General features: G+C 59.0%; 16 protein-coding genes, 3 long non-coding RNA genes and 1 other non-coding gene across 35 annotated transcripts; 7 read left to right on the top strand and 13 right to left on the bottom strand.

Annotated features, from left to right (window-relative positions):
* The first annotated feature begins 33,599 nt into the window (after positions 1-33,599).
* Positions 33,600-63,153, top strand: RTN4R (reticulon 4 receptor). Its single transcript, XM_029049169.1, has 2 exons — positions 33,600-33,787; positions 60,992-63,153. Exons 1-2 carry the CDS (start codon positions 33,766-33,768, stop codon positions 62,353-62,355), a joined length of 1,386 nt encoding a protein of 461 aa, XP_028905002.1. The 5' UTR covers positions 33,600-33,765; the 3' UTR covers positions 62,356-63,153.
* A 24,561-nt stretch (positions 63,154-87,714) lies between these two features.
* Positions 87,715-107,887, bottom strand: LOC120638010. Its single transcript, XR_005659464.1, has 6 exons — positions 107,798-107,887; positions 102,990-103,109; positions 93,754-93,940; positions 90,301-90,438; positions 88,275-88,467; positions 87,715-87,761 (listed from the first exon to the last, which is right to left on the bottom strand). It is a non-coding gene; the product is annotated as an uncharacterized LOC120638010 (long non-coding RNA).
* Positions 107,888-118,377: 10,490 nt separating this feature from the next.
* Positions 118,378-128,795, top strand: CCDC188 (coiled-coil domain containing 188). Of its 10 annotated transcripts, none has more exons than XM_029049174.2 (11): positions 118,378-118,565; positions 119,293-119,339; positions 119,799-119,904; positions 121,177-121,251; positions 121,907-122,114; positions 122,342-122,401; positions 122,997-123,061; positions 124,822-124,912; positions 125,672-125,727; positions 127,400-127,615; positions 128,559-128,795. In XM_029049174.2, the coding sequence occupies exons 2-11, from the start codon at positions 119,305-119,307 to the stop codon at positions 128,763-128,765; spliced, it is 1,119 nt and encodes a 372-aa protein (XP_028905007.1). In that variant the 5' UTR covers positions 118,378-118,565; positions 119,293-119,304; the 3' UTR covers positions 128,766-128,795. The 10 variants fall into 10 exon arrangements, with proteins under 10 accessions (XP_028905007.1, XP_028905009.1, XP_028905005.1 ...); XM_029049176.2 differs by having other exon boundaries at positions 119,290-119,339; positions 128,580-128,795; XM_029049172.2 differs by having other exon boundaries at positions 119,290-119,339.
* Positions 128,796-129,471: 676 nt separating this feature from the next.
* On the bottom strand, positions 129,472-159,977 carry ZDHHC8 (zinc finger DHHC-type palmitoyltransferase 8). Of its 2 annotated transcripts, none has more exons than XM_039915058.1 (10): positions 159,689-159,977; positions 146,582-146,703; positions 145,513-145,670; positions 140,895-141,067; positions 140,321-140,423; positions 139,795-140,028; positions 139,347-139,464; positions 137,529-137,638; positions 136,310-137,355; positions 129,472-131,182 (listed from the first exon to the last, which is right to left on the bottom strand). In XM_039915058.1, exons 1-10 carry the CDS (start codon positions 159,790-159,792, stop codon positions 130,954-130,956), a joined length of 2,397 nt encoding a protein of 798 aa, XP_039770992.1. In that variant the 5' UTR covers positions 159,793-159,977; the 3' UTR covers positions 129,472-130,953. The 2 variants fall into 2 exon arrangements, with proteins under 2 accessions (XP_039770992.1, XP_028905003.1); XM_029049170.1 differs by lacking the exon at positions 129,472-131,182 and adding an exon at positions 133,690-134,821.
* An 11,130-nt stretch (positions 159,978-171,107) lies between these two features.
* On the bottom strand, positions 171,108-180,491 carry RANBP1 (RAN binding protein 1). 2 transcript variants are annotated; one of them, XM_029049098.2, is made up of 6 exons: positions 180,382-180,491; positions 175,104-175,240; positions 173,924-174,081; positions 172,799-172,927; positions 172,068-172,133; positions 171,108-171,530 (listed from the first exon to the last, which is right to left on the bottom strand). In XM_029049098.2, exons 1-6 carry the CDS (start codon positions 180,394-180,396, stop codon positions 171,400-171,402), a joined length of 636 nt encoding a protein of 211 aa, XP_028904931.1. In that variant the 5' UTR covers positions 180,397-180,491; the 3' UTR covers positions 171,108-171,399. The 2 variants fall into 2 exon arrangements, with proteins under 2 accessions (XP_028904931.1, XP_028904930.1); XM_029049097.2 differs by lacking the exon at positions 180,382-180,491 and adding an exon at positions 179,882-179,975.
* LOC114806237 lies at positions 171,925-172,017 on the bottom strand. Its single transcript, XR_003754273.1, has one exon. It is a non-coding gene; the product is annotated as a small nucleolar RNA SNORA77 (small nucleolar RNA).
* Positions 180,492-181,056: 565 nt separating the features above from the next.
* On the top strand, positions 181,057-187,485 carry TRMT2A (tRNA methyltransferase 2 homolog A). Of its 2 annotated transcripts, none has more exons than XM_029049094.2 (12): positions 181,057-181,160; positions 182,755-183,324; positions 183,621-183,723; positions 184,152-184,333; positions 184,460-184,574; positions 184,858-184,973; positions 185,099-185,213; positions 185,548-185,670; positions 186,058-186,133; positions 186,587-186,703; positions 186,833-186,929; positions 187,080-187,485. In XM_029049094.2, exons 2-12 carry the CDS (start codon positions 182,768-182,770, stop codon positions 187,282-187,284), a joined length of 1,806 nt encoding a protein of 601 aa, XP_028904927.1. In that variant the 5' UTR covers positions 181,057-181,160; positions 182,755-182,767; the 3' UTR covers positions 187,285-187,485. The 2 variants fall into 2 exon arrangements, with proteins under 2 accessions (XP_028904927.1, XP_028904928.2); XM_029049095.2 differs by lacking the exon at positions 181,057-181,160 and adding an exon at positions 181,204-181,265.
* A 336-nt stretch (positions 187,486-187,821) lies between these two features.
* Positions 187,822-197,171, bottom strand: DGCR8 (DGCR8 microprocessor complex subunit; the record flags this gene model as incomplete). The annotated part of the gene is made up of 13 exons (XM_029049620.1): positions 187,822-188,906; positions 189,244-189,357; positions 189,513-189,640; positions 189,767-189,873; positions 190,644-190,744; positions 191,178-191,260; positions 191,515-191,613; positions 192,460-192,561; positions 194,192-194,389; positions 195,211-195,514; positions 195,610-195,752; positions 195,952-196,111; positions 196,566-197,171. Coding segments are annotated over 13 exons (2,229 nt in total), but the record flags the coding sequence as incomplete, so codon positions are not given.
* A 103-nt stretch (positions 197,172-197,274) lies between these two features.
* LOC114806030 lies at positions 197,275-227,007 on the bottom strand. 2 transcript variants are annotated; one of them, XR_003754154.2, is made up of 4 exons: positions 226,850-227,007; positions 224,969-225,099; positions 201,511-201,572; positions 197,275-197,581 (listed from the first exon to the last, which is right to left on the bottom strand). It is a non-coding gene; the product is annotated as an uncharacterized LOC114806030 (long non-coding RNA). The 2 variants fall into 2 exon arrangements; XR_003754153.1 differs by lacking the exons at positions 224,969-225,099; positions 226,850-227,007 and adding an exon at positions 203,925-203,963.
* A 4,972-nt stretch (positions 227,008-231,979) lies between these two features.
* On the top strand, positions 231,980-242,364 carry YPEL1 (yippee like 1). Its single transcript, XM_029049518.2, has 5 exons — positions 231,980-232,108; positions 238,927-239,206; positions 239,973-240,016; positions 241,193-241,301; positions 241,789-242,364. Exons 2-5 carry the CDS (start codon positions 239,090-239,092, stop codon positions 241,876-241,878), a joined length of 360 nt encoding a protein of 119 aa, XP_028905351.1. The 5' UTR covers positions 231,980-232,108; positions 238,927-239,089; the 3' UTR covers positions 241,879-242,364.
* A 1,685-nt stretch (positions 242,365-244,049) lies between these two features.
* Positions 244,050-258,447, bottom strand: PPIL2 (peptidylprolyl isomerase like 2). The gene is made up of 20 exons (XM_029049457.2): positions 258,329-258,447; positions 257,423-257,472; positions 254,969-255,014; positions 254,816-254,878; positions 254,552-254,603; positions 252,807-252,858; positions 252,343-252,434; positions 252,099-252,188; positions 251,923-251,998; positions 251,611-251,771; positions 251,258-251,333; positions 250,963-251,069; positions 248,735-248,824; positions 247,401-247,434; positions 246,976-247,093; positions 246,616-246,672; positions 244,882-244,954; positions 244,678-244,740; positions 244,390-244,529; positions 244,050-244,205 (listed from the first exon to the last, which is right to left on the bottom strand). The coding sequence occupies exons 1-20, from the start codon at positions 258,358-258,360 to the stop codon at positions 244,115-244,117; spliced, it is 1,563 nt and encodes a 520-aa protein (XP_028905290.1). The 5' UTR covers positions 258,361-258,447; the 3' UTR covers positions 244,050-244,114.
* A 5,304-nt stretch (positions 258,448-263,751) lies between these two features.
* On the bottom strand, positions 263,752-274,092 carry LOC114806160 (protein HIRA). The gene is made up of 25 exons (XM_029049525.2): positions 274,021-274,092; positions 271,827-271,889; positions 271,423-271,533; positions 271,193-271,283; positions 270,920-271,014; positions 270,685-270,780; positions 270,349-270,509; positions 270,074-270,241; positions 269,531-269,644; positions 269,341-269,411; positions 269,089-269,194; positions 268,722-268,949; positions 268,074-268,159; positions 267,660-267,848; positions 267,226-267,390; positions 266,840-267,044; positions 266,643-266,747; positions 266,394-266,542; positions 266,111-266,272; positions 265,900-265,958; positions 265,602-265,707; positions 265,382-265,504; positions 264,745-264,908; positions 264,089-264,177; positions 263,752-263,945 (listed from the first exon to the last, which is right to left on the bottom strand). Exons 1-25 carry the CDS (start codon positions 274,055-274,057, stop codon positions 263,829-263,831), a joined length of 3,060 nt encoding a protein of 1,019 aa, XP_028905358.1. The 5' UTR covers positions 274,058-274,092; the 3' UTR covers positions 263,752-263,828.
* Positions 274,093-278,734: 4,642 nt separating this feature from the next.
* MRPL40 (mitochondrial ribosomal protein L40) lies at positions 278,735-281,906 on the top strand. Its single transcript, XM_029049216.2, has 4 exons — positions 278,735-278,790; positions 280,526-280,609; positions 281,248-281,406; positions 281,485-281,906. Exons 1-4 carry the CDS (start codon positions 278,750-278,752, stop codon positions 281,807-281,809), a joined length of 609 nt encoding a protein of 202 aa, XP_028905049.1. The 5' UTR covers positions 278,735-278,749; the 3' UTR covers positions 281,810-281,906.
* A 1,014-nt stretch (positions 281,907-282,920) lies between these two features.
* Positions 282,921-284,820, bottom strand: C21H22orf39 (chromosome 21 C22orf39 homolog). The gene is made up of 3 exons (XM_029049238.2): positions 284,791-284,820; positions 283,257-283,424; positions 282,921-283,153 (listed from the first exon to the last, which is right to left on the bottom strand). Exons 1-3 carry the CDS (start codon positions 284,818-284,820, stop codon positions 283,022-283,024), a joined length of 330 nt encoding a protein of 109 aa, XP_028905071.1. The 3' UTR covers positions 282,921-283,021.
* Positions 284,821-286,798: 1,978 nt separating this feature from the next.
* On the bottom strand, positions 286,799-297,198 carry UFD1 (ubiquitin recognition factor in ER associated degradation 1). Of its 2 annotated transcripts, XM_029049523.2 has the most exons (12): positions 297,158-297,198; positions 294,416-294,548; positions 294,092-294,124; positions 293,399-293,520; positions 293,019-293,149; positions 292,648-292,720; positions 292,090-292,158; positions 291,419-291,484; positions 290,861-290,908; positions 290,275-290,363; positions 287,219-287,300; positions 286,799-286,910 (listed from the first exon to the last, which is right to left on the bottom strand). In XM_029049523.2, exons 1-12 carry the CDS (start codon positions 297,158-297,160, stop codon positions 286,836-286,838), a joined length of 924 nt encoding a protein of 307 aa, XP_028905356.1. In that variant the 5' UTR covers positions 297,161-297,198; the 3' UTR covers positions 286,799-286,835. The 2 variants fall into 2 exon arrangements, with proteins under 2 accessions (XP_028905356.1, XP_028905357.1); XM_029049524.2 differs by lacking the exon at positions 294,092-294,124.
* Positions 297,199-301,287: 4,089 nt separating this feature from the next.
* On the top strand, positions 301,288-316,126 carry CDC45 (cell division cycle 45). The gene is made up of 19 exons (XM_029049461.1): positions 301,288-301,358; positions 304,307-304,366; positions 306,196-306,288; positions 307,543-307,680; positions 307,981-308,157; positions 308,422-308,477; positions 308,803-308,851; positions 309,755-309,816; positions 310,360-310,410; positions 310,550-310,669; positions 311,288-311,419; positions 312,888-312,986; positions 313,209-313,379; positions 313,850-313,988; positions 314,277-314,360; positions 314,474-314,592; positions 315,224-315,300; positions 315,677-315,743; positions 315,975-316,126. The coding sequence occupies exons 1-18, from the start codon at positions 301,308-301,310 to the stop codon at positions 315,739-315,741; spliced, it is 1,743 nt and encodes a 580-aa protein (XP_028905294.1). The 5' UTR covers positions 301,288-301,307; the 3' UTR covers positions 315,742-315,743; positions 315,975-316,126.
* A 2,028-nt stretch (positions 316,127-318,154) lies between these two features.
* GP1BB (glycoprotein Ib platelet subunit beta) lies at positions 318,155-320,064 on the bottom strand (the record flags this gene model as incomplete). Its single annotated transcript, XM_001520787.3, has 1 exon — positions 318,155-320,064. A coding segment is annotated over one exon (933 nt), but the record flags the coding sequence as incomplete, so codon positions are not given.
* A 2,302-nt stretch (positions 320,065-322,366) lies between these two features.
* Positions 322,367-337,545, bottom strand: SEPTIN5 (septin 5). Of its 2 annotated transcripts, XM_029049432.2 has the most exons (12): positions 337,448-337,545; positions 337,259-337,269; positions 326,166-326,262; positions 325,694-325,780; positions 325,218-325,341; positions 324,967-325,101; positions 324,513-324,630; positions 324,319-324,420; positions 324,075-324,171; positions 323,712-323,847; positions 322,993-323,095; positions 322,369-322,868 (listed from the first exon to the last, which is right to left on the bottom strand). In XM_029049432.2, exons 1-12 carry the CDS (start codon positions 337,488-337,490, stop codon positions 322,812-322,814), a joined length of 1,110 nt encoding a protein of 369 aa, XP_028905265.1. In that variant the 5' UTR covers positions 337,491-337,545; the 3' UTR covers positions 322,369-322,811. The 2 variants fall into 2 exon arrangements, with proteins under 2 accessions (XP_028905264.1, XP_028905265.1); XM_029049431.2 differs by lacking the exons at positions 337,259-337,269; positions 337,448-337,545 and adding an exon at positions 328,214-328,315 and having other exon boundaries at positions 322,367-322,868.
* A 2,749-nt stretch (positions 337,546-340,294) lies between these two features.
* On the bottom strand, positions 340,295-344,308 carry LOC114806142. Its single transcript, XR_003754229.2, has 3 exons — positions 344,180-344,308; positions 340,827-340,911; positions 340,295-340,337 (listed from the first exon to the last, which is right to left on the bottom strand). It is a non-coding gene; the product is annotated as an uncharacterized LOC114806142 (long non-coding RNA).
* A 48,314-nt stretch (positions 344,309-392,622) lies between these two features.
* Positions 392,623-394,230, top strand: CLDN5 (claudin 5). The gene has a single exon (XM_001511734.5). The coding sequence runs from the start codon at positions 392,661-392,663 to the stop codon at positions 393,309-393,311; it is 651 nt and encodes a 216-aa protein (XP_001511784.1). The 5' UTR covers positions 392,623-392,660; the 3' UTR covers positions 393,312-394,230.
* The last annotated feature ends 79,497 nt before the right edge of the window (positions 394,231-473,727 follow it).

Raw genomic sequence — 473,727 nt, 5'->3', positions numbered from 1 at the left:
CTCACCTCACTCTTCTAACACCAACCAATTCACTGTACTTCGATCTCATCTGTCTTTCTGGCAAACAACAGAGGATCATTCTCCCCACTTTCAAAGCCTTATTGAAGGCACGTCTCCGCCAAGAGGCCTTCCCTAAGTCCGCATTTCCTCTTCTCCCACTCCCTTCTGCACGTATCCCTGACTTCCTTCCCTTCTCATTCCCCCGCCCAACCCCACTGCACTTATATACATATCTGTCATTTATTTATTTATATCGTCTGTCTCTCCCTCTAGACTGTAAGCTTGTTGTGGGCAGGGAATAAGTCTGTTTATTGCTATATTGAACTCTCCCCAGTGTTTAGTACAGTGCTCTGCACATAATAATAATAATTCTGATATTTATTGGGCATGTACTATGTCCCAGGCATTGTACTAAGCACTGGAGTGGATACAAGCAAATCGAGTTGGACACAGTCCCTGTCCCACGTGGGACTCACATTCTCAATCCCCATTTCAAGATGAGGAAACTAATGTAAGCGCTCTAAAAAAATGATAGAATGAATTCCTATTCTCTCACACCCCTCTGCATTCCCTTCCATTTGTATTTTCACTCCTTATTAACCTCTCCCTCGGCCCCACAGCAATTATGAACATAGCCATAATTCATTTATTTATATTAATGTCTGTCTCCCCTTCTCGACTTTAAGTTCCTTGTGGGCAAGGAAGATATCTACCAACTCTCTAACACTGTACCCTCCCAAGTGCTCAGAGAAGCAGCGTGGCTCAGTGGAAAGAGCCCGGGCTTGGGAGTCAGAGGTCATGGGTGCAAATCCCAGCTCTGCCACTTGTCAGCTGTGTGACTGTGAGCAAGTCACTTAATTTCTCTGGGCCTCAGTTCCCTCATCTGCAAAATGGGGATGAAGACTGTGAGCCTCAGGTGGGACAACCTGATTACCCTGTATCTACCCCAGCACTTAGAACAGTGCTCTGCACATAGTAAGCACTTTACAAATACCAACATTATTATGAGTAGTAGTACAGTGCTCTGCAAACAGTAAGTGCACTATAAATATAAGTGATCAATTGACCTACCAATTCTATTGTTTTTTGCTTTCCCAAGTGCTTAATATTAATGTTGGTATTTAAGCGCTTACTATGTGCAGAGCACTGTTCTAAGCGCTGGGGTAGATACAGGGTAATCCGGTCGTCCCACGTGAGGCTCACCGTTCAGCCCCATTTTACAGATGAGGTAACTGAGGCCCAGAGAAGTTAAGTGACTTGCTCACAGTCACACAGCTGACAAGTGGCAGAACTGTGATAAGTATGGGATAATGCTTAGTACAGTGCTTCTTACACAGTAAGTGCTCAGTAAAAAGCATTGATTGATTCTGTTCCCGCTGTTGCTGATGAAGTTCCTGGGGCCTGTTCTCCCTCCCCCTGGCCCAGGCCCGGGGTCAGGTCTGGATGGATGTCCGGGGTGGGGTGGGGGGGGTGGGGCTCTCCTCAGAGCTTTGGCATCAGGTTGTCACTTTGCCAGGGCCCCCAGATCGTATCGATAATGATAGTAAGGGCACTCGATACTCTTCAAGGTTTAGGATGGAGCCTCCAACACACCTGACTTGTAGCCCTCCCCCAGCTCGATTCGTTCGGATAATCGACCGCCGCCAACCCGCAGGCGCGGCCGCTAGATGGCAGTGCGGGACCGCGCTGAACGCGTCGGGCGGGGGGCGGGGGCAGGGGGAGGGGGGCAGGGGCTCCTCCGGGGACCTTTTGGGCCCCCCGGGGCCACGGGCCGAGGGCAGGAGGTGTCATTTACTGCACTCAAAATCACATCTCCAAGAATCAGTGGTATTTATTGAGCAGTTACTGCGTGCGCAGCTCTGTAATAATAAAAACAATTAAAATTTTGGTATTTGTTAAGCGTTTACTAATTGCAGAGCCCTGTTCTAAGCGCTGGGGTAGATACTAGGTAATCAGGTTGTCCCACGTGAGGCTCACAGTTAACCCCCATTTTCCAGATGAGGTAACAGAGCACAGAGAAGTGAAGTGATTTGCCCACAGTCACATAGCTGACAAGTGGCAGAGGCGGAATTCGAACCCATGACCTCTGACTCCCAAGCCCGGGTTCTTTCCACTGAGCCACGTTGCTTCTCCATACTAAGCTCTCGAAGGAATCCAATACAACAGAGTTGGTGGGTAGCCACGTTCCCTGCCCACAGAGTGTTTACGGTCTCAAGGAAACCTCCTCTGACTAGCCTCTCACCTCACCTCCCTATTCAACCTCCCTTCTGCATCCTTTGAGCACTTGGGTCTGAACCCCTCAAAGCTCTTCGATTCCCCCCTCCCCACGCAGCACCTATGTCCAGACCCTACCCACTCCCCCTTGTCCCATCTGCCAGTGATTTTAATGTCCGCCTCCCCGACTTGACCATGAGCTTCTTGGTCGGATCACCTGCTGTCCGCCTCTTTCCGGTGACCTTCCCTACTCGACCCCTTCTCCTTCGTCAGATCCTCCACCAACCACCTGAGCTCTGCTACATATCTAGGGAAGCGGTGTGGCCTAGTAGAAAGAGTTCAGGCCCAGGAGTCATGAGAAGCACCTGAGCTCTGCTACATATCTAGGGAAGCAGCGTGGCTCACTGGAAAAAGCACGGGCTGTGGAGTCAGAGGTCATGGGTTCGAACCCCAGCTCTGCCACTTGCCAGCTGTGTGACTTTGGGCAAATCACTTAACTTCTCGGTGCCTCAGTTCCCTCATCTGTAAAATGGAGATTAAGACTGTGAGCCCCACGTGGGACAACTTGATTCCCCTGTGTCTACCCCAGCGCTTAGAACAGTGCTCGGCACATAGTAAGCGCTTAACAAATACCAACATTATTATTATTATTATTATTATTATTCCCTGCTTCACCACTTGCCTGCTGTGACCTTGGCTAAGTCACTTCACTTCTGTCACTTCACTTCTTTGTGCCTCAGTTCCTTTTTCTGCAAAATGGGGATTCAATACCTGTTCTTCCTCCTACTTAGGCTGCGAGCCCCATGTGGGACCTGATTATCTTGTGTCTACCTTAGCGCTGTTCCCACATTGTAAATATCCAACAAATACCACTATTTATTATTATTTTATGAATTTAGATGTTGGTTTATTACTACATGTGAGCCCCCCCAAAGGGACGTCGACCGTGTCTAATTTCTACTCTGTGTATTCTCTCCCAGTGGTCCGTACAGTGCTCTGCATACAGTAAGTGCTTAATAAATACTACCACCACTATCAGTATTAGACAAGTAACAGGCTTTGTACTCCTCCTTTGGATTGTAGTTTCTCAAGGGCAGGGACCGTGGGGAAGCAGCGTGGCTCAGTGGCAAGCGCCCAGGCTTGAGAGTCAGAGGTCATGGGTTCGAATCCCAGCTCTGCCACTTGTGAGCTGTGTGACTGTGGGCAAGTCATTTAACTTCTCTGGGCCTCAGTTCCCTCATCTGTAAAATGGGGATTAAGACCATGAGCCTCACACGGGACAACCTGATTATGCTGTATCTACCCCAGCACTCAGAACAGTGCTCTGCACATAGTAAGCGCTTAACAAAAACCAACGCTATTTTTCTTCTATTCTCTGTTCTCCAAGTAACCAGTCCAGCACTCTGCACACAGCAGGTGCCCAGCACAGTGCTCTGTACGCCAGAGACTCCTAGAACAGCACTCTGCACACTGCAGGCGCCCAGCACAACTCTCTACACACAAGAGACGCCCTGCACAGCTACCTGAATACAGGCAGGGCCCAGCACATCTATGTGACTATAGTAGATGCCCAGCACAGAGCTCTGCACACTGCAGGTTCCCTTTACAGAGTCTTGCAAACAGCGGGTGCTCAGCACAGTGGTACAAACTTAAAGGCAGTGAGTGCCCCTGCCACTTGTCAGCTGTGTGACTGTGGGCAAGTCACTTCACTTCTCGGTACCTCAGTTACCTCATCTGTAAAATGGGGATTAAGACTGTGAGCCCCACGTGGGACAACGCGATTCCCCTGTGTCTAACCCAGTGCTTAGAACAGTGCCCGGCACATAGTAAGCGCTTAACAAATGCCAACATTATTATACCGGATGAGGGGCTGACCAACTGACAACAGAACAGGTTGCAACCCTACTCTAACATCAGCTCTATTCAGAGCACTACGTAGAGGCTCCCTCACCTCTGACCACCTGGCTAACTCCTCCGTTGGTCAAACTAAAAGCACCAACAGTGACCTTCCAGAGTGCCTGTGTCTCCTTCTCCTTTCTGGGTTTTTTTTCAGGTCTCCAGCCATTTCTCCAGAGAGGCTTACCCTCAGCCTGTGCCTCTGAATCTGCCCCCCTCCTACAGTCATCGCCCCTGTACTGTTTCCCTACCCCGCCGCCTGACTGCCATTTTCAAACTCTCAGCCTCTGATGGCTGTTCTTCCCCTTCGCTTTCCATCCCACCCAAGTCTCCCCCGTCCTACGGAAGTCTCAACCAGCTCCCATCTCCCTGCTCTCGGTCCCACCCCGATCCCAAAGCCGGATACACTCACGGTCGTCTGGACCTCGACTCGAAGCATGCTCTCCTCCAACCTCACCAGCCTGGCCGGCCACCCCTCCACTCTAAGGTCACCAGCGGCCTCCTCAAACCTACGTCCCAAGGGCCCCCTCTCTGCCCTTCCCCCTTGCCCTCCTCGTCCTCTGCTGCCTTGCCCCCCCTTGGCCTCCGTTACCTCACCCATCTCAGCCTCGGCCTCCACTCACTCATTCGTATTTATAATGATGTTGGTATTTCAGCGCTTACTATGTGCAGAGCACTGTTCTAAGCGCTGGGGTAAATACAGGGTAATCAGGCTGTCCCACGTGAGGTTCAGTCTTCATCCCCACTTTACAGATGAGGTAACTGAGGCCCAGAGAAGTGACTTGCCCACAGTCACACAACTGACAAGTGTCAGAGACGGGACTCGAACCCATGACCTCTGACTCCCAAGCCCGGGCTCTTTCCACTGAGCTACGCTGCTTCTCTGTGAAGTGGGGATTAAGATCGTGAGCCCCATGAGGGGCAAGGACTGCGTCCTACCTGATTTTCTTTGTATCCATGTCATTGCTTTTTTTTTTTTTATGGTATTTGTTAAGCACTTAATATGTGCTATCGAGTGCTTACTGTGTACAGAGCACTGCGCTTGGTAGAGTACACTATAACAATAAGCAGACACATTCCACTGCCTCGCTCCCCTCACCCAGCTCAGCCTCCACTGCCTCGCGCCCTGACCCACCTCAGCCTCCACTGCCTTGGCCTCCCCTGGCCACCCTCTCCCCCTCCAAATCCCGTCGTCAGGCCTCGGTTTTGCTGGTACAGCACTGAACCGTTTCTCCTCCGGCCTCTCCGACCGATCCCTCTCGATTTCGTTTCCTGCCTCCTCCTCCTCCTTCTCGGCCTCCCGCCCCTGAGCAGCGGCGGCCTTGTCGGTTGTACCCCCACCCTCCTAAGCTTCATCCACCTCTGTACCTGCAACTTTGAAATCCAGCTTCCCAGCCCCACTCTCGCAATCCCACATCTCCTCCTGCCTCCTGAACATCTCCCATCACCCTCTTGACTGTAACCTCCTCCTCTAGACTGGAAGCTCCTTTGTGGGCAGGAAATATGTCTACCATCTCCGGTATATCGTGCTCTTCCAAGTACTTAGCAGAGTGTTCTGCACCCAGCAAGCTATACCACTTATAATTACCACTGCCTGACTGATAATAATGGTGATGCGTATTAAGGACTGAGTTTGGGCCAAACCATGTCTAACCTGATTATTTTATACCTACCCCAGCGCTCAGTACGATTACATTGTTTCTGACCCAACACTTAATACAACGCCTGGCACGTATTAAGTGCTTAACAAATACCATAAAAAAATAGCAATGACATGGATACAAAGAAAATCAGGTAGGACACAGTCCCTGCCCCTCATGGGGCTCACAATCTTAATTCCCACTTGACAGATGAGGAAATTGAGGCTGGGAAAAGTGAAGTGATTTATCTAAGGTAACACAGCAGGCAAGTGGCAGATCAGGATTAGGACCCAGGTCCTCGGACTCCCAGGCCCAAGCTTTTCCCATCAGGCCACGCTGCTTCTTGACTGTCCTGCCAGCACCTCCAGCTAAATAATAATAATAGTAATGACGGTATTTGTTAAGTGCTTACTATGTGCCAAACACTCTTCTAAGTGCTGGGGGAGATACAAGGTAATCAGGTTGTCCCACGTGGGGCTTAGTCTTAATCCCCATTTTACAGATGAGGTCACTGAGGCACAGAGAAGTTAAGTGACTTGCTCAAAGTCACATAACAAACAAGTGGTGGAGGAGGGATTAGAACCCACGACCTCTGACTCACCAGCCCATGCTCTTTCCACCGAGCCACACTGCTTCTCTAAACTCCAGCTCATGCCTCAAACTGACCTCTTCATCTTCCCTCCTGAACCCTCACCCGTTGCCACCCTTTCCGTTCTTTCGGACAAAACTCACCAAGCGGCTTCATCCCACACATTCAATCCTGGTCTCGCCTTCCTCTCCTTAGGGTCTCCCACCTCTAATGCCCAACCAGTGGTTAAAACCTGGGCTTCTTCCAATGTACTTCTCCCAAGATCGGCCCCTTCCTCTCTGGCCAAACTCCTGCCACCATGATCCACCCTCCATGAATATCGTTCCTCCTCCTCCTCCTCTTCCTGCTGCTGCTGCTACGACCACCGCTACTAGACTGTACACTCCTTGATACCAATTCTGTTGTATTGTACTCTCCCAGGCGTTTAGACCCTTCTCGGGATCGCAGTTAGAGCTTCCAGAACTCTACCCGGCTTAGCTACAGGAGGGAGAGTCAAGAGAGGCCTACCCATTCCATTCCTAGCTTGGGCAGTGGCTAGTGAGCGGAAGGCAATCTGATGCAGGTCAAAACTCACCTGTGCTGGACAGTAGCGGCAAGGAGGAGTTGAGGGCCGAGAGTCACGTTAACTGCGTGGAAGAAGGCAATGGAAAACCATTTCTGTATTTTAACCAAGAAAACTCTACGGGTCCCCTACCAGAACGATTGCAAATGGAGGTGGGGCATTCTGGGAGATGTGTCCAGGGAGCCACTATGGATCGGAGGTGACTTGACAGCCTAAGACAAGAAGCGTTTAGAACGGTTTAGAACACGGTAAGCACTCAATAAATCCCACTGATGGACGAATTGATTGATTTATATCACTACTGAGTACGGTGGGCATTCCTAGGCTCCAGCTGCTCGCAGAACACTCTCCGAGAAATAAGTATAACGCAGGTAGGGCACAGACTTGCCGGCATCCATCAGAGCGAGGGGCCGGAGCTGGGCGGAGTCGGACCAACGGTGGGAAGCAGGATGTCTCCCAGTGTTGGGAGAACTCAAAGTTCCACCCCACAGGGAGTCTCGTGGCTGGGGAACACCAACAGATCCAGAGGGGGTTGGTTAGATCTATGGAGGACCATCCGTGCTGGGTCACCCGAGGGAGAGGCCGAGATGGGCAGGGGAGGGTCCGGGGTCGGGGATGGTCCATGCTGGGTGACTGGAGGAGAGGCAGGGATGGAGAGGGGAGAGTCAAGGTGTAGGCTGGTGTCTTCCAGGAAGGGTGGCCAGGAGGGCGGTGAGCACACATTTCCTCTCGGTGTTCTGGGGCACAGCTGGGGTCAGGGTCCCGGGCTGGTGTCTGTGGGCCGACCATGGTGGGTGCTCGGAGTGCACGGGGGGTGGGGGGCCGCCGGGTGCTCGGAGTCCAAGGGGGTGCACAGGGTGCTCAGAGTGCACGGGGGTTCATTGGGTGCTCGGTGTCCCCCAGTCCTCTCCCCCCACCCTCCATAACGAGCCTCCGTGCAAGGACACGGTCCGGGGTGAGGGGCGAGGCTCAGATGAGGGTCGGACGGGATGGCAGGGCATCGTGTTCCCCCAGGGGCCGGCTGGGGGAGGGGGCTGCAGGGGGAGGTGGCGGCATCATCCCCCAAGATGGATGGAGGGACAGAGGGAGGCGACAGTCCCCCCAGGGCCCACGGGACGGGCCGTAGCCGTTAGCAGTTCATTAATCAGAGCCATCGACCCACAGCGCGATGCGTGTGGCAAGGGATGACGGGGACGGGCCCCAAGGTCACCTCGGCTGCAGGGCGAGGGCTGACCACCCCGAGGGCTCTCCGCGCTGGGGTTGGCGTGTCTGAGGGGCCGGGGGAGCTGAGGATCGGGGTGGAGAGGCCATGGGAACCTTCTGCGTGGAGAGCGGCCCTTCGACTCTCTCCCCGGTCCCCGTCCCATCTGCCAGTTTGGCAAGATGACGTGGGGAGGGGGGTGGGCGCCGGAGTCAGGGAAAGAGAGCACCATGTGGGGGCCTCAACAGTGGTGGGCACATGTCCAGATGTGTGTGTGTAAGGCATCTGTGCGAGCGTGCCCACGAGCGTCTCCGTGGGTGTCATTGTTTCTCGGTGCGCGCGTCTGTGCGTGCGTGCATGTGTGTGTGTGTGAAGAGTCTGCCTGGGTGCGAGGGAGTGTGCGTGCAGGAGGGTGGCCCGGAATATGGAGCTAGGCTGGGGGAAGGGCAGGGCCGGAGAAACGGGCAGAGCCCTTCCCCATCATGGATTTGTTGTCGGTTGGTTTTGTCAGTGGTAGCTCTTGTTTACCCCCCTCTCTGGCTCTTTCCACTGCTGCAGACTGATCCATTCATATCTGTCTGTTGTCCAGAGGAGAGGGCCAAATCCTCACGGCACCACCCGCCTCTTTTACTTCATTCAGAAGTATTTCCTGAGCGCTTACTCTGTGCAGAGCACTGTACTAAGTGCTCTCCTGCTTGTCCGCCAGGGGCCCAGAGTACAGGGCTCTGCCCAAAGTACGGTGCTCGACCTACCCTCCGTTCGGGGCTCTGCTCACAGTAGTTCTCTGTCCTCAGTACATGCTCTACTCACAGTACAGTGCTGGGCACCCAGGACACTATTCTGCTCACCGAACGGGGCTTTGCCCACGGAACAGTACTCTGCTCCCAGGAGTACCTCAGCATAGAGAAGCAGCATGGCTCAGTGGAAAGAGCTCGGGCTTGGAAGTGAGAGGTCATGGGTTCTATTCCCGGCTCTGCCACTCGTGTGCTGTGTGACCTTGGGCAAGCCACTTAACTTCTCTGGGCCTCAGTTCCCTCATCTGTAAAATGGGGGTTAAGACTGTGAGCCCCACGTGGGGCAACCGGTTTACCTTGTAACTACCCCAGTACTTAGCAGATAGTAAGCGCTTAACAAATATCATCAGTATTATTTTACCCTGTTGGTGATGGTGATGACAATAGAGAGAGACAACAGAGGAAGGCAAGCAGAGAGAAACACAGAGAAGCAGAGACAAGGTGGACAAAGTGAGAGATAGATGGACGGGGGAGGCTGAGGCCTAGGACGCTGGGGTCAATACCGCTGATCTTGGTGATCCAGAGGGGAGCCGTCGCCCGGACACTTGCCGGTCGGGCCACTCTGAATGGCTCGCCGGCCCGGTGAGGCGGCTGGCCTGCCGTCTGGGGTTCCCAGGGTTCCCAGTTTGGGGTGGGGGGCACGCATGGCTGGCAGAACCCCTGCCCCCGACCTGGCCCAGGACCTCCCGGATTGACCCACCCTTTCCTCCCTCTGCTCAGGCCCGCCAGGGGTGGAAAGGAGCCTGCAGCCTCCGCCCCCCACCTGCCATGACCAAGGAGGGAAACCCCTGGGGTCGCGACCCCGGCCGGCCCTGAGAACCTCATGGGGTGGGAGTGGGCTCATCTCGGAAGAGGTTGGGGAGGGTCTCCATGGAGGCAACCCCCTTTACACACTGACCCTGCCACCGATGAGGTTCCCGGGCAACAAACTGGCCCGCCACCGCCCTAAATCTCTCTGCAAGCACACGCGTGCACATATACACACACGCACACGCACACACCTGCTCCCGGGTGAGCCGCCCGCGGGTGACGGCGGCACTAAATGTCTCCGGGATTTATACCCTTCATTTGTTGCGGGCGGCGCTCTGCGGAAGCCGGGGAAGGGGCGTCGTAAACATGCGTAATTGCTCCGGGACCCCCGCCTCCTCAGCCCCCCAACCCTCCGCCCCCGCCTGGCATAAGTGCATCTTCCTGGGGAGGGGGCCGAGGGAAGGGGGTGGGGGAGAAGAGTCTGGAGGCTCCCGGCACTGAGACCCTGAATCCTGCAGGGAACTGTCAGCTGCCCTGGAGCCCATTACTGCAGTGTGCAGAGCGCTCTACCGGGCTCCTGCTGTATACAGGGCGCTGTGCCGGGAGCCTGCTGTGTGTAGGGCTTTGTGCCGGGCACCCGCTGTGCGCAGAGCACTGTGCTGGGACCCTGCTGTGCACAGAACACTGTACAGGGGGATTGCTGTGTGCAGAGCGCAGTACCAGGCGCCTGCCGGGTGCAGGGAACTGTGCCGGGTGCCTGTTGTGTACAAGGCGCTATGCCGGGCGCCTGCCGTGTGCAGAGCATTGTGCCGGCCACTTGCCGTGTGCACAGCATCGTGCCTGGCACCTGCTGTGTGCAGAGCATTGTGCCTGGCACCCGCTGCGTACACAGCACTGTACTGGGAGCCTGCTGTGCACAGAACACTGTGCAGGGGGCTTGCTGTGCGCACAGCGCAGTACCAGGTGCCTGCTGGGTGCAGGGAGCTGTGCCGGGTACCTGCCGTGTGCAGAGCGCTGTGCTGGGAGCCTGCTGTGTGCAGAGTACTGGGCAGACCAGGGTTCATAATAATAATAATTATAGTAATAGTTAAGCGCTTACTATATGCCAGCTGCTCAAACAGCTCGCCCCCTCCGACGGTACCTCCCTCATCTCCTACTACAAGCCGGCCCACACACTTGGTTCCTCTAATGCCAATCTCCTCACAGTCCCTCCAGCTCATCTACCTCACTGCAGACCCCAGGCCCACCTCCTGCCTCTGGCCTATAACGCCCTCCCCCCTCCATATCTGACAGAACAATCAACCGTTCAATATTACGGTACTACAGAGTTGGTAGGCACCTTCCCTGTCCAACAACAGTCTTACGGTCTAGAGGGGGAGACAGACATTAATATAAATAAATTACAGATGTGTACATAGGTTTTGTAGTGCTGAGGGAGGGATGAATAAAGGAAGCAAATCAGGGTGATACAGAAGCGAGTGGGAGAAGAGGAAACGAGAGCTTAATCGGGGAAGACCTCTTGGAGATGTGCCTCTAATAAGGGTTTGAAGGTGGGGAGAGTAATTGTCTGCTGGATATGAATCATTCAATCAATCATTCGTATTTATTGAGTGCTGCGTGCAGAGCACCGGACTAGTGACGGCTTGCAGCCGGAGACAAAACCGCTCCCAGGCTCTCCGGGAGCTCCGTCCTAACAGACGTCTGTGCCCGGCCCACCCGGCTCACCCTCTTGAGCTCATTCTCCAGCTGCCGCAAGCCCCTCACCTCCGTCCCCTGCTCTCCCCCGGGGCCACAGATCCTTATACTTCCAAAGCCATCCCAGAAAATTCACTACTTCCGGAAGGCCTTCCTCCATCCATGTGGCCATTCCATCGCCCCACGTGACCCAGACCTCCGTCCCCCACCTCATAACTCACGGCACCGGCCCGTGTGTCCCCCGGCCCTCCAGCAGATAGGCGAGATGACAGAGCTGCTTTCAAAATCCATCTCTAAGTGTGGGCAGGGTTGCGTCCGTTGACTGCTATATTGTACTCTCCCAAGTGCTTCGTACGGTGCTCTGCACACAGTAAGCGCTCAATAAATAGGACTGAATGAATGAATCTGAAATCTCGCCAGTTCCACGAAACCATTACAGCAAAATCGATTTCTAGGAAGCATTCATTGCTCTGAGTCCGACGCAAGTGCCCGACCAGTCCTTGAAAGGTTCCAGCGCTCGCTCGTGCTGGGGCAACCCAGACCTCACCCCCTGGAGATCCTGTCCCTAGAAGGTTCCATCACATGGAAGGGGGTCCCAGACCTCTGCCCCTGGAGAGACCCCCATCCCTGGAAAGTTCCATCGCCCCAACAGGGTTAACCAGTCCTCACCCTCTGAGGATCCCATCCCTGGTAGGTTCCTTCAAACAGCGTGGGGGGGGGTGGGGCAGACCTCACTCTCTGGAGACCCATTACTAGAAGGCTCCATCACTATATATTTTTATTACCCTATTTATTTTGTTAATGAGGTGTACATCCCCTTGATTCTATTTACTGCTATTAACTTGTCTTGTTTTTGTCCATCTGTCTCCCCCAACTAGACTGTAAGCCCGTCAATGGGCAGGGATTGTCTCTATCTGTTGCCCAAGTGTACATTCCAAGGGCTTAGTACAGTGCTCTGTACATAGTAAGCGCTCAATAAATACTATTGAATGAATGAATAGAAGGTTCCACGTACTGGGTAGGTTCCTTTGCACTCAGGGAGATGGCCCTCAACTCGTCCCCACAGACATGGTCCCTGCAAGTTCCAAACACACCCAGGGGTGTTGTTTTGACCTTGGCCCCCAAGGACGAGGTCTCTGGAAGGTTCCACAACACCGAGAGGGGTGGCTCTGACCTTGTCTCCCACGGACCGAGACCCTGGTTTCCACCGCGCCCGGGGAAGCGGCCCTGACATTGCTCCTCAGGGGCCAGGTCCTTGAGGAGTTCCCTTGAGTGGCCCAATCTCACCTCCCCCCTGAGGACAAGGGTGGAGGGCGGGAATGGGGACCAGATCTGTGAAAGGAAGCTCCCATGCTCCACACTTCCACAATGTATGGGAATTTCATCCAAACAGCCACCACGCTGATCCAAGCACTTCCCGCATCTCGCCTCAACTACTGCATCTGCCTCCTCACTGACCTCCCTGCCTCCTCTCTCCCCACTCCAATCCATACTTCACTTTGCTGCCTGGAGCATTTTTCTACAAAACCACTCAGTCGACATCCCTCTCCTCACAATCCTCTAGTGGTTGCCCGTCCACCTCTGCAACAGACAGAACTCCTTACCGTCGGCTTTAAGGCACTCAAGCAGCTCTCCTCCTCCTACCTCACCTGGTTGATTTTCTACTACAAACCAGCATACATGCTTCATTCTTCCAATGTCAAACTATTCACAGTCCCTCAATCTCACCTAACGAGCTGATGACCTCTCGCCCACATCCTCCTTCTGGCCTGGAACTCCCTACTCACTGTACCTCGATCTCATCTATCTCCCCGCCATCTCGCCCACGTCCTGCTTCTGGCCTGGAGCGCCCTCATTCAATCGTATTTATTGAGCGCTTACCGTGCGCAGAATAACACAGTACTCTCTCATATCTAACAGAAAATTACTCTCTCCACTTTCAAAGCCTTATTGAAGGTACATCTTCTCCAGGAGGCCTTCCCTGACTAAGCCCTCACTTCCTCTTTTCCCACTCTCTTCTGCATTGCCCTGCCTTGTTCCCTTTATTCACCACTCCTGCCCCACAGCATTTATGCATATATCTATATTTATATTAATATCAGTCTCCTCCTCTAGACTGCAAGCCCGTTATAGGCAGGGAATGTTTCTGTTTATTTTTATATTGTACTCTCCCAAGCGCTTAATACAGTGTCCTGCACACAGTAAGCACTCAATAAGTACAACTGATTGATATCCGATAGACCATCATACTACCCTTCTTCAAAATACTCCTAAAAATCACATCTCCTCCAGGAAGTCTTCCCCAACTAAGTCTTCCTTTCCTCTCCTCATTCTCCTTCCTGCATCACCTATGCACTTGAATCTGTTGCCATTAAGTACCTGATATTCACCCCAGCTTCACAGCACTCGTGTACATATACTATGCCGTTTCCCCTATCTATAATTTGTTTTAATGTCTTTCTCCCCCACTACATTGTAAGCTCCTTGTAGGAAGGGATCACGTCTGCCTCAATTGTACCGCGCCACATTAAGCGCTAAATAAATGTCACTGATCAGCTTATCGATGGAGGGAGTGTCCGCCGGCCTTGCAAATACGTAATACCACTACGGCTACCCCTGCAGCCGCCTGCCCCCGAGAGGGGCTGCTCACAAAGCCACTGAGATGGTGCCTTCACCTAATCGCAGGCTTCACTCTAATTAACCAAGCCGTTGTAGTCAATGATGATTAATTTTCATAAAATCGTTTAGTCCCGTAGACTCAAAGTCAAAAGAACAGACCTCCGGGGCCAAAACAATCCCTCCTACCCTGCCTGCACAAGCGCAGAGCTCGACCCACCGCAAGAGCGCCAGCTCACAGCCGGGGAGGCACATGGGGCCGCCTGGAGGCGCTGGGTCCCGGCTGTGGGGACGATGGGGCCCGTGTCCCCGGGGTTTGACTGTGAGGGTGACGGGGCCAGAGTACCCGGCTCCCGGCTGCAGGGGCGACGGGGCCGGTGTCCCCAGGGTTTGATGGTGGGGGTGACGGGGCCAGAGTAGCCGGTCCTGGCTGTGAGGGTGATGGGCCCGGTGTCCCCGGGGTTTGATGGTGGAGGTGATGGGGCCAGAATAGCCGGTCCCGGCTGTGGGGGCGATGGGATGGGTGTCCTCCAATCCCGACTGTGGGATCGATGGGGCCGGTGTCCCCAAGGTTTGACTGTGGGGGCGACGGGACCGGTGTCACCCAGGCCTGGCTGTGGGACAGATATGGCCTGTGGCCCCAGGTTCTGGCTGTGAGGGCGATGGGACGGGAGATCCCAAGTTCTGGCTGAGGGGGTGGCGATGGGTCTGGTGTCCCTGGGTGAGGGGTCGGGGCGCGGGACTGAGGGCTAAGGACAGCCAAGGGCAGGAAGCAGCGTGGCTCAGTGGAAAGAGCCTAGGCTTTGGAGTCAGAGGTCGTGGGTTCGACTCCCGGGCTCTGCCACTTGTCAGCTGTGTGACTGTGGGCAAGTCACTTAACTTCTCTGTGCCTCAGTTACCTCATCTGTAAAATGGGGATTAACTGTGAGCCTCACATGGGACCACCTGATTACCCTGTATCTACCCCAGCGCTTAGAACAGTGCTCTGCACATAGTAAGCGCTTAACAAATACCGACATTATTATTATTAAGTCAATAGCCACCAACAGCAGCGTCGGGAGGCCCGGGGGGGGGAGGGAAAATCCTCGACGCCCATTGGCCGTCAGAGCCGTCAGGCAGGGAGGAAACGCCCCTCTCGCCGCCTAAGCCCAGAGCCACCTACCCAGAGCACTCTTCCTGGCCGCCGGCAGGGGGCGCTGGGCTGGCCGGAGCATCCCGCCTGGCTATTGGCCGGCGGAGCTGTCAGTTAGAGCGATCCTCCCTGGTTATTGGGCGGCGGAGCCGGGGGCCGGGCCCTGCGGCCTGTTCCGCAGCCCCCGGGCAGGGGCGGGGGGGGGGGAGAGGAGGAAGGCGGCGCAGGCGCAGTGGGGCCTCCTCGCCACCCAACTTTTCCCTCGGTTCCCACGGCCTGGGCTCTGGAACCCCTCCTGGCCTCCTGCCGGGCCAAGGAGGAGAGAAAAGCCACATCTGCCAACGTTTGGAAAATGAGTTTGTCAAACACTCCCCGGCAGCCCCCATACAGCGTCTCCTCGGCTATTTAGGTCCCTACTCCGGGCCTGCAGGGACTGGCCCCCATTCCCAACCCACCCTGCCCTCCTGAAATAATAATAATGTTGGTATTTGTTAAGCGCTTACTATGTGCAGAGCACTCTTCTAAGCGCTGGGGGAGATACAGGGTAATCAGGTGGTCCCCCGTGAGGCTCACAGTTAATCCCCATTTTACTGATGAGGTAACTTGCCCATAGTCACACAGCTGACAAGTGGTGAAGCCAGGAGTCAAACCCATCACCTCTCACTGCGAAGCCCAGGCTCTTTCCACCGAGCCACGCTGCTTCCCCTAAAAGCTCCTCCCCTGAAAGCAAGCTCCTCAACTGCAGGGACCGGGCCTTTGGCATTATTTTGAAAATGCTATCTGTTAAGTGCTTACCGTGTGCCCGGCACCGTCCTCGGCACCAAGGGAGATACCAGATCATTAGGTTGGCCACAGTCTCCGTCCTGCAGGGGACTCGCGGTCTTCATGCCCATTTTACGGACGAGGTAACTGAGGCACAGAGAAGCCAAGTGACTTGTCCAAGGTCACAGAGCAGATAAGTGGAGGAGCTGGGTTTAGAAGTCAGGTCTTTCTGACTCCCAGGCCCGGGCTCTATCCATTATGCCACGCTGCTTCTCAGCCTCTTCTGGGCTTTGCCCAAGGGCTCGGCCCAGTGTTCCGCACCCAGTAGGTACTCGGCACAGTGCTCCTCATGCTGTAAGCACTCAAGATATCATTGATTGATCGATTGGTTACTGAGCCCGGCAAGCAAAGCTCTGTGCAAAGCACCTGGTAGAGTAATCACAGAGTTAGCAGATAGGATCCCTGCGCTCAAGGAACTTAGTCAATCAACGGTAATTCCTAAGCTCTTCCTCTGTGCACAACACTATACTAGGCACTTGGGAGAGTACAATACAACAGAAGTGGTAGACATGTTCCCTGTCCACAAGGAGCTTACAGTCTAAAGGGGAAGATAGGCATTAAAATAAACTGCAGATCTGTACCTAAGTGCCGTGGGGCCAAGGGTGGGGTGAATCAAGGGGACATATCCAGGTACAAGGGCAACAGAGAAAGGTGTGGGAGAAGAAGAAATGAAGGCTTAGTCGGGGAAGGTCTTTTGGAGGAAATGTGATTTTAATATGGCTTAATAATGAGGGATATGTATATAAGTGCAGTGGGATTGATGGTGGAGTGGATATCAGTTTGCTTAAAGGGTACAGATACAAGCGTACAGTTGACACAGAAGGGAGCGGGAGTAGGGGAAATGGGAGCTTCAATCAGTTGTATCTATTGAGCTCTTTTGTGTGCCGAGCACTGTACTAAGCACTTGGGAAAATACAAAATAACACTATAAGAGACACATTCCCTGCCCATAATGAGTTCACAGGCTAGCGGGGAGACAGGTAATATAAATAAATGAATTATGGAGATGTACACAAGTGTTACGGTGCCGAGAGTGAGGCGAATAGAGGGAGCAAATTAGGGCGACGCAGAAGGGAGTGGGAGAAAAGGAAAGGCTGGCTTAGTAGGGGAAGGCCTCTTGGAGGAGATGTGCCATCAAGGAAGGCTTTGGAGGTGGGGAAGAGTAATTGTCTGTAGGATATGAAGAGGGATGGCGTTCCAGGCCCTAGACAAGACCTGAGCGAGAGGTCGGCGGCGAGAGAGATCAAGGCACAGTGAGCAAGTTGGCATTAGAGGAACAAAGTGCGCAGTCTGGGTTGTAATAGGAGAGTGGCAAGGTGAGGGAGGAGGAGGCAAGATGATTAAGTGTTTAAAGCCGATGGTAATTCTGTTTGATGAGGAGGTGGATGGGCAGTCACTGGAGGTTCTTGAGGAGTGGGAAAACACGGACTGAAAGTTTTTGTAGAAAAATGATCCGGGCAGCAAGGGAAGTATGGACTGGAATGGGGAGAGACATGAGGCAGGGAGGTCGATGAGGAGGCTGATAAGGTAATCAAGGTGGATAATAACAATAATGATGATGGTATTTTCCAAGCACTTACTATGTGTCAAGCACTGTTAGTGCTTGGATGAATAGGGTATGAGTCTGGATGGAGAGGAAAGGGTGGATTTTAGCAATGCTTTGAGGTTGAACTGACAGAATTTAGTGATAGACTGTGGGCTGAATGATATGTGGGTTGGATGAGAGAGGAGTCGACGAGAACGCCAAGGTTATGGGCTTGTGAGACAGGAGGGATGGTGGTGTTGTCTACAGTGTCGAGAAAGGCAGTGGAAGGGTAGGGTTTGGGTGGGCTGATAAGGAGTACAGTTTCGGACATGTTTAGTTTGAAGTGAAGGCAGGACTTCCAAACAGAGATGGCTTGAAGGCAGGAGGAAATGTGAGACTTCAGCGAGGGAGCGATAGATCAGGGCTGGAGATGTAGATTTGGGAATCATCCACAAAGAGGTGGTAGTGGAAGCCATGGGAGTGAATGAGTTCTCCAAGTGGGAGTAGATAGAGAATGGAAGGGGCCCAGAAGTGAATCTTGAGGGACACTCACAGTTAGGGGGTGGGAGGTGGAGGAGAAGCCTGCGAAAGAGTTTGGGTATGAGCGTCCAGAGAGATAGGAGAACAAAGAGATGACGGTGCCAGTGAAGCCGAGGATGGATAACGCCTCCAGGAGAAGGGGGTGGTTGATAGTGTTGAAGGCAGCTGAGAGGTTGGGGAGGATTAGTTGGGGAAGTCTCCTCTATCTTCCCCCTCCACAGTTTATACTCCCCTGTAGACTGTTAGCTCATTAAGGGCAGGAAATGTGTCTGCTTACTGTTATTCTGTATTCTCCCAAGAGATGAATATAGTGTTCTGCACATAGTAAGTACTCAATAAATGATGATGATGATGGCATTTGTTAAGCACTTACTATGTGTCAAGCAGAATATGATTGACTGGCTGACCTGTGATTCAGTGTCTGGCCCTGAGGCCTCTGACTGAAATGCCTCCAGTCCAGTGAGGGTAAACACAGGTGAAGGGGCAGAGTATAAGGAGATATGTGTGACTGCTGTGAGGGTTGGCGAAGATCAAAGAGCTAAGTGGGTGCCGGGACAGAGGTGAAGAGGGAAGGGTGGCCGGGTTTGAAAGGGGGTCCTTGTCCCCCAGGGCATGTGGCCCGGACCCCTAAAGGCCCAACAGGCATGCTGAGGGCAGCTGGGCACCGGGGCCCATCCCCCCAAGGGACCGTCCCCCCAGGCTGGGCCCGTGATTCATTCCAGCAGTCCACCACCTTGCCCCCTCCTACCTCACCTCACTTCTCTTCTTGTACAACTCAGCCCGCACACTTCGCTCCTCTAATGCTAACCTTCTCACTGGGCCTCGATCTCACCTGTCTCATCGACCCCTAGCTCATGACAGAGCTTAGAACAGTGCTTGGCACATAGTAAGCGCTTAACAAATACCATCATTATGTCCTGCAACTCCCCCCACCCAAAACAAATCCAACAATGACTCTCCCCCCGTTCAAAGCCTTATAGAAGGCACATCTCCTCCAAGAGGCCTTCCCAGAAAAAGACTTACTTTTCCTCATCTCCCACTCCCTTCTGTGTCTCGCTAACTTGCTCCCTTTGTTCTTCTCCCCTCCCAGCCCCACAGCATTTATGTATATATGTGTCATTTTATTTACTTGTATTGATGTCTGTCTCCCCCCCCCCACCACCCCGTAGACTGTAAGCCCGCTGTGGGCAGGGAATGTGATTATTACTGTATTGTACTCTCCCAAGCACCTGGTACAGTGCTCTGCACAAAACAAGTGTTCAATAAATATGACTGAATGAATGAATGATTGAATGATTGAATGAATGAATGAATGAATGAATGAAAGAATCTGCCTCACCTGCCCATCAAGAAGTCTGTGGGTCTCCACTCACCAAACAGCCCAGGGCCATTCGCATCTTCTGTCTCATCTGCAGGGAGATCTCGGGGCCTGCAGGGTTCACAGTGATTCCCGAGCTGAGCAGAAAAATCCAATTTCATCTGAGCAAGGTTGCGGGGCAGACGTGAGGGAGAAAGGGACGAGACACTGACCAAGAGACGACACGGATGGACACAGAGAGGGAGACATGAAGGGACAGAAAGACAGAGACAGACAGGGAGAGGTAATGAGACAGGGAAATGGAAAAATGCTGGAGGCTGGATGAGGGACAGGCTGAGGGCAGAGGGATGGGACTGCGGGGGAGAGAAGGTGGGCCCTCAACGGGGGGAGATGTGAGAGATGAAGACAGCAGTTCAGATGGATGGATGGACAGGCAGTAGGTAGGAGAACCGATAAATCACCGCTCCTGGACGCAGCTGGGGATGGGCTTTCCTCAGGGCCAGAGCTGAAAGCTTCACACCGTGTCCTCGTCCAAAGCGCCGGCCTGGCCCGGCCCGGAGAGTCCCGCAGAGCAACCTGCCAGAACGGAATCCGTGCCAGCTGTGCGCACGGAACTGTGCCGGGTGCCTACTGTGCCGGGCATCTGCCATTTGCAGAGTGCCGTACCGGGTGCCGGCCGTGTGCACCGTGCCGGGTCAGCCGCCTGCTGCGGGCATAGCACTGTACTGGGCACCTGCTGTGTGCAGAGCACTGAGCAGAGTCCTGGGGGACAGTCAGGGATCCATCAGTAGTATTTTTCAAGCTCTTAGAGCACTGTACTAAGTGCTTGGGAAAGAGTATGATACCACAGAGTGGATAGATATGCTCCCTGCCCACAACATGCTGACAGTCTGGAGAGATGCTTGCCCTTCTACCTCCACACCAAAGAGAAACTCCTCACCATAAGCTTTATGGCATTCAATCCAATCATCCCCTCCTACCTTCTCACTCATCTATCATGGCCCAACCTGCCAACTCGGCTCCTCTAATTCCAATTTACTCTCTGGACCTCCATCTCGTCTGTCCCACCCACCCCTCGCCCACGTCCTCCCTTTGACCTGGACCCCTTTCCCCCTTCATATTCGCCAGATCACCCCTCTCCTCATCTTCAAAGATCTATTAAAATCATAAATCCTTTGGAAAGCCTTCCCTGATTACTCTCTCATCTCTCCAATCAATGAATCAATCAACCAATTGTATTTACTGAGCATTTACAATGTGCAGAGCAATGTACGAAGGGGTTGGGAGAATACAACAGATTTAGTAGACACATTCCCTGCCCATAACGATCTTATAGTCTGCCACTTTTTTTAAGGGTATTTGCAAAGTGTTTACTATGTGCCAGGCACTGTACTAAGCACTGGGGTGGTTACAAGCCCATCAGGTTGGAAACAGACCCTGTCTCATGTGGCTCACAGTCTTAATTCCATTTTACAAATGAGGTAATTTAGGCAGAGAGAAGTCAAGTTACTTTCCCAAGGCAGACAGATGACAGACCCAGGATTAGAACCCAGATCCTTCAGATTTCCAGGCCCGTGCTCCAACCAGTGGGCCACGCTGCTTCTCAAGGCCACTTGAGCTCTCCCACATCGCCTGACCCCTTGGGTACTTTCTACCTCTGACCTTTCCACCACAGGAGCAATTATGTACACATCTTTAAATTCTGCTTTTTCCCCTTCCTGGGATTTATGTTAGTGTCCATCTCCCAGGCTACATGGCTTTGAGGGCAGGGATCATGTATGGCAACTCTATCGGCCTCCCCCAAGCGCTTAGTCCAGGACCCAGCACACAGTAGACTGAAATCCCCTTGCAGGCAGGAACCACTTCTGCTGTTGCCAGTGGTCGAGAGGGTCACTGGGTACACGGCGTGCCAGCTGCCGAATCATCTCGGCAAGACACCGGCACTGATCATCTCTGGAACTGCTCAAGGAGAAGGCTCTCACATACAAACATCAAAACGAAAAGGTCTCAAGAAAAGGCCTCCCGCCTACTGCCAACAAAAGGGGAGAAACCAGGGCTGCCTACATCAGCAGACGAGGAATTTTCATACAGGGCTCTTCGAGGGGCTGGATACTCAAGGGAGGCATCTGGGAAACATTTGGGAGTGTGGTTTTCTTTGGAACTGAAAGGGACAACCAGTCTTTTCTGCAAAGGTGTGGGTCCACCAGATGATGCTGGGCTGGCACCCCCTGGGCATGGGGGGCCGGTGGGTGGCTTTAAGAGCGAGGATCCGTCACGAGCCATGATCCTGGAGTGGGGTTACCTCTGAAAATGGTGCCGAGCGAGTCAGTAGCAATAGCTACTCTCTCTACTGTCCTCTCCCAAATTTTCAGCACAGTGCTCTGCACACAGTAGACTCTTAAGCTACTAGAGAAGCAGCGTGGCTCAGGGGAAAGAGCCCGGGCTTGGGAGTCAGAGGTCATGGGCTCGAATCCTGGCTCTGCCGCTTGTTAGCTGTGTGACTGTGGGCAAGTCACTTCACTTCTCTGTGCCTCAGTTCCCTCATCTGTAAAATGGGGATTATCTGAGAGTCTCACATGGGACAACCTGATGATCCTGTATCTATCCCAGTGCTTAGAACAGTGCTCCGCACATACTAAGCGCTTAAATACCAACATTGTTATTATTAAGCTTATTAAGGGCAGGGATCGAGTCTACTAGCTCTACTGCACCCTCGGAGCGCTCGGTACAGTGCTTTGCACCTAGAGACCGTTAGCTCCTTGAGGGCAGGGATCCTGTCTCCTGACTCTATTGTTGTCTCCCAAACACTGAGTACAGCGTTCTGCACAGAGTAAGAGCTGAGTCCATAAGACTGATTGATGGCTCTGAGGGCCGAAGGAGTGGCGATTCTTTAGGTGGGTGGGGATTTGGTGATGCTAGGGCAGGAAGTCGGGGTCTCCTGGGTTTCTCCAGCCCTAGCAGAGGGGTCAGGACCCTGATCCCTCAGACTCCTGAGCTCCCCAGTCTCCTCGGCTGGTAGAGGCCCAGGGGGCCGGAGACAGCCGTGGTGTGTGCTATGCCCTCTGCTAAACGCTAGGGTGGATATGGGATAATCACATGGGAAGCTGCCGCGTCCCCCACTGAACTCACAGTCTGAGAGGGAGCCGGGAAGGATCTTAGCTCCATTTAACAGAGGAGGACACTGAGGCCCAGAGAGGACAAGTTATTTGGCCGAGGTCAAACAATGGACCGGTGGCGGAGCCAGGATTTATAATAATAATAATAATATTACAATTACTCGTAATATAGTAGTAGCATGGCTTAGTGGATAGAGCATGGGCCTGGGAGTCAGAAGGACCTGGGTTCTAATTCCGCTCCACCACGTCTGCTCTGTGACCTTGAGCAAGTCACCACTTCACTGTGCCTCAGTTACCTCATCTGTAAAAAGGGGATAAGATTGTGAGCCCCATGTGGGACAGCGACTGGGTCCAACCTGATTAACTCCTATCTACCCCAGTGCTTAGAACAGTGCTTGGCACATAGTAAGCACTTAACAACCACTCTTATTATTATCTATGTAATAATAATACTTGTGGTATTTGTTAAGCCTTTGTTATGTGTCGTGCCCTGTACTAAGTACTAGGGCAGATACAAGATAATCAGGTCAGACATACTCTGGACTAGAACCGCCGTCTCTCCTTACCAGGCCACCCGGCCGCCTGGCCCACCCTCTGCCCTGGGGGAGTGCTCTCCCTGACTCTCCTGCAAAAGGGGGGGGGGGGGCGGGGCAGAGCTGGCTCAAGGTTCAGTCTCTGAAGGAGAAAGGACCATGGCCCCGGAAGGCGCTGCCCAGTGCCCCGGCGGTGGGCACCAGGCGGACGTAACAGCAGGGTTGCGGAGCCGAGCCCTGGCCCCGAGGTGCTGGCCCCGGGCCGGCCGGCTGGCTGACCGACTGACGGGCTGGGGCCACAGCCAATCTGACTCCCCGCCCTGCGGCGGCTTCGCCCGGGCCTGCCAGCTCCCCGGGGCTCCGGGCCAAGGGCCGGAGCCGGCGTCCTGCAGCCCGGACAAAGGGACGGACAGAGGGAGGGAGGGGGGGAAGGGAGAGGTGAGGGTGGGGAATGGCTCAGTGATGTGCGGGAGGATGGTGGAGACCCAGGGCTTTTCTTTCGGGATTGGGGCTTAAGTGTGTCTGTGTCCTGGGGGCAACCCCCACCCTACCCCTCGGGATGTCCCGAGGGTCACGAAGTGTGGTCCAGGCTGACCATGTGGATCGGACAGGTCTCTGCATGCTGGGCAACCACCAAAGGCAGAGTGCTGGGCTGGACGTCTATCATGTGCGGAGCGCTAGGCTATCACATGCAGAATGCAGGGCTGGACGCTTACCGTGAGCAGAATGCTGGGCTGGATGGCTATTGCCTGGAGAACGCTGGGCTGGACATATATCGTATGCAGAGCACTGCACTCGATGTCTATTGTATGCAGAGCACTGGGTTGGGCGTCTCTCAGGTGCAGAGCGCTGGACTGGGTGCCTATGGCGTGCAGAGTGCTGGGTCGGATGCCTATCCCATGCAGAGTGCTGTGCTGGCTGCCTATCGTGTGCAGAGCGCTGGGCTGGACATCTGTCATGTACATCATGCACTGCTAGGCTATGACTGTGTGCAGAGTGCTGTGCCAGGCACCTACCAGGTACAGAGCTTGTGCTGAGTTCCTTCCATGTGTGGTACTGGGGGTGCGGGGAGGCTTGCACAGCTCAGGGCTGAGGGGGTGGGGGCTCCCCGGGGATGAGGTTGTCAGGAGGAGAGGCAGCCCCAAGGGAGCCTCTGGCACTGTCAGGATGATGGAACGGTTCCCACGGCGACCAATGATGGATGAGTCCATCCTCGACCCATAAACCTGCTTTATTGGGATCCGATGGGTCCAGATGCAGAAACCATTGGCAGCCCCATCAACGGGAGCCGGTCTAAGCGGTTCATCGATAGAGAAAGGACCGTGGCCCCACGTCAATCTCGCAGCCGCGCAAAGCCCGGGCTCAGCTACAGCTCGTGGGAGGCTCATCGCCCGCCCTCCCACGCTGTCTTCGGCTGCAAGCTGCCCCTGCCCCCCGACCACCCTGGTTACCCAGCTCCATCCCCCTGACCAGCCCGATTACCCCGTTCCATCCTCTTGATCATCCCAGTTCCCCCTCTCTGACCCTGCTCCATCCTCCTGACAACGCCAGTTACCCTGCTCTGACACTGTACTCACCCCTGGACCATCCCGGTTCTCCCCCCACCCCACTCACCCACTCTGGCCCTGCTCCAGCTATGTGGTCTGAAGCAATCAGAGCTGCCCACATCGACCTGGACGTGAGCAGACTGTGGTATTCTGGGCCCAACTTACCTGCTCTCCTCATCCGCTCGTTCTCAGCTCCGTTCCCTCTTCTTAAACTCACCTTCTAACAACAACTGGGCCTCGCTGTTCTCAGTCACACCTTGCCTGGAGCTTCCTCACTGAGTCCCTCCCTCCCAGCCTCCCTCTAAACCTCCCCCCCTCCCCACCTCCCACTGTCCCTCCCCAGAATGGTGGACCACATATTCATATTACTGTCTCCCCTACTAGACTTTAAGCTGTTTACGGGCAGGGAATGGGTCAAACTCTGTTGTACTGTATTCTCCCAAGCACTTAGTACGGTGCTTTGCACATAGTAAACATTCAACACATACATACATAAATAAAAATAAATAAGCACTCATTTAACCCACATATTCAATCCATTCCTAAATCCCGTCGGTCCCACCTTGACAACATAGCTAAAATCCACCCTTTCCTCCCCAACCAAACTGCTACCGTGTTAGTACAATCACTCTTCCCATCCCTTCTGGATTACCGCACCAGCCTCCTTGCTGACCACCCAGCTTCCCGTCTCTCTCCAGTCCAGTCCCATACTTGGCTGCCCGGATCATTTTTCTACAAAAATGTTCAGGACATGACACCCTGCTCCTCAAAAAACTCCAGTGGATGTCCATCCATCTCTAAGTCAAACAAATACTACTCACGAGTGGCTTTAATAATAATAATAATAATATTTGTTCAGCGCTTACAATGTGTCGAGCACTGTTCTAAGCGCTGGAGTAGATACAGGGTAATCAGGTTGTCCCATGTGAGGCTCATAGTCTTAATCCCCATTTTCCAGATGAGGGAACGAGGCACGGAGAAGTGAAGTGACTGGCCAAAGTCACACAGCTGACAGGTGGCGGAGCTGGGATTAGAACCCATGACCTTTGACTCCTAAGCCCATGATCTTTCCACTGAGCCACGCTGCTTCATCCTACCTCACCTCGCTACTCTCCTTCTACACCTCAGCCTGCACACTTGGCTCCTTTTATGCTAACCTTCTCCCCACTGACGACTAGCCCTCGCCCTGCCTCTGGCCTGGAATGCTCTCCCTCCTCAAATCCAACAGATAATTACTCTCCCCACCTTCAAAGCCTCACAGAAGGCACGACTCCTCCAAGAGGCCTTCCCAGACTACACCCCTCCTTTCCTCTTCTCCCACTCCCTTCTGCCTTGCCCTGACTTGCTTCTTTTTGTTCTTCCCCCTCCCAGCCCCACAGCACTTATGTACATACCTGTCATTTATTTTATATTGATGTCTGTCTCCCCAACTCGAGAATGTAAACTCACGGTGGGCAGGCAATGTGTCTATTTATTATTGTATTGTACTTTCCAAAGGGCTTAGTACAGGGTTCTGCACACAGTAAGCGCTCAATACATACCACTGAATGAATGAATACTATTGATTGATCTCTCCACATCTTCAAAGCCCTCCCCTTCCCTCCTCCTGGGACTGTCATTCCCAACAGCCTGAATCCTAACAGTGGGAGAGCCACCTGTTGTCCTGGGGTTTCCTTCACAACCGTGCTTAGCCCACGGGGACACAATGTGTATTCCACTGCACATTCACTCAGTCACTTCTTTTCACTTCTCTACTTGAGAGTATTTCTGTCTCCCTTTTCTGGCAGAATCTCCTCGTCAACCAAGAAACTGTTTCAGCATCTGCTGCGCTTTCCTCAATGCTCAGTACAGCGCCCGGTCCTGGGAGGACAATGCTCAGAACACTGCCCGGTCCCCAGTGGGCAGCAGTCGGACCAGGGCCTGGACTGGCCCCCCAGCATGTGGTACAGTTGTCAGCCCAGCCCCTGGCGCTTCACGCAGCCCCTGGCAGCCATCGTTCAAAACACTACACAACCTCTGGCAGACAGTACTCAACCCCCAGCCCTCCTCAGGTGTCTTTCAACTCAGCTCATAGACCCGGGTACAGCCCCTGACTCCGCGCACGGTCCTAACACCCAGACCCCGTGGGAGGCACTCAGCACAGCCCTCAGCCCCTGGCAGGTGACACTCAGCACAGCCCTCACCCCAGGCACAGGACCCAGCCGGTCGAGCTTAGGCTCCCAGGGCCCTTGGCGCTCAGTACATACTGTTTCTGCTACTGTCCTCCATCCCCTCTCTTCCTCCGCCTGTAGCTTCCACTTCAAGGCTGGGTGCTGTGCGGCTGGGGGCCGGAGTGGGGGTGGAGTGACGGGGGTGATACGACACGGTGGGGAAGGGGACAGAGTGACTAGGTGGGCAGTTCTGGGGGTTGGGGGACGATGACAAATGGGTGACTCTGGTGCAGGGGGTATGAACCGCTGGTGGTCTGCCCGTCCTCCATCTGCCCTCCCTATTGCATCACTTATGCACTCAGATCTGCGTTCCCCCTTGTAGACTGGAAGGTCCTTGTGGGCAGAAATCATAGCTACCAACTCTATTAGTTATTGTACTCTCCCAAGTGGTTAGTCCAGTGCCCGGCACACAGTAAGCGCTCAATAAGTACCACTGAATGATGGGCTGTTTGGGGGCAGAGGGGTAGGGCTGGCCCAATCGTCTGCCAGCCTAGCCCAGGTAGACACGCACCTCAAATTGGCCATGTCCCAAGAAACCTCAGGCAGAAGTCGGCTGATCACCGGGGCAGGTGCTGCCAGGTTCAGCAAGCATGGAAGACGAGGGCCCGGTGGGGGATGGGGAAGGAGAGAGGAGATGGAGAAGAGGGAGGGAAGGGAAAAAGGAGGAGGGGAAAGGGAAGGAGAAAGGGAAGGAGGAGAGGGGAAGAAAAGAGCTGGGGGGGGAATGCAGGTGGAGGGAGAAGGATGGGGAAGGGAAGAGGGAGGGGGTCGGGAAGGTTGGGTGGGCGGGGGCGCAGGGCTGAGGGGTCCCCCGGGCTTCCATGGTATTTGGAGGCGGCGAGGGTCGGCGGCGGCGGCGGAGCAGCAGCGGGAGAAGGGACCCAATTAGCCCTAATTGGCTTTGCTCAGCTGGAGGACAGAAGGAGGAAATTGGGTCAGAGAGAGGGGGGCCGCGGAAAAGGAGGGGAGGTCGTGGCGGGAGGTGGAAGGGGGCGGGGAAGGGGAGATCGTGGCCGGGGTGGCCAAGGAGGAAGAGGTGGTGGCCGCAGGAGAGAAGGAAGGGAGGTCGAGGCAGAGGGCAGGGGGCGCGGAGGTGGCGGCTGTCGGAGCGGATTGTCTTGCGGCTCTGGCTCTGGTTCTGTTCCTCCTGCCCGGCGGGAGCGGCCCGGGCTCCACTGGCCTCCCAAGAGGGGCGGGGACCGCAAGGGCCGACCTTTGGCCTAGGTCCAGTGTGGTCAAGCCGCTGCAGCCAAGTCTCCCCCGCCGCGGGGGCTGCCGGGAGGAGCCGGAGGGCCGCCCCCCGCCCCCAATCCCACCCCCTAATCCCCGCCTCCCTCACATAGCGGCCGCCCAGCCCAGCCCTCTCTACACGACAATAGTAATAAACGTATTAACACTGAGCGTGCGGCAGAACCAAAACCCACGTCCCCTACCCTCAAGGAGCTTACAACCAACCCACCCAATCCGTGGGATCCTTCGACCGCCGAACCGGTGCCGAGCGCTGTGCTAAGCACTTGGGAGAACACGAGAAGGAAGAATCACGTTTCCTGTCCTCAGGGGGCTTGTGGCCTAATGGAAGTGGCTCAGGGAAATAGAACGGCTTTAGCCTTCCTCTGCCAAGCCCCTTCTCTCCCGTCCGTCCCTCCACCCAGGGTCTCTCACTCCCAGGTCCCCCTCCCCTGACCTGCCTCCTCGAACACTTCTTCTTGAGTCTGTCTGGGGGCGGGGAAGGCGGGGGTGGAGTCGGGGCCGGGGGGTGGGGCCTTTTCACCGGGATGGGGTGGGTGACAGAAGCCCCAGGGTTCTAGCCCCAACCCTGCCCCCATTCTGCCGGGTGACCTTGAACAAGTCGCTTCACCTCTCTGGGCCTCAGATTCCTTACCTGTAAAATGCGGACAGTAATAATAACAATGGTATTTAAGTGCTTACTAAGTTCCAAGCGCTCTTCTAAGCCCTGGGGTAGATACAAGGTAATCAGGTTGTCCTACATGAGGCTCGCAGTCTTAATCCCCATTTTACAGACGAGTTAACTGAAGAGAAGTTAAATAGCTTGCCCAAGGACACATAGCAGATCCGTGCTCTGCTGATCTGCTTAGTATAGTACTCTGCACAAAGTAAGGGCTCAATAAATAGGATTGAATGAATCAATCAGGGGCAGGTTCAAGAATCAAAGCAGGGACTCCTGACTCCCAGCCCCAGGTGTTGTCCCCTAGGCCGTGCTGCCTCTGACTACCCCAGTGCTCAGCACAGCGTACTGTGCTTTAAGCTCCATAACTATGCGCCTGGAGAACTGTCCAGCGGAAGCCCAGATGGCAAGGTCACTGGCCTCAGGGTGGCCAGCCTGAGATGGCCCCCGGCTCACAAGCAGAGGAGCGAGGCTGTGTGCCCAGGAGCAACCAGGAGCCCGCCTGATTGATACAGTCCAGTGGGAAGCCAGGCTGGGGCCACCCGGCCGGGGCTGTCCTCTGGCCAGGCCACGTTCATTCATTTATTCAATAGTATTTATTGAGCGCTTACTCTGTGCAGAGCACTGTACTAAGCGCTTGGAATGAACAAGTCGGCAACAGATGGAGACAGTCCCTGCCGTTTGACGGGCTTACAGAGGTCAGGGGTCACAGGGGAGGGCTCGGGGACAGCTGGGGAGGAAGGGTGGACAGCGAGGGAAAGGTGGGGCAATGGGACCTCACTGCAGCCAGCACCTTCACCCTCTCCATCCCTGTCCCCCTCCTCTTCCTCCTTCTCCTCCTCCTCCTTCTCCTCCTCCTCCTTCTCCTCCTCCTCATCATCACCATCACCACCATCACCAACCACCAGATGGCTGCCTGCTCTAGGACTGAAATGGGCAAGACCCGCGGCGGAACCAGATGAACTGGTTCCGGAGACCCCCCAACCCAAGTCCTAGTCCAGAGAGAAGACCCTGAGCCTGACACCCTGAGAGCTGCTGAGCAGCCAGAAACCACTAAGGGACACCGACACTGGCAGAAAACTTCACAGACAGAATGGCAGACGGACAGATAAGCTAGATAGACTGACAGGCAGACAGATAGGCAGACTAGCAGATCGACAAGCAGGTAGACATGCAGATAGGTAGAAAGGCAGACATACAGGAAGGCAGACAGACACAGATATTCAGTTTGGCATTCGGTCCAAACCCGCTTAAAACTTGTTCTCTGAACAGATGTAGCAAAAGCAGATTTATTTGGGGCTGAATAATTTTAAAAAATTCAAGTTTCCATATTAATATGCCCTCACCCACTCTCAGACTCCCCCAGCTCACACACAGTCCCGCTCATTTTCTCTTCTAGTGACTTGTACACACTCGTGTGCCAGGCCCTCCCCCCCCCACACACGTGTGTGCACGCACACACACACCCCTCTCATGTTTGCTCAATAAAGTCCCCGGCCCTCAGCAGTCATAACTTAGTACAGACCCGAGTCCTCAGCGGACAGTACTCAGTATGCCTCTGGCCGTCCACGAGCAGCACGCAGTATACCCCCAGTTTCAGTGGATAGTGCTCAGGACACCCCTGAACCTCAGTGGGCAGTGCTCAGGACAGTCCGTTATCACTGTGACAAAGCTAACCCAGAGCCTCCTGCCCCTCTAGATGCCTGTGAACCAGTCCCTTGATGGTCTTCCTTGATATTCCCACTGCCCCCAAAGAAGCCCCACATGGACCCCACATGGACTGCACATGCATCCAATGTAACCTGATCGTGGCCTTTCCTGGTTCCTGTTGTCTCTTCTGCTCTTTGGGAGCTTAAGGACAGGGAGGTAGTGTTGCCTCATGGGCAGAGCGCAGGACTGTGAGTCGGGAGACACGGATGCTAGTCACGGCTGTTCTTCTGGCCTGTTGAGTGACCTCACGACTGTCCCTTAGTCTCTCTGGGCCTCAGGTTCCTCTGTAAAATGGGGATAAAATGCCTACCTTTACCTCACCTCGCAGGAATGTGTGAGGACAAAATGACACAGTGGATGTAAAAGAATTTAGCAATAAAAGAGGTATTCAAACTCCAGGGGATATTATTGTTGTTGCTATTATTACTGTCGTTATCATCATCATCATCATTCTTATTAAGAATGGGGAACTTTGCAATGCGGGGGAGTCAGGAGGGGAAATTTCACTTGAAGTAACCCTGATCAATCAATCAATCAATCTATTGTATTTATTGAGTGCTTACTGTATGCAGTGCACTGTACTAAGTGCTAGGGAGAGTACAATATGATAGAGTTGGTAGGCACATTCCCTGCCTGATCCTAGGTAGGGCCTGTAGGGGCAGGATCCAGAGCGGGTTGCCTGCTCTGTGCAGATTGTTGACCTAGGCGCCCACTCTGTGCAGAGTTTTGTACTGGGGGTCTGTTGTGTACAGAACACTTTACTGAGTGCCTGTTGGGTGCAGAGTGCTGTGCTGAGTGCCCGCTGGGTGCAGAATGCTGTATTGCAGCGTGGCTCTGTGGAAAGAGCCCGGGCTTGGGAGTTGGATGTCATGGGTTCGAATCCCAGCTCTGCCACTTAGCTCTGTGACTGTGGGCAAGTCACTTAACTTCTCTGTACCTCAGTGACCTCATCTGTAAAATGGGGATTAACTGTGAGCCTCACGTGGGACCACCTCATTACCCTGTATCTACCCCAGCGCTTAGAACAGTGCTCTGCACATAGTAAGCGCTTAACAAATACCAACATTATAGAGAAGCAGCGTGGCTCAGTGGAAAGAGCACGGGCTTTGGAGTCAGAGGCCATGGGTTCGAATCCCGGCTCGGCCACTTGCCAGCTGTGTGACTGTGGGCAAGTCACTTCACTTCTCGGTGCCTCAGTTACCTCTTCTGTAAAATGGGGATGAAGACTGTGAGCCCCACGTGGGACAACCTGATGACCCCGTATCTCCCCCAGCGCTTAGAACAGTGCTCGGCACATAGTAAGCGCTTAACAAATACCAACATTATTATTATTATTATTATTATTGAGTGCCCGTGGGGTGCGGAGCGCTGTCCTGAGTGCCCGCTTCGTGTACAGCACTGGACTCAGCATCTGCAGAGCACTGAGCGGGACATGCCAGGACCTCTCCCTTCCCCTCTTCCCTCGGCGTGAGCCACGGAGGGTCCTCCGACCTCGGGCCGCGTGGGTCCCTGCGGGTGGGATGCGGGGAGCCGCGGGCCCGGCCCGGCCGCCTCGGGCTTCCTACAGGCTCCGATAGGGGTCGCCCGCCGCCGGCTTCCAGTGGGGACGGGGGACGGGGGACGGGGGGACGGGGGTCGGACAGTGGGGGCCGGACAGAGGGGGTCGGAAGGTGGGGGCACAACAGTGGGGGCCGGGCAGAGAGGGTAGGACAGTGGGAGGACAACAGAGGGGGCGGACAGTGGGAGTCGGACAGTGGGGGCCGGACAGAGGGGGTCGGAAGGTTGGGGCACAACAGTGGGGGCCGGACAGTGGGGGCCGGACAGAGGGGGCCGGACAAAGGGGGCAGGGCAGAGGGAGCTGGACAGTGGGAGGACAACAGAGGGGGAGGACAGAGGGGGCAGGACAGAGGGAGCAGGACAGTGGGAGGACAACAGAGGGGGCGGACAGTGGAGGTCGGACAGTGGGGGCACAACAGTGGGGGCCGGACAGAGGGGGCCGGACAGTGGGGGCCGGACAGAGGGAGTCAGACAGTGGGGGCCGGACAGTGGAGGCCGGAGAGAGAGGGCCGGACAGTAGGGACCGGACAGAGGGGGCAGGACAGAGGGGGCCGGACAGTGGGGGCCGGACAGTGGGAGCACAACAGAGGGGGCCGGACAGTGGGGACCGGACAGAGGGGGCAGGGGTGAGGGGACCGGCCGGGGGGGCCCGACAGAGGGTGCCGGGGCGAAGGGGCAGGGTCAGGACGGGGGTGTGAATTAGCCCGGATCGGCCATCGCCTTCCTATTCATTCATTCATTCATTCATTCATTCATTCATTCATTCATTCATTCATTCATTCATTCATTCAATCTTATTTAGTGAACGCTTCCTATGTGCAGAGCAGTGTACTAAGCGCTTGGAAAGTACAATACAGCAGTAAAGAGACTCCCCTTTCTCTACCCTCGTCCCCCGCCCTCCCCGCTCCCACGGTGAGATGTCTCCTCCCCACTCCTCCTCCCCGAACACAGTTTTGGGGGGATTGGGGAGGGGGCGGGTCGAACCGCAGAAGGGAAGGAAGACCTTCCTCCCGCCCCTCGGCCCTCCCCCTCGCGGCGCCCCTCCTCCCCAGGGCAAGTTGTCTCCGCCCACCGCCCCCCACCCACCTCCAGCCCCCTCCCACGTTTGGGGGGGGCGTCGGCGGGGTGGGGGGTGGGGGGCAGCCCGGGCCGCAGAGTGGGAGAAGCCCCTCCCCACCCCGGGCGTTCCCCTGGAGGATGCCCCCCTCCACACATCCAGCTGCCCACGCCCCTGCCCACGCCCCTGCCCACGGCCCTGCCCAAGCGCCCCCCTCCTGGCGTTCTCCCCCTCGCTCCGTCTCCGTCTCTGTCTCTGTGTCTCTGTGTCTCTCTCGCTCTCGGATCCTGGCGGATTCCTCTCACGTCAAACCACATGATCCCCATAAAACATTCATCCCTTCTCCAGCCCGATTCCCGCAGCCCGCACGATCCATCACCGCGCTCCGCCGCCCCCTCCGTCCGCTGCGCGCGGCCCCCCCCCCCCCCAGGACCGGCCCCCGCCCCTCCGCCCCACCCCCCTCCCGGTCAGCCGGACGGACGGCCGGACTGACCGCCGGGCCCCCTCCCCCTCCCCCTCCCCCAAGGCCGCGGCGGGGTCCCCCAGGAGCGGGAGCGGAGGGGGCGAGGGGCGCGGCGCGTCCCGGCCCAACCCGTGCCCAGCCCGTGCCCAGCCCCGGCCCGGGGGCGGCGGCCAGCGGCGGCCGGGCGGGCGGCGGGCGGCGGGCAGCGGGCAGAGGGCAGCGGGCGGTGGGCAGCGGGTGGGCAGCGAGCGGCAGTGCCTGGATGCGGACTCCGGACCTGGAGCCGGGAAGCCGCGCTCGGGCCAGAGGCTCCCGGCGCCCCGATCCGCCCCGGACTTTCGCCACGAGCCCGGCCTTCGCCCGCGCCCTAAGATGAAGAGAGCGATTGCGGGAGGTGAGTCCGCCTATGCCCCCTTCGGCCCCCCGCGCCCCTCGGGCACCTGGGCACCCCGAGCCGGGGCCGCCCCTCGCCCCGGGACGCCCGTTCCGCAGTACCGGTGGGGTCTGCACGGCGGGGGGCCGAAAGGGGTGGGGGAGAGCTACAGCCGCGGCCAGGTGCAAGGCGGGCAAGGCGGGCAGGGCGGGCAAGGCGGGCAGAGCGGGCAGAGCGGGCAGGGCGGGGCCGGAGGGGAGAGGGGCGTTGGCCAGTCCGCAGAGTAGAGCTGGGGATAAGGGGGAAGAGGGTGGGGGGGTGGGGGGCGACCGAATTACAGGCCAGGGCCCGGGGGAGGGATTGTGCCTTCTGCCCCCTGCCCCGCCCCCCCCGGGGAATGATGATGCTGCTGATGGTATTTGTTAAGCGCTTACTTTGTGCAAAGCACTGTTCTAAGCGCTTGGGGGGGAGATCCAAGGTGATCAGGTTGTCCCGCGTGGGACTCACAGTCTTCATCCCCATTTGACAGATGAGGGAACTGAGGCCCAGAGATGTGAAGTGACTTGCCCAAAGTCACCCAGCTGACAAGTGGCGGAGCCGGGATTAGGACCCGTGACCTCCGAGTCCCCAGCCCGGGCTCTTTCCACTGAGCCACGCGGTTTCTCCGGGGAAGCCGCCGGGAGGGGTGAGGGGAGTGGGCGAAGAGAAACCTAAACCAGGCAAGATCACGCCAAAGCTTGGAAAAGTTTGCTACAGTATCGGTTATACCGCTCCGCCGGGATAAAGGGTAGGGGGCTGCCCCGCGGAAACGACGGGCCCGGGGGGCGCGCGGAGCGTTTATCGTGAGGGTAGAAAGGGGAGTAGGGAGAGGGGGAGTCCAGAGACCGGGGGTCCAGAGCCCGGGGGTCCAGAGACCAGGGGTCCCTGGCTTGGCCGGCTCTGCTCCAGGGATTGGGGCAGGGGGCGGGGAGGGTGGTCGCCACGTGTCCGGCGCCGGCCGGTGGGCCGCGAGGGAAGAAAGGCGGGGGCCAGCCCTGACCCCGCCGCCGTCGAAGGGGTTAACGGGTGGGGGGAGGAGGGGCTGGGGTCGTCCCGCGGCCGCATTCCCAGCGTCCACGCACCGTCCCGGTCCCCATCCCACCCGATGTCCCCATCCAGCCCCATCCCATCCCGTCCCATCCCATCCGGTCCGGCAGGATCCCGGCCATTCGAGCACCGCTCCGTCCTCTCTCCTCCCCCTCTTTCCCCCTCCCCCCCCCTCATTTGGGGAAGCAGAAAGAGGCGGGAGTTTCCACGGCCCGTCCCAACGCGTGTGAGTGTGTGAGGGCGTTTTTGTGAAGGTGTGAGTCTGTGCGAGCAGTGGCCGGCGGGGGGAGGGGTCTGAGTGCAGGAGTCCTGCAGGTGACTCTTTGTGTGTCTCTGTGAGCGCGCATCAGTCTATCTCTGGGCCTCTGTGTATCAGTGGGTTTTGTGTGTGTGTGTGTGCACGTGTGTGTATCCTTGTGCGTATGTATGTGTGTGTTTCTAAACCCATCTGCGTTTGAGCGGACCCGAGTGACCCCATATTTCATAATCCGGGGCGGGTTTTTTGAGTGAGAGGGGGGATATCCCCCCTCAGCGCTGACCTCTCCCGGGACCTTTCGTGCCCCTGGGGGCCAGGCAGAGGGTGGGAGGAGGAGGAGGAAGAAGAGGAAAAGGAGGAGGAGGAAGAAGAGGAAAAGGAGGAGGAGGGCCTGGCTCGGCCGTGGATCCGGTTGGGCCGGGCCCCTGGGGCGGGGCCGAGCCTCCCGCCTAGGCTCCCCGCAGCAAGCAAGGTTCGGTTCGGACCGGGAGGTCCCGGGGTCCAAGTAGGCGGTCCCGTTCGCCCCCGACCCCAGGCAAGCGGACACAGACACACACACACACACAAAGGTACACGTGAGTTTTTACCCTCGCTCCCCTCGCATCTCCTCTCCCTCCCCAGGACCACACTCCCGCCCCCTCGCCGCACCCCGCCCCACCGCAGCCCCTCCCGCTCCAGCTCTCGCCCGCACGCCCAGCTGCCCTCTCCGTACACACACATACACACTCACACCCTACCCCCGCCTCCACGCTGACACGCAGTCTCACTAACGTGAACACACGTCGACCCACGCTCACACGCATGCAGTTGTCCAAGCGTAGACACACGTGCAATCCTCTTATCAATCACTGGGAATTATTGAGCGCTTACTGGGTGCCGAACACTGTGTGTGTACCGGTTGGGAGGGGGCCATACAACAGAGTTGGTAGCGGTGTTCCCTGCCCACCGTAAATAGCCAAACGCACAGGCAGGGATTGTGTGCTCGTGCACCCATCACACAGATACTCGGGCACACACACGCACACAATGCACACGCTCCCAAGCACGCACGGGCACCCGCTTTCTACTGGGGACCTCGAAGCAACGACAGAGCCCGGCAGGGCAGGGCTGGGCAGGGACAGGGACAGGGAGAGGAGCCGCCTTAGCTGAGCGGATGGCGGGGGACCCGTCTTGTGTTGGACACTGGGCAGAGGATGGGGGTTGGGGCCGGGCGGAGAGCAGAGGGTTAATGAGATGCGCCTCCGCGTCCACCACGGATCACCCCCCCCCCCGCCCCCGCAGCCCCTGCCATAACACGCCCTCTGGGAGCCACGGGCAATGAAAGGGCGAGGGAGCAAGGCCGGGCAGGGGGCTTTAAGGGTCTCCCGGGGGTCCCGGGGTCGAGACCTCTGACGTTTCGGGTTGCGACCCCCTACTCAGAAAAGGGTGAGACCCGGGCGGGGGTGGAGGGAGGTTGCCGGCCTCCTTCCCGCCCCCCGCGACTCCCCCCGGACCTAAGACGCACCAAAGCCCGGGAGCCCCGCAGGCCCGCAGACCCGTAGGCCCGAGATATTAGCATAGGGGTTGAAAGGGTTATTTAGCCCGGCTCCGACGGGGTCTCCCCAACGGGGCCGTTCCTCGGTCATACCTTTCTCTCCGCTCTCCTCTCCACCACCGTGTAGCCTCCCCCCCCTCACCCCCGGCCCGGTCATCTAAACACGCGACCGCAGTCCCTGGGCCGAACTTGTGGCCTGGAACTTGTGACTCGGGAGCGTCATCTCAGCGATGGACACTCCCGTCGTCACTGTCCAGTCCTGGGTTGGGCAGGCAGGTAGTGGGACTGACCCCCAAGGGGCGGAGAGCTCAGTGTCTGATGACAAGGGGCTTACGTTGGGTCACGAAAGGAGAGTCGGTGGTTTGGATGGTCCGTGCTGGGTCAATGGGGGACAGTCAGGGATGGAGAGGGGAGAGTCAGAGGTGTGGAATGGCCCGTGCTGGGTCCCTGGGGGAGGGCCAGAGACCGCGAGGGGAGAGTCGGGGCTGTGGGATGGTCCGTGCCGGGTCACCGAGGAAAGTCAGGGAAGGAGAGAAGAGATTGAGGGGTGAGAGAGAGTCTGTCCGTGGACAGGAGGCCGGCCCTCTGAAGATTAGATGTCGCTGTGGAAACCCCTGGCCTCCCCCCGCGGTGGCGGTCAGGGACAGGGAGGCTTGCGCTATCACGGCAGAGATGGATCGGAAGCAGGAGGGCGGAGAGTTTCAGACGGATGCCCGGCCACAGAAAGATCGAAACTGACCCGCCCAGCTTTCCCGCAGAGACGGGGAGTGGGTTTGGGTGTGGGGGAGTGAGGCGGGGGCGGGGGGGTGGGGAGGGGGTGCACGCAGGATGGATGGCGGGGAATTCCGGCCGGACCAGCAGGAGGCCGGGACGAAGGAACGACGACTCCGGGTCCCATCATCCGCTCGGGCCGAGGCAGAGGCTGCAATGACTGGTCCTGAAGCAGAGGAAGTCAATCCGGGGAGGGCCTCCCGGAGAAGGCGGGATTCCCCCATGCTTTGAAGGTGGGGAGGGCTGTGGCCTGGGGGATGTGAAAGGGGAAGGAGCGCTGGGCCGGTGGTTGGTCTGGGGGTGGGGGAACGAGGGGTATTTTGGAGGAGGCCCGGCAGGATCACTTTTCTGTCGGATAGGGCTGTGGGCTGCCCGGATCGCCACGAAGGGCCCGAGCCCGCTTCCCCTGCCCGACAGTGGCAGAGAGTCTCCCCGGGCCTGGGGGTCCCCAGGACCCAACACATTCCCAGACACCCAATCTGAGTGGCCTGGGCTGGGGAGCGGGGTAGGGGGCCGAGCCTTCCTCTCCATCTCTGCCCCCTCCCTCCGATGGTGAGGGGGCGGGGGGGGGGGCAGGGAACCCTGCCTCTGCCTGAGTCCACCAGGGAGGATGCAAATGTAACCTTTGTGCTGATGCCTCTTCTCTGCCGGGATTGTCAGCCGGGGCTGCGGCAGTGGAGGGGGCTGGCCCCGGCGGCCCCGGACCCAAGAGCCCGGGGTGTGTGGAGAGGGTGTGGGGCGGGAACGGTGCAGAGAGCCGCCCCCGGGACCGGAGCATCTCAGAGCTGGGCCCTGGCCAGCGGCTAACCTCATGGGTCCCAAGGTGTGTGGGTGTGGGAGGTAATCTGGGGGATTAGAGCGAGGCTGGGGCTGGGGGCAGAGCAGACCACCAGGAATGGAGTCGTTTGGTCTAAGCAAAGGATGACACCCCCCTCCGCCCTCGACTCTGTCCACATCATCGTGTCTGAATGTCCCCTGCCTCTGCCTAAATCTCTTATCTTTCTCCGTCCCCCATGTCTCTCTGCGTGTGTCTTTGTGTGTCCTGCTTTCTCCTATATTCCCTCCCTCTTTCTCTATTTCTCTCTGGATCTTTCTCTCTCTTTCATCTCTCTCTCTCTCTAACTCTGCTCCCTGTCTCTTTTTCTGCCTAGGTTCTAGCATATTCTCCCAAATGCTCAATACAGTCCTCTGTGCACAGCAGCAGTACTAGTATTGCCATTTTTTGAGCACCTGAGTTCAATGCAGTGCCCTGAGCATTTGTGTAGTCAACAGACAAGATATCCATTACCCGCCAACAAGGGGCTCCCATGCTAATATCACACTCTGCGTATACTGCGTAGCCAAGGCAGGGCTTTAAATACCACAGAGGTCTGCCTCAGTTTCCCCATCCAAGCAATGGAGAGAACATTCCTACCTCCTCACTGGATTTTGCGGAGGTGGGAGTCCAGGCCCATTTGGGGGTGGGGATGCTTGGACAGAGCAGGCTTGGCTGAGACCCTTGGAGCAGAGTTTCCTGAGGCCAAGCCCACCCCTGGACACTTAGCCTTGTCAGACCGCTCACAATGTGTCCATCTGCAGGGCCTGGGGGTGGTCAGAGGGTGGAGGTGAGACATGGTCAATTGTGTCTGGGGTGGACATGATGTGCAGTGTGGGCAGCTGTGGCTGTTGTGGGCAGGTTGTGAGGTTGGAGTGGGGCCACGTGTGGCTGGGGTGGGCTGGGCACGGAGGTGGGTTGTGCGTGGCCGTGGTTGGGGTGAGCAGGGCATGGAGGTGGGCTGTAGGCAGCCGTGACTGGAGTGGGCAGGGTATCGAGGTGGGGCGTGGGCAGGCAGGGTTGGGGTGGGCAGGGTGAGTAGGTGAGCCACGGGTGGTTGGAATCGGGGTGGGCAGGGCATGGAGGTGGTGTGTGGGCGACTGTGGCTGGGGTGGGCAGGGCATGGTGTTTAGGTGTCGGCAGCCGTGGTTGAGGTAGGCAGGGCATGGAGTTCAGGTTGTGGGCAGCCGTGGTAGGAGTGGGCAGGATGTGGAGGTGGGGCAGTGGCTGTGATGGGGATGGGCAGGGCTTGGAGGTGGAGCGTAGGCGGATACAGAATAATCAAATCCCACAAGCAGCTCACAGTCTAAGAAGGAGGGCGAATAAGATATTGAATCCCCATTTTGCGGATGAGGGAACTGAGGCAGAGATGTTTATTTTCCCAAGGTCACACAACGGTTCCATCCAAACTGCTACCAAGTTAATACAATACAATCGCTCATCCTATCCTTCCAGGATTATTGCATCAGCCTCCTTGCTGACCTCCTAGTCTCCTGTCTCTCCCTACTCCAGTCCATACTTCACTTGGCTGCCTGGATCATTTTTCTACAAAAACGTTCAGGACATATCAGCCCGCTCCTCAAAAGACCCCAGTGCTTGCCCATCCATCTCCTCATCAAACACAAACTCCTCACCATTGTCTTCAAAACGGTCCACCACCTTTATCCTTCACAAGGCACCTCACTATCCTTTCGCAGCCCAGCCTGCACACTTCGCTCGTTTAATGCTAATCTTCTCACTGCACCTCGATCTCGCCTATCTCGCCGCCGACCCCTAGCCCACGTCAAGCCTCTGGCCTGAAACGCTCTCCCTCCTCAAATCCGACAGACAGTGATTCTCCCCCGCTTCAAAGCCTTATTGAAGGCACATCTCCTCCAAGAGGCCTTCCCAGACTAAGCGACCCCATTCCTCTTCTCCCACTCCCTTCTGCCTTGCCCTGACTTGCTCCCTTTGTTCCTCCCCTCTCCCAGCCCCTCAGCACTTATGTACATATCTGTCATTTATTTACTTGCATGGATGCCTATCTCCCCACCTCTAGACTGTAAGCTTGTTGTGGGCAGGGAACATGTCTGATCTCCCAAGTGCTTAGTACAGTACTCTACACACAGTAAGTGTTCCATAAATACAACTGAATGAATGAAGGAAGGAATGAAGGTAAGTGGTGGATCTGAATTAGAACCCAGGTCCTCTGAGTCGCAGGCCTGTGCTCTTTCCAGTAGACCATGCTATTTCCTAATCTGGCAATCTCACTGTTCCCCACATCACTGTCTCCACCTATGGATGACATCATCAAGAGCATCACTGGGTCAAGAGCAGGGTCTGCCCAGGTCAGGGGACCATCTCCCAGGCCCAGACTACGAGTTCTAGAATGCTGTGGAACACCTCAGCACCGACTGAGCATGCTCCAGCCAGGACAAGGCCACAAGCAACTGCGGGATGGGGAAGCCCCGTTTGGAGTCTGGCTTCATGCCGAGGGCTCAGCCCATTGCTCCTCATACAATAAGCGCTCAGCAAATAGCACTGGATGACTGGGACTTGGGTCCGAAATCCGAGACCGCTCCGGCAAAGCCGGGTACGCGGTCATCCTGACTCCTCCCGACTGTGTTGACCCACCTCCTGTAGCCCTTTGGGGGCCAGGGGCCAGTCTGGGTTTCTAGGGCTTCCTCTCCCAGGGGCCCGGTCCCCTCCAGCTTCACTCCTCGACCGTGTCATGGGGTTACAGAGAAGGCTCTGCATTCTCCTTCGGTAAAGTGGCAGAAAAAATGACCCGACAGACGTGGGAGTGGCCCCCACAGAGGCCCAGGCTGACCGGTGTCTCCACTGCCTCTCAAAACCCCAAGCCAGTGGCAGGGAGAAGGTCGGGGGGGGGGGGGGGGGGGGGCGTGGCCTTTGGCTTGGTCAAAGGAGCCCAGGTGAGTTCCAGCTGACGAGTTTTTGGACTGAATGAGACAGCACAATTCCCCTCCCACACCTACATGTGTATGCACAAATACACAGGTGCAGAAGAAGGCATGTAAAGCAAGCTTCCCTCCAGATACCGAGGCATTAAGACCCTTGGAAATATGGCTGGATCTTTTATGGCTGCATTGTGGGGTACATTTCCCTCCTAGACTTTCATGTTACAAATTGGGATCTGTTCCAAAGCCTCTGGAAAAAAATCTTATGATGTTCCACTGAGGATCACTAAACTATTGTTTACTCTTCATTCACGTCATGCACAGCACAGCGTCCCAGCACCGAATAATTGAGGAGCTGTGGGCCATTCTGGGGTCTTTGCAGGAAGCTGCAGGGCTGGAAGCTTGTTCTACTGCCTGGGGGTCGGAGTTTGCCTTCAGCTTTAGGGAAGAAGGTGTCCAACTCTGATTGAACAACAGTCTTCTGGCTTTCATAGAGTGGCCTGAGCAGGCCAACCCCTTGGTAAAAATAATAATAATAATGATGGTATTTGTTAAACCCTTACCATGCACCAAGCACTGCTCTAAGCTCTGCGGGGTGGGGGGATACAAGGTAATCAGGTTGCCCCGACTGTGGGGCTCACAGTCAATCTCCATTTTACAGATGAGGTAACTGAGGCACAGAGAAGTTAAGTGACTTGCCCAAAGTCACACAGCTAACAAGTGGCAGAGCTGGGATTAGAACTCACGACCTCTGACTCCCAAGCCCATGCTCTTACCACTCAGCCACACTGCTTCTGGTAACATCTAGACTGTAAGCTAACTGTGGACAGAGAATGTGTCTGGAATAGTTTTCTATTGTACTCGCCCAAGAGTTTGGTACAGTGCTCCGCACACAGTAAACGCTCAATAAATATGATTGACTGACTGACTGTCACACACCTCCAAGACTCCCCTCTCTCCCCTGGGGGCCTCTGATGATTTTCATAAATCCACTGGTCTGCCTTTCTGGGCCAGGGCAGAAGTGGGAGTGAGGAGTCGGAGGTGGGAGAGAGGAGAGCGCGGGGGGCTGTGTCTGATGCGATCAGCTTGTGTTCATCAATCAGTGAGGTCGACTGAGCACTTACTGTGTGCAGAGCACTGTAATAAGCACTTGAGAGTCCAACAGAGCTGGTAGACAGGCGAGTTGGCAGACATGTTCCCTGACCACAATGAGCTTACAGTCTAGAGACTAAATCAATCGAAAGCTGGATTTATTAGGATCTATTAGCGCTAACGCTGAGCAAAACACTAGCACTTGGGAGAGTCCAACAGAGTTGGTAGGCATGCCCCCTTTGACCCAAGGGGCTTGTGGGGGAGACAGCCAATGAAGTAAGTTAGAGGTAGGGGAAGAGCAGAGCAATAAGGAGATGTCCATAGGGGTTTGTAGGTGCTGCCTACATGACCCGGAACCCCCAGGAGGTGGGCGTGGGAAGAACGAGGGGTGGTTTGGGAGGGGGTCAGTATATATAACCCCACTGCGGGGCTTCCTGGGGCCTCCAGACCTGGGGCATGACCAGCCGGGGCAATATTGGAGCGACATATGTGGGGGGGTGCCTGCCCCCTCTGCCCAGTGCTATACCAGCAGGGAAGATGATCCAGCACACAAGGGGTCCGCCATGCAGCCCACCCCGGGCTCAAGTTCCCGGCCCACTTCAAGGGGAAGACGTCCGATGCCGGGGAAATGACGGAATTGCCTGCTGAGCCCCACTGGTCCAAACTGGGTCTGGGAGTCAGAAGGTCTTGGGTTCTAATCCCCGCTCTGCCACTTGTCTGCCGTGTGACCTTGGACAGGTCGCTTCACTTCTCTGTGACTCAAGTCACCTCATCTGTAAAATGAGGATTAAGACTGTAAGACAACCCGATTACCTTGTATCCACCCCAGCACTTAGTAAAGAACCTGGCACACCATAATTATAGAGAAGCAGCGTGCCTTAGTGGAAAGGGCACGGGCTTGGGAGTCAGAGGTCGTGGGTTCTAATCTTGGCTCCTTCACTTATCAGCTGTGTAACTTCGGGCAAGTCACTTAACTTCTCTGAGCCTCAGTTACCTCATCTGCAAAATGGGGATGAAGACTGTCAGCCCCATGTGGGACAATCTGATTACCTTGTATCTGCCCCAGCACTTTGAGCAGTGCTTGGCACATAGTAAGCGCTTAACAAATACCATCATTATCATCATTATTATTCAAAGCCTTCCCCAGTCAAGCCCTCTTTTCCCCTGCTCCCTCTCTCTTCTGCATTGTCTATGCACTTGAATCTGTGACCTTTAGGCATTTGCTATTCACCTCACCCTCAAACCCGCAGAACTCAGGTATATTTGAACAAAATTTTAAATTACATATGATCAATTACTAATATACATTCATGTCTGTCTCTTCGTCTAGACCTTAAGCTCCCTGTGAGCAGGGAATGTGTCTGCAGACTCTGTTATATCGAACTCTCGCGAGTGCTCTGTGCTGTGCACAATAAATGTGATTGATTGATTGCTTTGATGGAGGGGGTGGCGTGTCCACTGAATGCAGAATGTTGTACTGGAGGCTATTCTGTGAAGAGTGCTATTCTGGGCAGAGGCAGGGTGTTGCACTTTGAACGGGGGCCGGGTGGGTGCAGAGTCTTGCACTGGGTGCCTGCTGGGTGCAGTGCACTGTACTGGGTGTCTACTATGTGCGGAGCAATGTACTGGGGGTCTGCTCTACTGGTCACCTGGGGAAAATGCAGACGAAGTAGGAAGCCCAGGCTCTGCTCTCGAGGAACTCCCAGGGCAGTGGGGAGACAAGTGGACAGAAATCGATGGAAAACTCAGAGGTAAAAGATCAACAGAGTAGATTAAAGAACAAACTAGGCAGATAAATCAACCGATAACAAATAAATAGCCAAATCCCCCAGAGCTGAGGGTGGCCGAGGGGAAGCTGGGGGGAATCATTGTCAGTCTACCAGGAGGAGGTTAGGAACACTGCCATTTCAAGAATTTCCTTCCTTCGTTCCCTCTCCGGAATAGGGTGGAACCCCTCCCCGGTCCAGGCCATGGATCCTTCCACAGTGGCGGGGGGGCAAAATACCAGAGAAGGATGGAGAGGGGAGAAGGGAGAGGGGAGAGGCAGGGGTGTTTGGATGGTCTGTGCTGGGACACAGAGGGAGAGTCAAGGATGGAGAGGGGAGAGCCAGGGTTGGGGGATGGTCCATACAGGCTAACTGGGGAGAGTCCAGGATGGAGAGGGGAGAGTCAAGGGTGTGGGGTGGTCTGTGCTGGGTCACTGGGGGACAGTCAGGGATGGAGAGGGGAGAGTCAGGGGTGGGGGATAGACTGTCCCTGACCTTGACAGTGAGGGTCAAGGAGGGAGACCAGCATTTTTTTTCTCTTGTTCTGCTGTCCCTGTCAAGAGTTGGAGTCCCAAGCTGGACGGTGGCGGGGTAGACTAGCAGTGGGGAGGCTCGTGTTCTCTTCCTCTTGGAAGGTGTGGCAGGCTTTAGGGTGGCTCTTAACTCCCTTGTGGGGGGACTCTGCTCCCTGCTGATGGGGCAGAGGAGACAGCGGACCTGAGGACACCTGCTGACTGGTGAACAAGCGAGACCGAGCCCAGGCTGGCAGTGGGCAGATGAGCACCTGGGCACTGACAACGATTTTGCCCCTGCTTTATCCGACTGGACAGAGAAAGAAGCCCCATTGCCCAGTGCAGGACTGGAGGCGGGCAGGGTGGACAACCTCTCCTCCCAGTCCCCCTTCTGCTTACTCCCAAATCCCTCTCCCTCTTGAAAGCCCTCAAGTCAGGGGAAGCTGAGGTCCGGGGGGTGGTGGGGGGGACTGAGCCCCAGGAGAGAGCTGCAGTCCAGAGGGTCAAGAGAAGCTGAGCCCCAGGAGGCAGAGGGAACTGAGCTCCAGAGTGTCGGGGGAGCTGAATCTTGGTGGTCTGGGGCAGCTGAGTTCTGGGGGTCAGGAAGAGCTGAGATGTGTGGGTCAGAGGGAGCTGAGTTCCAGAGGGTCGGGGTGAATTGAGACCCTGTTGAGGTTGTGAGGGTTGAGGGCCTGGAGAGTACAGTCCAGCCGGGAGGTGAGGTGGGCAACTTCCCTGGGGGTTGTGGCTGCTCAGAAGCAGGCCCACGGCCATGGGAGAGCTGCCCGGAGACCCGGGGTGCCCAGAGAGCGGCCGAAGGGAGGCTTTATCCGGCAGCCGCCCCCGTCCCGGGCACAGCGCAGGCCAGCGTGCAGGGAGGCGGGAGCTGCCGGCCTCCGGCAACTTGCCAGGGAAGAGGAGTCCATAAAAGGATTTCTTAGGAGCTCTGGGCCCAGGAGGAGGGAAGAGCATGTGGGCAGAGAGAGCTCTTAGCCGGAGCCCTGAGCCTTCAAATCCCCCCCTTTTTTTTTTTTACTCTTCTTGGTCAAATCAGGCCAGTGGTGTTCTGCAAGAGTGATAATAGGAACGCTCAAATAATCCAAACTGTGAAAGATCACTGGGAGGAACCGGAGGTGTTAAATTAGAAATAGCAGCAAGGACCTGTACTGACTGCTGCCTGTCGAGGGCCAGGGGACTATGCTGAAGGCTGTCCCACTGGAGGCCAGGAGGCTGTACTGAGCGTTGCCTGGACGGGGTTAGGCACTGTACCGAGGGCTGCCCGCTAGAGTCCAGAGGCTGTACCGAGGGCTGTCTGCTGAGATCTGAGGCTGTACCGAGTCCCACCCACTGTAGTCTGGGGATTGTACTGAGCGCTGTCTGCTGTTGGCGGGACACTGTACTTAGTGCTGTCTACTGTGAGCCTGGCACTGTACTGAACACTGGGGAAGATCAACAGAAGCCAAGACACTTTCCCTGCCCACAAGGACTTCTGCTCTAACAGGGAAGCGGACAGAGAAACCACCACAAGCCGAGATGTCAGAAAAATTAAGTTGGAGAAGCAGAGTGGTTTAGGGGATAGAGCAAGGGCCTGGGAGTCAGAAAGCCATGGGTTCTAATTCTGACTCCACCATATATCTCTTGTGTGACTTTGGACAAGTCAGTCCACTTCTTTGGGTCTCAGTTACCTCATCTATGAAATGGAGAGGATGACTGAGAGCCCTATGTGGGACAGGGACTGTGTCCAACCTGCCTACCTTGTATCTACTCCAGTGCTTAGAATAGTGCTGGGCACAAAGTAACCGCTTAACAAGTACCATAATTATTATTATTCTTAATAATTGTTCTTAAGTATTATTGAACACGCGATCGATTAAGACGGTGTGGCGGGGGGGGAGGGGGTCACCAACTGCTCCTTTTGCCTTTAACCTCTAGGGGGCGCCTTCCCCGGCCCGTTTCGCAACCCGAAGCCAATTATTCGGACTCGCTCCCCCGGGGAGCCCGGACGCCCCCCAGCCCGCAACCCGGACCTCCCTGCGAATTACCGGCACGGAGACCATCCCTCCGTCCCTCCCTTCCCCCGCTCCCAGTTCATTCTTTCAATAGTATTTATTGAGCGCTTACTATGGGCAGAGCACCGTACTAAGCTTTGGAATGTCCCCGTGACCCCTCGAGGTGCGAGGGTGGGCTGCCCGGGGAATCATTCCCGCCCCCCCCATTAATTGCACGGCCTAAATGGTGGTGGGAGGGGGATTCACCTCCCTCTCAACGACTCTAACCTGCGCGGCGCCCGGCTGCACCGGCTGCAGGGGGCCGTGACCTTGGTCTCCGGTAACCGCTCTCTCCCCGATCCCTCCCACTGCAGCTCCAGACCCCTTCAATCGCGGAATAAAAAGCCTATCGCCCGCCGCCAGGCCGGGGGGCTGTAGGAGAGGACGGGAGCAGAGGGAGGGAGGCAGGGGCCTCGGGCTGACCCTCCCCCCCCTTCTCCTCCTCCGTGCAGCCTGCCGTCCCCCAAAGGAGCCCCGGCCCCTTCCGTCCTGCTCCCCAAATACCCGCGCCGTCCCCCGCATCGTCCCCCGCACCGTCGCCGCTGGGCCTGATTGTGGCGGCTTGGCTTTGGGCCCGGTTCGCAGCTAACGGGCAGTGGGGATGGGGGCGGCCGGTGGGGGGGGGGGGGGGGAGACAGAAGTAGGGGGATGATGGGGGCAGGCAGTGGGAGGAGGGGTAGGAAGAAGAAGAAGAGGAGCAGAGGGAAGGGAGAAGGGAAGCAGGAAAAGGGGGGGAGGAGAGAAGGAGTGGAATGGGGAAGGGAAGCAGGAAATGGGGAGAGGAGGAGGAGGAGGGGAACGGGGAGGAGGGAGCAGGGGCCGGGGAATAGAGAAGATGTGGTGGTAGCTATTTGAAGGGTTTCCCCTCAGCCACTCTGGTTAAAGCGGCTTGGGCTCCAGCCCCGGAACCTGAGACTGGGTGGAGCCAGTCTCTGGTCTTCATACCTGGTCGTTGGGCCTGGTCATCTTCCCGAGTCTTCATCGCTGGTCATCATCCAGCCCAGTCTCTGCGAGAGGGAAGGGAGCACAGGGTGGGGACCTGAGGGCACCCTCAGGGAGTGACTTCTAGGCCCCAAGCGTCTCTGGCCTGGCCTTTCTGGCTGCTGTACCGGGAGTGCTTGGGGAGGGAGTGGGGATGGAAGGGCACCTCCCCTAAAACAGTTTGTTCCCCACTCTCTCATGGCCCGGCAGGTCATTCACTACCATTTGGGTCCCCTCATCCGAGACCCGGCTGCTCTCCCGGTGCTTCCCCCTCCCGCCTCCCTACCCTCACCGGGCCCCTGGCCCGGAGCAATCCTGGGCCTGGCCCAACCCCACGCAGCAGGCCGAGGGACTAGCCGCTGCCAGGTATGGCCAGCAAAGGCCAGCGTCCCAGCTAGGAGGGAAATCTGGGTCTTTAGATTACTGGATTCTCCTAGAGCACTAGTTCAGTGCTTGGATTACAGTTAGCACTCAATAAATACTATTGATATTTCAATTGATTTACATTACGAGGCCAGTGTAGGACAGGGCCTGTGTCTGACCTGGTTTTCCTGAATCTAATCCCGTGCTAAGCACAGTGTCTGGTACATAGTAAACACTTAGCAAATACCAAATTACGACTTTCACACTCAACGTCTTTCCACTAGGGCCTTCAGGTGCTCCGCCCCCCATCTGTCCGCCCACCAACAACCACCTGGAGAGATTCCTTACATAGCAACAGGGGCAGATGTCTCTGCCCCACCTGGCCCATTTCATAGATGGAGAATCAGAGGCAGACAGAATGGGGAGGGTCTCCAGGTGGCATTTAGTACCTACAGTGGATTGGGTGACCTCATGGCAGAGTCCCAAAACATTCCTGCCCATTGTGGGATTCAATTAATCAATCAATCAATCATATTTATGGAGTGTTTACTGTTTGCAGAGCACTGTACTAAGCACTTGGGAGAGGACCACACAACAGAATTAGCAGTCATGTTCCCTGCCCTTCATGTCAGTCTACAGCTCCCAAGGTGCTCCGGAAAACCCAGGTGGACTGTGGTCCTGGCAGAGGCCTCGGGATGACCCCTGGAAAGCTAAATAAGGGTTCAGGGTGGAATGAAAAGGGCCTACAGGCCTGGTGGGGGGCTGGAACTGCTGGGCCTGCTGGGTGTAGTGGGAAGGGAATGTGTCTATCAATTCTGTTGCATTGTACTTTTCCAAGCATTTAGTACAGTGCTCCACACACAGTAAGCACTCAATCAATACCACTGATTGAATGACCCTGGGAAAATCACTTAACCTCTCTGGGCCTGAGTTTTCCCATCTGTAAAATGGGGATAAAATATGTGCTCTCCCTCTTTCTTAGACTGGGAGCCTGATGTTAGATAGGATCTGTGTCCAACCTGATTATCTTGTATCTACCTCAGTGTTTAGCACATATTAAGTGTGTAATAAATATCATAGCATGTATTAGCTATAATTAGCAATAATAAAATAATGTATTCATAATAATAAGAGCAGTAAGAGTCCTTGAGGGCAGGAAGTGTTCTGCCAAGCACTCAGTTCAGTGTCTAGCACTCGGGAGGTGGTCAGTTCATCAATATACCCATGCACTAAGCACAGTGTCTGGTACACAGTAAACACTTAATACCAAATTATGACTTCCAGACTCAACTTCTTTCCACTAGGGCCTTCAGGTGCCCCACCCCCCATCAACCATCTGGAGAGATTCCACACATACCAACAGGAGCAGATGAAACTGCCCCACCCTGCCCATTTCATAGAAGGAGAAACAAAGGCAGGTGGAATGGGGAGGGTCTCCACGTGTCATTGATTGACTGTGTTTTTCCCCACACAGCCAGAGCGACTCTCTGGTCTCCACAGCTCCATTGCCAAAGACATCCCATCTTCAGTGTTGCCTTCTTCTATGCCACCCTGCTCCCTGCTTTTTCATTGTTTTGGCCATTTTCAGTTGCAGATAGTTATTTGATTGTCTCCCCACTAGAGTAGGAAATCATTTGGAGCACAGAATGAGTCACTTTTGTTACTCTGTACTCCTAAGTGCTTAGTACAGTGTCCTGCCCTGCACCAAATGGGCTTTCAATTATCGCTGCTGCTAGTACTATTCCTGGAAGTCCATGAATTAAAAAGGTCCGTAGATTGGGGGGTGGGAAGGAGGGTTATGTGTGTCCGTGCATGCGTGTGCTCACCTGGCTTGTACTGACTTGAGTTCTGGGCTCTCCCCTGCCAGGCAAAGCCATTCCTGAGGGTGAGGGGGAAGGTTGGACCTGCATGACTGGGCATCCTGGAGTGCTCTGTTCAAAGCAGGTACTCAGTCCATAGCTCTGTATACAGCAGGAACACAGACCAGAGCTCTGTATACAGCAGGAACCCAGTCCAGTGCCATGCACATGGTAACCGCCCTGCCTAGTGCTCTGCACAAGGTAGGTGCCAAGCAACCAGCATAGTGCTTTATATAAATGGGCACCTATTACAACAGCCTGCACAAGGTAGGCAACCTATACAGAGCTCTGCCACACCAAGAACCAAGCATAGAGCTCTGCACACAGTAGGTGCCCAGTAGGCCCGTACATGGCTCAGTGGAAAGGGCCTGGGCTTCGGAGTCAGAGGTCATGCGTTGGACTCCCGGCTCTGCCACTTGTCAGCTGTGTGACTGAGGGCAAGTCACTTAACTTCTCTGGGCCTCAGTTACCTCATCTGTAAAATGGGGATTAATTGTGAGCCTCACGTGGCACAACCTGATTACCCTATATCTACCCCAGCGCTTAGAACAGTGCTCTGCACATAGTAAACGCTTAACAAATGCCAACATTATTTTCTCCCCTCCTCCCATCCCCTGGTTCCGGGTCCCGGCTGAGGGTGAGAAAGCCACCTTGTGCCCCAATACGTGTCTGGGCTGCATGACCAGGCGTGGTCTGCTCAAAATCCCAAGGTGAACGAGGCTGGGGTCCAAAGCGCTGGGACAAAAATGGGCTTGCCCAAACAGCCGGGACCCGGGGGTGCTGCTCCGGGGGGACCTGAGGGGGCCTCCAGCTGCTGTAGGCGCACGGAGCCCCCTCCCCACCTTCTTGGTCACCCAGTAGAGCAGGGGTAGCGGGGGGGAACAAAGGCCCAGAGAGGGTAGGCCCCTTCGTCCCATGTCACTCAGCAGAGCAAGAACAGGGTTGCAGCCAGAACCCAGATCTCTTGTCTCCCAGTCACTAAGCTAAGGCAGCCAGGATAATAATAATAATAATGTTAGTATTTGTTAAGAGCTTACTATGTGCAGAGCACTGTTCTAAGCTCTGGGGTAGATGCAGGGTAATCAGGTCGTCCCAAGTGAGGCTCACAGTTAATCCCCATTTTACAGATGAGGTAACTGAGGCCCAGAGAAGTGACTTGCCCACAGTCACACAGCTGACAAGTGGCAGAGCTGGGTGTCGAACCCATGACCTATGACTCCGGAGCCCAGGCTCTTTCCACTGAGCCATGCTGGTGAGAAGAGCATGGCCTCGTGGTTAGAGACCAGGTCTGGGAGTCAGAAAGACCTGGGTTCTCATCCCAGCTCTGCCCCTTGCCTGCTGCGTTATCTTGGGCAAATCACTTCAGTTCTCTGTGCCTCAGTTACCTCATCTGTAAAATCAGGATTAAGACCGTGAGCTCCATGTGGGACGGGGACTGAGTCTAACCTGATTAGCTTGTTTCTACCCCAACGCCTAGAACAGTGTTTGGATCATAAGTACCTAGTAAATACCATAGAAAAAGGGTTGGAAACCAACAGTGAGGACTGGGGGATGGGGACGGGGTGAGTTCAAAATGGAAGTCTGAGGGGCTTCCCGGGGGAGGGGGAGAGGATTGAAGGTCTTATGGGTAGGAGGGCAGTGTACATCCACGCCTGGCACTGGGCTCTCTTGGAGACCCTCTCCACCTCCTCCTGTTTCTCTTTGTCTCTGTTCCCTCTGAGTCTCTTTCAGTCTCTCCAAACCTCCCTCTCTTCAGGTATCTCTCCATCCCTCTGATTTCTCCCATCTCTCTCATTCTCCCAATCTCCCTACAATGGCTCTGAGCGTGAGTCTTTCTCTCTCTGTTGCAAACATTGTGGGCAGGGAATGTGTCTTTTACTGTTATATTATACTCTCCCAAACGCTTAGTATAGTCTCTGCACACAGCAGAGAAGCAGTGTGGCCTAGTGGATAGAGCACGGGCCTGAGTGTCAGAAGGACCTGGGTTATAATCCTGGCTCCACCACTTGTCTTCTGTGTGATCTTGGGCAAATCACTTCACCTCTACGCCTCAGTTCTCACATCTGTAACATGGAGATTAAGACTGTGAGCCCCATGTGGAACAGGGACTATATCCAACCTGATTTGCTTGTATCCATCCCAGCGCTTAGTACAGTGCCTGGCATATAGTAAGTGTCCAACAAATGCTACAGTTATTATTCCACAGAAAGCACTCAGTAAACACGACTGAACGAATGAAAAGAACCGGCTTGCCCCGCCCCGCCCGGTACCAGCCTTCCACGCCCCCGGGCAAACCCCCGTAGTGGACAGAGACCAGGCGGCCAGCGGCCGGAAAACCAAGAGTGCAAACCCGTCCAACATTGCAGAGCGGCCATCACAGCGCTCCCGGGCGACCATGGCAGAGGCAACGCCAATTTACAGGCTAGGAAGCTCTAGAGGCCCAGAGAGGGTAGTTGCCAACCCGAGATCATACAGCAAGTAGGGGGCGGAGCTAGGGCGGGATCCCTGAGCTCCCGACTCCCTGCCCCCGACTCCTTCCACCAGGCCACAACACCCAGGGTTGAGGTGTCAGCAAAGCTGTAGGGAAAAGTTTCCGTTCTCATTTCCTCCTCGAAAAATCAGAAGAGCACGTGCAGACCTTTGAACTCTGTCCCTTCCCCTACCTCTAATTTATTTCAACGTCCATTTTTCCCATTAAACTGAAACCTCCTTGAGGGTAAGGATTGTGTCTATTCTTCTCTTGCATTCTCCCAAGTGCTCAGTCCAGCATTCTGCACATAACTGACAACCAGTCCAGCGTTCCACACAGAGGAGACGCCCAATATCGCGCTCTGTTCCCAATAAGCATCCAGCACAACTTTCTACACATTGAAGGCCCCCAGTCCAGTGCTCTGCACTTAGTGGGCTCCTGGCCCAGCACTGGGCATACAGCAGGGATTCCCAGCAGGCACCCAGGATTTAGCACTGGGGCCTCAGAAAGCAGAAATATCACTTGGGAGGGGATGAGGTTTTGGCGCTCGGGAGGTTTGAGGGGCACGGCAGTCCACCACGCCTGTCCCTTCGTCCCCTTTCAGAAGGGTACACTGCTGCCTGCCGGACGGCCGCTTCCCTAGGGCCCTACCCAGAATCCTGGGGGACGGCGGGTGGTGGGGACCACCCCCGTCTGCTACCTGAGGGCCCCAGAGCCTGGGGGAGACAGGCAGGGGTGGCCCTGACCCTGGTGACCCTGGTGACCCTGCCCGGAGGACTACTCTAGGAACAAGACGTGTTCGCACATGGGGATTTTCCCAACAGTCCCGAGGAGCACCTGCTTGGAATTCAATTAGGAGAGTCAGAGGCTTCACCAGATCGAATGGGAAAGAAAAAGAATAATCCAGAGCCGGAAGGCTGGAGAGGGAGCGATACAGCGGTCAGTCCTGTCACCATGGAGACGTGGGGCAGGGCTGAGAGGAGAGGGGCAGCACCCCTGCCGGTGGGGCAGAGGAGAAGGGAGGGGGCAGTGGGGAGAGCAAGTTCGGTGTTCTGGGGTTACCGAGTAGCGCTGCACGATGGGTGACATTCCAATGGGGATTGAATACAAAGGGATTTTCTGGGGCTGCAAGGCCTCCATCCCCGCTGGGCCTTCAAACACTGCCCTTCCCTCCTCTTCTCCCCGGAAAATGACTGGGAAAGCTGCCAGCAAGGACCATCGGACTTCAGCGATGACCCTCCCTGGGTCAGGCCCAGGGACCACCCAATCCAGCCACCCTGATCCTGTTGAGTGGCAAGGCGGAGTCAGGGCCGAGGATGGTCCGTGCTGGAGCACTGGGGGAGACTGGGGGTGGGGGGAGAGGGGAGAGTCCAAGCTGAGGGATGGGGAGCGTGCTGCGCCACTGGGGAGAGTCAGGGTGTGGGGTCATCTGTGTTGGCTCACTGGAGGAGAGTCAGGGATGGAGAGGATGGTCCATGCTAGATCACTAGGGAAGAGTTAGGGACAGAAAGGGGACAGTTACGGATGTGGGATGGTTGGTGCTGGGTCACTAGGAGAAGATCAGGGGTGGAGAGGGGAGTCAGAGGTGTTGAATGGTCTGTGCTAGGTCACTGGGGGAGAGTCAAGTGTTGGTTGGTCCGTGCTCAATCACTAGGGAAGAGTCCGGGGTGGGATAGTCCGTGCTGGGTCACTGGGGGAGAGTCAGGGGTGTGAGATAGTCCACGCTGGGTCACGGGGGAGGCTCAGGGCCAGAGTCGGAGAGTCAAAGATATGGGCTGAGTCGGGTTGAATATGGGTCGGGTGGGGGAAGAGTCAGGAACCTTCCAAAATCACCTGTGGAAGCAGAAAATCCTCACGGGCAGGGAACACCTCTCTTCTGCCAGTTGCACTTTCAGCTCGTGGTGGGCAAGGAGCGTGGCAGCCAACTCCGTTGTATCATACTCTCCCAAGTGTTTAGTACAGTGCTCTGCATGTGGTAAGCACTCAATAAATTCCACTGTTTGATTGACCTGGTCCCTCAGTAAACAGCCTCAATCCTACCACTGTGATTGCCCGGCTCCCACCCCGGCCGCTCGGGGATGTAAGAACCTCGATGCCAGAGGTCAGTTCCCTGCTGTGTCCCATCCTCTCTTCCCTTCACCCCCTCCCCAGGCTCCCCTTCCTCCTCTCAAGAATCCTCCCCACCCAGGCCCCAGCAGAGTAGCCGGCCCCCGGCATCCCCCTCCCCGGCGAGGAGAGGCACGGAAAAGAAAACACCCAAATCAACCGTCTCCAAGGCGGCACCTCGAAAATAGACCGCGGCTTTCACAGCTTCCCGGGAAGTGTCAGCGGCTGCTTAGAGGAGACAGAACTAATTAATTGCAAAGAGTCGGCCTCCAAAAGGGGAAAAAAAAATACTTGCAGTGATTCCTCCTCCTCCTCATCGGATATCGTGTATGCCGTGACCCTGTGTGAGGGTGATAAGGGGGAAAAGGAGGAGGAAGAGGAAGGAGGGCAAGGGAGAGAAAAGGAGCAGGGAGAGGAGGAGGGAGAGGGAGGGAGAAAGAAAGAGAAGGTGGAGGAGGGAAGGGAAAAGGGGAGGGAAAGAGGGGGTGGAGGAAGAAAAGGAAGGAATAGAGGAGGAAGAGGAGGTGGAGGGAAGAGAAAGAGGGAAAGGAAAAAGGAGGTAGAAAAGGAAGAGAAAGGGGGAGAAGAAGAGGAGGAGGCAGCAGGGAGGGGAGAAGGCTGAGGAGGTGAGGTTATCAACTGGGGACAGGGGGTTAAGAGTGGGTCTGGTCTGGGGGCGGGTTTGGTCTGATCTGGAATGCAGAGGGACAGGTCTGGTCAGGGGTGCTGGGGCAGGGGACCCTATGGCCTGAATTGCCGGGGCCCACGGCACTGCCCACGCAGGGTTCGATGGTCAGCGGCTTGGACGGGCCCGTGTTGGCACATCCAGACCTGTATCTCCCCTTACCTCGGCCAGAGAGCGGACTTGGAGCGCGGGGCCGGTAAACTGCCCCCCGGGGAACAGTCATTCAATCCATCACTCGACGATATCTATTGAGCTCCTCCTGTGCAGAGTGCTGTACTGAGCATTTGAGAGAGGACAGTAGTTAGCAGACATAATCACGCTCCTCAAAGAGTTTATTGGGTACAGTGTGCAGAGCACTGTACTGAGCACTTGTAGAATACAAGGGTTGGTTGACACAGTCTCTGATTAAGTAAATGAGTGCTGTGTACAGGGCACTGTACTGAGCACTTGGGAGGGGACAAAGAGCAGACAAGATCCCCGCCCTGAAGACACAATCTGGTGAGACGCTCTCAAGCGTTCATCAAGTGATCTGAATGCCGTGGGCCTCCAGGAAATAATGCGGATGGATTATTTGGTCATAGGGCGGAGGCAGAGTGTGACCCTGTCCTCCCCCAGCCCCTCAGGCCCCAGTCCCTTTACCATCATCATTAATGGTATTTATTGAGCGCTTACCATGTGCAGAGCACTGTGCTAAGCGCTGGAGAGGGCCCAGTACGCTACTCTGCGGGAATCCTGACAGACGAAGCCGGCGAGAGGCGGGGCTGGGGCAGCAACATGCTCTGCCCGGCCGGGTATGGAAGCAACTGGGCCCAAGCGATGGAAATAATCCAGTCCTGATCAGATTTGCTCTGACACTACAGCAATTTATGACCTCGCACAGCAAAGATAAGATCCATAGCTAATTTAGCAAAAAATAGCTCTAGCCAACTAAAAATTAATGCTTCATGTGGTCTAAATGGGGCTTGAAAATAGCATTTTTCCCCCTGCTCCATCCCAAGCTTTACATTTCTGTTGGCAAACAATTTGCATGCAACCAATTGAGAGGAAATATAAACCAGCTACTAAGTGCAGCTGCCTCGGTTCAATAAATGATTCATGAAGGGATTCTTCTCTTAAAGGCACCTCCACCGTGCCATGGGGGGAGGGGCGGGAGTCCTGGCCGATCCGTCGCTTGGCAAAGCACGGAGCGATCGGCAGAGCCGGCAGAGAGCCCGCGGGCTGGGAGCCTGAACACCGGGGTTGTAGCCCCAGCTCTGCCCCGGACCTGCTGCGTCTCTGTGGGCAGGTCACCTAACCTCTCTGGGCCTCAATTTCCTCCGCACAACGGGGAAAACATCTTCGCTCTCCATTCCTCTGAGAGTGGGATGGTGCCAAAATCTGACAATTTTCTATCTCCCCTGGGGCCTAGCACCGTGCCTGGCCCTCGGCGAGCCTTTCATTAAAAATCATCATCATCATCGCTACTAAGGGCCTTCTCCTGGTTCTTCCGGCTCTCCAGGAGGCCGGTAGGCCCAGGTCCCCGTGCCCGCCGTCGTCCGGGTGGCTCGGAGCGCAGGGCCTCGAGGGCGAACCGGCCGGGGGCGTGGCCGTGGCCGAGCAGGACTCTGAACCAGCCGCCCCTCCAGCTGGGATGCAGTTGCAGGGTGTCTGTGCATCGGACCTGTCTGGGCCGCCCATGGCGGTGCCCGCCACTGTCTTCGTTTCTCCCTCTCGGGGTCCCGAGCCTCGCTGAGTCTCTGTGTTCCCGGACGGTCGTTCCGCTTCTCATTGCTGCACAGTGGACTCCTCTATCTGCTCCTCCTCTATCTGCTGCGGCCCGTTTGTGGCCCTCCTACAAACTGTACAGGGCCGGCCAGGGCGCAGTGCTGGGCGCCCGCTGTGGGGACAGCACTGTGCTGGGCCCCCATCGAGGGCAGAGTCTCTGCTGTGTGCCTACGGGGTGTAGAGGGCTGTGCTGGGTGCCTCCTGGGGACAGAGCACTGTGTTGGGCACCTCTTAGGGGTAGAGAGCTGTGTTGGGTGTCTACTATGTGCTGAGTGCTGTGCCAGGTACCTGTGTGCAGAACTCTGCCCTGGGCACCTACAGTGTACGGAGCACAATAATGCATTTTTCATTATTGGAGTCGGTGGATCTGAAGGGGTAGGAGTTTTAGGCAGGGGAAAAGGTGAGAAGAGGTGTTTCGAGATGAGAGAGTCAAGAGCGAGGGCAACCGTAACAGGCACCTTTGGTGTGCGGGGCATCGTTCCGGGCACCTTCAGCATACAGGGTGCCATTCCGGGTGCCCTCGGTGCACTGGGCACCGTATTGGGTACCACTGGTGTGCAGGGTACTATACTGGGCACCTTTGGCAGGTGGGGTGCTGTACTGGATACCTTTTGGTTGCAAAGAACCGTGCGGGTGAGTTGGGACACGTGTAGAAGAAGGTAATGGCGTGACCTCTGTCAGTGAACTCGGCTGATAATTCTGCCCCTGCTGGCTAGGGCCCGGAGGAGATATAAAGCACCAAACCGGGTAGACCAGTAGATACGGGCAGGTGGGCAGGCAGGTCGGCAGGTAGACTCGGTCCAGAAGGAAATGACCAGGCTGGGGGTGGTGGGACCAGGCTGTTCGGGAGGATTTTGAAGGAATGGGGTGCTGAGGTCTGGAAGATTTGGGGGTGGGAGTTCCAGTGTGGAAGCTGGCTGGGGAGAAATGGAGGATGGGAGTTGGGGGACGAGGAGGGGAGAGTGGACAGGTGAGAGGGAGCTGGCCAGGGGTGGGGAGAGCGGATGGATGAGAGGGGACAGGCCGGTCGGGCGGAGAACAGACAAGAGAGAGGGAGCCGGCCACGAGAGTGGGCAGGTGAGTGGGAGCCGGCCTGAGGGAGATGGACAAGTGAGAGGGAGCTGGCTGGTAGATGGGAGACTGGATAGGTGAGAGGGAGCTGGCCAGTGGGCAGAGAGCAGACAGGTGAATGGCAGCGTGGCTCAGTGGAAAGAGCCCGGGCTTGGGAGTCAGAGGTCATGGGTTCGAATCCCGGATCTGCCACTTGTCAGCTGTGTGACTGTGGGCAAGTGACTTCAATTTTCTGTGCCTCAGTTACCTCATCTGTAAAATGGGGATTAATTGTGAGCCTCACGTGGGACAACCTGATTACCCTTTATCTACCCCAGCGATTAGAACAGTGCTCTGCACATAGTAAGCGCTTAACAAATACCAACATTATTAATGGGAGCCGGTTGATGGGCGGGAAAGTGGACTAGGGAGAGAGAGCCGAACACCAGGGCAACAAAAGGGAGTCTGAGGCTGGTGATGGAGGATTGGCTCTGGGCAGTGGATGGAGACAGCATTGCTGACTGGGTCCGTGTTCTGATCCTTTGTGAGTTTCCGGCTCCGGGCCAGGGGTCAGGGGCACAGGCGTGAGGCTGGGATTTGGGATTCAGATAGTCCTGGACCGTTCCCACCTTCACCGGGGATCTCTTGCAGCACTCCCTTCCCCTTCCACTTCTCCCAACCCCAGCCCGGACAGTCGGAGGGAGGCCCAGCCTTGACAGTCAGAAAGGAGCCCAGCCCAGACAATCAGAGGGAGGCCCAGTCTGGTCAGGGGGTGCAGACTGGGGGGCTCCCATCCAGATTCACCACCCACTCTTCCCTGGGTGGGGAGTGGGGACACAGGAAAGGGAAAGGCAGGAGGGGAGGGGCAGACCCAATTACTTACTGAGACCTGGCTAACGCGCGGGTGGCAGGGCTCCCTTGGGTGGCACCGGTGGCTGTGGTTGCATTATTTCCAGGCCGCAGTACACGAGGCCTAGAGAGACAAGGAGGGACCCTGCTCTGTCGCAGCACAGGGTCAGCCGACTTGTATGCTGGGTAGATGGTACCCCGCTCCCCAGCCTACCCCCAGGATACGGGGGGGCTCGGCTGCCCACCCCACCCCCCGGCTGGCTCTGCACAGGCACACCTTAGCAAACCAGGGTGTGCCTCAAACCCCACCCATGCCTGCCAGGACTTCACTGCCCCAGCCCAGACCCCGTCTACCCCAGCTCCACTGTCCCGGCTCTCACGCTCCACTGTCCCGGCCCCCTCCCTGCCCACCTGGGGATCCTCACGACCGGGGTAGCACTGGCCCATCCCGGACCCGTCCCCAGGACCCGCAGGTGGAAGGGGAGGGCCGGGGGATGTGAGGGGCGGTGCGGGCGGGTAGCCGCCCCTAGCGAGGCGAGAGGGAGGTCCTCTCTGGGGACCGGCTTCGTTGCGGGAGACAAGAACCCTGTCGGCTCTCCCCTGCGACACTAACCGCCCCCTGCTCCCACCGGCCCCAGCTCACACTCTTCTCCTGATGGAGCAAGACAGACACTCTCGTCTCCCTGCGGGGCCGACTAAGAGTCCAGCTCTATCGACTGGGTCAAGGCCACCCGCCAGCCAAGCACTTGCAGCCTCCGCCTCTTCCGGGAAAGGCTGTGGCCGTGAGCGGGAGCGTGAACATGAACATGAGGAAGGAGGAGTGAGCCCGGGCTGGGGGCGGACTGAGATTTGGTCGGGATCCAGGTTCTGTACACGAAGTGGCTGCCGCTGCGGGGAGAGGGAGTCCAGCGGGGGAGACCCTTGGGCTCATCCCAACTCCACCTCTGACGTGCTGTATGACCGTGGGCAGGCCCAGCCAACTGCTCTGGGGCTGGACCATGCAGACACATATTCGTCCCAACCGTGATGGGGAGGGACAGGCGGGTGGATACTACCCGGGCCCGGACCCAGGCCCGGGCCCCAGGTTCCAAACGGGAACAAGCGCTGGGAGCAAGCAAAGTTACCCAGAAGGGCCAGTGTACCTCCAGGTTCCAGCCGTGAGGGTGACGGGGCCTGTGTCCCCCACAGCTGTCTGGCCAGATTCCAGCCTCCGCCCCTCTGGGCTCCAACCAGACGAGACAGCCAAGACCCCGATCGGGGGCCTGTGACCCACCGGTTCTGTGCTTCTCCCCCGAATCGGGCTCCAAAAGTCAGGGAGGAAGCTTGGGGGCTTCTCTCTTGCTCACCCAAGGCAAGACAGGGTGTCTGGGAAGGGCTCCTCTGCCATGGGGCCGGGCCTCAAGGGAACCGCTCTGACCCTTGACCCCCGACTGCCGCTGGGACCACCTGGGAAGAGCTGTTTGGAACCGGGGGGGCAGCGATGGGACTCTCTCTGCTGTGACCCAGCACGGGCCATCCAAGGCCTCTGACTCTCCCCTATCCATCCCTGACCCTCCCCCCTTCATCCCTGACTCTCCTCCAGGGACCCAGCACAGACCATCCCACACCCCCGACTCTCCCCCAGCATGGACCATCCGACACCCTTGACTCTCCCCTCTCCATTTCTAAGTCCCTCCACACTCGGAAGGCCGGGGAAGCCTGGGCTTTGGGGTGTGGGTGGAGGGCATGGCTGAGCCCGGGCGGGGAGGAGGGGAAGGCAGCCGGCTGGTGTTCTGGCCCCCACGGTGGTCTTCCGCCCAAGAGTGGCTCCCCTCAGCCCCGTCCATCTTCTCCCCGACCCCTCCCCGTGCCCTGCGCCCAGCTTCACCTAGAGAAGCAGCAGGACCTGGTGTTAAGGGCCGGGACTTGGGAAGCGGGGGCCCCGGGTTCTCATCCTGGCTCCGCCACTTGTCTGCTGCGTGACCCTGACCGGCCACTTCACGTCTCTTAGAGGAGCAGCCCGGCCTGGCGGAACGAGGCCGGGGCCGGGAGTCGGGGGGGCCCGGGTCCTCACCCCGGCTCCGCCGCTCGCCAGCCGTACGACCTCGGGGAAGCCACGTGACTTCTCCCGGCCTCGGTCTGCCCCGTCTGTCCGAGGGGAGCGACCACCCGTTCTCCGTCCCTCCCTCCCGGGCCGCGGGGGAGGGAGCCGGCGTCCGACGAGACGGCAACCGGCCGGCACGGGGCTCGGGCCGGGGCGGGGGTGGGACCCAGGCAGCCCCGCCGGCACCCGACGAGCAGGCCCCCCGGCCCCCTCCTCCCCCTCTCCCCGTCCCCCTCCAGGAAGCCGACTGCTGATCCTGGTCCTGGGCCTGGCCCTCCCGCCTCGCGCCTCGTCCTGCCCGCCGGCCTGCGTGTGCTACCGCGAGCCCATGGTGACGGTCAGCTGCCAGCAGCAGGGCCTGACGGCCGTGCCCGCCGACATCCCCGCCCACAGCCAGCGCATCTTCCTGCACCGGAACCGCATCTCGTCCGTGGGCGCCGCCAGCTTCGCCGCCTGCTGCCGCAACGCCACCATCCTGTGGGTGCACTCCAACAACCTCAGCCGCATCGAGCCCGGGGCGCTGGCCGGCCTGGCCCGCCTGGAGGAGCTGGACATCAGCGACAACCGCCAGCTGCGCACGCTGGACCCGGCCGCCTTCCGCGGGCTGGGCCGCCTGCGCACGCTGCGCGCCGACCGGTGCGGGCTGCTGGAGCTGGCGCCGGGCCTGTTGCGCGGCCTGGGCTCGCTGCGCTACCTCTACCTGCAGGACAACGCGCTGCGGCGCCTGCCCGAGGACGCCTTCCTGGACCTGGCCGGCCTGGCCTACCTCTTCCTGCACGGCAACCGGCTGCAGAGCCTGCCCGAGCACGCCTTCCGCGGGCTGCGGGGCCTGGACCGCCTGCTGCTGCACGAGAACCGCATCGCCCAGGTGCACCGCCGGGCCTTCCGCGGCCTGGGCCGCCTGCTGACCCTCTACCTGTTCAACAACAGCCTGAGCGAGCTGGCGGGCGAGGCGCTGGCCCCGCTGCAGTCGCTGCAGTACCTGCGCCTCAATGCCAACCCCTGGGTGTGCGACTGCCGGGCCCGCTCGCTCTGGGCCTGGCTGCGCCGCTTCGGCGGCTCCTCCTCGGAGGTGGAGTGCCGGCGGCCCGCGCACCTGGCCGGCAGGGACCTCAAGAGTCTGGCCGAGGCCGAGCTGGACGGCTGCGCCGACCCCGGCGGAGGGGGAGGCGGGGGCGACGCGGGGCTCGGCGGCGGCCTCGACCCGCTGCTCAAGTGCTGCCGGCCCCAGCCCGAGACCGAAAAGTCCTTCCTCTACGAGGCCTCCGGGCCGGCGGCGCCCCTCGGCCCGAGGCCGGGACCCTCCCCGCGGCCCGCCAAGGAGAAGGAGAACATGGCCAAGCCCCCGCCGCCCCGCAACGCCACGCACAAGCAGATCAACGACTCGCCCTTCGGCACGCCGCCCGGCCGGCCGGAGCCCCCGCGCACGGCCCCCGCCTCGGCCCCCGCGCCGCCCCGGAGGCGCCCGGCCTGCTCCCGGAGGAACCGCACCAAGCCGCACTGCCGCCTCCCGCAGCCCGGCAACGGCTCCGCCGCCCGCCTGGGGCCCGGCCTCCGCCTCCTCATCCTGCCGCTCGGCTGGAGCCTGCTGGCCGGCTGCTGACCCCCCTGCCCCCCGGCCCCGGGGACGGGCCTGCCCCGAGGACAGGCTCCCTCCCCGCCCCCATTCCGGGCGCGACCCCGGGCCCCGCCCTGGGAAAGGCCACCTCCCCGGGGTCACGCCCCCAGAGCGGGCCACGCCCTCGGACGGGCCACGTCCCCCGGTCCAAGCCCTCGGAACGGCCATATCTCTAGGGACAAGCCCCCAGGCCAGGCCACGTCCCCCGAGCCGTGCCCTCCGACGGGTCACCACCTCCGGCCCACGTCCTCAGAACGGGCACGTCCCCGGGACGTGCCCCTTGACCGCGCCCTCCGACGGGCCACGTCTCCAGACCCGGGAGCGCCCCGTCCCGCCGCCGCCAGGGCAGATACCTGGATCGGAGTGATGTCCCAGGGGGCCGATGAAGTAGATCCCTCCGTCCCTGCCCGTCCCCCACACAACCCTCCACCCCCGTTCACCCGCCCCCCAACCAGGACACCGTGGGTGGAGCGTGGAGTGGGATTTGCCAGTCCTACTCCTCCCCCCCGCCAAAAAATAGGTCACCTAACAACCGTCCCCGCCTTCCAGGAAAGGCTCCGGGGAGGGCGCCGGGAGGTCCCCTCCGCCCGGTCCGGGTCACCGGCCCCCACCCTGGCTCGGTGCCCACCGCTCCCCATGCCCGGCTCTCCATGTTTACAGGGGCATTTGTTGAAGAATGCTGCCGTCTCTTCTACGAGGATTGCAGTAGAGATAGATATGCATTTTATTTTCCTTGTGTAAAAGTATGGGAAAAAAATATAAAATAAAGATTTCTTTTTTCTACTCCGTGGGCCTCTGGTGGGAGGCGGGGTAGAGGGGAGGGGGTGGCGGTGGCCTCTCCATCTCAGATGAGCAGGACTTAGGCCCCTCGTCTGATACGCCTCCACGTGACCCCTGGGGGTCTTTGGGAATCCGGGTCGCTCCCACCATACTAACTGAAAACATTAGAACCCCTTGATCACCCCACAGGGCCTCAATAATAATGATAATTATGGTATTTGTCAAGTGCTTAGGATGTGCCGAGCACTGTTCTAAGCACTGGGGTAGATACAAGGGAATCGGGTTGGATACAGTCCCCGTCTCACATGGGGCTCAAATTCTTAACCCCCATTTTACAGATGAGGTAACGAGCACAGAGGAGTAAGGTGGCTTGCCCAAGGTCACATTGCAGACACGTGGCAGAGCCGGGATTAGAACCCACATTCTCCAACACCCAAGCCTGTGCTCGAGCCACTGGGCCATGCTGCTTCTCATCATACGGCTCTGTTGCTCCGATCGCACTGCGTCCCTGAGAGGCGCCTTTATAGAGCGGGAAACCGAGGGCCAGGAAGATCCAGTTGCTGCACGAGGTCACGCTAACCGAAGCGGCCTAGACCCGAGCCTGTTGACTCCCGACCTGTGCTCCGTTCACAGGGCCACACTGCCTCCCGTGGGATCTGCCCGTCGGCTGGGCCGGGCTGGCATTAACCCTTTCCTCCATGCCGACCTTCAGGTCCTGCAGCACCCAGGCGCCCCGTCCGGCCAGGGGGTCGGCGGCGGCCCTGACAACCTTCCGGCCGGCCTCTGTGGGGTCACATCAGCTGCTGGAAAGCCAAGCAAGACCACGTCCTAGTTTTCTTCCTCCTCCTCCTCCCCCTCGTCCTTGCTCTCCTCCTCTTCCTCGCTTCCCATCCCAACGCCAGAGTCCCCGCGGCCTGTACAGGCGTAACCCGGCAGCCGTGTCTGGCACTAGCCCAGCCGAAGCCCACCCTTCGGCTTTGGGGTGAAGCTCTAAAGTGGGGGTCCTCCCAACTCTGTCCCTCATCCCCGAGCCCCACCCCTGGAGCCTCCCGCCGGCTGCAGGGGCCGAGGGCAGAGCCTGTGTGAGTGGGCCCCGTCCCCGCTCGAGGAATCCCACAGGTGAGAGCCCCCTCCTCGCCCTCGGCAGCCGTCGGCAGCCCTCCGCCCCCCGCCCCTTCGGAACGGACCATATGGAGGAGCTGGGCCTGATCCCGCCGCCGCCGCAAAGTTTGGGAAAAAGTCACCGTCTGGAGGCTGGGAACCAGCCCAAACCCACAGTGAGCAGCCGGAGCAAAGGGGAGGGGGGCGGGGGGCGGGGGGCGGGGAAGGAAGGAGAAGGGTGGGGGAGAGGGGAGGCGGAGGAGCTGGGGGAGAGGGGACGGGTACAGCTGCAGGCCTGAGGAAAGAAGTCGGGCCTGCCCCCAGGAGTCCCCGGTAAGATGTCGGGGAGGAATGGGTGGGAGGGAGTGGGGAGGAGGGAATGGGGAGGGGAGGGGGTGGTTTGGGGAGGAGAGAGTGGGAAGGGGCGAGGGTGCCCATCTTGCCAACCACGGCGGGGCAGACGGGGGGGGGGGGTGGCGCACTGACGGGACTAAAAGGAAAGTGACCCAATCCCCCTCCAAAGAGGGGTTGGGGAAGGTTGTCGGGGGTCTAAGGAAAGGTAAGCGGAGAGAGGAGGGAGGGTAGCGGGATCTGGAGGGTAGATAGAGGCCAGGGGAGACGGGGTTGGGGGGGGCGGGAGCGTGGGAAGCCACGGGGGCGTGGGAGGGGCGCTGGGGAAGAGGAGGGCGGGGGCGGGGAGGCACACCGGGGTGGAGGGAGACGAGCCAGGGGCCTGGGGAGCCGAGGGGAGGGGCGCTGGTCGTCTGAGGGACCAGGGGATGGAGGGGCCGGGAAATCGAGGACCGGGGAAAGTGATGGCGGGGGTCCACGCTCTCTCCCCGTGGTGAGGACAGGCGTGCCTGTCCCAGAACTCTGCCACTACTCTAAAAACAATCAGAATGGCAGACAATAATCATAGTGCTGTTTGTTTGGCGCTTACTCTGTACCAAGCGCTGGGGTGGCCACGAGATCATCTCGGGACGCGATTCCTGTCCCACGCGGCGCTCCCAGTCTAAAGGGGAGGGAAAGCAGGTAGGCCAGCCCCGTGGTACCGCCGGGGAAACGGAGGCACGGAGACGTGACGTGACTTGCCCAAGGTCACCCAGCAGGTCGAGGGCAGATTAGAACCTAGGTCCCCCGCCTCGCAGGCCGCGATCCGATTCTCTCCTCCGCTCTTTGCGCTGAACGCTGCGTTCCCGCAGGCCGGCTGCATTGGGAGAAACTGGTGAATCAGCACTCCTAGGTTGTGGGGGAGGGGGGCACGCCCCGGAGAGACCCCCGGGGGGGAAGGAAGGGGGCCGGGGGTGAGAGAGGGAGGCCGGGGAGGCTGTCTAGGGGCCGCCTAATTAAAACCCAAGCGGAGTAGAGTCGGTCCCCAGGGCCCCGAGACATCCTCCAGGAGCCAATTTATCTTCACAAAGGGCAGCGCAAAGGCTGGTGGGAAGAGAACAATCCAGAGCGGAAGCACGGAGGGGGCCGAGACCGTGGCGGGGGGACGAAGGGGTTAAACCGGGGGGGGGCGCGGGGGCGGGGAGCAGGACCCCGACGGGCCGTCACTAGGGAACCTGGCCGGAGCCGACGGAAAATAAACCGCCTAATAAACGAGGACAGGAATCAGATTAATGAAGGCGCAGCAACGCCAAGGACACGGACCGAGCACAAAAGGCCCCGGACAAATAGATTTGAACCATTAGGCAATAATGGACACCTCGCCCAAGGAGCGTGCCACCCCCACTCCCGGGCGGGAAGGGGCACTCAGTGGGGGGTAAACGCTGGGGGGAGGTGGGTACCGCCCGGCCCAATTGCTCCTGAAATGAAGGGCAATGGGTGAAAGAGGGGGTCAGCGGGGAAAGGCAGGAAGGAGTGGGAACCATTCAGTCTATCTTCACTCTCCTCCTTAGAGTCGGTCAGTGGTACTTATTGAGTTTACTATGTGCAGAGCTCTATACTAAGTGCTTGGGGGAGTACAATACAACAATAATCAGACACATTCCCTCCTCACAACGAGCTTATGGATTGTGAGCACTCACACGGTGCTGTGTGGGTCATGTGCTCGAGTGTGGTGGTGTTTCAGAGGGCGGCAGCACTAGTGGGTTGGAGGCAGAAAAATGCCTAAGTGGGGGGAGGTCAGCAGGTGGTGGGAGAGAGGGGTAGAGGCCCAGAAGTCTTGGGCGCTGTGGACGCCCCCCTCTGATGGCTGGGAGCCGGGAAACCGTGATCGGGACGGAGCAGGCTGAGGGACCACGGCGAAGGCAGAACGGGCCGTGGGAGACAGAGGTGGAGAGAGAACGAGCTGGGAGGATGTGGGGCTGACGGAGAAGTTCGGGAGACGGCAGAGTGGATATAGCAGGCTGGGAGACTGGCGAGGACGGACCGGCCCAGGAGACTGACTGTATGGGGACAGAACAGGCTGGGAGGAGGTGGAGCCAAGAGAGCAGGCCAGGGGATCGCGGAGTGGTCAGGGCAGGCTGGGAGACCTCGGTGGGGACAGAGCAAGCGGTGGAACCGATATAGCAGGTCGGGAGACCATGGCAGAGACAGAGCAGGCTGGGAGAATGTGGAGCTGACAGAGATGGCCAGGAGTCTGGAAAGAGGGCAGAGAGGGTCAGGAGACCGTGATGGGGGCAGAGCGGGCCAGGAGACCGTGATGGGGGCAGAGCAAGCCAGGAAAACAGGGAGCTGACAGAGAAGGCCGGGTGACCGCAGAGCGGTCAGAGCAGGCCGGGAAACCATGGTGAGGACAGAGCAGGCTGAGAGAATGTAGAGCTGACAGACAAGGCCGGGAGATCATGGAGTGGTCAGAGTGGGCCAGAAGACCATAGTGAGGACAGAGCAGGCTGGGAGACCATGGTGGGGACAGAGCAGGCTGGAAGAACACGAGCCAACAGAGAAGGCCAAAGACTGCCGGAAAGGCAGACCAGGCCAGGAGACCACGACAGAGATAGAGCAGGCCGAGGGATGGTGGAGCAGACAGACCAGTCTGAGAGGCTGTGGAGCGGATAGGGCAGGCCAGGAGAATGTAGAGCTAACAGAGCAGAGCAGGAGACCACAAAGTGGACAGAATGGGCTGGAAGACTGCGGTGGAGACAGAGCAAACTGGGAGAACATGGAGCCCACAGAGAAGTCCGGGAGACCAAGAAGCAAACAGAGTGGGCCGGGAGTCCGCGGAGTGGACGCAGCAACCTGGGAGACTGTGGCGGGGATAGAACAGGCCGGAAGAATGTGGAGCCAACAGAGGCAGCTGGGAGGCTGCAGAGCAGACAGACTAGATCAGGAGACTGTAAAGTAGACGGGGCAGCTCAGGAGACTGTAGAGTAGACAGGGTAGCTCACGAGACTGGAGTGAACAGAACAGATCAGGAGAGTGTGGTGAGGATGGAGCAGGCTGGGAGAACATGGAGCTGACAGAGAAGGAGGCCAAGAGAATGTGTAGCCAACACAGAAGGCCAGGAGACTGCCGAGTGAGCAGAGCAGGCTGGAAGAGTGTGGAGCTGGCAGAGAAGGCAAGGAGAATATGGGAGCCCATAGAGGAGCCTGGGAGACCATGGAGCAGACAGACTGAGCCGGGAGAACGTGGAGCTGACAGAAGGCTGGTAGAGCATGGAGCCAACAGAGTAGGCCAGGAGAATGTGGAATGGATAGAGAAAACCCAGAGACCAGAACGAGGACTGAGCAGAGTGGGAGACCATGTCCAGGCTGGGGCCAGCAGTCAGACAAAGAGGTGAGAGTGAAACCAGTGGAGGATGCAGGCTGGGTGGGTGTGTAAGCGTATGTTCTGGAGAGGTGTCTTGTCTCCCCCGTCAGGCTGGCAGCCCCTCGGGGGTAGGGACTCTTCCCCTCTCCCTGCCCCGGGATGGATCACAATGTGAGTGTGATGGGGGAGAGCAGGTATACGTAATCAGGAAGCCAAGCGGTGATCCTGGAGGAGGTGGGCTGAGGAGACTATGGAGAAGGCAGATTGGAGGATGGGCAGGGTCCCACCCAGATAGGAGTGAGGCCACCAAAAAGGCTCTGAGACAGCAGAGACAGGTGAGAGGAGCTGCTGAGCAAAGGACAGCTTGGGGGGAATGGGAGAAGGAGGCTTAGAGAGCAGAGTGACTGGCTGGGAACCAGAGGGGGTCCTGGGGTGTGGGTGCAGAGAGGGGAGCATGAAAGGGTTGGGAGGAAATGGGACTCTCTGGATACTTAGAAAATACAATTCAGACAAACAATGGCTGATGCACAAGATAGAGAGAGAGAAGAAAGAAGAGACTGATGAGGAAAGAAGAGGGAGAGACAGAGGGAGAGGGAAAGAGGAGAAAGAGAGCTTGAGAAAGAGTGAGTGAGTGAGTGAGTGGGTGAGTGAGTGAGTGAGTGAGTGAGTGAGTGAGTGAGTGAGTGAGTGAAATGCCTTTCTCCTCTGGCAGCTGCAGCTCCTGTCAGTGAGGCAAAGGAGGGGGTCCTCACTGCCCGTTTAACCAGGGCTCTGGCAGCTGGGCAGAACCTGGATTTGAAACAAACTGCTTTATACCTGTCAGAAAAGATGAGTCCCAGAGTAAGTGTCCGTGCTTCCCAGAACCCCAGGCTGGCCGGGACACTGGCCCAGGCGCCGGAGGGTTAGCTTGGCTCCACAAGCCAGTGGCTGTGGGCCAAGAGAGCAAGGGACCGGGTGAGTGCCCGAGCGAACTGGGGCCAGAGCCGGGGCTGGGCCCATGGCCGGGTTCAGGGCCAAGGCCAGAGTCAGGGCCGGGTCCAGGTTTAGCGCCAGGACCAAGGTCAGAGTCAGCCGGGTTCAGTTTCTGGGCCAGGGCCGAGACCAAGTTCAGAGCCATAAAAGGCTGGGAAAAGAGGTCTTCTTATCCCCGTTTTACAGATGGGGAAGCTGAGGCCCAGAGAGGTTAATTGATACGCCCGAGATCACACAGCAGACAGTATCCTGAAGATAAAATGTAGCGTTTGGTGGTCCCCTGGAATTTCCTGGAGAAGAATAACTGGGAGAATGGTCAAAGCCGAGGCCGGAGCCCGGATCGGAGTCAGGCCTGAGCTTGGTTTTGGGCCCCTCTTCCCGTTCTCCGGTTTCCAGAGCAGGGTCCCCGAAGCGGCCGTCCGCGGTGCTGGCTGACCGAGTCCAGAAACACCAGGGTCCCCGAGGAACCAACGCCAGTCCTCAGCCGAAACCGGGGCCTCTGCATCGGACACGATCCCGGATCTCCTTCCCAAACCTCCTTAGCGAAAAACGGAAACCTGCGTCTGTCTGCCCATCTTCCTGACTCCATAGCTCATAAGCTCCTTGAGGGCATGGGATGTGTGACAAAATTGCCAAATTCAGCTTCTAAATCCGAATTCCAGAGCCGAGTTAGAGCAAATCGCCAGACAGGGATCTCGAACTCCGAACAAGGGGCTCAGACTCCAGAGGGGGTCTGAGTGAATCAGCCTGGGAGGGTGGAGCGCCCCTTGGGGCACTGCTTGCTGTGTGGCCTCGGGCAAGTCTCTTAACCCCCGTGTGCTCAAGTGTGACCTGGGAACGATAAGCTGCCCCCTCTGGGATGGGCCCCGCCCCGCCCTGGCCCGCCGGAGTGACCGTTAGGCAGGCAGCCCGGCCGGCGCATGAGGCCCGGGAGAGGGGTCAATCACGACACACTCCACCCGTCAGAATGGCAGGGCACACTTCCACCTCCTCACTCTTCTTCCTCCTCCCCTACCTCCCCCTTCTCCCGCGCCTCCCCCCACACCTCTCCCTTCTCTTCCCTGCCTCCTCCTCCCCCGCCTACTTCTTCTTCTCCTCCCTCTTCTCCTCCCCTTCCTCCTTTCCTACGGCTCCTCCTTCTCCTCCCTTTCTTGCTCCTCCTCCTCCTCCCTCTGCTTTCTTTCCTACCTCTCCTTTCTCTCCGACTCCCCCATCTCCTCTTCCTCTGCCTCACCCCTCCCTCTCCCCTTCCTCAGAACTAGGCAAAAGTGAAAGAAGGCAGGACAGCGGTTCTCCTCCACCCCTTTGCCCCTGCCTCCGCTCCCTCAGTCCCCTTCATGCCGACGGGGCTGTAAGTCAGGACAACCCCGTTCTGGTCTCACCCGATCCCCGTCTGACGTGCGAACTCCGGCAAGGCACTCAACTCTCTGGGCCTTGGTTTCCCCATCTGTAAATTGGGTCATCCCTTACCGTCCTGTTGGCTTCGGTCTCTCCGGGATAGACAGGTGAGATCTTCGACGGGATAGGCCTTTGCAATGCAGCGCCTCCAACTCGGCCCTGGGATTCGGCCCTGCTCAAATTTGGAACCCAAGGACCTCATTTTCATTGTGCGGGGAGTAGGCGGGGGATGACGCCACCTCACCTCCCCCCCGAGAGGGCCGTGGTTTCCTGCCAGGGCGTCGAGCCCGTGACCTCGCTGTAGTCCAGTCCTCTGCACACAGTGAGAGCTCAATAAGTACCATCGATTGATTGACTTAAAACCCTCCACGTGGGTGGGGCATCTGTCTTGTGGATGGGCCTGAGACCAGCCCCGCCCTGACCGGGGCCCGGGGCTCCTGCCCGTCACAGGCCTCCCCACCGTCTGACCCGATGCCAACCGCGGATGGGGCTGGGCGCCAATGCCGACCAATCGGGCAGAAGGGACCGACCAGCGGCCACGGTTGGCTGTGGAATGGAGCATCCGTTTCCCCAGGGGCGCCCCACCGCCCTCAATGGAATGGGTGATGTGTCGTCTTTGTTTCTAATAAATATTTTCTAGATTAAGCTTTTGTAATGGCATCAATTATTTATCTCCATGTACGGAGAATGCATAATTTGTAATAAATTGTGGAAAGGTTTTTAATTTTCCCCCACAATAGATGAAATCGAGACTTTGACTAGGACGGTGAATAAATGGACTCTAATTCCTTTTGGCCATGGCACGCTGTATTGTTTTGGGTATAAATCTTGGGTTTCCTATGCATCCCCCCAAATTAATCTAAAATATTTAAGGATCCGGAGTAAATCTTCCTAATGAAGCCTTATGCGGATTCACATTTATCAGGATTATCATTTCCATATTTTCTCCCTGAATCAGGGGGTCTGTGTGTCACTTTGTTTCAGAGCCTTCATAAACATTTACAAATGTTAATAATTTACAAAATATATATTTCCTTTTGGTATAATGAGGCGACAGGGAGCTCATTAATATGCAGCTTAAACAGCACGGGATGCTCCTGGTTATTAAGGCCTCCTCACCATTTTTCCTGAAATTTGACGGCAACAAAGAGTCTTCAGTCAGAGGCTGTTGGGACGAGGGGCATTTTGGAGAGGATCCTTCTAGTGGGAAATTTCTCTTGGGGCCGGATTCGTTCTGGGGCAATTACCAAGGACTGTGCCCACCCAGGGTCGTGGAGGGGCTCGGAGCGGGGTCTGTGAATGACGAGGGACACACCCGAAGGCCTGGGATTGGGGACAGGATGAGCCTGTCCTCGCTCTGTCACTAGGTCATATTCCCCCTGCCCAACCCTGCTGCCGTTCACTGTGCAATTTGGGAGCTATAAGATCGCTTCAATTATTCTCTCAGCCGCCTCCACTCAACCACTGTGGAAGAAGAATCGGGGATGGAGAGGAGATTGAGAGACGGGCAGGAGAGAGTCAGGGGTGTGGGATGGTCCGTCCTGGGTTCCCTAAGAGAGAGTCAGGGGTGGGGAGCCAGGGGACCTGGGCTCTAAAGCTGGCTCCACCACCTGCCTGCTGCAGAACACTCAGCAAGTCACTTCACTTCTTGGGCCTCAGTTTCATCTGCAAAATAGGGATTAGGCTGTGAGCACTGTGTAGGTCAGGGACTGTGTCCGACCTGATTATCTTGTAGCACACTGCTCGACACATAGCATGCGTTTAACAGATAGAAGCAGCATGGTGTAGTGGAGAGAGCACGGGTCTGGGAGTCAGAAGGTCATGGGTTTTAATCTCAGCTCTGCCACTTGTCTGCTTTGTGACCTTGGAAAAGCCACTTAACTTCTCTATACTTCAGTTCCCTCATCTGTAAAATAGGGATAAGTCTGTGAGCCCTATGTGGGTCAGGGACTGTGTCCAACCCTATTAGCTTGTATCTACCCCAGCGCTTAGAACAGTGCCTGCCACATAGTAAGTGCTTAACAAATACCATCATCATTATTAAAAACCACAATTATCACCCAACACAATTCTCTGTTCACAGTAGGCGCCCAGCACCACAATCTACACACTGCAAGCGCCAGCCCGGCGCTCTGTTCACGATAGGTGCACAGCACTGACTACCCTGCAGGCGTCCAGCACAGCACTGTGCTGACAAGTGCCTAGCCTAAGGCTCTGCTCATAGCAGAGAAGTAGCATGGCTTACTGGAAAGAGCCCGGGCTTGGGATTCAGAGGTCGTGAGTTCTAATCCCGGCTCTGCCACTTGTGACCGGGGGCAAGTCACAATTTCTCTGGGCCTCAGTTCACTTCTCTGTAAAATGGGGATGAAGACTCTGAACCCCACGTGGGACAACCTTATCACTTTGTATCTCCCCCAGCGCTTAGAACAGTGCTTGCCACACAGTAAGCACTTAACAAGTACTATCATCATCATCATCATTATTAGCAGGCACCTAGCACAGCTCTCTGCACACTGTAGGTGACCAGGACAGCCCTCTGCACACTGCAGGCGACCAGGACAGCCCTCTGCACACTACAGGCTCTCAGCAAGCATTTCCAGTGGTCAGCCCCAGCCGCAGGGAAGGAAAACTGCCCCCTCGGGGCACATTGCCACCCGATGGCCCCAAGACCCTCCTCCAACCTGTTGGTGGAGGGAAGGGTCCCAGCGGTTGGGGGGGCAGTGGGCTGGGGGGGGGGTCGCCGGGGGATGTGTCGAGGGTGGCCAGGGCAGCGGTGACCCCTCCCTGACCCCAGCCCCTCCCAGTTCGCTGCTGCCAAAGCCCAGCTGCCCTATGACAGACGACTTTAATTCTGGGGCGATATTAAACATGTTTGTCAAAGCGGGGGACAGGGGGCAGGAGGTGGGGGCCGGGGCAGCTCCTTTCCCTGCTCCTTGAGCTCTGCCTCTCTACTCTCAAAAAGCAGAAGCGCTGCAACATGAAGCAGCAGAGAAGCAGCGTAGCTTAGTGGGAAAAGCCCCGGCTTGGGAGTCAGAGGACGTGGGTTCTAAACCCGGCTCCCCGACTTGTCTGCTGTGTGACCTGGGACAGGCCACTTGACTTTTCTGTGCCTCAGTTATCTCATCTACAAAATGGGGATTAAGACTGTAAGCCCCATGTGGGACAACCTGATTATCTTGTACCTACCCCAGGTACATTCCTATGTACATGCTCAGACGCAGGCACACACACAAACTTTCATATATACATGCCCCCCCCACCCACAGAGCAAGCACAAGCACAGCAGCACACACATACAGCATGCACAGTAAGGACACACATGTACACAGAGCATGCACTCACAGCAAGCACAGCATACACACACACACACAGAGCACATAACAAGCGCACACAAACAGCAAACACATGCACACAGAGTACACCCCTGGCCCCAGAGCCTCGCTTCGCCTCACCAGCTCCATAAATCTCCATCCAGGTGGCCCTGGCACTGTGACCTTCTGCCCAGCTCCTTCACTCTGCCCCCACCAGGGTCCTGCCACATAACAATGTTGGTATTTGTTAAGCGCTATGTGCCAAGCACTGTTCTAGGTACTGGGGTAGATGCAAGGTCACATCAGACTGCCCTTGCCCTGTCCCGCCGCCTTACCTAGCCCTGGGCTGGGCCTCAAAGCCCCTGCCATCTGCTACCTCCCTGCCTCTGGTCTCCACTCCCCTGTATCCCAGAGCATAGGGTCCTTGACCTCTGCCACCCGGCTGGATCAGAGAACAGGATTCCCTCACTGAACTAAGGCAGTGCCCCCCATGATGCCCTAACAATAATAATAATAATGATATCAATAACAATGGTGGCATTTGTTAAGCATTTACTATATGCCAGGCATTGTACTAAGGGCTAGGGTAGATACAAGGTAATTGGGTTGGACACAGACACTGTCCCAAATAGGGCTCACAGTTTTAACCCCCATTTTCCAGATGAGGGAACTGAGGCCCAGAGAAGGAAATTGACTTGCCCGAGGTCACAGAGCAGACATGTGGCAGAGCCGTGATTAAAACCCAGATCCTTCTGACTCCCAGGCCTATGCTCTATCCCCTAAGCCATGCCACTTCCACGGCCCTCTTCAGTGCCCTCCTTTTTGCAGGCAGGGATCATATCTACCAACTCTGCTATGTGGTACTCTCACAAGCACTTTGAACAATGCTCTGCACACTGTAAATACTCAATAGATGCCCGTGATTGATCGCAGTTCCCTCTGCAGTGCCCTCTGTAGTGCCTTCCATGGGGCCCTCAGAAATGCACTCAATAATGAGCTCAACAGTCTGCTCGGCTGCCTCGGCCCTGGCCCTAGTCACTGGTTATACGCCAAGCCCTAAACAGACGAGCTCTGCAGCCCCCACCCCCCACCTTCCAGGGCTGGGGCTGAATTCCTGAGGGGCTTCAGGGCCCTAGTCCAGGACCTCATCTGTCGGTGGGGGGGGGGGGGGGGGACCAGTCAATAACAACATTCCCGGCCGGCTGGCTCAGAGCAGGGAGGAGGTCAGAGGTTCGTGGAGATTCAGGGCCTTAGGTCAGCCCCACGGCCCATCCACCGTTCACCCCAGGAAGCTGCCTCCAACTGGGGCAATAGGACCTGTGGACGAACCGCGAGTTACCTGTCCTCCTGGACACTTGGCCAGGAGCGGATCAGTCCACTCTCCTCCAGTGACCCAGCATGGACCAGTCCGTGCCTTCTCCGCCAATGACCCAGAACAGATTAGCCCACACTCTGACTCTTCTACAGTGATCCAGCAGACCAGTCCACAACCTGACTCCCTCCCAGTGACCCAGCATGGACCAGTCCATACCGCTTATACTCCGCCTAACATGAACCAGTCCAAACCCCGACTACCCCCAGTGACCCAGTACGGACCAGTCCATACCCGAAATCTTCCCCAGTTTCTCAGCATGAACCAGCGTACACCCCGTCTCACCCTCAGTAACACAGCATGGATTGATCTACGCCCTGGACTCTCCCCCAGTGACCCGCATGGACCAGTCCACACCCCGACTCTCCCCCAGTCACCCAGCAGGGACCATCCTAACCCCTAACTCTCTTCTCTCTCTGCCCCAGTGAACCAACACATAGGCTTGTCCAAGGGTCTGTCCAAGCTCCTCTGTCTCCCCATCTAGAGTGTAAGCTTATTGTGGGCAAGGAACGTGTCTATCAACTCTGTTATAATGTACTCTCCCAGATGCTCAGTTCAGTGCTCTGCACACAGTAAATGTTCAATAAAAACAATTGAATGATTGAATCTATCAGACCAAAAATGGGATATTGAGCGCTTATTGCATCCAGAGCATTTTTCTAAGCATTGTCAGTACAATACAGCAGGGTTGTTAGGTACAATCCCTGCCCACAAGGAGCTCACAGTCAAGAGAGGGAGGCAAACATTAAAATAAATTAGGGATTTGTACATAAGTGCTGTGGGGCTGAGGGTGGGGTGAATATCAAGTGCCTGAAGGGGACAGATCCAAGTGCAAGGGTGACACAGAAGGGAAGGTGAGATGGGGAAATGAGGGCTTAGTCAGGGAAGGCCTCTTGGAAATGTGCTTTTGGAGGGCTCTGAAGGTGGGGAGAGTGGTGATCTTTCAAATTTGAAAGGATTAAGGGGACCGGGGGAGGGGAAAACTATGGCTCTGGAGGGAGGAGGGGTGGGGGACCCCGGGCTCGGGCCGCTCTACGCAACAGCACGCATGACCTCCTCATGTGACAGGGCCATCCACACTGGTCACTTCAGCAAGTGGCAAAGTAACCCGTCAGCTGTAAACCGCGGTAGTCCGTCCCGCAATCGCCTAGGGCACAGTGGAATCCTCAGTCTGGTTCGCTTATCCGTGGCCCTGGGACCAGACCAGCAACCTTTGGCTCAGCTGGGATTTCATAGTAATCGTAATGGTGGTGCAATTTGTTAAACACTTACTGTGTACTAAGCACTATGATAAGTGCTAGATAATCGGGTTGAACAGAATCCTTGCTCCACTTGGGGCTTACAGTCTAAGTAGGAGAAAGAACAGGTAAGCAGTGAGGCCTAGTGATAAGAGTCCAGGCTTGGGAGGCAGGAGGTCGTGGGTTCTAATGCCTCCTCCGTCACTTGTCTGCTGTGTGACCTTGGGCAAGTTGCTTCAGTTCTCTGGGCCTCAGTGACCTCATCTGGAAAATGGGGATTAAGAATTGGGAGCCCCACGTGGGACAACCTGACGACCTTGTATCTACCCTGGGGTTTAGAACGGAGCTTGGCACATAATAAGTGCTTAGCAAATACTATCCCAGACTGAGTCCTCCCTTTCCCTCTGCCCCTCCTCCCCTCCCCACTGCCCCTAATCCCTCCCTCTGCTCTACCCCTTCCCCTCCCCACAGCACTTGTGTACATTTGTATATATCATTACTCTATTAATGATGTGTATATATCTATGATTCTATTTATCTATTTTGATGGTATTGATGCCTGTCTACTTGTTTTATTTTGCTGTCTGAATCACCCCTTTAGACTGTGAGCCCATGGGATTGTTGGGCAGGGATTGTCTCTGTTGACGAATTGTACATTCCAAGTGCTTAGTACAGTGCTTTGTACAAAATAAGCGCTCAATAAGTACAATTGAATGAACAGGTATTGAATCCCCATTTCATAGATGAGGAAACTGGAGCCCAGAGGAGTTAAGTGACTTGCCCAAGGTCACACAGCAGCAAGCTGCAGAGATGAGATAAGAACTCAAGTCCTCTGACTCCCAAGCCAAGCTATGGTCTTTCCACTAGGTCACATTGCTTCCCTTTGAAAACCTGAAAATATCCACAACAGAAGAGCCCAAGGCCCAGAGGGGTGAAGCTACCTGCCCGAGGTCATCCTGCAGGCCTGTGGCAGTCAGGACAAGTACCCAGATGGCCCAATTTCCCATCCCGGCCTTTGCCCACCATGCCATGCAGACTGAAATCCCATATATCCAAAGAGGAGCAGAGGCCCATGGGGTTGCCTGGTCCTCCCCCGGCCCTCGTGGTCTGAGCCTGCTCCCATCCAGTGACCACCACAAATTCTGATCCGAGCGTCACCTGTCCACCCTGGCTGAGTACAGGGGCCCCCGCTGGGGGTTTCCAGCTTTCTCAGGGCTTGTGAGACGCCCCTCCCATCTCAGATGAGGGGCTGGGCCTCTGTCCCCTCGTGGAGCTCTCCGAAGCAGGACAGTGGGGAGGGGCAGCGATCCCCCAGGAAGGACAATAATAATAATGTTGGTATTTGTTAAGCGCTTACTATGTGCAAAGCACTGTTCTGAGCGCTGGGGTAGACACCGGGGAATCAGATTGTCCCACGTGGGGCTCACAGTTTTAATCCCCATTTTACAGATGAGGTAACTGAGGCAGAGAGAAGTTAAGTGACTTGCCCACAGTCACACAGCTGACAAGTGGCAGAGATGGGATTCGAACCCATGACCTCTGACTCCAAAGCCCGTGCTCTTTCCACTGAGCCACGCTGCTTCTCAGTGGAAGAGGAATGACGTTTATTAAGCACTTCCTAGGTATCCAGCACTGTGCTGAACACTGCAGGAGGCATGACATAAGCAGCATGGACACAGTCCCTGCCCAACACAGTGCTCACCATCTAAGACGGAGAGAGTGATAACAGTCATTCATTTGCAAAGGAGGAAATTGAGGCCCAGAGACTCACTTCAGGTGAGCCCGTTGTTGGGCAGGGATTGTCTCTACCTGTTGCCGAATTGTATATTCCAAGCTCTTAGTACAGTACTCTGCATGTAGTAAGCACTCAATAAACACGACTGAATGAACTCGGGAGCAAGCCAGGGCCGAGCCAGAACTCGAACCTGCATCTGCTGGCTCCTGGCCCGGCGCTCTACCACGCAGGCCAGGCTGCCTCCCTCATTCCAAGGGTTATAGCCCAGTGGGCATGGCTATACTATCAAAGACGCCAAAGAGGACCGACTTGCATCCGGCTATGGGTGTACTAGGTACATGGGAACATCAATCTGCCACCTGGGAACCTCACTGGCCTTTTCCTTCATGGACAAGAATCGGGGTTCTGCCCACTCCCTGCCTGCCCACCTTTCCCATCCTCCCCTCTTGCCCATCCAGCCCTCCCATAAGGATCCATGACTCTTCTGGGCCCCCCCTCCTTCCACCCTCACAGACCTGCCAGCTCATTCACTCCCCCACCCCAAGCCTCTGTTACTCGGTTTCCCCTCACACTCTCTAAGAGTTGTGTGTCCTTCCGCAGGCCGCTCGTCCCCATTACTTCCTCTCTTAGACCATCACACGAAGGCAGCACTGTGCCTCCACCCTTTCCTGCTTAAGTCAGGAATCCACATCTGTACCCAGGAGTCCCGGCCCTATGGAGGACCAGGAAGTTCATTCGTTAAATCATATTTGTTAAGCGCTAACTGTGTGCAGGGCACTGTGCTAAGTGCTTGGGAAAATACAATACAATCCCTGCCCACAACCAGCTCACAGTCTAGAAGGTGGTGGCTCTGGGATTGGAGCCCCCTCCTCCGATGGGTCCCCCTCCCGCCCCCGCCGATGGCTCCGCCATGCTTAATTTTTTTTAATGGTATTTGTTAAGTGCTTACTATGTGCCAGGCACTGTAGAAAATTCTGGGGTGGATACAAGAAATTTGGTTGGACACAGTCCCTGTCCCATCTGGGGCTCCCAGTCTTAATCCCCATTTTGTAGATGAGGTCACTGAGGCAGAGAAGTTGAAGCGACTTCCCCAAGTTCACCCAGCGGACAAGTGGCAGAGCCAATATTCAAACCCTGCTGTTTCTGACTTGTGGACCTGTGGTCTATCCACTAGGCCACACCGCTTCTCTGCTGGGAACGTGCCTGCCAACCCTGTTCTGGCTCTGTGGAAAGAGCCCGGGCTGGGGAGACAGGGATCACAGGTTCAAATCCCAGCTCCGCCGCTTGTCAGCTGTGTGACTTTGGGCAATTCACTTCACTTCTCTGTGCCTCAGTTACCTCATCTGGAAAATGGGGATGAAGACTGTGAGCCCCACGTGGGACAACCTGATCACCCTGTATCCTCCCCAGAGCTTAGAACAATGCTTTGCACATAGTAAGCGCTTAACCAATGCCAAGATTATTATTACTGTATTGTACTCTCCCGGGGGCTTAGTACAGTGCTCTCCACATAGTAAGTGCTCACCCAATAGCTTCGACTAGAGGAGGAAAGGAAGGCAGTGTGGCGTGAGAAGGGTGGCGGTGTCCCCGTCGCAGGTCTCTCCCCCGGCTGCTCCCCGCCAGGCTGCACTGCCAAACGGCGAGTGAACGGCTCAGATGTCGCATTGAGCAGCCGCCCCGCCCCCCACTTTGGGGGAAATGGGCCCACGATTTCCCCAGCCTGGCCCTTATTCAACACGGTTATCTGTGAGGACCCCGTGAGACCAGCAAGCAAGACAAGAGAAAACACACACACACACACACACACACACACACACACACACCCGCCCCCCTTGCTAATGAGAAACCCGGCTCTGTGTATGTACATAATAATAATCTTGATATTTGTTAAGCACTATGTGGTGCCAGGCACTCTTCTAAATGCAGGGGTGGGTACAAGCCAGTCGCGTTGGACACGGTCCCTGTCCCACATGGGGCTCCTGGCCTGGTGGCAAGAGCCCGGCTTGGAAGTCTGAGCACATGGCCTCTAATTCCAGCTCCACCACTTGTCTGCTGTGACCTTGGGTGAGTCACTGCACTTCTCTGTGCCTCAGTTACCTCGCCTGTAAAATGGGGATTAAGTCTGTGAGCCCCACATGGGACAACCTGATTGTTATGTCAACCCCAGCGCTTAGAACAGTGCTTGTCATGGACTAAGTGCTTAATAAATACTATTATTATTAGTATTAATCCCTATTTTACAGATGAGATAACTGAGGCATGGAGAAGTGAAGTGACTTGCCCAAGATCACACAGCAGGCAAGTAGTGGCGCAGGTATTAGAACCCAGGTCCTTCTGAGTCTCAGGCCTGTGCTCTACCCACCAGGCCATTCCGCTTCCCATGTGGGTGAGTCAGTGTGCCAACTCAAGTGCCTCCTACAACGCTCTGCACATGATAAGCGCTGAATAAATACCACTGATTGAGTGACTGACTGGAGCAAGGAAAGGAAGACATTGTTTCCCAGTGGCTCCCAGGTATTCTTCTCCTCATCTCAGAACTCTGGACTTGAGTGAGTCACTGAAGACGGTCAGACTTTAGAACAGAGCTTGACATAGAGTAAGAGCTTAACAAATATAAAATAAACAAACCACAGCTCCGACCCCAAGGACCGGGCTTCTCTGAATCGCTCGTTTTTAGCTCCTTACTGTACTGTCCTCTCCCACGCATTAGAACACTGCTCTGCCCAGAGTAAGTGCTTAGTACATACCACTGATTAAGTGCTTGCTCTTTTCATGTCTGTCTCCCCTCAAATCTGGAAGCTCCTTGTGGAAAGAGAACGACTGCAGATGGAGGTGAGGCGCTCTAGGAGAGATGTGTCCATGGCGTCGCTCTGGGTCGGAGATGACTCGACAGCATAAGACAAGCCAAGTACTTAAAGATACCTTAAAACACACCCAGAGAGGGGAGGGAGTAGGAGAAATGAGAGCTAAGACAAGGGTGGTCTCTTGGAGGAAACATGATTTTAGTAGCACGAAGCCAGATTGCAGAGGGTCAAGGAGAGAATTAGAGGAGGACCAGGGGGAGACACTTGTTCGAGGAGTGTGGAGAGAAATGGTAGGTGGGAGAGTCTAAGAGGGGGCAGGAGGAAGAAAGGACTGGAGAGAAGCAGCAAAACAGCATGGCCTAATTGATAGAGCCCGGGCCAGGGAGTCAGAAGGAACCTGGATTCTAATCCCAGCTCTGCCACTTATCTGCTGTGTGACCTTGGGCAAATCACTTAACTTCTCTGTGCCTCAGTAACCTCATCTGTAAAATGAGGATTAAGACCGGGAGCCCCATGTGGGGCAGGGACTGTGACCAAATTGATTTGCTTGAATCTACCCAGTGCTTAGTACAGTGCTTGGCAGCTAGAAAGCACTTAAATATCAACCCCACCTCCCCCCCCGACACCAAAAAAACCAACAACAAAAAAACTAGCAAGGGAGACTTTAGGGAGAGCAGGCCTGATGATTCCAATTTTATCAGTAAAATAGGAGGCCAGGTCACTGGGGCAAGAAATGAGGGAGGCGGGGAGGACAGGGACTTTGAGGAGGGGGTTAAACATCTGAAACAACTGGCCAAGGCAATGGACATGGGAGTCAAAAAGGACGGAGAAGTCTCGCTACTGGGTGGAGGAGAGACCAGAGTTAAAGCAGATGAGGGTAAGTTTGAGAAGGACAAGAACGGCCTGGTGTTTGATGCAATGATTTTCTCCAGTCCCAGGGCTGGTAACCCAACCTAACAGATGACTCAGTCCCCAGAGACCCCGTACCTGCTGCCCCTCTGCCCAAGGACTCCGCCACTGTTGTTTCTGCCTTGGGCCTGGAGGGGCTAGGCCAGGAGCTGGGGTCTGGGCACCGGTCATCCCGGGTAGCCAGGGCTTCCCCGGTTTCCTTTCAGGAGCCAAGGATGAGATTCTCCTCTCCTTGAAGGTCAATGGACTCCTGGTCATTTCACTAAATGAAACCTCTCCACCACCGCCCAGGATGGACGGAAGGGGCGGGGACTGGGCCAAGGCGGCAGAAGGGTCGATAGCCGTAATAGCCCCGGGGGATAAAAATCAATAAAAATGAATAAACAGAAAAATGCAGGATAGAGACTATTAATCCTCAATATTCGACCATTTAGTCTCCTGTCTCCCACAGGGGGGCCTGTTCTTCAAGTACTGCTGGGGAATTAGGGTACGTGTCAGTCTTTCCCCCGAAGTGACTGGCATCAGTCTTTTGGCTCCAAGACCAGTCCCACCCCCCTGCCTTGATACCTTGGCTGGAAAGGAGACAGGAAAGACAGTGGTGTGGGATGGTCTGTGCTGGGTCACTGAGGTGAGTCGGAGATGGGGAGGGGAGAGTCGGGGGGTTGGGATGGTCTGTGGCGGGTCATTGAGAAGAGTCGCAGATGAGGAGGGGAGAGTTGGGTGTGGGATGGTCCATGATGGGTCACTGAAGAAGAGTCGGGGGTGGAGAGGGGAAGGTGAAGGGCATGGGGTGGTCTGTGCTGGGTCACTAGGGAGAGTTCAGGGTGTCGGATGGTCCGTCCCTCTGATGGTCTCCAGCCTGTCTCCAGGTCCAGAGAATCCTGGGTGGGGGTGGGAACTGACAGCTCTCTGAAATCTGCTGCAGAAGGCAGCCCTGGGGAGCCGGTCGGGGATGACTATTTTAAGCTTCAGAAAGTGCTGACTCGGCAGGCGGGAGCGCTGGGACAGATGGGGTGCCGGGACCTCCAGGGAGGCCAGCGGAGCCCCCCAAGTCCCTCGGGTCGCTCCCATCCAGTCCGGCTCCAGCTTTCAGGTCTCAAGAAGGCTCTGCCCCACCCATGGCATTTGCCTCTCACAACTACCTCTCTGGGGTGACACCGAGGACCAGAGAAGGGTAGGGCCTTGGTTGAGGTCACACAGCAGGCCGGAGGCTGAGCTGAGCCTAGACCTGTGAGCCCGTTGTTGGGTAGGGATTGTCTCTATCTGTTGCTGAATTGTACTTTTCAAGTGCTTAGTACAATGCTCTGCACACAGTAAGTGCTCAATAAATATGATTGAATGAATTAATGAATGAATGACTGGACTCCAGGTCTCCTGTCTCCCAGCCCGGCACTATCTCCCAACAGGAAGGATGCACTGGATTGAATCCTGTCCTTTCCCAGTCCAGATCCCGGGGGGGGGGAGGGGGGGGGATGGGGGGGAGAGGGGAGAGAGAGATGGGGGGGGGGAGGCTGGATCGGAGGGTATGGGGTGGGGCAGAGATAGGGTGGCTGCTCGTTGCCATGTGAACTGGACACAGCCACCCCAACTCTATCAGTTACCCAATCATCCTCCCCAAATGTTCCTCCTTCACAGGCTGTACCCCCTGAATCCCCTTGCCCCGCCCCCACCCCTGGCCCCTGGAGGGCATGTGCTGTGAATGTGTATATTTGGCTGAGTGGGACTGTGAGAAAATATGTATATGTGTAAATGTGTTGTGTGTGTGTCCCCGGTCTCCTGTGGGTGGTGAAGGCTTTGCAGGCTTTTCTGGTCTCCAAGTTTTCCCATATGACTGACTGGACAATGAGCAGGAGCTCCAAGCTTCCAGGCCCCCTGGCCTCCCCCTCTGCACCGCCCCCCCGTCTGCCCCTTCCTCCTCGCCCCCCCCCCCCCGCCACAATCCCGCGCCCTTTTCTTTTCACCGGCTCAGCGCTTCTGAGATGGCTGGGTGGCCCCCTCCACGCTCCCAGGGAAAGGTCAGCTTCCCAATCTGTCGGCTTTGATCCCGAGCCCCTCCCTCCACTCTCCGGGGACCGCAGAACCCACCCAGGCCCCAAATCCACCCGGCCTCCTCCACCCCCGGGAAACCCACGGGCCCCAGCTGTCATCACCCTCCCTTCCCCACTCCTAATGCCCCTGCAACTGTGCCTCCATCCCCGGCACAACCCTCCTCTGGGAGAGACCCCAAGCCAGGAGGACTGGGAGGCAGTGGTGGGGTGGGGGCCTGCAGATGGTCCTGATGGAGAGACCAAGGGGCTGCGAGTCAGGAGATTTGGGTTCTCTCCCAGTCTGCTGTGCAACCTTGGGCAAGTTGCTTACCCTCTCTGGGTCTCTGCATCCCCATCTGTAAAACGAGGATCAGTTCCCAGGTCTCCGCCCTTCTTAGACAGGGAGCACCACGGGGGGACTGGGACAGTGTCCCATCTAGTTAGTTCATCTCTACCGTAAAGCTTAGCACATAGCGAGCACTTACTAAACACCATAAACATTATTCAACACAGTGATCCATCTCTTCCAAGGATGAAGTGGTTCCCAGCCCAAGCCCCAGCTGCCTCAGGGTAGTGTACGAAGGAATTGACTTCAGAAGGCTTTTCCTGGCCCGGGGCCACCCCCACCCCCTCCCTGTCCCTCTGGCCCACAGTCAGCCGCGAGGGTCATGTTTTTATCCCCTTGGGTAAATAAAAATCACTAAACCCTGAGACCCCGTTAAAGCCACTTAGCTCTTGATCTAGTGTAAACAGCTTCCCACTTCCCAAACATAATTAATCCAATTCGGATTACAGTTTTCGGGCGTTTTGGATCTACTCTCCAACTCCCCTCTTGCAGTGCTATTGTTAGCAGCACCCCACCGCCGGTCACCCCTGCCCCACCCTATAACCCCTCCACCCTGGCCAAGAGCCCCCAGACTCTTTCCAGCTGACTGCTCACCAAGGCTGGAAACTCCTCCTTTGCAAATGCCCAAGCCCCCTAACGATGTTTATCTTGTATTTACCCCAGTGCTCAGGACACTGCTTGGCACATCTTATTTGCTTAACAAATACCACAATTAAAGAGCTGAAGCTTTTGCCCACCAAAATGGGGAATTCTGCTCTCTCTAGGAGGAGAAGTGGGGGAAGGGGTTAGAGAAGGTCAGGTTATGGGAGTGGGATCAGCTGGGGCAAATAGAGGAGGGTTGCAGCAGGTTGGTCTGCATTAGGAATGGAGGGGCTGTTCTTGGAGGCTAAGAACAGAGAGTAGGACAACCAGGATGGAGTACGGACAGATTGGCATAACCAGAATGATCAGGGAGGCAGAGTGGGGATAGAGCAGGACAACTGGGATGGTTAGCAGAGCAGGGATAGATCAGGACAACCAGGATAACGATAATAATGGCATTTGTTAAGCGCTTACTATGTGCCAAGCACTGTTCCAAGCGCTGGGGGCGGGGGTACAAGGTAATCAGGTTGTCCCACATGGGGCTCACAGTCTTAATCCCCATTTTACAGATGAGGTAACTGAGGCCCAGAGAAGTTAAGTGACTTGCCCCAAGTCACACAGCTGACAAGTGTTGGACCCAAGATTAGAACCCATGACCTCTGACTCCCAAACCCGGGCTCTTTCCACTGAGCCACGCTCCTTCTCTAATGGGGGTCGGGGGGATGGTCAGGATGGTCGGGGGGCAGAGTAGGACAACCAGGATAGTTAGGGGGGCAGAACAGGACAACCAGGATGGTCGGGGGGCAGAACAGGACAACCAGAGTGGTCAAGGACGACAGAGCAGGACAACTGGTCCAGAGTCCCACCTGGCTAGGTGTGTGGCCACGGCCTGGATCGAGGTGGGGGGACACTGGGGTCCAGTCAGACCCCTTTTCCCAACTCCCATCCACTTTCCCATAGGCACACTGGCTGGCAGCCATCCCAGCCCTGGGGCGGCCATGGGGGCGTCACCATAGTTATCTTACCCTCCTGCCATGACCAGCTACCTGACTGGGGCCCTGTTTCCCCTGGCCCCCCTGGATCCCCTGGGCGGGGGCTGAGCCCTCCGGCTCCACCCCTACCTCTGGGCTCCCTCCCCCTGAATGTCCCATCTATCCCAGTTCCTCCCCAGAACGTACCAGCCACCCCGACTCCTCCCCATGAACGTCCCGGTTATCCCTGCTCCCTTCTCTTGAGCAGTCTGGGTATCCCAGCCAGCGGCCCTTCTGGCTCTGCCCGTCCTGACCTCCACTGACCAGAGCTGGCGCCTGTGTCCAGGGGAGGCCGGAATTGGCTGGGTCCAGTGCAGACCTGGGCTTTCTGGTCTGTATTCCCGGCGGCTCTGAGCCCACCCACTTCGGCCCTTTCAATCCACAGCTGTCCTTGGGGAGGGGGCGGGTTCGAGTCAGGACCACTGCCCCCCAACCCATCCCCTTTCCTGGAATAGGTCCGGATCGGACTGGAGGGAGAGACCTGGGAGTTGCAGGTGGCTGCTTCCCGTCTCGGGCCACCTCCTGCCCCGTCCTCCCTCCCAGCCTCCATCCTCCCCCATCCTCCCCCGGTCCTCCCTCCTGGCTTCCATCCTCCTCCCCCAATCCTCCCTCCAAGCCTCATCCTTCCCCCTCTCTCCTCCCCACTCGTTCCTCCCTCCCCCCCTCCATCTTCCCAGCTCCATCTTTCCCCCTCCCCGCCTCCATCCTCCCCCTTAGCATTCCGCGCCGGCCCCGAGCCGGCAGCCAATTCCCAGGCCTCCTCTTTATCCTCGGCTTCTGCCGGGAGTGTGAAGCGGCAGGAGGCGGCGGCGGGGGGGTCCTGGCCAGGCCCCCCACCCCCCGCCAGCCTCCGCCGCCCCTCCCTTAATCCCTGGGAAGCAGGGCGAGGCCGCCCCGGCCCGGCTCCCGACCAAACACCACCGGCTCGGCCCTCGCACGGACCAGGCACCGCGAACCGGCCTCGCTCTTCCCCAAAAGCCAAATTAGGCAGAGGGGGCGGAGCGGGCTGATTCTACCCATTTGGCAGATGAGGAAACTGAGGCGCTGAGAGGTTAGGCCAGCTCCCGGGGGTCGGTGGTGGAGGGGTCACACAGCGGGTGAGGGTCGCGCGGGGGATCAGGACCATCATCCCACCTCTGGGATGACTGGGGAGTGGTCTCCTTTGGCCGGGTCAGACAGGCCCCCGACCATCCCCCCTAGCCCGCCCCCACATCCTTTTCCCACCCCTTTCCCCAAGCCCCAGATTGGACAGTCACTAACTCCCTTCTGGCCCCGGCCAAGAGTCAGGCTCTTCGGATCTGCCGGGGGGAGGGTTGGGGGAGGGGGCGAGGGGAGACCCACTCACACCTGTCCAGGGAGTCCAGGCTCCACAGTGGTCCCTTCTCCGCCCAGCAGTGCAGAGAGGCTGCAGGAGCCCGAGGCCGGGGCTCAGGCCATCGCTCTGCTCTGAATAAACCAGGAACCCGGCACAGCGCTCCGCTGAAAGTGGATGCCCAAGGCAGACCTCGACACACTGCGGAGGCCCGAGGCCGAGCTCCGACAACCGCGTGGGCCCGGGACGGTGCTCTCTACCCGGGGGGCTCACAGTGACCGGCCTTGATTAGTTTAGCAGCCCAAGAGGTTCAGGGGAACCGTTCGCCCCGAAGCGGGGCGGGGCAAATTTGGGCTGAGGGTGGCGTGGGCTGGGCGGGGGTTCGGGCGAGGGCCTGGAGGAGTTGGGAGGAACCGGGCGGGGGTCGGGCAGGGCCGATGCTCTTGGTGCTCTGCACAGTAGGCGCTCAACAAATACGATTGAATAAACGAAGGGTGGCCGGGCCGAGGGGGCAGCGGAGGAGCTCGGGACTGACCGACTGAGGGAGGGGCCCGGGGTCGTTGGGGAAGGCAGAGCGTGGGGAGAGCCGCCCTCGCAGCCCCCCGGCCCCCTCCCCGACCCGCTCCGCCCCCCGCGCCCTGGGCCAGGAACTTCCCTTCGTACGTCCGTTTGGCCGCGACCTCCCAAGGCCCGAGGCCGACCCCCCGGGGGACGCCCCCCGCCCCGCCTCTCACCTCCTCCCCCTGCAGCATCGGCGCTTTCCCAACCCTGCAGCTGCGTCTGAGGAAGCAAACACACCGATAGTCCGGTCCGCCCCTCCCCGCCCCCGCCATCGCCCCCCTCCCCACCCCCGCGTTCCTTTCACGGAATTTCATTAATTGGAGATCTGGGGAGGATGGGCCCGGGTCCAGAGATTCCCACCGACAGAGAGGAGAGGGCAGGGGGGAAGGACGGGGGGAAGGGGGCAGGATCGGGGTCTGAGGGAGGGGGGAGGGGGCTGACGGACACGCGGCAGGGGAGCGGCGGCCGCTTTGACCCTCTGAGGTCGACTGCCTTCAGGCTGCTGCAACGACCTTGGGCGCGGGGGATTGAGAGGATTTTCTCTGTGTTTGAGGAATCTCGATGAGCAAATATTGACGGAGGCAGCGGGGGGCCTGGGGGGACACGGACGGATTGCCTCTCCCTGGGGGAGGGGGCGGCCGCTCGCGTCCCGGCGCAGACTCTGCGGGGGCTGGGGGCGGGGGCCGGGGGCTGGTGGAGGGGGTGGGGGATGGGGGCGGAGACCCCTTGCACCTTTGTACGTTTCTCTCTTTACCGCCTGCGGTCGGTTTCGTCACCGTCTCTCTCGAGGGTCTTTTTGATCCGTCCTCCCGCTCGGACACCGGCGGGCCGAGTCCACCCAGGGTCTGCGGGTCTGCCCCTGAAGGGAAAGCTCCTCGACGGCAAGGACTGCCTCTAGTACTTCTTCTGACTGACCCCGAGGCTCCTGCAAAAGAAAAATACCATGCAAGAAATAGTTACCCAGCACAGCCCCGTGCACACAATAGGTGCCCGCTAGAGCACTCTGTACAAAGCAGGTCCTCGGGGGAAATCTCTTTTTTTCCTCTCTCTCTTCCCCCTCACCCGCCCCCCGTGCCCCTCAGGAGGCTGTCGAGGTTTTCCGTTTCTGGAGAAGGGGCAATTATCTGGTTCAGGCTGAGCAGCGAATGGGCACGGCCCCTCCCCCGGCCCCGGGGCTGGGCTAGCGGGGCTCCGGGCTCAGAGAGCCAACGCTCCACTCGATTGGGCTCGGCGGCTGCTCCGGTAACTCAGAGAGACCCAGGGCTGGCTCGGAGGCTTCAAAGCTCAAACCCAGAAGCAAAGAAGAGCCGGTCAGAGACGGCGAGAGACGGAGAAAGACTCAGAGAGAATCACGGGGCGGGGGGGGAGACAAAGAGAGGGAGGAGAGACAGTCGCACGCACACACAGAGACTGAGATACAAAGGAAGAGGGAGACAGAGACACCCAGGGAGTGGGGGAGACGGAGGCAAGGAGAAAGGCGGGCGGGAGCCGCTCAGCCTCCTCGACGCCCCTTCCTCGACCGGGCCGGGCGGCAGGGGATTGGATTGGGCGAGTTGGGACTGATCAGGACGGACCGAACCGGGCCGGGGATCGGGACCGGACCGAACTCGGGGCAACGGGGAGGGGAGGAAAGTCGGGATCAGGACGGACCGAGAGATGGGCAGGACCGGACGGAGGTCAGACGTTCCCGGGAAGCTTTGAGGGGGGACGGGCGGGTGTTCTTGGGCAGGGATGGTCTCTATCTGTTGCCGAATTGTACATTCCAGGGGCTTAGCACAGTGCTCTGCACATAGTAAGCGCTCCATAAATAGGAATGAATGAATGGAAGGTCTCCGACGCCCGACGTCGTCGAGGAACGAGGCCCGGGACGGCGGCGCCACCTAGCGAGAGGCCGGGGAAGCGGCCTCAAACCAAGCGTTACTCCCCTGGCCCTGCCCCTTGCATTCATGCAATAGTATTTGTTGAGCGCTTACTATGTGCAGAGCACTGGACTAAGCGCTTGGAATGGACAATTCGGCACCAGATAGAGATCATCACTGCCCAATAACGGGCTCGGGGGAGACCAGACAGCAAAGCAAAATAGAACGAAACAAGACAACAACATCAAGATAAATAGAATAAAGGAGATATGCACCTCATTAACAAAATAAATAGGGTAATAATATATACAAATGAGCACAGTGCTGAGGGGATGGGGGAAGAGCTGGGCGGGGGGGGGGGGACGGGAGGCGAAGCCCCTTCTTGTAAGAGAAGCAGCGTGGCTCAGTGGAAAGAGCCTGGGCTTCGGAGTCAGAGGTCATGGGTTGGACTCTCCCCTCTGCCACCTGTCAGCTGTGTGACTGTGGGCAAGTCACTTAACTTCTCTGTGCCTCAGTTACCTCATCTGTAAAATGGGGATTAACTGGGAACCTCACGTGGGATGACCTGATTACCCTGTATCTCCCCCAGCGCTTAGAACAGTGCTCTGCACATAGTAAGTGCTTAACAAATACCCACATTATTATTGTCCCTGCTCCCGCCAGGACGAACCCGGTAGAAAAACTCCATGTTGCGGAATCACCTATTGCGGGCCGGGCGCAGGGAAACCCTCATTCATTCACTCGATAGTATTTCCTGAGCGCTTACTGGGTGAAGAACACTGTACAGTGCGCTTGAGAGAATACAAGAGAATTAGCAGACACACTCCCTGCCCATTGGGAGTTTACCCCCCTGCCCCCTGCTTCCGGAATATTTGGAACTCGCTGGGGGTTAGGTTTACCTTTGGGAGTTTGTGTGCACAGCTGGGCTTGGCTTAGAGGGTGGGGGCTCCCTTCGTCAATAGGGTGTGGCTGAAATGCGTCTTCAGGAGCTGTGATGGGTTGCACTGAACCATCCACATTCTCTCCCCTGGAAACTCCTGCAGAAACAGCAGCTCCAGTGTGATAACCCCCCACCTCGCCGCACCGGAGTGGAGGCCGGGAGCCCTGCCACCCCTCCCGATGAACTTCCCACCACCATCTGCTGTAGCCCGGGATAGGGGGGAAAGGCCCGGGCGGCTGGAATTCTCCCTCCTTGGAGTGTCGGGGTGGCTGCGACTCCCAGGGTCGAGCGCTTCCCTCCCCCCCGCCCCCAGGCCCAGTCCAGGGCTCGGCCAGCCACAGGTCAACTTTGCCGGCCGCCCCTCCATCTGCCCAAGGCCCGCGGCCCCCAAAACCGGCCCCTGGCAGGTGGCACAGGGCACGCAGCACCCGGCAAGCTGAGAAGCGGCATGGTTTAGTGACCAGAGCACAGGCCTGGGAGTCCGAGGATGTGGGTTCTAATTCCGTCTCCGCCACTTGTGTGCCGTGTGACTTTGAGCAAGTCACTGATGAAGACTGTGAGCCCCACGTGGGACAACCGGATTACCATGTATCTACTAAGCATGCTATGTGCTTGGCACATAGTAAGAGCTTAACCAATAATGGAGAAGCAGCGTGGCTCAGGGGAAAGAGCCCGGGTTTAGGAGTCAGAGGTCATGGGTTCTAATCCCAGATCTGCTGCTTGACAGCTGTGTGACCATGGGCAAGTCACTTAACTTCTCTGACTGCAGTTCCCTCATCTGTAAAATGGGGATGAAGACTGTGAGCCCCAGGTGGGACAACCTGATTACCTTGTATCTACCCCAGTGCTTAGAACAGTGCTTGGCACATAGTAAGCACTTAACAAATACCAACATTATCATTATCCTCCATGCCTCAGTTACCTCATCTGTAAAAGAGGGTTTAATACTGTGAGCCCCATACGGGACATAAACCGTGTCCAGGTGATTAGCTTGGATCTCCCCCAGTGCTTAGAACAGTGCTCGACCCATAGTAAGCGCTTAACATATACCATCATCATTATTATTACATACCCACGGACAACTGTGGCCCAGGCCCACTGGATAAAGGCTTCCCGTAGACTTTCCCTCTGCAGGGGTGAGTCGGAGCTGGCCGGGAGGCCGGGCAGGGTGACCCTTTCTCGGCCGCCCCCATCCCCGGCCTCTCTCCCTCCGGGCCGGGGAGGACAAGAAGGCAGGCACGGGATTCACACCCATCGACCCGCAGCCTCATGATCTTTAATGAATGAGCTCCTGCTAACAAAAGGCATCGATCGCTAGGGAAAGGAGCTCGTTTACAATGTCTCCCGTGACGCCTCTCCACCCCCCTGCCGACTTCCGGCCCCCACACTCTAACACCTGCCGCCCGACCCTGTGTGCACAGTGCTGAGCTGGGAGCCTGCTCTATGAGGAGCTCTTTGCTGGGAGCCTTCTGTGCACAGAGCACTGTGCTGGGTACAGAGGGCTGTACAGTGAACATCTACGGCGTGCAGAATACTATGCTGGGTGTTGTATGTAGGCAGAGCACTGTGCTAGGCACCACCTGTGCAGCCAACCCTTTGCTCACATCCTGCTTCTGGCCTGGAACGCTCTCCCTCCTCAGATCTGACAGACGATTACCCTCCCCGCCTTCAAAGCCTTACTGAAGGCCCATCTCCTCCAAGAGGCCTTCCCAGACTAAACCCCACTTTTCCTCCTCTCCCAGTCCCTTCTGCCTCGCCCTGACTTGCTCCCTTTGCTCTCCCGCTCCTCCAGCCTCACAGCACTTATGTATATATCTTTAATTTAATTTATTTGCATTGATGTCTGTCTTCCTGTGAGCTCGCTGTGGTCAGGGAATGTGTCTCTTTATTGTTGTATTGTAATAATAATAATAATGTTGGTATTTGTTAAGCGCTTACTATGTGCCGAGCACTGTTCTAAGCGCTGGGGTAGACATAGGGGAATCAGGTTGTCCCACATGGGGCTCACAGTCTTAATCCCCATTTTACAGATGAGGGAACTGAGGCACAGAGCAGTTAAGTGACTTGCCCACAGTCACACAGCCGACAAGTGGCAGAGCTGGGATTCGAACTCATGAGCCCTGACTCCAAAGCCCATGCTCTTTCCACTGAGCCAACTACTACTACTAATAATAATGTTGGCATTTGTTAAGCGCTTACTATGTGCCGAGCACTGTTCTAAGCGCTGGGGGAGATACAGGGTAATCGGGTTGTCCCACGTGGGGCTCACGGTCTTCCTCCCCATTTTCCAGATGAGGTCACTGAGACAGTTTTCCAAGTGCTTAGTACAATGCTCAGCACACAGTAAGCACTCAATAAATATGATTGAATGAATCAATGAACTGTGTGCCGAGTGCTGTGCTGGGTGCTGTCCCGGTGCAGAGGGCCAAACTGGGGACCGACCACATGCAAAGTCCTGTGCTGGGCACTGGCTGTGTGCAGACTGTCGTACAGGGTGTTGACTGTGTGCGGAGCAGTGTGCAGAACTGCACTCCTGTGTGCCTCTGGGACTTTGCTAATTCTTGAGAAGAAAAGAGCATGGCCCCGCTGGGCTTCTTCCTAAACCCAGCCGGTGAATCGGGGGCTATTGACCAAACTGCATCTGGCTCAGGCACAACTGTCCCTCCACACCAGTGTGTGTGTGTGTGTGTGTATGTGTGTGTGCATGCGTGTGTGTGTTTTCATATGAGTGTCCGAATGCATGTGTGTGAGGTTCCCATTCCTGGACTCTTGAGCAGCGCACTTCAGAAGTTCCCACACCCTTGGACCAGTGAGAAAATGTAAGCTCAGAGAGGTTGTGCACTGTGCCCAGGGTCACACAGTACAGTATCTGGACTTACTCCCTATTGGCCCCCGATCTGGCTTCCTGCCACCCAGGGGCTGGATGTGTCAGCTATCGGCGGGAACGCGGGGCTGGTCTGCCCACTCCCTCCTCTCCCCAGCCCACGGTGGGGGGGGGGCCGGGGGTCACCCCGTACCCCCAGGCAGTTCTAGTCCCCTCAGACCACAGAGGAGGCTTTAAAAGCTGGGATCGATCAATAATCAATACGTCACATTTGTTATCCACGAAGCAGACCGACGCCACTTTCACTTTGTCTCTCATGAGTTATGAAAAATTCAAGACTTCAGAGCAGGCGGGCGGGGCACCAGCCCCACATCCCCTTCCGACAGACACCGTCGCTGCCCCGCCTCATGTCTCCAGAGCCCTCTGAGATGCCCCCTCCTCCGGGCCGCTCCAGCCTTCACCGGGCCGTTGAGGCTGGGGGCCTCGGCTCCCGACCCCTGCCCCTTCCCTCCACACGCTCACTCCTTCCTCCAGGCCCGGCCCGATTCCTCCTCCGGGCCTCGGATCTTTTGTTCCAGTTGTACTCACCCAAGTTCTTAATACAGTGCTCCGCAAGCAGGAGGCACTCAATAAACACCACTGATGACAGGAGTTCCGTTCCGCCTCTCCGTTTCCACAGTTAATACTGAGTTGTTGCCTGCTTCCTGGAGTCACCTGTGTCCAACTCCCGCTGAGACTATTCACCTCCCGAGGGCAGGAATGCCGTCTTCTAAGTCTGCGGATGCATTAAAATAGTATTAATTAATAATGATGATATTTGTTAGGAGCTATGTGTCAAGCGCTATTCTAAGCACTGGATTGATTGATGGATGGATTCGATGGAGAATCATCTAATTCTCCATTAGAATCACAGTCTAATTCTCCATTACAATCTAATCTCATCGATTAGACTGTAAGCCCGTCACTGGGCAGGGATTGTCTCTAACTGTTGCCTAATTGTACATTGCAATCATTTAGTACAGTGCCCTGCACATAGTAAGCGCTCAATCAATACTATTGAATGAATCAGTCGCACCCCACCCCACCTCATCATCCCTCCCTGCCTCTATCTACCCTCTGCCCAGGCCTGCTGCTGCCCAGCCTCCAGCTGCCCACCCTACGGCTGTCCACCTCACAGCTGTCCACCATGTGCCTGCCCACCCTGCGGCTACCCATGCCATGGCTGCCCATCCTGTGGCTGTCCACCCTGCAACTGCCCTCTCTGCAGCTATCCACCCCGAGTCCGCCCACACCGAGGCCGCCCGTCCTGCGGCCGCCCACCCCCCATCTGCCTGTCCCTGAGCCCGCTGCTCACGAAGTGGGCAGGTTGGCACTCAGGTTGGAATCTTTCCCATCAGATTCCAGCACCAGTGGCCCTGGAAGCTGGAGACAGCTGCTCCTCAGCCAGAGCTGGTATTTATAAACGCAGCAAGACAGATTCCTACTACAGAATCAATCTCTGCACAAACACAGCTAAATTATTCATACAAATATTATATATGATCTCCCTTTATTTTATTTTGCTTGGAGATTTTTTTGTTTTAGAAAAGCAGAGGACCTGATAGAGAGTCCCCACCTCAGACCTCTCTCAAGGGGGCAAGGTGCCTCCCTTTCCCTCCCCTTTACCTCTCACAGACCTTCCCACATCCCTGACTCTCCCCTCCCATCTCCATCATCTTCATTATCACCAATGGTATTTATTGAGTGCTTACTCTGTGTAGAGCACTGTTCTAAGAGCTAGGGAAAGTACAGTACTGCAGAGTTGGCAGGCCCATTCCCTATCCTCAACGAGCTTACAGTTTTGAGGGGGAGACAGACATTAATATCAATAATCATTGATGACATATCATTTAAAGTGACATCCAGAAGTGCTGAGATGCTGAGGATGGGGCGCATATCAAATGCCCAGAGGTCACAGAACCAAGCCTGTAGACAGCGCAGAAGGAGAGCAAGCCGGGGGAAAGAGGACTTGACTGGAGAGGGCCTTTTGGAGGAGATCTGACCTTAATAAGACTCTCCATTCCTGATTCTCTCCCAATGACCCAGCACGGACCATCTCACACCCCTGACTCTCCCCCAGTGACCCGGCACAGACATCCCACACCCCCAACTCTTCCCAAATCCATCCCTGACTCTCCATCAGTTAACTGTATTTATTGAGCGCTTACTATGCGCAGATCACTGTACTAAGCGGCTGGGAGAGTACAGTGTGACAATGTAACAGATATAGTCCCAGCCCCAAAAGAGCTGACAGTTCAGAAGGGGAGACAGATATTTACCTAAATGCTGTGGGGCCGGGAGAGGGGATGAATAAAGGGAGCAAGTCAGGGTGACACAGAAGGGAGTGGAAGAAAAGGAAAAGAGGGCTCAGGGTAGGCCTCTTGGTGGAGATGTGCCTTCAGTAAGACTTTGAGAGGGAGAGAGTAAATGTCTGTTGGATAGGAAGAGGGAGGGTGTTCCAGGTCACAAGCAGAGTATGGGTGAGAGGTCAACGGCGAGATAGACAAGATGGAGGCAGAGTGAGAAGGTTGGCGTTAGAGGAGGGAAGTGTGTTGGCTGGCTTGTAGTTGGAGAATAGCAAGGTGAAGTAGGAGGAACAAGGTGATCAGTGCTTTCAAGCCAATGCTAAGGGGTTTCTCTTTGATGCAGAGGTGGATGGGTAATGACTGGAGGGTCTTGAGCGGTGGGGAGACAAGGCCTGAATGTTTTTGTAGAAAAATGATTCGGGCAGCAAAATGAAGTTTGGACTGGAGTGGGGATAGAGAGGAGGCAGGGAGGTCAGCAAGGAGGCTGATAGAGTAATCAAGGCAGGAGAGGATAAGTGCTTAGATTAACGTGGTAGGAGTTTGGATGGGGAGGAAAGGGCAGATTTTAGTGATGTCGCGGAGGTCATAATGACAGGATTTAGTGATGGATTGAATATGTGGGTTGAATGATGAAGAGGAGTCAGGGATAACACCAAGGTAACAGGCTTGTGAGATCAGACGGATGGTGGCACCGACTACGGTGATGGGGAAGTCAAGGAAAGGACAGGGTTTGGGTGGAAAATTAAGGAGTTCTGTTTAAGACATGTTAAGTTTGGGGTGATGGCAGGACATCCAAGGAGAGATTCTTGAAGGCAGGAGGAAACGTGAAACTGCAGAGAGGGAGGAGATCAGGGCTGGAGATGGAGATTTGGGAACCTTCCTCAAAGAGGTTCTTGTCTGTCCGTCTCCCCCGATTAGACTGTAAGCCCGTCAAACGGCAGGGACTGTCTCTATCTGTTGCCGACTTGTTCATCCCAAGCGCTTAGTACAGTGCTCTGCACATAGTAAGCGCTCAATAAATACTATTGAATGAATGAATGAAAGGTGGTAGTTGAAGCCATGTACGTGAATGAGTTCTGCAAGGGAGTGTGTGTAGATGGAGAATAGAAGGGGACCCACGACTGAACCTTGAGGGACCCCCACCGTTAAGGGGTGGGAGGCAGAGGAGGAGCCCGCCAGAGACTGGGAATGAGCAGCCAGAGAGATAGGAGGTAAACCAGGAAAGGACAGTAGGCTGCACTTCTCCCTGTTAGAGCATCAGCTTCTTGAGGGCAGGGATTGGGTCTACCAAATACTGTATTCTCCCAAGCACTTAGTACAGTGCTCTGCATTCAGTAAGCACTCAATAAATACCACTGTGATTAACTGTTCACGGAATGTGGGGTTGGAGCCACTCTGGAATAGTCCTATTCCCTCAGGGCCTCCATGTGTGTTTGTCTGTACTGTAAACTCCCTGTAGGAAGGGAACATGGCTACTGACTCTGCTGTACTATCATTCATTCACTCCTTCATTCATCCGTACTTACTGAGCATGTACTCTGTGCAGAGCACTGTACTAAGCACGTGGGAGAGTACAATATAACAATAAACAGACACATTCCCTGCCCACTCCCAAGCGCTTAGCCGAGTGTTCTGCATACAGTAAGCACTCCATAAATACCACTGATTGACTGTCTGTCTGCTTAATAATAATAATGTTGGTATTTGTTAAGCGCTTACTATGTGCCGAGCACTGTTCTAAGCGCTGGGGTAGACATAGGGGAATCAGGTTGTCCCACGTGGGGCTCACAGTCTTGATCCCCATTTTACAGATGAGGGAACTGAGGCACAGAGAAGTGAAGTGACTTGCCCACAGTCACACAGCCGACAAGTGGCAGAGCTGGGATTCGAACTCATGAGCCCTGACTCCAAAGCCCATGCTCTTTCCACTGAGCCACGCTGCTTCTCTATAAAACCTGGAATCTCCAAGAAGGCAGGGCCTGGGACCAGCTCTGATACCCAAGAAATGTCCAGTGGAGATCTCACGGCGGTGGTGAGAGGGTCGTGACCACGGTGCCGGTGCCAGTGGGAACACTGGCCTCCTGGCCCCCACTTTCCTCTGCCGATTTCCGTCGGCCCGCTGCCAGTCCCAACCCCACCCCGAGCTGAGGGATTTGTTCCCCCGACGCTGAGTGCCCAAACAGCCAACATCTGGTGGAGATTATCCAATTTCCAGGCATCTGTCACGGAGGGGCTCAGGGTGGCCGACGGCAGCGGTCCCGGGCTCAGCAGCCCCGTGGAGCCCACGGCCCCTCTAACGACTGTCCGGGCCATAATCCGGTCGGTCGGCGCGCCTGGTCCTCTCGATCCGATTTCCAGCTTAGGCCAAAGCCCCGGCCCGGAAGATGATCATCCAGCCCCCCAACAATCCCCAGGCCAAATCCACCTCCTCATCTGCCTGCCAGGGGCCAGGCCGGGTTGGGGGGCGGGGAGGGCTGCCAAGGACTTCTCAATCCAGGAAACGCCTTTGCCACCTCATCCCCCAGTGATGGGGATAATAATAATAATTCACAATAGTACTACTGATATTAGCGGTATTAGTTATGGCCTTTCTGTGTGCTTAGCATTGTGCTAAACACTGGGACAGACCCCAAGTCATCAGGTCCCTGTCACACATAGGGCTCAGAGTCTAAAGGGGGTGGGAGTGTGACCTTAGTGGAGACAGCCGTGGCCTGGGAGTCAGAGGACCTTGGTTCTAATTCCAGCTCCATCACTCACCTGCTCTGTGGCCTGGAGCAAGTCACTTAATTTATCTGGGCCTCAGTTACCTCATCTGTAAAACAGAGATGAAGACTGTGAACCCCACGTGGGACATGGACCGTGTCCAACCTGACTGTCCTGTTTCGATCCCAGAGCTTAGTACAGTGCCTGGCACCTAATAAGCGCTTAAATTCCATTAAAAAAAAAGGGAGAACAGGTGTTAAATCCCCATTTGATAGGTGAGGAAACTGAGACCTGGAGAAGTGAAGTGACTTGCCCAAGATCACATAGCAGAAAGGAGCATGACCTAGTAGAAAGAGCACTTTTGCGTCAGAGAACCTGGGTTCTAATTCCAGCTCTGACATGCCTCTGCTGTGGGACCTTGGGCAAGTCAATTAACTTCTCTGTGCCTCAGTTTCCTCAACTCGATTCCCCTTTTCCCTCCTACTTAGATTGAGAGTCTCAGTTGGGACCTGGTTATTTTCTCTCCCCTCCAGTGCTTCTTGCCCATCTTTTATGGCATTTGTTAAGCGCTATCTAAGCGCTAGGCACTGTACTGAGCATTGGGGTAGAAACAAAATAATCACTTCCCACACGGGGCTCAGAGTCTAAGTAGGAGGGAGAACAGCGATTGAATCCCCATTTTGCTGATGGGGGAATTGAGGCCCAGAGAAGTAAAATGACTCGTCCAAGTTCCCACAGCAAGTACATGGCAAAGCTGGGATTAGAACCCAGGTCCCCTGCTGACTCCCAGGTCCGTGCTCTTTCCACTAAGCCACTTCTCACGGGTGGAGGGGGATGTTGTTCAGGGGTTTCATTCCAATGAGAAGAGGGTGCTAGCACTTTCAGAGGAAAAGGACCAAGAATAGACTCTGCAGCCCACAGGGCGATGATGGGGGCAGGCCCGTGGGGATGGGAGTACAGGTATTAAATCCCCACTTCACAGATGAGGAAACTGAGGCACAGAGAAGTTAAGTGACAACATAGGTGGCAAGGCAGAAATAGATTAGAATCCAGATCTTCCGCCTCCCAATCTCAGGTTATTTCCATTAGGCCTGAGGTGGCACTCCCTCCCTTTTCATATCTGACGGACCATTACTCTGCCCACTTTCAAAGTCATATTGAAGGCCCATCTCCTCCAAGAGGCCTTCCCTGACTAAGGCCTCCTTTCCTCTTTTCCCGCTCTTTTCTGCGTCACCCTGACTTGCTCCCTTTACTCACCACCCCCCGGGGCCCCAGTCCCATAGCACTTAGATTCATATCTGCAACTTATTTATTTACATTGTCTGTTTCCCGCCCCCAGACCCTAAGTTCACTGTGGGCAGAGAACCTGTCTATTATATTGTTGTGCTGTACTCTCCCAAGCGCTTAGTACAGGACCCCGAACACAGTAACTGCTCAATAAGTACAACCGATTGGCTGAATTATTGAGGCCTTGCCGGTTTTTTTTTGATCTCTCTCTCCCTCTACCTGTCTGTAATGATCTCTCTCTCCATTTCTGTATCCCCTTCCTCTGATTTACCAGTCAGAGATGCCAGTGACCACCTCCTGAAGTTTAAGACCTACCACCTCTCTCCAAGCTTTGTTCTCTCCCTTTTATCGCTCTTCTCTCTACACAGTGGTATTCACTGGGCGCTTACCACTGGGCACTTACTATGTGCACTGCACTGTACTAAGCACTTGGGAGATCACATTACAACAGGAATGGCAGACATGATCCCTGCCCACAGCAAGCTTCCGGACTAGAGGCTCCCCATTCCCCAGCCTTGATCACCCTTCCTCTGGGGAGCAGTGGCTGGCTGCCGCCCACCCGCAGCCTTTCTACAGCCCCACTGGGAAAACCCTGGCGGGAATCAGGGCTCCATTGCCCACAGTTGTGGGGGCATTTGAGGAGGTCTCCAGGAGCCGGGGAGGGGACCGGAGGCGGTCACGAGAACAGGGTTCTACTCCCGTATCGGTCTCTGGCTCCACCTCCGAGCTGCTGTGTAATACTGGGCAAGTCACTTACCTCTCTGGGCCTCAGTTTCCTCATCTGTTCTCTTCCCCGTTAGACTAGGAGTCCCATGTGGGGTGGGAGCTGTGACCAATGTGATTACCTGGATCTGTCCTTGCCCATGGAGTAGCAACGTGGGCTAGTGCATAGAACATGGGCTTGGGCGTCAGTAAAACCTGCAAGGCTCTGCCAGTTGTCTGCCGGGTGACCCTGGGCAAGTCACTTCGCTTTTGAGACTAAGTTACCTCATCCGTAAAATGGAGATTAAGACTGTGAGCCCATGTAGGGCATGGACTGTGTCCAACCCTCTTAGTATAAAGCCCGGCACAAGGTAATCATTCAACAGATACCCATAAAAAAACAGTAAGCATGTGATCGATACTGCAATTAACTAATGAACTAATCGCTGAAGCCACTGTGCCCCATCCCGACCCTCGCATCTCGTTTCTCCCCTCCTCCACTGGACACCACTTGCTCTGAGGGAGGAGCTCGTGGTGGGTAAGGCAGGGGTGCAAGTAATGGGGTCCTTGTCCATTGAAAGCAGCGTGGCCCAGTTGAAAGAACCTGGGCCTGGGAGTCAAAAGGACCTGGGTTCTAATCCTGGCTCCACCCCTTGTGTGCTGTGTGACCCTGAACAAGTCTCTTAACTTCTCTGTGCCTCACAGTTACCTCAAGAGTGAAGTGGGCATTAAATCCTACACTCTTCTACTTAGACGGTGAGCCCCGTGTGTGAAAGGGACTGTGTTCAACCTGATGGTCAGAGCCCTAGGCCTGGGGGTTCAGGAGCCCTGGGTTCTCATCTCAATTCCATCCACTGCCTGTTGGGTGACACCTAGACCCAGTTATTTACCTGATCGGTGCCTCGCTTTCTTCATCTGTAAAATGGAGATTCAAACACTGTTCTCCCTCTTTCTTAGACAACGAGCCCCGTGTGGGACAGGGACTGCGTCCAATCCCATTATCTTATATCTACCCCATAACTCAGCATTGTGTTTGGCATATAGTAAGTGCTTAACAAGGACCACAATTAGCAATATTAAGAAGAAAGGGAAGATGATGATGATGGCATTTGTAAAGCACTTACTATGTGCCACGCCCTGTTCTAAGCACTAAGGTACATACAAGGTGATCGGGTTATCCCAAGTGAGGCTCACAGTCTTAATCCCCATTTTACGGATGAGGGAACTGAGGCCTGGAGAAGTTAAGTGACTTGCCCAAAGTCACAGAAGGTGGGAGAGAGAAGTGGTGAGGAAAAGGGGAAGAAGGAAGGAGAAAGAAGGGGGAGAAGGTGGTGGGAAAAAGGGGGAGAAGGAAGGAGGTGCTCAGGTGAGCGAGGAGTGGATGACACAGATCCACCATTGACTTTCTCCATAACAATGAGGAGGTTTTCTCTGGATCGGGAAAGCCGACTTCAAATCAATGGCATTTGAGTAATTGAAGATTGATTTTAATTAAGTCTGGGAAGCTGTGCTACCGTGAGCAGGCAGAGGGGCTTCTCTCCCCAGGAAGCAGCAGGGAGAAACCGATCGGGTTTGCTAAGGGAGGCAGGCATGGGGAGTCTGAATGACACTGAAGCGGCTTCGCCATTGACTCGTTAATTGAGTCGCCTATTACGCTGATTACTGATACAGGATTCCGCGGCCCAGGTTTGACATTTCCATGGAGCGCTTTGGGGAGTGCGGGGGTGGGGGCGGGAGGGGAGGGGAAGGGGAGTGGAGGCTAGCTGAAACTACAGCTGGGGAAAGTGGAACAGACAGACAGACACACACACACATCCTTCAACACGGCACCAATAAACGTAGGTGATATTCTCGTGTGTGTGTGGATGGCAGAAAAGTCCACAATCCCATGCCATACTGCCATACACACACACAAACTGCCCTATCCACGCACACCCACACCCACAATGACTGCACTGTGCCCACGCAGACTGTCCACAAACACAGACACACACAGACTGTCCTACGCTGCCTTGAGGTGTTTGGTGCCGTTAACAGACTCTAGTGCCTTCCTGGGGTGGGTGTACCTGTTGCCGGTGGAGGGGGGGAGGCAAACAGGTAGAGGGATGGGGCAGGGAAGGGCCTCCGGGAGTGGACCGGCCTGAAACTGTCCCGGCCGCCGCTCTGGGCCTTTATGACCCTGACGGGAACCACCGGGGTGGGGCCAGCAACCGTTTGCCCTCGCAGACCGGGCGCTGGAGGGAGGGGGCGCGACCGGGGAAGATGCGGTAACATCAGCGCCGGCGGCGGAATTATGATTATATTGACTCGGCGCTCGCTACGTGCCAAACACCGCATCTAACGCCGGGGGAGGTTCAAGATGGTCAGGTCGGACACAGTCCCTGTCCCAAGTGGGGTTCTCAGTTAGAGAGAGTGCAGGGCTCTGATCCCCATTTTACAGAGGAGAAAACTGAGGCTCAAAGAGGCCACACAGCAGGACTAGAGTCGGGGCTGTCCAGGGCTCGACTGACGGGCTGAGACTCTGGACAAAGACTCTCAGTGCAAAACCCAAGTCGGGAAACCCAAAGCGAGGTGGGCAGAGGACACCTTTTAAGGACATGGTGAAGCAGAGCGTCACACAAGGCTGCTTCCCAGCTAAATGCTGGGAGTCGACGGCTCAAGACGGACCAGCACGGTGCACCGTATCAGGAAGGAAGCCGTTCCCCGGGAGCAAAAGTGAAAAGGAGGAAAAAGAGAAAGCAGCACCGGGTCCTGCCAACATGAAACACCATACAACAGGGGACTCACCTCTTTGTGTGCCCAGTGAGGCCAGGGCTGTGGATCGCGCATTACTGAGCTCTTCGGTCACACGCACATTCTTGGACGAACTTCATCGTCAGTGAAGTCTTTTTCAAATCGGGAGGACAACTAAATAATAATAATAATAGTACTTGTTAAGTTCTTACTGTGTGCCAAGCACTGTTCTGAGTGCTGGGGTAGTTAATCAGGTTGGACACGGTCCTGTGAGAGGAGTGAGATTCATTTGAATTTTACAGCCCAAGACCCCGAAGCAAAGAGCAAAGGTTTTAGCAAAAGAGAGGGTCGAAGGGTTCTTAAAAGGGAGAGTGGTGGTGGTGTTATTGGTAATAATGATGATAATAATTTTTATGTTATTTGTTAAGCACTTATTATGTGCCAGGCACTGTTTTAAGCACTGAGGTAGATAAAAGGTCATCAGGTTGGGCACAGTCCATGTCCTATTTTACAGATGAAGTTACTGAGGCACAGAGAAGTGAAGTGACTTGCCCAAAGTCACACAGCAGACAAATGGCAGAACAGGGACTAGAACCCATATCCTTTTGACTCCCAGGCCCGAGCTCTATCCATTAGGCCACGCTGCTTCCCCTAGTATTTGTTAAGTGCTTACTAAGTGCCAAGCACTGTGCTAAGCGCTGGGGCAGATATAAGTTAATCAGGGACCACATGGTGCTCACAGTCTAAGGAGGCTGGAGGACAGTTATTGAATCCCCATTTTGCAGAGGAGGGAACTGAGGCTCAGAGAAGTTAAGTGACTTACCCAGGGAAAGCACAGCAGACACGTGGCAGAGCTGGAATTAGAACCTAGGTGCTCTGACTGCCAGGCCCAGGCTCTTTCACTAGGCCATGCTGCTTCTCAGCATGTTACCAACAGGGAGAGGATGGCGTCAGTGTGACCAACGGGGAGGGCAGCGGTGTTCCCAGGAGGGAGGCTGGTGGCGTCCTTGGCAGAGAGGGTGGCGGTGTTCCCGACAGGGAAGGTGGTGGTGTGAAGAACAGGGAGGGAGGTAGTGTGACCGACAGAGTACGGGAAGGAGAGGGAAGAGACGAATGTAGCGTCAGGATTTCCAAGTGGAGATATCCAGGAGGTGAGGGCAGACTGGAGAATGGAGGGCCCGACGAGAGGGCAGGGCCGGGCTGGCGGATTGAGCCAGCGTCCAGGTACAGGGGGTGGCTCTGACATCAAGACACCCTGGGATTATTCTGCCCAGTTTACAGGGGAGGAAACGGAGGCCCAGAGAGGCTCACAGACGCCTGGGTTGGGGGAAGGGGCCTAAGAGAACTGCCGCCCCCAGCCACCCAGAAACAGTGGGAGAGCTACCCAGAAACCGGGCTCTCTCGCTTTGGGGTCTGTGGGCCGTAAAATTCAAATGAATCTCACTCCTCTTATAGGGCTGTTCCTAGCTCGATTAGCTATAATTAATAATAGTTGCCATTAATGACTTTCTCTTTTCCGAGTAATTAAAATACACCCCTATTATTACCATATAAAGCTATTATCTGTCTTAGAATTCCTGCTGAATTTCTAAAATCTGTCCTCCTGGGTCTGTGAGTGTCGCCTGGAGCCAGAATTGCTGCTCCTCAAAGCCCACCCACTGGGGCAGGGGGCACTGCAGCCGGTCTCCCCGCCCCCCGCCCGAGCTCCAAGGTCTTTCTGAGAGTCCTCTCCTCCAGGAGGCCTTCCCTGGTTCACCTCCCATCTCCCCACCATTCCCTCCAACTTCTACTTCACACTTAGAGAGCTTCCTCCATCGAGTATTTCTTTTAATGTCTGACACACCGACTAGGCTGTAAGCTCCTTGAGGGCAAGCGCTGTGTCTGCCCACTCTATCGTACTCTCCCAAGTACTTAGCACGGCGGACTGCACAAGGAAAGCACTCAATAAATACCCTTGGTTGTTTGAATGATTCAGGCCTTCCGGGCCACCTAAGCACTTGGGTAATCTCCGCTCCCCCTTCCTGCCGTCGCATTTACGTTCGGACCTTTCGACGTAAGGTGCTTCCTCCAATCTCTAATTTATAAGAACATCCCTCTCCTCCTCTAGATTGTAAACTCCCGGAGGTTCAGGACTTTGACTATAATTTCTCCCCGAATCTCCCAGCGCCTTAACCTACGTCAGCGCTGACGTGACTCAGCGGGTGCTCAGCACAGTACTCTGCACGCAGTAGGTACTCAGCGCAGTGCTCTGCACACGGTAAGTACCCCCAAATTACCACGGTTCAATAGCACTTACAGTCATCCATCAGATTTATATACTGCGATTTGGATTTCGGATATCTTTCCGGTGTCTATTTGACCGGATGGGCACGAATTGCTCTCGATACAGTCGCCCGAGTCCAGACAGCATGACTGATGCCAGCACGATTTGAACAGTTTAATGTGTTTTCATTTAAGTTGCTCGCCACTCCACAATTAATTTTAAAAGTACTAAATGTAGTTATTAATCATTGTGTAATTATTACCTAATATCGCATTTATTATGTCATTACTGAAGCTACTCATCCTCCCATCCATAAGATTTAAGCTATTTCATTGTGAATTACATTTCCTAAATATCAGTTAGCTTCTTAATTCATTTCCTCATGTCATCCGGAATTAGTGACCAAGAGACAGAGAAGGAAACCGCGTTAGGCGGGGAAGGAGAGCATTGAGCCGGGGGACGTGGGGCTGGGAGAGCGCCGAGCGGGGGAACATGGGGTCGGAAGAACGATAAGCTGGGGACCGGGACAGCGCTGAATGGGGAGGGGACTATCTGGGGACCACGGGACTGGGAAAATATTGATCTGGGGCTGGGGGCAGGGCGGAGCGGGGAGGTGAGCGGTGGGACGCGGGGCCTCGTGCAGCAGCACCCGCCGCCACCCACCCGATGGCGTCGTCCACATGGGCACCTGATAATCTTGGCGGCCGGAGCTTCTTAGCCTACAAAAACCGGACCCTTCCCGGCTTTACCGTTAAATCGAAACACAATTACATACCAAATCCACCCCATCTGTGCAGACCTCCTTGAAAAAGCACAGGCTTGGGAGTCAGAGGACTTGAATTCTAATCCCAGCTCTGCCCCTTGTCTGTGTGACCTTGGGCAAACCACTTCACTTCTCTGGGCCGCAGTTCCCTCATCTGTAAAATGGGGATTAAGACTATGAGCCCCACGTGGGATAGCTCGATTACCTTGTATCTACTATCTGTTTGGCACATAGTAAGCATTTAACAAATAGCATTATTATTATTATTCTTCAGACGGCCGGGGTGGGGAGCGGGGCTCTTCCCGAGGGGCGGAGCTTGTTCTGTCGAGGTTCCTCCCCCTGGGGGTGGGGGGAGGAAAAAGTGAGGTGATGGGGTGGTCGGGGAGAGAGGAGTGGGGCTGGATGGGTCCGTTCCCCCCCAGTCGGCTCCAGAATCCAGACCCACCTCGCCCCAGGGAGGACATCGACTCGGGGCCAGAGGGGTCACTCCTGCCAGACCCCTGCCTTGGGGCAGGATCCTGGTCTTTGGGTGCCCACGACCGGCCAGAGAGGATGGGCAGCTGTGGCCCTTCAGGAAGGAGGGCCCCAGGGGCCCAGCCAGAGCCCTCGAGTGTCCAGGGGCAATGCAAGGGAAGGGCTGGGGTGGGGCCTCTCTCTCGAAAACCCAAGGCAAGAAGCCAAGCCTCTCAGGCTCATGAAGAACTGGGCACAGATAAAGGGTGGTTTGGGGAAGCAGTATGGCCTAGTGGCAAGAGACAGGACTTGGGAGTCAGAAGATGCGGATTCTAATCCCGGCTCCGCCCCTTGTCTGCTGTGTGACCTTGGGCAAGTCATTTCGCTTCTCTGGGCCTCGATTTCCTCATCTGTAAAATGGGGATTAAAACTGTGAGCCCCATGTGGGGCAGGGACTGTGTCCAAACCTGATTACTTGCATCTACCCCCCCAATGCTTAGAACACCGTCTGGCACGTAGCACTTAACAAACACCATCATTATTTATTATTATTTATTACTATTAGGGTTCCACTGGGGACTTTCCTCAGAGACAGTTTGATATGCAGCCCTATACAGTGTCTGCACACAGGAGAGGGCCAGCACAGGGCTTGGCACAAAGTAGGGGGCCAGGAAAGAGCTTTGCCTGCACTAAATACCTGATAAGAGTGCTCTGAACTCAGTCGGTGTCCAGCACAGTGCCCTGCACACAGAAGGCACCCAGTGCAAATGGTCCCTACCCTGGAGAAGCTGACGATTTACTGGGGAACACAGGAAGATACAGAGTGTGGGTCTATTCCAGGAAAACAGGAGGGAAACCCAGTCACAACTGGGAACTGTCAAAGTAAGCCAACCGAGGAATGATTACTGAATAACTCGAGGCTATAGGCTCCCTGTGGGCCAGAAACATGTCTACCAACTACTTTGTACTTTCTCAAGCACTTAGTACAGGGCTCTGTACATGGTAAGTGCTCAAAAACATACCATGGACTGATTGATTCATTGATTGACTGATAACTGCCATGGCTTGGGAATGGGACCAACTAGGGAAGGTCTCCTGGAGGAGATGGCTCTTTAACCCGAGGCTGAAGGAAACTCGCCAAGCCAAGCCCTGGACAGAGTTCCTGCTGGGAACTGGGCATTTCGTGGCGAGGGCTGGAGGGGGCGAGGGGGCTGGCGGCCGGTGGGGGGGAGAGGGGTCACCTGCAGAGGGTCACGGAAGCCCTCTGCCACTCCGCCAGACTCTGTCCCCACCCCCACTCCCTGCTTCTGCACAGTGTCGAGGAAATCCGACCTCAGGAGGGAAGGACAAGGTACAGGGTTAGAAGAGATGTATGCCCCTTACCTGCTGGGCCCTGCGCCCCCGCTGGGCACACTCCCCTGAGAAGCAGCTGGATAATGGAAAGAGCCCGCGCTTGGGAGTCACAGGTCGTGGGTTCTAATCCCAGTTCCGCCAGTTGTCTGCTGTGTGATCTTGGGCAAGCCACTTCACTTCTCTGGGCCTCAGTTATCTCATCTGTAAAATGGGAATTAAGACTGTGAACCCCACGTGGGACAACCTGATTACCTTGTATCTATTTGAGGACTTAGAACAGTGCTTAACACATAGTAAGCGCTTAAAAAATACCATAATAATAATTATTATTATTACCACCCTCCTCCTTCAGGCCCTCCCCTCTGGGCAAACAGCCGGCCACCAGAACGGCAAGTGGGTGGGGGGTAGGCCAACTGCAGGGGACTCTCATGAGGGTTAGACACGAGCCCTCCATGCATACAGCAGCCCATCAGGACAATAGAAGGGAGGTCAGGTGGACTCCAGGGCTAGAAACCACCCCCGCAACGATATCAGGTCCGCCTCACCAAGACCACAGTTGCCCAAGACAACATGGGGGAGGAAATGTGTCTACCAACACTATTATGTCATATTCCTCCAAGCACTTAGTACTGTGCTCTGCACATAGTAAGAGCTCAATAAATTCAAATGATTGATTGAGGATAGACTGACCGCAGGGGTCTCCCAAAAAGGCCAAGCCTCCCCGCCCCAACATCCAGCCCTCCCTTCTATGTCCACATCAGTCCACCGGGACAATGGGAGGGCAGGTCAGATGCAGGGGCCCCCCAGGAGGGCCAGACCACCCCACAACATCCGGCCTTCGCCTCTGTGCTTTCAGCAGCCCTCCGAGACAAAAGGGAGGGGAGGGGGGAGATCATCCAGACCGCAGGGGTCTCCCCAGAGGGCCAGAACTCCAGTCCGCAAAACTTTCTCAGACCACCGTCTGGGCTGCACTTGGAGCTGGGAACTGGGATAAGTGAACTGCGGTCCATTCAGGCCGCAGATTCCACCCAGGGTGACACCGGCAGAAAAGAACCCACGAACGGAGGCCCAGTGGACCAGAGTGGCCACCATGCGGGGTGTAGGGAGGCGAGGTGAACCCCCGGCCCCAGCCGGTCCTGAAGGCAGAGCACGAGGAGGAGGAGGAGGGAGACCCCTGGTCTTTGGGGCTGATGGGCCGGTGCCCCCGGGTTCCAGCGGTGGGTGGGGAGGGTGATGAGGCCTAAATGGGAAGGAATGGACTGTAATTGCAGCAGGGGAGATTGCAGTGGGACACAAGGAAGAACTTTCTGACTTACCGGAGGCAGGGGTGGGAAATAAATGCCGGGATGGATGACCCAGTGAGAGGAAGGGGGTGTTGGTCGAGGAGATCTTCAAGGGAAGTACAGACATCTTCTGCCATCCACCCTGGAAGGGCTAGTCGGTCATCTGCCTGGAAGCAGGGGGATGAACCCTCTATGGTCCTCTTGGCGATGGGATGCTGGTACCAGGGGCTCGATTGCTGTCAACTAAAGGAATGAAAGGAGTTTTAAGTGTTCCAACTACTCTTCCCACCTTCAAAGACAGCAGAGATTGTCTCTCCCAATTATTGTACTGTCCCTCTTCCAAGCAGTCAGTACAGTGTCCCTCCAAACAGTAAGCGCTCAATCAATACCACTGATTGTTGGGGCTGAGCTGTTGATGAGGTTTGGGAAGCAGGATTAGGCTGGATTATCCACTCTGTGACTGATTCTGCAGCTAATAATGACAATAATGTCTGCGCTATTTATTGGGTGCTTACAGTGTACCAGGTATCGTGCTAAGCACTGGGGTAGGTACAAAATGGTCAGGTTGGACACAGTCCCTGTCTCACATGGGGCTCATGGTCTAAGGGAGAAGGAAAACAGTTATATTAACACCATTTTCCAGGTGACAAAACGGAGGCATAGAGAAGTTCCTTGTTTTACCCAGTATCACATGGAAGGCGAGTGGCAGAGCTGGGATTAGAAACCAGGCCTCCTGCTCCCAGGTGAGCCCTTCTACCCCCTGACTCCACTCCAGGCTTTGGCAGATGTCCCCATCACCAGACAAACCCTGGAACCTCCTTCCTCCGCCAACGAGGACAAACCCAGGCCGCCTCCTCCGTTAATAATAATTAATAATAATGGGATTTGTTAAGCGCTTACTATGTGCCAGAAACTGTCCTAACCACTCGGATGGATACGAGCGAATCAGGTTGGACACAGTCCCTGTCCCCCAAGGGGCTCACAGTTTCAAACCCCATTTTACAGATGAGGTAACTTGGCTACCGGGTAGAGCACAGGCCTAGGAGTCAGAAGGTTGTGGGTTCTAATCCCAGGTCTGCCGCTTGTCTGCTGTGTGACCCTGGGCAAGTCACTTCACTTCTCTGTGCCTCACTTACCTCATCTATAAAATGAGTCCCACGTGGGACCGAGACTAGCACACAGTATTCAGGGGCATTCAGGAAGACTCTTCCGCTCAATATCAGCTAAACCCTCCTTCGCGGCCGGGAGCAGGGGACCCCGCTCCCCAGCTCCCCAGCCAGGGGAGACCCTCTGGATGTCCTGACCTCCCAGTCCCTGGCCCTCCGTGGCGGATTACCCTGCGCTTGATTCTCCCCCAGGGCCGGCGGGAAGTTCAAGGGACCTGGGCCCCTCCTGCCAGCGGCCCGGGGAGAATCAGGCCGTCATGGCAACAGGCTGCCTGGAACCGGGACGAGGAGGTGTTGCCATGGAGACAGGCGCCCGCAGAGGGAGAGGCTGCTTAGCAACGGGGGGAGCTGTGGGCATCCCGCTCCTCGGACCGGCAGGACAGCCGAGGGGAGAGCCTGCCTGCCTGCCTGCCTGCCGGGGGAAGCGGGGGCGGGAAACGGAGGAGGGTCTGACCGGGGAGGGGCTGGAGGGAGGGGGAGGAGGAGGAGCTGAGGGAGGAGGAGGAGGAGGAGGAGCTGGGGGAGGAGGAGGTGGGGAGGAAGAAGAGCTGGGGGAGGAGAAGCTGGGAAGGAGGAACAACTGGGAGAGGAGGAGGAAGAGCTGAAGAAGAGGAGGAAAAGCCGGTAGAGGAGCGAGGGGACAAGGGAAAAAGAAGGGCATGGAGGATGTGAAGAGGGAGAAGGAAGAAGAGAGAAGAGAGATTGTGGGCAGGGAATGTGTTAACCAAATCTGCTGTATCGTACTCTTTCAAGTACAATGTTCTGAACACGAGAAACACTCAATAAATACCACTGACTGATTGGTTGAGGAGGAGCTAGCTACACAAGGGGATTAGACGTGCAGACACGTGGCTTGTCCCAAGGGGTTATGTCCCTCTCCCTCACCCTGCTCCCCAACGACCAAGGAAGTTCGAGGTGCAGGCAATCTGGTACTTTGTTCCTGGTGACTCTGGCCCAGGCCCAAGGCCATCTAAGCTGGAGGAGGGGAGACCCTGACGAGGGAGGCTCTTACATATGGAGGAAGAGACACCCCATTCTGACCTGGCCTCCGGCATCCTGGGGGTGAGAGGTCCAGACAGTGCTCCAGGGACCCATACAGATTGGACAGAACAGTGCTCCAGGGAACTGGACAGAAGAGGGCATGCTGTGGGGGACAGAGGAGACAGGACAGGGCAGTGTTCTTAGACTGGGCAGGGCAGTGCTCAGGGGGCCCGAACAGAAAGGACAGTGCAGTGCTCCGGAGAGCAGAGGAGACGGGCTAGGGCAGTGTTCCGGGAACTGAGCAGGTTGGTGAGCACAGTACTCCAGGGGCCTGAGCACACAGGATGGGACAGTACTCTGAGAGACTGAGGAGACTGGATAAGACAGTGCTCTGGAGGACTGAGCAGGCTGGGCAGAACAGTGTTCCCAGGGGGGCTGAGCAGGAAGACAGCTGGGGAGGATCTTGAGAAGAATGCCCTTCATTCACAGCCCACCCAAATGGACACCTATTTCAGGAAGCCTTCCGTGATCAGCCCCCACCTCCTTATGCCACCCCTTAGCCACCACGTGGATTTCTCAGTCTGTGGTGGGTGGAAAGAGTGTGACGAGAGCTAGGAGCCAGGAGCCCTGAGTTCTATTCTCGGCTCCATCCCTTGGCCTCCTGTGACCTTGAGCAAGTTCCTTCTTAGCCCCATTGTGCAGATGAGGAAACTGAGGTCCAGAAAGGCTAAGATACTCACTCCCCCTCCCTCAGACGGAGAGTGTCGTGTGCCTGCACAGTAAGCACTCAGTAAGTAACATTAAATGAATGATCTGAGTATCTTGTATCTCCCTCAGCACTTCACACGTAGTACCTGCAAAAATAATTCCGTGTCAGAGTGTGCCGAGTGCCATAGTGGGAATTTAAGGGATTGGAGCAGAAGTCAAAGATCCAGCCGGCACTCAGAGAGAGTACAGTGAAATAAACGTGATACCCAAATCCTCCAGCCGGATCGCGGGGGTCCTCCGGGACTTGCAAAATAATAAGAAGAAGAAGAATAATTACCTGTGCCAATGCTTGGGAGGATACAGGGTATGTGTCTTCCAACTCAATTATACCATCCTCTTCCAAGCGCTTAGTACAGTGCTCTGCATTTAGTAAGTGCTCAATAAATATGACTGATTGATTGGCTACAGTGCAATCAGGTCAGACCGGATCTCTGTCCCACCTGAGGTTCACAGTTTAAGAGGGAGGGAAGACTGGGCTCTTACACGTTTGAGGCAGGGAAGGTGTCAGTTTATTGTTATATTGTACTCTCCCAAGACTTTAGTACAGTGCTCTGCACAGAATAAGCGCTCAATAAATATGAGAAGCAGCATGGCTCAGTGGAAAGAGCCCGGGCTTGGGAGTCAGAGGTCTTGGGTTCTGATTCCGGCTCCACTGCTTGTCAGCTGTGTGACTTTGGCTAAGTCACTTCACTGTCACGGGTTCTAATCCCGGCTCCGCCGCTAGTCAGCTGTGTGACCTTGGGCAAGTCACTTAACTTCTCTGTGCCTCAGTTACCTCACCTGTCAGATGGGGATTAAAAAACTGTGAGCCCCACGTGGGACAACCTGATCACCTTGTATCCCCCAGCGCTTAGAACAGTGCTTTGCACATAGTAAGCGCTTAACAAATACCACAATTTATTTTATTTATTTTTCTCTGGGCCTCAGTTCCCTCAACTGTCAAATGGGGATTAAGGCTGTGAGCCCCATGTGGGACAACCTCATCCCTTGTATCCCCCCAGCGCTTAGAACAGTGCTTTGCACATAGTGAGCGCTTAACAAATTCCATTATTATCATTATTTAGGCAGGGAATGTGTCTGTTTATTGTTATACTGTACTCTCCCAAGACTTTAGTACAAGGCTCCACACAGAGTCAGCGCTCAATCAGTCTGACTGAATGAATCCCCCTTTGACAGATGAGGGAACTGGGGCACGAAGAGGGGAAGTGACCTACCCAAGGACACAGAGCAGTCAAGCGGCAGAGGCGGGATTAGAACCCGGATCCTCCCGATTCCGGGCCCCGGGTCTCTGTGCATCAAGCCGGGGCCGCTGCAGGGTCCGTGCGCGGGGCGGCGGCGCCACCTGGTGGGTAACCGGAGTCACGGCAGGCGGGACCCCCCCCCCCCCCGCCCACCCCCCTCCAAGAGGGCATCTCTCCCACACCGACGCTCCCCGTTAACCCCAGGGTCATCGCAAGGTCCCTACTGGTCCGTGAGGCTTTGGGGGTGGGAGCCGGACACCCCCGTCCGGCCGGGCGAGCCCCCCACGATACCCGGGGTCTCCCCGAGTCCCCCCCGTGGGAGTGACCACGGGGAAACCGTTCCCGCAGGGAGCCGGGCAGTCGCACAGGGTGCAGAGCGGGGTGGCACAGATACGGTGGATGGAGCGTCCGTGCTGGGTCACAGGGGGACAGTCGAGGATGGAGAGGGGAGAGTCGGGGCTTTGACTACCATCTCTACGCAGATGACACGCAGATCTACATCTCCGCCCCTGTCCTCTCCCCCTCCCTTCAGGCTCGCATCTCCTCCCGCCTCCGGGACGTCTCCACCTGGATGTCGGCCCGCCACCTAAAACTCAACATGAGCGAGACTGAGCTCCTCATCTTCCCTCCCAAGCCCGGTCCGCTCCCAGACTTCTCCGTCACCGTGGATGGCACGACCATCCTTCCCGTCCCGCAGGCCCGCAATCTCGGTGTCATCCTTGACTCGTCCCTCTCGTTCACCCCACACATCCTATCCGTTACCAAGACCTGCCGGTTTCACCTCTACAATATCGCCACCCAAACGGCTACCTTACTATTACGGGCTCTCGTTATATCCCGGCTAGACTACTGTGTCAGCCTTCTCTCTGACCTCCCTTCCTCCTCTCTCGCCCCGCTCCGGTCTATTCTTCACTCCGCTGCCCGGCTCATCTTCCTGCAGAAACGATCTGGGCATGTCACTCCCCTTCTTAAACAACTCCAGTGGTTGCCTATCGACCTCCGCTCCAAACAGAAACTCCTCACTCTAGGCTTCAAGGCTCTCCATCACCTTGCCCCTTCCTACCTCTTCTCCCTTCTCTCTTTCTACCGCCCACCCCGCACGCTCCGCTCCTCTGCCGCCCACCTCCTCGCCGTCCCTCGGTCTCGCCTGTCCCGCCGTCGACCCCCGGGTCACGTCCTCCCGCGGTCCTGGAACGCCCTCCCTCCTCACCTCCGCCAAACTGATTCTCTTTCCCTCTTCAAAACCTTACTTAAAAATCACCTCCTCCAAGAGGCCTTCCCAGACTGAGCTCCTCTTCCCCCTCTACTCCCTCTGCCATCCCCCCTTTACCTCTCCGCAGCTAAAGCCTCATTTTCCCCTTTTCCCTCTGCTCCTCCACCTCTCCCTTCCCATCCCCACAGCACTGTACCCGTCCGCTCAACTATATATATTTTCGTTACCCTATTTATTTTGTTAATGAATTGTACATCGCCTTGATTCTATTTAGTTGCCATTGTTTTTACGAGATGTTCTTCCCCTTGACGCTGTTTAGTGCCATTGTTCTTGTCTGTCCGTCTCCCCCGATTAGACTGTAAGCCCGTCAAACGGCAGGGACTGTCTCTATCTGTTGCCGACTTGTTCATCCCAAGCGCTTAGTACAGTGCTCTGCACATAGTAAGCGCTCAATAAATACTATTGAATGAATGAATGAATGAATGAATGAATGAATGGTCCGTGCCGGGTCACTGGGAGACGGTCGGGAGGTGTGAAATTACCCATCTCCGACAATGTGCTTGGATGTCCAGTGGTACCAGTAGTCCAGTGGGAGCCCCCGGGCACCCGGCGTCCCGGCCGAACAACGCAGATACCCGGCACTGAGCCCACGTCGGTCCGGGGCGGACCATCTGGTCATCTTGAGGACCGCTCGACGAGAAGGCTCTCTCATAGGAACGTCAAAACAGAGATCTCTTAAGGAAAGTCTTTCCACGTACTATCAACGGACGGTGGAGGAATCGATGCCGTCTGCACTGTCAGGAGGAGAATTTCCTTCAATCGACCCGTGGTATTCACTGTGTACTTACCTTGAGCAGAGCACGTACCAAGTATTGGTGAGAGTACAGTGCAAGACAGTACATATCTACATCTCCAGGCCTGATCTCTCTCCTTCTCTGCAGCCCCTTATTTCCCCCTGCCTTCAGGACACCTCTACTTAGATTTCCCGCTGACAACACAAATTGATCATCACCTCCTAACTGGGGGAGATTGGGTCTCCTCCTAATCTCCATCTCCATCCACTCCCTTGGGGAATTCACTTGCTCCCAAGGCTTCAACTGCCACTTCGGTGCAGATGATTTCCAAATTTACATCTCCAGCCCTCACCTCTCTCCATTTTTTTATGGTATTTTCTAAGTGCTTACTATGTACTAGGCGTTGTACTAAGCACCGGGATAGATACAAGCTAATCAGGATAGACACGGTCCATGTCCTAGGAGTTGATCGGGATAGACAGAGTCCGTGTTGCAGGTGGAAGCTCACAGTCTTAATCCCCATTTTACAGATGAGGTAACTGAGACACAAAGAAGAGAAGTGACTTGCTCAAGGTCACGGAGCAGACAAGTGGCAGAGACAGTCTCTCCCTCCTAGACTGTGAGCCCACTGTCGGGTAGAAATTGTCTCTGTTGCCAAATTGTACTTTTCAAGCGCTTAGTACAAGTGCTCAATAAATACAATTGAATGAATGAATGAAAGGTCCTTCTGACTCCTAGGCCTAAACTCTATCCACTAGAAGAAACACTGCTTCTCTGCAGTCTCGAGTTTCCTCCTGCCTTTAGGTCGTTTCTACGTGGATGTCCCGCCGGCACCTCAAATTTAACCTGTGCGGAACAGAACTCATCTTTTCACGCAAACCTTATCAGCCCCCGACATTCCTATCACTGTAGACAGCACCACCATCCTCTCTCACGAGGTTGTAACCTTGGCTTTATCCTTGACTCATCTCTCTCATTCAACCCACATATTCCATCTGTCACCAAATCCTGTCAGTTCTACCTTCACAACACCACTAAAATCTGCCCATTCCTTTCCATCCAAACTGCGACCATGTTAATCCAACCGTTTATCCCATTCGACTTTGATTACTGCATCAGGCTCCTCGCTGACCGCCCTATCTCCTGTCTCTCCCCACTCCAGTCCATAATTCACTCTGCTGCCCGGATCATTTTTCTACAGAGCTGTTCTGTCCACGTTTCCCCACTCATCGTGAACCTCCGACGGTTGCCCATCCACTCCGCATCCAACAGAAACTCCTTTTCATAGGCTTTTAAAGCACTCAAACACCTAGCCCATTCCTTCCTTACTTTGTGGCTCTCCCACTTCAGCTCAGCCCACACACTTTGGTCCTCTAAGTCCGACTTACTCACTATACCTCGATCTCATCTCTCTTGCCGCCGACCTCTTGCCCACGTCCCGCCTCTAAGATGGAACACCCTCCTCCTTCATATCTGACAGACAATCACTCTCCCCACCTTCAAAACATTATAAAAATCCCATCTTCTCCAAAAGGCCTTCCCCAGTAAAACCCTCATGTTCTCTTCTCTCGCTGCCTTCGGCGTCACCCTCGCACTTGATTCTGTATCCTTTATTTACCTCTCCCTCAGACTCAGAGCACCTACGTACATATGTGTAATTCATTTATTTACAGTCACGTCGGTCCCCCCCTCTAGACCGTAAGCTCCTGTGGGCAGGAAACATGCCTACCAACTCTGTTATATTATACTCTCCCAAGTGCTTAGTACAGTGCTCTGCACAGGGTAAGCACTTAATAAATATGAGTAAGTGATTGGTAGACACCTTCCCTGCACACCAGAGATTCCTGCATCAAGGGGAAGTTAGCTTGCAGGTCTCTGATGAGTAGGAATTAAGAGTTGGGAGAAACTGTGTAGCCTAGTGTAGCCTAGTTCTTATCCCAGCTCCACTACTTGTCTACTAGGTGACCTTGTGCAAGTCACTTGACATCTCTGTGCCTGTTACCTCATCTGTAAAATGGGGATTAAGAGTGTGAGCCCCACGTGGGACATGGACTGTGTCTATCTTGTATCTACCCCGGTGCTTAGTACAGCGCCTGGCATATAACAAGCGCTTAACAAATACCATAAAAAAGAGGAAGCATTTGGGAGTGTGGCTTTCTTTGGCTCTAAAAGGAACCTGCAAAAGTGTGCATCTACCACATGATGCTGGGCTGGTGTTCCCTAGCACGGGGGAGAAGAGGGGGGTCAGTGGGTGGCTTTAATAAGGAAGATCTGACGTAAGCCGTGGTCCTGGCATGGGGTCCTCCAAGCATGGTTACTTGGAGGGACAGTCCTGTGACCCAAGCCGGTCGGCAGCCCCGTCCAGGAGGGCACTCAGTCCCCGACTCTCCCCACCATCCTGGGCTGTTTGGGTGGGGTCCTCGGGGTCGGATGCCCCAGATGAATCCCATTTCCCGCATCCAGGCTGCAGGGAGGCCTGGAGCTGTCCCTCCCCGACTTAGGGGGCAGGAAGGGGTAGGATGAAGACCCTCCAGACCCCCAGGACTGAGCCAGTCCGGGTAGGGGGGTGCCCTCCTGTGGCATGTAAGCCTCCTTCCTGGGGGTTGCCAGAGACACCGAAGGGCTGTCGTCCCCCCCGTGCTGTCCCCAGGTTTTGATCTCCAACCCTGCCGGTCGCCTGATCAGCAGGCCCCTCTTCCCTTAATAATAATTATAGTATTTGTTAAGCGCTTACTATGTGCCCAGCACTGTTCTAAGTATTGAGGTAGATACAAGGTAATCGGGTTGTCCCACGTGGGGCTCACAGTCTTCATCCCCATTTTCCAGATGAGGTAACTGAGGCCCAGAGAAGTTAAGCGGCTTGCCCAAGGTCACACAACAGACTAGTGGTGGAGCGGGATTAGAACCCACATCCTCTGACTCCCAAGCCCAAATTCTTCTCACTAAGCCACGCTGCTTCTCTTGGACCGCTTCACCTTAGACCACCGGCTATTCCAATGTCCATCTCTCTAGCTGTCCACCCCTCGGGGGCCAGGCAGAGCGAGAAGGGAGGAGCCGGGTTCAGAGTCCATCTCAGCCCTGCCTGGCTCCTCCCGTCTATTATGACAAGTGCCCCCGCCCTCCCCGCCTGTGGCCACCCTTGACCCAACCTTTGTGACAAGAGCTGTTGGGGAGACGAGGCAGAAAAGGGGTGAGATTCAAACCCTCCCCAGGGGAGAGGAAGGGCTGTGCTCCCCAGCCCCAGGGGAGAAGAAGGGCCCCGCTCTCCAGACCCAGAGGAGAAGAACACGATTCGGGGGGGCACACCTGAGGATAAGACGGGAAACAAGGCCCTATTCCTTCCTCAGCTGAGGTCAGCGGGCGGCGGCTGCTGCAGGTGGCAGCCAAGGTGATGGGGAATGGGTTGGTGGTGAAGAAAGCGGGAGTTTTAGCCTGGAGGATAAGGGGGCCGACTATCCCGGAGCACCCGGGCGGGCCTGCACAGACGCAGCAGCGCGTCCTACAACTGTTCAGGCTATGATGACCCAAGCCAGGGCTGGAGCCGCTCAGGGTGGACTCGTCGGGCCCTGCAGCCTTCTGGGACTGCGTGGGGCGAGGTCCCGGTAAAGGCGCTGCGGGGGATGGGAGCCCACCCACCCCCGCCCTACCCACCCCGCGTCTCCTCCTCCATCCCCAGCGGTCACTGAGAGTGGGTGGAGAGGCAAGCCTGGTGTCGGGATCACCCCAAAAAACTCCCCTAAGCGCTGGGGTCTGTAGGCGGGCACCCTGGGGACCCTGGTCTCAGGAGGGATGAGGAAGGCAGATCTGAACAGACAACGGCAGGAAAGAAGCGGGGAGGCTGGCGGCACTGGGCGCGCTTGGGGACGGGGAGTGGATCCTCACTGACCACACCCTGAGTCTCCTCCTCTGAGCATGCTCTGTAAGGGTTTGGGTCACATCTAGTGCACATGTGCACGCCTGCCCGCACGCACACAGGTACCCATGTGATTGGCATGTGAGGCCCAGGGGGTCCATCCTCACTCCAACTCCCACCCTCTGTGGTCCTCCTGGGGGTGATCCTTGTCCTCTCTTACCAGCAGGGAGAGGACGTGATGAAGGACTCCAGGAACTCCCCGGCCAGAGACCAGTAAGTCACCCCCTGAAAAGGGTGGAACTCCTTGAACCTGGCGAGGTCATTCTGTCCAGGCCCCTGCCTCTGGACTGCCCCGTGGGGGGAGGAGGAGCCGGTACTGGGGGGAGGGGGAGACGGGGTGGGAGACGGACAACCTCTGTCTAGTCTTACTCCTTGGAGAGATATGAAGGGTCTCCTTCTCTGGGATGGGGTTGGGGGTGTTGGGAGGGTCAGAGATGGATGATAAGACAGAGCACGGCCCTTCAGACACACACCCATCCCTAGGGGCAAATAATGGTGCTGAGTTCTCCCCACAGTGTTACCCCTCTGGAAGGCAGACCCTCTGCTCCCACAGGCAGCCCCCCATCCTCTGAGCCCCCACGCCCCCGGCCATGCCCCTCCAAGCAACTTACCACCTGAACTGGGCAGGGCAGGGGCAGCGGTCAGTGACCAGGGCCGCCTCTCCTCCCACAGCCACCCGGCCGTCGCGAGCGGAGGGCTCCACACAGTTAGCGTCTCGCTGGCCGAACTAAGGCAGACCATAAGGGAGCTGGAGCGGGAGTTGGCGAACCGGACCCTGGTACGGGGGGGCATGGCGGCTTCTGGAAGGAGGTGGTCTTGTTCTGCTGGTGGGAGAGGAACGGGGCAGGTGACCCCCAAGTTAAACAGACGGCAGAAGGACAGTGACTGAGGTCTCGGGGCTCTGCAGGATTGCAGGGGGCCACCTGGAGACCCCCAGGGATCTCCCTCCTTTCCCATTTCCTTGCCTCTCTGCCAGTTTCTATCTCTGTCTCCCTCTGCTTCTGCTTCTCTGACTCCTGTACGTCCAACTGATTGCCTCTTTGCTATTTTCCATCTCTGCCCCTGCAACTCTGTCACCGTCTCTATCTCTCTCTGTCTTTGTGTCACTGACTCTCTCCATGCCTCCATGTCATTATCTCTGTCTCCATCTCCATGTCTTCCGGTCTCTGTCTCCACCTCTCCATCTCCCGATCTCTGTCATCTCCGGTCTCCCAGCCTGACCCCGATCTGTGTCTCCGGGTCTCCAGGCAAAGAAAAGCAAGGATCTGAACCTGCAGATGGAGCAGCTGTCACCGTGGGCCCTGGGTCTGGGTCCGGGCCAGGCTGGACAGAGGAGGGGCTGCCTGAGTCCCGGAGCCCAGAACCTGGGGGCCGGCCCCTCGGTGCGCCCCGTCATCGGGTGTGCGGCCCGGGGGAGGTGGGATCCGCGGGTACTTCCCGGCCAGCCCAGCTCTGAGCCCTGGCACAGCTCCAAATCTCGGGCCCGAGCCTGCCTCGCTCCACGTCCCTCCCCCGGTTCCATGCCTCACGCCTTCACCCGCCCACAAGTGCTCCATCCCCTGCGTGTCACTGTGGAGGGTGGACAGAATAATAATCATAATAATTGCGGCATTTGCCAAGCACCGTTCTAAGCACCGGGGTCGATACAAGGTAACCAGGTCGTCCCACGTGGGGTTCACAGTCTTAATCCCCATTTTACAGATGAGGTAGCTGAGGTTCAGAGAAGCTAAGCGATTTGCCCAAAGTCACAGAGCTGACAAGTGGCGGAGCCGGGATTAGAACCCATGACCTCTGAATCCCAAACCCGTGCTCTTTCAACTAAGCCACGCTGCAGTGCCCGGGAATGAGATCCTGGGCAGGGGTGGGCAGCCTCTCTCTTTTCCTCAGAGTGTAGAGCATCTAGTGGAGGTGGTAGAGGGGCTGGCGGAGGGGCTAGTTGGCTGGCCGGGGGCAGGGAATGAAGGTGCCCCTTTTGGCCAAACCAGAAACCAGCTCCGCCCCACTCCACGCCTCCCCCCACCCGCGCCCCCATTTTGGTTTGGCCCAACAGCAGGAGGAAAAAAGTTGGGCCGCCGGGAGCCGTGGACCTTCCTACTCCTGGGCCGGCTTCGTCCGCCAGGCAGAGGTGAGTCGCGGGGGCCCTGGCCTTGGACGACATTGAGGCTCCAAGAGGGAGCCCACCTCCACCTCCACCTCTATGACCCCTGCCCCTGTTCTTCCTAACCGATCCAGAGTATTTTTTGAAGACCTACTGTGTGCAGAGCACTGGACTAAACGCTTGGGAGAGTGCAGTACAGCAGAATTGGTAGACATGATCCTTGCCTTCCAGGAGTTTCCAGGCTTCCCCCCCTCTATTCTCTGCCCATTCCTTTCCCCATCTCCTGCCTGCCCTTCCCTCTGCCTCCTCCTCCCTCCGGCCCTCCCCACCACCCTCTCTCTGGGCAGCAGATGGGAGCACTGCTAGGGTGGGGGCAGGTACTGCCCGATGGAGGGAGGGAGGCACGGAGGACTCACCCACCCCGCTGCCTACCGGCGAGACTGCTGTGTGACCCTTAGGCAAGTCATTTAACCTTTCTGGGACAGGGTTTCCATTCCCTGTTAAGAGGGGAAAGGGACATCCCAGCATCGGAGGTGGGACGATATAAGGTTCAGGGTCGGGGGTGACGTGATTTGAGGATTCTGGGGTCGAGGGAGGGCCGGTGAAGAGGGGCGGCCCCCCAGGTACGGGGCATCAGCGGGAGGATGGGCCGTCTCATCTTGTCCCGCACCCTCGTCAACAGGGGCCTCTGGAGAGGGCGACCGCCCGGTTCCTACTGCTGTCCCATTCCCAGTGGCTGTCTGCAGCCCTCTGCATGGTCGGTCACCCTGGGACCTGTCCCCAGTGCCCACCTCCACGGTGCGCTGAGTGCCACCTCCCCTGCCCCCCCACAGACGGACCTGCAGCACCTGAGGCAGGAGTTCCAGGGAAAGAAGGAGATCATCTCAGAGGTGACCCAGGAGTCAGTTCCTAGATATCGGCCAGACCGGTCCAGACGCGGGGGCTGCGGGCCGGGCAGAGTCCGGGGAGAGGGCTGGGGCGGGCGAAGACCGGGAAAGGGCCGGGGAGGGGCTGAGTCCGGGGCAAGGGCTGGAGGCTCGGGGAGGGTGGGTGGTCAGCTGGCCCCCTTCCCGGGGCGGCTGGCTGACCCATCCCAACGATCCCGACTGCGTCGCAGGTGCAGGCGGCCGTGAGCACGGTCCAGGCCTCTCTAGCCGAACAGTCTCTCAGCGTCCAGGTAAGATCGGAGTCTGACCCCGGCCAAGCCCGGCCCCGCAGACCCCCGCTCGGAGCAAGGGGCCCGGGCTGGGGGCGATGGGGCGTCGAGGCCTGGGAGTGATGTGGGTTGAGCTCGCTGTGGGCAGAGAATTGTATTGTACTCTCCCAAGCTCTCCGTACAGTGCTCTGCACACAGAAAACGCTCAGTCAACGGAGCCCTGATGGGGAGGCGAGGACTCGGGCACCTGAGCCACTGGCCCCAGACTGGGGAGCTCCTGAGCCCTGGGCCTCCCCCAGGAGGACAGAGCCAGGGCAAAGCCATTGATCCCTGGCATTATCTCTGCCCCTCTGCCGCACCCAACACCCTGGCTCTCTGCCTGCCCTGGGCTGCCTCCTCAATTTACTCTCCTGGGGCTGCGGGGGCGTTGGGCGGGTCCAGTCCTTGGGCGACCCAGCTAGGAAGGCGAGGGCTGCTCGGCATCCCCTGTCTGGATGGGGGGGATCGCCTGAAGAGTGTGTGCGCAGAAGATGGTGGTGGGAAGGCTTCGTCACGTATCACTGGGACGGGGGTAGGGGTGAAGAGTGACCCTTACCCCACCTCATCCCCCTCCCAGAATCTCAGACAAGGCGTCGGGGAGGCGCTGCAGGAGATGGAGGCGCTGCAGCTCACAATGCAAGCGTGAGTGTGCGAGGGACAGACGGGCTGGGGCCAGCCGGGGCGGGGCCCTGAGGGCAGAGGGTGAGGGGATAGGCCGCCACGCGGAGCTCCCCTGCCCCGGGCCCAGAGGATGGGGGAGCGAACCACAGGTCGAAATCAGCAACTGCCACCAGGGGATTGTCCGACAGTCCCGTTGTCCAAAAAAGCAAACGGCAGCACTCCCGCCTCACCCTAGCCCTGACCACGACCCCCTAACCGCCCCTAACCCGAACCCTGAGACACCAGGTCCATGTCGACCTCACCGCTCAGCCTGACCCCTGGCCACCCCCAACCCAGATCCTTCACTCCTGATTTGGTCCGTCGCCCGGCCCTAGCCCTAACCTGGACTCTGTCCCCAGAGCAGCCTGGGGCTGAGCGCCAGAAACGCTGTTGGTGACAATCTGTCAATTCCTTCTCTCCGTCCCAACTGCTATCACGTCGATCCAAGTGCTAACCCCGATCCGCCTCGTTGACCGTAGCGGCCTCCTCTCTGAGCTTCCTGTCTCCCGTCTCTCTCCACTCCAGTCTGTGCTTCATTCTGCTGCCCAGATCATTTTGCTACAGAATGTCTCGTTTCCCCCCTCCTCAAGATCCAAGAGAGGCTGCCCGTCCAACTCCGCATCGAACAGAAACTCCTTTCCGTAGGCTTTAAAGCTCTCGATCCCCTTGCCCCGACTCTCTCACCTCGGTGCTTTCCTGCTACAACTCAGCCCGCACGCTTCACTCCTCAAATGCCAACCTTCTCACGGCACTTCGAGCTCATCCATCTCTCTGCCGAGCCCTCGCCCGTGGCCTGCCTCTGGCCTGGAACGCCGGCCCTCTCCGTATCCAACAGACAACACCCCCTTCACCTTCAAAGACCTACTGAAGGCATCTCCTCCAAGACGCCTTCCCTGACTACGCTCTCATTTCCTCTTTCCCCGCTCTCTTCTGTGTCACCCTTGCACTTCGATTTGTACCCTTTATTCACCCCTCCCTCAACTAATAATAATAATAATAATTATTATGGCATCTGTTAAGCGCTTACTACGTGCCAGGCACTATACTAAGCGCTGGGGTAGATCCAAGCAAATCGGGTTGGACGCAGTCCAACAGCCTCACAGTCCATGTGGGGCTCACAGTTCCAATCCTCATTTTACAGATGAGGGTACTGAGGCCCAGAGAAGTAAAGTGACTTGCCCCAAGTCACACAGTAGACAAGTGGAAGAACTGAGATTAGAACCCATAACCTTCTGGCTCCCAGGCCCGGGCTCGTGGCACTTAGGTACATATCCTTAATTTATTTATATTCACGTCCATCCCTCCCTCTAGTCTGTGAGCTCATTGTGGGCAGGGAATGTGTCTACCAACTCTGTTATACTGTACTCTCCCAAGCGCTTAATATAGTGCTCTGCACACAGTAAGCACTCAGTAAATTCAACTGAATGACGGACTGCACCTTCAGGCCACCGATTTCCCCACCCCCAGCACCAGACAAGACCCCTGCCCCACAGCGGCTAGATTCCAGTAGTCCCAGATCCAACCACACCTTGTGGTCACCTGCCTCAGGAACCAAAATGGGCTCCTGGGGGTGGGGCGCGGCCACGGAGCCCCGGTTTCTGGAGATCACCAGAACTTGTCCATCGGGGAAGGGGAAGCTCCGGTCTGAAAGGGGGGTGGGGGGGGAGGCACAGACCATGTGACCTCCTAGATCCCATCCCGTGACAGCCAGGATAACCCTGATAATGTTCTTTTTCCCCCAGAGAACAAACCCAAGACCAGGCCCTGTGGCCTCAAGATCGACACGTGTCAACTCCCGCGCCCACGCCAGAAACCGTCCTCCTGGAAATGGTGGTAGGAACATACCAAGGGCACGGTCCCCGACCTGGAGATAAACCCCTCTCGCTCCACGCAAATCCCCTCAGAGGCCGCACCTTACCCACCTGGGGGAAATGTCCAGAATCCCCGCTTCCTCACCGTCTCTGAGGACACGGCCGAATTGTCCAGCTGGAGTTGGGTTGGTTCAGAGTGAAGCTGAACCTGAGGGCAACGGGCTGGGGCAAATGGGCTGAGGGAAGGGCTTGCGCTGGGAGAGAGTGCTCCAGGATCTCCTGATTGGCCCCAAATTCCTCCCGATTGACAGCGGGCTCCAGGGGGGTGTCAAGGTCTCCAAGCCCCTTCCTGCCCCACCATGCAAACACCCTTTCCTGCTGTAATAATAATAATAGCTATTATGGTATTTGTTAAGTGCTTACTATGTGCCAAGCACTGTTCTAAGCACTGGAGGTAGATACGAGGTCAGCGGGTTGTCCCACATAGGGCTCACAGCCTCAATCCCCATTTTACAGACGAGGTAACTGAGGCACAGAGAAGCTGACTTGACCCAAGTCACCCAGCTGACAAGTGGCGGAGCCGGGATTAGAACCCACGACCTCAGACTCCCAGGCCCGTTCTCTTTCCGCTAAGCCACGCTGCTTCTCGTAGCAGTGACCATCTGCTGCACCGACTACAGAGCCTGAGTGCATGTGGAGGGTAGAGGAGGAGGGGTGGTCAAAGCTTCGCAGGATCCCTGGGTCACCCCTTCCTTTCTGCCTGTTTCCCCGACCGGTCCAGGGGCAGGGCATCTCGGCGCTCTGGGAGAAGAGAGGTGGAGTCGGCCGCATGGTCAGGTAGGTGATGAGGGGCTGGGGTCGGTCCAGACGGCACCGGGAAGGGCTGGGTCGGAAGGCCCCTCCGACTAGCCCCTCTCCTCCCCGCCCCGTCACTCCCCGCCCGGACGGCCCGGGCCCCCGCAGCGCATGCGTGACCCCGGCCGCCACGGGGCCGGAGCCCTGGGGGGGGGCTCCTTGGACGGCCGCCCGCTCGCCCGGGAGGCCCAGGGAGTGGGTTGGGCGGGGCCCACAGGACGGATCCACCGCCAACTCGGAACGGCCGGTCCCCGAATTCCACCCACCGGGTTGAAGGAGCCCCCGCGGAAGTCGGAGGGTTGCCGGCTTTAGACCATCAGACGAACATTTAAAAGCTCCGTGCCTCAGATATCTCACCTGTAAAATGGGGATGAAGACTGTGAGCCCGGGGTGGGACAGGGACTGTGTCCAACCTGATTAACTTATATCTGCCCCAGCACTTTAACAGAGCCTGGCACACAGTAAGCACTTAAAAAAATACCATAAAAAAGAAGCAGAATGGCCTAGTGGAAAGAGTCCGGGGCTGGGAGTCAGAGGACCTGCGTTCTAACGTGGACTCTGACACCAGTCAGCTGTGTGACCTTGAGTAAGTCACTTGACTTCTTTGTGCCTCAGTTCCTCTGTGGTAAAATAGAGATCAAGACTGTGGGTCCCATGTGAGACATGGACTGTGCCCAGCCTGATTACCTTGTACTTACCCCGGTGCTCAGTACAGCATCTGGCACATAGTAAGCGCTTAACAAATACCACCAACCCCTCCCCCCCGCCCCAAAATCCAGCAGGAAATACTTCTCTTAGCACAGAGTAAGCTCAGGGAAACCATGTCCACAGGGAGCTGTGCAGCTGAGACAGGGGAGAGTCAGAGGTGTGCTAAGATTTGGGCTGGGTCACTGGGGGAAATTCAGGGGTGTGGGATGGTCGGTGCTGGGTCACAGGAGGAGAATCAGGGGTGTGGAATTGTCCATGCTGGGTCACGGGAGGAGAGTCAGGGATGGCGAGGCGAGAGTCAGGGGGTGGCATGGTCTGTGCTGGGTCACTCGGGGAGAGTCAGGTGAAATGATCTGTGGTGGGTCACTGGGGGAAGAGTCAAAGATGGAGAAGAGGGAGTCGATGGTCACTGGGTGGTCTGTGCTGCTTCCCTGGGGAGAGTCGGAGATGCGTGGAGAAGGGAGTGTCAGAAGCGTCAGATGGTCCTTGCCCGTTTACTGGGGGAGAGTCAGAGATGGAGAGGGGAGAGTCAGCGGTGTGGGAAGATCCATACTGGTTCACCTGGGTAGAGTAAGAGAAGAAGAGGCCTCAGAGACTCCGGGGTGTGGGACGGTCCATCCCTGACCGTTCAGGTAGGCGTCCCGGAAGGCAACGACCACCGATTCCTCCAAGCGACGGGTTCCCCACTGGAGACAGAGGTCTGGGTTGGCCGGGCTGTGGGACTTACTCGGGGCTGGGGTGGGGGGGCTTTGCTCAAGTTCTTGAATTTACAACTGTTGGGAAAAAAAGAAGTAGGAAATGACAATCATTTAATCTCTCCCATTTCCCCCCTCCTCCTCACCATCTCTCTTCCCCCAACACACCCCACACGCCCTCCCCATATCTGTTCCCCAACTCCCCGCGTCACTTACCCGTGCCCCCCGGCTCCCCGTTCCCCCGGTTCCAGGAGAGCGCAGTGGCTGGGCTCCAGGCTGCTCCTGCTGTTTGGGGTGTCCTGGACGGCCTTCTACATCCTGATCGTGCACCCTGCGCTGTTGGAGGGGCTGGTCCCCCCGCTGCTCAGCAAGGGCACCGTGTGGCGAGTCCGGGGCTTCTTCACACCCTTCTTGCGCCTGGAGGTCGACGACCTCCTGCCGTTTTAGCCCGGGGCGGGCGGCGTGAGGTGAGCTGTGGGTCCGGGCTATGAGACCGCCCCCTCCACCACCCCTTACCACGGGCCCCAGAGCGGGGCAGGTCACTCGGCCGAGGGTGGGGAGCCAGGGCTGAAGCCCCAGTGACGAGGGAGCTAGTCCCACTAACTTGGTCCCTGTGCTTAAACCTCATATTCAGCCTCTTAAAGAGATGGGAAAGTTTTACCCCCCCCACCACCTCCTTCCCTACCCCCAGGCTGTCTCCATGGCAACCTAGCCCCCTTGTCCCCCTGCTGATCCTGATCCCTCTCCTCTCTCTTGGTGAGACAACTGGGGATGGAAGAAGAGGGGAGAGTCAGAGGTATTGGTGTCCCGGGGGAGAGTCAGGGTTGGACAGGGGAGTCGGGACTATCGGTAGTATACGCTGGGTCACTGGAGAAGAGTCAGAGATGGAGAGGAGGGATGAGAGGTGTTGAGTGGTCCATGCAGAATCACTGGGGAAGAGTCAGGAATGGAGAGGGGAGAGTCAGGGGTATTGAATGGTCTGTGCCGGGCCCCTGGAAGAGAGGCAGGAATGGAGAGGAGTCAGGGGGTTGGGTGGTTCGTGCTAGGTCACCGGTCAGGGAGGAGAGGGGAGAGTCAGGGGTGGGAGACAGCCCGTGCTGGGTCACCGGAGGAGAGTCGAGGACAAAGAGGGGAAGAGTCGGGTGTGGGATGGTCCATCCCTAGCCTGAGGATGAGTGTCCAGGGGGGCAACAAGCACATGGCTCCTCCAGGCATCCTTCGCCGCTGTCGGAGGCAGCGTCCGGGGCTGGCCGGATCGGGGGCTGACGGGAGGAAGGGTTCCGGTCAGGGTATGACTGACTGGGGTACCTCTCCTCCTTTAGACCCCCACACCAATTTAAAGTACAGGGGGCCGGTTGTGTGGGTCCTGGGTTTGGAGGAGTTAGAAAAGGGCTTGACCCCTGGCCCCAGCCCCTCTCTGTCTGTCTGCAGGGCCAACCGGGCGTCCGAGTCCCTGAAGACGACACACTAGAGAGAATGGGATTATTGGGCAGAGGGGGGCAGGAGGGGCACGGGATCCTGGAGGGGAGGCCGGACGGCCCTCGGCGCCTGCCCGCGGCTCTTGACCCCCGCTCACAGCCTCCAAGCAGCCTGCAGAGCAGCTGGACTGGAACATGATGGCAAAAGCCACCCTCCCAGGGAACGTGACATGTATGTGCGTGTGTGTATGTGTGCACGCGCTTGCGCACGCGTAGCTACGGGTGCATGTTCTACTGCAAACGGCCCCTAAGACTTCCGTGCTACGGGTGGGGGCCGGGGGGAAGCGGCCCCACTGTGTCCCATGCGCCGTGAGGAAGGAAAGGGAGCAAAAATCGTGGAAAAGACAAGAACCCAGTGTAGAGGGAAAAGGAAGGTGGCCCAAAGAAGGTTGAGGACGGAGCAAGAAGAAAGCGGCTGAACGTGCGCTCTGAGGGATTTCTGTTAGACCCAAGCAAGGAGGTCAAGGCCAGAAGGCAGGGGACTGGACCACAAGTCATCCCTCTGGAGCCCCTCCAACTCCAGATCCAGAATTCCACGACTCCAGCTCCCACATCTCTCTGACCCCCCCCGCCCCCGCAATCCCCCAAACCCTGCAGGCAGCAGGACCCTCTGCCCAAACCCCCCACCCCCAACCCCACGGGCCCGACCTGCAGCCCCTGCAGCATTCGAGGCCTTTATGGGGCTGGAGGTCTGGCCTGGCCAGACTGAAGGGACTTAAATACTCACTCCCCCCTGCCCGGCCCCCACCACCGGCCCCCCTTCCCACCAGCTTGTGCACTCTGTCCTCCCCCATCCCACCGTGGATGAGCCCCACCTGGAGGGAGGGCAAAGGGAGCCATGGAGGTAAAACACCAGAAATTTATTGGGAGGGGGAGGGGGAAGGCCTTAGAAAAATACGCTTATAGAACAATATAATCGTTTGTTTAAAAAAAAAAGGAGAGGGGGGCGTTCCAACAGCAACCGGGATATATTTTCTCAAAGGACTTGGTCTTTGAAATAGGGGCCGCTCTGCTTCAATACAAGTGAAAATAAATAGATTTGGCTTTTCTTTTTTAAATCTCTTTACAGTTAAATAAACTCATGCAAGTTGCGGGCGCAGCCCCCTCTCCTGCACGCTCAATCGCGACCTGGCCTCTGCCCCCCGCCTAAGGCCCCCGCTGCCTCGGAGACCCCTGCCAGGGAGACAGGGCACCGAGGGGCCATGCGGGGGCGGGGGGGGGGGGGCGGCGACCCATCCTGCAGGGAAGGGGGTGGGAAACACGACAAGGGGAGATGATCAGAAGGGGCGGGCGGCACCCCACGGTGCAGGACCCGGTGGGCCGCTGAGCTCGGCCAGCTCCCTACCCCCCACCCCGACCCCCCGTCAGACCGGGCCGGAGAGGGACTGCTCGGGGCCAAAGGCAGTGCAAGGAGTCTCACGGGCCCCACTGGAGATCCGCAAAGTCCGGTCCCGTTGGCATTTGTCGCCTGTCTCTTCCCCTCGCCTCCACCCCGCTGGGGTGGGCAGCGGTTGGCAGGGGGAGAAGGGGGAATGTGACCTGGGAAGATCCCAAGGGATCTCGGGACTCTTCGATCTGAGAGCACACGAGCGGGAAGGGGCCCTCCGGTGTTCCGTGTACCATCTCTCCTGCTTGGCTAGGCAGCGACGGAGTTCCGGGGAGAGAGACAGGATGGAGATGGGGAGAGAAGCAGGATGGAGCAGGGGAAGGCAGCATGGAGGCGGGGAGAAGAGAGGCGGGATGAGGGGGCGGACAGAGGCAGGATGAAGCGGGGAAGGGACAGGATGGAGTGGGGAGGGGCAGGATGGAGGGTGAAGCAGGGGAGTCGGAGAGTCCATCCTTCACCGTGAGGGTGAACCCCCTGGCTGCGCTTTCGGGGTCGGAGGGGAGAGACAACGCAGGTCGGCTACCCGCCCCAGACAATCCAGCCCCCGGCCGCAGGTCCCCGACCCAAGTCCGGGCCCTGGGCCGGGCCTCTCCATCGGGAAGGGGGACACGCTCCACTGACGGCCCTGGGCGCCGGGACCGAGCGGCCGGCCCCGACCCGTGGGCTCTCACCTGTGACCTACGCCCTGTCCTGGGCGGGTGGGTGGGGTCGCGGCAGCCGTCGCGTGGCCCAACCCACACGCCCTCCCCCGGCCTGCCAGAGGGCGGTCAGGGGAGGGAGCGCCGGGCTGCTCTGAGGGACCTCCTGCCGGGCCCTCCCTAGGGGGTGTCGGGGGCGTCCCGAGACGCCGGGCGGCCGGGGCCGGAGCCGGGCCGGACCGCCAGGCCCGGGCTGGGTCCTCGCCTTCGGAATGGACGTGCCGGCCCCTGGCGAGCCACGGTCACTTGGAGTCCCGGTCTGACCACGAGAGGCTCGGGAAGAGGCTGGAGGCGACCGAGTGCAGGCGGCACACCGCGGCCAGCTGGGGTGCCGCCACCGGCGGGCAGGGGCCGGAGGCCGTCAGGCGGGCGGCGCCGTCGGGGTGGGAGCGGCACAGGGGGACTCCGGGGGGCCGGGCGCCCACCGGACCGCCGACGCCACATCCTCGGCTGCAGGCGCCCGTCCGCCCCCTGGGCAACGGTCGGCAGAAGAGAAACAAACGGAGGAGAAGAAGAAAGTCAACCTGGGACGCCCCCGGGGACCGACCACCCCTCCCCGTCCCGGGATATATCTGGACCTCCACCCGCCCCCCCCGCCTCCCGGCCTCACCTCTCCCCTGGAGGCACCCTCTCCCCCACCCCTGACCTTCAGTTGACAGGCGGGGGGGCCCTCCACCCTCCACTCGGGGCAGGAGCGACTGAGGACCCAGGGGTTGGGGGAGGACCTGAGCCCTCCTCCGGTCACCCCCACCGAATGCACAGCGCCCGGGCCGGGGGAGCCGCAGGCGGGGGAAAGGGAATGAACAGCAACCCTGGGCTCGTAAGCCAGGAGGGGGGCCACCCCCACGCTCCCACCGCTCCTGTCCGACAAGCACCGAGAGCCCCCCAGCTTCCCCATCCTCCCGGCCGAACCCCAGCGCACATGGCTCCAAGAGGCCAGGAAAGGAGAGCAGGGGGTGGGGGAGGGCTTTTTCTGCATGTTTTTTTAATAAAACTTATAAAAATAACCCGAAGCACACGGCGGCGGCGGAGACGGGGGCGGGTGCCGGTTTTCACACCTCTCCCCGTTGCCAAGCGCACAGGGCCACCTGGGAGCCACCTCCAGGCCCGGTGGGCGAGGTCCCCTGCCGGGCAGAGGGAGAAGCCGGCAAGCCCCGGGGGCTGGGGTCACGGCGGCGGCCGGGGCCCGAGATGTTCCCAGAACGAGACAACGCGACTCGCCGACACCGGTTCTCTCTGCCCAGCCCGGGCCCCCGAGCCCTGCCGCGTCCCGCTCCGACAAACGTGGGGGGCAGCGGAAGCCTCGGCGCCAGAGAGGTTCCCTCACAGGGATCCGGTCCCCCGTAAGTCCGAGACGTCCGGGAGCCACGCTCGACGGCGGAAGGGCGCGGTCTGGGGCTCGGCCCGGGGTAGACCGTCCCCACGGCACGAGACAGCGAGAACCGAACCACCACTCGTTCCTCCTGGCCCGCGGAGCCCGAAGCCCGAGATGGGGTCCTGGGCCGGGGAGGGTCTGACCCGGGGGGCGCCGCCGCTCAGGGTGAGTTGTCAGAAGGGTTGAGACCGATCCACGGGTGGGCATCCACGCGGGGTCACTGGGAAGGGGGGAGTCAGAGCGGAGAAGGGACAGTCAGGAGCTCGGGACGGTCCGTGTCAGGTCACCGGGGGAGAGTCTGGGAAGGAGAGCGGAGAGTCCGGGACGGAGAGGGGAGAGGACGTGGCAGGATGGTCTGGGCAGGGTCACTGAGGGGGAGAATCAGAGATGGAGAGGGGAGAGTCAGGGACGGAGTGGGGAGAGTCAGGGAGCGAGGAGGGAGAGCCAGGGGTGTGGAATGGTCCATGCTGGGTCACTGGAGGAGAGTAAGAGATGCAGAGGGGAGAGTCAGGATGTTGGTCTGGTTCGTGCTGGCTTACTGGGGGAGAATCAGGATTGGAGAAGAGAGAATCAGGGGTGTCGGATCGTCTGTGTGCGTCACTGGGGGAGAGCCAGGGGCCCTGGATGGTCCATACGAGTCACTGGGGGACGGTCATGGGGTGTTGGACGATCCATCCCTGACCATGAGAGTGGGTTACCAGGAGGGCATTGAGTGGGGCTGAGCCAGGCTCTCCGGTTCCCAAAGAAAAAAGATCTAAACGTCCCACCAGTTAACTTGAAAAGGAAGGTGTTACGCCTTCCTTCTAAAACTATACAAAGAGAACAGAAAAATAAAATGGAAACCTCGTGCAGTTGGGAGTTCAAGCCGTTCCTGATAACGCAGTTTCGGGCTGGGGATTTCCGGGTAGCTTCCGGCGAGTGGTTTCTACCCCATCTTCCCCTCCACCCCCGGCCCAGAGCGACCTGCTGTATACTTTTCACGGAGCTCGGCCCCCTGTCTCCCCTCACCTGGTCAGGGATGTCAGGCCGACTCAATTTTGACCTCCCAAATGTCCCGGGGTCCTCAGGTTCCTCAGGTTTGGGGCTGGCAGGGGGCGTATAGAGTGGGACAATCTGGGGGAGGGCTTTGGTAGCGGCAAAAACAGGTCCTGCTCGGGAACACCCCCTCCCCCCAGCCCCAAGAAACTGCCCGCCTGCGCGGCCCTCACCGCCTCCCCTCTCAGCGGTTCTGAGGTTCCGGGTTGGGAGCTCATTTCCAGGGGTGGCCTGAGGAACCCGGCGAGTCTCCATCCCCTACTCCTCTCCGGCCGATAACAACTACCCACTCCACAACAGTGGTGGGGGGTTCGCGCGAACGGCAGCCGGGAAACGGACACCGTCAGTCAACGTCCACCTGACCTAGCCATGGGTCTGCGTGGAAGCGGCGCTACAGTGGGGCGGGAGGAGGAGAGACGGGGGAGGGAAAAGGGAAGATGAGAGAGGGTTAAAGAGGAGGAGGAGGGGGAAATGAGGAAAGGAGGGAGGAGATAAGGAAGGGGACAGAGAGAGGAAGAGCAGGCAAGGGGAATGGGAGAGGAGAAAAGTAAAAGTGGAGAAGGGGAGAGGGAAGGAGGGCGGGGTGGGGTGGGGTGGGGTGAATATTGGCAGTTCAGTGCAGAAACCATTCCCGTCCTGTGTCCCTCCACTCCAGCCCTTCCTTTAAACCAACCTTTAAACTGTCCAAGCGATCATCGGATATCCGGGGGGGGGGGGGAACTGGTGGGGTCTAAATTCGCCCCTCCAGCTTAGAAACGGGACCTCCCCTTCCATCTGGGGGGATCAGAGACCCTATCACACCGCTGCCTCAAATGGAGCGCGTGGGGAAATGCCACGACACACGCACAGAGACGGATGGACGGACGGACGGACGGACACACGGATTCCCCGACGTGGGAGGAGGTGCGAGCGGAGACCCCCCCCCCCCCCCTCGACACCGCGGGGGCCACTGTTGGCCCCGAACGCTGGGGGAGGGGGGGCAGCGTAGGGTCCGAGGCCACGATGGCGGTGGCGGACGGGGCGCCCGGTCTGCTCCGCCTCCCTCCGGTGCTCTCTGTGGGTCCGCAGGCCTCTCTGACCCCCGGTCTCCCCTAGCCTGGATCCCCGTGTCTCAGTATGACAGTTAGGAAGTATTTATAGGCACTTACTCTGTGCTAAGCTCTGGGGAGGCTACAAGACAGTCTCCCGATCTCTGTGCAACTCTCGGCCCCTCTGCGTCTCCCGATTACAACAGTTACGGAATTAACGGAAGCCTCACTCTGCGCTACGCGCTGGGAGGCCAGGAGACGATGGGTCTCCCCAACCCTCTGTCTCTCTAGGTCCGTCACCTCCTCGACGGGCAGACCCCGCCCCCGCCCCGCGTGCGTCTGTAGCCCCCGACTCGGCCCTTCGGGCTGGGATGCGGCATGGGTGGGGGTTGGTGGGGTCGGGGGGGAAACGGGTTGGAGACGGGGCGGAGAGACCCCCGCCCCTGGTGCTCTGAGTCTTCGCAGCGCGCGCAGCCTCCACTTGGGGCCCGGGCGGCTCTTCACACGGAGATTTCGTACGTGGTCCCGCCCACTCCGGACACCTTCTTGACGCTGGAGGGCCTGGCCGGGCTGGCCGGCGGCCCGGGGGCGCTGGACGCTGACCCCAGCCGGGCAATGCCCTTCGGCTGGCCGTTTATTTTACCGAGGGCCGTCTTCGGCGGCAGGCCGTCCCTGCATCGGAAACAAACACACACACGGATACACGCACGCATGCACATGCACACACGGACACGCGCAAGTATCGAGTACATACGCACGTGAACACACATGCGCACAGACAGATACGAGGACGCACGCACGCACGCACACGCACACGGATGCACGTGAACGGACAGTTCGGGGCCACGGGCCACGCACGGTGACCCAGGCCTGTCCCCGTTTTAAACGTCAAGGCCGCCCGGCGCTGGCCGGTGCCGCTCGCTTTCTCTCTCTCTCTCTCTGTCTCCCTGCCTCCCCTACCCCGACACCTAGGCGGGGCCTAGTTCCGAGGCCCACCCCCTCCGCCCCGCCATCCCTCTCCCCACCAGGGCCCCCGCCCACAGCCCCCGTCTCCAAACGCAGACACAACACGGGACGGAGAGAAGAACCGGACACGTATCGGGGTCGGAGAGGCGCTGCCGCTCACCTAAAGCATCGGGGGTGAAGGGGACCCAACATCCCCTCTCCCCATCCCCGCTGCCGTGAAGTAGGAGCGATCCGGGGTCTGCCCCCGAAACCCCAGATCCCCTCCGGCCACCCCCGGAGAGCCACCGTTCCCCCGCGGTGGGGTGGAGCCGAGGGAGGGGCTGCCAGCTACCGTATTTCTCAGACCGTTCAAGACCAGCGGAGCCACCCTGCCATGCGAGGCCCGCCGCTCGCTACCGTACTTCTCAGACCATCGGCAACCGGGGGAGCCGCCCCGCCATGCAAGATCCGCCGCTCGCCACCGTAGATCCCGGACCGTCCACGGACACGGGAGCAGCCCTACCGTGCGAGGCCGGCTGCCCGCTACCGCATCTCTCGGACCGCCTGCAACCAAGGGAGCCGCCCTCCCATGCAAGGCCCGCTGCCCGCTACCGTATCTCTCAGACCTTCCGCAGCCAGCGGAGATGCCCTGCCATGCAAGGCCAGCTGCCCGCTACCGTATGTCTCAGACCTTCCGCAACCAGAGGAGCCGCCCTGCCATGCAAGAGCGGCTGCCCGCCACTGCGTTTCTCAGATCCCCCAGGGGAGGGGCTGAGGGTCGAGGTGCGCCCCGAGCCCCTCGAGTCCAATCCCTGTGCTGCAGGAGGAGGGGGCTGGGGGGACACCAGAAGGGAAGGGGAGGTCCCGGGGATGAGGAGGAAGGGGTGGGGAGGATCTAGGGTATGAAGAGTAGGGGCAGGGGAGACCCTGGGGATGGGGGAGGAGGGAGGGAGGCGTGCCGGAGGGACGAGAGGGGAGGGGGGCCCCAGTTCACGGCGGGGAGGAGGGGGCATCCAAGGATGGACAAGAAGAAAGAGGAGGCCCAGAAGGGTGGGGGAGGAGAGCCCAAGGAGGGAGGCGTTGAGGTGGCGGTGGACGGCACTCTGAACCGGGGTCAGTGCCTGGTGGGGGGGGATCCATTCCCCGGGGGTCCCCCGAGAAAGCCCGCTTACCCCTTCCCAGCGCCCCGGCAGAGGCGGCGGCCACCACCCTTACCTCTGGGCCCCGAGGGGCTGGGGCTCGGCGGCGTCCACGGTGCTGACAAAGGAGACGGCCTGGGCGGGCCCGAAGGCCGGGGAGCGGGGCCCGCCGGGCGGGGACGGCGGGATCGGGGGCCCGGGCGCCGGGCAACCGCCGTTCCTCAGGCGGCCCTGAAGGGCCGGGTGAGCGCGGACCAGTCCGGCCGCCAGCTCGGCCTGCAGGGTCGGGGTGGAGGTCCGCAGGGTCCGGGTGCCCGGGCCCGAGAGCGGGGCCAGCGAGGCTGGGGGCAGGGGGCACCGGGCGGCGAAGCCGGCGGCCGCCAGCAAGCTGTCGCGGGACGTGGCGGGGCGCAGGGCACGGCCGCGGGGGGGCTCGGGGGGCGGGGGGACAGCGGAGAGCGGGGGCGAGAGGGGCCGCAGGCCGTACGGAGCCGGCGCGTCGAACGCACCCGGTTCGCTGAACAGGGAGTCGGTGTGCGAGCGCAGCAGCCTCTCCCGCTCCTCGCGGTCCTTGCGCTCCTGGATGGAGGCCATGATGGTCTGGGACAGGTTGTCATAGCGCACGGGCGAGGGCTCACGGGGGGGCGCGGCCGCGGCCGAGGCGGGGCGGGAGGGCACGGGGCTGAAGGTCCGCCGCAGCTCGCCCGCGCCGCCCAGGCGGCAGGCCTTGGCAGTCGGGTAGGGCGAGCGGTGGCCCGGCCCGATCCCGCAACCCACGCGGCCCGCCGGCGAGGCGGGGTTCAGGAGGCTGTCGTAGGAGAGGCTGCCGCCGCGGCTGGTCAGCGGGGCGGGGGCGAAGCCGTGGTGGGCCGGGGTGGCGGGTGCCCCGTCCGACGGGGGCGCCGGGGCGAGCGGCGGACCCAGGTGGTCCCCGCCCCGGCGGCCAGCCGACTTGAGGCTCAGGGAGCGCGAGTTGCCGGCGAAGGAGCCGGCGTGCGGCGGGGAGGGCCCGGGGCCCGGCGGCCCGCGGGGCCGGTAGTCAGGGAGGTCCAGGCTCAGCTCCGACTGAGAGTCAAAGCTTCTCCCGCAGGGTCCGCCCAGCGCCGTCTCCTGCACCGTCACCTGCGGAGGGAGGAGGTGGGAGGCTGGAGGGCGGACTGGCCCAGGCGCGGGCTAACGTGGGGCGGGGAGGGGCGGGGGGTGGGGGGCTCGTGGGGCCGGGGGACGGAACGGGATCCCTAGCTGCAAGGCGGGCAGGTAGGCCAGGCAGATCAACCCCCAGGGCAGAGACCCACCTGGTCCCCTGCGGCGTGGTAATGGACCAGAGAGGGATTCCCGAAACCTGGGCGATGCTTGTACATGGCCGGTGTTGGGGGGCTGGTCAGCTGGGGGTGCAGACAGCTCTCTGTAAACAACAGCAGTAATAATAATAGCATTATGATAACCCTAACAGTGATGATGGTACTTGTTGAGCGCTTACTAAGTTCCAGGCACCGTCCTAAGCGCTGCGGTAGATACACGGTTATCGGGTTGGACACGATTCCTGTCCCACGTGGGGCTCAGAGACTCCATCTCCATTTTCAGATGAGGGAACTGAGGCCCAGAGAAGTAGTGAAGTGACTTGCCCGAGGTCACACCGCACACAAGTGACACTCAAGCCTGGGCTCCATCCACTAGGCCATCCTGCGTCCCCAGACAAACCCACCGGGAATCCCCCTGCTCGAAAACGTACGCTTGGGGCATAAGCCCCGGTCCACCCGGCCCAGGACTTCGGCCCCAGCACTGGTATGGGGAAGCTGGGAGGGCCCGGGTGCTGGTTGCCCTCCTGGACACCAGTCATTCGATCAATCCTGTTTACAGAGCTCTTACTGGGTGAAGAGCACTGTACGGAGCACTTGGGAGAGTGCAATATCACAGAGTCGGTAGGCGTATCCCCTGAACACAGTAAGCTTAACAGTGCAGAGGGGGTTACGGACATTAATAAAAAGCAATTATGGATAGGCACACAAAGTGCTGTGGGGCTGAGGGAGGGGAGAATAAAGGGGGAAAAATCAAAGCGCAGGGGTGACGCGGAGGGACTGGGAGAAGAGGAAATGAGGGCCTAGTCGGGGAAGGCCTGTTGGAGGAGACGTGCTTTCAATAAGGCTTTGAAGGTAGAGAGAGTGAAGGTCTGTTGGAGACGTGGGCAGGTTGTGGGCCAGGGGGTGGTGGTGAGATAGATCAAGGTACACTGAATAATAAGAATAATGACTGTGGTATTTGTTCAGCGCTTAATAATAATAATAATGTTGGTATTTGTTAAGCGCTTACTATGTGCAGAGCACTGTTCTAAGCGCTGGGGTAAACACAGGGGAATCAGGTTGTCCCACGTGGGGCTCACAGTCTTAATCCCCATTTTACAGATGAGGGAACTGAGGCACAGAGAAGTTAAGTGACTTGCCCACAGTCACACAGCTGACAAGTGGCAGAGCTGGGATTCGAACTCATGAGCCCTGACTCCAAAGCCCGTGCTCTTTCCACTGCGCCACGCTGCTTCTCCAAGCTGCTTCTCTTGCTGCTTACTGTGTGCCGGGCTCCGTACTAAGCTCTGGGGTGGATTCAAGCAAATCCCGTTGGACACAGCTCCTGTCTCACCTTCACTGGTTCATTCATTCATTCAAATGTATTTACTGAGCGCTTACTGTGTGCAGAGCACTGTCCTAAGCGCTTTGAAAGTACAATACAGCAATAAAGAGAGACAATCCCTGCCCACAACGGGCTCACAGTCTAGTGGGGTTCAAGGTCTTAATTCCCATTTTACAGATGAGGGAACTGAGGCACAGAGATGTGAAGTGACTTGCCCAAGTTCACAAAGGAGACTAGAGGCTGGGCTGGGATTAGAGCACCAACCCTCGTGGTTAAGGATGGACATCACACGTCCTGCAGCTCCCCTCTCCATCCCTGACTCTCCCTAATGTCCTAGTACGGACCATCCCACATCCCTGGCTCTCCCCCTCCATCCCTGACTCTCCCTCCTGTGACCCAGCAATGACCATCCCACACCCCTGAATCTACCTTCTCCATCCCTGCCTCTCCCCCAGTGGAGCGGGGGCAGCGGGGAGGGCCGAGCTTACCATCACTGCTCCCCAGCTGGGTGATGAGCTCGCTGTACTGGCGGGGGTCTCCCTTGGGGGGCAGTGGGGGCTGCAGGTCCAGGCCCTCATCGTCCAGCCCATCCAAGCTGGTCCTGGACTGAAAGAAGCGCGGCGCGGACAGTCGCTCACCCCTGCGTCTGGCCCCACGGTCCACCCACGCTGGACCGGCGAGGGAACGGCCGCCGGTCTGTGTGTGCACGTGTAAGTGCGGCCTCGTGTGTGTACATGCAGGCCCGCACACGTGCGCACACACGCATAGGCTTGTGTGCGTGTAGCGGGGGTGTGCACGAGCGATCCCTCGGCCGAGCCGGCGGCCAGCGTGATCCGGAGTCCCGTCGCCGCTGGGCAGGTGGCAGGCCCGAGCGGGGCCGAGGTGTAGCCTCCCCTGCCCGCCCGGTCTGGCCCGGGTCCGGCCTGGGTCTCTCACCTTGCTGCGGCTCATCTGGGCCTCGACTCCGTTGTCGGTCCTCTTCCCGACGGTCGTCCGCTCCAGGGGCTCGGGGCGGAAGAAGGGGGGCCCCAGGCTGGCCGCCAGCTGCTGCCTCAGCGGCGACGGCTCGGCCACGTAGCGGGGACCCAGGGGGCTGCACAGCACTCGCTCCACGTTCCCGCAGCAGCCTCGTGTGAAGGGGTTAACGCCCCCACGGAACTTCCCCGTCACCTGAACGCACAAACGATGTGAGGGGAAAGAGTTAACGCCCGCCGGTATTTCCGGTCGCCTGGACACATCAACACCACCGGTGAGCGGCCCCAGAACCAGCCTGACTGCCCCACTCCCACCCGCAGCCCCCTCCCACCGTGGGACCCCCACCCCTCAGGTCTGGATCCCTGCAGCCCTCCGTCCCCACCCCTCCTTTCTCCCCTGGACCACCTCGGGGTTCGGGGTCAGAGGTCCGGGGGTTGGGGGCGGCGGTTCAGAGTCGGAGGTGGGGGTCTGGGTCCGGGAGCTCTACCTGTTCGTTGGTAGTCCGGCCCCGGGCCACGAGCACAATGTGGAAGCCGGTGAGGCCGATGACGGGGATGAAGAAGAGACTGGCCACGCACATGACACCCATCCTATAGGGTGGAGTCAAGGCGATCAGAAGAGGAAGGGTTGGGAATGGCAAGAAGGGTGGGCCTGGCCAGGGTCACCAGCCCAGGATCCCCAGACTCTAGCCTCTCTCTTCACCACAGCAGCCTGGAAGGAGAGGCACGGGCATCGTCCCCGCCCTGCCCAGCCCCAGACGGACGGTGCCTGGCTTCCCGGTCGGTCCGCTGGGGACGGCCGATCCTGTACTGTCTGGCCACGGGCTGCCTCTGGTCAGACCTGTGGGTACCGGTGGACGCGGGACGGCTGGTTCTGGGGTGTCTGGAGGTGGAGATGCCTGGACTATAAATACAGGACTCAAGACAGGGGCTCCTTCAGTCCTTCAGAGCCCCGGCAATCTGCACTAAACACTGTGGTTGGGAAGGCATCAAGTAGGGGGCAGGAGAACAGCGGGGGTGGGGGAGAGGGGCAGGCTGGGGTGCTCCCACCAGGAAGGATACGTGATGGTGGCGTGCACGGCTCCCAGTTTCCCCAGGTGGTGGAGGACGTGGAACAGGCCGAAGGCAAAGACGTCGACCATGTGGAGGCTGAGGGACAGCAGGAACAGGAAGAAGTAGCGGTAATTCCTACGGCCGATGCAGTTGTTCACCCACGGGCAGTGGTGGTCGAAGTCCTTGAGAAAGAAGGTGAGCAGGAGAGTGAGGGGCAGAGCAAGAAGTGGGAGGCGGGGAGAGAAAGAGGAGGAAGAGAAGGGGAAAGAGAAGAAAGAAGGGGCACAAAGAAAGAAGGGAGAGATAGAAAGAAGGGGGAGAGAGAAGGAGGAGGAAGAAAAGAAGGGGAAAGAAGAAATAAGTGGGAGGAGAGAAGAAGGGGGGAGAGAGAAGAAATAAGTGGGAGAGAGAAAGAAGGGGGGAGAAGAAAGAAGCAGGGAGAGAGAAGAAAGTAGGGGGAGAAAGAAGGAAGAAGGGGGAGAAAGAAGGGGGAGAGAGAAGGAGAAGGGAGAGAAGGAGAAAGAGACGAAAGAAGGGGGAGAGAGAAGAAAGAAGGGGGAGAGAGAAGAAAGAAGGGGGAGAAAGAAGGAAGAACGGTGAGAGACAAAGAAGGGGGAGAAAGAAAGAAGATGGAAAGAGAAAGAAGGGGGAGAGAGAAGGAGGAGGGAGAAAAGAAGGGGAAGAGAAGAAAGAAGTGGGGGGAGAGAAGGAGGGAGAGGAAGAAGGGGAGAGGTAAGAAAGAAGCAGGGAGAGAGAAGAAAGAAGGGGGAGAGAGAAGAATGGGGAGAGACAAAGAAGGGGGAGAAAGAAGGTGGAGAGAGAAGAAAGGGGGAGCAATGGTCACTGACTGCTAAGCGATAGGGGCCCGACCTTGGTCCTGAGAGCCGGCTGGGCCCAGAGCTGTGGAGGGGCCAGGAGCTGACCCCTCTTTTCTTGAAGGCAATATGCCATGCTGGTTTCTCCCCAGCACCTGACTCCCAATGTTCAGCTGTGATTACCACCTGGTTTGAGGCTCTGTCAGCAGTGACCTCCTTCTAGTTATATCTGACGGCTTCTATTCCATCCTAATCCTCCTCTACCCCTCAGCTGCCTCCAACACCGTAGACCACCCCCTTCTCCTGGACAAAGGATCCCCCCTCAGTTTCACTGACCCTGTCATCTCCTGGTTCTCCTCCTATCCCTTTGGCTGCTCCTCCTCAGTTTCTCTCACGGGCTTCTCCTCTGCCTCTGTCCCCCTAAATGTGGGGGTCCCTCGAGGCTCAGTTCTGGGTCCCCTTCTATCCTCCATCTATGCCCACTCCCTTGGAGAACTCATTCGCTCCCAAGGCTTCAACTACCATCCCTCTGTGGACAATTCTCAAATCTATATCTCCGGCCCTGATCTCTCTCCTCTGCAGCCTCACATTTCCTTCTGCCTTTAGGACAGCTCTACTTGGCTGTCCCTCTGACACCTCAAACTTCTGTCTAAAACAGAACCCCTCATCTTCCTACCCAAACCTAGTCCTCCCCAGGACCTCCCCATCGCTGTCGACAGCATTACAACCCCATCAAACAAGCCCATAGCCTTGGCATCATCCTTGACTCATCTCTGTGGAAGCGGCGTGGCTAAGTGGAAAGAGCCCGGGCTTCGGAGTCAGAGGTCGTGGGTTCTAAGTCCCGGCTCCGCCCCTTGTCAGCTGGGTGACTTTGGGCAAGTCACTTCGCTTCTCTGGGCCTCAGTGACCTCATCTGTAAAATGGGGATTAAGACCGTGAGCCCCACGTGGGACAACCTGATGACCCTGTATCTACCCCAGGGCTTAGAACAGTGCTTGGCACATAGTAAGCGCTTAACAAACACCATCGTTATTATTATTATCTCTGTCAACCCGCACATTCAGTCTGCCACCAATTCTAACGGCTCTACCTTCATAATATCTCTCGAATCCCCCCTTTCCTCTCCATCCAAATTGCTACCACGCTGATTCAAGCTCTTTTCCTAATCCTGCCTCAACTGTATCTGCCTCTTTGCTGACCTCCCTTGCCTCCCTACCTCTCCCCATTGCATTACTTCACTGTTGCTTGGCTCATTTTTCTAACAGATACGTTCAGTCCACACCTCCCCACTCTTCAAGAACCTCCAGTGGTTACCCATCCACCTCCACATCTGACAGAAACTCCTCACCGTCGGCTTTAAGGCACTTTTAGTCAGCTCTCCCTCTCCTATCTTTCCTCCCGATCTTCCACTAAAGCCCGGCCCTCATACTTGGCTGCTCTAAAGCCAACCTAGAGAAGCAGCGTGGCTTAGTGGAAAGAGCACGGGCTTTGGAGTCAGGGCTCATGAGTTCGAATCCCAGCTCTGCCACTTGTCGGCTGGGTGACTGTGGGCAAGTCACTTAACTTCTCTGTGCCTCAGTTCCCTCATCTGTAAAATGGGGGTTAAGACTGTGAGCCCCACGTGGGACAACCTGATTCCCCTATGTCTACCCCAGCGCTTAGAAGAGTGCTCGGCACATAGTAAGCGCTTAACAAATACCAACATTATTATTATTATTATTAATGTGTTTTGATCTCATCTATCTCGCAGCCAACCCCTTGCCCGTGTCCTGCCTCTGTCCTGCAACTCTCCTCCCCTCCATATCTGACAGATTTCCCCACTCCCGACCTTCAAGGCCTTATTAAAATCACATCCCTTCCAAGAGGTCTTCCCTGGCTAAGCCCTCTTTTTCCTTACTTTCTCTTCTGCATCCCGCTTGCACCCTTTAAGTACTTGAAGTGCATCCCACCCTGAGCCCCAAAGAACTTATGTCCATATCCTTTCACTCTGCAGCTTCCTCCATCTGCAATTTATTTTAATGTCTGTCTCCTCCCCACTCCAAACTGAACTCCTCGAGGGCAGGGATTGCATCTATTAGCTCTACCGAACGGTACTCTCCCAAGTGCTAAGTATAATAATAATTGATTATGGCATTTTGTTAAGCGCTTACTATGTGCCCAGCACCGTTCTAAGCGCTGGGGCACATACATGGTAAGCAGGTTGTCCCATGTGGGACTCACAGTCTCAATCCCCATTTTACAGATGAGGTAACTGAGGCACAGAGAAGTAAACTGACTTGCCCAAGGTCACTCAGCAGACAGGTGGCGGAGCCGGGTTTAGAACCCAAGACCTCCGACTCCCAAGCCCAGGCTCTTGCCACCAGGCCATGCTGCTCCTCATACAGTAAATGCTCAATAAAAACCAAAGATCGGTCCATCGATTGATTCTCACTGTTGTCGTAGGATACCAGGGCCAGCGTAGTCGGGGAGACAGAGGGAGGGTTGAGGTCGGGAGCCCCAGGTTCTTCGTCCAGCTCTGCCAGTGACTTGCCGTGTGACCTTGGACAAGTCACTGAACCCGTCGGGGTCCTCAAGTTCCTTCTGTACAGTGGGGATCCGATTCTCCCTCCTCCCTCCCTCTCAGACCGGAAGCATGGCAGGGGAGAGGAACTGGACCCAACTCAGTCGATCGACCAATCGATGGTATTTATTGAACACTTAGGTGCAGAACACTGTACTAAGCGCTTGGGAGAGTACAATATAATAGAGTTGGTAGACCTGCTCCCTGCCCACAACAAGCTTACAATCTAGAGGGGGAGACAGACATTAATATAAATTATGGCTATGGATAGAAGTGCTGTGGGACTGAGAGATGGGTGAAGAGATAATAATAATAATAATGTTGATATTTGTTAAGCGCTTACTAGCTGCAGAGCACTGTTCTAACCGCTGGGGTAGATATAGGGTAATCAGGTTGTCCCACGTGAGGCTCACAGTCTTAATCCCCATTTTACAGATGAGGTAACTGAGGCACAGAGAAGTGAAGTGACTTGCCCACAGTCACAAAGCTGCCAAGTGGCAGTGCTGGGATTCGAACCCATGACCTCTGACTCCCAAGCCCTTTCTCTTTGCACTGAGGTACGATGCTTCTCCGATAATAATATTGATGGTATTGAGGGGCTTACTATGCGCCAAGCACTGTTCTAAGTGCTGGGGTAGATACAAGGTAATCAGGTTGTCCCACGTGGGGCTCACAATCATGGATCCCCATTTTAAAGATGAGCTAACTGAGGCCCAGAGAAATGAAATGACTTGCCCAAGGCCACACAGCAGACAGGTGGGGGAGCCGGGATTAGAACCATAACCTTCTGACTCCCAGGCCCGGGCTCTTTCCACTGAGCCACGCTGCTTCTCGGGAGCAAATCCAAGGGAGCGAATCCAAGTTCAAGAGTGATGCAGAAGGGAGTGGGAGAAGAGGAAATGACAGCCTAATTGGGGAAGGCCTCTGGGAGGAGATGGGCCTTGGAAAAGGCTTTGAAGGTGGGGAGAATCACTGTCTGTTGGATACGAAGAGGAAGGGTGTTCCAGGTCAGAGGCTATTCTTTTGTACTGATCTCAGCGTTAAGTACAGTGCTTGGCACTCAATTCGCTCTCAATTACTGTCTTTTTTTTAAAAACAAAAAAACACGAGGGTCAGAGCTGGGAGTCCCCCAGGAAGCCACAGTGCTTCAGGAGAGTCAGAGTCCTAGATGCCCCCCAGGAGCTGAGGAAGGGCGATGGGGGGAGGCGGGGGACGGGGAGGTGGGGGAGGGCGAGTAGGGATGGAGCCGTACCTCCACGCAGTTGTCGCAGACGCTGCAGTGGGAGCAGCGCGGGGGCCGATAGAAGTGGCACGTGGAGCACCACTTCATCCGAACTTGAACTCCTTTGATGTCCACGTTCTTGTAGAGCGGAGCCCGGAAGTCATCGTCCTTGTCCTCGTCTTCGTCGGCTGCCCGGGCCGGAAACGCCCCCCCGCCCGGTTAGCGGCCCATCCACCCGAGCGACAGAGGGCCCATCGCGTACGGAGCGCCGGGACGAGCGCTCGGGAAGACCCAAGCGAGGAAGCCAGGGGTTCCCCGCCCGAGAGGAGATAAACACCTCAGGGGCACTGAGTACGAAGCAGGGAGGGCTGGTTGGAGAGGCGTGTGCTCTTTCCTGCCCGTGCTCTCCTCCTCCACCCCATGTGTCGTTCCCCACCCACACCATCCAAGCCCCCCCCGAGGGTCTTCCTGGCACGGGCGGTTAATAGCCCCTAAGAGGGAAGGATTTGGGGAAGCCCCTCTGCCCGGAAGCTCAGAGAGTCCAGTCCCCCGCCCCGTCGGCGACCAGGCTGGATGGGGTGTGAGGAGCCCGGGGGTGCCACGTCCGGGGGTAGAAGAGCGGGACGGGTGAGTAAGGAAGCGCGGCCCCCGGCAACGGGGACCGAGGCCTCAGCGCCCTGTGAGACCAGTGCCTCTGTGTCTGTTTACTGCTGTATTGACCTCTCCCAGGTGCTTAGTACAGTGTTCTGTACACAGTAAGTGCTCAATAAATATGATTGAATGAATGACAGGGGACTTGGGGGCCCGGGGAGCACTGGGGGCGGGGAGCGAGGGTGTGGTCCGGGGATCACTCCCAGGTTGTGTGGGAATGTCCTTCGGGTGGGCAGGGGCCGGGCATCCTGGAGGGCCTCGCCACACCCCGGGCACGGCCACGAGGCGGGCACTCGAGTCAGATTTGCGAGCGGTAGGCGGGTAGCGATTATGGAACTGGGACACTCCCCCACTGGCCCACTGGACCCGAAACCTGGGCTGGGGAAGCCCAGCCCGGTGTGGGCGGGGACCGAGAGGGAGCCTGGGGAGCCCCTGGAGCCTCCGTTACCTCGAGGGAACACGCCCGGATCCATGAAGGTAGCCATGCTGAAGTTGGCGAGCACAAAGAGGAACACGATGCCATTGTAGAGGGGTACCGCCGGGGAGACAGCTCTGGTCAGCCAGGGGCACCTGTGGGGATGGAGGGACACACTTGGCCACTCAGCACACCACAGAACCCAAAATGAGAAAACCACAGTGGGCCGGGATTCCAGCGGACCCCGGGGTCAGAACGCTAGTGCTTCCGCTCCTGGACCCTCCAAGTTAAGGCACTGGGGTCACCGGGGTACTGGGAGAAACTGAGTCCTGGTTGCCCAAGAGGGAACCCACCTTCACAGTCAGCGATAGACTAGCCATCACCCCGATCTTCCCCCAGTGAGCCAGCATGGACCATTCCATACCCCTGATTCTCCCCCAGTGACCCAGCACGGACCATCCCACACACCTAATAATAATAATAATAATGTTGGTATTTGTTAAGCGCTTACTATGTGCAGAGCACTGTTCTAAGCGCTGGGGTAGACACAGGGGAATCAGGTTGTCCCACGTGGGGCTCACAGTCTTCATCCTCATTTTACAGATGAGGTAACTGAGGCATAGAGAAGTTAAGTGACTTGCCCACAGTCACACAGCTGACAGGTGGCAGAGCTGGGATTCGAACTCATGAGCTCTGACTCCAAAGCCCAGGCTCTTTCCACCTAATTGCCCCCTCTCCATCCCTGACTCTGCCCAGTGACCCAGCACGGACCATCCCACACCCCTGACTCTCGCCTCTCCATCACTGACAGGCCATCTCCCACTCCCTTCTACGTCACCCTGATTTGATCCGTTTGCTCGTCCCTCCTCCCAGCCCCAAAGCATTATGTCAATATCTGTAATTTTATATATCCCTTTGCTCTTCCAACCTCCCAGCCCCAAGGCACTTATGTTCATATCTGTAATTTTATTTATTCGTATTGATGTCTGCCCCGCTCTAGAACGTGAGCTCATCGTGGGCAGGGAATGTCACTGTTTATTGTTGTACTGTACTTTCCCAAGCGCTTGATACAGTGCTCTGCACACAATAAGCCCTCAATAAATACGATTGAAAGAATGAATGAATCTGCGGCTCCTCCAGTGACCTGGCTGGAAACCGAGGTGTTCTGAGTCAATCCTGCAGAGAACAGCGAGAGGCAAGGGGGGGAGGTGTCCGGAGGTCCAAGGGAGACAACAGAGAAAGGCCCGAGGCCCACGACGTGAAATGCTCTTTGCCAGCTCCACCTTGCCACGTGAGGGGCCTCCAGGAGACCGGACGGAAGCGGGCCGGGCCTGCCTGCAACCCCCTCCATCCCCGGGAACCGATCCCGTGGGGGCCCCGGGCCCCCACCGGCCCCTGGAGCCAGTGCGAGAGCCATTGGCTTCTAATAATAATTAATAATAATAATTATGGCATTTGTTAAGCACTTACTCTGAACGGGCAGTGAGGTAGATATGAGTTAATCACACTGGATACAGTCCCTATTCCCCATGGGGCTCAGAGGCTTCATCCCCATTTTACAAATGAGGGAACTGAGGCACAGAAAAGTGAAGTGACTTGCCTAAGGTCACTGGCAAGTCAGTGAAGAAGACATTGGAGAAGCAGTGTGGCGCAGTGGAAAGAGCACGGGCTTTGGAGTCAGGGCTCATGAGTTCGAATCCCAGCTCTGCCACTTGTCAGCTGTGTGACTGTGGGCAAGTCACTTAACTTCTCTGTGCCTCAGTTCCCTCATCTGTAAAATGGGGATTAAGACTGTGAGCCCCACGTGGGACAACCTGATTCCCCTGTGTTTACCCCAGCGCTTAGAACAGTGCTCTGCACATAGTACCAACATTATTATTAAGGTCACACAGCAGACAAGTGCTCTTGTAATATCCCAGCTAGACTACTGTGCCAGCCTTCTCTCCGATCTCCCTTCCTCCTCTCTCGCCTCGCTCCAGTCTATTCTTCACTCCGCTGCCCGGCTCATCTTCCTGCAGAAAGGCTCTGGGCCTGTCACTGCCCTTCTTAAAAACCTCCAGTGGTTGCCTATCGACCTCTGCAGAAAACAAAAACTTCTCACTCTAGGCTTCGAGGCTCTCCATCACCATGTCCCTTCCTACCTCTCCTCCCTTCTCTCTTTCCACCGCCCACCCCGCACGCTCCGCTCCTCCGCCGCCCACCTCCTCGCCGTCCCTCGGTCTCGCCCATCCCGCCGTCGACCCCTGGCCGCGTCCTCCCGCGGTCCTGGAACGCCCTCCCTCCTCACCTCTGCCAATCTAATTCTCTTCCCCTCTTCAAATACCTACTTAAAGCCCACCTCCTCCGAGAGGCCTTCCCAGACTGAGCTCCCCCCTTTTTCCCTCTGCTCCCTCTACCCTTCCCCTTCACCTCTCCGCAGCTAAACCCTCTTCTCCCCCCTTTCCCTCTCCTCCTCCCCCTCTCCCATCCCACCCCCTCGGCACTGTACTCGTCCGCTCAACTGTATATATCTTCATCACCCTATTTATTTTGTTTAATGAGATGTACATCACCCTGATTTTATTTATTTGCTATTGTTTTAATGAGATACTCTCCCCCTTGACTCTATTTATTGCCATCGTTCTCGTCTGTCCGTCTCCCCCGATTAGACTGTAAGCCCGTCAGAGGGCAGGGACTGTATCTGTTGCTGATTCGTCCATTCCAAGCGCTTAGTAAAGTTTGCACATAGTAAGCGCTCAATAAATACTATTGAATGAATGAATGAATGAATGAATGAATGGCGGAGCTGGCATTAGAACCCACGACCTTCTGACTCCCAGGCCCACGCTCTCTCCACTATGCCATGCTGCTTCGCTGATGCATTTTTTCATTGGCTTCCTTTTGTGGCTGCTGTTTGTAAGCAATGGACACTACGCTCAGCCATAACAATAATAATAGCAATAATACTAATAATGACTGTGGAGTCGGTGGAGCGCCTTCTATGTGTCAAGAACTGTACTGAGTGCTACTTTAGATCCAAGATAATCAGGTCAGTCGTCAATAGCATTTATCATTCATTCAATAGTATTTATTGAGCGCTTACTGTGTGCAGCGCACTGTACTAAGCACTTGGGAGAGGACAATACACAGACACATTTGAATCCAGGGTCCGTCAATAACAGTAATAATTGTGGGCATTATTAAAATGCTTCCTGTGAACCAAGCCCTGTGCTAAACCCTGGGATAGATCAAATGATAACCGGCATTTGTGAAGAACTTACTATGTGTCAAGCACCGTACTTACTGGGTAGATTCAAAATAATCAGGTTCCTGGGAATACTGAGTGTAGCCTAGTTGATTCGACATGGGCCTGGGAGCCAGAGGACCTGGGTCCTAATCCCCACTCTGCCACTTGACCGCTGTGTGACCTTGGGCAAGTTACTTGACTTCTCTGCGCCTCAGTTTCCTCAACTGGAAAATGAGGATTCAATTCCTGTTCTCCCTCCCGATTAGACTGTATCCACCCTGATTAACTTGTAGTTCCCCCAACGCTTAGAACAGTGCTCGACACATAGTAAGCGCTTAACAAATACCGTAAAAAAGTCCTAACAGTAATAACTGTGGTCTTTTTAAAGAGCTTGTTATGTACCGAGCACCGTGCTAAACCCCGGGATAGATATGGCAGTACTTGTGTTATCTGTCCAGGGCTTAGTCTGTGCCAAGAACTGTACTGAGTACTGGGGTAGAGAAAATCAGGTCAATAATAATAATAATAGTAGTAACTGTGGTCTTTGCTAAGCACTTATTGGGCCCCAAGCACTGTGTTAAACGCTGGGGCACAAAAAATCAGATTAGACCGTCTCCGTACTGCACGGAACTCAGGGAGGGAGGGCGGGTATTTTGTTCCCATTTTAGAGATGAAGAAACTGAGGCCCACAGAAGGTAAGTGACTTGTCCAAATTCACACAACCAAGCAGCAGAGCTGGGATTAGAATCCATGTTGCCCGACTTCCAGTCCCGGGCTCTATTTCTTTTATGGTGCTTAATAAGCACTCCGTACGTGCCAGCCACTGTACTGAGTGCTGGGGAGGATACCGGCTGACCAGGTTTGACGCAGTCCATGTCTCACATGGGGTTCACAGTCTTAATCCCCCCTGTACAGATGAGTTAACTGAGGCACAGAGAAGTTAAGTGACTTGCCCAAGGTCACACGAGACAGGTGGCAGAGGAGGAATTAGAACCCATCTCCTCCGACTCGGTCCTGGGCTCTATCCACTAGACCACCCTGCTTCCAACCCTTCGATGCTTTGGCTCACGGGAATAAGAACAACAATAGTGATCTGTGGCATCTGTTAAGCACTTCCTGTGTGGCAAGCACTGTACTAAGCACTAGGGCAGAAACAAGAGGGACACAGAAGTTAGGGGACTTACCCAGTGACGCAGCAGGCGAATGGCAGAGCCGGGATTAGAACCCGGCTTCTCTGACTCCCGCCTTGACTGCTGCATCAGCCTCTTCGCTGACCTCCCTACCTCTTGCCTCTCCTCACTCCGGTCCGTACTTCACTCTGCTGCCCAGCGTAGCCTTCTAAAAAAAGTTCCGTCCACTTCTCCCCCCTCCTCAAAGACCTTCGGGGGTTGCCCGGAGCAGCAGACACTGCTGACCGTCAGCTTTAAAGGATTTGATCAGCTTTCTCCCCATCAAGCCTGACTTAGATGATAGAGTACAGGCCTGCGGGTCAGAAGGACCTGGATTCTAATCCTGGCTCCGCTGCCTGTCTCCCGTGTGACCTCGGGCAAATCATTTTTCTGTGCCTCAGTTCCCTCATCTGTAAAACAGGGATAAAGACTGTAAGCTCCACGAGGGACGGGGACTGCGTCTAACCCGATTTGCTTGTATCTCCCGCAGCGCTTTCAGTACATTGCTTGGCACATATTAAGTGTTTACCAAATACCACACACTATTATTACTATTTGCTCTTTCCTCCCAGTACACCCCAGCTCACTCACTTTGATCCTCCCAACCAAACCTACCCACTTGCCTCCCCTTCACCTCTCCCGCCACCGGCTTCCCGCTCCTGGAACTCCCTCCCGCTTCACGTGCGACGAATCGCCGCTCTCCCCATCTTCTCGGCCCTTCTGAGATCACGCCTCCTCCCAGAGGCCTTCCCTGACTCGTTTCTCATCTCCTCGCCTTCTGTTCCCCACAACCGCCCCTTGGGCATTTCCGCTTTTCCTTGTGTATTCACAGCTACCGGGGGCACTTCTGCCCAGATTTCCATCGCTCAGTACTTGAGCACGCATTTGTGTTCCTGGCCCCTTCTCTCCTCCTCCCTTCTGCCTGTCATTTATATTAGTGTCGGTCTCCCCTGCTAGACTGAACTTTCCCCGAGCTCGGGGATCAGGTCTACCAATTCTGCTATATTCTCCCAGGCGCTCAGTCCAGCGGTCCGAGTTCCACGGCCTCCCAGTCCAGTGCTCTGAATACAGCAGACGCCCAGTCCAGAGCCCCGGTTCTAGGTGCAGAGGGCGACGGGGCCCGGAGCGAGGCCCGCCTCAGCTCTCCTCTTCCTTCCCCGCCCCCGGACCGGCCTGGCGATCCTCGGCGCTTGCGTTCACACATCCACACACATCCACGCACATTACTGACCTTCACAGAAAGGCCACAGGGCACACAAGGCCCCTCCCCTCACACACCCCCTTCGCCCCACCCGCCTACTTGTTGGACAGTGCTGCCGCTCTCAGAAGCCTCAGTCAGGGGGGCTCCTGCCTCCCCATCTCTTTCCCCATCAAGGGCAACGGGTGCCAGCAGGACCTCAACCCCACCCTCAACACACACGGACTCTTCGCTCCCCCTCACCCATTACCAGGTCTAACAGCCCAGCCAGGAGGGCTTCCTCCAGTCTACCTTAAATCCTTCCCGCTGCACCCTAGGCCCACAGAAGGCTCAGGACAATGACAGCACTGTCTCCCTCTGGTCCCCCTTCTTTTTCCCACAAACAAGTGCAAATCCATGACATCATTCCATCCTTCCCACATCCAAACCCCTGGGAGGCGGGTATGTGTGTGCGCGCGCGCGCATGCTCACGCATGTATCTGTAATAATAATAATTGTGGTATTTGTTAAGCGCTTACTATGTGTCGGGCACACTGTAATGGGGTAGAAACAAGGTAATTGGATTGGACGCAGTCGCAGTTCCTCATGGGGCTCACAGTCTTAATCCCCATTTTACAGGTGAGGGAACTGAGGCACAGAAAAGTGATGGGACTTGCCCAAGGTCACACAGCAAAGTAGCGGAGCCAAGATTAGAACTCAGGTCCTTCTGATTCCCAGGTCTGGGCTCTATCCACCAGGCCATGTGGCACACTAGGCCACATTGCTTTTCCATGTGTATGTGTCTGTCATGGCTATCCTTCAGAAAGGGAAACTGAGACCCAGAGGGGTTCAGGGAGTTGCCCACAGCCACACAGGGGTGGCTGCACTGTGATCGGGACCTGGGTTTCCGCTCCCAGTCCCGGAAGCTGACCGTGGGACCCACCGCTGCAAGTCACACCCCGGACAGGGGGGCAGGACAGTCGGTAGCCCCGGGCATTGGCGGTGTGGGTGCTGGCCCAAAATGGGTGTGGCCAGTCCCAGGCAGGATGGGGGCTTCCCCGCCTCCTCCCTCTTCCAGCTCTCCTCTCCTGGCTCACTCTCTGCCCTCCCTAGAGAGGACACTGGTTTCTGGAGGGGGATAGGAAGCCTGGTCAAGGTGACGGGGGTCTGGTCAGCTCCATCAGGATGGCGGGGGTCTGGACCAGCTCCGTCAGGGTGGCCGGGGGTCCAGTCGCCTACATCAAGTTGGCGGGGGTCCGTCGGTTCCATCGGGGATGCGGGGGTCCGATTGGCTCGGTCGGGGTCACGGGGCTCTGGGCGGTCCAGTCAGGAGCCTGGTCAGCTGGGTCCAGTTCACATGGGTCTTGGCAGTCCGGTCGGGAGCCCCGTCAGCTTGGTCAGGGTCGCAGGGGTCTGGAAGGTCTGGTCAGAAGCCCGGTCAGCTCGGTCAGCTCAGTTAGGGTCCCAGGGGTCTGGGCGGTCCAGTCAGGAACCCGGTCAGCTTAGTTGGGATCGTAGGGGTCTGAGCAGTCCAGTGAGGAGCCTGGTCAATTCAGACAGGATCAAGGGGTCTTGAGAGTCTGGTCAGGAGCCTCATCAGCTTGGACAGGGTCAAGAGGTCTGGGGGGGCGTCTGTTCAGGAGCCCGGTCGGCTTGATCAGGGTAACGGGGGCCTGGAAAGTCTGGTCACGGGCCCAGTCTGTTCAGTGAAGAACACAGGGGTCCAGGTAATCCATCACCCACACTAGCTCCACATGCATAATAATAACAACGGTATTTGTTAAGCGCTTACTACGTTCCAGGCAGCGTGGACCGCTGGGGTGGACACAAGCAAATTGGGTTGGACACAGTCCCTGTCCCGTGTGGGGCTCACAATCTCAATTCCCCATTTACAGATGAGATAACTGAGGTCCAGAGAAGTAAGCACCGCACACTCCACCACACACGCGCACGCACCATGCGTGCTCCAGTACCCCTCACACGCACAGAAAGACACGCACATGGTCCGAAAGGCCTTGCAAAGTTGGTCCGGTGCCAAGGACCGGCCCCGGCTCAAGAAACCTGGAGGGTGGCACCAGCCTGCAGGCGGGCAGCCCCCCCACCACCTGCGATTTCCATCAGCCACAGCGATCGCCGGCCTGCCCCTGGACTCTGCTGCCGTGCTCACCGCAGCCCTGGCCCCGAGTCCACCACAGCCCTGCCCCCGGGCCCACCGCAGCCCCCTGACTCTGCCCTCCGGACGGACGCTCTCCGACCCGACCAGAGAGACGGGAACTCCAAAACCACCAACCGGGCTTTGAGCACACAGTAAGCGCTCGATAAATACGACTGAATGAATGAAACACGCCGACGGCCGAGGGACAGACCTTGGCCACAGTAGGGTGACCGACTCCGCCCCGAGGTGAAGGTCGACCAGGCTGCCGGTGTCCTGCTTGCCCTATGGCCGGAGCCCCGTCCGGCTCGGGAAAGAGGGACGGGGGGGCAGGGTCACCGACGTCCCCGCAGGCCAACCTCGGCCTCAAATGGCCAGACGAGATCACGGACCGCGAGGTCCTGGAACACAAGGGCTCTGCAGGACAGACAGTGCTCAGGACGCCCTCCCAGGGACCGAGATGATGCTCCCAGTGCCTTTCTCGGGATTGACACAGTGCTCACGGTGCCCTCCCCAGAACTGACACGGTGTCTGTGGTGCCCTTCCCAGGACAGACACAGTGTTCACGCCACCCTCCCAGGGTCGGATACGGTACTCACCTCACCCTTCTGGGGACCGAAACGGTGCTCACACCACAAGGCCTCCCTGCAAGCCTAATTTTCGACTCTCCCACCTCTGACCTCTTGCTCCCTTCAGTGACACCAATCCTTCACAACACAGCCCACTCCAACTGCAAATCCCCCCTCAAGCCCCACCTCCTCAAGGAAGCCTTCCCAATCACCTCCCAACACCCCCAAAGTTGCCTCAACGGAACAGCCTCCCTTAGCCCTTAAATATTCTCGGTGCTGATTTATGTACATATAGAGAGATAGTTTATATACTGAATTATTTATTCAGTTAATTCATCCTTGTTGTTCCTTCAGCTCCCTCATTTGGAAAATAATTAGCGTTTGCCCGTCTGCCTCCTCCATTGACTAGAAGCACAGGAACGTGTCTGTGGCCTCCTCCCAAGTGCTCAGTACAACATTCTGCACTAAGTAGATGCTCAGGAAATATCACTGATTGGTTGGTGGACTTATTGGAACCGGCCAGCCCAAGGATCAGACTGCCTCAGAAGAAGGCTCATCTAACCAGAAGTCCTTGTGACGGGCAGGACTTTCCCAAACAGGGTTGGTGAGGAGGGCCAGCCTGTGGTCCCCGCCCCTGTCCGTTTTAGCTCCGCCCAATAGAGAGCTCCACTCTCTGCTCAGCGTGCTGGGAAGGTGTCCGAGCTGGCGCTCGCCCTCTAAATGCTGAACAGAAGCAGAAGCTCTTCCCGGCCCCGGCCCCGGCCTCCCGTGAGAGGTCGAGGCGCGGAGGGGGTATCGGAGCAGAGTCCGGGGCCGGCCCAGCGACGCCCTCGGGAGCGGGATGATCGGACGATCGACTTTCCATATCATCCCCCCGGCAATGATGCGGAGTGGGAGGGCAGTCCTCGCTACAGCCTGGCTGAACGACCCAGCGGCTCCTGGGGGATGATTTCTCCCCGCAGTGACACAGAAGCGGCCGTCCCACATCCCGGACGCTTCCTAGTGACCCAGCACCAGCCATCCCGCACACCCCTGACTCTCCCCTCTCCATCTCTGATGCTCCCCAGTGACCCGGCATGGACCAGTCCACACTCCTGACTCTCCCCTCCATCCCTGACTCAACCCAGTGATCCAGGATGGACAATCCCACACCCTTGACACACACACCTGCACACGTATCTTCCACAACTCCTCTTCCTCAAGCCAACCAGAAGCTCCTGACCCTCAGTTTCCAGACACTCCATCATTTAACCCTCTCCTCCACCTGACTTTCCCCTCACCGTTGACGACATCACAGGACTTCCTGTCCCTCAAACTCCGTCGCCGTTATCCTTGACTCCTGTCTCTCCCTTACCCTACATAAGTCAGTCACCAAATCTTGTAGGCTTTACCTTTTTTTTTTAATGCTATTAAGCACTTTCTATGTACCAGGCACTGTACTAAGCATTAAGGTTGATAAGCGTCTCCAGAATCCACCCTTCCTCTCCATCCCAACTGCCACCACACTGGAGTAGGCACTTATCACTTCCCACCTTGACTATCCATCAGTCGCATTTGTTGAGGGCTTACAACGTGCACGGCACTGTACTAAGCGCTTGGTAGACTACAATACAACAGAATTAGCAGTCACATTCCCTGCTAATAATGCGCTCACAATCTAGAGGGCAGACAGATGTTAATAAGAATAAGTAATTTATAATATATAATTGCAAGATGTGTACATAAGCTCTGTGAGGTTGTAAATTCTGTGGGGCGGATATCGAGCGTCCAAGGGTCACAGATGGAAGCGCACGGACGACCCAGGAGGGAGAGCGAGCCGAGGAAGAGAGGGCTCAATCGGGGAAGGCCGCTTGGAGGAGATGTGACCCTAGCAAAGCTTTGAAGGACTACTGCAGCAGCCTCCTCACCGACCTCCCTCCCTCCAGTCTCTTCCCTCTCCGGTCCGTACTTCCCTTTGCTGCCCGGATCATTTTTCCAAAACATCATTTCTGTGCCCGTCTTTCCACGCAAGCACCAAAAGTCAGTGGTTGTCCAGCCATCTCCGCATTAGGCAGAGACTCCCGATCCCCGGCTTTCAGGCCTTCGGTCAGCTCTCTCCCCGACCTAGCCTCACCCCGCTCACACTGCATTCCGGTTTGCACACTTTGGTCTTTCCAAGTCAACCCGGAGGGTCTCACTCTTTCTCACCGACCCTCTGTTCGCATCCGTCCACCGGCCTGCAACTCCCTCCCCCTTCACATCCGACAGAGCACTGTTCTTTCCATCTCCAGTGCCCTTCTGAAATCACATCTCTTCCAGGAGGCTTTCCCTGCCTAATCTCTCATCTCCACACTTCAGGATCTCTTGTCTCGCCTTAAACACCTGGATGTTTAATCCATTCCCAAACCAGTATGGCTTACGAACCAATTTTTATCGTTTTCTGTTTCCTCCTCTCTGAAACTTATTTCGGTGCCTGTCTCTCCCAATTGACCATAAGCTCTATTAGCGCAGGGATCGTGTCTACAAGCGCTATTTCCCCAGTGCTCAGCCCCACGCGCAGCACACCGAAGACTCTAAGTTCCTTGAGGGCAGAGACCGTGTCTAATAACCAACACTACTGTCCTCAGCTCAGGGCTCAAGATAGCGCTTTAGGGACCCAGAATATCATTATAAAGAACAGTAGGAGTATTGAGCACTTACGGTGTTCAAAGCCCTGTAGAAGTGCAGGAAAAGAGTGTACGAGTGGGAATGAGACAGAGAAGCTTTCGCTTGAAGGATCCACGGAGTAGGAAGGCACGGGGGTGAACCACTGATGGGCTCCCACCCGTTCCGGCCTCGCTCACCCTGGGCTCCGGCCGGATCCGAGGCAGAAACATCCCAGACCGTCTCTCTCTTTGGCCCTTTCCCTTTATGTCCTGGACCCCGAGGCCGGGCTGCCCAATCCCCAGGGGGTGCCGATGCAGCCAGAGGGTTGCTACTAGGCGGGGGAAGGGAAAGAGGTGGAGCAGGACCCCCAGATGGGAAGGGAGAAGGGGGACGAGGGAGAACCCAATTCTGCCGGGGCTCTGTTGTAAGGGTGCAGACATACTCACGCAGTGCTAAGCTGGTCCCCCCGCCCCCCCACACTTATAGGCCCCGCCCCTCAAAGCCCCCAAACCTGGTAAACAGCTTCCAGAGGCAACGGGCAGAGAAACACATAGGCTCCCACCTGGGATCGAACCCACCTGGGACTCTCGCGGAAGCAGGAGGGGAAAAGCAAGGGTGAGTTCAGAGAATCCGTTCCCACAGGGAAGGAGCAGGTGGAGGGTGGAGCTAGGTGGGGAGGGGGCGGGGGTGGAGGAAGGGCCAAGGGCCAAGTTGTCTCTTTGCGCTGAATGATGTCACTATTAAGCGTCTGCTCGGTGCAAGGATTCCGCTAAACGCTGAGGTCTACAGGATAACCAGGCGGGGCTCAGTGTTTTCCGGTGGGGGGAGCGGGGGCGTGAGAATGGAACGGGTCTGGGGAGACCCCGGCCGAGGACGACCTCCAGTCCCGGTGGGGGCCGCACTGGTCCCCTTCCCGGAGGCCTAAAGGGCCGGACACCCCGCCAATGGCAGGCAAGGGTCAGTCCACCTGCGGCCATCGGCGACCACCGGGCCTGGACCACTCCCACGGCCACTCGCATAAGCGTGACCGCAAACAGAGAAGCAGCGTGGCTCAGTGGAAAGAACCCGGGCTTGGGAGTCAGCAGTCACGGGTTCTAAGTGGAAAGAGCTCGGGCTTGGGAGTCTGAGGACATGGGTTCGAATCCCGGCTCTGCCACGTGTCAGCTGTATGACTGTGGGCAAGTCACTACACTTCTCGGTGCCTCAGTTAGCTCATCTGTAAAATGGGGATTAACTGTGAGCCTCACGTGGGACAACCTGATTACCCTATATCTACGCCGGCACTTAGAACAGTGCTCTGCACATAGTAAGCGCTTAACAAATACCACCAATATTATTATTATTACTATTATTAATCCCGGCTCCCCCGCTTGTCAGCTGGGCGACCCTGGGCAAGTCACTTCACTTCTCTCGTCTGTCAAACGGGGATGAAGACTGTGAGCCCCACGTGGGACAACCTGATGACCTTGTATCTCCCCCAGTGCTTAAGAAGAGTGCTTGGCACCTAGTAAGCACTTAAACACCAACATTATTATTATTATTAAATGTACATCCACGTGTGTTCCGTCCTCAACGTGTATGGGCCAGGCGCAGCACTGGGCAGTCATAAATGGACACGGGCAAAGTTGAACATATTCCAAGCCCGCAAAAGGGCAGTCGGAGAGAGGGATGGATGGAGGGACGGATATCACCGGCGGCGAGGTCGGCGGGTGAGAGGACGCGGGGGGAAGGGGTGGCGGGGCATCCCCGCGCCCCAGCCACCGAGCGTCCGTCCGAGGCGCGTGTTTCCCACCCAGTCCCTGGAGATGGGGGGGATGGATGGAGAGGGGGTGCGGGAGCGGCGTGGGGGGCAGAGGGAGGGACGCAGAGGGGGCGAGGCCCGTTCCCTACAATGACCCCTCGCCCCTTCCCGCCCATCCTCCAAGACGAGGCCGGCCGGAGTCCGCTCCCTGCCCTGCCACCCCAGCGAGGGCCATCACCCCTCGGCCCCCATCCCTCCCACCCACATGTCCACCCGCATGTCCACACACATGTCCACACACATGCAGAGACACACGGACACAGACAGACACCCAGATAGGCCATCGCCCCTCCGGCAGGGCCGGGGGCCACCTGCGGCCGGTCCTGCGGCCGGGAGGGAGGCGGGAGGGGCGGCCCCGGCCCCTCCGGCCGGAGGAGGGGGAAGGGGAGAGGATGGAGGGGCGGGGGTCGGCGGCACTCACGTGAACACGAAGAAGAGGGTGCTGGAGCCCACGAGCAAGGCGGCGGCGGTGGCCACGGGCACGTACTTGACTGGCTTAAACCTGGGCCCGGTGCGATGGGGCATCCTGTGACCCGCACATCCCGGGTTGCCGGCGGGCACGGGCCGGACGGAGGAGCAGGACCAGCGGCTGCGGGAGGAGCTGCGGGAGGAGCTGCGGGAGGAGGAGGGGGAGCCACCAGGAGCGGCGGGAAAGGCCGGGAATCAGACGGGGGGTCGCGGCTGGACGGGGGGGCCCGGCCGGACGGACGGACAGGGGTCGGGGGGGAAGGGGGAGGAGGAGGAGAGGAGGGAGAAGGTGGGAGAGGGATGGAAAACAGCTGACCCAAACTCAGGAAATCCCGCCCCGCCAGGCCTGACGTCACCAGCCTTAAGGTAGACCCGATGGGCCGGGGGCTTGCCCACCCCCCACTCAAGCCCCCGCGGACGTTGACACGCAGGGCCCCCCGCGCGTTTGGGCTCCCCCCACCCCAAACGCGCCAGCAGCCTCACACTCACAGGGACAACCGCCCCCCGCCCCCCTCCAGCCCCAAGGATCCATAGCTCCTACATTACGGATGGAACAAAATTTGGAAAGACAAGATGGAAACTTTCCCACGAGGAGGAAGAGGGCCCCCGGCTGCCCCTCCCCGACCCTCCAAGTGCCAGCCCTCGGTGGAGGCGGGCCACACCCCGTCGGCGAGACGCACCCCCCCCACACACCCCCAAGGGCTGAGGGGGCCCCTCTGGCCCACCCCCTCCCACTGAATCCATCGATCGATTCGATTAGTATTGACGGGTGCGGAGCGCTGCGCTATATGCTTGGCAGGGTGCGGTACAACGGGGTGGTCGTGCCCCTCCCCAGCCCAAGAGGAGGAAGGGAAGGAGCAGTGGCCTTCTGCCCAGAATGATGCCCACTGGGGATTGGGTACTATACTCACTTCAGTCCTATTTACTGAGCTCCCACTGCGCGCAAAGCACCGGACTCGAGCCCTGGGGAGAGTACAATAGAACAGTAAACAGACATATTGCCTGCCCGCGACGAGCTCATCGTTCAGAGGGGAAGGCAGACATTAATATAAATAAAGTAAGAAATGGCAGATATTGTACATCAGTGCTGTGGGGCTGGGAGGATGAATAAAGGGAGCAAGTCAGGATGACTCAGAAGGGAGTGGGAGAAGAGGAAAGGGGAGCTTAGGGAGGCCTCTCGGAGGAGATGTGCCTTCGATTTGGCTTTGAAGAGGTGGGGGAAGTCAGTGTCCTCTGATATAAGGAGGGAGGGAGGATGTGGAGTCTGAATCCAAGACACAGCCCATGCCCCCAGAGAGCTTCCATTCTAACGGGGAGACGGCCAGAGACGTGGAAAGAGCACCAATTCAGGAAGGCAGGGGCCCGGGACCTGCCCCGGAGATGAGCCGCCGGCCGGAAGGCTCCCCTTTGTCTCCTCGTGGCCTGCGCAGACCCTGCCCGCGGGCAGGCTCAGAGACAACCCCACTGGTCAAACCCTCACAGCCCGGAGGCCCGTGGCCACTCGGGACCGCTCGGTCTGGACCGAGACTAGAATCCCCGGCCACTCGAGAATCTGCGGCAACTCGGGACCGCTCGGTCTGAACCGAGAGCGGGATCCCCGGCCGCTCCGGACCGGCCACTTGGGAACCTGTGGCCACTCAGGACTGTTCAGTCTAGACCAAGACTGGAACCCTTGGCTATTTGGGAATGGTCATTCCAGAATCTGAAGTTGCTCAGGACTGATTGATTCATCATTCCAGAACCTACAGTCCAGTCACACAAAACCTTTCGGTCTGGATCTAGCCCAGAACCTGCCATCGCCCTGGATCAGTCATTCCCAAAATCACATCCTCTCTGGACCGGGACCAAAACGGGAACCTGAAGCCACTCTGGACTTGTCACCTGGACCAAGGCTGAAACCTGAGGTCACGCTAGACTGGTCATTCCGGAACCTATGTTCCCTTTAATCCTCCCTAGTCCAGGCACTCCAGACCCAGGGTAGAACCTGCAGTCATTTTGGAGCGGTCACTCCAGAGCAAAATCGAAACCGGCAGCCATTCCAGACCGGTCCTTTGGATCAAGGCTAGAATCTGTAGTCACTCCAGAACCAATGTCTTCTCTGGACCAGTCATTCCAGACCAAGGCCAGAATCTGGACGGGTCATTCCAGAACCTATATCCTCCCTTGACCCATCGCTCCGGACCGAGGCCGGAACCTGCAACCACTCTGAACTTCTCATCTGGACCAAAGCTAGAACCTGCAGTCTCTCTGGACTGGTCATCCCAGAACCCAAACGCTTAGTAGAGTGCTCTGCACATAGTAAACGCTCAATAAATACTATTGAATGAATGAGCCCATTTCTTCTCTAGACCAGTCACTCCAGACCAAGGCTGGAACCTCTAAACCAGTGACTCTGAAACCTGTGTCCACTGTGGACCAAGACTAAAACTCGAGGCTGCTCAGGAACAGTCATTCAAGAACTCCGCTGTCCCTCAGGATTAGTCATTCCAGAACCTACGGCCTCTCTGGACCGGTTGCTACACAATCTGCGGTCCCTCCAGACCACAACTGGAACCTGTGGCCCATGAGGTTCCGGGACTTCTCTACATCCTCCCCCACCCCTCTCTCCAGCCCTGCCCTTCTCTCATCATCCCCCCCAATCCCCACCCCTCTCCTCAGATCCGCCTTCCTCTTACCACCCAAGCATCACTACCCCTTCAGCTCACTCCTACCCAATCCACCCCAATACCCACGACCCCTCCCAGTGTGGCCTATGGAACCCCCACTCCACCCCATCTTGGGCAAACTCCCCTTCATCCTTGACCTGTTCCAGACCCAGCCACCGCTCCTTCTAGCCTTCACAGAAACCTGACTCCTCCCCAGAAGAAGCGATCTTCCTCACCACTCTCTCTCGATGGAGCCTCCTCTTCTCCCCGTCCTCAAAACTCACTGGGAAAGGAGGAGGAGCTGGCTTCCTTCTGGCCTCCCAATGCCACTTTCACCCCACCAGTCCTCTCTTTTCCTTCTTTTTAAGCCCACAACATTCTCTTCTATTCTCTACTCCAATTACTTCTCACCTTTATTTCTCTCTCCCCAGGCTCCATCTCTAAATTTCTGCACCACTTTGATCCCTTTCTCTTATTCCTTCTCTCTCTTCCTCTCCCTGTGTATACATGTAAATGCATACATCTCCCATATTCATGCGAACATTGCCGATGACCTCTCTGCCATCTGCTTCGTCTGACTACTTGCCCCACCTCCTGCTCCACCCCACCTCACCCACTCACTAACTGGGCCGCAGGCTCCATCTCCTCATCTCTAATTGCTTTACAGTCTCCAACCTCACCAACCTTGATATCCCTCCATCTGATCACAACCTCCTCACTTGCCTTCTCTCCCCCAATCACCCCCTCCCCGCAAAGCTTTTCACCAAAAGAGATCGCCAATCACTCAACCCTCTCTAGTTTTCGAAGGTCATCATGTCCCTTCTGGTCTCCATACCCAAATTATCTTGTCTCGACTCACAAATCCACACCCTTTACACCACCCTCTTCACAGACCTCAACTCCCTCAGTCCCCCGGCCCTTCACTGACCCACAGCCCTGGATCACCTCCATAGTCACTTTCTCCGTTCCTGTGCTAGAGCCACAGAGCGATGCTTGTGGAAATACAGTCCTCAGACCAACCTTGTCCATCTCATTCATCCTCACCCTCTGCCCTCTCCTCTTCCCGGCAATGTGGCTTCTCTTCCCTCGTGAGCTTTCATGCCTGCTCCCCCCATCTACGGTTCCAGACCCTGACCTCTTTCCTGAAACCCCGGGGCTCCCAGTCTCCTCCCTGACTCTGCCCTGATGTGACCTTCCTCATTTATTAACGAAATCAAATCCCTCAGGCATGAACTCCCTAAAATTCTCCCCTTCACTTCCACCCCAAATCTATTTCCTCATCTTTTTCAACCCTCTCCCAAGAGGAGCTCTCATGCTGGCTTTTAAAACCATCCCCTCTGATCCCTTCCTTCCTCACCCCGGAAGATGTTTGCTCTCCCTCTCCTTCCCTCTCTAACCATCATCTTCCTCCCCTCTCTCTCTGTTGGCTCCAGTCCCTCTGCAACGCTCGCATTCACCTTATACGAAAAGACCTCCGGAGTCCACTGCCCCTCTCGAGAAAAAATAAAATAGTATTTGTTAAATGTGTACCATTCATTCAGTCATTCGTATTTATTGAGCGATTCCTGTGTGCAGAGCACTGTACTAAGTGCTTGGAACGTCAATTCAGCAACGAAGAGAGACAATCCCTGCTCACAGTGGGCTCACAGTCTAAAAGCAGGGAAGCAGACATCAAAACAAATAAAGAGGCAAGCCCAGGGGGGCAGCTGCAGGATTAGCAGCAGCAAGAGGAGGCGACATTGGAAAGCAGCATGGAGCCTGGGCCTGGCAGTCAGAAGGTCAAAGGTTCTAATCCTGGTTCCACAATAATATTATTAATAAAAATCATATTTATTGCAAAGCACCATACTAAGCACTTGGGAGAACACAATAATAATAATAATAATAATTAAAGTATTTGTTAAGCGCCATGTGCCAAGCACGGGAGTAGATACAAGGTAATTGGGTTGTTGCACTGTACTACTAATAATAATGATGGCATTTGTTAAGCGCTTACAATGTGCCAAGCACTGTTCTAAGCACTGAGCACTGCAGCTATAAACTAATAAGCCTGGCCCCACTCCATGTCTCACAGGGGACTGACAGTCTTAATCCCCATTTTACAGATGGGGTAACTTAGGCACAGGGATGTTAAGTGGCTTTTCCAAGGTCACAAGGCAGACATGTGGAGTAGTCCAGGATTAGAACCCAGGTCCTCTGACTTTCAGGCCTGTGCTCTTTCCACTAGGCCACACTGCTTATCCTAAAAAGAATGAGAACCCTGGTGGTCTTTGTTAAGTGCTTACTATGAGCCAAGCACCGCAAATCAGCCCTGGGGCTGATAAACCTGAGCCGATAGGACCCAATCCCTGTTCCAGGCGGGATCCTTGGCCCTATCCCATTCCTCTCAATCCTGCCCCAACTCCCAAAACAAGGGATCTGCCCTTGCAGCCTCTCCTCCAATTCCCTCCTGGACCCTTGGCAACCGGGCTTCGCTCCGAATAGACGGCTTCCTCCTAGGTCACCAGTGACCTCCTTCTCGCCAAATCTCACAGACCTCACGAATAATAACTGTGGTATTTGTTAAGCACTTACTGTGTGCCATGCGCCGTTCTAAGCGCTGGGGTGAATACAAGTAAATCGGGTTGGACCTGGCCCCTGTCCCACCTGGGCTCCCCAGGCTGAATCTCCGTTTTCCAGATGAGGGAACTGAGGCACAGCAAAGTGAGGTGACGTCCCCAAGGCCACCCAAGCGGGGGAGCCGGGATTAGAACCCATGACCTTCTGACTCCCAGTCCTGTGCTCCTTCCTAATCCTCCTCGACCTCTCCACGGCCTCTCTCTCTCTAATCAATCAACAGTATTTATTGAAGCTTACTGTGTGAAGAGCGCTGTATCAACCCCTTGGGAGAGGACAATAGAATAGAGCCGATAGAGAGGAGTTTCTGTTGGATGCTGAGCTGGTTGGGCAACCAGGAGAGGTGATTCCCTCCTGAGTCTCCTTTTACTTCTCTGGCCGCTCTTTCTGTGCCCCCGCTCACCCTGTAACCAGTAGGGAGGTCCTCGAGTTCTTGGCTGGGGCCTCTGGCCTCCTCGCTTCACTGACACTGTCCTGGCCTGGTTCTCCTCCTATTTCTCTGGCCGCTTCTTCTCAATCTCTTTCACAGACTCCTCCTCTGCCTCCCAACCCCTAACTGTGGGGCGTCCCTCAAAGTTCGGTGCTGGATCCCCTTCTATTCTCCATCTACACACACTCCATCCCTTGGAGAACTCATTCTCTCACCTGACTTCAACTTCCATCTCTCTGCGGATGATGCCCGGATCTCCATCTCCAGCCCTGTTCCCTCTCCCTCTGCAGCCTCACATTTCCTCTCGCTTTGACGATATCTCTACTTGGACGTCCTCCCGTCGCCTCAAACTTAACGTGTCTAAAACAGAACTTCTCATCTTCCCTCCCAAACCCCTGACTTTCCCATCACTGCCCCTTCTGTCTCACGAGCCTGCAACCTTGGCATTATCCTTGACTCCTCTGTCTCGTTCAACCCGCGTATTCAATCCAGCTCGAAATCTTGTCTGTCCGACCTTCACGGCATGCTCAAATCCGTCTTCTCCTCTCCATCCAAATCGCTATCACGTTAATCCAATCACTTATCCTATCCCGCCTTGATGACTTTATCAGCCTCCTCGCTGACCTCCCTGCCTCCTGTCTCTCCTCACTCCTGTCCATACTTCACTCTACGGCCCGAATTAATTTTTCTACAAAAACACTCGGGCCACGTTTCCCTACTCCTCAAGAACCTCCAGGGGTTGCCCAGCCACCTCTGCGTCAAACAGAGACTCCTCACCATCGGCTTTAAAACACTCTATCCCCTCGCCCCTTCCTACCTCACCTCGCTGCTCTCCTACTACAAGTCAGCCTGTACATTTCGCTCCACTAACGCTAACCTTCTCACTGTACCTCAATCTCGTCTATCTCGCTGTCAACCTAATAATAATCCTAATTATGGTACTTAAGTCCTTACTAAGTGCCAAGCACCTGTTCTAAGCGCTAAGGTAGATACAAATTAATCAGATTGGACACAGTCCCTGTCCCACCCAGGGCTCACGCTCCTAATCCCCGTTTTACAGACGAGGTTACTGAGGCAGAAAAAAGTTGTGACTTGCCCAAGGTCACACAGCAGACAAATGACGGGGCCAGAATTAGAACCCATGTCCTTCTGACTCCCAGGCACGTGTTATATCCACCAAGCCACACTGCTTCGACCTCTCGCCCGGTATGCCCTCCCTTCTCCTTTCTGACAATGACTCTCCCACACTTCAAAGCCTAACTGAAGGCACATCTCCTCCGAGAGGCCTTCCCTGATTAAGCCCCCCTTCCCTCTTCTCCCACTCCCTTCTGTTCACGGTGACTTTCTCTCTGTATTCATCCCCCCTTCCAGTCCCACAGGATTTATTTATATTCATGTCTGTCTCCTCCCCTAGACTCTAAACTTGTGTGGGCAGGGAATGTGTTTGCTATACGCTTGTAGTGTACTGTCCCAAGCACTTAGTACAGCGCCCTGCACACAGTAAGTGCTCGGTAAAAATGACCGGCTGACTGACCTACAGACTCACTCTTATCCTCGCTTATCCGCTCTTCCAGCTGGGCCCCTGGTTCCCAGGTCCACACTCCAGCCCAACCTCCTTCCCCCTCACCCTCCATCTCCTGCCTCCGGGAGACCTTTACCTGCCCAAACCACCGGCACTTCCACCTCTTTTAATCAATAACTCATCTTCCCCTTTCCCATCTTGGGTTGCTTTGCTTTTTCTTTTCTTTTTTTAAATAACGGATTTTGTTAAGCACTTTCTATGGGCCAGGTACCGTACTAAGAAGCACTGGGGTAGATACGAGGTTGTCGGGTTGGACAGAGTCCCTGTCACTCATTCAATTGTATTTGTTGAGCACTCACTGTGTGCAGAGCACTGTACTAAGCACTTGGGAGAGTACATTACAATAATGAACAGACACCTTCCCTGCCCACAACAAACTTACAGTCTAGAGGGGAGCAGACAGATGTGAATGCAAATACATAAGATTCCAGATATGTATATGAAGTGCTATGGGGCTGAAAAGGGGGAAGAGCAAAGGAAACAAGACAGTGTGACGCAGAAGGGAGTGGGAGATGAGGAAAAGTGGGGCTTCTTTTTTGGGAAGGCCTCTTGGAGGAGATGGGCCTTCAATAAGGCTTTGACGTGGGGGAGAGTCACCGACCGTCGGATTTGAAGAGGGAGGGTGCTCCAGGCCCGAGGCGGGACGGGCTGGGGGTCGGTGGCAAGACAGGTGAGATCGAGGTGCGGCGAGAAGTTAGAGTGAATTGTGCGGTCTGGGTTGTAGGAGGAGAGTAGCGAGGAGAGATAAGAGGGGGCGAGGTGGTGGACTGCTTTAAAGCCAATAGTTAGGAGTCTGTGCCTGACGCGGCGCTGGATGGGCAACAACCGGAGTTTTTTGAAGAGTGACATGTCCCACATGGGGCTCGCTGTCTTAATCCTCATTTAACGGATGAGAGAACTGAGGTACTGAGAAGTAAAAGTGACTTGTCCAAGGTCACTAAGCAAACAATGGGCAGAGTCGGGATTAGAACCCAGGTGCACTTGACTCCCAGGCCGGCACTCTATCCACTAGGCCATGTTGCTCTCTACCTGATTACCTTGCACTACCCCTATACTTAGCACGTCGAAAGTCCCTAGTAGATATCAATCTTACCGTCATTCTCCCTCCACCACATTTCCCCAATCCTCCCCTCCCAAACCGTCACCACACTGGCTCCGGGTGCTCATCGTATCCCGAATCGACTAACTGCCGCAGCCCCTCTGCTAACCTCCCGGCCTCCGACCTCTCCAGTCCGGACTTACCTCGACTTCTGGACCATTTTTCTGAAACAATTGTCCCACGCACGTCTCCCTGCTGCATCCGGCGCCCCGAAGGAAGGAATGGGGAGCCCGGGGATGGGCAACAGGGATCGCGGGATTCAGAGGGTCTGTCGGGGGACCCGGGAACCTCAGGGAGGGGAGAAGGGCGGACCCAGAGTACGGCAGAGACTCCGCTTTCCACACACTAGAGTACGGGCAACGCATCGCTTCTTCTACCGAGTGCCCCCCTGCCGCACGGGCTCGGTTACCCAAGCCCTCCCGCCTCCACCACGCCCCTGGCCACCCTATCATACGTTCGCCCTCGGGACGGAAGGCTCTCCCACCAGCCAGAACCCACGGGCTTTACCTCCGCTTAAGCACTTGCTTTTCCTCTCCAGGTGGGGCTTGGGCCAACTTCCCGTGAGGAGTAGCCATTTCGATTTAGCGTAACAGTGGCTACTTAGCATGGATAACAGTGGTTCTCCACTGTTTCAGAGCCCCAGATACCTTCCTGCTGACGTGGAAAAGAAAAACAAGATTCGTGGTAGGCACAGAACACTCGGTCCAAAGCCCTTCGCCGGTTTACATTTCCACGACTATGAAATGCAGTAACCAGATGGCATTTATTCCATGTCGGTCAATAATAATGGCACTGGTAAGCGTGGTCTTTGAGAAATGCTTACCACACGCCAAGCACTGCGTTAAACACCGGGATGGACACAGTCGGATCAAACCACCCGTCTCGCCCCTGCCCCCGGCTCGGGGTCCGGTGCGGGGACAGACCCGGCGCAGGTCCCGGCCCTCAAGTCTCTACCGGAGGCCGCTGGGCCGCCCACGCCGGGGGACTCGGCCCTCGCCCGCCCGCCTCCCCTCCTCCCCGCCTGGTTGGACCGGCCCCTAGTGAGGCATCCACCCTTTTCCCCAAGACCCCGGTGGGGAAGCAATCGACCACGTGAAGATCCCGAAACTTTCGGTGACTCCCCACCGCGGCACCAAAAAATACCATATAGTGGCTAGAGCCCGGGTCTGGGAGTCAGGTCACGGGTTCTTTCCACAGCTCCGTTTGTCAGCCGGGTGAACTTGGGCAAGTCACCGCCCTTTCCTGGGCCTCAGGGACCTCATCTGTAAAATGAGGACTGAGACCGTGAGCCCCATGCGAGAGAGGGATTGCGTCCAACCCGACTACCCCAGCGCTTATTCTAATGCCCGGCCCAGAGCAAGCACTTGACAAATACCACCGAACGGGAGGCGCCGCAACCGCCCCCATCCCGAAGCTCCCTGGCCCGTGGAAGCTCGGAAGCCCGGGGCGGGGGAGCCGGGGGGCTGGGGACCGTGAAGCTAGTTTCTCAGACAAGCTGGAGACGGAGGACCGAGTTTCCACATGGTAGCATTTATTCTCTCTCAGAACACAAAGTTACAGGAAGCGACAACAGAAGTTCACTCTTCAGGAAGGGGGGGAAGCCTTTTCGCACACTTCACTGGAAACAATGCATGGAAACAGGAGCCCCCTCCAGCCCTCCCCCCACCCCCCACCCGGCGGGTCCGTGGCCGCAGGGGAACGCGTGGGAGCGCGAGGCGTCGGACGGCAAGATACGAGGATCCCGCTCCCGCGTCTCGTCCCGCCGGTTTACGTGTGACGGCGCCTTCCGGCCGACCCGCATCTGTGTGAGCGCCGCGCCCGGCCCAGGACCCACGACCCCACCCCCCCGCCACCCCCCGCCCCTCCCCCTATCACCCACCATTCTCCGACCCTGGGACCCCGGCCCGGTCACTCACAGAGCATCACAAGACCCAACGCGCGCGCGCACGCACACATGCACACTCGCCCACACACACGCACACACAACACAAGTCAAAACGGTCGAACGGTTGAAGAAAGAAGTCTTCGGTTTGGTTCTGAGCAAGTTCCCTCTCCCTTTGGAAACGGGGGGCATCCAGCGGAGAGAGACCCTGGACGGAGGCCCCGGCCCGAGGGGTGGCCGGAGGGGGGAGGTGGCCGCGCTTGCCTAGGATCCCGTCGTCGGGGGTCGGGGCCAGCCGGGGCGGCAGCTGCCGAAACCGAGGCACGGGTTTCCACCGGAGAGCACGGGCACCGGGGACGGTGGGCCGCCGGGCTTTCCTCATCACTCTTTAACGGCCCCTGCTCCCCCGGGAGCCGAGCCGCCGTAGCCTCGAGGGTCTCCTCGGCACCTCCGCCAGGTCTGGCGGGGGCGGGGGGGTCACAGGGTGGAAACGAGGCCGTCCGCCGGTCCAAGCACCCGACCAGGGCCGGGGTTTTTCCGCCGCTCTGCCCGCCTGGGTGTGGGCGTCCCGCTCGGGGCCTGTAGGGTGCTCCGCTGGGGGTGCTCCACGTCTCAGGGGGCAGTTGGGGCAGGCGCCGCCGAAGCCGGCTGCTCTTCAAATGGCATCGGACGGGCTCGGTGCCGTATACGGGGACATCCTCCCGAGGGGGCGGCGCGGGCCGCTCGCCACCGAGTGACCCTGACCCCACCCCTCCCGGGCCCTCTTTCTGGTGGCGACAATGCGGGGAGGGGTGGGGCGCTGGCCTCAAGCGGGATCCCAGCGCCGGCTCCCCCGGCAACTCCCGGACACCCCCCGGCTCCTGGGCCGCGGATGGGAGGGGCTGGACCTGGGAAACGGCGGCGGGGCCAACCGGCATTCCCGGAGCGGTGGGGCAGGCCGGTCACCGCGTGTCCACCCGTGCCCCTCGTCGCTCCCAGATCTCGAGGGATCCCTGAAAGGAACCGTCCCCGTCCTCCCATCCGCCCCCGTTGGAGGACCTAGCCCGGTGCGGGCGGCCGGGGTCCCGTGGGCCGGGGTCCCGAGGGCCACGGCTCACACAACTCAGGCCCGCCACGGCCACGCTGCTCAAATTGGTTTTATTGGCTCTTTTGGATGCTATAAATAACTGTTTCCACTGTGGAAAAGAAAGTGAGCGCAGTACATTTTCATGACTGGGAATATGGATTTTCTGAAGACATCTTCCAAAGGGCAAAAGCTTAGAAAAAACATGGTAGGAATTCATTCTTTGTATAAAGTCCCTTGTGTATTTAAAAAAAAAAAAATCCAAGATCCCGAGGGAGGAAAATAAAAAGAACAAAAACATAAGGTGAGGAAAGACTGCGCAGCCCAAGATGACTTATCCCACCTCTTCAGTTTTTCTCCTGGCTTTTCTCCTCCTCCTTCCCTTCCTCCTCCTCAGCCTCTGCTTTGCTCTCTTCCTTGACAGAGAGCTCCTCCAGTTTCTCGGCCACGTCGTCGGGGCTGTCGCTCTTGCCCGAGCCTGCCGGGAAACACCGAGGTTAGTTGACGGGATCCGGAGCGGGCCCAGGACGGGCTTGCTGGGGACGCACCCGAGGACCCGGGCCGAACAGTGGCGGTGGGAGCAGGAGGTGTGCGGCGGGATACGGTCGCGCTTCCCTCTCGGTCCACTGCAGCCAAGCCCGGACCTGGCCAATCGCCCCAGGCACGTCCCCTCCCCCCGGCCCCTCGCCACCCCTCCCGGCCCCGAGGCACGGTCCAGTCCTTCTCTCTGGGCCGCCCGGACCCCGTCAGCATCCCACGCCCGTCCCCAGAAGGGAGGACGTCAAGGCGGCCGACCCCCGGGAGCCGCCGCCCCGCAGACCGGCCGAGGCGGCGGATGTGACCCCACCGGCCGCCACGGCCACCCCCCCGCCACCAGAGGTGCCGGCAGTGGCCCGGGGAGTTTCTCTGGCAGGCGGAAAAAGCACCAAGGCCGAGGAGCGCGGCCAGGCGCAGAGTGAGCCTGCGTGAAGGCCGAGCGGGAACGGAAGCAGGGGCGTGGCCTCCGAGGCCCTACCTTTCTTTTCTTTTTCCTCGATCTCGCTCCGGCATTCTTCGAACTTGACCTTGAATTTCTGCGCGTCTGTCGGCAGAGGAGAAAGAAGAGTAGGCTCGGTGGCGACCGTGGCTGCGAGCGAGGGTCACGGGCCAAGCCGAGGGAGGATCCCACCCACGCCCGCAGCCGGAAGGCTCGTCGTCTCTGCGGCGGGACGCCGAGCCGAGCCACCGGGACTGACCCCGACGTACACAGCCCCCGGGTCCCGAAGGGGCGGTGGCCGGGGGTACGGACGTCCGGGCCGTCGACGCATGAGGATCATCGGGGCTGTCGGCACTCTGGAGGGACCGGCGGCCGCCTCGGGACTCCGGGCTCCGTGGACCCAGCCGACGAGAGCCACACCACCCGACGAGAGCACAGGTCTGCACCCCGGGGCCCGCCGATGCCGGCTGGGCTGCAGACCCAAGGTCCCTGCCCGGAGGCCGCCTCCAAACCCTCTAGACCATCATCTGGTCGCGACAGGGAACGTGTCTACCGACTCCGTTATACTGCACTCTCCCAAGCTCTCGGCACGGTGCTCCACGCAGAGCGAGCACCCAATAAATACCATCGATCGATCGACCCCAAGACCCACGCCACCGAGGGCACGTCCCTGGCCGCGCCGGCCGCGCCCCTCGGCTCCTCCGGCCCTGGCAGAGGCCCTGGAACGAATCGGCTGGCGCCCGCCCGCCCGCCCGAGCGCCCTCACTTACTTTCTGCATTTAAAAACCGGATGGCCAAGAGTTCGGGCTTGGGGCTCTCGTCGGCGAAGTCCGCGTGTGTGTTCCAGACCCAGGCCCGGTCGCTGCCGGCATTGGGCTTCAGGTCCATCAGAGGGGTGACTGCAAGAGAGACCGCGGTTCCCGGTCGGGCCCAGCGGAACCACCGGCTCAACCCCCAAGGGTGGCGGGGGCGGGGAACCCAGTCGGGCCACATCCCACGTCTCAGGGACGGGCGGCTCCCTCCGGTCCCCTTGGGGGAACGGAGAAGCCACACCAGGACGCGGGACTTGATGCCCCTCTCCCTCCCAACAGACACGACACTCGGGGTCACGTTCTCATGGCCAGGTCAACCCCACAAACCACAAGGGATGTCCACTCCCCCCCACCCCCCAATACCACCTACCCACTCGGGGTGGCTTGCGCCCGACCCTAAGGAGAGGTGGAGGGTGGGCACAGAGCCCCAGGGACAAATGTCCCCAGCAGGGCAGAGACAGGGAGGACGCCGCACCTGGGGACACGTTTGGAACCCGTGGAATGGGCTTCCACCCGAGCAGGCTGGCTCAGGTGCCAACTTTCCAAGACGCCACCGAACAAGCCGCCTGCTGGCTCCCGAGGCTCTCCAACTAGGAAGCAGCCCGGCCTAGTGGCAAGAGCCCGGGCCTGGGAGTCAGAGGATGTGGGTTCTCACCCCGGTTCTGCCACCTTTCTGATGTGTGACCTCGGGTGAGTCACTTGACTTCTCTCTGACTCAGTCACCTCATCTGTCAAACGGGGATTAAGACTGTGAACCCCAAGGACAGGGATTGTGTTCAACCTGACTTCCTTATATCTACCTCAAATGCTTAGAACGGTGCTTGGCACTTGAGTGCTGCAGAAATGCCACCGTAATAATAAATTAACTGCTTTCTCAGCTGCCGGTGCCCGGGGGCCGCGAGGCTGCCCGGCCTCCCCGGGGCACAGAAACGGGAAAGGGTGCGTGCCACATCCTCGCCTAAGCCAGGCGGCCTCGGTCCCGCTGGCAGGAGGGCCCGCAGCCACCCTGACTCTAACACTTGTTTTCAGATGCTGTGGCAGCTGGCTGCGGGAGGGCGGGCAGGGAGGCGGGGGGCCACATACTGTAGTGATTGGCGCAGATCTTGAGAGTCTTGTCCCGCCGCATCAGGAGGCGGATGGTTCCCTTCTCCTTGTGCCGCAGCAGCTTCACGTCCCCGGTTCCTCGCTCCTTCCACTCCGGGAGCTCGCTCTCCGACGCGAACCGGAAGAGCTTGGCTCGCCTTGAGGAGAGACGGGGGCCCGCTTTGGCACACCGGACTCGGGGGCCCCTCCGCCCACCCGATCTTCCCACCCCTCCCGGCCCGAATTATTCCCGCGGCCAATCGGGGCCCCGGAGGGTCGCCAGGGGCCCACGCCAGCAGCGAGGGATCCAAAGCACTGGCCACGCATCCCCGCCACCGGCACTTTTATACACTGCAAGCCTGACCGGACGGCAGGGCCAGAGAGGGAGAGGGGAGAGGCCCATGCGAATCGCTGCCGTCAAGAGGGCAGAGAGGAGAGTTGACAGGGTCCCCGGCAAAGAAGCCGGAGGGGACCGGCTAAGGAGAGAAGAGCCCTGGGACCCCCATCCCACCAGGGCAAAGGGCCGGAATGGGGGTAGCGCCGCTGGGGGGAACCGAGGGAGCCGTGTGTGGAGCCTAGCCCCGTGCCTTCTAGGTAGGGTAGAGCAGGGGCTGGCACGGGGCTCCTCCTAGGTGCCCACCGTGGGCAGAGGACCGTCCGGACACCAGAGGAAGGTGTGCGCTACTTCTGAGGAGCCTCGGAACGGGATCCGAAGCAAGGGGGCTGGCTGGGAGATTCACCGACTGACACTGACATGGTGCCCAACGGTCTGCCCTCCCCCAGGGGAGCCCTGAGCATCAAATCCACCCAGGCGGCTCTCCTCCTCCCCCACTGGCAAGGCAGACATCTCCGCTCCCTCGGGACCCGTGGCCGGTGGAGTAGAGGAAGAAACAAGGAGCGTGGCTGACGCCCTTCGACCTCAATGCCCCCAAAGAGGCACCGACTCCGGTGGGCTCTCCTCAAAGGCTCCCTCGGGAGGTAACCAGGGGAGACGGCCCGTTGGGGCTCGGGTCTCCCGCTTCTCCAACCCTGTGAAGCACCAGGCCTGACTGCCGCCCCCTCAGCTCTGATTTCAGCCCCTGCCTCGGGACGTGCGGAAACCGTGGACCCAGAGCACCCAGAGCCCCTGGCTCCGAGGCCCACCCAGGGAGCCCCCATTCGCCAGGGACCAGCCGCTTACATCTTAAAGAGTTCCTCCTCATCCTCTTCGAGCGTCTTGATCTCCTGCTCCGGAAGAGAAACTATGGGCTCAAACTGGGGGTCGTGGTTGGAATCGTCTGCATTTTCGGTGGAGGTGTCGTGCTCCTCCGTTGCTTCCTGTGGGGAGAGGGAAGAGGATCCGGAGGAATTGAGCCTTTTCTCAGAGCTGCTCCGAGAGCCCAAAAGGAGTACGAGGTAACTGCCCACAACCAGTTCTCCCCCTCCTACCTGATCTCACTCACCTCCCACTGCAGCCCAAGCCTACACCCCGTCCTCTGACCCCTTCCCTACTGCGCCTGCCTCACCCCGTCGCCTGGCCTGGACCTCCTACCCCCTTCACATCGGACAGACCACCGCTCTCCCCAAGTCAAATCTCCTCCAGGAATCCTTCCCTAAAGCCTAACTTTCCCCACTCCATGCTCCCTCCGTTCTGCCCCAATGGCGCGGTTGGACCTGCGATCCCTAAGCACTTGCATCCTCACCCCACTCTCAGGCCCAGAGCACTCCCGTACGCCGGCCCCTATCAGGAAGGGATTTTGCACTGGAGACTGTAAGGTCCTCAAGGACAGGGACTGTACCTACCATTCGGTCATATTTACTGAATGCCCGTGTATGGACGACTACCCTAAGCATGTGGATAGTACCATGTAATTGCTAGAGACATTCCCTGCCCACCACGAGCTTGGAATCCAGAGGGGAAAATAAAACCTTAATAGAAGTAAATTACTCACGTCAACCTAAGTGCCGTGGGGCTAAGGAAGCAGTGAATAAAGGCTGGAAGTGCAAGGGAGACGGTGGGGGGTGGTGGGAGAAGAGAATCTATCAATTCCACTGTAAAGGAATTGTCCGGGTGCTTAGCACAGCACTCCCTGCACGGCAACCACTCAATAAACATCACTGTTTGATTGAGTGACGGTTGCCCAGCCGGTCCAGGAGGGAAGCCTGCTCACACGGTGTTCTGGTAGAGTAATCAAACGGCTGACTTAATTCCAGTCCACCCTGGTCGGACCGAGTGGGTTATTAACCAGGGATTTAAAAATAGCCTTTATGGAGGCACCGAGAGACAGGGGGGCCAAGGGGCAAGAGCCCGGGGCCGGAAGCCGGAGGACCTGGTTTCTCATCCTGGCTCCACCGTTTACCTGTTGTGGGACTCTGGGCAAATCCCATCGCTTCCCCCATCTGCAAAGTGGGGTTTCAATACCTATGCAAGGACCATGAGCTCTGCGAAAACTCTATCTTCTACCTGTCTCAGTCCCATCTGTAAAGCGGGGTTTCAATACCTATGCAAGGACCATGAGCTCTGCGAAAACTCTGATTATCTTCTACCTGTCTCAGTCCCATCTGTAAAGCGGGGTTTCAATACCTACAGAGGGAGCATGAGCTCTGCAAAGATCTGATTATCTCCTACCTGTTTCAGTCCCCTCATCTGCAAAGCGGGGTTTCAATAACTATAGAAGGACCATGAGCTCTGTGAAAAATCTGATTATCTTCTACTTTTCTGAGCCCTCCCATCTGCAAAGTGGGGTTTCAATACCTATAGAGGAACTATGAGCTCTGCAAAAAAATCTGATCATCTTCTACCTGTCTCAGTCCCCCCCAATTGCAAAAAGGGGTTTCAATGTCTAGAGAAAGACCACGAGCTCTGTGAAAAATCTGATCATCTTCTACCTGCCTCAGTCTCCCCATCTGCAAAGCGGGGTTTCAATACCTATAGAGGGATTATGAGTTCTGTGAAAAAATCTGATTATCTTCTACCTGCCTCAGTCTCCCCAATTGCAAAAAGGGGTTTCAATGCCTATAGGACCACGAGATCTGCAAAAAAAGCTGATTATCTTCTACCTGTCTGTTTCCACATCTGCAAAGCGGGGTTTCAATACCTATAGAGGAACCATGAGCTCCGTGAAAAGTCTGATTATCTTCTACCCGTCTCAGTCCCATGTGCAAAGTGGGGTTTCAATAGCTACAGAAGGACCACAAGCTCTGCAAAAAATCTGATTATCTTCTACCTGCCTCAGTCCCCCACATCTGCAAAATGGGGTTTCAATACCTTTAGAAGGACCATGGGATCAGTGGTCCTTCTAAAGATCAGATCACGGGAAGCAGCGTGGCTCAGTGGAAAAGAGCCTGGGCTTCGGAGTCAGAGGTCATGAGTTTGACTCCCGGCTCTGCCACTTGTCAGCTGTGTGACTGTGGGCAAGTCACTTAACTTCTCTGGGCCTCAGTTACCTCATCTGGAAAATGGGGATTAAGACTGTGAGCCTCACGTGGGACAACCTGATTACCCTGTATCTCCCCCAGCGCTTAGAACAGTGCTCGGCACATAGAAAGCGCTTAACAAATACCAACATTGTTATTATTATTATCAGTGAAAAATCTCATTATCTCTACCTGTCTCAGTCCCATCTGCAAAGCAGGGTTTCAATACCTATAGAGGGACTATGAGCTCTGCAAAAAATTTCATTATCTCCTACCTGTCTCAGTCTCCCCATCTGCAAAGTGGGGTTTCAAAACCTACAGAGGGACTATAAGTTCTGTGAAAAATGTGATTATCCTCTACCTGCCTCAGTCTCCCCAATTGCACAAAGGGGTTTCAATACCTGTAGGACCATGAGATCTGCGAAAAATCTGATTATCTTCTACCTGTCTGAGTCTCCCCATGTGCAAAAAGTGGTTTCAATACCTATAGAAGGACCACGAGCTCCGCGAAAAATCTGATTCTCTTCTACCTGTCTCAGTCCCATCTGCAAAGTGGGGTTTCAATACCTACAGAAGGTCCATGAGCTCTGCGAAAAATCTGATTATCTTCTGTCTCAGTTCCATGTGCAAAGTGGGGTTTCCATACCTACAGAAGGACCCTGATCTCTGTGAAAAGGCTGATTATCTTCTGTCTGTCTCCGTCCCATCTGCAAAGCGGGGTTTCCATACCTACAGAAAGACCACGAGCTCTGCGAAAAATCTGATTATCTTCTACTTGCCTCAGTCGCCCCCATCTGCAAAAAGGGGTTTCGATACCTCTAGAAGGACCATGAGCTCTGCAAAAAATCTAATAATCTTCTACCTCAGTCCCATCTGCAAAGCGGGGTTTCAATACCTATAGAGGGACCATGAGCTCTGCAAAAAATCTGATTATCTCCTACCTGTCTCAGTCCCCCCCATCTGCAAAAAGGGGTGTCAACGTCTACAGAAGGACCACGAGCTCTGCAAAAAATCTGATTATCTTCTACCTGCCTCAGTCCCCCCAACTGCAAAGCGGGGTTTCAATACCTATAGAGGGACTATGAGCGCTGCAGAAAATCTGATCATCTTCTACCTGTCTCAGTCCCCCCATCTGCAAAAAGGGGTTTCAGTGTCTAGAGAAGGACGACGAGCTCTGCAAAAAATCTGATTATCTTCTACCTGCCTCAGTCCCCCCATCTGCAAAAAGGGGTTTCAACGTCTAGACAAGGATGAGCTCTGCAAAAAATCTGATTATCTTCTACCTGTCTCAGTCCCCCCATCTGCAAAAAGGGGTTTCAACGTCTAGAGAAGGACGACGAGCTCTGCAAAAAATCTGATCATCTTCTACCTGCCTCAGTCCCCCCATCTGCAAAAAGGGGTTTCAACGTCTAGAGAAGGACCACGAGCTCTGCAAAAAATCTGATCACCTTCTACCTGCCTCAGTCCCCCCATCTGCAAAAAGGGGTTTCAACGTCTAGAGAAGGACGAGCTCTGCAAAAAATCTGATTATCCTCTACCTGTCTCAGTCCCCCCATCTGCAAAAAAGGGCTTCAACATCTAGAAGGACCACGAACTCTGCAAAAAATCTGATCATCTTCTACCTGCCTCAGTCCCCCCATCTGCAAAAAGGGGTTTCAGTGTCTAGAGAAGGACGACGAGCTCTGCAAAAAATCTGATTATCTTCTACCTGCCTCAGTCCCCCCATCTGCAAAAAGGGGTTTCAGTGTCTAGAGAAGGACGACGAGCTCTGCAAAAAATCTGATTATCTTCTACCTGCCTCAGTCCCCCCATCTGCAAAAAGGGGTTTAACGTCTAGAGAAGGACGAGCTCTGCAAAAAATCTGATTATCTTCTACCTGTCTCAGTCCCCCCATCTGCAAAAAGGGGCTTCAACATCTAGAAGGACCACGAACTCTGCAAAAAATCTGATTATCTTCTACCTGCCTCAGTCCCCCCATCTGCCAAAAGGGGTTTCATCGTCTAGAGAAGGACCACGAGCTCTGCAAAAAATCTGATTATCTTCTACCTGTCTCAGTCCCCCCAACTGCAAAGCGGGGTTTCAATACCTGTAGAGGGACTATGAGCTCTGCAAAAAATCTGATTATCTTCTACCTGTCTCAGTCCCCCCATCTGCAAAAAGGGGTTTCAACGTCTAGAGAAGGACGACGAGCTCTGCACAAAATCTGATCATCTTCTACCTGCCTCAGTCCCCCCATCTGCAAAAAGGGGTTTCAACGTCTAGAGAAGGACGACGAGCTCTGCAAAAAATCTGATTATCTTCTACCTGTCTCACTCCCCCCATCTGCAAAAAGGGGTTTCAATGTCTAGAGAAGGATGACGAACTCTGCAAAAAATCTGATCATCTTCTACCTGCCTCAGTCCCCCCATCTGCCAAAAGGGGTTTCAACGTCTAGAGAAGGACGACGAGCTCTGCAAAAAATCTGATTATCTTCTAACTGTCTCAGTCCCCCCAACTGCAAAGCGGGGTTTCAATACCTATAGAGGGACTATGAGCGCTGCAGAAAATCTGATCATCTTCTACCTGTCTCAGTCCCCCCATGTGCAAAAAGGGGTTTCAGCGTCTAGAGAAGGACCACGAGATCTGCGAAAAACCCGATGATCTTGCACCTAGCCCGGCGGGTGGGGGGCAGGAGGGGCCAAAAGGTGGGGGGCGACCCCGGGGGAGCCCCCCGAAGCGAGAGCGCCTCGCTTTTGCGGGCTGCAAAATGGGCCTCCCCGGGCCCTCCCACGTGGGGCCCGAGGGCCGGCGGGAGGCGCTCAGCAAATAGCTCGAGCCCCGCGCGGGGTCACGTGTCCGGGGCTCCCGCAGCGCGACCGTTGGCGGCCTCCCGCAACGGCGGCGCCCGCCGGGCCCCCACGTGGGACGGGACGGGACGAGACGGGAAGGTCGGGGGCAGGACCGGCCCGGCCCGAGGAGGAGGAGGAGGAGGAGGAGGAGGAGGAGGAGGAGGCCGGGGCTGCGGCCCACGTGCGCGGGAGGAAAAGGCGCTGTGGCGTCGGGTCCCTCCCCTCCCCCCGCACCTTGGGGTCGGCCATGGCGGCGGCGGCGGGTCCGGGGCGCGTGCGGGGCGTCGTCGGTGCGGCGGGCGATGCGGGGCTCCGCCCGGACGTGTGTTCTCCGCGAGCCCTCGGCGGCGGCGGCGGCGGCGGCGCTGTGGGCGGCGACCCCGGGCCCCCTCACCCCCCGGCGGCGGCGGCGGCGGCGGGAAACACGCCCCGTTCGCAACAAGCACAACTTTATTGTCCCGCCCCCGCCGCCAGACACGAACAGTCCCCATTGTCCCACCCCCTTCCGCCGCCTCGCGCCCGCCCGTTTCCCGCCCAAACCGCCCCCTCAGCCGGCGCGCCCCACCACGCGCGCGCGCGCGCGCCCTCCCCCTTTAACCCCTCGGAGGCCGCTCCTTCCCCCTCCCCCCTCCTTTCCCGTCGGCCCCTGCGGCCGCCGGCCCCACTTCCGCTCTCCCCCCCCCCCCGTCAGTCGGGGTTTGTCTTTTGACGAGAGCCCATGTCATTCATTTCAAAAAAAATTTGAGTCGGAGGAGCTCTCCGGCCCCGCTTCCGACGCCGAAGGCGGTGGGGGGAAGCGGGGGAAACGACCTTAAGGAAGAGAAAAGGGCGGAGGGAGGGGAGGAGGAGGGAGGGGCCGCGAGCGTGGTGACGTCAGCGACGCGGGCTTCCCCCTCCCACGCAGGCGGGCAGGGCGCAGGCGCGGCCTCTGGTGGTAGCGCGCAGGCGCGTCGCTGGGGGCCAAGGCGCCTGCGCGGCCCCTGGGGCCAGCGCGGGAGCGTGTTACCATAGAGGTGAGCGGCGAGAGCGGCGCCGGGTTGCGCGCGAGGGCGCGCGCGCAGGAGGGGGATGGGGGGCGCGCGCGCGCCCACGTGGCGGCAGTTTGGCCTCGACGGAGGGTGAGGGGCAAAGTGTCAGCGCCCTCCTCGGAGCCCTCCCCCCCTCCCCCCCCCCCCCCCCGCCCGGGCCACCTCTGGAGAAAGCAGGGCGGCCTCGCGGACAGACCCCGGGCCTGGCAGGCTGGAGGTCGTGGGTTCTAATCCCGCCTCCCCCCCGTTGCTGGGTGACTCTGGGCAAGTGGCTTCCCTGCGCTGGGCCGCAGTTTCCTCCTCCGTCATGGAGTCGGGGCCCCCACGTGGGACGGGGGCCAAGCCCACGTGCTTCTATGCGGCCCAGCGCTTAGCACAGGGTCGGGCACGGGGCGAGCGCTTAATACATTCCACCAGGGCCCAGGGCCTCTGCCCCCCCCCCGCACACGCATGGCCCAACCGGCCTTTTGGGGAGCCCATCGCTCTCCACCTCCTCTCCCCCGGTGACCCACCGAGCCAGCAAATGGTCCCCAAACTCTAACACAAGAATCTAGCAGGGATCCAGAGAAGCAGCGTGGCGCGGCGGCGAGAGTCCGGGCTTGGGAGTCGGAGGTCATGAGTTCGAATCCCCCCTCTGCCACTTGTCAGCTGTGGGACTGACTTAACGTCTCTGTACCTCAGTAACCTCATCTGTAAACTGGGGATTAACCGTGAGCCTCACGTGGGACAACCTGATGACCCTGTATCGACCCCAACGCTTAGAACAGTGCTGTGCACATAGTAAGCGCTTAACCAATACCAACATCATAATTATTATTATTATTATTATCCAGGACCCCCCGGTCACATCATAACGCCCCAGCACTTAGAATGGGGTTTGGCAGTCACTAAGCCCATCACAAATACCATCAAAAAGAAGAGCCCCGATCTGGGAGCCGGACCACGGCTCTGATCCCGGCTGCGCCCTGGGCCGCCGTGAGAAAGTCACTGAACTGCACCGGGCCTCGGTTTCCCCATTTGTCAAATGGGGGTCCAGTAGTTTTTCTCCCCCTGTGGGACAAGGACTATATCTGACCTGAATATCTTCCACCGACACTGCCAGTGCTAAATACAGAGCTAGGCACCTAATGCTTCAAAAAGCCCCACGCTTGTCACGATTAACAGCCTGGCATGCAGCACAAGGCTTCACGCAGTAGGTGCCCACCCCGGATTATGGAAGGCGAGGAGGAGGATGGACAGGGTGGGGAACGGGCTGGCTGGGCCTCTTCATAATAATAATAATGATAATGTTGGTATTTGTTAAGCACTTACTATGTGCAGAACACTGTTCTAAGCGCTGGGGTAGACACAGGGGAATCACGTGCGGCTCAAAGTCTTAATCCCCATGTGGCTCAAAGTCTTAATCCCCATTTTACAGATGAAGTAACAGGCACAGAGAAGTTAAGTGACTTGCCCAGTCACACAGCTGCCTAGTGGCAGAGCTGGGATTCGAACCCATGACCTCTGACTCCAAAGCCCAAGCTCTTTCCACTGAGCCACGCTGCTGGTCTCTTGACCGTTGACACTTCTCACCCGGCAGGTCCCTGGAGAGGATGGAGGAGGGGGATGGTGAGGACAGTGGCTTCTCTCCCCCCGAGGCGGGGGCGGCCCTTCCCCCGCAGAGTGAGGACCCCCAGCCAGATGGAGGAGGAGAAGGCAGGGAGCGGGCCCTGGCCGGCTCCGAGTACGCGTACATCAAGGAGGACCTGTTCACGTCCGAGATCTTCAAGGTGTCGATCCAGAACCTGCCCCAGTACGTGGGCTTCAGCGACATGAAGAGGTTCCTGGCCAGGCACGGCCTCAGCCCGCACAAGACCAAACTGTTCCGCAGGCAGACCTTCGCCTTCGTCACCTTCAAGAGCGAGGAGGAGAGGGACCGGGCCATGAAGGTGCTGCACGGGGCCCGCTGGAAGGGCCGCTGCCTCAGCGTCCAGCTGGCCAAGCCCAAAGCCGACCCCCTCGTCAAGAAGCGTCAGGGCAAACAGAAGGAGGGGGGGACCCCGGGCCGGGAGATGGCGGGCGCCGTGACCCCGCTGTGGGAGATGCCCTACGAGGACCAGCTGGCGACCAAGAGGCAGGAGTGCGAGCAGATCCTGCAGAAGCTGAGCAGGTAGGCTGGGAAGCAGACCGGAGGGAGGCGGCCACCGGGGGCCGAGCCCTCTGCGCTCTGTGGGGACCGCTCCCTGCGCCCCTGCCCTCCTGCTGACTCGTGGCACCTCCGGGGCCGGGCGTGAATAGGGTCGGCAGGGAGGGGAGGAGGGAGGAGAAGTGGGGAGGCGGAGGGGGTCCGTCCCTTCCAGGGCTCTTCCCGGCCTGCCCCCGCGCGGGTCGCCGGGCGCCTGGGGCGCTTTCTTCTCCTCGGGGTGTCGGGCCAACTTCTGGGGCCACGTCTCCCCTGGCCTTCAGGGAGATCTGGAAAACCAACGTCGCGCTCCTGACTTGGCCGTTGGTGCGGAAGTTTAACAAGGTGTGCTGCCCGCTGGAGGAGGTGAAGGCGTCCCCGCTGCAGGTACCGACGGCTGGGCTGGGGCCGGGGGCCGCTGACTGGGCGAGGTACACGGGCCAAGGTCTCGGGCACTGGGAGGGCTCTGCCTGCTGCGGTCAGGGAAAGGCTCCGGGAGGCTGGTGAGAAATGACAGCTGCCTAAATATCAACGGGCCTATTATGTGCTTCTGCTGGGCCCCGGGGGGCGGTTCCTAGCCTGCCTTAGAGGGAGCGAGAGACGGAGGAGGGAGAGCAGGGGTCCGATTGCCACCGTCCGCATGAGGACCCTGAGGGCCAGAGAGGTTAAGTGACTGGCCTGAGATCCCCCAGCAGACCGGGACCCGGGCGTCTCACCGAACCGGAGGGCGTCCGACCAACCGAGCGGCCACGATGGGGCGGGAACGGGGCCCGAGGGCCCGGCTGACGCGGGCCGGGGTGGCTTGGCGCCCGCAGACGGGATACCGCAACAAATGCGAGTTCCTGGTGGGCCCCGGGCCCGACGGAGAGGACAAGACCGTGGGCTGCCGTCTCAGCAAGTACAAGGGGGGCCGGTGCACGGTAGTGGAGCCCTCCGAGGCCGTCCACATCTCCGCCGACACCAAGAGGGTCGTCCGGGCCTTCCAGGACTTCATCCGGTGAGCTGCCGGCCCCGCCGACGCGCTTCCGGGTAGGGCGGGATCGCGGGGTGGCGAGGGACGGGTCCGGGACGGGTCCGGGGCGGTCGGGGGGCCCGCCCTCAGCCAGCCGCCCGGGGTCCACAGGGCCAGTCCGTACTCGGCGTACAGCCCGGAGACGTACGAGGGCCACTGGAGGCAGCTGACCGTACGCACCAGCACCAACGGGGACATCATGGCCATCGCCTACTTCAACCCCCAGGTGCCGCCCCAGGAGCGGGAGGGACCCCGCGCGCTCAGGGCGAGGGAGGCCTCGAGCCCGCGGGGAAGCCCGCGGCCGTGTCCGCCCGGGAAGCGGGATGGGTGCCGGGCTGGGCCTCAAACCTCCGTCTTCTGAGTCCCGGTCCATTGCTGCCCCCCAGGCCCGGCTGCCCGGAGGGGAGAGGGTGGGCGAGGGATGGCATCCGCGGCGGGGACCGTGGTTTCCCTCCAAGGCCGGAGCGGGTCGGGACTGACCTCTCCGTCTCCCACCGGGGCCTCGGCAGAAATTGACTAATGAAGACATGGCGGAGCTGAAGGCCTCGCTGAGCCACTACTTCATGGAGGGGGCCGGTCGGGCCAGCGCCGTCACCTCGCTCTACTTCGTGGAGGAAAGACACAGGTCGGGCCGGCGAGGGCTGGGGCGGGGGGACGGGGGCTCCCCGCCCCATCCCGCAGACCATCCCCACCAGCGGGTGGGACAGGGCACGGTTCTGACATGAACAGGCCCCTCCCCGCCTCCTCCAGGAAGTCCCCGAACGCCGAGGAGCAGCAGTCGCTGGAGCACCTGGCCGGCCAGAGGCACATCCACGAACAGCTGCTGGGCCTCAAGTTCCGCATCTCCCCCAATGCCTTCTTTCAGGTGAGGAGGGGCCGCCCCCCCCCCCCCCCCCCCACGAGGCCACAGCTGGGGAGATTTGCACCTCACAGAAGGTCCAGGCCCCAGCCCCAAGTGATTAAAAGGGCCATAGACTCAGCCAGCCTCACCAGGTCTATCCAGACATCTGCTGTGTGCAGAGCACCGGGCCGGGCACCTTCTCCCTCCTCCTGGTCAACCTCACCCCCGCCGCCTCCCCTCCCACTCCCCCTTCTCTCGGAGGAGGGGAGTGGGGACTGGCGGGGATGGGTGGGTTCCCAGACCCCGGGGGGAGAGGCAGCAAGAGCAGGCCCTCAGGGGGCGGGTGCTGCACCCGCAGGTCAACACGGCGGCCACAGAGGTGCTGTACACGGCCATCCGGGACTGGGCCCAGCTCGACGGCGACGGGACCGCGCTGGACGTCTGCTGCGGGACCGGCACCATCAGCCTCGCCCTGGCTCAGGTCAGCGCCTGGACCCGAGAACCGCGGGCTCCCCGTCCGCGGGCCTGCTGCGCCCGGGTGCCCTGGCTCGCCCCGGGGAGTCCCCGGGAGCGTCGGCGGACGCCCGCCGGCTCGCCGACCTCCGTCGGTGGCCATCCGTCCCGACCTCCGTGCTCGCACGCCAGCTTTAGCCCCAGAGGATCCCGCCTGCCTGGCGCCCACCGCCCCCGTCGTAAAGGCGAAAAGACCCGGGCCGGAGCCAGCGAGCGACTGGCTCGAGCTCCCACAGCAGAAGGCCAGAGGCAAAGCCTGGACTCCAACCGGGACCTCCGGCTACCGGATCGGGAGCAGGCGGGGGCCGGGACCCACTGTTTCCCGACCAGGTCTCTCTGTCTCTTCCCCTCCCAGACAGCCAAAAAGGTGGTGGGCATCGAGATGTGCCAAGAGGCTGTGGAGGACGCCCAGACCAATGCCCGACTTAACGGTGGGTCTTCATAAGTAACAGCCGTAAGCTTCGTCATCGTCAACACTGTGGCGTTCGTTAAGCCCGTAGGGCGTACCCAGCACTAGGCATACCCTACACTAAGCGCTGGGCTAGATACTCGCAGTCCAGATAGGAGAGAAGATACGAAGTCCACATTTTACAGATGAGGAAACTCGAGGCCCAGAGCAGTTAGATGACTTAGGCAGGCAGGTGGCCGATGCGGGATTAGAACCCAGGTCTGCCTCCCAGGCCCACGCCCTCTCCCCGAGGCCGGCCCGGGCCTCACGGGGTGGCGGAGTCGGCTCTCCCCTCTGGTCTGAGCGCGGACCGCCTCCCGGCTGACTTGAGGAGCACGGGGAGCGGGGAACGGGCCCCTACGCCCGCTCCCTGGATGAAGTAGGGGAGGGTGGCCCACCCCGGACCCTGCCTGACCGTCCGTCCACCCGTCCGTAGAGCTGCACAACGTCCAGTTCCACTGCGGAAAGGCCGAGGACCTGCTCCCCTCGCTGATGGGCTCCCTGGCCGGCCAGAAGCTGACGGCCATCGTGGATCCGCCCCGAGCCGGCCTGCGTGAGTGCCCCCGAGGTGGACCGGGGGCGGGCCGGCGGGTGGACGGGGTGCACCCCTGCGAGCCCGGGGGGAGGGGGGAGAACGGGCAGGCGGGCGGCAGCCTGACCTTCGGCCGGGGTCCCGCGGCAGATTCCAGGGTGATCGTGGCCCTGCGCCGGGCCGAGTACCTCAAGAAGCTTCTGTACGTCTCTTGCAACCCCCGCGCCGCCATGACCAACTTCATCGAGTGAGTCCGGGGAGAGGCGCCGGGCCGTGGCGGTGCCCGCCCGACGAGGCCCGGGGACCGGGATGCCGGGCTGAGGGTGGGTGGGGGCTGGGGGTGGGCGGGTGAACTCCCCCAGCCGACGGCTTCCCCCCCCCCCCCGTGTCCCCACAGCCTGTGCCGGCCCCCGTCCAACCGCATGCGGGGGACCCCCTTCCGGCCCGTGCGCGCCTTGGCCGTGGACCTGTTCCCGCAAACTCCACACTGCGAGATGGTCATCCTGTTTGAGAGGGGGGGCCTGGACCCCGGGGACCAGGCCCCGCCTCCAGAATCTCCAGCCACGTCCCCGCCCCAACCCCCGACCGCCGCCTCCTCCTGATGGCCAAGTCGGGACTGGACCGGATGGGACACCGGCCGCGGCCGGCCCGGTCGCCGGGACGAGGCCGAGGCGGAGGAGGCGGACGGGTGCTCCGGCCGGCGGGGGGAGGGGCCGGGACCAGCCCCCAAGTGGCCCCTCTCCCCGACTTGCTCTTGGACCTACCGCGGCACAGCCTGCAATAAACCTGCTTGGAGCCCAATAGCACGTGGGTCTGCCCATCCTTGGGGGGGTGGGGTGGGCTGAGGGGTGCCCCGCCTGCCCGCTCCAGGACAGAAAAGACCTCCCAACCCGATGCCCGGGTGGGGCCACGGCACCCGAGACGGGGACTCCGCCCCCCCTACTCGGGGACGGGGCCTTGTGGGGAGGAGGCAGGGCCTGGGAAGAGATCAGGCGGGGAGCGCGGAGGACAGGACCGGGCTCCGGGAGGTTTGAGCGAGCGTCGTGGGGGCGAGCTGCCTGCCCTAGGATGCCACAGACCCACCCCCGACCCCCTGGCGTGCCGACAGCTGCCCACCGAGTTCAGCCGAGGCGGCGTCCTTCTGTGATATCAAATTTTATTGCTTAAAACTAATGGTCACGGGGGGTGGAGGTGGTGGGGAACATACAAGTGCACACCCCCACCCCCACGGGCCCGTGGGCACAGGGGCGCACGCGCTTGTGCGGACGGGAGGGGAGGGGAAGCCGCAGAGAGGTGAGAACGGGGGCTCCGTTCCCAGCCTGGGGCACCTGGATCCCGTGGGCCCGGGCCTCCACGGGGGCGGCCAGACGGACCGACGGCAAGGCAGAGGGGGCGGATCCCAGCTACTCGGCCCCTAGCGAGCGCTCACTTCCAAGAAAGGATTGCACCTACCGTCCGGTGTGGTGAACTTTCTCAAGCGCTCGGTAGAGCGCTCCGCACCCGGCCAGCACTCAAATGGGTGACGGTCTTCCCTCTCCCCCTCCGTGGCCGGCCCCTCCGCCCGAGCGGCGTGGCTTACCCGTCTGAGGACGGCGACTGTGTCCCGGGACACGTGTGGAAGTTGACCCCCAAGGTGAAGGGGAGGTGGGGAGATAGGAGCAGCCATCCTTTATATATTCTACTCTGTCCCCGCTTTAAGGCTTGGGTTGGGGCAGGCAGAGGCGACAGCCCAAGCCCAGGTCCCCGAGGACCGTGGCGTCGCCGCCCCCGCCCCGAGCTCATCTGGGGGAGGGAGCGCCGCCCGAGGTCCGGCCCACCGGGCCTGCCGCCGCTTCGGGGTTTCCGGCGAAGGGACCGACGGGGGCGGTGGGGGCCCGCCGCCCGCGAGCGCCCCGGAGTCGAGCGGCCGCGGCGGCCGCCCCGCCCCTCCACGGACCCGCGTCTCCGTCGACGGTCACCGCCGAGCTCTGGGTCGCCGGGGAGCGGGGAAGGCGAGGGCAAGATGCCCCGGGGGAAAGCGCCAGCCCTCAAGCCGACTTCCCCGCGCCTCGGCCGAGCTCCGAGACGAAGACCGGGGCGGAGTCCGGAGGGGTCCGGGGAGGGCCGGGCCGGGGCGCGGGGGGCCCGCCGATGGCCCGGCTCACACGTCCACGGTACACAGGGGCTCGCTGCCCGGCTGGGCTGACTCCACGACGCTCATCTTGGGCTTCTTCCGGGTCTCCTCCTGGGCAGACGGACACGGGGGGAGGGGGGAGAGGCCCGCGTTGTCTTCACGGCAGGCACGGAAGCCCCCCGGGCCGCACCCGTGACCGGGCACCGCTCTGGGCAAACCGAGGTGAATCCACCCAACAGGCGGGTGCCGATCCCGAGTCCCGATCTATCCGGGCCCCGGGGGCCGGAGGATTCTCCCCGGGATCCCGGGACCCGAACGCGTCCGGCCGTCCCGGTTTGAAGAACGGCAAGGATGGCAGTCGGGCGGAAGGGCTTGCTCCTTCAAGGGGGGGATGATTGTTTGAGGGGGGCCATCGGGGGGAAGAGGGGAGCCCTGCCCCGGCGCTCACCCTCTCTTCTGCCAGCTTCTTCATCTCTTCCTGCAGCTTGTTCAGGATGTGGAGGTTCGGCTTATTCTTTTTGGCGTACTGCTGCAGTTCGATCACGCTCTTGTCGGCCGTCTCCTGGCCAACGGCACCGGCCGCCGTGTTACTTCCCCCCGCGGAGGGGGTTCGAGGACCGCCGTAGATGCCCCGCCCCGGCCCCCGTTTCCACCTGCCGGGGCGCGGTGGGGGGTTCTCTTAGGGGTCCGAGCCCCGGCTCCCCGAGCCCCCGTTACCTGCTTGACCATCTTGCTGTTCTCACGGCCGTACATGCGCAGCAGCGAGCCCCAGTTCTTCACGTGCGGGTGCAGGAGCTGCAGGATCTTCTGGGAGGCCAGCTGCTTCCCCACTCGTTTATTCTTACCTGCGACCGCGGAGCCGTGGACTGCCGTCAGCCCCCGGTCCGCACGGGCCCGCCCCCGGCCCCAGAACCGGCCCCCGGGGGAACGGGACCCTCCCGAGGGCCGGGGTTGGGAGAGGGAGAACTCACACCAGCCGCGGACCGAGTGTTTGCCGCACGTCATGACGTACTCGCTCTTCTGGTTTTTCCCGGGGATCACTTCGAACTTGATAGACGTGTCTCCCATTCCGTGGTTTCTGGGGGACGGGCCGAGGTCGGTGATCTCTGGGGGCCCAGGTCCGGCCCGGCCGGGGGCAGGGCTCCCCGGCAGAGATCCCCCTCCCTCGACCCCAGGCGTCGCCCGTGGCAGGTCGGGGGCCGGACCTGAGGCGGCCGTGGTGCCGCGTCCGGGGCTCGGGGGCGGTCGGTCCCCAGCGCGGGCCGTCTTCTGCCACCCATCCCTCGCTCACCCGTGGGCTTCCCCAGCCCCAATCCTCCGGCCCTCGGCACTTCCCAGCTGCACAGGAGGCGCACCCGGACCCATCCCCATGCCTGACACCGTCCACTCGGCCTCTCGGCCCCCTCCTCCCGCCACCACCCCCCTCCCTCCACCAGGGTTCTCGGACTCCCACCGGCTCCGCTGCCTGGAGGGTCCGGTGCCCGCCGCCTCCCCTCCGGCTCCCTGTTGCTTCTGCCTTACTCTCCCCCAAGAGCCCGGTCCAGTGCCCTGCACGCAGCGGGCGTCGGTAGGTGCGCTTCGCCCCGGCTGCCCCCTTCTCATCTCGGTCGCGCTTGGGAGGAGAGAATGGGAATGTGGCGGGAGGACAGGGCCGGACTCCCAAGAGCAGCCGGGCCAGAAACGGCAGCTGCTGCTGCTCTGGGCCTAAGCAGCCCCGATGGGAATGTCTCGGGTGTGGTCGGCGGCCTGGGCGGAGCACCACGGCAGCGGTCTGGCCGCGGGGCCGGCGATGCCCCCCGCCCCGCTGGGCGGGAGGGGATGGGCAGAGAGCGGGGTCCCGATCCTCACCGTTTAAGGCACTCATGGAGAATCTGGTACGGAGACAACAGCCCAGCCTTGCTGGTCAGCTCATACACCCGCGAGTCCTCAATACTGATGTGGTTGAAATACTGCGGGGGGAAGGGAGAGCGGCGCTCGACTCGGCCGCACCTGTGCCCTGCTCCCCCGCTCCCCACCGCTACAACCGGGACCCCGTACTCGGCCCGCACGGGACGGCACCCTGACGGTCAATGTTTCTACGTCCGTCTCCCGGGGCGGAGGGGAAGCCCCAGGGTAGGCAGGCCCTCCCCACCCCAGCCCCGGCCCAGCCCCGCGCCCGCCACGCCACTCGGCCCCTCCGTGGGCATTCGGTACGTAGAGCTGCGGCCGGGTCCCTGCTGCCGAGACAGTCCTCGGGCCCCTCGGGCTGACGTGTCCACTCCACGCTCTGCCCGGAGCCGGCGCGCTTCGTGGCCGCCGCTGCCAGGCTCGCCCCTGTACCCTGACCGACCCCCGCCCCCAGAAACGGGGGGGGGGGGGGGCGGGAGGGCCGCCGCCTCTCACCTCCAGCTCTTCGCTGTCTTTGGGCTTTTCCTCAGAGGTCTGCTTGACGAAGTCGGGGATGAGAATCTCCAGGGTGGCGCGCGCTGCGGCACAGAGGCAGCGGTACACACTCCCATCAGGGACAACCCACCTCCTCGTTTCCTCTCCCCGTCCTCTCTCCCCGCCACCCCCCTGCAGGGTCCACCCGAAGGCACAGTCCGAGCCCTCAACCCCATCCCGGGCCCCGGAGAAGCGGCGGAGTGCGTGGCGGGCGGGTGAGACTTCTACCCCGGTGCCTGAGGAGAGGGAGCTCGCACGACACCACCCCACCCCCGCTCAGCGGGCTTCGGCCACCTACCGGCTTTATTCTTTGCCAGCTTTTTGCTGCTGGCGGTCCCCGCGCCGTACGTGACGCCGTCGATGATGACTGAGGCGCCAAAGGGCTCACTTGGGTTCTCTGGCCGCAAGAGAGAGCGAGCGTCAAAGGGCAAGCGTGAAGTCCCCAGCCCCGCCCCGCCGACAGGGTCCAACCCGCAGGCCCCTCCCTCCCTCCCCGCCTGCGGCCGATCTCCTTCCCATCGATCCCCGGGCGGATCCCTTAGCGGGGACGTCCCCGGAGTGGATCCGGACGAGGACACGCGGCCCCCGGAGCAGCAGAGGGATCGGGGGCAGTCGATCCTGCCACCCGCCCCCGGCCCCTGCCTGCCGTCTGCTCCTCTCCTTTGTCCTCCCATCTGCTTGGCGGGCACCTGCTGTCCTATCCACCCGGTCCCAACCTGCCTGCCCTGGGGGCCGGCCCTCCCCCAGATTCCACCCGTCCCCGGGGGTGCATCTCTCTCCACCCCCCGGCCCTTCCACTTTGAGAAGAGAGCCCCTCACGAAGGGCTCTGTGATCCCAACTCATTCCCAGGCAGCGGGAGGGCCGAGGATTAACACGCGTGGGCCAACTCGTGAAGCCCAGGGACTCCGGGCCGGAACAGCGGGGCCGTCGGGGACCGGCCCAGGACTCGAGCGGGCCGAGCCCGGGACCGGTCTTGCCTCGCAGGGACAAATTTCGGTGAGCCCGAGATGCCACCTCCCCGCCCACGGCCCACCTCCACGCGGCCCGGGACAACCGGAGAGACGGACCCGGGGACCCCTCCTCCACGCAGCCCGCTTCTACCGGTCAGAGAGATGCCACCCAGCCCGGGACAGACGCCGGGGCAGACCGGGGCATCCCACCTCCCCACCCGTACCCCACCCCCGGGGCGCCCGCTAAGCCTGTGTGTGCAGCAGAGCCCGGGGAGGGAACTCCCAGACTTACCACATTCAAAGAAATTGTAAACAGGGCGAACCTTTAGGACTCGCTGCATGTATTCATGCAGAATGCAAACTTCAGACTTGCCATTTGGGTTGATGACAAACTCTGGGGAGAGACGAACGGTCAACGCGGCCATGGGGAATCACAGACGCCTCGGGAGCCCCACCAGGTGCCCGCCCACAACTCGGGCCCGCGCCCAAGCCCGCTCCTGCTCCCCCGCCGGGGCCCGTCCCAGCCTCTTTCGTGGGCTCCCGCTCCGCCTCCCACTCCCTAACTGTGACGGTGCTTTAAAGGCTCAGCTCTGGGTCCCCTCCTATTCTGCAACTACACCCACTCCCTTGGGGAATTTATTTGCTCCGACAGTTTCCGCTACCATCTCTACGTGGAAGAAGCCCACATCTCCCTCTCCAACCCTCATTGCCTCTCCTTTTCAGTCTCGCGTTTCCCCCTACCTTCAGGACATCTCTACAGATATCCCACCGACACCTCCGACTGAACATGTCCACAACAGAACTCATCTCGCCACCCAAAGATGGGAATGTCTCGGGTGTGGTCAGCGGCCTGGGCGGAGCCCCACAGCTGCGGTCCGGCCGCAGGGCCGGCGATGCCCCCCGCCCCGCTGGTCGGGAGGGGATGGGCAGAGAGCGGAGCCTATCCTCCCCCTGACTTTCCAATAACTGCAGACACCACCTCCACCCTCCCCGTCTCACGGGCCCGTAACCTTGGCATCGTGGGACTCATCTGCCGGCCGGCATATCCAGCCTGCCGCCAAATCCCGTCGGTTCCTCCTTCGCGACATCTCTAGCATCCGCTCTTTCCTTTACCCAAACTGTTACCACGCTGTTCCAAGTCCTTATCGTACCCTGCCTCCTCGCTGACCTCCCCGCCCCGTCTCTCCCACCTCCGATCTTATTCGACTCCGCTGCCCGGCTCATTTTTCTAAAATATTTTTCGGTCCATGTTTCACCGCCCCTTAAAAACCTCCGGTCGTCGTCCCGCCACCTCCCATCCAAAGGAAACTTCTTACCGTCAACTTGACGGCACTCAATCAGTTCTCCCCGTCCTACCGTATCTCGCTGATCTACTACGACCCAATCCGCCCGCTTTGCTCCTCTAACGCCAACCTGCTCAATGCATCTCCATCTTGCCTTCCAATTCTGCTATACCGTACCACCCCAAGGGTTTAATACAGTTCTCTGTGCGGAGTAAGCACTCGATAAATACAAACGATAGTCCGAACGTCTTTCTCACCGCCGACCCCTTCTCCCCAGTGACCTCCCTCTAGCCTGGAACTCCCCCCCCTTCGATATATGAGAGACCACCACGGAGTCCACAAAGCAGACAAGTGAAGGAGCCGCGGTTAGAACCCAGGGCCTTCAGACCGTCAGGTCCTTGCTCTATTCACTAGGCCAAAACGGTTGTGTCCCAAGTGGGATTTGAACCCACTCCTCCGTACGGAGACCGGAACATCCCATTCCGGGGAAGGAAGTGACCTTAAGTCCGGCGCCTCAGACTGCTCGGACATCCTGACCCTCCATCGACTACGGTAACGGCGCGGCGTGAGCCGGGGGAACCGGCCCAGAGGGCCGGCCCGAGCCTGGCCCCGCCCCGGAGACGAGCAAGGATCCGGGCCACGGCCCAGCCGACCGCTTCGGTCACGGGGGCGCCGCAAGGCCCAAGGGTCGGGAAGGATCGTGGGAGCGACGGCCCGACCGAACCCCGGGCTGAGCCTGACCTTTCTTGGTGGGGGCGTCCTGCACCGACAGCGTGATCAGCTTCTGGTTGGCCGGCAGGATGGGCCTTTCCGACTCCGCCTGCTTGCGCTTCATCTCCCGGTTGAACTGCCTCCTCTCCGCCCAGGTCCGGAACTTCTTCACCGTCACTTGCTCGAAGTCAAAGCGTTTCTCCAGGTAGCTGCGGAAATCCTCCAGGTCTACGAAAGAGGCCGTGGCCGGGGTGGGGTGGGGGACGGTGGTGGGGGGTGAGGGGGCCGCAACCTCAGACACGACCAGCGTTCGCGAGAGCCCGGTGAGGAGCAGTGGGGAGGTCCGAGAGAGGGGCCGCCGGCGGGGGCACGCAAGACCCCTCTATCGGGAGGCTACGCCGGCTCGGGGCCGGGCTGGGGCCGTTCCTGGATCCCCTAGGGCCACCTGCCCGGCCTGAGCCTCGGGCCCTACTCGCAGAGTGACGGTGGGGCAGAGCGGCCCCGGGGACGGGCCCCGCATCGGCCCTCCTCACGATCCCCACAGCTGCAATGTCCACCGGGGGAGCGCCCAGTCGGGGCACAGAGGACCACACGGATCCGGGGGCCTTCCCGGGGCACGGAGGGAAGGGGTCCCCGGGCACACGGGGAGGGACTGCACCCGGCCTGCAGACTCCAGCATCTGTAGGCAGAAGGAGCCCGACGTGCTGGGTCACCCTGGGTCCAACCCCTCCGCCAGTAAAGCTCTCCCCGAGGGCCGCCAGTGAGCACGGAGCACACGGGGTCCCACTGGGTCTTGCCCACACAGCCCTTGCCCTCAGACCGGGTGGGGAAAGCAGTCGGGGGGCGACCTAGGGCGACACCCCGCCTCCCCCCAAGCCTTCCACCCGGGGCCGGCTCACCGGCTCCAGGCCCAGCCTCGCCCCGCTCCTCCACCCCTCCCCGCTCAAGGCTCTGCAGCCACCAGCTCCGCTGTGACTTCCCGCCCGTGACCCTCGTCCACCCCCGGGGTCCCCACCGGCTCCCACCGCCCCCCTCGCCCGGGAACTGACCGACGGATTCATCTTTACACACTTCCACTTTGGCCTTGACCTGGCCCAAGGCTCCCTGCGCCGCCTCTCCGCTCCCGGGGTCCCGCTCGTCGAGCGGGCCGGGGTCGGCGGCCGTGGAGTCGGGCTCCTCGGCCCGGCAGTCGGGCTCCTCGGGCCGGCAGTCGGGCTCGCGGGGCCGGTCGGCGGGCTTCACGGGGGACACCTCCTCGTTGGGGGTGATGTCGTTGCTCTGCTCCCGCTCTTCATTGTCCTTCATCCTCTTGTAGTGCAGGCACGGGATGCTGCTGAGCGGCGGGTCGTGCTTCTGCCGAGACGAGACCGACCGCCACACAGGGACGCGGCTCGCACCGCTCCGGCCCGGCCCCCCGCTCGGCCCGGCCCGCCCCCGCCGACGCCTACCCTGATGCTCCCGGTCCCCAGGAAGTAGGGTCTGGACCAGGTGACCACCCTGGACTCTCGGTGCAGGTAGACGGGGATCCCAGAGTTGTGGAACGTCATGATCCATCCGTCGGGCAGCGGTTCGGTCGGGGGCCGGCCGCGACCTGCACGAGGGGAAGGAGGGAGGCTGCAGGGTTTGCGTTCCCCGAACCAACGGCCCGTCCTCCTCCAACACAGTGAGGGCGGCGTCCGCTGTCAGAGCCCACGGCGCCCCAGCGCACCAGCCGGGCCCACCCGCCCGCCTGGCCGGCCCGCAGCTCCTCCCGGCCCGCACCCACACCAGGTTGGGCGAGAGCCACGTACTTTTCAGGACCGTTTTGATCTTGGTCATCATGGGCTGGACGCTGGTCTCCCCGTCGGACCCGTGGTCACTTTCCCCGCCGAACTTCTCCTCCAACCGCCTCTTCTTGGGGGCCTGGAGCCCCTCCTCCAGCAGCGCATCCACGTCGTTGTCGAAGTCCTCCTGCCGAACACACCGTCAGGCAGCGGCCCGGGGCCCCCAGCCGAGAGACACACGGGCTTCCTCTCGGACCGCCACTGGGCCGGCGATCCAGGGAGTTGGGGTCGCGGGTCTGTGACCGGAGTCGAGGTGACCCCGCACGCCGGCCCGCAGTCGCACGACCCGCTCACACACCCCTCCCCGCCCCACCATGCCGACGTCCTTCACACCCGGTTATCCTCTCCCCTCCTGCACACATTGACGCTCATGGACCCCGCACACCCGCAAGCCCCCCGACGCGTCCCCACGCTCCCCCTCCCCAGGTGCGCACACGCAAACCCACACGCTCCCCCTCGGATAACACCAGAAACGCCGTCTATCCCCCAGTTCGCCGAAAGAAAACCCGGCGGGGAGCCCGCGTCCGACCGCAGGGCGATGAGAGGAGAGCAACGTCCCGGAGGCCCTCTGACATACCCACCTCGTAGGAGAAATTCAAGGCGTCCTCGTCCCCCTTGTCCCTCTGCACGATGGCCTTGGAGGCGAACCCTCCTCCTTCTTCGTCCGCTTCCAAGTTGTCGGTGAAGTCTTCCAGTTCATCCAGAACCGCGTACTCCACTCTCTTCTCCTGATCCGCCTCGGTTTCCTCCTCCTTGGGGGCGGCCCCGTGCCCCCCGGCTCCCGCCCCACCCCCGCCCCCCCCGGTGGGTCCCCCGGCCTCAGCGCCCCGCTCGGGGCCCGTGTACAGGACGGTCCTGTCCTTGCTCTTGCAGCTCTCGGTAAAGCTGACGCTAATCTTGACGTCCTTGAGCGCCTTCGGGTCGGGGGCGAATCTGGGAGCGGCGGGGGCGTGCCGGGCCGTCCGGGGGCTCGGGTCCGCGGGGGGGCGGGGGCGGCGGCGACTCGGGGGGGAGGCCCGGCCGGGCGGGGGCCCGGCGGGGGGGTCCGACTGTCCAGCACCGCCAGAGCCAACGTCCATTACCTCTGCGTCACTGGACGTTTGCAGGGGAGGTGGTGGAGGCTGCGTGCCAGGTGGGGGCGGGGGCGGGGACGGGGGCGGGGGCGGGGGCTCCGCCACCGGGTCCCCCGTGGGTTCCGGCGGGGCCGGGGGGCCGCCCTCACCCTCCTCCATCCCGCGGGCGGCCAGAGCTCTGCTCCGCTGCTCCGAGACCCCGTCGACGCCTCGGGACCCCGGCCCTCGACCTACGGCCGCATGGCCGGCCCACCCCCCACGGTCCGTCCGGCGAGCGTGCGCGGGTCGCTGGGCGACCCCGAAGACCGACTCAGTCAAGCTGACCACATTGTTCTTTTCATTAATGCAGACAGCTGTTAGAATCACTGTCTCAATTATTGGAAATCACAACGCACTCAGCTTAAAGGGCGGCGAGGAAGAAGGAGGAGGAGGAGGAGGAGGAGGAGGAGGAGATGCTGCCCGCCACCGAGAAGGGGCAACTCTATCGGGAGAGGAGAGACGCCTTTTCTTCTTCCTCTTTTTGCCTGCGGAGAAACGTTGGAAGCCGGGTCACCCCGCTGAGACCCTCCCCGCGGCCGGCGGGGCCGGGAGGGCCGACCGGACCGCCGCCGCCGAGGCCTGCGCTGGCAGCGATCACCGCTTCGGGTGCGCACGCTTAACCAGTTAAGCCTCGGCTGCCGGCGCCCCGGTCCTCCCCGCCCGAAAAGCCCCGTGGGCCCTCGGCTCCGCCACGTGTCAGGGTCCCAGAAGCAGCCGGCCCCCGCGGCCCCCGGGTCCCCCTCGGGGCCCCTTCCCGGCCACGGCCACGCCCCAGGGAGGCCCGGCTGCCGATTCAGGGCCGGGGATCCCCGCTGCCCCGGAGGACCCAGAACCTTCTGCTCGGCGCGCCCGAGGAGCACCCGGCCCTTCTCGCAGCCCACGATCGAGTCGGAGAGGCTCACCGGGGGATCCGAGGCCGGTCCGAGCCAAACGCCCACCCTCCCCGACGACTTCACTCGGGGGAACTGGTCACCCCAACTCCCAACAATGCTCTCGTTCGCCGCCTCCCCAAAATACGATCCATCGGTGGTACTGAACGCTTACTGGGCGCAGAGCACTGGACTGAGTGCCGGGAAGTGTCTATTCCATGCGGGGCAATCAAATCATTGGTATTTACTGAGCACTTACTGTGTGCAGAGCACTAAGCGCTCGGAGAGTACAGGACAACCAAGCTGGAAGACACAATTCCTGCCCAAGGCGAGTTTACAGTCAGGGCTAAGCGCTTGGGAGAGCACGATTCCACAGAATTGGAAGAGACAATCCCTGTCCCCAAAGACCTTCCAGTCTAGTATATGCAGAACACTGGACCACACGCTTAGGAAAATACACTAGAGCAAGGAGACATGATTGATCCTTGCCCTCAAGGTGCTTACAATCCAGCAGGGGAAACATACATCGAAGTAAATTACAGCTAGGGGAAGTAACAGACTACAAGAATGTGTACATTACGTGCGGCGGGGGGAGGATCCAAGGGCTTTGGGGGCATGAAACCAAGTGCATCCGTAGCACAACAGGGAGGACGAGTCGGGTGGGAGATGAAAGGTTAGTCAAGAAGGCCTTCCTGGAGGAGGAGTTTCCCTAGGGTTTTGAAGATGGGGAGAGCAGCAGCCTGGTGGATGACGAGAGAAGGTCAGCTCAGAAGATCCAAGTCAGAGGAAGGACGTGAGCCAAGGGTCGACGGCGACAGTGACAAGAGTGAGACCCACGGATTAGGCTGGCGTTAGTAACTCCTCTCCGTGCCCCATCCCTTCGCACCCCAACCAAACCACAATGGCATTTAAAACCATTTTCCATCTGCCCGTGGCTCCCGTGCCCCTGATCCCGCTGCCCGAGTTACCGCCAGGAAGGAGGCGGCTGTTGTAAAGTTTAACTACGCCCCTGTGTTGTAAAGCTGGCGGGGGGGAGGAACTGGACACCACCCTTCTATCCACCTTCAAAGTCCTCCTAAAATCAAATCTCTTCCAGGATGAAGGTATTAGTTAAGCGCTTATTACGCGTCAAGCACCGTTCTAAGCGCTGGGGTACCTGGTTGGACATAGTCCCTGTCTTTCATGGGGTTCACAGTCTTCATCTTCATTTTCTAGATGAGGGAACTGAGGCACTGAGAAGTTGAAGTGACTTGTCTCAGGTCACACAACAGACAAGTGGCGGAGTCGGGACCAGAACCCAGGTCCTCCGGATTCCGAGGCCCGCGCTCTGTCCACTCGACCGTGCTGCTCATTATTTCCAGAGGCCTGCCCTGATTAAGCCCCCATAGCCCCTACTCCCCCACCCCAGTGTCGTCTACGCTCTTGGATATGTACCCTATCGGCACCTGATAGTCCCCACAGCGCTTAGAAACCTAACTCTAATAATACAATAATATCCGTCTCCCCCCTCTATGCACTGTAATACCTACCAACTCTGTTGCATTTTCCTCTCCCAAGCGTTTAGTACAGAGCTTTTCACACTAAGTGCTCAGTAAATACCAATGACCGACTGATGCTAAGTGAATCGCACCCAAAGTCCAAGCATCAGGGTCCGGGGATCCTACCCAAACTGTACTCTCCCACACGTTTAGTCCGGTGCTCTCCGTGGGACAAATGCTCAAGCAATTCTACTAGTTGCTCGAGGGCTTACGGGACTGTGAACGGCAGGACTGTCCGGGAAAGGCAAGAAGGGACGCCTTTAACTACAAGCCGGGAACACAAAGCGCCGGGTGGTGGGGAGCCCTTGCCTCTCCATCCAAACTGCTATCACATTAAGACAAATCACTCATCCTCCCCCAGCTGGATTACTCTATCAGCCTCCTTGCTGACCTCCCTGCCTCCTGTCTCTCCCCTCTCCGGTCCACATTTCACTCTACTAAACCAGATGATTCTTCTACAAGAACGTTCGGGACAGGGGTCCCCCACTCCTTGCCAAACTCCAGTGGTTGCCCAACAACCTCCGCATCAAACAAAAACGCCTCGCCCTTGGCTTCAGAGCAATCACCTTGCCCTCTCTTTCCTACCTCGCCTCACGACTGCCCTACTACAACCCAGCCGGCACATCTCCCTCCTCTAATGCCAACCTTCTCACTGTACCTCGATCTCGCCCATCTCACCGCCGACCCCTCGCTCGCACCCTCCCTCCTCAAATCTGAAATTACCCTCCCCCCCTTTCAAAGCCTTATTCAAGGCACATCTCCTCCAAGAGGCCTTCCTTACGCCCCCCCAACCCCCTTCTCCCGCTCCCTTCTCTGCCATCCTGACTTGCTCCCTTTATTCATCACCCCCCTTCGCTGCCCTACAGCACTCATGTCCATAGCTGTAACTTCTCTACATTATTCATATTTTTTGAGCGCTTACTGTGGGCCGGGCACCGTGCTGAGCATTTGGAAACAATTCAGCAATAAAGAATAAAATTCAGCAATAAAAGAGTATAATTCATCAATAAACCTATCAATGCGTCCCCCCTCGAGAATGTAAGCTCGTTGAGGGCTGGGAATGTGTCTGTTTAATGTTACATTACACTCTCCCAAGGACTTAATACAGTGTCCTGCAAACAGTAAGCACTCAATAAATACGACGGAGTGAACGAATGAGCCGCTGGGGAGCGACAGCCACGTCTCTCATACCCCCACCAGGTGATCCAGGCAGCGTCCAGGCCAACCGGGAGAGCGCCGGCCCTGTACCCGAACCGATCCGGCCTGCCCGAGCTGGGGGTCCGGCCCGGGAGGCGGCCTGCGATCCCACACCCGGACCTTCGGACAAATGGGCCCACTCGGGTACCGGAAATAGCCTCGATTCCCTTCGGGATCTGGACTCAGAAGCAGCGCGGCTCAGTGGCGAGAGCCCGGGCTTGGGATTCAGAGGTCGTGGGTTCTGATCCCGGCTCCGCCGCTTATCAGCTGTGTGACTTTGGGCCAGTCCCTTCGCTTCTCTGTGCCTCAGTTATCTCATCTGTAAAATGGAGATTAAGACCGTGAGCCCCACGTGGGACAACCTGATTACCTTATATCTACCCCAGAGCTTAGAACGGCGCTTGGCACATAGTAGGCGCTTAACAAATACCACCGTCATTATCATTACCATCTCCTGGGTGTGCGTCTCATTCATTCAGTGGTGTTTATTGAGTGCTTACTGTATGCACAGCACCGTACCAAGCGCTGGGAAAGTACAGTTGGGCAACAGATAGAGACAATCCCTACCCGACAACGGGCTGAGAGTCTCCTTAAGTGCGTCTCTTCCCCCATATCCATGAAGGAGCGTGTGGTTGCGCGCGGGCGCGCATGTGTCCTAGGAGCAGAATGTGCAAGGGCAGGCAGGGGTTTGAAAAGGAAGGTAATGAACTGGCAGGGGATTTAAGTTCCACTGAGCGGCGAGGCCCACGACGCCACCGTCCAACAAAAACCACGTCGTGGCCCGGCACGGCCGTCGGGCCTACAGCTTACCTCTTTCTCTCCCGGCGGCTGTGCGTTACACTAATACTCATTACCGTATTCCTGGCGTCTCACTGGAAAAGAAATAGAAAGGGATTTGACGGGAGGTGTGAGGGGCGGGTGTGCAGGGAGGCCGGGTCCTCGGGGCCGAAGCCCCTCGTCGTTCCCAGCCTGCGGATGTTCGGAGCCCAGACGGTCGCCCATCTGCCCCGAGCCCTTGAGTGTTGGGGTTTGGGGCGCGCGTGTGCGTGTGACTGCGTGTGTCTGTGAAGGAGCGCGGCTCACTGGAAAGAGCCCGGGTCTGGGAGTCAGAGGTCGTGGGTTCTAATCCCGGCTCCGCCGCTTGTCTGCTGTGTGACCTTGGGCGAGTCACTTCACTGCTCCGTGCCTCAGTTCCCTCATCTGTAAAATGGGGATGAAGACTGTGAGCCCCACGGGGGACAATCTGTTCACCTTGCATCTACCCCAGCACTTAGAAGAGTGCTTGGCACAAAGTAAGCGCTTAACAAACACCCGCATTATCAGTAACTGCTCCATGCCTCAGTTCTCTCCTCTGGAAAATGGGGGTGAAGACTGTGAGCCCCATGTGGGGCAACCTGATGACTTCCCATCTCCCCCAGTGCTTAGAACAGTGCTTGGCACATAGTAGGCGCTTAACCAACACCCACATTACCATTACTGACTGCTCTGTGCCTCACTTTTCTCCTCTGGAAGATGAGGATGAAGCCCGTGAGCCCCAGGTGGGGCAACCTGATGACCTTGTGCCTCCCCCAGCGCTTAGAAGACTGCTTGGCACATAGTAAGCACTTAAACACCAACATGATTATTAACTGTTCTGTGCCTCAGTTCTCTCCTCTGGAAAATGGGGATGAAGCCTGTGAGCCCCACGTGGGGAAACCTGGTGACCCTGCATCTCCCCCAGCGCTTAGAAGACTGCTTGGCACATTGCAAGCGCTTAGCCAACACCCACATTACCATTATTGACTGCTCCGTGCCTCACTTTTCTCCTCTGGAAAATGGGGATGAAGACTGTGAGCCCCACGTGGGACAACGTGATGACCTTGCATCTCCCCCAGCGCTTAGAAGAGTGCTTGGCACATGGTAAGCGCTTAACCAACACCCACATTACCATTATTCTTAATAACTGCTCCGTGCCTCACTTCTCTCCTCTGGAAAATGGGGATGAAGCCTGTGAGCCCCAAGTGGGCCCACCTGATCACCCTGCATCTCCCCCAGCGCTTAAAAGAGTCCTTGGCACATACTAAGGGCTTAACACCCACATTATTATCATTATTATTTACTGTTCTGTGCCTCAGTTCTTTCCTCTGTAAATTGGGGATGAAGCCCATAAGCCCCTCGTGGGGCAACCTGATGACCTTCTATCTCCCCCAGCGCTTAGAACAGTGCTTGGCACATAGTAAGTGCTCAACACCCACATTATTATCATCATTAACAGTTCTGTGTCTCACTTTTCTCCTCTGGAAAATGGGGATGAAGACTTTGAGACCCACGTGGGACCACCTGATGACCTTGCATCTCCCCCAGCGCTTAGAAGAGTGCTTGGCACATGGTAAGCGCTTAACCAACACCCACATTACCATTATTCTTAATAACTGCTCCGTGCCTCACTTCTCTCCTCTGGAAAATGGGGATGAAGCCTGTGAGCCCCAAGTGGGCCCACCTGATCACCCTGCATCTCCCCCAGCGCTTAAAAGAGTGCTTGGCACATAGTAAGCGCTTAACACCCACATTATTATCATCATTAACAGTTCTGTGCCTCAGTTCTTTCCTCTGTCAAATGGGGATGAAGCCCGTGAGCCCCTCGTGGGGCCACCTGATGACCTATCTCCCCCAGCGCTTAGAACAGTGCTTGGCACATAGTAAACGCTTGACCAACACCCACATTATCATCATCATTAACAGCTCCGTGCCTCCGTTGTCTCCTCTGTAAAATGGGGATGAAGCCGGGGAGCCCCACGTGGGGCCACCCGATGACCTATCTCCCCCCAGCGCTTAGAACGGCGCTTGGCACATAGTAAGCGCTTAGCCAACACCCACATTATTCTCATCAACTGTTCGGTGCCTCAGTTGTCTCCTCTGTAAAATGGGGAGGAAGCCGGGGAGCCCCACGTGGGGCGAGGCGGTGACCTTGTACGCCCGCCCTGGGCAGAGCGGTTGGCCCAGAGTGAGCGCTTCGGGGGTGGCGGCACGACGATGACGCCGGCGTGAGGCGGGCGTGTGTGGCGCGGCGGAGGCTTGGGGGTGGCGCGGGCCCGCGCGGCGCTCCGCCATGTCCGCGGCCTCCGTCCGTCCGTCCGTTCCTCCCTCCCTCCCTCCCTCCCCGGCCGGGCCGACGGACGAGGAGGGGCCCAGGGGCGCGTCCGGCCGAGCTCCCCGGCCCGCCGCCCCCGCCGCCCGGCACCCACCTCGGCCCGGGAGCCGCCGCCGCCGTCCTCCGCCTCACGCGGGCCGCGGCCGCTCCTCGGCGCCCGCCGCCGCCGCCGCCATCTTGGCAGGGCCTCCTCAGGCCGCGCCAGCCCGCGGGGGGCGGCGCCGCCCCAAGCGCCTGGGCCAATCCCGGCGCGCCGCGCCCTCCCATTGGCCAGCCGGCGCGACGGACGGGCGCGCCCGCCAATGGGGAGCGGCCTGGCCGCCTCGCGGCCGGGCGGCCTCGCGGGAAGGAGAAGGACCGCCGGGCGGGGGGGGGGAGGGGGGGCGACGAAGCCTCTCCCGCCGCCGGCGTTCTTCATTCATTCATCCATCCATCCATTCATTCATCAGTAGTTATTGAGCGCTTACTCTGTGCAGAGCAATAATAATAATAATAATGTTGGTATTTGTTAAGCGCTTACTAGGTGCCGAGCACTGTTCTAAGCGCTGGGGTAGACATAGGGGAATCAGGTTGTCCCACGTGGGGCTCACAGTCTTCATCCCCATTTGACAGATGAGGGAACTGAGGCCCAGAGAAGTGAAGTGACTCGCCCACAGTCACCCAGCCGACAAGTGGCAGAGCTGGGATTCGAACTCGTGAGCCCTGACTCCAAAGCCCATGCTCTTTCCACTGAGCCACGCTGCTTCTCCAGCACCCTACTAAGCACCCTACTAAGCGCTTGGAATCGACAATGAGAAGCCGCGTGGCTCAGTGGAAAGAGCCCGGGCTTGGGAGTCAGAGGTCATGGGTTCGAGTCCCCGCTCTGCCACTTGTCAGCTGGGGGACTGTGGGCCAGTCGCTTCACTTCTCTGGGCCTCAGTGACCTCATCTGGAAAATGGGGGTTAACTGTGTGCCTCACATGGGACGACCTGATGACCCTGGATCTCCCCCTGCGCTTAGAACAGTGCTCTGCACAGAGTAAGCGCTTAACAAATACCAACATTATTATTACTATGTGCGGAGCATTGGACTAAGCGCTTGGAATGGACAATTTGGCCACAGAGAGAGACCCTCCCTGCCCATTGGTGACGGTCTTGGGAGTCGGAGGTCGTGGGTTCTAATCTCACCTCCACCACTTTTCAGCTGTGTGGCCTTGGGCAAGTCATTTCACTTCTCTGGGCCTCAGTTCCCTCATCTGGAAAAATGGGGATTTAAAAATGTGAGCCCCACGTGGGACAATCTGATGGCGCTGTATCTACCCCAGCGCTTGGAACAGTGCTCTGCACATAGTAAGCGCTTAACAAAGATCATAATTATTATTATTAATTGGGCACCAGATAGAGACCATCCCTGCCCACCGACGGGCTCAAGGTCTAAACGGGGGAGACGAGCAGCAAAGCGAAAGAGAACAAAACCCAACATCATCATCAAGATAACTAGAATCAAGGAGCTATACACCTCAGTAAGAAAATAAATAGGGTCATAAATAATATAGACAAATGAGAAGCAGCATGGCTCACTGGAAGGAGCACGGGCTTTGGAGTCAGAGGTCATGGGTTCGAACCCCCGCTCTGCCACTTGCCAGCTGTGTGACTTTGGGCAAGTCACTTAACTTCTCGGTGCCTCAGTTCCCTCATCTGTAAAATGGGGATTAAGACTGTGAGCCCCACGTGGGACAACCTGATTCCCCTGTGTGTACCTCAGCGCTTAGAACAGTGCTCGGCACATAGTAAGCGCTTAACAAATACCAACATTATTATTACATTATTAGCACAGTGCTGAGGGGAAGGGGGACGAGCAGAGGGTGGGGGGAGCAGAGGGAAAGAGGGAGCTCAGTCTGGCAAGGCCTCCTGGAGGAGGTGAGCTCTCAGGAGGGCTTTGAAGAGGGGAAGAGAGTGGGTTTGGCGGAGGTGAGGAAGGAGGGCATTCCAGGTCGGCGGTAGGATGCGGGCCGGGGGTCGACGGTGGGGTAGGTGTGAACGGGGGACCGTGAGGAGGTGAGCGGCAGCAGAGGAGCGGAGTGTGCAGGGTGGGCAGGAGAAGGAGAGAAGGGAGGTGAGGAGAAGCAGCGTGGCTCACTGGAAAGAGCACGGGCTTTGGAGTCAGAGGTCATGGGTTCAAACCCCGGCTCTGCCACTTGCCAGCTGTGTGACTTTGGGCAAGTCACTTCACTTCTCGGTGCCTCAGTTCCCTCATCTGTAACATGGGGATTAAGACTGTGAGCCCCACGTGGGACAACCCGATTCCCCTGTGTCTACCCCAGCGCTTAGAACAGTGCTCGGCACATAGTAAGCGCTTAACAAATACCAACATTAGGTAGGAAGGGGCGAGGGGATGGACAGCTTGGAAGCCAAGAGTGAGGAGTTTTAGAGAGCAGCCAGGAGCGGAGCGGCCACCCCAAGGCCGCAGACCTTCCCGCCCACGCGGGGAACCCTTACTTCCCGCCAAATGAAGTCGGGGAGGGAAGAAGCCCCTAGGTGCAGCCCCTGCCTTTTCCCCCAACCCCCGGGCCTTGAGGCGGGGGTCCCCTCCCGGCAGGCCTCTGCTGGCCCCCCCAAGCCTTTTCCTCTTCGGGCCTTCACCACAGGATCCGCCACCTTTCCGACCCAACCCTCCCTCACCCCCCCACCACACGCTTTCCCATCACTATAGACAACGCCATCGTCTTCCCTGACTCAAGTCAACAACCTTGGCGTTATCCAAGAGAAGCAGCGTGGCTCAGTGGAAAGAGGCCGGGCTTTGGAGTCAGAGGTCGTGCGTTCTAATCCCCGCTCCACCTCCTATCAGCTGTGTGACTTTGGGCAAGTCACTTCGCTTCTCGGTGCCTCGGTTCCCTCATCTGTAAAATAGGGATGAAGACTGTGAACCTCACGTGAGACAACCTGATTGCCCTCTATCTACACAGCGCTTAGACCAGTGCTCGACACATAATAAGCACTTAAACGCCAACATTATCATTATTATTATTATTATCCCTGACTCATTTCTCTCCTTCAACGGAAACATTCCATCCGTCACCAAATCCTGTCAGGTCTGCCTCTGGATCTCTAAAATCTGGCCCTTTCTCTCCAGCCGAACAGCTAAAAAGCGGCGGGGCTCAGTGGAAATAGCACGGGCTTGAGTGTCAGAGGTCTTGGGTTCTAATCCCTGCTCCGTCGCTTGTCAGCTGTGTGACTCTGGGCAAGTCACTTAACTTCTCTGTGCCTCAGTTCCCTCAACTGTAAAATGGGGATTAGACTGGGAGCCCCAAGTGCGACAGCCTGATCCCCTTATATCCCCCCCAGTGCTTAGAACAGTGCTTGGCACATAGTAAGCGCTTAACAAATACCATCATCATTATTATTACCACATCAGTCCAAACTCTTAACCTATTTGGGCTCTACTACTGCATCAGCCTCCTCGCTGACTTTCCTGCCTCCTGTCTCTTCCCTTTCCGGTCCATTTCTCTAGACTATAAGCTCATTGTGGGCAGGGAATGAATCTTTTGTTATAGTCTACTCACCCAAGTGCTTAGTACAGTGTTTCGCACACAGTAAGTCCTCAATAAACACGACTGAATGAATGAATGATTACCTCACTATGCTGCCTAGATCATTTTTGTCTTGTAGAGAAGCAGCATGGCGTCTTGGAAAAAACCTGGGCCTGTGACTCAGAGGACCTGGGTTCTAATCCCAACTCTGCCACTTGCCTGTTGAGTGGCCTGGGAAAGTCACGTCACTTCTCTGTGCCTCAGTTACCTCATCTGAAAATGGGGATTAAATCCTACTCCCACCTACTTGGACTGTGAGTCCCATGTGGGACAGGGACTGTATCCAACCTGATAAATTGGAATCTACCTCAGCACTTAGAACAGTGCTCAGCACATAGTAAGCGATTAACACTCAATCGACTCTCCCACTCCTACCTCACCTCATTTCTCTCCGACTAAAACCTGGCGCACACACTTGACTCTAACACCATTCATTCATTCATTCATTCACAAGTATTTATTGAGCGCTTACTATGTGCAGAGCACTGTACTAAGCGCTTGGACCTACTGTTCCTCTATCTCATCTCTTGCCTTCCACCGCTCCCTTATCTCATCAGACAGACCAACACTACTCTCTCCATCTTCAAAGCCTCACACCTCATCATAGCCCAGAGGATGTGATCTCGGCCACCTGTCAGATAGAGAAGTGCTGGTATCAGCCCAAGGATCCCTATGGGGTTTTCTTCAGCCTTACAATACCTAGTCTCCCTCCTACTTAGACTCAACCCCACATGGCACCTGATTATTTTATATCTACTTCAGTGCTTGGCACACAGTAAGCACTTTGATACCAATTAATGATATTTACTGAGCGCTTACCATGTGCAGAGCATGGTACTAAGCGCTTGGGAGAGTATAACAGAGTTGGTAGATGTGGTCCCTGCCCATGATGAGCTTATCTCCTCCTGCCTTCAGGACGTCTCCACCTGGATGTCTGCCCACACATCCAAGATCGAGCTCCTCATCTTCCCTCCTAAACCCTGTCCTCTCCCCGACTTCCCCGTCACTGTGGACGGCACCACCATCCTTCCCGTCTCACAGATCCTCAACCTCGGTGTCATCCTTGACTCTGCTCCCTCATTCACCCCACATATCCAATCCGTGACCAAAACCTGCCGATCTTGCCCTCACAGCATCGCCAACATCCGCCCTCTCCTCTCCGTCCAAACTGCTACCTTGCTGGTACGAGGTCTCATAATATCCCAACTGGATTACTGCATCAGCCTCCTCTCGGATCTCCCTTCCTCCTGTCTCTCCCTGCTCCAGTCTATTCTTCATTCCTCTGCCTGGATCATTTTTCTATAGAAACGCTCTGGGCGTGTCACTCCCCTCCTAAAAACCTCCAGTGGTTGTCTATCAACTTTGGAATGAAACAGTAACTCCTCACTCTTGGCTTCCAAGCTGTCCATCCCCTCGCCCCCTCCTAACTCACCTTCCTCTCTCCTTCTCCAGTCCACCCCGGACACTCCGCTCCTCTGCCACTCAGCCCCTCACGGTCCCTCGTTCGCGCCCGTCCCGCCGTCGGCCCCCGGCCCACGTCCTATCGCCGTCCTGGAACGCCCTCCCTCCTCACATCCGCCAAACTCTCTTCCCCTCTTCAAAGCCCTCCTGAGAGCTCACCTCCTCCAGGAGGCCTTCCCAGACTGAGCCCTTCCTTTCCCTCTGCCTCTCCTCCCCTCCCCATCCCCCTCTCCCTCCCTCTGCTCTTCCCCCTTCCCATCCCCCCAGCACTTGTGCATATTTGTATATATTATTTATTACTATATTTGGTTAATGATGTGTACATATATCTATGATTCTATTTATCTCGATGATATTAACGCCAGACTACCTGTTTTGTTTCGTTTGGTTGTCTGACTCCCTCTTTTAGACTGTGAGCCTGTCGTTGGGTGGGGATTGTCTCTATCTGTTGCCGAATTGTACATTTCAAGCACTTAGTCCAGTGCTCGGCACATAGTAAGCGCTCAATAAATACGACTGAATGAAGGGATGAAAGGGGGAGACAGACATTGGATGTCCTCCTATAATACCAAACTCAACACATCCAAGACCGAGCTCCTTCCCTTTCCTTCCAAACCGTGTCCTCTCCCGAAATTTCCCATCACTGTAGACGGCACAACCATCCTTCCCGTCTCACAAGCCTGTAACCCTGCGGTCATCCTTGACTCCCCTCTTTCATTCAACCCACATGTACAATCTGTCGGCAAATCTTGTCGGTCTCACATTCACAGCATCGCCAAGATCTGCCCTTTCCTCTCCATCCAAACCGCTACCACGTAAGGACGGACACTCATCCTATCCCCACTGGATTACTGCATCAGCCTCCATTCTGATCTCCCAACCTCCTGCCTTTCCCCACTTCAGTCCATACTTTACTCTGCTGCCCGGATTATCTTTCTACAGAAACGTTCAGGGCATGTCAACCCCCTCCTCAAAAATCTCCCTATCAAACAAAAACTCTTCATTCTTGGCTTTAAAGCTCTCCATCATCTGGCCCCCTCCTACCTCACCTCCCTCCTCTCCTTCTCCATCCCAGCCCGCACACTTCGCTCCTCTGGTCCCGCTCATCACCTTCTCACCGGGCCTCCATCTCACCTGTCTCGCCACCGTCCGCTGGCCCCCATCCTAACTCTGGCCTGGAACGCCCTCACTCCTCAAATCCGCCAGACAATCACTCTTCCCCGCTTCAAAGCCCTACTGAAGACTCACCTCCTCCAAGAGGCCTTCCTAGACTAAGCCCCACTTTTCCTCAGCTCCCACTCCCTTCCGGGTCATCACGACTCACTCCCTTTGCTCTTCCCTCCCCCCCCCCCGCCCCAAAGCACTATGTATATAGGTATATATCTATATTTCTATTTACTTATATTGATGCCTGTTTACTTGGTGATGTCTGGCTCCGCCCCTCTAGACTGAGCGCTCACTGTGGGCAGGGAATATCTCTCTTTTTTGCTGTAATGTAATAGTACAGGGCTCTGCACCCAGTAAGCACTCAATAAATATGACTGAATGATCATTAATTAATATTATTTAATATAATTTAAAGATGTGTACATTAGGGACTGAGGGTGGAGCGAATACTAAATACATAAAGGTTGCAGATCCGTGTATAGACAAAGTAGAAGGGAGAGCAAGCCGAGGAAAGGGGGCTCGATTGCGGAAGGCCTCTCGGAGGAGATGTGACCTTAATAAGATTTTGAAGGGTGGGGAGTAGAGTGGCGGTCTGGCATATACGGAGCAGGGAGGGAGTTCCAGCTTAGGGCGAGGATGCGGGAAAGGGGTCGACAACGAGATGGGGGCACAGGGGGTAAGCTGGTGCTAGAGGAGCCGAGCGTGCGGGCTGGGCTACAGTAAGAGATGCGTGAGGTGAGGTGAGGTAGATCAAGCTGTAAATACCACAATTAATGCTATTATTACAATGTCACGGAGGCTGTTGACACCACCAAAAGATCTGGACCCTGGAAATTGCTCAGTCAATTTGGATGCCCTCAAAAGTTGATCGAGCTTCTGATACTGCTTCCAGACAGCCTGGTTGGTTGTGTCAGGGCTGGGGAGCCCTGCCTCGTCTACTGGGGAAAAACAAGGACATGTAATTCATTTTACCCATCATGCTGGGTAATGCAGCAAAGTCCCTGGATGGCAGGTGGAAGAAAACGTTTCCGGTCCTCTGGGAAACGCCTCTCACGCAACAGACTTTGAGCATCACTGGGTGTCCTAAATGGAGTCACTCAAAAATTGCTGGGTGGGAAGCCACAGGTCCAAGAAGATACCCCAATGGCTGTAAACTCCTTTGGCAAGTCAGGCAGACACTAAAGACCTTTGGGAAGCAGTGTGATTTAGTGAAAACAGCATGAGCTTGAGAGTCAGAGGTTGTGGGTTCTAATCCCAACTCTGCCACCTGTCAGGTGTGTGACTTTGGACAAGTCACTTCACTTCTCTGTGCCTCAGTTACCTCATCTGTAAATTGAGGATGAAGACTGTGAGCCGCGGGGGGACAATCAGATAACCTTGTACCTACCCCAGTACTTAGAACAGTGCTTGGCACATAGTAAGCACTTAAATACCATCATTATGATTAAGTCTGAAAAAAAATACAAATAGTAACAATAATAATAGTATTGATTAAGCACTTAAAATGTGCTGAGCACTATTCTAAGCGCTGGGGTAGATACAAGATAATCAGGGTGGACACGGTCCCTGTCCCACGTGGGGCTCACTGTTTTAATCCCCATCTTAAAGATGACTTAACTGAAGACCAGAGAAGTGAAGTGAGTTGCCCAAGGTCACCCAGCCGACAAGTGGCGGAGCCGGGATTCGAACCCAGGTCCTTCTGACTCCCAGACCACCATCCGCTAGGTTCAGTAAGTGACGTGTCAGTTTGCACCGCAACCAAAGATCTTCCCTGGCAACACCAAGCCAAACAGCCTCACGGGAGCCTGTTACCGAGGCAGGCCCCAGGTCGATGATGCAACGATAGACAAGGGGGACGCCGAATGAAGAGCCAGCAAGTCCTTTGGGAAACCGTTAAAGAGAGTGCCGTGACTGCGCTATTTTAGGCTCCAGACCAACTGGAAGGTCGACAAGAGCTGGGATATCATCCCAACCTTCTCTAGAGTGGTGAGACTTGGGATTATAGTGCACGGACCTGGGAGTCAGAAGGTCAAGGGTTCTAATCCTGCCTCTGCCACTTGTCTGCTCTGTGGCCTCGGGCAAGTCACCTCACTTCTCGGAGCCTCAGCTGCCTCATCTGTCAAATGGGGATTAAGACCGTGAGCCCCATGTGGGACGGGGATTGTGTCCACCCAATCGGCTTGAATCCAGATAGTGTAGGGCATGTAGTAAGCACTTAGTGAATGCCATTATTATTATAATAATAATTATTATTATTAAGAACCACATCCGGCCCCTTGGAACTGTTCTGTCGTCACCTACGGACCAGGCACAATATCGAATGGCAGAACGAGGGATGCCAAAACAATAGAGTCAGAGTCTACTAGCCCTGAGGCACCTAATGGACAGAGAAGCAGTGTGGCTCACTGGAAAGATCCTGGGCTTAGGAGTCAGGGGTCATGGGTTCAAATCTCAGCTCAGCCGCTCGTCAGCTGTGTGACTTTGGGCAAGTCACTTAACTTCTCTGTGCCTCAGTTATCTCATCTGTAAAATGGGGATTAAGACTGTGAGCCCATGTGGGACAACTTGATCACCTCGTAACCTCTCCAGTGCTCAGAACAGTGCTTTGCACATAGGAAGCGCTTAACAAATGCCATCATTATTATTATTATTTTCTGGGTGGGGGACCGTGAGGAAGTCAGCCACCGGGAGGAACTGAGTCTAGTGCTAGTAACTGGCTCAGAGCCACCTGTGCTCTCTCTTCCCTGCCCATCCTGATCCTGCTGGGGCACAGAGTGCAACAAGCCAGTTGGTGGGCAGGGGTGCCACATGCTGCGAATGGCACCCAGTAATTCAATGCAGAAAAAAAATCAATCGGATATATTAAAGAGGACTGTCCTAAGTGCTTGGGAAAGTAGAATGCTACAGAGTTGGTAGATACGACCCCTACCCATGAGGATCTTATAATCTACAGGGGGAGACAAATATGAAATTAGTTTAGGAATACAAGAAATAGTCAAGTATAAGATTATAATATTTACTTATATTTGAGCTTTTACAGTGGAGAGTACAATTCAGAGTTGGTAGACACGATCCCTGCCCAGAGGAAGTCTACTGTCTGAGCACTCAATCAAAACCATTGATTGACTGGTCGATCGAGGGGGAGGCGATCATTAAAATAAATTAGAGCTATGTCTGTAGGTGCTGAGAGACTAAATATCAAGTGTTTAAAGAGTACCCATCGTGGCACATTAAGCGATGCTTGACCAATTCTGTTGCACTCCCTGCAAAGTAAGAACTTAATAAATACTGACTGATTGATTAGTGTCTTCTTTCAGAATCCAGGCTCTGAGGGGATCGTGAGACGGAGGCAGAGATGAAAGCAGCGTGGCCTAGTGGAAATAACACAGGCCTGGGAGTCAAAGGACTTGGATTCTAACTCTGACACGTGTCTGCTATGTGACTTGGGCAAGTCACTTCACTTTTCTGAGCCTTAGTTTCCTCATCAGTAAAATGGGGATTAAGACTTGAGCCAGCCCCATGTGGGACAGGGACTGTTTCCAACCCGATGATCTTGTATCTTAGTACAGTGCCTGGCACAAAGTAGCATTTTACAAATACCACAGCGTTTTCATTTTTATTATTATTAATATTAATAAAGAACCAGCATGGCTTAGTGGAAAGACCACAGGCCTGGGAGTCAGAGGTCTTGAGTTCTAATCCCAGCTCTGCCACATGTCTGCTATGTGACCTTGGGCAAGTCATTTCACTTCCCTGGGCCTCAGTAAGCTCACCTGTAAAATGGGAAACGAGATTGTGAGCCCCACGTGGGACAACCCGATGACCTTGTGCCTGCCCCAGCGCTTAGAACAGTGCTTGGCACATAGTAACTGCTTAAATTAAAAAAATATATTATTATTGTTTCATCGCCCGCGAAAACCGTTTTAGAACTAAGCTTCAACTCATTAGCGCGCGCGCGCGCGTCGCCGCCAAGGCCAGGCCCTATCACGCGCGCGCCCTATCCGCGACACTCCAGGGCGCACGCGCCAGCGCGCGGCCCGGGGGGCGGGGGGAGGTGAGCGCGTGCCGTTTCGGCCGCCCCGCGCGTCCTCATTGGTCCGGGCGCCTTCGGATCGCCCAATGAGAGGGCGGGAGGGGCCTCCGAGGCGGGAGCGGCGCCCAACAACAGGCGCGCGCCAAGCGGGGGAGGGGGGACACGGGGTGAGGCGCGCCGGCCGAGGGGGCGCGAGACGGGGAAAAGCCGGGGGGTGCGCATGCGCGGGGTCTCCAACCGCCACACCAGGCGCGCGACCCGTGGCCGCGGGGCTGCGCCGGGGGCCGGCGCCGACGGCCGCAAGGGGGCGCGCGCGCCCTAGTGATTCATTCATTCCTTCGATAGTATTTATTGAGCGCTTACTATGCGCAAAGCACTGGACTAAGCGCTTGGAATGGTCACCTGGATCTTGTTTTTTTTTCCTTTTATGGTATTTAATAATAATAATAATAACGTTGGTATTTGTTAAACATTTACTATGTGCCGAGCACTGTTCTAAGCGCTGGGGTAGCTACAGGGTCATCAGGTTGTCCCACGGGAGGTTCACAGTTAATCCCCATTTTACAGATGAGGTAACTGAGGCCCAGATAAATTAAGTGACTTACCAACAGTCACACAGCTGCTAAGTGGCAGAGCCGGGATTCAAACCCATGACCTCTGACTCCCAAGCCTGGCTCTTCTTTAAGCCCTTACTATGTGACAAGCACTGTACTAATAATAATGATGGCATTTGTTAAGCACTTACTATATGCCAAGCACTGTTCTAAGGGCTTGGGGGGGGGGGGATACAAGGTGATCAGGTTGTCCCACGTGGGGCTCACAGTCTTCATCCCCATTAGACAGATGAAGTAACTGAGGCCCAGAGAAGTGAAGGGACTAACCCATAGTCCCACAGCTGACAGGTGGCAAGGTCGGGATTAGAACCCGGGTCCTTCTGACTCCCAGGCCCATCTGTCTTCCCTACCTTAAGGAGGGGGTCCCATAAGCAAAGGTGCCCAGGGACGGGGGAGCGGGGAGGGCCGAGACAGTCCCACCTCAGGCCCTGAGTCCTGGGACATTAGAAAGGTGTAGATGGGCCGTTCTCCATTAAAACCACTCAGGTGATCGAGCCGATGGAAACGTTGGAGCATCGCTGGACTACGGAGGACCACGGCAAGCAGTAGGCCCAGTGGAGAAAACATTGGCCTGGGAATCAAAAGGACCTGAGTTCTAATCCCTGCTCAGCCACTTGTCTGTTGTGGGACCTTGGGAGAGTTACTTAATTTCTCTGTGCCTCAGTTACCTCATCTGCAAAATGGGGATCAAAACTGAGCCCCATGTGGGACAGGGAAGGTGTCAAACCTGTTTAGCTCGCACCTACCCCAGAATTTAGAACAGTGCTTGACACATAATAAGCGCAGTCACCATCATCATCACAATCAAGAGCCCCGGCCCATCCCTTTCCCTCACTGTCTCTTGTAAAAGAGGGGGGGTTGAAGGGGGGTGCCCCCCTCCTGGCCCAGCCAAGCAATGGTCTCAGTTTTGCAGCTACAAGTTGAGGACCTGGCCCAAGCTGGGGGTGATAGCCACCCCCCACCCCCCACTCCCGGACAATTTCTTCCTTAGGTGGCCACTTCCCTGAGCTCTCCAGAGCAGAAGAGTGGTCAATGCCCCCGTCCTGGCTTCAGCCCCTCAAGTAAAGAGTCCCTCAAAGCCCAAGTCTGAGAGGGACCCTTTCTCCCCTGGCAGAGGGCTGTTTGTGGCTCTTCCTTCCCCTCGTCCAGTCGCTGCCCAAGAGGGAGAGAGGATAAGACGGGGCACGGGTGAAAAGGCAGCTGAGATGGTCCTGGTCTCTAAGCAATTAAATACAATTTTAAAAAAAAAGTATGACTTTTCCCTCTACATTGTAAACTCATTGTGGGTAGGGAACAGGTCTGCCTATTTTGCTGGATTATACTCTCCCAAGTGCTTAATACAGTGCTCTGCACATAGCAAGCACTCAAATACCATTGATGATGATGGCCCTGTTAGCATCTCTTTACAAACACGGGAGGCTACGGCCTGCTCCCAATCCAGCCAGCCAGGGTAATGAGGAGGGGAGGACCAAGTTGCCCTCTTTCTCCTCACGTCCCCTCCTCTCAACCAGCTCTCTGCCGCCTTTTGAGATTTCCCAGCCCCCATCTTCAAACCCCTCCCTCATCCTCCTGATCCCGCTCATTCACGCCTGCATGGCCAGGGTCCCTGCTGCTTCTTTGATTTACAACCCTCCAGGCCCAAACCCTAGCCCGAGGTGCTGCTTGGGCTCTCCCCTCCGCCTCCCTCTCGCAACCTGGACCACCTTGGAAAGGTGGCTACCTTTTTTGTGGACCCCATCCCACCCAGAGGACATGACCTGGTCAAACCCACGGCTCCTACCTTCTGGCAGACCTCATCCTGTCCTAAACCTCTTCTCCCTCACTGCTAGTTTTGGCCAAAATGACCCCTAGCCATTCCTAGAAATACTAGCCAAACTTGGCTGCAACTCCCCACCTGCCCAAACCTCAGTTCTGGATCCCTTTCTCTTTCTGCACTCCCACAGCTTCGGGAACCAGCTCTTTCAATCGAAAATACCTCTTGAGTAGTTAGGGTAAACAGATCACATGACAGAGTACAATACAACAGAGTTGATGGACATTTGTCCAGCCCACAAGGAGGTTACAGTCTTGCGCTCTACATGGGTGATTCCCCCCCAAAAAATACATCTCACTAGCCCAGATCTATCTCATTGTCATTTCACCTCCTGCCTCTGGGACGTCTCCCGCTGAACGGGACAAAACCGCCCAGGAGCCCAAAGCTGAGCTTATTATCTTCCCTCCACTTCTTTCCCTTACTCAGTTCACAGCACATGGACCCTACCCATCGCTGAAATCAAAATCGTGACATTATCCATCTTTCAACTCCCATGGCTTCACCCCTAATGGCAAGAGCCCGGGGTTGGGAGTCAGAGGATGTGGGTTCTAATCCCAGCTCTGTCACTTATCTGCTGTGTGACCTTGGGCAAGTCGCTTAGCTTCTCTGTGCCTCAATTACCTTATCTGAAAAATGGGGATGAAGACTGTGAGCCCCACTGGAACAACTTGATTACCTTGTAGAACAGTATTTGGCACACAGTAAGCGCTTAACAAATACGATTATTATTATAGTTGTTCACACCCAGCCTCTCACCTGGAACTGCCTCCCATTCCAATCCAATTTCTTCCCCCTCTCTTGACCATCGTTCTGAAATCACATCTTCGGCAGGCTTCCCCCCTTAATTTCTCTTCCTCCCCATGTCCTACACCACCTCAGCACTCCTGCACGGTTACACACTCACACCCACTCATTTCTCTAAATAGCTCCTTCCCTACTCCATTGTTTAAGCATTTCATCATCCACATTTGTCCTTCTTTTCACTTCTGTCTGTCATTTTTGGTCCCCCCCCAACCCAACCATAAGCTCTTTTAAAAGCAGGGATCATGTCTCCTCAACCTCTCTCTCCCCATTGCTCAGTGCAGTGCTCTGCACATAGTAGCCATCCAAGACACTGGGTTTCAGGGGAACAGGACCCCAGCACAGAGTCCTGATCCCCACAATGAGTAAGAGAGACAAGCACCATGAGGAACAGACATTTTTTTCCTCTATCCAACATTTCCCTTTACAACAAACTGATCGCTGGCCTTCTCGGCTTAGTGATTCCAACAGGTCCCGACCCATTTTTGGTCAGGGTGGGAGGGGGAAATAAGGGGAGAACAGAACCAGCAGCAGGCTGGATGATGACTGTCCGGTCACTGCCCCCCACACTAGAGAACCCTTCAGCCTGACCAGACCCCAATCCCTGCAGCTTCACTCCATGAACCCTGGAAAAGGGAATAGTCTAATCACTTAAAACAATTTATTGAGCACTTACTACGCGCAGAGCACCGTACTAAGCACTTGGAAAGGTACAATAATAATAATAACGATGGTGTCGGTTAAGCACTTACTATGTGCCAGGCACTGTACTAAGCGCTGGGGTGGGTACAACCAAATCAGTTTGGACACAGTCCCTGTCCCTCATGGGGCTCACATTCTCAATCCCCATTTTTCAGATGAGGTCACTGAGGCCCAGAGAAGTGAAGTGACTTTCCCAAGGTCACACGGCAGACCAGTGGAGGGGGCAGGATGAGAACTCATGCCCTTCTGACTCCCAGGTCCCTGCTCTATCCACCATCCCGTGCTCCTTCTCACTACGCCACGCTAGGTCTAAATACAAGAGATATATTCCCTGGTCACCCCTCAACAGCCCAGGGGGTAGCCCTTCACACAACCTGCAGGGGTGGGCTAAGACCAAAATAAGGTAGTTTTCTGGAGAAGCCCTTCCCCTCTCCCCCTTCCAACCAGGCATAGAGGGTCTCTCCTGTGAGCAGTTTCCACGGCCTCTCTGTCACAGTAGCAGTTGCTCGGCAGAGTGTGCTGCACCTAACATTTGGGACACGATGCCTGTCCACGAGGAGCTTAGATCTGTAAGGGGTGAGGCTGGCATTAAGAGCTATGAGATTGTGGTGGCCACAGTTAATAATAATAATAATAATGATGGCATTTTTTAAGTGCTTACTATGTGCAAAGCACTGTTCTAAGTGCTGGGAGGGATACAAGGTGATAAGGTTGTCCCACGTGGGTCTCACAGTCTTTATCCCCATTTTACAGATGAGGGAACTGAGGCCCGGAGAAGTGAAGTGACTTGCCCAAAGTCACCCAGCAGTTAAAGAGAAGCAGCGTGGCTCAGTGGAAAGAGCTCCGGCTTGGGAGTCAGAGGTCACGGGTTCGAATCCCAGCTCCCCCACTTGTCAGCTGTGTGACTTTGGGCAAGTCACTTCACTTCTCTGTGCCTCAGTTACCTCATCTGTAAAATGGGGATTAAAACTGTGAGCCCCACGTGGGACAACCGGATAACTTTGTATACCCCCAGCGCCTAGAACAGTGCTTTGCACATAGAAAGCGCTTAACAAATATCACCATTATTATTATTATTATTACATTGCAGACACTGCCCTAAGCGCTGGGGGAGATACAAGATAATCGGGTTGGACATGGTCCTTGTCCCAATTAGGGCTCACAGTCTTAATCCCCATTTTACTGGCGAGGTAACGGGCACAGAGAAGTGACTTGCCCAAGATCACACAGCAGACAAGCGGCAGAGCCGGGATTAGAACTCAGGTCCAGGTCTGTGCTCTAGCCGGTAGGCCAGGCTGCTTCTCTATTTGCTAAGTGCTGACTTTGTGCCAAGCACTGTAGTAAGTGCTGAGGTACAAACAAGCTCATCAGGTTGGACATAGACCATGTTCCACTTGGGGCTCACCTCATCTTTAAAATGGGGGTTAAGACTCTAACTGAGGCTCAGAGAATGTAAGCGACTGGCGCAAGGTCACACAGCAGACCAGCGGCAGAGACAGGATTAGAACCCAGGCCCTTCTGACGCCCAGGGCTGAGCTCTATTCACTAGGCCACACGGACACGGGACCCCAGAGTGCGGGACACCAGAGGCCTGAATTCAGGTTCGGTGGGATGTGAGCCAGACGTTCTTCAGAGGACAGCTGCCCTACCCCAAGCCAAAGCCACGGGAAGCAGCGTGGCTCAGTGGAAAGAGCCCGGGCTTGGGAGTCAGAGGTCGTGGATTCTAATCCCTAATGCGCCACTTGTCAGCTGGGTGACTTTGGGTAAGTCATTTAACTCCTCTGTGCCTCAGTTCCCTCATCTGGAAAATGGGGATTAAAACTGTGAGCCCTACTTGGCACAGCCTAATTACCTTATATCTACCCAGCGCTTAGAACAGTGCTTGGCACATAGTAAGTGCTTAACAAACACCAAATTATTATTATTATTAAATGTGGCCCAGCGAGGGCAGTCAATCACGTTTATTGAGCACTTACTGTGTGCAGAGCACTGCACTAAGTACTTGGGAGAGCTCAACTTCTCACTATGGGGTTCAAAGTTCTCCATCACCTTCCCCCTTCTCACCTCACTCCCCTTCTCTCCTTCTCCATCCCAGCCCTCACACTCGGCTCCTCACACTCAGCTCCACTCCTCCCCCAATTATTCATTCATTAAATAGTATTTATTGAGCACTTACTATGTGTAGAGCACTGTACTAAGCGCTTGGAATGTACAAATCGGCAACAGAGACAATCCCTGCCCACTGATGGGCTTGTAGTCTAATCAGGGGAGACAGACAAAAACAATAGCGATAAATAGAATCAAGGGGATGTACATCTCATTAACAAAATAGGGTCATAAAAATATATACAAATGAACGGATGAGCCCAGTGCTGAGAGGTGTGAACCCGTCACTGGGCAAGGATTATCTCTCTCTGTTGCCAAACTGTACATTCCAAGAGCTTAGTACAGTGCTCTGCACATAGTACATGCTCAATAAATACTATTGAATGAATGGTGCCACTAACCTTCTCACTGGGCCTCGTTCTCGCCTGTCCCACCATGGACCCCCGGCCCACGTCCAACCTCTGGCCTGGAATGCCCTCTCTCCTCAAATCCGCCAAACCATCACACTTTCCCCCTTCGAAGCCCTAGTGAAGGCTCACCTCCTCCAAGAGGCCTTCCCAAACTAAGCCTCCCTTGTCCTCAGCTCCCCCTTCCCTCCACATCGCCTTGACTCGCTCCCTCTGCTCTACCCCCTCACCCCGCCTCGGAGCACTTGTATATGTACATATCTGTCCGCAGCGCTTAGCGCCCTCCCCACCCTTCCCCCAGCAGGACCTGGCCTTCACCCTCCTCCACCGGCCTCCATTCCCCCCGCCCGAGGTAGGACCGGGGCCCTTCCATAGGTCAGTCCTGTTTATTGAGCACTTAACTCTGTGCACAGCATTGTACCAAGAGAAGCATTGTGGCTTGGTGGAAAAAGCCCAGGCTTGGGAGTCAGAGGTCGCGGGTTCTCATCCCTGCTTCGCCACTTGTCAGCTGTATGAGAATCTGGACAAGTCACTTCACTTCTCTGTGCCTCAGTTCCCTCATCTGTAAAATGGGGATTAAAACTGTGAGCCCCACGTGGGACAACCTGATTACCTTGTATCTACCCCAGAGCTCAGAACAGTGCTTGGCTCATAGTAAGTGCTTAACAAATAACAGCATTATTATTATTATTATTCTTCTATTTATATTGATGCCTGTTAACTTGCTGTGATCTCTGTCTAGCCCTTTCTAGACCGTAGGCCTGGTGTGGGCGGCGACTGACTCTATTGCTGAATTGTACTTTCCAAGCTCTTAGTACAGTGCTCTGCACACAGTAAGCGCTCAATAAATAGGGCTGAATGAATCCATACAGTGCAACGGAGTTGATTGGTACATTGCCTGCACACAATAATGTTGGTATTTGTTAAGCGCTTACTATGTGCCGAGCACTGTTCTAAGCGCTGGGATAGACATAGGGGAATCAGGAACTTAGTCTAGAGAACAGGAGAGCAGAAGGCCCCGGCGCCAACCCAGGCCACAGTCCCTGATCCCAAGGGGCTCTCCAACTTAATAGTCCTCACAGTTCATTCATTCATTCAATAGTATTTATTGAGCACTTACTATGTGCAGAGCACTGTACTAAGCACTTGGAATGGACAAATCGGTAACAGAGAGAGACAGTCCCTGCCCTTTGACGGGCTTACGGTCTAATCGGGGGAGACAGACAGACAAGTACAATGGAAAACTGCTGATGGTGCCCTCCTGCCCCACCACTGCACTGCTTCTCCGACTAGAGGGGACCCTTGGCCTCACCCTGTGTGGATGGACATCATACCCATGATGAGCAGCGTGGCTCAGTGGAAAGAGCACGGGCTTTGGAGTCAGAGGTCATGAGTTCAAATCCCAGCTCCGCCACTTGTCAGCTGTGTGACTCTGGGCAAGTCACTTAACTTCTCTGTGCCTCAGTGACCTCATCTGTAAAATGGGGATTAAGACTGTGAGCCCCACGTGGGACAACCTGATTCCCTTGTGTCTACCCCAGCGCTTAGAACAGTGCTCGGCACATAGTAAGCGCATAACAAATACCAACATTATTATACCCTCACAGCCTCATGACCCATGGATACGGTGACCCTGCCCCTGAGGGGCTCACAACCTTGTGACCTGGGGATGCAGTGACCTTCCCGCCCGAGGGGCTCACAGTCTCACACTGACCATTGGGCACGGCGGTCCTGCCTTCGAGGGGGACTCACAGCCTCACCCTGACCATTGGAGATGGTGGTCCTGCCTTTGAGGGGGGCTCACAGCTTCACGCTGACCATAGGATACAGTGACCTCGTCCTCGAGGGACTCACCTGTAACAGGAGATTATTCATTCATCTGTGCCCCTGAACATAAATGACCTGCTCACTACCCATGGCAGGTTTTCACGCTCATGGGGAGAGGCCAACACAGCTTTATAGCTGGAGTAATATAAGTCATTGCATCAATCATATTTACTGAGTGCTTACTCTGGGCACAGCACTGCACTAAGCTTTTGGGAGGGAACAACCAAACAGTTGGTAGATAGATTCTCTGGATACAAGGAGCTTTGAATCTAGCTATCTCTGTAGGTGTACTGAAAAAACACGTTTATAAGAGTTGGAGTTGCTTGATGGGATTACATAATTTAAGACACTGGGAAATTAAATGAGGAAGAAAAAGTCACTGCTGGATATAGAGGGTAGGTGTAAGGGATTTCTGCCCCAGAGGTGCTCACACACTCAGGTAGACAGACCTCTTCACCGCTCCCCTCCGCCCCCCCACCAGACTTCAGGGATCAGACTCAAACAGACCCTCGCTCACAGGGGTTTACAGGACAGATGCCGGGTCACGCATTCGGTAAATGAAATCACCGCAGAGGTTCGCTCTGAGCTCGGAGGGGGCGGGCAAAAGCTACCCCGTGGGGCAACTGACCCTACTGCCTCAGGAGCCCGGGGGCCCCTCATCCGCAGCAGCTCCCTCCAGCACACCCCCACACACAGGGCAACTGACCCTCCTGCCTCACGAGTCCTTGGACTCCTCCTCTGCAGGAGCTCCCCTCTCCCACGCAGGTCTTTCATAAACACACGCACATTCTATCTTATTTATTGAGCACTTACTGTGTGCAGAGCACTATATTAACGCACTTGAGAAAGTTTAATACAACAATAAGCGGACAGAGAGCTACAGTCAAGGCGGGTGACAGACCTCCATGCAAATAAATTACAGATATGTAGGTAAATGCATACACACACATAGAGATTCTGCCCAGCATAGGATGTGATGACACAGTCGGGGAGATGAAGGAGACCCCCTTTGCTCTGGAGAAAACACTAGCTGGACACATACGATACCGGGCTGCGCAGAGACCCTTCCTACCCCAGCCCAGTCTGCCCGGGACCCCCAAGAAGGCAGAGAGAGTTGACTCGATCCAGAGCGGGTGCCATCGAAGCCCTCAGCCCGCGGAGACGGGACAAAGCCGAGGTGGGGCCAGGGAGATGGGGTCTTCCTTGTTTTGGGCAGTTGTAATAATAATAATAATGTTGGTATTTGTTAAGCGCTTACTATGTGCACAGCACTGTTCTAAGTGCTGGGGTAGATACAGGGGAATGAGGTTGTCCCACGTGAGGCTCACAGTCTTCATCCCCATTGTACAGATGAGAGAACTGAGGCACAGAGAAGTGAAGTGACTTGCCCACAGTCACACAGCTGACAAGGGCCAGAGTTGGGATTCGAACACATGACCTCTGACTCCCAAGCCCGGGCTCTTTCCACTGAGCCATGCTGCTTGGTCATCCACTTACCCACTAGAATGCAGGCCTGAGTCTATCTTCCTGTGTCCATGAAAAATGTATGTGTGAAGACCCCTATTTCTCATGGGATTGGGTCCCTGAGGAGCAGCATGGCCTAGTAGACAGAATCCTTCTGGGAGCAAGAAGGACCTGGGCTCTTTTTCCGGCTCCGCTGCTGTCCGCTGTGTGACGCTGGACAAGTCACTTCACTTCTCTGTGCCTCATCTGTAAAACTGGGATTATTACCACCACGAGCCCCATGTGGGACTTGGACTGCATCCCACCTAATCTCAGCTCCGGCACCCGTCTACTGTGTGACCTTGGGCAAATCACTTCACTTCTCTGTGCCTCAGTTACCTTATCTGTAAAATGGGGATCGAGTCTATGAGCCCCCCATGGGACGTAGACTGTGTCCAACCTGATTTGCTTGGATCTAGCCCAGGGCTTGGTAGAGTGCCTTCCACATAGTAAGCGCTTAACAAATATCATCACTGTTATTATTAACCCAACACTTAGAACCGTACGTGGCAATAAGCGCTTAACAGATACCATTAAAAAACAAAAAAGGAGGACCCTGATGGACAGAAATGAGAGGTAGTAATGGGCACAAGGATCCAGATGGACAACCGGACAACATGCCCATCACCTCCAACACGCTTCTTAGTGAGGTGCCTATGGCTGGAGTCCTTAAGCCAAGAGCAACCATCCCTGATCCTGGCCAGACCAACACCACCACCTGCCCATCCCGACCCCCTCACCCATCTCCAGCCCCCTCTCCAAGCCCTACAACAGAAACAACTGAAGTCTTCACCATCATAGCTATGCCCCACTGCCTCTCCTAAAGAAACCCCTTCCCACTTTCTCTACCCTCCCCAGCGATTCCCCTCCTCCAACCTCTTTTTTGCATCAGAATCAATGTCATAAACTTGACCAGCAGATTCCCCTGGACCCCATGATCCGTGACAACATCCAAATCCTTTCTACATCGGCAATAGACGTGCCTTAACTCTGCCTTCCCCAACCAACCAGCTCCTCCTCCTTCACACAACATCATCGCCACCACCGCAGTGCAAAAAGCATGAACAACTTTCCCAACCTCAGAGAAAACAAGGAATGGTTGAGCTGACAGGAGCAGCCACAACCCAGGACTCACCAAGCCGAGGAAAACTGAATTCTGTCTCCATCTCTGATGCTTGGTCATCGCCCAGGTGCTGCCCAAAAGCCTGATGAAGGGCAGGGAGGCACCTGGAAGCCTCTGTGGTCTTAGGAGACCATTCAGAACACCTGGAGGAGAAAAGATGCCAGGCACACAGAGAGAGACAGAGAGTCAGAGAGAGAGAGAAGGGGAGGGAGGAGCAGGAGAAGGAGGAGGGTAGGTCATTGGATAAGGGCAGGTGAGGCAGAGGGGTCGTAGGAGAAGGGGACCACAGGTGTGGGGCATGAAGAGTGATGGTCTCCATCAAACAGGTTCCAACCCCCACCATCTTCTCTGCCTCTCACACACCTGAACCTCATTCTCCCACCCCCAGCCTGACCTTTGCCCCTCAGAATGCCCCCACCTGCTTCATCACTGGGGGGGGGGGGGCAGCCTGGAACAGTCTCGGGTACCGAATCGTTTCTCCAGACTGTGACGTTGGAAGTAGAAAAATAAAACATGAACACCATCATCACCTGTGTACTTGGATCGTAACCCTTAAATCCTGGATATTCACCCCCAACCTCAATCCTCACAGCACCTATGGACATATCCATGATTATTTTTAGTGTCTGTCTCCCCCTTTCAACTGAATGCTCCTTGTGGGAACAAGTCTACCAGCTATGTTAGAACACTCTCCCCAGCATTACAGTAAATTCTCATTTATTAATTGACTGATTCATTCAATGTTGACTGTGTTAAGCAGTGGCTAAGTGTTGGGGCATATAAGGTAATGAGATCAGATACAGTCCCTGTCCCACACGATTGGGGTTGGTAGAGATGGGAGATGTTCCCTACAGTTCGCACTGTATGCGACTAGTGGGCGGGGCTCTGTCATTCATTCAGTCCTATTTATTGAGCGCTTACTATGTTCAGAACACTGTACCAAGCGCTTGGCAAGTACAATTCGGCAATAAAAAGAGATAATCCCTGCCCACACGGGGCTTAGAGTCTAGAAGGGGGGAGACAGACACCTAAACAAGTAAACGGGCATCAATAGGAATAGAATTATAGATATGTACACCTCAAAACAAGCATACAGGCATTAATATAAATCTGTGCATCAATATCCAAGTGCTGTGGAGAGGGGGGAGAGCAAAGGGAGCGAGTTGGGGTGACATGGAAGGGAGGGGGAGCTGAGGGCTGTTGCCGAATTGAACATTCCAAGCGCTCAGTAAAGTGTTCTGCACATAGTAAGCGCTCAATAAATACTATTGAATGAATGAATGAATGAAAAGGGGGGATTTTAAACTTCTCAAGGGCAGAGACCACGGCCCTTCCGTTTACTGGAGATGTTGGCCAAACTCAGCTAGCCCTACCCTTCCATCGATCAATCAATGCTATTTCTTGATCGCTTACTCAGTGCTTGAGAGAATACAATATGACAGAGTTGGCACTTTCCCTGCCCACAAAGAGCTTATAGCTATTATTAGAAGAAATTGATAGAAGGAACAATCTCAGCCTTTTTATCATCATCATCATCATTCATTCAATAGTATTTATTGAGTGCTTACTATGTACAGAGCACTGTACTAAGCGCTTGGAATATACAAATCGGCATTTAGAGAAGCAGCATGGCTCAGTGGAAAGAGCCTGGGCTTGGGAGTCGGAGGTCATGGGTTCGAATCCCCACTCTACCACCTGTCATCTGGGTGACGGTGGACAAGTCACTTCACTTCTCTGGGCCTCAGTTCCCTCATCTGCAAAATGGGGATGAAGACTGGGAGCCTCCCGTGGGGCAACCTGATGACCCTGTATTTCCCCCAGAGTTTAGAACAGTGCTCGGCACATAGTAAGCGCTTAACAGATACCAACATTCTTATTCTTAAGCCCACCCACCAGGTCTCCTGCTCCAGTCCAGTCCTAGCCGGACTCCTCCTCTCCTCGGACGCCGCCACTCTCAGCTGGGGATGATCGAGCTGCTCGTTGCGGGGAGGAGAAGTCTTGGGTGGGGAAATGAAGTCCCGCCGCAGACCCCCTCGACTGTAAAGTCGTCCAAAGCAGGGGACCCGTCTGCCGCTTCCTTTGCACGCTGCTGGCCCCCACGCTGAGGACAGCGCTCTGCACCACCTCGACGCTCAAGGAAGAGCACGGGCGGAGTTGGGGAAGGGAGGAGCCGCCCTGGGGCGGAGTTGCGCGGCCGGGAGGAGCCGGATTCGGGGGAGCGAGGCTCGGTCGATCAGTGATGTATGTATGTGAAGCAGCGTGGCTCAGTGGAAAGAGCACGGGCTTTGGAGTCAGGGCTCATGAGTTCGAATCCCAGCTCTGCCACTTGTCGGCTGTGTGACTGTGGGCAAGTCACTTAACTTCTCTGGGCCTCAGTTCCCTCATCTGTAAAATGGGGATGAAGACTGGGAGCCCCACGTGGGACGACCTGATTCCCCTATGTCTACCCCAGCGCTTAGAACAGTGCTCGGCACATAGTAAGCGCTTAACAAATACCAACATTATTATTATTATTATCACTGAATCCTGGCTGGGGGGAGGGATGAGGGCCCGGCTCCCCCGGGGCTCCGGGGACGGGCGGGGCCTGGGCGCGCCCTCACCACCAGGGGGAGGGCGGAGCTTGACGGCCGGGAGGGGCTCCGGTGTCGGGCGGGGCCTGACCGCTAGGGGGCGGGGCTCCACTGGGGGCGGGACCTGACCACCGATTTGCACACTCCAAGCGCTCAGTACAGTGCTCCGCACCTAGTGAGCGCTCAGTACATACTATTGAATGAATGAATGGGGGGCGGGGCTCCGGTGATGGGAGGAACCTGACCGCCAGGGGCGGGGTTCCGGTGATGGGCGCGGCCTGACCACCAGGGGGCGGGGCTCCGAGGATGGGCGGGGCGGGGCTCGAATGGTGGGCGGGGCCTGGTCGTCAGGGGGCGGGGCTCCGGTGATGGGCGGGGCCTGACCACCAGGAGGGCGGGGGCACCAATGGTGGGAGGGGCCTGACCACCAGGGGGCGGTGCTCCGGTGATAGGCGGGGCCTGACCACCAGGGGGCGGTGCTCCGGTGATAGGCGGGGCCTGACCACCAGGGGGCGGTGCTCCGGTGATGGGCGGGCCCCGACGTCTGGGCCCGTCAGTCCCAACCCTCCTCCAAACCCTCCCGTGGTTGCCCCTCCACCTTCGCGTGAACCAAAAACTCCTCCCTCTGGGCTTCCAAGCCGTCCATCCCCTCGCCCCCTCCTCCCATCTCTCCTCCTCCTGCCCTCACCCGCACGCCCCGCTCCTCTGCCGCCGCTCCCCTCCTCACCCTGCCCCGTTCACACCTATCCCGCCGACGACCCCCGGCCCACGTCCTCCCTCTAGCCTGAAATAATAATAATGTTGGGATTTGTTAAGCGCTTGCTTTGTGCAGAGCGCCGTTCTAAGCGCTGGGGGAGACACAGGGTCATCAGGTGGTCCCACGGGAGGCTCCCAGTCTTCATCCCCATTTGACAGATGAGGTCACTGAGGCCGAGAGAAGCGAAGTGACTTGCCCACAGTCACACAGCTGACAGGGGGCAGAGCGGGGATTCGAACCCGTGACCTCTGACTCCCAAGCCCGGGCTCTTTCCACTGAGCGAAGCTGCTTCTAAAATGCCCTCCCTCCTCACGTCTGCCAAACTCACTCCCTTCCCCTCTTCAAAGCCCTCCTGAGAGCTCACCTCCTCCAGGAGGCCTTCCCAGACTGAGCCCCCCTTTCCCTCCGCTCCTCCTCCCCTCCCCATTCCCCCCTCTCCCGCCCTCTGCTCTTCCCCCTTCCCCGCCCCACAGCACTTGGGTATATTTGCACACATTTATTACTCTATTATTGATGTGTATCTATCTATAATTCTATGTCTCTATCTTGATGGCATCGATGCCTGTCTACTCGTTTCGTCGTCTGTCTCCCCCCATTTAGACCGCGAGCCCGTCGTTGGAGAGGGATCGTCTCTCCCCGTTGCCAAATTGTACTTTCCAAGCGCTCAGTACAGTGCCCTCCACACAGCAAGCGCTCAATAAATACGATCGAATGAATGGGTGGAGGTCCACGGAAGGGCGAGGCCCGGCCTCCGGGGTCGGGGCTCCATGGATGGACGGGGCCACGGCGAAGAGAGATCCCAGTTTGGTACCAGTGTCCCGGAGAAGGCGGGAAGGGGGGATGTTTGCAGGAAGCAGCACGGCCTGATGGCAACGGCACGAGCTTGGGAGTCAGAGGTCGTCGGTTCTAATCCCGGCTCCGCCACTTGTCCGCTGTGTGACCTTGGACAAGTCACTTCACTCCTCTGGGCCTCAGTTCCCTCCTCTGTCAAATGGAGATTAAGACGAGATCCCCCCACGGGACAACCTGATAACCTTGTATCTACCGCCGCGATAGAACGGCGCTTGGCACGTAGTGAACACTTAACAAATACTATAAATATCATTATTATTGTGGCAGGGCTGTAGACTGAGTAGCATCTCTGTCCAGGCGTTTCGGGCCACCAGGAGGACGCAGGCTGGATTCCGGGATGGATCGGAATGGGAAGCAACGGGGTGGGGCATGATCATCAGGATCGTATCGGTTAAGAGCTTACTACGTGCCGAGCAGTCTTCTAAGCGCTGCGGTAGATACAAGGTCGTCAAGGTGGTCCCACGTGGCGCTCACGGTCTTCATCCCCCTATTACAGACGAGGTAATCGAGGCACAGAGACGTTAGGTGGCCTACCCGAGGTCATACAGCAGATAAGTGGCGGAGGCGGGATTAGAACCCACATCCTCTGAGTCTCCAACCCGTTCTCTTTCCACTAAGCCACGCTGGCGCATCCAAGGCGGTCAGAGATCTGCCGAAATTGCATCTCCTCCAAGTAGCCTTCCCAGACTAAATCCTGCTCTTCCTCAGCTCCCCCACCCTATCCCGTCACCACAGCTCCCTTTGCACTTCCCCCACCCCACGGCACTTGTGTATATATAATTCTATTTATTTTATACTGATGCCTGTTTACTTGTATCGATGTCCGCCAGACTATTTGTTTTGTTGTATCTCCCCCCTTTAGAGTCTGAGCCCCTTGTTGGGCGGGGATTGCAGTTCTCTGTTGCCGAATTGTCCATTCCAAGCACTTAGTACAGTGCTCTGCACATAGTCAGCACTTAATACTCATAATGTGGGCTATTTGTTAAGCGCTGACTATGTGCCAAGCACTGTTCCAAGCACTGGGGGTAGATCTGAGGTCACCAGATCGGTTCACAGGCTTCATCCCCATTTCCCACATGAGGTCAGTGAGGCCCAGAGAAGTGAAGTGACTTGCCCGGGGTCACACAACGGACAAGTGGTGAAACGGGGATTAGAACCCACGGCCTCTGACTCCCAAGCCCGGGCTCTTTGAATGCATGAATGAATGAATGAATGCAGGAATGAATGAATGAATGCCTCCCGTCCCGGAGACTGTGAGCCCGTTGTGGGCAGGGATCCTCTCTCTTCAGTGCTGTGTCTTCTACTTATGGGAAGCAGCGTGGCTCGGTGGAAAGAGCGCGGGCTTGGGTTCTCATCCTCTGCCACTTGCCTGCTGTGTGACCCTGGGCGAGTCACTTTACTTCTCCGTGCCTCAGTTCCCTCATCTGTAAAATGGGGATTAAGACTGTGAGCCTCACGTGGGAGCAGGGTGGCTCCGTGGAAAGAGGCCGGGCTAGGGAGTCAGAGGTCATGGGTTCGACTCCCGGCTCTGCCCCTCGTCAGCTGGGTGACTGTGGGCGAGTCACTTCACTGGGCCTCAGTGACCTCATCTGGAAAATGAGGATGAAGACTGTGAGCCCCATGGGGGACAACCCGATTCCCCCGCGTCTCCCCCAGCACTTAGAACGGTGCTCTGCACACAGTAAGCGCTTAGCAAATACCAACATTATTATTATCACAACCTGATGACCCTGAATCTCCCCCAGCACTTAGAACGGTGCTCTGCACACAGTAAGCGCTTAACAAATACCAACATTATTATTACTTTCCAACCGCTCAGCACAGCGCTCTGCACACGGTAAGGGCTCACTAGAGAAGCGGCGTGGCTCAGTGGAAAAGGCACGGGCTTTGGAGTCAGAGGTCATGGGTTCAAATCCCGGCTCGGCCACTTGTCAGCTGTGTGACTTTGGGCGAGTCACTTAACTTCTCTGTGCCTCAGTTCCCTCATCTGTAAAATGGGGATGAAGACTGTGGGCCCCACGGGGGACAACCCGATTCCCCTGTGTCGACCCCGGCGCTCAGAACAGTGCTCGGCACATAGTAAGCGCTTAGCAAATCCCAACATTATTATTATCACAACCTGATGACCCTGTATCTCCCCCCAGCGCTTAGAACGGTGCTCGGCACACAGTAAGCGCTTAGCAAATCCCAACATTATTACTACTTTCCAAGCGCTCCGCACACGGTAAGGGCTCGCTAAAGGCGCCTGAATGGGCGGGGGCCCGCGCGGCCGGTCGTCGCGCGCCCCCGGGCGGTTGGCGGGCCTCCCGGCTCCGCGTGCCGGCGCGCGCCCCCCGCCCCCCCCCCCCGCCGGCCGCCCCGCGCCTGTGATTGGCGGGCGCTCCCGCCCGGCCGGCTCCCCCGGCCCCCCGATTGGTCGGACCCGCCGCCGTCCGGCCAATGAGGGCGCCGCGCCGCGCCCGGGCCGGCACGCGCTCGCCCTCTCCCCCTCGGCGCGCGGCGGGCGCCCCCTGCAGGCGGAGGGGGAAGGCGCGCCGGCGCGCGCGGCCGAGAGCCCGGCCGGGGGCGCGCTGGGGGGCGGGCGCGCGCTGGGGGCGGGCGCGCGCGCCGCTTGGCCGAGGGCCCCGTGCGAAGGCGGTTAAGAGCGGCGGCGGCGGCGGCGGCGGCGGCGGCGGCGGCGGCTTGACAACAAAGAAGGCAGCGGCGGCGGTGGGCGACGATGCCGCCGCCGCTGCCGCCGCCGGGGGGTGCGGGCGGGGAGCGGCGGGCCGGGGTCCGGGCGGCGGGGCCCCCCGCCCAGCCCCCAGCGCCGGGGACCCCCGACGCCTGAGGCCGGGACCCCCGTCCTGCCCCGGACTCCCGCTGCTCCTCCTCCTCCTCGTCCTCGTCGTCGTCTTGGCCCCGTCGTGGGCGGCCTGGGGGAGGTCGGCCGGCCGGCCGGCGTCCCGACCCCGGAGCCCCGGGCACGGAGCGGTGAGTAGCCGGGCGACCAACAGGTGTCCGCGGCGGGAGCGGGGTGGGGGGGACGGGGCGGCTTCTCCTCCCGGAGACCCCCCCCCCCCCCCCCACACACACACGGCCACCGGCCCCGGCGTGGTCCAGCCGGCCACCCTCCCCCCCCGACCACGGCAGGTGATGCCCGCGGCGCTGCGGGAGAGCGCGGGGCCCGCCGCCCCCGCAGCCGCCACCATCCCCTCCCCCGACCGGGCAGGGCAGGACCGGACAGGACCGGACCAGGCCGGACGGGGCAGGACCGGACCAGATCGGACAGGGCAAGACCAGACAGGACCGGACGGGACAGGGCAGGACCGGACATGGCAGAACCGGCCAGGACCGGACCGGCCAGGACAGGACCGGACCAGATCGGACAGGGCAAGACCAGACAGACCGGATGGGACAGGGCAGGACCGGACACTGCAGAACCGGACAGGACCGGGCAGGACAGGACCGACCCGACCCCCTCCCGGGCCCAGCGTCCGGAGCATCCGCTGGGGGGGGGGTCCCGGTTGGGCCGGGCCATTGTCCGGGCTGCCGTCGTCGGTGGGGCCGCACGTGGGCCCTAGCCCGCGGTGACGTCACCCGGCCGCCCCGGGGCCACCTGCCCCGGCCCATCGGCCCCCCGGGACCGGACCGGACTCCAGAAGGGCCGGGGCAGGGAGGGGGGCGCCCTCAAAACCACCCCTTCACCCCCCCCTCCGTTGGGCCCGTCATCCCGGCCCCCGGGGAGAAACCGCCGGACGAGCCCCACCGGCCGCCGACCCCCCGGGGCCCGGGCCCGGCCCCACCCACACCCGGCGCCTCACCCGGGCCCTCCCGACTCCCAGAATAAACGCCGTGGGGTTAAAACCCTACTAGACGATTACACGTCTCTGGCAGTCCCCAAGTAAAGGAGAGGTCCCGCCTCGACGGACGCCTCGGGGAAGTTGCGAAGGCAGATGAAATGCGTGATGGGGGCCCCCGCCGGAAAGATACCGTAGGCAGCGCTGGTTGAGGAGGGGCTCGGGACCCCCGACCGCTCCTTCTAAGTCCTCGAACGAGGAAGGGGGCCGGGAGCTATCTACGGAGCTCCCGTAAACCTCGAGAAACCCAGCCGGATTTGCCTTGGGTGACGGAGACCGGTTTCACCTCCCCTTCGGCTACCGAAGGAGCTCGGCTTCTGGATTTTAACCATTCCCGGGTGGAACCCGACTTGCCGCCTCTTTCCTCGACGATACCAGACGTGAAGGTTGCCCGCGAGAACGCAATTATCTCATTCTTAAGGGGGATTTTTCTTCTCCTGCCCCGGAGGACCACCTCCCCCCCATCCGGGGAATAAAGCGGAAGATCTCTCCCATCTCTCCCGAGGGGAACCCCGCGCCCGTTCCGTGGGTCGCCGCGACCTCTCTGAGTTTCGTCTCCATCCTGCCGTGAGCCTTCCCGGGTAGAGCCGGTGTGGGAAGGCCGCCGGCGGGTCCCGGCCCCGGGCCCGTAAGCGGGAGGGCAAGGTCCGCCGGGGCCGGGCCGGCGGCCGCGAAGGCCTCCGACTGGAGGGCCTCGGCCGCGTCGCTCCTCCGAGCGGGCCGGCCCAGCGCGAACCGAGGCCGAGGAAGGCGGCCGCCCCTTACCGAGCCGGGGACCGGCCTCATCTCCGGGGCCGGGCGGCCCACCCGCCCCGGAAGCGAGTGCCGTGGTCCAGTTCTCGGTCTCCGCGGGCAGGAGGTCGGCCCCCCCCCGCCCCGGCTGGCTGAAAGACCACCGCTTGCCTCCGGGACGTCGCGCCCGAAAAAAGGCCTCGGGATGAGGCTAGCTCCTACCGCTTTCCAGATCTTTCCCCTTCGGTGACGAACGGGTACTTCTGTGCTCTGTACCGTAAACGTTATTCGGTGTTCCTTCCTGTGGAATTCCTGTCAAAAACGGCAAAGCCGTTGTTCACTTGTTCTTCAAAACTATGACCCTCTCCGGGAACCTCAAAGCATTTCATGGCCTGGGATCTCCCGGGTTAGCCAGACAAACTGATCAGCTCTAGGAAGCCTCTCGAGGGCGGCGACCGCGAGTCTTGTTTCCGCAGCTGAGCGCCTTGTTTCCGTGGTACTCTTCTCCAGCCCTCACTACCATGCTTGGCCCTCAGGTGCACAATAAAGACCACCCACCAAGTCTAAATTGGGCCCTGTTGTTGAAGTGACTCTGCACTGTTCATAAACGGATACAGACGACACTGGGCCGCCCCCCGGCCCCCCTCCCCGCCCCCCCCCTCAATACCGCCCTCAGCTCTCCCGTAGGGGACCCTGGACTTGTGTGCCCCTCCCTACCCACCCCTTCCCCCCACCACAGGATGCTGGGAACGAGGGTGGGAAATCCAACTTCCTCTGTAGGAAACAGGATTTTCCCTGCCTGGAGGGTAGAATTCCACCTTTGTCCTGTCCTGGGGTGAGTGAAGCCGGGATGGCCTCGGCTCTGGGGGAAGAGCCAGGAAGCCGGGGGAATCTTAGACCAAAACAGATCACCAGAGAACAACCCCCCACCCCCGATTTTTCATTCTTCCTGGGCCTTGGAGAAACAGTTAATTAACTTTTAACTTTTCTTAAACCCCGAAAGACTGGGCTGGACCACACAGCCGCCCCTCCCCCCAACCACCACCACTTCCCCGGCGGCCCGCGGGCCGCCGGGGCAGGCATCGATCCGATCCGATCCGTCTTCCTGAGGGGTCCCTCGGGCCCCATCTCTCCTCGCCTCTCCTCGGAGCCGGCCCCTCCTCCACCGGCTTCGAGACTCTCCCTTCCCTTCTCTCCCCTCTCTGCTCCCTCCACTCACTGACTTCCCACTTGCTCTGGGAGTTCCTCCCCCGCCAACCTGGTCGCGGTTCCTCGCTCTCGACTCCCTCTCTCGACTCGGCTCAGTCCGACGACGCTCCGCACGCAGCGAGTGCTTAATAGGTACCATTACTCATCCTCTCTGATGCCGTTCCTTGGGCCTGGAATTCCTTCCCTCCTTCCCTCCCTCCCTCCCCACATTTGGTCAACCGCGGCCCACCTTCCAAACCCAAGTCCTCCAATGAGTTTTTCCCCAATCAATCACCCAGAGCTCCAATTCAGATAAACCCACTGGCTACTTCTAGCACCCGTGAACTTCTGTTGATGTCTCCCCGACCCTCCGGGAGAAATCCAAGTGCGTTCGCCTATCACCTGTTTTGACCACCGGGACATCGGCACGTTGTCCTCTCCCTTTAGGGTGCAGGCTCCTTGCGATCAGGGACAAGTTCAACACTCTCAGAGCCGACGTCCTGGGCACTTGGGAGAGGTGCCCTGGAGGTGGAAGGCACCGTCCCTGGCAGAATGTGAACTCCTTGAGGGCGGAGGAGAAAGACAGGCACAAGAATAACCGCACTTAGGAAGACGACTAGAGAAATGACTGGTTCTGAGGAGAAAACGCCAAAGTGAGGAAGGGAGAACACAAAGCTGCAGGCGACCCCTTCCCTTGAGTGATTTATCCAATACCACTGGACGGGCAGAAACCGCTTCAGCCTTCTCTCTCTTTTTTTATGGTAATTAAGTGCTCAGTACGTGCCGAGCACTGTACTAAGCACTGGGGTGGAGCCAAGCTAATCAGGTTGGACGCAGTCCCTATCCCGCAGGGGGCTCCCATTCTTAATCTCCACTTTACTGTGGAGGTAACTGAGGCACAGAGAAGTGAAACGACTTGTGCAAGGTCACACAGCAGACAAGCGGCAGAGCCAGGAGGAGAACGTGGGTCCTCTGACTCCCAGGCCTACGCTCTTTCTACTAGGCCACACTGCCTGTCCATCCCCAAGCTCCACGTCCCCGCAGCCGCCGTCAGGAAGGGAGAGGCTCGGGAAAGCGCCCCCCGGGGTGGGGTGCCCGGAAGCCAGCGTGCCCGATCAGGTGACGAGAGAGCCTGGGGGGCCGCCGTCCCTGAGCCTGGTTCCGGGGCTGAGCTCACCTAGGTCACGGACCCCGCCCCGGCTCCCCAGTCCCCCAGCCCCCCGCCCCGTGGGCAGCCCGGCCTCGGGGCCTGCCGGGGCTCGAGGCTCGGGAGAGGGGACCCACGCCCTCCTCCGCCCCCCAGGCTCCAGTGAGGACGGCCAACAGGAGGGTGGGCTTTGTGACGGACCTCACAGAACACCCCCGCCCCGGCCCCCCGGGCAGCCGCCAGCAGATCCGAAGCCAGGAAACGAGAGCAAGGTGAGACCGCGGGAACCACCGTGGCATCTCTCCTCCCCCTGAGACCGGCGGGGATTTGGCCAGAGTCCCCCGAAGGTCCCAGACGAGGGCGGAGCCGCCGTGGACCGAGGCTCTCCGACAGCCCGACTCGGCCCCGTCTCGTCTCGACGGGGAGAAACGCTTCCTTCGGATGGCCGGATGGCGGGAAACCTTTTCCCGGGAGAAATCCGGTGACCCGGAGTCCTTGCCCAGTGTGGACGCCCAAGAAGAGAGAGGTGCCTCGCCGCCTCGCACCTCGCCCCCCGTGCCCCGGAGCTGGGATCCGCTCCGTTGTTTTCAGCTTGCCGGAGCCCATCGAGAAATTGCACTTTGCAAAGGCTCCCTCGGGACCTCTAAAAGAAGGGCCCATAGGATTTTGGCGATCCCGCGCCCACGAAGCCACCGCCTAGCCGCTCCTCCGACCGTCGGCAAGGAGCAGCGCGGCCACCGCCAAGGATGCCCTTCCCAGGTCCGACGGCCCCGACTGCGCTCGGGACTGTCGCCACGGCACCGGCTTCCTCCTCGCCTCCCTCCCCTTCTCCTCCCGGGACTCGTTTACTCGGGCTCGGCAGGGAGAGCGCCAGACCGAAGGGCGCTTTACCCATCTGTGCCCGGCGCTCTAGCCTCGAGGAAGGCCCCCATGGCTCCGCCACGAGAGTGGTTCCCCGCCCACAGGGAGCTTACGCTCCGAGCGGGGGGGAGCCCGGCATAAGAGGAAGCACGTTTCCCTCACTGCCGGGCTCAGCGATGGAATTGGGCGAGCCCGGTCTCCCCCTCGCAGCCTGGGGGCCGAGGGGCGACGTTGCGGAAAACAGCCCCTCTCAGAGCCCTTCCTCACAACCAATTGGATCCCGCAGTCGCTCAGGGCGGAGCTCGGGCTCCCACCCTATGTAACTTTCCATACGTTTCTGGGAAACGCGTTTGTCTGTGTTGGCTGCCCGAGGCGGCCCGGCTGTGCCTCGCCCCTCTCCCCCTCGGACGGTCACTTTGTCACTAAGGCCAGGAGGACGGTGTGGGTCGAGTCCCAGCCCTGCATCTTCCCACCCGAGCCCTGTCGGCATCCAGGATTTCCCATGGCTGTAGACACCGCCGCCTTCCTCCCAGGCTCACTAGCCCGGAACCTCGGCATTATCCCGTTTCATCCTTCGCGTTGGACCCACCGATCGGTTCTACCTTCACAACCTCTAGGGTCTGCCCCTTCCACCCTGCTGGGCCGATCCAAGCGCTCATCTCTTCCCGCCTTGATGACTGTATCGGCCTCCTTGCTGACCTCCCTGCCTCCTGTCTCTCCCCACTCCGCTGCCCGGATCCTTTGTCTACAAAAACCTTTGAGTCCACCCCTCCCCGCTCCTCAAGAACCTCCACCCCGACATCAAACCGTCGGCTTTACGGCGCTCAATCAGCTCTTCCCCCTTCAACCTCGCTGTTCTCCTACCACCCAACCTGCGCCCGTCGCTCTAATGCCACCCTACTCATCGGGCCTGGATCTCACCTGCCTTGCCGTCGACCCCTTGCCCGAGTTTGCCCTTGGACCCGGAACTAATAATGTTGGTATTTGTTAAGCGCTTACTATGTGCCAAGCACTGTTCTAAGCGCTGGGGTAGACACAGGGGAATCAGGTCGTCCCACGTGGGGCTCACAGTCTTTAATCCCCATTTTACAGATGAGGTAACTGAAGCACCGAGAAGTGAAGTGACTTGCCCAAAGTCACACAGCTGACAAGTGGTAGAGCCGGGGTTCGAACCCATGACCTCTGACTCCAAAGCCCGTGCTCTTTCCAGTGAGCCACGTCGGATCTGACAGGCCGCCGCTCTCCCACCTTCAAAGTCCGCCTTCTCTAAGAGGCCTTCCTTGACTAAGCCTTCATTTCCCCTATTTGTCATCCTTGGCTAAGCCTTCATTTCCCCTCTATGCCCTCCCTTCGGTGTCACCTCTGCACCTGGATCCGTAGACCCGGGGCTTAGAGCGGTGCTTGGCACGTAGGAAGCGCTTAACAAATACCCTGATGTATTTTCATTTACACCTTAGGCACCGGAGACTCAGGCAGCCCCCGGCCCCCCCGGTTCCCCTCTGTAACGTATCGACGTGTCTGTCTCCCCACCTAGAATGTAAGCTCCTCCGGAGCGGGGATCGTGTTGAACGACTCCACCGTGTCGTGCTCCCCCAGGCACCCTAATTCAGCGTCTGACACACAGTGAGAGCTCAAGAAATAACACGAATCGATCGCGGTCCGACCCGTCCGGCCTCAGTGCCCGCATCTGCAAAAAGGGAGAGGACATCCCCGCGCCAACTGGGGACCAAGCCCTCATCTCTCGTCCCCACCCTCTCCTCTGCTTCACCGACGCACTTACCCACGCGCCCCTGAAGCGCTTGGAGACTCACCGAAACCTTAGGCTCTCCCGTTTGCCCATCTCTGACTCCCCAAGTGGACCGTAAGCTCTCGGCGGGCAGGGATCCCATCCACCGACCCTCCCGCCCAGCGCTCCGCACGCGGTAAGCGTCGGGTCGCCGTCGTCGACGGACCGGCCGCGAGGGTCCCGCGCCCGTCCGGAGGGTCCCGGGCGGTGACCCCCGCTCGGTGGCTGTCGTCGACAGGTCGGGGTCCCTCCTCCGGCGGCGCCCGCGCGGACGGGGCCCCGCGCCCTGCGGAGCGACGGCGGCTCTGGCCTGCGTCGGCCAGTGTTTCTCCTTCTGCCGCCGCGTCTGGCCGGGCCGCGGCCTGCCCGGCCCCGGGCCGGGGGCGCCGCCCCCCGCCGCGATGGTCAAGATGACCAAGTCGAAGACCTTCCAGGCGTACCTGCCCGCCTGCCATCGCACCTACAGCTGCGTCCACTGCAGGGCCCACCTGGCCAACCACGACGAGCTCATCTCCAAGGCGAGTGGCCCCGGGGCCTCGGTGGGCTCGGGTCTCTCCCCGGGGTGGCGGGGGATCGGGCCCCCCTCCCCAGCGGCGGCGGCCGGCCCGGGGCCGTCTCCCCCGGGAGCCGCTCGAGCCGCGGGCCCCCGGCCCAAGGGACCGGGTCCGGAGGCTAGGGGACAGCTCGGCTTGGCTTGGGCGGGGTCCGGTGGCCCGGGGACAGCTCGGCTTAGGGTCCGCGTTGCCCCGCCGGGGCCTTTCTCCTGTTTCGCTCGTCTCCCTCGTCTCCCTCCGTCATCCCGGTGGGAGGAGAGAGGGAGGAAAGGAGGGAGGGAGGCCGGCGCCCGCTTCCGCGCACATTTTCCTAAGGCCCCGAGAGGTCTGACCGGCTGCGGGTCACACGGCTGGGGGAGGAGTGGGGGGCGGCAGAGCCGGGTCCAGATCCCGACGGCTCCCCGCTCCCCCGGGGCTTCTCCCGGAGGGGTTCCGCCGCCCTTCCCCCCGCCACACCTTCTGTCCCCACCCGCCTCGTCAAGAAACAAACTCCCCAACTTGCAAGTCCCCGAGTGCACGGTGGGGATCTGCGTTGGGACCCGTCCAGGCCATCCCCCGGGCTTCCCGGCCGCGGCAGGCCTCCGGTCCGCGGGACCCGGGGGCCGACCCCTCGCTCCCCCGCGCCGGCCCGCCCCGGCACCACGCCGGGCCTCGGGCGGGGCCGGCCAGCGGGGCGCTCACCCGGAGTTTGAAGGCTCTGAAGGCGGACTCCGATTCTTCTTCTTGGCAGTCGTTCCAAGGGAGCCAGGGCCGAGCCTACCTCTTCAATTCCGTGTGAGTACCTACCGCCCCGGCGCCCCTCCCTCCCGGCCCCGGCCCCCGGGGCCGCCTCGCCGGTGGGAGGGAAATATCGGCGGGATCCCTTCCCGGGACCGGGCCGCGACGGAGAGCCGAGGGCCCGCCCACGTCGCCGCTCTCCGCCGCCACGGGCCCGCTGAGGAGACGAGCCCGCTGCCCTGGCCTCGGCAGCGGCCGTCCCCGGCCGGCTGGCCCACGTCCCCGTTGGCCTCGGCACGGCCCCGCCGGCCCTCCCCCGCGGCCCGCCGGGCCAGCATCGCCCGCCTCGGGGAAAGGCCGGAAGCGACGGGCCGGAGGAGGGCCGGGGCCCCCTCTGGCCAGATCTGCCCCGGCCGGCCCCGCGCCCCCGGCCCCCGAGGGCCCTCTCCGTCACGGGAGGTCCGCGGCCCGGGCAAACCCTCCCGCAGGAGCCGGGACCAAAGCCGGGGGTCCCGGCGGCCCCCACGGCGCTCACACCTGGACCTCTCCAAACCCGGGACCCGCCGACCCTCTCGGGGCCGTGTCGTTTCTCGGATTCGGGGCCGGGCCGCGACCTCATCGCTAAGGAAACCGTCCCCACCCTCCCGTCGCCGGCAGGGGCCCGGCGGGAAAAGGCTCGCCCTGGCCCCCGGCGGCCCCCCCCCCCCGTGCTCCACCCTCCCCCACGACTCTGGGCCGCAGGGTTCCAGGTAGAAGGGAGACAGCGTCCCCTAAAAGAGAGAGCCCCCAGGCAGAGCCGGAGCATACGTCCGTAACACCTTTTACCAAAACCAGCCAGACCCCCGTCCTCCAGAGGTCCCGGTTTGTGGCCACGGGGCCCCGTGAGCCGCGGGAGGGGAGTTAACGGGGGCGGCGGTGCGGGGGTCCGGGCCGGGAAGGCGGGACCCGTGAGAGACGGAAGGGGCCCCGGATTCGGGGGACGAACCGGCCGCCCTCCGGATGGGTGCGGCCACCGGACGGGGGGCGGGGGCGGCGGGACGGGGTCCCGCGGCCCACGGACACCGGGAAAGCCTCCAGCCTCTTGCGCGGCCCCCGCCCGCCCGCCCGCCCGCGTCACCCCTCGTAGGCCCAGACCAGGAGGCGCCCCCAGGCCCGGCGGGTGTCCCGAGGAGGGGTGTGGGGCCCCGGGGGGTGACGGAAGCCCCGTGGCGTCGCGGCCCTCCCCACCCCCAGGGTGAACGTGGGCTGCGGCCCCGCCGAAGAGCGAGTCCTGCTGACCGGCCTGCACGCCGTCGCCGACATCTACTGTGAGAACTGCAAGACCACGCTCGGCTGGAAATACGTGAGTGACTCCGCCGCCCGCCCGCCCCTGGGAGGCAAAGGGCCTGGGGGGCGGGGAATCTCCTCCCGGCTCTGCCAGTCGCTCGGCCGACCGCTTGCCGCGTGACGTGGGGCCAGTCATTTCGCTTCTCTGCGCCTCCGTGACCTCACCTGTCAAATGGGGATTCGAATACCCCTTCTCCCTCCTACTCAGAGCGAGCCCCAGGCAGGACGGGGATTGTGTCCGACCTAATTAACTTGCACCTACCCGGGCGCCTAGCGTAGCGTTGGACACGCAGCGAGCACTTGACGGATACCGTAAAAACTCATCCAACCCGGAAGGCCCCAGGAGAGGGAAAAGGAGGAGAAGGCCACGCCGCTGGGGGCCCCGGGGCTTAAGCCCGCCTCGCCACAGGGAGAGCCGGCCCCCGGCCGCAGGCCTGGACCAAGCGGGGGGCTCCAGGGGCCCCGGCTCCGTGGCCAACCGGGCCCCCTCCGCCCCCCTGCAGGAGCACGCGTTCGAGAGTAGCCAGAAGTACAAGGAAGGGAAGTTCATCATCGAGGTCGCCCACATGATCAAGGACAACGGGTGGGAGTGAGGCCGCCCCGACCGCCCGTCCGCGGCCCCCGGCGCCGCGGGCCCCCTGCCCGGCCGCTGCCTCCGCTCCTCTCGCCCGAGAACTCCAGAAACCACGACCCGGTGGACCACGGCAGCTCGACCCTCGGGCGAGGCCGTGCCCGCTCTTCCTCTGCGGACCCCAGACTCAGAGGGGCCGGCGGCGGCGGGGGGGGGGGGGCGGTTCGGCCGACCGCGGCTTGCCACCGTCCGCCGGGTCCGGGTCGGCCGCTCGGCCCACGGGGCGGCGTCCGAGGCGCCTCCCCGAGCCGGGGACCCGGCGTCCACCCCGCAGGGCGGGCGGCGAGCCCGGGGCCGGAGCCGGCCCGTGAGGGACCCCCGGCCGCGGCTCGCCCGTGCCGGACGAAGCGGATCGGGGGGCCGGCGAGGGGAAGGGGCCCGCTGCCGGAAGCTTTTTCAAGTTTTTAAAGAGGGCGTTTGGTTTGCTGGATAAATCATCCCCCGGGACGCTTTTCTAAGATTTCTATCCACCTCCCGCCCCCACCCGCGGCTCCGGCAGCCGGGAGGAGCCGCGCACCCGTCGGCCGGGGCCGCCCCCACGCCGCCCCGCCGCCCTCCCGGCACGGGGGAGCGGGTCCCGGTCCGGCCGCCACGGCTCCTCCCGGGGGGCCGGGGGCGGCGGGGATCGCGGCCCGGCGCCGGCTCCGCCTCGGTCGTCCCCTTCTCCCCCCTCCATCCCGGGGCAGCCGTGACCCCTGGCCACGAGCCACCCCAGCAGGCGGGATCCGGACACGAGGGTGGGTGCACGGGGCTCCTCCCCGCGCCCGAGGAAATCGGCCCAAAGGCGACGGCGCTCGGCGCAGCCCGTCGGCACCCCCGCCCGCCGCGGCCTGCGGACCGCGAGGGGCGGGGGGGCCCCGCAGGGCGGCCGGCTAGGTCCGGGGCGAGGGGAGCCGCCTCTCCCGTGACCCTCTTGGGTACCCCCGGGGCTCCCCGGGCGGTCCGCCTCCGTTTTCCCCCTTCCTACTCAAGCACTTTGGTTTCCCGTTCCCGTATCCCGCGGGGCGGCTCACGGTCTGGTCTCTGTTTCCGGCCCCGCCCCACCCCCCCGCCCCACCGCCCCCCCCAGATACCTTCGATGCCTTTTGGGTTGACGTTTCGTTCCGTAAAACGGGAGCCTCCCGCGCCCGCCAGCCGGCTCGTCGGGCCTCCCCGTGGACTCGCCGGAAGTCTGCCTCCGGAAGCCGAGCGGGGGGCCCGGGGCCCGGGGCCCCTCCGTGGGCCCCGACGCCATCCGAGCCGGAGCCGGGCGCGGGTCGCCCGGGGAATCCCGAGGGCCGCGACCAGGCGGGCTTCCGCGGAGGGCTTGCGCCCCGGGGGCCGCCGGAGCCTCCTCCCCACGGCCGGCCGCCCCGCCGCCTGCCGTTTGACGTTCTTGTGTCCGCGTGCGCCGTCCAATAAAGCTTTCAGCGCTCGGGGAGCGGCCTCCCGTCGTCCCGGGATCACGCCGAGGTCGCTCCGCCCGCCGCCCCGACCCGACGGAGCCCGGGCCCCGAGGCGGCCCGAGGACCAGGAGCCCCGAGCGGGCCCCGGGTCTACGCGCCGCCCCCTCGCACGGCCAGCGGGGACCGGGGAATCCAGGCGTCCCCCTCGCACGGCCGGCTCGGAGTCATCCCGCTCGCCCAGAGTTAATGTGCGGTCGGGGGTGGAGGGTGGGAGGAAACCTGAGGGGAATATCCTCCCCGCCTCCCCTCCCCTCCCCAGTGCCCGCTGTCTGCAGGCAGGGGTGGAATGAAGGGGTGGCCTCCGGCCTCCACCCATGACGGCGGGGGCCAACGGCCCGCCGGCCGCGGACAGCGTCCGTACGGGTTGTGCGTGTCCCGGAGAGTGGGGGGGGGGGAAGCGTGGCCGCGCGGGCCTCGGGGTCCGGCTCCGGGACCGCCACGCACCCCGGGGCGCTGACCGGCGGCTGACGGGCGAAACCCCGAGGGCGGCGGCATCTCGGCGCTCGCCGGGGAAACGGGGCCGGGACCCCCGCTAGGTCACAAGAAGCCGGGAGTCCTGCCCCACCAACCACAGAGTCTTTATTGACAGAAGGTGCTGGCGCTTCCCGGGGAAGCCCCGGGGCAGCAGACCTGATACAAAAGCCTAAAAAAAGCCCCCCCGCCCCCCACCCCCGTGCCCCCCCCGACCGGGGCGGCCCGGCGACGCGCCTCCGCGGGGGACGGCCCCGGCCCCGGCGACGTCTCGACGGGCGGCTACCAGGAGCTGAAGTCGCCGAAGCCCCGGCTCGGCTTCTCCTTCTTGACGGCCCCGGGGGACGGTCCCGCCTCCTCCGCCGCGCGCTTGCTGTGACGGCCGGAGACGCCCCCGTCTCGACCCGTCCGGCCCCGGGCCCCGTCCCCCTCCCCCGCGGGCCCGCCTCCGGACGGGGGCTCGGTTGGCCACCCCTCCCTCCACCCCGGGGGCCGAACGCAGGCCCTCGGCCCGCGGGCAGGGCGGAGGGGAGGGCACGTGGGGCCGGGGCACTTACGCGGCCGCCATGTTGATGTATTTTCCCACTCCCTGCCGGTAGGTCTTGGGGCGCCGGGGCTCCGGCTTGGGCGGCTCCGCCTCCGCTCCGGTCTCCGGGGCGTCGGCTTCCCGCTGGGCCTTCGCCCTCTCCGCGGCCACCTGGGGGGCCGGAGGGACACAGTGGACCCGGGCGGGGGGAGCGGGCGGCCCCGGGCACCGCCTCTCACGCCCGGCCCCGCTCCGGGCCTCCCGCGTTTAGGGAGGGGATGAGGGGACGGATGGCCTGACCGGCCCTCCGGGCCCTCACCTGAGCGTCCGCCTCCTCGTACGGGTCCACGAACACCGTGGTCGACTCGATCCGTATGTCCTCCTGGGGAGGGGAGAGACCCCCGTCGGCGCCTGGGCCGGGGGGACCGGGGACCCGGGGGTCCGAGCGCCCAGCCCGCCCTCTCCAGGAGACCCCCGGGGGGGACCCGGCCCGCGGGACCCCGCCCCGGCCGCCGTGGCTCACCCTGGGCCGGTCCGTCTTGGGGTCGCTCTCCACGTTCTCCATGGCCGTCAGAGTGTCGAAACCACCGACCACCCTGCCGGGGATTGAGGGAGGGTCAGCGGTGGGGGGCAGGTCCCCGGCCCCGGCGGGGCGGGGCGGGCCAGGCCGGAAACCTCACAACCAGCCCCTCCGGCCAGAGAGAGCGGGGGCCGGCTGGGATCCGTTGCTCTGGAACCCGTACACGGGGACCGCGAGGGGGGAAGGGGGAGAGAGAGAGAGAGAGGGCCCCTGTTCTTAGAAGAAAATATTAAAACGCCAGCGGATCCGAGGTAGAGCATCCCGGGGGAACCGAGGCGAGGAGTCAGGGACGGAGAGGGGAGAGTCATAGACGTCGGACGGTCCACGCTGGGTCGCTGGAGGGAGTCGGGGGCGTGGGGTGGTCCGTGCTGGGTCACTGGGGGACAGTCGGGCGTGGGACGGTCAGCAGACGCTCGGTTGGGGCTCCGGGGCCAGTGGGAAGGGCCAGGCCTGGGGCAGGGGGCGGGGGCGGGGCAGGACGGGATGAAGTCCCGGGAGTTGCGTGAACAGAGCGAGAAGACACTGCGCTGGATCGGGAGGAGCGTTGACACCCCATCTGGACCCTCTGGTGGACAAAGGGCCGGTCCGGCCCGGGCCCGGCCCCGGCCCCCGTCTCCATCCGGCCTCGTCCCTTGCAGGGCCGCCCCCGGGCGGGGGCTGACACACACCCCACCCCGCCCCACAGAGGGACCGGCCGGGAAGGCGGAGGCTCCCGGCCGGAGGGGCCGTGGGGAACGGCGGAGCCGCCGGCCTCGGGATCCCGGGGAGGAGAGGCGGGGATGACGAGAGAGGCGGGGAGGGAGGGGAGGGGACTCCCCGGGAAGGGGACTCCCCGGGAAGGGGACTCCCCGGCAGGAAACTCATCCGGCCGCGTCCCAGACCCAACAGGCCCCTCGCGGGAAGGCGCCGGGCCGGGGGCCGGGGGGCCGGGACACCGGGGACTTTCCAGGGGCTGGGAGGTGGGGGCAGCTGTAGCCCGGGGATCGGAAAGGGGAGCGCCAGGGCAGGACGGCGACGGCGGCGGGGGCGGGGGGAGCCTCGTGGCCTAGTGGAAAGAGCCCGGGCCTGGGAGTCAGAGGACCTGGGTTCTGAACCCGAGTCTACCAAATGCTTGCCGTGGGACCTCGGGCGAGTCACTTCCCTTCTCTGGGCCTCGGTTTTCCCCTTCTCGCTCCTACTCGGACCGTGAGCCCGATACGGCCCTGGGGCCGTGTCCAAACTAATTCACTTGCATCTACTCCGGCGCTTAGAACGGCGTCTGACACACAGTAAGTGCTTAACAGATATGACGAAAATAAAGAAAGGGGAGGCCGCCGGGGGACCGGCCGGGGCGCTGCCTGACGCCCGTCCGGCTCCCGGTCCCTCGGGGGGCCCCCCACCCAACGCCCCGGTCCCGAAGCGGTCACGGGGGCGGCTGCCGCCCGCCGGGCCCGGGACCCGGCCCGGGCCCACCCGTCCGGACCCCACGGCGGGGGGCCGCCCGGCCAGCGCGGGGCTCTACGCGCCGCGGGGCCCCAGTATGGCGCCCTGCCCCTTTTAGGCCGCACCGCCGGGCCCGCCGACACGACGGCCCCTCCAACCCTCACGCACAGAGAGGGAGGGAGGGAGGGAAGAAGGGGGCTCGGATCACAAGGAGGAGGTGTCGGCCTCCACCGCCCACACCCCCGCCCTCCTTACCTGCCGAAGATGGTGTGTTTCCTGTCCAGGTAGGCGCAGGAGCGGAAGGTGATGAAGCTGGAGGAGACGCAGGCGGGGGCCGCTCAGGTGGGGGGAGGCCGGAGGGGGACGCTCTCCCAGCGGGCCGGGCCCCCGGAGGCCGGGCCCGTCCGGCTCGGCCACGCGGCTGCCGGCGGACCGCGAGCCCCCCGCCGCGGCAGCGGCGGGGGCCGCGGCTGCACGGGGGAAGGGGCGGTGGGGGGGAGGCGGGGGCAGGGGGAGGGGAGCGACCCTCGGGATGGGGTGGGCGGGAAGGAGAAGGGCAACGGCAGAGACGGGGCCGGGGCGGGGGGCGGGCCGGGAGGGGCCGAGGCCACTCACAATTGGGACTTGTTGCAGTTGGGCCCCGAGTTGGCCATGCTGAGCACGCCCCGCCCCGTGTGCGACAGGTTGGGCCGGAACTCGTCCCGGAACGGCTTCCCCCAGCACGACTCGCCCCCTGTCCGGGGGGGGCCGGTTGTCCGTCCGAGCGCCCCGTCTCCCGCCTGCCCCCCGCGCGCCCCCGGTCCGACTGGCCCCCCGTCCTTACGGGCGGGCCGTCCGACCGGGCGCCCTGACCCCGGGCCCCACCCCGGGCGCGTCTCGACGGCCCACCCCCGGCACAACTCCTCCCCCGGCCCCCAGGTCCCCCACCCCGTCGAGGGGCGGCATCCGGCGGGACCGTGCCGTGCCGCCCCCACAGCCCCCGACCCTCCGCGACCCCCGAGGGCCTGGCTGGCCGAGGGCGGGCGGGTCAGGGATCTCACCGGTGCCCGTGCCCGTCGGGTCGCCGCCCTGGATCTGCAGAGAAGAGGGACAGAGAAACGGACACGCTCGCGGTCCCGGCTCCCGGTTGGCGGGGGGAGATCCGGCCCGCGGCGGGGGCGGCCGAGGGGAACCCGGGGGCCGAGTGCGCTCTCGGGGCCACAGAGATCGTTTCCCCTCTTACGGTATTCGTTAAAGCGCTCGCTGTGTGTCAAACACCGTTCCGAGCGCCGGGTTGATAGGGGTTCAACAGGTTGGAGACAGTCCCTCGTCCCACACGGGCAGGGACTTCTCGCGCTCCTTTCTGCGGCACGGCACGGCGGCTCGAGGCCGGGCCTGGAAGTCGGACGGTCAGGGGTTCTAATCCGGACCCCGCCACTTGGCCGTGTGACCTCGGGCGAGTTATTTGATTTCTCTGCGCCTCAGTTGTTACCTCATCTGTAAAATGGGGATTGAAACCCTGAACCCCAGGCGCGACGGGGACTACGTCCAACCTGATTTGCTTGTATCCACCTCGGCGCTTAGTACGGTGCACGGCACGGAGTGAGCGCTTAACAAAAACCACAATTATTATTACTATTATTCTGCATCGCCCCGACTTGCTCCCTTTATTCAACCCCCGTCCCAGCTTCACGACACTTACGCACGTATCCGCGGTTTATTTATTTATATTCATGTCTGTCTCCCCGTCTCGACTATAAGCTCACTGTGAGCAGGGACCGTGTCTGTTACATTGTCCTTTCCCAAGGGCTCAGTAGAGTGCTCCGCACGCAGTAAGCGCTCAGTAAATACAACTGAATGAAGGAACGAACAAAGCAGCGGGGCTCAGTGGAAAAAGCCCGGGCTTGGGAGTCAGAGGTCATGGTTTTGAATCCCAGCTCTGCCACTTGTCAGTTGTGTGACTGTGGGCGAGTCACTTCACTTCTCTGGACCTCAGTGACCTCATCTGGAAAATGGGGATTAAGACTGTGAGCCTCACGTGTGACAATCCGATGAGCCTGTATCTACCCCAGGGCTTTAGAACGGTACTCTGCACATAGTAAGCGCTTTAACAAATACCAACATTATTACTGTTATTAAATGGGAGGGAGAACCTAAGGCAAAGCGGGGCACAAAGAAGCAAAGTGACCCGCCCAAAGTCACACAGCCAGCAATCGGCAGAGCCGGGATTAGAACCCAGGTCCTCTGACTCCGCGGCCGGTGCTCTTTCCCCTAGGCCAAGATGCCCAGCCAACGTGGGGTCTTGGGTTGGGGGGGCCGGGGTGGGCGAACAGGAGGAGGAGGAGGAGGAGGAGGGAAAGGGTAGGAGGCGGGGGCAGGCCGGGCGGGCACTCACCACGAAGTTACGGATGGACCTGTGGAAGACGGTGCCGTCGTAGTAGCACCTTTTGCACAGCTTGATGAAGTTTTCACAAGTTTTCGGGGTCTGCAAGGACACAAGGCATTGCAGGGACCCGAGAGCGCCCGGGGGCTGACCGCCGCCAACCCCCCGGCCCGTCCCCCAGCAACACAGTGTCTGTGCACGTGTCACCCAGCATGAGATCCTCCAGACCGAGGAGCCCGGGCCCCGTCTGGACTCGGGACAGCCCCCGGGCGGGCCGGGGCCGCTCGGTGAAGATCGGGGAGAGAAGGCCGGGCGGAGGGCCGGACGGATGGACCGACTGGTTAGCGATAACGACAGGAATCGACCCCTGTGGTATCTGTCAAGCTCTCACTGTGGGCCAAGCACTCTTCTAAGCACAAAGGCAGATAAACGTTGGTCATTCATGCATCCGATCATACTCACTGAGCGCTTACTCTGTGCAGAGCACTATTCTAAGCGCTTGGAAGAGTACAATCCAGCAACCAATCGAGACCGTCCCTGCCCACAACGGGCTCACAGTCTAGAAGGGGAGAATGGTATCGGTCAGGCGCTTACTATGTGCCGAGCACTGTTCTAAGCGCTGGAGTTGATACAAGGTGATCAGGTTGTCCCACGTGGGGTTCCCAGTCTTAGTCCCCATTTGCCAGAGGAGGTCACTGAGGCCCAGAGAAGTGAAGTGACTTGCCCAAAGTGGGGATTCGAACCCACCGTCTCTGACTCTCAAGCCTGTGCTCTTTCCACTGAGCCACGCTGCTTCTCATGATTGGGGGTGGGGAGCGGCCAGTCCAGGTGGGTCCAGTCGAGGACCAGGCCGGGACGGCGGCACCAGGCGGAGGCCCGTGGCCTCCGCTAGCTCCACGAGCCACCGCTGAGGGCCAGGATCTGCCTTTGGCATCTCCGCCTCAACCTGGGGCGTCTCACGCTCGGAAAGCTACCGTGGGGAGGAGCGGGGGGCGGCGGAGGCCCCCCGGGAGAAGCGCCTCCTGACGCACCCCGGCTAGCCCCCCGCCCGCCCCCCCCGTGCCCCCGGCCCGCCGGACCCCCATCCGGCCACCGGCCAGCCGGGGCAGGAGGGCGGAGGGCCTGGGCTCCGACGTGGGTCGGGGCCGGCGGCAGCCGCGGCCGCGCCGGTCGTCTCCGCGGACGCCGGCTCCATCCCACGCGGCCACGGTGACACATTCCCCCACGGCAGGTAGCTCGTCTCCTAGCAAAGCTGCGGGCTTGGGGAGCGGGAGTTGGGGGACAACGGGGAGGGGGCCGGTCAGGGCCCCCGGGTGACGCCACCCAGAGTGCGGTTTCGGCGGGCCGTGGCCCCCGGGGGCTCCGGACCCGCAGGGCCTCACCCCGGAGGGTCCGAGAGCCGCTCGCTCGTGGGAGCGGCCCGGGGCAGGGGGCCGGGCATCCTGGGCCAGGACGGACCCCAGGGCCCGGCGCGGGCGGTGGGGGGGGGGGGGGGGCGAAGCCTCCTGCCGTGGGGAGGGCCCTGGGCAGGGGCGGGGCCGAAGGGTGGGGGACGGTCCAGCTGGCACCGGCAGAAGAGCGGAGCGCATCCCGACCGGATGGCCGGGGGCCCGGCACGCCGTCGCCGAGGCCGAGGGCAAGAGCCCCCGCGGCGACGGCGTCGGAACCGTGGCTCCGGTGACCGGGCCAGGCCAGCCTGTCGGGGAGCGGAACCGGTCCGCTCTGACCGTCCGCTAGGGCACCGGTGGGCCCCGCCCCAGCCCCCGGGGACCCCTGCCCCCTGCCCCGCGCTGTGCCGAGGGGCGGCTGGGTGAAGACACCCCAAATTAACGCCAGCGGCCCCCTCCCTCCCTCCCCACGGCCCACCAGGACAGCCGGACAGGGTCGGGGAGAGCGTGTCGCCGGGACGTCCCGTCTGCCGGGGGTCAGGAGGCCCGGGGTCTAGTCCCGGCTCTGCCCCGCTGGGTCACTGAGGGCAAGGCCCTGGGCCTCTCTGGACCCCGGGGTCCCCTGCTGCTCCCTGCTCCCCCTCTCCTTTAGGCCTCGAGCCCGGAGACGCAGGGGACCCGGGACTGTCTAATTACCCTTCATCTACCTCAGTGCTCGGGTGGGCGCCTGGCGCCTGGCAGACGCTCAAGAAACATCCTCGTTATCACGGGGTAAAGGGGAACGTACCGGCCGCCCCGCAAAGCCCACCCGGCCCAGCGCGGGGGCCCCCCGCCCCGCGGTCCCCGGCCCACCATGTCGCAGTGCAGCTCCAGGTTGAGGTCCCCCTTGTTGGTGTGCAGCCGGACGTAGCCCTTCTTCTTCACGAAGCGGTAACGCACCACGTCCTCGTCGATGGCCGCTGGGCCGGGACGCGGCAGGTCAGCTCTGCCGTGCGGGGTGCCGCCGCCCCAGGTGGGGGACCGGCCACCCCCCGGGGTTTCCGCCCCCACCTCTGAGAGACCTCCCGCGTCCCCCCGGGCCCCCGTCCGGGGCTGTGAAGGGGTCCGTCTCGGGACCCGGGGGGGCCCGGGTCCGACCGGCACCTACCCGCCTGGTGGGTGGTCTCGGGCACCATGGCGGTGGAGGTGAAGGAGGCGCTCACCGTCCCGGTGGAGTAGTGAGCCTGCGAGAGTCCCACAGCCCAGGCGCGGGGGTTAGCACGGGCCCGGGGCGGGAAGGTTGGGGACAGATGTGGGCACACGCCCCCCTCCTTCCTCCCACGGGCACGTCTGCCACCGCGGTTTCGGGTTCAGACGTCTGCCCTCGCCAGGGGTCGGCCTCGGGGCCCTCGGGATCCCGGGCGGGGGCTGGGGTGTGCCCCGGACCGCAGGGAGAGGGGACGCGGGCGGGAGCGACCGTCCCGACCCGCCGGCCGCTCCGGGCCCGGGGCCCCGACTCACCGCGTTCAGCCGATCCACCTTGGTCTTCTTGGGGGGCTGCATGGTGGCGGCGAGGACGGCGTCACCCTTGAAGTCGCGGTTCAGCTCCTCCAACGTCTCCCGCGTCTCCGCGTTGGGGTTCTTCAGGTAGTACGAGGGGTCCAGCCTGGCCTGCTCCTCCTCTGCCGGGAGGTCCGTCGTCAGCGGCGGCCCGCCGCCCGGGGTCGCCGCCCGGCCACGCCCGGGGCCCTCTCCAGATCCCCGTCCGCCGTCGCCGGGCACGGCGGCTCCGGGGCTGGGGCGCGCCGGAGCCGGGCGGCGGGGCGGCCTCACCTGGGTCGACGACCTTCACGTTGTTCTTCACGTGGAAGAAGTTGGAGACGTTGAACTTCTCCAGGTTGGTGGGATCCTGTCGGGGGCGCGAGGCGGGGGGACGTGAGCGAGGAGGAGGGACACGAGGAGGGCAGGTGAGGGGCCGGGGCGGGAGGAGTGGGGGCGGGCGGCCGGACCTGGAGGGTGAGGATGTCCTGGCGGGTGAAGGGCTCGTCGGTGAGCAGGTCCCGGAAGCTCTTGGCCTTGACGTTGAGCTGCTCCACCGCCTGAGGCGGCCCGAAGGGGCAGGGTCAGCGTCCGGCCTCGCCCCTGCCGCCCCCAGCCCGGAGACGCGGGGCCGGGGCGGCAGCGGGGACGCGGGGGCCGACCGCGGGGCCGGGATCGAGGGGCCGGGCCCCCACCACACAGGCCTACACCCACCTCCCGGGCGTACACGTTCCCGGTCGTGCGCACGGCCACGATGTGAGAGTTGTCGGAGAAGACGGTGAACAGCACGGGGCAGTGGTACTTCCCTGGCAGGAGGACAATCGGGCAGCGGGGGCCGGTCAGGACGGGCTCCAGCCGCCTGTCCTCCCCGCTCGGCCGGCCGCCGCCGCGCCCCACCTCCCCGCCGCCCCCGGCCTCCGGCGGGCCTGCCGCGCCCGGCCTGGGGAGCGGGGGGGGGGGGCCGGCGTTTCCCGCCCGGGACCCCGGTGGGGGAGAGGGGGCCGCCGCGTCCAGCCCGGCACCCTGGGGACGGGGGGGGGGGGGGCCGGACCCGCGGGGAGGGAAGTGGCACCGTGCCCGGCCTGACGCTCCGGTGGGGGGCGGGGGGCGGACTCCGTGCCCAGGCTGGCACTCTGGGGAGGGCTCCAGGACAGCGGGGGAATCCCGTCCCCGCTCACCTTCATTGTTCTTGGCAAAGTTCAGCTTGATCAGAGACTTGGCATCCAGCTTCTGCGGGGGAGGGAGGAATCAGGGTTGAGCGGAGGGCTCCCGCCAGCGGGCACACCCACCCGGGGATGGCGGGGGCCGGGAGCGGCAGACAGAGCCGCCCGGGGGCGGGGAGCCGGCACGGAGGAGCGGCGGGAGCCCAGGGGGAGGTGACGCCCGGAGGCCACCGGCGGACCGTAGAAGATGCTTGCTAGTGACAGGGCACCCCAACTAAGCGCTTAACAGAGCCGGGTTCTCCTCCCGGTGCGGTCACCGGCTCGTCTCGGACGAGCCCGGCCGGGCCTCGCTTTCCTCCCGCGTAAAAGGGAGGCAACCGTCCCCGACTCTCGGGGACCCTCGAGGGACGAGGGGAAAACGAGGGGTCGGTGAGAAGGTCCCAGAGGGAGGGCTCCCCCAGAGCCTCTGGGCGCCGGTGTCGGAGGCCACGGGGGGATGGGTCGGGGGAGGAGCCGGGGGCGGGACTGGGGCCGGTCGGGGGGCGGCGAAATGGCGCAGTGGAAAGGCGGACCCCACAGTGAGCCACCGAGGCACGGGTTACCGCTGTCCGCCAACTCCCCGGCTCCCACCACCTCCTCCTCCCGGCCGCGAGGGCCCGCCGCCCACTCGGCATCCCCCGCCCCTGCTCCACCCGAGCCCCCCTCCCCGACCCCCCTCGGCCCTTCTGCCAGGTCTCCTTCCCGCCGGCCGGCTGTCGCCCGGCCCCGGGGGCGGCCGACCCCACCACGACGGCTCGTAGCTCACACGGAACTCCTTTTCCACCTCCGCCGGTCCCTCTGGGCACCTGCCACGGAGCGGTCGGGGCGCCGCCCGCTCCGGACGGGGGGTCCCCGTGGGGAATGAGAGCTCCCGGAGGGCGGGGCGAGGCCAGGCCGGGCCAGGCAGGGCCTCTTGCTCTCTCGTGCTCTCCCCAGCAGGCGCCGAGCGTAGTGCTCTGCCCACTCCGGCTCTCTGGCCGCCGTAACGGCCGGTCCGCGGGGACCCCAGCCCGAGGGCCGGCGACGCGGCTCTCCTCCTCTCGGCCCCGGCCGGCCCATCGGCTCCGCCCCTCCCGGCCGCCTCCCCCCGCCCGCCCTTCGCTCTCCCCTCTCCGGTCCCGTTCGCTCCCGTCACCGCCGCCCCCGGCCCCGGAGCGCTCACCCTCCCTTCATTCGACCGCCCCCGGCGTCCCCGACCTTCGACTCCCTCCTAGAATCCCACCTCGTCCACCGGCCTTCCCCCGTGCGCCTCGGCCCCTGGAGGCCGGGTCCGGGCGGACCGGGCGCCGGGCACTACGGACGGGAGGATGCGCCATCCGGAGTTTAGAAACGTAATAAGACCCAGCCACCGGCCACCCGAGAACATCGGCCGGCTGGGGCCAGAACTCTGTCTCCGACGGAGAAATGGGACACGGGGAGGAGGAGGAGGAGGTGGGGACTAGTTGTCCATCTGGACACCCGCCCTCACAGTTAGGGACGCACCCCCGACTCCCCCCCCCCGGTGACCTACCGCGGACCATTCAACACCCCCGATTCTCCCCTCTTCGACCCCGACTCTCCCCAGTGACCCAACGCGGACCACCCCACGCCTCTGCCTCTCCCCCGTCGCCCCGACAGGGCCCACGCAACACCTCCGGACTCTCGCCCAGCGACCCGGCCCGGACCAGCCCACCCCACCCCGGCGCTCCCCCAGTGACCCGGCACGTCCAGGCTGCACCCACCTCCCCGGTGCTGGGGTTGGTGCCGAACTTATTGATCCAGGGAACGATGTTCCTGGGAATCGCAAGAAGAGGTATCGTCGGCTAAGCTGCCCGATCCCGTACGGGCCACCGCCCCCGCCGCCGCTGTCGGGCAAGGGGCCGGGAGGGGTCCGGAGGGGCCGGGGAGGATCGGGGGAGGCCGGAGGGGCCGGGAGAAGGGGGGAGGCCGGGAAGGGCGGAGGAGGCCTCATCCAGCTGCGTCGGCGGGGGCGCCGCGGATCTTACAGCAAGTCGAAGATGGTTCCGTCGGGCGTACACACCGGGTACTCGAACGGCTGCAGGGACAGACTGGGGTGGAGACCGGCGCTTGCGGTGAGCCCCGGCGCCCGGCCGCCCCCCCCCCCGCCGGCCGCCCCCCGGGCCCGCCCGCGCACCCACCTGCAGTGGTCGAACGGTAAGCGCCGGAAGTTCGACTGCGGGAGGTCTGTGCGAGAGGAAAGCGGGAGGCCCGAGCTGGCCTCATCGGGCCGCGGGGACCAGAGAAGGTGCCCCGCGCCCTCGGCCTGGACGGGACAGGACCGTACGGGGCACGTGGGGAGTTTAGCGGAAGTCCCCTGGGGCTCCCGGGGAGCGGGACCGTGAGCTCGTCCCCAAGTGCTCGGTACAACGCAGCGCACGCAATAAATGCCCTTTAAATACCACTGATCGAATAGCCGACGGGACAGGCCGGCCGGGAGGGCCGTGACCCCCGACGCTGGCCGCTCTTCTCTCTCTGGACATTCATTCTCGGTCCCTTTGGGGGGGGCTCCTCCTCTGCCTCCCACCCCCTAACCGTTGCGGGGGAGGGGGGGTCCCTCAAGTTTCCGTTCTCGGTCCCCTTCTATTCTCCTTCTACACTCGCTCCCTTGGAGAACTCATCCGCTCCCGTGGCTTCGACTTCCACCTCTCTGCCTCTCTCCAGGCTGGCAGTTCCTCCTGCCTTCAAGACACCTCTCCTTGGCTGTCCTCCCCTCCCCTCCGACTTTACATGTCCAAAACGGAGCTCCTTATCTTCCCCTTACACCCAGTCCTCTCCCGGACCTTCCCATCTCCGTCAGACGGCCACCGCCGTCCTTCCCATCTCACGGACGCGGAACCCCGGCCTCATCTCTGACTCCTTTTCCTCATTCGACCCACACATTCGATCCGAATCCCGTCGGTCTCACCTTCACGACATCGCTCAAATCCGCCCTTCCCTCTCTATCCCGCGGTAATGAGAATCACTCGTCCCATTCCGCCTAGATGACTGCATCAGCCTCCTGGCCGACCTCCCAACCTCTTCCCACTCGAGTCCACGCTTTACTCCGCTGGCCGGATCACCTTTCTAGAGAAAAGTTCAGGACGCATCACCCCTGTCCTCGGACATCTCCAGCGGTTGCCCGTCCACCTCCCTATCAAACAAAAACTCCTCGCTCTCGGCTTTAAAGCTCTCCATCATCCGGCCCCCTCCTACCTAATGATAATAATGATGTTGGCATTTGTTAAGCGCTTGCTATGCGCAGAGCACTGTCCTAAGCGCTGGGGGAGATACAGGGGAATCAGGTGGTCCCACGTGCGGCTCACGGTCTTCATCCCCATTTTACAGATGAGGGAACTGAAGCACCGAGAAGTGAAGTGACTCGCCCACCGTCACGCAGCTGACGAGTGGCGGAGTCGGCATTCGAACCCGTGACCTCCGACTCCCGAGCCCGGGCTCTTTCCACTGAGCCACGCCGCTTCTCGCTAAGCCACGCTACCTCCCCTCCCTCGTCTCCTTCTCCATCGCAGCCGCACACTCGGCTCCTCTGGCGCCGCTCACCTTCTCGCCGGGCCTCCATCTCCCCTGTGTCGCCGCTGACCCTGGGCCACGTCCTCTCTCGGTCCCGGATCGCCCTCCCTCCTCACAGCCGCCAAAAAATGACTCTCCCGCCCCGTTCGAAACCTCACTGAGGGCCCACCTCCTCCAAGAGGCCTTCCCGGCTTAAGCCCCATTTTTCCTCATCTCCCACTCCCTTCGGCCTCGGCCGCGCTCGCTCCCTTTGCCCTCCCCTCACCCCACGGCGCTTAACGTATAAATCTGTAATTCCATTTATTTACGTCGACGTCTCTTTGCCATCACGGTTAGCGTGTAAATCTAATTCTATTTATTTACATCGACGTCTCTTTGCCACAGCAATTAGCGTGTAAATCTGTAATTCTATTTATTTACATCGACGTCGCTTTGCCAAGCAATTAGCGTGCAAACTTGTACTTCTATTTATTTACGTTGACGTCTCTTTGCTCATATCGACGTCTGCCTCCCTCCCTCTAGACCGTGAGCTCGCTGTGGGCAGGGACGGTCACTCTTTATCGTTGGATTGTACTTTCCTGAAAGCTTACTCCAGGGCTCTGCATTCATTCGTTCATTCAATAGTATTTATTGAGCGCTTCCTATGTGCAGAGCACTGTACTAAGCGCTTGGGATGAACAAGTCGGCAACAGATACAGTTCCTGCCCTTTGACGGGCTTAAGTGCTCAATAAATATAAGGGTAAACGAAAGAATGAAAAGCATCGTGGCTCAGTGGAAAGAGCCCGGGCTCGGGAGTCGGAGGTTGTGAGTTCGAATCTCACCTTCGCTGCGTGTCAGCTGGGTGACTTTGAGCAAGTCACTTCACTGGGCCTCAGTTGCCTCGTCTGGCCAATGGGGATGAAGACTGTGAGCCCCACACGGGACGACCTGATGCGCTCGTATCTCCCCCGGCGCTTAGAACAGTGCTGGGCACATAGTCGGCGCTCGAAAAATAGCATCATGATTAAAAGAGGACGCCCCGCACACACCTCCCGGGGGAGGAAAGGAGGGGGAGGAAAGGAGGGGGAGGAAAGGAGCCCCTTACCTGCCTTCTTGCCCCCGTAGAAATGCGTGTACTCTGCACAGGTGATGTACCTGCAAGGGGAGGGGCCGGGGACGTTACGGACGTCGGGGAGGTAAATGTGGCTATTTATTAAGCGCTTACTCGGTGCAGAGCACTGCTCTAAGCGCCGGGGCGGGGCTCGGTGGAAGAAGCCCGGGCTGGGGAGCCGGAGGTCATGGGTTCGAATCCCACCTCTGCCACCTGTGGGACCGTGGGCAAGTAATAATGTTGGTACCTGTTAAGCGCTTACTATGTGCCGAGCACTGTTCTAAGCGCTGGGGGAGACGCGGGGGAATCAGGTGGGCCCCCGTGGGGCTCCCAGTCTTCATCCCCCTTTTCCAGATGAGGGAACTGAGGCCCAGAGAAGTGAGGCGACTCGCCCACGGTCACCCAGCTGCCGAGGGGCAGAGCCGGGATTCGAACCCATGACCTCTGACTCCCAAGCCCGGGCTCTTGCCACGGAGCCACGCGGCTTCTCACGCCACCTCTCTGGGCCTCAGTGACCTCGTCTGCAAAACGGGGATGAGGCCGGTGAAGCCTCACGGGGGACCGACCACCTGATGACCCTCGAACGACCCCAGCGCTCAGAACGGCGCTCCGCACACAGTAATAGTGTTATAATTATTCTGTAATAATACGGTGGGCCATTGTTAAGCGCTTACTACTACGTGCAGAGCGCTGTCGAATGAATGATTATCCTGCAGGGTCATCAGGGGGGTTCCCCCCCGTGGGGCTCCCAGGCTTCATCCCCATTTGACAGATGAGGTGACTGAGGCCCGGAGAAGGGACTCGCCCCCCCCAGTCCCACAGCGGGCCAGGGGCGGGATTCGAACCCACGCCCTGTGAGTCCGGAGGGCGGGGCCCCGAGGGTCCCCGCTCCCCGCTCACATCTTGTCCTTCTGGTGCTGCCGTTTCCCCATGACGGCGGTCGGGGAGGAGAGGAGAAGGGAAGCGAAGGGGGAGAAGAGAAGGGCAGGCCGGCTTCGGGTCCGGCGTCAGGCAGGAAGCGGAAGTCGGGCCCACTTCCGGTCCCGGGGTGCGCCGCCCTTTCGCGTCCCCCCGCCCCCCCGGCGCCCGCGCCCCGCCTCCTCCGTTCCGCCCCTCGCGGCCGTTCCGGGGCAGGGGACAGCCCAGACGAAGCCCACGGCGGCCCCGCCCGCCTCGATGAATAATAATAATAATAATGTTGGTATTTGTTAAGCGCTCACTAGGTGCCGAGCACTGTTCTAAGCGCTGAGGTACACACAGGGGAATCAGGTGGTCCCCCGTGGGGCTCCCGGTCTTCATCCCCATTTTACAGATGAGGGCACTGAGGCACCGAGAAGTGAAGTGGCTTGCCCACGGTCACCCGGCCGACAAGTGGCAGAGCTGGGATTCGAACTCGTGAGCCCTGACTCCAAAGCCCACGCTCTTTCCACTGAGCCACGCTAATAATAATAATGTTGGTATTTGTTAAGCGCTCACTAGGTGCCGAGCACTGTTCTAAGCGCCGGGGTCGACCCAGGGGAATCAGGTGGTCCCACGTGGGGCTCCCAGTCTGCATCCCCATTTTACAGATGAGGGAACTGAGGCACCGAGAAGTGAAGTGACTTGCCCAAAGTCACACAGCTGACGAGGGGCCGAGCCGGGATTCGAACCCGTAACCTCTGACTCCAAAGCCCATGCTCTTTCCACTGAGCCACTCTACTTCTTTATTAACACCCTTGCTATTTGTTAAGCGCTCGCTCTGTGCAGAGCACAGGTCTGAGCGCCGGGGGAGATACGGGGGTCATCGGGTGGGCCCCCGGGAGGCTCCCCGTCTTCATCCCCCTTTGACAGATGAGGGAACTGAGGCACAGAGAAGGGAAGTGACTGGCCCCAAGCCACACAGATGACAAGAGGCGGAGCCGGGATTATTAAGAAGAAGAATAACGTCGGTGCTCGTTAAGCGTTTACTCTGTGCAGAGCACTGTTCTGAGCGCTGGGGGAGAGACGGGGTCATCAGGTTGTCCCAGGCGAGGCTCCCAGTCTTCATCCCCATTTTCCAGATGAGGTCGCTGAGGCCCAGAGAAGTGAAGTGACTCGTCCCCAGTCACACAGCTGACAAGTGGCGGAGGCGGGATTTGAACCCGTGGCCTCTGACTCCAAAGGCCGGGCTCTTTCCACGGAGCCCCGCTGCTTCTTTTCCTCATTTATTATAATACTACTAAGGATGGCCGGTGCTCTGGCTACCGGGCCAGGCTGCTTCTAAGCGATCCCCCTCCGCCCCCCCAACCCAAAGGATGTGGGTGGGTGCTGCAGGACCACTTCACTCCCTCATCCACTCTTTCCATCGTATGGTCATGGGTTCGAATCCCGCCTCTGCCCCGTCAGCTGTGTGACCGTGGGCCAGTCACTTCACTTCTCTGGGCCTCAGCGACCGCATCTGGAAAATGGGGAGTAACCGCGAGCCTCCCGTGGGACCACCTGATGACCCTGGATCTCCCCCGGCGCTTAGAACGGTGCTCGGCCCATAGTAAGCGCTTAACAAATACCAACGTTATCATTATTATTGTTTGTGGAGCGCTTACGACGGACCAAACACCGTACTAACCGCCGGGGCGCGGGGGTGGGCAATACCAGGTGATGAGGTTGTCCCCCGTGGGGCTCCCAGCCTTCATCCCCTTTTTCCAGAGGTCACTGAGGCCCAGAGAGGTGAAGTGACTCGCCCAAAGTCACCCAGCTGACAAGAGGCAGAGCCGGGATTAATAACAACAAAAATAATGTTGGTATCTGTTAATCGCTTACTATGGGCAGAGCACTGTTCTGAGCGCTGGGGGAGATACGGGGTCATCAGATTGTCCCACATGGGGCTCACAGTTTTTAATTCCCATTTTTGCAGATGAGGGAAGCGAGGCCCAAAGAAGTAATAATAATAATAATGTTGGTATTTGTTAAGCGCTTACTATGTGCCGAGCACTGTTCTAAGCGCTGGGGTCGACATAGGGGAATCAGGTTGTCCCACGTGGGGCTCACAGTCTTAATCCCCATTTTACAGATGAGGGAACTGAGGCACGGAGAAGTTAAGTGACTTGCCCACAGTCACCCAGCCGACAAGTGGCAGAGCTGGGATTCGAACTCATGAGCCCTGACTCCAAAGCCCGTGCTCTTTCCACTGAGCCACGTTGCTTCTCCCGGTCTTAATCCCCATTTTACAGATGAGAGAACCGAGGCACCGAGAAGTGAAGTGAGTCGCCCACAGTCACCCAGCTGACGAGCGGCGGGGGCGGGATTAGAACCCATGACCTCTGACTCCCCAGCCTGTGCTCTTTCCACTGCGCCACGCTTTTTCTCATTCACTCGATAGTATCTGTTGAGCGCTTACTCTGTGCGGAGCACTGGACTAAGCGCTTGGAACGGACCGTTGGGCAACAGATAGAGACCGCCCCTGCCCAGTGATGGGCTCACGGTGGAGTCAGAGGTCATGGGTTCGAATCCCTGCGCGGCCACTCGTCAGCTGGGTGACTTTGGGCGAGTCACTTCACTTCTCGGTGCCTCGGTTCCCTCATCTGTAAAATGGGGATTAAGACCGGGAGCCCCACGTGGGACAACCCGATTCCCCCGTGTCTACCCGGCGCTTAGAACGGTGCTTGGCACGTAGTAAGCGCTTAACAAATACCAACATTATTATTACTTTTTAAATGTTTCTCATTTATACCGATGTCCGTCTCCCCCCCCGCCCCCATCCCGGCCCTCCGCCCAGATTGTGAGCTCCTGGTGGGCAGGGATCACCTCCCTTTAGTGCCGGATTGGGCTTTCCCAGCGCTTAGTACAGTCCTCCGCACACAGTTAAGTGCTGAGTAAATAACCATGGTATATGTTAATCACTTCTTCTGTGCCCAGCACTGTTAAATACGACTGAATGAATGAAAAGAAGACCCCCCCCCCCGCCCACACACACACACCTCCCATCCCCCGAGGAGGGAGGGGAGCGTAGTAGAAGGCTGTGCACACCATAAACGCTCAATAAATACCAAGGGATGAATCGCTGAGCGCATCCCGCCGTCGGCCACCGGCCCACGTCCCAGCTCTGGCCTGGAACGCCCTCCCTCCTCAAATCCGCCAAACCGCCACACTTCTCCCCTGCCGAGCCCTACTGCAGGCCCGCCTCCTCCAAGAGGCCTTCCCAGACTAAGCGCCCCTCCGCATCACTCCTGTCTTCACGTCCAGATCTACGATCCTCTTTATTATTTCCGTTGGTGCTATTGCCGCCTGCTGACTCGTTTGGCTGCCCGCCCCCCGCCTCCTTCTAGACTGCGCGCCCGCCGTGGGAAGCGACCGTCTCTACTGCGGAACTGTACTTTCCAAGCACGCAGTACAGTGCTCTGCACACAGTAAGCGCGCAATCAGTGCGACCGAATGAAGGAGCGAGTCAACTCCCCCTGCGGCCCCCACCCAGGCGGTGGGGATGGCTTAGAAGCAGCACGGCCTGGTAGCCAGAGCACAGGCCCGGAGGGGTCGGAGGAGTTGGGTTCTAATCCCCCTTCTTCGGCCACAGGTGCCGTGTGACCCTGGGCAAGACACTTCGCTCCTCTGTGCCTCGGTGACCTCATCTGTAAAACGGGGATGACGACGGTGAGCCCCACGTGGGACAAATCGATCATCCCAACGTAGCCCAGACGGTTTGTTCCCCTAATGCCAACCTCACACCTCCTTGCTCTCGTCCGTCTCGCCCCCATCCCGCCTCCGGCCTGAAACCCCCTCCCTCCTCCTACTACCGGATAATGGCTCTGCCCCCCTCCCCTTCAAAGCTTGAAGTCCCGCCTCCTCCAAGCAGCCTTCCCTAAGCCCCACGTTTTCCTCATCTCCCCCTCCCTCCTGCGTCAACCTTGTCTTGCTCCCTTGGCTCTCCCCACCCCGCCCCCGCACTTCTGTACAGACCTGAAATTCAACCCGGGGCGCGCTCCGGGCCCCCGTCCGTCACCCCTTTCGGATGGGAAACACTAGGAGGCCAAAGATCGCGTCTTCCCCTTTTAGTCCGTCACCGGTAGGGCCGTCCGCCCGCAGCGGGTGTCCGGCACGGCCCCGTGCACGGAGTAGGCGTCCCGCACGGCGCTCCGCACGCCGCGGATGCTTAATGGCTACAACCCTGGCCACGGACAGGACGGAGCGGCCGCCGGCCGCCGGCACTCGAGGAGAGAGAGGATCCCCTCGTCGGGTCCGGGGCGGCGGTGCCGGAGAGAAGTTTCCGACCGAGGCGGCGCCTGAGGGGCCGCCGGCGTCGGCCCCGGGGCCGCTCCGATACCGGACGCCACCCTGCCCCCGGCGAGGGCGCCGGGAGGCTGAGAGGAACCGTGGGCCGCTCGCCCTCCGCGTCCGCCTTCTTGGGCAGGGACGGACCGATCCCCGGCCTCCACCCGGCCCCGGTGACCCGGCGCGGACGACCCCACGACGCTCATCCTCCCCCCGGCGACCCCGGCTCTCCCCTCTCGGTCTCTGATCCGCCCCCGGGGCCGCGGCCCAGACCACCTCCCGCCCCCGCCTCTTCCTCTCTCCCTCCCCGCCTCTCGGCTCGGTGATCCGACGCGGACCATCCCGCACCCCGGACGCTCCCCCGGTGAGCCGGCACGCACCGTCCCGCGCCGGCGACCCTCCCCCGGGGACCCACCGACGGGACCGACCGTCCCCCGGGGCCCGCCTCCTCCCAGCCGTCGGGCCGCGGGGGAGGTCGCTTGGCCGCGGCGCGGGCCGGGCCCTTCCGAGGCCGGCCTGAGCCCGGCGGGGAGGGGCACGGTGGTCCCCCGGCCCGCCCCCCCGCCCGCCCCCGGCTGACTCGCACATCTGATCCAGGGCTCGTTTATTTCCTCCTTACAAAAAGCAGCCCCCGCCCCCCCCCCCGCCACCCTCCGCCCGCCCCGTCCCATCCCAGGAAAACGGTCTGCTTTACAAATATTTAAAAATGAAAACCCAAACGGGGGCGGGTTAACGAGGACCCGGAGCCTGAGCACGCGAACGTCCCGACGGGCCTCGATGCACCCGGGAGAGCCCTCCCCTCCCGCCCCCGCCATCCAGCCCCCCGCCGGCCCGACGGCCCGACCCCGCGAGGGCCGGGGAGGGGCCCGCTCATCGCCGAGGGAGGATTCGTATTCCAAGGTAGCAAATTCTAGTAAAAAAATAGTCCCTGCGTTAGCACCGCCTCGCCGCCGCCCGCGGCCGGGGCCCGGCGTCACCCGGCCCGGGCCGGGCCCCCGGGGTCCCGGCCGACCTTCCCGGCCGGGGGGCCGGGGCCCGAGGGGGCTCCCCCGAGGCCGCGGCCGCCCGGCCCCCCGCGCGTCCGGGGCGGCCCCGGGGCCGCCTCCCCCGCCGGGGCCCGGGCCGGAGGCGGCCCGCGGCGGGTTGATCCGGGACGACGGGAGACCCGGGGTGGCGGCTATTTGTCCGTCAGCAGGTCCAGCTGCTCCTGGAACTCGGTGAAAAGCCGCTGCAGGCGCAGGTTCTGGCCGATGACGGGGAGCAGCTCTTCGAGGAGCCCCCTCTTCCGCAGGCCCTGCCCGGACACACGCGCACACGGTCGGCCCCGCTCCCCCGCCGGCCCGGACGCGCGCGCGCAGACCCCCTCGCTCCCCGGCCCCCCTCCGGCCGGCAGGGAGGGCGGGGTCCGGGCCCCCGCCCCCCGGCCCCGGGGCTCACCACCACCGTCGACTCCCACTGGCTGCCGGCCGAGTGATGGACGGGGCCCAGCAGGTCCGTGCACAGTTCTCGCAGGCGGCACTCAAACCCTGCGGGTTTGAGAGGGGCGGATGGGCCCGGAGAGGGAAGGGCAGAGGAGGGAGGCCGGTGCCGTTACGGAAGGGGCGCCCATCACACTCGACGCCCCCGCGGGGTCCGGGGCCGTCCCCGACCGGCTGGGAGGGGGTTCGGTGGCCCGCCCTCGGGCACTCCGAGCCTACAGCGGGATCCCGGGCCGACGCCGGGCCCGACGCTCCGTCCGGGGCCGGGCGACGGGCCGCCGGCGCCTCACCCGCCTCGGCCTCCGCCCCCCCGACCACCGTCCACGACCCGCGGGACGGATCGGCGTCCGCGACCCGCGTCGCCCACCGCCGTCCCCGGCCCCGACCGCCCTTCTCACCGCCCACGGCCCGGGTCCCCGGCCAGGGTTGGGGACGGGGGGAGGGTGAGCGAGAAAGAGAGGAGCGGACGGGGACGGGGAAGGGGTAGGCGTGTGGGGCCCACAGGGGAGCAGGCCCAGGTGCGGAGAGGATGCGAGGGGGCGGGGAAGGGGGGGCGAGGAAGGGGGGGCGAGGAGGAGGCCGGGGGGCGAGGGGGTCCGCGGCGCCCCGCCTGACCTTCGTTGACCAGGTAGCGCGCGTAGACGAGGAGCCAGTGGCGGTACTCGTGGCTGGACTGGAGCATGAGGGCGGCCGCCACCTGGGTCTCCAGGTAGGCCAGGGTGGTCTCCTGCTGCACCAGGTGGGGCGTCCCGAACAGCCTGGCGGCCTGGCGGCCTGAACTGACACACACACGCACACCGGGCACGGCCGGGGGGCTCGGACGGGGCCGGGGCTCGGGGCCGGACGGGGACTCGGACGGGCGGGGGGGCCGGACGGAGACTCGGAGAAGGGCCCGGGGGTCAGCGAGGGGGCTCGGAGGGGGGCTGTGGAGGGGGGCTGTGGCGGGGGTCGGGGCGGGCGGGGCCCGGGAGGCGGGCCGGCGGCGCAGAGGCCGGGGCCCCCGCGGGACGGGGCCGGGGAAGGCCGTCGCGGGACGCGCCCGCCCCGGTCCGGCCCGACGGGACCTCGGGACCCCCGGTCCGAGCCCGGCGGCACCGCCCGGGGAGGGCGGCGGGCCCGTCTCCGCGGCGGCCCCGCCCACCCCCAAACCGGACCCCGGTTCTCAGGCTGGGCTCCGGAGGGGGAGGGGTCCGGGACGGCGGCGGGCACGGTTGGGGCGGGGCCGGGGGCCGGGGCCACGGGGCGGGCGTACTTGGCCGTGCGTCCCTGGATGATGGCGAGGGGCCCGGCGCACAGCATGGCCTCCTGGGAGGCGCGGCCGGTCCGGAAGTCGGCGCACAGCGCCAGCCAGTCCTGCTTGTCCGACACCAGGTTCCTGCGGGCGGCAGCGGTGCCCGCTCAGCCGGCCGGCCCCCGGGCGGGCCGGGGGGGGGGGAGGGGAGAGGGGGCCGCGCGGGGCCGGGGGCGCTCACCAGGTGGCCAGCGAGGGGTTGAAGCAGTAGGCCTTCCCGTCCGACAGGTTCATCACGGGGATGCCGTGCTGCGTCAGCAGAGTCTGCGACACCGTGGCGTCGCCGCCTGCGGGAGGGCGGCGTCGACGGGCTCGGGGCTGGCGCCGGCCCCCGGGCCCCCCGGCGCGCGCCCGCGGCCCGCCCTCCCCCGGGGTCGCCGCGGGGCCGGGCGCGTCGCCGCCGCCGGGCGCCGGGGCCTCGGGAGCGGGAGGCGGGGGGGGGGGGGGGGCCGGGGGAGGGGGCCGCGCTCGCCCGTTACCCGATAAGATGGTCTGCACGGATTCGTCCTTCACCACGGCCACCTGCTTGTGGACGTCCCTGGGGTGGGCCGGCCGGAGGGGGCGAGGGAGGGAGAGGAGTTTGCCGTGGCCGTCGGCCGGGACCCGGCCCCTCCCCCCGGCCCCGCGCCGCGGCTCCGGGGGGGGGGGGGGCGGGGGGCCCCGGCGGGACGAGGGGGAGAGCGCGCTCACCAGACGGACAGGGTGGCGGCGGTGGTCAGCGCCATGACGTAGGAGCCCGTGCAGTGCAGCGTGGAGACCGGGGAGGGCAGGACCATCGGGGGCAGGAGGCGGCGGCCGCAGGCGGAGAACACCGACAGGGTCCGCCTCTCGCAGGCCACGCACACCACCTCGCTGGGGGGGGGGGGGGACGACACGGGGGCGGCCCCCGCCCGGCCCCGTCAGTGGCGCGGGCCGGGGGGAGCCGCCCGAGCCTCCCCCGCCACCCGCCCCCGCGCCCGGGCGGGGAGCTCACCAGCTGCCGGCGGCGGTGAGGACGCGGCCGGGGAGCACGTTCTCCCAGCCGCGCCCTTCGCGCGTGCACTTGAGGCGGCTCAGCCGGGCCCCGCCCACGCCGGCCACCTCGTTCTCCACCTCCAGGTAGACGGACGGGTCGGCGCTCACCTGGCGAGAGACCCGGGCCGTCGCCACCCCGCCCCGGCCGCGGGGGCCGCCCCCTTCCTCCCCTCCGCCCGGCTCCCCCCCGCCACGCGGCGCTCCTGACCTGCAGCGAGAAGGACCTCTGCGGGGCGGGGGCGGGCAGGATGAGGGGCGGGGGCGGGGCCGCGGCGCCCGCGCCGTCCTTGTCCACGCTCTGGGCCGCCGGACACTGACGGACACCCGGGCCGGAGGGGGTGAGGCCCGGGCCGGGGGGCCCCGGGACCCCCGCCTGGCTCCCCGCCGCCTCCCGGCCGCGGGTACCTGGACCGAGAGGGCCACGGGCACCAGGCGGGGATCCTTGCGCGGGCGGCCCTTCTTCTTCTTCTCCACCGTCTCGGCCTCCAGGTCCAGCTTGCGCTTGGGCGGGGCGGAGGGCCGGGCGGGCGGGATCCTGTCCTCGCTGTCGCTGCTGCTCTCCAGGACGTCCCTGGCCTTGGCCTCCTTGGCCGGCGCCTGCTCTTTCAACCTGCCGGAGCCGGCGGGGACGGAGACCCTCCGTTCAGGCCCCCGGCCGCCCCCGCCCCCCGCCCGGGCCGGGGCGGGACAGCGGGGCGGCGAGGGCGGGGCCCCGGGGTCCTCCACTCCCACGGGGGGGGGTCCCCGCGTGCCCGGCCCCGCCCCTCCCCCGCCCCGGCCGGCCCCCGGACCTGTCCGGCGCCGCCTGGTTGCCGCCGCTCCCGGCCGCGGGTCCCGCCGTGGGCTTGGAGCGCTCGGTGAAGCGGGAGTCGAACGCCTTCATCGGCTCGATCTTGGCCGGGGTGCCGAGGCCGGCGGGGGCCGCGGGGGCGGCCGAGGCCGGGGTAGCGTCGGCGCTGGTGGGGCGGACCGTCAGCCTCTGGGGTCCCGGGGCCCGGCCGGCTCCCCCCGCCGCCCCGGGTCGGTCCCGGCCCGCCGCCGTCCCGCGGGGGTCCCCTCGGCTCACCCGTTCGGGACGGGACGGGACGGGACGGGGCCGGGGGGAGATGGCGGGGAAGGACGGGACCGGGCCACGGGCTCCCCCGCCCGAGACCCACCCGAGGGTCCCGGGATCCCGACGGGGGGAGCGCCCGCGGGTCCCCCGGGGCCCGGCCCCGGCGCTCACCCGTCCCTGCCGGCCGCGTCGCCCGCCGGCCTGGCCGCCGCGGGCTCGAGGGGGGGCTTGTAAGTGCCGAGGGCGCCGGCCACGCCCGGGTCCAGGGCCAGCAGCTGCTGGCCGCTCTGCGCCGACAGCATGGAGCCCGCCAGCGAGCCCGACAGCGGGATGCTATTGAAGAACGCCGTGGAGAAGTCCCTGCCGCAGAAACCCGCCTTAGGGGCCCCGACCCGGCGGGAGACGGGCCCGCCTCTCTGCCTCGTCTCCCCTCGCCGTGCCCGCCTCCCCGCAACCCGTTCCCGAGGGCGCGCCACGGGGGAGCCGGGAGCTGTCATCCGTCGTCGTCCCCCCCACCCCGGTCCCGTCCCCCGGCCCGGGCGGGGCCCGCGGGGCAGTCGGCGGGGCCCCGGCCGTGGGACGTACCCGGTGTCCAGCTGAGCGATGCAGAGAGGGGTGATCCTTCTCCGGCCGTCCGCCGTCCGCGTCTCCACCTGCTTCTTCAGGAGGTTCTGGCGGGGAGCGGCCGGGTGAGCGGGCGGGGGGTCGCGGAGGGCCCGGGGCCGGACCCCCCGACGGCCGGCGGCGGCGGGGGCCCGGGGTGGGGAGGGCGGCGGACGGCCCGGGGGACCGGGGACCCCCGCGCGCCCACGGCCAACGGCGGGAGGGGCCGTCCGGCCGGGGCCCGCGGTGCCGAAGGCGGGCGGCGACGGGGTCCGCGGGAAGGGGAGCAGGAGGCAGGGGACCGGACAGCGGGAGGGGACCGGGGACACATGTGCCGTTCCGCCGTTCCGGGGCACTCTCTCAAGCGCTTAGTACGGTGTCCGGCACCCGGTGGACACGAGACGAACGCCGGCGACCGACCGACGGAGGGCCGACCAGCGGGACGCCGGGGCGCGGGGCCCGACGGCCGGCGGCGAAGGGGCCCGTCGGGAGGGGACCGCCTCGCCGGGGACCGGTGAGGGACGGCGGAAGGGCCGGGGGAGCCGAAGGGAAAGGGGGTGACCGGATGGGGAGCCGGGGCCGCCCACGTCCCTCTGTTTCCCCTTCGGCCCCGGCCCGGCGGACGGGTACCTTCCTGATGTCCTCCAGGCTCTCGCCGTTGACCACGCCGGCCGCCTTGGGGGCCGCCGTCTCGTCCGGGGCGGCGACCCCCCGCTCGGCCGCGGGCTGCCGGCGGCGCCGCTGCTGCTGCTGCTGCTGGTACTTGAGCATCTCGGGGTTCTCGATGATGGTGGTGGGGAGCTGGGCCTCCGTCACGATGGCCAGGCTCTTCCCGTACGTCGACTGGTGGATGTTGCTCTGGCGGGGCCGACGCGGGGCGGGGAGAGGGGGAGGGAGGAGGACGCGTTCAGGGGGAGGAGGACGACGGGGGGGGTGGGGGTGGGGTCGAGCCCGCGGCCCCCACCCCCTCCCCGCGGCCCCCCGCCCCGCCCGTTACCTTCTCCTCCTCGCTGAGCGGGTCGCCCAGCTCGTCCTGGGAGAAGCCCAAGAAGGCCACGGAGCCGTCCATCGAGCACACCAAGATGCCCAGGCCGTTCAGGGTCCTGGAAGGGCGGCGCGGCGGGCGTCGGCCACGGGGGCCTCGGCGTGGCGGGGGTCGGCGCGGCCGGCGTCGGGGGCCCCGCCGGTGGCCGGGATCGCCTCCCTCCCCGCCCCCCGCCCCGGGGGGGACCCGGCCCGGAGGCCTCACCAGGAGATGTCCATGATGGACTTGTCGAACAGCTCGTGGATAACCACCAAAGGGCGCTTCAGGCAGGTGAGCTGGGAGGGCAAGGGAGCTCGGGTCAGGGACAACCCCTTCGCCGGGGCCGGGCCGGACCCGAGCGGCGGATGCCCGGGAGGTCCCCCCGCCCCCCGGCGGGACGGGGCGGGGGACTCACCCAGACGGACAGCGAGCGGTCTTTGCTCCCGACGGCGCAGCAGCAGTAAGGGCAGCTGGGCTTGGGAGGGCTGCCGTTCCTCTGCTTCTTCTTGAAGATCTTTGGGTTGAACTTCTAAGGGGAGCGAAGGCCACGCCGGGGGCGTGGGAGGGGGCTCTCCCCCTCTCCACCTTCGCCTCGCCCCGGGGACCCAGCACGGACCGTCCCGTCCCCGTCTCTCCCCTCTCCGGCCCCGACTCTCCCCCGGGGCATCCGACGCGGACCGCCCCGCGCCCGACCCTCCCCTCTCCGTCCCCGTCTCCCGCTCAAGCGTCCCGGCACGGGCCCCGAGGGGTCAGGCGGGAAACCGTCCGCTCCGCCGGGCAACGGCCAAAGAGCCGGCGGGACCGTTTCGAGGGCCGTGGGGGGGGGGGGGGGGAGAGGAGGGAGAGGAGGAGGAGCCCCGGGTGGAGGGAACGGGGCGGGGGGGGGGGTCTGGCCGGGCAGCGTCGCCCAGAGCTAGAGGGGGCGCGAGGGAGGCGGGGGGTTCCGGCGGGCACTCACCACCACGGTCACGGCTTTGCGGTGACCCACGAAGTCCATGTTGGTCTTCCAGCCGTCACGCTCGATGATCTGGGCGGTGGGCCCCGAGTTGTTCATGGCGTGGGCGGAGACGAGGTAGTGGCCGTCGGGCGACCAGCTGAGCCGCAGGACGTGCGTGGTGCCCCCGCACTGCAGGCGCGGCCCGGGTCAGGCCCCGGGTCAGGCCCCGTCTCCGGCCTCCCCCGCCCGGCCCGCCCGGCCCGCCCGCCGCGGCGGCCCGGCTCCCGGCCCCGCACCTCGTCGAAGGGCTCGGTGATGCTGGCCTCCAGCTGCCAGTCCAGCGTCCGCCACACCTTGAGGCTGCGGTCGTCCGCCTGCGAGGCGATGTACTTGCCCACCGGGTCCCACGTCAGTCCCTTCACCAGGCCCGAGTGGCCCCGGAGCGTGGCCAGGATCTCTGGGGAGGCGAGGCGAGGCGAGGCGGCCCGTGGGCTCGGGAGCGGGGGGAGGGGGCGGCGGGGGCGGCCCCCGCCCCGCCCCGCCCGGGGCCCCGCCGGGCTCGCCACGGCCGGCTCCGGACGCACGGCCCGGCGGGCGGCCGGGGAGGGACGAGAGGGCGGGAGACGTCGCACCTGGGAACTTGACGGCGTTCCAGATGACGACGGTGTTGTCCACGCTGCAGGAGGCCAGCCAGGCGTCGTGGGGGGACCAGGCCACGTCCATCACATCTGGGAGCGGGGCCGGAGAGGCCGGTGGGCCCCGGGGCGCGTGAGCCCGGCCCCGCCCGGCCCCCCGCCCCCCCCCCCCCCCCCGGCTCCCGCTCGCCGCCGGGACGGGCGCCTCCCCCGCCCCCGGCCCCCGACTCACCGCCCGAGTGGCTGCGGAGGATGGACACGCAGCGCCACTGCTCTACGTTGGCCACTTTGCTGCTGGACCCGAACACGGTGCTGGGGCCCATGAGCCTGGTGGGCGGGGAGAGGCCACAGGGTCTCAGCCCCTCCCCGAACACGGCGGGGCTCCGGGATGAGCGGGCGTGTGTCGGGGAGGGGGGGTGAGCGGCGGCCCCTCCCGGCCCGCGATGGCTCCGGGGTGGGTGGCCGCGGCCGGGCAGGGGGCGCGAGGGTCGGGAGCGGCACTTACGTGGTGCGGGTCCACACCATGATGAGCTTGTCATCGCCGCCGGAGGCCAGGCACGCGCCGCTGTGGGACCAGCGCACGCAATTGACGCAGGCTGCGGGGGGCCGACGGCGTGGGGAGGGGAGAGAGGGAGACAGAGAGCTGAGCCACCGCCGCCACCGCCCGCTCGCCCGCCGGGCCCCCCGCCCCCGGCCGGCCTCCGCCCCGCTCCCCCACGGCCGCCCCCCGCGCACCCAGGTGGTTGTCCATCTGGCACAGCATCTTGGGGATGTTCTCGTCCTTCTCTTCCTCCTCCTTGAGGACGGGGCCCAGGCTCCAGATGACCACCTTGCCCGAGTCCTGGCCTGAGGCGCACGGGCGGGGGACCCGACCTCGTCGGCGGCCGTCCGGCTCCCGGCGCTCCCCGCCCCCCGCCGGCCCGCAGCGCTCCGCGCCTTCCCCGGAGACCCCGTTCCCGACGCGACCCGAGCCGGGGCCCGGGGGCCCAGAGGAGGGCAGAGCGGCCGGCCGGCGCGCCCGGAGGAGGGAGCGGCCGGGGCCCGCGGACGGGCCGTTTGCGGAGACACTGGGGTCTCCCGCCCCGTCGCGCGGCCCCTGAGGCCCCCCGCCCCTCCCGGGCCCCGGGCCGGACACGCACCTTGCCCTCCGGTGGCGAACTTGGTGCCATCAGGGTGAATGTCCACCGAGAAGATCGGCTTTCCTGGAAACGAGGGAAGACCGCCGAGCTGACCCCTGACCCCCGATACGGCCCAGGTTCGCCCCAGGTCGGGGCGGCGGCGGGTCCAACCCCGGGCGCCATCCAGCCCGAGCGGGGCGTCCTGACGCCCCGGGTCCCCACAGTGACAGCTCGGGCGGGGGGACGGGCTGGCAGGCTCGAGGCCGGACCTCACCACCCCAACACCCGACCCACCGCCCGATCCATCAAGCGGCCACCCGGCCGGGCAGGGGCCACGCTGTCCGGCTGTGGTCACGGGGGGGGGGGGACACAGCCCCTCGTCCTCCCCTGCCCCGACGGCCACGAGGCCGCAAGCCGGGGGGCCGGGGGTCCCGGCGACCCAACATCCGCCCCCTCCGTTGCCGCGGTGGGCTCGGGGGGCCGGACGCCGCCTCGCTGCTCCGGCCGCACAACCCCCGCCGCTTCTGGCGCGGGGGTCCGTCCCTGCAGCTGCGTGTGTGAGGGCTGGCTCCCGAGGCTTCCCCCGGCGGGGGGGGTCGCTCCCCGCCCGGACGACGGGGGGCCGAGACCCCGCCGAGAAAGGGCACGGGAAGGGGTGGAGGAGGAGGAGGAGGAGGAGGATGACGGGGTGGAGTTGGCGGGGGCGGTCGGCTCCCCGGCCCGCTCTGCTCTGCGCCCCCTCCAACTAGAACGGGCAGCTGGGGGGGGTCGAGAGACCCCCCCCCAGAATGGATGCGGGAAGGGATGGGGAGGGGGCCCCGACTGCAGTCGCTTGGAGAGGGTCCCCCGGCCCCGACCCGGGGGTGCGGGAAGGGCAGGGGGGGAGGCTGGGGGGGCGGGAGGGGCAAAAAGAAGATAGTAGTAATAATAACAACAACGTCGGTACTCATTCAGCGCTATGCACCGAGCCCCGTTCTAAACGCCGGAGGAGATACAAGATCATCATAATAATAATAATAATGGTGGCATTTCTTAAGTGCTTATAATGTGCCCAGCTCTGTTGTAAGCGCTAAGGGGGCTACCAGGTGAACACGTTGTCCTCTGTGGGGCTCACGGGTTTTAATCCCCATTTTCCAAATGAGGTCACTGAGACCCAGAGAGGTGAAGTGACTTTGCCCAAAGTCACCCGGCCGGCAAGGGGTGGAGTGGGATTCGAACCCACGACCTCTGACTCCCCAGCCCGGGCTCTTTCCCCTGAGCCCCGCTGCTTCTCACGATAATAACGGTGGTATCTGTTAAGCTCTTACTACGTGCCAAGCCCCGTTCCAGACGGGAGATGACGAGGTTGTCCCCTGTGAGGCTCCCAGTCTTCATCCCCATGTTAATGTTAACGCTGGTATTTGTGAAGCGCTTACTACGTGCAGAGCACTGTTCTAAGCGCCGGGGGAGAGACAGGGTCGTCGGGTGGTCCCACGCGAGGCTCCCAGTTCATCCCCATTTTCCAGATGAGGTCACTGGGGCCCAGAGAAGCGAAGCGACTCGCCCGCGGTCCCCCAGCTGACAGGTGGCGGAGCTGGGATTCGAACCCACGACCTCCGACTCCCAAGCCCGGGCTCGAGGCCCAGAGAAGTGACTCGCCCACGGTCCCCCCAGCTGACAGGTGGAGGAGCGGCACTCGAACCCACGACCTCCGACTCCCAAGCCCGGGCTCTCTCCCTGTATCTCCCCTAGCACTTAGAACAGCGCTCTGCACATAGTAAGCGCCTAACGGAGACCAACAACGTCAACGTAGAAACGATAACAACAACAACGTCGGTATCCGTGAAGCGCTTACTACGTGCCGACCACCGTTCTAAGCGCCGGGGGGAGATCCGGGGTCATCGGGTGCATCCCCATTTTGCAGATGGGGGAACTGAGGCCCAGGGAAGTGAAGCGACTGGCCCACGGTCCCCCGGCTGCCAGGGGGCGGAGGCGGGATTCGAACCCCTGACCTCCGCCTCCCCGGCCCGGCCTCTTTCCCCCGAGCCCCGTCCCCGTGGGGCTACGTGTTAGGCGCCGACCACGAGCCGAGCGCCCGTGGTGAGCGCCGGGGGAGACGGAGGGCGATGAGGCGGTTTCCCCCCCCCTTCATCCCCGTTCTGCACCTGAGGCGCGCCCCCCCCGGGATTCGAACCCAGGACTCCGGCCCGCTCTGGAGGGGGAGGGGAGCGCTCACCGTTGTGGTTGACCCAGGTGGGCTTGAGGAGCTTCATCGTGCTGCGCCTGCGCCCCCGACGGCCCCCGACGGCCCCCGCCGGCGCCCGCTCAGCTCGCCCGGCCCCGCCCCGCCCCGCCCCGCCGCCCCCGCATCCCCCGCCGCCGCCTCCGGCACTCACAGCCCGCGCCGACCCCCCAGGCACCGCACCCCGCAGCCGCCCCCGCCACGCCGGCTCCCGCACACTCCGCCTTCCCCCCACATCACCTTCCCCCCCCCCTCGCGTTCCGCCCCCCATCGCCTTCCCCCTACATCACGTTCCGCCCCCATCGCGTTCCCCCCGACATGACGTTCCGCCCCACTCCACGTTCCCCCCCCCCATCACCTTCCCCCTACATGACGTTCCGCCCCCATCGCGTTCCCCCGCACATGACGTTCCGCCCCCCATCGCGTTCCCCCCGACATGACGTTCCGCCCCACGCCACGTTCCCCCCCCATCACCTTCCCCCTACATGACGTTCCGCCCCCATCGCGTTCCCCCGCACATGACGTTCCGCCCCCCATCGCGTTCCCCCGCACATGACGTTCCGCCCCCATCACGTTCCACCTCACATCGCCTTTCCCCCACATCACCTTCCCCCTACATGACGTTCCGCCCCCCATCGCGTTCCCCCCACATGACGTTCCGCCCCACATCACGTTCCGCCGCACTCCACGTTCCCCCCACATGACGTTCCGCCCCGACACCGCGTTCCGCCCGACACCGCGTTCCTTGCCACCTCACGTTCCCGTGCAAACTAGTTCCCCCCGCATGACGTTCCTCCGCACATGACGTTCCCCCCCTCCACCCCGTCCCCCCTGCACACCACGTTCCGGCCCTGGCGGGGCACCGGACCCCGGGAGGAGGAGGAGGAGGAGGAGGAGGAGGAGGAGGAAGGGGGGAAGGACAGGGAGCAGGTCGAGAGGAACCAATTTGAGGCAGGGATTCTGGAGGGACCTCCCTTCCCCCTCCAATTGTAAATGATGATGCTGGTGTTTGTTAAGCGCTTACTAAGTGCGAAGCACTGTTCTAAGCGCTGGGGAGGATACAGCGTGATCAGGTTGTCCCACGCGGGGCTCCCAGTCTTCATCCCCATTTTACAGATGAGGTCACTGAGGCCCAGAGAAGTGAAGTGACTCGCCCACGGTCACCCAGCTGACAAGCGGCGGAGCTGGGATTCGAACCCATGACCTCTGACTCCCCAGCCCGGCCTCCTTCCACTGAGCCACGCTGCTTCTCTACCCACTCCTTTTGCTCTCCCGCCCCACGGCTGTCACTTCAACCCTTTATGTTGGTATCTGTTCAGTGCGTACTATGTGCCAAGCACTGTGCTAAGCGCCGGGATAGATACAAGGTCATCGGGTTGTCCCACGTGGGGCTCCCGATCTTCATCCCCATTTGACAGTCGAGGGAACTGAGGCCCGGAGAAGTCAAGTGACTGGCCCGGAGTCCCACAGCTGACGAGCGGCGGAGCCGGGATCGGAACCCGTGACGTCCGACTCCCCAGCCCGGGCTCTTTCCGCTGAGCTACACGGCTTCTTTATGTTGCTGTCCCTTTGCTTCTATTGATATTTAGAAGCAAATAAATATCTATTTATTTCCCCCGGACTGTGACCTCGTTGTGAGCAGGGATCGTTCCTCTTTAGTCCTGCCTTCAACTTTCCCAAGGGCTAAGTACGGTGCTCTGCCCACAGAAAGCGCTCAATAAATACGATTGAATACATGATAATAACAACAGTGGCATCTGTTAAGCTCTTACCATGCGCCAAGCACTGTTCTAAGCACTGGGGAGGATACAAAGTCCTCAGGTTGGTTGTCCCACTTGGGACTCACAGTCTTCATCCCCATTTGACAGTTGAGGGAACTGAGGCCCGGAGAAGTGAAGTGACTGACCCAGAGTCCCACAGCTGACGAGTGGCGGAGCCGGGATTGGAACCCGTGACCTCCGACTCCCCAGCCGGGGCTCTTACCACCGAGCCACGCTGCTTCTCTAATGAATGACCGGGTCGGGAGGGGACCGGACTGGCAAAGGGGGAGGGGGACCGGCTGGGGCGGGGAGAGGGGGGGACCGGAGTTGGGGGCAGGGGGAAGATCAGACTGGGGATGCGAAGGAGCAGAAAGAGAGCGGCTCTCATTTAGGGTGGGCATGGGATTGGGGAAGCGGGTGAACCCCCACGCACGTCCCAACGGGCACGGTACACCTAGCTGGACGTATCAGCTCTCCGGACCGTCCCATCACACATTACGCCCGTCTCGCCCCGGTGCGGGTCAATAATAACAATAATAATGATAATGTTGGTATTTATTAAGCGCTTACTATGTGCCGAGCACTGTTCTAAGCACTGGGGTAGACACAAGGGAATCAGGTTGTCCCACGGGGGGCTCACAGTCTTCATCCCCATTTGACAGATGAGGGAACTGAGGCCCAGAGAAGTGAAGTGACTTGCCCACGGCCACACAGCTGACAAGTGGCGGAGCCGGGATTCGAGTCTCGGGATTCCGGATTCGAGGGAGTCCCTCCCTCCCCGAGGGCAGGTTCCCCATCCGTTGGGCCACCGCTCCACCGTTGCGCGGCCGGCTCTGGCCTCGGCCCGGGCTCGGCGGGCAGAGCTGCCCCGGGCCTGGAGCGTCCGGCGGGACTTCAGGACACCCCCCCGCCCCCCGGTCACGGCCCACTCTATGGAACACAGAGGCCGGCTCCAGCGGTGTTTCCCGGGCACCTGCCCTTGAGCGGGGCACTGTACCGGACACCTCCACAGTGCCCAACGTACCCACCACGCAGAGTGCTGGACGGGATGCCTGCTCTGGACGGTGAAGCATTTATCTGCTCATTTACATTCTACTTATCATTTACATAATATAGTCCTGGGTTCGAATCCCGGCTCTGCCACTTGTCAGCGGTGTAACTGTGGGCAGGTCACTTCACTTCTCTGGGCCTCAGTTCCCTCCTCTGTCAAATAACAATAATAATAATGTTGGTATTTGTTAAGCACTTACTATGAGCAGAGCGCTGTTGTAAGCGCTGGTGGAGATCCAGGGTCATCACGTTGTCCCTCGTGGGGCTCGCAGTCTTCGTCCCCATTTTACAGACGAGGGAACTGAGGCCCAGAGAAGGGAAGTGACTTGCCCAAAGTCACACAGCTGACAAGTGGCAGAGCTGGGATGGGGATGAAGACTGTGAGCCCCATGTAGGACACCGGATGACCTTGTATCCCCGCAGCCCTTAGAACAATGCTTTGCCCACAGTTGTCTCTTTCCGTTGCTGAATTGTAGAATCCCAGCGCTCAGTACAGTACTCGGCATAGGGTAAGCGCTCGATAATAATAATGATAATAATGATGTTGGTATTTGTTAAGCGCTTACTAGGTGCAAAGCACTGTTCTAAGTGCTTTGCTAAGTTCAATAAATACGACTGAATGAATAATTGCCGAATTGTACTTTCCGAGCGCTTAGGACAGTGCCCCGCACACAGTAAGCCCTGGCTAAATAGAGAAGCAGCGTGGCTCAGTGGAAAGAGCCCGGGCCTGGGAGTCAGAGGTCATGGGTTCGAATCCCGGCTCTGTCACTTGACCCTGCGCAAGTCACTTAACTTCTCTGTGCCTCAGTGACTTCATCTGTCGAATGGGGATGAAGACTGTGAGCCCTACGAGGGACAACATGATGACCCTGTATCTCCACCAGCGCTTACAACAGCGCTCTGCACATAGTAAGTGCTTAACAAATACCAACATTATTATTATTATTATTATTATTTGGGACCACCTGATGACCCTGTACCCACCCCAGCGCTTAGAACAGAGAAGCAGCGTGGCTCAGTGGCAAGAGCACGGGCTTTGGAGTCAGAGGTCGTGGGTTCGAATCCCTGCTCTGCCCCTCGTCAGCTGTGTGACTGGGGGCAAGTCACTTCACTTCTCTGGGCCTCAGTTCCCTCATCTGGAAAATGGGGATGAAGACTGGGAGCCCCACGGGGGACCACCTGATTCCCCTGCGTCTACCCCGGCGTTTAGAACAGTGCTCGGCACAGAGTGAGCGCTTAACAAATATCAACATTATTATTATTAAGCAAGCGCTTAAGAAATTCCCACATGATGATTATTATTAAGCGCCTCCTCTGTGCCGAGCACTGTTCTAAGCGCTCTGCTAAATTCGATAAATACGGCCGCGTGAATAATTGCCGAATTGTAGTTCCCGAGCGCTTAGGAGGGCGGCCCGGCCTCAGTAGTAGAGAAGCAGCGTGGCTCAGGGGAAAGAGCCCGGGCTTGGGAGTCAGAGGTCAGGAGTTCGAGTCCCCGCTCTGCCACTTGTCAGCTGGGGGCCTGTGGGCCAGTCGCTTCCCTTCTCCGGGCCTCAGTGACCCCATCTGGAAAACGGGGATGAACTGGGCGCCTCCCGTGGGACCACCTGATGACCCCGGATCTCCCCCAGCGCTTACAACGGGCGCTCGGCACCTAGGAAGCGCTTAACAAACCCCGACATTATCACTAGTCGCCGGGAGGGAAGGGAGGCGGGTGCCCGGGGCGCGGCGGAACCCCGGAGGCGCGGCTGCGGGCGCCGCCGGACCCCTGAGCGCGCTGCACCGCCGGACCCTTGAGCGCGCTGCACCGCCGGCCGGGCGGAGGCCGGGGGGGGGGGAGGGGGGCAGCGGCGCATGCGCGGGGAGGGAGGGGCGCGCGCGCGGGGCGCGAGGGGCGCGCGGACGTGCGCGTGGCCATGGCGGGAGCGGCAGCGGCGCTGCTGGGGGCCGCGCGCGGGTGAGTGCCACCCCGTGACCTTGGGCCTCGCGCCGGCAGGGCGTGCGAAGCACTGCCCTGAGCGCTGCGAAGCCGGCGCTCGGGGTGCAGAGCGTCGTGATCCTCTTCACGTCGACGACGTCTTGGGGTTTGCAGGGCCGCCCGCCCCCCCCCCGCCTTAAGGACGCCCTCTCTCCGCTGCCCCATTGCCCCTTCCAGGCGCTTCCCTCAATAGTATTTATAGTATTTATTGAGCGCTTCCTATGTGCAGAGCACTGTCCTAAGCGCTTGGGATGAACAAGTCGGCGACAGATAGAGACGGTCCCTGCCGTTTGACGGGCTTACGGTCTCATCGGGGGAGACGGACGGACGAGAACTTAATAATGTTAATCGTGTTGGTATTTGTTAAGCGCTTACTACGTGCCGAGCACCGTTCTAAGCGCTGGGGTAGACACAGGGGAATCGGGTGGTCCCACGTGGGGCTCACGGTCTCAATCCCCATTTTACAGATGAGGGAACGGAGGCACCGAGAAGTGAAGTGACTTGCCCACAGTCACACAGCTGGCAAACCTCTGTCTCCTTCTTCTGAGAACTCGCTTCCAGGGAGCGCTCAACAAATAGTAATAATGTGGGTATTTGTTCAGCGCTCGCTGTGTGCAGAGCCCCGTTCTAAGCGCCGGGGGCCATCCGGGGTCATCAGGTCGTCATTCATTCAATAGTATTTATTGAGCGCTTACTCTGTGCAGAGCACTGGACTAAGCGCTGGGAATGAACGAGGCGGCGACAGATAGAGACGGTCTGATGGGGGGAGACGGACGGACGAGAACAAGGTCGTCCCACGTGGTGGGGCGCCCAGTCTTCATCCCCATTTTCCAGAGGAGGTCACCGAGGCCCAGAGAAGCGAAGTGACTGGCCCCAAGTCAGAGCTGACGAGGGGCAGAGCGGGGGTTCGAACCCGTGACCTCTGACTCCCCAGCCCGGGCTCTTTCCACCGAGCCCCGCTGCTTTAGACTTGTTCATTCCAAGCGCTTAGTGCAGTGCTCTGCACAGAGTAAGCGCTCAATAAATACTATCGAATGAATAGACGGTGAGCCCGTCGTGGGGCAGGGAGGGTCTCTCTCTGGTGTCCGATTGTCCGTTCCAAGCGCTTAGACCAGTGCTCTGCACAGAGTAAGCGCTCAATAAATACGATTGAACGACTGTACTGTCCGCTGGAAGGTGATGCCCGGGCCCGGGCCCCGTCCTTCTGCAGCCCCCCACTCTCTCTCTCTCTCCCCCCCATCCCTCCACCCCAAGAACACGCCCTACTTGAGCAGACCCCGGGCCTGGCGGTCAGGAGGTCCTGGGTTCTAATCCCCACCCTGCCACTCGTCTGCTGGGTGACCTCGGACGAGTCACCTCACTGCTCCGGGCCTCGGTGTCCTCATCTGCAAAACGGGGATTAAGACCGAGCCCCACGCAGGACATCTTGACTACTTCGTGTCTCTCCGGCGCTTAGTGCGTAGCACGCGCTTCGTACCTTATCATTTGAGTCTCTCCCCGGGTTCCCTCTCCCCCGCCGGCGCCCCGTGCACCCCCTAAAACATTCGGGGTCCGAGGTCGGGTCAGGCGGGATGCCCGGTTGCGGCTTGTAGGTGACCCCACCGGGCGGAGGCGGGGGACTGTGATGGACGGCGGTGACCTGGCTGGGCCGGGGAGGTCGGAATCTGCCTGGAGCACGGGGAACCTCAGGCGCTCCGTCCGCTGTCCTCTGCAGCCTGTTCCCGCCCCGGCACCTTCCCGTCCGAGAGAACCACTGGCAGACGTCGCTGCTGGCGCTGCGGGCGGCCCTGCCCCTGAGGTACGCCCAGCGGGGGAATGCCCTGCCCCCGGCGACTGGGCCCCCAGTCTCCGAGGGGGACCGCGGTCGAGCGATTGCTTGTCTTATTTGGGGCGGAACCCTGGAGCGGGCCCTGGGGTGAACGCCATGGGACAAAGCTGCAGAAACAACAATCATAAAATCACGCTTGGGTACTGGTTAAGCGCTTACTGTGTGCCAGGCATTTTAGGAAGCGCAGGGGTGGATGCCAGCAAATCGGGCTGGACACGGTCCCCGTCCCACGCGGGGCTCGCGGTCTCCATCCCCGTCGTCCCGGTGTGGGAACCGAGGTCCTGAGAAGTGAAGTGGCTTGTCCGGAGTCACGCGGAGGCAGGGGAAGAACCCGGGTCCTCGTGACTCCCAGGCCTGGGCTCCGTCCGTCAGGCCCCACTGGGGGACCGACCCCCGTCGGCTCCCGGCCTGGGTCGGGGGTGGGACTACAAGAGCCCCGGGGCGTACCCGCTACACGGCCCAGACAGGTCCGAGGTCGTCCGGGAGAGTCCGCCCCCGGCCCCCGGCCCCCGGCCCCCGGCCCCCGGCCCCCGGCCCCCGGCCCCCGGCCCGGTCCGCCCCGCCCTCGCTCCGGGCTTCCCACCAGGGTGGAGGCATCTCCCTTCCAGGGCGGAGCCCATGAAGAAGAAGAAGCGGGTGGACCCGAAGAAGGACCAGGCGGTCAGGGACCGGCTGAAGAAGAAGCTGAGGCGCATGGAGCGGGCGGCCCAGGAGCTGGTCCCCATCGAGGACTTCATCACCCCCGTGAGATACACGGACGGCGACAGGTAGGGCGGCGAGGCCGGGGGGGGGGGGGTGCGGCTCCGTCGGCGGCCCACCCAGCCCCGCGCCCTTGTCCCCGGCAGGAAGCGGGCGGCGGTGACGCTGTCGGAGGAAGAGGAGGAGCGGCGGGCCCATCTGATGAAGCTGTGGGCGGCCTACAAGCAGAAGGAGCACGAGGCGGAGCGGGCCACCGTGCGGGCCCTGCTGGCCTCCCAGGAAGAGGCCCTGCGGGAGCTGCTCCTCGAGGCCCCCGCCCTGCACCGCGCCGCCCTGGCCCGGGACCCCCACCTCTTCCCCTTCGACAGGGAGGGGCCCCGCCACAGCCCCCCCATCCCCGGCTACGAGGCCCCCGAAGGGAAATACAAGGACGTGACCAGGGTGTACACGCAGGTGGAGACCAAGAGGTAGAGCCGGCGGCCCCGTCCCCTACTGTCCCGGCCCGCCGGGCCCCCCTCCCCTCCCCCCCCGGCTGCCGCTCTGGAATAAAGGCAGGACGGACGTGGGAGCCCGTGGAGGTCTCGCTTCTGGCCGCGAACCCGTCGGGGGCCCGGTTCTAGGCCCGGTCGGGCACCGGCCAAGAGCCGTGCACCCATACAGACGCCCTGGTCAGGGGCTCTGAATCGAGGGGAAAGGAATGGTCCGAGATGGGTTCCTCGGGGAGACCCGGGGATGGGGAGAGGAGAAAAGTTGGGGTGGTCCGTGCTGGGCCGCTTCAGGGACAGTCGGTGACGGAGAGGGAGGGGGCGGGGGGTCTGGCGCGGTCTATGCTGGGTCACTGGGGGACGTTTAGGGACGGAGAGGGGAGAATCCAGGGGGGGTGGGATGGTCCCTACTGGAGGATTGTCAGTGGGGGGTGTTGCCACCCCCAGGGCAACCAACACTCGGTTCCTCCCCGCGTCCTGAGCTGGTTGGTGCAAGAGCTGACCCGGGGGGGGGGGGGAGCGGTGACCCAGGGAGCGCTCTCCGCAGATGACGTGACTGAGGCACAGAGAAGTTACGGCGGCTCGCCCGAGGTCACACGGCGGACAAGCAGCGGAGCCGGGATTAGAACCCACAGTCCGACTCCCGAGCCCGGGCTCTTTCCGCTTAAGCCACGCCGCTCCGTGCCAAACACCGGGGTGGAGACGAGATAATCACGTCAGGCGCTGGCCCCGTCCCACACGAGGTGGAGGTGGAAAGGCCCCCGTTTTACAGATGAGGAAATTCGGACGCGGAGAAGTTCAGCAGCTCGCCCGGAGGCACGCGGCGGGCCAGGGGCGGACCTGGGATCCCAACGGGCTGCCGGTCTGCTTTTTCAAAAAAAAATGGTATTTATTGAGAGCTCGCTAGGTGCGGGGCACCATTCCAAGTCCTTGGGAGAGCCCGATAAGCACTCGACGCCCTGTGCCCGGCACGGTGCCGAGCACAGGGGCGGAAAGGGGACTCATCTGGCTGGACAGTGCCCAGGTCCCACGCGAGGCTCCAGTCTTCACCCCCGTCTCGGTCTCGGAGATGAGGCCACTGAGGCCCCGGGGAAAGAAGTACCTCGCCCCAGGTCACCCGGCGGACGGGGGGGCCGAGCCGGGAAGAGAAGGCCGGCCGCCCCTCCCTCCCGGGGTCCGGGCGCGGTCGGCGCGTCCATCACTCGGAGGCGTCCTCGCCGGGCAGGGGGCTGTGCCAGTCCTCCGGGGGCCTCCGCCTCGGGGTCCAGACGGGAGCGTGCGGCTGCCGGCCGGCCCGGAGTCGCGCCCGCTCGCTGTCGCGCAGGGCCTGCTGCGGAGAGGGGGGTCCCGGATTTCGACCCGCCCCCCCCCTCCCCGGGGTCCTCCGGGTGGACCCCCGGCCTCCGCGCCCCCCCCCCCCCCCATCCCGTTACCTGGGCCCCCGGGCTCCGCCGCTCCTCCCACTCCTGGCAGTTGGCGAAGTCGCGCTTCCACTGGGCGCAGGCCGGGGCCTCCCCGAAGGCGTAGTAGTGGTGGACGAGGTTGCGGAGGCTGCGGCACAGCGTCCACTCGGCCCAGTAGTCCTGGCAGCTCCGAGGGGGCTGCGCGCCCGGGGGCGGGGGAGAACCCAAGCGGTCAGCGGCCCCGGGGGGCCACGGGCCCCGGCCCTTCAGACCGCTCCCCACCCCTCGTTGGGCGGGGATGGTCTCCGTCACCGAATCGTCCAGTCCAATCATAATAATGTCGGCATTAGGCGCTTACGATGTGCAGAGCACTGTTCTAAGCGCCGGGGGAGAAACGGCGTGGCTCAGCGGCAAGAACCCAGGCTTAGGAGTCAGAGGTCATGGGTTCTAATCCCCCCTCTTCCACTTGTCAGCTGCGTGACTTTGGGCAAATCACTTCTCAGTGCCTCAGTGACCTCATCCGTAAAATGGGGGTGAAGACGGTGAGCCCCACGTGGGACAACCCAATAACCTTCTATCTAACCCAGCGCTCAGAACAGTGCTCGGCACATAGTAAGCGCTTCACAAATACCAACGTTATTATTACTGGGCAGTCAGGTTGCCCCACCTAGGGCTCACCCTCTTCATCTCCATTTTACAGATGAGGGAACCGAGGCACCGAGAAGTTAAGTGCGGCAGAGAAGCAGCGCGGCTCAGTGGAAAGAGCCCGGGCTTGGGAGTCAGAGATCATGAGTTCGCATCCCCACCCCACCACTTGTCAGCTGCGTGACTGTGGGCGAGTCACTTCACTCCTCTGGGCCTCAGTTCCCTCATCTGCAAAATGGGGATGAAGACTGGGAGCCTCCCGTGGGACAGACAATCCGATGACCCTGGATCTCCCCCAGCGATAGAACGGTGCTCTGCACATAGTAAGCGCTTAACACATACCAACATTATTACTTGTCAGCTGGGCGACTGTGGGCAAGTCACTTCACTTCCCTGGGCCTCAGTTTCCCCCATCTGCAAAACGGGGATGAACTGTGAGCCTCCCGTGGGACAACCCGATGACCCTGGATCTCCCCCGGCGCTTAGAACGGGGCTCTGCACAGAGGAAGCGCTCAACACATACCAACATTATTATTATTAAGCGACTCGCCCACGGTCCCGCAGGTGGCCGGGGGGGGGGGGGGGGGATCGAACCCAGGACCCGGGACTCCCAAGCCCGGGCTCTTCCCACTGGGGCCACGCCAATTCCAAGCGCTTAGTCCAGTGCGGTGCACAGGGTGGGCGCTCCCTAAATAGGAGGGAATGAAGGAAAGGCCGCCTCCGGCCCCCCAAGCCCCTCGTGACCTCTGACCCCGCCGCTCCAAACCGGAAATCCCAACTCCCGTCCTCCCTCGCCGCCCTGGGCCCGGGCCTCAGCAGCGCAGCGCTTACCGCAGTGGTGGGCGGCCAGGAAGCGCTCAGTACATCCCCCCTGCATCCCTATTATAACCAGAACATTATTCGTCACTCGGCCACTCACCCTCCAAGCGCCGCCGCCGCCGCCGGCCATCCCGCCGCCGGGCCCCGCCCCCTCAGCCCCCTCGACCAATCCGAGAGGCGGAGGGCGGGGGACGGAAGGCCGGGGCGTCCAATGAGATCGCGGGAACGGAGGGGCCGAGCGCCCGCCCCCCCTCCCGCGGAAGCTGGCTCATGGAGAGCCGCCGCCGCGCTGACGGACGGGCGCGGCGGCCAATCGGAAGCCGCCCCCGCGCTGACGGACGGGCGCGGCGGCCAATCGGAAGCCGCCCCCGCGCTGACGGACGGACGCGACGGCCAATCGGAAGCCTGCCCCACGCGGGCGCGACCTCGCCGCCCTCTCTCCCCGCCCCAAGCCCAGTCAACGGCCACTCCTGAGCCCCGTTGGGCCGCACAGCACTGTACTAAGCGCCGGGGAGAATCCGGTATCAGTCAATGGGATTTATTGAGCGCTTACTGGACCTGGGAGTCCGAGGTCACGGGTTCGACTCCCCGGTCTGCCCCTTGTCAGCTGGGTGACTGTGGGCGAGTCGCTTCACTTCTCTGTGCCTCAGTGACCTCATCTGGAAAATGGGGATGAACCGTGAGCCTCACGGGGGACAACCTGATGACCGTGGATCTCCCCCCCCCCCCCCGCTCTTAGAACAGCGCTCTGCACGTAGTAAGCGCTTAACAAATACCAACATTATTATTATTATAATTATTAGTAATGTTGTTATTTGTTAAGCGCTTCCTCTATTAATAATTATCATTATGAAAAATAACGATTGAATTTAAGTGCTTACTCTAATAATAATGTCGGTATTTGTTAAGCGCTTACTATGTGCAGAGCACTCTTCTAAGCACTGGGGGAGATACAGGGTCATCAGGTGGTCCCACTTGGGGCTCACAGTCTTAGTCTCCATTTTACAGATGAGGTCACTGAGGCACAGAGAAGCTAAATGGCTCCGTGGAAAGAGCACGGGCTTGGGAGTTGGAGGCCATGGGTTCAAAACCCACTCCACTTATTGCCATCGTTCTCGTCTGTCCGTCTCCCCCGCTTAGACTGTAAGCCCGTCCAACGGCGGGGACCGTCTCTATCTGTCGCCGACTTGTTCATCCCAAGCGCTCAGTACGGTGCTCTGCACCTAGTAAGCGCTCGATAAATACTACTGAATGAAGGAATGACTGTGGGCAAGTCACTTCACTTCTCGGTGCCTCAGGGACCTCATCTGTCAAATGGGGAGGAAGACCGTGAGCCTCACGTGGGACCACCCGATGACCCTCTATCTCCCCCGGCGCTTAGAACGGTGCTCCGCACGTAGTAAGCGCTTAACAGGTACCAACGGGATTATTAAGTGGGTTGCCCAAAGTCACACAGCTGATAGGTGGCGGAGCCGGGATTAGAATCCATGACCTCTGACTCCCACGCCCGGGCTCTTTCAAGTAAACTACACTGCTTCTCTACTACTACTAATGATCATGTTGGTATCGGTTAAGCGCTTACTACGTACAGACCACTGTTCTAAGCGCTCGGGAGGATACGATAACACCTGCCGTCGAAACCCAACCACCTCCTAGCTAAAGCGGGGGGCACCCGGGCCGACCACGGGTGGGCTTCCCTCCTTCGGGGGGATGCCACAGCCGTCCGTACCCACCGGCGGAGCCCGCGGGACGGCGGCCGGCCCTCCCCGGCAGCCCGGGGTCCATCCAGGCGTCGGGCGGCGAGGCCGGCCGCTGCCCGTCGCAACTGCCGGCGTCGAGGCCCCGGACCCCATCGGGAGCCCCGGGGTCGGCCGACGCCGCTCCCCGGAAGCCCCACGGCCGGGCCTGGCCGGGGACGGGCACGGGACCGTTCGAGACGGGCCCCGGAGCCCCCGCGCCGGGGACCGAGGGCGCAAGCCGAGCGAGAGGAGGGAGAGGAGGAGGAAGGAGAGGCAGGGGAGAAGCATCCTCGGGGAGGGGGGTGACGCGGGGCGGGAGGGACGGCGGGACGGCGGACGCCTGCGGCCCCCAGGAACCAGACACCCCCGCTGTTGCACTAGACGGTTTATTGGCCGGCGGCCGGAGCTACGGCTTCCTCCCCTTCTTGCGCAGGGATTGACCCTCCCCGGAGAAGGCGACGAAGCGGCCTCCGGCGTCATCCTGGTGGACGGGAGGAGCCCCGGTCAGCGTCCCCGGCCCCGCCCTCGTCCCGCTCCCCCCCCAAGTCAAGAGCCGTGGGGCGGCTGCTGGGGGGGGGGGGGGGCGGGGGGCAGTTCCCCCCAACACACCCCTCTCCCCACCCCCACCGGCCCGGCCGTCCACATCGACTGCACCGGACCGAGTCCACTCGGGCGGCGCCGACCTCCCCAGGAGAGGGGTCGGCCCCTCGCCCGGCCCAGATTGGGGCTCCCCTCCCTCCCTCCCTCCCCCCCGCCAGGACCGGACGGGCAGACCCCGCATCCACTCACCTCTCCCACCTTCTTGGCCAGGGGTCTCGAATTCCGAATGAAGGTGATCCTGCCCAGCCGGAAATCGTAATTGGGAATTCCCCTGGGAACGGAGAAAGGGGGAGGGCCGCAACCTCGAAACCCTCCTTGGCCTCTGGGTTGCAGACCTCTGGCCAGCTCTCGCCCCCCCCCCCCCCGACCCCGCTGAAAACCCCACCTCCTCCAGGAGGCCTTCCCTGACGGTTGTCCCAATCACCACCCGTCACAGGGTTACCGGTCTGGACTGGGTGCCTAATCCGGGCAATGCCCCGTCTAAGAGCTTGGGGAAATCCGATTTGTCCATTCCAAGGGCTCAGTACAGTGCTCTGCACAAAGTAAGCGCTCAATAAATACTCCCGAATGAATGAAATCGACAGAATAACAACCGTTGCTGTCTGGTGAGCACCGAGGAGCAAGAACTATACCGAGCACTGAAGGAGAGAGAAGTTAATGGGGTCCAGACGCAGTCCCGCTCCCACACGGGGTTCACAGTCTGAGAGGGAGGCCGGGTATTCAATCCTCCTTTTCCAGATGAGGAAACTGAGGCCCAGAGAAGTGACGACTTCAAGGCGAAGCGGCACGGCGTGGTGGATAGAGCCTGAACCTGGGAGTCAGGTGGTCGTGGGTTCGGATCCCCGCTCTGCCACCTGTCCGCTACGTGACCTTGGGCGAGTCGAGTCACTTCTCTGGCACTCAGTTACCTCACCTGTCAAATGGGGATTGAGGCTGCGAGCCCCACCCGGGACAGGTACTGTGTCCATGCCCATTTGCCTGTACCCACCCCAGCGCTTAGCACAGTGCCGGGCACACAGTAACCGCTTAACAGATACCAGTCACTATTATTACTAGGTCACGCAGCATCCAAGTGGTGGAACTGGGTTGAGAATCGAGGTCCCCCGTTTCCCCAGTATTAGTATTATTTTTTTATGGAATTCAAGAGGTTACTCCGTCAAGCACCGTAACCCCACAGCACTATAACGGACAATATAACGGACTCGTGGGCGGGGAACGTGTCCGTTACACTGTACTCTCCTGAGCCCTCAGTACAGTGTTCTGCACACAGGAAACGCTCAATAAATCTGATTGACCTGCTCTTAAGAGCAAAACTGAGCTCCTCATTTTCCCTCCCAAATCCGGTCCTCTCCCTGACTTGCCTATCACCGTGGACGGTACGACCAACCTTCCCGTGTCTCGGGCCCGCGGCCTCGGAGTCATCTTTGACTCGGCTCTCTGGTTCACCCCACGCATCCGATATGTCACCCAAACCTGCCGGTCTCACCTTTATAATATCGCCGAGATCCGCCCTCTCCTCTCCACCCGGACGGCTACCTTACTGTTACGGGCTCTCGTTATATCCCGGCTAGACTACCGCGTCGGCCTTCTCTCCGATCTCCCTTCCTCCTCTGTCGCCCCGCTCCGGTCTATTCTTCACTCCGCCGCCCGGCTCATCTTCCTGCAGAAACGCTCCGGGCCTGTCACTCCCCTTCTTAAAAGCCTCCAGTGGTCGCCTATCGACCTCCGCACAAAACAAAACCTTCTCACTCTAGGCTTCGAGGCTCTCCGTCACCTTGCCCCCTCCTACCTCTCCTCCCTTCTCTCTTTCCACCGCCCGCCCCGCCCGCTCCGCTCCTCCGCCGCCCGCCTCCTCGCCGTCCCCCGTCCTCGCCCGTCCCGCCGCCGACCCCCGGGCCGCGTCCTCCCGCGGTCCCGCAACGCCCTCCCTCCTCGCCTCCGCCAAACTGATTCTCTTCCCCTCTTCAAAACCCTACTTAACGCTCACCTCCTCCGAGAGGCCTTCCCAGACTGAGCTCCCCTTTTCCCTCTGCTCCCTCTACCCTCCCCCTTCACCTCTCCGCAGCTAAACCCTCTCCCCCCGCCCATTTCCTTCTGCTCCTCCCCCTCTCCCATCCCATCCCATCCCCTCAGCGCCCGGACTGGAGCCCGGCCTACGGCGGGTTCAGCCAGCTGCGGGGCGGAGGAGGCCCGGTGCAAAGAGGGCAGGGCCGGGGGTCCGGAGGCCTGGGTCCGACCCGGGCTCCGCCACTGGCCTGCTCCATCACCTGGGGGGCCAAGTCACTGAACTCCTCTGGGGCTTATCCGCAAAATGGAAACGAAGACACCCGCTCTCTCACCCCCGAGACAGGCAGCCCCGCGGGGACCGGGGCCCGCGTCTGAGCCGGGCCCATTACGCCCTGCACGGCGTGTGGCACACGGGGAGGGTTCGACAGATAATCTGGTCGATTTCCTCCCACAGCCCAGCCCTCTCACTTTGCTCCGCTAACCCCAACTTGCTAACCGTACCTTGATCTGGTCTACTTTGCCTTCGACCCTCGCTCACGTCCTCCCTCTGGCCCGGCTCTCCCTCTCCTTTCCTGAGCAACAGACCACCGCTCTCCCCATCTCTGAAGCCTTATTCAAATCCCTCCTCCTCCAAGAGGCCTTCCCCAACTAAGCCCTCTTTTCCCCTACTCTCTCTCCCTCCTGTGCGGTCCTGACCATGGGATCTTACCCAAGTACTTGACCTTCACCCCACCCTCGGCCCCAAGGCGCTTCCATACATAGTCGTCGTTTATTTTAAGGTCTGTCTCCCGCCCTAGCCTGTAAGGTCCTTGCGAGCAAGGAGCGTCTACCAATTCTGTTATGCCGTACTCTCCCAAGCACTCAGTACGGTGCTCTGCACACCGTTAAGTGCTCAACACCACCAATTGACACCCCAATTATTACTGTTACGGTGGTACTCAGCCCCCCGGGCCCAGAAGGGGAAGTCCCCTCGCCCAGTTCCCAAGTCCAGCCCGGTCGGGCGACGACCCGCGGGCTTTCCTGCCGTTCCCACGGCGGCGGAGGGATCTGAGCCGACCGGGCGGGTGGGGCCGGAGCGGCTCCCACCCCAAGACCGCCCCCGCCTCCTCACCAGCCAACCCGCGGGGCAGGGAGGACCGCGTGGGGGGGGGGGGGGGGGCCTTCGGCGGCTCCGCCCAATCCACGGACCCCGGGTTCTCCCTCGGGGGCCGCCCCGTCCCACGCCGCCCGCCTGTCACCTCCGGATGTCTCCGGGCTTCATAGGCGAGGGGCGAGGCTCGACGCCTTTCTTCTTTCCATCCAGCCGGTTCCCGGAGCCAGAGAATGCCTGCGGGGAGCCAAGGTCAGTTGGGAGGGGTCAGTCGAGGGTGGAGTCAGGGTCTTTAACGTACCGTACGGCGTCGGGGACAGAAAGGGGACAGTCGGGGGTACGGGACGGTCCGTGCTGGGTCACCGGGGGGGGGGTCAGGGGCAACGAATGGTCCGCGCTGGGTCTCTAGGGGAGAGTCTCAGGCGCGGGATGGTCCGCGCTGGGTCACCTGGGGAGAGTCCGGGGAGTTGGATGGTCTGTGCTGGGTGTCTCTACTGGGTCTGTATTGGGTATTGGACGGTCCACCCCTAAACGTGCACGTAGGTGTCCAGGAGGGCAACCCGGCTCCCTCCAGTGTCCTGGCGCCCCGGTTGGAGACTCAGCCCCCGACGGGGGTCTGACAGTGAGGACTCCTTGCCCCCGCAGAGATGGCTAATGCCCAACTCCCCAACCCACTCCCTCGGCACGCGCCCCTCCCTGCCCGGGGGGCCGCCCTCGCCGGGGCGGGGACTCACTCTGAATCCGACGTCGCCCACGTAGCCGCCGTGGTCGCCTTCGACGTCCTGCCGGGGCAGGGGAGGGGGAAGAGGAGAGACCGGCCGCTGGCCCGGAGCTCACCGCGCTCCCGGCCTCCGGCCGCCTGCTCGGGCCGCGACCCCGCCGACCCCGGAGAGGGAAGAGACCGACGGACGGACGGGGCGAGGGAGCGTCCGCCCGGGGGACGGTGACGAGGAGAGCACTCGGACGGAGACACCAACGGGCAGAGCTGCGGACAGGGGGCTTCCCCACTCCCTGCCTGGGCGCCCAGGCCAGAGGACCCTCTTACAGGTTCCACCGATTCCCGGAGTCGACACCCTCGGGCGAGCGGGAGCGGGAGAGCTGGGGTGCGGAAAGACCGTTCCCGACCACAACGGCGGTGAGGGAGGGGCGCCGGGGGCCCAGGGCGGGCCGAGGGCCGGGCCTGTTCCACCGGTGGCTTGCGGGACCCCGGGGGACGCGCCGGGAGGGGTCCCGGCTCTGCCGGGCGGACGGCTGAGGGGGCGGCGGAGCCGCGCCCTCGGGGAGACGCTCACCGTGACCTCCTCGGGCTGGGTCTGCCTTTCGGGCTCTTTGTAGCCCAAGGGGGCATCGAAATCGACCTGCAGGAAGATAGGCGGGCAGCGTCGGCCACCGATTGATTACGGTCCCCACTCCAATCGATGAGTGGTATTCGTTGAGGGCTCACCGCACTAAGCACCCGGGCCACGGTGTCTCTTCCGAGCCCAGCTACCCCCCCGCCGACTGGGGAGAAAAGGCGCTTCCTCCGTGCGGAGCGTCGTACTGGGCGCGGGGGGGGCCGCAGCCCGCCCCACGTGCGGCTCACGGTCTAAGGGGGATCCCCCTCTAGCCTGCTAGCAGCCAGCTCCCCTCTAGATCGGGAGCTCGGTGTGGGCAGGGAAGGTGTCTGACCTGACACTGTACTCTCCCAACCACTGAGTTCAGTGCTCTGCACGCAGTAAACGCCCAATAGATACGACCGAGTGAATGGATCCCCCCCCCTTCCCTTCCCCGGCCCCCACGTATCACCTTCTGGACTTGGAGCTCGTTGTGGGCGGGGAATGTGTCTGATGTTACACTGCACTCTCCCGAGCGCTCAGTACGGTGCTCGGCACACGGATCGAGTTGAAACCCGGGCCCACCCTCCCCCGGGGCCCGGCCCCCGCCCCTCCCCCGTCTGCGGTGCCCGGGCCCCTGCCAGGCTCACGTTCATGTCACACTCGATGATGGACACGGCCTTGTCCGGTTTGGTCTCCATGACCCGCAGCTCGTAGATCTGCAAGGGCGGCGGCGCTCAGCACCCCCTTCCCTTTCCCTCCCCGCTCCCGGCCGCCCCGATGCCCGGAGGATGCGGAGGTCCCTTCCCAAACCTGCCCGGCCGCCTCAACGTCCAACGCTCTGACTCGCGTCTGACGGCCGGCGCAGCGCTGACCCCCACCCCCCCGGCCAGATCGGAGCTCCCTGGGCTTTCACCGCCCGGCCCGGCCCGGCCCCCTGGGCCAGGGGGGACCACCCGGCCCCGCCCCCCATGCCAGACGGCACCACCCAGAGGGTACTGCCCGGCCTGGCCCCACATCCCCGAGAGAACTGCCCGGCCCCCGAGGGCACCGCCTGGTTCGGCTCCCCGCCCCACAGGGCACCACGTGGCCCGACGCCGTCTGCCCCGGAAGGCACCGCCCGGCCCGTCGGCTCCGGGGGCCACCGCCCGACCGGGCCCTCGACCCCCGAAGGCGCGGCTCGGTCGGCCCGGCCCCTCGCCACCCACCTTCTCATTGTAGTTGATGGCGATCACATCTCCCGTCGTCAAGCAGGCAAAGTTCCTCAGGGCATTTTCCAGCCTGGGAGCGGGGAGAGTCAAGGCCAAAGGGAAGGCGAGACCGGACAGCACCCCGGGCGCCGGCTGGGCGGCGCCTCGGGGCCGAGGGCCTCCAGAGCCCCCGCCGCGACAGACGCCTGGGAGAAGCCGACGCCGCGGCTCGGTCCCGGCCACTCGCGTCGACCGACGGAGCCCCCGGGGAGCCGCGAGCCCCCCCGGGCCCGAGGCGAGCGGTCCGGACCGCCCGCCTTCTCGGCCGCGGAGCCCGCGCCCCGGCCCCCCAACGGCCCCCTCCCCCGGGCCGGGCCGCCCGAGGATACACGGCTTTGGGGTTGGTGATGTCCAGGAAGTCGGGGCTCTGGGGCTGGAACTTGGAGTAAGTGGCCACCTGCAGGTTGACGCTCTCCACTTGCACCAGGCCGCCCTCTTCCAGGAGCAGGTTCTGCATCATCTGCGGGCGGACGCGGCCTCGGGGTGAGGGCGCGGGGAGGGCGGGGCCGGAGGCCTCCCCCGGGCGGCTCGGGCAGCGTCGACGGCGACGCGTGCGGCGGCGGGCGGGCAGATGGGGGTGCCGGGCCCCCCGCCTCACGCCCCCGCCCCCCCCGCAACCGGCCCCGCCCCTTCCACGGGGCCACCTTCCCGCGGTCCCTGGGGCCGGCCCGTGCCCGAGGCCCGGCCAGCTGGTCGCCCGACGGCCTACCCAGTGCGGGAGGTAACAGATGCCCTCGTCGGCCACGAACTCCAGCACGCCACAGTGAGTCAGCCGATCCGAGTTCTTATTGGTCAGCTTGAACAGCATGGGGTACGTGATGTTCAGGCGGCCTGGGGTCGGGTCGGACGGACGGAGCAGGAGGGGTGGGGGCGCGGAGACGGGGGAGGGCAAGGAAGAAGGGCAGAAGGAGAGGCGGGGAGGAGAGGGGCGGGCTGGGGTCACCTCACCTCACCCTGCCGGCGGACGCCCGGCAGAGCGGCGGCCAGCGGCGGAGGAGCCGGGGGGCGAGGGGGCCGGGGGCCCGGCCGACTGCCGGAGGGAGCCCCTCCGCCCTTCCCGGCCGCCCCCCGTCGTCGGCCCCGACCGGTGGCGGAGGCTGGGGGTTCTAGCGGGGAGCGCGGCGGGCGGGCCCGGGACGGCGGCCCGGTTTGGACAAGCGGCCCGTGAGGGGGGGAGGGGTCGGCCGCCCCCGCCGAGGCGGGAGGTTTCCCCACTCTTGGCCCGAGAGCTCCCGAGGGCAGACCCCCCCCCCCCTCGAACCTCCAAAGGCCCCGGCCGCCGTTCACGAGCGAGCCGGAACTCCCGGTGGGTCGGACCCCCTCCGGGTCCCCCTCACGCCGGCCCGCCGGCCCACGCCTCCGGAGGGACCCCGCCCCCGGCCCGGCCCCGGGGGCCACTCACTGAGCTGGTCCAAGGCCGACGGGGGCATGATGACTGAGGAGAGAAGAGGCGCGGCCCAGTCAGGGCCGGGCGCGGGGACCCGACGCGCACGAGGGGGCTCGGCCGGAGACCGGGAGACCGGCAGGCTCCCGCCACCCCCTTGGCCGGCCGGCCTTCCTCCCCGGGTCTCCCCCGGGGAGTCCCGCCCCGCCTGCCGGCCCCCGTTCTCCCCGTGGACCGGCGGGACGCCGGGGGTCCCCACCCGGCGGCCCCAAGGGACTGAAAGGGCGTGATGAGGAGCGGGAGGGGGAGGAGGAGGAGGAGAAGTAAAAAAGAAGCACATACTCTTCCCGCCTTTCTCCACGTCCGACCTGTCGTTGGGGCCGGCCAGCATGGACACGGAGAAGCAGCGGTACTGCGTGGAGAAGCGGTTCTGGAAGACCCGGGGGATGGGGTGGTCGAACATGTTGAAGGAAAACTGGAATTGGGGAGGAGAGAGAGACAGAGAGTGAGACAGAGGCCCGCTGGAGCCAGGAGGAGCCCCGTCCTCCCTCCCCCACACCCCTCTCCTTTTCCCCCAGGGTCACCCCGTCCCTCCCTCGCTCCGCAGCATCTCCGCACGCCTGGCAGGGACAGGGCAGGGAAACGCGGTATTGGGAGGAGAAGAATCGGAGCCAGGGCGGGGAAGGGGGGGGGGGGGGGCGGGTGAAACGGCACCGATTCTCCCGGAAGACCAACCGGACGCCGCCCAGTCCGGTGCCGCGCGGACCCAGCCCGGGCAGCTCTAGCCAGGGCGACGGCACATTTCGGTACGGGGCAGACACGCAGCGTTCAGCACGGCGCGTCTGGACGCGGCCCTCGGAGACGCGCTCAGGACCGGCACCCTCCCGATCGCCGCTGCCCGAGAAGCCCGGGGGAGGAGCGGCAGGAGGAGGGGAGGCTCCCGGTAAACACTGAGGAAGGGCCAGCCGGACCAGGATGCTGGTCCTTGCGCGGACTGGGGGCACGGCCCCGCCAATCGATCGATCGATCCACGGTATTTACAGAGAGAATCCTGGCTGCGGAGCACTGGACTAAGCGCGGGGAAGAGGACAGAGCAATAGAGTAGGTCGACACGAGCCCTGTCATAAAGAGCTTCCAGGCCAGCGCGTCACCCAGACGTTAAAATAAATGCGCCGGGGGGGAAGCGGCGGGGTCAAGGTGCTAAGGAAGAGAAGCAGCGTGGCTCAGTGGCAAGAGCCCGGGCTGGGGAGTCAGAGGTCACGGGTTCGAATCCCGGCTCCGCCACTTGTCAGCTGGGTGACTGTGGGCGAGTCGCTTCACTGCTCTGAGCCTCAGTTCCCTCATCTGTAAAACGGGGATTAAAGCTGTGAGCCCCAAGAGGGACGACCCGATGACCCTGTATCTCCCCCAGCGCTTAGAACAGTGCTCCGCACAGAGTGAGCGCTTGACGGATACCGACATTATTCTTATTATTTATTACTAAGGAGCCCTTCTTTCGTTCATTCCATGGTATTCATCGAAGCCTACCGCGTGCTACCGACCGCTTGGGAGAGTACGATATCACAATAAATACACACATTTCCTGCCCACAACGAGCTTAGAGTCTAGACGGGGAGACGGGCATTAACAAAAATAAATTAGAGAGATGGACGTAAACGCCGCGGGGCCGGGATGGGAGGGGATGGAGAAAGGGAGCAAGCCAGGGCGACGCGGAGCCGAGTGGGAGAAGGGGAAAAGAGGGCTCGGTCAGGGAAGGCCTCTCGGAGGAGGTGCGTGGCGAGGAGGGGTTTTAGGATGGGGAGAGTGGAGGTCTGTCACACAGAGAGGAGGAGGGTTGGGGGGAGGGAGGGAGGGAGTTCCTGGCCGGAGGCAGGACGAGGGTGAGAGGTCCGCGAGGCGGAGGGACGGGGAGCAGACTGCCATTAGAGTTGCAAAGCGTGCGGGCCGGGCCGTGGTACGAAACCGACGTAATAATAATAATATGTTGGTATCTGTTAAGCGCTGAGTCTGTGCAGGGCACCGTTCCAAGCGCTGGGGAAGATCCAGGGTCATGGCGCAGTGGAAAAGAGCCCGGGCTTTGGAGTCAGGGCTCATGGGTTCGAATCCCGGCTCTGCCCCTCGTCAGCTGTGTGACTCTGGGCGAGTCGCTTCGCTTCTCTGTGCCTCAGTTCCCTCATCTGTAAAATGGGGATGAAGACTGTGAGCCCCACGTGGGACGACCCGATTCCCCCGTGGCTACCCCGGCGCTTAGAACGGTGCTCTGCACATAGTAAGTGCTTAACAAATACCAACATTATTATTATTATTATTATTATGTCCCACGTGGGGCTCACAGTTGCCATCCCCATTTTCCAGATGAGGGAACTGAGGCCCGGAGAAGTGAAGGGACTCGCCCACGGTCACCCAGCTGACAGGTGGCAGAGCCGGGATTCGAACCCGTGACCTCTGACTCCCCAGCCCGGGCTCTTGCCACTGAGCCACGCTGCGTCTCTTAACCTTATTGGGGGCTCGGAGTGCGTCTCTGCACTCTCCCAAGTGCTCAGCGCACGTGCGTGGCTCAGTGGCAAGGGCACGGGCTTTGAAGTCCGAGGTCATGAGTTCGAATCCCGGCTCCGCCACCTGTCAGCTGGGTGACCGTGGGCGAGTCCCTTCCCTTCTCGGTGCCTCAGTTCCCTCATCTGCAAAATGGGGATGAAGACCGGGAGCCCCCCGTGCGACCACCCGATTCCCCTGTGTCGACCCCAGCGCCTAGAACGGTGCTCGGCACCTAGTAAGCGCTTAACAAATACCAACATGGTTATAAGCACTGAAGCAACACCACCGCTGGATGCCTAGGTCCCTTTGGAGACTGCCAGCTCGGGACGGGCAGGGTTCACGTCCGCCGAGCCGGTCGCACTGGACCCTCCGGGGATTCGCACCCACGACCCCCGCCTCCCAAGCCCGGGCTCTTTCCAGAGCCCTGCGCTGAGCGCTCGGGACAGTGGAGCGGCGCAATCCGGAGGGGCTCCCGGGCCGGAGGGGGGGGGGGGGGAGGGCAGCCCCAGCGTGGCGCACAGAGTGAGCGCCGCGGGGCCCCCATCCTACCATGGCGGGCTGGGAGGAGGAGGAGGAGGAGGATGCTGCTGCTGTTGCTGCTGCTGCTGCTCTTCTTCCTGCTGCTGCTGCTGCTGCTGCTGCTGCTGCTGCTGCTCTTCCTCCTCCTGCTGCTGCTGCTGCTGCTGCTGCTGCTGCTGCTCTTCCTCCTCCTGCTGCTGCTGCTGCTGCTGCTGCCGCCGCAGGGGCCGCGACGCCAACGGGCGACGGCGGCCCGGAACACCGGAAGGGCGGGGTCAGAGGTCGCGGGGCCCGGAAGACGCGGGCCCGGGCCCCGACGCCCCTCACCCTCCTCCACTCTGCCCCCTTCCACCTTCCCTTTGACCCCGGCGGGGGGTGGGGGGGGGTCCGTCTTCGAAATGGCCGCCCCCTTCCCCCTCGCCGGCCCCAGAACTACAACTCCCAGAAGGCAGTGCGGGGCCGTCTCTTTCCCCCCCCCCGGCCCGCCCTGAACTACAACTCCCAGAAAGTAGTGCGGGGTACCTTGCCCCTCGCCCGCCCCCGAACTACAACTCCCAGAAGGAAGTGCGGAGCACCTGCCCCCCTCGCCCGCCCTGAACTACAACTCCCAGAAGGCAGTGCGGGGGCCTTCCCCCTCGCCCGCCCCCGAACTACAATTCCCAGAAGGCAGTGCGGGGGCCTTCCCCCTCGCCCGCCCCCGAACTACAACTCCCAGAAGGCAGTGCGGGGGCCTCGCCCCTCGCCCGCCCCCGAACTACAACTCCCAGAAGGCAGTGCGGGGGCCTCGCCCGGAAGTGACGGTCCATGGGGGCGGCCCCAGGGACCGTCATCAAGTTGGGATTTGTTAAACGCTTCCTCTGTGCAGAGCGCCGCACTAAGCGCTTGAAATGAACATTTGGGCCCCAGATAGAGACCGTCCCTGCCCAACGACGGGCTCACGGTGTAAAGGGGGGAGAAAACAAAGCCAAACAGAGCAAAACAAAAACAAGACCACATTATCAAGAGCAATAGAATCAAGGAGATAATACTATGTTGGTATTTGTGAAGCGCTTACTATGTGCAGAGCACTGTTCTAAGCGCTGGGGGAGATACAGGGTCAACAGGTTGTCCAACGTGAGGCTCACAGTTAATCCCCATTATACGGATAAGGTCACTGAGGCCCGGAGAAGTGAAGTGACTTGCCTGCAGTCACCCAGCTGACGAGGGGCAGAGTGGGGATTCGAACCCATGACCTCAGACTCCCAAGCCCGGGCTCTTTCCACTGAGCCACGCTGCGTATGAGCTATACACCTCACCCAGATATCTCTGTATGACCTATACAACCTCATTAACAAAATAAATAGGGCAATAAATAATATAGACAAATGAGCACAGTGCTGAGGGGAGGGCAAGGGGGAAGAGCAGAGGGAAAGGAGGGGCTCAGTCTGGGAAGGCCTCCTGGAGGAGGTGAGCTCTCTTTAGGTCATCAAATTGTCCCAAGTGGGGCTCACCGTCTTCACCCCCATTTTACAGACGAGGTCACTGAGGCCCGGAGAAGTGATGTGACTCGCCCAAAGTCACACAGCTGGCAATAGGCGGAGCGGGGATTAGAACCCACGACCTCTGACTCCCAGGCCCGGGCTCTTTCCACTGAGCCTCGTTCAAGGTGTGACCCTCGCGGAGAATCTTAGGCCACTGGGAACATGGAGACTTTCAAAAAGGCCATATTTATCTTATTCTCATGATGATGGAGAAGGGAAACTGGGCAGGAATTGTCTCTATCTGTTGCCGAATTGTACATTCATTCATTCATATTTATTGAGCGCTTCCTATGGGCGGAGCACTGTACATTCCAAGCGCCTAGTACAGTGCTCCACACACAGTAAGCGCGCAATAAATACGATCGAAGGAATGAATGAAGCAGATTTTTGGCTCCAACCCCCTAACCGTGGGGGGTCCCTCAGGGCTCAGTCCTGAGCCCCTCTCTATTCCCCATCTACACCCACTTCCTTGGAGAAATCATTCGCGTACCTGGTTTCGACTCCCACCTCTATGCGGGTGATTACCAGATCTACACCTCCAGTCCCGATCTCCCTCCCTCTCCGCAGTCTCGCATCTACTCCTGCCTTGGAGACATCTCTTCTTGGATGTCTCCCCCGCCCCCCCCCCCCCGTCACCTCAGGCTTAACGTGTCAGAAGGTCATGGGTTCGAATCCCCGCTCTGCCACTTGTCAGCTGTGTGACTGGCGGCAAGGCACTTCACTTCTCTGGGCCTCAGTCACCTCATCTGTAAAATGGGGATGAAGACCGTGAGCCTCACGTGGGACGACCCGATGACCCTGTATCTACCCCAGCGCTTAGAACAGTGCTCTGCACCGAGCAAGCGCTTAACAAATACCAAAGTCATTATTACTATGTCAAAAACTGTACTCCTCATTTTCCCACTCAAATCCTGTCCTCCCCCTGACTTTCCCATCACTGTTGACGGTACCGCCATCCTTCCTGTCACAACATCAGGAAGCAGCGGGGCGCAGTGGAAAGAGCACGGGCTTTGGAGTCCGAGGTCATGGGTTCGACTCCCGGCTCTGCCACTTGTCAGCTGTGGGACTGTGGGCAAGTCACTTAACTTCTCTGTGCCTCAGTTCCCTCATCTGTAAAATGGGGATGAAGACTGTGAGCCCCACGGGGGACAACCTGATTCCCCTGTGTCTCCCCCAGCGCTTAGAACAGTGCTCTGCACAGAGGAAGCGCTTAACAAATACCAACATTATTATTATTATTATTATTATTAACATCGTTAAAATCCACGCTTTCCTCTCCATCCCAATTGCCACCACATTAATCCAATCAATTTTCCTACCCTGTCGCGATTACTTTATCAGCCTCCTCTCTGACCTCCCTGCCTCCTGTCTCTCCCCACTCCAATCCATACTTCCCTGGGCAGCCCGGATCATTTCTCTAACAAAAACGTTCGGGCCGCGTACGCCACGTCACGAGAAACTCCAGTGATCGTCCATCCACCTCCCTATCAAACGAAAACTCCTGACCTTTGGCTTTAAAGCACGCGGTCACCTTGCTCCCTCTTTCCTCACCTCCCATCCAGCCCCCCCCCGCCTTCATTCCTCTAATAATGTTGATATTTTTTAAGCGCTTACTATGGGCCGAGCACTGTTCTAAGCGCTGGGGGAGATAGAAGGTAACCAGTGGGTCCCACGAGGGGCTCACAGCCTCAATCCCCATTTTACAGATGGGGTAACTGAGGCACAGAGAAGTTAAGTGACTTGCCCAAGGTCACACAGCTGGCAAGTGGCTGAGGCGGGATTTGAACCCACGACCTCTGGCTCCCAAGCCCGGGCTCTTTCCACCGAGCCACGCTAATGCCCACCTTCTCGCTGTCCCTCCATCTCGTCCATCTCGCTGCTGATCTCCCACCCACATCCTAACTCTGGCCTGCGACACCCTCCCTCATCCAATAATAATTATTATTAGCGCTTAGAACAGCGCTCGGCGCATAGCAAGAGCTCAGCAAATGCCGACTTAATTATTATTGATTTCTCTTGTTGTGGGTCTCCCCCTTCTAGGCTGTCAGGTGGTGGCGGGCAGAGAATAATAATAATAATAATAATGGTGGTATTTGCCAAGCACTGTTCTAAGCGCTGGGGGAGATCCGGGGTCATCGGGTGGTCCCACGGGAGGCTCCCAGTTCATCCCCATTTTCCGGATGAGGTCACTGAGGCCCAGAGAAGGGAAGTGAGTGGCCCACAGTCACACAGCTGACAAGTGGCAGAGGCGGGATTCGAACCCATGACGCCTAACTCCCAAGCCCGGCCTCTTTCCACCGCGCCACGCGGCCTCCCATGTACGAATGAATGAAGGAGTGAATGAAGGAAGGAGTGAATGAATGAATGAATGAGCACGTCGACGTCAGCGCCTCCCCCACGTGACTAAGGGCGGAAGTCCCAGCGCCCGTCCTGCCCCGGCCTCGCCGCTCCCGCCTCTCATTGGCCACGGGCTCCCCGCCGGGCGGGAGGCTCGTCCAATGGCGTGCGCGGGCGGGCGGGGCGGCGCGCGGCCATGGGCCGGCGGCGTTGACGGGCAGGGGGACGGACCAATGGGGCGCGGGGGATTCGGCGGCGCGCCCCGCCCCCCCCGCGCCCGCCGCCTCCCCGGAGCCCCCGCCGCCCCCCGCCGCCCCGCGACCATGTTCCTCGCCGACCACCGCAGGGATTTCTACGAGCTGATCCAGGGCCAGGTGCGCGGGGGCCGCGTCTGCGCGTGCGCGGGGCTTCATCTCCCTCCTCTCCCCCCCCCACCCCCCCAGGCTGCCATCCGCACGGCGCTAAGCCCTGAGCTAAGCGTTGCGGGTCGACCCCCGGGGGGCCTCCTCCCCGCCTTCGCCCCCGTCGAGCCAACCGAGGCCCAGAGAAGGGAGGTGGACACCTGGGCGCCAAACCCTGTGCCAAGCGCTGGGGCCCCTGCAAAAACCCACCCCCCCCCTTCGTAGTCCCCTGCCCTCAGCGCTTCCTGGGGGCCAGAGCGGCGTGGCTCGGTGGAAGGAGCCCGGGCTCGGAAGGCGCAGGGCGTGGGTTCGAATCCCGGCCCCGCCCCCGGGTCTGCCGGGTGACTGGGGACGGGTCACTTCCCTGGTCACTAGAGAAGCCGCGTGGCTCCGTGGAAAGAGCCCGGGCTTTGGAGTCAGAGGTCATGAGTTCGAATCCCGGCTCGGCCCCTCGTCAGCTGGGTGACCGTGGGCGAGTCACTTCACTTCTCCGGGCCTCAGTTCCCTCATCTGTCAAAGGGGGACGAAGACGGGGAGCCCCACGGGGGTCGACCTGATGCCCCTGTGTCTCCCCCAGCGCTTAGAACAGTGCTCGGCCCCTAGTAAGCGCTTAACAAATACCAACATTGGGCCTCGGTTCCCTCCATCTGTAAAATGGGGATGAACCCGTGGGGCGACCTGATCATCTCGCTTTGCACCCGCGCTGAACAAATGCACAATCATTTTTATTGAAGCACTAAGCGCCTGGGAGAGGACACCGGAGGAGCAGCGTGGCTCAGTGGCAAGAGCCCGGGCTTGAGGATCATAATCATGTTGGGATTCGTTAAGCGCTTACTCTGTGCCGAGCGCTGTTCTAAGCGCTGGGGGTGATCCAGGGGCATCAGGTTGTCCCACGTGGGGCTCACAGTCTTAATCCCCATTTTACAGATGAGGGAACTGAGGCACGGAGAAGCGAAGCGACTTGCCCCCCAGTCACCCAGCTGACGAGAGACGGAGCTGACATTCGAACCCGTGACCTCGGGCTCCCAAGCCCAGGCTCTGAGAAGTCATGGGTTCAAATCCCCGCTCCGCCGCTCGTCCGCCGGGTGACTCTGGGCAAGTCGCTTCGCTTCTCGGGGCCTCAGTGACCTCAGCTGGAAAATAGGCATTAAGACTGTGAGCCCCACGTGGGACGACCTGATCACCCTGTCCTCCCCGGCGCTTAGAAAAGTGCTTGTCCCTTAGGAGGCGCTTAAACAAGTGCCATCATTATTATTATTCTTTTAGAACATCAAGCACATTCCCTGCCCACGACGAGCTCACAGTCTAAAAGTATTTAGTGAGCATTTATTGTCTGCCCAAGTGCACAGTGCCCTGCCCGCAGTAAGCGCTCGATAATAATAATTATGGTATGTGTTGAGCCCGTAACTTTGTGCAAGGCACCGTACTAAGCGCTGGGGTGGATACAGGCAGATCGCGTTGGACACGGCCCCTGTCCCCCGTGGGGCTCACGGTCTCAATCCCCACTTGACAGAGGAGGTCACTGAGGCCCAGAGAAATGAAGTGACTCGCCCAAAGTCACACAGCTGGCATGCGGCGGAGCGGGGATTCGAACCCGTGACCTCCGACTCCCAAGCCCGGGCTCTTTTCCACCGAGCCACGCCGCCTCTCATAAATCCCCATCATCGATCTTACTTACTGAGCGCTTCCTGCGTGCGGGGCGCCGGAGCGAGGGCTTGTGCGGGGGGGAGGGACACGTTCCCGGCCCACGACGAGAATAAATGCCATTGATTGATATTAAAAAAAATGAGAATAGATGCCACTGATCGATTGATATTAAAAAAAAATCCGACAGAGTGGACAGACACGATCCCGGCCCTCAAGGGACCCGACGGGACGAGAGGGAGGAGTCGAACAAGCGGGTCAGGCACGGTCCCTGTCCCTCACGGGGCTCACGGTCTGAGGAGGAGGGACAGCGGGTATCGGATCCCCATTTTACAGATGAGGACACCGAGGCACAGAGAAGTTGAGTGACCTGCCCGGGGTTTCACAGCGGGCAGAGCCGGGATGAGAACCCGGGCCTCCTGATTCCCAAGGGCGAAAAGACCGGGCTTCTCACGGACGGGCTGTGAGCTCGGGAGGGATTGTCCCTCTCTACTGCCGTACTGTACTTTCCCAAGCGCTCAGTACAGTAAGCGCTCAATAAATACCATTGATTTGGAGTTGAATTGACGGAGAAAGTCGTCCTCACGAGCCCCAGGAAGGACTGATGGATGGCTTGGTGGGCGCCAAGTCCTATAACAAGCGTTTGCCGTGTGCAGAACGCTCTGCTGGGCGCCTGCTGTGTGCCAAAGCGTTGCGCTCAGGGCGAACCTCTCCACAGGATCGATCCATCCATGGTATTTAATAATAATTATGGTATTTGTTAAGCGCTTACCCTGCAGAGCACTGTACTAAGCGCTGGGGTAGATACGGCGCAATGGGATTGGCCCACGTGGGGCTCACATTTTTTAATCCCCATTTTTACCGATGAGGTGACTGAGGCACAGAGAAGTGAAGTGACTTGCCCAAAGTCACACAGCTGACAAATGGCCGAGCAGAGATTCGAACCCATGACCTCCGACTCCAAAGCCCGTGCTCTCTCCACTGAGCCACGCCGCTTCTTGGCCCGGGGGGCGGAGAATGGGCCCGGGAGGCCGGAGGCTCTGCCGCGCCTCTGCTGCGTGACCTTGGACCGGTCACTTCACTTCTCTGTGCCTCAGTTCCCTCGTCCGTAAAATGGGGATTAAAACCGGGAGCCCCACGTGGGACGGGGATTGCGTCGGATCCCGTTGGCTTGTACCTTAGAACGGTGCCCGGCACGTGGTAGGCGCTCCGCAGCTCCCACGGTTATTGTTATTATTATTGTTTTCATTTCTTCCTCATCTTTCTCGCTCCCACAGAGGGTTCTGCTTCTGGTGGCTTTTGACGTGGACGCGCTATGCGCTTGCAAAATCCTCCAGGTAAGGAGACTGGCTTTCGTCCCTCCGGAGCCAAGGGGGTTGGGGGCTGGGAGCTGGGGGTTGGAGATCGGAGGCAGAGGGCAGCCCGGGGGTCATTCATTCATATTTATCGAGCGCTCACTGTGTGCAGAGCGCCGTACTAAGCGCTCGAGAGAGACGGATAACAGTAGGCAGCAACAAGACTGTAGAAGCGGCGTGGCTCGGTGGAAAGAGCCCGGGCTTAGGAGTCAGAGGTCGTGGGTTCTAATCCCGGCCCCGCCACCCGTCAGCTGGGTGACGGCGGGCAAGTCACTCCACTTCTCGGTGCCTCGGTGACCTCATCTGGAAAATGGGGATGAAGACTGTGAGCCCCACGTGGGACAACCTGATTACCTTGGCTCTACCCCAGTGCTTCGAACAGTGCTTGGCACGTAGTAAGCACTCAATAAATACCAACGTTATTAATGAACATATAACAGTAACAGTATAACAATAAACAGATACATTCCCTGCCCACACCAAGCTTACACTCCAGAAGCAGCGCGGCACAGTGGAAAGCGCACGGGCTTGGGAGCCAGAGGTCACGAGTTCTAATCCTGGCTCCGCCACCTCTCAGCTGTGTGACCCTGGGCATGTCACTTCACTTCCCTGGACCTCAGTTACTTCATCTGTAAAACAGGGATTAAAGACTGTGAGCCCCCCGTGGGACCACCGATTACCTTATGTCTAGCTCAGCGCTTAGAACAGGGCTTGGCACATAGGGAGAGTTTAATAAATGCCATCACTATCCAGCGCTTAGAACAGCGCTTGGCACAGAGTAAGCGCTTAACAGATACCAGCGTTGTTGTTATTATTACAGTCTTGGGTACTGAGGAACCTTTTTTTTTTCGTTTCCCAACCTGCAAAGGACATCTCGATAAGGGTCATTTCGGGGGCCTGCCGAGGGCTCTGTCGGTGAGCTCTGTGCACCCCGGCCATGCGCGTGAGTTGAATATGTGAGAGTCGCGTACACGAGCCACGGACACGAGCTGTGCACGCGAGCCACGCGCAGGGCCTCCGGGCCGGCCAGCCATAATAATAACTGAGGTGTATGTTAAGCGCCTACCACGTGCCAAGCACTGGGTAGAGAGAAGATAACCAGGTTCCACATGGGGCTTCCATTCCGAGGAGGAGGGAGCACAGATAGAAGGCCAGAGAAGTGACTTCTCCGAGGTCAGGCGGCCGATAGGTGGCGGCGCCGGGATTAGAACCCGGGTCGTCCGACTCCGAGGCCCGAGCTCGCATGAGCCGTGCGTGCCGGCCCTGTGGGTGAGAGGCGCGGCCAAGCTGCGCACCCCAGCCCCGTACGTGAGCCGCGCAGGAGAGCCCAGACACCGGAGGTTTGGGTCGGAGGGCCCGTGGGGCTCCCGCTTGACTGCCGCTGCTGTTGCCCGGGGTGCGGAGCGAGGGGAGGGGCGGATCACGGCCCCAGAGGTGGAGATTGGGGATGGGGGGGGGGACCGGAGTCTCCCCACCCAGCCCGTGGACAGGTTCCACAGTAACTACCGGCTCCTCTGGGTCCAGGGCGGAGCCCCGGCTACTGTATGGACCACCCTCTCCCGCGCACGAGAGCTCTCTCTGTCTCTCCATCCCCACCCCCCCCCCAGTTGTTGAGCACTGCCACTCTGTCATCACCAGTTACAGCGGGCTGTGTGTTCACAACACTCCCGGGAGAGACGGGAATCTATTTCCCCTCGTACCGAGGAGGAAACGGAGGCTCGGAGAGGCTAAGGAACTTACCCGAGATCGGACAGCGGGCCGACGGCGGGGCCGGGACTAGAACGTGGGCCTCGGTCGGCTTCTCTCCCCAGGCCCTGTTCCAGTGCGACCACGTTCAGTACACCCTGGTCCCCGTGTCCGGGTGGCAGGACCTGGAGACGGCATTTCTGGAGCACAAAGAGCAGGTAGGAGATGCCCGGGCCAACGGGCAGCGTGGCCCGTGGCGGGTCGGCTGTGGGAAGGGTCCTCTGGCCCCACCAGGCCCCGCCCACCGCATCCCCCACCCGCAAACCCGCCTCCTCCTCGGCAGGCCCTCGCGCCCCCAGCGGATGGGGGACTGAGCCCCGGGGAGCGAGCGGTGGCTCTCCCGATACACGTCTGGGGGAAACCGAGGCCTGGGGAGACGGGCGCTGGCACCCCCGTTTAACAGATGGGGAAACTGAGGCCCGGAGAGATCCCGGGGGCAGCTGAGGATTGCGGAGACCCACCCGGAGCCCAGGGGTCAGCCTGAGCCCGAACCGCGGCCCCTCGCCCCCTGCCTCGGTGACCTGGCCTCTTCCGGCCTCGCGCCCGACGGGGGGGGGTCCCCGAGGAGGGACCCCGCCCGGCCCACACCTCTCCTCCTCCTCAACCCCGAACCCCGGCCCCGCAGAGCCCGGTCCGCGCCCTCCCCCACCTGCCCTTCGCCCGGGGAACCACGGCGACTCTGGGACGTTCCCGGGGCTTTAACGGTCACTGGGGGCTTCCGGATCCCCGTCGGCCTCCACCGCGTCCTAAAGCCCTTCGGTCCTCCCGGTCTTCTGACGCGGGTTTGGGATGGGGTCGGGGCGGGGGCTCGGCTCAGTTCTCCCCAAGTCCACGCACCCCCGTCCCTGCCGCCGTCCAGAGACCGAACCTCAGGCGTCTCCCCGAGGGCAAAGAGGTCGTCGGGGACCATCCTACCACCCTCCTCCCAGGGCCGACGTGGCTCCCGCCCGCACCCGCGGCCCCCCAGGCCCACGTGGCTCCCAGCCGCTCCCCGGGAGCTTGGATTGTGAACCCCCACGAGGGTCGGGGACCACGTCTAATTCCCGCCTGTATATTCTCTCCCAGCGCTTAGCACAGCGCTCGGTAACCGTTATTGCCACGACCCTCCCCGGAGCTGATTAGTACAGGATCATCAGACCGCACACGGTCCCCGCCCCACAAGGGGGTCGTAGCGTAAGAGGGAGGGAAGGGAAGGAAGCCACCCATTTGACAGGCCGTGAAACCGAGGGCTCCCCGAGGTCACGCGGCGGGCCGCTCGCCGAACTCCGGACCTCTCGCGGGCGCCCCGTCCTACTGGATCGGGCCCTCGGGGGCGGGGCGGGAGGGACCCTGGGGGGAGGCGCGAAGCTCCCCCGAAGCGGGATCCCCGGCGGGCCGCCGGAGGTCCGACCCGGCCCGCTCGTCCCCTCCAGTTCCGTCACTTCCTCCTCATCAACTGCGGCGCCAACGTGGACTTGCTGGAGGCGCTGCAGCCCGAGGAAGACACCCTCTTCTTCGTGTGCGACACGCACCGGCCCGTCCACGTCGTCAACGTGTACAACGACACGCAGGTATTGGCTCCCCGCGGGGATCCGTGCCCCCCCGGGAGGCCGGCGGGTCAGGGAGCGGTGCCGTCGGGACCGTCTGCCCCGGCCGGCCGCGGCACGGGGCCCGGCGGGGCGAGGGCTAACCCGGGAGCCGGCGGGGAGGAACTCGGGCCGGGGGGCCGCGGACGGGGCGGGCGTGCCCGCTCGGAGGGCCCGCCGACCGGGGGGTGCCGGCGGGGCGGCCCTCCGCTCCCTCCGCTCTCGGCCCCGCCCGGGATGGCGCTCGGCCGGCCGCCCGGGACCCCGCGGCTCCCTTTCCTCCAGGTGAAGCTGCTCATCAAGCAAGACGATGACCTGGGCGTCCCCGCCTACGAGGACATCTTCAGAGATGACGAGGAAGAGGAGGAGGAGGAGGAAGAGGCGGAGGAGGAAGGGGGACAGAGCTCGGGGAGCGAGAGCGAGAGGGCGGGGCCCGCCGAAAAGCGCAGGCGATTCGAGGAGGTGAGGCGGATTCCCCCGACGGCCGGGGCGGTCCGGCCCGGCCCTCGGGCCGCGGGGCCCCGGGGGTCATTCGTCGGGAGGTGCGGCGAGGGTGGGGACACGGCCCCTTCCGTCCGTCCGTCCGGGAGTAGCGTACGCCGGCCGAGCGCGGTGCCGGAGGGGCTGAGGAGAGAGGCGCGGAGCGGGCCGCGGGCGCGGGCAGGAGCGGCGGGGGTCCCCCGGTCCCCGACACGAGGGGGGTTTGGGCTCCGTCTCCCGTGCCAGGCCGTGGTGGAGCGGACCATGAGGCGCCGGGAGCGGCGGGAGTGGGAAGCCCGCAGGTAGGCCAGCCGGCGGGGCCCGGTCTCGGTCTCGCTCCCCACGGGGGGCGGCGGTGTCCCCGACGCGCACACGCTCCCGCCCCGGGAGGGCGGGGGGCGCCGAGGCGCCGAAGGCCTCTGCCCGGTGGCCGCGTCCAGTGAGGGAAACCTGCCCCGGCCACCGCCACCACCCCATCTCGGCACCGCTGGCCGCGGGGGTCCGGCTGCCTGGGGCCGCGGGGGGACCTGAGGGCGGGTGGACCGCCATCCCGGCGCAGCCCCGGTGTGGCGGGGGCCGGGGGGCAGGTGGGGCAGGGAGCCTGTGGGCTCTGTCTCTCCCCCGCAGGAAGGAGATCCTATTCGACTACGAACAGTACGAGTACCACGGCACCTCGGTGAGCGGCGGCGGGAGGCCGGACCGTGCCCCGGCCACTGGGCCGGCTGGCCGGGACAGTCCGCTGGCCATTCCCGTTGACGTAGCCCTGGGCGCTCCTGCCATCAGCCAAGCGGGAGAGCGGGAACCCAGCTGTGGGGAGAATTGCAGCGGGGCGGGAAGGGGGAGGGAGGGAAGGAAGGCGTGCGCGTGCACGCCCACAAACCCACACACGAAAATCCACACACATCAGAGAAAACTAACAACGCCCACGTCCGCCACAGCAGCCGAAGCCCGGCCTTCCCGCCTCCCTCGGGGCCGTCCCCGGGCGGGACGGTCACAACCTTCCCAGCTTCTCTCGGTCACCGTGGAGGGTCCCGGGCTCGGGAGGGGAAACGTCTCCTTGGAGGCCCCCGAGGCCGGGAGTCCCGGACCACGGGGCCGCAGCCAGCGTCTTCTCCCGGCTCCACCACTCGTCTGCCGGGTGACCTCGGGCAAGACCCTGCCCTTCTCTGTGCCTCAGTTCCCTCATCTGTAAAATGGAGATTAAGACCGTCAGCCCCATGCGGGACGGGGACTGTATCCGACCCGATTACCTTGCGTCTACCTCAGTGCATAGAACGGTGCCCGGCGCATAGTGAGCACTCAGCCGATACCCAAACTATTCTTATTATTCACGCCCACCCTGGCTGTCCCTGACTCGCCCCAGGGCGCTGGCAGCCGAGGGGGCCGAGCGGTGGGTGGAGCGGGCGCTCAGAGCTAGGAAAAAGCAGCAGATGATGACTAAGGCCCTGCGCGTGCCCACCCCCTGCCCCGAGGCGGGGGCCGACCCGGCCCGGGCCCCCGGCCGCCTAGCCACCGGTGGAAACGGGGCGGGCGGCCGGGCACCGGCTCAGGGCCTCCATGTCCGCCGTCTGTCCCGCAGTCCGCCATGGTGATGTTCGACCTGGCCTGGATCATGTCCAAGGACCTGAACGACATGCTGTGGTACGTGGCGCCGAGCTCACACGCTTCCCCACGGGCCGGACACTTCCTGGGCCAAACCGCCGGTCCGCTCGCCGCTTCCGCCCCGTGACCTGACCCCGTCCCCGACGGGCGGCACCATCCCCAGCCAGGCCAGCGTCACCGTGGAGCGGGGCCGGGGGCCGGCGCTATCCGACGCGGCCCGTGAGGGCAACGCCGGGCCGGCGTGGAGCCCGGAGGAAAACCGAGGAAACAAATGACCCTTTCTGCCGCCCCTCTGTCCCCCCGGGGGACGGATGAGTAGACCCCCGCCGGCCCCAGCCAGAGTGAGACGGGGGAGGGAGTCCCCAACCCTGCCCCTCCAGGTGACCCGAGGCCGTGTCCGAATGGGTTTTCAGTTGCGGGTACCACAGACCCCGGGCTCCGGGCCCCGGACGGTCACCGCACTCGCTGGCCAGACCTGGGGCCAGAGTCACCTGTCCCTCTCTGCCTGCTTTCTTTTCCCTGACCCTTTCCGGTTTGAAAGTCCCCATTCCCTTCACCACCCGCTTTCTTCCTCCCACCCAGGTGGGCCATCGTTGGACTGACGGACCAGTGGATACAAGACAAGATCACTCAGTAAGGCCACTCTCGCCTCTCGGGCTCCGGGAAGGGGCGACGAGGCCACCGCTCCCGGGCCGGGGGAGGGAGCGGGGGAGCGGGGGGCCGTGGTCGACCCCGTCGGTCCGACGTGAGCCCGGACCACGCCCGCCTCCAGAATGAAGTACGTGACGGACGTCGGGGCGCTGCAGCGACACGTGTCCCGCCACAACCACCGCAACGAGGACGAGGAGAACTCCCTGTCCATCGACTGCATGAGGATCGCCTTCGAATACGAGTATCCTACCCGTTACGGTACTCGTCGAGCGCCTACTGCGTGCCGAACGCTCCAGGTGTCGGGGCAGATAGAGGTCCCTCGGGTCGGACACGGTCCCCGTCCGACGTGGGGCTCCCGCTCTTAACCCCCATTTGACGGATGCGGGAGTTGAGGCCCGGAGAAGTGAAGTGACTTCCCCGAGGTCACGCGGCAGGCAGGTGGAGGAGCTGGGATGAGAACCCAGATCCTTCCGACTCCCAGGCCCGGAATCTGTCCGCCGAGCCACTCTGCTTCTCCGGGTGGTGGGGACTGCGGGTGGCACCTCGCGGTCCGGGGTCGGTCCCGTCCACAGGCTACTCCCGACGGCCCCCCGCTGATGAGGGGGAGCGGGAGGGGGCGGACAGCGGAGGGACCCCCGGCCGCGGGGCTCGGGGCGACGGGCCCGTCGCCCACGACCGGGTGCGGGACGGACCCGAGCGGGGGAACCGCCGGCTCCCGGCGTGAGCGTCGGGGGCGCGGGGTGGGGCCGGGCCAGCCACCCCCACGCCGGGGGGATCGCGGCCCTTCGGAACCGAGGGGGACGGGAGATGGGCGTCGAGGACCTCGGAATCTTCCTTAACGGGGCGCCTGCTGCGACAGCCTGCGCCTGGCCCTGTACCAGCACTGGTCGCTGTACGAGAGCCTGTGGAACAGCGGCTACACGGCGGCCAGCCTCAAGCTGTGGACGCTGCAGGGCCAGAAGCGTCTGCAGGAATTCCTGGCGGACATGGGGTGAGGGCCCGTGGGGGGCAGGGCCCGGCCGACGGACGGCCCCTCCCGCCGGGCGCTGGGCGGCGGAGGTCGGGGGGGTCCCCCGGCCGACGGGCTTCCGTGCCGGGAGGATCGCAGGGAGGAACTCGTGATCCCCCTCCCCGGCCGTGGAACGGCCGGCCTCCCGGGCTGGGCCGGGCCCGGGGTCCGGGCAGCTGCCCCGTCCTGACCCCTTGTAGAAAACGAGCAAGTTTAGACCCCCTCCGCCGCCATTATCCCCTGGGGTCCCGCAGGGGGAAGTGTCACCGGGGATTTGCAACTGTGCTGTAGTGACGGTCCGCACTGGCCGTGCCCAGCAGTCCTCGGAAGAAGCCGTCGACCGGTCTTATTTACGGCTCACTTAACGTGCGCGGAACGCTATACTGAGCGCTTGGGAGTGTCCAGTACAGAAGAGTCGGTAGGCACATTCCCTGCCCACAACAAGCTTAAAGACTAATGAACGGAGCCCCAGAGGGGCAGATAGGTGGACCTAGGGGGCCTCAGCGGAGGCACCGGAACACACAGCCCGGGATAAAAGTCACAGAGACCCGTGCGGGAAAGGGAAGGATGGAGAGGAACAAAGAGAAACGGAGAGAGACCGCAGAGAGACACCCCACTGGTTGTAACCAGGGCCTCTGCCCTCTGTTTCTGCCCACCCGAGGGCTGGAAGCGGCCCCCCGCAACGCCTCTCCGCCCCAGGCGGGTCCCCAGCCGCCAATCCGTGAGCCGCGGCCGGCCGGCGGCGGGGGCGAGTTCCGGACCCTCCCGTCGGTCTGTTTAGCAGGAGGTGGAGGTGTGCGGGGGGCCGGGGAGGGACAGGCCCGGGCCACAGAAGGAGCCCGAGGGGGAGGAAAGCCAGAGGCGTCGAGCCTGCCCCCAGTAAACCCTTGAGCCCTTAATTCCAAAGCCGGGCGCCCGACCCCTGACCCCCGGCCCTCTCTCCAGTCTCTCCTGGAGCGACCCGGGGTCCAGGCTCAGGATGCCCCGGGCCTGACGGCGGCGTGCCTCCTCTCCCACGCTTCGGGGACCCTCCCGGCCGGCCGGGCTAGGGGCCGGAGGCCGGGGTGGGGGCCGATAGTTCCCCAGCGGGAAGGAGCCGGAGGGCCGGGCCGAGCTCGGGGAAGCGCCGAGCACCGCGGCTGGTGCCGGGTGCCCGGAGGATGCCATCCAGAACGGCCCGGGGCCTCCTCGGGGAGCCTCCCCCGGCCCCCTTCCCACAGCCGGCCCCCCTCGAGTCGGCAGCGTCCCTTTCCCCGGCCGTGCCTCACCGAGGGCTCCCGGGAGGGGAGGTTTTCAGCTCGTAATCCTTCCCGGCAGCCCCTGGGCCGGGGGCCCCCCGCGCCCTCACCTCCCCCGCATTATCCCCACACACCCCACGCGCACGCCCCCCGCCCCGTCCCCGGTGGCCCCCAGATACCGGTAGCGTGCCGGCCTCTCCCCGTCCCCGCAGCCTGCCTCTGAAACAGGTGAAGCAGAAGTTCCACTCCATGGACGTCTCCCTGAAGGAGAGCCTGCGGGACATGATCGAGGAGTCCGCCAACAAGTTCGGGTAAAGCCGGACGGTCTCTGCCCGCCCCCGCCCCCTCCCCGAAGCCGGGGTCGCTTCTTCCCCGAGCCCACTGGGGACGAGCGGTCCCCCCTTGGGTACCAAATACCCCTGATCTTTCGATTGTGCCGCCCTCCCCTCCCGGTCCGCCCACCCAGGCCCTCTCCCCGCTCCCCCCGCGACCCACCCGCCCACGCCCCCCCCCGCCCGCTCCCCCCGTTGTAGGATGAAGGACCTGCGGGTGCAGACTTTCAGCATCACGTTCGGTTTCAAGAACAAATTTCTGGCCAGCGACATCGTCTACGCCGCCACTTCCCTGATGGAGAGCGTGGACAAGGACGGGGCGGACGCGGCCGGCACGGACAGCTTCGTCAGGGCTCTGGACAGCCTCTCCAGGTACGGAGGGCACCCCCACCAGCCTCCTCCCACAGCCCCTTAACCTCGGCCCCCTCCCACAGCCTCCTCACCTCGGGCCTCTCCTTCCCGGCCGGGGCCTGGTATCTTGGGGCGGTCCGAGCTCCCCAGCCATCCGCCTCGGCCCAGAGGACCGCACGGGGTCCCCGTCTGACTTCTCCCTGCTGCCGGGGGACCGCCGCTGCTCGCTCGGGGCGGCTCCCGCTGGACGCCGCCTGGGTCCGCGGTGTCTTTCAGCGCCCGCCGGGATCCCAACCGGGCTCTCGGCGGCCGGGCGGGTGGCGCGAGCGAGAGGGGGAGCGGAGGTTGGGGCGGAGCCGGGGGTCCGGGGCCACCCGGCTGGTTGGGAAGAGGGGTCGGAGGTCGGGACGGCGGGCACGGGGGATCTGGGAATAGGGAGCGGGGAGGCGTCGCGGGGGCCGGGAGTGAGGACCCGCTGACTCCCGGGACAGGAGTAACCTGGACACGCTGCAGCGGGGTCTGGAGCTGGCTAAGAGGCGTCTCCGGGCCATTCAGCAGACCGTGGCCAGCTGCATCTGCACCAACCTCGTCATTTCCCAGGGACCCTTCCTCTACTGCTACCTCCCGGAGGTTGGCACCCAACGGGCCCCGTCCCCTCGCCGGCCCCGGCCCGTGCCCTCGCCCCCGGCCCCGGCCCCGGCCTCGTCCCGCCCCCTGACTTCTCCTTGCCCTCGTCCCTTCCCCGGCCCCGGTCCTCGTCCCGCCCCCGGCCCCGTCCTTGCCCTCGTCTTTACCGTCGCCCACGTTTCCGCCCCGAGCCTTGTCCTTGCCCTAGCCCCCTCCCTGTCCTTGCCCTCCCCTCGTCCGCGCCCCCACCCTCGGCCGAGGCACCCACCGGCGACCCTTCTCTGCCCCCAGGGCACACCCGACGTGAGACTGTTCTCCAAACCTGTGGCCTTGGGGCTGCTCAGCAAGTGTCTGCTCAAGTCCTTCATCTGCTCCGTAAGTCCAGCGACGGGGCTTCCCGCTAGCGGGCCGGAGGCGGCCGGGGCGCGGCCCTCCCTGCTCCCCTCCGGACGGCGGGGGGCCGGACCGAGCAACCCCTCGCCCCCCAGACCAAGAACAGACGTTGCAAGCTGCTGCCCCTGGTGATGGCGGCCCCGATGGACGGGGAGCAGGGCACCGTGATCGTGGTCGGGATCCCGCCGGAGACCGAGGCCTCGGACAAGAAGAAGTGAGCGTCCGGTGCCCCGGGGGCGGGCGGGGGCCCACCGGGGACCCCACTCCCTCGCCGGTAGATCCCGGGTCCCGGCCCTCACTGGGGCACGATCGCCCAGATGGGCCGGGCCCCTGCGGGGGGGTGGGGGGGCGGGGGCGGGACGTTACAGGGGGTGCTGTATTGGGCGCCTGTCGGGTGGAAGCGACCCCTCCCCCCCAGCTGGCCTAAGGTCAGGGAGGGAGCAAACCCGGCAGAATCCCCGAGAGGAGGGGCAGCAGGCGGTGAGAGTGGGGCCCTAATAAAGAACACGGGCAGAGAGCACATTGAGGCCTACGCTCAACTGGCTCAGACGGCGCCCAGGGCGCGGGGGAGAAATTGCGGGGAGGGGGGTCCTCGCCACGGCCCCCCAACACCGCAAATGACGGGGGGAAGCCGGCCGTGAGTCAGGCCGCTCCCGCCCCGAGCTCCGCGGAGCCTCCCCGGGGGAGTTCCGGGGCCTCCGCGGGCTCTGCGGCTCTTTAAGGAGCCGAGCAGGGAGGCCCACGTCCAGGGGGACGTGATCCGTGCTGGAAAACGGCCGGGTCCCCACGGTTCTGGGTCTGCGGTGCCCAGACACCCGGCCGGAACATCTCTCTGGGCCTCGTAGTTTCTTTGGGAGAGCGTTTGAGAAAGCGGCCGAGAGCACCAACTCCAGAACTCTGCACAACCACTTCGATCTGTCAAGTAAGAGCTGTCGCGGGCGGCGGGGTCCATCCCCAGCCAGTGCCTTGGGCTGGGCTGGGCGGACACCGGGGGGCTTCGGTGCCTAGTGACGTGCCCACCCGCCCCTCCGGCCCCTCTGCCCGTGCTCTCAGGACGAGCCAGGCCGGGTCGCCAGCGGGAGGTGGGACGCTGGGAAACCCGGGGGTCGGGGCCCACCGCTGGGAGGAGGTCCGGCTACGGGAATCCGTCCCGGAGGGCGTTTTGGGGGCTGTGGATCGTGGCGGGAGGCCGGGGAGGAGGTGCCGGGGCAGAGGTGCTGGGGGTGGGACCTGGATCGTCTCCGTGTGGGTCCGCCCGCGTCCCCCCCCCACCGAGCCATCCGCACCCTCCGCTCCAGTCATCGAGCTGAAAATTGAGGATCGCAGCAAGTTCCTGGATGCCCTGATCTCGCTCTTGTCGTAAGGGTGAGTCTGGGGCCTGCGTGGCGGGGGACCGGCCCCTCCTGAACGGACGGGAGATGTCTCCCCGGGATCCGGGCCGGCGTCTGTGAGTCTGGGGCCTACGTGGTGGGGGACCGGCCCCTCCTGAACGGACGGGAGGTGTCTCCCCGGGATCCGGGCCGGCGCCCTGGGGGCCCGTGGGGACCTGGGGGGTCCGGACGGCAGGCTGAAACGGGGCCCTTCCTTCTTCTTCAGTGCCACCCAAGCCCTCGGAACGAAGCCCGACGCTCCTCTACCCGCCGGCCCGCACCGCCCGCCTCCACGGGAGGTGCTTGTAAATGATAAACTTTTTAGATGGAGGGGAAACTTTCCCGTCCCCTTGGACCTAATAAAGACCCCGAACCCCACCTTCCTGCCTGGTGTCCCGTTCCCCCCCCCCCAGCCAGGGGAGAGGGCAGGGGCGGCACCTGTCCGTGGCACGTGGCCCCAGGGGTGCCCGGATCCCCCCCGGGCTGTGGCCCGCCGCACACGCTCATCCCGCCCGGCCACCACGGGGGGAGCGAAGCGCGATCTCTCTAAGTGGAGGGGGCAGTCACTGAACACCCACTGGAGGCCTGGCGCTGGACTTGGCCCGTGCCACCCAGTCCCCGCCCACAGGGACCTTCCACTCCAACCGGGCGAGGGAAGGGAAGGCTCCAGCCCGAGGCGGGAGGCCGCCCGGGGCCGGCGGTAACCGTAGCGGGAGGAGGCCTGTCGGCTGCTCTCCCGACCCGCTGAGGGCCGGACCGCGGGGAATCGGGCTGACGCTGCGGCAGGAGGGATTGTGGGGGCATCGGCGGGCCACCGTGGACGGGAGGGCCCGCCTCTCCGCCCGGTGCCATCCCCGACTCTTCGCTATCGTTCGGCCCTCACATCCGCTCCTCTGCCAGATCCTGCCAGTTCTTCCTCATCCGCCCCCTCCCCCTCCGCCCTGACGGGCTCCGCCAGCCCGATCCGAGCTCGGGTCGTATCGCGGTGGGACGCTTACGTCGGTTTCCGCGTTGGTCTCCCTGCCTCCGGCCACTCCCACTCCTATCTAGACCGCACGGCGCCGCACGGCCCGTCTTCGCGGGCGTCCCTCGGCCCCCTTCTCTCCTCTCAAAAAACCCCAACCCGGGTCCCTCCGCGTCACGCCAGAACTTAACCCACCTCGCCTAGCCCCCGTTCCCCAACCCGAACGCTCCGTCGCGCCGCAGCCGATCTCCCGGCCATCCCCCGGTCTCGACTCTCCCGCTCCCGTCCCCTCGCTCGCGCTGCTCCCCGGACCCGTAGCTCTCACCTTCTCTACATCTGACAGACCCCCCCAGCCCTCCCCACCTTCCAATCCCTCCTAAAATCCCGCCTTCTCCAAAGGAGCCTGCCCCCGACGGATCGGGCGGCACCTAAAAGCACATAAACTGCCCGGCCGCCTCTAGGCCATACGTACTTATCGATCCCCACCCTTAGCACTCCCAGTTAAGTGCCTTCTCAATTATTCATTTGGGCCGTTCTAGCTGTAGTCAGGTATCTTTCCGTCTCCCCGGATAGAGCGGGAACTCCTTCTGGGCAGAGAATGTGCTTCTTCTTTATTTCTTCCTTCCCCAACACCTAATACGGTGCCCTGCACGGAGTGGGTGCACAGTAAAGGCTCCGGTTAGAACCGGGGGCTTGAAAACAGGTTCTGGTGGAGCAGTGGTTTCCTCGGGTGGTGAGGACATAAAGATTACGATTGGAGCGGGGTGCACACGCCCCTCCGCAAAACCTTGCAGACCACCTCCCCGTCGCCGGGGTGGAGGGGACCCCGGGACCCCTTCCCCATCCCTCGCCCCATGACGTGTCATCCTTTGCGGCGCCCGACGGCTCCCTACCCCCTACTCGTCCTCGTTCCTTTCCCGCTAGGCCCCGGCTCGCGCTCATCGATCCTCTCGAGGTCCAACTCTTCGCCGCTCCATTCTCGCCTCTCCCTCCCCCTGCTCTCTCCCATCAGCCCTTCTCATCTTCAGGGCTCACATCACCTCCCGGAGGCCTGCCCCGATTCCTTCCTCATCTCCCCCGCCCCACACTCCCCGTCTGCCCCCTCGGCACTACGGAACCACCGGCGAGCTCCCGCCCGTGCAACTCTTCGGGTCCACGGCCGCCTCCCCTCCTCCCTCCAGTCTGTCCTGTATTTCAGCGACGGTCTTGCCCCGGCCAGACGGAAGGCTCCCGAGGGCCGGGGGGGTCGCCTCTGCCGACTCCGTCGGACGCTTCCCAGCGCTCACGTCCGGTTCGTGCACGGAGTAGGCCCAACTCTCTCATCCCGTCCTCTCCCGACCACTCGGTACAATGCCCCGCACACGGTAAGCGCTCAAGAAATACCACCGACTGACCGAACGATAGACGCTCGGGCCCAACGTGACAGAACAAACGAGGGCCCATTTCAGAGCAGAGCGAGTTCCCGCCACAGCCCGGCGCCTCACCGTCTCCTCCCGGGGCCAGAGCGGGGATCCTAGAGCGTCGTCGGCCCCGACCCGAAATCAGAGGCGCGCGGCGGGCCCCTGCGCCTGACGGCCCCGCCCCCTCGGTCACCCCTGGCCCCAACCGGATGCGGCACACGCGTCGGGCCGGGGATTTTATTTTCACCGAGATCCACGGGGGCCGCGCTCACCGCGGGGGGGATCGGGGCCCGCCGTCCCCCGACCCCTCTCGCCCGGCCGAGAGCGGCCGCGGCGCCCACCGGGCCGCCCGCGGCCCGGAGGGGTCAGCGCGGGACGAGGGGATGGCCGTTCGGCCCACCTGTGGAGGAGGGCGGGTGGGGAGACCGGGCCCCCGGTGGAGAAGGGTGGCACGAGGGTCCCGGGCCCGTCGGCCAGGGCCGGGGGAGGGACGAGGGGCTTAGCCCGATCCGCTTGGTGTGGGGGAGCGGGGCTGGGAGGAGTGCAGGTTGGGCAGTATGGTCCCGGGCTGGTCTCCCCGGAGGACGGGGTGAGGGGGAGGTGGCGTGAGGGTCTCGGGCCAGTCTGCCCAGGGGGTGAGGGACAAGGGGCCCGGCCGGATCCACTCGGCCGGAGGAACGGGAGCGGGAGTGGATGGAGTACAGATCGGGCAGCGGGGGGGAGCGAGGGTCCTGGCCCAGTCACCCAGGAGGAGGCCACGGGGGTCTTGGGCCAGTCCGCGGGGGACGGGGGTGTGGAGGGACACGGGCCTGGGCGGGGTGAAGGTTGGGCAGCGGGATTCCCGGTGGGTCCGGGGGGGGTGAAAGGGGTGTGAGGGTCCCGGGCCGGTGTGCGGGGGGGAGGGAGGGGAGCATGGCGTGTGGAGTCGGGGGGGGGGGTCCACCCGGGGCTTGGGGACGGGAGGGGGAGGACGGGCGGGGGCGTCCCGAACGTCCGGCCCATCCGGTCCGAGGTCGGGGCTAGGCGGAGGGGGCCTCAGGCTGCGGGGGCACGAGCGGCACGGTCTGCAGCGGCTCCCGGGCGGCGCGCCGGGCCTCGCGCGCCAGGGCCTGGTAGCGGCGCAGCCTGAGGATGACCAGCAGCAGCAGCAGCGCCTGCAGCAGCAGGAAGACGGAGAGGCAGAGGTGCGCGCCCAGCGCCCAGCGGCAGTACCGGGCCTGGCACGTGGAGAACAGCTCGTCCTCCGCCAGGTAGGCCAGCAGGCGGCCGCGGAGGTCGGGGGGCGAGGCGCAGCGCAGCTCGCGGTACGGGCCGCGCTGCTGCTGCCAGCGCAGCCAGGCCCGCAGGTAGTGGATGCCGCAGTCGCAGCGCCAGGGGTTCCCGGACAAGCGGACGGCGCGCAGGGCCGTCAGCCCGTCCAACAGCCCCTCGGGCAGGGCCGACAGGTTGTTGGCCGACAGCACGATCTCCGTGGTGGCCGGCGGGAAGGCGGCGGGCAGCAGGTCCTCGGTCAGCCCCAGCCGGCCGCAGTCCACGACGGTGCCCGCGCAGCGGCACGGGGCGGGGCAGGCGGAGAGCCCGGCCGGGAGCAGCGCCCACCAGACCAGCGGCAGCCAGCCCGGCGCCCGGGACGCCGGGGTCCGCGGCCCTGCAACGGGCGGGCGTGAGCGGCGCCGTGCGCCCGCGGGGACGCCGGGTGCCCCGCGCCTCCGTCTCCCCCCCGCCCCCAAATTGGGAGAGGAGGCGGACGAGACCCGGCCGCCACGGAGAGGCGGGTTCCCCAGTAACACCGGGGCCCAGCTTCCTCGGCAGCGCGGCCTCGGACCCGGCCCGGGGGCCGGGTCATCTAGCCCCCCGCCTCCGGGCTGGCCTCGGTCCTGCCCACTGGGGTTCCGCCGCGGTGAGAAGGGGGAGAGAGAGAGAAGCCGCCGCCGGGGAGAGAAAGTAGGGGGTCACAGGGCGAGGAGGGGGTGCCGACCGCCCTAGGGCAGAGGGGCTGCGAGGCGGAGGGAACCGGCTGACGGGACAACGGGACCGACACAGGTTGGAACCGTACCTCCTGAGAGGGAGGGTTTGGGGGTGACGGGGAGCGCGGAGGGAGGTGACGGAGTCGGCCGCAGGAAGAATAGGGATGAGGCTGCCCGGGTTGTGGACTTGAGATCGGACCGGGGCAGGGGACTGACCAGGTTGACCCCGAGACCATCTCCTGGCTCGTTAAGGACGAGACAGCCCATCCTCGCCCCGGTCCCTCCCGACCCCAACTCCCCGACTCCGGTTCGGCCCCGACCCCGACCCCGGTCTCTGCCTCCTGGCTCCCGGTCCCTGACCCCCAGCCCTCCCGGCCCCCGTTTCAGTCCCCACCCGCAGCCCGGTCCCCGCCTCCCGGTCTCCGGCTCCCCCAGCCCAACCCTCAGCCCACCCCCCGCCCCAGCCCCCGCCCCCACCCGGCCCCCGGCCCCGATCTCGCCCCAGTCCCAGTCCCCAGCCACCACCCCCGGCCCCCAGCCCCTGCCCCCCGGGCCCGAATTCGGGCAGACTCACTGGAGCCCATGTCGAGACTGGCTCGCGGGCAGCTGGCTGTGCGGCCGGTGGGGTCGGGGAGGGAGATAAGGGGAAACTCGCGCAGGGCCCCGCCCCTACCCCCCCCCCATCTCCTCCCCCACCTCCGGGAGCACTGTCTGGGCAGGGGCGTGGACATGGGCCAGCCCAGCCCCCCCCAAGGCCCAGTCCTTTCAACGGCCCAAGGGGCTCTCCGCCCCAGGTGGGCGGCGGGAGGGGGCCGACGGAGATGGGGAGGATCTCTGCCCGTGACGCCTCGAGGCCCACTGCCAGTCTGCGGGTGGGGGTGGTGGGTACGGGGGAGATGGGCCGTCACTCCCGACCACCCCCCCGCACCGCCACACCCCCATCCCCGGGTCACACGCGCGAGCCTCAGATAGACAGCCGGAGGAACGGACGGACGCCGGGGGCCCACGGCCGGGGCCGATAGCGGTCGGGCCCGGCCCGGGACACCACGGTTTCCTGACCCCTGCCAAGACGCTCCCTCCTCTTCCTCCCCTCTCCCCCCCTCCCCGAGAGCGAGCGAGACCCAGGCCCCCCCCCAGCCCCGCGACAGACACGCCGAGCCCGTCCCGGCGACGGCGGGGTGGATATCGTCGTTACTGCCGTTTATCGTTATCGTTATAATTATCGTCAACGAGGTCTCACCGGGTGTCGTCGGACACGACCGACGACGAGAATCCCCCAGGCGGGGATCGCGCCGCCCCGAGTCCCAGGCGGGACCTCGTCCCGAGGTGGGGTGGGGCCCGTCCCCGGCTACGACTCGGAGTCGTTCCCGCGACGGGGATGTCCCCCCTCCCCAATCCGGGGAGACGGGGACGACACGGGGAGGGGGCATGCGGAGGGGCCCGGGGTGGGCCACGGCAGCGAGAGCGGGGGGGGGGGTGGGGGTCCCGGGGAGAGGGGCCGGGAGGGGCGGAGCGGGGGTCCCGCCCCAGAGACCCCGCCGAGAGACAGCCACGGGCGTGCGGGGCTAGGGGTCGGCGATGTGCGTGCGTGGAGGAGGGGCCGGGGGAGCCCGGGCCCCCGCTCCGCGGCGAGCGAGCGGACGTCTCGCCGGGCCGCGTGCGTCCGCCGGCCGGCGCGGGCGGGTGACGGGTGAGGCGGGGGTGGGCCCGTGGCCGCCGACGGCTTGACCGTACGACACCCGACACGTGTAGCGGTGGGGCCCGTCTACGCACGTGGCTGCCCGTGGCCGGGTAGCGGGACGTGGTGGCGGGCGGGGAGGGGGTCGACCCCACCGAAATGGAGTTTGAAACTCAGGGTGGCCAAGGGCCGGCGAGGGCCGACGGCTCTGGGAGCCTCGTCGGGGGGGGAGGGACGCGTGCGTTGGTGCGTGCGGGCGTGTGGGGGGGGCGCGGGCGCGGAGGATGCCGACCGGAGCGTCTCCCCGGCTCCACCCCGGCCAGGTCCGGCCTGGCCCCCGGCCCCAGCTCCCGCCCTCGGTCCTCGGCAGCGGAGCCGGGCTGGGAGAGGGGCCGCGGCGTGCGGGGGGAGACGTCGGGGGCCGGCGAGGGGGGGGGCCGCCCTGGCCTGGGGAGGATCTGGATGCCCGACCGGGAGAGGAGTCAGCCCCAGCCTGGGGGTGGACGGCCACGGAGCATCTCCCTTCCCCTCTCCCCCAAACCCCGCAGAGACCCCGGCGGGGCAGGCTCCAGATGGGGGTGGGGAGGGGGCGGGGGGTGGGGGGAAACGTCCTCCCCCCCACCCCGCTTCGGCTAAGGGGGCCGGGGCCCGGGGCCGGAAGGAGAGGGAAGCCAGTGCCGCTATCTGCAGGCAGCAGCCGTTCCCTGGGGGCTGGAGACGGGTGGGGGGCCGGAGGAGGGGCGTAAGTCCACCTAGAGGTGCCCCCCGGCCCGGGGGGGGGGGGGGCGCGGGGTCAGAGGTCACACGAGCTCTAGCGCAAGGGGGCTGCGGGGGACTGGCGGTGTGTGAGGAGGGGTCCCGGGGCTGGGGAGCCCCGAGCCCCGCAGAAACGTCCTCCACCGGTAGGGAGGAAGCCCGCCGGCCGGCCCTTAGCCCCGGGAGAATAAATTAGGGTCAGGGGGCGGTGCCCGCCGGGGCCGGGGTGCCGCCCGCCGGCGGCCCCCTCCCCCGAGGGCGCCCTGGGGGCCGGGCCGGGGTCGGGAGGGGCCCGCTCTCACTGGTCCTGCATCTGCTGCTTCATCTTCTGCAGCATCTCCTGCATCCGCCGCAGCTGGGGGCACAAGGGCGGCCGTCGGAAACAGACCCCGGCCTGGGGGAGAGCCCCCTTCCTCCGGGCCGCGCGGTCTCCCCGGGGGGCGGGGGGCGGGTAGGGGAGTGCAGAGCGGGCCCCTCACCTCCTCGTCCTTCATCTTGATGAGTTTCTCCGTCTCGGCGTCGGGCGTCGGCAGGGGGAGGAGGGGGATGGGGCTCTCGATCCTGTTATCCTGGGTCAGTTTGCTGCGGGGGGGGGAGGGGTCGGTTACCGGCGATAATCGGAACAACTGTGATATTTAGAAAGCGCTCACTCTGTGCCGGGCACCGTACTAAGCGCCGGGGTGGATACAGGCGAATCGGGTTGGACGCCGTCCTTGTCCCACGTGGGGTTCCCAGTCTCAATTCCCAGTTTAGAGGTGAGGTAGCTGAGGCGCAGAGAAGTGAAGCGACTGGCCCGAGGTCACACAGCAGACGAGAGGCGCAGCCAGGATTAGAACCCACGTCCTTCTGACTTCCTCGCTCTATCCGCTAGGTCAGGCCGCACACCCTTGCGCGCACGTGCCCCAACACGCACACAGACACCCGGCACCCAGTCACACCACAAACCCACCCCCACCCGCAAGCCCCCCGCCCCGCTCACGTCCATATCTGTAATTTATTTCTTTATATTAATGTCCGTCTCCCCTTCTAGACACCACGCTCACCGCGGGGAGGGAACACGCCCGTTCATCATCGTCACGCCGTACTCTCCCCGGCGCTTAGCCCGGGGCTCGGCCCACAGTAAACGCTCAATAAATCCGACCCGCCGACCGACCGGGCCACCGGATAGTCCCCGGGGCCCGGGCCTGTCCCCGCCCACCTGGCCATCTGCTGGATGCAGTGGGCACGGTAATTCTCGTAGTGCACGTCGCAGGTCACGTCCTTCAGGTCGTGCATGTGCGTCCGGATCAGCATGTTACGCAGCTTCACGAAGTCGCAGTGCGCCTGGTTCTCCACTGTGGGCGGGCGGTAAGAGGTCCGGCCCAGGCCCGGGCCCCCCTCCCCGCGGGAGGACCGACGGGGCCGGGGGGACGGGGCGGCGCGGGGGCGGGAGGACGGGTTGGGGCCGGGGGCAGGCGGGGGCTCCCGCCGGGGCAGGGGGCGGCCCAGGGGACGGGTCGGTGGGTGGGCAGGAGGCCGGTCTGGGGCGGGGGGGGGTGGGCGGTGGGATGGGGAGACTCACCTTCCACAATCCCCCAGGGATAAAGCCGGCCTCGCACCCTCTGACCCTTGGCCTCGACCACCGTGTTGCTGCCAATGACGGCGAAGGGAGCGCTCTCCTGTGGGCCGCAGGCCGGGAGGGGTGAGGGGGAGGGCCGGGGGGGACTCCGGGAGGGCGGCCGGGGTCGGGGGAGGCAAGGAGAGAGGGGAGGGGGCCCCGCGGGTCGGGGGGGGGGAGGCACGGGGCCCCCTCGGCCGGCCGCTACCTTCAGCTCTCGGTCCTGCTGCTTGAAGTCCTCGTCCTCGTCCGAGTCGCACTCTGGGAACTGGTACACCTTGATGCCGAACTTGTCGATCTCCTCCCGGACCTGCCGCGGGGGGCACGGCTGGGTCGGCCCCGGCCGGCGGCCGCCCCGGCCCGCCCCGGGCCCCGCCCGCCGCCCCCGGCCCCGGGCCTGACCCGCTCCTTCAGCTTCCGGATCTCGCTGGGGACGAGGCAGTCCGCCTTGGCGATGAGCGGCACGATGTTCACCTTCTCGTGCAAGGCCTTCATGAACTCCACGTCCACGGGCCGCAGCCTGGGGCGGAGGGGGGGCGGGGGGGGGGTCGGACGGAGGAGGGTGAGGCCCTAAAGGGCAGGGAGGGCCGGCTGGCCGGGTCAAACCCTCAGGCCCGGGCGTGAGGCAAGGCTGAGAGCGGGGCATCCAGGCCCAGCCCTGCCTCCGGGCCTGTTTCCTCACCCCAGAAATGGGGACGGGCTCCTGGGCCTCCCTCCCTCCTAGGCCGCGTGGGGTAGGGACCGCGTCCGCCCCGATCGCACCGGATCTCCCCGCCCCCGGCCCACCCCCACACCGGTCCCGGGCCCCGATCTCGGCCGGAGCCGGGCGGGCGGGGGCCGGGGGCGGCGGGCTCACCCGTGGCCGAAGGGCGAGATGAAGTAGAGGCAGCAGTGAACGCGGTTGTCCTGGATGTTCTTCCGGTTCAGGCCGCTCTCGTCCCGAAAGTACTGTTCGAACTGCTGGTCCACGTAGTCCGTGACGGGCCTCCAGCTGGGGCCGGGAGGGGGGGCGTCCGTCAGGGCCGGGGCCTCGGCCGCCCCGCCCGCCCCCGAGGAGGTGAGCCCCGGGATCCCGGGCCCCGGAGGCCCCCGCCCCGGCCCCCTCACCACTCGGTGTTGTTGACAGCGTCGCCGAACCCCGGGGTGTCCACGATGGTCAGCTTCAGTTTGACGCCCTTCTCCTCGATGTCCACCGTGTGTTTCACAATCTCCACGGTCTGGTTGATTCGTTCTGAGGCCCGGGCCGGGGGAGGGCGGAAAGAGGTGGGTCCCCCCAGCCGGGCAGGGGTCGTGCCGGGGTTGGAGGGAGAGGCCTCCCCTTCCCCATCGGGGGCAGTGCCAGGGGTGAGGGTGCGTGGGTCTCCCCTGCCCCAACGGGGGGCGGTGCCGCGGCACGGGGTTTGGGGTTCGGGCTCGGGGCTTGAGAGGCCACCCCCTCCCCACCTGCCACCCCCAGAGCCACGGCCCCCCCTCAGCTCCGGGACCCGTTGGCCACGGAGGGCAGGGTGAGGGGTGGGTGCCGCCTCCGCCCGTCCCCGTTTCCCAGACCGGTCCCCGGGCGCCGGTCAGCGCCGGCCGCTCACCCTCCGCGTTGAGGAGTTTCCTGTCCTTGTAGAGGTCCGTGAGGAAGAGGCTGGTGACCAGCGTGGATTTTCCCAGGCCCGACTCCCCTGTCCACCCGAGCCGGGATGTGAGGGGCGGGGCCCCGAGGTCCCCGAGGGGGACGCGGACGGCGCGCCCGACCCGGCCCGGCCTCCGGCCTCCCCTCCCGCTGGGGGCCGGCGGAGGTCAGAAGGGGGGACGCGGTGCGGAGGGGGGGGGGACGCGGTGCGGAGGGGGGGTGGCGGGGCCGCGGGGCCGTCCTGAGCCGTGGCCGGCTGCCGTCGGCCCCGGGGAGGAGCCGGTGGACGGACGGAGGGGGAGGGGGGTTGGGGGAGAGGCCGGGGAGGTAGGCTGGAGGGGGCGGGCGGGGGGAGAGCCCCGGGGAGAGAGCGGGCAGGGGCAGGCCGCCGGAGGCATCGGAGGGGGAGGAAGGCGGGCGGAACCGTGACTCACCTGCCACCATGAGGGTGAAGTCAAAACCCTTCTTGACGGACTTGCGGTGGACTTGGTTGGGCAGCGTGGCGAAACCCACATACTGTTTCTCGTGGTCCTGCGGGAGCGGGGCCAGAGGGGAGGGCTCGACGGGCCGGGCCGGGGCCCCCCGGGGGACCCCGCGCCCACCCCCGCCGGCCGGGAGGCTTCCGTGGGGGGCCGGGACCCCTGAGGCGGAGGGGCTGGAGGCCCCCTCCGGGCTCTTCCCCGGCACAAGATGGATCCCCCCCCCTCCTCTCCCTCCCTCTCTCTGCTCTCTCATTCCTGGCTCTCTGCCACCAGAGCTCACATCCCGATCTCCCCCTTCCCCCACCAAAAGAGACAACCCTGGCTCCTTGGCCACCAGAACTCACATCCAGGCTCACCCCACAAAAAGAAACGCCCCCCCCCCCCCCCCGGCTCCTCTGCCGAGGCAAGTCATATCCCACCCCCACCCGGTAAGGCCCGGCCCCAGTCCCCTAAAATGTGACAGGAGAGGGGGAGGGGGGCGGGGGAGGATAGGGAAGAGGGTCCCGGGCTGAGCAAGGCACGGACCTCAACAGCTGGAACCACCCCCTGTGGCCGTGATCCGAGAATTCCCAAGCAGGGAGGGGCCCCCAGGGGTCATGCGGTCCAATCCCCTGCCTCTGTACGGGGTCCCGGTGCCTAGCCAGGACAGGCAGGGTCCGCCCTTCCCTCAGCAGATCCTGGGGTGAAGACAACCCCATCCCTCCCCGGGGAGCCTTGGCCAGGATCTCCCCTACCTGGGCCCATCACAGTCCCTCCCGCTACTCTTGCCCAATTTCTGTGTGCGGCGTGCTGGGTCGGGTGCCTACTGGGAGCAGAGCACCGTGCTGGGCGCTTGGGGACGTTCTCGCCCTCCTCCCGACGACCCGCAGAGGGGACGGGTGGCGGGCCGTCCGGGGTCGTGCGTGCGTGCGTGTGTGGACGGGGGACCCCGGTGCCGTCGATACTCTCAGGCTTGTGATGAACCACTCTGTCCCCGGGACCTCTTCTGGGCCCCCACGACTCGGCTTGCGTTTCCGTCCGTTTCCGAGACCCTGCCGCTCCCCGACGGCTAGACTCCCCCCGGCCGGAGGCGTCCCGGTCTTCCCGGAAAAGGCGGCATCGGGCCGCGTGCCCCGGCGGGGGAGGGCAGGGGGCTGGAGGAGGGGAGCCCCCCGACCCTGGGTAAGGGAGCTCTCGTCTCCTACCGCGAGACCCGCCCCCACCCCTCAGCTCCGGGCCGGCGGCCGACCTTACCCCGGGCCCACGGGTGCCGAATAGCGACGCCCCTTCTCTACGCCCACCCGTCCGGCAGCGGAGGCCCCGCCAGCCCTCCCACGCGCCCACAACGCCGAGAGCCCCGCCACCCATCCCCACGCTCCGAGTCCCGGGGGGCAGGCCGCCCACTCCCGGGTCCGGAGGGATGGGGGCTCCCGCCACCTCTCCCAAACACCCCTTAGGGTCTCCCGCCGCCCACTCCCGCAACCGGAGTGCCGGGGTCCGGCCGCCCACCCCGGGCCCCAGAGCGGCGGGGGCTCCCGCCGCCCAGAATGCCGGGGTCCCCGCCGGCCGCCCCCACACTCGGGGAGTAGGGGGCTCCGCCGCCCAACCCCCGTGGCGCCGGGAGCCCCGCCGCCCACCCCCGCGCCCGGAGGAATGTGGGCTCCCACCGTTCCTCCCCCGCGTCCGCAACGCCCAAGGCCCCGCCGCCCACCCCCGCGCTCACAGCGCTGGGGGGAGGTCTCGACGCCCACCCCCGAGGGCCCAGAGCGGTGGGGGCTCCCACCACCCCTCCGATAGAGCCTCAGAACGGTGGGGGGGCCCGTCTCCCCTCATACGCGGGCAGCCGGGGGTCCCGCCGCCCACCCCCCCCAGCTCCGGGGGGCCTCGCACCTCCAGGACGGTCCCCTCCCGGGGCAGCCCCGGGGCCAAAGGTGCCCTGGGCCACGTCCAGGGGGTGGACCCCCCACCCCCCCCCAACCCCCCCCACCCCGTCCCCTCCGCCCCCTCCCCCCGGGGGCTACCTTGAGCCGCGGGAGGCGGCGCTGGGCCTGGGCCCGAGGCGACAGCAGCCGCTCGGCCAGCCGCTCCTGGAGGACCAGCGAGTCCATGGCGACGGCGGCGGGCCCGGGTCCCCCGGGTCCCCCGGGTCCCCCCGGCCCCCCGGGCCCCTCCGGCCGCCCCCCGCCGCCGCCCCCCGCGCTCCGGCCGCTCAGCGCCATCGCCGGCCGCCCCCGCCAACCGGGCCCGGGAGACCCGCATCGGGAGGCCCCGCCGGCGACGGCCAGGGGGAGGGGACCACACGGCCACCCGGGGGGGGCGGGGGGCGGGAGGAGGGGGCGGCCCCCGGCCTTTCCCCGCCAACGCGGAGGGCGGGATGACTCGGGGGGAGGGAGGGAGGGAGGGAGGGAGCGGGGGGCCGCCCCTTCCCCTCCACCGGGACCCTCCCCCTAATAATAATAAAAATAACCTTGGGATCCGTTAAGCTCTTACTCTGTGCGGAGCGCCGTTCTAAGCGCCGGGGCCACCGGATCGTCCCTCGTGAGGCTCAGAGTGAACCCCCGTTTTCCAGATGAGGTGACAGAGGCCCGGAGAAGTGAAGGGACTCGCCCACGGTCACCCAGCTGACGAGGGGCAGAGCCGGGATTCGAACCCGTGACCTCTGACTCCCCAGCCCGGGCTCTCTCCACCGAGCCTCGCTGCTTCTCTAGCCTGGGACACCCCCCCCCCCCCCCGAGAGTGAAGAGGGAGGGTCCCCACCCCGGGATTCCGGGCCGTGCCGCCCACCACCCCGAGCCGGTAAGGGCCCGGACGGGGGATGGGGGGTAATACTAATAATGATGATAATATTGTTGGTATTTGTTAAGAGCTTACTACGTGCCGAGCACCGTTCTAAGCGCTGGGGTAGACACAGGGGAATCGGGATGTCCCACGTGGGGCTCACAGTCTTCATCCCCATTTTACAGATGAGGTCACTGAGGCCCAGAGAAGTCAAGTGACTCGCCCACAGTCACCCAGCTGCCAAGCGGCAGAGCGGTGACTCGAACCCATGACCTCTGACCCCAAAGCCCGGGCTCTTTTCCACTGAGCCACGCTGCTTCTCTCGGGAGGTGCTCGGGTGGTACTCGGGAAGGGCTTCGGATGGGCCAGGCACTGCACCGAGCACCGGGAGGGGGGGATCCGGGCCAATCGGGTTGGACGCCGTCCCCGTCCCCCGTGGGACTCCCAGTCTCCATCCCCATTCCACAGATTGGGTCACTGGGGCACCGGGAAGTGAAGCGGCTCGCCCGAGGTCACGCAGCACACAACAACAGCGCGGCTCGGCGGCAAGAGCCCGGGCTTGGGAGTCAGAGGTCGTGGGTTCCAATCCCGCCTCCGCCGCCTGGCAGCCGGGTGACTTTGGGCCAGCCACTTCACTGGGCCTCAGTGATCTCATCTGTAAAATGGGGACTAAGACGGTGAGCCTCACGTGGGACAACCCGATGTCCCCCTCATCTCCCCCAGCGCTCAGAACGGTGCTCTGCACCTAGTAAGCCCTTAGCAAATACCGACATTATTATTATCTGGGCCTCAGTTACCTTAACGGGGATATGGAGATTAAGACCGTGAGCCCCAAGTGGGACAACCCGATGACCTCGTATCGAACCCGGCCCTCAGAACAGGGCTTGGCACGTAGTAAGCACTTGACGAAGACCACCATCGCCAAGTAGCGGAGCCGGGATTAGAACCTAGGACCTTCTGACCCCCAGGCCCATGGTCTGGAGACCCGAGGGGCGCCACCGGCAGCGGTGAAAGCCGGGGTGACCCGAGGCCCGGGCCCCGCGGGGGTTAGGGGGGCAGAGACCGTGAGAGATGCTCCCTTGCCCCGGCCCCGAAAGGACCCCCGAAGCGGGGGCGGGCTTCGGGGACGGGGCCCCGGGGAGCCCACGCACCCGGTCCCCGCCCTCGCCGACCGTCCCAGGTCCCCAGCTGGTCCCCCCCGCCCCTCCCACGGTCCCGCTGGTCGCTAGGAGACGGTTGCCGGGCGCCGGCGGCAGGGAGGCCGGGAGGCTGATGGACAGCCACGGGTCCCTCCCCCAGCGCCCTCCCCCGCGCACCGGGACCGGGGAGACGAGCGAGGACGACCGAGGGCCGGTAGCCCCGGGCAGGAGAAGGAGCCCTCCGGCCCCCCGCGGCTCTCGCCGTGGGGTGGCCGAGGGAGGGCCCGAGCCGGTCCCCGCGGGGGCCCCCGCCGCCGGCCGGCGCAGGGATAGGAGTCCCGACCATCGCAGCAGGAGCCTCTCCGGCCGCCCGGGGGTGGGGGTACCCCAGCCCCCCGCGAGGGACGCGGCCCTCCCGGGAGGGAGCCGGCCGGACCCCCACCTCCTCCCGGGCCGGACCCCGGAGCTTGGGGGTCCCCCAGAGGGCACCCGGGCCAGTCCCGGCCTAGCCCACCACCCAGGTCAGATGGGCGGGGGAGTGGACAGGGTGGGCAAGCCAGGTTTTTCTGGGGGGAGGAGTGGGCAGGCGGCGAGATAGGAAGGAGGAGAGAGAAGCTGCATTACGGGGGGCAGGGGACCCCTTCAAAACTCCCCCCCCGCTTCAGATGGAGGTTTCTGCCGGGGGGGAAGGGGAGCGGGATCTCCAGGGGGAGACGGCGGAGTCTTCCTTTGGCCCCAACCTGGGAGGGAAGAATTGGAGTCCCCGAGCCCAGGGTTGCCCCCGCAGCGGTGGGGGGTGGGGGTGGGGGTCCTGCCCGCAATGTGGACGTCGTGGGGTAGGGAATCAACCCCCCAGCATCCCGGTCCCGGCTGACCCTCGGCCCTCACCTGGGACGGGCCCACCGCCCGGCCTGTTGGGCTGAACGGGGCCGGCCTGGGAGTCGCGAGTAGGGGACGGGGGTTGGAAAATGGGTGGAGGTCCCGGCAGCTCATCCACCCCCACTCCGACCGTCCCCTAACGGACCGAACCCAGATCGGCCAGTGTCCCGGGAGGGAGGGGGGCAGCCAGGAAGCCCCCACTCCGCCCTCCGCCCCCCACCGGGGGTCACCTCTCGAAGTTCACGCCCATCTCCGGGCCTCCGTTTCCTTCCGGAAGAAGGGGTGAGGCCAACCCCCACTCCCCACCCCCCTGACCCCCTGACCCCTGGGGCCGCAGGTGAAAGATGGGACGACGACCCTAGCCGGCCCCGCTTCGGTGCCGGGTTCCCGCTCCAGAAGGCGCCACCCCCGCGTGAAAGGGTGGGGAGGGTCAGCTCAGCTCCGGGGTCTGCAGGGCGGTCCCCCCGACGCTCTTCTCCCCACCTCCCAACCCCCTGCCCCCTCCAGACAGGGGCCTGCGACGACCCCAACGGGTTCCGACACCCCGGGGACACTTCCCGCCGGGCCGGACTGGGCTCGGACCCATCCCATGCAGGAGGAGGGGACTCGGGCCAAGGACCACGTCGAGCTCGAGGGGGGCCACGGTGACCGGGCCCGAGAGCCGGGCGGCGTGGCGCTGCGGGGAGGGGGCATCCATGCCAGGGGAACGGGCTCCCACCTGCAGGCCAGGGGTGGGGAGAGAAGGAACGGGGCGGAGGGAGAAGGAGAAAAATGAGAGAGGGGAGGAGGGGAAGGGGAAGGGAAGGGGAGAGGAAGAAAAGGAAGGAGGGAGAGGGAGAAGATGCAGAGGGAGGAGGGGATGGGGGAGGGAGAGGAGGGAGAGGGAGGAGGGGAAGGGGAGATGGGGAGGAAGGAAAGGGAAGGGGGGGGAAGGGCAGAGGGAGAAGGAAGAGAAGGAAAAGGAGTTGGGAGGGGGAGAGAGGGAGAGGAAGCAAGGGGAGGAGGAGAGAGGGAGAAGAAGAAAAGCGGGGGCAAGAGGAAAGGGAGAAGAAGAAAAGAGAGGAGGGGAAGGGGAGAGGGAGTGGGGAAGAGAAGGAAAAGGAGTTGGGAGGGGGAGAGAGGGAGAGGAAGAAAGGGGAGGAGGAGAGAGGGAACAGAAGAAAAGCAGGGGCGAAAGGAGAGGGAGAAGAAGAAAAGAGAGGAGAGGAAGAGCGGAGGGAGAGGCGGGAGGGGAGGGTCTCCTCCAGGAACAGCAGCCCGAAACTGGGGCTCAGGCCCAACTGAACAGCGAATCCTGATCCGGCAAGAGGCGGAGGGTTTTTGTTGTTGTTGTTTGTTTGGGGGGAGGGGTCATGTCATGGCCCCCACGTCCACCCCCAGGGGTCAGGCCTAGGCCGGCCTACACCCCTCGGTTCTCCCTCCCGGCGAGACAGAGGCAAAATCCAGCAGGTGGACGGGCGGCCCTCGGCCCCCGACTCACCGGCCACAGGAGAGGATGACTCCGACTCTCCCTAAGGGGCGGCCTGGTCCTGTGCGGCGGGGGGGGGGGGGAGGGAAGGGAAAGACCCCCCCCCCAGTTCCACGATCTCGCCCCCCCCCACCCGATCGGCTTCGACCCCGCCCCCCCGGCCGTCGGGAAACTCTGATCCGCACCGGCCGCACACAGCCCGCCCGGAGTTAGCTGAGGGCCACCCTCCCTCCGACCTCAGCCCCCGGGGCCCGGGACTCCCCGACCCCTCCCTCCCCACCCTCCCCCAGCAGACGCGGGGGGCTCTCGGATCAGGTTTCCGGACGGGTCGGGGTCACCCCCTCTCCACAACCAGTAGGCCATAAAGTGAGTAAACCGAGTGTCGACGGATAGACGGCCCCCCGCCCCCCGGCCCAGCCCCGGGAGGCAGACAGGGCTAGGGATAGTATTGATAATAACCATCACGGTATTTGTTAAGCGCTTACTATGTGCCAGGCACTGTTCTACGCCCTGGGGTCGATACAAGCAAATCGGGTTGGACACAGTCCCCGTCCCACGTGGGGCTCAAAGTCTCAGGCCCCATTTTCATTCATTCGATAGTATTTATTGAGCGCTCGCTATGTGCAGAGCACTGTACTAAGCGCGTGGAACGTACAGATCGGTAACAGATAGAGACAGTCCCCGCCCTTGACGGGCTCACAGTCTCATCGATGCAGATGAGGTCACTGAGGCCCAGAGAAGCGAAGGGACTGACTCGCCCGAGATCACGGAGCAGACAAGTGGCAGGGCCGGCGTGCGAACCCATGACCTTCGGACTCTGAGGCCCGCGTTCCACCCACCGCGCCATGCTGCTGCTCTAAGGGATGGTCTTCCTCATTCGACGGAGGAGGAAACACAGGCCCAGAGAGGCAGTGACTCGGCCGAGGTCGCACGGCGGGCCGGGGCTGGGCCGAGAATCCGCGTCTGTCCCCCGCACACCCTCTGCCTCCTCTCATCGTCATCCGGCGTATTTCCTGGGCGCCTACTCCCCGCGGGACACTCTACGAAGCGCTTGGGACAATACGGCCAAGTGGGGAGACGCGTTCCCCGCCCACAACCGACTTCCAGTCTAGAGGGGCTTCTCTCTCCCGGGGGAGGCCGCACCACACCGCCATCATCAGTCTCGCCCAGCCCCACCCCGGCCAGCGCCCCCCGGCCCCCGCCTCTGTCTCCAACCGAGACCCGGAGGGGCTTGGGTTGGGGGGCTGGCGGGGGGGGGGCCCACGTCATCCCCCTCCCCGTACTCCCCGCCCCCGGCCCAACACTAAGGACAGGGCCTTTCCGTGCCGTGGGGGCGGCGGGGGGAGAGCAGAGGGGCCCAGTCCCGCGCCCCCCGCCCCCCAAACCACGTCGAACCAGTTACCTCGTCTTAAAAGGGGGATGAAGACTGTGAGCCCCACGGGGGCCAACCTCATTACTTGTACCTCCCCCCAGCTCTCAGAACAGTGCCCGGCACATAATGAGCGCTTAACCGATACCATTATAATGCTTGTTATTAATAACCCAACAGGTCCTTCGGACTCCGGCGCCTCCCGGAAAAGTGGTGGGGAGAGGAGGGGGCGGGCACCGCCCCCCACTCCAGACGCCCACCGCCCCCCGGTGCCCAGGCCGCACAATCCCTCCTTTGACGGGGCCCAGGGCGGGCGGGCGAGGTTGGCGGGCGCGGTTGGCGGCGCTCAGAGACCATCTGTGATCTCCATGAGGCCGGGGGGGGGGGGTTGGGGGGTGGGGAGAAGGGTGCGGGGGCTCCTGGCACCGTCCGGGCTCCTCCCGCAGCTGCCCCAGCCGTGCCCCGCGGGAACAGCGGCCTTTCACAGGGGAAGGAGGAAGGGGGGGAGGGCCGGGATCGAAGGAAAACGGGGGGAGCGGCACTCCTGCCCCAAACCATCCCTAATAATACCACCAATTACGGGATTTGTCAAGCGTTTACTAGCACTGTTTGTTAAGCGCCGTTCCGGACCCGGGGGGAGATACAGGGTCATCAGGTCGTCCCACCTGGGGCTCGCAGTCTCGATCCCCATTTTACAGATGAGGAAACGGAGGCACAGGGAAGTGAAGTGAGAATAATAATAATGGTGGTATTTGCTAAGCGCTTATTACGGGCCAAGCACTGTTCTAAGCGTCGGGGTAGATACGAGGTCGTCGGGTTGTCCCACACGGGGCTCACAGTCTTCGTCCCCATTTGACAGATGACGTCACTGTGGCCCAGAGAAGTGAAGTGACTTGTCCAAAGTCGCACAGCCGTCAAGTGGCGGCGCGGGGAGTAGAACCCACGTCCTCTGGCTCCCAAACCCGCGCTCTGTCAGCTCCCCGCCCTCCCCCGGTGACCTCCCCCCCGCTACGTAAAGAGGTACGGCCTTGACCCTCCTCGCCCGGCCCCGGGAGGAGCCGCAGATGGGGAAACCGAGGCACCAGAGACCCAGTCGGGCAAGGAGGCAGTATGAGAAATCGGGACCCGGCTTTTGAGACTCGAGGGGCTCCTCTGTCCGTCCCCCCGCCGCCGGGCCGGTTGACCCCTGTCCCCCTCTCCCATCCAGGGAGGGGGGCGAGGGGGCAGAGTGTCCAGCACACAGCCGCGCCCACAGGTCTCTGGATCCAGCCTGGTCCGTTCGGGGCAGGGAAGGGCGGGCCCTAGGAGGGTGTCCCTAAACGGCCCCCTCCCACCCAAATTTTAATCCCCACCGAGAGGGCGGCGCCCCTCCCGGAGGGCGTTCCTGCGTCACCCCGCCCTAGAGTCTAACCTCAATCCCCTCCACTGCAGTCAAACCCGTTTCCCCAGCCTGGGCCGGGGGAGACAAGAGCGGGGACCCCCGGGGCGGAGCGTTGCGGGGAGGGTGTGTGTGAGGGGGGCGCTTTAGCTTCATCGGGTTCTGGGCCAAGACGGTCGGGGGAAGGGGGAAGGAACAGGGTCGCGGGCCTCCGCCTCACGGCCCTGCCGCCCCCCCCCGGTCCTCCAGATGTCACCGTGGGCCCGCCCAAACGTCCTCCTCCCCCTGGCCTATAAACTCATCGAGGGCAAAGCCCGACCGCCGGCAACATCATTTCCTAGCTCCCCAACGGAGCGTCCAGGACCAACGATCAAGACGAGGCCCTCTCGCAGCCGGGGTCCACCCGGTGATGATAAGAATAACGATAATCACGGTACTTATTAGGCGCTTACTACGTGCCAGGCGCTGTACTACGCGCTGGGACGGATCCCGGCAAATTGGGATGGACACGGTCCCCGTCTCACCTAGGGCTCACCGTCTCGATCCCCGTTTGTTCATGACAATAGCGTCGCGGTATTCGTTGAGCGCTTACTAGGTGCCGGGCGCTGGGCAAAGCGCGGGGATGGATGCAAGCCGACCGGCTCGGACCCAATCCCCGTGCCACGAAGGGCTCCCGACCTCAATCCCCGTTTTACAGACGAGGTCACTGAGGCCCGGAGAAGTGACCTGACGCGCCCAAGGTCGCGGAGCGGACAAGCGGCGGAGAGGGGATTAGAACCCAGGACCTTCTGGACTCCCAGGCCACGACGCCATGCCAAGTCCACCCAAGCAGCACCCGGCCACCCACCCAGAGGCGGCGCCCCTCCGTTCCGGGGTCCCCTGGGCCCCTCTCGTGGCGACCCCGACCCCCCCGAAGATTATTTCGGCTCCCCCGGGGAGAGGGCGGGGGGTTGGGGGGGGGGGGGTGGGGAGGGGGGCGGCGGCGCCTTTGTTCTCCCGGCCCGGGTCCCGATGAGGGCATCAGCATCCTCGGCAGGGGGTGGGGAGGGAGGCGAAGAAGCCCCCCGCCCCCAAAAGAAGGGGCGCCCCTTCCTACCCCGTGGCCTCAGTTTCCCCATCCGCTGTTGGGAGGTGACGGCTGAGCGCTCGGGGTTCCTCCCGGGCCCCTCCCCGCCAAGCCGTGCAGGGAGGCCGTAGGAGACCCTAGCGGCCCCCCGGCCCCCGCCCCGGACCGCCCCCAGACCCCACGAACCCCAAGGAGGGGTTCGGGGAGGCGGATAGGCCGCTGGGCCCGTGGAAACCCCTTCCCCGGGGGGTGAGCGTTGCCCTCCCCCACCGACACAATCACCGAGAAGCAGAGGCGGAGGCGGAGGCGGAGGGGGGCACGATACGGCGACGAGGGGGACAGGTTTCCAACGCCCCGGGGGGTGCGGGCGGGGGGGGGTTGCTGGGGAAAGGGGATGGGAAGCGGGGGATTGGGGAGGGGAGGATGGGGAGGGGGGATGGGGGAGGGGGATGGGGGGAGGGGGGTGGAGATGGAGAAAGGGAGATGGGGATGAGGAAAAGGGATGGGGAAAGAGGAATGGAGAAGGGGGATGGGGAAAGGGGGATGGGGAAAGGGGAATGGGGAAAGGGGAATGGGGAAAGGGGGATGGAGAAGGGGGATGGAGAAGGGGGATGGGGAAGGGGAAAGGGGGATGGGGAGAGGGGGATGGGGAGAGGGGGATGGGGAGAGGGGGATGGGGATGGGAAGAGGGGGATGGGAAGAGGGGGATGGGGATGGGAAGAGGGGAATGGGGATGGGAAGAGGGGGATGGGGATGGGGAGGAGGGGGATGGGGATGGGGAGGGGAGGAGGGGGATGGGGATGGGGAGGAGGGGGATGGGGATGGGGAGGAGGGGGATGGGGATGGGGAGGAGGGGGATGGGGATGGGGAGGAGGGGGATGGGGATGGAGAAGGGGGATGGGGAAGAGGTAAGGAGGACGGGGAGAGGGGGATGGGAAAGAGGGGGATGGGAAAGAGGGGGATGGGGAGAGGGTCAGGCCCCACCTTACCTGCTTCTCTTCTGCCGGAGACGGAGCGGAGGCGATGGCGACACAGAGACAGAAAGAGAGAAGGGGAGAGAGACAGAGAGACAGAGAGACAGAGAGGGAGAGAGAAAGAGGAGGCGGTGAGCGTTGTCCGGTCCCGGGCGGGGCCGGGGGGCCGGGGGGCCGGGGGCCGGGGCCGGGTCGGGGGCTGACCGGGGTTCGCCGCTTTGCTCTTGAACCTCAGGCTGGTGCTCATGGTGCGGGCGGGGGTCCGGGGGTCCGGGGGTCCGGGGGTCCGGGCGTCGGGGCGTCGGGGTCCGGGGCGAGCGGGAGGCGAGCGGGCCCTGCCTGCCGGCCGGCCTGGCCCCGCCTCGGCCCGCCTGCCGGGCCGCCCGCCGCCCCCGCCGCCGACCAATGGGCGCCCCGCTCCCCGCGCCGCCCACCAATCGGGGCCCGGCTCGCCGCGCCCTCCACCAATGGGCGCCCCGCTCCCCGCGCCCCGCCCCGCCCCCTCGGGCGCCGCCCCCGACCCCCCCGGCCCGGGCCTGGGGACCCCCCCCCGCATCCCCATCCCCAGCCCTCGAGGAGACCCCCCCCACGCCCCCCGACCCGGCCCTCGAGGCGACCCTCGCACCCCCAGACCCGGCCCTCAAGGCGACCCCCGCGCCCGCATCCCCATCGCTCCATGAGACCCCCGCGCCCCCAGACCTCAAGGCGCCCCTCGCGCCCCCATCCCCATCCCTCGAGGAGACCCCCCGCACCCCCAGACCCGGCCCTCGAGGCGCCCCCCGCGCCCCCATCCCCATCCCTGGATGAGACCCCCCCCCCACGCCCCCAGCCTCCCCCCCTCGGGGCGCCCCCCGCGCCCTCATCCCTCGATGAGACCCCTGCGCCCCCAGACCCGGCCCTCAAGGCGACCCCCGCGCCCCCATCCCTCGATGAGACGCCCCCAGCCTCACTCCCTCGGGGGGACAGCCGCGCCCCCAGCATCACTCCCCGGGACGCCACCCGCGCCCCCAGCCCCTTCCCCCGGGTCCACACCCTTGCCCTCAACCCAATTCCCGGAGCGACGCCCTCGCCTCCAGCGCCGCACCCACTCCCGGCCCCATCCCCCCCGAGGCCACACCTGCAGCCCCAGCCTCGGGGTCCGCACGTACACCCCTAAAATCACCCGTCCCCACCCTCCGGGGCCACCTCCACTCGGCGGCAGGCCAGCCCCCCCCCCCCACCACGGGTTGACACCAGCACCCCAAACCCACCCAGCCCCATCCCTGGGGCTGACGCCACCCGCCCCCCGGAGGGTCATCTCCACAGGGTGACACCCACCCCGCCTCCCACGGGTGACACACCGGCCCCCACGGGCAACCCCTGCCCCCCGAAGATGGCCAGCAGGGACCCTCCGAGGCCTCCCCTGGGGTCAGCCCCCCTCCGGACCCGAGAGGATCCGGACTGCTAACCGACCCTTGACCTCGGCCACCTCCCTTGCAGAGAGGGGCATGTCAAAAGGGCTCCCCGAGAGAGGGAAGCTCTTCCGGGGGGGGGGGGTCCCCGGCCCCACCCCTTCCCAGCTGGAGTGCTGGGGGTCCGTGGGTGCTCCTCAGCGGGACGGAAGACCCGTCCGCCCCTGGGGGAAGGCCAGAGCAGCGGGCCGGCCTCCGAGGAGGGACCGGGGGCAGGCTGCCATCCCTGCCCAGGGTCACCAGGTCAGACAGAGGACACCGTGGCAGAGGGGCAGACGGGGCAAGACCCCGAGTTCTCTCAAGGCAGGGATCGTCGCGTCTATTTAACTCTACCGTACTCTCCCGAAGGTTGGTCCAGTGCTCCGCATGCGCACGAGAGACTGGAAGCTCCTCAAGGGATCCCGTCTCCTGACTCTACTCACCCAAGCCCTCAGTACAGCCCTTAGTCCTCAAGACGGTGAGCTCGCTGTGGGCGGGGGACACGCCTACCGGCTCTGTTAATACCGCACTCTCCCAAGCGCTCGGTACGGTGCTCTGCGAGACTGATCGAACGGAGCGCTCGGCGTACGGTGGGCGTCCAGTCTATAGGGTGCATCGATCAACTGCAGACCCCTCACAGAAGCAGAAAACCCCAACTCCACTGCCAGAAGGTCTGTGTGGAGGTGAGTGGCTCCCCCGAGGATCTGCCGGTTTGCCCTGAAAAGGCCCGGGACCCAAAGCGAGTCATTTCCCGGGCCTCCCCTCACTCCGCCGCCCCGAAGAAAGCATCGGGGTCGGGGAGCCGGAAGGATCCGCGCTCCGCTCCTGACGTTGCCCCTGGACCTCAGACCGGTTACTGAACTCCTAATAATAATAATAATAATAATAGGGTAGTATTTAAGCACTTACTATACGCTGATCAGAGCAGGGACATTCTCTATGCCACATGGGCCTCACAGTCCAAGTGGGAGGGAGAACAGGTATTGGACTCCCATTTTACAGATGAGGAAACGGAGGCCAAGAGAAGTTAAACGACCTGTCCAAGGTCATGCGGCAAATAAAAGGGGAAGCCAGGTTAAAAACCCAGGTGCCCCGACTTCCAGGCCCGTGCCCCTTCCACTGGGCCACTCTCTAACCTCTCTGGGACTCTGGAGGGGGCAAAGGAATAACACGAGCACCGTCGGGACCACCGCGGCCTTTCACAAACACCCGGATCCATCAGCGTACGTACTGAGCGCCCGCTGCGGACAGAGCGCTGAGCTGACGGCCGGTGGGCCCGACCGCTCACCGGGGCCGCTCTTGAAGATGTCTTCGTTCCTGTCCCTGTGTCTTCGTCCCCGGGAAGCTGTAAGCACTAAGGAAATTGATGATTGATTATCAAGCGACCGGGGCTGGGAGCCGCGGAGGTTCGATTCCCAGTTCTCCCTTCAGGATCGGGTCCCGCCCTGAGGTCGAGGTCACGCCGCCCCCAGCCCTGGGCAGCGCTGGGACTCCATCCCCGTCCCCTGACTCCCGGCCCCGCGGCCTCCCCCCGAGGCTGCGTTGCGGCCTGGGAGTCAGAGGACCTGGGTTCTAATCCTGGCTCCGCCACACGTCCGCTGTGTGACTCTGGGCCAGTCGCTTCACTTCTCTGGGTTTCCTCAACGGTGCCTCGGTCACTTCAACTGCAAAATGGGGATCGAGAGCGTGAGCCCCGTGTGGGACCGGGATTGTATCCCACCTGATTAACTTGTATCTACTCAAGCGCTGAGGACAGTGCTCGGCACAGAGTAAGCGCTTAACGAATATCATTATCATCATCACTGTTGGTGTGCGACCTCGGGCGGGTCGCTTCACTGTGCCTCAGTTGCCTCATCTGTAAAATGGGGATTAAAGCCGGGAATCCCAGGTGGGCCGTGGACCGTGTCCAACCTAACAATCTCCTATCTACGCCGACGCTTAGTACAGTGCCTGGCGTGTAATAAGCACTTAACCAACACCATAAAAAAAGGTTTGAGCCCACGACCTCCGACTCTCAGCTCCTCCCCCATGGGGAGTTTCCCAGGACCGCAGGTCCCACGGGGGCAGACCGGCCCCACCCACCCCCCGGTCGCTCCCCGGGCACCCCGTCAAACAGCTCCGCACGGTCACCGGCCCGCGTGGGGTTGACTCACCGCTTCCCCGCCGGAGCCAAGAGCCCTGACGGGCTGGGCCGGGGCGATGTCTGGGACTCAGAGGCAGGGGAGTGGCCCTCTCCACCTGTGGAGAGACAGACTCTGCCCCCCTACCACTGGTTTCCCAGCGGTGCCCCCCAAGGCAGCTCTGTGTCTGTTATACTGTTCTCTCGTTTAATGTTGGGATTCGTTAAGCGCTTACTAGGTGCCAAGCACTGTTCTAAGCGCTGGGGTAGATACAAGGCAATCAGGCTGTCCCACGTAGGGCTCACAGACTTTCCCCATTTTACAGATAAGGGAACTGAGGCACAGAGAAGTTAAGTGACTTGCCCAAGGTCACGCAGCTGACAAGTGGCGGAGTCGGTATTCGAACCCGTGACCTCTGACTCCCGAGCCCATGCTCTTTCCACTGAGCCACGCTGATCACGTTGGTATTTGTTGAGCGCTTACTATGTGCAGAGCACCGTTCTAAGCGCTGGGGTAGATACAGGGTCATCAGGTTGTCCCACGTGAGGCTCACGGTTAAGTCCCATTTTACAGATGAGGTAACCGAGGCCCAGAGAAGCGACTGGCCCACAGTCACCCAGCTGACAAGTGGCAGAGGCGGGATTCGAACCCATGACCTCCGACTCCCAAGCCCAGGCTCTTTCCACTGAGCCACGCTGCTTCTCTCCCAAGCGCTTAGTACAGTGCTCTGCCTACAGTAAGCACTCAATAAATACGACCGACCGACTGACCTCGGGGGGTCATGGCGGAGGCCACGTCCACCAGAGGCCCAGGTCAGGTGGACAGAGCAGGACATCGTGCCTACCTCCTCCTTCCTCTCCAGGCTCTAATCTATTTATTATTATTTATTAAGCGCTTACTGGGTGCCGAGCGCCGTTCTAAGCGCTGGAGTAGACACAAGGGAATCAGGTTGTCCCACGGGGGGCTCACCGTCTTAATCCCCATTTTACAGATGAGGTAACTGAGGCACCGAGAAGTGAAGTGACTTGCCCACAGTCACACAGCTGGCAAACTTCTGTCTCCTTCTTCTGAGAACTCGCTTCCAGGGAGCGCTCAACAAATAGTAATAATGTGGGTATTCTCGAGAAGTTAAGTGACTCGCCCGCAGTCGCACAGCTGACAAGGGGCAGAGCCGGGATTCGAACTCATGACCTCTGACTCCAAAGCCCGGGCTCTTTCCACTGAGCGACGCTGCTTCTACTACTGGATATGAACTGCTGTTCGGGGGAGGGATCGTGCCTCCTGAACTCTCCCAAGCGCTTAGTACAGTGCTCTGCCCCGAATAAGGGAAGGAGCGAGGCCTACCGGTTAAAACACGGGTCTGGGTGTTAGAGGACCTGGGTTCTAATCCCAGCTCTGCGACTTGTCAGGGCGAGTGACTTAACTTCTCTGTGCCTCAGTGACCCCGTCTCTAAAAGGGGGATGAAGACTGTGAGCCCCATGTGAGACGTGCACCGAGTTCAACCTGATTAGTTTGTATCTCCCCCAGCGCTTAGTACGGCGCCTTGCACATCGTAACTGCTTAACACATACCATTAAATAAGATAAGTGCTCAAGAAGTGCCACTGATAAGGTTGAAACGCATCGGAAGATGGTAGGAGCCCAGTACGATACCCTGCACGTAGTTAAGTTCCCGGTGCCAGGGTACTACGTACAGCAGGCCACCTGTCAGTTGTGTGACTGTGGGCAAGTCACTTCCCTTCTCTGTGCCTCAGTGACCTCATCTCTAAAAGGGGGATTACGACCGCGAGCCCCTTGTGGGACAGGGACCGGGTCCAACCTGACGGCCTTGTATCTACCCCAGCACTTAGATCAATGTCTGGCACCTAGTAAGCGCTTAACAAATACCATTAGAAAAAAAGTCAAAATGACAAAGAGGTCGGTGCTCTCGGGCAGGGGCTGGGGCCAGAGAAGAGGGAGGCGGGACTCTGAGGGAAGTCCGCACACAGTAAGCGCTCAATAAATACACCTGATTAACCCGGAGCACACAGCAGACATCCAGTGAAGCAGTCTGACCTCAGTAGGGCCCCCAGTACGGCAATCTGCGCCCAGGAGGCATCCAGTACAGTGCTCCACAGAAAACAGCTGTCCAGGCCAGTCGGCACTCGGTAAGTATCGGGATGATTAATGAGAAAATGGCGATGCACCTTCCACAGTAGCCCTGGAGCTCAGCCAACTGTAGACACCCTCTCCGGTCCCGGCCACCCCTGCCCCACGACCAGCGGCCCCGGGCTCCCTGCTGCCCAGCCCTAGGAGCTGCGCTCTCCCAAGCTCCTGGTACAGTGCTCTGCACAAGGGAGCGCTCAGTAAATAGGACTGAACGAACTGAATGAATGGACCACCGGAAAAGTGAGGGTCCGAGGGCCTACGGGGCCCCCTCCCCTCCGATCCGGCCCCCCAGCCCGACCCAAGGCCGCGGCCTGGAAAGAGCAGGGCGGACAGGTTTCCTCGGGCCAAGGGTGGCCGTTATTGGGCAAGTTCCGCTTCCTGAGCTGCTGTCGCAGGAGGGCCGGGGGGCAGGGGTCCAGCGGGGGGCAGGAGCAATGACAGGAGGGGCCCAGCTCACAGCCGGCACGCAGAGGGACACTCAGTTTTTTTGTGTTGTTTTTTTAAAATGATATTTGTTAAATGGTTGCTACGAGCCAGGCACTGTACTCAACACGGGCACAGATTCAAGCTAATCAGGTTGGACATGGCCCCCGTCCCCCGGGAGGCTCAGTCTTAATCCCCATGATACAGATGAGGTAACTGAGGCACAGAGGAATGAAGTGAGTCGCCCAAGATCACAGAGCAGACAAGTGGTGGGGCCGGGATTAGAACCCAGGTCCTTCTGAATCCCAGGCACGGGCAATAGCTATTAGGCCACGCTGGGGTGACTAGAGGAGTCTGGTGCCCCGGTGGTTCTACCTCGCTCTACTGGCGGGACCCGTAGGCGGTTCAGGATCCAGAGCGGCGTTCGGCCCGGACAGGGTCTGGTGCGGCGTCCAGCACGGACAAGGACCCCAATCCATTCGGGTGGGTCTGGAAGCTCCTCGCGGGCTGGGGACGTGTCTCCGGACTCTACTGACCTCTCTCAAGCGCTCGGTACGGTGCTCTGTCCAAAGCAGACTGGAAGCTCCTTGTGGGCAGGGGACATAGCTCCTGCCTCCTGGCCTCTCCCAAGCGCTCAGTACACAGTACTGCACACGGTAGACTGGAAGCTCCTTGAAACCAGAGATCATTTCTCCTAATTCGAATTTACCGGCCTCACCCAGGGACCTAGCACGGTAGTCTGCGTGTCGTAGGTGCTCGGTAAACACCACCCATCAATCAACTGATGGACGGAGGAGACAACTTGCCGTTCCTACCTGTGGCAGGGTTTCCTCGCAGGGTCACCTTCGGGGCCCGTAAGCCTCAGACTAGGACATCAGAAGCAGCGTGACGTAGTGGACGGAGCCCGGGCCTGCGAGTCGGAAGGTTATGGGTTCGAATGCCGCCTCCGCCGCTGGTCCGCTGTGTGACCCTGGGCAAGACACTTCACTTCTCTGTGCCTCCGTTACCTCATCTGTAGAATAGGGATTGAGACTGTGAGTCCCACGTGGGACCCGGGACCGTGTCCGACACGATCTGCTCGTATTCGCGCCGGGCTTAGTACAGTGCCTGGCACATAGTAAGTGCTCCACAGACACCATAATAATAATCGTTATTATTACATTAACGAGGTTTGGAGGCTGGGATTGACCCCACTGACCCCTGGGGTGGAGGCAGGGGCTGGTGAGTAAAAGACCCCCCCCCCCCCCGGCGCCTGGGTGTTCGCCAATACACACACGAGTGAACACGTGTTCTCACCCCCACACTTATATAAGTTCACACACTCACACTTGCACGGCACACATGTACACTTTCACACTCGCACTGGCCCTCGTGGATGCACGCCTGCACACGCACATTGACACTAGCACACACTCCCACGTGTAGGCACGCGTTCAGAAGCATGCTTTCCGAACTTCCATGGGCCTGAACGGATACCCGCGAGCACACACGCTCTTATTCCTACAGGGACGCGCGGACACCCAAACACACGTATACCACACACACCCCCGCCCCCCATTCCTGTGTGACTGAAATGGCGGGCCGGGGTGGGAAACCCAGCAGCCGGTTCTCCGTGCTCGGTGGCCCGCCTGGCTGACAAGCGAGCCAGGCCGGAAAACCGAGGAGGGGGGCGAGGAGAAAGGGAGGAGAGGAGGGGCAGGGAGTCAGTGGCAATTAGTGAGCGCTTACTGCGTGCAGAGCACTGTACAAAGCGCTTGGGAGAGTACAACACAACAAGAGAACAGTCCCTGCCCACAACAAGCCTACGGTCTAGAGGGACAGTTCTTGACACACACTAAGTGTTTAACAGACACCGGAAAAAAAGGGCAGTTTCAAAATCCAGGATCGACTGAGCTGCTCTCTGCCGGCCTGTGGCCTGCCCGTCCCTGGCAAGAGAGAGAACAGAGGGCCCCGCCAGCCACTGCTCAGAGATGCTGTGCTGCACAGAGATGTCGCACCGAGGAGAGATACCGCGCCGGGGGAGATGCCGTGCTAGCAGAGACACCAAAGGGGGGAGAAGGGAGGAGGGGCAGGGAGGGGGAAGGAGGAAGAAGGGACAGAGAGGAGGGGGAGAAGGGGAGCAGGGAGCCGCGGGGAGGAGGAGGAAGAAGATGGGGCTGGTCGGGGGACGAAGCGGGGCCTGAGCCGGACGCTCCCACCACAGAAATGTCGGACTCTGGGCACCGAGAGCAGGGCAGCCTGGCCACGAGGCTGGGCGCCGGCCGCGGGAGGGATGCCCAGAGCCCTCCCGGGCCGGTCTGGCCCAGTCCCATCCTGCCCCGCATACACTCCAGCAGAAACTGGGTGTCCCCGGTCCAGGGCACCGCCCCCCCCAACCCGGCCCCGCGGCGGAGAGGGGCTTTGCCCACCACCATCCGACGGGCACCGGCGCCCACATCCTCCCCGCCCCCGCCGAGGGCTCCGCGACCTCAACCGCAGCCTGACGTCAAATTTCCAAATCCTCCTTCCCTCGTGGTCTGGGGGAAGGGAGGATGCCAAGGGATGGAGAGGGGAAGAGGCGGGGACAGAGAGAGGAGAGTCCGGAGGTGGGATGGTGCCCGCTGGCTCACTGGGGGACGGTCAGGGGTGTTGGATTGTCCGCGCTGGGTCACTGAGGGAGAATCGGCGACAGTCAATCGTATTTATTGAACGCTTACTGTGTGCAAAGCACTGTACTGAGCACTTGGGAGAGAACTATCTAATAATAGACAAATCTATTGACCACAGAGAGTCTCGAGGGGGAGACAGATATTAATAGAAATAAAAGGACAGAGAGGGGAGCGGCAGGGCTGTTGGGATGGTCTGTGCTGGGTCACTGGGGGAGAGTCAGGGATGGAGAGGGGAGAGTCAGGGGTGTGGGGTGGTCCGTGCTGGGTCGCTGCGAGAAAGTCAGGGATGGAGAGGGGGGAGTCGGGGATGCGGGGTGGTCCGTTCTGGGTCACTGGGAGAGAGTCAGGGGTGTGGGATGGTCCACGCTTGGTCCCTGGGGAGGGTCAGGGATTGGCAAGGTCTTAGGAAGGGTAGAGTCACCTACGTGGGATCCCAGGGGACACCAGTGGCCTCGGCGGACCCGGCTTCATCACTTCTGCCCCTGGCCTGAGTCGCCTCTTGCCCCGCTGACCTCCGTCCTCCACGGGCCAATGAGCTCTGTTCCTTTAGCCTCCTCCCGGATGCCTGGGAGCAGGAAACTGGGCTGGGGGGGTCTGGGCACTATTTCTCTGCGGGGCAGAGGGGGATGGAGGGAGAGATGAGGAAGCGGCCAGAGGCGTGTGGGTGAAGGCAGGGGCCTAACCGGCCACTTGCCCTCCAGCCGCCAGCCTCCACTGCCCAGGGCCGGACAAAAGACGTCCCCTTGCCTTGCCCACGTGTCCAGCCTCAGCCTGTGGAATACCTTCCAGGGTCAGGGCTCTCCTTTCACGACAGCCCCCTAACAAGGCATCGCCTCCTCCAAGATCCCTAGCTCCCAGTGGAGATGATAATAATAATAATGGTATTTGTTAAGCGCCTTACTATGTGCCAGGGACTGTAGTAAGCACTGGGGTGATTACAAGCAAATCAGGTTGGACACGGTCCCTGTCCCACCTGGGACTCCCAATCTTAATCCCCATTTTACAGAGGAGGTAACTCAGGCGCAGAGAAATTGAGTGACTTTCCCAAGGTCGCAGCATACGAGCGGCAAAACTGGGATGAGAACCCAGTTCCTTTGACTCCCTGTCACGTGGTCCTATCCATTAGGCCATGCTGCTTCCTAAAACCTGTTCTGGCAGTCATGGATGCACCCACCCCTCCCTGTCGCCAGCACAGCGCCCCACGCACACTGTCTTTTCAACGGTATTTGTTAAGCGCGTACTAAGCGTCGGGCACCGTCCCGAGCGCCGGGATCGATACGAGCTGATCCGGTCGGACACCGTCCGTGTCCCACCCGGGGTTCACAGTTTGAATTCCCATTTACGGATGAGGTAACGGGCACAGAGAAGTGGAGTGACTTGTCCAAGGTCACCCGGCAGACAAGAGATAGAACTGGGATCCCCAGACACGTCCGCACACTCGAGGACACGCGGACACGCCCCAGCAGATCCACCCACACGGTCAACTGCAGACGGCTGCTCTCCGTTCTCCTGTGGCCATGTCCATTTCCTTGGGGCCAGTCCCCGGGGGTCAGCCGGGCCTGGTCCTCTGGGTTGGGTTGGGGGCGGAGGGAAGCCTTTGAGGGAATCCTTCTGGGCTAAGAAGGTGATGAGGATCCAGAACACGGCACCACGGCAGGGTTCCTGAGCATCCCCGGTGGCCTTCTCCTCCCGATGCCCGCGGTCCTAGGGAGCGGGCACCCAGTTTCCCCCAGCGACCTAAAGCCCTGGCGGGGAGCGAGCCCTGGGCTGTGTGGGCCGCGGGACTGGCGAGGGGGCTTCGCTCAGGGACTGAGGGGTTGCTACGTGACCTCGGGCAAGTCAACTTCTCGGTGCCTCAGTTACCTCATCTGTAAAATGGGGATTAAGATGGTGAGCCCCACGTGGGACAGGAACCGTGTCCAACCTGATTAGGCTGAAGCTACCCGAGCGTTTAGAGCAATGCCTGACACATAATAAGCACCTAGCAGATATCATCATCATCATGATGATGACGACTCCCACCTCTTAGAGGACATTTTCTTTGCTAGCCCTGACCTCTCTCCTCCTCTGCATTCTCTCATCTCCTGCCTCCAAGGCCTCTCCTTCTGAATGTCCCCCCGGCCGCTCAAAGCTCAATACGTCCAAAGCTGACCCCGTCCCCTTCCCCCCCGTCTCTCCCATCACAGGCGGTGACGCCACCCACGCCCTTCCTGTGTCTCAAGCCCATAACCGTGGCATTATCCTCGACTCCTCCCTCTCTTGCAACCCCCATATCCGGTCTGTTGCGAAATCCCGCCAGCCCTTTCCCCACGACGTATCCCGGATTTACCTCTTCCCCTCCATCCATACGGCCTCCGCACCGGACCGGGCTCTTTGACTACCTCCCCAGCCTCCTCGCCGACCTCCCTCCTGTCTCCAGCCTCGCCCCGAACCGGTTCCTGCTCGCTGAAAGGGGGAGGTCGGCGCTGCTTTTGGGCATTACGCCCTGGCACTAACCCAGGGCCTTGGCATCCGGCTCCACATCTCCACAGCAGGAAGGACCCAGGCAGTGGCAGCGGGAGATCTCCCCCAACGGGAAGCAGTATGGCCTAGCGGATGGAGCACAGGCCGGGGAGTCGGAAGGTCATGGGTTCTAATCCCGGCCGAGCCCCCTGTCAGCTCTGTGACTTTGGGCAAATCGCTTAGCTTCTCTGTGCCTCAATTACCTCATCTGTAAAATGGGGATTAAGACTACGAGCCTCATAGGGGACCCGTACCGTGTCCGACCCGATTTCCTTACATTCAACCCGGGGCTTAATACAGTCCCTGGCACATAGTAAGCGCTGAACAAATACCACGATTATTATCATTATTACATACAGGAGGCGGGGAGGCCTCGGAGGCCGCCGTGCCAGGGCCGGTGCCCGCCAACTTGGGGCTCTGAGCTTCGAGGAGCCCAAACCTCAGCCCCACCCGCCCAGATCCCTACCGCTTTTTGGTTTTCCTTTTCTGGATGTGTCCTCGTCATTTAGATGTTTGGAATCGTGCCATCTCTCCTCAGGTCTCAGGCGCTGGTCCCCTCTCCTCGGCATTATCCCGGGATCGTGACCCCTTGGGGGCCACAGACTGTGTTTTTCACCCACAGAGTCTTTCCCAGAGCTTAAAAGACTGCTTAAGCCGTAGGTGCCCAGCACCATGCTCTGCATACAGTAGGTGCCCAGTACAGCACTCTACACGTAACAGGAACCCAGTATTGCACCCTGTGCATAGCAGGCACGCAGTACAGCGTTCTGCACGCAGTAAATATCCAGCACAGGGCTCCGCACACGGCAGGTACCCGGCACAGTGCTAGTGCCCCAGGGAGACAGCAGGCTGCCGACACGGGCCGCAGCGTGGCTCAGCGGAAAGAGCACGGGCTTCGGAGTCAGAGGTCATGGGTTCGAATCCCGGCTCGGCCACTTGTCAGCTGGGTGACTTTGGGCAGGGCCCTTAACTTCTCGGTGCCTCAGTTACCTCATCCGTAAAATGGGGATTAAGACTGTGAGCCCCAAGTGGCACAACCTGATTCCCCTGTGTCGACCCCAGCGCTTAGAACAGTGCTCGGCACATAGTAAGCGCTTAACAAATACCCACGGGCCCCTGTCAGTGGCTTCCTGGGCGGGCCTGGGTTCAGCAGGACTTTCCTACCTCTTCACCCACTTGACAGCTTGGGGGGGATGAAGGACAGGGCAGGGGCAGGGGAGGGGACAGTCCAGATCAGTGACCTGGTGGGGCCTGGGATGCTGATCCCTGATGGTCACGTCCGTCCGTCCGTGTGCCCGGTAGCGGGAGACGGGGTTGGGCCCCCCGCACTGACCGTCTCTGAACTGGAACCCACTGGCCGGCACTTGGGAACCCCCACCCGGAATGAGGCAAACAACCTGACCCCATAGACGGAGCTGGGAGTCCGGAGGCCTGGGTTCCAGCCACAGCTCTGCCAGCCGACGGCTGTGTGACATCGAGCAACATCCTTTCGTTCATTCATTCGTATTCACTGAGCGCTTACTGTGAGCGGAGCACTGTACTGAGAACCTGGGAGAGTAAAATGCAACAATAAAGCAACACACTCCCTGCCCACAGTGTGTTTACGGTCTCCCTTTGGGTCTCGGCCTCCTCTCCGGTCACTAGGGATGAAGGCCCAGTTTACCGGGAGGGAGGAGGTGAGGGGTGGGGTGAGGTGTGGGGAGGTGGGGGCTGGGGGTTGGGGTGAGACCCCAGGGTAGTTTACTCATTAGGACAATGGAAAGCACAGTGCCCTGCTGCCAGTGCACGCTGGGCCTGACTCTCTCGGCTCAGGCCAACCAAGCCCGACCCCCAGAGCTCAGCTGAGCCAGCTCGACCCCTACAGCCTGACCTTATCCAACCAACCCAACCCCTAGAGCTCGGCCCACCCTAATCCAACCAGGCCGGACCTCCGGGGCTCAGCTCGGGACAATCCGACCAAGCCCGAACCCCAGGGCTCAGCTCAGTCCAATCCGACCAGGCCCGCCCCCCAGAACCCAGCTCAGTCCAGTCCAACGAGGCCCAACCCCCAGCGTTCAGCCCAGACGGCCTGACCCGCAGAGCACGGTACAGCCCAATCCCAACGGGCCCGACCCTCAGGGCGCAACTCAGCCAGCCCGACCCCCAGTGCTCGGCCCAGCCAGGCCCGACCCTCGGAGCTCAGCCCTGCCGAGATCAATCTCCACAGCTCAGCCCAGCCAGCCCAACTCCTAAAATTCACTCCAACTCACCCAAACCCCGGAGCTCAGCCTAATCAGCCCTGCTCCTACGGCGCAGCCCAATCTAACCAGGCCTGACCCCCCACGGCATAATCTAGCTCAATCCAACCAGGCCCGACCCCCCGAGCTCAGTCCACCCAGCCCATCTAGCCCTCCCCTCCCCTCCCAGGCTCAGCCCATCCCAATCCAATCAGGTCCGATCCGCGGAGCTCAGCCTAGCTCAGTCCAACCAGGCCCGACGCCCAGAGCACAGCCCACCCCTATCCACCAGGCTCAGTCCAGCCCAGCCAGCCTAACCCCCGGAGCTCAGCCCAGCCCTGGCCATCCAGGCCCGATCCCCAGAATTCAGCCCAGCCAAATCCAACCAGGTCCAACTCCCAGAGTCCAGCTCAGCCTTATTCAATAAGGCCCAACCCCCAGACCTCGGCTCAGTCAGCCTGACCCTCAGAGCACAGCAAAGCCCAACCCCTCCAGGCCTGACCCTCAGAACATAACCTTCTGATTCCCAGGCTTGGGGTCCATCCACTCCGCCACGCCGCTTCTCATGTGATGCACGAGTAAGCTCGTGTACCTGTGTGCACGTGAGCGTGGGTGCTCACCTCGGCCTCCTCCTGCTGTGGGATCCAGTCCTTGTCGGCCACCTCCTCTTCGGTCCGCTCCATGGCTCAGCTGTTCTCGCTGACCCAGTGTCCACGGGCTGATACTACTCTGTGCCTGCCACTTAATTCACTTGTATTTGTGTGCGGAGCACTGTACTAAGCGGTGGGGAGAGTACAATATATCAGTAAACAGACACATTCCCCGCCCACAACGAGCCACGACTCCCGCCCCATCCGCGCCCCCTCAGTCGTCTCCCCAGTCTTCCCCGGTGGGGATTGGCGAACCGCCCGGAGGGCCATGGGTTCGGGATTTGCACGGCCGTCAACTCCCATCTGCCCAGAGACCTTCAACGGCCTCTCCACGGACAGGGCTCTCAGCAGCCTCCATGGAATGGGCATCAGGCAACCCTTCTGTGGTCAAGGAATTCGGTAGCCACTCTGGGAAGAACATCGGCCAGCTTCTCTCTGGACCGGGCATCAGGCAGCCTCTCTACGGACCAGATGCTCGACAACCTCCACAGACTGGGTGTTGGCTGGCATCTCTACAGACCGGGAAGAGCCCTGGGGCTCGGCCCAGAAAGGCTTTGTTTATTTTATGGCATTTGTTAAGCACTTACTATGTGCCAGGCCCTGTACTAACTGCTGGGGTAGGTATAAGATGATCGGGATGGACACAGTCCACGTCCCATAGGGGGCTCACACTCTTAATCCCCATTTTACAGATGAGGTAACTGAGGCACAGAGAAGTGAAATGACTTGTCCAAGGTCGTGCAGCGGACAAGCGGGGGAGCCGGGATTAGGACCCAGATCCTACTCCCAGTCCGTGTCCTAGACACAAGCCCATCCTGCTTCTCTATGAGACTTCGAGGGCTGATGGCCCGTGGGAACGACCGTCCATCTGCTCCCTATGCGACGGACGATCTGTCCGCTCCCCGTAATAATAATAATAATAACTGTAGTTATCGGGCACTTACTATGTGCCATGCAGTGTACTCAGCGCTGGGGTGGATACGAGCAAATTAGGCTGGACACGGTCCCTGTCCCACATGGGCCTCCCGGTCTGTATCCCCATTTTACAGACGAGACAAAGAGAAGTTGAGTGACTTGCCTAAGGTGTCACAGCCTACACGGGGCGGAGCCGGAATTAGAACCCCGGTCCTTCTGACCCCCAGGCCCGGGCTCTATCCACCACGCCACGTCCCGTGGGACGGACCGTCCGTCCTTCCGCCGTCTGTGGGATCGACCGTCTGTCCATCCGCTCCCTTTGAAACCGACTCTCTGTCCGTCTGCTCCCCGGGTTTGACAGTCTGTCCGTCAGCTCCCGGGGTCTGACCGTCGGCCTGCTCTAGAGGGGCAGCGTGGCTCAGCGGAAAGAGCCCGGGCTTCGGAGTCAGCGGTCATGAGTTCGAAACCCGGCCCTGCCACTTGTCAGCTGTGTGACTGTGGGCGAGGCACTTCGCTTCTCGGTGCCTCAGTGACCTCATCTGGAAAATGGGGATGAAGACCGTGAGCCCCACGTGGGACATCCCCATTCCCCTTAGAACGGCGCTCGGCACGTAGTAAGCGCTTAACAAATACCAACATTATTATTAATATTATTCTCCCCGTGGTTTGACTGCCTGTCCACTGGCTTCCTGTGGGATTAACCGTCTGTCCATCGACTCCCTGTTCTCTTGTCCGGGCCTTGGGACGAGTGGCGGGAGCTGTCCAGTCACATGGGCCAGGCGGGGTCGAACCGGACGGGATGGTCAGAGCTGGCCAGGAGAGGGCAACCTGTGACCAGATAATAATGCCGGTATTTGTTAAGCGCTTACTATGCGCAAGGCACTGTTCTAAGCGCTGGGGGACACACAGGGTGGTCAGATCGTCCCACGTGGGGCTCACAGTTGTAATCCCCATTTTACAGATGAGGTATCTGAGGCCCAGAGAAGTGCAGCGACTCGCCCAAAGTCACACAGCTGGCAAGCGGCAGAGCCGGGCTCCGAACCCATGAGCGCTGACTCCCAGGCCCGGGCTCTTTCCACTGGGCCACGCGGCTGCCGTGCCGTTTGGAGCGGGGCCGGGGAGCCGGCGAGGGGGTGAGCGCCAGTAGGCAGCGTGGCGAGAGGCAGGCGTCCGGCCCACTCCCCCGCTTCCCCATCCTTCATCTTTCTGGACCGACCAGAGGGTCGGGAACTGGTGCTCCGGGGCCCAGAGTGAGCCGTGACCGCCCAGGGTGGGCCCTGTCTCGCAGGACCAGGCAGGGCTGTGGAATTGGGGGTGTCGATGTGGATGCCAGCCCTGCCCCACCGTGAAAAGAGAGAAGCAGGGCCAGCCCAGCCAACGCTGGACACTCGGTTGCCAGGGCTTTGGAGGAGCGGGGGTGGGAGGCGCCTTCCGCCGCTGACCCCGTCCTTCCCCGGGTCGGTGCTGGGGGTCTTGGACAAGTCACCACACCTCTCTGTGCCTCGGCCCCCCCCCCCCCACAGCCCACCGGGATCGGGACCCGGCCCCCGCATCTTCCAGGGATGAAGGGACAGAGAGGCAGGCCCCGGCTTAGAGGGTCCGGCTTCGAAGGGGAACCCCGTTCCAGCCTGCCACCTCCGTCCCACAGACGGGACGAGCGTCGCCCACGGCAACGCGCTGCCCACCGCCCGCAGGGCGAAGGTTGCCCACCCTGACCGCCCAAACCGGGGGATCGCCAGGGACCGGCCGCCGCCGCCAACGCCCTCATCCCGATGTCATGAGCGGTTTGAGGAAAAAATGGACAAGTCTGGCTTTCTGCCTCCACCTCGACCCGCGGTAACAAGTGACCTCTGTTCTTTCCTCCTCTGACCTCGATTGGACGGACGGGATGGGACAATGAAGGGGACGGGACAGTGGGCTGGGCGGAGAGGGCCGGGGGTGAAGAGGGGTCCGGCGGTGACCACTGGATTCCCAAAAGCCCTAGGGTCACCCACCCCTGATGCCTGTCCAGCCTCCCTGGGAATGAGAGAGACCCTCCCGGGAAGAGGCCAAGGTGACCCGGTGCTTAGAGGTCGACACAGGGGGTCAGGGTGCTGCCCTGATCCAGACACCCGGAGATTCCTGGCCGGACGCGGGGTCCTTGCCTGAATCTCCACCCCAGCCACCACCCGAGCTGGACCGGGACCAAGAGCCACAGTGGGGGAGGAGGGACAGACCCGTGTCCGCTTCTGGGGAGACTGCACGCTTCCGACCCAGGCCCCCGGTGCCCTAGGATCACCCTATGACCCAGAACAGAGCGCTGGCCCGAGGGGACCCCAAAACCCGGACGGGAGGGGTGGGGAGGGTCGGACGTACCCTCGGGACGTGTGTTTTACTCTTTGAGCTCTCTGGCTGATTCCGCGTCCGGACGCTGGTAAATGCGGACACCATGAGCTGCCATCTCGTCCGGAACCCGCGATGGTCAGGGGAGAGCAGCAGATGATAACAGTAATGAGAGAGTGAGATTTATTGATTAAGCGCTGTGTGCCAAGCACTGTACTAAGCCCTGGAGTAGATACATTACAATCAGGTAGGCCACCGGATGTCCCCATTTGACAGATGAAGAAACTGAGGCACAGAAAAGTTAAATAACTTGCCCCAGGTCACACAGAATTAGAACCCAGGTCCTCCGCCTCCTGAGCCTACACTCTTCTCCCTCGGTCACAGTGGTTTTTGGTAATTCGTTCGGCTTTGAACATGAGGAGTGGCCCCATGGAAAGAGCATGGACCTGGGAGTCAGGAGACCTGGGTTCTAATTCCAGCTCTGCCACTTACCCAGCGTGTGTCTTAGGGCAAATCGCTCACCTTCTCTGTGCCTCTGTTTCCCTACCTATTAAATGGGGCTTCTTCCTCCTACTTAGACTTGAATCCCTATGAGGGACAGGGACAGTCTTACCCGATTACCTTGTATGTGCCCCAGGGGCTTGGCAAATAATAATTGATAATAATAATAATAATAATAATGTCGGTCTTTGTTAAGCGCTTACTACGTGCAGAGCACTGTTCTAAGCGCCGGGGTAGATACAGGGTAATCAGATTGCCCCACGTGAGGCTCACGGTCTTCACCCCCATTTTACAGATAAGGGAACTGAGGCCCAGAGACGTGAAGTGACTCGCCCACAGCCACACAGCTGACAGGTGGCAGAGCAGGCATTCGAACTCATGACCTCTGACTCCCAAGCCCGGACTCTTTCCACTGAGCCACGCTGCTTCTCTGATATTTGTTAGGCGCTAACTAAGTCTCCAAACTCCAGCCCGCGGGGGCCAGGTCAGTGCCCGGCCTGCGAACCCCCGGCTCCGGCTCTCCCGCGTGGAGGGCGGAGGAGGCCCAGCCGCCGGGCAGCTCCGGCGAGGCAACAGGAATCCCCCTCCCCGGACCGAGGCCGGACGTGAAAACAAACACCGGCCGCGCCATCAGAGGGAGGCAGCCGGCCCGGTCGGCGGGGGTCCCGGGGAGGGGGCCGCCGCAACGACAATGCGCTTCGTGCCCCGCTGCGCCCCGGTTTGGAGAGACTTGAGTCGCCGCTCCGCAGGGCGCGGGACAGTGGGCCGGGGGTGCACGTCTGCCAGGGGAAGTTGCTCGCGCCCCGCCGGGCGGCCCCGTCCCACCCCCATCCGGCCCTGGCCCCGGCCCAAAGGGCCGCAATCAAAGGGCGCTTCCCACGGATTAGCAGACTGGTCACCGCAAGGGAGCCGGGCTGGACCCAGAGGTGTGCGGAGGGCCGCGCTCGGCCCCGCAGAGGGAAGCTGGTCTCAACCACGCTCCTGGGCTCTGGGTGGCAGGAAACCCCCCTCGAGGGGCCTGCATCCTGGCCCTGCCCCCGCCCAGAAGGGGCCACTGTCGGCCCGGTCCGAGGAGTCCGGTTCTGCGGCGTCCAGCGCGCCGCCCACCCCACCCCGGGCCTCGTCCCCCGGGCCGACCGGTGGCGGAGTCCGCCGCGGATGCCCCCGCCCCTGGACGCGGCAAAGACTCCAGTTTGGGGCACCCCATCCCCATCTTCTGGGGGCTACCACTTGCTGAAGGGTTAGTTTCCACTTGCCTGCTGGGCGATCTTGGGCAAGGCACTTATCTCCTCTGGGCCTCGGTTTCCTCATCTGTAAAATGGAAATTCAACGCTTGTTTTCCCTCCTACTTACGCTGTGAGCCCTGTGAATACCAGGAACTCTGTTCGACCTGATTCTCCGGCACTCAACACGGTGCTTGGAGCACAGTACGTGCTTAACGAATACTCCGATAAGGGCTTAACAAATACCCTCTAGACTGTAAGCTCGCTGTGGGCAGGGAATGTGTCTTTTAATTACTGTATCGTGATCTCCCAGATGCTGAGTACAGTGCTCCGCACACAGTAAGCGCTCAGTAAATCCGACTGACTGGCTGACCCCGGTTACTACAATTATATTCTCCCTTACAGCCAGGCTCCTAGTCAGATGGACTCCTGATGCCTGGGGGCCATGGGCGGCCTCTGGTCTCACTGACCACACCTTCTACTCCCCTTTCCGTTTCCCAGGGGGTGTCCGGCACAGCTCTTGGACCTCAGAGAGGGTCCGGCACGGCGCCCAACCCTCGGTGGGTTTCCGGCACGGCGTCCGCCGCGCAGTGGGAGTACAATATGGTGCCTGACCCCCAGTGGGCATCCAACACGGTAGCTGATCCCCAGTGGGCTTCTGGCACAGTGCCCGGCGCCCCGTGGGTGTCTGACAAAGAGGGTCGGACCTACGACGTGTGAGTGTCTAGAGGGGGTTTCCCTGCATGGAAGTCCCTCCTCTTCTACCATTCCTCTCCAAACTCACTGAGCCAGTCGTCTACACCCACTGTCTCAAATTCCTCTCCTCTACTTTTCTCCTGGAGCCCCTCCAATCTGGCTTCCATCCCCTTCACTCCACTCAAACCGCCCTCTCAAAGGTCACCGATGACCTCCTTCTTGCCAAATCCAACGGCTCCTACTCCATCTCAATCCTCCTGGACCTCTCAGCTGCCTTTGACACTGTGGACCAAGCCCTTCTCCAGAAGCGTTATCCACCTCTGGCTTCACTGACTCTGTCCTCTCCTGGTTCTCCTCTTATCGCTCTGGCCATTCAATCTCAGTGTCCTTCATGGGCTCCGCCTCTGCCTTCCACTCCCTATGGGGGTTCATCGAGGTTCAGTTCTGGGTCCCCTTCTAGTCTCCACCTACATTCATTCCCTTGAAGAATTCATTTGCTCTCACGGCTTCAACTTCCATCTCTATGCCCATCTTCCCCAAATCTACATCTCCCCTGATCTCTCTCCAGGCTTGCATCTTCTCCTGCCTTCAAGACATCTCTACTGGGATGTCCTCCCATCACCTCAAACTTAACGCGTCCAAAACAGAGCTCCTTGTCTTCCCGCCCAAACCCCGTCCTCTCCCGTCACTGTAGACGGCACCACCATCCCTCCCATCTCACAAGCACGTAACCTTGGCGTTATCCTTGATTCCTCTCTCTCATTCAACCCACACGTCCAATCTGTCACCAAATCCTGTAGGCACCATCTTCACAACATCCCAAAATCCACCCTTTCCTCCACCCTTTCCTCTTTCCTCTTTTCCCCCCACAGCGCTTATGTATATATCTGTCATTTTATATATTTATATTGATGTCTGTTCATTTATGCTGATGTCTGTCTCCCCCCCCCAGGCTGTGAGCTTGTTGTGGGCAGGGATTGCCACTCTTTATTGCTATAATGTACCTGCCCAAGCGCTTAGTACAGTGGTCTGCAAATAGTAAGGACTTAATAAATACGATTGAATGACTGAATGAATGAAGGGCAGGGTAGCCGGGGTCAGGGTAGCTGGGGAACAGGGGGGCTGGGGGGGGGCTGGGCCCCACGCACACTCACCCGTGGTCCTGCGGGGAAACAGAGGAGCATCAACAGTGGATGTGGTTGTCCACGATGTGGGGTGCGGAGAGTCCTCAAACGTGTGGTCAGGGTATGGGAAGGTGGTTTCAAAGCTGCGACGTGAACAGAGGGGGCAGTTGGCAGGAGCCCGGGAGAGTGGCACCGTTGAGGGGGTGAAGAGGCAGTGGGCAACAAGTTGGCTCTGAGGCCTGCAGAGGGGAAACAAGGGAGGGCCTGGGAGCCATCGATCAAGTGTCCCGTGTGTCTACAGTGTGCAGAGCGCTGCATTAAACGCTCGGGAGAGTACAGTCCAGTACAGCTGGCCGGGTGCGGGGTGTCCCGAGAGAGGGTCGAGACCACTACTGGTGGTTAAGGCACGGGCCTGGGAGTCAGAGGACCTGGGTTCTAATCCCACCTCTGCCAACTTGGCTGCTGTGTGATCTGGGCAAGTCACTTTACATCTCTGTACCTCAGTTACCTCGTCTGTAAAATGGGGATTAAGACTGTGAGTTCCATGTGGGACAGAGGCTGTTTCCAACCGGATTACCTTGTATCTACCCCAGTGCTTAGAAGAGTGCCTGGCACATGAGTAAGCACTTAACCAATACCATTTAAAAAAAGGGCCCAAGGCGGGGTCTTCCCCAAGCATGTGATGTGGTGATGGCTCTAAGCGGCCCTCCAACCCCCCGGCACAATGGGCAGCCAGAGAAAACACTAATCCGCTGTGTACGTATGCGTGTCTAAGTGGCAGGGGGGAGGTCAAGGTGAAAAAGTCAAGATAGCCCGGTCAACGGGAGAGTTCAAAGTGAGTCAGTCCGGGAGAAAAGGTCACAGTGAAGAGGTGCGGGTGACCATGTGGTCAAGCTCACAGAGGGGAAAGACAGCAAGGCAGAGGAGGGAAGAAGACACAAAGACAGGAACAAAGTTGTTGTCTTCCTCCGAAGGGCCCAGGCCTGCGGTATATCCTGGATTTCCTCTGGATTGGCAGGGATCCATCCGGTTTCCATGGCTCCCGAGAGCGACGCTGGAGGCGGAGGCACGCCGGATCCCTCCGGGCTGCAAGGGGAGGCCGGATCAGGACGAGAAGCAGCGCGGCCTAGTGGAAAGAGACTGGGCCTGGGAGCCAGAGGACCTGGGTTCGCATCGCCACTTGTCTGTTGTGTGACCTTGGGCAATTCGCTTCACTTCTCGGTGCCTCAGTTTCCTCAACTGTGAAATGGAGATTAAACACCTGTTCTCTCTCCTACTTAGAACGTGAGCCCCGTGTAGGACTGGGACTGCGTCTGACCTGATTAACTTGTACCTAACCCAGTTTTCAGTCAGTCAGCGAGTCAGTGGCATTCATCGAGGACTTACTGTGCGCAGAGCACTGTACTAAGGGCTTGAAAGAGTTTAATACAATAGAACAGAACACTCCCTGCCCACCGCAAGCCTATAGTCTAGAGGGACAGTTCTTGACACGGAGTAAGTGTCTAACAGACACCAGAAAAAAAGGGCAGGATCAAAATCCAGGATTGACTGAGCTGCTCTCTGCCTGCCTTTGGCCGCCCAACCCTCCATCAGCCAATGCTTAGAGATGCTATGCTACAGAGACATGTTGCAATGAGGAGAGATACTGCGCCGAGACACCAGCAGAGACACCACACAGGGGACAGCCATGACCCCGGGGTGTTGGGGGGACATCACACCCAAGCTGGTCAGGCCTGGAGACGGCCAGAGACCAGGAAGGAGGCTTCGAACATCCGGGATGAGTGGGTAGCTGGCTGGGGCGGGGTGTCTCTCCTCCGGGGCGCTGCCTGGGGGAAAAGGAAGGGGTGGGCGGGGGTTTGAAGGCAGAGGGATGCCAGGATCCAACAGAGAACACGTCCGGATCATAAGGGTAGCGGCGCCATGAGGTTCAGAGCCCTTGGGGAAGACCCTCCCCGGGCCCCGGGTTCCAGGCCTGATGGAGACAAGACTGACCTCCTGGAGCCCCTGCTAGACTGTCAGCTCCCGGACGGCAGGGACCGATTCATCGATGGAATTCACTGAGCCCTTACTGCGTGCAGAGCACTGTACTAAGTGCTAGGGAGAGTTCAACAGGGTCAGTGGACACGATCCAGTCCCTGAGAGAGCTTCCAGTCTACGGGGGGAGACAGACGTTGAAATCAATTAGAGATGGGGGAAGTGTCAGAGAACGAGGATAAGGATTTATGTAAGGCTGGGGGTGGAGACCAGGTGAATATCAAAGGGTTTAGGGGACACAGACCCAAGAGGATGACGATGGTATTTGTTAAGCACTTACTCTGTGCCAAGCACTGGGGTAAATACAAAGTAATCAGGTTGTCCCACATGGGGCTCCTAGTCTTAATCCCCATTTTCCAGATGAGGGAAGAGAGAAGTTAAGCGACTTGCCCAAAGTCACACAGCTGATAAGGGGCAGAGCCAGGATTAGAACCCAAGACTTCTGATTCCCAAGCCCGGACTCTTTCCACTGAGCCAAGAGCACAGATAACACAAAAAGGAGTGTGAAAACGGTGGTGAGAAGAGGGGTTAGTCAGAGAGGGTTTACTGGGGGAGGTGGAGTTTTTCAAGGGTTCTGAAGTACTCTCCCAAGTACTTTGTTTAGTGCTCTGCACACACTAAGCGCTCAGTACGATAGAGTGAATGAAGATCATCATCAATGGTATTTATTCATTCATTCAATAGTATTTATTGAGCGCTTACTATGTGCAGAGCACTGTACTAAGCGCTTGAAATGCGCAATTCGGCAACAGATAGAGACAATCCCTGCCCAGTGACGGGCTCACAGTCTAATCGGGGAAGAAAGACGGCAGAGCAAAACAGAACGAAACAAAAAGCAGACAACATTATCACGATAAGCAGAATCAACGGGATGTACACCTCATTAACAAAATAAATAGGGTAATAAATAATATATACAAATGAGCACAGTGCTGAGGGGAGGGGAAGTGGGGGAGGAGCAGAGGGAAAGGGGGCTCAGCTGAGGGGAGGTGAAGGGGGAAGGGGAAGGAGCAGAAGGTGGAGGGGGAGCAGAGGGAAAAGGGGGCAGCTCGGTGTGGGAAGGCCTCTTGGAGGAGGTGAGCTCTCAGTAGGGCTTTGAAGAGGGAAAGAGAGTGAGTTTGGTGGAGGTGAGGAGGGAGGGCGTTCCGGGACCGCGGGAGGACGTGGGGCGGGGGTCGACGGCGGGATAGGTGTGAACGGGGGACGGTGAGGAGGTGAGCGCCAGAGGAGCGGAGCGTGCGGGGTGGGCAGTGGAAAGAGAGAAGGGAGGTGAGGTAGGAGGGGGCAAGGTGATGGAGAGCTTGGAAGCCAAGAGTGAGGAGTTTTTGTTTCGTTGCGGAGGTCGATAGGCAACCACTGGAGGTTTTTGAGGAGGGAAGTGACAAGCCCAGAGCGTTTCTGTAGGAAGATGAACCGGACAGCGGAATGAAGAATAGACTGGAGCGGGGAGAGACAGGAGGAAGGGAGATCCGAGAGGAGGCTGACGCAATAATCCAGTCGGGATATTATGAGAGCTTGTACCAGCACGATAGCCGTTTGGATGGAGAGGAAAGGGCGGATCTTGGCGATATCGTAAAGATGAGACCGGCAGGCCTTGGTGACGGATTGGATGTGGGGGGCGAATGAGAGAGTGGAATCAAAGACGACACCGAGGTGGCGGGCTTGTGAGACGGGGAGGATGGTCGTGCCGTCCACAGTGACGGGGAAGTCAGGGAGAGGACAGGGTTTGGGAGGGAAGATGAGGAGCTCAGTCTTGGACGTGCTGAGTTTTAGGTGGCGGACGGACATCCAGGTGGAGACGTCCTGGAGGCGGGAGGAGATACGAGCCTCGAGGGAGGAGGAGAGAACAGGGGAGGAGATGTCGATCTGGGTGTCATCTGCGAAGAGATGATAGTTGAAGCCGTGGGAGCGAATGACTTCACCGAGGGAACGAGTATAGATGGAGAACAGAAGAGGGCCGAGAACGGACCCTTGAGGAAACCCTATTTAGTGGATAGAAGGGGGAGGAGGAGCCCGCCAAGGAGACCGAGAACGAACGGCCAGAAAGATAAGCGGGGAACCGGGAGAGGACGGAGTCCGTGAAGCCAAGGTGAGATAAGGTGTGGAGGAGAAAGGGATGATCGACAGTGTCAAAGGCAGCTGAGAGGTCGAGGAGGATTAGGATAGAGTAGGAGCCATTGGATTTGGCAAGAAGGAGGTTACGGGTGACTTTTGAGAGGGCAGTCTCGGTAGAGTGGAGGGGACGGAAGCCAGATTGGGGGGGGTCCAGGAGAGAGGTGGAGTTGAGGAATTCAAGGCAGCGAGTGTAGACGACTCGTTCTAGGAGTTTGGAAAAGAAGGGTGGGAGAGAGATAGGGTTTACTGAGCGCTTCCTGTGTGCAGGGCACTATACTAAACTCTTTGGAGAGTAGAGTACCACAGAAGTGACAGATGCTCCTGCACACAACGAGTTTAAAGCCTAGAGGGAGGGGAGAGTGGGGGCCTGTCAGATATGAAGGGGGAGGGAGTTCAAGCCAGAGGGAGGACTTGGGCAAGGGGTCGGTAGTGAGACAGGTGAGATCAGAATATAGTTAGTAGATTGGCCTTGGAGGAGCAAAGTGTGGGTTGGGTGGCAGAGAAGCAGCGAGACCTGGCGGAAAGACCACGGGCTTCGGAGTCAGAGGTCGCTAATCACGGGTTCCAATCCCGGCTCCGCCATTTGTCAGCTGTTTGACTTTGGGCAAGTCACCTAACTTCCCTGTGCCTCGGTTACCTCATCTGCAAAATGGGGATTAAAGGTGTGAGCCCCACCTGGGACAACTTCATTACCTTGTATCTCCCCATCACTTAGAACAGTGCTTGGCACACAGTAAGAGCTTAACAAATACCATCATTATTAATAATGAAAATAATAATAATACGGTATCTGTTAAGCGCTTACTAAGTGCCAAGCAACGTTCTAAGCGCTGGGGTAGATATAAGGTAATCAAGTTGGACACAGTCCCCTCCCACATGGGGTTCACAGTCTCAGATCAGCAAGGTGAGGTAGTAGGGGGCGAGCTGATAGAGTGGTTTAAAGCAGACGGTAAAAATTTCTATTTGATTTGGAGGTGGATGGGCAACGCTTGGAGGTTCCTGAGGAGTGGGGAGGCATGGACTGAATTTTTTTTTAGAGAAATTTCCAGGCAGCAGAGTGAAGCAAGGACTGGATAGGGGAGAGACAGGAGGCAGGGAGGTCAGCGAGGAGGCTGATGCACTAGTCAAGTCAGGATCTAAGTGTTTGGATCAGCGTGGTACTGGTCGGAACGGAGAGGAAGGGACAGATTCTAGAGACAGTGTGACGGTCGAACCGACAGGATTCGGTGAGAGACTGACTGTGCGGGATGAATGAGGGATGGGTCAAGGATAATGTCACCGTCATGGGCTTGTGAGACAGGGAGGACAGCGGTATCGTCTACAGTGACGGGAAAGACAAACGGAGGACAGGGGTTGGGTGGGATGATGAGGAATTCGGTTTTAGCCATGTTAAGTTGGAGATGTTGGCGGGACAATCGAGTAGAGGTTCCCTGAAGGCGGAAGGAAATGTGAGACTGCAGAAGATAAAGGTCGGAACTGGAAATGTAGATTTGGAAGTCGTCAGCACAGAGAAGGTAGTTGAAGCCGCGAGAGCGGATAAGTTCTTTCAGGGAGCGGGTGCGGATGGAGAAAAGGACACAGACCTGAGCTTTGAGGAACCCCCACAGTTAGAGTGTGGGAGGCAGAAGAGGAGCCTGGAAAACGAGCAGCCAGAGCGATAGCAGGAGAACCAGGAGAGGACAGGGTCAGCAAAGTCAAGGTTAGATAACATTTCCAGGAGAAGGGGGTACTTAACAGTGTCAGAGGCAGCCGAGAGGATTAGGATGGTGGGGAGGTGGCTGGATTTGGCAAGGAAGAGGTCATTGGTGACCTTGGAGAGGGCAGTTTCAGCAGAGCGGAGGGAGCGGAAGCCAGATTGCAGAAGGTCGAGGAGAGAGTTGGAGGAGAGGAAGTTGAGGCAGCGGGTGTAAACAATTTGTTCAAGAAGTTTGGAAAGGAAGGGTAGGAGAGAGATGGGATGATAACTGTAAAGTAGGCGTCCAGCTCAGGCCTCTGTTTACAGTAGGCGCCCAGCACTGCATTCTGAGGCAACCAGGTGTCCTTCTCACTTGGCCAGAGTCTTGGGCTCGTCACACCCCAGCCAAGACAGCCAGGATGGTGAGGAAGGAAAGCTGCCCGGCCCCAGGCCTGGCCTGGTGGAAAGAGCTCGAGGCTGGGAGGCAGGAGATCTGGGTTCTAGTTTCAACTCCGTCCCTAGCCTGCTGTGTGACCCAGGGCAAGACACTTAACTTCTCTGAGCCTGTTCGCTCATCTGCAAAAATGGGGAAAAGAAGTCTGCTTTCCCTCTCTCTCTATGTGGGGCAGGGACTGTGCCTGGACCTGGTTATTCCTCTTGATTCTGGTGTTCTGCTCTCAGTGACCACTTAGTCAATGTCAGAATCACTATTAAGGGAGGGGAGGGAGGAGAGGAAGGGAGCAGTCGGGTGGTCAAAGCGGAGGAGAGGACTGGCACCGCTCTCCCTCTTGCCTCAACTTCGGGCAGTCCGCCGGCAGGTCACCCGGAGACGCCGTGGACCGGACCTCCCTGGTGTCCAAGGGGGGCACCGGCAACCCCAGGGACCCCCGGAGTGAGTGCAGACCGGTCGCCGGAGGGGCGAGGCGGGGGTGGTGTAGGTGTGTGGGAGGGGGAGGGGACTGTTAAGTTAAATCATCAGGTGGCATTTAGGCGCCTACCCGGTGGGGCGGGAAGCCCGGGCCCAGCGAAGAGCAATTTGCTCAGCTGCCCCTGCCCCCTCACCCCCCACCCAGCGAGGCCTCCAGGGGGAGAAGGGCAGGAGGAGGGAGAGGGGGATAAATCTCGGGAAGGGGAGGTCACCCGATCCGACATCCACACCAGCTCCTGGGCTCCGGCCGTTGCTGACACAGCAGGGAGCAGGCCGCTTCACCCCCACCCGCATCCGGTGGGAGAGGGGAGAGGGGGGTGATGTAGCAGGGGAGGGGGAGAGAGGCGGTGGGGGAGAAGGAAGAGGGATGGGATGGGGGACGGGAGCAGTGGGGGAGAAGGAGGGAAAGGGTGGGATCCCCAAGCCGGTGTGGCCCCAGGGTGGCGGGTCACGGTCTTTCCCGGGCCGAGGGGTACCTGGAAGGGATAAACAGACTCTGGGCCGGGGGCTGGTGGGGACCGGGGTGGTGGGGGGGAGGGAGGGGATGGCGGCCGGTCAACAGGAAGGGCCTCATTGTTCCATAACAGCCGGCGGAGGGGCTATGTCGCGGGCCCCGGCGGAAGGAAGCCCGAGCCAGGGCTCCTGGGAGCAAGGCTGGGGCCACCGCTAGCCCCTTCCCGGGGGTGGGGGCTCGACCACCCCCCCACCTCCACCTCCGCAGCCCCGGGGCCGGCTGCGGGCAGGGGCCAGGGAGGCCGCGTGAGGGCCGCGGGGGCTTGGGCCTGACGGTATCGGGACCGGGTTTCTGCGTGCTGCAGGTGCCCGCAACCGCACCCCCACAGAAGCAGCGTGGCTTAAGTGGCAAGAGCACAGGCCTGGGAGTCAGAGGACCTGGGTTCTAATCCTAGCTCCGCCACATGTCTGCTGCGAGACCTCGGGCAAGTTACTTCACTTCTCTGGGCAGACTTGTCCAAGTATCCGTCCCTGTCCCTCGGTCTCATTCTCTATTTTACAGATGAGAAAACTGAGGCCCAACCCAATTATCTTGTATCTACGCCAGCGCTTAGTACAGCGCCTGGCACAAAGTAAGCGCTTAACAAATACCACAGTTATTATTATTCTCTCCTCATCTGGAAAATGGGGACCAAGACTGTGAGCCGCATGTGGGACGGGGACTGTGTCCAACCTGATTAGCTTGTATCTGCCCCAGCGCTTAGGACAGTCCCTGGAACATAGTAAGCACTTTACAAATACCACAGTCATTATTATTATTACAGCAGGCACCCTGTACTCACCCTCAGTACACAGCAAGCACCCAGTAGAGCGTCCTGCACACAGTAATCAATCAGTCAATCATCAGTATTTACTTAATGCTTACTGTGGGCAGGCTACTGTACTGAGCGCTTGCGAGTGAGGAGGGGTCTGCCCACAGCAGGCACCTAGTACCGCGCTCTGTCCACGGTAAGCACCCACTCCAGCATTCTGCACAGAGCGTGTACTCATTCCAGCCTTCTACTTGCAGGAGGTGTACAGGGCCTGGCCTCTGTCAGGCAGCCAAATGTATTTTTGAGTGCTTTCTGTTTGTAGACCACTGTACTAAGCACTTGGGAGGGTACGATACAACAATAAACAGACACATTCCGGGCTCACGATGACCTTAAAGTCTAGAGGGACTCAGGACACCAGGGTTCCCCGAGTGGTCTTAGGTGAGCCACACTCCCTTGGAGTCCAACCTGACTCTCGGGGTGCAGCCTGCTGCAGTCCCTCCGGCCCACGGAGACTGGATGGGCAAAATGGAATTTGTACGGGCAAAGGTGCCCGAGAGCGGCAGGGCCTGACGTACAAGTGTCCGCCATCCACGGTGACCCTGGGCCCTGGCGGGACCATCACGGTGAGGTGCCGCTTCACGCTTCGCTCCTCCACTTTCATTCATTCAATCATATTTATTGAGCACTTACTGTGCGCACTGAACTAAGCGCTTGGGAGAGTACAACATAAGCAACAGACACATTCCCTGCTCACAACGAACTCAACAGTCTAGAGGGGGAGACAGACATCAAGAGAAATAAGTAAGTTACAGATATCGACATAAGTGCTGTGGAGCTGGCAAGGGGGATGAATAAAGGGAGCGAGTCCAGGTGACGCAGAAGGGAGTGGGAGAAAAGGAAAGGGGAGGCTTAGTCGAGGAAGGCCTCTTGGTGGAGATGGGTCTTCAATAAGGCTTTGAAGAGGGGGAGAGCGATTACCTGTCAGATTTGAGGAGGGAGGGCGTTCCAGGCGGAGGGAGGACGTGGGCGAGGGGTCGGTGGTGAGATAGATGAAATCGAGGTACAGCGAGAAGGTTGGCATGAGAGGAGCGACGTGCGCAGGCTGGGTTGTAGTAGGAGAGTAGCGGGGTGAGGTAGGAAGGGGCAAGGGGATTGTGAGAGGGTTCAAGTCAATGGTGAGGAGTTTTCGTTTGATGCGAAGGTGGCTAGGCAACCACTGGAGTGTCTTGAGGAGGGGGGAAACATGCTCTGAACTTTTTTGTAGAAAAATGACCCAGGCATCAGCGTGAAGTATGGACTGGAGTGGGGAGAGACAGGAGGCTGGGAGGTCAGCGAGGAGGCTGATGCAGTAAGCAAGGAGGGAGAGGATAAGTGATTGGATTACCGTGGTAGCAATTTGGATGGAGAGGAAAGGGCAGATTTAGTGACGCTGTGAAGGTGGAACAGACAGGTTTTATTGATAAATTGAATATGTAGGTTGAATGAGAGAGACAAGTTAAGGATAAACATCCACTGCCCGCTTCATTTTCTCAGCGGGAGAAGTTGGTCATGCCGGCTGCCAGTCCACCCCGACCTCGACTCTCTCCCCTCCTTCTGTTTGCTCGCATCCTCTCCCGCCTCATATAATAATAATAATGATGTTGGTATTGGCTCTCCCCAGCTTCAAGGCTTCCTCCGGGGCCCTCCCCAACCTTGGATGACCTTGGGCAAGTAACTTAATTTCTGTGTGCCTCAATTGAGGATGATGATATTTGTTAAGCCCTATGTGTCAAGCACTCTTCTAAGCTCTGGGGTAGATACAAGGTAATAATAATAATAATAATGTTGGTATTTGTTAAGCGCTTACTATGTGCAGAGCACTGTTCTAAGCGCTGGGGTAGACACAGGGGAATCAGGTTGTCCCACGTGGGGCTCACAGTCTTAATCCCCATTTTACAGATGAGGGAACTGAGGCACAGAGAAGTTAAGTGACTTGCCCACAGTCACACAGCTGACAAGTGGCTGGGAGCTGGGAGCTGAGCTGGGAGCTGAGCTGGGATTCGAACCCATGACCTCGTACTCCAAAGCCTGTGCTCTTTCCACCGAGCCACGCTCAAGTTGCACACAGTCCCTGTTCCACATGGGGCTCACATTCTTAACCCCTAATTTACAGATGAGGGTATTGAGGCACAGAGAAGTGAACTGACTTGTCCAAGGTCACACAGAAGACAAGTGGTGGAGTTGGAATTAGAACCCAGGTCCTTTTGACTCCCAGGCCCGGGCTCTATGCATTATGCAGTTAGTCATCTGTAAAACGGGGATTAAGACTGAGTCCCACGTGAGACAGGGACTGTGTCCAACCTGATTAAATTGTTATCTACCCCAGCGCCTGGTACAGTGCCTAATACAGAGTAGGTGCTTAACAAAGCCTTAATGAAGGCACATTTCCTCCAAGAGGCCTTCCAAGACTATACCCCACCTTTCCTCATCTCCCACTCCCTTCTGCGTCCCCCTGACTTGTTCCCTTTGCTCTTTCCTCCTCCCAGCCCCACAGATAGCACTTAGGGAACATATCTGTAATTTTATTTATTTTTGTCTTCATGTCCGTCTCTCCGCCTCTAGACTGCGAGCTCGTTGTGGGCAGGGAATGTGTCTGTATATTGTATTGTACTCTCCCAAGTGCTTAGTACAGTGCTCTGCACACAATAAGAGCTCAATAAATAGGAGTGAATGAATGCGTGAATGAATGAAAGGTAACCGAAAAAAGGGCCAACATCCCAGTTTTAGCCAGTCGAGTCCCCAGCCGCTACTGCCGTTTAAACCTAGAGTAATTCATCCGTCCCCCTCCTCAGCATCCTGATTTCCTGGCCCTCTTCCTGTTATACCTTTGTTCTTCCTCCCGCTCTTTGTAAATAATCTGTGTCGGCCTGTCCGCCGCCCCCAGAGACGGCAAGCTCCTGGAAGGCAGGGGCTGAGATTCCCGCATTTGGTGAATTCAAATGAGCGCTCAATACCTCGAACTGCACAGGTAGACGCCACTGACAGATGGACTAATTGCTGGGCCCACACCAATCCAATTAATGGTATTTAATGAGTGCTTACTGTGTGCAGAGCCCTGTACAGAGTGGTTGGGAGAATATAATCCAAAAGAGGATTTTTAAAATGATATTTGTTAAGCGCTTACTTGTGCCGGCAGTCTATTAAGCGCAGGGTAAACACAAGAAAATCAGGTTGGGCACAATCCAAGTCCCCATGGGGCTCACAGTGTTATTCTCCATTTTACCAATGAGGTAACTGAAAGCACAGAGAAGTGAAGTGACTTGCCCAAGGTCACACAGCAGATGGCAGAGCCGGGATTAGAACCCAGATCCTCTGACTTGCAGGCCTGTGCTCTATGCACTCACCAGACCACGCTGCTTCTCACTTTCACAGCACGCAGGCTATACTTATCCAGCATTTCTGTACCTGGCGACTTCCTTACCCTACATTTTAAGCACTTGGAATCAATCGATGGTATTTACTGAACGCTTACTGTGTGCCGAGCACCGTACTAAGTGCTTGGGAGAGTGCAATACAACAGAATTGGTAGACAGATTCCCTGCCCACACTGAGCTTACAGTCTAGAGGGCAGAGAGGCATTAAAATAAATTCTGAGAAACGGCAGAATGTAACCTTTGGACTGACGTGCTTTGGGGGTGGGGGGTTATCGAGAGTTTAAAGGGAACGGGTCCAAGTGAACAGAAAATGTAGACTGCTGGACCTACCCCCAGGTAGCCCCCAAGCCCAGGTACGAGGTCCCCGGGGTTGGGGGGGGAGGGCAGGGCTGGCCAGCGGCCACCAAGGTGCACTCCGGCCGGGCCGGATGCTTCCCGGCTACTTGGGGGACACGGTGCTGGGGTCCAGGTGAGGACTCGGATCCGAGCGGACAGCCCCAACCCAGGTCCAGTTCGGGGGCAGCTCTCTGCCATCCCGCAGTCCTGCTGGCCCTCTCATCTTTCGGGGGAGGGTCCAAATACGTCCACCTGTGCGTGCACTCTCAGGGGAAAACAGCAGAAATAAACTCCAGGTCTCTCTGGGCCCGACCTGCCCGCCAAGTGCTCAGCGTCGCCACTCTCCCCGGCCCGGGGCCCCGCAGAACTTTCTGGGCCACCGCCGTTTCTGGGTGAAGCCGGCTGGTCCCGGGCCCCACCCCCGGCCCCACCCTCCCCGCCCTTTGAAGCGAACCCCATTCTAGTCCCGCAAGGGCAGGAAACAGGTGTCTGGGGGCGAGGTTCTGTCCAGCCCGGGGGCCCGGCTGGCCCGCTTCCTCCCATTCAAGCCAGGCCGCACGGACTGGGGCCGCCAGCCACGATTCGGAGCCCTAACCTCGGCCAACCCGCCTCCCGGGGGACTCTGCCCCTGCCAAAGTGCTAAGTGGGCCCGTCCCCCGCTTTGCCGGGGCTACCCCGGCCCGGAGTGGGTCTGTCCACTGCCGCCCCGGGGCTCCCCCAGCTCAAAGTGGGACTGTCAGCCGCCACCCTCCAGCCCCCACTCCCCACCCCCAAGCTCACAGCGGGCCGGTTCGCTGGCTCCGGGGGTTCCCAGTTGCAGAACGGGCGGGTCTGCCACTGTTTATTGTTCCATTGTACTTTCCCAAGCTCTCAGTACAGTGCTTGGCACACGGAAAGCGCTCAATAACACAACTGACTGACTGCCTGACCGACTGGCTCCTGCAGCACAGAGTGGACTGTTCCACTATCTCCTGGGGCGCCTCTATACATCATTTATTTATATTACTGTCCGTCTGCCCCTCCAGACTATAACTTACTTGTGGGCAGGGAATGGGGCTACCAACTCTGCTGTAGTGCGCTTTCCCAAGCACTTTAGTGCTCTGCACACAGTAAGCACGCAACAAACACCATTAACTGATTGACTGGTTGCAGAACGGGTGGGTCCGCCAACTCCCCGGGGATTCCCCCAACACAGACCAAGGAGACTGGTCAACTCACCTTCCGAAATACTCCTAAACCAGGCCTAAACCCGGGCAGTGCTCACTCCAGAGAGCCACCGCTACACCGAAAACTCCTTGAAGGCAGGAAGCTTGTCTACAGACTCTATTATGCTCTCCTAAAGTACAGTGCCCTACACACAGTAGACTGTAAGCTCCTTGAGGGTTTGTCGACTCTAGGGGACGGAACTCTCTCAAACGCTCAGTACACTACTCTGCCCTCAGTAAGTGCTCATTAAACACCACTGATCGATTGGCCAGACCCACACCTCGCTGCCCTCCTGGTTCATCCGTGCCCCCCACAGCAGCCCGGTGCTACTTCCCGCGGGAGGAGGGGGATGGGCTCGGCCTTAACCGGGTGTGCTTCACGGCCCATCCCGTCCCCCAAAAGATTGCTGCTAGAGCTTGGCTGACAGGAACCTACCTATGACCCTGTCAGGGGTCAACTCAGAACGCTTCTTCACTGACCTCCCGCTGACCTGGTGGGCCACAGAGCCAAACCCCACAGAGCAGGCCGACGAAAGAAAACTGAGAAGAAGAACAAAGTGAATTAGAAGGCTGCACGTTTCAACTACGCAGATGACACCTAAATCTACATCTCCTCCCCTGCTCTCTCCCCCTCCCTCCAGGCTCTTATCTCCTCCTGCCTCCGGGACGTCTCCACCTGGATGTCCGCCCGCCACCTAAAACTCAACAGGTCCGAGACAGAGCTCCTTATCTTCCCTCCAAAAACCCTGTCCTCTCCCTGACTTCCCTATCACTTTGGTCGGCACGACCATCCTTCCCGTCTCACAGGCCCACAACCTTGGTGTCATCCTTGACTCCGCTCTCTCATTCACCCCACACTTCCAATCCGTCACCAAAACCTGCCGGTCTCACCTTCACAATATCGTCGAGATCCGCCCTTTCCTCTCCATCCAAAATGCTACTGTGCTGGTACAAGCTCTCGTAATATCCCGACTGAATTATTGCATCAGCCTCCTCTCGGATCTCCCTTCCTCCCGTCTCTCCCCGCTCCAGTCTATTCTGCATTCCACTGCCCGGATCATCTTTCTACAGAAATGCTCTGGGCATGTCACTCCCCTCCTCAAAAACCTCCAGTGGCTGCCTATCGACCTTCACACAAATCAAAAACTCCTCACTCCGGGCTTCAAAACTCTCCATCCCCTCGCTCCCTCCTACCTCATCCCGTACTCTGTTCCTCTGCCGCTCATCTCCTCACGGTCTCCGGTTCGCGCCTGTCTCGCCGTCGACCCCTGGCCCAGGTCTTACCTCTGACCTGGAATGCTCTCCCTCCTCACATTCACCCAACTAACTCTCTTCCCCCTTCAACGCCCTCCTGAGAGCTCGCCTCCTCCAGGAGGCCTACCCAGACTGAGCCCACCCTTTCCCTCTGCTCCTCCTCCCCTTCCCATTCCTTCTTCCCCCCTCTGCTCTTCCCCCTTTCCCACCCCACAGTACTTGTGCATATTTGTATATATTATTTATAACTCTATTTTGTTAATGATGAGTACCTATCTAGGATTCTATTTATCTTGATGATATTGACGCCAGACTACTTGCTTTGCTTTGTTGTCTGTCTCCCCGTTTAGACTGTGAGCCCATTGTTGGGCAGGGATTGTCTCTATCTGTTGCCAAATTGTACATTCCAAGTGCTTAGTACGGTGCTCTGCACATAGTAAGCGCTCAATAAATACGACTGAATGAATGAATGTGCGTGCAAACACACACAAACACTATATGCTGACCAAGGGGTAGGGGGTGGAGGAGACACGGTCCTTGGTCTAGAGGGGCTCCTGGTCTGATGGGGAGACAGACAGACACCCTGACACACAGAGTCTGGTGTAGACCCCCACACTCGGTGATTGTATTGTCGGGGAAGGGCAGGACGCTTAACTACCAATCCACCTTCTGCAGAGGATGCCCACTAAGTGCCAGGCCCCAGACTGAGCACTTGAGGAGTGTCCCGCGGAAGGCAGACCCGATCCCTGCTCAAAAGAAGCTGCCACTCCACATGCCCCTCCACGTCCTGCTCGGCTTGGGGAGACTCAGTCAGCTACCCAGGCGATGAGAGTAGAGAGCTTGGCTCACCTCTGCCCCGCCGGGAGCCCCCGGCCCAGCCCGGTGGTCAACGGGCCATTGTTCTCCAGTGGGTGAGCGGTCAGGGCTGACGGGAAATCAGGCGGTGCGTTTTTTGTAAAGGCCCGGGAGGGTCTCTGGCTTCCTCCCACTCAGATGGCCATGGGCCTTTGAGAGTCACAGCAGTCGGCCACCCCCCCGCCCGGCTCCCCGATGCAGCCGGGGCTCTGAGAGGGGCAGCAGAGAAAGCCTTCCCCGATGGGACCCTCTCCCATGGTGACCTGTACCATCCTGGCCACCCCGAGCCCAGGTCCCTGGCCCTGAACCTGCCTGTGAGAGCTGAGAGTTGGGGGATGGAGGGGAGAGAGAGAAAGGGGTCTAAAAAGCAAAAACGCGAGGGGGAATAATGAAACCAAGAAGCTGTTCCTGGCTTGGACTCCCACCCCCGAAGCCTTTTATATTTCTGGAAAGGAAAGGGAGGGTCCAAAACCCATGTTTACTCCAGTCTGCCGTGCCACCTTGGGAAACTCAGTTCACCTCACCGGGCCTCAGTGCCCTCCTCTGAAAAATGGGATCAGATCCATGCTCCCCTTCCCACTTAGCTTGTGGGACCTGGTGCTAAGCACGGTGCTTGGCACAGGATAAGTGCAAGGTTCGCTGCCCGGCAGCCAGTAGGCAGCATCTCGACCCCAATCTGAGTTTGGGTGCCAGTCCCGGGGCCGGGAGTTCAGGGGCACCCACCAGCCCCCGTTCCCTTCTGCGTCTCCCCAGCTCGGGGCCTGGCCATCCTGGTTCTCTGAATTCCACATCCTGGAAGAGAGGAGTCTCAAGGCCGCAGCCTCCCATCCCCCTCCTCATGCACCCAGTTCCACAGGGGTGTGACGGCCAGGGGCACTGGTTTCGGGGAGCAGTGGGGACATGGGTCCAGGGTCCTTGAGTTCTGGCTTTGAGGCGATGGGGCTGGGGTATCTGGATCCCAGCTTTGGGGTTGATCTGACCAGACTGCAAAGCTTCCAAAGGACTTGGACCCCAAACTGGTGGTCTCTGACCTGTCTGCAGCCTGCCCACCGCGCCTTCTCCCCAGTCCTGTCTTACTGACCCTCCTTCCTCAGTGCCCCACCTCCCCATCGTGTGCCCCCAACTGCCCACTGCCAGAAGGCCTGAGGGCACTCCGCCAAACCAACCTGAAGCCTGGCTGCTGCCCAAGAGCCCACACAGATCACCTCCTTCTCCCCGGCTGAGCTCTCCTCCCCCGACACCTCCCTAGCCGGGCCGGGGCAGCCTCAGCCCGGTGCTGTCTGGCTGCACGTTTGGTGCCCACGGGGCTGTGCACAGACATCTCCTGCAGTCTCCCCCTCCTTCTGGGCTGCTGTGGCCTCGGAGCAGCCACCACCCGTGACCAGCCTTCCCTGGACTCCTCTACCCCCAGCGGACCCCCGCAGTGAGGGAATTGGGGCGGGGGGCTGCCCTTCTCTGAGTTCCCACCATTCCCAGGGATAGGGAATATTTCAACAGGGGTGGGGCTGGGAGCGTGGTGAGTCCGCTGTGATTCCCAAAGGAAGGAGGAAATTCCCACGGGGGGGTGGCGAGGAGGGAAAGTGGACAGGACAGAGTGAGACACCGGAGCCCCTTGGGGCCAAGGACGGAGAAGCCCAGAGCTGTTCTCGGATATGCGTTCTTGCAGTCAGCGGCTGGCCAGGCTCACGATCTTGTCATTGTCCGGAATTACTCACCGGGGAGCCCCAGTTGCACCCCTCTACGGGCACGCCCTTCCCGGCACAAACAATCGTGCTAACGGCCCGCCAGGCCAGTGGCCCAGTTGGCTGAACTGGTCAGCAGGTGCTGCGCCTCCTCCCATCTGCCGCCGGCGAGCAGGTGGAGGACAGAGCCGGGGCCTGCCCTGTCCGGACCCTCTCCGAGCAGGAGCCCAGGCAGGCTGCCCTCACCCAGGCGGATGCCACACGCCAGCTGGGATTCCCGTCAGCACGGCTACCTTGCTCAGCGCGGGGGCCGGGCGCCGGCCACGGGGCCTCTTGGCCCAGAGAGGCCATCTGACGCAGCGGCGTGGGGAGGAAGGAACGGGCCCCTTTCCTTCGGGGTGGGAGCCGCGAGCCGCCGGGCCCCTCCGGGACCGGCCCTGGCCGGTACGCCACAACCGGGGAAGCGGAGCGGTGGCAAGCGATTCTCCAGGCGGGGCCGGCGAGGGCTCGGCACCCACCCCCGGCCCCGGGAGTCTGCGCACACGAGGGGGGCACTGGAAGCGTGGACTTCTGAGAAATCTGGGGGAAGGCAGAGTGACCTGTTGGGACCCCAACCCCAGCCCGGACACGCACCTTGGGAAGTTCTAGGGTGAAGAGGAACGCAGGCCGATTCACTGGGAGGGGCAGGGGAGAGGGTCGCTTGGCCCCCACGTTGGGGGAGAGATGAGCACCAGGGCGAAGCGTGTGACCCTTCCCATTGCTGCAAGGCCACAGAGAGGCAGGCTCGGGCCTCCTGGGCCCCAGACTCCGGGCAGGGGTCAGTGTGGAACTTCAATGCAGCAGCTCAAGGGGAAGGTGTCCAGGACACCCTTAGGGCTGGGGAATTCGAGGCCGGGGTGGGGGGGGCGGGGAGCAAGGACGACAAGGAATGGAATCCTTCAGGGAGAGAGTCAGGAGTAGACAGGATATAGGACTTTCTGCCTTTACATTCCTGGCTTTCTCCTCCTGGCTTTCTCCCAAGGACCCAGCACAGACGCTCCAACACCCCTGACTCTCCCCGCAGCGATCCTGCACGTACAATCTCACATCTCTGACTCTCCCCTCTCCATCCCTGACCCTCCTCCAGTGACCCAGCATGGCCCACCCCACACCCCCGACTCTCTCCTCTTCATCCCTGACTCTCCCCGCCAATGATCCAGCACAGACCATTCCACACCCCTAACTCTCCCCTCTGCATCCCTGATTCTCCTGAGTGACCCAGCATGGACCGTTCAACACCCCTGACTCCCCCAGCACGGACCATCTCACACCCCTGATTCTCCCCTCTCCATCTCTGACCCTCCCCCAGTGCCCAGCAAGGGCCATCTCACACCCCGACTCTCCCCTGTCCATCCCTGACTTTCCCCAGTGACCCAAGATGGACCATCCCACACCCTGGCATCATTCTCCTGTGCTCAGACTCACCCAGGTTCAGGGTTAGGGGTCAGGAATGGAAGCTCCTTGAGGGCAGGGGATGGGGATACCAACTCGGTTATGTTTTACTCTCCCAGGGGCTTAGTACAGTTCTCTGCATACATTAAGGGTTTAATAAATACCACTGACATTGACTAATTAGGGGGTGGGGGAGGAAGGGAAGGGGGTGGTTATCCTGAGAGGGGAGGGGAGCTTCCTGGGTATCATGGGAGATGGTTCTGGGAGGGCAGTGAATTGCCCCAGGTGGGAGGGGGTTGTCCCAGGTGGGGATGGGAATGTTCCAAGTGGGGAGGAGGTGGCCCCAGATGGGGAGGGGGATGTCCCAGGCTTGAGGGCCGCACAACCCACTCCTGCCCGGCAGCCCCCGGCCCCTACCTCCTGGCTCGGCTGGAGTTCCGGCGGCGGCAGGGGGTCCTCGGTTATCCCGGGGCCCGGTCCTCCAGTATCCCACAGAGCATCGCAGCTGCCGGGAGCAGGGGAGGGGGTCTTGGCGACCCTCCCCATTCCCCCCCTTGCCCCGCATCTATGGTCGGCGCGGCCTAGGGAGCCCCGCGCCCACCGTGCTGTGTGGGATTGGAGACCTGCGCGGCCTCTCTGTTCCTGGAAAGGGGCACGAAACACTCTTAACCCTTCATTTCCCCACTCTACCCGCCCTCCCCTCTACTTCACCTACGCGATTGGCCGTGTACCCCCCCGACTCTAAGCACTTAAATACCTCAGGTCCTCAGCTCTTTTGTCCATATAATAATAATAATGATAATGATGATGGTATTTGTTATGCCCTTACTATGTGCCAAGAGGTGTTCGAAGCACTGGGGTAGATACAAGGTAATTTGGTTGTCCCACGTGGGGCTCACAGTCTTAATCTCCATTTTACAGACTGAAGCACAGAGAAGTGAAGTGACTGCCCAAAGTCACTCAGCACACAAGTGGCAGAGGCAGGATTAGAACCCACGACCTAATCCCATATCATTTTACTCTGTCGCTTCCCCATATATCTTGCTATTTCAATGTCTGTCTCCCTGGCTAGACTGTAAGCTCCTTTTGTACTCTCTCAAGTGCTTAGTACAGTGCTCTAGACTGTGAGCTTATTATATGAGGGAACTGAGGCACAGAGAAGTTAAGTGGCTCTGCCACTTGTCAGCTGTGTGACTGTGGGCAAGTCACTTAACTTCTCTGTGCCTCAGTTCCCTCATCTGTAAAATGGGGATTAAGACTGTGAGCCCCACGTGGGACAACCTGATTCCCCTGTGTCTACCCCAGCGCTTAGAACAGTGCTCGGCACATAGTAAGCGCTTAACAAATACCAACATTATTATTATTATTATTGTAGTCAGGGAACATATCTGCTAATTCTATTTGTAGTATACCTTCCTAAGCACTTGGACCGTGCTCTGCACACAGTAAGCACTCAGTACATGCCTTTGATTGATTGGTTAATTGCTGTGATTAGAATAAACAATAAATACCACTGATTGATTTAAGCCTCTGGCACAGTCATTAGCTGACAGTTTTCCTAGTTGCCTAGCACCCACCACTAGGTGAGTTCAGGTATTTATAATTTACGTATTGGCATCCTCAGCGAAAGTTGTTGGTGACGTGTATGTTACATGTCCTTTATAAGATGCTTTATTTATTGGCATTTCCCGAGCACATACGGTGTGCAGAGCACTGTACTGGGTTCCTACTGTGTGCACAGCACTGGATCAAGTGACTACTGTGTGAAGAACACTGGACTGGATGCCCTGCTGTGTGTGGAGCATTGTATACTGGGTGCCTACTGTGTATAAAGTGCTGTACTGAACATCTACGTGTGCAGAACACTGTACTGCAACGTGAAGCAGTAGAGAAGCAGCGTGGCTCAGTGGAAAGAGCCCGGGCTTGGGAGTCAGAGGTCATGGGTTCAAATCCCAGCTCTGCCCCTTGTCAGCTGTGTGACTGTGGGCGAGTCACTTCACTTCTCTGTGCCTCAGTTCCCTCATCTGTAAAATGGGGATTAAGACTGTGAGCCTCACGTGGGGCAACCTGATGACCCTGTATCTACTCCAGCGCTTAGAACAGTGCTCCACACATAGTAAGCGCTTACCGAATACCAACATCATCATTATTATTATTACTGGGTATCTCCTGTGAGAACAACACTGGAATGGACACTTGGAAGAGTACAGAGAGATAGAAGACACACGGTTTTCAATCTAGTGGGAGAGACGGGCACACATAAATTATTTTCAGAGCATCACAAAGCAGGCCAAAGGCAGAGCTGGGGTTTGAACCCAGGTCTCCAGACTTCCAGTCTTTTGCTCCTTTCACATGGTCTATCCTAGGGTATAACTTAGAGAAAACATGATCAAGGGCAGGAAAAAGATTCTTGAAATGTTCCTGATGACCTTCCAGCGGCCTGCTTTCTGTCACTCCTCCACTCCACCCCAGCTCACCCTCTCACGAACTTGGACACACACTCTCATTATCTCATGCTTCTACTTATCTTGATTATGTTGTTTTGTTCTGTTTTGCTTTGATGTCTCCCCGGTTTGGACTGTGAGCCCGTTATTGGGCAGGGATTGTCTCTATCTGTTGCCGAATTGTACATTCCAAGCGCTTAGTACAGTGCTCTGCACATAGTAAACGCTCAGTAAATACTACTGAATGAATGAATGAATCTCTAGTCACTCTACATTCTCTACCCTCACCAACTCTGAAGTCCCTCTCTCTGACCACAACCTCCTCACCTGCCTTCTCCCCGACACAGCTCCTCCCTGCAAATCCGACCTGTTTCCCCACAGTGACCTCCGATTTTTTGACCCCATCCAGTTTTCTCAAGTCATCACGCCCCATTTAACCTCCATACCCAACCTACCTTCCTTTGATGAACAAATTGACCCCCTCAACACCACCCTCTCTACTAAACTCAACTCATTAGCTCCCCTCTCCCCCATCCATCTCAGACCACTAACGCACCGCCCTGGATCACCTCCACAGTCTGCTTCCTTCGCTCCTCTGCACGAGCTGCAGAGCACTGGTGGTGGACATCTAGGTATCAGGCTCACCTCGTCCACCTGAAGCTTTAACTCTGCTCACTTCCCCGCCTGGCAAAGGTATTTCTCCATCCTTATTGATTCCCATGCTCATTGCTCTCGCCAGTTGTTCCAGATGTTTAACTCCCCCCTCAAACCTCCTGTCCCTCCCCACCTTCCCCGTCCTTCGTCCCTAATGACCCGGCCACCTTCTTTACTCGAGAAAATTGAAACTATCAGGCGTGGTCTCCCTAAAATCTCCCCTGCTCCTCTCCAGTCCCTCCCCTCTTCTGCCCCTTCTTCAACTCTCCCATCTTTCCCAGTAGTATCTCGAGAGATCCGCTGCCTTCTCTCAAAATCCACCCCCTCGACCTGAGCATCCAACCCCATCCCTTCACACCTGATCAAAGCACTTGCCCCTTCCCTCTTTCTTCCCTGACCACCATTTTCAACTGTTTGCTCTCCACTGGCTTCTTCTCCACTCTTTTCAAAGATGCTCATATCTCCCCTGCCTTAAAAAAACCCCTCCCCTCTACCTCTCAGCTGCCTTCGACACGGTCGACCAACCCCTTCTCCTGGAAACTTTATCCAACCTTGGCTTCTGTGACACTGTCCACTTCTGGTTCTCCTCCCATCTCTCTGTCTGCTCACTCTCAGCCTCTTTTGTGGGTTAACTCAGACATATTTATTGAGCGCTTACTGTGAGCAAAGCACTGTATTACGCACTAGAAGAGTACAGTACAACAACCGACGCTTTCCCTGTCCACAATGAGCTCACGGTCTAGAGAGGGAAGCAGATATTACTATACATAAACAAATTACAAATATATACACATGTGCTGTGGGGCTGGGAGGGGGATGAATAAAGGGAGCAAGTCAGGGTGACGCAGAAGGAAGTGGGAGAAGAGGAAAGGAGGGCTTAGTCAGGGAAGGCTAACAATAACAGACACATTCCCTGCCTACGGTGCTTACTAGGTGCCAAGCAGGGTTAAGTGCTGGGGTAGATGACTGGGTCCCACATGGGGCTTTCAAAATAAGTAGGAGAGAGAACAACATTGACTTTCCATTTTGCAGATGAGGGAACTGAGGCATAGAGAAGTACAGTGACTTGCCTGAGATCACACAGTAGGTAAACGGCGGGGCCACGATTAGAACTCCGGCCTATGACTCCCAGGCCCACGCTGCTTCCCATGTATCACGTACATCAGTAAAATTTCTCTAATGATCACATTTTTAAAAGTTATTTTGGTGTCCAAGTAATAATAATAATTAAGGTACTTGTTAAGTACTTACTATGTGCCGGGCACTGTATTAAGTGCGGGGGTGGATACAAATTGGGTTGGACACAGTCCCTGTCCTACACTGGGCTCACAGTCTCCATCCCCATTTTACAGATGAGGCCCAGAGAAGTGAAGTGTCTTGCCCAAGGTTACACAGCAGACGAGTGGCAAAGCCGGGATTAGAACCCATGACCTTCTGACACCCAGGTCCGTGCTCCATCCATGAGGCCACGCTGCTTCTCATCCAAATCATACAGATGTGCAATTCTGGAATACTGAGCGCTCTCCTCGTTGTCGTCGTCGCTCCCCTGCAGAGCTTCGAGAATGTGTCCCCTTGAAAATAATCCCCTCCCCGATCGGCTTTCGAGCACAAAGTCGCGTCTTTATACGTCTCGTCTGAAAGAGATGATCTGGGGAACTGCAAGGGCACCTCCGCCAGAACTGTACGAAGCACGTGACTTGATGCTCCGTTCCCAAATGTCAGAGGTCACTCAGAGACCCCGAGGTTTTTAGTCTGGGCCTGGAACGCTGTGTAGCATTCCTGCACCACGAGTAAAAGGCTTCCCTCCCCAACCTTCCAAAGAGGAAGAAATCGGGTTCCTCCCTTCAGCTTCCGAAAGGAAAACTCCAATTAAGCACTGACTGTGTGCAGAGCACTGTACTAAGTGCTTGAGAGAGCACAATACAACGGAGTTGGTAGACACTTTCCCCGCCCCCAATAAACTCAGATGTGTACGTCAGTGCTAAACTTAACTGCTGCTCGCTGCACCCAATTTAAGGGATCGATTAATAGGCGAAAATAAGACACCCTACTTGAAAGATTTGATTCCAAAACGCTCCACCCAAAACATATGCTACTGACCGTTTTTTTCCCCCTCCTTTTTCAAAAAAGGATGTGGATAATCAAGAAAAACCTCCATGGATATAAAGTCTTTCACATTAGGAGAGAACCAACTTCTCCCAGAACAGATCAGCCAGGAGGCAGTGAGAAGAAAGTGAAAGACGTCTCACGACCAAAAAGAGTTTTACCTAGAAAAATCTTTGTCTACTTCACACTCATACTTCATCCGGGTACCTTGATAGACCAAAAACTCCATTATGGTTAAAAAAGCCACAGTGCTAAATGCTATTAGAGAAACATGTGCAGGGCTCCTCTTCTCCCTCCCATCCTCTACCGGCAGAAGTCCTTCAAGGCTCAGTCCTGGGTCCCCTTCTATTCTCCATCTACACCCACTTCCTTGGAGAACTCCTTCGCTCCCAAGGTTTTAACTACCATCTCTAGGCTGATGATTCCCAAATCGGCATCTCCAACCCTCATCTCTCTCTCTCTCTGCAGTTTCGCACTTTCTCCTGCCTTCAGGACATCTCTATCTGCATATCCCACCGACACCTGAAATTTACCATACCCAAAACCCAACTCCTTATCTTCCCGCCCAAACCCTCTCCTCCCCGTGATTTTTCCATCACCATAGACAGAATCACCAACCTTCCTGTCTCACAAGCCCATAACTTTGGTTTTATCCTTGACCTACCTCTCATTCAACCCACCAAATCCCGTCGGTTCAACCTTCACGACATCCCTAAAGTCTACCTATCCAAACTGTCCATCACGTCAATCCAATCACTTATCCTATCCCGCCTCGATTACTTTTTCAGCCTCCTAGCCGACCTCCCTGCCTCCTGTCTCTCCCCACTCCAGTCCATACTTCACTCTGCAGCCCGGATCATTTTTCTACAAAAACATTCAGACCATGTCTCCCCGCTCCTCAAGAACCTCCGGTGGCTGCCCGTCCACCACTGCATCGAGCAGAAACTCCTTACCACTGCCTTTGAATCACTCAGTCACCTCGCCCCCTCCTCTATCACTTTGTTGTTCTCCTACTACAACCCGGCCCGCACACTTGGCTCCTCTGATGCCAACTTACTCACTGTACCTTGATCTCATCTATCTCGCCGCCAACCTCTTGCCCACATCCTGCCTCTGGCCTGGAACACCCTCCCTCTTCAGATCCGACAATAACTCTCTCCACTTTCAAAGCCTTATTGAAGGCACATCTCTTCCGAGTTGCCTTCCCTGATTAAATGCTCATTTCCTCTTCTCCCACTCCCTTCTGCATTGTCCTTGCACGTGGATTTGCTCCCTTTATTCATCAGCTCCCCAGCCCCACCAGCACTTACATATATATCCACAGTTTATTTCATTATAGCGAAGTCTGGCTCGCCCTCTAGGCTGTAAGCCTAGTCGGAGAATGCATTCAAGTCGGAGAATGCGTCTGCCAACTCTATAACAACGTTATATGGTAGTCTCCCAAGTACTTAGTACTGTGCTTTGCACAAAGTGCTCAATAAATGATTTAACCTCCATACCCAACCTACCTTCCTTTGATGAACAAATTGACCCCCTCAACACCACCCTCTCTACTAAACTCAACTCATTAGCTCCCCTCTCCCCCATCAATTTTCTCGAGTAAAGAAGGTGGCCGGGCCATTAGGGACGAAGGACGGGGAAGGTGGGGAGGGACAGGAGGTTTGAGGGGGGAGTTAAACATCAAAAATGAATGTTTGACTGATTGACTATGCACTTGGCCATTTATGCCTTAAACACTTTTATGCTCACCCCAACCCCTCAGCACTTATGTCCATATCCTTATACTCTCTTATTTCCCCTATAACTTATTTTAATGCCTGCCTCCCCCTCTAGGCTAAGTCCTTTTTTTTATGGTATTTGTTATGCCCTATGTGCCAGGCACCGTACTAAGCACTGGGGTAGATACAAGCTAATCATGTTGGACACAGTCCCTGTCCCACATGGGGCTCACAGTCTTAATCCCCATTTTACAGATGAGGGAACTGAGGCACAGAGAAGTAAAGCCACTCGCCCAATGGTCACAAAGCACACAAGTGACAGAGCCGGGATTAGAACTCAGGTCCTTCTTACTCTCAGGCCAGCGCTATATCCACTAGGCCACGCTCCTTGTGGGCAGGGATCGTGTCTATTAACTCTGTTGTATTGTACTTCCCAGAGTGCTTAGTCCAGTGTTCTGCGCACAATAAGCCTTCAACATATACCACCGATTTATTGATTCAAATGTCTCTGGCAGGGACAGGGAGGGAAACGGGAGGCCGCCACAACCTGCACAGAGAGGACCCCCAAGCTCGCCAAGGATTTTCATCATTCATTCAGTCGTATTTATTGAGCACTGTGTGCACAGCACTGTGGTAAGCACTTGGGAAAGTACAATACAACAACAAACAGTGACATTCCCTCTCCACAACGAACTTACGGTCTAAGGTCGGGGGCGGGGGGGGGGAGACAGGCATCAGTACAAACAAATAAAATAACAGATATGTACTTAAGTGCTGTGGGGCTGGGATGGGGGGAAGAGCAAAGGGAGCAAATCTGGGCAACTCTGAAGGGAGTGGGAGATGAGGAAAGTGGATCTTAGTGTGGGAAGGCCTCTTGGAGGAGATGGGCCTTCAGTGAGGTTTTCAAGGTGGGGAGATTCACTGTCTGTCGGATTTGATTAGACTGTAAGCCTCGATTAGACTGTAAGTCCGTCAATGGGCAGGGACTGTCTCTATCTGTTGCTGATTTGTACATTCCAAGCGCTTAGTACAGTGCTCGGCACATGGTAAGCGTGCAATAAATACTACTGAATGAATTTGGGGGGGGGGTGAGGGGGCGTTCCAGACCAGCGGCGGGACGTGGGGTAAGGGTCGGTGGTCAGATGGGAAAGATGGAGGCGCAGTGAGAAGGTCAACACTAGAGAAGTGAAGTGTGCAGGCTGGGTGGTAGAAGGAGAGAAGGGAGGTGAGGTAGGAGGGGGCAAGGTGATGGAGTGTTTTAAAGCCAATGGTGAGGAGTTTTTGTTTGATATGGAGGTAGATGGGCAAGCACTGGAGCTTTTTCTAGGAGTGCGGTGACACGTCCTTAACGTTTTTGTAGAAAAATGATCCGGGCAGCAGAGCAAAGCGTGGACTGGAGTGGGGAGAGACAGGAGGCAGGGAGGTCAGCAAGGAGGCTGATGCAGGAATCCAGGCGGGATAGGAAGAGTTGATTGCATTAACACGGTAGCAATTTGGATGGAGAAGAAAGGGCAGATTTTAGCGCTGTCTTGAAGTGGGGACCGACAGACTTTAGTGACGGATTGGATATGTGGGTCGAACGACAGAGAGGAGCCCGTGTTCTCATCCCTGCCCCCCGCCCTTCCCCCCACAGCCCCCGGCCCCCAAGAGGAAATCCAAGAGCAGTGAGAACTGGGAACGGGCCCAGCCAAATCACAGGCTGGAAGATGTGGAAGTCGGCAGGCGGAGGGCGGGTGAAAAACGAGTTGAATAAGCCGGATGAGGTCTTAATGACTTGCATCCTGAGGCAGCCAAGGACTCGGCCAGAGTCATCTGCGGGGTGAGCGGAGAGCGTTTCTACCCAAGTGGGAATGACCACAGGCCAGCGGACCTGCCGCTCCACTCCAAGGAACTAAATGGGAAAAGCAGCTTGGTGTGGTGGTTAGAGCTCGGGCCTGGGAGTCAGAAGGATCTGGGTTCTAATCCCGGTTCCATCACTTGTCCGTGTGACCCTGGGGAAGTCCTTTAACTTCTCCGTGCCTCAGTGACCTCATCTGTAAAATGGGAATTAAGACTGTGGAACACTGACCGTCCAAATTGATATACCGGTATCTACCCCAGAGCTTACTACAGTTTGGCACATAGTAAGCACTTCAGAAATGTCATTTTTTTTAAGAAAGCGAGAGACAGCCAGAAACCCCGTCTGCCATCTCACCACCTAAGCTCAAGAAAAGAGGAGAAATAATTCTCAAGGTCTGTGGGGCTGAGAAGCATGCCTCTGCCAACACTGAGTGCTGTTAGAATAATCGAGTCTATCAGTGGTATTTATTGAGCACATAGTGAGCCCAGAGCACTGTATTAGGTGCTTGGGAGAGTACGATACAACAGACTGGGTAGACGCAATCCCTGCCTACAAAGAGCTTAAAGTCCGGAGGGGGAGATAGGCATTAAATCAAATTACAGGTATAGGAAATAGTAGAGTATAAGAATATGGTCGTAAGTGCTGAGGGACTGGGGTGAGTATCTAAGCCAGTCGTTCAGTCAGTCTAATTTAGTGAGTGTTTATCGTGTGCAGAGGACTACACTGAGCACTCGGGAGAGGACGATATAACAACAATAATAAATAATGTTGGTATTTGAAAAGCGCTTACTATGTGCAGAGCACCGTTCTAAGCGCTGGGGTAGATACAGGGTCATCCGGTTGTCCCACGTGAGGCTCACAGTTAATTCCCATTTTACAGATGAGGTAACTGAGGCACAGAGAAGTTAAGTGACTTGCCCACAGTCACACAGCTGACAAATGGCAGAGCCGGGATTCGAATAAACAGACAAATAAACAGACACATCCCCTGCCCAAAACAGGCTTAGAGTTTAGAGGGTGAGGCAGACATTAATATAAATAAATAAATTACAGACAGGGACAAAAGTGCTGTGGGCCTGGGAGTGGGGATGAATAAAAGGAGAGCCTCAGGGGTACACCACCAAATTCGTAGTAGGATAGGCAGGAAACGTGTCTGCTCATTGTTGTATTGTACTCTCCCAAGCGTTTAGGACAGTGCTCTGCAAGCAGTAAGTGCTCAATAAATACGAATGAATGAATGATGCAGACGGGAGGGTGGACGGGGAAATGAGGTATTAGTCAAGGAAGGCCTCTTGGAGGAGGTGTGGCTTTAGGAGATGTGCCTCCCCCGCCCCAGCCCAAACACTTAGTACGGTATTATGTACACAGTAAGCGCTCAATAAATATTACTGAATGAATGAAACACCTGAGAATGGATCCTGCAGGCCAGGGAAAAGCTACAGGCCGGAGTCTTGTTGCTGTTTTCCCCCCAGGGCGAGGCAGCTCCCTCAATCAATCAATGGTATCTATTGAGCATTTGCTGAGTGCAGAACACTGTACTAAACGCTACTAAGCGCTCGGGCGTGTCCACTATAATCGAGTTGATCAACACGTTCCCTGCCCACAATGAGTTGACAGGTTAGAGAGGGAGAGAGATATTCATATAAATAAATTACGGATAGGGACATAAGCGCTATGGGGCGGAGGGAGGAGTGAATGAAGGGTGAAAATCTAAGTGCAAGAACAATGCAGGAGGGAGTAGGAGAATCAATCGGTGCTATTTACTGAGTGCTTCCCGTTGAGCTAAGTGCGGGACAGTCAATACAGGCAGTGACCAAAGGGCTGGTTTTTGGGGGATGCCCCGGCTGGGAGACCCTGCCCCGGCTCATTCATTCATTCAATCCTATTTATTGAACGCTTACTGTATGCCGAGCGCTGTACTAAGCACTTGAGAAAGTACAATAGAACGAGAAACAAGACCCATTCCCCGTCCATAACGAGCTTACAGTCCAGAGGCTGTGGAGAACCAGGAGAACAAGGACCCTGGTGTTGCTCTGAGCGACTGATCCCCTCCACAAGGGGTGGGGTGTTGGATGGGACGCACAGGAGTCCCCATGTTGCGAGGTCCCTGTAAAAGCCTCCAAAGGCAACGATGAGGATGCCTAACTTGGTCCAGTCTCCTCCCCCTTCCCCCGGTCCTGGCCGAGAAGATGCTCAATTTCTCCCTCTCTGCAAAACTCGATTAGATGCCTATTCTCCACTCCACACCCCTCACCCCGATCTGCTGGAGTTTAAGCACCATGTGGGCAGGGGTCGTGTCCCCTGCAGCTCTTCCTCTCTCCCGAACTGTTAGCGCACTGTTCTGTCCACAGTAGGTGCCCAGTACAGTGCTCTGCACACAGTAGGAATGTGCTCGGTACAATCTTGACGGATCTCAATCTCAGAACTCCAATCCCAGTTCTATCTGCCCACGGTGTGGGGACCCTCCGGCAGCTGGGAGGGGCAGTTTAATGGTCAGCAGAGGGACTCCCTAGGAAGGAGAGGGAGGAGGGGACATAAACGGAAACATCTGGGCACAGACACAGCCCAGAGAAATACACAAACACACACACACACACACAGATGCAAAGGCCCTAACCCCAAACCCCCACGGCTGTGCAGAGATTCACAGCCATGTAGGCAGACACGCACAAACATTTGCAGACACACGAATGCATGGACTCACAGCCATGTAGGCAGACACGCACAAACCTTTGCAGACACACGAATGCATGGACATGTACGGGTCTACACAAGAAGGCACACAGAGACACGTGCGCCCAGACACACACCGGCCCAGAAGTCATTTTCCTCTCCTTTTACCTCTGCGAATCCGGAAATAAGCTTCTAATTTCCTTTCTGCCGAAGCTGCTTTCAGTGTGATAAAAATACTTGGCCTGTTTCCTCACAAACTCCCCTGCCTGCTTCCAGGAACGGCTGGACAGTAGGTAGTCTAGGTCCGGGCAGGGCTACATACACGCCGGTGGGGGACCCCCCGTCCTCCCCACCGGGCTCCCTTGCGCTTTACCCCCATGCGGGACTGATTCCACCGGGGTGGGGCTCCCCTGTGCCGGGCGGCCAGGGCCAAGGGCAGAGCGACCGCCTCCCCCTCCTGCAGTTCCCCGGGGCTCACGGTGGGGCCTGGAGTTTTTCCTGTGCTCAGACTTCTCGGCATGCCCCGGTCCTCCACCGGGCCGGGGGGGCCACAGGGTTGGAGGCAGCGGCATCCCTGGGCCCCTTGAGGGCAAAGCCCACGGCTCTAGACCACACTAGACCAGCGACGTTGGCTCCAGCCCAGCCGCGAGGCACCAGACCGGTCTGGCTAGCGAGGGCGGCCCCAGCTCAGCCGCGTGGCACCGGATCAGCCTGGCTAGTGAGGGCGGCCCCAGCCTAGCCACCCGACGCTGGACCGGACCGGCCAGCGAAGGCAGCCCCAACCCGGCTGCGAGGCAGTGGGCCACCGAACGCCTCTTGGGGTAGGGCCGAGACGCCATGAAGCCATGAAGGCTTTTCCGGGGGTCGGATCTGGGTCGGATAAATTTGAGTGAATGAATGACTTACTTCCCTCCAAGCCCAGTATCACCAGGCCTCTCTACTGGCCACCTGCTGTGGGCCAAGCACTACACTGACGGTCTACTGAATGCAAAGTGCTGTACTGGACACCTGTGTGCAGAATGCAGCACTGGGCCCCTACTCTGTGTGGAGACCCTCAACCGGACCTCTGTGTGCAGAGCTCTGGACTTTGCACTTACGGTGTGCTGAGTGCTCAGGTGAGCACCTATTGTGCGCAGAGTGCTGTTCTGAGCACCGACTGTGTCGGACCACCGAACTGAGGGCCTAGTCTGTGGAGAGCACCGGAGGGAGCACTTTGAAATCCAACAATACGAGACACGAACCCGTTTCGGAATAGCTTCCGATCTACTGGGGGAGGAATGGGGAGACAGTAGGTCAACTGCAAGCTCTTTACGGCCTGCAATCGTGCCTACCCACTCAGTACACTGTTCCACACAGTCAGGGTGCAATAAATACCACTGATTGATTGATAGCTGATAGGCCAAAAAACAAGTGCACAGATACATGAGGTAAATACTGCAGCAAGGGAATAAATGCACACACACACACACACACACACACGCATACACCCGAGACCTGAGAGGGGCTGCTGGGGAGGTGCCCCAATCTGAGAAGGCCTCCTGGGGGAGGTGGGGTTTCGGGAAGTTTTGAAGATGGAGAGAGCTGCGGTCAGGTGGAGGAGGAGGAAGAGGAGGGGGAGAAAAGGGGGAGTTCCAAGCAGAGGTCAGAGATGGTAGAGTCCAGAGTGAGGGGCTGTGAGGGGGTTATAATACTAATAATGATCACTAAGCACCGGGGTGGATACAAGCAAATAATAATAATGATGGCATTTGTTAAGCGCTTACTATGTGCAAAGCACTGTTCTAAGCGCTAGGGTGGATACAGGGGATCAGCTGGTCCCACGTGGGGCTCACAGCCTTCATCTCCATTTTACAGATCAGGAAATTGAGGGCACAGAGAAGTGAAGTGACTTGCCCAAAGTCACCCAGCTGACAAGTGGCTGAGCCGGGATTTGAGCCCATGACCTCTGACTCCCAAGCCCGGGCTCTAGCCCCCGAGTCACGCCGCTTCACTGAGCCACGAAATCAGGGTGGACACAGTCCCTGTCCCACACGGGGCTCACGGTCTCAAATTCCCATTTTACAAAGGAGGTAACCGAGGCACAGAGAAGCGAAGTGACTTGACCGAGGCCACACGGCACACACGAGGCCGAGCCGCGATTAGAGGAATCACCTGGAGAGGGGTGGCTAGAGCGAGACACGGGAGAGCCAGGAGGCGTAGGATCACCTGCCCCCGGCCAGGGAGGATGGCCGAGGGGCCTCACGCCGCCTGCTCCCTGCACCTCGGCCCGGTGCTCGGGGGCCCGGCCCCTCCCCTGCCTCTCGGGCCCGGCCGGATCTCTCTCCTTGCCATTGTGCGGGGAGAGGCCGGAAACACCGGGGCCTCTGGACTGCTGGTGGGAATCCCCCTGCCCGCCCTGCCCCCCCTCCCGGAGCCCCCCCCGGCCCCGCCCGGCCAGGAAGGGCTGTACTGGGATGGTGGCCTTGGAGAGGGGCGATGACATCACCGGCCAGAGTGGGGTGGGGGCAGGGCCCTGCTACGTGTCTCCACGCTGCCCCTCTCCCCGCTCGGGCCCCCTCGTGGGCCCACCGCCCGGCAGGCCGGAGGGTCGTTTCCCAGACTCCCCCGCCGCGGCTACTCTCCTCGCTCCCTCCCGTCTCCTGTCCCCTCGTCCTCCTCTGTCCCCCGTCCCCCGCCCCCTTACACCGGGCCTTCCTCCTGTCCGGCCAGGCTCCGGGAGGGTCGCCTCACCCGGCGCCCTCTGACCCCGGACTGCCCAGGTCCCGTCCGGCCCCGCCGCAGGAGCAGCCGTCCGCCGGTGTCCCCCGGCTGAGAAGCCTCACGGTCTGAGGTGGGGCTCTACTGCATCCTCATCGATCCATCACTCGATCGATCGAGGCTATCTGTTGGGAGCCGACTGCTCACCGAGAACCGCACGAAGCACTTGGGGAAGTACAACAGAAGCAAACACCCACTCCCTGCCCTCACGGAGCCTACAGTCTACCAGGGAAGGGAGGAAGATGCAGGCGATTCACAAGGAGTGGGAGCCTGGGGGCAGAGGGGGTCAATAATGTGGGTATCTCTTAAGCGTTTACTATGTGCAGAGCACTGTTCTAAGCGCTGGCCAAGGGGGGGTGACAAGGTTTGGCCCATCGCGTGAAGAGGCAGTGTAGCCTAGTGGAAGCAGCACAGTACCCCGAGTCAGGAGATCTGGCCTAAATCCAGCTCACGACCGCGACCACATCACTTGGCTTTTCTGGGCCTCAGTTTCTGCTCCGAAAACCGGGGTTTAAATACCCGTTCTCCCTCTGCCTTAGACCGTGAGCTCCCCCGCATAGGGCAGGGATCGGGTCCGATCTGATTGTCTCGTGACTGCTCCAGGGCTCGGCCCATAGTAACCGCTCGACGAAGCCCGCGAGGAGCCTCGGGGAGATGGAGCCGAAGCAGTAACTGGCCCGGGAGCGGGTTGGACCGCGACGATCGGATGGGGTGCTGGGGGCCCGGGGACACCGCGCCCGTTCTCCTCCGCGGCCCTCCCGACCCGGGCACCCCCTTCCCCTGAGCCGAGCTCCCCTTGCTCCGACTCCGTCCCGGGGCTCGGTTTCCGGGAGCTCCGCCGTTGGGCGCTCCTTGTAGGCGGGAAACGCGTCCGTTTATCGTACCGCTGGATTGTACTCTCTCAAGTGCTCAGTGCAGCGTCCCGCACGCGGTAAGGGCTCAATAAACACGATTGACAGCAGTACGGTAGAAGATAAGCGGGTCGGACACAGTCCCTGTCCCACGGGAAGCTCACAGTCACGATCCCCGTTCTACTGATGAGTAGCTGAGGCCCGGAGGAGCGAAGTGACTCGCTCAAGGTCACTCGGCAGACGTGCGGCGGAGGCGGGATCGGGACCCGCGTCCTCCGACTCCCAGACCCCTAGCCCCGGCCGCTTCCCTCGACTGACCGCCCAAGCCGGACGGCCGCGGGAACCGATCCGCGGGGAAGGGTCAACCGCGTCCCCGCCGCCACACCCGAGGTGGGGGGGTTCGGTCCACTCCCGCGCCCCTTCCCGGAATCCCCCGACTGGGATCTCCCGGGGGGCGGCCCCGGCCCGATGGAAGGAATCGTCCTCCCGCCATCTCCCGGGGGGCGGCCTCCAACGGATCCTTCCCCCCGAAGGGTCGGGGGGGTGGCGGTCCTGGACGAGAAAGGGGGGGAATCGCTGGGCGCTTGCCGGCCCAAAGCGCCGTCCCCCTCCTCGGGGGCTTCGGCCCTCCTCGTCCCCGGCTCCCCTAAGGCCCGGCATCCGTCGGAGGGCTGGGGCCCGGCCCTTCCCCCCGGACCGTCCTCCCTCGGGACCCCTTCCCCGGGAGCCCCTCCCCGACTCCGGCGGCGGGGGGATGGTCCCGGCCGGGAGGGGCAGGGGGCGGGCCGGGGCGGGCCCCGAGGCTACTTAGGCGGCGGCCCCCTTCGGCCGGCGCTGGCAGTCCAGAGCGGACGGAGGACCGGACGGGCAGCGGTGGGACATTGGGGCGGCGGACGCCCCGGGCCGGGCCTCCGCTGGCAAGGGGGAGGGGGGGGTCTCCCTCCTGCCTCGACCTCCCCCGGCGCCCCTTGGCCTCGGGCCCCGCTTCCCTCGACGCCTCGGGCGAAGGCGGGAGCCGGCCGGCTCGGCCCCCCTCGCGGAGCGCCCCCTGGCGGCGGCGGCGGCGGCGGCGGCCCCTCGACGCCCCCCTCGGCGCCCCCTGGCGGCGGCCCCTCGACGCCCCCCTCGGCGCCCCCTGGCGGCGACCCCTCGACGCCCCCTAGCGGCGGCCCCTCGACGCCCCCCTCGGCGCCCCCTAGCGGCGGCGGGCGGTCCCCGGGGCGCCCCCTGGCGGCGGGGGGCGGCGCCCGGCTTGGGGCGATGGGGTCGGCGGCGCTGGAGATCCTGGGGCTGGGCCTGTGCGTGGCCGGCTGGGTGGGCATGATCCTGGCCTGCGGGCTGCCCATGTGGCGGGTGTCGGCCTACCTGGACGGGAACATCGTGACGGCGCAGAACGTGTGGCAGGGCCTGTGGATGAACTGCGTGGTGCAGAGCACCGGCCAGATGCAGTGCAAGGTCTACGACTCGGTGCTGGCGCTGCCGCCGGAGATGCAGGCGGGGCGGGCGCTGACGGTGGTGGTGGGGCTGCTGGGGCTGGTGGCGTTGCTGGTGACCGTGGCCGGGGCCCGCTGCACCACCTGCGTGCCGGCCGGGCCGGCCAAGGCGCGGGTGGCCACGGCGGGGGGCGGGCTCTTCGTGCTGGGCGGCCTGCTGTCCCTCGTGCCCCTCGGCTGGTTCGCCCACACCGTCATCAGCGACTTCCACAACCCGCGGGTGCCCGTGTCGCAGAAGCACGAGATGGGCGCGGCGCTGTACATCGGCTGGGCGGCCGCCGCGCTGCTGCTCGGGGGCGGCGGGGTCATCTGCTGCGGCGCCTGTCCGGCCCGGGACGAGCTGGGCTTCCCCGTGCGCTACTCGGCCCCGAGGCGGCCCGCCCCGAGCGGAGACTACGACAAGAAGAACTACGTCTGAGGCCACCCGGGCCCCTCCGCCTCCACGCGGACCCCGGGACCGTCGAGGGGGAGCCGGGGGCGACCGCCGCTCCGGCCCGGACCCCGGGCTGGCTGGCTGGCTGACCCCCGGGCCCGGGGGCGGCGGCGGGGCCCGTCCCCTCTCCTCCCCACCCCTTTCCCCGGATCCCGCGCCTTACGGTCCACCCCGACGACCCCCTCCCTCCCCGCCTCCCTCTCCCCTTCGGCCTCGTCGGTCGCAAGGCCGGACGGACACAAGAGCGGGGATTCCGTCAAGTCTGTACTTTCCCCGGGGGCTCCGCTTTTCCACGGTCTCCGCCTGAGAACCCCCCACCGCGCCCCGTCTCCCCTCCCCCCGCAGCAGCGCCCGCTGGGCGGAGACCACCGGCTTGAGGGTCGGGAGACCTGGCAGCTGATTCCGGCTCTGCCCCGGGGCCTCGGCCAAGCCACTCGACTTCCCCGTGCCTCAGTTTGCCTCATCTGCACGAGGGGGCCCTGTTCCTTCATCCCCTCCAGACCGCGAGCCCCACGCCAGACCCGTCTATCTTGTATCTACCCCGGTGCTCGGCACACAGTAAGCACGGAAGAAATGCCACAATTCTTCTCACCGTTATTAGCGAGGGGACAGTGGCCTGACACCCCCCCCCCCCGCCGCCCCCGCCCCGCCCGGGATGTTCCTGGCCGCCTTCCAGCTCCAGCCGGGGGCCAGCTCTTGCAAGTGCTCCCGGAGGGAGGAAAGTCCGGCCACGGACCGCCAGAAAACGCCCAAGGAACATTGGAAACGGTGGGGGAACGTGGGACCCCCCCCCAGACTTGGGGTGCGGGGGGTGGGGGAGGGCCGACGGCTCTGTCCTGGTCCCCGTCCGCTGACATCTGTCCCCTTCCCCCCCTCCTCGCCCAAGTAAACGGAATGGACCGGCTGCCCTAGTGCTGTCTCTGTCCACACGCCAGCCCCGGACTGGGAGGGAAGACGGGAGGGGGAAGAGGGGGGGGGTAATGGGTGGGGGGCAGTGGAAGGGAGGGGGAAAGGGAGGGTAATGGGTGGGGGGCAGTGGAAGGGAGGGGGAAAGGGAGGGTAATGGGTGGGGGGCAGTGGAAGGGAGGGGGAAAGGAGGGTAATGGGTGGAGGGCAGTGGAAGGGAGGGGGAAAGGAGGGTAATGGGTGGAGGGCAGTGGAAGGGAGGGGGAAAGAGGGTTGGACGAGGGGCCCCGCTCTTTGCCACTGGTTTGTGGTCTGGGGCGGGAGTGTATGTGTGTGTATGAGTGTGTGTGGGTTCGTGTGTTTTTGCATGGCTGATTTGCCTCTGGACCTGTGAGCGTGTGTGTGCGCGCTCGAATCCTGGGGGGGTTGTACGGGGTACCCAGCTGTGTCCGCAGGAGGACTGACATGCCTTGGTGGGGGTCAGACAATCCCACTGGCAGGGTGCCCCGACCATGGGCACAAACACCGTGGTCCGGTTAGCCGGGGCTACCCTGTGGGCACGGCCCCTCCCCACTCCTCCTATTCGCCCCCCACCACCCGCATCCCCCGGTGGGTCAGTGCTTGACCTCTGCTCACCTCCCGGGCCGGGGCTTCCCCGGGCCCTCGGGATCCCCGGCCAGCTCCTCCGCGGGGTGGGGTGGGCCCCGGATCCTCTCAAGGTTGGGATCCGTCCCAGCTCCTCCGCGGGGTGGGGTGGAGTCGGTCCCAGCTCCTCTCCTGCCCTAGTAGAGGGAAAAGCCCCTGGGGGAGAACCCTGCCCCCCAACCCTGCTCTGCGGGGTGAAGGTGCAGGGGGTGCGTGGGGGTGAGGGGTCGGGGCTGGGGTCGAGTTGGCCCAAGGGAGTTTGTCCTGCCCAGCCCTCTCTTTCCCCGGATTGGAGAGGCTCGGCAGAGTGGAGAGGTTTAGGACTAAATATCTGATCCGGGCCCGGCCCAAACCCCCAGCCCTTGTTGCTTCCTAAAATCTCGCCTCCGATCCTCGGCCCGGCCCCGGGGAGGGCTGGGGTTGGGACTTGGGGTCCAGCTCTTCTCTTGGCCTCGCCCACTGGGGGTAAGGGGCAGCTCCGTGTCTTCCAGAGGTTATACCTTGACCCTGCCCTGACCCCTACCCTGCCCTGCCTGGCCCTGCCGGCCTGACAGGAGAGATGGGTCACTCACAGGGAGGGGAAGGGGCGGGGAGGAGAGAGACACAGAGAAAGAAAGAGATTGAGAGAATGAGTATGAGAGACAGAGGCGCAGAAAGGGAGGGAGAGAGTTGGAAGGAGAGTAAGAGAGGGAGAGAGGGTGAGAGACGAAGGGAAGGAGGGAGAGAAAAGAAGGGAGGGAGAGAAAAAGAGAAGGAGAAAGATAGAGAGGTGGAGATGGTGAGAGGGAGAGAAGGGGGAGAAGTCCTGGGGGAGAGATGGAGGAAGCAGGAGACTCGGTCCCTGTCCTCAAAGGCTGCCAGTCTGATGGGGGACCCAGGACATACAAACACTCTCTCCCTCTCTCTTTCTCTCCTGGGAGCTGGGGCAAAGATAAAAGAGAAGACACGGTCCCGGGCCCCCAGGAGCTGCCAGTCTGCCAGGGAGACAGACGACACGCATCTGCTCCTTTATTTATTATTATTATTTTTCTCTCTCTCTTTCTCCGGGCACAGAGAAAAGACGTGTGTCTAAGTCCCAGGGAGAGGTTGGGAGAAGAGGGGAGCGCAGGGAAGGGGAGATGGAGGGAGGTAGAGTCTGATCCTTTGGAACCCGCTGGTCCCCCTCCCCTCGTGCCCCAGAATGGACCCCCCTCCTCGCCCCGGGGCCGGGGGAGTCGGTGAGGCTGGGAGCCGCTGGTGGGAGCCTCGGGTGCGGCCGGGGGGCACGGCGGGGGATTTAATTTCCCATTGTCCACTCGGCCAACTCCTGCTGGCTGCTGGGCAGGGCCCATCCTCTCTGGAGGCCTGCCAGGGGTGTGCCAACTCGCCCGGGAGGTGACAACAATGGGCCCCCCGCCCCCTGAGGGTCAGCGGGCGGCACTGGTCACTGTTCCCTGTAGGCCTGCTGCCACTCCCGTGCCCTCAGGTGGCCTGAGTCCGGGGCCTCGGGGCCCGGGAGGCCGGGGGTGCCCGTCTCCACTGCTCCCCTGGAGGCGTTTGGGATCCCTTGGGGGGCAGGAGCGGGGTGCTGCTGGACACGGGCAGCTCAGGGGGCTACTCCCTCTCCCACTGCGCGCCCCCAGACTCACCCGAAAGACAGGAGAGAGATCAGGGTGTCCAAAAACTTGGTGCCATCCTGGATTTTCAACTCAACAACAGAAGCAGAGGACGCAGACGGCTCAGCTGGAGAGGGAGAAGAGGCAGAGGGGATCAGAGGGCGGCTTGGCAAGAGCCCGGACCTGGGAGTCAGAAGGACATGGGTTCTAATCCCAGTTTCGCCACATTTCCGCTGTGTGACCTTGGGCAAATCACTTCTCTGGGCCTCAGCTACCTCATCTGTAAAATGGGGATAAAGACTGTGGGCCCCATGTGGAGCCAGGGACTGTGTCTAACCTGATTAACTTGTATCTACTCCAGCATTCAGAACAGTGCTTGGCACATAGTAAGCACTTAATAAATACCATTATTATTATTAACAATAAAGGGGGGGCCGCGGGGAAGAACCTCAAAGACACTGTGCATGTCCTGGGCTTGAAGAACCCTGAGCAGGCTTCCACACCCTGGACCTCTGTCCCTGTACCATGCTCTCGCCGCACTGTGACCCCTCTCTCCACCCACCGGGATCCCCCCCCCCCCCCCAAAGCGCTCTCCAGGATTGACTCGGCCCCCGGGAGCCTCTGTCCCTGCCCCTGCCCCACCCCACGGGGCACTGCCCGCTCCTCCCATCCATAGCCCCCCCCCCCAAGGAAATCCAGGGGAGGGTCTAAGGGGCAGCGAGCCCCTCTCCCCGCCACCCTGGGGAAGACAAACATTCCACGCTGCCCATGAGGTCTGACACAGGAAACGACTGGCAGTGGGCCCCCGGACCTAGCCCAGGCTGCACCCTCCAAACTCCTCATTAGAGCAGCGTGGCTCAGTGGAAAGAGCCCGGGCTTGGGAGTCAGAGGTCATGGGTTCGAATCCTGGCTCTGCCACTTGTCAGCTGTGAGACTGTGGGCAAGTCACTTCACTTCTCTGGGCCTCAGTTCCCTCATCTGTAAAATGGGGATGAAGACTGTGAGCCTCACACGGGACAAACTGATTACTCTGTATCTACCCCAGCGCTTAGAACGGTGCTCTGCACAAAGTGCTTAACAAATACCAACATTATTATTATTATTATTAGAGAAGTGGCCTGGTTTAGTGGATTGAGCCCTGACCTGGGAGTCAGAAGGACTTGGGTTCTAATTCCGGCTCTGCCACCTTTCTACTGTATGACTATGGGCAAGTTGTTTCATTTCTCTGTGCCTCAGTTACCTCAACTGGAAAATGGGGATTAAGACTGTGAGCCCTCTGTAGTCCAGGAACTGTGTCAACCCAATTACCTTGTATCTACCCCAGCATTTAGTACAGTGTCTGGTCCATAGTAAGCACATAACAAATATCACAGTTATAATTATTACGTGGCCCTCCGGCCCCCAGACCTCCCCCAGGGCCATTGCTGATCTGGGCAAGGCCAGCTCGGGGAGGGGGAGGGGAGGCTCTCCCGAGGAGGCCCTGAGCCATTTTGGGTGGCATTATCTAGCTTAGTACAGTGCTCTGCACATAGTAAGTGCTCAGTAAATACCATTGGATGAATTATCTAGACATCCTGCACCAGCCGCAGTGCTCTGCTCTTCCTCAAGCCTGGCCCAGCCCTCCAGCTCCTTCCCACTGGGCCCCATCAGCCTCCACCGCAGCCTCCAGGCCCAGCCCCGGCCCCATCAGGCCGGGAGGGTCCCTGAAGGGCACGAGAGGAGGAATGCCAGTGTCTGGCCCAGGGCATCCTGAGCCTGGACCCCAAGCCGGTCCAGGAGAGCCTAGAGAGAGGGCCGGGGGCCAGGGGCTCGGCGCCCAGCTCTGGCAATTAGAGTTGAAGTGTTTACTTGGGGACTAGCAACACCCCACGAAGCAATCTCAGTGTCTCTGGCTTCCATCCCTATTCCGCCGAAAGTTCTTCTCGCGGCCTGGCCCTGCCACGCCCTGCCCCCCCCCCCCGCAAACATCCATCTCCTGCTAAACGGACCAGAGTGAGGGATCTGAGAGGGGGCCAAGGCTGAGACCCGTCTGGGGTTCTGAACTCGCCTCTCACAGATTCATGTCTGGCTTAGGTGCAGAGCCCACCCCCTGCAGTAGCTAGTGGGAGTGCTGACATTCTTCCTGTCTTTTCTATAGTGTTTCCTCTCCGTGTGTTTATGTAACAGTGTGTGTGCGCACACAGGTTCTCATCTTTGTCCTCCCCACGCTACCTTTCAGACCATGAAGTCGCTTGCTCTCAACGGTCTTTTTTTAATGGTACGTGGTAAGCGCTTACTATGTGCCCGGCACTGCTCTAAGCGCTACAGTTAATCAGGTTGGACACAGTCCTTGTCCCACAAGGGGCTCACAGTCTTAATCCCCATTTGACAAGTGAAGGAAATGAGGCACAGAGAAGTGACGTGACTTGCATGATCACACAGCAGACAAGTGGTGGAGCCAGGATTAGAACCCAGGTCCTTCTGACTCCCAGGCCCGTGCTCCATCCACTAGGTCAAGCGACTTCATCTTGGCTTTTCCTCCTCATCCCTTTTCCCAGCACAGGGTTCCGGGCCGGGCTCACAAGAGGAGCAACAGGATGTTGGAGTGAAAAGGCCAGACCCACTGGTAGCCTGTCCTGGAGCAGTGGCAGGGACAGGGGAGCAACCAAATGGGGAAGTGTCTACCTGGAGGGAGTGAGGAAGTCCTGGGTCCAGGCCTCTGTTCAGGATAGAGAAGGAGCAGGGGCTGCAGGGACAAGGGTTCAGTGGAAAGAGCACGGGCTTAGGAGGTCATGGGTTCTAATCCAGACTCTGCCACCTGTCAGCTGTGTGACTTTGGGCAAGTCACTTGACTTCACGGTGCCTCAGTTACTTCATCTGTAAAATGGGGATTAAGACTGGGAGCCTCACGTGGGACAATCTGATTACCCTGTATCTACCCCAGCGCTTAGAACAGTGCTCGGACCGTAATTGGGCAGGGATTGTCTCTATCTATTGCCGAATTGTACATTCCAAGCGCTTAGTACAGTGCTCTGAACATAGTAAACGCTCAATAAATACTACTGAATGCACATAATAAGCGCTTAACAAATACCAACATTATTATTATTATTATTAAGGGAGAACAAGAATTCCTGCGAGGTTTGGTCTGGAAATGATCGTTGCGCGCCTCCTGCTGGTGCACACGTGCACTGCAGTCGTGGGCGTGGAGCGTCCCGGGGCTCCCCCTGCTGGCGCACAGACTCCGTTGCAGCCCTGTAGCTTCGCAACAATAATAATAATAATGATCATAATGGCATTTTTTAAAGCGCTTACTATGTGCCAAGCACTGGTCTAAGCACTGGGGTGGATACAAGGTAATGAGGTTGTCCCACGTGGGGCTCACAGTCTTAGTTCCCATTTTACAGATGAGGTAACTGAGGCACAGAGAAGTTAAGTGACTTGCCCAAAGTCACACAGCTGACGAGCGGCGGAGCTGGGATTAGAACCCACGACCTCTGACTCCCAGATCCCTGCTCTTTCCACCAGCACTGATCTCCTTCCCTCGCTGCAGACTTGCATTTCCTCTTGCCTTCAAGTCATCTCTACTTGGATGTTCCCCCATCACCTCAAGCTTAACATATCCAAAACAGAATTCCTGATCTTCCCACCCAAACCCTGTCTTCCCCCTGACTTTCCCATCACTGTGGAAGCCACCACCATCCTTCCTCTCTCACAAGTTTAATCTTGGTGATATCCTTGACTCCTCGCTCTCAATCAATCCACATATTCAATCCATCACTAAATCTTGTCGGTCCCCCCTTCACCGCATTGCTAAAACCACCCTTTCCTCTCCATCCAAACTTCCACCACGTTAATACAGTCACTCATCCAATCCCACCCGGATTACTGCATCAGCCTTCTTGCTGACCTGCCCATCTCTCCCCAGTCCAGTCTATACTTCACTCTGCTGCTCGGATCATTTTGCTACAAAACATTCAAGACATGTCACCCTGCTCCTCAAAAAACTCCAGCGGTCGCCCCATTCACCTCCCCATCAAACAAAAACTCCTCACCACTGGCTTTAAAGTACTCTATCACCTTGCCCCCTCCTACCTCACCGCACTACTCTCCTACTACAACCCAGCCTGCGTACTTTGCTCCTCTAATACTAAACTTCTCACTTGTGCCTCGATTTCTCCCGTCTCGCCACCAACCCCTGGCCGTCCTGCCTCTGGTCTGGAACGCCCTCCCTTCTCAAATCCAACAGACGATTACAATCCCCCCTTCTAAGCCTTATTAAAGGCATATCTCCTCCAAGAGGCCTTCCCACACTAAGCCTCCCTTTCCTCTTCTGCATCACCCTGACTTGCTCCCTGTGTTCTTCTCCCCTCCCAACCCTACAGCATTTACGTACATTTTCGCACTTTATTTGTATTGATGCCTGTCTCCCAGCTTATTGTGGGCAGGGAATGTGATTGTTTATTGTTGTATTGTACTCTCTCAAGTGTTAATAAAGTGGTCTGCACCCAATAAATGCTCAATAAATACAACTGAATGAATGAACTAGGCCACGGTGCATCTGCATTTAAGAGGTGTTAAACTATGGATTGAGCATTCATCTTAGCACATGGTATGCAGTGAGCAATGAGGGCACTTGGCAGTATAGTACCCAACTTCAAGCAGTTGGTAAAACTGGGAAGGTGACACCGGTAGCCCTGTTGGGCTACCTTTCAAACCACCCCAAACAGGCTTCCTTTCAAGTAACCCCAAACGGGCTACCTCTCAAATCACCCAGAGGTCAAGTTCCTAAGGGGGAAACCTCACTTTTCCCAGCTTCCGCGAGGAGGTCCCATCGGTCACTCGACACCACACAGGGCTTGACAGAGTGGGCGTCCCCGACTCCGGGAACTCACCGTATCGGTGTGACCGGGTTCCAACTTACTGCCAAGAGTTCATCGAGACCCCTTCCCAGGTATATTTTGATATTTCCTTTTCCTTTTGCCTTCCGTTGGCCACATTTGAGGTGAAAAAAAAAAATGATGTGACAAGATCCACAGCAGCATTCTCATTTGGGGCCTAATTGTTCAGACTTATTGCTCACCCAGCCCCTCCAGGATAGTGCTGGGTGGTATGGGAAGTGTTTATGCCTCTTATCACTCACCGCCAGCCTCCTCCCAGTGCTAGTGAGCTAAGCTTGTTAGCTTGGCCAGGTTGTGACCAATAAACAGACACAGTCCCTGCCCACAGCAAGTTTACATTCTGGAGGGGAGGATAACTGTAGCATTTGTTAAGGGCTTACTATGTGCCAGACACTGTACCAAGCACTGGGGTGGATACAAGAAAATCGGTCGCTTTCCACCCCTTGGGACTTGTCCACAGATCCATGCCTTCGGAAATGGTGCTTACCCGTTTGTATCCTCAACACACCAGCCTTCTAGCGGGAGGAGAGCCACGTCACGGTGACTCAAGCTAACCCTCGGGCATGAGGTTGGGCGAGTGGATTAGCCAGAGCAATAACGGAGGAGAGAGGAATGAAGAGGTGGATGACAATCCCAGACCAGCACGGCGGCACATCACTCTCCATTTTCTGGGGACCTTGAATCTACTATTAACAGTAGTAAAGTGCTGGAGCCCACTTGAGGACTTGCATGATTTATGCTTATAGGGGGCAGAAAGGCATAACCACAGCTAAGCATCCAGGTCGTATGGTGTGTAGAGTTACATAACAGGAACTGGTCAAGAAGCAGGAGGATCTGCAGGGCAACCATGGGGTTGCTCCTGGTTTACAATTTTTGATAAGAATCATCCCAGTGAGTATATCAAAGCAGCATGGCACAGTGGATAGAGCACGGGCCTGGGAGCAGAAGGTCATGGGTTGTAATCCCGGCTCTACCACTTGTCTGCTGTGTGGCCTTGGGCAAGTCACTTCACTTCTCTGTGCCTCGGTTACCTCATCTATAAAATGGGGATTGTGACTGTGAGCTCCACGTGGGACAGGGACTGTGTCCACCTGATTTTGTTGTATCGACCCCAATGCTCGGTACAGTTTCTGGCACACTGATAGCACTTAATACATCAATATCCTCCCCGCCCCAAGACCCAGACTTATAGCTTGTTGTGGGCAGGGACTATGTCTGTTTATTTGTGAATTGTACTCTCCCAAGTGCTCAGTACAGTGTTCTGCACACAGTGAGCACTCAATAAATACAAGTGAATGAACGATTGAATCAATGAATCCTTCAAAGAGGAATGTTCTTACGGTCTGGGTGAAGTTCCCATCTTGAGCCAGGTGAGGCTGATGCCTAAGGTCTCTGGACCAGGTGGTCTGGTGGGAGCAGGTTCTTTTCCTAGGGGTTTTCACGACACGGCTCCGATTGAAGGCAGGATCCCTGGGAGGCAGTTGAGCGATGATCCCACTGCTGGAATTTGTTCCGGAAGCCCACGTGGCCTAGTGGGTGAAAACCTAGGAAGAGCAGAGCAGATGCGGGGCTGTGGAGGGTCGAGCTGGAGACAGGTCGGGTCTGGATCAGGCGACCCTCTGAGGGGTCTCAGCTCAGGACTGCGGGACCCCCCAGTTGGCAGGGGCTCTCTGGGAAGGCGGCGGACCCTGGGAAGGCAGGACCCCGGGAAAATAAATAATAGTACTTGTTAAGCACTTACTGTGTGACAAGCACTGTTCTAAGTTCTGGGGTAGGTATAAGGTAGCCAGGTTGGACACAGTCCCTGTCGCACACAGGGCTCACGGTCTTAATCCCCATTTTACACATGAGGTAACTGAGGCCTAGAAAAGTGAAGTGAGTTACCCAAGGTCACAAGCAGACACGTAGCGGAGCCGGCGTTACAACCCACGACCTTCTGACTCCCAGGCCCGGGCTTTATCCACTAAGCAGCAAACGCCAGACAGCAAACCTTGGAAAGGCAGCAGAGCCTGGAAAGTCAGGACCCGGGGGAAGCGGGACTCTCATGAAGGCAGTGGACCCTGGGAAGGCAGTGGGCTCTGGGAAGACGGGACTCCCCAGGAAGGCAGGGCCTCAGTAAAGCAAGACTCCTGGGATTGCTGGGCCCCGGCAAAGGCTGGACCCCTGGAAAGGAGGACTCCAAGGAAGACAGTACCCCCTGGAAGGGCAAGGGTTCCAGGATGGCAGGTCCTGGGCCCCACCTGCCTTCCACCCTGCTCCTGATTCTTCCAGCGTTCCCCCGTGTGCCCACGGCCCTTGGAGGGACCCCGGTGACCCCGTGCTGACCTCGACCTGCCTGGGCCCCGCTCGACACTGCCCCCCGGCTCCCCTCTGACCTGGGTCGATGGGGTCGATGTCCCGGGCTGGGGGCCGGGGTGCGGGGGAGAGGAGGGTCGGGGTTAGTGGGGGGAAATCCTTCCCAGCTCAGCGGCTCTGAATGGGTCCAGGGAGAGGTAGGGGGTGTCTATTTGCCTTTCAGGTTGCTCCTTGGGTTGGATCCTTGGCCCCGGGCGGACGGGGGTCACGGGGGTCACGGGGCACAAAGCCGGACGGGGCGGGGGAGGGGCGGGGGGGCCTCCTTCCTGGCAAACAAAGCTGCTTCCTTGGGGAGGGGCTTCCCCGCTCCCCGGGGGCTAAGGGAACCGGGGTGTCCCAGCCTGGTTTCCTGGGGGAGGGGAGCGGCCCTAATTCGATCCAGGGTTACAGTCCCTGACACCACCCCCTCCTCTTCTCCCTCCTCTCCACCTCCCATTCATTCATTCAATCGTACTTACTGTGCGCTTGCTGTGTGCAAAGCACTGTCCTAAGTGCTTGGGAGAGTACAGTATAACAATAAACAGACACATTCCCTGCCTGCAACTATCTTACAGAAATTAATATAAATTAATAAATTACAGATAGGTACACAAATGCTTTGGGGATGGGAGGGGAGCTGAATAAAGGGAGCAAATTAGGGCGATGCAGAAGGGAGTAGGAGAAGAGGAAAGGAGGATTTAGTCAAGGAAGGCCTCTCGGAGGAGACGTGCCTTCAGTAAGGCTTTGAGGGATAGGGGGAGAGTAACTGTCTGTCTGAGAAGAGGAGGGAGGGAGTTCCGGGTTAGAGGCTGGATGTGGACGAGGGGTCGGTGGCGAGACAGAGGAGACTGAGGTGCAGTGCCAAGGCTGGGATTAGGGGAGCGAGCTGCGTGGGCTGGGTTGTTGTAGAAGAATAGCCAGGTGAGGTAGGGGAAGGCTAGGTGATTGAGTGCCCCCTTTCCTCCCCACCTTCCCCTCTCCACCCCTAGGGCTTGGCAGGGGGTGCATGTTTAGGGTCATGGGTGTTATGTGCATGCATGTATGTACACAGCCTTCAGAGATGTGTGAGGTGAGCTCAGGTGCCCACGCTGCCCTCTGGAGCTGAGCCATCAGGAGTGAAAACTCGTGAGCTGGGAATGTGTCTGTTATATTGTTGTACTGCACTATCCCAAGTGTTTAATACACTGCTTTGCACACCGTAAGCGCTCAATAAATACGATTGACTGACTGAAAGATTCTGAGTGGAAAACCCCCTGGGAGGTTCACTGAGGTGGACGGTCCCTGAGGCGATCTGAAAAGCAGCTGGTGGCCACGCTGGGTGGTGAGGACTGCAATGACTATCGAGGCCCCCACAGTGGCCAGCGACGACACTAATTGCCAGCCACGGCACTCTGGCTCAGCATTACTTGCCAGTCACTGCGGTCATAACGGGTCCTGCTCCCAGAATCCCAATTGCATTTTTTGAGTGCTTACAGTGCACAGAGCACTACGCTCAACACTTGGGAGAGTGCAATACAACAGATCTGGTCGACATGTTCCCTGCCCACAGTGAGCTTACAGTTTAGACAAACAGTAAGGCAACGTGCCCTAGTGGAGAGATCCCGGGCCTGGGAGTCAGAGGACCAGGGTTCTACTCCTGCCTCTGCCCCTTGTCTGCCGTGTGACCTTGGACAAGTCACTTAACTTCTCTGGGCCTCACTTACTTCATCTGTAAGATGGAGAATAAGACTGTGAGCCCCTTGAGGGACAGGGACTCTGTCCAACCTGACGTCCAACGAGCTCAAAGTCTAGAGGTCTAGAGTCAAGCAGGGCTGGGAATGCCAGTTTCTGGGATTGAACACACAGGTGCCCACTCAACGGAGGTTGGGTGGCTCCCTGTCCAAGCAGGCCTCAGCAAGGGGCACAGTGTCTAGAGCCAGCCCTTTTGGGTCCCAGGCAATTAGAAGATTGGGCGGCACCATGTCCACCACTCAATGGGCAACTCGGGCCCCACGGGGCCTGGGATACTTGGCTGAGGACCCACCATGCTGGGAGATCCAGAGATGGTGGACAGTGGGCCTTGAACAGTGCCATCTCAGTGGGAATGTGAGGTTGCCAGTCCCGAGGGAAAGAGAGCTCTTAATGGGGGAATTGTGACCCGGAGAAGCTGTGCCAGGCTGAGCTAGGCCCAGGGAGAGCTATGCCCAACGTGAGCTATGCCCACGGGAGCTTTGCCCAGACCAGGCAGTCTGGAGTTTCTGAACTTTGGGGCTTTAAGTGTCCGGATGATGCCCGGGGAAGCCCAGATTCCCGCCCCTCCGCCCTCCCTGCCTCCTCCAAGATACCCCTGGCCCTTACCCTTGGGTTTTGAGGGTGAGACTTTGGGCAAGTCACTTGACTTCTCTGTGCCTCAGTTACCTCATCTGTAAAATGGGGATTAAAGCTGTGAGCCCCACGTGGTACCCTGTATCTACCCCAGCACTTAGAACAGTGCTCTGCATATAGTAAGCATTTAACAAATACCAACATTATTATTATTATTGCATCCTGAGAATTTTTCTAGTGCCACAAAGTGCTTGGAGATCCGAGGACTAAAGCCTGGGCGGGGCCCTGCCCGGTCCGCTCCAGCTGGGCCATGTATGCCCCCCTCTACCCCAACCCCGCACTGTATTCATCCAGGAGAGGGGGCTCCCAGCCTATGGACAATCCACAAGATGGAGCAGAGCCCAACGAGATCCTCCCCACCCTTCTCCCCTCCAGAGGGAGCCGCGTACGGGACATAAATAAAATACAAAATAAATAAATGGTAGTATTTGTTAGGCGCTTACTATGTGCAAAGTACTGTTCTAAGCGCTGGGGGATACAAGGTGATCAGGTTGTCCCACGTGGGGCTCACAGTTTTAATCCCCATTTTACAGATGAGGGAACTGAGGCACAGAGAAGAATAATATTGGTATTTGTTAAGCGCTTATGATGTGCAGAGCACTGTTCTAAGCGCTGGGGGAGATACAGGGTCATCAGGTGGTCCCACGTGAGGCTCACAGTTAATCCCCATTTTACAGATGAGGTAACTGAGGCACAGAGAAGTTAAGTGACTTGCCCAAAGTCACACAGCTGGCAAGCGGCGGAGGCGGGATTTGAACCCATGAACTCTGACTCCCAAGCCCGGGCTCTTTCCACTGTACCACGCTGCTTACATCAGGGCCCGGGAAAACTGGGCCCAGGACAGCTGTCCTAAGGGGGCGAGGGACACTGTGCCAGGGGTGTTGGGGGTAACCGTGCCGGGGGGCCATTTTACCGGGAGGAGCTTTGCCAGGGGGAAGCTGTGCCCAGGGACATCTGTGCCGGGGGGAGATGTGTCATGGGGAGCTGTGCCCGGGGGGAAACTGTGCGGGACAAAGCTGAGCCCGGGGAGATCTGGGCCTGGTGGAGCTGGCCCGGGGGGAAGCTGTGGCCGGGGGGACCTGTGCCCGTGGAGAGCTGCGTCCACGCAGTCAGTCAATCATATTTGACTAATGTGACTTACTTGTATCCACCCCAGCCCATAGTACAGTGCCTGGCACCTACTAAGCGCTTAACAAATACCACAGTTATTATTTTTATTTATTGAGCACTTGCTGTGAACAGAGCACTGCACTAAACCCTTGGGAGAGTACCATGGAACACTATAACACTATTCCCCTCCCCTCAGCACTGTGCTCATTTGTATATATTATTTATTACCCTACTTATTCTGTTAATGAGGTGTGCCTCCCGTTGATTCTATTTATCGTGATAATGTTGTCTTGTTTTTGTTCCGTTCTGTTTCGCTCTGCCGTCCGTCACCCCCGATTAGACTGTGAGCCCGTCGTTGGGCAGGGATGGTCTCTATCTGTTGCCGAATTGTACAGCCCAAGCGCTTAGTACAGTGCTCTGCACATACTAAGCGCTCAATAAATACTATTAATGAATGAATGACTGTCCTCAGTGAGCTTTCAGTCCAGACGGACTACTGCAAGCCACTGGGCCACGGAGGAAAAGGCCAACCTTTTCCTTGCAGACTACTGACCACCGACAGAGATCGGGAATCATTCAGTAGTATTTATTGAGCGTTTACTATGTGCAGAGCACTGTACTAAGCGCTTGGAACGGACAATTCGGCAACAGTTGGAGACGATCCCTGCCCAATGTTGGGCTTACAGTCTGCCCCGGGGACTTTAATGACTACTATTTCTTGGGCAGCATTAATCAGTGAAACTCTTCCAGTCGCAGGCTCGCGCAGCCCCCTGCCCCAGCTCAGCTCTGGCTCCTTGGCTATGGCCACCGTAAGTTCCCCTGGCCAGCGGTGATATGTTCATATTTTTTGTGAAGCGCTTACTATGTGGAGAGCACTGTTGTAAGCGCTGGGTAGATACAGGGTAATCAGGTTGTCCCACGTGAGGGTCTCCGTTAATCCCCATTTTACAGATGAGGTAACTGAGGCCCAGAGAAGTGAAGTGACTTGCCCACAGTCACACAGCTGACAAGTGGTAGAGCCGGGATTCGAACTCATGACCTCTGACTCCCAAGCCCGTGCTCTTTCCACGGAGCCACGCTGCTTCTCTGAGCCACGCTGCTTCCCTCCCTCCTCCCGCTTCCCACCGCCATGACCTGGGAATACTGGTTTCCCGAGGCCTGGGGAACGAGAAGCAGCGTGGCTCAGCAGAAAGAGCCCGGGCTTGGGAGTCAGAGGTCATGGGTTCGAAACCCGGCTCTGCCACTTATCAGCTGGGTGACTTTGGGCAAGTCACTTTACTTCTCTGGGCCTCTGTTACCTCATCTGTAAAATGGGGAAGAAGTCTGTGAGTCCGACTTGGGACACCCCAATTACCTTGTATCACCCCAGCGCTTAGAACAGTGCTTTGCACATAGTAAGCGCTTAACAAATACCAATATTATTATTATTAAGGTGGGGCCTGGAGTCTTTACCCATGGTCAAATTTCCCAGCATGGCCCTCTTCCCCACAGGGCCTTACTACTAGGACTGCTTTTGCTACTACTAATAAAGTTGCTATTTGTTAAGCGCTTCCCTTGCACCAAGCACTGTTCTAAGCGCTGGGGTGTGGATACATGGGGCTCGCAGTCTTCATCCCCATTTTACAGATGAGGTCAATGTAGTTACTGTAACTGTAACTGTAGTTACCCAAGCACTAAGTAGGGTGCTCTGCACAAAGTAAGCGCTCAATAAATACCACTGAATGAATAAATACGATTGAATGAATGAATAAATGAATGCTTACTATGTGCCAGGCACTGTTCTAAGCGCTGGGGGTGGGGCAAGACAAGTAAATCGGTTTAGTCACAGTCCCTATCCCACCTGGGGCTCACAGTCGCAGCAGCGTGGCTCAGTGGAAAGAGCCGGGGCTTGGGAGTCAGAGGTCATGGGTTCGTATCCCCGCTCTGCCACTTGTCAGCTGTGTGACTGTGGGCAAGTCACTTAACTTCTCTGGATCTCAGTTACCTCATCGGTAAAATGGGAATGAAGTCTGTGAGCTCACATGGGACAACCTAATTACCCTGTATTCACCGCAGCACTTGGAACAGTGCTCTGCACATAGTAAGCGCTTAACAAATGCCAACATTTTTTTTTCTAATGCTGGCTCCGCCGCTTGTCAGCTGTGAGACTCTGGGCAGGTCATTTCACTTCTCTGGGCCTCAGTTCCCTCATCTGTAAAATGGGGATGAAGACTGTGAGCCCCACGTGGGACAACCTGATCATCTTGTATCCCCCCAGCGCTTAGAACAGTGCTTTGCACATAGTAAGCGCTTAACAATTACCATCATCACCATCATCATCGTAGTCACAGTCTCGATCCCCATTTTATAGATGAGGGAACTGAGGCCCAGAGAAGTGAAGTGACTTGCTCGAGGTCACACAGCAGACAATTGGCGGAGCTGGGATTAGAACCCAGGTCCTTCTGACTCCCAGGCCTGTGCTCTATCCACTTTGCCATGCTACTTCTACTACAGTGACTACTACCTGGGGAAGCAGTGTGACTCAGTGGAAAGAGCCCGGGCTTGGGAGCCAGAGGTCATGGGTTCTAATCTCTACCCCGCCACTTGTCAGCTGTGTGACCTTAGGCAGGTCACTTAGGACCTCTGGGCTTCAGTTAACTCATCTATAAAATGGGGATGAAGACTGTGAGCCCTTCCTGGGACAACCTGATGACCTTGTATCTACCCCAGCGCTTAGAACAGTGCTTGGCACATAGTAAGCGCTTAACAAATACCAACATTATTATGATTATTACTACTATACTACTATAGCTACTAGTACTCATGCGATTACTCCTAATTTTACTATTACTAGTGACAGCATCCAGCTGGACTGTCAGCAATCCCGCCTCCAACCAACCCTCATTCAACCACTCCACGCCCAGCTTCCCAACCCATCCTCCAACCACACACTCCCCTTCCGACTATCCATCCCCCAAACCTCAGCCAAGTCCCAACCAACCAAGTAATGACTCGCCAACAAACCCAACGACCCATTCCCCACTCCCTCCACAACCCCCAATCCATCGAGCTCCAACTCCAGCTCCGCTCCTCTGCCGCCCACCTCCTCACCGCCCCTCGGTCTCGCCTATCCCGCCGTCGACCCCTGGGCCGCGTCCTCCCGCGGTCCCGGAACGCCCTCCCTCCTCACCTCCGACAATCTAATTCTCTTCCCCTCTTCAAATCCCTACTTAAAGCTCACCTCCTCCGAGAGGCCTTCCCACACTGAGCTCCCCCCTTTTTCCCTCTGCTCCCTCTACCCACCCCTTCACCTCTCCGCAGCTAAACCCTCTTCTCCCCCCTTTCCCTCTCCTCCCCCCCCACTCCCATCTCACCCCCTCAGCACTGTACTCATCCGCTCAACTGTATATATCTTCATCACCCTATTTATTTTGTTTATTTTGTTTAATGAGATGTACATTACCCTGATTCTATTTGCCACTTTTTTAATGAGATGTTCTTCCCCTTGACTCTATTTATTGTCACTGTTCTTGTCTTCTTGTCTGCCTGTCTCCCCCATTAGACTGTAAGCCCGTCAAAGGGCAGGGACTGTCTCTATCTGTTGCCGACTTGTCCATTCCAAGCACTGAGTACGGTGCTCTGCACATAGGAAGCGCTCAATAAATACTATTGAATGAATGAATTCCCAACTCCTATCAGTCCCCCAACCACGGAGTGGGTGGTCTATGGTGGTCTTGTTCTCATTGGTGTGGGGACCACTCACCATGTCCACCCATCTCCACGTTTCCCAGATCCACCCCTTCCTCTCCCCCCAAACAGCAGCCCCCAGGACTGAACTTTTGCCCAATTACAGATAATGATAATAATAACAGATCTGCCTCTTCCTCTCCACCCAAACAGCAGCCCCCAGGACTGAGCTCTTGTCCAATTACAGCTGTTAATAATAATAATAATATTAGTAAGGGCTTAAGAAGGGCTTAACAAGCCGTTACTATGTGCCAAGCTCTGTTCTAAGCACTGGGGTAGATACAAGTTAATGAGTTGGACTCAGTTCCTTTCCCCCATGGGGCTCACACTCTTAATCCCCATTTTACAGGTGAGGTAACTAAGATGCCAGAGAAGTTAAGTGACTTGCCTAAGATCACGCAGCAGACATGTGGCTGACCTGGGATTAGAATGCAGGCCCTACTGACTCCCGGGCTATGCTGCATCTCTAGTTACAGTTTACACAATTAGATATTCCATTAGCCTCCTCACAGGCCTCCCTACCTCGAGCTTCTTCCCTTCAGTCCACCTTTCACTCTTCCTGAAAGAGCCACTTCCTGAGATGCCACTTGACATAAGCATCTGCCTGCCTCAAATGCCTCCAATGATAGACCAACTCCCTTCCCATCAGGAGAGCATCTTGACCACGAAAACAGCATGGTGAAGTAGCTAGAGCACGGGCCTGTCTTTGTACTAAATGCTGGGTTGATACAAGCTAATCGGGGTGGACAGAGTCCCTGTCCCACATGGGGTTCAAAGTCTTCATCCTTATTTTACAGGTAATTTAGGCACAGAGAATTTAAGTGATTTGCTCAAGGTCACACAGCAGACAAGTGGCAGAGCAGGGATTAGAACCCACACAAAACAAAAACAAAACAAGGTCATGTAACAGTGCAAATACTGCAGAATCAAATAGCTGAATACATAATGGAATGTAACAATACATAAACCCTCAAAACACACAAAGGTATATCAATGCTGAAGACAGGAATGAACTATCCAAGTGCTAAGGAGGATAGTGAGTTGAGCATGGGCCTGGGAGTCAGGAGGACCTGGGTTCTAATCCCTGCTCTGCCACTTGTCTGCTGTGTGACCTTGAGCAAATCACTTAAATTCTCTGTGCCCAAATTACCTTATCTGTAAAATGGGCATTAAGCCTTATGTGGGTCAAGGACTGTGTCCAACCTCATTATCTTGTATTTACCCCAGCATTTAAAACCGGGCTTGGCACAGAGTAAGCGCTTAACAAACACCACAGTCATCATTACTGTGTCCATCCTGAATAGCTTGTATCTACTCCAGTGCTTAGTATAGTGCCTGGAACATAGTAAGCCCTTAGCAAATATCATTTTTAAAAGAATGCATGAGGTGGGTCAGGATTAATCAGGGAAGGGTTCCCAGATAATTTGAGGAGGGTTTTGAAGATAGGGAGAGTTATGGTAAGGCAGATTTGGGGTGGGAAGAGGGGAGTTCAGAGGGAGTGAGTTGAGAAGGAAGTATGGTCAGGGGAGAAGCAAAGAGTGTGAGCTGGTATTTAGTGGGAGAAAAAAGCACAGAAGAAGAGCACCCGGTACTGTGCTCTGCTCACGGTAAGTGCTCAATAAACACCACTGGTTGAGAGCTGGTGGATGCCTGAATCCAACGGTCAATAATCATAATTATGGTATTCGTTTAGCACTTACTATGTGCCGGACACTATACTAAGTACTGGGGCGTATACAAGGTGCAATGTGGAGCTCACAGTCTCAATCCCTATTTTACAAAAATAGGCCCAGAGAAGTGAAGTGAGGTGCCCAAGGTCACACAGCAGACAAGTGGCAGAGTCAGGATTAGAACTCATGACCTTTGACTCCCAGACCCGTGCTCTTTCCACTACATCATGCTGCTTCTCTCTTGCCCTTCCGATCTCCGGCCCCTCACTCATGCTATTCAGCCAACCTGGAACTCTTTCACCGGCTAATCTGCCAGAGCCCTGCTCTCCCTGCCTTCAAACCCCTCTTAAAAACTCCCACTTTTTTCAGGAAGCCTTCCCCAGTTAACTGCTAAAACCCAAGCCACATCAACCCATCAGTCACCCCTAGCACTGACACATTGATTTATTTATTTTCACCCTCCCTTGGCACTTATTGAATGAATGAATTTATGTACATAACTGTGGTGGAAGGAAAAGTCAATTTATTTATTCTGATAACCCAAATTTCAAATGTTTCTATGTCTGCCTCCTCCATTTGTCACAGCCCCTAATAATAATACTTAACAATTATTAAGTGTTAATAGTTAAGCACTTACTATGTGCCAAGCATTAAGCTAACCACTGGACTAGATCAATCATTTGCAATTACTGAGTGCTTTCTGTGTACAGGGCACAATACTAAATGCTTGGGAGAGTAGAATATAACCACGTTGGTAGACACATTCCCTGCCCATACTGAGCTCACCATCTAAAGGGGGAGACAGACATTAATATAAATAAATAAATTACACATATGGACATAAGTACTGTGGGGCCAAGGGAGAGGTGAATAAGGGGAATAAATCAAAGCAAGGCAGATCGGGGTGGGAGAAGAGGAAATAAGGGCTTGGTAAGGGAAAGTTCTTGGGGGAGAAGTGTCTTCAACAAGGCTTTGAAGATGGAGAGAGTAATGGTCTGTAGGATATGAAGAGGATGGGGGGTACAGGCAGAGGCAGGTCGTGGGTGCAAGACCAGCGGTGGGTCATATGAGGTACAGTGAGGAGGTTGGCATTAGAGGATTAACTGTGAGCCTCAAGTGGGACAACCTGATTACCCTGTATCTACCCCAGCGCTTAGAACAGTGCTCTGCATATAGTAATCGCTTAAAAAATACCAACATTATCATTATAATCATTATTATTAGAGGAGCAAAGTGTGCAGGCTGGGTGGTAACAAGAGAGCAGCGAGGAGAGGTAGGAGGGGGCAAGGTGATTGAGGGCTTTAAAGTTGATAGTAAGGAGTTTCTGTTGCATGCGGAGGTGGATGGGCAACCACTGGAGGTTCTCGAGGAATTGGGGAGACATGGACTGAATGTTTTTGTAGAAAAATGATCTGAGCAGTAGAGTGAAGTATGGACTCTAGTGGGGAGAGACAGGAGGCGGGGAGGTCGGCAGCGAGGATGATAGAGTAATCAAGGTGGGATAGGATAAGTGCTTGGACTTATGTGGGAGTAGTTTGGATGGAGAGGAAACAGCAGATTTAAGCAATGTTGTGAAGTTTGAACCAACAAGATTTAGGGAAAGATTGAATATGTTGGTTGCATGAGAGAGGTGAGTCAGGATAATACCAAGGTTATGGGCTTGTGAGACAGGAAAGATGTTGGTGCTGTCTATAGTGATGGGAAAATCAATGGGAGGAGAGGGCTTCGGCAGGAAGATAAGGAGTTCCATTTTGGACATGTTAAGTTTGAGTTATCAGTGGGATATCCAAGTAGAGATGTCTTGAGAATAAGAGGAGATGTGAGACTGCAGAGAGGGGGAGAGATTGGGATTTGGGATTCGTCCACATAGAGGTGGGAGTTGAAGCCATGGGAGCGAATGAGTTCTCCAAGGGAGTGAGTGTAGATGGAGACTAGAAGAGGACCCAGAAATGAGCCTTGAGGGACTCCCACAGTCAGAGGGTGGGAGACAGAAGAGGAGCCCATGAAAGACACTGAGACTGAGCAGCCAGCCAGGAGGAGAACCAGGAGAGGAGAGTGTCAGTGAACCTGAAGTCGGATAATGTTTCCAGGAGAAGGGGGTGGTGAACAGAGATGAAGGCCGCTGAGATGTTGAGGAGGATTATGATGGAGTAGAGGCCGATGGATTTGGCAAGAAGGAGATCATCGGTGACCTTTGAGAGGGCAGTTTCTGTGGAGCGAAGGGGACAGAAACCAGATTGGAAAGTGTTGAGTAGAGAATTGGAGGAGAGGAAATTGAGACAGTGGTGTAGAAAACTTGTTCAAGAAATTTAGAGAGGAATGAGAGGAGGGAGATGGGGCGATAACTGGAGGAAGCCATGGGATCAAGAGAGGATTTATTTTAGGAAAGGGGAGACATGGGCATGTTTGAAAGCTGTGGGGAAGAAGCCACTGGAAAGCAAACAGTTGAAGATAGTAGTCCAGGAGGGGAAAAAGGGAGGGAGTAAGTGCTTTGATAAGGTGAGAAGAGATGGAGTCGCAAGTGCAGGTGGAGGGGGTGGATTTTGAGAGAAGGCAGGAGGTCTCCTTTGAGATACTGCTGGAAAAGATGGGAGAGTTGAAGAAGGGGCAGGAGGAGGGAGGGACTGGAGAGGAATAGGGAAGATTTTAGGGAGATCATGTCTGATAACTTAAATTTTCTCAGTAAAATAGGTAGCCAGGTCGTTAGGGGCATGGGATGGGGGAGGTTGGGGGACAGGGGATTTGAGAAGGGAGTTAAATGTCTGGAAGAACTGAAGAGGGCAATGGGCATGGGTGTCAATAAGCAAGGAGAAATTTTTTTTTTCCAGGCAGAGGAGAGGGCAGAGTTAATCCGTGCAAGGATGAATTAAAGGTGGACAAGGTGAGCCTGATATCTAGACTTCTGCAGTGCTCGGCAGCTCGTGCACAGAAGAGAAGGAAGATGACTGTGGAGGAGATCACAGGCTGTGGGTTAGCTATAAGAGGTCGACAAAGGGAGAGGGGAGAGAGTAAGTGAGATACAAATTAAACATCAGACCCAATTCCTGCCCCTCACAGTCTAAAGGGGAGGGAGAACAGGTACTGAACGCCCATTTTACAGATGAGGGAACTGAGGCCCAGATATGTGGAATGACTTGGTTAAGGCCACAGAGAAGGCCAGTGGCAGAGCCTGGATGAGAACCCAGGTTCCCCGACTCCCAGGCCCGGGCTCTTTCCACAAGGCGGCGCTACTTCCTTGAGGGCAAAGAATGAGTCCCATCCTTCCCTTGGTCGTTCCCAAGCGCCCAATCCAGCACCCTGCACCCATAGCCCTGATGATGGTAAAGGATGGAGAGGAGGTCAGAGCTGGGGCCTCGGGGGGCTGTGTCAGGAGGGAACGGGGCAGCTCAGGTCCGCTGCTGGGAGACTGACCCTTCCTGCATGGGCCATCCCACCTGTCCGGACCAAAAACCGGTGCCCCTTAGCCATACTCCATGGCAACCATTAAAAGTGGGGGTAGGGGTATCTCCCACAATAATAAGAATAATTGTGGTATCTGTTAAGTGCTTACTATGTTCCAGGCACTGTACTAAGCACTGGGGTGGACACAAGCAATCGGACTGAACACAGCCCCTGTTCCCATGAGGGACTCACGGTCTCAATCCCCATTTTATAGATGAGGTCACTGAGGCACAGAGAAACAAAGTAACTTGCCCAAGGCCACAAAGGATCCCCATATTGCAGATGAGCAAACAGGCACAGAAAAGTGAAATGACTCACACAAGGTCACATAGCAGACAAGTGGCCGAGGAAGGATTAGAAACCCAGGTCCTCTGTCCCCCAGGCCTGTTCTCTTTCCCCTAGGCCAGCCTGCTTCTCTGTCTCTCTGCCCTCGCCTCTATGACATTTCTTCTGTCTCTTTGCCTCTCTGTCTCTTGGTCTCTGTTCTTTTTTGACTCAGTCTCAATCTATGACTTTGCTTCCATCTACGTCTCTCGGCGTTGCTGTCTCTGTCTCCATCCCTCTCTCTCTCTCTCCCAGCCCAGCCTGGGACCCTCCCCACTCACGGAGGGGGGCGGAGGGCAGGGGAAGAGAAAACAGCAGTTCACGTGGGTGGTTTATACCTCGGGGGCCGATACCTCACCGATCTGACTGCAACCCCCTCGCGGTTTCCGATGGGAAACAAGGGGAGGGTGATAAATCACCCCTGCCCCCCAGCCCCCGGTCCCCCGGCTCCGTCGTCCCCCTCCAGCCGCCCCCCACCCGGCCCCCCTCACCAAGCACTCCCCCACCCTCTGACCCTCCAACCCCCCTACCCCCAACCCCTGGCCCACAGCCCCCCACCCCCCGGTCCATCTCGGGGCGTCCAGGCTGGCTGCTAGAGCTGTCTACTCCGCCCTGCCCCGCCAGCCTCGCAGACAGCCGGATAAATTTCCCTTTAATAAATTTGACAGAGAGACAGACCGGGGGCTTGTTTGGAGAGGCTGGGCCGAGGCTCTGAGAGTTTGTGTCTTTGTTTTTCTAAAGAGTCCAAACGGGCTGATGGCCTCACGGGGTTGACCGGCCACCCATCTGGAGCCCAGCTGAGCCCCCCAACTCGCTTCCCCCCATCCTGGCCCACAGGGGGTTGGGCCGGACCAGGGGCTGGGCCTGGGCTGGACTGGGATTGAGGTCTGGGTTGGGCCGGGGGCTGGAGATGGGCTGGAATGGGGCCGGGGCCTGGGGTGGGGTTGGGATCTGGGGTTGGGCTGGTTTGGGGCTGAATCCGGAGTTGAGCTGGGGTCTGGGCCTGAACGTGGCTGGGGCTGAGTCTGGGGGTTGGGTCTGGGCTGGGCCTGTGTACTGAGGTTTTCTGGTGGGTGGGGGGAAGCCCGTCTCCAGACCACAGTATCTCATCTCAACAAACAGTGCTGTGAGTTCCTGGACAGAAAGGTCCTCCCAGGCCCCAAAGTTAGCGATGGAATGACCTCAACTCCGGGCAAATGTGGCAGGACCCAAATTAACATTTTCTTTCGGTGGGGGTGTGGGGGGGTTTGTGTGTGTGTGTGTGTGTGAGAATATCCACCAAACAATGGTCTTTACTGAGCATCTACTGTGGACAGAACATTGCACTAAGTGTGTGGGAGAGTACAATAGAGCAAGGAGACAGGATCCCTGCCCTCAGGGAGTTTTCAGTCCAGTGGGGGAAGCCAAATAGACATAAATCATTTACAAACGTTTGGACCAAGAGGGAAGGCAAGGCTAGAACTGGCAATGCCCACAATCTGGTTGTGGGGAAATAGATTTTTTTTAAAGTGGTATTTGTTAACTGCTTACTATATATATGCCAGGTACTTTACTATTCACTGGGGTAGCTACAAGCTAATAAAGTTGGACATAGTCCATGTCCTACTTGGGTCTCAGTCTTAAACCCCATTTTACAGACCAGGTATTTGAGACAGAGAGAAGTGACTTGTCCAAGGCCACCCAGCCGACAATTGGCCGAGTGGGAATTAGAACCTTGATCTTTCTGATTCCCAGGCTCAGACTTTTTCCAGTAGGCCACACTGCTTCTCTTAGCAGCAGTTGAATAGATCAGTCACAGTAGTAACTGTACTGAGCACAGAACATTGTACTAAGCTCTGGGGATAGCATGATACATGTTCTCTCTCCACCAGAAAGATCTGCTCCAAAGATGAACGAATAAGTAAGCTGTGAGCTCGATGGGGGCAGGGAATGGGTCTATCAACACTGTTGTATTGTGGGGGAGTGTAAGTGCTAAGTACAAAGCTTGGCACACATTAAGGTCTCAATAAGTATGATCGATTGATAACTAGCACGTATAAGTCAGTGTGTACTACTGGTCCATCAGATGCTGATTAAGTGACCCAATTTGTGGGGGGTGATGGGAATTACTCAGGGAGGGCTTCTTGGAGGAGGTGGGATTTCAGGAGGCATTGAAGGTGAGGACAGCTGTGATCTGGAGGACTTGAAGGGGAGGAAGACTGAAGACTCTAAGATCCTTGTGGGCAGGGATTGTGTCTATCGACTCTATTTTATAGAACTTTCCCAAGTGCTTAGTTCAGTGCTCTTCACTCAGTCGGCAATCAATAAATACCACTGATGGAGTGACTGATTAAGGGAGAGAGTTCCAGATAGGGGGAGCAAAAAAGGAAGGATCAGAAATGGAAGGGTCAAGAATGGGGCCTAGTGAGACTGTGAGAGGAGAAGGAGTGGGGGCTGATGGAGGGTGGAGGTCTGCACAGATGCCTTGATGTATAATCCCTCGACCTCATTTTCTCCAAATCACTCCAGCATCCTGCCTGCTGCTCCTTCAGCACTCCAACCAACATCCCCAGAGAAGAGGTGACAGGAAAGCAGGACCAGATAGAAGGAGGGAGAGAGAGAGAAGAAGAAAGGGAGGGAGGCAAACAGAGACAGGGAGAGGCAGAGGCACATAGAGAGAAACAACAGAAGAGATAGAGGCAGAGCTAGACAAAAGGACAGAGACCCAATGAGAGACAGGTTAGCAGAGACAGACCAGTGAGAGAGAGACTAACAGAGACAGGGCAAATAGGTCCCGCCCTGACCCTTGAGAGCAGTTTTCTGTTCCCAGAGGTAGCGCTTTGTTAGAGGGGAGCGTTGGGTATTTCTGAGCTGTAGGTGGAAGAATTGGATTTCTCTGTGGGACTCTCCAGTTGGATCCTCCAAAGCTATTCCCCCGTCTCTACCCTGGCTGGAGGGAGGAATGATATTCAGGCTCAGTGATACCCACCTCCCCACCCCTCCACCCCCAGCCACCAGGGCCAGATATGAGGGGATGGGGGAGAGGAAACACTATTCCACTTTCAAAATTCTAAGGTTATGGGGGGGGGGGTTAGGTGGCTTGGGGGCCACCAGTGAGGGGCCGAGCCAGAGAGGGAGAGTGATTATAAGTCCCAGGCTGTGGCCTAGTTGAACAAGTTTAATAAACCTCAGCCTGGAATTTACAGCTTCTGGACTGATAAGTGGCTAGGGCAGTCTCAAACTGCACTAAGGTATATTGGTCTTCCCTCAGGTGATTCAATCCACACCAGGCTGGGGGGCTGGGCAGGGGGCTGCAGGGTGAGGGCTGGTTCCTCATCCCAGAAACCTTCCTCCCCATTAGCATCCACCACGTCCAGTGTCTTTCTGGTCACTAATGTCCACTCATCTATGTTGGGTCTCTCTGTCCAGTCTCACTCTATGGATCTCCAGTCTCACCCAAGTCCACTCTCGGCAGCATCTCTGCCTGTAGCAGGGGGCCAGAACAGCACTCTGGACATAGTAGACACCCAGTGCAGTGCTCTGCACACAGTAACACCCAATACAGCAAGGTAGACACCCAGTACAGCTCTCTACATACAGTAGACACCCAATACAATGCTCTGAGCACAGCAGATACCCAGTACAGCATTCTGCACATAGTAGACACCCAGTAAAGTGCTGAACCTACAGTACATTCTGCACACAGTAGACACCCAGTAAAGTGCTGAACCTACAGTAAAGACCCAGGAAAGCACTCCGCACACAGTAGACACACAGTGCGCTACACAGTGGATGCTCGGGAGGTTCAGCTCATGCTGTGGACAGGGTTAGTAGGGATGTAAGTAATGACGATGATGAAGATGGACATAAGGAGGGGAAAAAAGGGGAAGAAGTGTTCAGAAATGGCAGCGAGCCCTTCTCAGTCCCCTACCCCAGACCAAGAGCTCAGATTCTATCTCCTGGGTTTTCTATGATCAGATCCCGCTCCTCAGGTTTTCCAAGCTTAGATCCCCCTCCTCAGGTTTTCCACGCCCAGATCCCCCTCCCCAGGTTTTCCACACTCAGATCCCCTCCCCAGGTTTTCCACACTCAGATTGCACCTCCAAGGTTTTCCATGGGGGCCAAGTCAAGGAATCCTTCCTTGACTCTGGGAATAGTAGGGAGTAGCTCCTCACCACCCTGCCTGCCCAGGCCACAAACATGGGGCCCCTTAGCTCCCCACTCTCTCCCTCCACAATTCCCACCTGCCCCACCACCTAACAGAACACAGACCCCTTGGTCTCTCCATCAGGGATCGAGTCCTTCGGTTTCCATACGTGGTCAGTGGCAGGACTACTTGTCCATGAGCACTGCTGGTTCAGCGTGGACCCTCACACATCAGCACGGGCCAGTGCCAGAGACACCAGGTAACAGAAACCAGGAATGCTGATCTGACGGGAAGGAAGGGGCAGAGGAAAATGGAGGAAGAGGAGAAGCTGGTGACTGTGTTCCCATGAGATGGAGGAGCAGCGTGGCTCAGTGGAAAGAGCATGGGCTTGGGAATCAGAGGTCATGGGTTCATATCCCAGCTCTGCCACTTGTCAGCTGTGTGACTGTGGGCAAGTCACTTAACTTCTCTCTGCCTCAGTTCCTTCATCTGTAAAATGGGGATGAAGACTGTGAGCCTCATGTGGGACAACCTAATTACCCTGGATACCCCAGCGCTTAGAACAGTGCTCCGCACATAGTAAGCGCTTAATAAATACCAACATTATTATGAGATTGTAAACTCCTTGAGGGCAGGGACCAAGTTTAATAGTTTTGTATGTCCCCTCAAGTGCCCAAGCTTGTGCTCTGCTCACATAAGTTCTCAATCTTTCCTGATGTTAATAATATCATATAAATAACATTAATAATAGGTTTTATGGTATTTGTAAATTTGCTGTGGGCAGGGAATGTGTCTTTTTATTCTTATATTGTAATCTGCCAAGCGCTTACTACAGTGCTTTGCACACAGTAAGCACTCAATAAATATGACAATGAATGAATAAATGTGTCAAACACTGTTCCATGCTCTGGGGTAATAATAATAATAATGTTGGCATTTGTTAAGCGCTTACTAGGTGCCGAGCACTGTTCTAAGCGCTGGGGGAGATGCAGGGTAATCAGGTTGTCCCAAGTGGGGCTCACACACTTTTAATCCCCATTTTACAGATGAGGGAACTGAGGCACAGAGAAGTGAAGTGACTTGCCCACAGTCACACAGCTGACAAGCGGCAGAGCCGGGAGTCGAACTCATGAGCTCTGACTCCGAAGCCCAGGCTCTTTCCACTGAGCCACGCTGCGTTAATCAGTTTGGACACAGTCTCTGCCTCACATGGTTGCTCACAGTCTAAATGAGAAGGAGAACAGGTTTTGGATCCCCATTTTACAGTAATAAACTGAGGCACAGAGATGTTAAGTGACTTGCCTGAGACAAGTGGTGGAGCCGAGATTAGAAGCCAGGACCTCTGACTCCCGAGTCCGGGCTCCTTCCCCTAGGCCACGGTGCTTCCCTGGTATTTATTAAGCATGTACTACACACCAACAGCTGGGACAGAGACAAGATCCCAGAGGGACACAGACTGTGAACACTGGGGCTAAGAGGGAGGGAGAACAGGTACTGAATCCCCATTTTACAAAAAAGGAAACTGAGGCCCAGAGATGTTGTGTTGCCCAAAGCTACACATCGGGCAAGTGGCAGAGCTGTAACTAGCATCTGGGTCTCCTGTCTCTCAGGCCTCAGCTCTAACCATTAGGTCACACTGCTCAGTGGCGGTGACATTGATGGTGTCCCCGATTCATTCACAACATCCTAATCACACTGACCCAACTGTTGACCTCTAGTGCTTATTTCCTTCGTGTCCTCAGCCCTTATCAACCTGGATATGCTTCTTTATACATTCAATTATTTGGGCAGCTCACTCATCCTCATCTACTCCTATTTCTACCCTTTTATCCTTGTTCTTCCTTCTGATCCCCCCATTTGTAAATTAATTTCTATCTTCCTCTTTGAAGCATAGACATCTCGAGGGCAGGAAAAGAGAGACTCGCTTCTGTTGTATTTTCCCAAGCACTTGGTATGGTGCGTCACACATGATGGGTGGCCAGTAAATGCCAGACATTCATAAATTGATTGAAGGTGACAGTAATAATAATATTAATAATGATGATATTTGTTACTTTGGCTTATTATGTGCCAAGCGCTGGAGTAGAAACAAGGTAATCAGATTGTCCCACTTGGGTCTCACAGTCTTAATCCCCATTTTACAGATGAGGTAATTGAGGCATAGGGAAGTGAAGTGACTTGCCCAAAGTCACACAGTTGACAAGTGGCGAAGCCGGGATTAGAACCCACCACCTCTGACTCCCAAGCCCGGACTCTTTCCACTTGAAGACTGATGGTGGTGATAATGACGACGGCTATGATGATAAGGGTGACGAGGATGGTGATGAGGAGGACGGTGGCGATAGTGTTGTCATCGTGGCGATGGTGAGGATGGCGATGATGGGTATGAGTGTGGGGGTGACCACGTTTTTGATGGTGATGATGGTGATAAGGCTAGTGATAGTAAGGTGGGGACAGTGAGGATGGTGATGATTACATTGATGATGGTGGAGAGGACAGTGATGGTGATTAATTCATTCATTCAATCATTTATTGAGTGCTTACTGTGTGCAGAGCACTGTACTATCCTTGGAAAGGACAGGGATGGTGATATGAGGCTAGTGGGGATGGAGAAGAGGGTGATGATGGTGTTAGGGATGATAGTTCAAATTCATTCAGTCATATTTACTGAGGGCTTACTGTGTGCAGAGCACTGTACTAAGCACTGGGAAAGTACAAATCGGCCACAGATAGAGACAATCCCTACTCGACAATGGGCCCACAGTCTACAAGGCGGGGAGACAGACAACAAAACAAAACGAGTAGGCAGGCATCAAAAGCATCAATATAAATAAATAGAATTCTAGATATATACACATCATTAGCAAGAGCACGGGCTTGGGAGTCAGAGGACGTGGGTTCTAATCCCAATTCCGCCACTTATCTGCTGTGTGACCTAGGGCAAGCCACTTATCTTTTCTGTGCCTCAGTTCCCTCATCTGTAAAATGGGGATTAAGAATGTGAGCCCCACGTGGGACAACCGGATTACCTTGGATCTACCCCAGCGCTTAAAACGGGGGCACATAGTAAGCGCTTAACAAATACCATCATCGTTATTATTTATCATTAATAAATAGAATAATACATATGTACAAATATACACAAGTGCTGTGGGGAGGGGAAGGGGGAAGAGCAGAGGGAAGGAGTCGGGGCGATGGGGAGGGGAGGAGAAGCAGAGGAAAAGGGGGTCTCAGTCTCCAGGAAGGCCTCCTGGAGGGGGTGAGCTTTCAGTAGGGCTTTAAAGTAATGGCGTCTATGATTCTGATGATGAAGGTGAAGAGGGCAGCCATGGTGATACGATGCGGGGACAGTGAAGCTGGCGTGGTCTGTGGTGATGCTGGGGACGATGACTGCGATGAAGCTGATGGGGATGACAGCGATGGTGACGATGATTACGGTACTGATGATGGTGGAGAGGATAGCGACGGTGACGGGACAGTGGGGAGGGAAAGGATGGGGATGACCGTGATGGTGAGGACGATTACGGAGATGGCGGAGAGGACAGCTCAGATGATGTGGGGAGAGTGAAGATGGAGATGGAGAAGATGGAGATGGTGATAAGAACTGTGGTGCAGATGATGGTGACGGATCCTGGGCCAGCTGTGCCTCCCGACCCAGGCAGGACATCCTGCCCGACCTGTGCCCCAAGGCCACCTGCCCGTCTTGTCCCGCAGGCTGGGGCAGGATCGCCAGAGCTGCCAGGGGCTGGACAGGCAGAGCGGGGCCTGGAGGCCATGGCCACGCCACCCACCGGGGGCTTCTCTGAGGGGAGTGGGAAGCCGACATCAAGCCTCTCCTCCAGCAGTCGGCAGCTGCCGCTCGTGCTGGGCGTGCTGCAGCCCAGATCAAACGCGCTTTGAAGATGAAGAGTTCTCGACCAGGGCCTGGAGGAGGCCGAGGGGCGGCGGGGAAGGGGGACGGGGTGGGGCCAGGGAGGAGGGGGACGGTCCATGGGGTCGAGGCCGGCTCTGGGGGGGAATTGCCACAGGTTCGGCCACGAGGACCCCCTGGACCCGGAGTCCCGTGGGGGGCTGGGGGAGCTCGAGGACAGGGGTCCTGGGTGCCAGGGGGCAAGGGGTTTGGGTTCCGGCTGCAGGCTCTGATGGGGGACTGAAAGGCTTGCTAATGGACAACATTTCCGTCCCGGCCACTTTGAAATCACACGGCCCCTTGGCTGATTGCGCAGCTCCCTTGAGAGGGGAGCAATAATAATAATAATGATAATAATAATAATGGTACTTGTTAAGCACTTACTATGTGCTGAGCACTGTTCTAAGCCTGAGGTAGATAGAAGTTGATGAGGTTGGTCACAGTCCCTGTCCCGCATGGGTTTCACAGTCTTATTACCCAATTTACAGATGAGGTAACTGAGGCCCGGAGAAGTGAAGTGACTTGCCTAAGGTCAGACAGCAGACATGTAGCAGAGCCGGGATTAGAACCCAGGTCCTTCAGCCTCCCAGGCCCACGCTCTATCCACTAGGCCACGCTGCTTCTCAAGTAGGGGGGCACCCAGAGTCTGGGGGCTGGAGCAGGCGGTGGCCGAGTACTCCAGGGCTAGTGGACGGAGGAGCAGATTCAGGAGGGCCCAGAGGCAGAGCTCTGGGTTTCAATCCTGTTCAAGGGGGTCGGGGTGGGGCAAGCGCAGGAGAGGGGCTTGGTTGGGTGTTGGGGGGCCGTGAGGCAGCGGAAACCCTGAGGGCAAGATCGATGAACCCTGACAACTTCTCTGCAACGCTCTCTCCACACTCTGGGGAGCCCTGCGGCCCTCACCGTCAGCGGCAGCACCCCCCTTCACACACACACTGACCCGGCGGGGCAGTGTCGGGCATGCCAGAGACACTCTCAACAACAGGAACACCACTAGCACCATCAACACAAATGACATGCTAAGCGCCATCATCAACGTTATCAACATGAGTGATACTACTGAGAAGCTGAAGCCATCCACACTGGCTACATCATCGTCATCATCAATGCCGCTGAGACACGACACTCTGGCGGACACCACCGATGCCACCAACATCACCAACATCAGCGAATAATGGACGGACCCTGTCGGTGCCCAAGTCCTCCCCTTTGGGGGGCTGAATCACCCCTCCCCTGGCCCGAAGCCAGCTCAACCCCTTAGGGAGCTAAGTCCCGGAGTGACCCCCAGAGCCCTCAGCCCTTCCCTGGGCTCGGCCCTAGCGGGGAGAGAAAGGGGTCCATCTTCCCTCTCCCCACCACCCGACGGGCATCTCTCAGGGCTGGTTGGACTTGCTCCTGGTGTTTTATTATTTTTGGGAGGATTCCTGAGATGTGGGGTATGAAAAACGGCCCTGAAATGCGATTTGGATTGGATGGAATTTACTCTCTCAGCTGTTTCCCATTAAGGAACAGGCTAATTGGAGAGAATGCTTGGACATCGGGGTAGCCGGCCCTGGACCGACCAGCCGGGAGGGAGACGGGCCGGGTGGGGTGGGGTTGGGGGGGATGTGGCTGGCTGGGAAGGGGAGGAGGTAGACCGGAGAGGGGGAGGGGGAGGAGGAGGACCAGGGACGCGGTGGGAGGGAAAGGAGCGGACCCCGGAGACGGTGATATATTGACGGGGAAGCCGAGTCCAGATGCCTTATGGTTTCGGGACGGGCGCTATCAAAGCCGAACAGCTAATATACGACCTGCCTCTCTCAGCCGGCTGCCGGGAATCGCACTGCAGTTAGGTCCCACACGCCGTTTCTCCTCTCGGAAGGAACGATTCCTTTCTTACTCTACTGCTGAGGGGCCCGACGTCACGGACAGCCCGGAGACGGTCTGGACTCCCGCGTACCGTCTGAGACAGGGCCACGGACAGTGCCCCGCTCTTGAGCGTTCGTTGCCTGGGATCACCAACGCGGGAGCCCGGTCCCGTCCACCTAATACAAACGCAGATGGTACTCACCCTGGGCATACACAGAGACCATCCTCTGTTGTTCCACTCCAGATCCTGGGGCTGTTCCATTCCAGTTCACTTTGGCCCCGGGGTCTCCCACTCGGAAATTCTGCTCGCCACAAGCTGCTCCTCTCTGGGCTGCAGCGTGCTAGGCCGATCCGTCTGCTGTACGTGTCTCAGCCATCAGCTATGATGCCCGGTGATCTGAGGTTGGGCTTTATTGCATCCCTGTCAATCAAAGGTACTTGTTGAGCACCTCCCGTGAGCGGAACACTGTGCCGAATGCTCGGGAGAGAACGACAGAACTGAAACACAACTCCCCTGCCCTTGGGTGATTTACCATCTAACGGGGGAGACGGGCAGACACCAATTATTTACAAATAGTGGAAGCCGGAGGGAGAACAAGAATGTGACAAGTAGAAGCACGAATATGTCAGAATGAAATAGCTGAAGAGCTAATTGAACGTACAACTGAACAAGCGTTTTCACATTAGTGCCGAGGTTGGGTGTGAAACCCTAAGTGACATAGGGTTGACTTGCCTTGGGGTGGTGGGAATTAATCTTGGAATTAGCTAGTTTCCTGTGTCCCTCTCGCTTTCCTTTTCCCCATTTCAGCTGGCTACCCAGCAGCAGTTCGTGTGCCCCTCCTCTGTCCATCTGTCCAAACTCCTCTCTGGCCACCCAGTCCGGCAGGCAGTGATGAGCCCAGCTTCGAATCCCAGAGCTTGACATCTCTCCGGGTGTCTGTCACTTCAGATGCTTGGTCCTCAGGTCTCAGATCTTCCGGTACTCCCGATCCCTCTAGACCCTAAGCTCACTGTGGGCAGGGACCTTATCTACCAACTCCGTTGTGTTGTACTCTCCCAAGTCCTCGGTACAGTGCTCTGCATAAGTGATCAGTAAACACCATTGATTGATTAATTGATTGGTGGGTGGGAGTCGTTCCGAGCGAGGCATAGCCCGAGTGGACCCACGTCAGGGCTGCTGGAGCCGGGTGAGGATGGATAGAGGCCACCGCTGCGGATCGCACCGTCAAGCGAGCATGCCGCAGTTGGACCACGCTCTCTGGGTTCTCGACGGGAAAAACCCTCGTTGAATGGCAGGGTCGTCGCCCCCCACAGCCCCCGAGGCGGCTGGGAGACTGGCAGGAGAAGATTCCGGCAGGGGCCTGGGCCTCCTGCTCTGGAGGGAAGCCAGTTTCGATCCCCAAAACCCATTTCCAGGCCCTCAAGTTTCCTACAGGTCAAATCTCTACTCCCTCTGAGACAGTCAGAGCTGAGGAGAAAATGATTCTGGAGAGAACCGTCTTTCTCTCATCCAACTCCACCCCTGCAGGGTGTGGGCAGGACCTACCCTTTGTCCCATGAGGCCACCTCCTTGGGGATGGATCCCGATCAGTTAGGGAGCCAGCCTGATGAAGGGCGACCTGCCGGCGTGCCCATTTGTTCTCCCTTCCGTGCCACGGACTGGTCAGCGTTTCTGCAGTTTAGATTTTTTGGGCTCCATAGCCAAGTCCACGTGGTAATGGGAGATCATCCCCGGAGGAGGCTTTGCTCATTAAATCCAGCGCCTCGCCCCGTCTCCACATTCCACACTCCACTAGTTTTTCTCTAGCAGGGAGAGAACGAAGGTAGAGTGAGTTCCTCCTCGGGCACTCACCTTCATTTCTGACCTCAGGATATTGCTACCTCATGCCCCTCTGTCCTGGTCTGGGTGTAGATCCAGCACTCAGAACAGTGCTCATCGCTAACAACAGTGCCCAGTGCTTAGAACAGTGCTTGGCACATACTAAGCACTTAAATAACATCATCATAATCACCTACCCTGTGCGACCCCTAAGAATAAAAGGCAAAGATAGAGTCAGGTCTCCCCACTGGTTGGGGGAGGGAGGGCCGGTGTCATGACCTGGGGTGGGGGATAGGGTCCATATCTTACTCCCCAGATACTCCATCCCCTAATCTGAGTCATGGCCATCAGGGGCTTCTGATCCTTGCATCCCTCCCCCCCCTCACCCTAACCTCAGGAGTCAGAGGAGGGGGAGGGGTTATCCCTTAGGGAAACTGAGGCACTGAGGGATGCCCAGGGCAGAACAGAGAAATGGTTCTGGCACCTCTTCCCGCTCCTCTGACTCCCAGCCCAGACCCTGCACCGGTGGAGGAGTCAGGGCTGGGCTGAAAGGTTGAAGGAGGGCCCCGCTGCTTGCCGGTCCGGGGCTTCAGAGGAGCCCGGGAACATCGGGAACCCTGGGAATGGTCCTCAGAGAGCTGAAGCCTTCGTGCCCTCGGTTTGAGACTTCCCAGTCTTCCTGCCCCCTCCTCCTCTTCCTCCTCATGTTCTTCCTCCCCTCCTCCCTGTCTCCTCTTCCTTTTTCTTTTCCTCCTCAACTCCATCGTCCCCTCCTTCTCATCTCCCCTCCCCCATTTATTTATTTATAACTCCAGAGTCTGGACTGGGGGCTGGGGCTGAGAGGTGGGGCTGGAGGCTGGAGTCTGGGGGCCGGGGCTTAGGGCTGGGAGTCGGGGAGTCAGGAGGTGTCCAGATGTGATGGGATTTTGGTGGAAAGGAGGCATGCTTGGGACCAGATGTCCCAGGCTCCCTCCTCCCAGGACTAGCCGCCCACTGCCCGGGATTGGCCGAGATCAGCAAGGTGATGGGATTTCACTGGATCCCCGGATGGAGGCTGTGGGATGGGACGGGGGTATCGAGCTGCCCTACTCCCAGGCACGGCCAAAGCGGCCTTGGCTTGTCCAAAGGGGTTCACCGACAGCCCCCCTCGTCAGTGGATTCTCTCTGAAGGGTTCCCCCCATCCCAGACCACAGAGCTCTACGCCTCCAGCATTCAGGATCCCACCCTTTCCTAGTGGATAGAGCCCCAGCCTGGGAGTCAGAAGAAGCTGGATTCTAATCCCGGCTCCACCACTCGTCTGCTGTGTGACCCTGGGGAAATCACTTCACTTCTCTGGGCCTCAATTCACTCATCTGTAAAATGGGGATTCAGATTGGGAGTCCCGTATGGTATGTGAACTGTGTCCAATCTGATTAGTTTGTATCTCCCCCAGAATTTAGTAGAGTACCTGGCTCATAGTAAGTGCTTAACAAATATCATTTTAAAAAAAAGAGCTCTAGGCCTCCAGGACTCAGGATCCCACCCTGTACACCCCTCCCTGCAGATTTCACCCTGCAGAACCTGAAGCCTGTGTGGCGGGGCGCAAGACACCCACTGTTCCTTCCCCGCTAGGGTCTCTCAGGGGTCCACATGGAGCCAGTGTGGCTGGGTGGAGCAGTTAGCTGCCTTTTCTGGGAAAAGCTAGCGGCCTTGACTACCTTCTCTTTATCCCCCCTATCCACCAGCCTGGACCCGTTGGCGCGAAGGCTGAGACTGCCCTTGTCTTCCCTTTGTTTTCCTGGGCCTTGGGCGGAGCTGACCTTAGTGTAGAAAAAGTTAACCACCTGGGCCAGCCATGAAAGATGGAGAATTATTATTATGGTAGTTGTTAGGAGCTTACTATGTGACGAGTACTGCTCTAAGCACTGGGGTAGTTACAAGTTGATCAGGTTGGACACAGTTTCTGTCCCACATCGGGCTTACCCTCTTTACCGCACATTTATTATAGATGAGGTAACTGAGACACAGAGAAGTTAAATGACCGGCCCAAGATCACACAGCAGACAAATGGTAGAGCCGGGATCAGGACCAACGAGCTTCTGACTCCCAGGCCTGGGCTCTATCCACTACATGAATGCCAGGCCCCAAAAGAGGGCAGGAAGGATTTGCTCCTCCCATCCCCTACAGCCCCTGCACAGGTTCAACAGGGTTGGGATTCCCTTCTTTGGGGGTGAGACATTGCCATACTGTACCCCATACCCTCTGTCTGTCTGCCCCGGGAGAGCAGTTGTTCCCAGGCCCACCTTCTCTGGATTGGGCCCTCCTGGGGCTCAGGGACGGGCCTGCACGGGAACCAGAGCACCGTGTGGGCACGGAATCTGGGCAGACTCCAGTCTCCAGGTGGTGGGGTGGAGCTGGGGCAAGGCAGGGCCACCAGCACCCCAAGATAACAGCTATTAATCACACTCCTTCCCGGCTAACCATAGGGCCCACTCCTGGGAGCTGAACTGAAGCCCCATCACCTCGTCTTCGCACCCCAAACTGTGGGTCTCAGGTCAAGCTCAAAACCCCACGGCCCACCCCAGTTCCATCCCGTCACTGGGCTTTAGCACAGCTGCAGACGAGACTCACACGAAGTCACACGCTCACCTCATACTCGGTAGTTGGAGGAGCAAGTTGAGGGAGCCAGTAACAAGTCAACAGTGAGTAGTGAACGTCTACTGTTGGCAGAACACTGTACTAAGCACGTGGGAGAGAACGAAAGAGTTGGTAGACATGATCCCTGCCCTAAGAAGCTTACGGTCCAGTAGGGGAGTCAACCACTAAAGTAAATTACAAGTTGGAGGAAAAAGGAATGGTGACGTGTAGGTGAGTCACTGCTTAAGTAATCGGGTGGGTCGGAGGGTGAATAAAAATGTGTGTTTGGCACAGAGTGCTGACGGGGTGGCGGGGGGGGGTGGGGGATTGGTAGGGATAAAAATGGGAAGAAGGAAGCTATCAGGGAAAGCCTCCTGAAAGAGAGGTGGGCTGCCCTTCTGAAGAACAAGCATGCATATGTGTATCTGCATGTCTGAAAGTGTGTCTATGTGACTATTTATCATGATAATGTTGTCTTGTTTTTGTTTTGTTCTGTTTTGCTTTGCTGTCTGTCTCCCCCCCATTAAACTGTGAGCAGGGATTGTCTCTGTCTGTTGCCGAATTGTATATTCCAAGTGCTCTGCACATAATAAACGCTCAATAAAAACTACTGAATGACTGTGTCCGAGTGTGTGTCTGTGACTGCGTGTGAATCCGGGTGTGTATGTCTGAGTGTGTGTGTGTGTCTCCATGTCCGAATGTGTGTTGCTGGCTATATATTTAATAATTATAGTACTCGTTAAGCGCTTACTCTGTGTCAAACATTGTTCTAAGCGCTGGGGTAGATACAGACACAGTCCCTGTCCCCCTTGGAGCTCACACTCTCAATCCCCATTTTACAGCTGAGGTAACTGAGGCCCAGAGAAGTGAAGTGACTTGCCCGAGGTCACAAAGCAGACACATGGCAGAGCTGGGTTTAGAACCCAAGTCCTTCTGACACTCAGACCCTTGCTTTACCCACTGAGCCACACTACTGAGTTTGTCTGAGTGTGCGTCTGTGAGTGTATCTATCTGGGCATGAACGCCTAATCGTGTGTCTCCGTATGCGTATTTGAGTGCGTGTGCTTATGGGTGTCTGAATGTGTGTCTAAGTCCGTGTGTGTGCACGTGCGTCGGAGTGTATGTCCAAGTGTGCGTACGTAGGGGGAATAAGGAAAGTTGAGCACAGTACTTCGCACGTGGAAAGCACTTGATCAATATCGCTGTCAATCCCTCAATCAATGAATACACCCCGTAGCAGGGGAGCAAGCTGCCCTAGGGGCTAGGGAATGGGAAGTGAGGGCAGATCTTACCTTAGCTTCCAGCTGCTCCACAAACATCAGTGTAGGGTAAGTGGCCCTGGGAGTCCGGAGTCCTGGGTTCTACCCGGTTCTGGCCGCACCTGCAGTGTGACCTTGGGTAAGTAGGTCACTCTCTCTGGGCCTCGGTTTCCTCATCTGTGAAATGGATACCAGATCGCTGCTCTCCCTCTCTCTTAGACTGTTAGTCCCCTCTGGTACAGGGCCTGGGTCTTATCAGATTGTCCTCTATTGACCCCAGTGCTTAGCACAGGGCTTGGCCCGGGGGCAAGCGTCTAATACATTCTGTCATTATTTTTAGAAGTATGACCTTGAAGAGCACCAGTCAGGCCCAGTTGGTCTCTGGCCCTGCCCCTGCCCTTGGCTCCCGGGGTTGTGGTCACCCACGAGGAGGGCGGGATCCCCAGTGGCCGAGTCCGGCCCAGGCTCACTGCTGGCAAACCGGGCGTCCCCCCAGGAGAGGGCAGGGGAAGACTGGGGTCAGGGGGCAGGGGGCACCAGCCTGGAGCAGGCGAGCTGGGGGAGCCGGGGGAGCCAGGGGAACTGGGGTCACGGCCGGGGTCACGGCAGGGGCGGGGAGGGTGCGGGCCCCCAGAACGGTAGGTAAACAAACGGTCTGGGAAGGCCGTCAGTCTGTCCGGCCCAGGCTGCCGGCCGTTCCCACAGTCGGAGAAGCTTTGCCCAGCCGGGGGGGGGAGGGGATTTGGTGGGAGGGGGAAGCTGCATGCCCATCAGTCTCCCGGCTCGCTCCAGGCTCCCCTCCAGTTCCCCATGTTCCAGGCCCCAATCTCTCCTGGCTCCCCCGGCCCCTCAATCTTCAGCCCCCCCCCCCATGTCCCCCACCCTAAGGGTCACCGGCCCTCCAGATGGTCAGCAGTGGCCAGGCAGGGGTGGGCGGGGCGGGGGAGGGACGTGGGGAAAACGTTCTCACAGACCCTCAGAAACACTGGGCTGGAGGGTGCGATTCCTACTTCATGCCCGACAGCCCCCACGCGCTGAGCCACCTGACCAGGTCTGTGTGATTGTGATTGAGTGTGAATCTGTGTGACTTGTGCATGCATCATTTAAACTAATCTCTGTGCGTGGGTTTCTGCTGAGTGGGCCCACGCGTGTGTTTGTGTGGGGATGAGGGTCTGTGTGCATCAACCACTCGACAGTGGATCCAGATCGCCCAGTGAGGTGTCAAGCACCGTACTCACGGTGGGGAGAGTAGCATAGAAGCAGTCAAACAGTCGATGGTATTTACTGAGCGCTTTCTGTGTGCAGAGCACTGTACTATGTGCTTGTGAGAGTACAATTTAGCGGAGTTGGTAGACGCCTTCCCTGCCCACAATGTGTGTGTGTGCGGGTATGTGTCTGTGTGTACACAAAAGTTTGGGTGTGTGTGTCTTAATGTGTCTGTGTGTTTATAAGCAGGAATGTGGGTGTGTTTGTGTGTCCCCCTCTATGAATGTGTGCATGTTTGTGGTCTCTGAGTTTACGTGGGTGGCTGTATGCTCCTGTGTGTGCCTCTGTGTATCTGTAGGAAGGGCGTGTGTACTTGTGAGGGCGTTCGTGTCTCCATGCATCAGTGCAGGGCAGGTTCGAGAGTCAGTGTGGGCTTAAGCTGGTGGAGAGGAGCGCTGGAGAGACCTCGGGGGGAGTGCTGGGGGCGGGGGGGGCAGGTGTGCTGTCTACACTACTGGAATGCACCTGACACCTGGTTAGCTCCTTGCTTTGTTCGGCTGTGTAGACAGAGGGGCAGAGCAGGAGGTGGAGTGGGGGAGGCGGCGGAGGGCAGGGAGGAGCTCTGGAGGAAGGGGACAAGAGGAGGGGGTGAGGGGCAGGGAGGAGTTGGGGGGGGTGGGGCAGACATGAAAGGGGAGGAAGGAGGTAGAATTTCCCCCCCTCCCCTTCCCCCAGCTGTCAGTGCTGTCGTCTGCATAGTGGTTGCAAGGGCGGGGTGGGGCGGTGGGGGGGTGGAGGGTCAGGTTTCTGGCATCTCCCCCCTCCCCGCTGCCTGCGTGGGTGGTCATGCCCGCCCCAGCCCCCCCAAGCTTCAGACACACTGGGGAAACCACCCCCTTTTCAGAAGACCCTGCCCATTCACCCCCAAAGACATTGATTATTTGTACAGTGCTCTGCACATAGTAAGCGCTCAATAAATACTATTGAATGAATACTTGCCCCAACATCTAGGTAACTAGGTAATGGATTGGACGGTCAATTTATGTTTCTATTCTGATTCACTATTTGTGAATATTTTTATGTCCCTCTCCCTCTTGAAAGGGTAAGCCCACTTCCCAAACTCTTCGGACATCACATCTCCTTCATAAGGCCTTCCCTGATTAATTATTATCTCCCCATCCTATTTCCTGCTATTGCCCTATCAGCCCATTCATGCCACTTAAGTAAATAATAATAACCCTAATAGTAATAACAATAATGATGATAACAATACTAGTGATATTTGTTAAGCACTCACTCTGCACCAAGCACTCAACTAGGTGCTGGGATAGCTGCAGGATAATCAAGATGGACATAACCTTTGTCTCACAGGGGCCTCACAGTCTAAGGGAGAGGGAGAACAGGTACTGAATCCTTATTTTACAGATGAGGGAACTGAGGCCCAGAAAACTGATAATAGAGGATAACTCTCCCCACCTTCAAAAAAGCATTTTTTCATAGTATTTATAAAGCGCTCACTACGTGCCAAACACTGTTCTAAGCTCTGGGGGGAAGCAGCGTGGCTCAGTGGAAAGAGCACGGGCTTTGGAGTCAGAGGTCATGGGTTCGAATCCCAGCTCTGCCACTTGTCAGCTGTGTGACTGTGGGCAAGTCAACTTAACTTCTCTGTGCCTCAGTTACCTCATCCGGAAAATGGGGATTAAGACTGTGAGCTCCACGTGGGACAACCTGATTCCCCTGTGTCTACCCAGCGCTTAGAACAATGCTCTGCACATAGTAAGCGCTTAACAAATACCAACGTTATTATTATTATACTAGTTAATTAGATTGGATACAGTCATGGGGCTCACAGTCTAAGTAAGAGGGAGAACAGGGGAACTGAGGTATAGACAAGTTAAATGACTTGCCCATGGTCATAGGGCAAGCATGTGGCAGAGCCAAAATGAGAACCCAGGCCCTCTGACTCCCAGGCCTGTGCCCTTTCTACTAAGCCATGCTGCTTTATTAAAGCCTTATTAAAAGCACATCTCCTCCAAGAGGGCTTCCCCCAACTGAGCCCTCCTCATTTCTTCTTCTCCCACTTCTTTCTGCATCAGCCTTGCACAGGGATTTGCACCCCTGTATTCACCTCTCCCTCAGCCCCACGGCCCTTAAGTTCATACCCGTAATTTATTTATATAATAATAATAATAATGTTGGTAGTTGTTAAGCGCTTACTATGTACAGAGCACTGTTCTAAGGGCTGGGGTAGATACAGGGTAATGAGATTGTCCCACGTGAGGCTCACAGTCTTAATCCCCATTTTACAGATGAGGTAACTGAGCCACCGAGAAGTTGAGTGACTTGCAGTCACCCAGCTGACAAGTGGCAGAGCAGGGATTCGAACCCATGATCTCTGATTCACCACTGAACCGCAATGTCTCCCCCTCTAGACTGTAAGTTCCTTGTGGGCAGGGAACGTGTCTGTTATATTGTTATACCCTCCCAAGGACTTGGCACAATGCTTTGCAACCAGCAAACACTCAATAAATATGACTGGGACTCAATAATTATGATTGAAAGAATGAATGAGTGATTGATCATGCAGCAACAAATGGCGGAGCCAGGTTTAGAACTCAGGTCCTTTGACTCTCAGGTCCACACTCTTTTCCACCAGTCTACTTGCTGGTTGATGGGGGAGGAGGGGGTGCGTATTTAGGTGCCTGTCTTTATACTCCATTTCCTCCTACATATAATATCTTATTTTATAACTGCTGCCTGACCTGAACCGTCCACTGCTTAAAGGCAGGGATTCTGTCTATTTATTCTAATGAACTCTCCCAACCACTTGGTAAACTATTTTAACATCTGTCTTCCCCTCTTGGAATGTAAGCACCTTGAGGGCAGGGAGACTGCGAGCCCCACGTGGGAAAGGGACTGTGTCCAACCTGATGAGCTTGTATCTACCCCAAAGCCTAGTACAGTGCCTGGCACACAGTAAATGCTTAATAAGTATCATTTTTTAAAAAAACAACACAAACAAAAAACTCACTGTACTCTCCCAAGTGTTTAGTACAGTGCTCTGCATACCGTGAGTGCTCAATAAATATGACTGACCCAATAAATACTCAATTATCAATGCTCCGTGACTCAGTAAATATGATTGATGACTCTCCCATGCACTTAGTTGAGCATTTTGCACATAGTAGACACTCAGTACAAACCACGGATTGAGCTGTACATAGGAGTGTGGTCTATTGGAAAGAGCACGGACCTGGGCATCAGAGGACCCGGGTCCTAACCCCGGCTTTCCTGTTGCCTCCTGCGTGACCTTGAGCCAGTCACAATTTCTCCGAGCTTCAGTTTCCTCATCAATAAAATGAAGATGTAACACCTTGTTCTCCCTCCTACTTAGGCTGTGGGACAGAGACTGTGTCTGACCTAATTATCCCTACTCCAGTGCTTAGAACAGTGCTTGGCACACAGTAAGTGCCTAACCAAGGCCATAGTTATTAATATTAGAAGTTACTCAATAAATGCTAATCAATGGTACTAACAGAGCACATACCATGTAAGGTTTAGGAGAAGTCAGCAGAGTTAGTAGATATGGGTCTTTGTCCTCAAGGAGATACTGATGGATTTCTAAAATCCTGGTGGATAGGAAACCAGTCTCATCCATCTGCTCCGCTGTGCTCTGTAGTAGTAGAGTTCTAATCCCGGCTCCACCGCTTGTCTGCTGGGTGACCTTGGATAAGTCACTTCACATCTCTGGTCCTCAGTTACCTCATCTGCAAAATGGGGATTAAGACCATGAGGCCGACGTGGGACAGGGACCGTGTCCAACCCGGTTTGCTTCTATTTCCACCCAGAGCTTAGTTCAGTGGCCTGGCACATAGTAAGTGCTTAGCAAATACCATAACCGTCAGAGTCTTTACGTGATGCTCACTTGGTGCCATGCACTGTACTAGTTACTTGGAAATACTGAATAAGACACCTTTCCTTTCCACAGGTAACTTACACTCCAATGGGGGAGTGAGACATAAACAACATTTACACCTAGAGTGGTCAAAATAAATAATTGTACAGCTCTAGATGCATGAGTGCTAAGGAAGCTGTGAACAAGTTTCCTGGTGCTAGAATCAGCTGAAGGCACCATCTGGCTGAGGGAGCTGTGAGATCAGCCTGGGGAGGCTGGTGGGAGGAAGTGGGATCCTAGGAGGGATCTGAAGGTGGGAAAAGCTGGGGTCTGTCAGACATGCGGGAAGTGGGGGGAGAGAGAGTGTATATGTGTGTGTGTGTGTCCAGGTGACAGCCACTGATGGAGCCTCTGTCCAAACAGGACATCATCTCCACCAGCTCACAGGCTACTAAAGAGCCACACTGTGCAGCCTCGTTGGCCACCGAAGGGGACGGCGGGGAAACTGGAAGGGGAGGTGGAGGTGGCCTGGGGGTGGGTTAGGTTTGCTGGAGCTAGGGTTGAGGCTGGGGAGGAATTTTTGGAGTTGGGAGCTGGAGGAAGCTGGGGGTGACAGCACAGACCTATTTGGTCAAATGCATACCCACAGATACACACGTGTTTATGCTCACAATCACCTAGTGTTTCGCACACTTAGACACTCACACTAACATATGCCACATGGAATCACACACAGTAGATGGAAGCAAACACCTATACACCTAGTCAGTGTATACTTATACACACACACACACACACACACACACACATATACACCTGGGGAAAGGAAACCTGTGTAGCAGTCTCTCATATTTACATATTCAATCATTAAAGGTCAGGTAAGTGGGTCCACCAGACCTAACCCTCATCCTAGCCTTGATCCCCCCAACCTAACCTTAACTCTGACCCTAACTCTGACATCAACCTTGATCCAGAGACACATCTTGAGCTCCCCACCTCTTTATCTCTGTGTTTGTCTACACTTTTTTCATAGTATTCGTTAAGCACTTACTGTGTGCCGAGCACTCTACTATGCACTGGGGTAGATACGAGTTTATCAGATTGGCACAGGCCCCGTCCCACATGGGGCTCACAGGCTTAATCCCCAATTTACGGATGAGATAACTGAGGCCCAGAGAAGTGAAATGACTGGCGTGAGGTCACACGACAAGGCAAACGGCCGAGCCAGAATTAGCACCGAGGTCGGTCTGACTCCCGAGTCCCTGCTCTATCCACTAAGCCACGCTGCTTCAGACTTCTGTGAGTCTTTGCAGACTGGGCCTATTTGGTTGGAAACAAAATAAATACTGAAGTTCTTTGCCTGCTTCTTGAGGGCGAGGATAGTGTCTACTAGCTATTTTACTCCTCTATCGGTTTCTGCCCACAGTAGACTGGAAGCTCCTTGAGGGTAGGGAGCTGAGGTTTTAGTGCTCCCCTGAAGGGAAGCAGCGAGTCTCTACAAGTCTCCTATGCCCCTTGGGGGTTCACACCTGGCCTAGTGGATAGGGCACAGGCCTGGGAATCACAAGGACCTGGGTTCTAATCCTGACTCTGCCACTTGTCTGCTGTGGGACCTCGGACGAGCCACTTCTCTTCTCCGTTCCTCAGTTCCCTCACCTGTAAAATGGAGATTAAGACTATAAATCGCATGTGGAACGGGGACAATGTCCAACCTGATTAGCTTGTATCTACCCCCGCACTTAGTACAGTCATGGCACCTAGTAAGCGCTTAACCAATACCATAAAAAAAAATTGCTCCATCTCGGGCTATTGGCAGCTATGAGCCTGGGGAAGACCCAAGTTGCACTCCCTGGAGCAGGGAAGGAAAGCAAGTCAACCTTGGGGGCAGTCCCCTTTTCCCTAGGGGGTCCAAAACCAGCAGGTCAGTCAATCGTATTTATTGGGTGCTTACTGTGTGCAGAGCACTGTACTAAGCACTTGAGAGAGTACAACGTAACAATAAACAGACACATTCCCTGCCCACAGCGAGCCAAGGGAAGGAACTGGTCAGGCTGGGGGTTAGGAGCCACAGTCCCGGGAGTCTCGGGGTCCGAGCCCAGGAGGCCTTGTGCCCTCTCCCTCCAACGGAAACCCCTATTCACCTCACAGAATAAGTTTTGTATAAGACAGGTTTTCCATCCCCGGTCTCTCTCTCTCCCCCTCTCCGATTGCCAAACGAACCCGTCCCCGGGCGACGGGTGACACACGGTGAGCCAGAATTAGAACCCAGGTCCTCCAACTCAAAGGCCTGGGCTCTTTCCCTAGGTCACACTGGTTCCCCAGCAGCTGTAGCGGGAGGAGGAGGAGTAAGAGGAGAAGTCTGGAGTCAAAAGAAGACCAATTTCCTCTCACAAGAAGCAGCATGATTCAAACACTCAATTTCTCTTGCAGCTTCTTCATCCAGATACCCTCCTCTGCCTGTATTGTCCAACTCTCTCCCAGCCCGAGAGCCTGGGGCAAGTCCCTTAACCTCTCTGGGACTCAGTTTCCTCATCTGTGAAAGGGGGATGACATACCTGTTCTCCCTTTGCCTTAGACCGGGAGCTCCATGTGGGTCAGAGACTATATCTACCCCAACACTTAACACAGTGCTCAGCACACGGTAACTGCTTAACAACCATCAGTTAGAACTGCTCTTGAATTACCCGTACAGTACCTCCCACAGTCTTGTCCTACCTCCTGACTGCCTGCGTGTCAGTCTGTCTGCCCTTCCCCCCTCTGCTATGAAGCACTCAGGGCCAGACAGATGCTTCTCCTCTAGACTGTAAGCATGTTGTGGGTAAGAAATATATCTGCTAATTCTATTGTTCGTCTGTCCGTCTTGTTCTTGTCTGTCTTTCTCCCACGATTAGACTGTAAGTCCGTCAAAGGGCAGGGACTGTATCTGTTACCAATTTGTACATTCCAAGCGCTTAGTACAGTGCTCTGCACATAGTAAGCGCTCAATAAATACTATTGAATGAATGAATGTTGTATTCTCCTCTCCCAACCACTTAGTACAGTGCTTTACGCACAGAAAGCGCTCAATACTTTGCATCAATTAATTGATGAGTCTACGCTGCTGGAGTCTCCCAAGGGTTTAGTAAGGGACTGGGCAAGGCCCCAAATAAATACAATCGAATGGTTTATTGTCGGTCCTTCTGTTTCATCTCTCTGCATCTGTTTTTTTGTTGCACCCCTCTGAATCTCTCTGGGTCTGTCTCCATCTTTGGGCCTAGCTCTGTGTCTGGGTTTATCTCCATCTCTCTCTCTCTTTCTCTCTGTGATTCTTCCTCTTCATCTCTGGGTCTCTGTCTCTTTTTGCCCCTCTGCCTCATGTTTATCCTTGCCTCTCCTTCTTTGCATCTCTCCCTAGCTCAGCATTCTTGCAGGTCCCCCTCCCTCAGTCCCTCCCTCTCTCCGTCTCCTTTCTTGTCTCCCTCTGTCTCTCTCCCCACCTTGTTCCCCGACTCCCCCTCTGCCTCCCTCTCTCCCTTCCGGCCTCCTTCTATGTCTCCCTCTGTGTCCCTCCCTGCCTCTGTGCGTGTGTGTGTCTGTGTTTCTGTGTGTGTATGAGTGTGTGTCTCGCTGTCCGGCGCTGGCTACGCGGCGTGGTTTCAGGGCATAGCTGTCATTCCAGGAGGCTTGGCCGGGCCTGCGCTGGAGCGTGTCAGACAAATTGAAGGCCCCAGGCTACTGACAGACAGACATTCGGCATGTAATTGCCGTGCCAGAGCGCACAAAGGCTCCGGGAGGTGCCGGGCGGAGGATTTTCCTCGCTTGAGAGCTCGGCGCTCTGAGCCCGAGACTTTTCTCAAAGCTCATTTGAGCCCCATTACAACAGGTGTCACGGGCAAGCCCCATCCATCATGTCCCAGCCTGGGCCCGGGCCCGGGCCTGGGCCTGGGCCTGGGCCGCCGCCACTGCCGCCGCCGGCCCCCGGCCCAGACCCACCCCCCTCGCCCGCCCATCCGCCCCCGCCTGGCCCCAGGAAAGCGGGGGGGGAGGGGGTGAGGGGGGGGGGGGCTGGAGAAGGAGGGGTGTGTGGACCCGGGGCCGGGCTGTCCTGTCACAAGTCTACCTGGTGTGTTCCCTCACTCCTCCCATCTCTTTCCTGCCACTTACTATCTCCCTCTGTCTCTGTCTTAATAATAATAATAATGTTGGTATTTATTAAGCACTTCCTATGTGCAGAGCACTGTTCTAAGCGCTGGGGGAGACACGGGGGAATCAGGTTGTCCCATGTGGGGCTCACAGTCTTAATCCCCATTTTACAGATTAGGCAACTGAGGCACAGAGAAGTGAAGTGACTTGCCCACAGTCACACAGCTGCCAAGTGGCAGAGCCAGAATTCGAACCCATGATCTCTGACTCCAAAGCCCTTGCTCTTTCCACTGAGCCACGCTGCTTCTCAAGATAGAGGTCTTGCAGGCCTCTATCTCCCTCTGTCTCTCATGCCTCTGTCTCTGCTTTCTCTTGTCTCTCCCTTGGTCTCTGTCTCTCTCAGGACTCTCTCTGGTTCTTGGACTTCTTTGTCTCCCTCCACCTTGGTCTATCTCCCTCCATTTATCCATCCAATCTCTGGTTCCCTTGTGCCTCCCTTGTGCCTCTCGGGACTCTCTCTAGCTCTTGGACTTCTTTGTCTCCCTCTGCCTCTATTGGACTGATCTTTGGTTCTCTTGTGCCTCTCTTGGTACCTGTCTTTCTGTCTCTCAGGACTCTATCTCTTGGTCTTCTCTGTCTTCCTGTTTCCGTCTTTCAGGACTCTAACTCTCTCTATCAGATCGATCTCTATTTCTCTCCTGTCTCCCTTGGTCTCTGTCTCTTAGACCTCGCACTAACTCTTGTGACTAACTCCTTCCTTTTCTCAGGCCTCTCTCTATCTCTCTCCATCTATCAGACCAATCTCCGGTCCTCTTGTGCCCCCCTCCGCTTCTGTCTTTCAGCTTCTATCTCCCTCTGTATCTGACCGATCTCTGTTTCTTTTGTGCCTCCTCTAGTCTCTGTCTCTCAGGCCTCTCTCTATCCTTTGGACCTCTCTCTCTCCCTCTGTCTCTGCCTTTCAGGTCTCTCTCTATCTCCCTCTGCCTCCTGCCTATCTCAGGTTCTTTCTTGAATCTCCTCTGTCTGCATTTCTCTCACACCTCCCTCTGTCTCTCACGGTCTCAGCGTAGAATCTCCTCCTTGGCTGTGACCATACAGTTCTGGGGTTTCCCCCACTCACCGCCCCAGGGAGTTCATTCTTAACAGCCCTTCCTCTGGCTCTTGCACTTGCCTATATATTCATTTATTCCTTATGCTCATATTAATTTATCCTTATGCTCACCCTTGGCACTTGGGGCTTGGCGCACATTTTTTGGTTCTGTGTCCATCTCCCCATAAGAGAGGAAGCTTCTTGTGGGTGGGGAATGTGGTATGTGTTTCTATTTCCTTCTCCCACCTAGTAATAGGGGCATTTCCTAGTATTTCCTAGCATATAGTAGTATTACCCTGTATCTACCCCAGCGCTTAGAACAGTGCTCTGCACATAGTAAGCGCTTAACAAATACCAACATTATTATTATAACAGCAGAACTTACAGTCCTAAAGACCAAGCCCCCTTTTCCTCGGCTCCCCCTCCCCTCCCCATCTCCCCGACTCGCTCCCTTTGCTCTGCCCCCCTCCCCGCCCCACAGCACATGTGTATATATGTACATACTTATAATTATGATTCTGTTTATTTTTATTAATGATGTGTTTAGAGAAGCAGCGTGGCTCAGTGGAAAGAATCTGGGCTTGGGAGTCAGAGGTCATGGGTTCGTATTCCAGCTCTGTCACTTGTCAGCTGTGTGACTGTGGGCAAGTCACTTCGCTTCTCTGTGCCTCAGTTACCTCATCTGTAAAATGGGGATGAACACTGAGCCTCACGTGGGACAACCTGATTACCCTGTATCTACCCCAGCGCTTAGAAGAGTGCTCTGCACATAGTAAGCACTTTACAAATACCAATATTATTACTATATCTATAATTCTATTTATTTATAATGATGCTACTGATGCCTGTTTACTTGTTTGGATTTCTGTCTCCCCCTTCTAGACTGTGAGCCCACTGTAGGCAGAGACTGCCTCTGTTGCTGAATTGTACTTCCCAAGCACTTAGTACAGTGCTCTGCACAGAGTAAGCACTCAATAAATGCCACTGATTGATGGATTGATGCACTGAGCATCCACTTGGTGCAGTCTACAGTACTAGACATTTAGGAAGTACAGAATAAAGAGTGACAGTTTCCTTACCTACAAGGACCTTCCACTTTATCAGGAGAGGCAAACGCAAAACTATTTACAACACTGTCAAAATAGAGTACAGCTCCTTGTGATCTGCGGGCGCTCAAAAAATACAGTGACAAGAAAGACATCTTCTGAAAATCCCCCTCCTTTATGAAGCATTCCCTGATTGATCCCCACCTCCTTGGTTGTCTCATCCCCTCAACCACATGTAGCCTTTGGGTGAACATCGATTGATTCATTTCATTTGTTGAATTCCTTAATTGGGTTTTTATCAGTTGTATCTCCACTCAGACTCTTGCTCCACATAGCAGTAATAATAATATTATAGACACCCACAGCCTCCTGCTTGTCCTCCGTACTGCTCACTGTCTCCCAACTCTCACATTCCATCTTCTGCATATACAAAGTACTCAATAAATACGATACACGAGTGATCGATTGATTCTGCCAAACCCTGGCAGTCCTTCCTACATCTCCCGGATCAACTCCTCCTGCCCCGATCAAAGCGCTACCCCTGCGTCCAAGCTCTGGCCTCACAGGGGCTGGACTGCTCCATCAGCCTCCTGGCTGGCCTCCCTGCCTCCAACCTCTCCTCCTTCCAATCAACACCACTTGCCACTGCATGGATCAACTTCCAGAAGCTTGCATCAGGATTGCACTCTCTGCTCCTTAAAAACTTTCCCTGGCTCCTGGTGTGCCTCCACACGAAGTATAGAGCCTTCATCCATTCATTCATTCAATCATATTTATTGAGAGCTTATTGTGTGCAGAGCACTGTACTAGTTTCACAGTTGGCTTCCAGGCTCTCCAAAGCTCTTCCCATCCTACATATCTGCTCTCCTTCCCCTGTGTTCCCCAGCTCACTCTCTTCACTGCCACGAGTTCCCCATCTAACTCTGCTTTGCTGTCGATTTCCCCACCACTACTCCTCTCTCACGCCGCTCCCTCAGACTGAAACGTTGACAAATTCTTTCTCTCCCACGCTCAGATCCCTCTTGGAATCCCACCCCCTCCCGCAAGCCTTCCCCGATCTGCTCCGAGCAGCCCCAGTGACATCCGCCCACCAGCCACCTCTGGTGCTTTCCCAAAGCTTGGTCCCTTCCCCTGGTCCCCTCGCCGGGATGTGTGTCTACGAGCTTCACCGATTGTGTTGACACATATATATTCCCATGACTTATTCATACATAGACTGTGCCGTCCGCCCATTTGAACAGAAGCTCCCTATGGGCAGGGAACGTCTCATACTGCTGTTGTATTTCCAAAAACGTCTAGTACAGTGCCCAGCATGGAGTGGGCACTGCTCAGTAAAAACGGCTACTTCAGTAGCGGGGCTCCCAGCCTTTCACCTGTGCAGAGGATGGAGACCCCCTTGCCCCTCTGGCCCGGTGGACGAATCAGAAACTCACCCTCAGTTGGGAGATGGGAAAGAACCAGAGGTCTCCGCCTGGTGGGTGTCGAGGAACCGGTCTGCCCAGAGGCGAGGGGCTGGACCGGATGACAGTTTCCTTCAGTGACCTTCAACCCTGGTGCAGGAAGGCCCCGGGGTCTCAGAATCCTAAAAGAGGGATGTGGATGAGTTTATCAATGGTATGTACTGAGCACCTCCTGTGTGCTAAGTGCTGTACCAAGTGGAGGCTGAGGACGACAGTATCAAGGTGGTTGTTCCTGCCCCTCAAGGAGCTCCCAGTCTAACGGGAGAGATGAACAGAAAGGATTTCTAGAGCGTGAAAGCCAGAAGGACAAGGATATAGTAGGCAACAGCACAAACACATCAGGGTAAAAGTGCCAGGCAACAATTGAATGTAATAATAATAATGATAATAATGTTGGTATTTGTTAAGCGTTTACTATGTGCAGAGCACTGTTCTAAGCGCTGGGGTAGACACAGGGGAATCAGGTTGTCCCACGTGGGGCTCACAGTCTTAATCCCCATTTTACAGAAGAGGTAACTGAGGCCCAGAGAAGTTAAGTGACTTGCCCACAGTCACACAGCTGACTGTACAGACAGATTTCTCTAGATTGAAAGCTCGTTGTGGACAGGGAACGTGTCTGTCAACTCCGCTGTACTATCTTCTCCCAAATGCTCTGTAGCATGCTCGGCACAGAGTAAGCACGCAATAAATACCACTGATGACAAATATATTAAAATAAATAATCTCTGCCCAAGTCCTGGGGACAGGATTAAGGTAAATAAATGAACAGGGTGGTGGGGCTGAACTGATCGACTTGCGCATTGCAAATTAATCCCGGAAGGCTCCCGAGGGAGGAGGGATTTTTAGACTGTTGGGAAATTGGGGAGAATTGTGATCTGGCAGATTGGGGGAAGCGATTTTCTAGGTTTGAGGGGGAACAGTGGGAGGTAGGGTGAAAAAGCAGTACGGCCTAGAGGATAGAGCCTGGGCCTGAGAGGCAAAGGACCTGGGTTCTAATTCCGCTCCTACTCTTGTCCACTGTGTGATGATGGGCAAGTCACTTTACTTTTCTGTGCCTCAGTTACCTCATCCGTAAAATGGGGATTAAGACTGTGAGCCCTACGGGGAACCCGGACTGTGTCCAACCTGATTAACTTGTATCTACCCCAGTGCTTAGTACAGTGCTGGGCACATAATAAACCCTTAGTAAATACCATTAAAAAAAAGGGAGAACCCAGCCCTGGGAGTCAGGAGACCTGGTTTCTAATTCCGGCTCTGCCATTTGCCTGCTGTGTGACCTTGGGAAAGTCACTTCATTTCTCTGTGCTGCACTTTCCTCACCTGTAAAATGGGGATTGGAGGCCCGTTCTCCATTCACGGGTTGGTGCTGGTTGGTACTGGAAGTTCCGAACTCTCAGACAAAGCCGCCAACCTGGAATGAGCACAGTGCTGCGTCTTGTCTTGGGCAGGAGCGACTGCATGTATCTGCAATCGATATGTTTGTCAAAGGGTGAGACAGATGGCTTTCATTTTGAGGGATGGGAAAAGCGAATGGATTTATACAAATGACCCCCAAACACAATTCCTTCAAGAGGCCTCCCCTGCCTAAGCCCTTATTTTCTCTTCTACCACTCCCTTCTGCGTCACCCTCGTACTTGGATTTGTATGCTTTATTCACCCCTTCCTCAACCCCACAGAACTCATGTACATATCTGTAATTTATTTATATTGACGTCTGCCTCCCCTTCTAGACTGTAAGCTCCTTATGGACAGGGAACGACCGTTATATTGTACTCTCCCGTGTGTTTAGGATGGTGCTCTCACACAGGAAGCACTCTAGACTGTGAGCTTGTGGTGGGCAGAGAACATCTGCATTTATTGTTATATTGTACTCTCCCAAGAGCTTAGTACAACGCTTCGCAGACAGTAAGCACTCAATAAGCACAACTGAATGAATGAAGCGCTCAATAAGTATGACCGATTACTGATTGGTTGACTGATTCCCCTTAGACCGTGAGCCCCGTTTCGGACAGGGATTGTGTCCAGCCTGATTATCTTGGATCTATGCCAGCCCTAGGTACGGTGCTTAGCATATAGTAAGCACTGAAGACATACTCCAGCGACGTCCAGCGAGGAGATTTTGGGAGGAGAGTTGCAAACTGCGAGATGGTGGGTGAAGAGAGTTGATATGAAGAATGGAGACCTGCCAACAGAGAGCCTGGAAACCTGTCAGGAGGAATTATTGCTTGCTGTGGAAGGACGAGGGAAGCCAGTGGAGGCTTTGAAGGAGAGGACAGATATGTATAGAGCGACGTATTTTTTATAGTATTTGTTAATCAATTATATTTGAGTGCTTACTGTGTGCAGAGCACTGAACTGAGCGCTTGAGAGAGAGAGAGCCAATCGAGTTGATACACATGTTCCCTGAAGCGCTTACAATGTGAGCCAAGCACTGTTCAAAGCATTGTGTAGATACAAGTTAATCAGACTGGACACAGTCCCAGTACCCCATGGGGCTCACAGTCTGAGGAGGAAGAACAGGTATTGAATTGTTTCACATATGAGAAAACTGAGGCACAGAGAGGTGAAGTGACTTGCCCAAGCTCACACAGTAGGTAAGTGGTGGAGCTGGGATTAGAACCCAGGGACTCTGACTTCCAGGCCTGCCCAATACATTTCAAAAAGATGAGCTGTGCAGTGGTGTGGGAGTAGAGACTGGAGGAGGGGGAGAGGTTGGAGGCCGGGGGATCAGTCGCTGGTTGTTTCGATGGTTTAACAAAAACAAGCAAAAAAACCAGAAAATCTTCACCATTGGCTTCAAAGCAGTCCATCACCTTACCCGCTCCTAACTCACCTTGCTACGCTCCTACTACAACCCAGCCCACACACTTTGTCCCTCTAACGCTAGCCTTCTCATTGTACCTTGAGCTCCTCTATTTCACCACCGACCTCTCTCCCACATCCTACCTCTGACCTGGAATGCCCTCCCTCCTCATATCAGACAGATAATTGCTCTCCCCCACTTCAAAGGCTTATCTAAGGCTCATCTCCTGCAAGAGGTCTTCCCTGACTAAGCCCTCCTCTCCTCTCACTTCCTTCTGCAGCATCGCTCTAACTTGCTCCCTTCCTTCATCCTCCCTCCCATCCCCACAGCCCACAAGTACAGATCTGTAATTTATTTATGTATGTATATTAATGTCTATCTCCCCCTCTAAATTGTGAGCTCACTGTGGGCAGAGAATGTCTGTTTGTTGCTGTACTGTACTCTCCCAAGAGCTTACAACAGTGCTCTGCACAAAGTAAGCACTGAAGAAATAGGATAGAATGAAAGAACGAATGAATGAAGGGAGAATTTGGGGGAGCAGGCCTGGAATATTCCCCCCTGAGGTACCCGGGACTCAGTCTACCCTGCCCAGGTCCCCTGAACCCTACCTTGCTGAGCCATGACCCCTGACTCACACGTCACCCGAAGACACAGCCAGGATGGTGTGGGTGGGACAGAGTCTCCCACCTTTCTTGGCTTTCTGTGTATGTGTGTGTGTATATGCATGCACACGTGTGTGCACATGTCTGCATCAATGTGTGCTTTGGGGAATCTGTGTGTGTGTGTGCATGTGTCTTCATTACTGCGTGCTTCTGGAGATCTGTGTGTGTGTGACCGTGTGGTTTTGTCTATCTAATGGTGCGTGGCTCTTTGTATCAATCAAAGCTGTTCGCTGAATATTGACCGTGCAGAGCCCTGTACTAAGCGCTAGGGAGAGTTCGATACAACAGAGGTGGTCTTTGGGTGTGACATGGTACCGATAATGATACTGCCTGAGCGCCCAAGAGTGCAGCACACTTTACCAAGCGCTTGGGAAAATACAACAGAAGTACGAAAAGTGTACTGTTTCTATGGGTAGGGCTGGGTGTGTGTGTCTGGGTGTGAGCGTGTGTCTGGTTGTATGTGTCTGGGTGTGCGCAGGGGCCAGGGGGCGCGGGGAGGGTGTTTCCGGGCCGGGAGCTCGGCGGAGCCATAAATCCCGGGTTGACGACAGGCGGCTCCCCGGCTCCCAGGCTCCCGGCTCCGGGCCTCGGGCGGCTCTTGGCGGCCCTCGGCGACGGCAGACTCTGACGGTGTGAATTTATGGGCCGCCCGCCGGACGACTGTCCGTGTTCCCGTTTCACCTCGCCTTCCTCGCCGCCGACACAGGGACAGAGCATGCGGCCGCCCAGCGTGCTCCACTGCCAGCTGCCCCGGGGACTGTGGCACTCACATGCACACGTACACACACACACTCAACACCCATGAACACACTCACTTGGAGACATATATACAGACCCTCAAATAGCACATATACTCTACACACACACACACACAAACGGCATACATACGAACACACAAGGAATGTTTCTGTCGATTATTGTATTGTACTCTCCCAAGCGCTTAGAACAGTGCCCCGCACACAGTAAGTGGGCAATAAATACGATTGGCTGACTGGCACAAACATATACCCACATGCCCGGTTCCGCTGGCTGTGGGAAAGGTGGTTGGCTCCCCAGGCCATGGTGGGTGGAAAGCGACAGATCAATAATCATGGAATTTATTGCGCGCTTACTGAGCACGCAGCTTTGGACTAAGAGAGGAGAGCCCGGTCAGCCCATGTGGACCAGATGACCCCATCAAAAGTCCTGGGTCACCCCAGGACTGGGCGATCTGATCTTGGATCCCGATAGCGGGGTGACCCCGGCAAGGGAGTTCCCCTCTCTGAGCCTCTGGCAGTTCTGCCGCTGAGTAGATCCGTGGGGGCGGACAGGATGGGGAGAGGAGAATGAGAGAAGGAGGGGGAGGAGAACAGGAGGGGCAAAGGGGGTGGGGGGTGGGAAATGGGGGGGAGAGAGAGAATGGAAGAAGGAGGTGGGGTCAGAAGGGAGAGGAGGGCTTTCCCCGACTCTCTCTCCCTCGGCCTCCCGCCCCCTCCCTGGCTCAGCCTCTGGGGGAGATCTCTCAGCAACTCTGTCTCTCTGTGGGTCTCTGTCTCTGCAGCTCTCTCTCCACCTTTCCCTGGATCTCTCTCTTGCGGTCTCCAGGTCTGTGTGGGTGTGTGTGTTTTTTTGTGTGTGTGTGCGCGCGTGCATGCCCATCTGTCAGGATGAAGAATGGGCCGGGCTCCCGTTGGCCGCTCGGGCCCCCCAGCCCCGGTTCCTGCTCATTAAGCTCGCTGACACTGTTTGCGTCTCCTTTATGGGAGAGCCGAACTGTAGGGTGGGGAGCACACGGCCCAGGCACACACACGCGCGCACACAGATATGCACGTGTGCACGGGTGCATGTGCGCGCACATACACACTCGTAGACATCTACAGCACAGACCCTCCGATGTAGCTTTGTGTTTGTACTCAAAGGCGACGCCATCAACAGTGAAACTCACCCAAGGGTTGCGTGTGGGACTGAGGAATTAGTTGTATGACCCAAGGACTCCGCCGCACTGCGCCCACACTAACAATCCATCAATCAGTGTCATTTATTGAGATCTTACTGTTTGCAGAACACTGCATTGAGTGTTTGGGAAAGGAAAACACCATAAAGCTGGCACAACTGGCCCCTGCCCACAAGGAGCTTACAGTCTAGAGGGGGAGACAGATATTAAAAGTAATTAAAGATTGTTGTTTTGTCGTGTTTTATGTCTGCAGCTCCTGGCGCCACTTCTGCTCTCACTTCCGCGTCTTTCAAGTCTCCCGAAGCTTCCGCTCCAAGAGTAGTCCCTTTCTCCTCGATTCCCCACTGTCTACCAGCTCTCACGCTTGATCTGGGAGCAAATCCTGCCTGTCCTTCCTACACAACACTTCCCAGATCTGCCCCTTCCTCTCCAGCCAACATCAGCCATTCCGCCACGGGTTCCGATCTCACCGCACCTGGACTTCCTGCAGCAGCCTCCTCGTCGGCTTCCCTGCCTCCAACCTCTCCCCACTCCAATCTAGAATCCCTCTGCTGCCCTGCTCCTCTAAGGCCGACCTATTCAACTGTATCTTGATCTCATCTGTCTCACCCGTGACCCCTCGCTCACATCCTCCCTCTGGCCCGGTCACTCCCTCCCCCTTCATGTCCGACAGAACACCACTCTACCGGCATTCAAAGCCCTCCTAAAGTCACATCTCCTTCCGGGGGCCTTTCCCGAGTGAGCCCTCATGTCCCCTACCCGCTCCCCTCCGCATCAACTATGCACTTGGCCACATCCCCCTTCAAGCACTTTAATACTCACCTGAGCCCCACAACGCATATGCATATCTCCTTATACTCTACTATTGCCCCTATCTGTAATTTATTTTACTGTCTGTCTCCTCCCACAGACTGTAAACTCCTTGAAGATAGAGGTAACTTCTTTCAACTCTATTGTATCATACTTTTCAAGTGCTTAGTACAGTGCTCTGTACGCAGTAAGTGCTCAAAAAATACCATTGTTCGATTGACTGATTGCACGGATCCTCATCCTACAGTTGCTTATCTCCCCCTCCTCAAATCACTCCCCACCTTGTGCCTCTGCTCTCTTCACCCACTACACCCTAGCTCACACTGCCTGTGTTTTCCCAGCTAAGCCTCACTTTGAGCTCTCCCACCTCCAACTCCTCTCTCAGCCAGAGCTCTCCTGGCCTGGAATTCCATGCCCTAAAATCCCCCAATCCACAGCCTCCTATAACCCCACCTTCTCTTATAAACCTTCACCGATTAATCGCTAACACCCCAACAGTCATCTTATCAATCGATCAATACTACTTACTGTGCACCTACTATGTGCAAAACACTGTTCGGAGCAGTTAGGAGAGCACAATAGAGTTAGTAGACATGATCCCTGCCCTCAAGGAGCTATCCGTCTAGCAGGGGAGACAGACACATTAATATAAATTACAGGGGTGGAAGAAGGAAAGAGGGATATGAAAGGGAATTAGTACTGAAATGTCAGGGTCTGAAAGCCTTGTTCAGACGTCATATGCGAGTTCGTGAGCAAACTAGTGCTCGGATGGTCCCTTAAGCATTGTGGTGGTGTCAACTTCTCATACGAGGCACGTAGTTTCTAGAGGCAGCTTTGCGGGAAGGGATTTGAAGAAGCAAAAATGGAATTGAGAATCTTCAAGGGTGGAACTTGGAGAAGTTGGAGCTTGGAGTGGGAGGGGCATTGGGGTTGGGGTCTTGAGGAGGCAGAAGAAGAAGTGTAGGGAAAGGAAGAAGAAAGGAAAAGGGAGGAAGAGAAGGGGAGGAGAGAGGCAAAGAAGGGGAGGAGAGAGGAAAAGAAGGGGAGGAAAAAGGAAGGAAAAGGGAGGAGAGAGCAAGGGGAGGAGAGAGGAAGCGAAGGGGAGAAGGGAGGAAAGGGAGGAGGAGGAAGGGAAAGGGAGGAGAGAGGAAGAGGGAGAAGGAGAGGAGGACGAGAAAGGAAGAGGGAGGAAGAGAAGGGGAGAAGCAAGAGGGTAGGAAGAGAAGGAAATGGAAGTGAAAGGTGATAAAGAAAGAGCATCTCCTCCTCCTTCACCACATCCACTCTGCATTGAGCAACAGGGGTGGGTGCAGAGGTCTGTTTGTCCCCCACCCCATCTCCTACCAGCTACCCACCTGCCAGCCTCACTCCTGTCCGATCAGCGCTCCGCTACCATAGCAGCCATGACCCTACCAAGCTCAAGTCCTGAATCCTTTCTCGCGGCTGCTGGGGCCATATAGAGGGAGGAGCAGAGTTGTTTGACTCCTTTGACTCCTGCCCACTTCCGCTCACGGCTCATGGCTGCCTGGAGCTCCCAGGCCCAAGACCAGGAAGTGAGACTGAGAGCCCAGCCCAGACGGCTGTGGGGAATAGCCAAAATGAGGGGCACCGGCCCCCTTGCCCCAAGAGACGGATCCCGGGGACACCAGCCCAATCGCCCCCACAACTGATACCTGGGGATGTGCGCCCCATTGCGTCCAAAACTGTGACCTGGGAGCATCATCCTGGGGAAGCCAGGAGGGTATTATCCCTATGTAATAGACACGGAAACTGAGGCCCAGAGAGGTGAAGGATCTCGCTTGAGGTCACCCAGCACGCCATCGGCAGAGCCAGGTCTAGGACCCCAGTCTCCTGAGCCCAGCCCTGCGCCCTCATCACTAAAATCCCGCTGTTTCCTGCCTCGCCATCCCCACCGCTGTCATGGCCACCGTGGACTGTTGACCCTCCATTCTTGGGGCAGTCATCACTAACACCGTCATCCCCACTCTCCTTCCCGTCACACCCGCCCCCACTGAGCTCACTGAACGTTTTCTATATCTACTGTGCCACCCCTTCAGCACAGCGCTCCGCTCACAACAGGCGCCCGGCCCAGCGTCCTGCACACGGCAGGCATCCGGCACAAAGCTCTGCACACAGACGGCGCCCGGCACAGTGCTCTGCCTCCGGCAGGCCTCCAGTACGGCATTCGACACGAACAGGAGTCCAGCACAGAGTTCAACGCAAGCGGGTGCCCAGCACCACACTCGTCCCAAGCAGGCATCCAACACGGTGCTCATCGCAAGCGGGCACCCAGTGCAGTGTTCTCCACACAGCAGGAGACCCTCCCCCTTTTGCGGCGGCCCTGACGCCCCCACCCAACGGCAGCAGCAGCCCCCTCCCTCGATCTGCGGCCGTGGGCAGTCACCGGCCCAGCTGTGCAATGTCAGGAATCCCTGCCCATTCGACAAAGGTCAGTCCTTCACTCAAAAATGTGTTTCTGATTACCGCCGCCCCAGAGCAGATAACGACGCCGTCAGGGCCCATCTGCGGCCGGTCGGCCAGCAGCGGCTTGAGCCCTTCGCCCCGGACCGGCCCCTCCCAGTTGACACAGCTCATCTGGTTTAACTTCGGCGTGGCGGCCGCCTGTCAATCCGGCTCCTGTTCCCCCCACCCCAACACATACACACACACACAAACACACTCACACATACCCCATTCTCCAGAAAATCTACCACTCCGGGCAACTGGGGGCTTCTCTGTGGGGTGCTCACGTGGGTGCTGCCCTCCCCAACCTTTTTGGACAATGTCTCGGGGCCGAGAGACTTTCCTCCTCCTCACCAACACCATCATCCTCATCATCTGTATTTATGGACTACCTACTGTTTGCGGAGCATCTGCCCCGGGCACCTACTGTGTGTAGAGTGCTGTATTGGGTTCCTATGATGGGCTGAGAACTGTACTGGACACCCACTGTGTGGAGTGTGCCACACGGGGCACTTTGTGTGTGCAGTGTGGTTCTGAGCACCTTAGGAGAAGCGGCGTGGCTCAGTGGAAAGAGCTCCGGGCTTGGGAGTCAAAGGTCATGGGTTCTAATCTCTGCTCCGCCGCTTGTCAGCTGGGTGACTTTGGGCAAGTCACTTAACTTCTCTGTGCCTCAGTTCCCTCATCTGTAAAATGGGGAGTAAAAGTGTGTGAGCCCCACGTAGGACAACCTCATCACCTTGTATCGCCCCAGCGCTTAGAACAGTGCTTTGCACATAGTAAGCACTTAAATACCATCATTATTATTACTACATGCAGAGCACTGTACCAGAGGGTTTCTGTAGGCTACACAGTGTACTGGATGCCTGCTGGGCACAAAGTGTTGAACTAGACTCTTAGGAACATATGTGCCACCCCTTCAGCACAGCATTCTGCTCACAGCAGGCGCCCAGGACAGCGGTCTGCACACGGCAGGTGCCTGGCACGGCGCTCTGCCCTCGGCCGGCCTCCAGTACAGCATTCGGCACAGACAGGGGCCCAGCACAGAGTTCAACACAAGCGGGTGCCCAGCGCAGCGCTGGTCAAAAGCAGGCATCCAACGTGGCGCTCATCACAAGTGGAAAGAAAGAAAGAAAAGCAAAGTCTCAAGGATACAGCTACAGTATGCAAGGGTGTGCTCAATAGGAAAGCAAGGAAAGAGATGACGGGTAATCAGAGTAAGTAAAAAAGGAAAAAGTGAATGAATGATTGGAATACATAAGCTGAAAAGGGAACTGAGGGGTCGACGTGATCTAGGAGGAGAGTGGGTTTTCAGGAGGCCACAAACTGCCTGGAGGCAGGGGGATTGGCTAGTTGACCTTTGGGGGAGAGTACTACAGAGTTGGGGTAAAACAATGATCCCGATACCGTGGAACCCTGGAGACGGGGCCACATCCGGATTATACTGGCCATCTAGATGGCCACTGTGGCTCAGGAGACCCCTGATCTGGACCCCACTCGGGCCGGACGGACCCGCCCTGCCCTGCCCCCCAACTCCCAAGGGGCGGCATAAAACTGGATCCCCGGCGGGACGGTGGACCCCGGCCACGCGGACACGCAACTCTGGTCCAGCCTCTGGCCATGTGGTCATCGTCAACGGGAATTTCTGACTGGCCGGCCCCACTGCCCGTGCCCCTCTGCTCCCCGTTCATTAATTACTTCCTCGCCTAGGCCCTTCCCAGCTGCCGACGGCTGAGGGGGAGCAGAGCCGGAGATGAAAGGGAGGGCCACGGCCCCGGCTTCCAGGTCTCTGCAGCCCCCTCCCTGCCCCCTCCCCTGGAATAACTCCCCCGGCGGGGCGACTGGGGTCAGGGACAGCGGGGGAGGAGGGAAGGGGAGCCGGCAGTCCGGGGTGGGGGTGAAGGGAGAGCCGGAGGAGGGGAGGAGAGATTGGATGGAAGAGGCAGAGGAGTTTACTGACTGTCAGAATTTAGATCCTGAGCTTCGAGGCTACTGGCCTCTCCTCCCCCACCATCTCTCAGGCTCCCCCCACCTCTGCCCCGTCAAGACCTGCAGTTTGCTCTTTCTTTCCCTCCTCCTGGACCTTTCATCCTCGACTGTGAGCCCTGTTTGGGACAGGGACTGCGTCCAACCCGATTTTCTTGTACCTACCAGTACGGCGCCTGGCACATAGTAAGCGCTTAACAAATACCACAATCATCATCGTCCTCATCCCTGGGACTAGCGCCGGGGGAGCTGCCGAACGGATGCTGACTACTCTTCACTTTGGTGAGGGTGAGTGAAAACCCATCGCAACTCTGCCCTCTCCTTCCCAGCCCTCAATCCATCAATTAATCTTATTTATTGAGGGCTTGCTGTGCGCAAAGCACTATACTAAGCACTTGGGAGAGGACAATACGACACATCCACAACCTCTGCAGGGAGCCTTCTGCTGGGCCCAGCCCTCCAGTTCAGAGGGGGGCTAAAGCCGCCAGGCCCCCGGGATTGCTGCATATTTAACAAGGTGGAGGAGAAGCAGCGTGGCTTAAGTGGACAGAGCCTGGGCGTCAGAAGAACCTGGGTTCTAATCCTGGATCTGCCACTTGCCTGCTGTGTGACCTTGGGAAAATCACTAGGGAAAAATACAACTGAATGAACTTCACTTCTCTGTGCCTCGTCTACCTCACCTGGAAAATGGGGATTAAGACTGTGAGGTCTATGTGGGACGGGGACCGTTTCCAACCCTGTGTTCACCTAGTATCCAACCCAGTGCTTAGTACAGTGTCTGGCATATAGTAAGCGCTTAATAAATCCCCCGATTATCATCATCCATATTGCCTGCCTGTGGTTCTTCCCCACTTGAAGGGGAAATGAAGGAGTGGAGCAGAAAAGGAAGGGGTGGGTCTGGATGGGGATGGGGAAGGTGAGGAGAAGGGACCGCTGGCCCAAGGAGGGAGAGGTGCAGCGGGAAGAGGATGAAGGAGAGAAAATGGAGAGCAGAGAGGAGTAGAAATTGGCAGAGGAAGATCAGATGGAGAGACAGGACCTACGCTGCTGGTGTGGGGGAGAGAAAGAGGGAGGGTGAACAGGGGCAGGGTCCAGCCCTTACACCTGAGCATCTCAATACAGGCATCAACAGGATCCTGTCTCCCCACAGAACACAGCCTCTGTCCTTGGAAAGGCAGCCATTTGTAACAAGAGGCCGCACCTTCTCCGAAAGTTTCGCAGCTCTCCCTGAGTCCCTCCGGGTCTTACGGGGCAGGGGGATGGCCGGGGCGAAGGGGTGAATATCCACATACCTTGGGGTTTTCTTCCTAACTGGATTCTCAGTCCAGCCCGAGACACTTCAGACCCAATACTTGGCTGGCAGGAGCCCCTCAGATCCGAGAACTGGAAGAACCTTGGCAACAGAAGCCTGGGTGGGGGAGAAAATAAATAAATAAGAAAGGAAGATGGGTGAGGAGCCCCCGGGAGAGGTCCGGAACTAGACCCCGGGGACACTCCCGTGACCAGCTGCGGGGGTCAGAAGGAGGGTGGTTCCATGAGACCCGGCCTCCGCAGCAAAGCTACCGGGCCGCACTGCCGCGTGACCCGAGTCTGGCTCTCTAGGACGTGCCCTCTCCACCAGGGACACTCCGCTTTGCCCGGGATTGCATTTTCTGGCATTCACTTCGTTGAAGCAAACACTGGTTTGGGTATTATCTTGGTTGCGTGCATTTTTTCAGCGCTCCAGAAGGCTGGGAGGCTGGAAGTGATGGGAGACTATCATCGGTACAGTACTTTCTGTGTGTGTGTGGGTCGGGGAGAGTGCATATATACATGTGTGTAGATCTGGTCTCCCTATCAGACCTATCCGAGAGCAGAGACCATATCTCTTATTCATTCAATCGTATTTATTGAGCGATTACTGTGTGCAGAGCACTCTGTTCCCCGCCCCCGCCCAGTGCCTAGTTGTGTGTGTGTGTGTTTATGGAATTCGTTAAGGGTTTACTATGTGCCGGGCACTGGGGTAGATACAAGTAATCAAGTTAGACACAGTTCCTGTCCTATGAGGGGCTCATGCTTTTCATCCCCATTGTGCAGATGAGATAACTGAGGCCCAGAGAAGTGAAATGACATACCCAAGGTCACACAGCAGACAAATGACGGAACCGGGATCAGAACCCAGGTCCTTCTGATCCCCAGGCTTGCACTTTATCCACTAGGCCACGCTGCTTCTTTTGTGGGTCCCATCTCTCTACTAGACTGGCAGCTCCCTGACGGCAGACCAGCGTCATTCCCTCCTCTATTCATCTTCGCCCGATGGAGGGGGAAGCGGATTCGAATCCAGTGAGGATGCCTGGACACCGCTGGCTAGGCCGGGAGGCGCGTTAACGGAGAGGGGAGGGTGTAAAGAGAGTGTCATTGGAGCGGGACTGATGTGGCGGGCCGGGATAGAGAAGCAGCGTGGCTCAGTGGAAAGAGCCCGGGCTTGGGAGTCAGAGGTCATGGGTTCGTATCCCATCTCTGCCACTTGTCAGCTGTGTGACCGTGGCAAGTCACTGAACTGTTCTGTGCCTCAGTTGCCTCATCTGCAAAATGGGAATGAAGACCGTGAGCCTCACACGGGACAACCTGATGACCTTGTATCTATCCCAGTGTGCTCGGAACAGTGCTCTGCACATAATAAGCGCTTAACAAATACCAACATTATTATTATTATTATTATTATCAGGAGGGAGGAGAGGGATTGAAGATTGGATGAAGAACCGCACGTGTCCCCCGGGGTCCCCAGACCCGTGCAGGGAGCTCCACCCCCTCCTGAGGTCCGGGCCAAATCTCTGAAACCTAATCTCGCTTTCCACCCATCTCCCCGCACCAGTTGCTCTGCGATAAAACCATAAACTTGTCCTCGCTGCTAATTCGCTTTTATAGAGTCCGTGGGGCTGGGGGCGGCCCCGGGATCCCCGGGTCGGTGGAGGGACCCGGCGGGCCGGGAACTCGATATCTTAAGACTTAAAACAAATGTTTCCCGAGCTGATCCCCTCCGCCGGCCGCCCCGGCACCTGAAACTCGTTCATCATCCGCAGGCCCCGGCGTCGGGGAAACCGGAGGGTGCGGGGAGCCAACGCGCGCCTAGGTGAGGGAGAGGATGCGGACATGCATCAGCCTCCTCGCTTGACCTCCCTGCCTCCTCCCTCTCCCCACTCCAGTCCATACTTCACTCTGCTGCCCGCACCAATTTTCTACAGAAACGCTGAGGACATAATAATGTTGTGTTGGTATCTGTAAAGCGTTCGCGACGTGCCAAGCACCGTTCTAAGCACTGAGGTTGATACTAGGTAAGCAGGTTGCCCCAGGCTCACAGTATCAATCGCCACTTTATAGCTGAGGGAACTGAGGCCCCGACAAGTTAATCGTGGCTCAGTGGAAAGAGCCTGGGCTTGGGAGTCAGAGGTCACGGGTTCGAATTCCCGCTCTGCCCCCGTCAGCTGTGTGACTGTGGGCAAGTCACTTCACTTCTCTGTGCCTCAGTGACCTCATCTGTAAAATGGGGATTAACTGTGAGCCTCACGTGGGACAACCTGATGACCCTGTATCTTCCCCAGCACTTAGAACAGTGCTCTGCCCATAGTAAGCGCTTAACAAATACCAACATTATTATTATTAAGCGGCTTGCCCAGGCTCACACAGTAGACAAAGTGGCTGATCGGGTTTAAATCCTCAAATCCGACAATGACTCTTCCCCCTCTTCAAAGCCTTATTGGAGGCCCACCTCCTTCAAGAGGCCTTCCCTGACTAAGCCCCCCCTTCTCCCACCCCGATTTGCTCCCTTTATTCATCCCCCTCTTAGCCTAACAGCATTTTTGTACATATCTGTCATTTATTTCATTATATGAATTGTCTGTCTCCCCCTCTAGACTGTAAACTCATTGTAAGGAACGTGTCCATTTATTGTTACGCTGTACTCTCCCAAGTACTTAGTCCAGTGCTTAGCAGAAAGTAAGTGCTCAATAAATACGACTGAATGGATGAATAAATGAACGGAGGGAGCGTGAGGAAGGGAGTAAACGCACGCGTGGGTATGGGAGAGGATGTGCGTGGGGAGGGAATGTGGGTGAGGGGAGGGGGATGGAGAGTTGGGGGACAGGGAGGGATGGGTGGGGAGAGGGAGGGGAAGGGCAGAGACGGGCTGAAAGAGGGTCGGGGCGGGCGTCCCTGGAGGCAATTCATTCAATAGTATTTATTGAGTGCCTACTGTGTGCAGAGCACTGTACTAAGCGCTTGGAATGTACAATGCGGAAACAGATAGAGACCATCCCTGCCCATTGATGGCCTTACAGTCTAATCGGGGGAGACAGACTGATAAAAAACAAGACAACTTAATCACAATAAATAGAATCAAGGGGATGTATACCTCATTAACAAAATTAATAGGGTAATAAAATATCTACAAATGAGCACAGTGCTGAGGGGAAGGGAGAGGGGGAGGAGCAGAGGGAGGGGGGGAAGGGGGGCTTAGCTGAGGGGAGGTGAAGGGAGAGCAGGGAGGGAGCAGAAGGAAAAGGGGAAGCTCAGTCTGGGAAGGCCTCTTGGAGGAGGTGAGCTTTTTGACCCAGGGCCAGAGAGATGGAGCTGATGCGATTCCAGAGGGGGTGAATAATGACCATGATGATATTTGTTAAGCGCTTACTATTTGCCAAGCACTGTTCTAAACACTGGGGTAAATACAAGGTAATCAGGTTGTCCCACATTGGGTTCAAAGCCTTAATCCCCGTTTTACAGATGAGGCAACTGAGGCACAGAGAAGCTAAGTGGCTTGTCTAAGGTCACACAGCAGACGAGTGGAGGAGGCACGATTAGAACCCATGTCCTCAGACTGCCAAGCCCGTACTCTTTCCGCTAAGCCACGCTGAATAACGTGGACATTTCACTTACCCAGGACCCCCACCCGGAACTGCGCAAGCCAGGCCGGAGCCCCCCAGATTTAGGCAGGCTCTCCGGAGACGGGGGTCTCCAATGCTGAGTCTCCGTCCCCCTCCCACCCAGGGGCCTCTCCAGAAAAGGGGCATCAGCCCCCACCCCAGTCTGTCTCTTTGCCTCCTGGGGCGCCCGGAGCGGAACCCTTTCCCCCAGCCCTCTTCCCCCCAAACCCCCAGCCGGGGGCACGGAGCAGACCCCTAGGCCCCAACCCCTCCCCTGCGCGGGCCCAGAGCGGACCCCCCAGCCTGGCGGCCCTAAGAAGCGCAGAGGAGCCGATCCATCACTCCGAGACAACGCTCCTGCCATCCGGGCCCCGCTGGGCCGGGGATAATCCCCGCGGATCGACCGGTAAACTGATCCCCTCTCATCGGGCCGCGGGTGGAATCCGGAGCCATCCGCATGCCCGGCCTCGCCTCCCCCTCCTTCTTCCTTCCTCCTCCAAGGATTGTTACTACTATCAAATAATCATTAGTATTTACTGATCATCTACTGTGCCCAGAGCACTGTACTAAGCACATTAGAGAGCACGTAGAGTTAGTAATAATACTAATGGAATTTAAGCACTTACTATGTGTAAAGCACTGTTCTAAGCGCTGGGGAGGATACAACGTGATCACGTTGTCCCGCGTGGGGCTCACAGTCATTTTACAGATGAGGTAACTGAGACACAGAGAAGTGAAGTCACTTGCCCAAAGTCACACAGCCGACAGGCAGCAGAGCCGGGATTTGAACCCATGACCTCTGACTCCCAAGCCCGGGGCTCTTTCCACTGAGCCAGGCTGCTTCTCAGAGACACCAACCCTACCCTCAAGGAGCTTATAGTCCAGCTGGGGAGTCAGACTCTAAAATAAATGGCAGACGGGAGGGTGGAAGGAAGGGCTGTGTGGACCCAAATTAATATAATGGAGCATTTAAGATTTCCTTTCTGAGATTAGGTAGTGCAGAAGTGAAGAGGCAGTGGCAGCGGGGATATAAAATGGGAAGTTTACAAGTTAATTAGGGAAGACCTCCTGGAGGCATGTGGTCTAGGAAGGGCTTTGAAGACCTGGAGAGGGATGATCCGAGACCGAGGTGAAGCTGGAGGGATTTCCAGGCAGGGGGGAGGGTGTGAGGAAGAGGTCAGAAGCTGCAGAGACTTGCAAGAGATGCAGGGAATAGGGGAACTTCAGGGGAATGAAGAGTGCGAGCTCTGGCGTAATGGGAGAAGAGAGTGGACAAGTAGGAGGGAGAGAACCGATTGAGTGTCCAGAATTCTGTCCCTGGCGGGGCACCGAGACGCCGGGAGGAACTGAAACGCGGTTGCCCTCCTAGCTATTGACCCGCATGACTTGGGACCGGCCACCCAATCCCCCTATCCTTCCCTCAGGGACCCAGCCCAGACCATCCACAGCACTGATTCCCCCAGCTCCTCCCCTGACTCTCCCCCCGGGGACCAGCACAGACCCTCCATCATTGCGCCTCTCCCTTCTCCGTCCCCGACTCTCCCCCAGCGTCCCAGCACGGATCATCCCAGCACAGAAGCAGTGTGGCTCAGTGGAAAGAGCACGGGCTTTGGAGTCAGAGGTCATGGTTTCGAATCCCGGCTCGGCCCCTTGTCAGCTGTGTGACTTCGGGCAAGTCACTTAACTTCTCGGTGCCTCAGTGACCTCATCGGGAAAATGGGGATTAAGACTGTGAGCCCCACGTGGGACAACCTGATTCCCCTGTGTCTACCCCGGCGCTTAGAACAGTGCTCGGCACATAGTAAGCGCTTAACAAATACCAACATTATTATTAGCATCCAATACCCTGATTCTTCCCTCGCCATCCCCAACTGCCCCATCCCTCTCTACTGGGCTCCCCCAACTCCTAAAACAGTGCCCTTCCGGGGCAGGAGAGCACATTTTATAGGGGCAGTAATCATGCACCGTAGCGGACCCCAACATCAGGAGGAGACAAACAGCTTCCCACCAGCCATTTTTGATCCCCGAGTTTCTCCCCTCCCCAGCACCCCATTGCTCACAGAAAAAGCTCAGGGCCGCGACAACACCCCCCACCCCAGGGATCCTGGCCCTTGCATGAGCCTGGAGAGGAATCCGACCCTTCGGCAGTTTCAAAATTGGGGACCTAGGGATTGGGGGGAGGAGATTATCGACAAGATCTCTGGTGCGCCCCTAACTCCACCCTCAAATGACACAACACCCGGGGCACCAATCATCGGAAACTCCGCCTACTGCCACTGTGGAACACTAGGGAAACAGCATGGCCTAGTGGAAAGAGCACAGGCCTGGAAGTCAGAGAACCTGTTATCTAATCCTGGCTTCGTCACTTGTCCGCTGGGTGACCTTGGGCAGATCACTTTAACTTCCCTGTGCCTCAGTTACCTCATCTGTAAAGTAGGGAGAAAGACCGTGAGGCTCCTCGGGGGACAGGGACTGTGCCCAACCTTGTATCTACCCCCAGTGCTAAATACAGTGCCTGGTGCATAATAAGCACTTAATACACACCATTAAAAAAATGAAATAACATGGCGGCCCGCTTGGAGGGGGCCGAGGGAGCAGTCCAACCGTGGGGCATGTGAAAGCATCCCCCGGCCTCCTTCTACCCCGGCACCATCCGCCTGGCACTTAATAAGTGCTTAACAAAGCATGGCTTCAGTGTAAGGTCCACGGGCCCGGGAGCCAGAAGGACCTACCCGGGTTCTCATCCTGGCTCCGCCAGACGACTGCTGTGTGACCTTGGACAAGTCATTTAACTCCTCTGGGCCTCGGTTACCTCAACTGGAGATTGGGGATAAAGAGCGTGAACATCATATGGCACAGGGACTGTGTCCAAACTCATTAACTTGTATCTACCCCAGTGCTTAGAACAGTGCCTGGCACATATTAAGCGCTTAACAAGTACCATAATTATCATCATTATATAATAATAATAATAAATATCACCCCACAGGGCTCGGCCACCCCAAGCAGCCCAAAACTCTCCAGACCCCCGGACTCTCCTCAGCCCCCGGGACCCCTCCCCAATCCAGCCTCCAATCCCTCCCGTCAGAGCTCAGCCAACCACCTTCTCGCGTGGCAGCGGGGAGCGGCACCCGGGGCCACGCATCACGCCAGTTCTTCCCGTTTCCCAGCGGGCAAGGGAGCGAGGAGCCAGCCAGCGATCAGCCCTCCCCTGAGCCGCCCATGCAGGGAAGACAGCTGCCCCCAGGGAGGGGGTGGGGGGGGTGAGGGAAGCACCTTGTCACGCTTCTTTCAACACCTTCTGGAAGACCGGCTTCCCTGCCCCGAGCCCCTGTGCTCTCAGAGGGCGGGACAGATCTGGGGATCCAAGATGGGAATCTTTCTAATCTTCCTCCCGTTCCCTGGGCCTGTCTCTGACTCCCATCACCCCCTCAGCAGGGACCCCGGGGACATCCACCCCATCACCTCCATAGCCAGAACCCGGGGACACCAGCCCCATCGCTCCCACGGCCAAAACCCGGGGACACTTGCCCCCCAGCTGGAACCCAGGGGCAGTGGACCCATGGCCCCTACAACCAGAACCTGAGGAAACTAAGGCCCAAAGAAATTAAGCGACTTGTTGAGAAGGACCATGGCCTAGTGGACTGACTAAGGACCTGGGAGTCAGGAGGTCAAGGGCTCTAATCCCAGCTCTGCTATGTGACCTTGGGCAAATCACTTCACTTCTCTATGGCTCATTTCCCTCATCTGAAAAATGGAGATTGACTGTGAGCCCTATGTGGGACAGGGACTGTGTCCAACCCAATTATCTTGTATCTACCCTAGCGCTTAGGACAGTGCCTGTCACATACTAAGTGATTAGCAAACACTATAATTATTATTACCGTCCAAGGTGACGCAGCAGACAAGTAACACACCAAGGATAAAATCCGGGTCTCCTGAATCCCAGTCGCGTGGTCTTTCCGCTAAACCACACTGTTTCTCTTTTGTGTGTGTGTTTGTGTATGCGTGTGTACGTGCACGTGTATGTCCCCGGTGGTCCCTCACTTCCCAATCCGGCCTTGCGTCCAGGGTCGGTTGTTCCCCACTCCCTAGTCCAGTCCCTCGTCCAGGGAAGGTGGTTCCCCACTCCTGCCCCCCCTTGGCCTTCCCAACCACATGGGTCTCCTTCTGCTCCACCCATGGCGCTGCCCAGGGAGGGGGCAGGTTGGTGGCGGGGGGGGGGGGTCCCACAGGGACCCGCCTCTGGGTGGAGCGGGAGCTCTGGGGCCACAGCCCAGGAATGGGAGCCCGACCCGTCCCAGCTTGTCCTGCGTGACAGCGGGGCCCCGGGCGGATTGGCTGCTGGCGGGCGGAGGGGGGGCGGGGGCCGCCCCCCGGTCAGCGGAGTCCCCCCCATCCCCAGTGGTGGGAGCTCCGGGGCCGGCGGGAGGCTCCCAGATGCCCGTGAGGGCGGGCACGGCCGGAGGGAGGGGCGGAGGGCGGGGAGGGGAGGCTCCCCCATAACCATTGCCCCGCAGGGCTGCGTGTGCACATGTGCACGCACATGTGGGTGTGTACGTTTGGGTGGATGCACATATGCGTTCGGTCATGGGGGTGTGCATGTGAGGGTGCGGCAGGGAGGGAGTGTGCTCGCTTGCGGGACACTCGTGTATGTGTATACATGTGAGACTGGATGTATGCCTATGTGTGTGTGCATAGGGCACTCATATGAGCATTGATTACTTAGTCAGTGGTATGGACTCAGCTCCTATCAAGCACCACAGCCCTGCTGAGGGCCTGGGAAGGGGAGAACCCGGCTCTGGGAATCAGGGGACACAGGGTGTCCAGCCCCATCTCTGCCCGTTGGGGCTGCGCCATCCGTGGTGAGATCACCCAGGGAATCCTAACGTGGGCAGAGGGGACCGCGGTGGCTGCCCATGTCACCCTCTGTCTAGTCATTAGTTGTCCTCCAACCCGACTACTCGATCGCGTCCCCCGGGCCCCAGCAAGAAAAAGACGGACTTGCGGCACCGGGCAAGCCACTGGCACAGTCATCAGCGCCTCCCAAAATCTCCAGCCTGAGGCTCATCTGTCATGTTTACTCTATCTCAAAGCCCTGTGCTCAGCGCTGGGGTAGAAACAAAATAAACACATCGGATGCACTCCCTTTCTAACACGGTGCTCACAGTTTCGGGAGCGTGTGTGTAATCAGTCAGTCGATGCTATTTACTGAGTGCTTACTCTGTGCAGAGCGTTGTGCTAAGTGCTTGGGAGAGTACGATACAACGGAGTTGGTTGAAAGGATCCCTGGCACCAACGAGCTGACAGTCTACAGGCGAGCAGTTTCGAGACAAGCTTACAGTATCAATACGTTACCAGGTAGGAGCTGAGAAGGGTTTGTTTGTAAGTTGCGAAAACGCTCTCCTCCCCCGACACTCCCATCACCATTGACAACACCATAATAATAATTAAAATGGTGGTCTTTAATAAGTACTGTGTGCCAGGCACTCTGCTAAGCCCTCGAGTAGATAGAGGATAATCGGATCCCACACGGTCCCTGTCTCGCATGGGGCTCACAGTCTAAGAAGAGTGGAGAACCTTCTCAGTCCCCCTTTTACAGATGAGAAGACGGTGAAAATGAAGTGAAAATGAAAATGACTTGCCCAAGGCCACCCAGCAGGCAACAGAGCAGACAACAGAGAAGCAGCTTGGCTTAATGGAAAGAGCAGGGGCCCGGGAGTCAGAGGACCTGGATTCTAACGCCAGCTCTGGCACTTGTCTGTTGTGTGTCCTTGGACTAGTCACAACTTCCCTGTGCCTCAGGCGCCTCATCTGTAAAATGGGGATTAAGATTGTGAGCTCTATGTGGGTCAGGGACTGTGTCCAACTGGATTAGCTTGTATCTACCCCAGTGCTTAGTATAATGCCTGACACTAAGTGCTGAACAAATGCCATTATAAAAGAAGTGGCAAGGCCAGAATTAGAACCCAGGTCCCCTGAATCCCAGGCGACATCAGCATCCTCCCTGTCTCTCTCACCCTCAACCCTGGCATTATCCTTGGCTCCTCTCCCTCCTTCAAACTGCATATTTGGCCTGTCACGAAGTCAGTCAACGGAGTCTGTCTCTAGACCCAAATCCTATTGGTTCTTTCTTCCCAACACCTACAGAATTTTCCCCTTATCCACTCCATCCAAACTGCCACCAAGCCGATCCAAGTACTTATCATATCTCATCTTAACAGATACCACTGGGGAAAAAAAAAAAATCACCGCATCAGCCTCCTCGCAGACCTTCCTGCTTTCGGCCACTCCCCTCCCCAGTCCATCCTTCACTTCGCGGTGCAAATCATTCTTCTAAAACACTGTTCGGCGCCTTTCTCCCCACTCCTCAGAACTCTTCAATGGTTGCCCATCCTCCTCCCCATCAAGCGGCAAATCCTAACGGTTGGCTTTAAGGCACTCCATCAGCTCTCTCTCCCCTATCCATGTTCCTCTCCCACTGCACCTCAGCTCACACACTTCACTCCTCTCAAGCCGTCCAACTCACCGTGCCTCGGTATCAAATCTCGTGTCCAACCGTACTCATGTCCTCCCTTTAGCCTGGAACTTCCTCCCCTTTCGCATTCCTCTAGCGTGCAAGCTCGTTATGACCAGGGAACGTGTCTGCTAATTCAATTGCATTGTACTCTTCCAAATGTTTGGTACCGTGCTCTGCACATTGTAAGTGCTCAGTAAATAACACTGATTGATTGGTTGATCCCTCCATCCTGCTCCCTCCACGTCCTTCCGACATTGAGAAGCAGCGTGGCTCAGTGGAAAGAGCATGGGCTTGGGAGCCAGAAGTCATGGGTTCGAATCCCAGCTCTGCCACTTGTCAGCTGTGTGGCTGTGGACAAGTCACTTAACTTTTCTGTGCCTCAGTTACCTCATCTGTAAAATGGGGATGAAGATTGTGAGCCTCACGTGGGACAACCTGATTACCTTGTATACCCCAGTGTTTAGAACAGTGCTCTGCACATAGTAAGCACTTAACAAATACCATAATTATTATTATTATTATGACGTCTATTCTAATCCCGGATCTGCCACTTGTCTGCTATGTGACCTTAAGTTACTTCTGTGTGCCTCAGTTACCTCATCTGTAAAATAGGGATTAAGAACCATGTGGGACGGGGACTGTGTCCAACCCGATTATCTTGTATCTATTCCAACTCTAAAACTGAGCTTGGCAACAGAAAGCGCTTAACAAATACTATTATTATTATTAGTGTACCTCCTCCAGGAGGCCTTCCCTGATAAATCTCACCTCTCCACTCTACAGGCACATCACTTCACTTCTCCGTGCCTCAGTTAGCTAATCTATAAGGTGGGGATTAAGCCTGGGAGCCCTGTGCGAGGCAGGGACTGTGTCCAACCCAATTTGCTTGTATCCATCCCAATACGTAGTGCAGTATTTGGCGCATAGTAGCACTTAAATATCACAGTTATTATACTGATATTATTCCCTCCACCAACTGCTTTAGAGAAGCAGCGTGGCGCAGTGGAAAGAGCACGGGCTTTGGAGTCAGGGCTCATGAGTTCGAATCCCAGCTCTGCCACTTGTCGGATGTGTGACTGTGGGCAAGTCACTTAACTTCTCTGTGCCTCAGTTCCCTCATCTGTAAAATGGGGATTAAGACTGTGAGCCCCACATGGGACAACCTGATTCCCCTATGTCTACCCCAGCGCTTAGAACAGTGCTCGGCACACATAGTAAGCGCTTAACAAATACCAACATTATTATTATTATTATTACTTCAACACTTCCCCACCACACATGGGTGTTCATGGGAGCTCATTTGAGCACTTGCATGTATGTGCACATGGATGTCTATGAGCTGCACATGTGGCTCCTTGAATATGGGTTTCGGAGTGCAGGCCTATAAGATCGTTGTCTCTAGACTTTAAGCTCATTGTGGACAGGGAATGTGTCTGCTTATTGTTATACTGTAATAATAATAATAATAATAATGTTGGTATTTGTTAAGCGCTTACCATGTGCAGAGCGCTGTTCTAAGCGCTGGGGTAGATACAGGGTCATCAGGTTGTCCCACGTGGGGCTCACAGTCTTCAACCCCATTTTACAGATGAGGTAACTGAGGCACAGAGAAGTTAAGTGACTTACCCACAATCACACAGCTGACAAGTGGCAGAGCTGGCATTCGAACCCATGACTTCTGACTCCGGAGTGCTTAGTACAGAGCTCTGCACACAGTGAGCGCTCAATAAATATGACTGACTTGAATACGTGGTGGTGTCGCCTAAAATAATGGTGCTGGCCTTGGCCTCCGGTGAGCGAGTTGGGGGCCCCCAAGGGCACCCAGAGCTCTGATAGCGCACAGACACGTTCAGATTCCCTGATCACCCTGGTCTAGAGGTCACTCATCACTGGTCCCTGGGCCTCATAAAGAAAAAGTCAAGGATCATCCCGTCCCAGGGCAGCTGGGCCGCTGGCGGTCAGCGTCCTGACCTGCTGCCCAACCTAAAGGGCCTCCAGAAACTGGGGCAAAGCGCTCTTAGAGGCCACCCAGGCCCCAGCCCCACCCCCAAACTGATCCCAGGCCCAGCCACAGCCTCATTCTTCGCCCAGGACCTGCAACTGACCTCGGACCCAGCCCCATGCTTAGCCCAGGACCAGCTCCAATGCCGGTCCCCACCAATGCCACAAACCAGGCCCAAAACTGACCCCAGCCCCTGCCCCTACCTGACAATTAGCCCCAGCCCCGCTCTGGCCCTTATCCTAGCCCCGGCCTAGCCTCAATCCCAGCCGCCGCCCAGCCAAATCCTAGCCAAGGACCTAGCCGTGGCCCTACCCCAAGCTCAGATAATAATAATTATGGTATTTGCTAAACACTTACTATGTGCCAAACGCTGTTCTAAGCTCAGATCCAATTCCAACTCTGGCCTTAGCCCAGGCTCAGCATCTGTCCTAGCCCTGATCCTAATCCAAGACCAGTCCCAATTCTAACCCCAGTCCTAGCCCAGGCCCAGTTTCAATCCTACCCCAGGTGGTAGCCCAGGCCCAGCTCCAATAGCCCCGGCCCGAGCCCAACTCCAGCCCCAATTTTAGCCCTGGTCCTAGCCCAGGACTAGGCCCAGCCCCAATCTTAGCCCCAGTCCTAGCCCAGGACGAGGCCCAGCACCAACCCTCGCCCGGGTGCTAACCCAGGCCCAGCCAAAATCTCAGCTCTCGCCCCACTCCAGCCCCAGCCCCAATTCTAGCCCCAGCCCTAGCCCTGGCTGAACCTCAATCTCAGCATTATCTCAGCTCTGGTCCTAGCTCCGATCCTAGCCCGGCTCTAGCTCAGGACCAGGCCCAGGCCCAATCGCAGCCCCGGTCCTAGCCCAGGCCTAACTGCAATCCGAGCCCTGGTGCTAGCCCAGACCGGTCACAGTCCTAGCTCCAATCCTAGGCCCAGTCCTAGCCCAGGCCCAACCCCAATCCTAGCCCTGGCCCTAGCCCAGGCCCAATCCTAGCCCTGGCCCTAGCCCAGGCCCAAAGCAATCTCAGTCCATGGCCCCAGTCCAGACCCAACCCAAACTCTGGCCCCAAATTTACCCCATGCCCCACTCCAGTCCAGGCCAAGCCGCTGCCCCAAACTTCCCTCAAGCCTGACTCCAAACCCTACTCCACGACCACCACCTGTACCCCAATCTCCAGACCCGTCCAGACAGAGAACGCCAAATTTGCTTTTCCCGCCCCCCTTCCCCCTCCCCTCTCCTCCTCCTCCCCCTCCCTCGGCTTTGTTCGGTGATTGACGGAGTGACGATTTCCCACCTGTAAACTGTGACACTGTGGGATTTATAGCTCCGATTATATTCTTTACGGCTGCAGCCCGAAGCACCGGCCCCGCCTCCTGGCCCCGAGCTCCGGGCGGGTTGGCTGGGAAAGAGGGGCGGGAAGGCGGGCGAGAAGATGGGCGGCTGGCACGGGGGAGGATGGAGCCACTGGGCAGGGGTCCCTGGAGTTATTCCCTGCCCTGTCTGGCAGAGGACTCCTTCTCCGGCTCCGTCCTTACCCACCCGAGGACCCACAGGCATCAGCTCCAGGGAGTGATGGGGGCCTGTATCCCCTAGGTTCCCAGCTTTGGGAACGCTCGGGCTGGTGGCCGAGGAGGCCGTGGGGCTCGGCAGCCCCCCAGGCCTAGATGTGGGGTGATGGGGCTAGCTGCCCCATGTCTCCTTTTGAGGGGTGATGGGATCTGGTGATGGGGCCTGGTGCCTCTAAGACTCCCGGCTATGGGGTGATGGGCCCCAATGCCCTCTATGCCTCCAGCTGAGGAATGATGGGGTCTGGTACCCACCCGGGTCCAGCTGTGGCATAATGGGCCTCGGTTTCCCCCGGGTCCCCAGCTGTGGGGTGAAATCGCTATTTCCCCACAGCTGTCTGTTGGACTCCGTCTCACATGCCCGAGTCTCTGACCAGACCGAGACGTTCTGTGCGGCTGGAGAGACCCCCAAATGGTGGGCTTCTGACCATTCATTCTACAGCCTGCCCACCCCCAAGTCTGGGCTCCTCTTATTCCTCTGGACAGTCGCCCCCGTGAGCCTGGGGGCCCGTGACCCATACAGGGGCTGTGGGGGTCGGGGGGTTAGCCCTTCCCTATGTCTCCCTGGGTCTCACCTCCTCACACGTTGGCTGCATTCTGGTCCTTTTCCATCCTCGCTGGGTCCATGGCCGGTCCGGCCCCTACGTTGCCCACCGGCCTGGAGCTGGCCACGTCCCATTGCTTGGACTTGGGCTGTCTTCCTGAGGGGTGCCCCGGCCGCTCGGACCCCGCCTCTCCACCCCAGTCTGCCCCCAGCAAGGGACTCACTCAACAGGGGGAGGGGCCAGGAGAGGACACCCCTAGGCCAGGAGAGGAAGGGAGGAAATGAGGGAGGAAGGGAGGTTTGACAGAGTAGCCCCACCCCTGCCCCCAGTAATAGCTTAAAAAATACCATAAAAAAAATATTGAATCTTAAGTGAACCTCACCCGGCCTCCCGCCCCAACCCATGGATTCAGAAGTGGGAAAGGGCGAAGGGGAGAGGGAAGGGGTCCTTTGCCAGGGAAACTTTTGGATGTGGGTGTGTCCTTCTTTGGAGGGGCCGGGGGGGGGGGCGCAAAGAGAGAGAATGTGTGTGTGTGTGTGAGAGAGAGAGAAGAGAGTGAGTGTATGTCACAGGGTCAGAGGGGGCCAGGGGCAGGGAGTGGGGGGAGTCCTCTCACAAATTATAATGATAATAAAGACATTTTTTAAGTGCTTACTACGCGCCATGCACTGTACTAAGCCTTGGGGTAGATAATCAGATCCCACAGAGGGCTCATAGTCTAAGTAGGAGGGAGCACAGGGTCTGAATCCCCATTTTGCGATGAGGGAACTGAGGCCCAGAGAAGTGTCTTACCCTAGGTCACCCAGCAGATACAAGGCAGAGCTGGGATTATGAGATTCAGAGCATGAGAAGCAGTTTGGCTTAGTGGAAAGAGCACAGGCTTGGGAGTCAGGTCATGGGTTATAATCCCACCTCTGCCACTTATAATAACGTTGGTATTTGTTAATAATAATGTTGGTATTTGTTAAGCGCTTACTATGTGCAGAGCACTGTTCTAAGCGCTGGGGTAGACACAGGGGAATCAGGTTGTCCCACGTAGGGCTCACAGTCTTCATCCCAATTTTACAGATGAGGTAACTGAGGCACAGAGAAGTGAAGTGACTTGCCCACAGTCACACAGCTGACAAGTGGCAGAGCTGGGATTCGAACTCATGACCTCTGACTCCAAAGCCCATGCTCTTTCCACTGAGCCACACTTGAGACTGTGGGCAAGTCACTTCACTTCTCTCTGCCTCAGTTACCTCATCTCTAAAATGGGGATAAAGACTGTGAGCCCCACATGGGACAACCTGATTACCTTGTAACAACCCCAGCACTTAGAATAGTGCTTGCACATAGTAAGCGCCCAACAAATACCATAATTATTATTATTAGAACCCAGGTCCTCTGACTCCTAGGCCTACGCTCCTTCCACTAGACAACACTGCCATGATGAGGGCAACGATTTCGGTGGTGATGACAAAGGAAAAGAAAATGATGAGTGTCTACCTCTCCTGAGGAGTCGCCTGTGGGTTTTCACATAAATTTAACAATTAGCAAGGGAATGTGCTCACCCTAAATGCTCCCAAATAGCAAAGAGAGGGAGATCGGGGAGAGGGTAAGAGGAAGAATTAGAGGGTTTGAAAGAGCTACTAAGTCAAAAATGAAAGCTGGCTTGGATTGGGGGGCAGGAGGGACACCCAGGAAGCAGTCCTGGAGATCGGGAAAGGCCTCAATTAAAGCCAAATGATGCTTCCTCCAGAGCCAGGTGAGAGAGATGATCCACCCGTGGACTGGGAATCCCAGCAAAAGAGTGGATGAGAAGGCAGGCTTCCTTCAGGACAGTAGGCAGGCAGATCAGTCAGAGCGGGCACTGGGCCTCCCACCCCAGCCAGACTGCTGCCCTTCCTCCGTTCCCAGGCTTCCCGACTCCCTGGTACCACCCGGCCCCCAGCTGGCCCGCCCGTCAGCTGCTCTGGCATCAGGTTCCCCGTTTTCTGTCCGTGTTCCCAGCCGAGGGAGGCGACCGTGGGACAGCGCTGGGTGCGGGGGAGGGTTGGGGGGAGGGAGAACCCCAGGGCTGGGGAGGGGGCCGTGAGGGAGAACAGCCCAGGAGAGAAGCCGAAGTTCACAAGGCCGGTGGATACCATGGGAAACACTTGAGACCCTCCTCCGATCTGTGCCCGCCTCCTTCCCACCCCAGAGTCCGTCCCAGCCCCCCGGCCCTCAAGCACCCACCCCCACCCCACCCCAGGGGGTGCAGCCACAGTCAGCCTCGACGTAAAATGCCAAGCTGATTCGTGTCCAGTCTGAGCTCCCACGAGGCTGCGTGAATGGACCCTTTGGGCAGGGCTCCAGCAAGGAAACATTCATCCGATCGTATGTATTGGGCGCTTACTCTGTGCAAAGCACTGTACTAAGCGCTTGAGAGAGTACAATATAACAATAATCGGACACACTCCCTGCCCATAATGAGCTTACCTGGAAACACCCCGGAGTCACTCCCCACTCTTCCCGCTGGGATCCAGGTGAGGGGCTCTCGGCGGACACGACCACTGGCCCCTGGGCGTGCACTGGCCGGGAGACTGGCTCCTGGTTCAGCACAAGGGTAGATGCCAGCTCTCTTGGCTAACACCACCAGCGGCACTGATCCTCCTCCCTGACCCTGGGGCACCACAGGAATGACCACCCTCGCTGCCCTCAGGACCCTAGTGGGGGTGACCACTGTCCCTGCCTTGCCCCCAACTCGGGAACCCAGTGGGAATGACCGCCAACCCTGCTTCCCACATAGACGCCATAGTGGGAGTGACCCCCATCTCAGCCCTGCCTCCCTCCCCAAGACCCGATGGAGTGACCACCGACTAT

Source organism: Ornithorhynchus anatinus, chromosome 21, assembly GCF_004115215.2.
Source record: "Ornithorhynchus anatinus isolate Pmale09 chromosome 21, mOrnAna1.pri.v4, whole genome shotgun sequence".
NCBI lineage: Eukaryota > Metazoa > Chordata > Mammalia > Monotremata > Ornithorhynchidae > Ornithorhynchus > Ornithorhynchus anatinus.
This window is presented reverse-complemented; position numbering and strand designations above follow the sequence as displayed.

Excerpts from the sequence above, each read along its gene's own strand:
- RTN4R (XM_029049169.1), top strand. The coding sequence starts at position 33,766 with ATGAAGAGAGCGATTGCGGGAG. Across the intron at positions 33,788-60,991 it reads GAAGAGAGCGATTGCGGGAG|GAAGCCGACTGCTGATCCTG; the intron begins GTGAGTCCGCCT and ends GTCCCCCTCCAG.
- CCDC188 (XM_029049174.2), top strand. The coding sequence starts at position 119,305 with ATGAAGGACTCCAGGAACTCCCCGGCCAGAGACCA. Across the intron at positions 119,905-121,176 it reads AGTTGGCGAACCGGACCCTG|CAGGAGGAAAAAAGTTGGGC; the intron begins GTACGGGGGGGC and ends TTGGCCCAACAG. Across the intron at positions 121,252-121,906 it reads GCTTCGTCCGCCAGGCAGAG|GGGCCTCTGGAGAGGGCGAC; the intron begins GTGAGTCGCGGG and ends CCTCGTCAACAG.
- ZDHHC8 (XM_039915058.1), bottom strand. The coding sequence starts at position 159,792 with ATGCCCCATCGCACCGGGCCCAGGTTTAAGCCAGTCAAGTACGTGCCC. Across the intron at positions 141,068-145,512 it reads TCTGCGACAACTGCGTGGAG|GACTTCGACCACCACTGCCC; the intron begins GTACGGCTCCAT and ends TTCTTTCTCAAG. Across the intron at positions 139,465-139,794 it reads CCCAGATGAGCCGCAGCAAG|TCCAGGACCAGCTTGGATGG; the intron begins GTGAGAGACCCA and ends CGCTTCTTTCAG.
- RANBP1 (XM_029049097.2), bottom strand. Across the intron at positions 172,928-173,923 it reads GATCTGCGCCAATCACTACA|TCACCCCTCTGATGGACCTG; the intron begins GTATGTGGCCCC and ends TCTCTCTTGCAG. Across the intron at positions 172,134-172,798 it reads CCGGTTTTTAAATGCAGAAA|ACGCGCAGAAATTCAAGGTC; the intron begins GTAAGTGAGGGC and ends CTCTGCCGACAG.
- TRMT2A (XM_029049095.2), top strand. The coding sequence starts at position 181,216 with ATGGGGGGCGCGCGCGCGCCCACGTGGCGGCAGTTTGGCCTCGACGGA. Across the intron at positions 184,334-184,459 it reads GCCTTCCAGGACTTCATCCG|GGCCAGTCCGTACTCGGCGT; the intron begins GTGAGCTGCCGG and ends CGGGGTCCACAG. Across the intron at positions 186,930-187,079 it reads GCCATGACCAACTTCATCGA|CCTGTGCCGGCCCCCGTCCA; the intron begins GTGAGTCCGGGG and ends GTGTCCCCACAG.
- YPEL1 (XM_029049518.2), top strand. The coding sequence starts at position 239,090 with ATGGTCAAGATGACCAAGTCGAAGACCTTCCAGGCGTACCTGCCCGCC. Across the intron at positions 239,207-239,972 it reads ACGACGAGCTCATCTCCAAG|TCGTTCCAAGGGAGCCAGGG; the intron begins GCGAGTGGCCCC and ends TCTTCTTGGCAG. Across the intron at positions 241,302-241,788 it reads CCACGCTCGGCTGGAAATAC|GAGCACGCGTTCGAGAGTAG; the intron begins GTGAGTGACTCC and ends GCCCCCCTGCAG.
- PPIL2 (XM_029049457.2), bottom strand. The coding sequence starts at position 258,360 with ATGGGGAAACGGCAGCACCAGAAGGACAAGAT. Across the intron at positions 254,879-254,968 it reads TTACCGTTCGACCACTGCAG|TCTGTCCCTGCAGCCGTTCG; the intron begins GTGGGTGCGCGG and ends TCTCCACCCCAG. Across the intron at positions 252,859-254,551 it reads CCAACCCCAGCACCGGGGAG|AAGCTGGATGCCAAGTCTCT; the intron begins GTGGGTGCAGCC and ends CCTCCCCCGCAG.
- LOC114806160 (XM_029049525.2), bottom strand. The coding sequence starts at position 274,057 with ATGAAGCTCCTCAAGCCCACCTGGGTCAACCACAACG. Across the intron at positions 270,242-270,348 it reads TCACCGAGCCCTTCGACGAG|TGCGGGGGCACCACGCACGT; the intron begins GTGCGGGGCCGG and ends CCGCGCCTGCAG. Across the intron at positions 267,391-267,659 it reads GACGCGGCCGGCAGGGACGG|CGCCGACGCTACCCCGGCCT; the intron begins GTGAGCGCCGGG and ends CCGCCCCACCAG.
- MRPL40 (XM_029049216.2), top strand. The coding sequence starts at position 278,750 with ATGGCGGGAGCGGCAGCGGCGCTGCTGGGGGCCGCGCGCGG. Across the intron at positions 278,791-280,525 it reads CTGCTGGGGGCCGCGCGCGG|CCTGTTCCCGCCCCGGCACC; the intron begins GTGAGTGCCACC and ends TGTCCTCTGCAG. Across the intron at positions 281,407-281,484 it reads AGATACACGGACGGCGACAG|GAAGCGGGCGGCGGTGACGC; the intron begins GTAGGGCGGCGA and ends TGTCCCCGGCAG.
- C21H22orf39 (XM_029049238.2), bottom strand. The coding sequence starts at position 284,820 with ATGGCCGGCGGCGGCGGCGGCGCTTGGAGG. Across the intron at positions 283,425-284,790 it reads GCGGCGGCGGCGCTTGGAGG|CCCCCTCGGAGCTGCCAGGA; the intron begins GTGAGTGGCCGA and ends CCGGGCGCGCAG. Across the intron at positions 283,154-283,256 it reads GGCGGAGCCCGGGGGCCCAG|CAGGCCCTGCGCGACAGCGA; the intron begins GTAACGGGATGG and ends CCCTCTCCGCAG.
- UFD1 (XM_029049523.2), bottom strand. Across the intron at positions 293,521-294,091 it reads GTCGGCCTTGGACCAGCTCA|GCCGCCTGAACATCACGTAC; the intron begins GTGAGTGGCCCC and ends ACCCGACCCCAG. Across the intron at positions 292,159-292,647 it reads CCATCAACTACAATGAGAAG|ATCTACGAGCTGCGGGTCAT; the intron begins GTGGGTGGCGAG and ends CCGCCCTTGCAG.
- CDC45 (XM_029049461.1), top strand. The coding sequence starts at position 301,308 with ATGTTCCTCGCCGACCACCGCAGGGATTTCTACGAGCTGATCCAGGGC. Across the intron at positions 310,670-311,287 it reads AGGATCGCCTTCGAATACGA|CCTGCGCCTGGCCCTGTACC; the intron begins GTATCCTACCCG and ends CTGCTGCGACAG. Across the intron at positions 312,987-313,208 it reads GAGTCCGCCAACAAGTTCGG|GATGAAGGACCTGCGGGTGC; the intron begins GTAAAGCCGGAC and ends CCCCCGTTGTAG.
- SEPTIN5 (XM_029049431.2), bottom strand. The coding sequence starts at position 328,300 with ATGGACTCGCTGGTCCTCCAGGAGCGGCTGGCCGAGCGGCTGCTGTCG. Across the intron at positions 324,172-324,318 it reads AGCAGGACCGAGAGCTGAAG|GAGAGCGCTCCCTTCGCCGT; the intron begins GTAGCGGCCGGC and ends TGCGGCCCACAG. Across the intron at positions 322,869-322,992 it reads TCAAGATGAAGGACGAGGAG|CTGCGGCGGATGCAGGAGAT; the intron begins GTGAGGGGCCCG and ends TTGTGCCCCCAG.
- CLDN5 (XM_001511734.5), top strand. The coding sequence starts at position 392,661 with ATGGGGTCGGCGGCGCTGGAGATCCTGGGGCTGGGCCTGTGCGTGGCC.